The sequence below is a fragment of the Dermacentor albipictus genome, chromosome 3 (assembly GCF_038994185.2).
Source record: "Dermacentor albipictus isolate Rhodes 1998 colony chromosome 3, USDA_Dalb.pri_finalv2, whole genome shotgun sequence".
Classification (NCBI taxonomy): Eukaryota; Metazoa; Arthropoda; class Arachnida; order Ixodida; family Ixodidae; genus Dermacentor; species Dermacentor albipictus.
The window spans coordinates 27,062,340-27,635,533 of NC_091823.1; the positions used below are offsets into that span (position 1 = coordinate 27,062,340).

The 573,194-nt window shown below is 44.6% G+C and overlaps 24 protein-coding genes, 1 long non-coding RNA gene and 1 pseudogene across 51 annotated transcripts in view; 11 read left to right on the forward strand and 15 right to left on the reverse strand.

Annotated features, from left to right (window-relative positions):
- Positions 1–2,290: 2,290 nt before the first annotated feature.
- LOC139057316 (pyridoxal kinase-like) lies at positions 2,291–3,394 on the reverse strand. The gene has a single exon (XM_070535266.1). It carries the CDS (start codon positions 3,278–3,280, stop codon positions 2,372–2,374), a length of 909 nt encoding a protein of 302 aa, XP_070391367.1. The 5' UTR covers positions 3,281–3,394; the 3' UTR covers positions 2,291–2,371.
- A 20,390-nt stretch (positions 3,395–23,784) lies between these two features.
- Sf3a2 (splicing factor 3a subunit 2) lies at positions 23,785–30,324 on the forward strand. 2 transcript variants are annotated; one of them, XM_070535268.1, is made up of 5 exons: positions 23,785–23,919; positions 24,348–24,524; positions 24,657–24,865; positions 28,095–28,277; positions 30,091–30,324. In XM_070535268.1, exons 2-5 carry the CDS (start codon positions 24,371–24,373, stop codon positions 30,286–30,288), a joined length of 744 nt encoding a protein of 247 aa, XP_070391369.1. In that variant the 5' UTR covers positions 23,785–23,919; positions 24,348–24,370; the 3' UTR covers positions 30,289–30,324. The 2 variants fall into 2 exon arrangements, with proteins under 2 accessions (XP_070391369.1, XP_070391368.1); XM_070535267.1 differs by lacking the exon at positions 23,785–23,919 and adding an exon at positions 23,980–24,125.
- A 2,427-nt stretch (positions 30,325–32,751) lies between these two features.
- Sap30 (SIN3-associated polypeptide 30) lies at positions 32,752–39,213 on the reverse strand. Of its 5 annotated transcripts, none has more exons than XM_070535271.1 (5): positions 38,861–39,213; positions 36,340–36,516; positions 36,025–36,147; positions 34,844–34,942; positions 32,752–33,134 (listed from the first exon to the last, which is right to left on the reverse strand). In XM_070535271.1, the coding sequence occupies exons 2-5, from the start codon at positions 36,505–36,507 to the stop codon at positions 33,012–33,014; spliced, it is 513 nt and encodes a 170-aa protein (XP_070391372.1). In that variant the 5' UTR covers positions 36,508–36,516; positions 38,861–39,213; the 3' UTR covers positions 32,752–33,011. The 5 variants fall into 5 exon arrangements, with proteins under 5 accessions (XP_070391372.1, XP_070391371.1, XP_070391370.1 ...); XM_070535270.1 differs by lacking the exon at positions 38,861–39,213 and adding an exon at positions 37,424–37,501; XM_070535269.1 differs by lacking the exon at positions 38,861–39,213 and adding an exon at positions 37,130–37,367.
- Positions 39,214–39,759: 546 nt separating this feature from the next.
- On the forward strand, positions 39,760–43,212 carry Dsp1 (Dorsal switch protein 1). 2 transcript variants are annotated; one of them, XM_070535275.1, is made up of 4 exons: positions 39,760–39,908; positions 41,455–41,788; positions 42,042–42,216; positions 42,328–43,212. In XM_070535275.1, the coding sequence occupies exons 2-4, from the start codon at positions 41,490–41,492 to the stop codon at positions 42,475–42,477; spliced, it is 624 nt and encodes a 207-aa protein (XP_070391376.1). In that variant the 5' UTR covers positions 39,760–39,908; positions 41,455–41,489; the 3' UTR covers positions 42,478–43,212. The 2 variants fall into 2 exon arrangements, with proteins under 2 accessions (XP_070391376.1, XP_070391375.1); XM_070535274.1 differs by having other exon boundaries at positions 39,838–39,975.
- Positions 43,213–55,075: 11,863 nt separating this feature from the next.
- On the forward strand, positions 55,076–62,044 carry ND-B14.5B (NADH dehydrogenase (ubiquinone) B14.5 B subunit). The gene is made up of 3 exons (XM_070535279.1): positions 55,076–55,309; positions 56,135–56,278; positions 61,916–62,044. The coding sequence occupies exons 1-3, from the start codon at positions 55,126–55,128 to the stop codon at positions 61,963–61,965; spliced, it is 378 nt and encodes a 125-aa protein (XP_070391380.1). The 5' UTR covers positions 55,076–55,125; the 3' UTR covers positions 61,966–62,044.
- A 1,647-nt stretch (positions 62,045–63,691) lies between these two features.
- LOC139057321 (coiled-coil domain-containing protein 169-like) lies at positions 63,692–70,768 on the reverse strand. Of its 3 annotated transcripts, XM_070535278.1 has the most exons (8): positions 70,622–70,768; positions 70,473–70,558; positions 70,253–70,366; positions 68,186–68,232; positions 67,158–67,256; positions 66,905–67,059; positions 66,421–66,547; positions 65,509–65,666 (listed from the first exon to the last, which is right to left on the reverse strand). In XM_070535278.1, exons 1-8 carry the CDS (start codon positions 70,693–70,695, stop codon positions 65,652–65,654), a joined length of 717 nt encoding a protein of 238 aa, XP_070391379.1. In that variant the 5' UTR covers positions 70,696–70,768; the 3' UTR covers positions 65,509–65,651. The 3 variants fall into 3 exon arrangements, with proteins under 3 accessions (XP_070391378.1, XP_070391377.1, XP_070391379.1); XM_070535277.1 differs by lacking the exon at positions 66,421–66,547 and having other exon boundaries at positions 63,692–65,666; XM_070535276.1 differs by lacking the exon at positions 66,421–66,547 and having other exon boundaries at positions 63,692–65,681.
- Positions 70,769–70,863: 95 nt separating this feature from the next.
- On the forward strand, positions 70,864–78,503 carry RpL21 (ribosomal protein L21). The gene is made up of 5 exons (XM_070535281.1): positions 70,864–70,975; positions 71,203–71,339; positions 73,149–73,261; positions 73,362–73,512; positions 78,381–78,503. Exons 2-5 carry the CDS (start codon positions 71,211–71,213, stop codon positions 78,471–78,473), a joined length of 486 nt encoding a protein of 161 aa, XP_070391382.1. The 5' UTR covers positions 70,864–70,975; positions 71,203–71,210; the 3' UTR covers positions 78,474–78,503.
- A 1,527-nt stretch (positions 78,504–80,030) lies between these two features.
- Positions 80,031–88,813, forward strand: LOC139057324 (alpha-N-acetylgalactosaminidase-like). Its single transcript, XM_070535280.1, has 7 exons — positions 80,031–80,455; positions 80,541–80,715; positions 80,792–80,969; positions 81,063–81,160; positions 82,270–82,431; positions 85,007–85,204; positions 87,946–88,813. Exons 1-7 carry the CDS (start codon positions 80,277–80,279, stop codon positions 88,216–88,218), a joined length of 1,263 nt encoding a protein of 420 aa, XP_070391381.1. The 5' UTR covers positions 80,031–80,276; the 3' UTR covers positions 88,219–88,813.
- Positions 88,814–97,315: 8,502 nt separating this feature from the next.
- On the reverse strand, positions 97,316–124,318 carry LOC139057328 (SLAIN motif-containing protein 2-like). Of its 3 annotated transcripts, XM_070535288.1 has the most exons (11): positions 123,849–124,317; positions 123,387–123,538; positions 122,750–122,806; positions 119,203–119,484; positions 115,110–115,154; positions 110,878–110,970; positions 110,676–110,810; positions 107,953–108,098; positions 105,399–105,706; positions 100,444–100,490; positions 97,316–99,058 (listed from the first exon to the last, which is right to left on the reverse strand). In XM_070535288.1, the coding sequence occupies exons 1-10, from the start codon at positions 124,154–124,156 to the stop codon at positions 100,484–100,486; spliced, it is 1,533 nt and encodes a 510-aa protein (XP_070391389.1). In that variant the 5' UTR covers positions 124,157–124,317; the 3' UTR covers positions 97,316–99,058; positions 100,444–100,483. The 3 variants fall into 3 exon arrangements, with proteins under 3 accessions (XP_070391389.1, XP_070391387.1, XP_070391388.1); XM_070535286.1 differs by lacking the exon at positions 100,444–100,490 and having other exon boundaries at positions 123,849–124,318; XM_070535287.1 differs by lacking the exons at positions 100,444–100,490; positions 122,750–122,806 and having other exon boundaries at positions 123,849–124,314.
- Positions 124,319–124,573: 255 nt separating this feature from the next.
- Positions 124,574–128,574, forward strand: LOC139057331 (uncharacterized). Its single transcript, XR_011512688.1, has 2 exons — positions 124,574–125,172; positions 128,445–128,574. It is a non-coding gene; the product is annotated as an uncharacterized lncRNA (long non-coding RNA).
- Positions 128,575–129,204: 630 nt separating this feature from the next.
- On the reverse strand, positions 129,205–147,350 carry Ilk (integrin linked kinase). Its single transcript, XM_070535290.1, has 12 exons — positions 147,216–147,350; positions 146,858–146,968; positions 146,155–146,320; positions 142,148–142,243; positions 141,802–141,898; positions 141,395–141,475; positions 139,784–139,869; positions 137,780–138,011; positions 135,121–135,242; positions 133,883–133,982; positions 131,750–131,880; positions 129,205–131,325 (listed from the first exon to the last, which is right to left on the reverse strand). The coding sequence occupies exons 2-12, from the start codon at positions 146,944–146,946 to the stop codon at positions 131,179–131,181; spliced, it is 1,347 nt and encodes a 448-aa protein (XP_070391391.1). The 5' UTR covers positions 146,947–146,968; positions 147,216–147,350; the 3' UTR covers positions 129,205–131,178.
- Positions 147,351–147,486: 136 nt separating this feature from the next.
- Positions 147,487–194,744, forward strand: LOC139057326 (MBT domain-containing protein 1-like). 4 transcript variants are annotated; one of them, XM_070535282.1, is made up of 19 exons: positions 147,488–147,639; positions 148,406–148,517; positions 148,598–148,757; positions 149,486–149,598; positions 150,332–150,413; positions 152,046–152,125; positions 153,465–153,594; positions 157,855–157,989; positions 162,578–162,666; positions 166,866–167,097; positions 167,778–167,857; positions 168,045–168,294; positions 169,124–169,203; positions 175,856–176,090; positions 177,533–177,619; positions 182,558–182,680; positions 183,385–183,466; positions 185,487–185,658; positions 194,171–194,744. In XM_070535282.1, exons 3-19 carry the CDS (start codon positions 148,598–148,600, stop codon positions 194,312–194,314), a joined length of 2,274 nt encoding a protein of 757 aa, XP_070391383.1. In that variant the 5' UTR covers positions 147,488–147,639; positions 148,406–148,517; the 3' UTR covers positions 194,315–194,744. The 4 variants fall into 4 exon arrangements, with proteins under 4 accessions (XP_070391384.1, XP_070391383.1, XP_070391385.1 ...); XM_070535284.1 differs by having other exon boundaries at positions 177,533–177,589; XM_070535283.1 differs by lacking the exon at positions 148,406–148,517 and having other exon boundaries at positions 147,487–147,639.
- Positions 194,745–197,659: 2,915 nt separating this feature from the next.
- LOC139057330 (uncharacterized) lies at positions 197,660–207,692 on the reverse strand. Of its 3 annotated transcripts, none has more exons than XM_070535293.1 (7): positions 207,425–207,692; positions 207,204–207,338; positions 207,048–207,131; positions 205,537–205,661; positions 204,625–204,670; positions 203,102–203,172; positions 197,660–198,636 (listed from the first exon to the last, which is right to left on the reverse strand). In XM_070535293.1, exons 1-7 carry the CDS (start codon positions 207,548–207,550, stop codon positions 198,390–198,392), a joined length of 834 nt encoding a protein of 277 aa, XP_070391394.1. In that variant the 5' UTR covers positions 207,551–207,692; the 3' UTR covers positions 197,660–198,389. The 3 variants fall into 3 exon arrangements, with proteins under 3 accessions (XP_070391394.1, XP_070391393.1, XP_070391392.1); XM_070535292.1 differs by having other exon boundaries at positions 203,102–203,364; XM_070535291.1 differs by having other exon boundaries at positions 203,102–203,381; positions 204,621–204,670.
- A 194-nt stretch (positions 207,693–207,886) lies between these two features.
- On the forward strand, positions 207,887–219,487 carry LOC139057332 (uncharacterized). The gene is made up of 5 exons (XM_070535294.1): positions 207,887–208,112; positions 211,213–211,409; positions 212,670–212,744; positions 212,884–218,041; positions 219,117–219,487. Exons 2-5 carry the CDS (start codon positions 211,222–211,224, stop codon positions 219,240–219,242), a joined length of 5,547 nt encoding a protein of 1,848 aa, XP_070391395.1. The 5' UTR covers positions 207,887–208,112; positions 211,213–211,221; the 3' UTR covers positions 219,243–219,487.
- LOC139057333 (uncharacterized) lies at positions 219,346–227,649 on the reverse strand. The gene is made up of 5 exons (XM_070535295.1): positions 227,436–227,649; positions 227,131–227,275; positions 222,740–225,362; positions 220,541–220,735; positions 219,346–219,453 (listed from the first exon to the last, which is right to left on the reverse strand). The coding sequence occupies exons 2-5, from the start codon at positions 227,265–227,267 to the stop codon at positions 219,373–219,375; spliced, it is 3,036 nt and encodes a 1,011-aa protein (XP_070391396.1). The 5' UTR covers positions 227,268–227,275; positions 227,436–227,649; the 3' UTR covers positions 219,346–219,372.
- A 183-nt stretch (positions 227,650–227,832) lies between these two features.
- On the forward strand, positions 227,833–256,716 carry Mys45A (SDA1 domain containing protein Mys45A). Of its 2 annotated transcripts, none has more exons than XM_070535296.1 (20): positions 227,833–228,016; positions 228,123–228,326; positions 229,826–230,008; positions 230,753–230,818; positions 232,251–232,343; positions 232,400–232,477; positions 232,563–232,664; positions 235,510–235,576; positions 235,687–235,790; positions 236,286–236,343; positions 236,487–236,545; positions 236,653–236,729; positions 236,937–237,034; positions 238,668–238,744; positions 240,927–241,044; positions 241,875–242,008; positions 247,328–247,557; positions 250,240–250,324; positions 253,924–254,079; positions 256,643–256,716. In XM_070535296.1, the coding sequence occupies exons 1-20, from the start codon at positions 227,927–227,929 to the stop codon at positions 256,685–256,687; spliced, it is 2,124 nt and encodes a 707-aa protein (XP_070391397.1). In that variant the 5' UTR covers positions 227,833–227,926; the 3' UTR covers positions 256,688–256,716. The 2 variants fall into 2 exon arrangements, with proteins under 2 accessions (XP_070391397.1, XP_070391398.1); XM_070535297.1 differs by having other exon boundaries at positions 247,331–247,557.
- Positions 256,717–258,879: 2,163 nt separating this feature from the next.
- Positions 258,880–279,604, reverse strand: LOC139057336 (protein FAM114A2). Of its 2 annotated transcripts, none has more exons than XM_070535299.1 (14): positions 279,239–279,604; positions 278,557–278,913; positions 274,484–274,574; positions 273,532–273,672; positions 272,970–273,070; positions 270,115–270,249; positions 269,664–269,769; positions 267,196–267,360; positions 265,394–265,482; positions 264,644–264,718; positions 263,882–264,021; positions 263,179–263,251; positions 263,037–263,093; positions 258,880–261,116 (listed from the first exon to the last, which is right to left on the reverse strand). In XM_070535299.1, exons 2-14 carry the CDS (start codon positions 278,911–278,913, stop codon positions 261,027–261,029), a joined length of 1,620 nt encoding a protein of 539 aa, XP_070391400.1. In that variant the 5' UTR covers positions 279,239–279,604; the 3' UTR covers positions 258,880–261,026. The 2 variants fall into 2 exon arrangements, with proteins under 2 accessions (XP_070391400.1, XP_070391399.1); XM_070535298.1 differs by having other exon boundaries at positions 279,111–279,241.
- A 4,830-nt stretch (positions 279,605–284,434) lies between these two features.
- LOC139057337 (calpain-D-like) lies at positions 284,435–315,959 on the reverse strand. Its single transcript, XM_070535300.1, has 12 exons — positions 315,420–315,959; positions 311,876–313,526; positions 311,210–311,396; positions 304,939–305,141; positions 302,626–302,770; positions 300,961–301,036; positions 300,557–300,682; positions 298,190–298,342; positions 297,537–297,701; positions 295,902–296,244; positions 292,826–293,004; positions 284,435–292,401 (listed from the first exon to the last, which is right to left on the reverse strand). The coding sequence occupies exons 1-12, from the start codon at positions 315,653–315,655 to the stop codon at positions 292,224–292,226; spliced, it is 3,642 nt and encodes a 1,213-aa protein (XP_070391401.1). The 5' UTR covers positions 315,656–315,959; the 3' UTR covers positions 284,435–292,223.
- Positions 315,960–316,131: 172 nt separating this feature from the next.
- On the forward strand, positions 316,132–333,949 carry dos (daughter of sevenless). Its single transcript, XM_070535301.1, has 7 exons — positions 316,132–316,389; positions 318,492–318,620; positions 320,352–320,511; positions 322,932–324,311; positions 326,096–326,168; positions 326,290–326,380; positions 331,406–333,949. Exons 1-7 carry the CDS (start codon positions 316,327–316,329, stop codon positions 331,643–331,645), a joined length of 2,136 nt encoding a protein of 711 aa, XP_070391402.1. The 5' UTR covers positions 316,132–316,326; the 3' UTR covers positions 331,646–333,949.
- Positions 333,950–337,152: 3,203 nt separating this feature from the next.
- LOC139057340 (probable protein phosphatase 2C T23F11.1) lies at positions 337,153–351,034 on the reverse strand. 4 transcript variants are annotated; one of them, XM_070535310.1, is made up of 8 exons: positions 350,812–351,034; positions 349,870–349,977; positions 349,029–349,178; positions 347,138–347,203; positions 346,079–346,294; positions 341,305–341,388; positions 341,018–341,163; positions 337,153–339,174 (listed from the first exon to the last, which is right to left on the reverse strand). In XM_070535310.1, exons 2-8 carry the CDS (start codon positions 349,970–349,972, stop codon positions 338,788–338,790), a joined length of 1,152 nt encoding a protein of 383 aa, XP_070391411.1. In that variant the 5' UTR covers positions 349,973–349,977; positions 350,812–351,034; the 3' UTR covers positions 337,153–338,787. The 4 variants fall into 4 exon arrangements, with proteins under 4 accessions (XP_070391411.1, XP_070391410.1, XP_070391412.1 ...); XM_070535309.1 differs by lacking the exon at positions 350,812–351,034 and adding an exon at positions 350,710–350,802; XM_070535311.1 differs by lacking the exon at positions 350,812–351,034 and adding an exon at positions 350,516–350,666.
- Positions 351,035–352,654: 1,620 nt separating this feature from the next.
- On the reverse strand, positions 352,655–390,813 carry LOC139057339 (breast cancer type 2 susceptibility protein homolog). 3 transcript variants are annotated; one of them, XM_070535307.1, is made up of 20 exons: positions 390,309–390,813; positions 390,010–390,232; positions 388,349–388,470; positions 388,239–388,261; positions 383,191–386,511; positions 382,031–382,197; positions 377,282–377,410; positions 376,717–376,788; positions 373,287–373,377; positions 372,427–372,588; positions 371,397–371,576; positions 370,409–370,553; positions 369,877–369,998; positions 365,246–365,371; positions 363,607–363,688; positions 363,421–363,524; positions 358,728–358,835; positions 355,524–355,688; positions 353,876–354,052; positions 352,655–353,223 (listed from the first exon to the last, which is right to left on the reverse strand). In XM_070535307.1, the coding sequence occupies exons 1-20, from the start codon at positions 390,409–390,411 to the stop codon at positions 352,780–352,782; spliced, it is 6,066 nt and encodes a 2,021-aa protein (XP_070391408.1). In that variant the 5' UTR covers positions 390,412–390,813; the 3' UTR covers positions 352,655–352,779. The 3 variants fall into 3 exon arrangements, with proteins under 3 accessions (XP_070391408.1, XP_070391407.1, XP_070391409.1); XM_070535306.1 differs by having other exon boundaries at positions 358,728–358,839; positions 363,425–363,524; positions 390,309–390,812; XM_070535308.1 differs by lacking the exon at positions 355,524–355,688 and having other exon boundaries at positions 358,728–358,839; positions 363,425–363,524.
- A 16,071-nt stretch (positions 390,814–406,884) lies between these two features.
- On the reverse strand, positions 406,885–439,245 carry LOC135921690 (teneurin-m-like). Of its 4 annotated transcripts, none has more exons than XM_070535304.1 (11): positions 439,065–439,245; positions 417,699–418,475; positions 416,238–416,856; positions 415,297–415,482; positions 414,877–415,231; positions 414,706–414,732; positions 414,391–414,510; positions 413,140–414,317; positions 412,276–413,072; positions 409,640–412,184; positions 406,885–408,123 (listed from the first exon to the last, which is right to left on the reverse strand). In XM_070535304.1, exons 2-11 carry the CDS (start codon positions 418,452–418,454, stop codon positions 407,285–407,287), a joined length of 7,422 nt encoding a protein of 2,473 aa, XP_070391405.1. In that variant the 5' UTR covers positions 418,455–418,475; positions 439,065–439,245; the 3' UTR covers positions 406,885–407,284. The 4 variants fall into 4 exon arrangements, with proteins under 4 accessions (XP_070391405.1, XP_070391406.1, XP_070391403.1 ...); XM_070535305.1 differs by lacking the exon at positions 439,065–439,245 and adding an exon at positions 418,618–418,930; XM_070535302.1 differs by lacking the exon at positions 439,065–439,245 and adding an exon at positions 418,586–418,930.
- A 13,317-nt stretch (positions 439,246–452,562) lies between these two features.
- LOC135921689 (post-GPI attachment to proteins factor 2-like) lies at positions 452,563–470,865 on the reverse strand. Its single transcript, XM_065455989.1, has 4 exons — positions 470,449–470,865; positions 456,170–456,541; positions 455,258–455,366; positions 452,563–452,806 (listed from the first exon to the last, which is right to left on the reverse strand). The coding sequence occupies exons 1-4, from the start codon at positions 470,602–470,604 to the stop codon at positions 452,643–452,645; spliced, it is 801 nt and encodes a 266-aa protein (XP_065312061.1). The 5' UTR covers positions 470,605–470,865; the 3' UTR covers positions 452,563–452,642.
- Positions 470,266–487,059, forward strand: LOC135921688 (WD repeat-containing protein 55-like). Of its 2 annotated transcripts, none has more exons than XM_070535313.1 (7): positions 470,266–470,288; positions 471,749–472,115; positions 472,173–472,245; positions 474,321–474,427; positions 476,626–476,725; positions 478,484–478,656; positions 486,711–487,059. In XM_070535313.1, the coding sequence occupies exons 2-7, from the start codon at positions 471,754–471,756 to the stop codon at positions 486,910–486,912; spliced, it is 1,017 nt and encodes a 338-aa protein (XP_070391414.1). In that variant the 5' UTR covers positions 470,266–470,288; positions 471,749–471,753; the 3' UTR covers positions 486,913–487,059. The 2 variants fall into 2 exon arrangements, with proteins under 2 accessions (XP_070391414.1, XP_065312060.1); XM_065455988.1 differs by lacking the exon at positions 470,266–470,288 and adding an exon at positions 470,961–471,156.
- A 10,470-nt stretch (positions 487,060–497,529) lies between these two features.
- The window catches only part of btv (dynein cytoplasmic heavy chain beethoven), a 96,459-nt gene continuing 20,794 nt past the window's right edge, over positions 497,530–573,194 (reverse strand). Inside the window, exons 13-70 of the mRNA XM_070535314.1 lie at positions 572,831–573,068; positions 565,673–565,794; positions 564,170–564,569; positions 562,973–563,148; positions 562,041–562,190; positions 561,493–561,607; positions 560,035–560,202; positions 559,783–559,941; positions 558,269–558,510; positions 557,113–557,242; positions 556,431–556,649; positions 555,428–555,532; positions 553,954–554,198; positions 553,433–553,569; positions 552,553–552,671; positions 550,280–550,462; positions 549,342–549,565; positions 548,485–548,588; positions 547,421–547,644; positions 545,800–545,988; positions 544,652–544,739; positions 543,903–544,110; positions 543,041–543,167; positions 542,238–542,393; positions 539,815–539,913; positions 537,593–537,738; positions 534,649–535,041; positions 532,730–532,886; positions 531,908–532,160; positions 530,767–530,889; positions 528,898–529,106; positions 527,479–527,692; positions 526,402–526,538; positions 525,452–525,652; positions 524,015–524,152; positions 523,831–523,960; positions 521,763–521,907; positions 521,200–521,323; positions 519,959–520,080; positions 519,209–519,695; positions 517,411–517,503; positions 517,026–517,149; positions 516,055–516,218; positions 515,247–515,420; positions 514,510–514,725; positions 513,893–514,048; positions 512,240–512,347; positions 509,477–509,684; positions 508,671–508,810; positions 508,193–508,324; positions 507,621–507,731; positions 506,964–507,116; positions 504,581–504,868; positions 502,829–503,041; positions 501,658–501,858; positions 499,639–499,826; positions 498,724–498,922; positions 497,530–497,760 (exon numbers count right to left, since the gene is read on the reverse strand). Coding sequence (XP_070391415.1) covers positions 497,602–497,760; positions 498,724–498,922; positions 499,639–499,826; positions 501,658–501,858; positions 502,829–503,041; positions 504,581–504,868; positions 506,964–507,116; positions 507,621–507,731; positions 508,193–508,324; positions 508,671–508,810; positions 509,477–509,684; positions 512,240–512,347; positions 513,893–514,048; positions 514,510–514,725; positions 515,247–515,420; positions 516,055–516,218; positions 517,026–517,149; positions 517,411–517,503; positions 519,209–519,695; positions 519,959–520,080; positions 521,200–521,323; positions 521,763–521,907; positions 523,831–523,960; positions 524,015–524,152; positions 525,452–525,652; positions 526,402–526,538; positions 527,479–527,692; positions 528,898–529,106; positions 530,767–530,889; positions 531,908–532,160; positions 532,730–532,886; positions 534,649–535,041; positions 537,593–537,738; positions 539,815–539,913; positions 542,238–542,393; positions 543,041–543,167; positions 543,903–544,110; positions 544,652–544,739; positions 545,800–545,988; positions 547,421–547,644; positions 548,485–548,588; positions 549,342–549,565; positions 550,280–550,462; positions 552,553–552,671; positions 553,433–553,569; positions 553,954–554,198; positions 555,428–555,532; positions 556,431–556,649; positions 557,113–557,242; positions 558,269–558,510; positions 559,783–559,941; positions 560,035–560,202; positions 561,493–561,607; positions 562,041–562,190; positions 562,973–563,148; positions 564,170–564,569; positions 565,673–565,794; positions 572,831–573,068 — 10,333 coding nt within the window. The 3' untranslated portion in view covers positions 497,530–497,601. The remainder of the gene's footprint in view (positions 497,761–498,723; positions 498,923–499,638; positions 499,827–501,657; positions 501,859–502,828; positions 503,042–504,580; positions 504,869–506,963; positions 507,117–507,620; positions 507,732–508,192; positions 508,325–508,670; positions 508,811–509,476; positions 509,685–512,239; positions 512,348–513,892; positions 514,049–514,509; positions 514,726–515,246; positions 515,421–516,054; positions 516,219–517,025; positions 517,150–517,410; positions 517,504–519,208; positions 519,696–519,958; positions 520,081–521,199; positions 521,324–521,762; positions 521,908–523,830; positions 523,961–524,014; positions 524,153–525,451; positions 525,653–526,401; positions 526,539–527,478; positions 527,693–528,897; positions 529,107–530,766; positions 530,890–531,907; positions 532,161–532,729; positions 532,887–534,648; positions 535,042–537,592; positions 537,739–539,814; positions 539,914–542,237; positions 542,394–543,040; positions 543,168–543,902; positions 544,111–544,651; positions 544,740–545,799; positions 545,989–547,420; positions 547,645–548,484; positions 548,589–549,341; positions 549,566–550,279; positions 550,463–552,552; positions 552,672–553,432; positions 553,570–553,953; positions 554,199–555,427; positions 555,533–556,430; positions 556,650–557,112; positions 557,243–558,268; positions 558,511–559,782; positions 559,942–560,034; positions 560,203–561,492; positions 561,608–562,040; positions 562,191–562,972; positions 563,149–564,169; positions 564,570–565,672; positions 565,795–572,830; positions 573,069–573,194) is intronic.
- LOC135921691 (U2 spliceosomal RNA) lies at positions 535,751–535,930 on the reverse strand (annotated as a pseudogene).

Genomic DNA, 573,194 nt, shown 5'->3' on the forward strand with positions numbered 1-573,194 from the left:
TCTGTAATTTTGTTCTCTGGATAAGTTTATCATTTCTACGGGAGAAGAAAAATAGCTATCTCATAGCTGGAACTAACAATAAAGCACGAAATGTCTTGATACATAGCTCAGCCTTTCATGGCCTTCCCAGTAAGGTATCCATGCTGAATATAATTTCTTAGCCCTACATACAATTTCATGCACAGCCACTAGTGTTAAACATACCAGGAAGCCTGCAGTCAGGTAATGGAACTTCAAGCCATTTACGACACCATACAAGCTGTGATCTCTAAGCTGCCCACAGTCAGACTTCTGGACGTTTTCAGACACCTTAGTGGCCATTCATAACATGCAGGTTTGTGAACTGTGAACCTTTCTAAGCCAAAGGCGATGGAATTTTGTGGGCCAGTACCCTTAACCACAATACATGTATTCCAGAAAGGCCAGGCAGCCTGGCGGGAAGTTCAAATTCTGAAAGGCGCCAAACATTGCAACAGCTCCATACACTGCCCACGTCGGGGCGATTGAGGGGGTTCCTCTGAACCTCAATGAGTCTGCCCACGAGGCTGCACGTGGCTTTACTGACCACGCTGCGCTCGGTTAGGGCAACTCTCTCCCCGGACACAGAGACGCTCCTATCACGCACAATGACATCACTAAATTCTTTTACTTAGAGAGAAGGGTTTTCCCACCGCCTCATTCCAAGCTAAGCAGGCCGCAGGCGGACATGCTCAGACTCTTGCAAACTAACTCCTACCCAAATCCGGTATCCCTTAATAGCATATATACTGAGATTTACCCGAATTGTTCTTGTGTGGCCTGTGGCGAGGCTGCTACTTTGTCTCACATGCTCTGGGAGTGCGAGTCGTTGGGCCCCAGGTTCACTAAGAAAGAGTGGGATGCGCTTCTGTGAAGTCCTGTCTTTGAAGACCAAATTCTGGCCATCTAACGCGCCTGCGATCAGGCCGGCAGGCTAGACTTGTCAGTCCCGTCGTGGGATTAGCTGGGTGCGCGTTTCATCACATTTTGCTGGACCCAATAAAAGTTTATTCACTCACTCACTCATGCTGCAAATTGTTGCGACATTGCTGCCGACTGTATACAATCGCACTCAATACGAGTTGCAAAGCGAGAATCAGTTTGTGTGTGTGAGGGTGGGGGCTGCCATACAGTACCTGCATAGCTGCACCTACACATAAAATTTGCTGATCACTGTTCCGATTACTGATAGCACTCTGTTTGCAAGAAAAATTGCACTTGTCATTTTCATTACTGAAAGAACTGATGGGTGTATGCCAGTGCTGCAACTTCTATTGAGCACGATAGTACTTTGAACTCTGTGCTTTTGACTGCAATAGAGTCATTCCAGCTCGCAAGTGCAGCAATTTGTGGCCTGTGATGAATAAAAGAAAAGCACAGTTATAGTATTTGCTATTGTGTGAATCTTTAGATCTATCAAGCTACCATTTCTCTTTGCCATATCTTTGCCATTTACATTGAAACTCTGAAAGACCACATGGGAGTTGGTTGCCTGGAAACAGCTGCAGCACTTGCAGCACGCATCTTCGAATAAAGGGTTACTGTGAATCCGTGTTGCTGTTCTTACCTTTTGAAATCCTGAATAAAATTTAACAAACACTTGTAACAGGCCTGGAGTGCAGCCTGATCCCAGTGACCAGAACCAGCAACGCACTCCCTCGCCAGAGCAGAATTGGCCACCCTGGTGCAGTACTTTGCCACAACCTCCTATATGAAGTACAAGAATAAGAATGGGCTGGGATGCATTTGGCAGGCATTCTCAGATGATGAAGAGCAGGTTTCCATTATCTCTCAAGAGAAAAGTGTATAATAGCTGTGTCTTACCAGTACTTTCCTATGGGGCAGAAACCTAGAGGCTTGCGAAAAGGGTTCTACTTAAATTGAGGACGACGCAACGTGCTATGGAAAGAAGAATGATGGGTGTAACGTTAAGGGATAAGAAGAGAGCAGATTGAGTGAGGGAATTAACAAATGCGAGTTAATGACATCTTAGTTGAAATCAAGAAAAAGAAATTGGCCTGGGCAGGGCATGTACTGAGGGAAGATAACCAGTGCTCATTAAACGTTACGAACTGGATTCCAAGAGAAGGGAAGCGTAGCAGGGAGTGGCAGAAAGGTAGGTGGACGGATGAGGTTAAGAAGTTTGCAGGGACAACATGGCCACAATTAACACATGACCGGGGTAGTTGGAGAAGTATGGGAGAGGCCTTTGCCCTGCAGTGGGCGTAGCCAGGCTGATGATGATGATGATGCAACAGCAAACACAACTTCGTAATGGGCGACATGTTTATTGGCTCACTTTGTGCTGTTGGCCGACTTCTGCAAAGCAGCGGAAATGTGGTGTTGCATAAATTTAGGTGAGGGCCACGGATTTGAAGTTCTGTGGGGGCTCCTCTATCTCGTCTTTGCTCTGGACAAGCCGTAGCTCCAATTCGTGGTTGGTATACTTGAGCTCTGACTCTGCATGCATGTTCTGGGCATGTCTGTAAGTCTTCTTTAGCACTGCTTGTATGGTCGACACTGTCTTCTCGACAGACACGCGCAAGTTGTTGTTCGACTTGGTCATCCAGCCGACTAGGATGGCTGCGAACAGGTCGCCCGTTCCGCAGAAGTGAGCGTCTATGCGCGGCACGTCCACTCGCAGCGAAGTCATCCGGTCCCCGGTGCGCTTACTGGCGAATACTACCAGTGTGTTGGCGTTGTTGTCCACCGTAGTCGACGTAATAACGACCGATGTGGCGCCCATTACGTGCAGTGCTTCCATAGCGTCGAGCGCTGCCCCTTCGTCACGGATCGTGATGCCAGTTAATAGCTCACTTTCGAACTGATTTGGCGTCACAATGTCGGCCATCGGGAGTAGATCTCTCTTGTAGATCGACACCAACTCGGCAGGGACGTAAAGGAAACCGTGGTCTCCCATTACAGGATCGCACACATAGACCACTTCAGGATTAGCTTTCTTCATTTCGGCGACGAGGTCGCGTACACGCTCAAGCAGCGCTTCCGATGAAATGTAGCCCGTCATGACGTGCGAGTAGACAGACATGTCGAGATTACTCAGCATTGACTCGAAGTCGTCGGTGTCGGTCACCTGGCCTTTCCAGACTGGGTAGCCCGTGTGGTTGGAAAACTGCACAGTGTCCACCGTGTCGACGTCGAATCCCAAGATCTGTAACGGGAAAGCGATGCATTTGTTTCCTACGTATCCAGAAACGACGTGACTCTGGATTGACAATATGCGGCTGTCTTGAATCGAAATCATGGCCCTGTCAGCTAGATGGTAAATGCGCTGCGAGGCCCGGTACAGCAGCTAAAAATTTGCTGCTCTTGTGAAGCGCGTTGTGCACGAGCTTGCGCGGTCCGCGCGCTGCTCGGTACTGTTGCTTATGTTTAGCGTATATTTCTTCTTTTTTTTTACCGAATAGAATAAACATACCGTGGTGTTGAAGAATCCCGCTGATCAAGTAAGTAAACTCTTATGCAGCGAGAGAAATAAAGGTTGTTTCTCTAAAGAAAAAAGAAATGAATTCATCTGCTCTCGTCAAAGACAAACTTTAAATTATTTTATTGGTGAAAATGTTGGTGCGACGTGTCTGCATGGTGTCGAGGGAAAATAGTTTGTCGGGACTTCCAATTTACGAAACTGTTTCTTTTAACTATTACTGTTCGGTGTGATTAATACAGGACGTCGTGCCAGCTAATTCCTGTATAGACACTTAAACACCGTGGCAATGTATTTAAGCGTATGTTTGCTTATGGGCAGGCGCGACACTTTTCGCATTTGCGAAAAAAATATTTGTGACGTGTATACTATATATACGTGTAGATATAGGTGTGACGTGTTTACCGGCTCTTCAGCCGGTAAACAGCAGGTAGCACAAAAGAGATACGTAACGTTTTCGTAGCGTTTATCCAAGACGATAAAAACGGGTTAAAGAAGACACGAATGAGAGGACTTCGGCAGGAAAACGTCGTATATATCTGCTAATGTCCGGCTTAATTACTTTCTTGAGACGATCTAGAACAGGTCTGCAAGACGTATTCGAAAAGCTGGTCTAGAAATAGGATTGTGAAAGACACAAGTAATCCCTTTGACAAAACTATTCGTAACCAATTTCTAAACGTTTTTAGGACGTTATCAAAAAACTGGTCTAGAAGCGGTCTTGAAAGGTTTACGATCATCTGAAGCTAATTTTCGCGGGTGACGGGCGCGATTAGACATCGTTGTTCAAAACACGCGTTTAGTTTCGCCTCACGCGACTGGCCTATGCCGCGCAGACGTCGTCAGCCGCACCCGTTGGTACGGCCTAGGCCAATCGCGTGAGGTGAAACTGATCGGGCGTTTCGAACAACGATCTCGAATCGCGCCCCAGATGAGTAGAAGCGTCGGTGTTGACTGTAAGAGCCATGGCGCAGTGCCAAACACTGTTCGCCGCATGGCCGGCACATCCTCTACCAAGTCGCACGAAAATGAGCCTGTTAGGAATAATAAATCCTTAATAGCGCCTTTAGTAAGCTACGATGCTTACAACCACAATGGGAATGACATCCTGCAAAGAACAAATGGCCACGTTTTGGCAGGTGGCCAGACCAAGCCCTTCATGCCAAGAGTGCATGAAATGAGAACATTGTGACAAAGCAAAAACACTTTATTAAAATGTAATGCTTATGCAAGGTTCGAACAAACTGTGTGCGAAATGCAAATAGAAGTAAAGGTACATCATGCAATGACAAAAGTCGCAGAAAGGATTCGTAATGAACTCGAAAGTGAACATTCACTAGCACATAAACAAAATTCCACGTACACATGCAAAAATGAACAGAAAAACCTGGAGTGTACTAAAGTGTCTAATTTATCATAGTAAAGTGCACGTGCTATTAGCTGGACTATAGTTATGCAGAAGTGACATCGGAGCGAATGGAAGAAGTAGACTGAAAAATGCAAGAGTATGAATTGGATGGTAACTGCCTCCAAGCCCAATCAGCTATAGAAGCTTGAAAAGAGCACAAAAAGAAATATCACCGCATACCATCATAAAACAATCCTGTGACAGAAATAAAAAAATGGGAACAATGCAAGATTGGAAATATTGCCTTTAGGATACATCAAAGAAGGTAATGGCGAGAAAAAATAACCATACAACAAAAAAGCAAAAAGTGAAATTAGTACAGAATACTTAAACGGGGGATTCAGTGTAACAAGTGAACACTACTGTAGTACAGCGAACGATGAGACAGTAATGCTGCATCTTGCCACTCCAGAACGTGAGAAATGAATATGCAAGCCTCATATGAGAAACTTACATAAACATGGAAATAAACTGGAATGCACTGGAAGCTGCATTTGTGTAACAAAGGAAGCAATTGTCATAATAAATAGTAAGTGTTTTATCTAAAAAGCCCTTTACAAGAGGCAAAGTTGTACCTCTCTGGCAAAAACAAAGTTGCAACGGATAATTTGCAAACCAGCAAATACATTAATTAGCACACTGACATGTCACACATTGCGCACATCTCCAGTCTCCTAAAGTAAAAAAAAAAGCACTGTGAATGAGAAAAACGTTTAACACATGTAGCCCAGAGCAAATTCTTCGCCAGTTCACTCACACTTTCACATCCAAAAACATTTGCCACAAAGTCCAGGCACAGTTCCACTGATGTTTACCAATTCACCCCCACTTTCACGTCCAAAAATATTTGGCACACAGTCCAGGCAGAGCTTCATAGCTAAACAGCTTGAGAGCACCCTACTGATTATTGTGCAGTCCCGCTACTGGAAATAGAACTGCCGCACATGCTGGTAGTGGTTTCAATGTAGGCACACTTGCTGCCCTAGACAGGTACGCTCAGATATCTGCACTGGTGCTCCATTTTGTCGAAGTAGACACATTGATGCACTACGCTGGTAATTGAAATGTTTTGAATGCACAAGTACTGGCTTCACCAGAAAGACTTGCCCACATACCACCACTGGCATATATATGCACTTGCTCTTCACTCAGTAGTATTGAACTTAAAGGGCGCGTTAAGTTAAGGCGCTCGAGCGCGCTCTAGCCAGCAGAGCGCGCTCTTTTAAGCTTAACGGCTAAAAAGCGACTTCCGGTGCGTGATTGCGGAGCGCGCTCTACGCGCACCATCCTGGAAACGGTGCGCGAGAGCGCGCACCTGCTATGGCTTCCGGAAAAATGACGTGTTTCCTACTCTTTCCACCAATGCAAGTCCGTTCTCCTTGCCCACTCGTTCCTCTCGCCGCCGCGCTGCCGGGCGTCTGAAGCTGCTGTCAGGCGAGATCGGCAACGTGTTGGCGCGCTTTGAGCTTGCATCGCATCGTAAGCTGCTGCTGCTGCCTCCGTCGCCGCGCGTCAAGTTCTTCTACCTCTTCATCGTCTAAACAAGGGCTGCAGAAGTACGGTCGGCGGGGCCATTTTCGAGAAGCGCGCGAAGTGCAATAGCGGATGCGGAAGCAACATAACATTCGCCAGACGGCACGTTCGTGCACCCGAAAACAGTCGGCGAAAATGGCCGTTAAGTTAAGCTCCGAAGGCGTCGCACTCGAGCGCACTCGAGCGTGCTCCTTTGGAGTTCGGAGCGCGCTAACTTAACGCGCCCAAAGTGTTCCCTATGTGGGAGCCATGTGTAAAACCGGTGTCACACGACCACTCTCGATCGCGATCACGCCCGATCCGGATCGAAATTATCGATGCGACTGGCCCACTCTCGTAGCTTGCACAGAGGAGCCAATCACGACCGAGAAATTCGATTTGTAACGGACTGGATAGCGGCTAAAGGAGCCCCGTGTGAAACCGGTATTAAATAATGCACAGACGTACGCTAGGAAAATGTGTTGCACAAGGACAAAGAACTGCGGCATGCCCTGTTGTGCGAAGCGCGAGAATATATATATATATATATATATATATATATATATATATATATATATATATATATATATATATATATATATATATATATATATATATATAGCTGCGAGAGCGCTTCGCGAACTCCATGCGCACACATGGCACCCGCACGAACTCGGCAGGCCGCCGTAGAGCGCGAAGGGCGCACAGCGTACATTCCGACACATGTCCCAGACTGCAAACAATCGTACTACCTAAAGCATACAAGTTATTTTATACCAAGGGCATACTCGACTCATGTATGCAGTATCCACAAGCGAGTTATGCAGCGTACATGCTGTATCCATTCGCCAAATAGTAAAATTGATAACAAGCACAAAGCTACAAGGGACTCAATACATTACTACCATTTGAGGCGTCAAATAAAATCGAATTTGGCCGTTGCCTATATTGGACACAATATTGGACACATGTGATACCCGGTAATACCATGAAATACCCATCATATGTGGGTAAAGGGGGCGAAAACACAATCGAGAACCTGAAGCGCAAACGATAAAAGCACGGTATGGTGCACGCAAAATTCTGTCAGTGCATGCGCTGTAGCGCGAGGGAAGAAAATAGGGCGAGCACTTGACCTCGCCTTTTGGGATACCGCACTAGTACTGAATCATTAAAAAAAAAAGCCTGCTTGAACCAGTTCCCTTGTCTGCAACACTCTTGCTAAACGGGAGACTAAAATACCACGATGACGGCTCTATTGCGGAGATCGGCAAGGTGCGCACAGACATAAATTTTGCCGCCTTTCTTCGCACTCTGCGAAATGCTTTCTTGATAGGATCACGCATAGCGGCCGATCCCGACGCTAGGGACACACAGGCACGATTTCGTCCCTCTAACTTTCGTCCTTATACTGCCCTTAACGCCTTAATTACAGCGTCAGTGAAAAGGCGCCTCATATAACATGACAATGAACTTGAAGAGCTGATTAGTGGCCCCCACTCCGCGCCCTCCAATTGAAAACACTACTGATTTCCAAATTAAACTACACAAACAGATCGCACAACCCAAACTAATCACAGAACGTCGTTTTCTTGACGGCGAAACCCTGCAACACTTACATGACGAAGGGCAGCGGCAGCACATTCAGAACAGCCGCTATCATACCACAGCGCAATGCAAGTGCGATAACGCTATTATGCCCGGCTCAAACAGATCGCAAACCCAAACTAATCACAGAATGTCGTTTTCTTGACAGCAAAGCACTGCAACACTTACATGACAAAGGGCAGCGGCAGCACATTCAGAACAGTCGCAAACAGACCATAGTGCCATGCGAGTGCGATAACGCAACTATGCTCGGCTTCACGAATAACATGGCCGCCTTATATAACAATTGAAAACACTACTGATTTCCAAATTAAAACCACACAAACATATCGCACAACCCAAACTGATCACAGAATATAGTTTTCTTGACAGCAAAACGCTGCAACACTTACATAGTAAAGGGCTGCGGCTGCACATTCAGAACAGCCGCAAACACACCTCAGCGCAATGCGAGTGCGCGCGACGACGCCATGACGACGCGACTATGCCCGGCTCGCCCGGCTGCCCGGCATCGCGAATCACGTGGCCACCTTGGTCACATGATTTGACGACGGTATCGCCACCTTGCGCAAGGTTGGATCGCGTTGATGGGTTGTTGAATATTGTAGAAGCCGCTAAAGAGTCTGACGCGCCGTGGCGTGGCGGTGGCGCCTTGAGTTGTTTTCAAAACGTATTCACCCCTCGTTTTTAAGCTGCCTGGCTTCCAACGTTATCAAAACGTATTCACCCCTCGTTTTTAAGCTATCTTGTTTGAAACGTCTTTGATGCGTCGATTTTGGTCAAAAATCCGTTTCATACGTTGAATCCCTTAATACGACGTTTTCAAGACTGTGTGCTACCTGGGTTCATGTGCACCTCGCTGCACGTGGAAATGGCACATTTTCTGCTTGTCAGAAGAGAAACCATAATCTGCTGTCTTCCAGCATGCTCGCACTTTAAGTTTTGACCTCTATTACTAAAATAATTTCAGGGCTTTCGACGTCAAAATACTGTTAGACAAAGTTTTTGTCCACTGGACAGGGACTGAATGTGTTCTTTTTTGCTATTTCTTCGCCGTTCTGAAGGTGCTAGTATTTGCCTGTTATGCCCTGTTACGCTTGAATGAAAGCTCACTCCCACGAAGCACGGAAGGAGTTATTTGATGTCTAAAAGATGTCTTGAACGGCCTCATTCAAAAGCCTAGTAGCTGTCTTGATCAAGACATTTTGTAGCGGTGGCCATCTAAAAGTCCTTCAGCAAGCCCTCCCAAGCAAAAAAAGTATGAGCTCGGCAGAAGATCGGGCCGACGAACATGGCCAATTAAAAATCTGACGGCCCGATCTCGGCCATCTAGGTCGGGCCGAGCATGGTGGGGCCGAGCTTGGTTTTTGCACATGGCCAGCCCGTTTGCCGACCTCCGGCAGGCAGTTGGCAGACGAGCCGGCGACTTCCCTACGACGGCAAGCATTGCTTGTCCGCGGCCAGCCTTTTTCTTTTCTTTTTTTTTTTGGCCGGTGTTCGTTTTTAGGTTTCCTTCCTTCTTTTCTTTTTGAGTCACGTATATACCGGGTGCTTTTTCTTAAGTCGATTTTTTTAAGGCCTTTTGTCGCAGATACCAGCGTGTTCAGCTTCTTCAACAGGGTTGCGTTACGTGGTGGACATTGCCTTCTGGATAAGCGACAAGTGCAGAGGCATTTAATTGAAGAAATCGCGCTAACTATATATTTACTTAATTGGTTTAGGACACATGTAATGGAGGAATTAGAGGCCGTGAACGAGCAGGACCCATTCAGTCGGAACCAATTGTGTAATGGGCACCAATTTCGAGGTATAAGAAGTCAGAGTCAGCAAAATGAGTTGTTGTCCTCATTACTTTCCACGAGCATTGCATAAATTCGTAGTGCAACAAGAAAATAGCTACGACACCAAGACATTTTGCTGTATACTTTGACGCATAGCTTGAAACTGTTTTTTTTTTTTTGCGACTGAAGAGGCCTTGCACTTTAACGGACTCTTTTCCACCATCGCAACATGTGCACTAAAGTTATTAATTAAAAATATAATTGACATGATTTTGTCAATTAGCAAGTTATGCACTACTACTCATTTCGAAAGTAATGTCCACCTGTTAAATGTAGCCCAGATGAAGAAGCGGAATGCTGGTATCCTGCAACAAGAATTAAAGAAAAAAAATTGACATAGGAAAACACGCCCTGTATAGTTCGCCGTTTAATTCATACGTACACACCTTCGTGCCTTAAAACGCGATACAGGCGGCGAGCGCTTTGTAGACTAATTATCATGACACGTTCGTTTCTTGTCGAATTTTATTGAACTATTTAGATACATACACAACAGAAATTGGAATAGTTTGTTGTCAAATGCCGTAATATATAGTAGATTAGTGGTTGTGCCAAACAAAACGTGAATGAATCAATGAGTCATGTATGGGTAGTTGAAAATATTTTTCTTTGAATGGCATAAGTTCATTCACCAGAGAACTGTGCAGCCAGGTCACAATGGACCGATTCTGTGACCCCGGGCCCGCTCTGGTATCTGAAATACAGACGTTTACTATACAACTTTCAGAAATGGGACATGTGTAAATATTGTTTGGGTGCTGTGTATTGGACCAGACGCCTTGTGGCCTAAGAGTTGACAAATCCATAATTTTTCACGACAAACACTAAATACGCATCGCACATGCAAACGCAGTCTTAGGTTATTTAGCCTCAAAGTAATAAGCGTCACAACAATCTTACGCCAGCGGGGCAAAATTCGCGTTTCTACGAACTATCTTACGCAAGTCAGCACGCCCGCAACCTAAGTATTTACATCGTGCGCACGGCATATACAGGGTGTCCCAGCTAGATAACTTTAGCCAGAGTTTCAAAATATGCAAATTCCACGTAGCTGGACAGAACAAAGGTAATGTTGGGGATACTCAAAAAATTTTTTAAATTCCGCCTAATTTATTATTAGTCTTAATTAATCAACTTCTCGAATAGTATAATTAGATGAAAAGTTTCAATGAGAAAATTGTAGAGCGAAACGAACTCTGGATACAGCTAGCTTTCTGTTGCTCAATACGTGCTACATAAACGCGTTTTTCCGAGCATGAAAGAAGCCCCCAAATACATGCAAAATCGCCGCGCGACTGGCCGCTCGAGGCGCTTATTCGCGGGCTTCTTTCACGTTCGGAAAAACGCGTTTATGTAGCACGTATTGAGGAACAGAAAGCTGTATAGGGAGTTTTTCATCTCGCTCTACAGGTTTCTCACTGACACTTTGTATTGAATTATAATATTCGAGATGTTGATTAATTAATTAAGGCTATCTAATTCGGCAGATTGAAAAAAAGATAGTTTGAGTATCTCCAAGCGACTGGAAACATTACCTTTGTGCTGTCCAGATACGTGACATTTCCATTTTTTTTAACTCTAGCTAAAATTAGCCGGGACGCCCTGTATAGTACGCTACAGACACTGCATGCACACATCGGTGCTCCATGCACATCGCGATACACCCACAGTCTCTTAATTCGCTTGCACTACAAGCTTTTACATGCGAACTAAGTACATCTGCAAAGACGACATGGCATCGAATTTAGGCCGTGCTGTTAACGTGTCGATTTCAACATATAGAAAAGCGCATATGAGCTCTCTAAACAGAGAAACGCTGCCTTGCGCGTTCTCCTTCCACAACGCTACAAAATATGTATGTTCTAATAGCGTAAATAATACGTGCGACTTACGCGTAAATGTGGACGTCCGTAGGAGATGAAAATCCGCAGGCTGGAAATATCCATTTCTCACGAACAAGAATCGCAGCACCACATAGAAACCGTGCGAAGCTGCGCCGATCAAGCAGCCACTGAATGCTGCCCGACCCGCCTGCCACAGACGGTTGAGGTGTCAGTCTCTATTCTTTCAGAATCAGAATCAGTTTTATTCATGACAAAAATGTGGATAATTACAGCATAAGTATATATACAGAAGGAGGTCCCGTAGTTAGAAACTGAAATGGGACCTCTTGTGCATGATGACTAGAAATAATAATACAAACAACAATGTAAAATTTACGAATAAAGGTTTTAGGAGACAAGTCAAAAATGAACAGAAAAGCAGCAGATGAATCTATTAAATAATAAAAAGGCTTCGCATTAGTCAACAAAAGGTGAAACTACAAAAATAGCTTAAGAAGAAAGAAAGTATTTAAAAAATGCGGGAGACAAATAGAGAAACAAAGTGAAAGTTAATAATACAACTCATACCATACTCAATGAGAAAGTCGGAGAAAGCTAAAAGAAAATGCTTAAGTTCTGTGCCAAATCTGTGAGCTTTGAACAATTTTGAAGGGAATGGTAGTTCCACAGAGATAAAGCTGAAAAGTGTAATGACTGCTTACCATATAGTTGGTGCGAACTAAGGGTAAAATGAAGTTCATATTTTCTGCAAATCTAGCATTATGTATATTAGTAAGGGATGTTTTTGGTATGATGTACTGGAATATCATTGTTTAATGCCCTAAAAAAAGATATGCCAGGTTATATTTAACAAAGTCAGTCACATTCAAAATATTATGTGCATGTGTACAGCTGATTTGCGCTAGATGTTATGAGGTGAAAATGTTATTAGTCGAATGGCTCGATTCTGAATGACTTGCAACGAAGTTAGGTGACTGTTATAAGTATTTCCCCATGATTCAATGTTATAGTTAATATGAGAATGAACAAAAGAATAGTAAAGCGGCGTGAGAGTAGAAAATGAGAAATATGATCGTGCTTTCATTAAAACGCGTATTCCGTATGCTATTTTCTTTTTAACATTAGCTATGTGAAGGTGAAATTTAAGATGGAGGTCAAATTCCACACCTAATTAGATGCAATGATCAACCGCAGTGATCAGGTGATTGTTGATGGAAATAGACTGAAGGAGCTCAGGCGATCGCTAATGGGAGGCAAAGACGACAAAATTCGTCTTATTATGGCTAATCTGTTTCATTTTCAATTTTCACGAGATCTTCATTGAGCTCACGTGTTACACGTTGAGCTCACGTGACATACAATTGTTAGAATTAAATATAGTAGTATCATCAGCGTACAGAATATATTTCGATGAGGAGAGGCAACTATAGGCAGATCATTAATATAAATTAGGAAAAGTAGAGGACATAATATGGACCACTGTGGTACACCAGTGTTAGTAGTAGCTTCTTTAGAGTAGTACCCAGAAATGTTAACTTGTTTTCTAACTTGTAACTGCGGATTAGAAGTAGAGGCGGACCAGTTATTCCAATGGCTTCAAGTTTATTTATTTTATTTATTTAGAAAATACTGCAGGCCTTGTAGTGGCCCTTGCAGGAGGGGCAGAAGTACAGAAAACAACAACAAGGAAATGCAAGAGCACGTGAGTAGCAACACAGAAATAACAATTAATTACATTGGCATGATTGCAGGAAAATAAAAAATAAGCAATTTCAGGCCTCGGATAGGTCAACGAAAATCGAGGCTTCAAATTTACCTTCATCAATTGCTTTTTGAGATAATCAGTAAGAGGTATAAGTGCCAGATTAGCTGAAAAGCTAGAACGAAAGCCATACTGAATAGGGGAAAGAATGCTAAATTTATCTAAATATTTTGTTAGACGCCTTTCGATAAGTTTTTCAATAACTTTATTAAAAAATGGAAGAATGCAAATGGGTCTATAATTCCGTGTGTGTCTATAATTCCGCGTGAGCGCCGGAAGGCGCTCACGCTCGAGAAGCACATCAAGATCAAGACAGCGCTCAACATCGAGGGGAAGAAACCGTTCCAGGTCTCGGGAGGCGCAGGTGCGCTTCGAGGAGCAGGAGCTGAAGATAAACAAGAAAAAGGAGCCAGGAGCGACCTGGGCCGAGAAAGTCAAAGGTACTGTGAAAGTCACAGGTGCGCTAGCCTCGCAGGAACAGAGTAATGATGCCAGAGTAGAACAGCTGATCAGAGAGGTTATATCACTAAAGAAAGCAAATGAAGAACTTAAGCAGCAGATTCAGGAAATGAAAAAAGGGTTGAGGACAGAAAGCGACAGTGTGGCAATAGCTAAGCCGGTGTGTATAAGGAACAGCCAGGAAGAAGACACACCGGCGCCCAAAAAGAGAGCTGTAGTTCCGGAGGCAGAATCGATGTGCTCGGTTCTGGAGGAGATTAGGAATGCGATTAGGGACCTAAAGGACACGGTAGACAGCGTTAACCTTAAGGTGGATAAAACATGGAAGTGGAAGTTAATAGCCGAGAAAAGGTTGAAAAAGCTAGAGGCCCAAGGAGAAGATGAAGAATATATGCCCTTGGAAGCCGAAAGCGCAAGAACACCCCCAGGAGCAGCAGGTGGTACAGTCAAGCGAACAGTGACAGGGGGTAGCAAGTCAGGAGGCAACGACAATAATAATGGATAACAGAAATAGACTTAGTGTGTGGCAGTGGAACTGCAGAGGATTTCAGCAAAAAAGAGCGTCACTAGCACAGATAATCAAAACGGTTGAAAATAGGCCAAAATTAATAATGTTGCAGGATTGGGCTGTCCGGCTTCAACTCGGTCTGCAAAGGCAAAGAACCAGGCAGAGGAATTGCCACCCTAATTGACAAGAAAATTCCTTACATAGAGCACGATCTAAAATTAGGGGCGAGTAAAATTGAATACATATTTATAGAATTGGTCCTAAAACGGCACAGAGGTAAAGCGCAAAGCTTGTTCTGCCTCAACATATATAGCAGTCCCAGAGATATGAGACAGAGCTTCAGAGCCATCTTTAATAAGACCATGAGGGTAGCCAGAACTGCGCCACTCATAATAGGAGGGGATTTCAACGCCCCACACCTATCTTGGGGTTACCGCTGGAGTAGTAAGAAAGGGGATGGAATCTGGCATCTCGCCACAGATTTAGGCCTTTCTCTTATCACGGACCCAGCCTTTCCTACCAGGTGTGGCAGTTCCACGTGTAGGGACACTACCCCGGACTTATCCTTTACTTATAACTTACCCAGGGCAGACTGGATAAACTCTGGCACGGACCTAGGAAGCGACCATTACATACTACACATAATGGTAGAAACGACGGGGGTGGATGTAAAGCATTTCACTTACATAGACTGGGATCACTTTAGAAAAATCAGAAAAGACAGAGCAGACACAGATAGAAAGGGGCGCATCAGACTACAAGAGTGGGTAGCTCAGCTTAGGGACGACTTGAATGCAGCAACTAAGGCTATAGAGACAGAGGAAGAGGTCGAACAAATTGATAGTAGATTGGCGCATTTGATCGAAGCCAAGCAATCGATTTTACAAAGATGGAAATCACAACGCTTAAACAGGAGACTTAGGAAGCGAATTGCTCAGCTCAATAAGAATATAGAGGAACACGCACGATACTTGCAGAAACAAAAATGGGATGAGGTGTGTAATTGTGTAGACGGAAGGATAAAACGTGGAGGCAATTGGAGTCTGCTCAGGCATCTGCTCAACGAAAAAGGCACTAAATCGAATAGACGCACGGCAGTGGCGAAACTGGTACACCAGGAAAGTCAGACTGCAAGCGCAGAGAGCATAATGGAGCGACTGGCTACTAAATACTTGCCTCTCAGGAAAGATCAGGATGTGAGTTATCCTGATTACTTAGGGTTAGAATGCAAATATATGGATCAGGAATTCACCGAAAGTGAGGTACGCACGGCACTGTATGATCTGAATAGTAGGTCAGCAGCTGGCCCGGATGGAATCTCTAACAGATTGCTTAAGAATTTGGACGACGAATCAATAAAATATCTGACCACATACATTAATGACTTATGGAAAGATGGGGTATATCCAGAAGAATGGAGGACGGCCAGTACTATCTTAATACCAAAGCCGGGCAAGCAACTCAACTTGGATAATCTGAGGCCAATTTCTTTAACATCATGTCTAGGGAAGACAATGGAGCATGTCATATTGAACAGGTTAACGAAATATGTGGAGGACAATGACATCCTACCGTACAATCTGATTGGTTTCAGATCAGGCTTGTCCACACAAGATGCAATGTTGTTAATCAAACATCAACTGCTATTGGCTAAACCAACAAACACTCGAGCTCTCTTGGGGTTGGATGTCGAAAAAGCCTTTGACAGAATTAAGCATAGAGCAATACTTGAAGTGATTTCCGAACTGGGATTGGGGAGAAAACTCTATGAAGTGATTAAAGCCTTTCTTGGCAATCGTTCAGCTCATCTTAGATTCGGGGATATTATATCAAAGAAGATGGATCTCGGTGACAGAGGGACGCCACAAGGGTCGGTCTTGTCACCTATGCTTTTCAACCTGGCCATGTCAAAAGTGGCAAAGGGACTAAGAAGGATAGAGGGCATTCACTTTACCATTTATGCAGACGATGTGACGATATGGACCGCTGAAGGAAGTATGGGACATGCGGAAAGCAGACTTCAGAAGAGCATTTATGAGGTAGAGTCTATTTTAGAAGACATGGGACTCAAATGCTCTGCTAGTAAGTCTGAACTCCTTGTACTCAAGAACAGAAGAAGGGGTAGAAAACCGAGGGGATACGTTCCCGAGGAAGAACCCCGGTTAGTACTAACCACGAAGGCAGGCAAATCTATTAAGCAAGTAGAATCCATAAGAGTCTTAGGGTTATTCCTGGAGGCAAACGGGGCAAATGGAAGAACAATACGACACATCACAAGCAAGACTGTGGAGGTAATAAGACTGCTAAGGAGAATCACTAACAGACAAAGAGGGCTGGGAGAGGAGAGCGCCATGAGACTGCTCCACGCTTTCGCCTTGTGCCACTTCTCATATGTAGCTGGGATGCTCAGTTGGACACAGACAGAGCTAAACAAGTTGAACAGATTAATTAAAAGGCTTGTCAAAACAACAGTGGGGCTACCGATTAACACCCCAGATAACAAATTAATGAAACTGGGGCTCCACAACACAATAGACGAGATAATTGAAGCTCAGCAAATTGCCCACAGAGAGAGGCTCTCTGGAACAAGGCCAGGTAGAGCAATACTAGAAGAGGTAGGATGGTGCCCAACCGAATCCAAAATTTCAGGTGAAGGCACAGTAGAACTAAAAGATAGCATAAGAGAGATAATCAAGACGACTCCTTTCCCCAGAAATATGCACCCAGTGCACAACCTGGAAAGACGAAAGGCAAGGGCCAAAGCTCTCCTGCAAGAGATAGAACACGACAGAGAACATGCGGCATTTGTAGATGCTGCGTGGGTCAGAGGAAAGAAAGCCTTTACGGCAGTAGTAGTAGATGCAGATGGTCTTACTCGGGATGCTATTACAATCATGACTAAAGACACGACAGTCGCGGAACAAGTAGCGATAGCATTGGCTTTAAGGAATAATAAGTGGACGAAGATTTACAGCGATTCTAAGATGGCTATTAGACACTTTACCAATGGCTTTGTAACCAAAAGGGCTGCCCAGCTGATCGGTGAGTTGGACAGCCAAGAGATCGAAATCCGCTGGTTTCCTGCGCACATGGGGTCTGTTGATCCATCTCGGAAGAATTTAAACGAGATGGCTAACGCAGCTGCACGAGGGCTTACTATCCGTGCACTACGCGACCAGGACCTTAATAATATACAGGTGGAGAACAGGGACCAATTACTTACATATAATGAAATCACAAGGCATTACTACATGAACAGAAGGGAATTTCCAGTGCCACACGCTAAGCTCAATAGAGCTCAAGCGGTGACTCTGAGATTGCTGCAAACAAGAACTTATCCAAGTCCAAACTTTATTAACAAGATATATCCTGAAAGAGAGATACCAATCAATTGCGAGAAGTGTAATGGCATCATTACTCTGGATCACATGCTTTGGCAGTGTCCTGTGACTTTCACAGACTGTGACAAGGAGAGAGACTGGTGGCAGCGAGTCCTGCACAGTGGAGTTCTTTCCGATCAAGTACAGGCCGTCCAGAAGGCCCATGATACGGCGGTAAGGTTAAACCTTACTGTCCCGACGTGGGAGCCGCCTGCGTCAACCTAAGGGTTGATCTTCAGGACATTAATAAAGTTCATCATACCATACCATACCATACCGTGTAAGCGTGCGATCACCTTTTTTTGAAAACGGGAATGACTCGACCGCGTTTGAGTTCACGTGGAAAAACACCGGTGTTAAATATCAGGTTAATGATAGCTGAGAGGGCGTTAGCGATATGTTGCGCGATCATTTTAATGTGGTAAGCGTTAATATTATCTAGACCAGCACTAGTGGCTTTAAGTGTTCTAATTACTTAAATTACTTCATCAGGTGTTATTGGAAAAAGGAAAAAATGAATGAATGAAAGTGTTTAAAGGACATGTTACAGCATGAAGCGCAATCAGAAGTGTTATTGAAGAAAGCATCACAAAAGGCATTTGCAGTATTAACGGATTAATGTGCTATGTCATTGTGAATGATTCTCGAAATGACGTTCTGAGAGTTACGGTTTAAATAATTTGTGCGTTTTCTTGTGGCTCGTTATACACAGGCCTTCGCGCGGTCACCGCGTTACATGTCACTTTTAGTTTTCCTCTTCACTGCGGAATTTGGCCTTGGTACTACGTTCGCTCCTGACTAGCGTACTCGAAAGATAACTATTTCCCACTTTTTCCAAGTGTTATTACCACCTTCTATAATTTCTTGTTCGGTATAATTCCTCTTCGCACTTCTAAGCTGTGCAGAAAGCGAGTTGGAAAATTTTTTGTAACGGTGCAAGTAGTTTAGTATTGAAAGGTTGCTTCTTTGTTTTTTTATACAAAATTTCACGAGACCGCATTGCTTTCAGAAGGCTATCTGTAAGCCATAGATTTTGTAACGATGATACCTTTTTTCTGCATTTTATTTTATGAGAGTGGGAGTTAAAATGCGATGAAAGTGTGGTTAAAAACTGCGAAAAGATTTTTGAGGTTCATTAGATGATATAACTTCTGGCAAGTCAGTTTTAGTTACGCTAGCAAGGAACATCTCTTTGTCAAGTGCTTTGTTCGCTGCCCAAGTGCACCCCCCCCCCTCCCCTCCCGCGCTCCAGGCGCACAAGAAGTCGGCGCCGGCAGGCGTCATCTCTTTGGGCGCCGACTAGGCGGCGGCATCTGAAGCCGACGTCTTTGGCCAGCCAGAACTTTCGTGTTCGGCATTACGCAGCCCTACGCATCCGGGCCAGCATCCGTTGACGATCGAGCCAGCGCCGATGGGGTCGGCAAGAGAGGTCGGCCCTCTACGGTCCAAGCTCTTCATGGTCGGCCCTCGGCCAACTTTGCTTGGGAGCTTATTTAGAACAAAGCACCAGTGCAACTTTTACATCTGCAGCCGATTGCATTTGGAATTGTCATCATCATCATCAGCCCATTTTATGTCCACTGCAGGACGAAGGATTCTCCCTGCGATCGCCAATTACCCCTGTCCTGCACCAACCGATTCCAACCAGCGCCCGCGAATTTCCTAATTTCATCGCGCCACCTAGTCTTCGGCCGTCCTCGATTGCGCTTCCCTTCTCTTGGCTGGACATCTGTAGGACGTTGATGGTTCAATGGATCCCTTCGGCTGACGCTACGTTAACCATACAAGATGATGAAAACCGGCGGGGCAGAAGGGCCCAACCATCAAGAATTGTCGCGGGTAACACCTAAAAATATTCAGACATTGTTGACGCAAGACGAAGTGCCGGAGAAAGTGCTATCCGAACGCATGACGTACAGAGAAGCATCGAGAACGAAGCCGGCAAACGCAAATCCCGCCAGTAAGCCGTCAGCGAAAATACGAAATACAGCCGATGTCGCGAAGCACTGATGCAAAACGCACGGCAAACAGCGTCAGCACAGTTGAATGACTCCAGTTAATTCATATACAGTAAATGTACAGAACGACATAGAATGACACACAACTGAGACATTGCGTGCAGCAGTGACCGTTTCTTCAAACTTCTTTCGTATTTCTTTGGATGGATGGATGGGTGGATGGCGGCTATACCCTTTGTAACGGGCGGCGGCTGGCGCCACCTTGCCTTTTGCTCCCCCCTCCTATTTTATTTTTTTTCCTTTCTTTATATCCTCTTTTCCTTAACCTAGTTTTTACTCCCCTCCTCCGCCCAAAATAACTGTCTAAAAAAGTAGAGGAACTATTATCTCCCCGATTTAAGGTATTATCTCTCCCTTGACTTCCTCCACCAATCCTCTAGCCTCCCCTTCGTTACTGCCACTCTTTTCTCGTCTATTTGCCCTCGTTCCCCGGGAAATCCCAATGCCCCTTCCATATCTGCCACTGTTCCCTCTGCCAGAGTTGGGCGAAGGTCTGTGCATCTCAGCACTATATGCTCAGTGGTCTCCATTTCGGCTCCGCAAGCTGTGCACCAAAGGTCCACGTCTTCAAATTTAGCCCTGTATGTTTTCGTTCTCAAAACCCCCGTCCTAGCTTCGAATAATAGTGAGCTGCCCCGCGAGTTATCAAGTAAGAACTCTCTAAATGGCCTCGAGATCGAACAGAGTCGGCTCCTGGCGGCGAGGTGACGAAGCTCCTAAGTGTGGATGCCGGTGGCCCGTCGCCGCTCCAGCCGCAGTGCGCAGCGATCGTAGTTCGCGAAATCACGATGGATGTTGACGAGGACGGTTTGTTCGGTGGTTAGTAACCTCTCAACCTGTTATTCTTTCATTTTTGAAACGGAAATTCGTAAAGTAAATCGCTGTACGTTTTTAGTGTACTGATGCGAAAAGCATTTGCTTAACGCGACCACACCATGTGCGCTCGTCTCCTTTCAACGTGTTGTGAGGTTAACATGCGTTCTTTTTCCGTTTTACAGCACCCTTGCCTCTAAGCACAATTCTCAACCATGTTAGGGACGGTGTCAGGTGTCTCGTCGAAGGCGACCAAGTCGTTGCGGCGGGCCACATCATTGAGTGTAGTGCCGTCGCTTCCACCTGTTGCTCTGACGGTCCTGTGCACGTTATCGCATTCGTGCTGCAGTCGTCCGCGCTTAGTAAAGACCCACACCGAGTCGACCTGAATTTGACCGACGAGACAAAAATAGCAGAATTGAACTGCACATGCCCTGCAGGGTAAAGTATTGCCTCAAGTTGTTCGGATGTAGTTGGTCGCGGCGCGTATCGCGATTTGTTTACATTACATCACACTAAGCTGACTCGCTGATTTGCGAAGTGTTTACGTTATGCGATAAATTTAGAGAACTTATGTTGCTTTATCAATTTTTGTTTTTAGCCAGACCTACGAAATCGCGAGTTAGTTTCAGAGTGTTACTACCATTGTAAAATGTTTTCGAGTCGCTTTATAACCAGTTGCAACCGTTACACGAAGCTCAAATAAAGCATGCAACGTATAATTTATGTTGTATCATAATCATTAGATCCCTTTAATTACTTTCGCATGCAGGCACTTGAATTTGCAGTGGTGCTTGAATGCAGTGCATCGGGCTTCAATTTTTTCCCGCCCCCCTATAAAAGAAAGAAAAAAATATATCAATATGAGCAGTAGCAATAAATTCGCTCGCGCATGTTCGTTCATCGCTTAATGGACCATCAGCTGTTGGCTCGCGAAACGACACTGTTTAATCTGTACGAGATCATGCGTACACACTTGCCGTGTTTCGGTGCTCGTATTTACACTTCTGAACACAGAGAACAGTTCCCGTGGCTGAGGAAGGACAACAGAAAACGTGACAACTAATCACGCTCGGTGACGGTCGTTTAAACGGACTCGCAGCTGAGCGCGAACCTTGAATTCACTGCGCAGGCGGCGCATGAAGTTTATAAAATAAATTGCATGCGTGGACACACGGTTAATTTACTTGCGGAAGTATATAAAAGCACAGGCAACTCATTACTGGCATCCCAGGCCACGCTGACACGAACTTTCACGGACTGCAACGATCATCACACGCACAGCAACCACACAGCAACTACGCATGCAGCAAACATTAATGCCCAGATTGCCGATTAGGATTCCCAAACGTGATATCATATTGGACTACTCGCCATCCTTTTTCGTCAGCGAACGCTTGAACGCAACATCGTCGAAGTGCTTACTGCACACCATCGCATACTTGGAAGGCGCCTTGCCGTTCCGAAGCCTGACGAGCCATTCTCGGCGACGTGCCGCGTCAACGGGATAATAGTGAAAACTTATCCCTGGCTCTGTGCAATATGTGTTGCATTGCGGAACCGAACAAAATCTCACGATGGTAAATGAAGCGTTTTCTGCGAGCACGGAGCACAGAATCGCGAAATGAAAACAGTAGCTCCCTACACTTCCACACACCGCACGGGCGACGCATCCACACTAACAGGGCGACGGTGCTGCCACCTATAGGTCGATCTCGCGGCCATAGCGCTGGCTTTCCGAGCATTCTTTCTTCCCACATTTTTTTTTCCGTCTCCTTCACCTCCTTTCCCACACTAGAACCACGTTGGACCCCCTCCCTCAGCTGTAGGTATCTATTCCTCAGATCCCTCGTTCTGAGTGTCCACTTCGTGTTCAAACTTTTCATGTATAGATATTTGTACACTTTTCCTGTCCACCTTTTTTCCTCCAGTGCTGGGAGTCTCTGTTCATATTTTAGCTTGCTTATTGCCTCTCTACCTTCGAATGACGTCCATCCCATGTCCCCCTGCAGTCCCTCATTAGGGGTGTTCCCGTGTGCTCCTATAAGGCCAACCTGCCTACACTTCTCTGTCTCGTTTCCATGCATGCCTGAACTTCCGATTTCATGCACAGTACTGAATTTCCGAATGTGAGGCATAACCCCTTTCCATACGCCCCTAACCACCTCGTAGTTCCATAGTGCCTTGTGTTTCATTACAGCTGAGTTCCTTTTCACTTTTTCAATCATAATTTTTTCCTGTTCTTCCGAGTACTTTTGCCCTCGCCGCCAATAATGCGAAATAATGACACGTTGTTACAATTAGTAAAAAAAAAACGTTTGAATAAATGTAATTACGTCCAGCTACCAACTAGTGATGCTAAATTCAGCACCATCGCACCCCGCGACTTCTGCAACACCAGTCAGAACTTTGCCAACTTATAACGCTAAGTTCAGCGCTACCGCGCCCCGCGATTTCTGCAACACCAGTCAGAACTTTGCGTCTGAAGGTACGTCGGAGACTTTCTCGCGCCTGCGGCGCCGGTACTGGATCACCGGCGGCCTTTCAGCCACTGTGATGTTATTTACAAGGTACATCGCCGTAAGGAGCGAGAAAGCTACGATCCGCCACGACTGGCTTAGCCTGCTTCACCTACTTTACTGCGCCTTATATAATAAATGCGCCGGCAGCCAGCGCATACAATAAACCGCCAGCGGCCGAGCGATGCCGGCACGCCTAGGGACATGGAGGAAGGTGCTTAGGGACAAACGCCTAATTCAAAAAGCAAAAGCCCCCAAATTTGCGCTCTCGCGCCTGCGCACAAGCGACTAGCAATCCCTCAAATAAACGTCTCGTGTCTGTGCCCCCCCCCCCACCCCCGTTCTTTTCACCTTCCCCCCATTTTTTTTCATACCCCCCCACCCTCTAAGTGATTGTCTTTTTTTCTTTGCTTGTTAGTTTTGTCTTTTTATATACTGTTATATTCAATCGGAAAAGCCCCCAAATTTGCGCTCTCGCGCCTGCGCGCAAACGACTAGCAATCCCTCATATGAACGTCTCGTGTCTGTGCACCCCCCCCCCCCCCCCCTCTAAGTGATTGTGTCTTTTTTTCTTTGCTTGTTAGTTTTGTATTTTTATATACTGTTATATTCAATCGGATTCTTCTAATGAGTTTCAGATCCGAACTCTCGTTGATCACCCGATACAAAGGGAAGACCGCATGTATCATCATCATCATTGCTGTGGTTGTATCATAGAATAAAGGTTGTATGTTGTACCATGCGTACATAGGTGGTGTTCTGCGTGTGCTGGCCGTAACCACCAGTGGTAATCACTATGTTACTCTATATTACAGCCATCTAGCCGTTCAACTTCTCATAAGTTGGTTCTTTATTCTGTGATTCTATGCCGCTATGCCTCTCATTGCGTCCCAAAGCTTGTGCAAGGAGGCATTGGCTTGTGCCTGCGTGTGTGGCTGTGTGCGGTGTTTGTGTGTGTGAACGACTGAAGCGTTCGTGTTCTTAGTTTACTCGGTGAGGTGTTGTTTGTTACATGTAAATCATTTGCAGAAAGATGTGATAATATTAAGCGGGTTGCTTTGATCTCTAGTCGATATCTTTTGTTTTACGTGTCTGCGATTACAACGTTGTTTTAACCGTTCATATTAAGCATTGAAAACAAACGAAGAACGATTCTCCAGGGGTCCCAAGAAGACTTGGCTCGTCTAAACTATCAAATTTATCATCATGTTCTAGGTTAAAGCAAAGGGTAGAACGAAATGGATTTCCAACATCGGCCCGGCGGCAAGACCGGCTCCGGAGGCGTCGCGTCATGGTCGGAGTCCAACAGAGACCGGAGGGAACGGTTGCGACAGCTTGCCCTCGAAACAATCGATCTTCAAAAGGACCCGTACTTCATGAAAAATCACCTGGGTAAATGCAGTTCTCTTACTCCCCGTGACACGGAAATCGGTGATGTTTTAGTCAATGTTGCACAAATTGACGGTGTTCATCTCTTGCTCTGAACATTAGAAGCTGATGATTCTTAATGTTTTCTCGTTGCAGGCTCTTACGAGTGCAAACTATGCTTGACACTGCACAATAACGAAGGCAGTTACTTGGCCCACACGCAAGGCAAAAAGCACCAGGCTAATCTTGCGCGCCGAGCAGCCAAGGAAGCCAAAGACTCTCCTATCCAGCCCGCACCAGCAAAGCCTCGTGTCGACATCAAGAAATTTGTGAAGATTGGACGACCAGGCTACAGGGTTACCAAGGTAAGATAACACAAGTATGTGTTGCAGTCACAATCTCATGGCATGCCACGGCCACATGAAACAGTTAAGCACCATATTTTGGCGACTGCAAGCAGGATTTGGCTGATTTAGCCTCTTTGCTTGTTTGCTTTCAATAAAACAATCGCAAAGGTACGGGAATGGGCTTTCCAGGCAGGTACTGATAACAGGCCACTTAGTGAGCTGAATAAGACTTCGTTAAACACTGCCGTTGTTGGTCAGGTTTTTCCTTTCTGTCAATAAAACTAGAAAAGTACCAGCAGCAGCTCTACACTTGCATAAACGAGGTCAGGGAGTGTGATCTCTAACATTTGTGTGTTAACAAGCGAATGGTAAGAAGCTTCTTTATTGATATGTATGGGACCCTGTGCTTCCACTGCGCACATTTGCTGAACATAGTCTTTAGTTGTGTATGATGCGAAGAGAATGTATTGTCAAGGTATATAAAAGTTGTGCTGTCACTGTGGCCATTGCTGAGGGAAGGGTGTGAACAATTATTCCCAAATTCTAGATGTTCCTCCACTCAACACTCCACCTCAAGGCAGGAAAGTACTGTAAAATGCCGCGGAATTGCCCACACCACTTTCACTGAAGATTGGGTTAATCTAGATATAGGCATTTCTCTAGTAGAAGCAGTAAAAACCAAGATAGCAGCCAACGAAAATCTATGAGGCAGTGACATGGTTACTGGCACTAGCAAGACTAACAGAGAAAAAATTGGGACAGGACAGAGCACTAGGTAGCACATGCCTTTTCAAGAAAACATGTCTGCAACAAGGCAACGAAACCCCCCTCTTTATCAGACTCCAACAAAGACATGTTATTATCCTTTAAAAATTTTACAGACTGCTTAATTGCCCTACTAGTATTATTAGTGTGACCCCCGGAGGGAAGGCAGTCAGCACCTTCTGAAACACATCTACTTTGTGCCTCAGGGTTAGAACGGCTGGCTATTTTTCTAACAAGACCTAAGAAAGAGACAGGCATTTCATTTGGTTCATTACAAAATTTTGGGCCATGTTGTAGCACATCATGAACCTTGCTAGGCACAGTGCAACCACCAAGGTACGTCACCTTGGCAGACCTAAGGACCGGATTCCCGCAGCAGGCTCATTTCCATGTGGACAACGATGGAAGGCAGTGAGCCCACAGGAATTCAGTCCATCTTGCTGCCTCACGAGTTCGAGCTCTGAAGACCAATTCCGAGTTGTTGCATCCACAAGCTTACGAAATGGTGAGGACTCGGTGGCAGAGGTGCAGATAGCAGATTGGTGCCAGCATTCAGAAAATTTTTGTTCCATTAGTCTTGCTAGCACTAGTAAATATGTCACAGCAAATATGTCAACACCAAACTAGCCTAACTTTCTACATTGATTTCTTTGAGGCAGGGCTGGGGTACACTAGCGCCTACTCATCGTCACTGTACCCAGCGAACGACTCTTCCGAGTCGGTGCAGAATAGGAGGTCAATGCACTCGTTGTTGACACTTGCGCGACTTGAACAGGCCATGGGTTTTCCGGTGCCTGCAAGTCGGTTATGCGAGCACCCATCTTCGCTGCTGTCCAACACGGCATTTATCCCACACCCCTTGAAGGATGGAGCAACCATCTCTTCAGGCACAGCAGCTCAAGCCGCCAACACAAACTTGAGCACGTCTTGGTGTAAAGGCTTCCGGAGGTTCCTTTTAGGAGTTTTCTCTGCTTTGCTCATGAACTCAGCCCATGATATGTGGAGGGAGTCCTTGAATGGCTTATTTCAGTAGACGTCCACAAACTGCAGGATTCCTGTACAGCCTCCTGTTATGTATACTTTGTTGGTTCCGGCAGCTTCTGCTGTGTCGACAACAGCCTTCGTTTTGTGGATGGGGCATGCTTGAGGCCTTGAAGTTGCCAAGGTTCAGGTTTCCAGCCATTCTCAGTATTTCCTCTGTTAGGAGCCAGTTACTGACAGTGCGGCCAGCATCTCGTTTCGTTTGAAGGTAATCAAAGAGGGCGTCGTCCAAATCTTCATGGAAGGCAGGCCCGCCATCCATGCGTTCGTGCTTCGTCTTCTGCTTGCCGCGTCTTCTGCTTGCCGTAGTTAAGGTGCTTTAGGGCATCATACTTGTGGAGTCCCACTCACGGATTATATTTCTGTCTTGAAATGCTGAGAGATGCAACTCACATTCTTTCCCGATGCGCTGTGCCACTTGACGACTTCAATCTTCCTGGCAATGGTGTAGGAGTGCATCGTGTGGCTAGCAGATTGCATGAGAAGTGCGGGAACAGTGGCTGCACCGCATGCTTTATCAAGATGTGTCGCACAAAAGCCCTGTGACCACTGGGTTTTCTTTCAAGGACTGTTAATTGTCACTCTGCATTATCTTCACTCCCATCAATCTTTTCCTTTCTACCGCAAGGAAGCAAATATCCTTGTCATCGCCCTTAGCAGTCTCGTAGTGACTGCAGCGGGGTGAATATTTCGGCTGATGCTGGCGCTTTGGAGGGGGTGGGCGCTTAACACAAAATTTTCAGGATTCTGAAGTTTTGGAAATGTTTACTGGGTGCTTATGCGAAACTGGGCACTTCCGCAGTATTTTACAGTACTTCCACTCAAGATGATAGCGCTGCCTCTTCATGGAAATGATCACTGTGCTTTTTTGACACTGCACAGCCATTCTTAAGCTTACTGTTGTAAGGCCGGCACTGTGTTCAGCTTTGTGAAGCGGAGGAAGAGGTTAGAGTCAAAGATCATTTGAAAGTATACAGGGTCAGTTATGATGCACTATTCATATCAGTAAGATTTCTCAGTCATGCATGCATTGTAGCAGAGTTGTCAACAAGCATCGGTATGTTTACCCATCAGAAAAGCATGTGCAACATCTGGCAAGTCATTTGCAATGATCTCTGTGTGAAAAGTTTTTTTTTTTCTTTTTCACTTTGATACAGATAAAACGGAAAGCCAGGAACAGAGTTCATGTTACCTGTTACTTTGTACTCTGACAGTAGTCAAGAGAACCTAGAACTCGGAGCCCTTGGTTCTAGCATGTAATGTCAAATTTTTGTACTGATTGTACACTGCATACATATGTTAATTTAGCAGATTGGAACATGGTATGCTTTTAGTTTCTGTGGCAAAAAACACAAAAGGTTGGACATCGTACAACCACAGGTTTGAGACCCGCCGCTCTAAAAGTTCTTGCCCTTTTCATTCAACCAATGATCCTATGCAGCAAAGGGATGGTGAAACTGGCCAGCAGTCCTTGCTGTTTCAAGTGGACTACCCCGAGGTCAATGACAATGTGGTGCCTCGACATCGGTTCATGTCGGCCTATGAACAGAAGGTGGAACCGCCAGACAAGAAGTGGCAGTACCTTCTCTTTGCAGCTGAACCTTATGAAACCATTGCTTTTAAGGTGAATATATGCACTGACTGAAGTTGATTTAGCAACATAAATTTCTGGCCAAGTTGGCACATATTTATTTAGCTAAGTACTAATGAACACATCCTAAGACGAAACCCACTGACCATTAAACAGAAGACACATTGAATGCAACTGGGAAATAGAGAAGGTGTTTACTTTTTTTGGAAGATAAATACCCAGCTTTAGACAATTGTCAATGAACCCTGTAAAGTTAACAAAAAATATTTCCTAAATAAAAGTTTTGTTTACTCAGTAACTATGTAACTGCGCACAAACTGATACCCACAGTATTTTGGAACATTAAGAAAGTGTGTGGAGCTACTTAAGCTATTTCTAAAATTTTGCTTCCATTAAACGTGGATTTTGAGAAGGGAGAGTCAGCATTAGTTATTTTGACTGTGTGGCATTAGAGTATACCATGTCTGATAGGTGTTACTGTTATTATGCTCTCTCCTTTTCTGTATTGCTCAGTTTTGGTGTCAATTCACTGTCTGCCATATTCCTTTGAAGTTGAGTTCAGCACTAGCACATTTTTAGGTAGTGTTGCTCTGTGTTCAAATGGCAGTGGAACAGTTGGAACATTGCACTTCATGTAATTAAATTTAGATTCCTCATTGTGCTGCACGGTGCCCCGAAATCATTAAGGAAACTACTACTTATGACCGTGCAAGTGAGCTAAAACAAATGTATAAAGCCATTCATAATCTGTGTCTTGGTGAACTTTCATCATTTACCTATGTTCCATTTGAATGGATATTTTCATATTAAGTATAAATATATTAAGGTGATGCTAAAGAAAAACGGCAAGTTTTAGAGGGGTATAGAGTAGTCCTGCAGAACTATTTGCATGTCATTGGTGGAAAAAGGTCATTTGAACATTTTGTGCCTAAACTGAGATCCTGATGTGACATATTACATGGTATTTTCTTGTACTTACGGTAGGTCGATATTGTGCAGGACAAAGTGCCAATAGCTTCCATGCTGAATCTGCTTCCTCTTGAATGCACCATAATTTGTATGTCGAAAATTAGCTAGTACTGAGCAGATTCTACTAAAATCAGTGATATCAAGGGATGATGGCGAAGGATTCTGAAGGTGGTGGTGTTTATAGTTCTTGCATCCTTTCCGACCTACTGAGCATAAATGTACGGCAGGCTGGTGAACTTGTTATTCCACATATGTAATTTTCCAATCTAGTTTAGTTCTTTTCCATGTTTGAAACTGAGTAGAGTGGGTAGCTGCGCATCTGACACATGAATGCAGAGAGTCTCATGGCTTGCCAGAATAAGAAAACAAACTTTAATGAAAAGAATGGTCCGGCAGTTTTAGTTGTGGTGGCCTCAGGTGCCGGCTCGGGCGGCATCTTCGGCTTGCCAGACAAGTCTGAACTGGTCTTCCAGCTCTGAGCTTTTGAGGGTCGCCTCTCAGCGGTGGCGACTCTGACGGAGAAGGTCCTGAGCAGCCCCCGCAGCCGGGGCGGCATCAGGAAGCAGCGAGCTCTAGGCTACCTGTATACTGGTAACGCCTGCCGTAATGTACGCATCGCGAACAGCGGCGGTTGCAGTACCATTGTTGCCGGCACATTTCCAGAGCGTGTGTCAAAGCGTTACTCTGCGTTCGCACACCTTACACACATCATTTGGGTATAAGCCCTGGGTAACAGTGGTGTAAGACAGCTGAGCTAGGGTAAGTGTGTGTTTGCAGTAAGTGTAAGGTTATGACTTCATTCCTGTTTAGTTTATCGTGCACCGGCCCGCCAGGTTTTTTTTTTCTCGGCTGAAAGAATTTTGCAATGACATTATAGGTGCCAAGTAGAGAGGTGGACAAGTCTGAGGGCAAGTTCTGGACTCTCTGGAATCGAGACAGCAAGCAGTTTTTCCTGCAGTTCAGCTTCAAGTTGGAAGCCAAGCCAAAGCTTCCAGGCATTCTTGGCCATGGCATGCCGACCCTAGCACCGCCACCACCGCCGCCGCCACCTCCTTCAGGAGGCAGCAACAACTAGATAGGAAGCCATGGAATAAATGTGGCATTATATTCATTCTGTGAAATGTCTTAGTGCTATGCCAAATGTGCTGGTTGTTACTGTGTGTTGAAAGACTGCACAATTTTTACAACAGCTGCAACGCCTTTCATCATCTGCTCTCAAGTGCATCAGTTATAGTAGATAGTTAATATAATAGTGTGCCCTAAAAGTAAGTGACTGACATGTGCGAGAGACTACCGGAGGTAGTCTGCAGGAGGCCAGATTAATATAACCGATTTTGCTAACAAGCGTGTAGTGCGATATGAACCTGCTGCTTTCTGCATTCTGATGCTGACTAGGTCTTCTTGCAAGAAAATTGGAAAGCTACTGCACTGGTGATTTTTGCAAACAACAAAGACAAATTCACATATGAAAAGGTACTCTGCTAACTACTTTTACTGCTATTTATGTGAGAGGATCTCTTTCGTTGTGTCATACTCAATCTAATCTCACTAATAGGTCTCCTGTAATCACCTCTAAACAAAATTACATTGTATTCTATAGCTACGGTACACTAAGTAGTCATGACATTAAATGCGACCTGGCGACTCATTTGTTGAACTGAAACTGGAAATATGTCCCGGGTGTATTTGAAGGTCTTTTCTTTCTTTTAAACATTTTCTTGGCCATAAGCATCCTATTATAATACAAAGATAATGATCAGCATCAGTAATAAATGTTAATTGCACACAGGAGTTTTTCAGTGGCTGCATGCATTCTGCAAACTGACTATGGTGTTGGGCTCCTAAGCACGAGGTCACGGGATCAAATCCCGGCCACGGCGGCCGTATTTCGATGGGGGCAAAACATGAAAACACCCATGTACTTAGATTTAGGTGCACGTTAAAGAACCCCAGATGGTCCAAATTTCTGGGGTCCCCCACTACGGCATGCCTCATAATCAGATCGTGGTTTTGGCACGTAAAATCCCCTTCTTTTTTAATGCAATCTGCTAAGATGAAAGAGGAGGAAGTGATACGTTTCAGACATTATTGCATGTTTTTTTTTTTCAATTAAGGAGACACCACGCAACAGGTTTCTTCTTTAGGATAATTGTCCATTTATCTGATCCGATAACTCAATTATGAACTTTCTTTTGTTCCCACTTGTAAGTTTTATACTGTAGTTAATTTCATTCCTGTAGTCTATACGTATGTGTGTGCATTTCTTACAGGCAGAGTGTTTTTATGGTGTCATTACTTGGCTCAAATTGCTGACCAGATGAATCGGCCAACATGTAAATTCCCTTCTCAAAGCTAGTAAAATACCTTATCCGAGCAGCCTGTATTGAAATGAGGTTTGTTAGCATGAAAAAATCGTCCGTACATTACAATTTACGAGGCGGCCAAGTTTCAAGTCTCAAAAAGCAAGATGCAAAACTTCAATTATCTGCACAAGCCACCAAACAAAAGTGCAGGTGATAGCAATTTTCACAAGTCAGACCTACAGCCTGTTCATCGCAGCGCTGCTGTGGTCACGTATGTGTTCGCAACGTGGTGTCCGTTAAAATAACCAGACTGCACATCTAAATGAAATCTCTAGTCCAGGTCACATGAAACTACAACCCTGCAAAAGGACTCGCGAATGTGAGAATTGAACCCCAACAACCCCAAAAAGCTGCAACAAGTGATTGAAGAATATTACATGTGACTTGGAAAAAGCAAATTGTGAATAAGCTTTATGCTCCGAAGCACAAATAGTCATCCTGACTAAAGTGTATAGCTCTGGATCAGCCAGCAACAAGTCATCGAAGAACATTACATGCAACTCGGAAAAAGCAAATCACGAATACGCTTTACACTACCAAGCACAAATAGTCATCCTGGTTAAAGTATATATATAACTCTGTATCAGCCAGCACTATTCAAGCAATCTCAAGAAATGAAACTGCAGTATGTCTGTTGCCATTCTTGTTTGTTTTGGCAAAGACAAAGTACTCGGTGTGTTGACCCTGAAAAGAATGCTAACAGTTGCAGCACACTGGCCGCTACACGTACCCTATGGAGAGAGTTGTACAAGTGCCAAGGTAGCTTCAAGGGCTGCCTTTATGCGCCATGTGCACCTTCAACTGAACAGCATGACCAAGCAAGAAACCACGAGGTGAGCATAACCAGTGTTCATCACATTGTTGCAATGCCAACTTGCCTTCATATAAAAATTGTATTCCTAAAGGCTTGCAACATCCTACATGCACCTACTGTTATAGTATATTGTAATGATTTTTTTTCTTCATTTCTACTCTATTATCAGCCACAGTGCAAATTTCAGTGGCGTATAAAAGGTGAAAATAAAATTCTTGCAAAATGTCGACACTGGTTCTGTCGCTGTGCTATTACTGGGGTTAAGGAAACTGCTCCACATAAATGAACGATTCGGTGCCCAGAAGCAACATGACCGATGGCATCTTTCAAAGCAGAGTCGAAGCAATAGAAACAAATGTAGTTGCATCCACAAATAAACAATCATGGTTTTATTATGTACACATTCCTTTTTTTTTCACCAGAATTCACGTGATTTTATATGTGTTTATAGTATGTATATTATGTACAAGAGGAAGCAGCTAGATGGTATATATACAAGCGGAAGTGATGAATGTGGTGATTGCGGGATGATAGAGCTAACTGCATTCCTCAGTCCACGAGACGAATATGGGCACCGGCTTCACAAAATGCACATCACTCTGCCAACAGCATTGATCTAGTTCAGCACGGGTCAGCACCATTCTTCTGGTCCAGCTTATTCTTGTTGTTCTTGACCATGTAGATGAAAAATGTGATGGCTTCTTTCTCTGCAATCGGAATGGTCCTGAAGTGCCGTGCCAAAGTCTGCATGGAAAACAGGGACAAGCATTATGATGCCGCCTAAAAGACTAGTGCAGTAGTACAGTTCAACTTTATCATATCTTATATATTTATTACATGCCGACTGTAGTACTGGAGGACAACATCTTATATCTACTTTATGTCTAATAATTTGTTATATCCATGTTCCACTGGAGACAAAAAATTTACGAAAACTAGGGACACTCAAACTATGCAGCTTGCAACTTGTGTTCAAGTGCCCATGTGCACCTATCAGATGGAACACCTGCAACAGTGATCTGGCAAACTAAACTGCACCTGGGCTGGACTAGTTGGTAATGTGTCGTGAAGGTTAAGTGAAAGAGCAAATGGAACAGACATGGGATGGAAACAAGCAGACAACATGAGCAAGTGAAGGTATTTATTAAAGTACAAACTCCAAAAACATCTAGCCCCTCAGTTTCCCTTACTGTCGCTTTTTCCCCCCTGTTCTTGAGCTGGTTTCTGTTATTGTTTTACATATTCAGCATTGCTTCCAACAGCAACCTTATAGTTTTGAGTAGGCACTGGGACTGTTTCTATCTCAACTCACTTTTTACACCGTGCTGAGATATAAGAGAAAGCTAGACTGGCAGCTCCTGGCTCTACATTCTGGCTGTGAGGATGATAGACTTGCATCGCCATCATTGTGGACAAAGTTTTCTCCAATAATACATCCTCTATGCAAGCATGAAATAAAACTCCCCGAGTATAGAGCAAATACCAAACAGTAGATCATCGGAAAGAAAAGCTGCTCCTAATGCAAAAGCTGAAATGTGGCCTTGGGCATAAATGCCTGGTTCGATTTTTACAGTTCAAAGCTAAATAGGTATGGTTGGGTTTCAATTAATTAGGAACTGAATACCGCCTGAAGCCAAAGCCTTGTGTTCCATTTAGCACAACTCCCTCGGGAATGCATTTCACTATTAACATTCTAAGAAACCACAAAAGCAAGGATAAATTACATGAAGTTATATGACTAGCATACTGTGCAAAATAAGGTTTTAAAAATTATGGGCATTTTTTCTTCAGGAAGGACTTGGGAATTAGAGGGCAGCCATCACATAAAGTGGCTTAGTCTGAGATTGCATAAACAGGCTATGCGTACAACTGCTTGACTTCAGGAATGAAAAGGAAGCTGTCAGTTTATGCTCCATCACTAATGACAACAAGACTGCACCAGTGAAGAAGTAACTACCTTTTCTCCATAAAATACCACCACTGACAATGCACACACACTGCTGATAAAGATGGGTACCAGAGCAATAAGGTTAGCCAGCCACATTGTAAAATCACACTGCTGTTTGCTATTAAGATGAATTGCATGAATGAAATGGGTTGCACACATCAAGAAAGCTTCAAGGCATGACCTCCAATGCTGAAATTAAATCTGCTCTTCAACATTCAGCAACAGCAGCCATTACAGTTGCCAACACAATTGATTAAAAGCAGCAAGATCCACCACAAACTGTATTTAATTATGTTGTACATTGGGTGTGGGCTGTCAAATGTGAAGTGTTACAACTTGAATGGAACTTGTACATGTTCCTACTTCTATGGAAGAAATTATTCGAAAATGGCCAGACAATTTCAAATCAAAGAAAATATTCAGGGCATTGTGGACACGTCAATGCACTTTTAATTGCTACAGCAATGCCAAATTGCCAACATTTTTTTATGCAAGGATCACTCACATCAGCCAGTTCTGCCTTGTTGAGTCCAGGCCGCATTGGGACTTTGTAATGCCGCTTGTACCTTCGCAACGTATTCACCTGAAGCTGGAACAGGTCCACCTGTAATCATTAAGAAGGCAGAAAAGTTAGCAAAACAACCATGATTATTTAAATGTTTAAAATAAGGCTGGTAATTGACGAGCAAGCAGCCTGACTACTCAAGAAAGCAGCGAAGAGTCTTAAATGAAGTGCAGCTGTATGTAACAAGACACACCTTAACATCGCAGCACATGGTAAATATACTAGGCTTGTATGGACATTACTGCAGTCGTGATACTGGTAGACCAAGGGTACAGTGAAGACAAGTGAGAAGGCGTAAGCCTCTAATCTCGCTTGCCTAAGATGAGACAGCATCCCCTACAAGTAGCAGACAAGTATTAAGCCTGCACACACAAACTGCCGTAAACTACTACTAGCTCAAGTCACAATGAAACATGCCCTTGAACAAAGCCATCCAGCAGTCAAAGATATTGTAATACATAAAAGGCACGGACAAGAAGGATAGGACAGGACCAATTTCAAGCTGATTTTAATGCCAGAAATCTACACAAAAGTAAACTTTGGGAGCATGTAAGGTTTCGCACACATACCCACTAAAGAAAAGCAGCAGTCATGTCTAGATACTTCTGTTCATTGCAATAGAGGAATATTGAGGTTAAGCTGACACTTTGCATTCCCTTTTTCTATACGTAGAATGCCTCCATTAAATATAGGGCAAACTGGTCACAGCTTTTCCCAAGCCATTAAGTAAAAGAGAGCACAATGTCAGCATTTCCTCTATATCCTTCTATTGCAATTAATGTAAATATTTAGATAGAGCTGTCTACGTTACATGGTTGCTGTTTGTTTCTGTGTAAACATGCATGCATCAAAAGTTTACTTCACTGTAGGTTTCTGGCATTATATCATATGGAAGTTGGCATCTGTGTTGTCCTTATATTATTTACCACTATTAAATTTAAATATTGAACCAACTAGCATGCACCAAATATTAGTCAGCAAAGTGGATCATTTCATGCTAAAGATGTCTGCACACTGATCCAAGGGGTACAGATACAACATACTGTGACAAGGCTAATTTCTACAAGCTAATCTTTATCTCCGTCCCAATGTAGCCCGAATCCTCTCGAACGTAAACTTGCCTCAGGAATGTCCATCTCTTGCTCATTGGAACCATTGTCGTCTTCGCTGTCCTTACGCTTCCTCTTGGTGCGCACGCTTTGGATGACACCTTTGTGGTAGTCGCAGATATAGATGTGCCGTGCCTGCACAAAAAGAAAATGAAAACACGCATTTTTATGCGGCGAGACGTGGAAACGTGTCGACAGCGCGCTACACAACTAAAGCATGGACGCTCTTCAGCGGCCCATGGCCTCTCTACAAAATGGTTACGTGGACGCATTATCCGGGCGAACACTGGACAACACGCTGCTTTCAATTTTTGCTGCGTCACTTACACTGGGATCAATGTTGAGCTTCAGCTTGCGCTGAGCTACGGTCTTCTGGATGCGTTTGCTGTAGCTGGCATTTCCGGCTGGCCGCGTGCACCGCTCCGAGTCGTCCAAGAGACAGCAGATCTGGTTGTGCCCGCTCTGCGTTTCTTCTTCTGTACTAAATCCGTTCATCAGGCCTCTCTAAAACATAAGAGGTCGCAGCACGTCAGGCTAACCGCGGCGCATAGGAGGCACACGCCAAGTGCGTGCATCCTCGTCAGACGATAGAAAACCGCAGCACGGCACTCCCGATGAGCTTGCATCACCGGATTACGGGCGAAACTAACAGGTCGGGGACGATCACAATAACCTGAAAGTGCACTCTCGAATCAACGCAATAACGGGCGCGTGTTCTACGCTGTAACAACACTGACTAATGGGGTTTTCGTAAGGGGGAAGCAAAATAAAAATTTCGGCGCGTGGCAGGCAACCACCCAGACCGCCGCGATCCATATACAGCTGCTAGGCAAAAAATTAATCCGCAGATGCAAAAGCGCAGCTCCGCACGAAATTTAATCGTACATTAAACCGGATGGTGAAGCTGCGCCGATGAATTCTATCACATTTTGTTGGGAATTGCTGCAGGCTAGAAACCTACAGGCGCACGTTCGCAGAACTTAGTTGGATGCCCGAATCGTCAGCTGCATGATCAGCTGTCCAAAGCAGGGAGGCCACATGTCATGCAAGCCACGAGACCCGGCATGAAAAATAGGTCGCCACAGCAACCGGGGTGGTCGCGATGATGGGTGCCTACCAGGGAAGTGTCTGTCAGAGGGGTCTTTGAAGTGGAGACCTGCTGTTTGCGCAACAGTGGTAGGGCGGTCGAGAGTTTTGACACCGAGGCAGGGCGAAGCAAGAGCGACTTCGACTTTCCGCCGGCGCGGCCACGCATGCCAACGGCGGGCATACTACGACGCGCTCGCGGGAGGGCGACGTCGCTCAAAACGTAGGCCTAACCGGCTGCAACGAAAAGCGGTAAGACACGGCGGCAGCCGAGAGTCGATCGCGACTGCTGTAGGGAAAGGCAATGAGGGCTGCTCGAGCTCACGGATGCTAATTGGCGCCAAATCTCAGCAGACACGACGCTGTGGCTGGCATGGGTAGTTCTGAACTTAGTGTCACACATTACCTCCCCCCTCCTCTTTGGCTTCTGGATTGGATTGGCGCGGCTCGCTACGTGCTTGCGCGCGCTTTTCCGAGCGCAGATTGGTGTGCGCCTGGTTTCTGCACTAGGCTGTTATGCGATCGCTTTTTCGAGCGCAGATTGATGTGAGCCTGGTTTCTGCACTAGGCTTTTCACGATCGCCTGCTTTTTGCACTGGGCTTTCGAAAGGCGAAGTGAGCGTCGCTTACTGCGGAAGTGCTGCACCGCGGGCGTACTGTGTATGGAAGCGCGCAGCAATGCCGGGAAACATTCATACAAAAGCAAAGGAACAGAAAAGTGCGCTTTATTTTCCATTACTTTGTCACACTAGGTAGCGCCGTGCGATCGCTTCTAATAAACGCAGAAACGAGTCCTTGCAGCGCATGTGCCCGTTAATCGATGCCCACCATAGCCATATCAGGTGCGACTCGAGAAGCCCTGTAGCCGGCGGAGACGAGGTGGCGCTTCACCTTCTGCCAGTAGCTTTCGATTTTTTGGGTGTGAGCGCCCGTGATTGGGTCTACATAGTTCATGCTGTGGTTAACAGCCTCCCATTGCAAATTCAGTCTTGCTCCGTTAGCCCCCACTAAGTTCGGGATGCAGTTGTATGCGGCCGATTCATCACTGTGGATGGTGGTTCCCGGTTCAACATTGGCTGCAATCATGGGGCCTAGCGTCGCCGCGTCTCGTCGAGCTCCCCGGTGGTCACGCAGATCATGCCGAATACCCATGGTCCACGATCTGCAATGCCGCCGTAATTTTGGCGGCTCGGCGGAACGTTGTCGCCCGTCTTCAGGCGGCCTCGATTGTATTTTCGCTTGCCGCGAAGGAGGCATTCATCAATTTGCACAATCCTCCCGGGGCCACCGAGTGGGGGTCGCGCCAGCAGCTCGTCCCGCACGACCTCACGAGCGTAGTTCCTCCAGTCGGCGATGACATGGTCCGACAGATTAAGCAAGTCGCCGGTCGTCTCCTTCATGAGCCACGTGCCTATGTGGCGCAGCACTTCCGCAGTAACGCTCACTTCGCCTTTTGAAAGCCCAGTGCAAAAAGCAGGCGATCGTGCAAAAGCCTAGTGCAGAAACCAGGCTCACATCAATGTGCGCTCGAAAAAGCGATCGCATAACAGCCTAGTGCAGAAACCAAGCGCACACCAATCTTCGCTCAAAAAAGCGTGCGCAAGCACGTAGCGAGCCGCGCCAATCCAATCCAGAAGCCAAAAAAGAGGGGGGAAGGAATGTGTGACACTAAGCTCAGAGTTACCGCTGGCATGTGCTCCTGCAGGCTGATCGGCGCACGGCTGCACCGACGGGTCGCGGTGTAGAACGCCGCGATATTTACCTTGATGCCGGGACCGCAGATCTGTCGGTCTTGTCACAACAACGTAAGAGATGAATCGGGATGGTAGCCGAGCCGACGCAAGGATGCGGTTCACTTTGTGAAGCCAATGTAGCGACTGCTACAGTTTGTTTACACTCTGTGTAGCTGACAGCGCACAGAACCGGCGTATGTGCCTCCGAGCGCAACGCCAAAGAGCTTCGGCGATGGTGGCAAGGGAGTGGGGGAGGAAGATAGCACAGTGAAAGCTTCGGCGCAAGAGAGCGCACAGGAGAGCGAGAGCAAATCGCGAAAATACGCAAAACAAACGCACACAGAGTAGCAGAAAACCACGAGCGCGAACACGGCGAAAACCGTTCTAGACACCGATTGGATGAAACGGCGGCGCTGCGTTGACGTCACGAAATTCTCGTGGATCGGTGCCATCACCATCACGCTGCCAAGCTCATGCACCAAAAAAGGCAGAGCAACATGTTGCGGCTGCTTTGTCGTTTTACTTTCGTTCTTCGTTTGGTGTACAATTCATCGTCAGTCGTCTTTTTTAGCTGCAGCAACGCGCTAAATTCATTCTCGAAACGTCTCAAAATAATTGTTGGCCTAAATGTTTCGCATATAAACCGCACAGGCCTGAAGCCATATTTTTGTTTCCTTAAATCACTGTTTTTCAGCTTCGGGTTATGTAGAGTATTGTAAACACCTACTTTTGCCACTGTGTGTTCCTGTAGATCAAGGATACACTACATACACCTCTTGGCGATGCACATTTTCTCTACGAGGCGACGTCGTCTGCTAGCTGCCGGCCGCTGCCACCACTGTCGCTATTCGCGCCAACGTCGCACACGCGCGATTCCCGCGCTCGCTCCTTGCTCGCACACAATTGGCCAAGAGCAATGCCCACGTGATAAAAACTCGCGCTTCTATAGGATGAGGTTTTGCGCTCAATCCAAATCCCACCAATCACAACTTTTCCTATGCTTTCCTGTGGCGAGAATTCAACGGCGTAGCGTTTCTGCTCCGTGGGTCGCTCGGTACTGAGGAAGCCATCGCTGCGGTGAGTGTCGACTTGTTTATTGCAAATCTTCCCAACGAAATACCTTGGAGCCTCCATCTTGTGCGCAGTAAGTGTGTTCTAAAACACTGTAGATGAATGAGATTTTTTTTCATCGTGACATTTTTCTACAAGACCAAGTTATTCGTGAGTTCGTAAACTGAGCATTACATGTAACTCTATGGGGCCGTAGGAACCCTTGGGTAGACGAGGCCTCACAAAGGAAGCCTATGGACGCCATAGTGTTTCTATGGTGGCATGCGGGCTGCGATCGCTTGTGTTCGAAAAATTCTACTGCTGTAGTCGCTTTATCTTATGCTATTCTGAGCCTTCTACTGTGGAACAGAGGGTTCAAACTTTATTTCGCATTGTTTTCCGGTGCGAATTTAAGCGTTCTTTATAGCCAGAAAAATGACTGAAGTGGGCCGTTTTTCCAGCCTTTGTTGCAAGGCGCTCCCATGCTTTTGCTATGCACGTAGAGCGGCCGCTCATAGGGAACCTAAAGCTTCCTATATTCTCTATGGGACGCCCGCTCCATAGGAAAAGCCGGCTGTGCCCGAGCTCACTTTTGAGTTTGCTAGTAAGTTTGCCGCGATGAACGCGGGCTTGCAAGTGTTAGCTGAGGAAGCCATGATAACGTTCAAGGGCATATTTCGACGGGGCTTTCATTGATGAAGACGGGGATTTCTTCCTCGCTCATAGCTATTTACAGTGCTTGCGACTCCCGCGTTGGCTTCCATTACGCGCCTGGCTTGCGGGCCCCAGGTAGAAACGCGTCGTGCTGGCGTCTGTCCTGTTATAACGTGCACAGGCAGCTTTAACGGTTCGGAATTCGAATCCATTACGTTTGAAGTCTTCTCGCGTCGCTCTTGTTTTTTTTTTCCTAGACAGGTTCTTGAACTCTAGTTGCGTGGCGTTTTGAGAGCATGTTGATCTGTAGTCTGCTAGCCGGTTGTGTCGCCCGCTTATGAGCAATTAGCGCGCTGCATTTTTTTGCACTGTGTTTAGAGGCTATATAAATTTGTGCTTTTGTATATACTTCTCGCATTTGAAATGGAACGTTTTTCACGGCTAGTTGCGTGGCGTTCGCCGGCACTTTTCCGAGAAGTCTTGTACGTCGCATCTGCGATAAATTACATTTGGCGCGCATATTTTTAGTTTCCTTGATTTTGGGGAGTTCGAAGAATTTTTAGCGCTGGGCGTTTTTTGTTCTGCTTAGTAGTTTAGGCGATTTGCCCCGAGTCACGAGAGAGGGTGGCCGTAGCAATTCGAAGCAGACGATTTGCCGGCGGATGCGTTGCGCGCCTTTTTTTTTTTCTTTTTTTTTTCCTCCTCACTTTATAGTAGCAGTTGCGGTTTCAGTGGCGCTCGCTCGTTGGCGTCATATTTTTCGATAATGACCCGGCAGTTTCTTGGCGCCTATTTCGGAAGTGTTTGGGTCACGACGGTGCTACAATACCCTGCTGAGTAAACCTGTATATACGCGCTCACAACTGTTTGGACCTCGACTTCACTTTTTGTCTCCCCGTTGTCTCTCATTCTGACGCAGATTCTCGTGACATTCGGCTGACTTAAGTTATCAATATGGGCAAAGGAGACAAGCCTCGCGGCCGGATGTCTGCGTACGCCTTCTTCGTGCAGACCTGCCGGGAGGAGCACAAGAAGAAGCACCCGAACGAGAACGTGGTGTTCGCCGAGTTCTCGAAGAAATGCGCCGAGCGCTGGAAGACCATGAGCGATAGCGAAAAGAAACGCTTCCATCAGATGGCCGACAAGGACAAGAAGCGCTTCGACACCGAGATGGCCGACTACAAGCCGCCCAAGGGCGACAAGTCCAAGAAGCGCAAGCGCGCAAAGGACCCCAATGCACCCAAGCGCCCCTTGTAAGAATACCCACCAGATTGTAAATTTTCAGTGGTAAACAACTCTGTTCAGCATGCCTTCAGTTGACCAGACAGAGCTCAGACTCTTGATTAGACGCAGGTAGTGCAGTTTAAATTCTTGGAATATTGATGTCTCGGTAGAATGCTGTGTATTGAGCGACTCTACTGGACAAGGCAAAGTTGGTGCTTACTGCTGGCTTTTGTCCTTTCCTGGCTGGAACAAGAGGAACTAAATTTTGGTGTATTATTGCAGGTCTGCTTTCTTCTGGTTCTGCAATGACGAGAGACCCAACGTGCGCCAGGAGAGCCCAGATGCCTCTGTCGGTGAGGTGGCGAAAGAGCTGGGTCGGCGATGGAATGAGGTTGGCGACGACGTCAAGTCAAAGTACGAGGGCCTGGCTGCCAAGGACAAGGCGCGTTACGAGAAGGCAAGTCTCAAATGATTCTGTAGCTGCCTCATACATTGTCAGTGTTGCATATCAGTATGCACTGTTGTACATTGAAATGATCTTGAGCATGTTCTGTCACTTGCTTTATAGGAACTGAAGGCCTACAAGGGAAAGAAGCCCAAGGCTGCATCTCCACCAAAGGAGAAGGCCAAAAAGAAGGAAGAGGATGATGACGAAGATGATGACGATGAAGATGAGGTTGAGGATGCTGAAGATGATGATGATGACGATGAGGATTGAGAAGCATCACTCTTACGCATACACTTCATTTTCTTTCCCCCGTCCTGTTCGTTTTATTTCTTTTCCAGACTTCTGGCCTTGTGGCAATGCCACTTGTGTTCATAGTTGCCATTTACTTTTATTTTTGGTTAACTCTTCAGTTTTCTTTCTTTTTTTTCCTTTTTTTTATTGCAGGGTCCCAGTTTTGCATTATTCTAAAACAGATAAAAAGCTCTGATGGGGCCCCAAAACGGGTGTTATAATCTTTCTCCCCTGTTTGATGCAGACAAAGTGGCTGCCTCCCCCTTTTTTTTCCCACTTACTTTTCTCCTCCCGTCTTTTGTACATGTGTGCATGTGGAGTAACAAGCAAGATACTGTTTTAACTTAATTACTGTAAAAATTAACTAAAACTCTTCATCATTGGCGTACGCACTGTGAGCATACCACATCGTTGCCCATTTTGAAGATCACCTAGCTGCACCTCAAACTTGGGGTTTGTCATATGTTTTTGCACTGATGTGTGATGTAAGACTGTATATACTTTTTTTTTCCCGAGGCTTTGCTGGCCCACATGGGTTTTAATTTCCGGTGCCACATGTACTGTCTCGGGCTTTCAGTTGTGTTCTGTTATCATACCTCATTGCTAATTCACCTCTTTTGCTCATTCGTCATTGCTATTCGACAAGACTCATTTTAGTGGCATAACTATTTTTTGTATCGATGGCTTTCAATAAAGACATTTAGTATGTCGCAAGTCTGTTAGAGGAAGTTCATGGCATTTGCTATTCTACCAGGTGCATTCAGAACTGTCCCACTTCACCCATATTAAGGTATGTACACAAAGTGCGGCTAAAACTGCATTTAAGCTTCAAGATGTTGCGAACTTTCAGTGCATGGTTGGAGGAAATAGGGAGTAACATATTTGAATGTCAGGTAATTTAATGAATGTCTCGGCGTACAGGCCTAGCATATGCTAGAGTTTTGGTGTAAGGATTGAGCAGTAGTCTCGGGGTGTATTGCACTTCAAGCCGCCGAACAGCAGCGTTGGCGTAGTTTGCCTGTTATACCTACGTGCAAACGAATGCAGCGGAGGTACTTGCATAGCTTGCAAAATCCTGCGTAGCTTTGCCTTGTGCTGCGGCTTCGTTGTCTACAGGCTATCTTTTTTTACCTACACTGGCTGCATGGGTGTAAGCACTTTTTTTTTCACTGTTGTAGAAACTTGTAGCTCCGCCCACCTACATGGTCATTTTTATAGCAATGGTGCAGCATATACGCTCCTTACACCGGGGTATCCGTGGGTAAGTAGCAGACGACAAACTTGCTGGCGCTGCAAACGCGTGGCGCCATTTGGCGGCATTGGTATGATGACGCGAAAACTCTCGGACAACTTGGTTATGAAGCGAAGGCTACGGAAACTAAGCGCGCCTCTTTCACCGCTGCCGGCAGTAGGCCTGCAGTTTTGCTCTCGTTTTCTTACATGGGATATAGAAAAATGTTTTTGCTCTTTCGAGTTTTCGCACACCCGCTCTTCGCACGTTTTGCATTCATCAATCGCATGTTGTGTAAAAGGGCGTGTCTACGTTTTCTTGCGCGCCGACGACCTTCCCGTCGTGCTTCTAAGCTGCCATGTTGTTTGGGTATGAAAGTAGCTTGCATCTTTTTGACTTCAATGCTGTCTTCGTGAGAATCGGAATGGTCCCTGAGAAAGTAGGGACCATACTTAAGATGGCCGCTGTCTGCTTAACCGTCTACTTTGCCGTCTACGGCAATTATTGCAACACAGCCTAGAACGAGATCGAGTGGACTGGACGGCGTTTTTCCCATAGACAAAGAAATTCAACGAGAGCGGAGACTCCCATAGAGCCCAGCGGCCGAATCAACTGTAGCGCTCCAAGTCACCGGCAACACCTGAACCACTCTTCCGGTTTCGGTTTTGGGCGCGCGTGTTTTGAACGCTGGCTGCGCTGATCGACGTGCCATTTGCATTTCTTTTTCTTCCGCAGCTCGACCGCGCGCGATCTTCGTGCTGAATCGGTTTAGTAGTAAATAAAAATGATTGTAAACGACCTTTACAGGCCTCCACCGAATCTGTGCCACGCGCGATTTCAAAAAGTACACGCAAAACGCCTTGTGAAATAAGGAAATGTTTATTTTGCTCCTTATAAATTTTCGTTTCGGGCTTTTTGTGCATTCATCCAACGTTGTGGCACCAGGTAAGCAGCAGCGGATGGATGGATGTTATGAACGTCCTCTTTGGAACGGGGCGGCGGGTAGCGCCACCAAGCTCTTGCTATTATACTGCCTAATGTCCTACCAAGGTAAACAAGAGAAAAATAAAGAAAAAAACACTATGAACTCCCACAACCAAATTTTCTGATCCCTATTGCGAACTTTGCTTTTGCACGTCTCCGTTTTTTGTCGTTTCCTTACTTTTCTTCCTCCAGTTGCCTCTTACTAATCCCTATTGCGCACATGTTTACTTTTCCACTGCTCGCTGAACCCAAGGGTTTCAAGGAGGCCAGTGGTGCCTAAATCGACCGCTGGGCATACGTCTTCACATTCTAATAAAACATACTCCATAGTTGTTGTTGTTGTCCTGAGTGGCCGTGGCACACACCCACAGTGGGGGATTGGCCATGAATCGGGTGGTTAAATTAGGTGCATAAAAATAATAAAAACAAGGGATGTTAACAATTTGAACATTGGAGTTTAAAAGTAAATGTATTGTTCTTGGAGAAAAAAATCAAAAGAAAACTGGGTATAAGAAAGGGGGAAATAATTAAAAAAAAATTAATAGATAAGAAATAAAAGAAAGCAATGGTGGGGAGGGAGAAAGATCAGTCTTGGAAAACGATTAGTTTCAATGAGGTAATTTTGGATTGCTAAGTAAACATTCCTGTGACTGAACCCGATAATGGAGGCTCCAAAATATAGGATGGCAGGCACTGATAAATTTAGACCAATAGTGCGAAGCGGGATTTCGAGTAGTCGTTTTCTTATAATAGAAAAACGCCTGCAAGACAACAAGAAATAGTCTAATGTCTCCGCTTCGCCACAGAATGAGCACAATGGTGAGGGGACTAGACCTGTGGAGATAGAAGTTAAACGCAGGTATACGGCAGCGCAGCCCCGTGATGGACACTTCAATTTTCCGTGTTCGACAAAAGTCTCTGTGCCAAGGGTATAGGAGATGTCGGTAATGCAGAATTGGAGATGCGGAGCCTGATGCTGCCTGCATAATGGCACTCCTGCGAAATCTAGCAGCGGTAACATGTGCAGTCAAAGGGCAGTAATGAATCGGGCCACTTATCGATGCCTTAATTGGCTAGAGAGTCTGCAATTTCATTTATAATTACTCCTTTATGGCCAGGCACCCCAATCAAACGCACGCTTCTCAAGTACCCAGGTACCAATGATTGAAACGTCCTCATCACGCGAGAATCACGAGAAGCAGAAAGGGATGAGCACAATGATAACGCATCAGTGACTATCACGGCTGACGTAATTGATGGTCCTAATTTGCGTAATGCCAGCACCACGGCCATGAATCCGGCTATAAAGATCGGTATGAAATCTGGCAGCCGAAGAGACAACTTTTCATCAAATTGTGAAGCATCGTAGCAAGGGGGGGGGGGGGGGGGGGGGGGGTGGTTAGTGCAAGGGGCCAGTGTGTGTGTGGAGGGGGGGGGTGTCATATACGCCTGAAGACACCCTTCTTTCCGCCGGCTACACCCGGGGGGGGGGGGAGGGGGGCCGCCGAAGACCTATGGGCCCCGGGTGCCAGATGACCTATAGCTACGCCACTCTCTGTCGCAATTACAATGTTTGTATGAAGGTTCTTCAGATGGTCTTGTAATTTACCGTCTATAGAATACGTTGTGGAAGTAATTTTGCATGATTAGGAAAAATGTCATTGAATTAAATATCCGTTGCAACAGCTCTGTCGGGAATAGGAAGTACATCGCATATGCGCACGCCCAAATAGTCAAGTAATTTTTGCACGAATATAATTTGCGGAGTATGTAGTTGCGGCCAGTTGACACCGACAAAACAACGCAGGTTGTGAAATAAAGATTGTTTGGGGGATGGCGCAGCGGTGATTTATAAATCCTTAAGAACGTCTGCACTGTCAAAAGCGGGAACCTGCACGAAAGAGGAGGAACACGGATTCTAGATAAATAATAGAATTTGCAACAAATTTAGGAAGACCTATAGACACACACGTAATGCTGATTAGAGGACGGGGCATGTAGGCTGGAGCTCCATAGAAGAGCACGCAACCAAATTCTAATACAGGGCGAACGTACATACGATATATCATTAGGAGTGAATCTCTTCTCAATCATATTCGACGACTGCTCAGCCTACGCAATATGCCAATTGCACGGGTATATATACATTTTTCAGTCACATGACCTATGTGTGGGCGCCAGTTGAGAGAGGCGTTATAAATAATTTCGAGGTATTTAACAGATTCCACCTGTGGTATGTCTTGAAGGTTGTAAGACCATGAGATGTGCACTATGTCACGTATCGGAAAAACGAGAACAGCACATTTGCTGGCATTGAGTATGAAGTGATTAACATCTAACTATGCACCTCTCCAGAGCACAAAGGTAAGTTTGGAGTCGCTGGTATAGCGTGTGGATGTCGTTTGCAGCTGCGAAAAACGCAATATTGTCTGCATAAACATAAGTAGTTACTTCTTGATGACAAGGTAGTGTGCTCATGCGAATATTAAAAAGCACCGGAGAAAGGACTGAGCCTTGCGGTACTCCTCTCGTTTGTTTGTGCTTAGAAGAAGAAAAGCCGCTTTCGTAGCAATAGAATTCTCTTTCACCTAAGAATGACTGAATCCACGCTACTATATACCCACGAACTTGCTTGGAGAAATAAATGAATCTCGAATTCTCGAATCTCGAACACCACAGGATGTTAACCGATTGATCAATACAGTGTGCTCCACAGTGTCGTATGCTTTAGCGATATCGAGCGTCACTAAGACAGCGTATTGCTTATGACGTCGAGCGAGTTGTATTCGACTTTCTAAGTCGACGTGGGCATGCCAGATGGAGCAGCCGGCCCTGAAACCAATCTGACAGGGAATGAGAATGGAATTATCATTAATAAATTTCATGATACGAAGGTGAAGAAGCCTCTAAATGAATTTTACTACGTCTGCATGGTGTAAGCGCAATGGGCCTAATGTTCTCCAATACAAACCTTCCTTCTTGTTTCTTAAGCATCAATATTACTTTGGCGAGCTTCCATTTACAACGGAATCCAAGCATATTTAGTTGAATAGTTCACCAGGTCTAAAAGAACGTTAGGCAATTCCTTTAACAATATTTTTAACATTGCATTTGTGACACCGTCAGGGCCAGGGGCTGAATTCGGCAAGCATAGTGCAGTCTCATTTAGTTCAGATATGGAAATTGGAGTAAAGCCATCCGAAGGATCTAATGTAGAATGAATAGCCGGAAGCCGGGCCGTAAATCGATTTTCTAAGCCTTTGGCAATCTCTTCTAGGGAGGCGCTCAATTCTTGCGGGGTCAAAACTATTGAGTCTAATGTTAAGGGTGTTGGTAGCACCTTCCTAGCCCGAAGAAATGCAAATAAAGCACGCTTATTTTTTTGAATTTGATAGATAATCGTAATGCCTAATATCGTATTCCTCTTTGGGTCGATTAATAGTACGCTTGAATACACTAGCGTGGAACTGATAATTTTTCCAATTTGTCGGGCAGTAATTATGCAGAGGCATTTTCCAAGCGGCTTTTTTTTTATATATATATAGTCCCGCGTACACTCATTCCACCAAAGACAAGCTGTGCCTTTAGCCGAAGGGGTGACAAATTCAACTTGCTTCCGGAAATCCTCTATAATTGAGCAAATGGCTGAAGCGACTTCCTTATCATTGGCATTGGCAAGTTTCGAAACGGCTGAACGCAAGAAAGTCTTAAATTTCGGATGGTTCACAAATGTGCATGCCTGGTATTGTGAAGATGTTATTGGACAAATTATTTCAATGACACAGGAAGATGATCACTGTTGGTTGCTGAGTCAACCGCTACCCACGACAAAACATTGATTCCAGCGCTACAAAATGTTAAATCTAACACCGAACGAAAGGGACCTCTAGCAAATTTTACTTGTCCTGTGTTCCGACATGAAAGGTGACTATCAATAGTCCACTCCCATAGTCTCTTACCACACAAATCTGTTCAAGCCCTCACGACACGTGATGCGAATTAAATTAAATCCCCTTCAAACAAAATTTCTTTCCTACAGGCAGCCACAGCCCTATCAAGTTGACGTGTACTTTGCACACCGGTGGGGAAACAAGCATGTATAATTGAAAATGGATGGTACCCTGGGAGACATAAATCTATAGCCAAAATTTCGCAGTCGGAATCCATGATTTGATAAGAAATTTTTGCCTTGTGACAAACTTTACTGGAAATAAGTATCAGTAATCCACCTCGCGAGTGTCGATCTAATCGGAAAGACCGAAAACCTTTTAAATGAAAATTTTTCTCTGGTGAAAGCCAAGTTTCTTGATGAAGTAAGATATCTCGATTGAATTGAATAGATAGGCAAGATAAATCTGTTAAAGCTGAAAATATAGAGCGACACTTCCACTGCAGTACTTTCAACTGTCCAATGGTGTTTTACGCACAGCAGCGGCAACTGCCGCCTTTAGAGTACTTTCTTAATCATAGGAGATGGTTGACTCTTTTTTTATTTTTGTTTCATAATTTTTGAAATTGGGGATCCCATACGTTTGGGAGCTCGAGTGTCAAGTTCCATATCTGTTACACTAACAGTGTCTGTATAAGAGGGCTCATCCTCGCCTGGTTGGACTAGCGCGTAGTAGTGTCTGTGGAATGTTCTGCAAATGTAGAAAGCGTCTCTACCTCGTTGCTAGACATTCGAGGTGTGGCGTTAGATACCGGCGACTGCATTGGTACCTTAGTGATCTGCATTATTTGCATCATCTGACTGGAAATGATTTGCGCTAAGCAATCAGAGAGACTGGATATCAATTTATCCATAGCTTTAGCCATTGCTTTTTCCACAGCAGAGTCAATTGCTTCTGAGCAGTGGCGTAGCTAGGTCGTCTGGCACCCGGGGCCCATAGGTCTTCTGTCACCCCCCTCCCCGGTTGTAGCCGGCGGAAAGAGGGGTGTCTTCAGACGTATATGACCCCCCCCCCCCCCCCCCCCCCCCCACTGGCCCTTGCACCCGGGGCCCACGGCCCCCCGGCCCCCCCTATTGCTACGCCACTGCTTCTGAGAGATTAAGATCCACGCTTGAGTGTTGCGCGCTGTAACACCAGAGTATCCGAAGGCCCAATTGCACTAACTACAATTGCACCTCTTCGGGAGCAACGACGGCGGCTGATTATTACAACAATTTGTATTTCTTGAGCGCGAGCTGAGCAGTTCGAATAGTCTGCTGGGTGTGCTCCCCCACAGAGGTAGCACTTTTGAGATTGAGCAGAGCACTCACTTGAAGAATGACCATCTCCACAGGTGCGACAATGCAAGCTAGACTTACATCCTCCTGCGCTGTGCCCGAATCTCCAACAATTCTGACACTGGATTGGACGTGACGCGAGTGGCTCTACACGGAACACAAGAGGCCGCGCCTTTATTTCAGATGGATATGATGTGCCCACAAACATTGCAATTACAGATTCCGGCGGAACCATCTCGTTATTTGCCAGCCGATTGCAACGGTAGATAGCAATGACGCCTGCTGCGGAGAGCTTGTCCAGGGTTTCAATAGGACTTAATCGGGAGTCTGCGCCCCATACAAGAACCTTGGTGCACGCAAGGTGAGGCGGAAAAAAAGCACTCACCGGGGTGGAAGCGAATGAAGTGCATTTCGAGAGGTCTTCAACACAGGTTTGGTCGGGTGAACGATACACTATACCTCCCCATCCGAACGCTCGCACGTCAGTGATGGTCTGGAAGTTGTTGGACGCGGCCTTAAGTGCCTTCTGGACAGCTTGTGGATTCGTGATCCTGATGGAACCTCCACTAGGTAGGCACAAGCGCAACATGAATGGTGCTGACGCTACTGCAAAAAAAAAATAAATCTATAGAGGCAATTCATTAGGTGGCAGGGATGCTGACCAGGCGGATAGCGCCTGGCCAGGAGAACTGGTCGACATCAGCCCAAGACGGCTGACGCAAGGAATGCCAATCAACCAGGAACTAAAATAAGGTTAGTGAGACACCTGAAACCACCCGATACTCAGCCAAAGCACCAGTGCAGGTCAACGAAACGGTTGCTTTGTCGAGGCCAGCAGATGATGATGATGTCCTTGATGAGTTTGGCGCATACCTACTCACGGGGATTGGCCAAGAGTCGGGCAGACTTTGCTTATGTGTCCAGGAAATGAAATTAAATATCTATAATTTCCTAGCTTTACCGCAGCAAGTACATGCGTCTTCTTCCTTCTTAAATCTCGCTTTATAGGTGCGTGTTCTAAGGCATCCCGATCTCGCTTCGAAAAGTAAGAACTTCCCTTTGAGTTATTATAAATTGTTTCTTTCCTGATTTCGTTTTTTCCTCTTAAGTAGTTACTCATGGCAGGTTTCTTTTCCATTGCCGCCACCCATGACATCATTTCAACCTCTCTGACTTTCCGCTTGACGTTCTTTGTTGCTGTGTTGCCCACCCTACAGACCGCATACTTGCTGGTGCCTTTCTCCATGCTTGCTGGTAAGCTTCCTAGTTCTTTTCCTCCACTGTGAATCAACGTTTTTCCTGTACAGATACCTCAACATTCTCCCAGCCCATTTACTTTCTTCCAAGCAACACGGGATATGATTCCTAATCCATAAGGACATAGCGGATAACATGGAAAAATTGTACACGGCCCAGCTGAGGTGCAAGTGTTGCCAGCCATTTGCGACGACGGCGGCGTCAACTTTCAAGGAACGCCAAAGTTACGCTCTAGCCTCGTCGCCGTTGTGACTGAATGAGTTCGACGAAGCAGGCTTTGTGCCGCAACGCGACCCCGCCAACCGGGTCGGCCGCGAGCGGGGGAGTTGCCGCGGGAACGTCGTCGGGGACCCCTTCCCACGCGCCGACCAAGACGCAGGACAATGGCTACCCGGTAGCGCTGTGAGGGTCAGCTCCAAGTTCTACGAAGTCCGTGTGACGTCGGTTCCGGACCGGACCGTGAACCTGTGTGCGTGTGTGTGTTTAAGCCGTCCTGGAGAGAGGCGGCGTGTTTGCAATGACTGGACGAACGTTTCCGTCCCCTTAGAATCAAGGACTGAGTGTTTAAAAACCTCTGTTGTGCGGATGCTGGACACTCTCTTAAGCAGTCATGTTAGACTGAGACATTCTCTCAAGCAGTCGCGTTAGACTGACGTACTTTCTCTCGAAGTCATGCTAGACTGATGAACTGCATGTAAATACTGTAAATAAATTCTTATTCCTCGTTCTCGATGAGAAGCAGTCCTTCCCTTCATCAACGTCCTCAGCGTGGATAAGTTGGACGACGGCATGGGCCAGCTACCTTCTAATTCATGCCGGACTGCAATCTTTGCAGCGGATCACGAGCGATGGGATTGAGCCCCCAATCCTGACAAGCATTAATCAGAGGGTAGCTGTAGTCGTAATCAGACTTAATAAGAGGTATAGATTAAAGATAGTTCAAGCCTACGCTCCAACACCCAGTCCCGATGATGAGGAATTAAGTACATCAGTTTTATGAAGATGTTGAATTAGCGATGAGAAAAGTGCAAACTCAGTATAAGTGGGGAAAAGGCAGGCGGGTGAACAGGCCATTGGCAACTACGCTGTCCATTCTAGAAACGCTAGAGGCGAGATGCTGGTAGAATTCGCAGAAAGGAATAAACTGAGAATAATGAACACTTTTTTCAGGAAACGTAGCAACAGAAAATGGACCTGGAAAAGCCCTAATGGTGAAACAAGAAATGAAATTGATTTCATACTTTAAGCCGATCCCAGAATAGTGCAAGATGTTCAAGTATTGGGTAAGGTAAAATGTAGTGATCATAGGTTAGTGAGGGCCAGGATCTACCTGAATTTAAACAGAGAAAGAGTAAAATTGGTCAAGGAAAAACAGGTCAACTTAGAGGCAGTAAGGGTAAAAGCAGATAAATTTAGGCTGGTACTTGCAAACAAATATGCAGCCTTAGAATAGAGAGATGATGATGATGACATAGAGGTAATGAATGAAACCGTAACGAGGCTGGCTTCAGAGGCAGCGATTGAAGTGGGAGGCAAGGCACCAAGGCAATCAGTAGGCAAGCTCTCCTAAGTAATAAAGGACCTAATAAAGAAACGACAAAGAATGAAAGTGCCCAACTCAAGAGATAAGATAGAATTCGTGGAACTATAAGAACTGACCAACAAGGCGAAAATAAGCGATATTCGAAATTATAACGTGAGAATTAAAGACAGAGGGAGCCGTGAGAAATGGACGGCAGCCTGAAATCAGTGAGAAGAAAACTTGGCATAGGACAAACGAAGATGTATGCACTGAAAGATAAGCAGGCCCGGTAATATCATCAGCAATCTGGAAGGTATAGTAAAAGCAGCAGAGGAATTCTATACTGACCTGTACAGTACTCAGAGGACTCAGGATAACTCTGTTCGAAACATTAATGAACAGGATACAGAAACTCCTAATATAAATATATCAGGGCCCTGCAAGACATGAAACGAGAAAGAGCGGCAGCAGAAGATGGAATAATGGTCGATTTAATCAAAGATGGAGGAGACATAATGCTTGCCAAACTGGCGGCTCTTTTATTGACTGCAAGGGTCCCAGAAAACTGGAAGAATGCAAACATTATACTAATCCACAAAAGGGGAGACGTTAAAGAATTGAATAACTATAGGCCCGTTAGCTTAGTCCCAGCATCATATAAAATATTTACCAAAATAATCTCCAATAGAATAAGGGCAACACTGGACTTTAGACAACCAAGAGAACAGGCTGGCTTCAGGAAGGGATACTTTAGAATGGATCACATCCATGTCATCAGTCAGGTTATCGAGAAATCCGCAGAGTACAATAAGCCTCTCTATATGGCTTTCATAGATTACGAAAAGGCATTTGATTCAGTAGATATACCAGCACTCATAGAGGCATTATATACGTAATCAAGGATGTACAGGCCGCTTACGCAACAATCTTGGAAAATATCTACAGAGATTCCACAGCTACCTTAAATCTACACACGAGAAGTAGGAAGACACCTATAAATAAAGGGGTCAGACAAGGAGACACACTCTCTCCAATGCTTTTCACTGCGCGCTTGGAAGAAGCATTCAAACTATATTAAACTGGGAAGGCTTGCGCAACAGCCACGACTCTCCAGCAGCATAATCATTCGGAATAAGAGTCCTCACCTGCATTGGCCCCTCACCTTCGAGACTTCAAAAGTACTGTTATGCGTTATATTCGAACGGAAGCAGCTATTCGATAATTTTTAATAATGTATTCTGAAGTCGAATACGATCTGAATAGCAGATACCATTCGATTAGACTATGTTTCTACTTCATTTCGCCTGCTGGCACGTTTAAGAACGCCAGACAAACCATGGAGATTACATTGGTAAAGAGTCCCCGGTCTCCCCGATTCAGTCTGAGCACACAGGCAATATCGATCTCTTCCCTAACAGTGTTGTTCGTATTAACGTCCAATAATTGTCTTGATACACTTTCTCGGAAAGTCGATTGTTTCACCTAGGGCTGGTGCAGCTTTTAAAAGAAACACGCTTATACCGGTCGGGAGTTTTCACTTTTTTCAATCAGTGTATAAAGAATATCTGATAATTTGTCTCTTACATATATGTCGTGGATATATGTCTATGTACTACTCTTAGATTTACCTAGAATTGCATTGGTCAACTGCATCTAATAAACCTAGTTTATTTCACTATAAGATTGTTTTCTTCGATCATTGTCCCTGATCAATATTCCACCAGCACGAAATGCGCGTAAAATGACACTATATCAATAAATTTTCTTATGTAATTTCATGTTGCAGATAGGCGGCTTCTGTGTGAGAAATTACGTGTCACTTTGAGAAAACAATGTTAAAAATCCCAGTTCAACTGGTTCAAACTACAGTTGGTACCGACCGACAAGGGTCGCTGGTGCACCGAAGCAAGTAAAACTATAAGATATGCACAGACTTTCGGCGGGAAAAACTGGGCGTCCTTATTTTGTTATAGCGCAAGCTTGACAAGGACAATAGAAGGCACATCTTCACACACAGCGCTGGGCGTCCGCCAGCGTCCGCGCAACTAACGCGCACTCGCTAGCAGACGACGCACTTGACGACAGCAAAATTGAATACGTTATGTTGTAGAACCCATACCTCAAGTATATATACGCAGCAAAAAGGTATCAATATAAATTTGCAGTTGAAATAAGGCACCATTACAAGAGCGTACGCGCTCAATTGGTCAGCGCCCGCAGCGAAATTATTATCATAGAGAAATAAATTTATGTTGAATATGCCGCGAAGCGCGCCTGCGCTACCTCCGGTCGTGCTCCGCAAGCTCCGCAACTACCGCAACCTCCGCCCAAAAGTTCGCACGCAGCCAGTAGTCAAGCCAGGTCCATACCAGGTCACTGTAGCCAGGTCAAGCTGTTCTTGCGGAGATGATGGCGGAAGACGAGAAGTACGGCAAGCTGCCCCCATATTACGAGAACCTGTTTAGTCCTGAGCCACCAAATGAACATAGAGTGTTTATGGAACGCGTTTATTACTGGGGCATCCCTGCACTGTTTGGTGGATTCGCAGCTTGTGTATCGAACTATTTCATGAGGAAGCCTATAATGAGCGGTAGGTTCCTCTTGATTGCCGCATGTGTCGTTTGCCCTTGGGAGCGTGAATACACTGTAGAGAGTGATAAGTTGTTCTAAGGTTTCATTTTGTCCTGCTTTGGCCTGCTGTTCAGATGTGATGTCCTAGACACTGTAACGCTGCTGGTAACTGGTTTCTTGCTCCTTGCATTCAGTTTCTGCAGCCTATGCTCGCCAAATGGAAACAGCTGCAGGTGCAACATGGGAAAAATCGTAGAATCAATCATACCAGAAGTGCGGAAATATATAATATATACTATACTCTGTTAGTATACTCAAAAGAGAAATGCAAGAAATACGTTCATTCTCGCTCGGCAGCGTTTGGCTGCAGCATAGAACGATAAATGCTAATTTGCTGTCAGAATATGCGAACGCAAAAAAAAAAAAGCCTTCTGTTTACTTCTCCTTCAATTCTGCGGTACGGAGCTGTTCATGGAGCTGGCTGCATCAGTCTTTATTGTCATTCTCTTTCTTTTATTTGCTTCTTGGGTCGCTCAGGCGTTCCAGAGAAAAGACGTTTAAAGAAAAAAAAAATCACACGTTTCCAGCCCTGACACTTGCAGAATGTGAAGGAGTACATCATTGCCCTGCAGCCTGGTAGCGATGACGTGCATGCGATGATTGGTACGGGATAAAATGTACAAGCGAGTAAACAGAAGTGCTTCCTTGAGACTTTGGTTACTGGTTATTGTATAATGATTTTTGGGCGGTACATCAAGATACACGGCGCTCGTTGGAAATTCTGGGCTTTGTATTTTTTTTTATTTGTACATAATTTCCTGATGAGTACTTTTGATGTTCGCAGGTATTCAAAGACACATTACCTACATGGCTATTGCTGTAGGCCTTGGAGAAATGGGTTGTCGCTACTCTGACTACCAGTCTCGGGAGCGAGATGCCATTCTTCGTCGCTACATTTTGTTGCACCCGGAGGACTTTCCAGAACCTGGTAAGACGTCGTGCATGTGCAAGGCACCATTGACACTGCTGTTATATTTAATATAATTGAATTCTGGGAAAGCTAACTCTTTATTTATGCTTGCTGCTTGCTAATAGTGTCCCTACACTGTTTTGTGCATAGCAAACAATACTATGAATGCTAGAGAGATTTTTTGGTTGCATTCATGAACAAAAAATAGTGCTTCACGAAAGAAAGAAGGACATAGATATGGGTCGTTTAATTGGATGAGACACTCGTGGTGTTTTCCACTGGTTGATCTGCAGCAGCCGCCGAAATCCTGGAGTGAGTGCTCGGATTTCACCAATCCGAATCTCCCAGCACAGAGCAAAAATGCTCCATGGTGGATTATAATGGAAGTCTGTGCACACATGTCACACAAACCGGCTTCTGCTTTGTATGTATCCATGGCAACCAAAGTAGCCATGCCATAGCGGGTGGAAGTGATGTATGCTTCTCATTCTATTTTCTCCCAAATCCGCACCTTCAGAGCATAGGAAGAGAGAGCAATCTGGCACAGAGTGAGTTAATCCGAAAAGACCAGTAGTATGTGCAAACTCACTCCAGATTTACCAATGAAATCCGGATTCACTGCCGCAGAGCGAAAAATCCTGCTTAAGATCGACCTGCGAAAAATGCCATAAGTCCAATTCATTCATGTGCAAAATATATAATTATTACACACAAGGCTTCACAAATATGCACCTATTTACCAACGAGCTTGTAGAGTTTCTGAGCAAGTGTCTCTGCCACTAGTGGCCACGGTTGCACTTGAGACCAAAACATGGCATATTTCAGACTGGCAGCACAAATATGCACCAATAGTATCAAATTTGATGGAACCTTATGTCCGCAATTTGTAGTTATAACATACAAAGTAGTTATTCTGTAGAAAGCATTGCAGATCAAGAACAACTTCACTGCAAAATGTGCTGACTGAAACTGTCATGACCGCTTTATTTGTGTTGCTTCCGCAGTGTTGCCTACTAAGTGTGATATGGAGTATAGCGGCCATTGAGTCATGCTGGGGCACCCACAGCATAAATAGTTAGGAAAGCTGTACTTGTTCAAACGTTTTTAAGCATCGAGACATTGCAGCTAGTAGATCAAAAATATTAAGCAATCAGAATAAGGTCGATGCAAGATGTGACACAAGGCTTTAGCTCTTCACTTTTTGTGCCAGTTATGCCAGTTATAGCGTCCAGTGCTAGAAAGTATACAGAGCAATGCATGTGGGAGGCCTTCTTCAGCTGAGGGCATTGCTGTGAACACATGTGACAAGTTGACATGCCATTATGTTTTTTCTCATACTGATTCCAGGAACATGTCATATCCTCACTATCTGATAGGTAACAGGGCAGGCCAATGGAGGCCGCACGCATTCTTTTGTGTGTCCAGAGTAATGTTCGAAAGAGAACAGCTGAGCAACTGATGCAGTCTGCACCATTTCGAGCATGTCTTGTTTGGCCATGATCGTGGTGAAAGCTGATTGTCAACCCTTCGAAGCCCACAGATTTCTGCCAAAAACCAAAGTGCTGTAAAAAAAGAATATTCTGAACAGAACTCTTCAATTTACTTCTGTCTGCAAAGCCTTGTGCTGAAACTACCAACCATTTTGATAATGAATGTACGTAGATGTAAATGGGGGTCTGTACCTTTTGCAGCTGCTGCGTTGCTTTCGAGGTTTACAGTATTGCCCTGCCACCATGTAAGCTTCAGAGTGTGCCATTAATCTAAGAGGCCATGCAGGCTTCGTGTGATGGATACACTGCACATCAACAGAAAATTTTCTTTGTGCAGAAAAAGGTTAAACATTAATTGACAGCAGCACGGCTTATGGCTGTAAGTTGCATAGTGTTCCGCAGTATGTATGCATAGGTAAATGTGATGACAGAATGTTCCTGCAAAGCTACTGTTGCCTTTGTGCTGTGAAGGATGTTGTCAGGCAATCTCTGTGGGAGTCTCTGGTGTCTAAACTGGCTCCACTTGCTATCTCCAGTTTTACCTCGATGCCTCTCCTCTGCTGCCTATGAGGACTCTTTGTAAATATTTTATTGAGCCTAACTTCTCGTGATGCCCAGAGTAGGATGTCAGTGAGCATTATGTTCACCTTGAAAGTGTGCATGCCAACACTTTCATGGTACCTTTCAACACCATTAGTTATAGACTTCAAGCTTTTACCAGACAATTCAAGGGACTTGCCATTAGGTTAACATGCTCCATGCACTACCTGCAACTTTGTGTTGAATACCTCAAACGCCCCTTTGTTGGTGTTTTACATGAGGGGTGGTGCACACAGAGATAATCACTAACAATTGACAAACACAGGTAATTATCAATATAGCAGTCGATGTGAACCAGAAACATCAGAGTATCATTGAAAAAGGAAAATACAGTATGCATGAATGGCATGTAAAAGCAGCAAAATAAAGCAAGAGAAAGAAAGAGTTATGAACTGGCTTACTTTTATTTGTCTGCCTGTGTGGAATCTTAATATCACAACTATAGACTTGGGAGACCAAATATGCCGAGGAAAAATTGTGCAAAGCGAGATTGAGCAGCTTGCAGTAAACTCCATAAAACTGAAGAACTGAAGAATCGTGGTCTTTAATACCAGGTGTGTACCCCACACCTTGCTTGAAAGTTGTTACAGGGCCCACTTTAAAAGAGACACTGCTAGTGTCAGCAGTTTTCCCTCTGGATTCTGTCGACTGACCAGAAAATTTGGCTTGAGCAAGCTCAGCCCCTCATAGTGCCTGACAACATTATGGTTTGTTTTCGCCTGTCCTTTTTAGGCAGGAGGCCAACTAGGTAGACAACAAATTTAAAAAGTGTGTGTGTGGAGGGGGGGGGGGCGTGGACAGGATGACACTGACCCTTGTTCTTATTTTTCATTTGCCTGCCTTCCCCTTAATGAAAGAACGTTTCCCATTTTAGTATGACCCAGATTGAACACGTACCACTAGCCCTACTCTTCATATTGTTAAAGGGTCACTAAAGGTAAATATCATGTTACTGTGTACTGTTAAAGTACCATTCCAGAAACCCTGCTACACATGTTTTGTACAAAGGAAACATAGTTCCAGAGAAAATCACATATTAAGGGTCCACATTCCTCTAGCACAATTCAGATCGCCTGGTAATTGCAAGGAGGTGTGACGTTGCATTAGAGTTACTGTATAGGCTTCTTTAGGGTGCCAGAGTTGCTGCATCGTTTTCTGTGTGCTACCTCCAGCAATTCTAGAGGCAGTGTTCGTTGACCATTATTACATTGTCAAAACGGTTTTGCTGCATTGTGGAGAAGCCAACACCTTGCCTGCGAGGCCAACACTCCACAGAAACCGGCTGATCAAATAGAATTGACAGCAGCGCTTATTATTCTTGCTTCTTGTTCCTCGACGTTGTTGGCGGAAAGATATGTGTTCGGAGGTTGCTGTGCTCGGTCAAATTGCAGAATCAATGCCACACAACGAACTGACTACTCTTGTAGAATGATGAAATGTTATGAAAAATACTTTCTTTTTTTTTTTAGAGCTTATTTCAAAACTGTGTGGCACTGCTGAAGTTTCATATGTTCGTGACGTGTAAAACTCATCAAGGATGTACTGAAATTGTTAGAATCAAAATAGTTCTGCATGGGGGTGGGATCAAATCAAGCAATGTACGAGTGCATGCAATTTCTTGTGTCGTTCACCTGGATCATATTTAACTTTCATATATTGCAGACAAGGAATGTTCGATGTGACATTTTGTTTCTTGAATATGCGTATTCACGTCTTTCAGCTGTCACGAGCCATGGTCAAATTCATGCCTAATAGGAATTATAGGTAATCTATGAAATCGTAGCATTATATTTGATGCTCTGCAATAAAATTGGAAAGGCTCACAGATGTTGTCATCATGCACTAGTGTATGTGTTTGTCACACACTGCATTTTCAATAATCTTTGGATAATAAGGCACGCAAGTGTAAAATTCAGGCTCATGATCGTGAGGTGAGCGATCCACTTGTACTTGTAAATTAATAAAAAATGAAACGAAATGGGGAAAAAGAGGTGCTGCCGACGTTGCTGCACGAGCGTGGCTCCTACAAATTTGTGGAGTGGCTTTCCTGCATAACTTTGGAGCCAAAGATGGCGCACTTTAGTGCAACTCTGGCTACCTAAAGAGAGCCTATACAGCAACTGTAATGTTGCATATGCCATCAATTTCTACTGCCGTCAGTGAGTAAAACAGCGACCGACAGCCTGTGGCCCATTTTTTTCTTTTTTTTTTTCATAGAATTGTTTAGAATGCGACAGCAAGACCAGAAATAGAGCGATGACAGAGCTGACACCATCTCAAGACATCACATGGATGTGTCATTTTCTGCTGCTTGCAGAAATTTCACTTGTCAACCAGAATTCCGTGTGGTGTCCTGCCTGTTACTGCATGATTGCATAATCACATGATAGCAACCAGGGCACCCGCTTTGATCCATAGTCACTCTTGCAACTTGCTCCCCTTTGTGACACCCAGAACTAAATGGTAAAATGAGCCTTTACTTTGTGTCATCTCTCACTGTGTAGGAAGTATCCAAGATTGTGTGAATGTGAACAGTCTGAGAGGCCATACGACTGTGTTTATTCAGACAATGACGGTGCAACTTTTTTTCACAATGCCATGCCCATGTGCATAGTCCCACATTGAAACGTGCCAGCGCAACAGGGTCCATCTTTCACGTCGCTGTCGCTTGAATATTGCGTGCATGTAGTTGACTCTTTAGTGTGAGCTTTGTCAAACATTAACCTCCATGTTCAGAAATGCATCTTAACTTGAAGCCCATGCTTGGCTTGATCTAAATGACGCCTGATGTGAACGTGCCCAAGATGTTCATTGCGTTTTTTTTTGGCACGTTCACTACATGCGTCATTTAACTCAAGCCAAGCATGGGCTTCAAGTTAAGATGCATTCGATGCAGTTAAGATGCATCAAAACATGAGTGCCTGGGGTTGAACAAGAACGGAACCTTTTGACTATCTGCTTTGTCGTTGTGATGCGTAACGTCAGTGAGTTCTTTTTTCTAAGAAATTATATAGAACTGCTGCTACAAGTAGCATTTTCTCCTGTCCTATAATGCACTGCAATGACTTTTTTGTTATCAATGGTTGAGTACTAGTGACAGAATTATAATGAGGAGTTGCTACATCATTTGGCTAGTATTAGGATGTCCCAGTAGAGTCTAAAATTTTGTCATACATTTACCTCAATTTCTTGCTTACTAAAGCTCTGTTCTAGATACCATTAATGCCTTAAACATCTTTAGTATTAATCTATCACTTAAGCTTGACATAATATTTACATTTAGTGTCCCTTAAGTTGCCTGCCAGGAGTGCATAGTCTTGTGTCTGCAGTTCATCTGTTATGCTAGGGAGCCTTGGTTCAAATATGTGCATTCATCAACATGTGTAGCACTGCATGCATATGGGCATTCATGAGAGTCACTGTATTTCGTGCACTTCCATCGCTTAGTTTTGGGTTGTAACAACTTTATTTATCGCTTAGTGTGTAAAATAATTTATGAGGACAGCTTAGCGTTATTTATTAATTCATCTCTTGTTGCATAATGGCATTGGTGCTTGTCTTTCAGAGCGGAAGAAGTACAGAGATGTTCTTGAGCCCTGGATTCCAGTCCGATGAGTTCTGCTGCTTCCAAGTCTTCTTTTCACATGTTGTCATAGTTGAGAGATTGTTAAATAGAAATAAAACCTTGCAGTTACGCTGTGTCTTTAGTAAGTGCATCAAATATGTATTGGCAACAAACACAAAGGAAGCAATTTTTATGTATACAAGCATCATTATCATAGACCTCATCATCTTCTGTGTGCTCTGTCTAGGAGCTGCCAAATAAAAGCATTGGTTTGATATCTGTCTTACAGTACGTATATGCATGATAGTTGCACAACCATAAAAGCTACCATAGGATTCCAAAAAAAATCTTCTCATAGCTAAAGTATTGCCAGACAGGCCAAGAAGCAGTCAAGTTACTCTCTCTAGATTCAATAGAACGTAGTTGTGAGGAAATTTTAGTCGTTCAACTGAACAAACTTTCAGATGTGAGGAACAGTGTGCAAACACTTGGTTGCTTTTCCACAGACCTGAAATCTGAAAAAGATCTGCTTAATGTGAACTGCTGATTTAGTTAGGCCACAGCCTCCACTGGCAGCTCCTACTAGGCTCAGTGAGAGCCTGTTTCAGCACACTTGGATTGGAGGAGGTAACGCTGCTCTCTACATGACAAGCAAATGGTGCTTCTGTAGTCATTAACAGCAACATCAGCATCGACATTGACGTGGAAACCTGCAAAGGCAACCCCATTCATACAACAATTTAGGAGGTCTCGATGCGACTCTTTGGGCTGGTAATTACGGGGAAAACATTGGCCTTAAGTTTTCACAACTGGCGCTATACACAGGACAGCTGACTATGCCCTGAATACTTTGGTACACTTATGAAGTAATTGATATTGGTGTACCACATATTTTATTCAAGTACCGTAATTACTACCATGAATATAAATAAGGTGCAACTAATCCAAGAAATTTCTTGTTTTTTATATAGGCTTGTTGAAAATGCACTAGAAGGCATGGGAAACCTTTCAGGCTATGCTTCACTTTGCAGTCTTTCTTTTCATTGCTGTTAATTGTGCCGATTTGCAAGAAAAGGGTTTTTTCACGTACTTAGCTCAATATCAATACATGGCAATTTGTGTTGCTCATAGATGCCGACGCTTCCAGTGCTAGTCTTTAGTAAGAGCACGGTGTGCATAACGCAGAGGATGTGGGTTCCAATCCCACTGGTAGCCAAGTCCTTTTTTTGTGCCTTTTCTGGCATGTTGCAAGACTGATCTTTCCACTAGTATTTCAAAAGTGTAATTTACTAGTATTGCTTAACTTTAAGTTGTACTGACACAAAAATTTTGTGTCCCCCCTTTTTGCTGTTCGTGTGTGTGTGCATGCATGTGTGTTCATTTTAACAAACATTGTTATGCTGCCAAAGAACTGTTAAGTTCAAGTCCTTCACTACGTAGTTACCAGAAGAGTTGAAGTGAGAAAAAATCCAAGGGAGGCATGGCAAATTGAAGTGTTTTTTTTTTTTTGCAACAGCAATAATTTATTTCCACAGCAACAACAAATTACAGTTGAAACATCATCTGAGCTTATTTCTGGTTGTTGGTCAGTGCAAAACAAGACCACATCTCTAGGACCAGCAGCTCGAAGTGGAGCATAAATGGTATACTGGAGGTCTACAATGTAAACAAGAAATTAAAAATTGCAATTGTTGCTTAGGATGCATTTCTATTTATGAAAGGGCATTGAGCATGTTGTCTTAAGCACAGATTTAGTAGAATGACTTTGTAGTGAAAATCAGACCCCTGTTAATTCAATCTCGTTAAAACATGCAAAATAGCTTCAATTTATTAAAATTAAGTAAGGACTGAAATTTGCTGTAAAATAAATTTTTTATGTACAAAGTATGCTCCAATTCCAGATCCATTGGGGTGGCAATTTGAGTGAGTGAATACTTTATGCTGTTTTAATTATGTGCAAATGTCTTGTTACTGCATTCTTATCTAGTTTGCACCAATTAAACAAAATATTGCCGGCAAGTACAGTCTGCCATGATCCTAGACAGCTAAATCTAGAACTGATAGTATGTAGGCTGTCATCTGGAAAGGAATCCTACCTACAACACCTTGCACTGGGATTGCTTTTTCTTCCCCTCTTCATACAAACTTGGAACATTGGCTATGAAAGACAAAAATTTGAATAAAGTATACCAGTATAGCACCCTTGATATGACCATAATCATTCACAGTATGCCCACTAGTAGATGTTATTCTCCAAGTTATCTGATGTCAAACCTTAGTAATTTCAAAAGCGCAAGTTCTTTTGCTTAGCAGAACAATATGGGAACTTCTTAACAGGGAAGAAATGACTGATGTCAGATGGATTGAGACTGGCTATGAATGTTGAAATGTGTATTCAGCTGCTCTATTCAACAAAGCACTAGTTTTCTACTTCCTGCAAAGCAGGTTTGTCAGCAAAATCACTATACTTCATTAAGATACATTTTGATCAATATACACTGTTCATGTGGTCTCCACTATGCTATTCAAATAAGAGTATGGTAGCCCAAACTACTGCAACAGACGAAAAAAAGAAAAAGGTAAGAATTACTGCTCATTTTTATCTGTTTTGTGTTGGTGTCCGTTGTGGTATTTTGCATTACCAGGCAACTAGTTAAGTGCAAGACCAATTAGCCCAACTGCCAATCTTACACTGCCCTGTTAGTTGAAAACAATGTAATGGATGCTTTATGTATGACTGTTTGGTCTTTCACATTTTTCGCTTACTGACTTCTGATTTTAAAAAGGATGAGCTTCAAGTCGCTACAAGGCCCATGAAGCCATTATAGAGTTCTCTTCATTCAAGTGGATGAGTGACCACCCACTATAGTCTGTCCTATTAAACTGGGTGGGCAAGGTGTACCTTTCAAGAAACAACTGCCTATCTGTGTTTCTATTTTGCACTATGTTTATAAGTTTCCATGAAATAGCAACACAGTTTAACCTCAATATAGAGAACACGGATATAGCAAATTATTAGATACTATAACTAAGCAAATTTAGAATTTTGTTGGTCATGCTTTCTTTCAGTTAGTACTCTACCATTATAAGGAAACTGAAAATGCAAGATACAATATTAGTCATTGCAAAGTGAGTATACTGGTTTGCCCTCAGCTCAAAATATATATTCTGTCAGCAAAAAGTTCAAACACTGCAAGGGTAACTCTAAGCACCACATTCTGCATATGCATCTTAGCCACCTGTTCGGCTTAGCTGACTTGCACTCGGCAAGCCAACACTTGCTGATCTTGTGTAGTTACACAGATGGCATGGTTGTGTACTGACAAGTATCCATAGGGCTCAAGTGTAATTTAGCATTGGTCACGCACCATGTATAGGCATGACAAGCCATCAGCAGACCATCAACGTCCGTCTACTGGAGACATCACAATAACACTTCCATTTCTTTTGCAACGACGCAATCACAAATTTTCTTCTCTTATAGGCTTATTTGAAAATCAGTATAACAAAGGTATTTTTGATGCCAGATGCAACTTTGTTATAGTTCAGTTAGACTTAATAACCATATTAGAAGATCGACATCTGTAGCAGAAGGCACTAATCCTGTGGGCTGCTAGATGCTGCCTGCTCCACATTGTCATCGTGGGGAGATGAGTCTGGGGAGGCCAGCTTGGGCAGGCTGCGGATAGCAGCTGTTTTGCGGATGGGGCCTTTCCGGGGGTCAATGATCCGCTGGTCAGGCTGGATGTTGCTGCAAGAAGCACGTCTGCTAGCATTAACGCTGTGACAATCTGTCTGATAGTCCAACAGCAAACAAAGGTTGAAAACGAGGTACACTAAACTGCTTCCCAATTAAGATCACCTTCCTGTTTTATAGGATTACGACTTTTTAAGGGTGTGTTTATATCACTGCTTCAAGGAAAATTTTTAATCGAAGCCCTAATTGAAGTGCTTGTCTTTTCAGGCTGGTGGAACTTCCATTATATGTTTTCCACATGATCACACAAAAACAAAGCATAATGGCAAGGAAAACGCAACAGTTGGGCAACACCAAATTGAATGAAAGCAGCCTAGTCCAGCTAAATGTATATGACTGACATAATTAGAGATGTTATTGCTATTACAACTGATGGCCATGTTCTTTTTCTGTACATTCAAATATGATAGGGCTAGGAACTGAAAATGAAGAAGATGGTGAAAATTCAACACCAAAAATTGTCAGTGGATGGTCAGCAGTGGCAGTTGCACAATCCTATTCCTTTCGAAAGCTTGAATACGTGTAAGTAGGGCAGGTTTGTCCCGTCACATGCAATATGTTTTTTGAATAAACTCTACATAAGCGACTCTGTATCCAATCTGGACTACATATAACTGAGACAACTGTTCTGTGCCAACTGTGGCTTGGTGTATCTTTTATGAATACTTTTGTCTGCCACATTTGAATGGCTGACAGTGCTACCTGTGATGACTCAAGAAAACCATCAAACATGTTCTTTGCCACTGACCTCGCTATAGCACACAGGGGAAGTCACTCTTGAATTCATGGCACACCTTGACAACTGGCCGCTTTCAGAGCAGATGGTTTCGGAATGACGGCCTATACAGTCCTCACAGCAGTAGGTGATGAAGGTACTGCAGAAGTTTATTACAAGTGAGCTAGTTGAGCGACTCTAACACTCTCATGTTACTTTTTGTGTGTGCGTGCATGTGTATGTGTGCTCTTTTTTGTCTTTCTTTTTATGTGTGTGGTTCACTTCCCCGCATTCCTTTCCATCTTTCTGTTTCCCTTTGACAATTCCCCAGTGTGGGGTACCACACCAAATATGTTTGTCTTTCAGTTACCCTCCCTGCATTTTGCAACTCATTTCTCTCTCTCTTTTCTGGAATAACTGGGGGTGTGCCAGTGGGCAGCTGAGTTCTAAGGCATGTGTTTATTTCTTCTTCCTTTTCTTTTAAACTTTTTAGTCGGGTGATGTGGGTGATACTTACAGATACTTGAGGTGCCTTGGACATTTACCCAGAAGTGGATTAGAATCAGTCATGTCGACAACCTTTATGCGGTTTCGTAGAGACTCTAAGTTGAGCATAGCATCGGTAATTTCGGTCATGTAGGCCTTTCTGGTGTCATTGAACTTGTGAAATGCCTGCGAGAAGACAGTCATTATAGCAAAAGGACTACCAACAAACCAACTGCATTATGAAGGACAAGAGGGATACAGTAATATTGGCGGAATTATTTCACCTTTGACTCTTGATCCAACTTCCACTCCGTGTCACGTATCTCATTGTACACAGCGTTTCTGTCTTTCTCTAGCTGCTTCAGGTAGCGTACCAGCTGGTTCTGAAAATTTAGAGATTAAGTAACAATCAACACGCCTCAGCAACACTTCTGTCTCTGGACTTGTTTACTGTTATGGCAGCAGGTTCTAAAAACAGACACCATTATCTTCTCATGGACTTTATTGCGATGCACGCATCGTTGTCTTTGTTCACTACAGTATTGCCTGCTGTGGCCTCCAACATGCATGCACAGATGCTGCCACTGCCAGAGTGTGTGTGTGGTGCACAAAGCACTGTACAAATTTCCAAGCATTATTGCTGTGTGATGGCACAGTGGTTAAAACATCTGGTTCTCATTTGCACATCGCCTTTAAAGGCAAGAGTTCAATTCCCAGTGTTGGTGTTTGCTGCCGAAAGGCAGTTACCGACAATGCCACGATCAGGATGACAGAATGACTACAGCCTAGGAGAAAAGACAGATGGTCGCAGCCATAGTTTAATTTTGAGCTTTTAAGTGGTGTCATAGTACAGTTGAGCCTTGTTATAACAAAGTCACATTTGACTCTAAAATACCTTCTTTATATCCAATATTCGTTAAGAACATGCATTCACTACATGCTGGCATTGGTGTGAGACATTTTATATTTACTTTGTTATACTTAATAAATTTGTTATATCGAGGTTTTGGTGTACATAAAGAAAGAGACAGAAAGGCTACAACACCAGCATGCATGGTATTGGCTCAAAAGTATGCATGCTATAGCATTTGCAAAAAAGCTGAATTTTCCCAAAGCAGCCTGTGTGCAGTAGTCTGGAACCATTATTTGCAGCACAATGTAGCATGCGTTCCCAATACAATGTGGTGCTCTTTTACAGGCCGCAATAAATAACTAAACAGAAGTTCAGTTCTTTCATGGAAGCCATGCGCCATAAGCATCTGTACATCAACTGTACATCTAATGAGGCTGCAGGTGTGAAAGTTTAACTTGCCTCTGTCAGGCTGTCCAGGTCAAGATCTGCAAGATACTCAGTCAGGCCTGTATGATAAACAGGAGACCATATGCAGCTTCAGCAAAAGCAGTGGACTTGTTTTTAATTGTGGTATTTAAGACAAGGCACGAAATGGCATGGCCGACAGCTGCCCCCCCCCTTTTTTTTTCTGTAAACAAAGCACCAACCCCTATAGCAAAAGGAAGGTGTGGAGCACAAGCCAATTATGGTACTTCGTTAGCTGAAGAAATACTATTCGAAAGACTGCCTATTGATGCAAATTCTCATTTGCCATCTCCTCCATTAATTGTGCTTTCTGTAGACCTGTGGATGAGATCATACCATCACCTGCGGTGGCAGCGGGCCAATTCCGCGGCCGCGCAGACAGGCGGCTAGACTTTTTTATGCGCCGTTTACTGACAATAATTTAATATATACTGAGAAACTCGAATTTCTGTTTGAATAGTTCAAGCTGAATAAAATAGACTCCAAAACAATTACAAATTAAAAGAAACATGGATCTTGTGTGTATGTTCACACCACATGAAACCATTTTTTACATAGTACAGTGCAGCAGTGGTGTAGCCAGGATGTAGCACACCGGGCACATGTCCCGCCTCCTCCTCCTCCTCCTCCTCCCAATTCCTGTTTAAGAGAGTGCACCCCCCCCCAAAAAAATTCTGGCTACTCCACTACAGTGCAGTCAACATTTAAGGGAACACATGAATTTACAGCTAGAGCATACACATTTTTTTTTCCCTGTGGCAAGTCTACAGTCACCCAAGTTTGCAGCAGATGACTTGCAGTTTGTGACACCTTCCTAGCCCTCTGTGCAATGCATTGGCATAACTTCAGCCGGCACTATAGCAAGCAGCTGGAGCGCCAGTGAAGTGAGAACTGCTCACTGGAGTGTTCTCTTTAAGAGTGGACCACATTGTACATGAGTGAGCATCTGACCACAGCTGGGATCTACAGTGGACAGAAGGGGACGAATCCTACTGCACACGCACGAGATATCAGTAGGGAGGAAATGCAGGTATACCTGCATTTTGTAACAACAGTGCAAAATAACAACATGCAAAGACGAAGAAAGCCATGGGACAGTGCTTGTCCTGTGACCTTCTTCATATATTTGTGTGTTGTCTTTTTGTGCATTTGTTACAAAATGAGATATCAAAGCCATTAATAAGTGACATCATGGGTCAGTGGCATCATCTAAGGGTAGGGTCAGCCAGCATACAAATGGACCTGAATATTGAAGGTAGCCAGGCAATTTTGACTATTCATGCCATCTGTGCACTTCCTCTGCTGAGCTGTCTTTAGCCAGTACATGCATTACTTTGAAGCCATAGATCTTTAACTGAAAACATCACTTGGATAAAGCGGCTGCGGATTGCATGGGTTAGTAGTGGGTCAGTCAAAATCCTGTGATGTGTTTGAATAACAGAGTAGTTTGAATTACTTGAAATTTTATATTTTTCGAATATTCGAATGCAGAGTCTAATAGGTACGTACTATGCTCATCTATAAGTGAGCGTATAAGCTGATTAATTAGCTCTACCCAAATATTGCAGCAATTTTAATTATCTCGTTCAAACACTAAGCACTCCAGTCACTATTTTGACAAGTAACCTGCTATGCTCGCAGTCTGAATTTGGCAGTCCTGCTGGAATAAGGTCTGTCCCCCATCGATGCATATGTACACTATGGGTGACCAAACATTTGTGCGCACTCTAGCTTTCCCCATATGTTTTTTTCTTTACTAGCTATTTCCTTTCACTCTTATTTTTTACCCTTGCATGGCAGATCAAAACTTCAAGAAAGTAATTTAATAACCAATATATGGTGAAATATATAATGCATAAGATATTCAGATCTTATAGTATAATCAACAAACCGAAGAATTATAACGAGAAAACAGCGACTCTTAGGAAAAAAAATGTAGGATAGGATCACACGTTCATTAAGAGCCTTTAATTTTAATATTTCCCAACTTCCTCGTTTTCCGCTAGCTTATCGTACCGTAGAGTTGCATATAAGACGGATGTAGCTTTCGCATTTTTTTACCTTCCTTGTTATTCACACGAGCAGCTTCTGCCCTGCTCCTCAGCCAGTCGCGCTGGTGCTCCAGTTGCTCGTTCACTTCAACTTGTGTGTAATACCGCACTTTCCATTCATCCTCTGTACGAAATCGAAATTTAAATTACGATCGATGACAGAAGCCACATCAGCGAACAAAATACTAATCGCAAGATCCACAGACAATAACACGGATATGTGTACAAACCGTCGCTGACGTCAGCGCTCTGCGACTGAACTTCCAGGGCCTCTACAGTCTTGCATAGATCGTTGATGCTCTGTTCGAGCATGTGCCTGTAAAAGAAAGCATAGCAGTTAAACACTACGATTCTTCTTCGTTGTAACTCCAAAGCGCACTTCATTTTCTCTTCATTTTCAATTTCGGATTTCAGACGCTTGATTTCAGCATCAATTTCAGGCGAAAGTCTCATTTTCGAACTGCCGGACACTGTCGCCCGGCAAAAAACGAATTGTTTGTTTACAATGAGAACCGTTGCCGAGGTGATCGTTGCTAGGCCTTGTTGGTTGCTAGGTGCGGTGCAGTTCGGTCACATAAAAATAAAACATCAAATTAAAAAAATGTTCATATCAATAATCCTTTTATAATAATCCCGACTTATTAAAATTATTGTATAATAAGTAATAGTAAAAGTTCAAAGTTTCATAACACAGTGCTGCGGAGGTCTCTTTTTGGATTATCCCTTGACGGCGGTATGTAGCCACGTTTCGTTCATCGTGGCTTTTAAAGTTTATTACAGATAAATTATTTGTTCTCTCGTCAACTTTTCGTAAAGATCTCAACCTTTACCCCTCTAGCATCAATTTCATTGTGCAACGAATTGCGTTTTTGCACCTGTCAAGCCACTGTACTGGCGCACGTGTTGTGACGGGCAGCCTGTTAAGCTAGGCCTTATTCCTGCGACCGTGCTTGCTTTCAGGTTGAGCCATGGTGAACACCAAAGGTTACCGGAGGGGAACGAGATACCTCTTTGCGAGGGGCTTTAGGAAGCATGGTGTGGAGCACCTGTCCACATACCTGCGGGTTTTCAAGAGGGGAGAATACGTAGACATCAAGGTGAGCACTGATGCCGGCATTCGAATTTTGTTTCGCGTCACGGCGTGCTTGCCGGCTGTGAGCATGCTGGACCTTTTAGCCTTTAAAAATTTGTCTCGGCTTCGGCGACCCTGAGCTGTCGCTACTACACTTGTGAAAGTTTTCGGGCGATCAGCTTTCTTCACGCACTATCTTCGCACATGCACTAACGCAATGGGATCTGTGATGTCGGAAAGGGGCCTGTACACACCGCACAGAACGCGTGGAGAACTTAATCGTTCGGAGAGTGAAGAAGGGGGAATCTTTTGCAGCACATGCGCCTTTAATTTGGCGACTGCGAACTCAAGTGCAAGTTACACAAGGGTAGATTTTGCGCCCTAGTGACCGTGTGACTGACTAGCCAAATATGCCTTATTTCGGTGCTTCCAGCTTCTAATATACCGCTCCGTTGTATGTTCAGTGACAGCAGTGGAATGTAATTGTGCACTGGCTAATTCTCATCAGAACTGTCTGATAGTGTAACAATGTAGACTCTCCTAAACATGTTCATCAGCCTGCTTACGCTTAATTGTGCCGCAGAGCACATGATACTGAGGTGCACCAAGCAGGAGGTATCCAATACCTGAAGGTGGGTCACTAAAGATTCAAATGCAAAGCAAAGCTAGCAATCATGCAAATGTTTCAAATATTGTCTTTACCGGCAACAGGAGAGAAAATGAGGGAATAGCTGGTAATTGTAAATGCAAAATCACAAAGGATGACAATCTGCTTATGAGAGCACTCCCACAACTCTGAGCAAAGGTAGTTATGATAAAGTGGTGAACACAGCAGCAAATCAAACAGCCTAGCACTGCATTGACACTTTTAAGGCATCTGTAATACAGTTATCAAAATTGCTACAAGAGCTATGGCAAATTGTTACTGAGTATGTAATTGCATATTTTTAAGTCCAAGCTGTAGTGGGTGCATTCCAATAGGGACCTAATGCAAACTTGCTCATCTGCTGAAATTCGGTACACTTTGAATAACTGTAACTGGTCAAAAATATTTTACTTTGCATACATTGCTTGAAAGTGCAAATTGGAAATAAGTCTTAATATTGTGACATCACCTGCCTTGAAACATTCCAATTTTTGTTCGTTCATTTGTGAAAATTGCGTAATATTTGGACTTAGAGCCATGGTGCCAGTCATCAATCTAAAACAGACTGGATATACGAATAAGTTGCAGGGTGAAATGAACAGAATTTTTATTAAGAATAAGAAAGAAATCTGAGATGCATTAAGGGCATTCACAAAATAATTATCAGTTGTTCAGCACCATTCATTCCACACATTGATTCAGAAGTTTTCAATAATGGGTAAAAATGTTGGATGTTTGACTGGGCTTGCAAATTGCTCCGTTTAATTTAACCACATGTCATCACTTCTTTTCTGGTATGTGCTGGCACTTTTGTCACTGACTAGACTGCAACTGCCACTTAACGCACTAAAATGCAATTCTGCTAGCTGAAAGGTAGGTTGCACAGCAATTACCATGCTGATAGTTATGGCTGTAAATTTTATTCTCGTTTTCTGTATGCTTTAAAAAAAAAAAGCCTGAAAAGGTTCTCTGGATAATGTGTCAAGTAGCCTGCCACAAAGGATAACCATTTGAAAACTGTTGCTTTTCAGAATCTCATTCCGCGGATGCAACTTTGGGGCAGAAAGTTGATTCCGTGGTATTTATGATTTAGTGGAGCTTGCCGTGTTAATGATCAATGCATGTTGTTTGGCCATTTCACATAATTTTGTGCTTGGATTTTTAACACCCTAACACCTCACCTTGCAGGGCAATGGAGCCTTCCAAAAAGGCATGCCGCACAAATTCTACCATGGAAAAACTGGCCGAGTCTACAATGTGACTCCTCGTGCACTTGGTGTTACCGTCAACAAGCGTGTCAGGTATGGAGCTATGATATTTTCACTTTTAATGTACAGAAAACTGCCTTGCTGTGTGATTTTATGAACAGTCAGTAAAGTGATATATACAATTTTGATGCAGGCATCGCATCATCCCCAAGCGCATTAACGTGCGTGTGGAGCATGTGAAGCACTCCAAGTGTCGGCAAGACTTCCTGGAGAGGGCAAAAAAGAACCGCGAGATCCGAGCTGAGGCCAAGAAGGCTGGAATTCGGGTGTCCTGTAAGCGACAGGTGCGGTCATCTTGATTTCAAAGTGCCACACTCTTTTAAAGCGATAAGGAGCCCGTGTCACAGAAAGTCCAGTGTCGGGTGTCGTTTCAGCAAAAAGGTATTCGAACCGCGCACACCCAGGCCCTCCGTGTGATGCAAGGAATCTACTGAACAAATTGAATTTCTCAAGCTAGAATATGTGGAAAAATCGTTAAATATGACTTGCACACAACCTACAGACATGATAGCTCTCGGATTGTAATTTGACCATGAGAAAACAAAATTCTGTTACGCGAAAACTCGAAGAAACCCCTTTTCCAGCATTTCTACAGTTCACAGACTGGCCGCACCATCCGCCATTTGCGCGCCCCAGCGCGTGGGTGTCTTGCGAGCCACAAAGTGGCGTGCCTGGTTCCTGGTTCCAAAGCCTGCCCTCGTGCACAGCGGTAAACATGGTTAAATGCTCTCCAGTTGCCGGGAAGTGTGAGAAGCAGTCAGGGATCTTTGAATGCTATCACATTCCACTCTTAAAGGCGAAGCTTAAGTGTCCTCCAAATTAGTGACTTTGGTCGCAAGCACAAGACTGATGGCATTGCAGTGCTGTAGCTTGCAAATGCACCAATTGGGTCATTTCTACTAACTGCTACCATTTCTACTAAGATGCTTTATTGTAGTTGTTACTTCACTCATCTCTATTAGAAACTGCACACTTGTAGAAAGGAAACGAACTGCTAGCAGCAACTGTCAAATCTCCATGTTTGCAGAGCAGTGACTCCCTGGCACGTATTCACATGTCCATGACTTGAGGTACTGACTGTTGTAATATCTGTGTCATTTGCTCATCAGTTGTGCTAATCATTACTCGTGATTTCTGAACTACCTTGAATGCTATTTGACTGACGTGACATTTTCAACTACTCATTTCTTAGCTAAATGAGTCCTAGACTTCTAAGCCCTAAAAGAAACCATAACAAGCCTCATAGCGCTGATAACTAAAGTGGAGATAATGCGCGAGGTCAATTTTTTTGGGCACATGCACATCGTCTGCAAAATATCAACGGCGAATATAGCTTAGAATATATGTAAAATCAATTTTAAAGTATGTGCACGCAGCCAACTGCTAAACGCAACACCTCGCTACATCGACATCGAGGAGGGATTGTATATAATTGAGAAAACGCTACATCACAAATTTTCATTGGCTGCCATGCTGCTTGCATGGGCTTTTCTCAGTTGTGGCTTGTAGTGGGGCACTCTCCATGTCGCTTCAACTGCAGTATTAAGTGGCAGTTTTTGTCATGTTAAGGGGGGAGGCTGCCCTGGAGACAAAACTTTTTTATTTTTTAAGCAATTCGGATGAAACTTTCCGGGTACGTTCACACCACCGAACTATGAGGAACTGCAAATTTTCATGAAGATGTGTTTATTAGTTCCAGAGTTATTGAGGCCCAACTAGGTGGTTCATGTATATGCCTGAGGAAGAGCCTGGAGAAATACCAGGACATCGTAGGAAGCTGAAATTCACTCTGATGATCCTTTGATAGATCTCTCAGGGGGATAAAGAGCCCTTTTCTTTAATTTCCCCTCCAAAAAAAATTAAGACAACTTTGAATTTGATGTAGCCAGTAATGACGACATTCATCAAAAATTAATTGCTTATTATAAATTAACTGCACCAGCTTTAAAAGAAAGGAGCCTGTTACCCCCTGGCAAAGTCATTCAGGAAAAGAATTTAAAAAAAAAAGGCATACAAATATGAAGAGCGGTTCTTGAGATATCCCCTTCCCCAGCACCACTACTAGCGAAAAAATCGATTCTGAGAAAACAGGCCTTAAAGTTGAATGCATGTGTTTTTTTATTATAGAAAACTCCTGCGGAGCTTTTAATCAACTCTTGCAGCTCCAGGCACGCTCAATGTGTCGGATTTTCGATTGGCGACAGCCGGCAGCACGGATCCGCTGCTGAAAAGCCTCTATGCTGTCGGCACTCGCTGCGGAAGATCGGAAGTTCGATGCTCATATAAGACGCATATCGCGCTCCCGCGCACCGAACATCTGCACTGTCTTGGGCTTTGCCAGCATCGCATGCAACAAAGAACTAGCGAAAAAAGAAAGCTGCAAAAATAATCTAAAAGATAGCGCAAGGCGATGAGCAGCTCGCAAGCTCATGTTAAGGCGGACGGAGCAAGGGGCAACAACGACGCGAGCGCAGCGGGCATGTCATCAAAGGGAGCATTTGCCGACGATGCCATTTTGCAAGGCAGCAAAACAGAGGCAAAGAATTCACGGTCAAAACGATACCAAGATGGCGCGGGCAGGCTGCATGGGCCGGGAATGGCGTGCGTGCGGTTTGACTTCATATCGGCATTTGCGCATGTTTTGTAGGCCATAGTGGCCTCAAAAGTAGCGTTTTTTTTTTTGTACTTTGCAGTTGAATTAGGTGAAGATAATTACAGAACAGGTAGTTTATGAGACAAACAACCCAAGAATATGGTTTTTCAAAAATCGACTTTTTCGCGATTTTTTTCGGTTTTCGAGGGCCGCGTCCCCCCTTAATGCAGGCCACAATGTTTGACACCGATTTGTTGTCTTGCCATTGAAAGTAGTCAATACGAGGGTCTTGAGGTTCGTCTTTGCTGTCGCCAGCTGCAATATCCAAGTCGCTGCTTTCTAGTGGGTCAGTCATCCGAAAGTGATTGGCCCCGTCCAATACGGCAGCAACTCCCACCTGCAGGAAATCGTCGCCGCAGGACGACGAAACCAAGGATAACGACAATGGTGGCGAGGCAATAGTAAAGCACATGCAGGAACAGCAGATAAGCTAGCAACATGAAGCTCGTGCGCCAGTGTGAGCTGGCGTGCGCATCTGAGGTTTTTGCAATTAGATGCCCAGCTCTGTTTACATTCGTTCTTTGGCCCATCTCGTTGCTCCCTGAAACCGAAACTTGGACTGGTCACTGCAAACAAAGACTCCGAACTATTACTTGTCGCATTCTGAATTAAAGGAGCTTTCATGCTGTGATTACTGGGTTATTAGCTACTTATTAAAGCAGAAAAAGACAGATAAACTTTCTGTCAGTACTCCTTTGATGTAGCACTTCTACAACCAATTTTGGTTTTGTTTCCAGGAGGATACTGTTGTCATGATCTCACAATACAATATGTGGGAGCAGGACATTGTGACGTTCTGACACTCGCTCCGGCTCACTCCGTTGCCTCATGTAAAATGCTAGTGCTACTTATTGTGAGGGCTCATGTAGCAACTTTATATGACGGCTCTTTATACGAAGTGTCTATTGACTGCAAGGGTCCCGGAAAACTGAAAGAATGCAAACGTTATACTAATCCACAAAAAGGGAGATGTTAAAGAATTGAAAAATTATAGGCCAATTAGCTTACTCCCAGTATTATATAAAATATTTACCAATATAATGTCCAATAGAAAAAGGGCAACACAGGACTTTAGTCAACCAAGGGAACAGGCTGGCTTTAGGAAGGGATACTCTACAATGGATCACATCCATGTCATCAATCAGGTTATCGAGAAATCCGCAGAGTGCAATAAGCCTCTCTATATGGCCTTCATAGATTACGAAAAGGCATTTGATTCAGTAGAGATACCAGTAGTCATAGAGGCATTACGTAATCAAGGAGTACAGAGTGCTTGCGTAAATACCTTGGAAAATATCTACAGAGGTTCCACAGCTACCTTAATTCTACACAAGAAAAGCAGGAAGATACCTATAAAGAAAGTGGTCAGACAGGGAGACACAAGCTCTTCAATGCCATTCACTGCGTGGTGAGAAGTATTCAAGCTTTTAAACTGGGAAGGCTTAGGACTAAAGGTCGGTGGCGAACATCTCGGCAACCTTGGGTTTGCCGATGACATTGTTCTGTTTAGCGACAATGGAGACAACTTACAACAAATGATTGAAGACTTTAACGGAGAGGGTGTGTGAGTGGGGTTGAAGATTAATATGCAGAAGACAAAGATAATGATGAATAGCCGGGCAAAGGAACAAGAGTTCAGGATCGCCAGTCGGCCTCTGGAGTCTGTGAAGGGTACGTTTACCTAGGTCAATTAATCACAGGAACCCTGATCATGAGAAGGAAATTCGCAGAAAAATAAAAATGGGTTGGATTGCATACGGCAGACATTGCCAGCTCCTGACTGGAAGCTTACCATTATCATTGAAAAGGAAGGTGTACAATCAGTGCATTTTACCAGTGCTGACATATGGGGCAGAGACTGACAAAGAAGGTTGAGAACCGTGCAAAGAGCAATGGAATGAAGATTGCTAGGCATAATGTTAAGAGACAGAAAGAGAGCGATTTGGATCAGAGAGCAAACGGGTATAGACGATATTCTAATTGACATCAAGAGGAAAAAATGGAGGTGGCCAGTCGTATAATGCACTGGTTAGATAACCGTTGGACCATTAAGGTTACAGAATGGGTACCAAGAGAAGGAAAACACAATGGAGGGCGACAAAAGAGTGTATTCTGTAGCGATGGCTTTTCCCAATGCTGATGCTTTTCGAGATTGTGCTTGGTTAAGCGATGCCCCGGGCGGAGCGTCAAAAAAAGCCACTCGCGAGTGCGGAAAGCAGCAAAAGGCATCACTGCAAAATACCGGCCAGGTGTGTTTATGTACAGGGTCATCCAATATGAAAGGAGAACACCAGATTTGTATTTACCACGAGCTAATTTTCCTTGTGTGTGCTTGTAATAAGGAAAAGTTTCATGAGTAGGATTCTGAGAACAGAATTTGTGGTTTGAACTCGGAAGAGGTGTTCCCTTTCCTATTGGATGAGGATGTACACAGAACGCTCGCACTATTGTGAAGTGCACTTTCATACATGTGTGTAATGAACTGCGTTATATTTGCAGCCTCAAGGTCCCAGGCCAGCACACTTTGTGAAGCTCAATGGCAAGCAGGAACCAGAGTTGCTCCAGCCCATCCCATACGAATTCATTGCCTAGACTTCCAAATAAAGCCAGGTCAACTTGGTATATCGCTGGTTTATTTGCAAAATGCTGCAACACAACTTCAAAATATGAAAACTTTACTATGGTTACCAAGAGTGCCGTGATTTGATGCTGATAGCCACGCTAGATGAATGTGAGCATGTTAAAGCATGTCCCAACTTGCACTAGCCAGTTGGACAAGTACTCAGTTTGATTTGCTTGTAAGCTGCCACTGATCTACTTGGCTATATCGTACTGGTCGAAAGTAATATAGGGTTGTTTTGCGTTAGAGGAAAGAACTGGCTGTTCTAGGCAAGATTGCTTCATTGCAAGAAAACATTTTCAGATATTTCATTATTGCAATGCATAACTGTCTCCCAAGAAAAAGTTGATTACGACATGGAGTGCATGCCAATGTCAGTTTTTGGGTCATCCTCACAAAAATTAGCTCCATGGAGCATTGTAAAAATATGTGAACGCCAGGGATTGCATAAGCCAGCAAGAAAATGCTAAAAAAGGTTGCTTCACTTGCAGTAGTGAAAACATCACAAAGAATATGCATAATGTATATGAAAGTTTAAAATTTTGGAGGAACCAGTGATGCTTTTGAATTTAAGCAAATAACTGAACACAATGTAGGAAGGAAATTCCTCCATGCCGAGCACTTATAGTAAGCTCTGTATTAAAGGAATGATGGCACTTGCAGGTGTACATTCGTTGCAGTGCTTATATTTAGGTAGCATTGCGTAATTCTCAACAGAACAGAGCTGTTAGCCAATACATTTACGACTTTCTGTAACTATGAAGGGAATGGTACGCAGGCAAAGCGCGTAAAAGAGCGCTTCTGAAGAGAGTCCCGCGTTTTCAACCACGTTAGTTTAAGCTGGGGAAGAGAAAGCATAAACACCTCATAAGCAATAGTTAAATAAGACAAAACACACCATCGTCTTCATTCATTCATCGTCTGGACAAACGCGAAACTGTCGCACTTGGAAGCTACATTCAGCGTCTGTTTCTTCCGAGCGATCGAAAGCGCTGTTCGTCGAACCAGCGTTGGTCAAACCAATGCATTGTCAAAGAAAGAAATTTCAGCTATGGTCAAACGCTGGCGACTACTTGGAACGGTATGTGCAGAAGCTCCGCCCCCGTAGCTTTTGCTTCATAGTAGAGTTATTCTATGGTAGTGTCGTAGAGTAGTCGAGTGGTGGCAAGGAATCAACGTTCCGTCTTCTGCAGCCTTCACGGGGGAAGAGGGCTACCCTTCTCGAGTGCATAGAGTTTCATACAATAATTTTTATTTGTTGAATGAAACGCTATGCCCAAGTGCTCTTTACTGCCTCTTTCAAACACCCCGAAGCTCTGGCGCGACACCTCTTCGGCGACGAACACGCCCCACCTGTAACCATAAAATAAAGCAACGAAAAAAAGCAAGAAATAAAAATCATCTTAATTTTTTTTTCATGTTTTTACAGTCGAAGTTTATCGTAACCCTTGCATTCTTTCGTAAATCTACAGTAGCGACCCCTTGAGATATATAAAATATTTGGGAACTCGTAAGCGAGACAAGCGTGAGTGAAGGAGGGCATCAGCAGCTGCCCAAAGCCACCGCTTGGCCACCGTGTGACCGTGTTGTGAAAGTGAACCGATTGAACTGCTTCGATCAGATGCAAAACTGATGCGACTCTTGCGTTGCGTTTTGTATTTTTGCCTTGCCAACTTTTGGAAGGACGACGCGCAGCTGACGCTAATGTCTGCTACTCGCGGAAACTGCCAGAGCGGAGTAGAAAGCTGGTGGAAGCTTGCTCATTGCGTGTAGAAATGCAGACGCCCTTGTTTAGAACACGTAGGTTTCCATTCGTCGTGCTTCTAGCTTTTCTCATCGAGTCAGCACAGTGCCTTGACAATGGACTGGCGTTAACTCCGCCGATGGGATGGATGTCATGGGAGAGGTTTCGGTGCAATATCGACTGCTACAAGGATCCGGACAATTGTTTAAGGTGTTTATTTCTCTCGTTTGGATTAGCTGATAGAGAGAGCGCGGACACTACGCTCGTTTCTAACTGTCGCTGTTTGCTTTCATAGTGAGAAGCTGTTTATGAAGATTGCAGATCATCTCGCTGAAGATGGATATCGAGACGCTGGGTATGTTTACCTTATCATCGATGACTGTTGGTCCGAACGACAACGAACCAATGATGGCTACCTGCTGGCTGATTTGGAAAGATTCCCCCGTGGAATGAACTTTCTAGCAGACTACGTGAGTGAAGTACTTTTCCTTTACAAGCCAAGGCGATGTGTTGGTAGATCTCGAAAGAGTTCGATTCTGTTGACAGATTCACAGTAAAGGTCTGAAGTTCGGAATGTATACAAACTACGGGCATTCCACTTGTATGGGTTTTCCTGGTACGGAGGATCACGATATGGAGAAAGATGCCGAAAGGTTTGCCTCGTGGAATATAGACTACCTCAAGGTGGACGGGTGCCACACGTCGGCAAAGCAGCAGAGCAAAGGTAATCTCGTCGTCACCTAGCTCTCGAATTCGTGTTTTGTGTACGTATAAGCCGTATACGTAACAGCAACATCCTTAATGTTTCACTCCTCAGGTTACACAAGATTTTCCGAGTACCTAAACAAGACGAACCGTCCGATCGTATACTCCTGCAGCTGGCCGTATTATGATTTGTTCCTTAATAAAGTTGAGGTACGCTTTGTGTTTGCTTGCTTATTTGTTTGATGGTTTTTCTTGCGTTCATAATTGCGACTTTGAGGTAGTCTCATCCTATTTTATTAATTTTTCTATGCAGTGCCCGCACAACTAGTATGTTTTTGTAAAACCACGTTCCTTGACTAGCTCAAAGCATGATGCAGCATGCTGAATTTGAAATGATAAATTGCTTTCTTTCTCTTTTTTCTTTCTTTCTTTTTTTGTCAAAACGAAAAGATTTGGTAATCTGACATTTGTTATCGGGCCTATCGTTTTTGAAACTCAGCAACAAAGCATTTTAGACTGTAATATAGTTCACTGGTATTGAATCAGTGTTGTACTTCTGCTGTTAAACCACTAGCACGTCAACTCTCTGTTCTTTTCTTGAGCATTCGATCTTCAAAAGCACGTCTCTGCAGTTGCACAGGTGCACCTCACATCTCCAACTCTTCGTAGCCGATCTGCGTGTCTTCGTCTCTTATTATTATCCAATCTCTTGGTTCAGTGTCACTGATGGCATCTACAGCTTCCTATAAAATTGCCTTGATACTTTGCCTGCCTCATTAAATCAGTGAAGAAGATGGGCCTATTTTCACAAAACAATTTCTGTGCAAGATCATAAGAATTGGAACCATCCAGAATGCAGTTTATTGAACTTATTAGCTGAGTAATTGTTCTGAAATCATTCAGTAAAAGAAGAGTTCATTGCAGCTGCAAAAACACAAGTGTGATAACTTTGTGTGCTACAATAACAAGAGAAAGCTAGAGAGAAAAAAGAAGACAGAGTAAGCATAGTCAGAGCTAAGAATTGAGATTGAAATTCCCCCCATTTTGGCCATTATTATTATACGCACTAGTAGTGCTTCCCATGTGTGCATAATTGTCAAGTTGAGAAAGAGAACACTAGGGGAAATGATATAGTCAGTTGTTCTCCTAAGTAATTGGATGCAAGCTTTTGCCTATCCTTTGGTGTTGTTGTCAAATATTGTTTTTAAAGTTATATTTATTATACCTACTGTTTGGCTCATTGTTTAGCATTAAAACCTATTTGCATACTGTTGCCACACATAATGAACTTCATAACACTTTTTCTCTTTATTTAACAGCCAAATTTTCCTCAGTTGGAGAAAGACTGCAACCTCTGGAGAAACTACCATGACATACGTGACAGTTGGTTCATGATCGAGTCAGTTATAAATTTTTTTGGAGACAACCAGGAAGTCTTTGCCAAGTATGCTGGTCCAGGACATTGGAATGACGCAGATATGGTAATGTACTTGCCAATGATGTCTTTTTTGTTTTTTGCTAGTAACAGGATGAAATATACCTTTAACTTTGGCAGTTAACTGATAAATTTCTTTGTTTGAGATGCTTCTAAAAGTACTTAATGGCTGTTTTTGTGAAGTTTGCTGTTGGTAATGTGCTAGTAACATATTATTCACTGAAATGTTGGCACAGTGTGTTGTAAACTGCTTGTTGGTGGATGTGTAGGCATGCATTTTTTTTTTGTAAATATTTCTAAAACAGTGTTTAAAATAGAACTCACCTATCAATTTCATGAATCCGATAAGAGTTCAAGAAACATGGACTGAATATAGGAAACAGGTGTTTAAGAAGTGCTAGTATCATTTATGCATGTTATAACAGCTGTCTGAAACATGTAAACTTTCATGAATGTGGCATTTCGTTATGCTGATGACAAAACCCTCATTAAAGACTTTTGAAAAGATGCTTAATGTTTCACGAAATTAAATGTACTGGAAAGATGTGTCTGCTGTAGTTTGTGATATTGCGATTGCAGATCATGACCCAACTGTCTTGCTTTTTTGAAAGAGATACCTAAGACTTCTCTCAACGAATGTGCCAAGCAAAGTACTTTTGTGAACTGTTATAGGCTTGTGCATTCTATACTGCAATAAGTCAATTTTGAAAGTCTTTGTGATGATGATGTACAGATAGAATGCAAAAATTTTGTGAACGCTGTTACTCATGTGACAGAGGAGTCAAATGTTTATCCTGCGGACACAGTTAACAATTATATGTATGCGATATGCATTTGGATGACTGGTACAATAGTTGAAGTGCTAAGGAAAAAAGACGGTTATCACCACAGATGGATCACAATGATGCAGACCATTAAAGGCCAATTTCTGTACTTAGTGTAATTAACATAGCTTGCAAAAAAATAATTTCATTACAATTTAAATAACTTTTAAGTGGAAATAGCATAATATTACCTGAGCAACATAGCTTTGTAGCAAAGGAGCTGACCTCTTCAGCCGTGGTAAAAACCGTCGTGCAAAATATTAACAGTGCTTTTCATAGCAGTAAACTTACAATAGTTGTTTTCTTAGATATCAAAAAGCCTATGATACTGTTGGCCACTGCATGTTATAAAAGAAATTTGAATTGTATGGTGTAGTTAGCAACACTCTTCAATTCTTTACTAGCTACCTTTCATCGCTAAAGCAGAATGTGTCCTTTGAAAACTTAAACTCCTCATATAACAGTGTAGCGGGGTGCCTCAAGGGTCAGTATTGGGACCAGTTTTATTTTAAGTTTACCTAAACAGCCTTCTCAAAACTCTACAAACCTCTAATGTACTAATTTATGCAAATAACATAGCTCTTGTATTTACTGGTGATTCGGTTCCACAATTACAAGATGTTATAACTTCTGAGTTTACCTCTAGCTGGCTCTCACAAAATTACATAATGTTAAATGTTGAAAAAGCCAAATATCTAATTTTTCGCTCTAGGAGAAACAATACAGAGATACTTTCTCTTAACTTGCTGTTACGTGATCACCTGATTGAAAGAGTATATGCATTTAGATATCTAGGAGTCATTTTCGATGGTGACCTGAACTAGAAAGAACAAATACACAATGTGTGTAAAAAATTATCGTTCACTTGTTCCATTTTAAATAAAGCGCAGTCATACTTTTCTTACAGTCTATTAAGAACATTGTATTTTTCATTGTTCCACAGCCACGTTTCCTATTGCGCAGAGTCATGGGGTCTAACATATACTTCATACTTAACAGCACTACAATGACTACAAAACCAAGTATTGTGCGTGATCACATTTGTGCCGATTACTCATCCTGCTAATGAAATTAATCAGGAGTTATGTATACAGCGCTTCACTGTTCTGTGCAAATACAAGACATTGCATTTAGTAGATAACATTATACGTTACATTAATCCACATCCTTCTAGTGTGTTCGTGGTACCACTTTGCAGTACGAAACAAACATCAAATGGTAACTACGATTTATCCATATGCCATAATGTAAACGGCGAGAGACTTGTTCAGTTTCATGATACAAAGGTTTGGAAGGAATTGCCACGTACAATAAAACTGCCAGAAACATTACGTTGTCATCTGAGCTGTCTTAACTAATCATTAAGATGTTCTTATGTGCTTACATGTAGTTGTATTTTTGTCACTTGAAATGTGCATGACCAATTGCAATTTTATATTGAATTATTTACTTTTTATGTATCTCACATTTATCTTTTTTTTCCTCTCTCTTTTTGAGTTCGTCCCTATTACATCACTGTAGATGCAGCTTGCTTCGGATCGGAAAATAGCCTCATGGCCATCGGTTCTATTATCATGTACACATTTTTCATATTCTAGTAATAATGCAGATTGATTGGTTGATTGATTAAACAGTTCTGTAAAACTTTGAATTTCATGTTTATTATATTCATTTCTCCTAATTCTGCTAGAATAACATTCGAATCTGCTAAAACATGCTGAATACTCTTGTGAGTAGTTCGTATTAGTAACTCTGTAATACTTGGGAAGTTATCATTTAATATGTACTCTTTTCCAGCTTATGATAGGGAACTTCAGGCTGACACAAGAGCAAGCAGAGGTACAGATGGCATTGTGGGCTATCCTTGCCAGTCCACTGCTGATGTCAAATGACCTCAGGAAGATCCCAGAAGCAGCTAAGAAGCTACTGCAGCACAAGGAAATAATTGCCATAAACCAGGACCCACTTGGCATTCAAGGCAAACGAGCCTTCATGGTCAGTTGCCTGCTATGCATTTTCTATGTGTATTTTTGTATTTCCTGAGCAAGCTTGTCTACTAAGTAGCAGCTGAAGGAACTTAAGGGCTGCTTAGTCACTGTTGAGTCAAATAACAAATTTCGTGTAGCATAAGCTGTACAATACTAGATATTGAAAAATTAGGCAGACATATTGCTGCTAACTGGGGAGGACACTGGCATAATCTCATTTATTTTTTTTTTACTTTTCCTCATCAAACTCTTCCCTCAGAAATGGGTGCTACATGATTCCTATTAGACATGACCTTTTTGAAGTCTAAGTTTATGTACTGAAGTACTCAACTTATTTTTTTAATACATGTGCGCAACTTTTTATAACAATTTATTTTTTAATAGTATGTTCTAATTATAATTGCAATTAAATATGTGAAAAATACCAATCTGTCTTTTGTTGGTGCTGTAAGATCAGCATGTTTTAGTCTAGAAAATTTTCAGGTGAGGAGATGACTGAATAAGTTCGAATAAAACATGGCAGATAAAGCTTGCACACGTGATAGGGCACATTGATTCATGGCAGGTTAATAATCGCATGGGGTCATTTTATTGCTGAACTATCACTGATTAGTGCAAGCAGGCATAAACCATTTAGGGCCAATAGCTGTTGTATCCAGATTTTCCAACCATCTTCAGATCTGCCACTTCCCCACATGTGTTTTCCTCAAGTATGTTTTGTATTTACAGTGTTGCTTTTGTAATGTTTGCAGTATGGGAAGTAAATTGTGCATATTTGTAAAAGAAAAAAAACTTTGCAGAATGTCAAACTGTGTGAGTCTTGCTTAAAGCCTATTTTTATGTTGGTTTGATATTTTACAAGCACATGCACACTTCATTGTATGCAGTAACTCCCCCCCCCCCCCCCATTACATATTTAAATCGACTGCAGACCATTATTAGGAGCTTATAGTTTGTAGTGCAATAGAAAGCCTACCATTTGAAGTGCCTAAACGTGCAGTAGTTTCTCTGGAAAGCAAGTAGAAATATCTAAAACAGAATTTTTTGATTTGCGTAGTCTCTTCTTAAAACTGTGCAGGGTTGCCAACAACACTGACTACTGAATGAGACGAGAATCTCAGAGGCCACTCATCAATGCAGAACTCTCTTCGTTCACCGTGACTCTGTGCCTTTGCACAAGGTGGCACCGCTTTTCAGCACACCATAGTTGGAAACGAGAGAAATTACTCTGTCACATAAAGAAAGTTAGCAAAAGAGCATGAAATACAATTTCAGGCAATGCAATATTGTATACCAGCAAAATAACTCTCCCTGTATGGCTTTCTGGTTACGTGATAGGGCACACGTTTCACTGTTGAGCAATGCCACATATCATTCTTGCACCACTCTCAGGACCAAATTAAAGGTATACTTTCTCTTGTTTATAAGATATAGGCATGGTCGTTTTCATCAATATGATGTGCAATCTTCTCATTGCCACTACAATCCAAAAAGATGTTCCAAGCAGTAGACAGTCCCTTTAAAGAAACAGCATTTATTTTACTGTTTTTTCAACAAAATGTTGGTACAAATTCACAGAGTTTGCTTGAGATGTTTAAAAATAAGTTTTAGAAAAACATCAAGTTAGGTAAGCTGCTTTCAGACACATTAACTTTGCCAAGAACATAAAACAGTGTAAAATGAAACATTTGTGCAATGCTTTCTTAGAACTTTGAAAGCAGTCTCCTGGGACATTCAGATGTTTTGGCAACAATTGTATGAGGCTGGTTATTTAGTGATCACTAAAGCAATAGCTGCTTCATATTACATTAGAAAGTAACAAGGCTCCCAATTTTATTTAGTTCTTCTGCTCAGAAAGGAACTAAATTTGTCACAAAATGACTTTTGACTTCATTCGGTGAATTCATGTCACTTTTTGGTTAAGCAAATTCAATTGGAAAAACTCATCCTTCAGTTAATGTTTCCCTACACAGTCAACCTTTGTTTCCTAACGGCAGGTGTGTAGCTTTTCCTGTAGTTCACGTGTATAGAATCACTTACTGCATGTTTTGCATTTACTATGTGGAATTACACATCCGTTGGGTATTTCATTGCTATGGAAATACATTTAAAAGTTACCCACCATGCCTGCTCCCAGTGCATCACAAACACTAGATCTGTTGGTTGATTGATGCTCAGCAGTTCTGCACTGTCACACTCTGGAACGTCCAAAGAGATCTCTCTTGCTTTCACCTATCAGACATTATGAGGTAAACAAAGAAAGGCTTATGAGGCAGTTAACACTCTGTGCACAAAAGCTACGCTGATAATGTTTGCGATTTCAGCGCTGCTTCACCTATAATGGCACTGTGCCTTGCAGTTTTGCTTTCAGTTTCATATTTATTGTACTTTTAATTACATTACGCAACAGTACGTTCGAGCCTCATTATAATGAATGTGCATCCAACATGAAAATGCCTTCATTGTATCCAATAATCATTGTAAGCACACACTTCCATATCAGCAAAAAAAAGGAAAGAAAAGAAAGATCCAATTGCATAATAAATAAAACAGTGTACTGGACAAATGCATTCACAAAAGTACAGTACAGTGATTACTTCAAAATGTTTGAAAACATTCAGCAGCTGCCCTTGCAATGCCGAGAGAGGTTCACAGAGTGTACCCACCAGTCTAGTTCTTGTATAGTTAGTATCCCTTTGGGTCTGTGCATCTTGCTTGGTCTTCTGAAGGTCACTGATTGTCTTGCAGGACAAGGATGTCAGCGTCTGGCTGAGGCCCATAACACCCCTGGTAGATGGCATGCACTCATATGCTATCGCCGTTATCAACCACAACACGTCATACTCTGCTCAAGTGTGGCTGCCACTGGATCAGCTTGGCTTGAACCACACAAAGGGCTACTGGTTCCGGAATGTCATTGCCATGCAGGACTTGGGCACTTACCTTCCGCACAATCGGCACGAAGCAAGCGTTCCATCTACAGGTGTCGTTCTACTCAAGGCTGTGCCTAACAGTGGTTGAAAGTGCCGATGCCCCACAGCGGCAGGTGTGCAAGTTTTCCTTGTAACATTTTTTACAAGCGCCAAAGGTGGCCATCACATAGAAAATGCTGCATGTTGTAGGAACATTCAATGGCTCTGCATGAGTCCGTTCGTCTGCAACACAAGAAGCATCTGCATTCTTTTCATCTGCCTTCACCACAGCGAGGAGAGGTAATATGGCCTTATGCAAGACACTCTGTTGTGCTGTTGTTCTTGTTGCATGAGGATCACATCTCAAATATTTTGTACATTGTTGCACATATCAAAGTCCAGTCTACATTGTCTTACAAAGGGGCTTAGCTCTTCTTTTTGTATACGGACTTTTTCCCTTTATAACACTTGTTACTGCATATTGGTGCCTTAATAATTCTTCAAAGTACATTGTCTGCAGAATTGTCGACCACTTTTGTCAATGCGTTTTGTGGTTTGCGGTGACGCAGACTGTATTGACAGACTTTTGACTGTTTCAAAGCTTCTAGCATATTGAAGTCCGTTTTGTTGCCAGCTGATGTGGTTCATTAAAGCATGTTCAGCATTGTCTGCTAGCAGAAGTACCTACTTTTGTTAGAATTGCATTTTTGAAGCAGTCTTGACTTCCAGTATTGTGCCACTGCTTTAAGTGGACCATGACAATCTCTCTAAAGCAGTGACAAAAAAAAATTAGTTATACAGGGTGGTATTTTTTACTTGCACCAAATTTTTAATTGCCTGTAGCAGTTAGCACTATTCTAACCTTTATCTCAATTACTTCATGAGGCAGCCATTACTTCTGTGAGATGCTGCATTGAATGATTAACAAAAGTATGCTAATTAACGTTTTAATTAGTTATGCTACTGCACATATTTCAATCTACGAATTGTGGCCAGTGGATTCACAAGGCACATCCACTTGGAATGGATTCTCATAACTCCACCAGTTGCAAGATCTTAATTTTGAAAGTGATTGACGAAATCCATTGATGTTCCAGTTACTCTTTGGCTACAAACGACCGTTTTCTCAAAAAAGTAAGTAAAACAACAGTGCATTTTTACCGCAGCTTTGACGGTGCACATCTCGGCCATCGTCAGAATTCGTTCAAAGTCGATATGCCTTGCGAACTCTCCAGCTACAATTAGTAGACTTAACTATGTGCCATGAAGTAATCAATTAAATTAATTTGCTCAGTTATGTAAATTAGTTAATTGTGGATTTAGATTTCATGTAGAAGTAATGGCCGCCTCATTGGGTAATTTAGATCAAGGATTACAGTTGTGCTATTTGCCACAGGCAATTTTTAAAGACTTGGTGCAGCTTAATGTACATTGCAGAGGCTTTGGATATCTCCGAAATTGTAGAGGCCCAGAAACACTTTTTTTATCAAAGTAGAGAAAAGCATTTGAAATGAAAATAGGTGACTTGATAAATACTTTGCCACAAAAACTACTTCAATGCATTTAGCAGAAGCAAAGTTATTGGCAACCAACAACGGCCTCTGCTGTGTTCTCATTCCTTCTGCAATGCCTTGCACAGCGAAGGCTACGGTGGAATGGGGTGTGCCCGCAACGCTTCACCTTCTAAATGTCACTGTGGCGCGCAGTTCAAATATCATTTATGATGTTAATGTAGATGCCCTAACTTCCGATTTTGGTGCCTACGACATGCTAAACGTAAGCCAAATGCGGTTGTTCTCAGCGAGCCACAGTGTGCTTAGCCAGTGGACTCGTGGTGGCACCCCGTGGCAGTCGCGGTGTGTACTTTGCATAGCCAACTGCAGCTACCAATAGCAGCCGCATATGGGAATCTGCTTTATTACGAAATAAAGCGTCCAGAAGAGAGTGAGGAGCAGGCTTCTGTTTGAATAGACAGCGATCGAGAGAAAGGCGACTTCGAACTCCGCTTGCGAGCTCCACGTACCGCGTATGACAGCAAAGCTTGGCTGAGATGTTCACAGCAGTGTATGCTACCCATGGACTATGTTATTTCACCAAGCTTGAAGGGTGGTTCAGGACCCGTTTAGTTATTGCTAATGCATGCAATCTTGCTCTTGGAAACTCGAAACTCCACCACTTCTTTAAAGCAGTGCTGCATTATAAAGAGATAAATACGATGATATCAGAAAGGGAACAGCAGTATGGCTGCATGAGATTTGCATGTGCTGACTGATTCTGTTGCAATTTTGCGTGACAAACAGCTGCTGTGTCTTCTGTAGCAGTACAAGTGACTGGAGCTCTCAAATCATAAGAAGCCAATAAACACTGACACCAAGGATAACATAGGGGAAATTACTTGTGCTTAATAAATGAAAAGAGAAATGATAAATTCATGCAAATGAAAGTGGATGAAAAAACAACTTGCCGAAGGTGGGGAATGATCCCACAACGTTCGCATTGTGCGTGCGATGCTCTACCAGTTGAGCTACCGCAGCGCCGTTCTCCCTCCACTTTCTTATGTACTTATGTTTCCTTGAAGAAGCCTAGGAGTGTTAACCAGCGCCACTACTCACATACCTTGGCGGCGGATGTGGAACATCCTTTCTGCCACAGGCGTCACGAGAACATTATCTTTTTGGGTGAAGGCAACCGGTCAATAAACCCACACATGCTACCTGAAAGCATTAAGGTTGCCAGATTCGAGACCCTCGTTATGTGTGCCCAATTTTGATTAGTCATATCATAAGAAGCCAACAAACACTGACCAAAGGACAACATAAGGTAAATTACTTATGCTTAATAAATGAAATAATGAAACGATGAATTAATGGAAATGAAAGTGGATGAAAATCAGCTTGCCGCAGATGGGGAACGATCCCACAACCTTTGCATTATGCAAAGGTTGTGGCACAAATAATTTCCCCTATGTTGTCCTTCGTGTCAGTGTTTGTTGGCTTCTTATATGACAAATAAAAAATCGGGCCCCGTGGTTAACCCCCTTTCTTCTCGTTTGGTGCTCTCAAAGTACTTTCACAGCATTTTGAAATACATGTGGTGATCTACCCCAAGCACAATTCGGGACAGTTATAAGAACATAGAGGCCATTTCTGTGTTGCTTACCTGGTCTTGTCTTTCACTACAGTACACTATACAAGACTCCACAAAAACTCAACACAGAACATATTTTTGGTGCATTTTCAGCTTGGTGTCATCTAGTGTGGGCATGTTGATTTTCACTGTGAAATGACTATGCTATAATTCACAATCCAACGTCTTCCAATAGGTTATCAGTCAAAGCAGGCATGCCCGTGATATCGTGTGGTGTTGCAAAATGGTTGCATTGATGCCTCTGACAACATGCAGAAAATATGTCAAAAAATAACTACGTCCAAGTTTTTCTAAAGCATTTGCATGTGGCTGAGGAGTGCCAGTGTATTACAGTAACACTTGAAAGCAGAACAGCTTCCATGGATTAATTTTTACATGTACATCACCTATAACCTCCCTGTGTAAGAACTGCACAAATTTGAAATGTATTCAGTCTGGACAATTGTTACTGGATGATCATGACTGTGGCAAGGGATATGCTTCAGATATCTAAGGCGGTTTGGAAACATGCTTGGTTTTTTTCGTCATCATCATCATTATCAGCCTATTTTATGACCACTGCAGGACGAAGGCCTCTCCCTGCGATCTCCAATTACCCCTGTCTTGCGCCAACCGATTCCAACTAGCGCCCGTGAATTTCATAATTTTATCGCTCCACCTAGTCTTTTGCCGTCTTTGAATGCATTTCCTTTCTCTTGGTATTCATTCTGTAAACGTAATGGTCCAGCGGTTATCTAACCTGCGCATTACATGACCTGCCCAGCTCCGTTTTTCTCTCTTAACGTCAATTAGAATATTGTCTATATCCGTTTGCTGTCTGATCCAAACTGCTCTCTTTCTGTCTCTTGAGGTTATGCCTAGCATTCTTCCTTCTTTCGCTCTTTGCGCGGTCGTTACTTGGTCTTAAGTTTCTTTGTCGATCTCCAAATCTCTGCCCCCTATGTCAGCACCGGTAAAATGCACTGATTGTACACCTTCCTTTTCAATGATAATGGTAAGCTTTCACTCAGGAACTGACAATGTCTGCCGTATGCAATCCAACTCATTTTTATTCTTCTATGAATTTCCTTTTCATGATCAGGGTTTCCTGTGATTAGTTGACCTAGGTAAACATACTCCTTCACAGACTCTAGAGGCTGACTGACAATCGGGAACTCTTGTTTCCTTGCCAATCTATCTTTTTTATGATTAGACAAAAACAAAGTTCAAGAAGCAAAAGGGAGGATGCACTCTTGCTTTGCCTTTGTGAATACATCTTGACACCTCAGTACATTACATAAGTTAGGTACCATTGTTTGTGGACAATGTGAGCAACCATCTGAATTGCAATGCTGTGTCTCCTGACAGCCCAGCACACCTACAGGAGTGTTGATAGAAAAATTTTGTGTCCCACTTGCTTTTTTAAGTTTTAGGTAGCTGTCAACTCCATAATTACAGTATGAAGCCTCAATTTCATGAGAGGCATCGGGAGTAATTACAGCACCTTTTATAGCACCATTAAAACTGTGTGTCAAGCACATTGTGGCTTCAGACGTGAGAAAGGCAACTCATCACGTCGCCAAAAGCTGGGTGGTGGTCATATGGCAACACAAACAGTTTAAGACCCCTGTACAATGACCCTGTCGCCAACCTTGTCGCCATATTGGCCTGTACAATTGTGCGCTTCTCTTGAAAGCAAACTCTCCCTTCTTGTCCCGTGGAGTGCTGAATAGAATCAGCTTTCGGCAGCAGGGTTGTGTGCATGCATCAGTGGTACCTGGTACCACGAGACCGCCACCAAAGGTTTCGATATTGTGGCAGGTTGCCCTTCTCACAGCCAAAGCCGCGCTGCATTATAAGTGCATGTTATGAATGTGACACATAAAAAAGGTAATGTATCATTGTCGCACTCTCCGGAAAGTGAGGCTCCATAACGTAATTATTAAGTTGATGACTGTCCTACAAAGCCATAAAAACAAAATTTTGTGTCGGGGCTCATTTCGTAGTCACAATTGCAGCTAGAAATGTGGTCATATGTGTGCAAATGTGGTCAGTCCACACGAGAGCGTTCCAATTAATTGGCTTAAGTTGTAGACAGTAAATTTTAAAAAATATTTAAAGCCATCTGCATGCAAGCAAAGAACCCTTTCAGATGGATGCAGTCCATTATGGAGCATATAAGGTTCTTGGCCAGCTATGGCAGTACTACTGAATCTATACTGTTGCTGCACACAAAATGAATGTAGTTCTGGACACTGCCTTGAAACCAGGGAGCTGTGCAGTTTGGTTGATGGTTCTATAATCAGTGCACATATGTTATATAACCTACATTCTCAATAGTACATGTCAGAAGAGCTAAGGTCAGGACTAGTTAGTACGGTTTGAGATGTAGTGCCAGAATAACAAAGACATAGAAGAAAGGATGCAGGAAATGTGCTTCGCTTCCATGTTTCCTTGGCCTTTAGTTGTATCAGTAGCATGTTTCAGTCAACACGTCAAATACATATTGTTGAAGGTGTGCACCTTTTGCTGCTTTCTAAGCATTTTTGGCTGTAAAGTGGTGGGTTGCATTCACTGTGACAGCAATCAGGGCAACAAATTTTTCTATGTATAACATTGCTGCATATAAAGTGCTGGTTTACATTTACTATGACAGCCATCATGCTAACTTTTTCTATGCACTCACAACCCACGTGGTCATTTGTGCCTTGTGCTACATTTATACGTGTAGAGAATAGGCTACTGTGATATTTTGCAACACATTCAAAAGGCCCACAGGACCTATATAAATCCATGGCATCTCTATATATTTACTATGTATACTCGAGACAGCTTTCCTCTCATTTTTACAGTATTCATTATGCGTGTGCTTTTTACTCGTCAACATGTTCATATTCTTTGTTCGAAATTCTGCATTATTGCAAAGCTGTCTCAAGCACTTCAAATGTACATTTAATGTTCTGTGGAATATTTATGCTGCAATGAAGATGCCTTGGTTAGCGTGTTGGCACTTTTGATGGTATCTTCAAGGGCAACAAGTGTGGTTATTTCTTATGTTAAAAATGTATGCTGTTTCAACTCGCTTATCAATACTTCCATTGTTATGTATGCTCCTGCTTTGAGGCTAGCAATGGTGCTAATCTTCTGATAGCGTTTCGAAAAATGGCACAAAGAAATCTGAAGTGACCAAAGTGTGCAAGAAAAGAAATCCTGGGGCTTGAAGAAGACAAGTCTCCCTGTCGAAATGTTGGCTCTATCCAGAGCTTTTGATGCAAAAGCATTATATACCTCATTAGGTGAAAATCTGTCGACGTAGTAGCCATGACTGAAAGATCGTACCACAAATCGCCAAAGGCGCAAAGAGTAAAAGAATGTAAAGAAATGCTCAGATTGACATCGAATTTCTCAGGCAGGTTCCTGTAAACAAAGCAAATTAATGGCTTTGAAAAGAAAATTTGCTAAATTTCCGTCTGGGTAGAAATCGAACCAGGACCTAAGGGGTGCGAGACGAGCACACTTCCCTGGCTCAGCGGCTCTGGCTGACTAAAGGTGTTTAGTGCATGTGTCACTTCAGATGTCAAGTCACAGCCATCTGGCTGACTAAAGGTGTAGCCTAGTGCGTGCATTGGACATGCGACGGTGCAGCCACTGGGGAGGAGGTGCTGCCACGTCACGAGTGCATAACATCAGTGCGTTTATGATGTTCTGAAGTCTACAGAAGGTACAATGCTTTCGCATTCCCACACATAAGCAGTCTGAAGTGTGTCTGCCGAAGTTTTCTTTTTTTGGGCCTTTCTGTGACCCCTTTTTATTAAAAGGAATTTTAGCATGTTTTGCCAACACAGTACAGGCTTAGGCATGTGATACACGGTGGTCTGTCTCGAAGTACTTAAAGAAGATGACATAGAGCTGCAAGCAAAACTTTGAAGACCAATGGTGCTGTGAAAAAAGTTCTTCGTAGCCTGGGCATGCCAGCTGACATAGAGTGGTACGGCCGTCATGCACGTGTTTGACCAACGCAATGTAGTCAAGCAATTTTACATTGTAAAGTTGCGTAGGAATAAATAAAAATTTTTGTTGATGCCATGGTTTCCAAACTTTTGCCCATGACTTTGCAAGAAGCACTGAAGGTTTTTACCTTGCCACTACACAGTGCAATGGGAATGTAGTCCCAATTTGTCAGACTGCTCATTTAGGTGATGGGTATGGGTTAGATGGCACTCTGCTGCTATTTCACTGTTGCACAGCAGTAATTTTGGCATAGATTGCTTTCCCTCTAGATCTGCTTTGTAAATAGCACAGCATACGAGAGCAAGTTATACTTGCATTGCACAGAGTGCTGGAGAGAAACACTGAAGACAAGCTCAAAGCTGCTCAAGTATTCCATTACATGCCATTTTGCACAAAAACTATGTATGTTTTGTCAAACTTTTCTGCCTGTTGCCTTTGTCTCCCTGTCCCCTAGTGCTGGTTTGAGTCGTATCAGATCAACAAGCCTAATGCAATGCCTTAGCAGGCACAAAGGTGACCTCACTTCTTTGCAATCATATGATTAAAATGTTTATAACTGCCGTGGACTGTTACTTCCTTAACTTGTGGATGAACTGCATGAGGACAGGACAAGAAAGGAAACAAACAGGAGTGCAGTGTTTGTTTCTTTTCTTGTCCCATCCTCGCGTAGTTCACCCACAAGGTAACACACATCAACAAGCCCAGCAAAAAACCCTTTATATTACTTCCTTGTTTACTAGATCTTGTCACCAGGCTCCCGGGGAAGGGAGTGGTACCTCTAGCACAAATTCGTAGACCATTTGAAACGACTCTGATATCACCAATTTTACAGCAACATCTGGAGAAGGCAGGTGTAGACTGTTTTCGAAAGTACAAGTTGGTATCTCTTCAGGAGTCTTGAGCGCTTTCCAAGAGTCTAACTTGTGCTTATATGTGACTTGAAAAGCCTTTTACAGTTCTAATAGGGTGCACTTATATTTACGTTATCAGTGTTGCTGCACTTTGTAATGAGTAGTTACCATTAGCAAATGCCATGAATAGTGGAAAACGACTATTTCCAGACAAATGCAAGCTCGTCAATTCATTGAACAAAATGCTTGTCACTGCATGCAGAACTACACTTTGACTACAGTCACTGTGTGCAAGTGTTATGTAGATACAATGCAATCTTGAAATCTAAATGACATGAAGCTTGTTTGAATTAACAAGGTAGCAGCAGTAGCAGATGACAAGAGCACAGCCTCGACAGCTGTAGATGCTGAAAGTGTGCGACACGAGGACAAAGGCGATTAACGACGGTGGTCAAGGGAGGGGTGTTTAAGCATCGTATGCACAGAGAAAACCCAAAGGCACAGGAGCTAAATGTATTTAGATGTCTGTCGCAGTGACAAATGCCCATCCTAAGGAATTGACCAAGAACAGACATGTAGTTAGTGGCACAAGTTGCCTACTCGGCAAGACAACTACAGGTGCTCTACAAGCTAGCTCTACGTAAGCTCTACAAAGTGCTCTACATAAGCTAGCTCACTTGCATAGGCTGGCATGGAGCTTGTGTGCAGTAAGTTCAAGTGAAATGTGCCTATGAAGACAGCTACAGGTGTAGTATTAATGTACACAATCTTATAGCTGTTGTACAGTGTTGCTAACTTCTACCGACATCAGCCACTTGGTAGGGTGTCCATTGTCCTTGCGGAAAGTAACAAAAATTGCTCACTGCCTTCAGGAGTAGCCCTGTCCATGGCCTGCAGGAGCACCTTTTAAAGAAATCCCGAGCTTTTGTAGACGCACAGCCAATGCCACACAATTTTACATGTGTCATATGCTATGTAACATAGCAGCGTAAAGTACTATGTATTTGCGTCAACTCAAGTCCAACCAGAGGCAGTATCTTATGCTTATATCTGTCTAAAGAAGAAAATATTGAAAATGCTTGTCAGATCTTTCCATGATCTGCACAGTGCCATTACACCAGCCTTCTATTCACTTCATTCACAGCGAGATCCAGGAGATATCACATACACTTTTTAGCAAGAACAAACATTTAGTTGAAGTAATGACACACACTCGACTGTCTCTTGCAAGCAATTTTATTGTTTCATAGAAAAACAGCAGTTATATATATATACACAATGCATTTGTCAACACTGTAGCAGCTGCATGGATACAGTGCAAGCATACAGCACCCAAGCTGAGACAAATGTTGTTCCCAGCTTCCACAACAAACCCTGCAACGTTAATGTACAAGCGAGCAATAACAGCAGTCGGCAATGACTGCTGCTTCGGGTTGTACTTGTGAGGAGACATTCACACCAGTCTTGATAGACGCGACATCTCTTGAACAGGGAAGTTACCACCTCTCCAGATTTTTTTCACTTAGCCGAAAAAAAAAGAGAAGTGGAAGCGTTTATGAAATAAAAAAAGGTCTTGCATGGGCCAGCTCTATAAATATATCACAGTAATATTGCTCTAAATGCAGAGAATCCCCCACCCCCTTCTCGGCACAGCCGAGCTCCGATGACCCACTAGTTTCCAGAGCCTCCAAAATCAAAACACAACGAAGTATCTCCACTTATAGGCAGCACTACCGCCTCGTACTGCAAAGTACTGAATGTTAGAGGCAACGGGGTTTAAAATGTGAGCAATAACATGCCAGAATGGATGGGCTTCTAAGAAATTATTTTGTTTTGCTTGTCCCGACTGTGCAACACAAGAAGCAGAAGATGAGATGACACAGCAAGCTGAACAAGAGGCCTGCAACACCGCCAGGACTTTGGTTTGGGGCATTGACAGGTGTGGCAGGAACAGCTCGGGGCAAGTTATTTGGTTAAGTCACGAGGTTATATATGGATAACTTGGCATCTGCAACATGTAGGTTTAGCCAAAACAATGCTCTGAAGTGCAACCGCATGTGCAAATCTTGCTCCGGAATCACAAAAACCTAACACCTTTTTGCAGCAATCCCTTGGAGTTTTCTTTAAGATGAACACTCCTCCATTATGTTGTTTGCTTATGGTGACAAACTTGTTGGCTCAGCCATATGGCACCAGACTTGAAACTTATGCCAAGGAACCATAGCTGACCAAACAACAGTTTCTGGCTAAGGCCTGACAGAAGGAAATGTTGCTCTTTAATTGTAGTGCTGCCTTGCAGCTACTACACTCTTAAGCAAAATTACACCCTTTGAGTTGCACCTTGTCACACAATAATCTTCATCTGTCTTGTCCACATTTCCTTTCTTTAACTCTGCGAGCCCGGTACTTCCAAGTAACGAATGGCATGCACATTATCAGCATGACAGAGTTTTCAACAGGAAACTAGCGAGCACAGCGTTTTCAAGAAAGGAAACGCGAGCAAGGCAGATGACGATTATTGTTGTGTGGCAAATATACATCCCAAAGGGTGTACATTTGTTTAGAAGTGCATGGTAGATGTTCTCCGGGGACGCTGCCTCTTGGCATCTTGCAACACATTACAATACAAAGCTGTGCTGTAATTTTTCCCGATGGAACAAACAACTCCGAGACAAGTAATGGACAGTCGATAACATGGAACATCCCTCTACCGAAGGCAGCAGAGCACACAACGATGTGCTTTCCTCTTCGCTAAAAACCAGAAGTACACACAAGTGCTCACCAGAAAAATAATGAAAAAGAACCCATTCTAAAATGCAGATATGAAAAAATATAAGATGTGCAGGGGCACGGCTGCCTATGGCGTGGCATTTTCAGTAACAACCGTCACTCCAGTCGTCATCCGGCTCTGTAAACCTTGATGGCACTGCAGCATTCCTGCTGAAGGCAGGAATCCCAGACCTAAAGGTGAAGTGCAATCGTAAGAAACAATGGCCTTGATTTTCACCAAGTAAAGCAACAACTAATAAAGGCGTTGGCTGTGTTTTTAACACACTGTGCAACTAATGTAACGCAAAAATGAATAAGCATATGTCATTTAATATTAACCCCTTGATAACCCTTTAATATTAACCCCTTGTACAAATTTTCCAGAACTGTATTCTGCCATATTTTTGCACATTATACATGTGCAGTTTGCCTATAATTAACATTTCATGAAACAATTCCCTGAAAGAAGAAAAAACAACAACAAATATATGTTTTTAAGATATGATTTGTCTTAGCAGTGAATAAAGCATTTGAGAAAGTTTACAACTCTGAAACTCATCCGAAGGACACGAAATAAAATTAGTGTAGCTCACTTATGGCAAGCAAAGGAACAACAGTTATACCACGAACAATTAAAACTAATCTTTGGCAAAAATTCATGTGAACTGCAAGGATGAGCAGAGCATGGACTTGGGAGCCAATAGGTTAAGGAGAACACCATCAGTTGTGGCTTTTACACTGTTAAACCAAACAGAAAAAGATAATTGATACTTTTTGGTGCAATGGCCTTCAGAAAAACAGCAAAACACACATTAGCACATCAAATACCAGATTATCAACATGTTACACCAGTTATTCTAAAGCTAGCACACTGAAACAAGAGTACAGTTATCCATATCCTGTCCTAGCTTGTGCTACATGGCTGCAGAGTTTAGTAACCAAGCCTAAACTTCATTTTACTTAACCCCTGATTCAGCGAAGCTAGATGAACATTGGGATAAAATAGATTATAACTGCACACTTAACCACTAGAATATCCTGAAGGAGTGTTTTTTTTTTACTGTAATCTTCGCAAAATAAAGCAGCAACCACATGGAATGCATTTTTGATGTATTTTTGCATGTGTCCACATTAAGTTCAGAAAATATTTCAGCGATTGCAAATAGTGATCCAGCACTAATGCAGTCATTTTACATTGCACTGGGATGGTGCTGAAAATGCAACTGAAATGCATTTTATGCAATATTTTATTAATGCGGATAACCCATGCCACCACACACTTTTGCTATGATAACAAAGCACTCTCGCATGAGCTAAAATAAACACATCACACCTAAAATTTGCCAGAAATATGTTCGATTTAAGCTGCTACTTAAGGAATACAAACACCACATAAAAATGTTAAATGACAAATTTATATATCAAATAGACTTCAGCTTCCACCGACTATTTGGTTATGTCATCACAAGGTGCAGTATTGCGAGAGTATTTCGCCTATTTTCATCTCAATTTTTGGTAAATAAATGCATTATCAAGAGCAAACATCAGCTGCCATCTTACAGGCAGCGGCAACTTACAACAAACCTCGTTCTCTTTACAGCGACACATTCCATGCATCTACATTCTGCATGAAAGAAAAATAAAGAGAAATGTTAATGTGACTGCAATCAAACAGCACATGCAGCTAATAAAGCACACATAAAAGAAATAATCAAGAAGCTACTTCATTGCAAGCTACACCAATGTAGCACTCCATGCAACCCCACCAGATTCAATACAAGTAACCAAGTACATAAAAAAAAAAGTTACAGTAGTTTCAGAAACAACCAACAGAGCATATTATTTCAACATGCCTCAATCTAAAAGCTTCAGAAGAGCATACAACACCATCCCTAAACATTCTATGAAATTGCATGCCTCCCCCAAAGCACACTCTTACACATGTTACTCAATAAACCAGCACCCATCACTGTTTCACCAGAAAAAACAAATGAGAATTTTTCTTAATGACTAGCAGCACACCCACAAAGCTAAATGTACTTTGCATTCACAGTAACTTGTACAACATAAACATTTATAACCTTAATCTGGCACAGCAGGATCATCCACAATAGGTCAGATCAGCCTTTTAAGCGGCATACGACTACAGAGGTAAACACACACTAACCAAATTACATCTGTCATGCAAGTTTGTTTAGAAAAACTTTTTGAAAGCACCCATTTGGCCTGTTTCAATCAAATAATTTAGTGAGCACAGTTGCGCCTGTTTAGCCTGTTACAAAAATTTGATAACACCCGCTATGCTGCACTGCTTTCCTGTTTGCAGTGCAGCATGGACAGTTTAGCATGAACAGATAGTGGCTGAACAAACTCTGCACTTAAGACATAAAATTGTCCATTGTCTTGAGGAAATGGGCATTAACAAGTACCAGAATTGTAATGACACCCAAGTTTAACATGCCACATGTTTCATTACAGGAAGGAATAAGTTATTTCAGCAGGCATTTTTAGAGTGACGTTGAAGACAATACTGTTAAGTCAAGCTAAAGTGAGAGATTAGCACTCCAAGGGGTCCCAAGTGTCACTTTTCCAGAGAATAGAGCTTTTTCGAGCGAATGATAAAAACGGAAGACAGGGTATGCTGAAAATATGGTACCAACTACCACAATGCAGCATGTGCCATGCGTTAAATACATTCTAGTCAACCACTGACATAAAAAAAAAAGACTGATTACATTGCATCTCAAAGGGAAAGAAAATGCAGATTGGTCCCTTTTACTAAATTTCCTTGCTAAAGAACTCGCTGGCACTACCTCTATGTGCTGCTGTGTTGGTGCAGTTCGTTTTTTACAACAGTTTGGTACCCTCTCCGATAAGGCTTCTCGGCGCTCAGCAAAGTATGACCTACAAAATAGATGGAGCAGCTACAAAAGAAATCCGACCCCATTTGTCACGGGCAATATGAAATAGAGGAAAATTGTGCAGCGACTGCTTTGCGATTTCCTTTACAGGTAAGCCATGTTTTGGCAAAAACAGTAAAAATGTTGCTGGGTATGTAGAGGTGTTTAGCAGTTCAGATGTAATTATATTACGAGGCTTTAAACTGTTGGAATGTGGCTACTGCAACCAGGAATCAAACCTAAGACCTCATGCTCAAGAGCTGAATGCCATAGCCACCGAGGCAGAAAGCCCTTTAATGAAGTGCCAGATTGCATGCATTAAAAGCCGAGTGGCATTTTCTAGCTGTACTATTCGGTGCACTGCGTTGCTATCAATGTGCTAGTGCCAGCATACAGTGCAGACTACATATATTAACATTATGTTCCATAATGCACTATGTTGGCATTATCGCTATACATAAAGACTACTCTTGAAACTACTGCGAGGAACAGTTATGCAGTCACGTCGGGATCGCAAAATTTTGCTTGCCATCTTGTCAGGGCATGGTACAAAAAACAGCAAAAATTGTTTTTAGCAGCTTGGGAGACAAAACCATCCAAATAACCAAGAGCCTTGTTTGAATTAGGCAGCTTGAAAATGCACTGAGAGCAAAGTGGGATGCCTATAATATGGAGATCTGTTTGAACTATCTGAAATTTAGGTCACAAATCGACTGTAATTTCATTGTTATGTGCAGTTTCTTTTTTGGACAGACTCTGTGCAAAATTTCAGAATGCGTACTAATACAGTTGCTTATCTTTATATATTACACTACATTGTTATATGTGGGGTATCGTAGCGTTGTGCTTGGTATCAGAAGTGCACTTACTCGTAAATATGTTGTACAGCTACAATAGAGTCAAACTAAATATGTGCAGATCGGGAATCTAGTTGGTACAGAATTACCCAAGTAAAGCATAAGTTAGCACATGGGAAATAACACAGGAAGCAGTGCTACTAACAATTCAAACATATTGCACATGTATCAATGCAAAAATTATCATGCAATGGAGGAAGAAGAGTGACATAAAAAGCCCTACAGTGAATTCCATCAAACCAGAGAGGGACAGAAATTCTTGTTAAAAAACATTACAGATAGGCAACTTTAGGCACTTTTAGATAGGCACTCATTTTTCCGCCTCGTTCATTCCTCGAGCAGCTAAAGACTGGAACGGCCTTCCTGCTGACACTGTTAGCATCACTTGCCTGTCTTCATTTCTACAGCGTGTGATTGATCACTTTGAATATAACTTATGAAGTGTACCAAATATGGAACTTATGTTAAACCCACCCCTTATGTAATACCCCCTCCGGGGGTCTTTAAGGACAATAAACTGAACTGAACTGAATTTTAGGACTTCTGTTCTACTGCTTCAACCTCTTTTATTTGTTTGCAGAACAGCTCAAACAGCATTACAGCCACTCAACCCATCTACAATGGTTATGTCCCTATGTATGCTAGGGAGCAATTTTTGGTCAAGGGCAACAAGAATCACAAGAGGTTATCGAAGCCTTATAGGTTAAGAGAAGTTATAAAAGTGCAAGTTGGCTGTCAGTCACTTTGTCGAAAACAAGAAATTATGTTCTTTTCTGGGTAGTGTAATGCAATGTTGCATGTTTTCCCAAATAAGACTTTTTCATATGATCCAGAGTGGCATTCAAGATAAGAGGTTTATATGCCTACAGCACGAATGCCAAGAACGTCAGGTCCGCACAGCGGGATCGTTTGTTTGTTTATGCTTCTTTAGGTCACGTGGCGACATAGACCAAGTCTGGTTGTCTTGGTTGCAATATTTTTGCCTTAATTCTTGCTTAACTCCAAGTCATTTGTAAGATGTCATCAAAGACAACTCATTTACTTTTCAGCAGTGAAAAGTGAAGTCCTTGATTTAACCAAGTTTCTCGTTTCAAGCATGATTTAGTTAAGCCAAGGTTCCACCGTATTCAGAGCAACTGCAACCTACAAAGAGCGGCATCCTACAGGATGTTAATACTTGACAATAAACTGTACCAATATAAAAAAACTTACTTTATGCTAAAAATGTCACGTCCTGTGAGTCACGAGCCCAAGTAGAGAGCTCTTGAATAGGTACGCTGAATAATTTGTAAAATATAAAATACATTAAAAGCCCTGTAACACAGTAACCAGAAATCAATGCAGTAATGTCACCCAAACTTCGATGGAATCTCTCACGAGAAAGAAAAAAATTCATTGCTTGTGTAGAACAATGGTTAAAAAATACTTTTATGTTGGATTACATCAGAACTAGAACAGATAATGCAGCAGGAAAATACACATTCTGAAGTTGCAGGCAGATGCCTGCCTTATGTGCAGAAATGTGTGAATTTGCATAAATATAAATATACGTCACAGTTGAGCAGTGCTTTTGAGCTCTAACAGACGACACTATATGACGTCTGCTGTGTACATATATAATTGGTGCCATACCATTGGAAGGTATCGGTGATGTTAGTTTAACAGCTGCCAAGGCTATGTATTTTACATTTTAAGTACAAGTAGTATTTGAAGGAGAAGGAAAATGAGAAAAAGAAACAGATTGCTAAATAATGCAATGCTTACAAAGTTTCACATCTACTAGCAAAACAGGAATATACAGGCGTAATAGTTTTCATTTCAGATATTCAAACAAGACAGAAGTTTGCAGAAAGGTGAGGTTTGAAGTGATGATCAACAGTGGTCGAATAAGTTGCTGGCGCCAATGTTATGACAGGAGTGCTTGTCTCGGACAATTCCCTTGTCGAAACGTTGGCTCTAGCGAAATTCCTTGTTCAGCAGCTGTCGAGCACTCATTTTAAATGCCTTTCCTGTTTACAATACCTTTTCAGAGTCGCTGAACACCATGCAAAATTAAAATTAGAACCAACACCCATAAAACTGCACATTAATGACTTCACCGAACAAGTGTAGCTCTACCCGGCAAACTTTCAACATGCAGGAGCACCAAAAACACAATGTCATGCACGTAAATACAAAAAAAAGAAGAACAAGGGAAGAAGCAAGCTTATTCCACGCTGCCGTAACAGAGAAGAGGTTAAAACAGTAGCCGAGCCATGATGCACACACACTGGCAGTACCGCACAGACCAGAGGTTGCCATGTAACCACAGATTTTAACAAACACGACCCAAAGCAAATGTGGTGCTTCAACGTTCACCAGACAACAAAATGGCAAGAAGGAAGACCCCCTGGAAATTTACTGAGCATTAATTGCACACACCCATGTGCCACTGATATTTCACCAATCTCACTGACATGCAAATTATGCAGTGTCGTCGTTGACACCTCGTCACCAGGAACACACAGTCAGAAAAGTAACATTGGTTGGCATATGCCAAAAAAGAAACTAGTGGCAAAGAACCATGTTTTGTGACTAAAATCACCCCTTGGTCCATGTCGAGCCAAGTTCTCGGAGAATTTCTTGCCTTCGCACCATTTTTGTTGCTAGCACCAGCAGTGGCTGTTGAGCGCACATCAACGCCAGCACCAAACATCTCCACAAGCGCAGGCGGGGAAAAGCAACAAGCCAGTCACATTCCCAGGCACAGTGGGGCAGTTCTTGCACGGCGCTCACCTCTTCTGCGAACGTGGTGGCGGGATCCGGGAGGGCCGTGGCAGCCCTGACCTCTGTGGAACAGAAGTGGTTGCCGCAGCTGTGGGTGCTGGCGGTGCAGCTGGAGGGGGTGCAGGCATGTACCGTACAGGTGGTGGCATACGAGAAGGGGGTGATGCATGAGACGCCCTCTGTGGCACGCCTAGAGAGCGCCTGCTCGTTTGGGACATCCTGGCTGAGGAAGGCCCAGATGGGGCTGCCTGTGCACCTGCCGCCACAGAGGACGAGCGGGCACGTGCTGACATGGGCAATGCGGAGCGGCCTGTGATCTGCGAGTACAATGGGCCATTACGCTTAAACATATCTGCGATATAAAGGCGATTATAATAAGCCATGAAACAAAGTAACCGCGAGTCACCAGGTATACTTAATAAAGTGTCGTGCTCGGTGAAGGAGCCAAGTGGAACAATGCTGCAGATCATTTTAAACACATGCAAATATGGCAAGATTGGCCAAATAAATTGCTTTGCCTATATCGAGACAAAATGTAAGCTGCCCAATGAAGTGACCAGACATCAACACTGCTAATGCCAACAAGGGAAAAGCCAGCTTTTTTGTTTTTGGGCGTTGTTTTTATGCCCCCAGACCACAGGTTAAGAAGGGAACATGAGGAAGGGGAAGTGATAGCCACCAGATACTCCGCCATAGCCGCCGCGCACTGTGTGCGCACCGACGTCAGAACACCCAAGGTGACACATGCTTATTTGATGATTAAAAACTAATCTTGAGAAAGTTATCTCCTCCATTTGTTCTCTTGGAAGCTGGTGCGTCTACGCAACAATCATGGTTCTCCTGCAGCAGAATCATTTGGAGGAGTCTCCGTTAGTCTTTCTCTCTGCAGGCTGCAACAACTGCTCTTACCTCTTATATTATGGAGGTATAGTACGGAAAACGTATATATCCAGTAAGATCTATTGCTTGCCAAGTTGGTTCGCCCTTTTGTCAGTTACCTTGCTGCATTAACATGAATCTCTTATATGTACAGTATGTCAAATGATCTAAACAGTAACAGGTAGCATTTGACAACTTCAACCAATGAATATACAAAATAAATATGAACGAAATAGCAAACACTATTAAATTTGTATTTGAAATTAAAAGATATTCGTACAATTCAAAAAATAAAAAAATAACAAGAGTTCTTTAAATTACTGCACACTATGGATGAGGTGATCTAAAACTTTCCCAGAGGAACACTGAACACCACTCAAAACTTAAACAGTTAGATAATTATTAATTGGCTAATAAGGCAGAGCAGTAAAATGCTGGCAATGTTCCCCATGGCTGCAGACAAGATACATACAGTTCATGTTATGCCCACAGAAAACAAATTTTTTACTTTGTGGATGCTAGCAATAATCTCGAGTACCCCAGACATGCAGCACCAAGTGTTTGACAGAACTGCCTCATAATGACTGTACAAAGCAAGAAACTTAACAAACGACTCATTCACGTATTCTCTCAATGACCATCAGATATATTTCGTCTATGTGTACTTCTGGCAAATCAGTTCTGCAGAATCCTGAAAGGTAGTGGAAGCGTTATGAAAGAGAAAATTGTAGCTTCGTGCTACATTTGTAGCTTCTTGCTACCTTGGTAGCTTTGTGCTACATTCATGTGGATGACAATTTTCCCCTTTTATGTATACTTGTGTGCTTGAAAGAGCTAACAGTGGTAAAACCAAGAGTGTTGAAACGACAAAATGCTGGCTCAGCAACATTCCTTGTCCTACCACTGTTCATCACCCTTCAAAGCCTCCATCTTTCTGTGAACTTTCATCTAGCTTTAGAGAGGAGAAGAAAAAACATTTATTGAAAAAAAAAGTAGACAAGCAGGTATCGTTCTGCTTGCTCTTTTTTGGCTCTTGCTGTCTCCCGGGCCCGCCGCACAAGTTGCTGCTGGTCACGAGGGTCCGAGCTGGTCGGCACGGCCACCCAGTGCTCGGGTGTGAGGTTGGGTATTTGCAGGGCTGCCTTTACGTTGGGGCATGCCCATGCAGTGTGATATAGGCAGGTGTAGTCATTACAAATGGGACATTTGTACTAGTATAGTGTACAGTCCATTCCGTGCAGTCTGCTTGAATGGGGGTGTGTGTGTGTTTGTAATTGTCGCCATGCTACGGCATCTTTGCGCGAGAGTCTTGTGTGGAGGTGGGTATTGTCGTCTGTTCAATCTGTGGTGTTGTAGTATGGCGTTGTATTGTAAAAGTATGGGCTCCATGGATGCAGCCGTATCCCTCTCTTGTGGTGCCCGGGAGGCACGAGCTCGGGTTACAGCACGCGCACGCTGATTTCCAGCTAAGGCACACATAGAAAAGTAAATTATGCAAGCAGATTTGTCACAAACATCCTAAATGTGAGAATGTAAAAAATAGAGATGGAGTTTCTGCTTTGCACAATGGCCTGTTGTCCTTTTTGACTCACCACTGCCTCAGCAGCTGCTGTGTAGAATGGCTGGGCTGAGCACGTTAGTTTTCAGACATATCTCACTCACCAATGCCACACATAGCACTCACCTCGGGCTGAGGGAGCTGGCTAAGATTGTTTCGATGGCTTAGCGACGGTTGTTGTTGCTTGGACTGGTGGCCAGTTGCGCTGGGACTGCGAGTGCCCAGTCCATTTAGCACCCTGCTCAAGTTAGGCAGGCTCCTTCGCGTTGCACCTATAACACAAAGAGTATTAAGGATGGCTCAAAAATGATCTGCACCCGCGCTGTAGCATTATTTTATTCTTAAGAAAAAAAAAGATGTACCTGCTGTAAACAACTTAACATCCCAGCTTTTTAACACTCTTCATTGGCCAACAAACGGAACTCAGCAGAATCATTTCACAAGCACATTCAACGTTATCTGTTGTGAATGCTTGGCTCGCACAAAATTTCAAATATATTCAAGGAGGCTTCTTAATGGAAAATGCCTACTCCACTATGTCTAATGTCTTGAATAAATAGGGAGCTTTAGTTTTTTAACACACAAAAGCAGGGGACTCAGACTGATGGGCATACAAAAGAGCATAAAAAGGTATACAAAGAAATGCAAGTAGAGCATGGAGCTTTGGGCATGCAAAGATCAGACTGATGGGCATACAAAAGAGCATAAAAAGGTATACAAAGAAATGCAAGTAGAGCATGGAGCTTTGGGCATGCAAAGATGCCTGGGTGTGCTATTGCTAAAACTGCCTAATATTTAGATCAATGATATCTGACAAAAATTACAGGGTCTCTAAGATTTCTCTTAAGAGGTCAACAGCGAAAACCTACTCTTCCTCCTTTTATCAGTCTTCTCTTTCTCTTCTTTCGTTAGTCATTACTGCTCCCAACTAAGCATTGTTAGTCATTTGTAATCAATTGTGGTCATTACAAGTTGTCATTAGACATGTTGGTCATATAATAGTCATTTCAGTCATTACTGGTCATTACTAAGCATTGTTCGTCATTTCTAATGAATTCTAGTCAATACAAGTTGTTGTTAGATATATTGGTAATTTCGTAGTCATTACTAGTCATTACAAGTCATTTCAGTCATTATTAGTAATTTGTAATCAATTGTGGCCATTACAAGCCATTGTTAGATGTGTTGGTCATATAGTCATCAGTAGTCATTACAAGTCATTATTAGCATTACTGGTCATCACTAAGCATTTTTAGTGTTTTCTAATCAACTGGAGTCATTACAATTCGTCGTTACAACTTATTGGTCATTTCAGTCATTATTAGTCATTAGTGCTCACTACTAAGTATATTTAGTCATTTGCAATCAATAGTGGTCATTACAAGCTGTCGTTAGACATGTTGGTCATATCATAGTCATTCATTTCAGTCATTACTACTCATTACTAGACATTTCTAGTCATTTCTAATCAATTGTGGTCGTTACAACCCATCGTTAGACATATTGCTCATTTTGGAGTCATTAGTAGTCATTACAAGTCATTATTAACCTCTACCACTCTCTATTATGACATTATCATTCACTAAACGTCACTATCAATCATTTTCTATTCTTTAATCTGTCTTTAATCTGTCTCCATATGGCGTGATGATGCTTCGGTGGACACTCCGGCGGTCAGGTCTGGTGACACAAACTTCACCATGAGCCTAGAAAGGCTTTCGCCTTAAATAAAATTTTATTGCAGGCTGCTTTTCTATTAGGCAAGTAACAAGTGGGGCAGTCACTCTTTCTCACTGCAGCTGAACTGGGATAGGATGTCAATAACTGCATGGCTGGGATAAGAGATAGCAACTGCGCACAAAAAAAAAAGCACTTTTAAGACAGTGTGACCAAAAGAATGTTTAGAACGACCTGAGCGTAGAGAATTTTAGACTCCACTTTACATTTTTGACAGTAAAAGCAGCTGCACAGTCGAGTCTTTTACTCAAGCATAAGAGTGCAGATCACCTTGGCCTGACAGATCTTGATTATCAGGCTAGCATGCAGACGGCACGCTTAAGGCTGTTTTTTAAGTCAATATTCCCTGCACACTGATAGGGAATAGACCCAACAGCATGGAGCCTTCGAAAGTTTCCATACTTTTCCAAAGCATCTCTATGTAATAGCAGTTGGCTGTCCTGTAGACTCGAGTAAGAAATAAGAGAGGCGACTACTTTATGAAGATCTGATCAAGTCCTGTCCTGTTCAACCTCAGTTACATGTAAAAGGACTTCAGGCCTTGTACCATTCTACAAGTTTTTATGCATAGAGGAGCAATATTTTACTATATTTTGTTGCTTCAATGGCTACAGGCACAACGTCCAAGGTAGCTTAAGCCAACATTAGTTACTTTAACTAGATTACTTGGTCAGATAAGTTCTGCCTAAGCACAGGAAAAACATGACCCTTTCTAATCACTTTATGTGTCTGGCAGGCATATTCCATCGCGTGTTCTATTGAGCAGCAGATAACCGAGTGGTCATGTACAGCTTGACTTCAGCGATAGGGATCATGTGTAGAAAGTCTCAGAAGTCATGTTACATGCGAACCTTTCTGTAATGTGCCACAAAACAGTACATGCTTGGATTTTGCTGGGTAGGCACAACAGAAATGAATTGCACGCAATGCAGCAGTAAAGCAACTGATCCAGTATCCAGCAGTGCTGCATAAAGGCTGCCTTGAAGCACACGTTTCTGGTTCCCATTACAACAGCAAATTTACAAATTGCAATCCATGAACAAAGAGGCATAGCTCATCTCGCTGTCAAGGATTCATTAAAACCAGCAGGCGTGCAATTACGCTGTTCATACCTTTGCTTGGAATTTGAGATATTTGATGAAGGGACGAGTTAGAGCCATATGGACTGCTTCCAGGCGATGGGCTCTGGCTCTCCTGAGTCCGTGCCAAGGTCAAAGGGGGTGTGCGGAGTCGCTGCCTCGCATCACCTGTGCATTGCAGTTTATTATGCTAACCAATCCCCAAGGAAATTATAACGAGTAAAATGAAACAGACCTTCCAAATTCTGTACTCTGCTTTGATGAACTTCGTGGTGGTCATCGGAGCAGGAATCTTCAGGCCTTGATTCATTGAGCCTAGCACTAACCACTGCATGGAAAATTTTCATAGAAGAGAAGTCTAAAATAAGCTGCACTTTAAAGCATAATTTTTTCAGTTTTAGCTCCATACAAGCTGGCTGTATCTTTGTACACAGAAGGATTGCTGTGATACATAGTATATAGAAGCCTGTAGTTAAGGTACTAACACCAATGGCAGTAGGTCTATTAGATTCACCTGCATCACCTGAACCAGTTCACAAGATGCTGCACCCTACCATTCATTTCAGTGATGCGGCAATGGCACCTGCTTAACCACAACATTCATTTAGAAAGGTGCAGACCTGGTTGATGATTTTGCTGCACTCTCTCCACTGCCTCTGCCGACTTGGTGCAGGCATACACGTGTGAAGCAGCAGCGCAGCAGACAACGCAGCACATGGATGTAAGCACCAATAAAACCCCACTTACACACGCCTGATGTGTCTACGCAAGTGTGGGGTGAATTTACGCCTTGGAAGCCAATCATACCTGCAGTTAGAAACCACTAAATTTACACACACGATGCACGTTAGTCAGCTAAAACATAACGCCTGCACTGCGTTTGCATCTGGGCATTCGATTCAAGTGTCGTGTTGTGCCAGCACCATAGAAATCAAGCCGCACAATTTCCAAACTTCTTGTGAACTACCGTGAACAGGCAAATCGAACGGACCTAACATCACTGCATCGTCACAGCAGTACATTTTCTAATTTTTCTGCACAACGAACAAGTAACTGGCACATTGTTAGCTAATAAGATTTAGTACAGAAGCGGAGCTATGCAACACATTTGTGCAGCAACAGTAATACAGTTAAACCTTGATATAATGAACTTCAATATAATGAAATTCGCGATATAACAAAGTATTTAACTTTTCATAACCTCCTGCCCATTGAACACCATGTAATTAAAACCTCAATATAACTAAGTGTTTTTGCATGCGATTTCAGTATGACGAAATTTTGCTTCTGCAGCAAAGGAATGCCGAGACAATACACAGCTTTAGTTGACCATACGCAGCAGCTCCGCATACACAGGAAACCCATAGAGATGACAGCGCACATGCACAGTACGCAGCAGCATGCACGGGCTCTTCTGTGCGGCCGCAGCTTCTTAAAAGCTGCGTAGCATCCGCTGCTGGCTTTGTGGGACGTTCTCGCGTGTCCACAAGAGCACATTTTTTTATGCCGCTTTTGCCGAAGATATGACTCCGGCTTGCAGTTTGACTTCGTGGCAGCTGATATTGGCTACACAGTTTCAGAAGCTGGCATATGGCAGTACTAAGTAGCACACTACCGGTTTCTGCGCGTGCGAGTTGGCAATCCCCTACTCCACTTTTGCAACTTTTGTCGTTTCTTGTGCACTAAACATTGCATAATCTCGAGTTTAAGTGACCTGTTAGAGCGAGAGGAAGATGAAGCATTTGCTCCTCACTGCCAGTACTTTTTATAATAGCGTCGTCCCAGTGCATACAACGCTATCAGCCATGGGGGCGGAGTGCACGGGAAAGTGTGGCTGGCTTCGCTTAATTCATACCACCTATGTGAAGATATCGTCGACATGGCATGAAACCGCATTATTCGTCGCCAATTCCCAAATTCATCAGAATGAATTGGTTTCTCATTAAATATTCTTTTTTCAATTTCCCAATAATTCGAAAAATTCTGCGGCCCCTTTGCGTGCAAGAAAATTCGATCGGCGACCATACTTATTTGCATAGAAGGTAAAATTTCAATAGAACAAAATTTCAATGTAACAAAGCAAACTGCCATTTTACCTACTTCGTTATATAGAAGTTTTAGCAAATCCTTTGTGTTACAAAGAAATTTTGTTGAGTAACAGTTGAGTAACAGTTGAGTAACAGTTGAGTAACAGATTGAGTAACTGTGGTGTTCAGAATAAGCTTGCAGTAAGCAGACCAGCACCTTAAAAAGAAAAAAAAAGTGCATTTAGAGGTTATGAAAACAGCAGAAAGCAAACAGCTGGATGAACAACTTCAGGCTTAACAATTCACATCTCCACAGCCCAAGAACTTTGGAGTCATCGAAAAAGTGCCATGTACATTGTTCTAAAGGATGGCATGGAATCTTCATGTGTACAGTTGTAGATGCGCTCATTCTTTTAACAATAGCATTTTGGAGCAGAATACAGCTGATCCCTACCAAACACCATGCAGACAAGGAGGCCATGTATAAATGGCTCTTGTAGGAAAACCACAGGCTCACTCTTGCTCAAAACGTTCACAAATACGATTTTCAAGTTGATTTTGTGTTTCTATACAAGATTTGTTTTGTCCAGAATAAACCAGAAATATGTCTCACCTGCAGCTGGATGAAATGCTGGATGAAAAAAATGCCCATAGACTCAGCAAAGCAAACAGTAGCGCCATCCAAGCAAACCAGCTTCATGTTCAATCTTCTCAGCAATAAGTGTTTTGCCTTAATAACGCGACTATTCCTTTCACTGGCAAAATATTTGCATTTGTCATACATGCTAATTCACTCAGGACGAAACAGGCAACCACTGCATCCAAGTGTAGTATTAAACAATATGCACTGGGATGTGCCATCTCCGTACAAAATCTAAGTCAATGAGGCTACAATTTGGCTGGAAGAGCAACTTATAACTAACTCAGTGACAACATGTGGTGCACTGCATTGCTCAATTATATGGCCCACATGACAACAACAAACAGAATCAAATTGTGAAGCCCGGGATACATGGAGCGTACTTTCCCGGCGAACTTGGCTTGGCACAAATAGATGCAGCGGGACGACGCCAAGGGTTCGCTGGCATTGCCTACATTCAGTGAAAAACAGCCGAACAACACCACGCGCTCACCATGCATTTGTCAGTGTTGCCAGACTAAGAATGCGTTTTGGGATAAGAAAAAAAAATTAGTAAATACCCTTTTTATTGTATTTGTTGTTAATGACTAAACAACTTGGAAAAAAGTTTCGTAGAGGCGCTTACAAATGATTTCTGCACATTTCATTGAGCTGTAAGCATTTTATCGGGCTGGCTTTGCGCCGCCTAGCTACATTAAGCGGTGGCACTGTGGAGCGCAGCTGTTGCAGAAGGTTTTGTGGTTCTCCAACAGTGACTTTTGTTTACTTTGTATAAAAGCACATTGTGGTTATTCATGTTTGCTTCAGTTTCAGTTCCTGTTTTAAAGCCTCCTCCAACAACAAGAGTTTAGTACTGCAGCCGGAGAGGATAGAATTGTCGGTATTTGCCATGAAATGGGCCTGCCAGCAGCTCTCATTCTCAATGGCCTAGGCATTCCGTGTGCCGCCTGGGCCCACAAAGATGCAAACAGCCAGAAGACCAGGCATGGGCGGCTTCTAACTATAATCTGTCATCGCTCTTTTCCCTCAAGGCACTCGAGCAGAAGAGACTTATGGTTGCAGTAGAGCAGGGGTGATTTCTGACCGAAGAAGCAGAAAACCAAACTTTGCGAGCACGCGTGCCGACAGCGAAAAAGAAAAAAAAACATCTTCAGGTGCCGCAAACGAGAGACCGTTTCGTCCCCTATACCCAAATCCATATAGGCAGCACCACACAGACAAAAAAGACAATAATAAGAAAAGCAATACATTGCACACACTATCTTGTGCCATGGAACCTTCGATCAGGTTGGTAAGAAAACTGCACCGCACTTATAATTATCTGTTTCGCGAGCACCTCACTTAAGTTTGTAGACAAAAAATAAGTTTATGCAAATTTGTATTCTTAAACATTCAATATCCGGTTGTAATGATCAACGGTGTCCCTTTCACGCGCAGAGAGCCCGAAAGTGTGCAGCCAAACTAGCCCAAACGCCCGCATTTCGTTGCTTCAGCGTGGCCGCGCAACAGATGCTCCGATGCAAAAGCAAAGATACACAAAAACCAACTGGATGCCGGAAGTCAGAAGAACGATCGTCGCAATGCCTGATGAGAGCGCGAGGCGCTCCAACCACTTTCGACAGAGATTTTCGCTCGGCGGCATTTCTCCGATCAGACCAGGTAGCCGGTGGGAGTAAAATTTTCGGACGCCGTGGGGCAAGCATTCGCCACCGGGCGTATTTCGTCACCTGGACGCCAGTTTTCCGCTCCATGTATTCCGGGCTTTACCCGGTTATCCACTTATACAACTTGTTCACTTACTGGATGTTCGCTTCGGAGAAGATATGGGAGAGCTCAGTCTTAAACCTGGAGCAAAGAAGACGGGTTAAAAGGAAACATTAACTGCACGGCAGCATTTTTAACACATTGTCTTCATGACATGCGTAACATGTAGAAAAGCACTTAATGGGCTGGTTAGCAAATTATTGACTAGAAGAATGCAGGAAGCAGTGCATAGCAACAAAAGAAGTAGTTTGTTTAGAAAAGACTCTGCCCTCTGTGATACAGCATTAAGTAAACATTTTTGTCCTGCTGAGCAATTTTGCAATGAGGCTGACAGATAACAGCTCTGGTTAGTTACAAGTCCACACAGTGGACCCTTCAAAATAGGCCAAGAAAGTAAGGTTTAGATGCTGTGGAGTATTTTGATTAGCCTACAAGGCAAGCAAAATGAGGAGAACAAGATAGGTTATTCCCTTTTCACAACTAATAGCGTAAGGTTTTTCATCGCTAGAGCTGCGAGATAAGAATGCCTCCAGACACGAAGGCAATGATAAGAAATCTATATGCAGAACAAACGGCAACATGAGAACAGGTGCTCCAAAAAGAAGAGAAAAAAAGAAGGTTTTTCTAATGCAACATAAGTAGGGCTCCATGTTTTCAGATAAATAAAAAAAAATCCGATAAACACTCGCATGCGATAAAGGGCATGTTCTGAACGGTCACTGACACATTGGCCGGTTTGGCCGATACAAACTTTACCTCACGTAAAGAATATCTCGTAGACCGCACCCATTGCACATTTAACAAAGGGCTTGTCGACCCCGGGAGCACGAGACATCTTGATATACGGTCCCCTGGCGGCACTAGAGCACCAGGGGACCGAATTGAGCGCGAGAAGCCTGCTGGCAGAAAGCATGGCATGCTCACATGACATATTTATGCATTCATGTAGTGCGTGAACAGATATTTTGGGCAAGCGAAATGGAAAGGAAATGAAACCCTTCCAGCGACTACATAAAGGAGTTTAGTGATGCTGAAGAGTCAACGTCCTTTGAAGTAGCCATTGTTTGCAAGTTTTGTCGTGCGACAGCATTGCCGATGGCAAGGGCGCCTCGAGAATTGCGGAGCACCTACAATCACAGTGCCACGTCCAGCAGAAAAAGCCACGTCTAGACACAGGAGAGTCCTCTTTTAAACTGTTTGTGCTCTGAATTTAGGGCTGTGTAAGAGTATGTTGCATGGTTTGTACAGCCTGACATGGTTTCTCTGTTTATCATGCACGCTTCCATCTATGGCAGGTGCCCGAGCAGACGTCACCTAGTGGCAATCCGATTTGTTCAAATCGTCTTGCTATTCCTACCCTTAGGCAACTCATCGCAGCAAAGCTTGCTGGAAGAATGCATCACACAGGCCCGATCTAACAGACAAGACATGGACGACATCCTGCACCAGTTTTGCCGTATGCTCTGTCATGCTGGGATTCCACTGCACCAGGCTGATGGACCTCTTGATAGCCTCTTTGTAAGCAAGTGTCCGGCAGCACGCACAATGCCAGGTAGTGATCAACTGTATCGGAAATACCTACATGAGGTCAATGCGACGATAAGCTCTTCGATGGAAGACCACCCCATTTCCATCACCATCGACAAGTCACCGGAACTCCACGGACATCCAACAGTGGCGGTGCTTGCATCGTTCTACGACAACGAACTTCCTGGATGTAGGACCCTCATGATAGACTTGCAAGTGGTTCAGCAGTTTAAGGCAGTATCAGTTGGCATGTTGATACAAAACACTCTTCAGAATGTTGGAAAGACCTTAGCCGACGTAGCTGTGTTGTGCTCCGTTTCAGCTTCCTACTTGTAGAAGCTTCACAAGGACTTGCAACTCTCCAGCCACGATTTCAAGGCACTTCACTTCAAAGATCTGTGCCACCTACTGAACAATGCTCTGGAGGATAAAATTAAGACAAGCTCATTCAAGGTAGTTCACGATTTTGCTGTGAACTTTCCTGCCCTGTTGAAGTCGTTGCAGGAGTTGCGTCGGAACTTTGCTTTTGTGTGCGTGACCATGGACACGAACACTAAGTCGCTGAAGACTATGTCCATTTAGGTGGTTTTCTTTATATGAATCCCTAGAAGATACTCTGGACTACTGGCGTGCCATTTTGTTTTTCTTGAGAAGCGATGATGCCAAGGGAAAGAAGTGTGAGAAGCTCAAAAATCTTGTTTTATTGCCTGAAGTTGTACACAACTTGCCGATTAAGCTGAGGTTTCCTAGGACGAATTCGTGTGCTGTGCTCTCAATCATTAAGGAACTTGAGGCAGCGAGTACCCTGGTGCAGCAGGTTTACCCCATACTGGGGGATTGTTTGCACGCAATCCTCAGTCGATGGCATGACCCACTTGAGGTCTTCACATCAGATGTCGCAAGTCTGTTAGATCTCCTTGACGAGAATGACCACTCAATGATTGTCACAGACCGTCATGAATACTAAGCTGTTATCGTTGATAAAAGGAGACAGACAGCTGAGAGGAACCTTTGCGATGCACTCCAGTACACCAGAGAATCGTTTGGGTACAGTTTTCAAATTGTGAATCCAAATGTGAAGCACGAGTTACCCCGCAAGTTCTAAAACTTTGCGCCGATTTTTAAGTTAGTGTTTCTTGAAACTGACAATATGAGCCGGCTCATGAGTGATTTTGCGAACTATCAGAGCTATGAAATCAGTAACATTGTTGAGCCCCTGTCGTTTTGGAGGCTTCACACTGTCCAGTGGCCAGTGTTTTCTTGCTGCATGCTGAGTCTTCTGGCTCTCCCTGTTTCTATAGTACAAATGTTCAAAGGGCATTTTCAAAGCCGAGAGTCATCAATCGAAAGGAGTGCACTTCCATCAGTGACAGCAACCTCGTGAAGTATGCTTTAGTCTATTACAACAAGTTTTAAGGTTGTAATACGCACAGACGTAGATGTGTACTCGAGTATCTGTGTTTGTGTCTATATGTGTTTGTGCATTCAAACCTTCCAGACAACTAAGGTATGCTTCGTGTGTTCTAATGTTTTCGTCTTCAGATATCATTTCATCAAAGATTTTGGAGTATTTAGAATAATACAAACTTAAACTATGAATTTCAGAGAATTGGGGATTTACGAGAAATCAACTAAAAAAAAAAACGCTGAATTTCCCCCAGAAAATAAACTCTGAAAAACGCCCTCCGAATTTCAAGAAAAATAAACTCTGAACACATGGAACCCTAAACATAAGTAAACCAAAAACCACAGATTCTCATGTGAATACAGCTGACTGAAGCTGGAAGACAGGGAAAAGGTTGATGAAGCAAAATTTATAAAGGGTATACCAGTCAAGACCTAGATTAGCATAGCACCAGATTAGCATGACCCTAGAATAATCACAGCACCCCTATGATTCTAGCAAGAAATATACATGCCATTTTGCAAAGCAAACATTTCTTTGCAAGCCCTCCCGGACTTTCCCCGACTATGGCTTGGTGCTACTGTCTTGCCGAATGGCTCCCACTTAAAAAAAAGATAGAACTGCGTGCCTTATCTTGGGACTGAACTTCAGCCCCCAGCGCAGCAGCCTGATGCTCTAGCCATTAGGCCACAATCATACGTACAGTTCTATTGTGCCAACGCTAACTAGTTGTTCGAGATGATCACCATGTGTGTCACATTGCGTAGAATGAGCGCATGAGAGCACATGCGTGCAGACCAGTTTCCTTTATGCCAAAGACACAGGAATGAAATGGGCAAATTTATAGCATTTGATTAACCACTACATTGGTTCCAAGATGTGCGCTGAATCTGCATAGTCTTTGTTTCTTTATTGGAATTGCTTCAGCCAATGAGGTTATCTTTATGTGCATTGAATACTGATTACTAGTTGCATCACTGGCAAAACTAATGGTCCTAGCACCACTCTATTATGATTTCCTTTAACAAACAAGTGCCCCATACAGATGTGTGTACAGACATTTCCACAACTTACAAATCCAGAGAGATCTTTTGACGAAAACAAGCATCCAACGTGTTCTGTATATAGTACTTTAGAACATGTTGGGTTAAGTGTAAGCCGTGTACTGAGTGGGGCTTTAGCACGATCGACACTCACTCTCTTCCTGAAGCCGAGCAATCTCATGAACATTGACAGGTGCACGTAGTAACGTCTGTGTCGGTACTACTGGTGGAGCAGGGCTACTTGGCGAGACTGCCTCCTTGCTGGGTGACATGACCCCTGGGCTAGTAGTCGTTGGTAGCACAGCAGGCTGAACAGGCAACTCCCTTGCTGATCCTGTTTCCACAGCAGCAATTGTTGGCATTGCCTCCAGGTCAAGTGCTGGCCGCCTTCGCCTAGGACGCGTGAATGTGCGCGAATCGAACGTTCTGTTTGGCCCTGGAAAAAAATGTTGCAAGACATTGGTGTCAAAACCAAGTGGGTCCAAACAATATTCGCTATTTTATGAAAACGAGAGGGGATGGCTACTAACTTAAGCATTGAGACCAAATGTGAAAGCAGGCCAAACGAATTTTCTTAAATAGCCATTAGTGGGTTTGTAATGCACTGGCTCACTAAACATGGCTGCTGTCCCTATTTATGCTTCAGCTCGTATTCAGGGTACAAAATAACTAAGATATTCAGAGCACAATGTGCATAACACCTTAGAAGACAAGAGTCAATTAAATATGTAACGATGGATGCAGGTAAGTTATAGCAGAGCAGTTATAGCATTTCACCATGGTTAGAGAAACCGTTAGTGTTGATAGTAGATTTCTCTGTAATATGAGTGCAGGGCAGATAAAGTAAGATCCCTATAAAAGCATGAGCAAGGGGCTTCTGAACTGCCGAGGGGCAGTTCAGAAGACTTATTTACGTTACAAGCATGCAGCTTTGAGACACTGCATAGATTTTCACAAGGCACGAATTACCTGTTATTCTTAAATTAAAAATCTAAGTTTTGATTTTCTTTTTCTGTACATGCAAGCTGGAATAAATAATAAATAATTTCCTAAAACTTGCATCATTACAATTTGTGATAACCTGTTTTCACAAGCTTGTGATAATGGGTTTAACTGGCATTGTTAAGCCCAAGGGCACAGGATCATATCCCAGCCTCAACGGTCACATTTCGATGTGGGGTGAAATGCAAAAATACCCGTGTACCGTGCATTGGTTGCACGTTAAAGAACCCCAAGTGGTCAAAATTGATCGGGAGTTCCCCACTACAGCATGCCTCATAATCATATTGTAGTCTTGGCACATAAAAACCTAGAGAGGTAGATCCTATCTTCATCTCAACTGTCATTAAGCGCTGTTGCCAGAAGAAGCTTGTCTCTGCTGCTGACTTCCTTTACGCTTGGTGGCAAAGTGTGCTTGCTTAAGTGCAGGACGCCGCAGTCCTGCACTTAAGTACTCGCCACGGGTGGCATGTGCAGCCCGGGTTGGCCGAAGCCAAGGTCCGGGCTTTGAGCGTTACTCATAGCTGATGTATACGTAAAAACCTAGAAAAAAAAATTTTACGCTTGAATGAACAGACGTGGACACTCTATGAAACAAAAGCTCTGTGGTGTTCAGATTGCCAACTTGTGTAATTCAGAAAGAATATAACAGCCTTTCAAGGTATCTAAATATGAATAAGCCTCCCCTTTCTTCAATAACGTGTGTACCTATCATAACATAGAACAATCGAGCTTATATTTGCCAAAATGAATTAACTGCCTCAAATAGTTCTTTAGGCCACCATTTCTACTCAATATATTATCAGAGACTCCAAGATTTAAGTAAAAAGGACTATGGAAATTGGTGGAACACGAGTTATTAAGCCAGATAAGTTCTACAATAAACTTGACACGCAGAGACGTTCGTTCTTGTTGATATGACACACTTAGCAACAGTTAAGCACATAGATAATAGAAAGGATGTGATGGCCGGCTGGCTCTACATCATAGCATGTGTTGAGTTCCACTGTTTTATCACATCTCGATGTCGAGATGAACTTACTGCGCTGATCATAAAAGCATCTAGAATAGCAAGCGTGAACGATAAGTGCATAATCATGTCCTTACTTGCTTCGAATAAAAAGAAAAAGAAGAAATATCTTTTTGTAATTTGATGTATTGCGCATATGGCATCACTGTTTCCGCTTGAGTGTGATATGCATGCTTAGATATGTGATCCTGTTTTCAATAAAACGTTTGTTGAAGTTAGTGCTTGTGTATGCATTCTTTCATGTCCTTGTCATCTACGCGCTTAACTGTTTCTAAGTATATACAATAAAGTTTAGCCATGTTAACTAATCCGAATTGCTTGGAACCACAGATTCACGTTTGGATTATCCAAAGGCAGAAGAGCCCAATATGAAAATTCAAGCTGACATGCAAATATAACTTCCTCATGAGCTATCTTTCACTGTGTTGTGCTAAAAAATTTAAGATTTTTTGTATAGCCAAGAGCATTCTTGCAATTAGGCAATTTTCAAGTGCAGCGAAAATGTAGCTGATTAACCAAAAGAAATTGTGATTTGGAACAATTTAATGAAATCTTAAGTTATCCAAACACCAATTATCACACATTGAGTATATCGCCAGATGAAAGGCTACCTTTGTCTAAAAATTTTATGTACTTCACTTTCCTATGCAACTCCCCCATGCTTTATAAACTATGGTGTCACATCTTGTATGATTTCCCGATTCATATGGGTGAACTTTGCTCTGCATAAAGGCGATGCTAAGAAGCTCATTTTGTTAAACTGCTATACTGTTACAGTGCGCCCTGGTGGTGTTCACGGAGCCATAATATTAGTAAGCTTGCAAGTATTCAGCATGGCACATCAACTACTCATCACTATTTTTTCAAGCAATAAAACAAGGCTTTTCGCATTTAAGCCTTATCTCCGAAACATTGGGTACATAGTTTTAGAGAACTGCTATTACGATACTGCAATCCCAGTGCAACGTCAAAGAAAACACAAAGCTGATTGGCCCTGGTTATATGGTGTTTGAAGCCTGTACCTATCTAACCTGGCAAAAGCTTCAGTTTTATACACAAGCTTCTAGCAAATTTTTGTATACGCAATAGTCTGAACCTTTCAAATTTGGTCTCATTATGCAACAGTTATACACAAAACTGCTCATCACTGCAACATTAACAAATTTGATGGCATGCATAATGATGCATGTACTGCAAGCATGCTGAGCCCTTGAAAAACATATTTGGCCAATGTAATGCAGTTCTAATTTTCAATGTTATGCTGAAGTTTACATAGTCAAGGACATGGAATTGTTGTAAACAGTGCTTGACATGTGCACATTCTTTACAATATAACAGCAACATTGTCGATTTCATCAAGCATTATTACAGCACTAGTAATGGAAAACAGACAAGTTAGAGTAAGGAAGAAACGATAACTAAACTTTAATTTGAAAAATGAGGCTCCAGATAAATTAAGAACAAAAATCTCTACTGCAAGATACAACGAGTGCAGCACAGAACAGTACAGCCACTCAGGCTACATCTCAACAAGCAAATTTAACTATCCCATGCAACATCTTGCACACATGCATGTAATCAGTCCATGGTGCAAAACATGCAGTAATGAAATAAAATCAAAATGAATCAAACAGAGCAGGGCAAGATTACATCAAAATTGACAGGAACAAACCTGAGTTGCTCTTAACACAAGAAAGCATCTGTCGCAGTTTTTGGGCAGTTGACGCCACTGAAAATGTAGCATTTTCTTGAATCAGCGCACCGCCCGAAAAGCATGTTAAATCAACACTATATTTTTACTGACATAAAACAATTAACCCACTCTTAAAAATGCCACGGTGAGAAAATGTGTTAAGGTGCCCTGCCATGTCTCCCCATCAGCAGTCTTAAAACTAACATTTCTTTTTTTAAGTGCAAATCATGTAATATGGCCTGAAACTTAGTTCTGACACAGAATACCAGCACCACCTAGCACTAGATCCACTCATCGACTAATTAGAGGTCGCTATTGTAACTTAGCCTCTCTTTTCAAAATTAAGCGCTGCAGTTCATTATGTACTAACATGCATCTTTTTCTATGCGTGAATTTTCCTTTCAAAAAGATGACTCAGTTCGCATGCTGGATGCTGCCAAATGAAACGCACCGTACTGCATCTGCTTGGGCAGCTACATTTGTTTGCACGCAACCGGTGTCGTGTCAGGCATCCGGACAACGCCTAAAACATTGCGTACACACCGAAACCCGCGCCGAACAAAACCCACCAACGTCGGCACCGCGTCGAAGCACAGGTCTCGGGGGCGTGACTCACATTGCGTGATTTCGTCCAGCTTGTCGGCTAGCGACAGGCGAGCGCTGTTGACAGCGACGGGTTCCCTGGGACTGGGCTCGGCGGTCATCCGTTCGCGGGCGCTGGTCAGAGCCATCGCCTCGCCGGCTCCCGTCTCCGGCGGCTCGTACAGCCTGCGGAAGGCCGAAGAGAGAAGCGCACGCGTCCATCTGTCACAACACGCCGCCGCAGTAGTGGCGCGACGTAGCTGTGTATGTAGTGTGCAAGGGCGATCAGCATGCGGTCGGCGGCGGACCGTGACCAAAATCCACGGAGAGAGTTGAGGGGGCGTAGTATGGAGAACACAGCCGCGCGCGGCGGCGGATTTCTCGATTTAGAAAGCGCGCATAACAACGAACGCGGGGCACACTTGATTGTCGCGCATCAAAAGGGAGTTCCTAATTTGGACACCAAATTCGCGGTGTGCTTCTCGAGCCAGCTTACCAGGTCTCGTCGTCGAGCTCTGACATAAACTCGACGTCGATGAGGCCGAGGTCCTCGAGCGAACTCTCCTTGGAGGACTTCTCGTTCCCTTCGTCCGACATGCTCATGTTGAGCGACTGCTTCAGCTCTTTGCTGTTCTTCTCGGAATCGGCAGTTTTGCACGGGGACAAGGACCTCTGGTGCTGTTGGCTCCGGCGGAGTTGCTTGTTTTGCAGCTCCAGCTGCCGGACCTTATCCTTGAGCAGCCGCATCTCTTCCTGGGGGTCGAGCGCGAACGTCGACGACACGTCTTCCATCACGCTGTTCATGGTGGCGTCGCGCTCACGCTAGACCGCACAGAGCACGGCGCCCGTCAACGCGGCCAGCAGCAACGCGGCGGCGGAAGAAAAAATCGGCAGGGCGGAGTTCGCAGCGCTTGCCACCATTCATCCAACTGGTCCGTCGGAACAGCCACAATCATTACCGCTACTCTTTATTTGCATTATGGAATATGACGAAGACCTGAAACATACCGAAACGGTTCAATCGCTTTGCTTTACACGCTGAAAATCAAGAAAGCATATCTTCAATGAGAAATGTGTAAACACTGTGAAAGTTATGATTTACTTTATTTGTGTAGTAATGCTGTCTTTATGCACGGTCATTCTCGTTATTCGTTTGTTTATCTCGGGTATCTCGAAGGCCATGATCTCAAAGGTCGTGATCGAGGCGGCCGTGCAACGTAAAGCGTAGTTCACCGCTTATCCGCTTCGAGAAAAAGTAGCGCCACAGTTGTAATAGTTTCGGTTCTGCCGTGCTTGTCTACTACAAAGCGCCTTTGCCGCGCCTTTGGCAAAAATGCTATAACGAGCGTGGCTCTGCCCTTTTCGCATTCACGAAATTTGGTTTGTTTTGCGGTATTTATAAAATAAAGTAGTTTCGCGGTCTTGTCGCAGTACAATTTTCTGAAGCAAAGCAGGTTAGCGCGCGCTGCGAGCTCCGTTGAATGCTTTGTAGTGGATGCAGCCATCGCTCCCGACAGAGGCATAGAGGGTTGTCACACACGTTATTGATGCGTAAGGTCATATTTAGCCATAAAATGATCACGCATGTAGGATGCTTAAACGAATCATGAAATATTTATAAAACTAATTTGACGCGTTCGAGCCGATCCATGACAAGTGTGCGTGTCGTCGGTGGCTACCAAGGAGGTTGAACCTCCTTGGTGGCTACACGTACAGCTCAAAAATGCCGATTTCTCTGCAATGAAACGGTGGCGCCATCTGTGACCTCGCTGCATGTCCGTAGCCGCAGCGGTGACAAGTGCCATCGTTCTAATACTGTGGTAAGCTCACTTTGAACAACTTCAGACCATAACGTCCATTTAGTGCAAAGTGAAAATAAAAAGGAGAGGGAACAAGCTGAGTACTATAACTTTCGACTATTTTAGCCTAGACTGGACCAATTGTTAAGACCTAAGCATCTCAGCGTAAAATGGAAACAAAGAAAAAAGAAGGGGGGGGGGGGGGGTGCAAGGTGAGTCCTAACTTCTGATTGTTCATTTCTTTTGCCCAATTACCCTAAGCTAGTTGCTCAAATCATAGTCTGCGCACATGCTTGCTGGTTGTGCTTTGGTATATAAAACTAGACATGCTTTACTCAAACGTGCATTTTCATTAGACTTGTTTTAGATTCAGAACATTTTTTGCAATGTCTAATAAGTTTTACACACTTTAATTGCATCAGGCAACTGCCTGATGCAAAGTTTAGAAAGGGTCATGGATGGATGGATGGATGCGAAACTTTAATAAGGTCCTGAGGCACGCGACTCAGCGCGCTGCGGGCCGCTCCCACGTTGGGACAGTCAGGCCTTGCCCGACCGCCGCATCGTGGGCCCTCTGGACAGCCCATAGTTGCACCCCGGCATCAGGGCTCTTGATAGCGGAGAGCCACTTGTCTTCATTGATTTCTTCTGTGCCTCGTAACGAGGGGCAACGCCAGAGCATATGAAAAAGGGTCAGGCATATTTCATAATCATATAGTGACATCGTGAGTTGTCTGTGACTGAAATCCCTGTATATGGCTTCTTAATAAAAAAAAGTGTTGAAAGCAAGCATATTCCGGTATTTTACGGGTGACCATAGGCCTTAATTCGTCCCTCAACATCGAGAAGCACTCTCAGAAAGTCTGCCCCAATAATGCACAAGCTTTGCTGTCGAGTTGGGATAAGGCATAGTGAAAGTCCACAATCGCCATTCTTCTGTGAAGGGGGTGAACATATTAGAAACGGTTACCCATCCAGCCTAAAGGGGCAGGCCTAGGTAGGCCATATGCTGCCATATGCCAGGCATTGACATAAATTATGTTACACCTGTGCAACTGAAGTCTGTAGGAGACTGACAAAAATCGCTTCTGTGCATGGGCATAGTAAAACAAATACGACAAAAGCTTCCATGAGGAAACTTCCGAGAAGTCTGTGGAGAAAACAAAATGAAAGACAGAGTGCACATACAGGAAGACAGGAGGCTTTCTTTCCGGCAGTTTCAGTCGCAAATGGCAAATGTGGCTGGCACAAGGAATGACGTTATGCTGAGTGACCCTCAGGAAACTCGATCCAGGATTTTGGGTGCCACACAAACTGGTTGATGCTTGCATGGGTCTAGGCAAGTGCCATATTTCCTTTCTGGTGCAGTTGGCATAAGATGCAGCTGCACGAAACTCGGCTTTGCATACTAATAATTTGTTTCTTCTTTGACCAGATCCACACGGTGTGGTTTTATACAAAAGAAAATCCAAAGGCTGAGAAGTGCTAATTTGTGAAAGCGCCATCATATGAAAACCAAATCTATTTAGCCATGGAGGGAGCATAGTTTATTTCCTTTCTCCATGTGTTTATCTTAAAGCTTGTGGTCTCCAATACGTCTCGGAATGATAGTTAATTGTGTGAGGTTCATTAAACATCATGAAAGATACTCATAGGTTGCTATGAGCGCATTCTGCTGATGTTCTGAATCTAAAACATGTATTTGAAACATACATTTTGAGTAAAGCTTCACATCCTATATTTGATTGGCACCGCAGCACAATCTGCAAGCATGTGCGCAGGCTTTGATTTGAGCAGTATTTGCAATTCCAACACTACCTATATACAGGGTGTTTCAGTGAACACTTTCAAAAATCTTTAAAGGTTGCCTGTGGCAGATATCACAATTCTAGTTCATGAGCTGGTATACTCGAAGCGGCGGACAATACTTGCACAAAAAATTGATATGCAAATGCGACTATTTAATAAAAATGCACTAATTAAGTTTTTAACTAATTGCATTATGGCCCGTATTGCAATTTACAAATTATAGCCGTGGAGTTCGCAAGGCGGATCCACTTGGGACGAATTTTCAAGGTGGCACCAGTTTCGAGATATAAATTCTCGAACCTTGCAAAGAAATGCATTGGCGTTCCAGTTAAATTTGTTAACAAAATGTCATTTCATGCACTGAAGCACACAACTGGAACGCCAGTGCATTTCTCCGCAAAGTTCGGGAATTTATATCTCGGAACTGGTGTCATCTTGAAAATTCATCCCAAGTGGATCCGCCTTGCGAACTCCACGGCTATAATTCATAAATTGCAATATGGGTCATATAATTAGCTAAAAAGTTCATTAGTGAGTTCTTGTTAATTAGACAACTTTCCATGTAAATTTTTTTGCAAATACTGTCCGCCACTTTGAGTAGACCGGCTCATAAACTAGAATTGAGCTATCTGCCACAAGCAACCTTTAAAACATTTTTGAAGTGTTCACTGAAACACCCTGTATGTCGGAAAGGATGTGAAACTTGTGGCGGTGCCACAGTGAAATTTCTGCAACAGCTTTATTGATGTCTTAGCTATGGCAGTACCCAGTCGAGGCACGTTGAGGCAAGAAATACTATATCACATACTTGCAATAAAAAATTAAAAGCGCGACCAAGAAACCTTTCTAGCCTTTTCTTTCAGAGAGAAAGACGCCTTAAAAAATGCAACAGTCCGTGAGATTGCCACATCATGTGTGTTCATTTATTTTCTCCATTGACAAGCAATCACTGTTCGTCCAAAAAATTCAGAATGGGTTTTGCAGTTATTGTTGGTTCTGCATTGTTTTAGTGTTGCTCTTATATTCTTGTAGTGTTTGTCCCTTTAGACCTTCAAGATAAATTCTGCTTGCAAGTAAGTGCTAATAAGGGTGATGCAAAACAGCACGAACATTCTGCTCTAAATAATGAATATGCATGCTTGATTAGTGCAAGTACACCACATACTCTCTGAATAAATTCCATTCACTACCCTAAAGGCCTGTCTTGCTAAAGCTAAAGACAGTTGAGTACAGCACGATCAATTGCAACCGACCTTGTCCTTTTGCGTTTGCAAAGATTTGTTGTTGGCCCTGTGTTGTGCCAACAGTATCGATCATTGTTCAGAGGCTGTTGCTCTAGTCAGTTGACGCGTGCGAACCTAATGAGCATGTTGGATGTCATGCAACTCTACAGCTGTATCTGAATGTGGCAGCATGGTGAAGCTATGTCTGCAACTTGCATATTGCATAGGCTACCTGACACAAGTTTCCTTTTTCATTTTCAGCAGGAATGACAAAAAAAGAAATTGACATGCCAACACAATTGGAAAGAATGTTCACATGCCAGCTGCGTGCATCACTACTAGTGGTTCTGGTTTAGACTACCTGAAATCAATAAACATGGAAACTACAGTGCATTGCTGACTGGTGTTTTCATGGAATCGCCTGGGTTTGCTGTTTTTCATGCCACAAGCAGTTATTAAAAAAATAATGTTGGGGAAGCACTTTAGAAGTATATGTCTGAAGCAATGTCATTTATACTGCACTTATTTCATATATAGGTCTCCCACCACAAGAGAACTATTTGATGCTCACTAACTTCTAATGCTCATGGGCGTATTACCAACATGCCTCTGTCCCAATTATCCACACTGAAAATTGAAATAATGGCACTGCCATTTTGAAGATGACAGCAATCCATATGCATTTACAAATGATGTAGAATTGCTGAGCCACAAGTATGGGCAATGCATAAATAAAAAGTTCCAGGAATGGTGGCCATGCTGGCCTTAAACTTTTTTCTTTTTGGTTTCATTTCAGCATGAAAAACCTAATGTTCTAGTACAGTTCTGGTTCGATACCCTGGTGGTGACAGCAGCCAGTAAATATCAACAGCAAGAACCCTTAGACATTGCATGATATTGTGACACGCAACAGACTGCACAATTTGTAATGACAATAGTGCACTTAATGGCATGTATTCTGATAAAATTTCATGCAAATTTTAAAAAAGTTTATTGGACAAAATAAAGAGAATAATTACTATTCCAAGGAGCAATAGCAACAATTTATTTCCATAGCAAATATGCAGGAAAAGTTTTGGCAGTGCACTTCTATACAATAAATGCATCAGATTTCATTAATTTAACAACTGCAGTGATGAAAATGTAATCATAAATATTGGATAAGCATAAGCGCTACAGTCTGCAGCCTCCTTTGTCAGTTAAATCAGAGGCAGTATGGCTCGAGTATTTGTTACAAACAAAATACAAATGATAAGAGCGATTAATACACAAAATTAAGGTCACTGACAGTTCAACCATGAATGATGACTTGTCTAAACAATGTCAAACAAACAATTCAGACATCACTATAAATACTAATAATGTCTGGGTCACTCTAAACAGGACATATTCCACATTTCTGCACAGATATTACAACATAATAAACAATGAGCTGCAAATCAGGCTTAGCTAATTATGATGTAAGCATAAGGGCATACTGCAACACTCATCAAAATTTCTTCATTGCTAGCTCTGAACACAAACCATACCAACAGAAAAGATTTTGCAGCCTTTATCATTTTGCGACGATGTTACCATGAAAGAAAAGTATCTCCGAAGCAATTTTTTTATCTTTCACAGAACTTCATTGAGAACTTTACCAATCTGGAAAACATAAAAGATCAGTACGTCTTTCCCAGAGCCTTTCTGTGAACTTTTCTTGAAGAAAGCTCTGTGAATGTTCAGTGAACATTTTTTGTAAAAAATTTTAGAAGAGACAAAGTTTTTATCTCTAATTTTTACTAGGTATACTCCAACAAAGATGTTCTGGCAGAAAGCTAATGACAAAAGAATTTCATTTTCACCAAGAAAACGAGTATAACAGAGATAAAATAGCGACGTTGGAGAAGGTATGTCAAGAAACTTACGTCAATTGTTGCAATCTTTGGTACCATTGTTAATCCACTCTCCTTAAAAGCATGGACATTGAAAATTGTACTCCTCAATAAAAACGGGACGTTTTGCATGCTTAAAGCAATGCGTGTGGTGCCCGTTAGCCTGCCACAAACCTTCCCCTCAACACTTGGTGGTCGGTATTGTGACATACACCACTTGTGCACACCAGCTCTTACATTAGGTAATGCAAACTGAAAGATGAGTATGCAGCGAACAGTGCTATGAAATATGTCGCCAAGCAAAGGTGTGCCTTCAGTGTGCATAGTGGTTAACGAGTTTTCACTCGCTGATAACGTGTGGCTGAGCTACCAGTTTATAACTGCTCAGCATCAAATAGGCAACAAAGACTATCCAAACGGACACAAACAGAAGGCAGTAAAGGCACCCATCGAGCTGGGTTTTTTGTGCATCAAGCTGCATTTTATGCACAAGACAAGCTTCATAGCTGAAATATTCTGCACAGCATCTGTGCATATTGCACTGTAGTTTGCATCCATTATTCAGCATTAATGTGGGAATATGGGCGAGTTGGTTAATATTACGAAAAAACGGCATGAAAATGGAAAGAAGGGTTGGCTTTTGGAAACGTTTGTCTGCGAGTCATCACCCTGTATTGCTCCGTTCTTCATCCTGCTTTGTGCCGTTTCCCCTCATTGCTGCTCACAGCCCCAAGCCAGCAGTGTATGAAAATCATAACTTGAAATAGTCTAATAGTATAAGTTTTTGTGACACGTCAGAAATGCATAGCAGCTCCTACTAGCATTTAAAGGTTAATCTAATGGCTTGCAGCTATCCGAAAGCAATGACCCAAGTTTGCTTACATTTTTGTCCTTTTTTAGCCAGAGCTGCTCTTGCAGGAACTTGCAACGTGGACAAAATGCAGCATCATTTAGGACACACAAACATGTTCTTCCTTATTGTAATGCATTCCAGATGACATGACAGGATAACGATGAGACGTCACAAAAGAGATGCAGAATTAAGCTTCGGAGCATTCTAGCACTTCATGAGGCAGGTAATCTGTGTCAGAATGCTGTTTAAGAATAGACACACGATGTGCTCAGTGCTTCATCTTTTCTAAGATGGGTAGTATCATCTCAAACGTAGGCCTCTTGCCGGGGTCCTCGTTCATGCAGATACGAATCAGCCGACTCATATGTGGCGAAATCCCTGGTGGAATGGTCACACGCAGCTCTTCCAGGGCTACCTATAGGGAAACAAACCAACTTTGAGCACATCCATTTTCGAGCTTCATTCAATAAAAACTGTAACCTCAAGATACGAGACATTAAAAACATTAAGTGTAGGCATGATAGGCTTCGTGCTTAAATTAAATGGACAAAGAATAGGCATTTGCTTGCAAAAGGCTTTTGCTGGCAAAAGGCTGATTATGCCCAGCGATAAGTACTTTTGGCACAGTGTCGAACATACATCTATGCATACATGATATGGTCTTAATAGTAACTGAAATAGTCAACATATATAGCAGAACCAGCTTTTTGTGTGTCAATGCAGCATTTGGGATAACAATTAGAAGCGACTAAAAATAAAAAGCAAAAGCGACCCCATTGTTCTTGAACTTTAAGAAACTGAGACCATGAACAGTGAACATGGTGGCTGTTGCTACATACCTTCATGCCAATTTCCATTGGAGACAGGTCAGCAAAAGGAACTTGGCGGGTCGCCAACTCCCACAGCAGTATGGCAAAGCTCCACATGTCAGCCGCCTTCCAGTTCATCTCATCCTGTTTCTTCTGCAAGGCTGCGATGGTTTTGATACAGACATAAAAGTAGGTGACCGCAATATAAAATGCAAACACAAAAGCACAATGAGAGAATGTGGTGCACTAAGGAAAAGGCAGAATTTTCACATGAAGGCACAATTACCGGTGAAGCTAAAAGGACAAAATTAGCAATGGCAAGATACAATACTTTTTTTCATAATCCAGCACCGACTAATGCAATGAAACTTGTAATGACGTCAATATAATATGAAAACTTTTGTTGAGCACATGCAACTTAAAAAAAAGAAAAGAAAATCGTGCAAAGTTGTCCTAAACATTCACAACTCTTTTTATCCATATCACATTGCACGGAGCAAGGTATCTCAGTTTCTGGCACTAACAGCGCACTAGCCATACTTGACCACTTATGTACTTATGACCACTTAGTTGGTGCAATGCTGCATGATAGATAGCTAAATTATGACCTGCAAATGGAAACGAAAATAGTTGCACTAAAAGCTAACTAAATGAAATGCTATGATATCTTAAAAAAATTATGGGGTTTTACGTGCCAAAAACACTACCCGATTATGCCGTAGTGGGGGACACCGGAATAATATTGACCACCTGGGGTTCTTAAGCATGTACCTTAATCTAAGTACATGGGTGTTTTCGCATTTCGATCCTGTTAAAATGCAGCTACCGTGGCTGGGATTTGATCCCATGACCTTATTCTTAGCAGTGTAACAAAAAAGCCACTAAGCAACCACGGTGGGTGCCACAATGTCTTGGTTGCAGTTATTTATGTACGTAAGGAATGTAAAAGCAGCAAAATAACGAGGCTGCATCCATTCTGTTCACATCCCATTCATATTCTTTAAAAACAAGAAAGAAAAAGTCTCTGCTAGCAAATTGAACATGTATCTTAAGAGCGACAAACAATCCTCTATGTGTTTCAATTGTAATACAGTGAAAGCTCGTTAATTCGAACTTCAATAATTCGAATTTATGGATAATTCGAACTGTACGATTTGGTCCGGCCAAGCTCCACAGAAGTCTATGTATAAAAAAGTCCGTTAATTCGAACGCGAGAAGGTTCCCTCACGGATAATTCGAACTACGCTCGCCTGGCACACGGCCATAGAAGCGCGCCTACTGTCTACACACAAGGCTGTATTGCCTCCGAAACGGAGAGAACGGCGAGAGAAGGCAAAATCGGAAAACAATCTAACCAACGCGGGGTCAGCCAGAAGGCAGCGACGGCTGCCGCCTCTCCGTTCTACGTAACCTCCAAGACTTCTTGCCCGTTGCGAATCTCGGAGGCTTTGCAAATCTTGTACAGCTGCTAATGTTGTGCGGAGATGGCACGGCAAGCTCCAAAACACAGCGAATCAAGTACGTCGCAGCTGCGCTTGCAATCAAGAACCAACGAATCAGGGCCTTCGCCACCTTCACGCGTTCAGCGTCTTTGTCTCGGCAGTCTTCATCGGTTGTGCACCTCTGTTTTCAGCTTAGGAGGTATCGGCCGTCGCGATTCATTGTGATGGTGTTAAGCCTCGGCTAACGTTCGTTTCGGTGGACATCGGTGGTGTGGCACAGTCGGATCCAGAGCTTCGACTTGAAGATGGCGTGTGCCCGCGGCACACACCATCACTTTCTGACACGCCCAATTTCTGACATCCCCTACTGCTTCCAAATCGCAGTGTACTGTTGCCCTCCTTCACTTTCATTAGTTCGAACTTTCGTTAATTCGAACTGAAGTGGCTTCCCCTTGCGGTTCGAATTAACGAGCTTTTACTGTACCACATGCTTTCCACATTCCAGTTATGGAAACGATGTGCAATCAATATAGAATTCATGTCTCAATGATTACACATAACACGTTTGGAATTTTTGGAATGTGTACAGAACTGTTTCAACAAGGCCCAGCCCATAAAGCAGAGGCATGGGTCAGGTTCATAATGCTGCCATCACGACTGCATTCAGCTTTATGCAACTTCAACTCGCCCTTAAAATTAATTATCCATTTGCAGAGCTCACCTTCGGGTGAATACCAAGCAGGATGATACATCTTTCCCCGTTCTTGGAAGGAAAACTTGGTGTCGGCCATGTTTACGTAAGCTGTCATTTCCTCATCCACCTGTCAATAATAAGACAGACAAGAATGTCCTTCACGTTCGCTGACCAATGCACCATTACATGTAGTGCACAAGCTTCTGCTAAGATGGCATGTGGGGCATCTAGAAAAGACAAAGAGAAGGCATTGTGCTCTGCAGCCCTTCTATACATCCTGCATGCCATCACGTCACTATAATTCTGGAATAAAGTGCAAATGGAAAGGAACCTCCATTATGTGAAATCGCAGCATGTGATAGCAGCATAGCCGGGCGTTGAATATGCTGTCGCCCTAAAGCCAAGCACCTGTCAGTCACTCATAGGTTCCATACACAGTTGCTAACTTGGAAATGGAAATATGCCTTCTTACATTTGCATTCTGTTTTTCCATAATAATAAATAATGTAAGCATAGAAGGTAAAGCAGCCATCCCATGTGAGTGGTGAAACAAAGAGCAGCATGCTGCAAGGTGAGAACTCGAGTGGGCAAATGAAAGGAATCATGCACAGGAAGTTGATAAAACTATATATACCAGCCTAGCTTCACAACTCCAGTAAATGTATGAAGACTATGACAAGGACATAGACAGTGCAACATTTCTATCGCACTTCTCTTCCTTTTCACACTTAGTGGTTCTACCAGCATGCTGCCTTTGTTATTACCAGGATCAACTGGTCTTGAGAGGTGGGTGATAAGAAAGGAATAGGATCAAGCAAAAACAATCCTTATACCCACAATGCTGTAAGAACACAAAGTGTTCCAAGCAAAGCAGGCCTGGAGAATTAGCAGGCAAGCAAGCATTAGCAAGCAGGCCTGTACGATTAGACAGCAGCTGCATGCTTAGTGCCTCCCATCCATCAACTTATTTTAAGAAGCACTTTTCAAGCAAAAGGACAACTATATAGACTTGTTAGTATCACAGGTACCTACCATCAGGAAATTGTTCTGGATATACAATCACTAATTAAGTCAACTTGCACTGAACTTGAGACCACATTCATTGTCTGTTGGAGCTGATGTGTATAAATGGTTGCAAACTAAGATTAGTTATCACACTGGCAGACTGTAGGCGATCCTAATGCGCAGACTCTTGACTAACTTATTACGTAGGTGAGTACTTAGGAAGTAAAATTTTACCAACACCTACTGTGATTAACACTCACCATGACATGCTTGCTGCTCAGCTGATAGTTTGGAATCATGGGCTCGAGGGTGTGCAGGAAGGCCATGCCGCGGGCAACGTCAATGGCAAACTTGAGTGCCTGCGCCTGGTCCACCACCATCCCTACGATAGACAAGGAAGACATCCTGCATAAACAACTAAAGCAGACACAGTGCTGCCCACTCCTGACATTCAAAATGATGCTGAGTAAACTTGCCCAGAATGTACAGAGAAGTATGCCTTCTATTTTTCTAAGCTTTTCAACGAGATCTCATTTTTCAAGAGAATCAACAAATTATACTTTAGACCTGCGGTAGACGCCTTCGTATTTACTGGTAATGTTCTCCATTCCTGTTCGAGCTACTGCTCGTAAGTGTTTTATTAAAGAAAAAAAAAATCATGCACAATTAAAGAAACTGTATGATGACCCCTGCTCTTTAAAATATGGCAGTCCTAAGACGGTCACAGTTGTAGCATTACTTTTCTAATGCACACAGTTTTCAGGCCTTAAAACGCAATTCGAATGAATAACTGGGGGGCTATTCTCTAAGTGTCCACCTAGTGGACATGTCCATTTCGTCTGCTGCTAAAGTGTTGATTGGCTGAAGGCACCTGTCTTCTTCTGATGCCATACCCCAGCCCAGCTAATCAGAACTTCAGCAACAGACAAAATAGATACTTACAGAATATCCCCCCGTGCTGCAGTGCAAAAAAATACCTAATTAATATTATACATGCTTTCTTTAGTCAAGTTTTCAACCACTGACACTATATTCTACAATCTAGTCTTAGCAGTTGCTAACCAAGATTGAACATGCCATGTTCTTTAATGAATTAGCATAACAAGCTGCCAGTGTTTTATCTTGTGACTTTCCTACACCTTTGTGTGTTGCGATTGAAACAGTGGTGTCATGTGGCAAGATTTCACTGGCATATGGCTTATTAACCTTATAATAGTACTTGTCAATTTTAATGACATTGTCAGCATGAGGTGAAGCTAAAAACTTTTATAGTTGCTCTCGGAACCTCTTATTTTATGATGACAAGAAAAATAACACTAAGAAAAAGAGGATGAAAGACTTGATAAGAGACAAATGATTATGAAATGCAACAAACACAAAACAAACTCATAAACACTGCACAAACGCCTGTAGCAGCAATTGGCAAATATGCATGTTTTCTAACTAACAACTGTGGTTACGCATGTGGTACACATGCCAGATTATGCATTGTTCCATCGTCAAATACCACTCGTCAGTGTCCAAATGTCATTATGGCATTCGTCCTGTTTTGGCTAATACCAGTCTTCATTCGCACAACGAAGGTGAGAAAACATGAGATATATTTTTTCAAGGCTAGAAGAGCCAGTGCTTGAAAAGAGGTTCAGGTGATGGTTCAATGGAATCCTGCTGCCAAGATTGCACAAAGGCGCATCCCAGGTATGTACAGAGCTCAGTGATTAAAATGTTATACAGTAAAAGCTCGTTAATTCGAACCGCAAGGGTAAGCCGCTTCAGTTCGAATTAACGAAAGTTCGAACTAACGAAAGTGAAGGAGAGCAACAGTAAACTGCGATTTGGAAGCAGTAGGGCATGTCAGAAATTTGGCGGGTCAGAAAGTGATGGCGTGTGCTGCGGGCACACGCCATATTCAAGTCGAAGCTCTGGGTCCGACTGGGCCACACCACCGATGTCCACCGAAAGGAACGATAGCTGAGGCTTAACACTATCACAATGAATCGAGACGGCCGATACCTCCTAAGCTGAAAACAGAGGTGCACCACCGATGAAGACTGCCGAAACAAAGACGCTGAACATGTGAAGATGGCGAAGGCCCTGATTGGTTGGTTTTTGATTGCAAGCGCAGCAGCGACGTATTTGATTCGCTGTGTTTTGGCGCTTGCCGTGCCATCTCCGCACAACATTAGCAGCTGTACAAGATTTGCTCTCGGAGGTTACGTAGAACGGAGAGGCGGCAGCCGCCGCTGCCTTCTGGCTGGCCCCGCGCCGGTTAGATTTTTTTCCGATTTAGCCTTCTCTCGCCGTTCTCTCCGTTTTGGAGGCAATACAGCCTTGTGTGTAGGCAGTAGGCGCGTTTCTCTGGCCGTGTGCCAGGCGAGGATAGTTCGAATTATCCGTGAGGGAACCTTCTCGCGTTCGAAATAACGGACTTTTTTATACGTAGACTTCTATGGAGCTTGGCCGGACCAAATCGTACAGTTCAAATTATCCATAAATTCGAATTATTGAAGTTCGAATTAACGAGCTTTCACTGTAATCAGCTTGCATGGACGCTGGCATGTTTTGCACCACCAGTGTTCTCTGGGGCAGTGAGCTGGTACATTGAGGTATAAAATAAAGGCAAGGGTCTTTTTGATGCATTGCAACTTCATTTGGCCCCCCAGCAATCACCCAGTGTGCATCGCGTTTGAATTGCTGGACACTCTACCTAGCGGCCACAGTGTTGCACTGCTGAGCTCAAGGTTGCGGGTTCAATCCCAGCTGCGGTGGCCACATTTCGATAGGAGGCAAAATGCGAGAATGCTCAAGTACTTCTATTTTGGGGCACATTAAAGAACCCCAGATGTTCAAAATAATTCTCATAATCTCATAATCTGATCAGTTATAGCAAGTAAAACCTTGAAATTGTTAGGTATATACCTGATGATCCATGCAGGATGTCGAAAAGGGAACCATGTGGCAGATACTGCTGCACAACGATCAAGTGCGGAGGGCGGTTGACGCAGCCAATGACTGGAAGGACATTAGGATGCGAGAAGATGCGCAGTCGTGGATACTGGTCGTTGAAGTCTCGCGAGATGCGTGGTGTCACTTCGCCCACCTTGAGAATCTTGGCTATGATGTCATTCCCCTGCCAGGAGCCCTTCCAAGTCTGCATAAGAAAGAATGGTGGAGCTTCAAGAGTGTTGGAACTGGCACTGGCAGAAATTAAATCACAGCAGATTCGTGATAATTCAAATGCTTTGGGTCCAGAGACTTGTGACTGGAACACCAGAAGTGTGAATTATCCAAATTTGAAAAAAAAAATCAGAACAGAAAAAAATTGTCAGTATACAAATGCACAATGTGAGGAACACCATACACAGTACGGAACTAAGCAACTCGTCAATGAACTGTTTATTGGTGGAAATATGAGAGAGAATCTCTGTACAATGCAGGATATTAGACCTGTGGATGCACAAGTGGCTTAGTGGTGCCTACTTACAGTGATGTTTGTCAATAGATGCAGTAGCCTGAATATCAAATGCAGACACGCTCTGACTATAAACGCATTATGAAGTTCTTATCATCCATTTCTGGCAACACTGCTCTGCTCTGGGAAGTTAAAACAGTAATAAATTAAATAAGATTATTTTATCTTTAACTAAAAGTGCTCAAGATGCCTAGAAAACACAGCCTGCCAATCACAAGTTTGAGATTTCTTTGAATTTGCCAGAATCGCGAATAATTCAAGTTTCAGTTATGTGCTAATAGTAACCACAAAGTTCTAGTTATTACGAGCTAACGGTAAGTGCAGGTGTGCATGCCTTGCTAAAAAGTTCATTAACCCCACAGAAAAATTGAATCCCTGCCCAAATACCTCTAAGTGTTAACAGCTTGCTTTCTCTGAACAAGAGAATCACCCTAATGATTGATAATCACATTAATTCAAAGTTGAAAGTCACTCAGGCACGTTTACAAAGATGGGGGAGGAAAGCAAGAGCACTTGTGTATTGTGCACTGGGTGCACATTCGAGAACCCCAGGCGGTCTAAATATCTGAAGCCCCCCACACTACAGTGTGCCTCATAATCAGATCGTGGTTTTGCATGTAAAACCCCAGATATGTATATTTATTATTATTGTTTTGTCATCTCCAAGAGTGTTGGGTTATTAAATACACTGATGAGAAAAGAAGAGGAAAGATAAATTCTGCCTGGAAAGAGGTGACAGCATGACAAAAACATGTTTTTACTCTGTATCACCAAGTTCCTTTTAACCCTTTCAATGTCTGGTTTTTTAGGAAGTGATGCACCCTCAGTGTCGTTTTTCTTCATGGGTACTATAAAACGAACAAAATGGTTTACTTTTGGCTATGCAGAAGGGAATAAATGACACGAATAATGGCAAATGTGGCCTTGGTATGGTTCCCACACTGCTATCTTCGTTTCTTATTCCTACCTAGTTCCGTTTTCATGTGCACGCAGAAAAATACCGGTACATTAGTGACATTGAAAGAGTTAAAGTAGTACTTGTTTACAAGGGAGTTAAGTGCCAAACAGTAAAAGTACTATACTTTCAGAGTGAAACACGTCAAGAAAACTTTTCACTCCATATGTGCAATTACTCGAGAGTGCCACATCATGTCGCTAAAAATATGTTCACTAAAGTTTACGCAAACTCAAGTTTACGAGCCGAAATTGTAATGATGTCAAACAGAGTGCACGCCAGTGGAAATGAAAGTATGCACATTCATCATCATCATCATCATCGGCCTCTATTTATGTCCACTGCAGGACGAAGAACTCCCCCAGCGATCTCCAATTACCTCCATCTTGCACTAGCTGATGTACATCAGTCAGTCCTAAATTGACACCTTGCATGCAGTGAGTACAGTACATCACTGAATAAACATGAAGATATGAAATCATGTGGATCAGCTCACCTCTCCAGACGAGGTCGATGCAATTTGTTGGAAAAACTTGAGCTCGTCCATGTTAATACCCGAGTGCCTTGAAAGAGTGGCATCCCCTGAAACAAAGCAGTAACGCAATGTAAATTAAAAACAGATGCACTGCCTAGTACACTGCCATGAGTTTTGATTGCGATGCTTTTTGAGCTTCTGCTTTCGCAATGATGTAAGTGTTGTAATGCCTCTACAATATCAGTGCTGTCCTCCATTTCTGATTCGGCACCATCGGGTTTCTTCATGAGCATGACTTGCACTCTCGGGGCACAAGCGTTGAAATAGTTGAGGCAGCTTCTAGCACAATGCACCTGTAGCATGAGATTGTGCAGTGTTGCACCAGGGAGATGGCGTTACAAATGCTGGTTTTTCTCAAATGTATGCCATTGATAAGAGCTAGATGTTTGTTGCAACAATACCTTAGTTTGGGTGAGTTGGCCAATCTTGACAGTTTTCATACAAACGCGCTAAAGATGAAGACAAAAGGAACACACATGACATACGGCGCTCGTCCTCTTGTATGTGTTCCTTTCACCTTCGTATTTAGCGCATTTTTATGAAACCTAGATGTAAGTGGTGCCTGTAGGTTCGATAAATGCTGGTTGCGCAAGTTGTTATAAAGTGGCTTCGCCGAATCATCCACTCAATTAGCAAGCACTAGCTTGCCTAAAAAACAGTTCACTTCTGACTTCACGTGTTTACACTACCAGCTGATTTGCCTGTCACCACCATGATTTGGCTATGTTATGTATGGCCCATTAGATATTTGAATTTCGTCTAGCGTTTTATAAAGAAACAACACGAAAGTACAAACAATAAAGTGAATAAGAAAAGCCACACAGAAAGCACTGGCTAAGAGCTAAAATAAGTGAGGATTGCTTGCCGCATTCCTGTTTTCTGAGAAAGAGATAGCTGCTGGACAGCATTTCACCATTGGCTTTTGCTTCTTGATGCACATTTTGCACTGTTTCTTTAAATTACACTTCTATGTATCTGCAATGTATGCCTGAAGCAAGCAAACACACCTTCAAGTTCAAATTCAAATGTTTGCAATATTTGTGAAAAGGTTTCCAACACTCTTATCAGTTCCACTATCACCACACAAAAACAGCACACTGCAACATAGCAAAACATGTGACGCACTAGCAACACATCAGCAATCGTGAAACAGCTCCATTTAAGACTAACCATCAGAGCCACAAGAAACTAACAAAGATGTACAACATAATGAATTGCACACGAGTTATTATAATTACAGCTGAAGGTAATTTTCCTTAAAGCAGTTAGCTCATCCTACCACCCATCTTCTTCCTTCTGTCAGCATTACTTGGTAATGCACAGTTTCAGGTCTATTACCAAAGAAATCAAGTCAATAAAGAAGCAATTAAATCAGGCAGAACAGAAAAATGGGCTAGTTGGTAAGGAATAGCTGCTGTGCCCTAAACCAAGGGAAAAGAGAACGAGGCACAAGACAAAGAAATGATTTGGACCACAAGTGTGGAAACAAGTTGGCTGATTCTTACACGTCCCAGCGGCACTTTACCGAATGTTCCAAGCACCGTGGATAGGGGAAAAAAATAGCACACTCACTTGTCCTTGTTTTGGTGCCAAGCCAATTTTGGTCCTTGTAGTAAACTTTCTTCAAATCCTGGCCAGCCTGCTCAGCCACTTCTGGATCACAGGAACAACATTTGATAACTTTAGATACTTATGCACAGGTAGGCCATAATGAAACATGAAGAGAAAAGAAAGAGACAAAACAGGTCGTTTCCCTTTCCAAATTCAGCCGTGTGCCTGTGAAACTGCAGTGATATGCTCACATACACCAAGTTCTGAGGTTAGCGCACCTTTAGCTTTAGCTGTGCTGGGATTTCACATAACAATAATTTAATTATGCATATGATGCATATTGCATTTTTTCTTACTATTGGTGTTTCGTCCTGGCTCGCCTGTATATAAAATATGCACTAACAGACAGCTGATGCACACAAGCTCACCTCTCAAGCGAATTCCCATGTGACCTTTGCATTTATCGAGCGGCGTTTCACCATACTTGTTTGCAATGGACACCAAGGCACCACTGGCAATCAAATCCTGCAGACACACAAACACAAGAAAACTGTAACAAGTCGTGCTATACACACTTTCAGTCCAATGCAAGCCATAATGCATAATTCAAGGGAAGGAAAGCAATGGCAGAAATATGTATAAAGGATAAGCACAGATGGGCTCTACCAAAATTATTTCCATAAAACTTGCCTCTGCTAAGGAAAGCAATGGCAGAAATATGTATAAGGGATAAGCACAGATGGGCTCTACCAAAATTAATTCCAGAAAACTTGCCTCTGCTATCGCTTGGTATCCCCAGAAGCAAGCATAATGAAGTGGTGTATTTCCATGCTCATTAATGGCATTGACATCCATTTTGCGCTTGAGCAGCTGTGAAAGAATAAAAGAGCAACACTATAAGAAGACGAAGAACCATAACAGCCATAGTCCCATTTGAGCTACAGAATGAGCAAGTTATAACCACATGCTCCAACACAGGTCACTTCTCTTATGACCTGTTCGCATTTGTAGAGGTTAAAGGGCCTACTGCAATCTTTCAAATGTAACCTTATTTTGGAAACTGTGCCCTACCAAAGGCCAAGCTGGTGACCTTTAGAGTGCTCATTGAACTGTTTCTGTATACCTGTGCCATCACCAAAGTATTAAAAATTTTAAAAATAGATATATGAGCAGACTTTGAAAATTCCTGTGGCTCTCACCTCAGCACATTTACTGCAACAGAACTTCCTCCCTTGGCTACTCCCTAACTTCATGCAAAGCTCCTGCAATTATGTGTCAGCTCCTACAATGGCACATGACGACACAACAATGGTCCCATTACAACACATAGTGGTGTAATGGAATGGACAGAGCAAACCCTGTTTCATGTTGTTCCCAGGGTAAAAAGTTGCTTAAGGTATCCGTTTCCTATGCTATAAACGTATGCACGGATTACGGGACAATGGTTCACACCCCAGTGCAATGGCATGGACAGACAGACAGACAGATAAAACCCTATTCTGAGCACTTCAATGCTGTTGCAATAACACATGTCAGTGCTGCTCTCTCCTGTCTACAGCTGTTTTGAGCCGATCATTTTTGGAGGTGTACGTACCTTTTGATGCACGCTAACTGGCTAAGCCAGCTGAAGTAAATGTTTTTTCAATGGTTTTATGTTCACAGCACACCAAATAGCTAATAGTTTAATTTCAATTCTGTGCCTATTTCTATGGTTCATCTTGTAATAAACACATCATTCAATGTGCCAGTTCTTGTATTGTCTGTTCACATATTTATTTATTCAAAATACCTTACAGGCCCGAAGAATGGGCATTGGGTAAGGGGGGGAAATTGACACAGTATAAAGAGCAGCAAATAATTATGCAAAATTATACAGTTATACAATGCTTTGTTAATAAAAACACAACGAAGAGTCAAGTTTACACCAAGAAAATAATTCTAAATAACAAGAAAAAAAAAAGCATACAAGAAGCAACACAGACAAGTTTTTTTTTTTTTAAAGTAAGAAATGAATGTTTATGTCGTGACGGAATTTTTCTTTGTTAGCTTCAGCTACCAGGATATCGGGAAGGTCGTTCCACAAGCGGATGACACGTGGAAGCGCAGATGAGTTAAAAGCGTCTGTTTTGCCGTAGATGCGCGTGAAAGAAAGATGATTATGCAATCTGCGTGAGGTGAATGGAGAAACTTGCAGAGCTATTGGTGATGGCCTGGGCCCGTGAACGTACTTGTGAAAAAGCAATATAAGTGCTACATCACGACGAGTGGTCAAAGAAGGAATTGATAGATTGTTTTTAATTTGCGTTATACTTTCACTCCAGTTGTAATTTTGTGAAATAAATCTAGCGGCTCTATTCTGAACTGATTCTAGCATAGTGGTTAAATAAATGTAATGAGGGGACCATACTGAACAAGCGAATTCAAGTTTAGGGCGAACAAATGTAAGGTAGGCTAATTTGCGGATATTTGTCGGCGTCTTACGGAGGTTCCGGCGTAAATATCCCAAGGATCGGGAGGCATTTCCGCAGATATTGTTTATATGTGTAGTCCAGGAAAGGTTTGTTGTCAGGGTTATGCCTAGGTATTTGTAAGAAGTAACTACAGACACAGGATTGTTATTAATATAGTATGGAAAGCTGGAAAGAAAATGTTTGCGAGTGAAAGACATTACTTTACATTTATCTGGATTAAGCGACATTAGCCAGGTTCTACACCAGCTGCTAATAAGGTCAAGATCAATTTGAATTTTTACGTGGTCATCAGTACTAGTAATTTCTCGGTAAACTATACAATCGTCAGCAAAGATCCGCACATGAGAAGAAATGTTATTCGGTAAGTCGTTAATATATATAAGGAAAAGAAGTGGACCGAGGACACTACCCTGTGGCACACCAGAAGACACGTAAGAGAGCGGGGAGGAAAAATTATTAACCACGGTGAACTGCTGCCGATTGGTAAGAAAGTTCCGAATCCAAGATAGCGTTAGTGAATCTAAGGACAACGAAGACAGTTTAGAAATTAGTCGGCAGTGAGCTACGCGATCAAAGGCTTTTGAAAAATCTAAAAACATGCAGTCAGTTTGCAGGTTTTTGTCCAGATTAAAATGTAATTCAGTCGTGAACTCAAATAGTTGCGTGTCGCACGATAAACCCTTTCTAAATCCATGCTGGTTTGTGAAGAAAAAGTTATTATTCTCTAAATGATTGTAAATATGGGAGGTGATTATATGCTCTAGCATCTTACAGCAGATGGAAGTAAGTGAAATGGGTCTGTAGTTTAGCGGTGAATTTCTATTGCCAGATTTAAAGATGGGAATGACCTTCGCGATTTTCCAGTCTTGGGGAAGCATTCCTGTCGATAGCGATTGTCGGAATATATGAGATAATATTTTACTCGAGACTGATATCGTGTTTTTTAGTATTTTTGAGTTTATGTCGTCAATGCCTGCTGATGTGGACACTTTCAGATTATTTATAATGGATGCGATGCCGTCGACAGTAATGTCGATGGGCTGTAAGAAAGGGTAGTCAAGATCAGCTACCTCAGGCACGTTTGAGTCGTCTTCTATGGTGTATACTGATGAAAAGAATGAATTGAACGCGTTTGGACAGTCATAATCTGGAATGGGAATGTGGTCGTTATCATGCAAAATGATGTTTCCGTCCTGTCGCTCCGGACACACTGATTCCCAAAATTTTTTTGTGTTAGTTGTGAGCAGGGATGGCAAATCGTGCGAAAAGTACTTATCTCGGGCAGCGCATACTCTGGAGCAGTAGCTTTTCAAGAAGTCGGTGTATTTTTTCCAAGATATTGGAGTGGACGCGCGTTTTGCGGACGCGTACAATCGTTTCTTTTTATTTCTCAGTTGGTTAAGTGACTTAGTGAACCACGGATTGCGTTTATCATTTGTTATTTTATATACTATAAAGGTACTATATTGTACCTTGTAAAATCCCTGTAGTGATGATTACTCTGTGTGTGTACAAACACACACACACACACACACACACACACACACACACACACACACACACGCACACACACACGCACACACACACGCGCACACACACACGCACGCACAGACACAAATGAAGTAATTCTTTTTGGATTCAGCAATTATTAAGCTGGAAGAAGTGCAGGCACACAAACAAGAACAAATATTTAATGCCACGTTGAGGCCGGCCACCAGCCTTTATCAGAAGTCAAGGCCAGTCCTGGCCGAAATGCCGAACTAAATGTCCATTTGTTTTTGTACATCGGTCTAGGCTTCTTACATGGCTTGTATATATTTATATATAATGTGAGACACAGAAACACTGGGATGTGAACAAATGATTATCACTACCAGCTACTACATTGATGCATCACACTGTTCATTGAGTTGCACAGAAGTTCAAATGTCGGCAGAAGTGATTGAACAAGTGTAGAGTCCAAGCTTTGCAATCTCGCCCACAAAACTGCTGCAAATGAACCAAGGCAAATAATAATGAACTCTATAGCAACTCATGCAAAACAGCCATGGCCGTACAGTAATGACAAAGATTTTGACAAGCTTTCTGGCACATAATACAAAAAGGATTATTTTTCCCCCTTTTCCTTTACACACCATCATGAAATAAAGAAGGTAAGAAAAAAAAGAAATCATGGTCACTAAATAAATAAGTCGGATAAAAGTTTTCGTGTTATCAGCCTCTGTTTCAGTAGAGGTTCCAAAGCATATGGCCGGTCACATGTGACTGGTCTGCAAATTTTTTGGGAAAGAGTGTGCATACGTCACATACCATGTGCACAATGTCGCGATGCCCATGAGCAGCTGCCAGGTGAAGCGCTGTATCGTCTCCCATGTTGGTGGCATTAACTCGTGAGCCCCGTACAATGAGCATGTCCACAATGTTTGCGTGACCCTCTTTGGCAGCCCAGTGAAGTGGACTGAAGCCATGGTCGTCCCTGTGACAGCAACATTTATGCGCCAACAGTGTAAACATAGGCAGGTCTATGTAAACTGAAAAGCGCAAGTATAATTAAACCACACATGTACTGTGGAAAAGTTCTACTTACGAATGGACTGGGAAAAAAAAAGAGCAACTTTAAAGACGATTGGGCAGAAGTAGAGCAAATACTTCTTTCTTTCTTTTGAGCTGTCAAAAGAAGAGACGCCACGTACATACGTCTTAAGTAAACATCGTTTCTACCTAGACGTAGCCTGTTTATCAGTGCAGAACTCGCAACATAGATCGGAGAGTGTAAAGGTGTCTTGCACGAATCTTTGGCGTAGGCGTACAACCTACACCTCCTAAAAAGGAACTGACCTCAAACTTTCCGTAGTAATATCATATTTGACTCCGCCATGTGCGGGAGAACACACATCGAAATAATATTGAATGACAGATGATTGAATCCTGTCTTTAGTAACGGCCGGAATTAATTCTGCTTAGTGAACACTGCGTCTGGACGCGCGTAAGTTGACGTGCGGCTTCGACTCACCCCTGATTCATGTCATGTTCGGTGTCGTCGAGCCAGACGCGCACTTGGAATGCGTTCCCCTCGCGACACCAATGAAATATGTCCTCCATCGCTGCGGGCTTACTCGTTTACCTATAAGTAAAACATTCGTGAGAACTGTTTGACCGATCAAAACTCCTAGAAGAGCGCTATGCGAAAGTTAAGTTCTAGCTGCGAGGCCATGCAGTAGAGTCTAGAAAAGCAGACAACAATTCCATCAGAGCTGGCCAAGGAGAGAGGTGCTTTGAGATCTTCCGTCGCAACCGCTCAGCCGCTTGACAACAAGTCGCTGTATTATGATACCGAAACAACGACAGAAAGAAGTTAACAGTGAACTCACCTGCGCTAAAGAAACTGTATCGTACACGCCCAGTCTCTGAGAAACATCCATTTACGGCACAGAGTCAACCGGAAGTGCAAAATAGCATTACGGAAGTGTGAGTGAATTGTTTGTTGTGGCTATGGAGTGTGAAGCTTGAGCAGATTACTTTATTTGCTAAAAATAGAAGAACTGAGCAGTTTAAGCCAATTGGTGAATGCGTTGCGATTACGAAGATAAGCTAATTGTATTGAGTCACACTTCAGCGGCTCCCTCTGGACGCAAACGGCAGAAAGTAGATCGCGCCAGTCAGTCCGCCCGCAGCATAGCGGCTCTTCCCACTTTTCTTGTCGTGGAGAGTTTGTTGCTGCGGCATAATAATTCCAAACCTGCGTTGCGTCTTCACCGCTGGCTGCCAACAACGATGTTTTCCATACTGTGAGAGGTGAGAAAGTCTCTGTGAGGTCGTGAAAGAGAACGACAAGTTTGTTGAACGATCGCGCCGAACGCCGCGAATATTTGTCAACTCTGTCGACGTCTTGCGCGTCGCTACTTCTCTCACTTATGTTTCAATATTTTGATCGTGTGGCAGCCGTCAGCATGGAAGGTACCCGCCTTATCCGTCACCGCTGCCGCTTCGCCTACAGGGAAATAAGAATCGCTGCTGTCGTGCGCTTCGAATAGTGACCTCTCTCCTTGCCTGTTGCGTATGTTTGTATTGGTCGGGTTCACGCGGCGCTGTCCATAAATGGAGCATAAGTTCGGCATCATCTTTGCGATAAGGTGTACAAAACAGCTGCGAATCTCGTTAAGGCTGCGCTGACTTGCCGTTTGTCGCTTTTAGTGAGTGCCTGCCGAGCGTCTTCGCGCACAGTCCAACTGTTTTTGTTACCGGAGCAACCCGTGTAGTTTATGACGTAAAAGAGAAAACCTGCAGATGAGCTGATGCTCCGAGTTGCGCGACGTCTGCGATAAACGAAATATCGAAACAATCTCGGTGCGACCGCGGTCGACCGAAAGGACGGGAATAACGCTTCTTGCATATCTGCTACTCCCTTTCGTGCAAGTTGCCGCGCGTTCGTCTTTTTTCCCCCATTAGAGGCGCCGTAGATCGGTTTGTTATTGGGTCGCGCTGTTGTGTTGCCTTAGCAGATGGAGGGAGGGGCGCTGGAAAGCTCTGAGGAGGTTACAGCCATTCCTTATGTGCACAGGTCTCGCGTTCTGCCGCAAGCACACCTCGTAGTCGGCGTTGAATATGGGGGTTGAATGCAGCATTTCTTCAAGTAAGGTCGGACCGTGCTCTGCGGGTTGGAAGTAAAGAAGGTGACGTGTTTCCGTGTTCGCTTTGTATCGCAGCTGCTGCGCTGTAGAAATTTTGACACAATGCTTGCGTCCATGTCCAGATGATGACCGGACGAGGCGTCGTCGACGATGATGACGACGAGACTACAAGCTCGAGCGAAGGCAGCAGCTCCTCTTCGGACAGCGAGACCAGCGAGGCTCCACCGAGCGCGCACAACGGCACGAAGGCGGTCGTTCCCCCCATCCGCAAGGATGGCATGGGTACGCTTACATTCTTTGTTTTCTATTTTACACGAGTATAGGTCGTTGTCAATTGGCTGTGCCAGCCGTGACTGCGGGTTACCCTGCTACCCAGTGGTTTCTGTAACAGAACACAGGTGACTCTGCCTTAGCTTAACTGAAGCGACCCACAAATATGGGCATGTCCTTTTTGTTAAGACAGGTGCCAGGAGCATAGCTGGTTGTATCTGTAATCGGTTCAGAGCATATGCTATATGAAAAATTATCGTAGCTTTCTTTTTCTGGCATGCTACATGACTAGCAGCGAAACTTTTGTGATGTGACAGATATGTTACCTGTGAAACTTTTGTGATGTGACAGATATGTTATCTGTTTTGTGACCGCCATTATGCCTTTTTTGTAACCACTAATTTGCGCACCAACTCTGCGAGATGAACAGTACAACCTCTTCACTCTGATAGTTATTTTTCTTAGTCCACATTGTTTCCAGTTGAAGAAGAGCAAACACATGTATCTACTTTGCAGTGCTTCCCTTGGTCTCCAAAACTTCTGGTTTCTTTGATTTTCACATTTGCCGATTATATTGTTCATGTGCGCAGCATGAAGATTAGAGTGATTATTTAGCTGTCTGAAGTGTTGTAGTTAGTATAGTCTGCTCCCTTCCAAACTTCTGCATGTCTAGACAGAATTGGTGCCAGTTACTGTATTCATACTCAATTTAACATTTTCCTTGCTTTAATACTTTGCAGCTGTCTGTGAGCGATGTGGAACCGTTGGCGTGAAACATGCATTTTACTCCAAGACGAAGCGTTACTGCAGTGTCCTCTGCTCTAGAGGGCTTGTCCGAGCCGGGGGTGGAAAGGTTAGCCATATAGCCTTCAATTCTCCTTGCTTTCTTCATTAAAGCCAAGCTGTACTACCATACACAAGAGTGTGGGGCAGCATACTGGGGTGTTGGATCATTGCATGCATGCACGGTTGGCCGCTGCCTATTACAGACACATGAACCACGGAATAATTCGGGGTAACTAGTTGTAATGGCTAAGTAATGGAAAAAGGGCAGCCCTCTGTTGCATATAGCAAATGGACGAAGGCAGTGTACAGTGTGGTTCACAGCTAAAGCAATAAGCCAGCAAGCAGCCTGCAGTTCGAAGGTGAACCATTCATGGTTGCCATCAAAAGTGGTGTTGATGCACTGTGTGTGAATGATGCCACAAGTAGGGCCAAATACTGCAAGCTGTGTGCAGCAAAGCTGGGCAGTTGTAGACTTGCTGCATTCCCTGCTCTTGTTTGCCCTGTAAACGAACCACGATGTAGGTAAACATAGGTGCAGGAGGCAACATAGATTTGGCCCTTCACTTGAGAGCATGTTGTGGCTTGCCTATTGTGACACGATGTAAAACGCATTATTGTTTGATCTTGCCTGCTTGTTCTTGAATACCTAGTTTCATAGGTTATTTTTTTTTTTCAGGTAGCCAGACTTCTGCTCAGTGTACAAGTGCTAATATATGTACCTAGATAATTTCCACAGCTTGCACAAGACACTTCGTGTGTTTTATGTTATTCTCTTCTATTTCTCCCTTTGTGTTGTCTAGACATCGTCCTCGCAGAACCTGACCAAGCGTCCTGTGCCACAAGCACAGCGAAATGCTCCACATATTTTAAAGCCCAAATATGGTGAGCCGAATGTCACTCTCACTTTACTTTTTCTGAATTCCAATAGTTTTGCCGATTCATGTATTAAAGCGATTGCTGAAACAAGATACCTCTTTATGTGGCAATTCCTTGTGCTGCTCTTAAGTACCTGTGCCTGCATTCACAAAAGTTGTCCAGTTTAAATGTTGCCCATGGTTGATTGAATGGTTTTGCTGTCATACTGATTAAAGCTAGCAAATGAGGAAATGTGCTTATGGAAGTCAAATTATGTAAATTCTGGGCCTTGTTTATTAGGTGTGAAGTGAAGGCAAACGTCTGCTTACTTGTGCACAGCATACACTTGTGGTTTGTCTCTGAAAGCAAAGTGGGGAAATCATGGTCATTTTCTCCAACAAGCCATCTATACTACTATGAAATCCTCAAAATACTACAAACCAGCCTAATGCTGCTTCCTAAAGCAGTCTTGAATAAAAGAGTGCTACGAAGGCGCGGACTGAAAGAGGAACATGTACGACAGACAAGGCGCCTCTTTTAGTCTGCGTCTTCGTAGCGCTCTTTTCTTCGAGTATGCAAAACCAATTCGCCCACATCAAGCTTCTGCTGCTAAAGCAGTGAGATTCCAATACATAGCAGGTTTTCCTCCTCAACCACAACTTCTTTCATATGTTCTTCTATATTATTTCCACAAAGTGCCAAAGTGGAAATCAAACAAGAACTTTAACATGATTTACACTCATAGAAATATTTAAGTTACAATGCATGCAGAGGTGTTATTTTTCACAAAAACGTCCCAGAAACATTGTCTGAGAAGTTGTTGCAGGGCACAGAGATTAGACTTGTGAAGGAAACTGAAGTTAAAACTAGGTGAATAAATGTGTTTTCTATTGTGGTGAAATGCAGTTTAAGCTTTATGTTGTTTTTTATTATTGCTGCAAAATCGGCACTAACAAAAGAGTCGGACATATTTATTGGGAGAATAGAAAATATGTGTTGATGTAAAACTTTAATAATGTAGACTGTTTCTGCGTTTTATAGGGAAACCAAAAAGAAACACTAAATCAGTAAGGACTCATAAAATATTCTTGAGGAACTCTATTTTTGTTGATTTCTTGGTAATAGGTAGATCAAAAGAAGTAACGAAAGTAAAAGTTCCACTTTTCAAAATTTTGTGCCGAAATAACAGCACAGGTACGTCATTGTGATGTCACGAACTTCGAAGCACCTTTTCGTTTTAGAGTTGTTGTGGCTCAGTAAAAGTTCTTGAAATTTCTTGAGTTTAGTCTTTCACTTTCTTAGACAACAGTGAAGTCCATCTTTGCCAATAAAGAATTGACTGGGCTTGAGCAGACACCATCGAAATCATGATGTTGTGACAAGTTGGTATGTGAAATTCTAAGTCACAGCTGTCACTCGTTTTTTTTTTCTTTTTTTGTCTTTTCTGGCTTGCCAAGTGGCTTCTTGTGGCAAGAGTGGCTTTATTGGCATTGCAGAAGTGTAATTTACTGACACAGCTGTTTCATGCCCTTTCTTAATGCCACTTTAATGCTGTAGTTATGCCTTCCACTTTCTGTGCTTTCAACATAACCAAGTGAAGCAATGTGTGTATTCTTGGTATGGCAACCTTGTCTTCTGAATGTTTGTTTGGCCACACAGAAATGGTAACTTCCTTTGACTGGAAGCCCTACCTAATGAAGAGTGACTTTATGGCAGCACCCGTTTCCTGTTTTAAGCATGTGAGTACCCACTGCCCTGACTTCTGGAAGTCAAACATATTTTCCTGGTACTTTAAACTGTGGTGATGCTTTGCGCTTAGGTTAGTGCCTCCTTTCCAGAGACTCTTCCTCCTGGCACATGGCCCTCAACTTGTATGGCACTTTCATCATGAGCAAGCGCAATCGAAGTAGTTATGTCTACAGAGGTTTGTGGTGTAGCCTGCCACCAATAATTTTATCACATTCATGACATATAATGCGTCATGTGCTTAATTATTTGCAAATGTAATTACGCATTTCCTGATATCTCGTGGTGCACAGGTACTCTTATTGAGTGCAACATGGGTTGTTATCCAGTTACTCTAGTTGAGTAGTCATTTGCTGGTTGCATTATTTAGTGAACATGTTCTAGCAGTAATGTATGTTCTATAGCATGTTTCGTGGTGGAAAACAATACTCAATGGTGGCGTGCTTCCTTTGTCATAGCGGAAGACCAGTTGAACTATGCTGAAGCTCCCTGTATGAGGTGTTAAAACTTGTCACTCAGCAGCCAGAAATGTTTCAAAGACTTACAAGGCCAGAACTCTGAGGACGACAGCATTCCAACGTGAAAATTGCATTATAAATACCATGTCAAAACAGGGCTGATGAGCTCATTCTCTGCATATATAGTTGTGAAATTCGAACATGGTTCAACGAAAGTAATGCTAACGTTGATATCTTGTTTTTCTATAATTGCTAAATTAATATTTGAGCTTGTAATGAGTGCCGGTCAAATATATTCTTGAGCAAAGTACAATTACAGTTGCAGCCGGTTCTGTTTTGTTGTTTTTCTGTAATCTGCATAAGACTAAATTTCACATAAGGTCTGTAAGGTGTGTAAAATCATGAGCAGTGACTTCCTTAGGGACATTTTGCGCCAGGACACCAGCGTCACTATGTCAATGTGATGTCACGGATTAAAAAAAATTATATATATATATATATATATATAGGTAGTATTTCGGCCATTATAGAACAGTGAAAGTTCTGAAAGCTTGCGAAGTTCAGTCTGTGGCTCCTTTAGAATACAATACAATGTAGTCAATTCTTACCGACAAAAAAATTACCTAAGCCCCCAGCAGGTGCTGTGAGAATCCATGATTAATCAACATATTTTTCTCTTCAGTGTGCTTTTAATATGCTTTTTATAGATGTGGATAGTTTTACTCATACTCATGGGGCTCTATGACAAAAATGAATTGGCTTTCCCGCAGCAGCATGCAGCAATGCAGTCATCAAATGGTTGCTGACTTTCAAGCACTGAAGAGTGCAAGCATCTCTCTTATAGTTGAAATTTCTCTCTGGCCTTTATGTTTAGGTTGCCTTTGCTGATTGTTGGGATAACGTGACTGTCGGCATGAAGGTGGAGGTTGAGAACAGGGACTGTGAGAGCTTCAAGCACATCTTCACAAGCTTCTACTGGATCGCTACTGTGGTCAAGATAGCTGGTGAGTTCGCAGCACAAGTCTGAGACTGAACCTCTTTGGTGGCTCAGTGACTGGTGTGCCATTCTGCTGCCAAGCACGAGGTCACACAGACAGGCACAGAATCAAAAAAGAATGCTCGTTTACTTGAAGTGCATCTCTACAAACTGCAAGTAGTCAAAGCGTATCCAGAAACCTGCGCTAAAGGTGTCTCATAGCCACTGTGCTTTATTTAAAACATTGAAACCTGCTGGTCAGTTAAACATCCTCAGAAGCTAATCTTTATGTCCTCTGTAGGACAAAGGCCTCTCCCAGTGATCTGCAGTTACCCCTGTCTTGTGCTAGTTGATTCCAGCTTGTGCGTGCAAATTTGCTAATTTCATCACCCCACCTAATTTTCTGCCGTCCTCGATTGTGCTTCTCTTCCGTAGGAACCCATTCTGTAACTCTAATGGTGCACCGTTTATCTGCCCTACACATGGCCTGCCCAAATCCATTTTTTTCTCTTAATGTCAACTAGAATATTGACTATCCCCATTTGCTCTCTGATCCACGCTGCTCTTTTTCTGTCTCTTATTGTCACACCTAAAATTTTTAGTTCCGTTGCTCTTTGCGCTGTCCTGAACTTGTTCTTGAGCTTCTTTGTTAACCTGCCCCGTACGTTAGCACCGGTAAATGATTGTACACCTGAGCGCACTAGCTCAAGTTGACCTCTCTGTCTTTCCTGCCAGTAAATTCTATTCTCTCTATATTCTTTTCAATGGCATTGGTAAGCTCCCAGTCAGGATTTGGTGATGCCTACCGTATGGACTTCAACCCATTTTTATCCCTCTAAGTTTCCTCCGCATCATAGAGCTTCATATTAGTATACCTAGAGGCAAATCTGGTGCTGCGATCGTTCAACCATCATGGGAATGATGGGAAGTACAGGCTTCGGATTGGCATTCTATTGACTGGCAAACTAGTCTACAAGTATTTTTTTTGGCAGTTTTGGTTTCGCTCCAAGCGCAGTTGCTATAACCTGCAGTGGGACAGTGCAATGCAAAGCTTTCTGCCTTTGTTATGTTGCTCGGAGTGGCGATAGCGCGCTGGGCCAGCGACTGGGACGATGCTTGTGTCGCGGTGTGGCGTCGAAGCCCTGACGAGAAAGCGGCGGCATCGTAAATGTTGAAAGAACATGTTTTGAGCGTTTGGACTTTGGTTTGTTAAGTGTGTTAAGTTGGCACTGTAGCGTTACATGCTTTATGAAACTTCAGAATAGGACAAAGAAGGCACTACTGATACAAGACATATACAGTTGTACTTCTAGTGGCTTGACAATCAAATTTTATTGAAAGCTTCATTTTGCATTGCCCTTTTATGTGCTCATTGAAATGCGTGTTTTATGACTTTGAGAACACAAACTTACTTGTGGTAGGAAAGGTTGCTGCTTCCTGGCTGTAGTCTAGTGTCGCAAAATGAGTAAGTGCAAAGCCACGCCATAACGCTTTGGAAGCGGTACGTCAGTATTGTGAGCATTCTATTACCCCTTCATCTGTATATATTCATCATCATGATCAGCGTCATCGTCTTCAGTGCGCGACCTGCGCAATTAACCGTTGAGGCTTAACAGCTGTCTCGCAAGTGGTGGAGACTGCTTTTGATTCCTTGGTCCTCTACGCCTTCGAGTTTCCCTGGAGCTTCGTTCAGGCCACCGCTTGCTCCGCCATGAGGATCTTCTTGGGCCAGCATGCCCCAAGAAGATCCTCCAGGAGCCTCCGGCGTCACCGTCTCTGCCCCACTGGTCGTTCCTTCATGGACCGGCAGCGCGATGCCGCCATGCTCGCTGGCCTTCGTAGTGACGACGTTGATGACTGGCTGGACAATTATGACCGCGTGAGTGAGTCTAACCGGTGGGATGACGTGCACAAGCTTCACAACGTCGCATTCTACCTCACTGACGTTGCCAGGACTTGGTTTCTCAACCACGAGAGCACCTTGCCTGACTGGGCGGCATTCAAACACCAGCTTCGGCAGATTTTTGTCGCTCCCAACGTCCGCTCTGAGGTCGCCAAGAAAAAGCTTGATGGACGCACGCAAAATATGATGACGAAATACTCGTAGGAGGTCACTAGCGTCCTAGCTAGCACTGCATCAGATGTGCTTAAAAGTACTTGAAGACGTTCAGCAATCGTGACAGTTGATGCAGCCTTTCGAAAGAGGGAGAGTGAAGAGCAAGTGCCTGTCGTCTGCGAGAAAAGTCTGGCGTTTGCAGCGAGCAGGCGTCGTAGCAGACGACACTTGTAGCATTCCGCTCAAGGGCGCAACGCTTTCTCAGAACACAACATTTTTATTTCCAGAAATACTTGATGAGTATTTTTATATAAGTACATGCACGGTTGTTTTACTGTTGCAAAAATGAATAAATAATTATTCTTTGGCGTTAAATCGGGAATACAATCGCACAAGTATGCATACCCTGGTGTGTCCTGGTGACAAACCATAGTAAACCATGCTTCCATCTCAAAGTCATACAAAGTTAATGTAGTGTGTTGTACATTATATAGCATACTGCAGAAATACAATGAGATTTTACGCAATAATATTTGAGTATAGCTTTGTTTACTGCGCCACAAGCAAACGCCTCTAGTCTAAAGACCGGAGTCAATCCGAAGATTGTACTTCCCATCATTCCCATGTAGGTTGAGGCAACGCTGATGAGAACCCCCGTAGACACTAGCGCCACATTTCCCTCTAGGGTATTTATTTAGAAACTCTATGCTCCGCATGATCAGGGCCCCCCTGTGAGTAAGTGACCTACCGTAAAATCCCAAGAGATAGCCCACTTAAATCAAGAGAAAATCAAATCAAAATATCAGGTGGGCTAACTTTTACTGCGGTGGGTAACTTTCAGGTTGGTAACTTTCAGTTTTTTTAAGCAGGTAGCTTAGTCAGGGGTGGATTATTTTTCGGGGGTAGGGCGTCTCTCAGGATATTATGGTAGACAAATGTACTCCTGCACTGACTTTGCACAGACTTGACTGGCGATCATGATTTCTTGTTTTCTTGCCAGGCTATTGAACATTACCTTTGTCTTCTGCATAATAATCTTTAACCCTACTCCTACACGTTCTCGGTTAAGGCCTTCAATCATTTGCTGCAATTCATCCCCAATGTTGCTGCACAGGGCATCACATGCAAACCAAAGGTTGTTGAGATATTTGTCATTGATCCTCGCTCTTAAGCTCCCCCAGTCTTGAATACTTCTTCCAAGTGTCCAATGAGTAGCATTGGAGAGATTGTGTCTCCTTCCCTGACTTCTTTATTGATAGGTAACTGCTTTTCTTCTTTTCTTGTGGAGAAACAAGGTAGCTGTACAATCATTGTAGATATTTCCAAAGATATTCACACATGCCTTCTGTTCTCTTTGATCACGCTATGCCTCCATAACTAATGGTATCTTTACTTAATCAAATGCCTCTTTATAATCTATGAAAGCTGTGTAGAAAGGTTAAGAGTACTCCTCAATTTTCTCAATTACCTGATTGATGACATGGATGTGATTTATTGCAGAATATCTCTTCCTGAAGCCAGCCTGTTCTCTTGGTTGATTGAAGTCAAGTGTTGCACTGATTCTCTTGCAAGTCATTTTTGTTAAATAAATCATACAGTACTGAAAGCAAGCTAATGGACCCATAATTATTCAATTCTTTGTCTGTAGTCTTATGGGTTAGTATAATGTTGGCATTCTTCCAGCTTTCTGGTACACTTAGGTCGTGAGGTATTGCATATAGTCAGTAATTATATATAATTATAGTTACATATATAAGTGTAAAGGTCAACTAATAAAGGGCACTTAAAGGGTCCGAAGAGTTGCGTATTTAATTGACTTGCACACTGTGCCAATCCATAGCAATGAATCTGAAATCACAGGTACTACCATGTGACACTTCCCACTGACCTGGCTCCCAATCATTGTTTTAATGCCACCTTACGACCTATTCAGTTGGGAATATGTTAGCCATAACTTTGCTGTAGCTGTGACTAACCGCAGTAGTGATAATGTGGGCAGGTAGCTGGCCTGGGTTTGATAGCCGGACCGTGACTTAATTTTTCTTCGACAAAGCTTGCGTTCTGAGAACACCGAAAGGGGTCCTTCAGTACGCTATGTTCCTGTCAAGTGAATGGCGGTCATGGGTCCATCATGTGGAACTTCCTTTACCTTGTGTATGTCTGCAAAAGTTATCTGATTACAGCAGAATAGATTTGTTGAGTGTATACTTTTTCTATTGCTCGCAACACCAGGCTATATGGCCAAGCTTCGATACGAGGGATTCGGAATGGATGACAGCAAGGACTTCTGGGTCAACCTCTGTGTCGATGCAGTGTACCCAGTGGGCTGGTGTGCATCGCAGGGAAAGCCTCTTATACCACCAAAGAGTGAGTATTGTGCTCAGCGTGCAGCACATGGTATTAGCATGCTGTCCAGACTAGAAAGCATTTGGAACTTTGTGTGAATGTGCTTGCGGCACACCAAGCAACAGTTCCCAGTACACAAGTGGTAAGTGTTGTCCAACTCTCCTGTCTATTTTTCTCTTGAAAGGATGTTTGTTATGAATTGCATTACCCAAGTGTGATATTCTCATGGTTATCCATAACAGATGTTTAAAAGGGCCTGAAACATGTTTCTTTGGAGCCTCAAAAACAGCTTGGAATGAGTGTGGTACTTCTCAGGAATATATTGCGAAAATAATTTTTGTTTGTTTTTTATATTACTGAAATAAATACTTCGAGCTCGATATTTACCTTTCCCATTCACCCTCAATGTCCCCCATTCCAAAGGAGTGGAGAAGCACTGGTGGCAATAGTGACGATGCCCCACCTATGAGGTCACAGAGGTCACCTGAGGTCACCTATAAGGTTATGGCGACAGGGCTTGTCACGAGCACCCCCACAGAGGCCACAGTATTTACGCCATAGAACTGTTGGTGCACGGCGGGTCTGGAGCACACTAACTGCGTGCTCTAGCCTGGCCATGCTACGTGGTGTGGACTGGCTTTGTCCTGCAGGAATATTAGGTAAATCCAGATTGCACACTTTGTAGCACCTAATACGGAGCAAGTCTCACAAGGAGTGTCCGAGAGGGAGTGCACACTGGCGCACGTCACTTGTGGAAGCTAAGTGACATTCATTGTGCTGTGCGGCAGGCATTGTGTACCGGTGGTCAGGGCTCCAGTTTCATTTAGTTCGAAGCTAGTCGATCGTTCCAGACTAATTGAAAAAGGCATGATCCAGCAGCTGCAAAGGCGATAAGCAGTGTGGCCAAGGTTTCATTCCAATGTGGGCACGTGCAGCCAAGCATGAGAAGACGATGTTGCCTCATGCTTCTTTACTGATGTCATCTATTGGCCAATAGCAGCTGTGTATGGGAATCTGCAAATTGAAAAAGTATGGCAGCTGCCAGCAGCCCAGTTGTTACTTCTGTTGAAAAAGGCTTCAGTTGAAAAGAGTGTTTGAGAAAAAGGTGATTTCTTGCTCCGCCTGTGAGCGTCATGCTCTGCGCACAAGTGGAAAATTTGGCTGAGATGTTCACAGCCGCGTATGCTACCTGCGAAATGTTTTTTCACCAAGCTCGAGAGTGTTCCAGGAGCCCTTTAAGCCATGATGTTGTGTGAACTGGGAATGAATCACCGAGATTGATTTGAAGCATGCACATGTTTTAAAGAATGTGCCATGCTCTCAAGTCACATTTATATTTGAACTGTGGAAAGCTTTGAGTGAGACAATGAAATGGTTCTTGGCACCTGAAGCTCATTATACTTTTATAATGTTTCTTGTTATGCTGCTGTCCAGCTTTTGATATGAAATTCTGAACTTTGTCAAGTGTTTTGGCATATCATTGAATATTGCTAGATTTTAGTTGAAAGGTGCGGTACATAGTCTTCCCACTCTGAGTCACCTAGGTCTAGAACAATGGTGACTAACGGCCACATTCAAGTTTCAAAAGCTTGTTAAATTAAGCAGCACTTGAGCGTAATTCTGTGCTAGGTAAATATTAAATAGGCATGTGTGAATATTTGAAAATTTTGAATATTATTGAATAATATATTTTTAGTATTTTTACAGTTAAACAATGTAACAAAACCAAATTTTACGAAGTTCCCTATCTAACAAAGAAATTTACATTTTCCAGCAGGCACCCATAGGGTTCACTGTTATCATCAACCTGAATTAACGAAACAAACTTGGTCAAACTCGATTTAATGAAGTTTTTCCTGAAATAAACGAGTAAAAGAAGCGATGATTTCTTTCCAATTTCAACACAGACAGGTTTTTCGAGTGTGCACTCTAAACTTAAGACATCTGTGCGCCATGGTCACATCCCTAGCTTTATTTCGATGAGGCTGCATGTCGCGTCCATGCACAGAACAGCCGACTCAGCACTGCCTCAGTAGGATTTCTGAAGTGAAGGCGCTAAAATTACGGAGGACAAAGAACAAACACACACACACAGGGCGCTCTGTGTGTGTGTGTGTTTCTTCTTTGTCCTCCATCATTTTAGCGCCTTCACTTCAGAAATCATGCTTAACCAACACGCCCAACTATCCATCCTAATGCCTCAGTAGGGCCGGCGGTGGCTGCTTTCGTTATTTCATGGTTTATGCGACAGATGGCTGGATTAGTGGCAAGTACAGTGCCGTGGTAGCCTTTGCATGTCGTTATGTTACAGTTTTAGATTTCGAATGAAGGAAAAATTCCTTTCTCAATTTTATGAACTTCCTGATTTAACGAAGTAATTCGAGTGTTGTCATCACTTCGTTAAATCGAGTTTCAACTGTATTTGATTTTAAAACTAGGTATTAAAAAATTTTCTAATATTTGATGGGATATGAATATTCTAAACAAATCGAATATATTGCTGGCTGTGCAGGAGAAAACATGGTTCTTAGCGTTTATTTCTATCTAATCTAAAGTGTCTGATCTTGTGCTGAATTTTGCGATAATTTCATGCTGCTGGCGAAATTTCTTTTGTAAGACATGCTTAGCCACTGGACATCTAAGCTTTGCAGAAAAGCCATCCTCTCATTAGCAAGGGGCATGGGTTCGCAAACAGTGAGGGTGCACTCTTTTGTAGTTTCCACCCCCAATCCTGAGCTTATTGCTTGAGAGCAAACGCGATGAGTGATGTCTGGTACAGGGTCAAATGCCTCTGACTTTATGAAAAATTGATGTAGTATAATAAGGCACAGGTTGGTGACAACAGACAACTAGCAGAAATTATTCAATTTTCCAAAGCTAACATGAGCGAAATACACAATCTTCTAGTATAACGGCTTACTAGGTTAATCTTCTTACCCTATGACAATGTAATTGCAACGTTCCAACATGTTAAAATAAACCAACTTGCTAATAAAGGCATGTAACTATACGATATTCAATTCAATATTCGATGCTAAGTATTCATATTCAATTCATATTCAAAAATTTTTACATTCATACACCCCTAACATTAAACGTGTGGAGGCTCTCAGTTGCAGCAGCTGACAGTCACCTGGGGTTAGTGGGCACAGTTTGCAAATGCAGCATCCAGTAATGACACAGAAAGGGGCTGAAAAGGACACAGGATAGCACGAAGCAGCAGTGATGCACATTTTGTTTTATGGCACTCATTGCTTTGTGCTATAGTTCCAAGCCACAGATTAGTTTAATGAGTCACTGATTCGTTGAATGTTTTTGGTGGTGTAAAGAGATTGCAATTATCTCCGCGAGATGTTAAAGGGGCCCGAACCGCTTCTTATAGATGTAGAGAAATGCATTTTAAGTTAAATTAGACTATTTCAGAAATGCTTTGCCGCAAAATGTTGTTCAATGGGTTCAGCAGAAGCAGATTTATTGGCAATCAAACAGATCATTCTAGTGCTTCTGCTCCTTCTTCAATGATTTGAACTGCAAAGGCTGTGGTGGAGCGAGGTATGCCCACAACACTCTGCCTACTGTTCATATTTGATTTTGGATGTTTACGTAGACACCACTGTTACCGATTTTGGCACCTACGACACGCCAAACGCAGTTGTCTTTAGCGAGCCACAGTGCACTCAGCCAGTGGACTCATCACGGCACCCCATGGCATCTGCAGTACTTACGCTATGTAGCAGACCACAGCTACGTGCAACTGCAGCATTTGCTTTGTGCACAAACGGGCTGGAGTATGCGTTCCTGCTCATGTTCTCCTGTGTGGCTGTGCTACGTAGTACGGACCCACTTTGATTTGCACCAGCTTGACTGACGGATAGTAGCCACATCGAACTTGTGCATATTGAAACTATCTATAGCTAATTACAAAGCAAAGTCTGCCAAGGCGTCTAGTCAGGAGTGGCCAAGAGTGAGTGTGTGCTGGCAAGCATGCATGTGGTCTGACCCTTAGTTTCTCTTTATTCAAGGCTAGTTGAATATTCAAAACTAGTTGAAATAGCAAGGCTTGATGGCTACGGCACTGATAAGCAGGGTGGCCAGTGTCGAATTCCTATGCAAGCGGCTGCGGCTGAGTATCATCAGATGATAAACAGTTCCTTCTGGAAGTGCATAATTATTATCGAAATTTGAAAGCAGATTTTTGCTTACTTCAGCCTGTCTATTAATCTGTGTCAGTAAATATACACAGTGGGAACAGTAGGAAGAAGTGCACTGATCCAAGTACCCTTCTTGATTGATGTCAGCTATTGGCCAACAGCAACCATGTATGGGAATCTGCTATATTTCAAAATAAAGCGTCCAGAAAAAGGGAGAACCAAGCTTCTGCTGAAAAGAGAGCATTTGAGAAAAAGGTGACTTCGCGCTCTGCTTGCGTACGACTGTAAAATTTGGCTGAAATGTTCTCAGCAGCATATGCTATACGTGGACTGTTTTTTCACCAAGCCCAAGGTGTGTTTCAGGGCCCCTTTAATGACACTTGCACTGTAATTATAGGCACTGTCTGGTTTTGGAGCTCTCAGCAAAACACCTCTGTGCATCTTTCTCCTCGTTGCAGCGATCGAGCACAAGCATGGTGACTGGAAGCAGTTTCTGGTCAAGCGGCTGACAGGTGCCCGTACTCTCCCAACAAACTTTCATGCCAAGGTACGGAGATGAGTCCATGGTTTACTTCGAAGTACAGTAGAACCTTGTTGATACGTTCCCGTTACGTATGTTTTCTCGACATCAACATTTGCAAATCAAGAACACAAAAAGTGACCCAATAGCATTGCGCTAATTTTTTACTGGTTTATACATTCCCAGAAAACAAGATTTTTTTTTTTTTCACCAATGTTCAGTACATCACCAAGCTGTGATCATATGATATGTTTTCCAGCCGCTAGATCCCATGTAAACAAGAAAATGCATGATGCGCGCGCGATCGAGAACAGTATATAGCTGCCTGCTGTGGCAGCTTCACCACAATACTCGCCTGCCCTTCTTACGTGAAAACACCGGCACGCAGTCTGTTTCTCATTTCGGTACCAGCAAATCTTCTCTGAGGTCATCGCACATGGTATTCACAGCTATCACCACCAATCCTATTGTGATAAGCATCTTCGCCTATCTTTTTCACAGCATGTGGTGCTGTCGGAAGCATAGCACCACCACCACCAATATTCCCTGCTGCAGACTGCGATTGTACACATTTTCTAGTAGATACCATGTGAACAAGAAAAGGCGCGAGGCACGTGCGTTCGAGAACAGTATACATATAACTGCGTGTCTCACGTGAAAACGACGGGGCGCACATTTTCTTATTCCGGTACCAGCAAAGCTCCCCTTGGGTCATCGCACGCCACATTCACGGATATTACCTCCAGACCTTTTGCGATAAACATCTTCGCCTATCCGTTTTACAGCGCGTGGTGTGTAGTGCCATTGGTAGCATACTGCACACTTTTATCAGGCAATAATTCAAGCGCGCCGCCATTCCGTGCTGCAGGCGGCGCGATGCAGTCATCGAGTTTAGCTTCAATGGCATGTAGCGTCGCCCACCAGCTCGATTTCGTTTCGCTGCCCCATTGCCCTCTTAAAACACCACGCAATAGGAAAATACCAAAACACGTCTCAGGTCGCCAGAGCACCACCATGCATGTCGGTGTCTCATGCCACAACGATCCACACGATGCTTTGCATTAGGTAGATGACAACAATGGTTGAGTCTTTCGAATTCTTTAGTTACTTCGGACCGTATGTTTCCTCTTCGTATGAACGAGGTTCTACCGCATATCTGCAGCGAATATCTGTTTAAACTTAATCTGAAACTGACCCTTAGTACGAAAGGAAGGCGTGTGGTTTTCTCGGCTCCAGAGAAACTACAGAAGCTATGTAAGTGAGTCAATGCACCACATGCTAACCTTTCTTCGTGCGCCATCAAGCACAAGTCGGGTTTCGTCCCGTGCGTAGAAGGGGTCGTTTACTCGATCCCGCTGAAGTGCGGTAAGACTTATGTTGGCCAAACTGGCAGATGCCTCAACGAACGCTTGTGCGAGCACCAAAACAATGTATACATTACGGTGAAGGGGAATCTTGGCATGCATTGCCGGGATTGCAAGTGCACCCCCCTCTTTCATCAGTGCATGGTATTGGCAAGGTATAGGTTGCAGTTAAGCTGAGATATAATAGAAGCAGAGTACATTCACAATTTAGGTGACCGCTGCGTAGGCACCCCTTCCATTTCTACATGAGCGATATTACCTGGCTGAGCGCAGGGCAATCGTGGGCATGTGAAGTGATTCAACTTATCAATGATGTGCTTGCTCTGCGTATCCCCCTTTTCTGTGTGTTTTCCTGTATGCCGCGCATACAGTCGAACCCACTAATAACATTATTCAAGTGCCACGAAAATTCCATTGTGATAACCGATAATTGTTATTACCAGGTTGCATGAAAAAAATCAAAATAGGGGGATGGCAGAGCTGATGGGAGAAAACTATAATGGTGGGGAGGCCAGTGCCTCTCCCCATTACCTTTCCCCATCCGGCTGCTGATTGTGTCCACTCGTTTTACTGCTTCCTGGGTGCTCCGATGGCATGTAACAAGCCATGGCTGTAGGTGTTAAAGAATGGCACTGCTATAACAACTGCAAAGAGGGGTCACAGGTGGCAAGCAATGTGCGAGCACTGCCGAGGCATCGCTTTGGTGGCCCCAAAGGGGCCTTTTAAACATTGCGAGAAGGCTGATGCAGCAGCCTGTCAGCTTGAGAAACCCAGAAGAAACACTGAGAGGAGATTGCCACAATCATCTTGGGCAATGTACTTCTAACTAGCTTGCATGTGAGTACCCTACGTCCGTCAGCCTTGCATGCTTTATGCAAAGCTTGCTGACATCCTTCTCCAAGGTGTCCAGGTGCTCCACGTAGCGCAGCAGAAGGTCCTTTGCGAAAACAAAGCCCTGGAGGGACTAAATCGTCTGCCGGGCCTCCTATGAGGACAATATTGAGGCAACTTGCCCTACCGCATCATCACTGTCGTCGTCACCATCGCTCTCTGATGCAAGCACGTTCACGATGATCGCCTCATCGATTAGAAACACTTAGTTTTCAAATATATAGCCATGCGCATTCTTTTCACTGGCAATGCCATGCATTGCCGATTATCAGCAGGCGCATCAGCCATCTTCCATTTCGGCGGCGAGCCAAACCAACTGTTGGTCAAACGAGGCTGAGAAATCGCATGGCCAGGAACGATTTCGATGCAATCAACAAATACGAATGCGACCGATTAAGCTGTTTGCATAACTGCGCTGAATGAGGAGCCAGCGAGCAACATGCGAGGAGTTTGTGAGCAGCGCAGTTGGTGCAGTCCATTCGTGTCTAAATAGTGGGGTGGCTTAGAGCAATGGGCGCAGCCCATTCGTGTTCAGCGGGGTGGAAGAGCGACGAAAGAGAGGCGCGCAGCGATGGCTGGAAAATGAGCGCGCAGCGACTGTTGAAGCAGTGGCCCATCGTTAAGCGGCTTGAATTTCTCGTTTTGTTTTGTTTTGTTTTCTTTTCTTTTTTTTTTAAGGATTTTGCATTTCACTATCTTTTGGCTCGCACACCCAGCAGCCAGACTTCATCGTTATAACCAATGCGGCATCGGGGCATTGTAGTAGGTGGGTTATTTCACCATGAAAAACATACAAAAGTTGACGGTGCAGCAGCTTCTCGTTGTTTTAACCGATATGTTGTTAAAATCGGTATCGTTATAAGCAAGTTCGACTGTATATATTATGCTCGTCCGCAAATAAAGATCAGTTGGAAGTTAGTGCCCATTACTCGTCTCTGTCCTTCCTTTCCTACTTTCGTGTGCTACGCAAACACTGCCGTTATGAACCACAACCAACTTGCCCAAGCCTCTACCCTAGTGTGTAGTAAGTCTTCTTTCTCGTGTAATTGTATTTAGGCGCACATTGAGAAAATTCAAGTGGTTGAATTTAATCGAGAAACTGCACTACAGTGTGTCTTAGCCTGTGGGTTTCCTTGGATTGTTAACCCCTTTGCAGTCATATATTGGGCCCCTCCAGAGATGTGAAAATATAGGTTCTGGCCAGATGTCAAAAAGCACCTGATGCAAGCGTTTGTTATGCGATGGTTCTTTCTTTCAGGAATTCATACGCACTTTTTGTACTGTGAAGCACTGAGAGGATGACAGTATTTTTTCTACATGCAGTATATGGAAACATGTGCAAGTTTAGGGAATCTGAAGATGATTTCAGTGCAGAGAAAGCAGAATATATATTCTGCCTTCAAACGACCAGCAAACGTCCTCAGAAGAAAGCAGTAAAGTGATGATGTCGGCCCTAGAGAAAATGATTCCTGTAGTGATAACACACAACCTGATGCTGGCTGGTGACTGCACCCTGTATGAGAGTCTCGGGAATAGGTGGTGCCCAAATCCATGCAATCCATGCATTTAGTTGAGAGTTAGCGCTCGTCCTGTCCGCTCCTTTCTGTGTCCGTGTTTCACTTCGCGCTAGAAGCCAAAATCATGTTCCCAAATCCATGCTGCAGTAACAGTGGGTAACAGTGGGTCTCTGGGTAACAAAACAGATCTCGAAGGCAATGCTCTTGCTGGCTGCATGAGCGGGGAACATGCCATAGCTGCCATGTTTTGGACACCATGTATAAGGAAATTTTTCTGAAATAAATCGCCTGTTTCTTGTATGTTCGCCTGAGTGCTCTTCTGGCATGGTGTCAAAACTTTTTCAAATTAGATAAATGCTCATTACTGCAAAGTGTTAAAGCTTACAATTTGGTTTTATGTCGCCATTTACCAAATGAAATGGGTAAGAAGAAAAGCTGTTTGTGGTTCGTGCAGGTGCGTGAGTGCATTCGTGGCCAGTTCCCAATCGGGCTGCGGCTGGAGGTAGTGGACAAGAAGCGCATCTCCTCAGTCAGAGTGGCTCGGGTGACCCACTGTGTAGGAGGCCGCATCCACATAGCATACGAGGGTCTTGAGGACGACGGCTTTTGGTGCCACGAGCGCTCGCCACTCATCCACCCCATCGGCTGGGCACAGGTCATCGGCCATGATCTGAGAGCATCCCCTGGTGAGTGCAACACATTGCAATGCTCCACACTAAGGCCCATTTCTTTATGAAAAGCATCTTGTTCCAGACGCTCTTCATAGATGCTTGTTAGTCTCTTGTTGTAGCTTCAAGCAACGTTGCTCAATGCCATACACATTTTGTGAATTGAGGTATAGGATATCAAAACACATCTGTCACTTGGAATGCGCATAAGACAGTTGCCGTCGCTTTTTGACTTGTGCCTGATGGCACAAATTGTTCTAGTGCAGTTGTAATTTTTTTGCCTGTCTTAGGCTGCAGAGCTTTGTTCTCGCTATGCTACAAAATTTCATGTAATTGTTTTCAAATGTTTCTTACCTACTGAAATAAAAGTCTGTTTGCAACATACTGTGCATTGTATACCGTCCGTGGGAAAACATGCTCAATTGGTCTTGTGTGTTCTTTTACTGTTGAGCAGTAATAACAAGTTGCACTGAATGGCTACTCATCAGTGCTGTACTGCTCCAAGCACTCTAAAAGGCAAATTTTTCTGCACTAAAACTGCTCCAAAAGGCTGGTGTGGCAGCTCCTAAATTGCTCCAGAACTGCTTTTCTTGTGCTCCAAAAATTGCTCCAAATCCTAAACGGGATGGTCCACTACTGTTACAGTGAAAAATATTTATTACTGCCTGCATATTTACACCTGGTGTGCATACTTGCAGAGTATGCGAAGGCATCACTCGAAAAGGCACTCTTGAGGAAATGTGAGCCTGACGAAGCATCGTGGGACATGTTTCCACCTGTGAGTACCTTATTTCACTGCACCGCTCCTAGTATTGCGATTGCTGCTAAGCAGGCCTCCAATTTCTCGCAGGCTTTCTTCTGTGTGTGCCAAAATCTACTGCATGTTGCGCTGATGAGCCACCTTTGCACTGCCCAGGATAACAACATAAGTCTTGTGAGACACGTGATTTGCTTCTTCTCGGCAGGTGCATACACCACAATGCGAGCTGAAGTTCAAAGAAGGCATGAAGCTGGAGGCCATTGACCCCCTCAACCTGTCGACCATCTGCGTTGCCACGGTGACAAAAGTCCTGCGCAACAACTATCTCATGATTGGCATTGATGGCATGATGGCTGCCAACGGCTCTGACTGGTTCTGCTACCACGCCTCATCACCCTGTATATTTCCTGTTGGTTTCTGTGAACTCAATGGCATTGATCTGACACCACCAAGAGGTGGGTGCTAGGTCCTTAATTATAGCCCTTGTGATGCTGTTGACATGCCGCACTAGCTTAGTGGCTATGGCGTTGCACTGCTGAGCTTAAGGGCACAGGTTCGATACCTGTCATGGAGGCTGCTTTAGATGGGGGCAGAATGCAAAATGCTTGTGTTTTTAGGTTTTGGCGCACATTAAAGAACCCCGCAGGGTCAAAATTAATCCGGAGTCCCCAACTATGGTGTGCCTCACGATCATGTTGTGGCTTTGGCACATTGAACCTCTCAATTTAATTCAAATGATTCATTTTGTGATGTTGTAGAGATCTTTATGAGAACAGATCTAAGCATGCTGGTTAGAACCATTGTCAACTTTCCTGTCCAAGTCGGAAGTATTATTGGGATAATCATTCTTGAATGTTCTGATAATTAAGCAATCGCCGCTGCTGAATTGGCTAATGTCGGTGACATTAAAAAATTTTGCTTGCTTTTCTCCTTTCCGGAAGCAGGAAAAAGGAATGCAGAAAGATTTTGCTTGTTTGTCTGCTGTGATTTGTGTCATTCAGTATAACATTGCACGAAAGCAAGTGCTTAGTTTGCACATGCATACCTGAACTTACCTGCACGTATACATGCACCGACAAATGCTAATAATGAATCTGTGCCTTACATGAGCTCGTATTGACTTTTTCTTGGAGAGTGAGAAAAGTTGTCTTTAGCATTAGACAAAAGTGACTGTAACATTTAACCTCTGCAAGAAGCGTGAGAATGAGCAGACTTGCTGCCTCTAAAACGTCTCATTATTTGCAGCTATTTGAAATTTGCCCTTCCGCTTTCCACAACTCTCAGGTCACAAAGGAGAGTTCCGCTGGTTTGACTACCTTCGGCAAACTAAGTCTGTCGCAGCGCCTGTGTCCCTTTTTAAAAAGGTAAGAGATGTTCAATGAACCAGTGGAATGTTGAGTGTGCATAAATTATCGGGAGAGGTGCAGTGGCTGCTCATTTGCTAAAATCTGAATTATAAGTTTGCGCAGTCATACAAATGCTGTGAACTATCCAAAAGAAGGGGGGTTAACCGAGGGGCCCGATTATTTATTAATCGTATCATGAGAAGCCAACAAACAAGGACACCAAGGACAACATAGGGGAAATTAATTGTACTTACTAATTGAATTAAAGAAATGATAAATTAATGGCAGTGAAAGTGGATGAAAAGACGGTTGCAGGTGGGGAATGATCCCACATTTTTGCATTACATGTGCGACGCTCTGTTTTTTTCATCCACTTTCATTGCCATTGATTTATAATTTCTTTAATTAAATTAGTAAGTACATTTAATTTCCCCTATGTTGTCCTTGGTGTCTTTGTTGGCTTCTCGTGAACTATCCAGGATTTTGAATAAACCAAGATCAAACTATCAAGATGTTGCTGTTAGTCCTGGAATTCTCTGCTGCACAGTCAGTGGTTGCACGGAGTGCATCTCGTGATGTCGGCTCATTTTCTGTGTGTTACCTTATAGATAAAGAGGTGACTGCCAGCACTGTCACCTGATTCACCAACCACCTGCTCATGCTGTCAGCATTGCTTCTATCACCATCTAGTTGTGGTTTCATTTGTGAGCAGAAATTTGCCTTGTAGACCTTTCCAATAAGAGCTCCCTGGGGTCGTCATAGTGCCCTCTGAACTGTTACGAACCCATGTGGCCTGCTCAAAAGCATTTCGGAAGCAACAGCATGTGCATTGTGTACTCGAGCTCAATAGTGGATAGAGGAGCTGCTCTCTTTCTCCCAATGGAAAGTCTATAAGCTGTTTTCATCTGGAGTTCACCCTGCCCGCCCTTGCCTGTTGCTTACATGACTCCAGACATTTTAGAACACTGAACATAAATATATGCTACAAGACAGCATACCTTAGCAAATAAATTGTCGGGCGAGATGGTACATGTTCATGAATACAAAAATGCAAGCACGAATTAAAATAAAAATGTCGCAGTTTCGCCCGAAAGGTGATGCAATAATAGTGATAGCAAAGTATTAGACAACTACACAAAGTAAGGTTCATAGTTTTATCAGTGATATAAGTTGCCGCAAACATTCGCTTACTAATTAAATTGCCATGTTTATTCGCATAATGAATTCACTTCTTTTTGTAAAAACATATGCACGAAGTTGGGGGGTGCGTTCATCATGCAAGATCAGGGTGTCTACCAACCGGGAAAACCGGGAAAACCGGGAATTCTCAGGGATTTTGAGTAGTCTGGAAAAACTCAGGGAATTTGTGCTTCTATCAGGGAAAATTAGCTGTAATTTTTTTAGAGGGTCAAAAGTCGCGGTAATGTTGGCTCTAGAAACAGACAGGACTCGTAACGAATCGTCGGCGGCTGGAGGAGTTGCCATTGTACAGTCAACGACCGACTTTCTGGATTCCCGATAACTCGGACGGCTTCGCGGCACCACCACGTACCCCCAAGAGTCAATGTATCGTAACGTCTGAAATTTCAGACGCAAGAACTCTTCGCCGTCCAATTTTCTAAACGTTTTGCGTGATCGCAGGTCCGAGACGGCATTAATGAAAACCACCACCGCTGCTATTTTGATTACCTCGCCGCCTTGAACCGGTGCTCTCGCACGCAGATCCGCTGGCAGCCGTAGCCACCGCTGCGGCAACGCTGGGCCTAGCTGCTTCGACGTTCGCTGTTAAGCTTCTTGTCGTTCGGTGCCGTGTTTCTTCATTTCTCCGCTGACAGCAATAATTTTGTCTTCGAAGCTCGGAAAGCACGACGCATTGCATAATGCTCTTTCCCGAAAGTCTGCTTCGCATCATTACAGTCGTGTAACGCGATGAAGCATAACAAGCGTAGGAAGGGGCAATTGTGGCGGGACACTGTATGTAATAATTTTACACGTGTGCATTCGCCCTCACCTGTCACAGTAGGAGCACCGATATGCCTAATAAGTGCACTGGCAGACATTCAGAGCTTTTTCAGACGTACATGTGTCGATTTTAGCCCTTAAGGGCAGTAAAAGACATGAATTTATTTTTTTGGACTGCCTGATTTTTCGGAAGTTTTCGCGGCCCCTAGGGGGTCCGAAAAATTGGACGTTGACTGTAAATTGACCAAGAGTATTCTTCAAATGGTGCGTGGGGCGAACGCGCGACGAAAGGAGGACGAGAACAGAAAGGATCGACGCACTGAGGAATGAACGGGGAATTAAGCATGCGACCGCTTCTTTGAAGGAGCCTGCGCTCAAAAAACAAATTGTTGGCTGATGCTGAGATGCAGGTGTCCCTCATCCAAACCAAAATAAACTCTTTAAAGCAGTGAAACACAACACTGAGGCGTCTTGCGCGAGCTGAGAGTATGTCAGGACAGTTGCATGACACTGAGCATGCTATCAGTTGATAGAAATAGTTCATATTCGAAAATATTTGCTTCTGTATGCATCTCCTTTTTATTTGTACTAGAGAATGTCCAACTCGATTTGAATTTTTTCGAAGACATTTTATTTGCTGTGCATTTTAATATAACCCCTCCCTTATATTCTTTTTTTAATAACATAAACACTACTCCTTAGTATTCAAATTGGATTAAGTCGGTTTTCTTTAAAATTTCTTTCATACGCTTACTAGAGAGTTACAGCATAGGGCGATATGGTTTCAGCGCGACTTGACATAAAACACAGTTCTGCATCACTCAGGGAATTTTGCAAAAGCACTCAGGGAAAACCTGGAAAACTCAGGGAATTTGGAAATGTCAACTTGGTAGACACCCTGAAGATAAAATTTTGAGCAATTTTTTTTTTCCTCGGCCACTTATAAAAATGCGAACCATCGATTGTGATAGCAAATATGTAGGCAGCTACACGAAGTAATGATAGTAGTTTTATCAGCTGTGTAAGCTTGCAAACCTTCGCTTCAATGCAAACTGAGCGGCAAGAACGCAGCACGCACAAAGGTATGAGCCGCCATCGACTCAGCCCCAACACAGATCGCTTTGAGGATAGGGCACACCATGGCTGCGTAATCCGCATTTGCTGCTGGAGTAATACGCCGCGCCACCCCACCCCAGGTGCCATGCGTGCGACGGAAGATGGCGTGATTCCTTCCCGCTTTACTTCCTTGTACACAGGAGATTGAGGTGCGATGGTCGGTGCAGCTCGGGCGCATTTGTGCAGTATGCAGTTGCCAGAGTACAATGCCACTGCCGCCCCTTTCCTCCGGGGCCTTTTGCGCGACGAAAGATGGCACGTGAGATTGAGCCGGCTTCCCTCGCGCGCTTTCACTCATACCTACATCATGCGACATGCGGCAACAACGGCAAAAATGCACCTGGAATGTCCATATAATGGCTATTGCAATAAACGTAGGAGACGGTACAATTCGGCATTTCACGTGGCATCAGGCGCAATCACACCCGCCGGACGCAATATTAGATGCCGAGTCATACCATGTGTCTCCTTCTTCATGGCAGGAAGTTTAGGGTGCGATCATTATGTGAGAATAAGAAAAGAAAAACACTTCTTGATTGGAAAAGTGGGGAATGCGTTCATTACGCGAGTGCATTCATTATGCAACTAAATACGGTAACAAGTATGGTGTCAAGCATACACAAGCAAACATAAACAGATCTCGCACGTTGACCGCGAACACTTGCAGTCATTGACAACACTGGCATGAAGAGCACAGGCAGAGAGGAGCGAAAACATTGAGCCGCCTCTCGCTTCAACATGTCTGCGAAACCTGAGATTGCACAGCCTCCAGCACTAGGCTTGCGGAAAGGCAGTGCACATGATGCCACCAGCCGTTTTGGATTCTGCAGATTACGTCTGAGATAATGCATGTGGGCTGCGTATGCGCTCAGCCACATGATCAGTCATGCACAGCTGCAGTCAGGTTAAAGAAAGATACATGTGCTCATCTACTAACGAGTGCCCATTGGGGCGGCAGGTGAAACAGCAGCAGTGATGTTACAGTCGAGAAAGTGGCAGAAGCGGTCACGGCAAGACCAGCCATAGACCAGCTAGCCAAGGCTCGGACCTGAAAGTTTTCAAAACTGTTTATTTACTCTAATGCATGTATCTACCAAATGTGTTTGTGCAGTTCATTCTTTCTGCACTGCATGAAGTGTTCGAGTGTAGTGTAGAGGCTGTGGGGACGCTGGAATCTCACTTGTCGCCTGATGTTTTCCCCGTGTGGCTTGCATCTCCTGGCATCTGGCTTGCCCGGATAGCACACATGCAGCGGAGGAAGCCATAGTTGTGCAGTACTACAGGAGATTGTGCAGATGCCAGCGCCACCTGACAGTGTGACTTCAGGTGTGACTTCAGGCACAATTCAGGCGTAACAGGAACTACCTTCCTCCTCTTCGACTTGGGGATGGCGTTGCATGTGGATCGACGTCCCACGATTCTGAGACAGAATGCTAGTCGCCATGGGACCGAGCTAAGGGTGGCTGCACCATTGCCGCATTAGTGTGGACAGGTGGTCGATGGCATGCATTGACATATACATCGCAGTGCTTTGTCATGAACGATTTGGTCCAATCTTATGGTAATAAAACGTGATGACTACAGTGAACTGATTATGTTGCTCACCGGATGCTGCATTTTTTCGCAAAATGCACCAAAAGGTTCTTTTTTACTTCAAAGAATTGCAAATTGTCATTTTGTAGGGGGACTGGCATTCAATGAAACAATGTACGTTTCGGCACTTCCTTGGGGCTTTTTCTGCATGTTTTGCTGAAGTTCCACCACCTTTGCTAAAATTGTTGTGAAACGTAATTATTAGCACATTCTCTGCAGCTCTTGCACTGGTTACAAATCGTCGGCACCTTCGTACAACAAAGTTGAAGTTGCAAATCAAGGTGATGCGCATTTTATGTAATCAATTTATGTGCATACATGTTGGTTTCGTTTCTTCCCTTCTTTTTTTTTTATTTCGCTGCAAAATGGTAACTGTTAATGAGTTCAATTAAACAAGCCAGGCCACTGTGAGTGACATTAGTAGGATAACCAGGTTGCTTCAGATGGAAATATTTTTATCTCAGTAACACTAAAAACAAGTAATTTAAGTACGAAGCTGCTCTTGCAAGGTTACACACAAAGTTGTAATTATTAGAGAGGCTAAAATCATTAGGTTGTTTTATTTCAGCTAATAATGGTTGCTGTTTTCCATCCAGCTAACAACTCCACACTGAAGAGCGAAAAAAAATTATAGTAACCACCTTTCAACTCGGTGATTATGACATTCTGCATCTAGAGAGAACTGTCACACACAATCCTCGCTGATGCCCCATATTTTAGCTTTCCTTTTGTAGCAGCAAGTCGGAACACGAAAGCCCGCAATTAACTTGAGAGGCAAAATAAACTCACCCTCATGGCATCAGAACCACATATTAATCCTTTGATGACGGGACATATAAACATCCAGAAAAATATGTTTATTTTCTATCTAAATATGCAAAACACATTAAGAATAAGCATAATCAATAACAACAAAAATATTTTCCAAAACATTTTTCAGCAATAGGGGGAAAACCCCAGGCAGAAAGCTGGAAGTGGGCTTCACCCCAAGCCACCTAAGGCTTCGTTTTTGATTTGTATAGACAGCTCTCATCATAGGTGAACCATAGGTGCACATTTCATTTGCTTTGCATCACATGCCTGGCACCACTGCAGCTGGATATGTTGCACTGGCCGGTGTCCTTCTCACAATAAAGTGTCGCATGCCAAACTTCTTTCTCGTCCAATGTTCTTGCTCTAAACCAAGAAACGATACTTGCTGCTTGTCATTCAGTGTTGGCTGAAGACATTTAGCCAGAAACTTCGTACTCAGTACTGAAGCTCACAAGAAAAAAATTTTTTTTAAAAATAATTTGCTTGTAGGTAACACTCATCAATAAATGGTTAAAAGAGCATCTCAGGCCTCTGCATTGCCATTAAGCGAGGGTTATGGAATTATTATGACGCTTTTATTGTAATATAAAAGGCATGATGCAATAATGAGTGTTTGCTAACATATTTATTATTATTATTATTATTGTACTGCTGAGCGATATTCACGTCACCTCGTTCATGTTTCGTGGTATTGGAGGTTGTGCAGTGATCAACACGAAAACATGAAAGCTGCTAAAGTGCGGCATTCACGTATTGCTGCCACAACTTGATTTCTTTAAAACGAGCAAAAATGATTTCTTTGGTTTACTCAAAACACAAAGCAACAATAAAATTGGCATGATTGCGGCGAATGAAGAGTGAAGTGGTCGCACATCGCTTGCTGGACATAGACAGTTACTGATATTATACGACACAAAGATGAAAGCGTGACGGTAAATGTTTCTGTACACTGTCAAAAAATGCAGACCAGCATTTATGGCTGTGCTACAACCGTAGAAGAAATGGTCTTTAAAGATCTGCACGCCCTATGCGCATATGTAAACACATAGGGCATAGCAGACGAAATGCGGTGCTATCCACACTATCCATGGTTCAGCCAGTGCCAGCCAGGCGGCAACTCTGCTCGATCTCGCTCTTAATACTAAATCTGTCTAGTGTCAAAGTGACACTTCTCTCCTTGTGGCAGGACATACCCAAGCATGGCTTCCAGGAGGGCATGCATGCCGAGGTGGTGGACCTGATGGAGCCGCGCCTCATCTGCGTTGGTCGCGTGACCAAGGTGGTGGGCAGGCTGCTGCGGGTCCACTTTGACGGCTGGGAGGACAGCTATGACCAGTGGTGTGACTGTGAGAGCCCCGACCTGTTCCCTGTTGGCTGGTGCCAGATGGTCCAATATCCCCTGGAACCACCCAGGCAGACCGGTACTGTGCTTGGGCCTGTTGCCTATGCATTGCGCTACTTGCTTTGAGCTACTCACAATGGTAGCCCGATGGTATGGCGAGGTAGTGGGCTCGATCCATATCGGAGGGCAGCATTTCAATGGGGGTGAAATATGCAAGAACGCTCGTGTACTTAGATTTAGGTGGACGTTAAAGAGGCCCAGTGGTTCAATGTTAATCTCGAGTCCCCCAGTCTGGCGTGCCTCATAATCATGTGGTGGTTTTGACTCTGTAAACCCTTAAATTAAATTTAAAGTACTTTATTTCGAGTTGTGCCATGGCCACTCTCACTCTGCCCTTTGGCCTCCTTTGACTATCAGCATAAGCAAGCAAGGGCCATAGGTTTATTGCAAAAAGCAGCTGAACCTTTGACAAATTATCTCATTGCTCTCTAGTGGTACCATAAAATGCTTAGAATTTTGAAGCACATGTACCAGCTGCCTGTCCAATAAAAATAGGGTGAACTCACTTGCAGTATAAACTCCTCTTCATTCCGACGCCATATTACTTCTTGCTAAAACGCCTAGCTCACTGTCTCCTTCTGCAAGGTGGCCTCAACTAATGTGCTACAACCTGCTAAGATTGCTAGGTACGCAACAAATATAAAAAAACACTGCTCAAGTTCATACACAGCACAGGCCTTACACCAGGCATTATGCCTTCATTCATGTCTTCATTGCAATAAAGAAAAGCAATAACATGGCATTCAGAGATAACTAAGTAAAGCTATGAAAGCACTAGAGAGCAATCAATATTTTAATTGCATATGACCATTAAGAAGAAACTCGCATCTGCTTTGTTTGAAAATAAAAAATTAAGAGGGACCAGCTGTTCCTTCTTATTTTTTTTTTTTTTTAAGGCAAGTATATTCGTGTGCTGAACTTTCAGTTCTTTCATCGTAAAATTAAATAATGGTCAGGTGAGGTCAGGCTAGACAAATAAATTTGCATTTATCTCATCTTGCAGATGATTCTTTATGTAAGTTTTAATTGAGGGGAGAGAATAAAAAAAATAAAAGTGTAAGTGAAAATTTTTTCAACACAAGGCAAAATTTACAATCCTGCTGCATACTTGCTTAGTGTAACATGTTGCTGGATTGGTACATACATAACTTGCAACAGTGGCTACAGTTTGTTCACAATTTCTTTTTATTTAATTTGAATCTAATCAGTATGGCAAGTTGCTTCATGCAGTTCATAAACACATAACTGTGTGGTTTATAAATTATTGGTTAAAGCTGTTGGCCATGAAGGTGTTCAAATTCAGCAACCTGTAGGTTTTCTTGTAAATGGGTGCATCAATAAAAAAAAAACAAAAAAACAGGGCAGTTATTTTACTGTGAATGATTCCAACTTTGTATCAGGCAGCATTTCCAATGCCATGCCTCGTGTGATGTGTGTTTATCTTGTTCTATTTCTTCCCAGATACCAGCTTTCTCAAGAAGAAGAAAAAGTACCAGAGCTACAAGGGCCCTCGCAGAAGTGAGTTTCGAACTCAAGAACCGACCCAAAGTTAGTCAAGCAAGCATTTTCATCCATAACGCAGACTAACGACACCAACTACCATCATATGCACAGCATGTTCCTCCTTTTTGTTGTCTGTTCATTTCTCGGCTCTCGCTCCATTAATTTTTGCCTTACTTGGATTAACAGTTCTGCAGTCAAGCCTCATTACAACAGGTGTTTGCTACTACAACAGTTACCTCACTTTAACAGTCGCTTCACTAGACCGAACCTTGGTATCTACTTTTGTAGTTCCTTATCGCCGCACTCATCATTGCCCTTAAACCAGCATTATAAGCACTAAGCCACTCAATCGAAACTTACTTTTCATCAAAAAGAAGATACAATTGCACCAGCGGTGCTAATTGGCTTTTTTTTTTCATGCTGCTATGAGTGTTACTCTTGCAGCTACAGCATTCTTCCTCTTCAGACTAGGATATTCTACATAGCCAAATACCCATCGCGGTAACTCAGTGGCCGTGGCGTTGCGCTGCCGTGCACAAGGTCACAGCTACGATTTTTGGTGGTCGTAGTGGCATTCTAATGATGGAGGAAGTAAAAAACACCCTATTTCTTGGGTTTAGGTGCCGCGTTAAGAAACCTCAGCTAGTCAAAATAAACCTGGACCCCATTATGGCACCTTTTATGGCAGGTGTGTTGCTTTGGAATGTTAAACCCCACAACTTGATTTTATTTGCTTAATTCGGTGTTGCACAGCTAAAGATAGCTCTCAAGCTTGAGATCAAAATGTAAAAATGCTCATGCGCTCAGATTCAGCAGCGTACTGAAGAACTACGCCATTGGACCTTGTGATAATGAAGTCGTATCCAATGCGAAAATACTTTCATTGTATCTGATATTCATTAAAAACATACATTGGTGACATCCTAATATAGGCGAGAGACATCTTAGATATTCTTCAATGTAGTATTCGTGTTCGTTATATCGCAGTTCAATTGTATATAGTAAGCTATGATGGAACTTGTTGTAATGGGCTTTCACTGTATTTCTTTCTTTTGCATGCTGTGTGTGCAGCTGTTTCTTGAAATTGTGCAGCAAGAATGCCTTAAAAAGGCAAAACAAAAATTTGAATATGAAACTGTGATTCTATAGAATAAGAGGAGTCTTCAAGCAAAACAAAAATTACATATAATGTGCACATATAATTGCCACAGTTTTCCTCAGCCAGACAATACTGTATTTGCACAAATATGACACTACTTTGTCTCTAACTTCTGGCCTAAACTTTCATGTTATACTTAAAGCTGTGCCACAAACATGGCCCCACTTTTTTTTTCTTCATATTATTGTGTATGAGCCATGAAAGAAAGGCAGCTTTAGTAATAGCAGAATGCAGAAGTTTTACACACTTGTAACAAGGATACATGAGCATGAAATTGAACATGGACAAAAAAGCAGGCCGTTTGAGTGCTCACATAAAGCTAGTTCATTTCATTTCTTTGTATGTGTGTGTGTGGGGGGGGGGAGGGAGGGGGTCAGCACTTCATTATGAAATCAAATCCCATTACCGTAACCTTGATAGGACCGACAGTATTGATTGAATAATATGGCGAGTCAAATTAAAAGCACAGGTAGAAAAAAACCTCCTAACGTGCTTCTGGCTTAATTTGTCAATATTTGCTGAATTCTAACATGGCACCGAGTTTTTATGGATCCAAAGTAGAAAGCAGTGGGCACTCAAATCGAATGCGTACCTGATTTTATAACACAAGATGTGTAGCATACCTCCAATTCTGGCAGTCAGAAATAAGATGTACACTTTATCTTCACTAGCAGAATTTACTTACGCTTAATCTTCATCATTGTTAATCTTGGACAGCTCTTTATTGCTGTCTATAGACCACTACATGCAGTCCTTATCGCGCTAAATCGCATTTGATATTCAACATTCTGTAACCACTTCACTACAGTAGCAAACAGGATGGTGTCTCACACCTAGACTAATGATTCTACCAGTTTGCCTTGCGATGCATGCAAGTCTTCAGATAGCCGAAAGCGTGTGCGACTCTGTTCCCAGTAGCTTTACGAGTAAATAAAGTATCTTGTCAGTAAGCTTTCGTAATCAAAGCATGAAAGTGGTACGTTATCATCACCACCTTATGTAAAAGCTTTTGTGGCCTCTTGTGATGATTGTGCTGATGACAGCGATGGTACCTTGTTGCTGGTGCTGTGAGCACTGTTTCTATTTCGTATCCAATCCTAACGAGCAGGCAATTTTCGAACCAATGTCCTTGCAAAAATGGCTCCCACTAATCACGTAAATACTGTAGTAATTCATTTTGAGCTGTTATTTTCACCTCGAAATCTGTCACTGGCATGCTGGAAATCTGTTTTCAGCGAGAAATAGTGTTTCTTCGACACATTTACTGTCTCCTAGCACTGCCAAGTAGATGCTGCAGTCGTTGGGGTCACAATTGGGGTCAGGCACTTGGGTGCTGACCAAGCCAAGTCCAAATTATCTGATGAGGGCGAAATTCAGTCTCAAAATAAAGAAATCTTTCCCCATAGAACTGCACATGCACCTACCGGGGGCATCAGTCCAAATTGAATTAACTGAAAATGTAATTAATGGGAGTCAAACAAACGAAAGTCTGTGCATCACAAAGCCATTCAGACATGCAAGGAAGGGTATGGTCATCCCTTTATGATATGCAACCTAAAGAAACCTACGAATCAATTGGAATTCCATCTTTGTGAACAGATGTATTGCTGGTATATCATGAACCATTTCATCAAACTTGAAATGCTTTAAGAAGTTCCTGTGCTGCCATGTCCCTACTTCTCCAGAGCATTTTGATTTTGTTTACTCCAATCAATTCTGTTTTCATTGCTTAAATTTGCACGGTCTTCTTGTTATCAACGGTAGGCCTTGTATGCCGTTATGTTGGCATAACGTAGTAAATGCGGTGTTAAAATCCTTGACTTCATCAAGTTGCACTGCTTATTATTTATTTATTTATTTGTTGGTACTGTAGCCGAGGCCCACTATAAGGGTTTATAAGGGTATAACAGAACATACAACATAATGGCACGAAGGTTTATGCATAAGCTACAAAATGTGCATAAATACGAAACCAGTATTGGTTAAACAAAACATGTGAAAATATGCTGAAACTGCAAAACTATATTTCAGTTATTAAGAAAAGATGAAAACACAGGTAATGAATATACTAACACAACATTCTTGCTAAGATAATTCCAGTGCCTCACTGTTCACAGAAAAAAATACTCAATTAAGGCAGTGATTATAGGAGTAAAAAGGCGTTATTATTATTTTTATTTTTTTTTATGAGCACCATGCAGACGTGCACTGCCAAAACTTTTCGGTGCATTGTGCCTGTTCTTCTTAAGCATTTGGCTGTGGCTTATCCAATGCCGGGTCACATTTTAAACATCTAATTTTTGAGACCTTGAAAAACCCGTCCCTGTGTTATACTGGTGCTTGTGTTGTATCTCTGCAAATACAGTATTGTCGTATAGCATTAAGAGTATTTTAAGTTTGAATAGGTAGTAATTCCTGCTACTCTGCAATTGTATCCTAGTTTTCAGAAATTAGCATTTTCCACCTTGAAACTGGTGTGCAAGTGAATATAGCATAACGTTTGTTTCTAATAGCCGCCATGACCTTGTCACCAGGACATACTCTTATGAAAATTTGTGACAACACGTGTTCCAAAATTAACTATTCATTAAAATTTTGTTTTACAGTGACTTTTTTGTTTTTAGTTAGAGGGTTAATGTTTTTCAAGTTAACCTAATGTAGCACTAGTGGGTCTGACTGAGCATGTTAAGCCAAGCAGGATTAGAGATCTTGTGTAGTGAATTTTAAACAGCGGGGGGGGGGGTTGCACTGTAAAAATAAAGCAATCTGCACCGAGCTCATCAACAGTTGCAGAAACACGTGTGCATCTTATCTCTGGATATCCTTGGCATAAAATTTGCTGTGCCTTTGTATCACATTGAAGAGATTCTGTAATGGTTATTGTGACAGCAGACCTTCATACTATGGGCCTAGACCTCTGCCACAGGTGCAAAGTATTTTTCCCCTGTCTCACTGCAGATGGCCACTGAACGCATGACCCAATGGTCGAGTAACTGTAGACGTACATGTGAAACATTTCTTATTTTGTCATCAGGAAAAGTTGGCTGTATACAAGTGCAAACCGGTAGGACAAAAGGCATGCCAGGTTGAGTACTTATATAGCCTTGTTCCATTATTTATGCCTGGAAGCAGCTGTGTTTGAAAACAGCGACACTTAGTTTGAAATGTTGTTATCTCTTCATGTTGATGTGACCACCCCACACCACACCTTTTCTTCATTTGCACAGTGAGTGGACATGGACAAAAATTGGAAGGCTGGCTGCACTGAGACAGTTATGCATTGTGCGCAAGTGCATCATTGCTCTAAAGCATTGGCGGGCTGCCGGGATGTGGCATGGCATGTAAATAGAGCTTTGTGCACTTTTATCACCGAGAAGCTGTGCTTAGTGCACCAGGCACAATCTCTGCAGGAATTTACTCTGTCATTGAAGTCACTTGGCGTAATAAATTTTTTTTTCTAAATTTGTTCCTGTGAGCTTAACAGCTGTTTGCCTCGAAAAGCTGCGAGCACTGAAACATAGCTGCACCTTTCCCTCGTGGCATGGTGTTCAGGCGGGAATGCATTCATGGTGTCGGTGCTTGTGCTTTCTCTTGCGCCTGGTGCTGTGGCAGAAGGTTGAACTGAATGCTTGTTTGCTGGGTGCACATTAGCAAGGCTGTATGACCAGTGTGTGCATGACTTGGAGGGCTTCTACTTTGAGGGCTTCTGCCTGCCCCGCATTGTGCAGCTTTCCTCTTCCCCAATCATGCACATTCGTTTGAGGAGCGCGGTTCATTTTTGCCCGCCACTTTGCTGACCTCTGTGACAAACCGCCCCCATGCAGAAAAGAAGATGCGCTTCATGCCTGGAAGCCGCAAGAGTGGGGGAACCATCAAAGGTGGATCTCCCGGTGATGATCTCTATGGCGACGACGACGTCCACGTCAAAGCTGATATTGATGACATGGGTGAGATGATAGTGCAGTAGACAGTCCTAATAGGGCATCTTCTATGTCTTTCAGCTGCTCAGTTTTGTTTTCATATACAGCTTTTATCAGTATGAAAGTGCCTGCTAAAATAAAAGAGAGAAAAAGACATTAGTTCATAAATGGAGACAACATATTGGTTTTATGTAGACTGCTAATGCCAGTCTTGGGGTCATGTGCTGCAGAAAGAAATCATGTTTGCTGTGAGGACTGAAGTGGATAAACAGAGCTGCATGAAATTTACAAAGAAGGTCCCTACTGAACACCACTTTGTAAGGCTAACAAAAGCTGCAAGGTTTATCCTTCACTTGCTTTGGAAAGTGGCTTTATTATTCTGTATCGACGGGTGGCTAGCTGTCCATGAGCAGGCGCTGCTAAATCCTGTGGTATCATAAGAGGCTGGCAGAGAAATTTCAAGGTAGTGTTGCCACCGGTCTTAACTTTCTTGGGCCACTTCTGGCTCATCAAGCGTCAAGCAAAACTGGTCATGCTCACAGTAAGACTGGCATACCTTGTGCAACAGAAGCATAATCTGCCATTCTTGCTTGACTTCACACATTTTTTTATAGTGTACCTTTAAGTTTGTTTTCGTGTTCTTTCAACAGCCTTGTCCTCTCCCTCAGTTAGTGGTTGTTAATGGAACTGTACATTAGGCCGTGTCCAGCAGTGCCATGTGTGTTTTGCAGTCACGTCGTCATCTGATGCAAGTGCCCTGAACCGCTCGGACACCAGTATCGGTGTCAGCCCACAGTCCGCTGCAGCCATGAGGTGAGCTGGCCCTGGGCAGCCCTGGGTGTATTGCGTGGCATCTGCAGCCATGTGGGACTCGGAAATGAGTAACCTTTCTATCCTTAACAGTACGCTCCGAAAATGTTCCACGAAGGCAGCCATTAAAAAAATAAAGCTGAGCAAACAGTTATGAAACAAAACAGAAGGCTACAAGTCTTTCAAATGTTATCTAAGAATCTTATGCATTCTAATGCATATGTTGGAGAGTCTATAGCACTGGACAAGCAAAAACCCTCTTCTTAACCATGAAAGAGGTGGAAATGTCTGTGTATTTACATATTGTCTGTATGCATATTTGCACATGTTATGTTATGTGCATATTTATAAAAAAGAAGGTGGATTGACTATCTGGTTTAGCCATCCACAAGCTGGAAGGTGCAATCTGAGAGTCTTATGGGCAGCTAAAATCAGATAAAAGGGCATATTATATGGCAGCTGGTAGCAGGGCAAGGATGCAGCACTGCATCATAGCCTGGTATAACAGGGACTGTGTCTGGTTGCTGGTGTTCTGCGCCATGCAGATTTATGAATATCAAAGATGGTGCACGATAGAGAAGTCTCCAGTCTACTGTGCCTAGCTACTTTACGGTTCAGTGTGGCAAGTGTGGTGCATTGAGAAACATGCTACCATGTCAGTACTGCAGTGGTCATAACAATGCAGAGGTTGTGTTCAATGCTAATTGAAAAGTTCACCAAATGCTCCCTTTCGCTATGTAAGCATATACTATTAGCTTGGTTTTGCAGATGTGTACAGTAGAAGCTCACTTGTGCTTAGTGCTAGAGCATTTGCTGTGAAACAATTGTACAAAAAATATAGTGTGTGCTAAGGAATACAGGTGTTTAAAATTGATTTAGAGAGACAAAATACATTGAGCGACGAAGCTTTCCTCCGTGATGTGCTCATCTCTACAGCTTATCTGTATTCTTTTTTTCCCCTCTTGACAAGGATAGGGTCAGGCATGCATATTCACCGATTCGTATTCTTTTCGGGCAGGACCAACTTTTGCTTAAGAGGCCTAAAATGTTTTTGTTTATTGACGAGACACAAAAAAGACACAAACCAGAAGGTGGAGATTGTGACCATACTTGTATATTGTAAGAATGTTCACGTTCAGTACTTGCATCATTCTTCGTTTTATGTGTAAACAGGAGCACAGAAAACAGGCCTACAGTGTGGATTTTGACTGTTGAATGTCAGTAATAATAATAATAATAATAATAATAATAATAGTAGTAGTAGTAGTAGTAGTAGTAGTAGTAGTAGTAGTAGTAGTAGTAGTAGTAGTAGTAGTAGTAGTAGTAGTAGTGAATACTCAGCTATTTCAGATTGTGTTACAGGACAAGGTGCTAGGGTTGAGTTTTTGATTTAGTGCCCTTGCTTTACTAAAGCGAACCTCGTTGGCAGAAGCTTTTTGGATCTAGTGAACCACATCCAAAATCATCATGTCCAAAATTTCAGGCACTAATGGTCAGGACAGCACCGGCAAATAAAAGAAATATGTAAACATTGAGTCAGCAGTATCTGCTCACCTCTGTTGTTTGACACTTTGCCAAGCAAAAATAAGAAAAAGAAAAAAACACCTTTCCAGAGCTTAGAAGCCACTCATTCTTCTTGTGAGGTCAAAATTGCACATTTGATTTTTGACCACTTTAACTACCAGAACTGAAGAAACAGCTGAACACGAAATATGGTGAATGCTAAGGAATACAAGGTGTTTAACAGTGTTTAAAATTACTTTAGGGAGCAATGAAGAAAGATGGAGAAAAAAGAAAGCATTGAGCAACAAAGCGCTCCACCATGACGTGCTCTACAGCCCACCTGCATTCTATCTCTTCTTTTTTTTTTTCCTCAGGACAAGGACAGGGTCAGACACACATCTTCACCAATTCATGTTCTGTTTAATGCTTGGAACTACCGCTAGGAACACGTGACGTGGTTCTTCCGCACCACAGGTGAAGGCAGTGCATAGGAGCGGTTGTTTCTTAACCATCTGTACAGGCCGTTGGAAGTAGGCGAGGAAGTGGAAGAGGAACGAGTGCAGACACGAGGTGGCCTTGGGCTGAGCGTGTCCCTGAGCAGCTTGCACCCACGGCGCTGGGGTGTGGCACACGTGGCCCGCTTCCTGCGGCTCAATGACTGCGCTGCCTACTGCCAGGGCTTCTGTCGGCAGGTGCGGCCTCTGTCGATGGCGGCCCGCGCAAATAATGGGCTCCTTGGTGCTCTGGCGCTGCGCATACTGAGACAGTTGCGAGAATTTCTGCTAGCCAGCAATTTTTGGTGTTGTAGGCGTAGGCCGAAGGTAATTGGCATAGTACAGTATTTTGCCCCAACTGACTTATTGATTCTGCAAAGTATCTGATTGCTTCTCCCATTGATCATCATGCGTATACTAGTGACGCAAAACTGTCAATAGTTGATTCACTATGAACTATCAATAATACTATCGGCATTGCACTATCGATAAATTATGTATAATCGTGCGACATACCACACATAAACACTGCAATGTAAACTTGGAGGGGCTTCCCTATTCCCCATTACAGTAAAACCTTGTTAAACTGTACCCGCTTAAGCAGTAGTTTTGTGTTAAAAGTAGTAAAGTCAAATCCCCAGCTCAGCGGCCATTGAACATAATGCGTTTTGTATCCGCATGAACCGTACCAGCTTATTGCGTACGTATTGCTTAACACGTAGTGTTTGCAATCATAGTGGTAGGTTGGCCAGGCAGAAGAACGAGCCTCAGAGATCAGAACGGCCTCCAAGCACAAACGCAGAGGGCGCTTGGAAGGATGAAGCTCATTGCCGAGCCAGAGACTGTTGTGCCTGGCTAGTGGTGGCCTGTGTTGTGGCGACATGCAAGCTAGGGCAAAAACTTGGTGCTCAGGATAAAAGAAAAATTGGACATTGTTTGTGCTATCGAACGTGGCACGAAATCGGCACTGGTATGGGAGAGGAATCTACCGTTGACTATAGTGCGTGGGATTTGGAATGTGAAGGAGATGTTCAACAGTGCTGCTGGAACCATGAAAACATGTCAGCTACGAGGTTCAACTTTTCGAGGTTCGACTTTTCGCCATTGTTGCCTCTGTTTTTGCCGATGTGTCGCTTAATGACAGTGATGAGGACAACACGGAAAGCAGCAGCACAGGCGATTCAGGCCCGACAGTGGCAGAACCTGCACGTTTTGTCAGCCTCATGCGGGTGTTTACTGAGAAAAGGGGGCTGGCAGAAAAGCTGACTCACAGCTTAAGGGAGCTTGAAGTAGTAGTAGTAGATTTTAATGAACAGAAAGGAGGAGAGGTCGGCCTGGAGAGCGTGTCTCTAGCCTGCTACTCCTCACTGGAGAAAGGGAAAGTGGGAAATACAGGGAAAGGTAGGTGGCGGGTGATTATGTTATGGTACAATGAGATACTATATACACGTTGTCCAATATGCGGGTGCGCACTGAAGACGCATACACGTAAGGGTAATCTTGTCCATACAAAAAGTAATAGTGTCCGAAAGAGTTATTGCACAAACACATTTCGTACTGACTGCTTGAAGCCACTGTCATTGCTGCTAGGCTGCCACGGCATCAAACGAAAATAAGACTTTTGTCGTACGAAATGAATAAATACTGCATGTTTTTTGCCCTTTCATCATACTCTCTACGAGTTCCGCTTTTGACGGGTAAGTGGGCGATTTCACACTATTTCGGTTAAGCAGTACTACCGTTTAGTACATACTTTTTCCAAGGTCCGAACAACTACAGTTTAATGAGATTTCACTGTACATGAACTGAGTGTTACTGATAGTTGGTTATTGCAATATTGTTGGTAATATCACTAGCTGAGAATTACACAACTATCAGTAGGACTGTCTATAGTTTCATATTGAAATATTGTAATACAGTTCATGCCTGTCTGTATTATTAATGTAATTAATTCCACTTTTGATGGACTCTACTATTGACGAACTATTGTCCACAACAGACAAAGTTTTGGGCAATTTTTTAGATGAGGCATATATGTACAGCATACTTTGCTGCAGTGCACTACGCACAACTTTTTCTGGCCACATACAGAATGGACAGTGCGCCAACCCGCTAATGCATTTGTACAATTACCGCGTAAATTGCTTTTTATTTATTTATTTATTTTACTTTAAAGTATTTCTTGCTTTTGTGACTGTCTTCAGATTCCAATAACGAAACAGTTTACAGCGGTATGTGACGGTCCGTCTTTTCAGAACATGTCACAGACCTATTTTTAAATAGAATGGACTTAGGATATAGTGGAGATATCTTGCTGAATTATAATAGCCCATTTTAATGGAAAATCAGTTCTGCAGAAGCCTGCAAGGTCAAGGAAGGTTGAAGAAAGGGAAAAATTGTCATTCACCCAGATTGCCACAGCAATCTGCAAAGGAAACCTATAAAGGTATCTCGGGAAGCTTTGCAATTCAAGAACAAAATTGTCCTGGTCTGGGGATCAATTCCCGCTGGACACCTGTCGACTGTACTGTCAGTAGTGCTATCAATACTCAATATTTACGCTATCATTAGTCAATGTACCAATAGTTTTGCCTCACTTGAATATACACTTATAACGGCAGTGAAAAGCATCGTCTGAGATTGCCATCATCTTGAAGTGCTAACACAAAAATAATGTGCCAGTGTTGTCAGTGTGTAGGTTAAAAAAAAAAATTGACACAAAGGGCACATTTGGCATTCCAACAAGTTTAAAATTGACATCGCTTTTCGCTGACATCTTGCTGACATCCTGGAAGTTATAAGATGACAGTGTTGCGTGGCTGACACTGATATAGTACTATAGGTACGAAAAGAAAACTTAATGTAACTCCTTACCCTTGATGCTTGCTTGAAGTTAAGCACTAGCTAGTGGAAAAAGTAGTGGCAGCGCATGACTTCATCCTGTGTCTGTGTTAGTCCATAGAATAGTGTGTTTTGACTTCAACACAAGTGCTGGAAAGCTTCATGGATAGGACCCTGCTGGTGGTTTTCTAAAATATTGCACGTGTATATTTTTCGTTGTGATAAATTTGAACAGATAAGCAAGAACTTAGAGCACTGTGTCCCAAAAAATTGACATGAAAGTCAGCACACAAATGTTTTATGTAGTGTATGAATAATTTCTAACATTTTTTTTTCTTATTCAGAGTCTACTCTCGGCAGAGAAAGTGGTGTCATGCGCATACATCAACACTGCTTCTCTCCCCACACATATGAAATACATTTCAGTGTTTGGTTCTCTTTAACTGCTTTCTGCTTGTTAATTGCAATCTTTTTTTCTTTCTTCCCTTCTTTCTTACTTACTGTTACTGTCTCACTAACTTGCTGCTAAAATTGTTTGGCTGAGGCTTTTACATTTTAATCTGTGCACTATGGTTAGACACTGCATGCTGAATTTTTTTTTTAGTATGTTATGTTTTCTCATGACCTACAAGTACACAAGTAGGGTTATTGCTATAAAAACTCAACATGTTCTCCAGTGACTGCATTCTGATAGGGTCACAATGAAGGAAACACTTGTGTACCATGCTTTGGTTGCACATTACATAACCCCAGGCTGTCGAACTTGATCTAGAACTTCACTACAGCATTCCTTATTCCTCGTAACTCACTGTCCTCGTAACTCACAATCAAAAGGCCCCTCACTGTGTTATCTATCTCCTATTATTACATGCTGTCCATTTCACAGGAATTTGACTCACCACAGTAGCTGAGTGGCTTTGGCATTGTGCTCCTGAGCTCAGGATCGCAGGTTCAATTTTGGCCAGGGCAGTCGCATTTCGACCAGGTCAAAATGCAAAAACACTCGTATACTTAAATTTAGGTGCAGGTTAAAGAACCCCAGATGATCAATATTATTCCAGAGTCCACTACGTTGTGCCTCATAATCGTATCATGGTTTTGGCACGTAAAAACTTGGAATTTAATTAAATTTTTTTACAGGAATTTGAGGGAATGGTAGCTTCCATCTGTTATACAGTCAACTCCCGATTTTTCTGACTTCCTAGAGGCCGCGAAAACGTCCGAAAAATCAGGCAGTCCGGGGAAAAAAACGAATGCATGTCTTTTACAGCCCTCAAGGGCTCATGTGACTGCATAGGTGACGGCGGGTGCACGTGTGTATAATCAAGGAGTACGTGCCGAGTCCAGGGACAATTACCCTTTCCCACTCTTTGCATGCTTTCCTGCAATACTTCGTGTATGCTTCACTGCGTAACATTTCTGTGTTGAGGTGAGGCTGACTTTTAGGAACCGGCATTTAACAACATGTCATGCTTTATGAGCTTCCAAGATATTGGGAGGAATACAAAGGCGGAGTCAGCACCATTGCTAACAACGGCAAATTGTTCCAATGAAAAACATGGCATCGAACTGAAAGAAGCTTGGTAGCAATCGTCAAAGTAGCTAGGCCTAGCGTTGCAGCGGATCTGCGTGTGAGAGCGCCGATTTGAGGAGGCAAGATAATGAAATGCGTACGACGGTGGTTACGGTTAATGCCGTGTTGGACCTGCGGTCATGGCAAGAGGTCCGGAAAATCGATAGGCGAAAGTTTTCTTGCGTCCGAAATTTAAGGCGTTCTTAGTTTTCAGCATAGCCATTAGCCACTTTTGTGCCACTAAACCACATTTAACTAACTATATATTGACTCTATGGGGTTCGTGGCGGTGCCGCAAAGGTGTCCGAAAAATCTTGCATCTGGAAAATCGGTCGTTCACTATTCTATTTATAAATTGCGTTGCTTTATTTTTATAGGTTTCCCCTGCTTTCTTTGCCCTACCAGTCACCTGCTCCTTCATCACAAGTTTCGTGAAGTCTTTGTCATTCTCTAAGATATTAAGACAGTTTCTTTTCTCCTCGTCAAAAAAGCTTGTACTTTAGTGTTATGTGTCTAAACAAACTGTTTTAGTCTTTCCTCGTGAACTTTACTGCAATGTACGCAACTTTCAATGAAGCTCAAATGTTGCAGACTCTTTCCCTGTCACCTCCCACACCCATCTTGGCAGCCTCATTTCAGTCATTTGCACTGTATAGATGCCATACTTGTCTCTTGCGATTGCTTCAGCTCAGAAAGTGAGGCAGCTACGATAAAAAGCCTTCAGTCACAGAGGCATAACAATATAGTGACTTAAGTTGCAGAAAGCATTCTTCGATGCCATGGCACTTCTGCCTATACTGCCATTGCATTCAGCAATGAAAGTAACTTGAAGCTCACAGGAACAATGCCCAGACATAAATTTGTTTTGTCACGTCTTCTCCTGCTGGTTTCAGCCTCTTGGCGTGCTCTGAAATTGACGTCGCTGAAAATGGTCTTGTCCAGTTATATGATGCTCCCTGTCTGCCACTGCCAGCTTTGAAATGTCGCTCTGAAGCGTGCCTACCATACTTTGCCTGTGAGACGCACACTGCACTTGTTTGTGGACCCACTGCAGCACTGACGTGGTGTTAGCCGCACAGTACAGTCCACTATTATTTTGAATTGTCACACCTTGCACCTTTTAGTAAATTTTGCTTGCACTGCACCGTCCTGTCAACCTACTTGCATACCTCAATTGTTTTGGTCCCTGCGCTGAATTGTGGAATACATTTTTGGGGCAGAGGCTCCCTATATGGTCATCGGGGCTGCTGTCAATTCCATTGCTGGCGCACACTGCTGCTTGCACAGCCACATGCATCTCTTTGCTGTGCTTAGTACAATTCTCTGCTGAACTTTGGTAGGAAATTTTCAAAGTGGCAAAGTGGAACGTCACTGTTGCCTTTGAAAGGGAAACATTTGTAACATATTTTTTACGCATGTTTCGCACGTTGTTGCCTGGCATCAGCATGTTTATTTTGACTGCGCTATGATTTTGGCTGAAGTATGTTACACACAATTATTGGCATCATGGTCGAATTATGCTCATTTTGACTGTGATAACGCTGTCATTGCCTGATGTTAAATGAACACTCTGCAACATTAAATGACAGATATTGCCATGGCAAAAATTTATGTTGGAAATATGTCCTGTGTTGTTGCCACTTTAGGCCTTGTGAGCTGCCATGTTGGCTTAGTGGGAAAGGCATTCTGTTGTTAAGCGTGTCATAGGTTGTGGGGGTTCCACTCTGCGTGCAGCTAGGGCTGAAGGCAAGCTTCGGATCTAGCGCCGCATCGTCGCTCCGTGGTACTCCCCAACCCGTAGTGCGGGAATCGTGGCTACGTCGGGTTCGAATGAATAGGGCAACCAGCAGCGCCAACTGTAACAACGTTTATTGCTACCAGCAATAGAATAGAGAGGGAAGTCCTTTCTGCTATAAGTAATAAATAGGCTTGCCTCATTGCCTGGAGTAGTCAGGCAAACGAGGTCACTCACGGGTTGCGGCAGGTGATCCAGTCCCGCCCGCAGCTTAGGTGTCTGGCGTCAGAGAGACAGGGTCTCCTCTGGTGGCGCAGTTGTATGCCTTTGTACCTTTTGCGAGGGGAGGTCCTACTCGCCTGCTGGATACGTCTCCTTTTCCCGCGAGCCGGGTGGGGGAAAGAGGTACGCGCGTCACGAGAGCGACGGAGAACGGGAGGGCGCGTAGTGCCTCTCCCGTGTCTACGCTGGCTCGATGCGTCTGCCACATGTGAACGGAACGACGCGAGTATGCGGGAGGTAATGGGAGCGAGTGCTCCGCACAAGGCGGTGACCATATTTCGGTGGAGGTGGAATGTGAAAGTGCTCAAGTAATGGGATCTCAGTGCATGTTAAAAACTCAAATGGCCATATTAAACTTGGAACCTTCCCCACTGAGGCATCCTACATGGCCAAACTGTACTTCAAGATGTTAGGCCCAATCAGTTATCATATTAGGCTGCATTTCATGCAGGAAAGTATGAAACAGGAACAGCTGAAGTTAGTGTTGTTACAATTTACTTTTGCATGCTAGTCTGCTCAATTTATTGCCAAATGCTAGACTACTTATGGGCATATAAGAACATGCATTTGCCAAATACTGTGCGAACCACATTGCGATTTTCTAGACTGCTGGCACCATACCTTTGGGATAGAGATAGCGACACTTTTCAAAGGCGGCAAGCGTGCTCCTTAGCTTGCAGCTTTGCGTGGTTTAGTACAAAATGTTCCAAGCCTCGTCAAACATTTTATCAGAACATGGTAGTTCATCTTATGAAGGTGTTCTGCCTAAATGTTGTGCTATTTAATGGTGGCATTGACAAATACCGGATGCAAATTAGGTACTTCACAGTTTCCAGTGTAATCACTTCTACAGCGAAGCTCTTAAAGGGCCCCTCACAAGGTCTGGCCATTTTGAGCTGACGAGCGCCGTGCATACAATGCGCACTAACGATTGCATCTTCTAAACATTACATCACTATGCGCCACGGAAAGAGCTTAAATTTCAAACCGAACGCCGTTTGCCCTTCTCCTCATGGGCACTGCGCTCCGAGCTGGAGCGCCGACGTATATCGCACAAGTGTGCCTACGTACATGATACTGGCGTGACATCGCTCATAGTGACACGCGACTTCGAGAGTTAATTAAAACATCTGTTATTTGTGTAATCCGTTGCTTCAGTAGACTAACTAAAGTTTAGAGAAATAATAAAACACACAAACCAAATGTCTGCGTGTTCTTGTTTTACTTCCCACCGCAGCAATAGAGATGTACTTCCGTTTTGTCTGCTTCTTCCCATGTCATGCATTTGCATGTACAGACAACGAAAGCATAATTTTCTAGCATGTTCCAGCGTGTGATAATGCTCTATGAACCACTTGTATCTGCCTCAGTATTCGCGTAGCACTAACTCATACCGCTAGTCAGGTGTTCTTGTGCACAGCACGCAAAATTGTGTGCTGCACAAAAGACAAACACAATAGCTTGCGCACGACGCCATCAGCGAAAGTGCACTGCGCAGAAAAAGGAGGGAGAAAAAAAGGCAGGGCCCGTGATCTATGTGTCACGCAATCCTCGAGCTCCGATATGGGAGAACGCAGGGATGAAATTTCGCTTGCGGAGGCTAGACAGGGCAAGTGGAGAGAGTGTTACTCTTGGCAGTGGCTCTCACCTCCTGAAATCGTGGGTTCACGGCAGTGAAATATTTTTGTCTTGGCTACTAATGAACCAGTTTGAAAAATTATTGCGGCAGAACGCTCTCTAGAGGGCACATACCAAATCCCAGCGTATAACTGATATTTGCTATGTAGCGTGGTGAGGGGCCCTTCAAGGGGAGTTCCACAGCCAATTTCGTGTGGCGACATACTCTGTATCAAATGTTAGTCAACTAACAACCAGAGTCACAAATTCTTGCTTTGAAACATAATTATCAGTCATTACAAAATAAAAGTTGCCTTACAATACACCTCATTCAAACGGATGACAACTTATTTGCATGGTGTTTCTCGCCAGTAATCTGTAATTTTTATTTCTCACATTGTGTTTTACTGCCTCCATGTTTGAACGTCAGACAGGTGTTTGTACGGCTACAGCAGTGAAAGCTGATGGCACAGTAAGAAAAGCCAGCAGACAGAGCCCTAGTGCTTCCCAAAAGGTGTGGGAACTCGCTCGTACAGTGTCGCTGTCTTTGATGTATTCAGTTGCTCAGATTGCATACATCTGCAAAAAAAAAAGTTTTTAGGGCCATCTCTGTGTGCATGACCCATAACACCTTGCCATGCCTTTGACCTCTTTGCCTGCAGAAGGTTGACGGAGCGCAACTCCTGGAGCTGACCAAAGAATCTGTCATGGCCCTGACCGACATGAAGGTGGGGCCTTCGCTCAAGATCTTCGACCTGATTCAGCAACTCAAGGCAGAGTTCAGGGGTAAAGACTGTCTCAATTGAAGCTTCCCGAAGGAGAGGCTTGCCACTTTCTTTAGCCCACAAGGGGGTTGCCGAACCGAGGTCCGAAGACAATCCCCACTCCCACTATACCTTCAAAACATTACTTTTTCCTATAATTTTGATTTTGCATCAAAGACTATTGTTTGGTTGCACATGTCATGTGCTGCCATTTACACCTGTGTTCTAGAGATGAGTGCAATTCATAATGTGCAGAAAAATCATGCATCACTTCCCATTGTGTTTCTCTCATTTGCTGAATGCTACCAAGTAAGCAGCCTTTCCCCCCTTCTTTTCTCTACCTAATGTCTCCTCTGTGTGTACATTCTTTAAGTGCAGTGTCACAGATGCACAGTGCTGGTTGTGAAGCTGTCCACGTCCAAGTTTCACAGAGGTAACCTATTTGCAAATAAAATGAGCCTTTTGAAACAAATGATTTTATGCTACGTTTTCTTGCCAACATTGCATCGGAGAAAATAGCGTTAGAAACACAGACGAGAAAGGAAGAAGACAGGTCGAGTACCGACTGCCATAAATTGGTTTTATTCTGCATGTGCAAATACAGTATATACCTTGAATAGGAACCTTATGCAAGTGCTGTTTGCACGTAAGAAAGCAATTAAGAGGGCTCTGAAGCAGAAAACATTTCCAATCTGTTAACGAGGCTCCTGTGAACATGAGATATTAGCTAAATATTATTGCACTGCATGCAGCAGGGAACTTACAGTTGTGTGTCAAGAATAGTGAAATATTGCTTGCTCTCTCTTTTGCGAAGCCGTCATGCCCTATTGTTGGAGCAGCGGAGCCCACAACAGCTATTGCCTGATCATGAGAACATTCTCAGCAATACAAGCTCATTTGAGTGAAATAAATGAAAAATATGTCTGCCTGTGGTCTCAAAAAGACAGAAAAACCATTTCATCTTTGCGCTGCCAGTCTGCACAAGACCTTAGCACAAGCTCCTGGGCCAGTTTTCAAGTTATACACGACAGTGGCACATGGGCTTCAAGATGAAAAGTGTAGCCTAGACACCGTGGTCGCCATGGGGTGCTGCCACGAGCCGTCTCGCCGTAAATCTTGTTGCCGGGACGTTCAACCTTTGGGTGGGGCCAGCGAAGCATTGCTCCCTTGTGCTCCCTTGCTGCCTCCCCTGTGTAGCTTTCAGTGCACTAGTGGAATTGAGAAAGCTGCTCGAAAGTCCAATAACTATGTCTACACTTGCATGTGCTTGAAAGATGCGAAAAATTTTTGCGGCAGGACATTCGTGAGGTTACAATTTAACAGTGGATGTCATTCTTTGATTAGTTAAAGTATTTCAGGGCCCTTTTAAGCTTCCACTGCGACATTGAGGAAGGTCACAGATTTCAGCTTCATAAGCTTAGTGTTCTTAATGCCCCTGCAGATTCCTCCTCAGTAATGCAAACTGAATCTGAGAACTTGCACACACACACACAAAAAAAAGGATTGTAAGGTCTCATTTCGCCAAAAAGATGAGAGAGCTGTAGTCGTGAGACTCACTTCAGGGTGTCTACCAAGTTGACATTTCCAAATTCCCTGAGTTTTCCAGGTTTTCCCTGAGTGCCTTTGCCCATTTCCCTGAGTGATGCAAAACTATGTTTTATGTCAAGATGGGCTGGAACCATATCGCATGATGCTGTCACTCTCGAGTAAGCACATGAAAAAAAATTAAAAAGCGACTTAATCCAATTTGAATACTAAGGAGTAGTGTTTATGTTATTCAAAAAGAGAATAGAAGGCAGGGGCTAGTAAAATGCACAGCAAATAAAGTGTCTTCGAAAAAAAATTGCAAATAAGTCGGACATTCACAAATACGAATAAAAAGGAGATGCACATAGAAGCGAATATATTTGAATATATAAGCAATCTCTATCAACTGATAGCAAGCTCAGTGGTATGAGGTCCGAACTCTGTCACAATTGAGATTCTCTTAACCGCTCGTAAGTCAACCTCAACTGTCTCGACATACTCTCAGCCCGCGCACGACGCATGATTGTTGTGTTTCACTGCTTTAAAGAGTTTATTTTGGTTTGGATGCGGGACACCTGCATCTTGGCATATCAGCCAAAACTGTTTTTTGAGCTCAAACTCCTTCATAACGGTGGCAGCAAGCTTCCTTTCCCATTTATTCCTCAATGCGTACATCATTTCTGTTCTTGTCCTCCTTCTGCCACTCGTTTGCCCCAAGGACCATTTGAAGCATCTTGGTCAGTTGCACAGTCCACGGCCGATTTTAGAACTCGCTAGGGGTCGTGAAAACGTTCGAAAAATCGGCCAGTTGGAAAAAAATAAATGCGTGTCATTTACTGCCCTTAGGGGCTCAAACCTCCACAGGCACATTCGAAAACGCTCTGAAGGCCTGTCGGTACACATATTAGGCATATCGGCGCTCGTACTGTGACAGGAAATACCGGGTGCACGTGTGTATAATTAAGGAATACATACTGTTTTCCGTGGCAATAGCCCCTTCCCACACTTGTTATGCTTCACTGCAATACTTTTGCGTATGCTTCACCATGTAACATTTCTGTACAAAGGCGAAGCTGACTTTCGGGAACCGGCATTATGCAACACACCGTGTTTTCTAAGTTTCTAAGCCAATCGCGAGGACCACAAAAGCGGAGTCTGTGCCATTGCTGACAGCAGCTAATTTTTTCAATAAAAAACTCAGCACCAAACGGCAAGAAGCTTCATAGCAAACGTCGAAGCAGCTAGGCCTAGCGTTGCCGCAGTGGTGGCAATGGCTGCCAGCGGATCTGCGCGCGAGAGTGCCGGTTCGAGGTGGCGAAGTAATCGAAACGGCAACAGTGGTGCCTTTGATTATTGCCGTTTCGGACCTGCGGTCACGACAAAATGTCCGGAAAATCGGACGGCCAAGGGTTCTTGCGTCCGAAATTTCACACGTTCTGATGCGTTGACTCTATGTGGTACGTGGCGGTGCCGCGAAGCCATCCAAATTATCGGGAATAGGGGCGTCAAATACGATTCATTACGATTCCTGTCTGTTACTCGAGCCAGCATTACTGCGACTTTCTACCCTTTGAGTAAAATTGCCGCTAATTTTCCCTGATAGAGGCCTAAATTCCCTGACTTTTTCCAGACTACTCAAAATCCCTGAGAATTCCCGGTTTTCCCGGTTGGTAGACACCCTGCACTTCATCGAAATGCAGCTACTCATCACATTCAATGTTTGAGTTCAGCTATAAGCATGGCAGCCAATGTAGGCTGAGGAGAATGGATAAAGAAAAGAATTTTTGCAAAAGGTGGCTCTTGGTCACAGTACCCAAAGGCCATTCCGTAGAGTGAAAGTCGTTTGTAATGCAAAAGAGATGAGGTCATGTAATTCTTTAATAACAACTTTACATAAAACAAGCTAGACAAAACAATGCACAAAATTTTAACAGAAAAATGTATAAATGAAAAATGTTTCTCTAAAATTGGAACCTTCATTGAAAACATTTTGAAAACTTTATAGGTTCAGGTTGGTCATGCAAAGATCTACAAAGCTGAGTGCATGCATGCAATATATAAAATCTAGCACTAAGTTTTTGGACATCTCTCAAAACTGACAAATGAGAAGCAGAGGCAGTACTCAAACAGCTTCTTAATAATCGCATTGCCAATACAAAAAATTCTTGACATACTTCCAGAACTAAGGTTTCATCAGTCATCCCGCCATCTTGGTTAATTATCACGACTGAATGAAAACAGTTGGGACACAAAGCACAATAATGTCCCAATCCTGCAACATCAACTTGGCTTGCCTTTTCAACAATACGCTGATGTGTCGCATTGAGGTGACCTGGCACGGCGTTGAAGTGCTTTCAGCGGGCTTTTTCTCTACACCTAATGTGTGCATGCCTATTCAGTCTAGATTGAAAAATGGAGTTAATGTAGCCGCCATAGCTTTTTCTACAAGATATTGGTATAGCCTTGCCGCATAACCATGCTATACGTGTCACTATTCTACTTTGAATGTGGTGAATAGCATGTGCTTGCTTAATGCTATGCCCAGGCCGCCTGCATAAAAATTCTACATTTAGTAGCAACAGTCGCACAGTCAGGAACCACCCTTGGCAGATGGGGTAACGACTACAGGCTTTCTTGTGTTATGACACCGGTTACGAGAAGGTCCACAGTAGAAAAGAAGATCATCCCAAAAGTCCCCACGTGATCCTCTTCGTGCTTGCTTCAGAAAAGCTGTAACTACTGATGATGATGACGATGAAGCACCATCTGCCATTTGTTTCAGTGCAGTCCAGACTTCGGCAACACGCTTCCAGTCCCAGGCAATCGCAGGGCTGTTCCTGCAGAAAACAAACATTCATATCTGTAGCATCATGGAGTGTGCAAGGCTTGATAAATGCACCATTACAGCAAACAGCCATTAAAGGGTCACTCAAGAGAAACACTTAATCAAGTTTATGCTGATAAAGTATTGTTGAAAAACATTATTAATTTTGTGGTAATCAATTGATTATATGGAGAGAAAATGAATGTCAGTTACCCCCCCTTTTTTTTAATACCAGTGCAAGTATATCAATGTGACGTCAATGTTTTTAGGTATTTTCTTTATCGGTGCGTGAATATCGAATATCAATGAATCGAATAGTGAACGTTCAAACAATTTGATTTGCAAATCGAATATCTACTATTCGATTTCTCGAGTGTTCAACATATGCACCAACATGCTCCACGCGAACTTGCCGTGACGCTGCAGATTGTAGAATCTTTGACGTGTGGCAAATCATGCCAAACATGACAATGAAACGAAGTGGATGGCGCCTGCTCTTTACTGTTGGTGCTGGCAACGCAAGTCACATGATGCACGGTCCTTTTATCTGTCACACAGATCAACCTTGCTATACTCCACCTGCTTTAAAGTTGTAATAGCTCTTCTGCATTTTGGAGAAAAATTGGAAAGGGACACTCTCGATGCAATAAATAAGATAAATAAACTGAGGATTTCATCGGTATTCAGTAAAACAGTGTCACTAATTCATTAGTTTAAGGGGGAAAAAAAAAGCACTTTATTCTATTGATAAAAAGAATATTTTCCAGACCTTCACATACTAGAACCGAGCTGTAATCGATGCTGGCATACTAATTTGGTGTTCCCTTTATAAGAGTAGACCGTGCTGTATGTCTTGATTTCAGTGTGTTACTGATAGCTTGCTAAATTGTTGTTATGCAATGCTAGGAGATTTCCGACTATGCGCTGCACCATATTTTCTAGGCCAAAATTTTCTTGTAAGCATTGAATTTTGTGAGAAATTTTATGATATTCGATCCAATTCAAAACCTACTACAGTTAAACCTCGATATAACAGTCAGTAAAATCGTCAACTTGCGTTGTTATTTCAAAATTTCTTTCTATCGAAATTCGACCTTTTATGACAATAACTCGCTGATCTATCTTTTTTTTACATGGAAAAGGGCCGCAGAATTTTCCAAATTATCTATGCGGTGGTCGGGCATGGCCTGACTGTCCCAACGTGGGAGCTGCCCGCAGCGCACTGAGTCCCGTATCTCAGGACCTTATTAAAGTTTTGCGTCCGTCCGTCCGTCCGTCGGGTAATCGAAAAAAGCTAATTTGAATGAGAAAATTAATTTTGACAAATTTGGGAGTCGGCGACGAATAATGCAGTTTCATGCCACGTGCCTGGATGATATGTTCTCGACAGTACGAATTAAGTGAAGCCAGCCACACTTTCACATGCACTTTGCCCCCGTGGCTGACAGCGTCGCCCGCACTGGGATGGCGCTATCAGGAAAAGTGCCGGCAGCAGGAAGCAAACGCTTTGTCTGCCTCTCGCTTCAACGGGTCACCGAAATTCGAGATTACGCAACCTCCAATACTAAACACACTGTAAGACAGCTTACATGGTGCCACTCTGCCTCGGCACGCATGGCAGATTACCTGTAAAGCAAGGTGCGTGGCTGCATATGCGCTTAGCCACGCTTACAGCCATGGCCGGACGCACGTCAACTTACCCCCCCACTATGCACCCTGCACCCTCGCGAACGCTTGATCGCGCTACCGTGAGCTCGCTCCCCTCCCCCTCTTTGCCTTTGTTCGCGCTGGAAGGCGGCACTCGTGCAGCCACCATGTTTCTTCTCTCATCCTCACACACTTTCACTCGCACCTAAAGCACCCAATGCGCGGGGCGCGATGGGCACTTCGACTTTATACGGAACATGATGCCGCTCCACTTTGGCGGTCGCTCTTGCTGCGCAGCGTGCGATTTGAAAGGTGTGTTTGCAAACTGCCGTTTGTAATTCAATCATTTGACCATCTGCGTCCGTGGGTTTATTGTCTCGGCATTCCTTCGAGGCGGCAGTGAAATTTCGTTATATTTAAATGGCATACAAACGCACTTCGTTATATTGAGGTTCTAAATGCATGGTGTTCTTGGACAAGAGGTTATGAAAAGTTAAATACCTTGTTATATAGAGAATTTCGTTATATTGAGGTTTGACTATTTGGTATTTGCACATCCCTAATTTTCTTGTATCTGGACCGCTGTTGGTGCAGTAGAGGATCCTGAAACTTGCTAAGTTCAGCTTTAGGCTCTATTAGAATACAATGTAAATCACATTTATTGACTTGACCTGAGCAGATGTACTCAAAACAGTCAAAAGCTATGACATCACGGCGATGTGATGCGGAAACTTCAAGGCAGTGGTTCCACCTGTCTTGTTTTTGCATCTTTCCTGGCCCACCAAGCCTCCTTTCATGATAAGAGTGGCTCTTTTTATCCACCGCAGTGGCTATGGTGTTGCACTGCTAAACACGAGGTTGTGTATTGAATTCCGGCCGTGGCGGCTGCATTTTGATGGGGCGAAATGCAAAAACACCCATTTCTTGTGCATTGGGAGCATGTTAAAGATCCCCTGGTGGTCAAAATTAACCCACCTTAAAGATCCCCTAGTGGTCAAAATTAACCCACTATGGCGTGCCTCATAATCAAATTGTGGATTTGGCACGTAAAGCCCCAGAATTCAGAATTCAAGAGCAAATGTTTTGAATTGTAGAAATGTAATTTGCTAAAACACCTCAACTTTTTCTCTTCAGTGTCCCTCTAATGGTACATTTAGCACAAACTTTGTCAACTGTACTGACTGCCTGCAACACAAAACCCTCTGCCGCATTCCCTCCCCTCATACCGGGAGAGGCAGCATGTCACAAAGCAACCTGCCAGATGGCGCCACCATCATGCGTAGCATTGGCAGAAAAGCAGAGCATAGACTACTGTTCCATTGTGAACTTCCATTGTCACATTCCCGCCACACAGTTTCTCTGATCGAAGATGTCAACAACACAGCAATGCAACAACTTTGCCAAGTTTCTTATGACACTGCAGAATACTCATCAACACACAAGCATAAGTAAAAATCACCATGTACGTTCAGAAGTTTGTCACCTGCATGTCATCATTACAACTGTAACGAAGATCAATTTGCTGTTTATGATGTCTAGCTACTGATTATCTCACAATTCTGCCCATAATTTTTTGTATGCACTAGTGCAAAATGTCGTGCCTTACCCTGCAAGCTGCCTAACCCTTCAAAGATAGGGGAAAAACTGAAAACACTTTCAAAAATGACAAAATCTCTTAATTGTATGAACGGTCCAGATCATAAAACAAAACCACATGTACAATTCACACGAACACAGCAAAGGAATAACTGTGGAAGCGTTGGTGTTTGTACACACACGTACACAAATGTTATCTATTGGATACAAGGCAAAACCGCAGTGTTGGTGCTACTCGTAACATAAGACCACATGTAACATTTACGTGAGAAAGGTAGCATTTATTAGTAATTATAATCAAATTATAGAACAAGCATGGGATTTACTGCACACACAAATACATATGCACATATGCAAACATGCACATGCCACTCACATACTAGAGCTCCATGACAGGCTAAACCACCTTTGGTGGGTCCAAATAGCATAGCCATGTTCTTGTTTCTTCGAAGTCCACACATTTGATTGCATTACAGAGAGATTTAAATAGCTTTTAACGAAAAAGTTAGCCTCACCGCACACTTGAAATACTACTCCAAAGTGTACACTGGAACGTGGAGTAAATATGCATGTACGTACAGGTACATGGATACACAATAGGAGTATGAACACAGCACACATATTAGTGCATAAACTGGGGCGAGCAAATGTCAGCATCATTGTAATGCTGAAGAACAGTGTGTAAATGTAGACATGCATTAAATGCATACTTGCCAACTCTTGTAAAATTTTTATAAAGTTTATGAACTTGGGCTTCTTTTACGATATTACAAATGCTTTACGAAAAATTGATAAAAAAAAGTTTTTCTTATCAACCAAGTACCACGCTTTTCAAAATACTCTGATTGTGAAAGGACACTAGAGCAGTACTTGCTTCAAGCGAGCTTATTCAGGCAAAATCGGCAAAAGGAAAGATGCTCTAACAGTCACTGTGAACTGAAAACAGTCTGTTGCTTGTAGGTCTCTGCTGTTCCAGGTTTGCAACTGCTTGTGTGCTACACTCAAAAGCAAATAGTTGTTAATAAACAATGTATTTGTGAGATGTGATGATGATATCCCACAAAAGGTGTGCGCTCAAGGGCAAAATATGACCCACCCCTACCACCCCACCCCTCTCGCTTCATTTCCATGTCCATGGGAATTTTTTTATATTTGCCGAGTATTTCCAGAAACTGAGACAAACAGGGAGGGCTGCAGAGCAGAACAGTGTGTCATGGCACTGAATCTAGACTCACCTTGTCAGGACCCATTCATCTGCACCAGCAGTGAAACAGGGCTCCGTGGTTTCAGCATGCTCCTGCAGCCTCTGTAACAGGCACTGCATGAGACTCGGACTTCGGCAGGCTGCCTTACACAGCAGCCCGTTCTCTTGCATCCACACGGATTCCGACACCGAGTTGTCACCAGCTGCAAGCCTTCGAGCAATCCACAGGCCAGTGCTACACGACAGTGCGCGGTACCTATCATCCTCACAGCTGGCAAGCTTCAGCAACGTCTCCTGAGGAAAAGAGAACACTTTTCACAGCTAGGACAACAGCTGCCTTGTATGTACTAATAAAAATAGTTGGTCAAACATTGTTTCATTCCTCACTCCAAGAAAAAAATGTGAACTTCACTGCACTGTTTCCTGTGCATAAATAGAATTAAATTTAAGGCTGGAATAAATGATTCACAAATTAACCAGCAGCCTTTTATGAAAACTGGAGAAGCCTTGTTCTGAGCATCCTAAACCACCTACCTGGTTTGACATTTTTTTGAACATCTGCCGCCACCAAGCGCAATGACAGGAAACAAATTATTGTAGGTACTCGTATTAAACAAAACTTTAAGTGCCTCCTCTTAAGGCATCACATTTAGGCCAAAAATAATAAAAGTCATTACTTTTCAAGAAAATTGAATTTGCTTTCATGCCTTTTCGTGACACAGTACATCTTAAGTGTCATGTGGAAAGGTACTAATATATTAATAAGCCAGTGCTATATGCACCAACTAAAATAGCCACTCAGAAATTATTTGAACACAACAGCTAGCCACCTCAAGTGCACTCTGAATTTGTGCAAGTGTACAAAAGGCACACATCTCGGTCCTTTGTGGTACAGCTCATGAGATGTTAAAGGGAAACTAAAGTGAAAAATGATTTATTCTGCATCAGTAAATTACCATTCTACAACACCAAAAACACCACTCATACAACAATAAGACGTTTGGTAAGCCAGAAAAAGCGCAAGAACGAAATACGGGTGGCGACGCCTACTTAAGTTTCCGCACCTGCGGGCTGTGATGTCTTGGATTTTGATGGCATCTTCTAGGGCCTACTAATTATATATAGCGGTATAGATTGACTACATTGTGTTCTAAAGGAACTAAATATTAAACATGGCAAGTTTCAGGAACCTTTATTCAGCCAACGTGGCCCAAAGGCGAAAACATACTTTGGAATCCTTGACGTCGCGCTGATGTACCGGCGCTGGGGTTTCGGCGCGAAATTCAAATACTGATACTTGGACCTTCATTTTCTCATCTAATAATGAAACTATTTTTTTTAATGACTGCCTGCAGGGTTCTCAAGCAATGCTTCATTAGTCTAAACTGATTTATTGTTTCGCTTTAGTGTCCCTTTAAACTAGTAAACAAGATGTAAGATGCACATTTTCTTTCTGCCTGCTACTCTTTGAAACAAGTGTAATCAGTGTCAATTGTGACACAAATTAGCCTTAATCATCATGCAAAATGATGCCAGTAGGATGGGCCTACCTACAGGTGACTTTCTTGCCAACAGGTCTAATTGCATATCCAGAGCATTTCTGAAATGAAAATAGGAGTTATGCTTATGAACAGAGTACCCCACATTACTCCTATGAAATGAAACTTGCTCATGTTCATAAGTTCTCATGAATCAAAGGTCCCAATTATTATTTGTGCCCAGTATTTCTCAATGCTTTGTTCATGAACTCTGTCTGCTCAGGCATTGAGACGTGAACATAACACTTTTTGGAAGCGAGTTGTAGACATTAAGGGATAGACACTGACGCTAGATACTGTGACACTTTTCCATCAACTCACCATAGCAGCATTCCAGTTTAACCTGTCTGTCATTGGCAGACATGATATAATATTGCTGTCATCTTCAAATCTGGAATTTTGGGTGCAGTAAAAATTACCAATGGTTTGAACACCTGTATGTAACTTCTGTCCAAGTCTTTGGTCCTCAGCCCCATTTTGGCTCTTTTTCTCTCTAGCTTCTGCCCAGTAAAATGGTGCTGTAACACACATTTCAACCAAAAACACTGAAGAGACATTCCCATTTATAGAGCTACAGCTGAGCTTTGAATTTTCAATTCAATTTTACCTTCCTTTACAAAACAGAAAGGAGCTGACCACTAAAAGCTACTCCATTCAGCATAAACTTGACAATACGACTGTCGCAGTGACATGATATGCTATAGTGGTGTGCCTTGAATCAATTATGAACACCTGGGGTCCCTTAATGCGCACTATCAACCTAATAACAAATTCTTATGTGTTCTTCCGCCAGTCAAATGTGGACTTGGTGGATAGGAATTGAACCTGCGCCCTTCTGCTCAGCAGAACGCATTGCACCATGGAGGTTGCCAACCCGCAGCTGATTACACAACGAAATCTCCACTCAGTGCGTATGCTCACTGCTTACCCAGAAAGTCCAAACAGCTTTTCCGTAAGCATTTCAAACTTTCCACCACATTTAGGCTGGTTGTCCTCCTTTTCTTCAACTAAATCCTTCAGTATTGAGTTCATCACAAAAATCTCGCACATCACCTGAAATTCAATCACAGTTAAAATGAGCTCACCACACTTCAGAAGCCTATGGTTAGAGAAACTTATAAGCAAACATTATAAGCATCATAAACATTATAAGCAAATAAAACAAAAGGAAGTTAAGCACATGACTCAACTGTTAAGCAGAAGGAAACAGGTGCAAGAGACACTAAAGAAAGAAATCTACCTTGTATAATATGAGCTATCATATCTGAGTAATGCACATTACACCATAAATAGTCTCAGCAGTAGCTGGTGTATTGCATCTCAAAGAACAGAAGAATGGATTGAATAGTTTATATGGCAATGCCGTATGCATGCAGCTGAATGCAGAAACCTCACTTTGTCACTGGAGCAACTCTAAATGTCAGAAAATAGTTCCTACCTGCCTTCATAGACGTGAAAAACTTACCAGTTGCATAAGTGCAGTAACACATTTATCACACAGTATTTAAAAAGCAATGTGACCGTCAAGAGATGAAAATGAGAAGTGTCAGCATGTTTGCAGCAATGGTAGGCACTTACATACATTATGAGAGCACCTATAACTTTGAATGCTTAAAGTAATCACTTATTCTATGTGACTGAAGATTGCAGCGTAGGAGTCATATTAACGTAACATGTCCCAATGTTACCACACCTGGTGGGCCAATTTAAATTTGATGAATTCATCACTGAAGAGTTTTTGAGTTAATATGCTAACTACTGATGCATTACTTTCTAATCAGGTAGTACTGTCCAGCTGAATATATTAACAAAAGTTCACAGCTGTGCTCCTTTTCCAAACACTCTATCGATAAATGTGTAGACTTTTATTGACCAACTGCCCAAGAATAATGTGCATCTTCATGCATTGTAGTGGCTTAACAGGGCAATCAGAAAGGCAATGCTTCTGAATTATTCGCTTTTCTTTTCCAGGCAAGGAAAATGCATGTTGGTAGAAGATGCAGCAAAGGTGATCTATGGCTGCTACCTAAATTTTGCCTAAGAATCCAATAGTTTACCCTGATATTTGTTTTGGTAACACTACATCTGCCTGACATCACCAGGCTAAATAGTAAAGAGAGAGAGAGAGAGATGTCATGTCACTAAGACTTTGTAAACGTAATCATGTAGACGGTGCCTGTTTTCACCTCCAATGTTAAAATAATCAATTAGAATGCCTGGATTATTGCATGAATCTGAAGCGTAAGCCGTTAAAACCATTCTAAATCATCAATATACTGGCAATATAGTACGTGCCACAAACTGAGAAATTGACAATCCAGTAAGCTTTAACTTTAGTTCTTTTTTATACTGTCTGCATGCAGCACACCCTCTTATCTGTCAAATTCGTTTTCAGTCAATTGGTTCCGACTGCGTAGATAGAATCATGTAGTACAGTACCTCTAACCATGGTTCTTGTGCCAGCTCAGACTCCAGTATGGTCTGAACAGTTCCCTTTCTCAATAAAGGGCACTGAAGAAGTTCCTGTGGTTTAGAAAGAAGAGTTTTACTATTCTCCACTTTTCAGTTGCCGCGGTCGAACGTCTCGAAACTTACCGCCACTAGCAATTGAGACGAAAGTTTCAGATCATCGAAACTCACGACTCTCCGATCGGGAGTCAGTCTACTCATGTCCTTGAGCAACATCTCCACGTAACTAGCGTAGCCTTTTGAAATGGCTTCGTGATGCACCTGAAAGCGGCACGACATTCTGCAGTGCTCAAAAAACAAAAGCGCTCGTTCTGTTGTACAGATAACGTCTATAATAAAAGTGCTACCTTCTCACAGTACTTGGCCCATTGAATGCTCCTCTCTAGCGAGTTTCGAGTCCAAAGAGGCTCGTCATGCGCCTTGACAAGTATGACGTGAAAAAACTGGTATATATTCCTGGCCACGGCTTCCATTGGGAACGCCGCTCAACGCGTGCCAGGAAAACCTGCGTGCCGGTGCCGGATTTTGTGCAACACGACACACAAGGACACAGGAACCTGAGCCATAGAATGCCTGAGCTCCCTGATGCGTGCGATTTTCCGCGCTCTTCTCTCCGTCTCGTCTTAAACTCGATGATGTCGATGGCGACAACAAAAACGAACAATACTTCATGAACATCTTAAATTAACTCGTATATATCATCTAGATCCCGTATATACTCCAGAAAACATTTAAAAATTAAAATTTGACCTATACAAATGCAGTTAAATTAAATTGTTGGTTTAGCCTTTTAGGCGCAGCGTTTAGTATCGTCTGCTAGCGGTTAGGAACACCGTCAAAAAGAGCGCTGTCGCACAACGTAACAAAACCGCTTATTCGCTACAAATTTGACGACATGTATAACAAGAACACGTAATAACTGTAATAACTCACGACGGAGCATCGTAAAAACGTCGGGTGAGATGCGTCACTTCAGCTAAGCGCACAGAGCGACGGTTTAATCGCGTTCTATCTGTGAGCACCGGGCAGCGTACGGTAAGTGCTATTTCTCTTCAACCTGTTTAGAATTTCGTTGCTTCATGACATATCGTGCTCAGTATTTAGAGAAACGCGTTAGTTGTTAGCCAATTGCGCGAAGGGCCATATTCGTGAGTGCATGTATATTTGTTAGGCATGTAATTTGATTAGTACGCCAATAGCACACATAGAAGATACGGTAATGGGAGTGCGCAAGCTTTGTTGTCAAAGATGCCGTCTGTCTGGTATATTTATGAGTAGACGACCATGCAGTCTTTTCTTCTTAGTATATTCACACATGAAAAAAATCGCAGTTCCGCCCGAAAGGCGATGGAAGCACCGACTGCGATAGCATTGATTAATAGCTGTACGAAGTAAGGATAGCAGTCTTATCGCCCGTATAAACTTGTAAACATTCGCTTACTAACTAAATTAACAATGATAGAATGTGTAAGCGTGACTCAACGAGGACGTAGAAAGAAACAGACACACAGAGCTGCAGCGCTGTATCTGTGTGTCTGCTTCTTTCTACGTCCTTATTCAGTCGCGCTTACACATTCTTTACTCAAACCAACTAGCCCGCCAACGTGTTTTGACTAACCAGCACGGTGTCACGTGCACACATGTAAATATGAACACATCTCGCTCGATGAGCGCGGAAATTAATTACTCGCTGTGAAAATTCTGGAGTGAGGAATCGCGGCAGCAGCAAGCGAATTGACCTTAACGAATCTCTCGCTTCAGCGAGAACGAAACGTCGAAAGCACGCTTCCTCGCGCGCCACAGGTGAGGGCATGCATCCGGGCCGCGTTCCTCGCTCGCGCACGCCAGATTGAACCGCGTTCGCCGGCTCACCCTCACGCTTTCACTCATACGGGACCTCACGGCGACGGCGACGGCAGAAATGCGCCTGGAGTGTCCATATAGTTTCTATCGCACAAAAAAAAAAATAGAGGAACACAACACATATTCAGTGTTGTTCTTAGCCATGCAGAAGTGGCCGTGTAGAACTTCTATATTTCTGCAAGGTTTTAATTTCCTACACCATCTGAATTGCACAGTAGATTCTGGTTTTAATGCCGACACTGAATTCTGACACACATATATGGTCATTAGTTACTTTAATTGCTGCGCTTTAAGTATCAAAAGCGAGTAAACTGCAACTATCCCCACCATCAAACTAGTTGAAACAAAGTGGATATTTCACATTGTGTTTTGGGACACCCATTGGAAAAATTCAACAGGTCAATTCAGTTTTTTTAGCACTACAGGACCCAACTGGTCTAATTAATTGTACTTAGTGGGACCAACATGATATCTTGCCTAAGTTTGATATACTTGGAACTCCTTTCGAGAAATTTACTCATGCATTAACACACCATGGCATTTCCCTTCAATGATATTTAAACAAAAAATTAAAAAAACACCATTAACCACTTCAGTATGCACCAGGTACATGTCAGGTGCTACAATATGTGAGCAAAATATGGTAGGCCAAGTGGTGCCAGTGGTTAATGAGAAATTAGTAAAGCTTCAAGGGAGATTTTTAACTTCACAGAAAGCTAAATGCCTCTGTAAATTGATCACACTACAAATACAAAGGTATCTTATGTATTTTGTTTGAAAACACATTAAATTTATGATATTATTATTATAAACTATTTTGTTCTTTCACGAGATTACTCATCCAGCGACTTACAATTGGGACCATTTGGTATACCAAGCTCCAATGACATCCAACTAGAACCAACTGAGCGCCTTTGAAAAATGAAACTGAGCTCAATGTATTTTTGTGTTTGTTTTACTGTGTTTTCTTTGTTTTGGTGAGGGCCCTTTCCTTGATGATACCATAGATCTGTCCACATAAGTTTCGAGATGCGTCCATATCCTTTGTACTGCCATGTATAGCTGGAATATGGACTCATCCTCAGCTATCCACATGCCTATGGACTACCAAAGAAGTACTGTACAAAATATTCAGTGCTATTAATGCATGAGTATATAAATGGTGTTCCAACTATAATGCACCAAGATTTCAAAATATTCAAATGCTACATGGCTGCAAATAACCAAGGTAATATTGTTTGCCATCATCGCTTCAATATACTCAAATTATTTTTTGCGTTCTGCCTAATAAGATAATTATAGTCCTAATTGATGAATAAACTTCTCAAATATTATAATTAGATGAAAAGTGTCAATGAGAAAATTGTAGAGCAACATAAGTGTTTTTCTGAGTGTGAAAGAAGCCAGCGAATACATGCAAAATTTCTGCGCAACTGGCTGCTCGAGGATCTTTGCGTGTATTCATGGGCTTCTTTCACACTCGGAAAACACTCTTATGTAGCATGCGTTGAGCAACACAGAGCTGTATCGGGAGTTCTTCACGTTGCTCAACAATTTTCATCTAATTATAGTATTTGAGAAGTTTAATATTTAATTAAGACTGATTATGTAATTAGGTGGAATGCAAAAAATAATCTGATCATCCTCCAGCGGCAGCAAACATTACCTTGGTCCTACGTGGAATTCGCCAATTGCCTACGTGAATTTACAGCTATGTGGAATTTGCCCATTTAAAATCTTAAGTCCATGATATTTGGGACATCTTGTATATGTTTCCATCTTCTGTGCTTCATTGATGTTAGCATAAATTGTTTCTGCCAGCCTCATTCTTACATTAGGGCTCCATATATTTTATTACACAATATATACAGGATCAGTATTTCTGTAGTAATTTCTTGCAAGAGAAAAAGAAAAAAAGAGATATGTGGAAAGATTTGAAACAACTGTCCTGTTGCAGAATTGACACTCCTTCTTTCTGACTTTGAAAGTTAATTATTTTTCGCAGGGGTGTTTGTTCATTCTAAAATTGATTCATCATTATTTCTGCTCTCTGCCAATATAATTATTGTTTTCCATTTTCAAATGATAATCACAATTCAGACCAATACAAGAAGTAGAGTATGTCCTAAATATCACTATATAGATGTTGTGGCACGTTTCATTGCTTGCTCTTCCTTGCAAACTCCAAAGCACATTTGTGACCCAGCAGCTTAGAAAGAAAAGCAGAAGAAATTTACACTAGGTCTATTTTTGTGGCTCCAACTTATCGCAGGTGCTCATCATGGATGTGTATGAAAGAGAGTACGGTGACCTCCTTTACCTGGGAAACAAGGCAACGGCCTATCAACAGTTTTACAACTCCAACATAAAAATGATGCTAACAAAATACAACTTTCTCCCACTGGAGCTCATTAAATGCAGAATGCAAAGCTTTTGGAGGAAGCTTCTGGCGAGAAATCCTGCTTTAAGGTATGCAATTCATTGAGTTGTCCTATGCCCCCCCCCCCCCTTGTTTTTAAATGTACCTAATTACTCTCTAGTTCTCATAACAAAACATGCAAAGCTTAAACAGCATAGCTAATTGCACTTCTACTTAACTGCCACTGCATGTCATACATTGAATGTTGACAATGAAAGTGGTAAATTGACATCTGTGAAAATGGAATACAGACATGGCAGTTTGATTGTGGCTATTCATGCTTCTTCTCAACTTCAACCTAACCTCTTACAACCTTGAACTGTCCCAACATTTTTGTACGCATAAAATCACCACAAAATTCACCAGGCTTTAAGAACAGGCAAAGTGAGAATGTTGCTATGGGATTACATGCTGTGCAAAGTGTCTGGAGCACTGACAATAGGGACTGACATTTTTAATGTTGTTTAATCTTTTTTCATAGCAATCTCAGATTAAATCTACAAGTACAGTACATGTTCCTTACAAAGGCACTTTTAAAGGGGCCCTGCAACACCTCTTTTTCAAACCTGAGGGCACATTGGAATAGGCGAATGCCTATCAATTACTATATACCCCAAAGAAGTTTTTGAAGGGGACTTAATAAAACGTCGGAGACAACACATTGTTTCCTCTCAGCTGCGGCGACACCGATAGCAGTACCCTGCCTGTGGCTCCTTTCTTTTTCTTTCCATGCTGCACTTGTGGTGTAACCCTTCAAGAGTGGCGTCTGACAAAGGTGCCCGAAAGCAACAAAGGAGTGGCGACAAATGGGCAACACACATTAGCAACTGCCGCGTTCCTGTTTGCTAAAAATTATTCAGGAGTGTGCATGCGTGCATGAATTAAGAAGTAGCTCATGGTCATGAACAATCAATCGCCCAAAGTCTGGCATCTATTAGCTGTTGTGCAGTTTATAATGTCGTAGACAACAGCAAAGTAGAAGTTGCCTCAAATGCTGCAGGAGAGAACAAGTGATCTTTTATGCAAGATTGCTGGCTCTCTGCTGCATGCAGCAGAATAATATTTGTCTTCTGTGTTCATGGCAGTATTGTCTACACATCACAATAATTTTCTTACCACACACAAGAAATGTTGCAGTACCCATTTAAGGTGCACAAAGTAAGAGCATGAAGTTGTGAAGATAGTCTAAAGCTTTTGCAAAGCCTAAATTTAAGTGTGTGCATTGCTTTGCATTCTGTCTCGGGGATTAACCTGCTGTGCAGTTTTTTCTGATTAGATATTGCATTTATATATAGAAATTCACATTCCAGGAGCAGGCACGAGAGTGACGTCAGAGCAGCAAAGCTCCTCTGTTCAAAGAAAAAACCAGTAAAGACCAGACAAAGGTAAATACAATACCAGTACATTCAAATAATAATAATAATAATAATAATAATAATAATAATAATAATAATAATAATAATAATAATAATAATAATAGCAAAGAAGGCTTAGAAGCACACTGCCTTTCATTTCTTCAAACAGAAAGCTGCAAAAGAAAGCCCGATCAAGTTACAAGCCACGGCGAAGAGGTTCACAGAAAGCAGAATGTTTGACAGAGAGTGATGAAGATGATCAAGGTGACCTCTATCGCACCCCACTTCCTGGCTTCAGGTCCAAGAGGAATAACAGAAGGGTGGCAGAGAATCGTTACATGCCTCTGGATATACAAGTCACTAGACATGCTCAAGCTCTTGCAGAAGAAAACAAAAGACCAACATCATCTGAGAACAATGGCGAGGAACAAGAACATGCAGAAAAGCTGGAAGAGGAATCTTCGTTAACAAGTCACGAAACAACCGAAATGAACAGAAGTGGTGCACCAGAACACTGCACATCTGATGATACCACAGGCTACCATGAGGAGGTAGGCAACCAGAGGGCCCTGTCCACAACTAAGCATCTTACAACAACACATGAACCTTCATTCTACACAGCCAACACAACCGCGGACAAACAGAACAGCTTGACCTGTAAGGATGCACAGAAGACTGCAGCTGCCACTAAGTTCAATGGGTCAGATATGGCTGGCATAGCAACACTGGTGCACTCAGGCCAATCAACAACACATGATGTCACAGTTGGTGTAAAGACAATTGTTAGTGGCCTGGAATGTTCAAGGCGACAAACGGGTAATGCTGAGCAACTGCAACTCGACACAATCATCAAGGAGAAAAAACTTGATGCAGACTTGGTGGCATATGAGGAAAAAGGGGCTGCCCAACTGCACTTGCACAAAGACAAAGGAGATGACAATGATGTTCCTGACCACTTTGCTACACAGACAACGGTGACAATCTCCAGAAGTGCGAGTCATGAGGAAGGGAGCGTTGGTGCTGCATTTGAGGACAGTGATGGCAGTAAGGAAGGAACTCCGACGCAATCAAACAAACTGAGACAACTTGAGACAACTTTGCCAGAAAATGCTGTGCAAAATAAACCCATAACCAGCCACTCGGAAGAAAGCTGCAGATACTTGACAAGTCACATTAATGAAGGTGTCACCACTGAACAGTCCTGCACTCAATGGTTCAAGTTACAAGAATGTGAGAAGTTTGAAGGGAAGCAGCTACAAGATGTCAAAAGCAAACCAAAACAGGATGTGATCAAACAGCTCAAAGAAAGTGGCATTCCAGTACTCATAACACAACCACATGATGCTGCCACACCAAAAACGCCAGTAACAACTACGCAAGAACACGACAACTATGAGGCAACTGGATTTAGCAGGTTACAGAAAACAAGAAAATCATCAGCAGAGGTCATCAATGAAAAACCACAGAATGAGTGTGTAAGCATAAGTTATGACAGATGCAAAACTGATTCAAAATCACCAACACTCAAATCGACAGAAAATATACAACCTGGAAAGTCACATCACAACATCACTAAGACCAAGAAGCAAGAGGAGCCCAAGTCGTTCTCCAATGATGCACCTACAGGGCATAAACAAGGCAGACGTACTGGAGGCAGAGGTGTTAAGAAGACAAAGTTGTCACTCAGCTATCTAACTCGGATAGCTAAAAACAAGAAAAAACATCCAGCAGATGTTAAAAATAAGGGAAAAAAATCGGAGAGTAAGCAAGTACATGCTTCAGTTTTGCAACATACTGCAATGTCAACCGCAAACAAAAGTGACGACGAAAGTGGGAATGATGTTCAGAGGAATCATGCAGTGGTCTCCAGTGATCACAAAGGACACAAGATGTGCAAAAGGCCACTCACTGACAAATGCCCTACAGGTGTTGGCATCAAGAGTGACAAACTAGACATTAGGCCTGCTTCAGTTTTTCAACCTACCACAATGTCAGTGTCACACAAAAGTAAAGATGAAAGTGGGAATGATGCTGCAGCGACCTCCAGACTTTATGAAGGGCACAAGAAATGCAAAAAGCTGCTCACTGACAAATGCCCTGCAGATGTTGGCAACAAAAATGGCAAGCTAGACAATAGGCAGCAACCTGCTTCGGTTCTGCGACATACTGCAGCATCAACAGCAAACAAAAGTGACGACAGTCAGAGTGATGGGACTGATTCTCAGAAGAATGTCACAGTGGTCTCCAGTGATCACGAAGGACACAAGATGTGCAAAAGGCCACTCACTGACAAATGCCCTGCAGGTGCTGGCACCACGAGTGACAAATTAGACATTAGGCCTGCTTCAGTTTTGCAACCTACCACAATGTCAGTGCCACACAAAAGTAAAGATGAAAGTGGGAATGATGCTGCAGTGACCTCCAGACTTTATGAAGGGCACAAGAAATGCAAAAAACCGCTCACTGACGAACGCCCTGCAGATGTTGGCAACAAGAGTGGCAAACTAGACAATAGGCAACAACCTGCTTCGGTTCTGCGACATACTGCAGCATCAACAGCAAACAAAAGTGACGACAGTCAGAATGATGAGACTGATTCACAGAAGAATGTCACAGTGGTCTCCAGTGACCACGAAGGACACAAGATGTGCAAAAAGCCACTCACTGACAAATTCCCTGCAGATGCTGGCAACAAGAGTGAAGTACCAGACAACAGGCAGAGACATGCTTCAGTTTTGCAACATACCACAACATCAGCGTTAAATAAAAGTGATGACAAAAGTGGGAATGATGTTCAAAGAAATGCTGCAGTTGTCTCCAGACCTCAAGAAGGACACAAGATAAGCAAAAAGCCACTCACTGACAAATGCCCAACAGATGTTGACAACAGGAGTCAAAATCTGAAAAATGGGCAAAGAAATGCTTCGGTGTTACAACATACCACAATGTCAACATCAAAGAAAGGGTATGACAAAAGTGGGAATGATGTTCAGGAGAATGCCACAACAGTCCCTGAAGCTCACAAAGGCCACAACGTACACAAAAAGCCACCAAAGGAGTCTGCAGACTTTAACAAGAAAGATAGCAATACAAGATTAACAAAAGTGGCAACCAAAAGGATTATTCAAAGAGATAATATACAAAATGCTGCCATGACAAGACACGACATGCAAAAAGAACAAAAGGAAATACATGAAAAGACATGTGGCATGCCAATTGACAGCAAGAAGGAATCAGGACAAGTTATAACAAGCAAAATATGCATGGAAAGAACGAGCAATGCAAGGATGGACATCATGGCTGATTCCACAGCATGTGAACAGCAGCAAGAGAACAATGAAATAGCAGTAAAGGAAAAAGTAGGCCACAATACGAAGCTGGTACCGGTCGGTGACAATGTTTACATGGAAACAAAAGCTGCAAAGCATAGGGGCATGGCAGGCCATAGGGCTATTGTATACCCTAAACAACATACCAGAAAGGGTGCAGTGGCCAATCCAGTAGCGCTTGAAAAGTTCAGCAACACTTGTAAAGAGTTACAAGAGGACAAGACAAGCAGTGATACCAACGCCAAGATGGTGATGAGCAAGAATTTTGCTAAAGGTAGCAAGGTAACTACAAAAAATGCTACAGCCACTTCCTTGGAAAGACAATGCCAAACGAAACTATGTGATAGGACAGTGACAAGGTGTCTAATGTCCAAGACAAAAGTCTCATCTGCAAAGGCCATGCAAGAGGAAGCAGCTATGATGTGCTGTGATGATGCTGAGGCCATTCCTAATGAAGAAAATAGCAAGCATCCTAGTAGTCCTGCCAGAGAAGCTGTAACATGTACGGAGTCAAGCGATAATGTGCTGGCTAAATATAGCTTCAAAACTCCAAAGTCTGTAAAATCAGTTGAACTCCGATGCCCACAAACACCGCTCAAGCGCAGAAGTCTCAGACAAAAGAATCTGAGGATGCTAGCTCTTGGAAACGGCGAAACTGGAGCTGCTCTTGTGGATGACAAACAGAGTGACCCAGAAACTCCCTTAGGTTCCAGAGCCAAGTACACAAAACAAGAGGCAGAAAAGGCCAATGAGAAAAGGCTTCAGAGCTGGGCACAAGGTATGTACAAGGAACATAACCAACAAATTCAAGAAACGAGTAAGGCATGGACAGAAAATGAGACAGAAAATGAAGAAGGACAACAGAGTGGCCCAAGAAGCATGAAACAGCAGGAACTCACTTGGAGCTCCAACACTTCCTCTGACCATCCTAGCACCAAACAGCCTGTAATATCTACATGCGCTCGTGACGATGATGTGTGGGATAAATGTCAACAACCTGCAGTAAAATTATTCAGCCAAGACAAAGGCAACAGTGTGCACCTAGCACATCTTTCACCGTCAATGAAAGGAGATGTCACAAGTGATAAGCAGCAGCAAAGTGACACAAATGGGGACATTGAAATGTCTCAGATGAGAAGCTCGGAAGATCTTCGCGGCTTGACACAGTACCCTACCCAAAATTTAGAAAGACTTAAGGCAGCTCAGAATCTGTCCCCGACCACAGATATGCAAGAGGACAGTACAAATGAAATGGAAGTAGATGAGGATGATGATCTACCTTGCTTGACACGAACATTAAATAGGATGCAAGCCTGCAGTCTTTACTCACGAAATGAAGCCAGAGCAGCTGTCATTACAACAAATACAACAGGAGATGCCATTGGGAGAGAACCAAATGCTGAATCAGCTCTAAAATGTGAAAAAGAAGTAGCAAAAAGATCAAATCGGGAGATAACTGAAAATGGAGAACAGATAAGGACACACGATATGACAAAGGAAGTAAGGAACACAGGAAAAATATTAAATGATCCGAACGTAGGAACAGACCTTGAAGCCAGCGATGACGAAGATGACTCCTCCATTTTGTTCAGTATTGACGATGACGATGAAGCAGCTGCATCTGATAGATCTCACAGCTTTTTCCAAATGAAGGTCACTCCAACTCCACTTAACTTTCTGAAGAGCTCTCAGGACAGAAATGATTCAGAGTCTGAAGAAGAACTTTTCCCCTGGCTCACAGACAAGGTGGAGCCAGAAACAAACAAGAGAAAAGGCAAACCATTGTCTGAGAACGCCTCTCACAAAAGTGGCATGAACAGACCAGATTTTAAACGGCTGCGTTTTCAGCAGGAGGATTCTGGGAGACAGCCCAGCAATGCCACGCAGTTAAGGACTGCCAAAAGAGTGACAATAGTCGATGCAGCTACACAGGAAACTCACAAGATGTATGGGAAACGACAGCACACTTTTCCCATTCCCTCCTACAAACGAGAGCACGTAAGGTCTTTCTAGTCTATTGCACTGGCATGCTCACCAGGCTGTGCAAGCATGCCTGTTTGCCAGCTCAATCTTTGGTCGCAAATTGAACAAAAGCTTGCACGACCTCATTCGTCTTTCTTACTGGCACGATCATCACTCTATGCACGTGAGTTTGCATGCCAACATTTTGGTAGCAATATTTGTGGGAGCAAGCATGGCTTTTCTCATTATTTACATCGGCATGCCCTTTTAGATGGCATACATAAAGTAAGTACCAGCAGGCATTATGCAGCAGTTCAATCAACAGGTTATGAAAAAGATAATGAAGCATTTCTTGTATATATTCCAACTGAAACAGTGAGGCATGGAGTCGTTTTTCACCATGTGACTATGCTTCAGAGTCACTAAACAACATCAGTGACATAAGCAGTTTGTGGTAAAAGCTTGGCACAAAGCTAGCACAGCATAGTCTACTCTTAAGGGCAACAGCCAATCAGTATTTGTCATCAATAGTCGAGATGCCTGCAGACAATTATTTATGCAAAAATTACAACCTAATACATCACACAGCAGACATTTTTCCAATGAGGTCAAATAATTTTTTTTTTGTTATATTGGGTTTATTAACAGTTACATGTTCTACTAGGAGTGGACCATACTATGCGCAAAGCAGCATCAGCAAAGCAGCCCTTATAAGTGACGAACTCTATCATGGTGAACAATTCAGGGAACTTTATTCAGTTCCTACAAATTCAGGGCAGTTCTGTGAAATGGGACTTATAAGGCACAGACAGTAGTGGTACTTTTATATGTTGTTATATTAAAAACAAAGCAGTTACAACTGCTGAACGGTAATGGTAATAGCCACTGTTAACTGCCTAAATACCACTACAGGCTTTCTTAATAGCCATACATGCTATTCACTCTTCACATCAATTCAACACACCACTGTCAACAATGTCTGTGAGACTTGTTCTAACTAAGAGTGGCCCAACGAGACAGTTCAAAAGGAAATGGTTTTAGTGTGAAGCAGCAAGGAGATAGTAAAGAAATGGCAGCTACAGTGAATTGCATGATCAATTGCTTATTTCAGGATGGCTGTGACCACTCATCGGTCTGCACTGACCCTCCCCCACTCCTGTCTCGTCGAGAAGCTGAGTTCTTCGAGTCTGACAATGATGAAGACTTAAGCCACGATGCTGACGACTACGAAGTTTAATAGTATTAACAGCTGGTTGCTCCAAGGATTTGCCTTTGTTGTGCCAATGCTGACACAAAATTTCTTAGTGTTCTTGAGAATGAAGAACAAGAAGCCAGGGAAGTTAGCACATGTATAAAAGCCGGTGGGACTACCGCTCCTTTATTGTTAGAGTCTTCTTGGGGTAAAGCTTGAGTTGTTCCAGAGTCTGTTTTGGGTTTACGGTTGCAAGCTGCAAAGTGAAATAAAGTTCTGTTAAAGTTTCAGCCTATGTAAGCACATTTTTCTCACTGAAGTATCGTATAGACTCATGGAAGGGCCACATCCCAACTTGGCAGCTCAAAATTTGGAAAAAAATTTCCAATGAAGAAGCAATCCTGTTCGGTGCGCTGATGTCCCGTGCGGGCATCGGTGAATTTTTGCGCGCTGTATACTTCCGCCTGCCCCAACCAGATGGCGAGGGTTGCGCATTGACCTCTGATGCAATAGTACATCTGGGAATCTGGGGTGTGCACAAGGAAGACTGCACCGGCATCATTTTGACCAAAAGGTTCAGTCCCGTGTAAGAGCTGCAACTTGCCAAAATTGAGAAAAAAAAAAAAAGCAGCCCTGACACAAGTCTATATGATAATAGGCATCAAATGGAAGCAACATTTCATACAGCCCTTTTAAAGCAGCCAAGTTGAACCACATTTTCCACAAACTATACAAGCCTTTATGCTGAAATGCTTATGCATTATGCATTTCACGGGGAGGGATCTCGGAGAAGCGACAACCTGCTATGGAAGCTACATAAATATAGCTGACAACTCAGATGAAGTCATAGCAACACAGGTTCATTTTGGACCTCAATCAAATAAACATACTGTGTTGTGATAACAAAAGGTAACTTGAACAAAGTTACACATCTCACAGTTGTCAGTTCTGGTATACACACATTCTGGGTGTCCAAATAAATTAAAAATTGTGACATTCTTTGTTAAATGATTAGCCGAAGGTTACTAATGCTCACGTTACGACAAAATAAGATAGCTTAATAGCAAAGGAAATGAAGACAATCTAAATTGTGCACCCATATTGCGCACCTACAGGTGTGTCATATGTTGTGACGAAAGGAACACATCTGCCACACTATAGAAATTGAGGAGCACTGGAACATAAGGGTGCAGAAAGGAGGATGTACACATCTACTCGGGTGCCTGGCCCACAGATTCCTGGAACCCCCATGTAGGGAGACATGACAGTGATGTCAGAACTTCTTTTCAAGTTGCACAGATTTTAATGAAACAACAAATTCCCTACAGAAATTAAGTACTTACTTCTTGCCTACGCCAGTTCTTGAGTATCTTGAACCTGGTGAGTGGGTAGCCCAGAGAATCCAGATAGACTAGCAGTACACCAAGCTCTGCTGATGCTAGGAAGCGTCGAGTCAGCGTTCGACTGTTTGGCAACTTTAGACGAATTTGGACAACACGGTCAGAGGAGTCAGCTGGAGGCTCAGGAGGAACTGTAGGCTGCAGAGGATGCCATGGATATCACAACAGGTTAAGTTCTCTGGTTATGAATGGAAAGTTCAGGTGGGGAACAATGGCTGACACAGAGACCTGTACATGTATGTACAGCCTTTGTCAAAAATATATGGGCTACTCCACGTCTTCACCATATATGTCGTTTAGCTGTGTTGTACGATTTCTGTGGTGTGCCTGAAACTCTCGACCTCTGGATGATGATTGCAAAAATTCTTTTAATTCTGCGGGGTGTTGGAACTTGTGGCATACGACAGCAACTCTCTTAATCTGTAGTCATCCTCGTGTTTGTTGACAACGACTGTCAATACATAAAGTGCACTGGACCAACTGCTGAGGGTAATGTAAAGAGGAAGCTTTATGTCGAAGCCAACTCAAATTTTGCCAGAAATGCTTTCCTTTAGACAGACACTGAGCCGATTTGAATGAAATTTGTTTCACTTAAATGAGAAAGATACATTCTACTGACACATGGAAGCTGAATTTTCATTTACACTATTAGTATTTCATAGAAGTGTGTAGGTAATATTTTGTTTTCGTAATATATTATTTCTTGCTTTGCACATTCCAATCAATGCAGTTCGCAGTATTGTTGTGTCAGTTTTCCTTGCAGAGTTATGAACTTGATGCTATTTATCGTTTCTTTTTTGCAATTTTTGGCAGCTCTGGAGAAATCATTCAAAGGCTTAACTCAAATGTTTGCTTTTAAACAGAACAAAGCACATCAAAATCAGTTCAGTAGATGCCAATCAAAATGATTTTTTTTTTCATTCTCGTATATTTAGCTAGAAGCTCCCTCCTAAACATAAACATAGTTACAACAGCCTTAGCAGTAGCCCTGCTCCACTCTTCAAGATATATTTATTTGACACAGCTACTATTTGGTCTTGTGCCATCAGGGAAATGGATGAAATTGAAAGGGTCATATTATGACGCTTTCTTGTTATTTGACAACACAGATAATACTAGCATATCACAATGTTACTTTGGGTTTGTGATAGTGAAGTTTGCGAAGTGCAGTGTAAAGCGATTACATCTAGCTAACATTTCTGGTACATTTACACTATTGATTGTGCATGGCAATCTAAAAACAATGCAATTTGAGAACTTCTCAAAGTCCCAGGCTTTCTCTGATCTCACAATTCTGAAAGACGAAACAGCCTCTACAGCACAAAAACAATAGTTCAGGATTAATCCATCAAGTAATTACAGCAACATATAATTAAAGGGTGCCAGCATGAAACATGCAAAGTAATCATCTCATAAGTCAAGCTGAAATGGTTAAAGGAAACATCTTGCTAACATTTGAGAGAACTCTGGACATTGCAGAGCAAAATTTTTAAACTGCAATCTTCAAATATGATTGCCAGGGTGTATATGGGCACATAAAGATGCAACTACAAGTCACTTGCAGGCCAAAGCTTACCATCAAGCAAGGCAAATGCCACACAAGACAGCGTTAAAAACCTACACTGATGTGCACAATGGTATTCCTGAACAGCAGTAGCCATGGGAAACTATGACCAAATAACGATTCTTGCACCATAGCAAAATGGAATAATGCTAACTACAGCTGTTAGTGAATAGGATTCCGGAGGTACAAAAACACCATAACAATTTTAAAAAAGAAGGGCTCCTTTTTACTATTCTCTGAGAACATGAAAAAAAAGTGCACTGCTACCAACCCTCTCTCTGATGTTGTTATGTGCGTGTAAGTCATGCAGGTCCAACAAAAAATCCAGCACTTCTTTTGTTATCCTCATAGCAACCACCCAGTGATCTTCTCACTCATACCACATCTACAGGCTTAATGTCTATGTAGGCAGTTAGGCAAGGAATGCTACTTGAGCTCCTATTGCAATTCATAATTGATAGGGATACCAAGATGACAAATGTGTGCTGGCTGCCACAGACGGAGGCTGAAAACTCTGGAACACAATTCTTTGCTCCGTTACAAGTACTGCTCACAGCAAAGAAAAAAAATCTAGTCACCTTGTCTTTCTGTTCTCCCTCCCTGTTGCAAGTATCTTTATGCACACTATCACAAACAGGTCCTTTCGCAGGTTCAGGACGACTGTCTTCAACAGCATTAATTTGTGCATCATTGCCAACACATGATGTTGCAATGGCTGGAATCTCCTTCTCAGGCACTGTCATCGGCTGCTTGCCAAGATGTGGCTGTGGCAAATTTAAAGCTATGCTTTGCACACTTGAAAGGCCAAGCATGATTACTTCTTTTAGCAACTTTCCATCATCATCATCATCATTATCATCGTCGTCGTGGATTAAACAGTCACTAACATCTGGCATTGCACAAGGAGATGTTAGGTATTGACCAGGAGGTGGGATGTCATTGGCAGCAGGCTGTACTGTCACACATGCAGTGCCTCCTACAAGCACTGGAGAACTTTTGTTTTGATGTTCAGAGACATTGTCCCAGAGACTTTTAGTGTCAGGGTCCGTGCTGTTGCCTCCAGAGTGTTGCTGTTTGCCCACAGCGGCACGACCAAGACTGATCACTTCAAGCAATATTTTGCTGTCCTGCTCCTCATCACTGCTTTCAGACAGATGCTCATTTTTACTCTGAAAAGTACTGCTTTCAGGTTTGGAGCAAATATGACTAGAGGACAACAGTGGCAGTTCTGCTGGGTTTTCTGTGATGCTCGTGGAACTTGAAACAGCATCATGCCTGCTGCTTTGAGAATACTGGTGTGGTCTCAAAGGGCTTGCCACTGAAACAGAAGATGTGCTTGAAGGCAGGGACTGCAAATACAATTCCGGCTGAGAAGGCACCTTTGGTGCTGGAGTGGAGTGTACCTTGGATGTGCTTGGAGATGTCACGCTTGCAGACAATTCTGGGTTTCCAGCCAGTGCCCTGCCCAGCATCACAACTTCCTGCAACAAGCGGACATCATCCTCTTCATCACTACTATCTTGACATGCTGTTTCCATTTGATCCATGCTGCCACGCATGCTACTGCTCTTGTTTGTGCAAAAGGTTGAACTAAAGTTTTGTGTGCATGAGGGCTGGCTGATATCTGAAAAGCTCTGCCCAGCCACTGAACAGCCTCTCAGGCAATTGTTTAGTTCAGTTACATTCCCAAAGCTATTGCTCTTCCAGGTGAGCTCTGGAGATGTTCTTTCAACAAGACTGCTGACACTTGAGCTCTGCCTGGTGCTTACCACACTGAATTTGTGTGATGGCATTTTGTTTGGCAATGTATTATCCTCACTGGTATGCTGTTGACTTTGACAGGTTGTGTGACTAGATGGCAAAGGTGAGGATGAGCTGCTCTGAAGTGTGACAGATGTTTTCCCCGGTGTTTCTGATGCTCCACTCCAGCTCCTGGTCTTTGGATTACAGTTTGACGACTGTGATACCTGCCAACCCAGTTGGATGCACTGCACTATGAGATCGGCACTGCCTTCCTCCTCATCAGAAACATCAATAAGGGCTTCTGATTTAGCGAAAGACGGTTTCGGAGAATGCTCAGTCAACTCCCAATTCTTCCCATCATCATGACTTATGCTGAGATCAGTGAATGATGCAGAATGGGAGAGTAATGATGGCGTGTCCTCTGTGCAGTACACGCGCAAACAGTCTTCTTCAAAAGATGGTGATGCTGTTTCGTGTGGAGAGTGAAGATGACAGTCATCACTGATTGATGCACGTTTATGGCACTGTGGTGACTTGGGATTGGCCTGGCTACTTTGGGATGAAGGTCTTTGACAACCATCAGGTGAAGCTTCAAGCATATGTTCACCTGAACCCTGTGGATTAGGCCAGGCTTTGGCACTGCCCAGGTCATTCAGGGAAGGTGCATGGGAAAGAACAGATGGTGTACCTTCCGTGCAGTACACACGAACACAATCCTCAGCAAAGTAAGGCACAGCAGCATCTTCATGAGATGTGCGCATGACGCAGTTATCATTAAATGAGACATGCTTGTGTGTGGCATGAGATTTCTGAACTCGTTCACCACTCCATCTATGACTGCGACTATTATCAAAGGGCACAGGCTGCTTTTTTTGGTGGGGCCTCATTTGATAGTCATCATCCCAGTCAGGGACAATGCCGCTTTGTGGACAGGTGTTCTCATTAGCTAATGAATAGGGGCTCTCAGGCCTTGAGTAGCCTCGTGGTGTGCCTTCTTGGGCATATCGCCGTGTTGTGTCTGCAAACACTTCAACTGCACCTTCATCAATGCCGGTGATGCTGTGAGGTGGCAGATGCGACTGGCCTTGCATGTGCTTCCGCCCATAATATGTGCCATCTACAAAACGTGCCTGTCCGTCACGCTCTTCTTCAAAACTGCTCTCCTGAAAGGCCCCATGCTCATCATTATGCCTTAGCAGTTTTTCAATGTTGCTAGTGTCGTCATATTGAGTGAGAGAACTGAGGCTGGTAGCCTGTGACATGCGACAAGGAGTTCCTTCTTCTGCAAAACTTCGTGGGCAGTCTTGGAACACACCGCCAATTGGCTGTGGAATGGGCTTTCTGCAGGGGGGAAGTCGGAAAGCAGGTTCAGGAGATCTATGGCGTGGGCTTGGTGGCATTGTTTGGCTTGGAGAGTCTGGCAGATCACTGGGAGAGACAGCCCCACTTGTATGCTGGCTGCAAAAAAAAAGAGAAGAAAGAAAAGCAGGCTAAAGTTTAATATACAATATTATAGGCATAATTCAAAGTCTATCAAGTGAGCTTACTAATGAGCGTCAACAACCAAAATGTCAAATGGTCACTCTGAATTTGAGGCTTACTGAAAGTGTGCTCCGTCGGAGACCTAGAGACTGAAACAACAACAAAGGGCTACCACAATACAGGCTTACAAATACCTTAAAGTCAGACCGCACATATATACAGCTATAAATTATGAGGTGGCGTGAAACAAGATACACTTACTGCCCTAAGCAAAAGTGTTTACATCTAATAATAGCAAGGGTTTTTCTGTTCTTTGCAAGATTTGTATGAAGATGAATACTATGTAAGCAACTAGTAGGTCCCTTACGCTACCACTAAGAAGTTGCTTCAGATAGCTATAACAGTTTTGTTTCACACATACACTTCAATCAAATTACCACATATAAATTTTGCACCACTTCAATGAACATAATTGTAAAACTTATTCAGTATGCATGTCATTAACCCCTCAGGTGCTACGGACACGCCTAATTCGTCAACATGATATTGAAACTTTGCTTGCGATGAGCTATGCCGACGTCCCTCGTCCATGGCAATATTCTCATTTTCAAAGCAATTTGGATGAATGAAGCGCGTCCACTTAGTTTTTCTTCAACCACACAGATGGCTGCACAGTGTCAGTGTGCAAAAGTAGCTTTAAATCTATCTTTGTGTTCTGCTACATAGATGGCAGCATTTTGTCAGCGCTCAAATAATGCGTTTGAGAAATCGCACTTTTTGGGCACCTTTTCGCAGCAGGTCCTGAAAGAAAACCAGGACCTGGTGTGAGCCCTGTGGCACAGTTCCATGCAGTGTTCCATACTTCATGAAATTTCACGCAGTTCGTGACCTGCCTCAGCAGTGGAAGAATGGGTGAAAAGCTTTCTTTGGTGCTGAACTTTGCTTTGCAGAATAGTAGAGTTTAAAGCACCATAATATAAAGCATTTTCCTTGTTTATGACTGTATTCTTTGTGGCAATGACAAACAAATATATATATATTGTTTAGCAAAGAGGTGAAATTCGGCTTGCACACGTAAAGTATGAAGTATATTGGTTGAAAATGCTTTAAATCGTTTTGGGAAGTTTGATGATGTGTCATGGAATTAAAAGCAAAATAAGGTCACCAATGGTCTGAATAATAAAATGCATAGAAGGTTAACATTGAATTATCTAGCATTCACAGAATCACACTGTCATTTATGAAAGGACGTTGGTGGCAGACATTCGCCATCACTCTTTAGCAGGAGAAGTTTCTAACGCAGTATTGGCTTCACAAAACACGGAAGTTTTCTGCTGGAAGTTTAGGAATATCAAAGAGCCAACGTACACCGCATCTGACGAGGTTGAAGTAGCGAAAAACACAAACGCAGTTGTAAATCTTCAGAAGAAACACGGGGAATACGGGAGATGGAAATTCAAGACGATGAGCAAAACGAGAACAAGGTTCTCATTTTCCTCACTGTAAATCTTCAGTAGCACCAAACAATATGCAGTGGTCTGCTCCAAGGTGTCAGGCGATAATATGCTGCAATCAAGCAATCTTTGACAAAGAATCAAGAATATAATCATGACTTCCAATTCGGACAGATGAAGAGTAGAAAGCAACTTCAAATAATATAACGAAAAACACGTCCAATAACAATCAAGTTCTAAACAAACAAACCAGTGCTAGCAGGACAAAATGGAAGTGAACGGAGGCATACCTGTGATTGACAGCGAGGTTGTGGGCATTGAGTGCGGCTTGCCGATCCAGACTGCTGAGTGAACCGAGGGAGCTGCTTCGCGAGAACATAAGCGGTGTCTCGTTCGCAACGTTGGCCTCATTGAAAGCCGTTGCCATCGTGACGGCTGCAAAAAAAGTCGGTAGGTTTGTGCTTTATCACTCACTAAAGTTCAAACGCTGCGTGCTCGAGTCACGTACTACTACTTAAACAGTGAGGAACGAGTTAACGACAGGGGCGCAGCGCTAGAGTATGCACAGCTCGCAGATGATCACAAACATATTTACCGGTAAAGGAACCACTTGGTCAGCGAAACCTGATCACGAAGTCACCCCACTTCTCCATCGCTCACGAAGCATTTCGCCGCTTTCAGTTGGCACTGGTTCGTAAAACCTGATCGCTTCTACCAGTCGGTTACTCATAAAGTAGCGTACAAACAAGAAAAACTTCTATCAAAACAACGACAAAAACAACAAAAAGTGACAACACGATGCCCATGGCGACAGCGCTGAAGTGTTGATATTAACAAATTTCATGCAAAAGTTAACACTGTATAAATAACCCCCATAAAATAAAACATTCATTAATGCATTTGAAGTAAGTGAGTTAAATGTTGGTAAGCTTTGATACTGTTAACAAATTGTTGAACATTTTGGGACTAAACTAGTCTAGTCAGGCCAACGAAAGCCAAGAACGGTTCACGATTTTGTTGACAGCCGCTGCGTACGACACGTGTTTGGTGTAGTTGAAACGACTGAAACTAAATTCTGCGAAAGCCATGAAGCAACGAGCGGGAAATAAGCTCCCCAACAATCTGCCGCAGTTGCAAAATTTGATAAAACGTGACCCCTTATCCTACAAAGATGAGGTAGGTTTGCTTACGTTCGTATCGGTCAGATGGTCGGTGCCCCCTTGTCATGCCGTGGCAGTTGTTTTCTTGTTACTTAATTGTGTATTGCCACTTTCTGTTCTAGTTCAATTTGCAACGCCACTACTATGAATCGTTGCTTCAAGCCTTCCGACTCCGTCCAGTGGAGCACAATAAGGAGTTGGACGATCTGGTGATGTTTTTGGCACAAGTCAGTCACTGTTATGAAGAAGAGATGAAACAGTTCCCACAGGAGATGATCGATCTTCTCAAAAATTACAATACCCAGCTCGATCCGGAAATGCGGATGGTACGTAAGCTTCAACACTTTCACATAATTTGCTCTGACATTATTTACAAGACCAATAATCAAAATTCCGTCGTTTTGTTTCTGAAGCTTTAGTTTTCGTGCAAGGCATTTGCTAAATACTTTCGACTCTGCTCAGTCTGGTGACATATTTAAGTTGCATCAGGCTTTGGAACGCTGCTGGCATAAAGTATAAGAACTTTCAGCATTTGGAACAAGTACAGGAAGTGTATGATCCTAAGTGTATGAAATTGATTTATTCATTATAGATTACAGGTTATAAAAAAGAATAATATACAGAAGGAGGACCCATAGTGAAAGACTGTATCAGGACCTCGTGTTATTTATAAATATGCGTTTTCTAAAGCAATGAGGAGAACTACATTAAAATTCGTAAGATGTGTTTTTAAAAACTCAGTCGCAAATTAAAGGTGGAAGGCGATAAAGTGAAAGACAATGCCGGCGTTAACATTAACATGTTTGGAGGCTGTTCTGGAGCCCTTTGGACGAGCCGGACACTGGGAAGTAAAATATGTTCGAGCAATACTCGACTCAAGTCTCGCATAAGCCCGGCTCAATGGAGTGCGCCTTATGCTGTCTCGTAATTTGTTGCCATTGGCCAGATGCAACTGCAAATTCAATGTGAAGTAAGGTATAGTTGAGACAGAAGAACATATAAAATGCACCAAGAACAAGCAGCAGTAGCCTGTCTGAACCTGTGCTGCCACTTGCTATGGACTCGGATAAAATGACGCACATGACTGCACTAGTTCATGGTTCAGGCCAGAATACGTCACCAAGTCAGAGATGTGCACTATCAGTGTAGCAGGCGGTGTGTCTCGCTTTTCTTTCTTGTTGGCTTACTGGTGACAGATTGTTGTTGGTGAGAGCATTTTGGAAACTGGGTATAATATATTTAAAACAAACACCTCTGACTACAGTAGCGAATAGAAATGCAACATGGAGTCAATGGTGCTTGTGAGGCAACATAGTAGAGTCTATGGTGCTTAACTGGCTCCTTGTTACTTGGAATTTGATGCTGCCAGAGCCTATGGTGCATTATGAAAGTTTCATTTATTTATCTAGAAGCAGGTGTTGTGGACTGGCTTGTTTCTCACTGCTTCAGCTAAATTCAGCTGAGAAAGTTATTTTGTTTCTTATCCTTGGCTCTTATGCACAAGGAATGCTCAGCTTGAACAGTATTCTAGTGTGCTGTGCTTGCTTCGTTGTTTTTATTTTTGTTTGCTGTAGGGCAAGACACTTGTAACCCAAAAATCTTCCCACAATATTTATCTCAGCATTGCCCATCTGGTGTTGCTTGTGCCTTTTCATCATTGCCTTTTGCCATCTCTCTGTCCATATGTGGACAAATGCTCATAACTTTAGTGCTCTTCATTTTAAAGACAGAGACTACTGGGTAAAATTGTGACATTTATGAGCAATATGCTCCAGCTAACTTGTGCTGCATTACCCTTACTATTACCACAATTGCTTTTGTGCAGACATTCTGCAAAGCCCTAATCCTGCTTCGCAACAAGGGTTTGCTGCAACCAACAGATCTGCTGGAACTCTTCTTTAGCCTGCTGAGGTGCCAGGACAAGTCTTTGAGGATCTTCCTCAAGAACCACATTATCCAGGATATCAAAAATACCAATGCCAAACGAAAGGATGCCAAGCTAAACTCGGTATTTCTTTTCATATGTTTGAAATAGTTATCAAAAGCACCCTGTGTGTGAGAAAGGGTCTTCGCCAGTATATTCAACCAGCAGGTGTTTATATATTTTTTCCCCCAACTGTTTGATGCACTTGGTCTCATGTCGAATGTAGTAAGTGCAGTGTGTAGAAGTAATCGGAAATCGTTTTTTCAGTTAGTTCCTTACTAGATCATAAATATGGAGAGAACTTTTAAACATCGCCATAAATTGAGCGTTCCACACTGTCACACGAACCTATTTTTTTTATTCATTTATTCCTAAAACTACCAATGAATGAAATCATCTGCCAGCCTCAATTGTTAACATAACCGATACATCTGCTTTTAGAATTACTATTGAAGAATACTTTTGTTAATCTGCACTTTCTAATTTTTTAATAATTATTATACCCTGTTATCTGCACATGCTCTGTATTTCGTTCCACTCCCTTCTGTAACGCATTCGGGCCTTGAAGGTACAATCAATCAATAAATAAATAGATAAATAAATATGTCATATATGTCATATTTCAGCATTAGAATTGGCTATGACACTGCCTATCAGCTGCACATGTGCCATGAAAGATGACTTTAACAACGGATGCAAGTCTTTCACAGAGTAGACAGGCAAGCTCACAATGAGATTAGTGGGATAGTTTGTTTTTCTTTCTTGGAAACTCCTTTCAAGCCTGTGGCATGTATGCAAACAAGCTGTTTCTTTCTCCTTTGCTTTCAGACACTGCAGAACTTCATGTTTACCATGTTGAAGGACAGCAACCTAGTTGCTGCTAAGACATCTCTTGTAAGTAGCAATGATTTTGTGAAATAGGTTAGAGGCAAACCACCACTGACTGACTCTCAGTACTTCTTGGCACTTTTTGTAGAGTGATAAAAGCAGCACAGCTGTATTTAATATAGCCAGGGATTGCTCACACCCCTGCTCATGTTGCCCCAAACGACACAGTTTTGGCACACCACAGTCGTTTAACAAAGATGTCTCCCTTAGTTTACTGTGGCTCAGAGGGTAGGATCTCTGGTTCCCCAATTTTTTTTTTTCTTCCTTTCACATCAAGGCTTTCAAAATATCAGGTACACTTGCTATGTTGTGTGCGTCACTTTCTTCTGCATTTCTATTATTGTGGTCAGCAATCCAGCAAAATTTGATTTCTCTCTCCCTTGCCGCAGTAGCAAAGATTTGCTTGAATGTTGGGCGCACCATTTCAGCTCTTGTTGTAAATCTCGCCCACACTTGATAAGAGGCCTCTTGCAGAAGTGCTTCCATCATGCACACTCGGTGTCTTGTGACAGCTCAGAGCTGCTGATATGCTCGCAATGGTGGCGAGGTAAAAAACAAGTTGCTCAAGTATAGGTGTTCGAGATGTTGGTTGCAAGCAAGTAACATCTGCAGCAGCAGCGTAAACTTATTTGAAGTCTAGTGCAACACGTCTCCCAGAGGTCTCTAGCTACCCTTCTCACGTGTCAATTGGACCCATCCTTTGCCAACATATTTCCTTATCTCCTTGCTTCATCTAATCTTCTGGCTTTCAGCAGCGCTTTACTTCCCTCAGTGCCCATTCATCAGCTGTAACAGGCTACCAGTTATCTGTTTGTTCGGAAGGCTCCTTAGCTTAAACTAACTCCAGTAATCCTTCCAGTGAACTGGAAAGAGAAATAAGCGAAGCTTCCTCACCAAAAAGTTGGATGCACATATATGTGTGAGTGAGCATTCAGTCCATCTCACTGATAAAGAACTTCAATTTAAAAATTTTTCGCATTAGTCCAAGTGTTGTTGCCCTTGTCTGGAGAGTGTGTGGCTAGGCTTCTTTCTTTATAATTTTTTATAAATTTTGTTATTGTTCTTGGTTTTCTACGCATACGTGGCGGAGATTTATGGAATGTATTCACAATAAACTTAATTTGCAAGTCCAGCATTGTCCTGTCCATTCCTTTTACTTGTGCTTGTGTCTATATTTGCTGAACCCCCTGTACATTTTAAAGCTAACTACATGAGCTCATTATGAAACTGTTAGTGAGGGAGCTGGCACTGTTTCTTGATGTAGAGCAGTAGGCTTTTACTAACGCATAGACATTTTTTTTTTTAGTTCTGTTTGGTCTAGACAACTGTAATCAGGTGCCCTGAGCTTAAGTATGTCGTAACATCTTTAGAAATTCATTAAGGTGTGTCAACATGGGGTTCTCTTGTTTTTCCTCTTTTCTGTTCAATCTGTTCACAGGATGTCATGGTGACTCTATACAAAAAGAATGTATGGAATGATGCCAAAACAGTCAATGCAATAGCCACAGCTTGCTTCCACAAGGCAACGAAGGTGAGTGAAGAAGCATAAGCTTGTGCCAGTTTTATATTGACTTAAGTTTTTCGTAGGTGCTGGCAACTGCTCTCACCTTTTTCCTCGGTAGCGATGAAGAGGAAAAAAAGGAAGATTCAAGCAGTGAGTCTGAGGTAGGGTGTTTAGTGTCCTCTTTGCTAAGCCATGCTTTAGAAAGGGTGCAGCTCGTAAATGCCCTTTTATTTGCATCGTTTGCAGCCTGAAGGACCAAGCATACAGGAAATCATCATGGCTCATCGAGTGAACAAGAAGTCGCGGAAGAGGAAGCGTATACTTGACAAGAGCAAGCAAGCCCGGAAGGTGAAAGGGCACATGTAATTCAACCATGGTTTCAGTTTGTTTCAGTTTATTGAGCATTCTTTTTCACACATTGATATGTTAAAATACAGTGATCCAATATTCATATATAATGATAGTGTTTACACATACAAAAAAAAAAGTAAAATGCAACAGTGATGATGACAAAATGTATTTATTAAAGGATGGCACGAAGGCATATAATGGGGAATAGGAACAGTAAAAACGATGCAAGGAAAGGAATTAAAAGCCACTGAAAATAGCAGCTTCATGGGATTCCTGACCCCGTGCTCTTATCGGTTGCTCTCAAGATGCCCGCAAAATGCAAAGAGGTACCTTATGATATGCTCGCTTGTGCGCCGTGATTGCAACGCTCTTAAACGTTCTGCACACAAACGAACATAGCACTTAGCTGGATGAGCTGCTGTTGCATCTGCTTATCACTGTCCTGAACTGCCGCGAGGGAATCACATCACTGGCGTAAATCGCATGGCCAATGCCTGCGTCACTGCCCTGTTGCCTTTTAAGCGGCAACACACCTTGCTAGATGCTATGTTTGTTTGCATGTGGAATGTTTTGGAGCAGTGCAATCACAGCGCGCAAGCTGACATGTCACGTGGTATTTTTTGTGTTTGACGAGCATCTGCAGTAAGTGGAAAAACACTAATAACTAATAGATAGAAAGTTAAAAACTGTTTAATCGGACGTTTCACAAACTGTTCTACAACTTTCTAATTGGAATTTTTTGCCTAACTTCATTGCTTCAAAAGTTGGTTAATTAAAATTGAATAATTATGCAGGTAAGCAGAATATGAAAAGTAGGGTGACTTACTCCATAGAGTAGTCATCAACATGCATTTGGTTGCATTGTCTTATAGACCTTTTCATCAGGCGAGGAGGAAAGGGTGTGCAGCGAGCCTTTCCTCTTCTCTGGCTTGTGTGATTCGGCGGCGGCGCTGCTTTAAAGTACTATTGCTGTTGCATGCTGCGGATCAATTTGGAGATGTTTTAGCTCGTACTTTCTGAAATTTACGAAATGTCCGTTCATACAAGGTAATCGAGAAACCAGTCTATAGCCTTTCGGTGCATTGGTAAGTGCAATATGCAGAAATATATCTCTTGAATGTGGGAACATGTGACGTGCATCATCAGCTGTGGTGTGTATACATGTGAACTATTTTGGATGTATCGGTTTTCATTCAACAAAAAGAACCAGCATCTTTGTATTGCCAGGAAATGGAAAATCTGCTCAATATCTGATTGCGTGGCGTAGGAACTAAAACATAAGAGCGCATGCTCGTGTACGGCCAACCTAAGGCAACCCCAAAACATCTAAGTGCCAGGCGCTATCAAATATTTGTGATACACCGGCATCATTCTCGCGCATTTAAAGTCTAGTAGACTTGAAATCACTATGATATGTCTACGCAAGCCTCCTGTATGAGGCCGATGGCACTGCTCAATGCATCAATCAGTGCAGTTGGTGAACCAGCATGATACATATATAAGCTGTGTGCTTCGGCATTGCCTTTTTTGCCCTGTAAAACCGCAATATCCGAGAGTGTTACGGCTGGTCACCCGTTCGCCGTCGGTGTGAAGTCGTTGACGGGGTACACAAGCCAGTTGGTCATTCTGTACTCAAGCGAACACAGCAAAGGAGTCAGGATCAGGAGAAACAGAGAAAAAAAATATTTATAGACTGACAACGACACAGAATTTAAATTAAACACTCACAAAAAAACACAAGAACACTAACACACATGCGCTTAATCTAAATCAATGATGAAGACAAAGGAAATACAATGAACAGTTAACAGTAAATATGGAAATTAACACTACACAAAACACTCTTTACAACTAAACAGAGTTCAAAAGAAAACAAGTAATGGTATACGCATGGCCGGGCAGCAGCAGCAAGTCCATAAAGCATGGAGTCGACGGCAGAGCTTTGCCAAAGAATGCTGGCAAGCCGATCTCATTGTGGTGGATGCGATTGCTGGGCTGGATGGTGCCACTGCGCACGCAATATGGTGGCACCTATAAAAAAACATTCTATTAAACTCTGGCTAAAGTTAGCTGGGACACCCTGTATATAGCTTAAGTTTGTAAGAGTAATGTTTCTATGAAACCATCTCTTGCCTTGTGGAGGTGTGCACCATGCTTTATCGGTGCAGCTTCTGCATTCTTTATTCGTCACTGGCTACAGGAAGAGAACCTCTGCAGCAGCAATTAGTGGATTCATTTGTTCACTGGCAGAACATTCAATCTCAAGAAGAGTGAAGAGCATTAGAAGGATTGGGATACTAACCACAGTTAGTGTATAAAATAATCTTCTCTAACATATTTTAGGTACAGACATCCCTGTGACTTTAACAGTAGTTTTATAGATATATAAAAGGTTGTGCTGGTTTTGGCATTGTCTTATTTGAGTGCCATGAGCACCACAAGCACTGAATGACTCATGATGAAGAGTGCAACTGAGGGAGCACTCTTGGCAAACATTTATCTCAGCCAGATGTGTTTTACTTAAGATCTTACACAGTATATTTAGCAATTCCATCACAGCAGGTCTTTTACAAAGTTTTAGACAGTGGATCCAAGGTTAGCAGATGCTACCTCTCCTGTGTGTGGAAGAATCAAAGTAGAATTTTGGTATGCGCATCGCTGCTGACCTGACTTCTTGTGTAGGCTGAGCGACCTTCCCCCAATATTCCTACAATGTTTCATTAAATGTTCAGTGTTCTCCTAAGAGCCTTAATATGCTAGGAAATGTTCATGAGAACATGTTAATTACTGTGCCTTTTTTTGTCTCTATTTTCTTCATGCTTTTCTAATTTTTTCATCCTAGAAACAAAAGAAGGACAAGGCACAGGTTTTCAACTTTTCTGCACTTCACCTCATACACGACCCACAATGTAAGCAGTGGGCAATATTTTCATCACAGTGTTGTTTGCATAGATGTCTCCTGTAGTAGTAATCCTGTAAGTAGTGCTGTGTGCTTACTTTATACTTAAATATCTTACAGCCATGGCTGAGAAGCTGCTGAAGTCTCTGCAAGACATGAACGAGAAGTTTGAAGTGAAGCTTCTCGTCATGAACCTGATTTCACGCCTTATTGGCATTCATGAGGTAATACTTTTTTCTCAAAGTATTGTTAAAGATACGTAGAAGGAAGATCAGTAGAGTACACTTCTGAATTTTCAGTCACCTAAGTTTCACAGTGCGCAGAGGTTTTATGCCACGAAGTGATGAAAATGTGAAAGATAAGTTTCTCTGCCACCATCAAGTTCTGGAAACAGCTCCTCCTAACATCAGATATTCTGAGACTTAGTTGCCGGTGTATGTTTATTATTAAATAAGACTTATAGCATGTGAGAAAACAAAAATTGTCCAACCCAGCCCCTTCCCTAGTTTTTTGTTCCTGCATAAAAAAAGGCCTCAGCTCACAAAACACTCCAAAATCTAGGATGGCAAATAATGATGTCAGAGTGACGAAAATGCTTACAGAAAAAAAAGAGACTACGTGCCTAACTTTATACGTTGTTTCCTTTTATTGAGTCATTAAGCTTGCCCATACCTCCAAAATCATAGTTAACTTCAACATATTTCTTATTCTTTTACCAGCTCTTTGTGTTCAACTTTTACCCCCTGGTCCAGCGATACCTCCAGCCTCATCAAAGAGGTGAGTCTCTGCATATGTGCTCTGGCCAAGCTTTTGCTTGCTAGTGTGCACAAGTGTTTTGAGTTTCTCGTGAAACATTCCCAAAATTTGCCTGTTTCATAACATCTTGTGTATGACTCATAATTTCAACATTCTTCCTCCAGAGGTCACAAAGATACTTCAGTATACTGCACAGGCTTCCCATGAGCTCGTTCCACCAGATGCAAGTCCTACATCTTTGTTCATTTGGTCCAGCAGCACTCAATGCACAATTTTGTTTTTCTTCTGTTCTATTTCTGTTTGTAACTGCATTTATTCCGCTCCTTCCAGGTTTTAGAGCCAGTGTTGATGGCGATCGTCAACAATTTTGTTACGGAGCGCAACTCAGCTGAAGCCATGACTGTTGGGTGTGTAAACCATAAAACTATGTTGAAGGCGCACAAACGTGTTTTCTCTGTTTCTCATTGTTTCTGTACATCAAGATTTTTGATACACCAGCTAGGCCTTAGCGGAACTTTTCAAATCTGTGTATCAGTCATGCATTTGTTTAAAAAACTTGCTTGAACTGAGCGCAGCTCATGCTGATGCTGTCTTTGCTTCATTTGTCTTTTCAGGTTGAACGCAATTCGAGAAGTCTGTGCACGGTGTCCCTTGGTCATGAATGGAGATTTATTGCACGACTTGGCTCAATACAAGTCATACAGAGACAAAAGTGAACTTTTATTTTCCTTTTATCTTTTTGTTGTGTTTCACAGTTATTTAATTATTCAGCAATTCTCACACAGATTCATGCTGTTGTACGAGTTGGTATATTGTGTGGAAATTGTTCTTTGCAGCACTGTGACCATGTGTGCCCTTCTTATCAAGAAATACAGTCAAACATCTGTATAACGAAGTCGCTAAAATTGGTAGTTTCTGTCTTTATATCGAAATTTTATTGTATTGAAATTTGCCCTTTTATGCAAATAAGTACAGTCACTGACCAATTTTTCTTACACGGAAAGGGGCTGCAGAATTTTCCGAATTATCGGACAATTGAAAAAAGCAAACTTGAATGAGAAAACAATTCATTTTGTTAAATTAGGGAGTCAGTGACGAATGATACGGTTTCATGCCACGTAAATTGGCTATATCATCTCGGCGCTATGAATTAAGCGAAGCCAGCCACGCTTTTGCATGCACTAGGACGATGCTATCGGGAAAAGTGCTGGCAACGGGGAGCGAATGCTTCGTCTGCCTCTCGCTCCAATGGGTCACTGAAACTCGAGACTACGCAACCTCCAATACCAAACTCGCGGTAAGACAGCCTACATGGTGCCATGCTGACTCTTTGCACACATGGCAGATTACCTCTAAAGCAGGGTGTGCGGCTGTGTATGTGCTCAGCCGTGCTTATAGCCATGCACAGCCACGGCCAAGATGCGCACCAACTTACCCCCACTCTGCCCCCCTGACTCCTCGCGCGTGCTTGATCGCGTCCGCAAGCTCCCTCCTCTTTCCCTTTGCTCGCTTGGGAAGACAGCACTCGCGAAGCCACCATCTTTCTTGCCTCGCCTTTGCACACTTTCACTCGCACCTAAAGCACACACTGTGTGGGGCACGTTAGGATCTTATCACACTTGTGCTCTGTGCAAGGCATGATGTGGCTCCACTTCAGTGGTCGCTTTCGTCGCGTGGTGCGCGATTTGAGAGGTGCGTTTTCAAGGAGCCACTTGTGATGCAATCATTTGACCATCTGTGTCTGCAGAAGTTTCCATTTATTGCCTCAGCATTCCTTTGTGGTGGTAGTGAAATTTCGTTATATTGAAATTGCATGCAAACACACTTCATTATATTGAGGTTCTAAATGCAAGTTGTTCTATGGACAAGAGGTTATGAAAAGTTAAATACTCTGTTATATCAAGAATTTTGTTATATTGAAGTTCGTTATATCGAAGTTTGTTATATTGAGGTTTAACTGTATATGCAGAGTGTTAAAAACCAAACCGACTGGTTCTGTTTTCAAGTGGACTTTTTGTGTCATTTATTATATAAGTCTACTCCCAAGACTACTAGTATACTGAGCTAATCCCAAAACAACATGTCATGTATTTAATTTGCTGACCATACCCATAAGGTGCTTACTCTTGACTGGTAAAATTTATGGAAATGTGTGAAGGGTTTTAAGATTTACAAGTACAATTAAAGAACTATATTTCTGTATTGGACCTGTGGTAACTAGCTCCTTGAGTATGGTCATTGCTTCTTTTAGTACTGCCTAGTAATTAACAATTGCATATGTAAATTGGCATGTTGTATAGTTACCTTAAAATGCAATCTGGTGTCTTGTTATGCCTGTTCTATAGATGTCTCAACGGCTGCCAAATCACTGATCCATCTCTACAGGACCATCAACCCAGAGATGCTTGCAAGAAAGTTTAGAGTAAGCTGTGGCTCCTTTATGTTGGTAAAACTTATTATACTGCACTGAAACAAGTGCAAAGCACAGGCTGGCTGTTGCATTGCATTGTTTTGACGAAGTGTTCTAGGTAAATGTTCCTGGCAGTCATGCGAGCCTGTTTGCTGCATACAAAAAATAGCTTTTATTTTGTCTGCTAGTACAACAAATGCTTGTTTCTTAAATGTAGATGAGTGGTAAAAGTGATAATCCCATCCTATAATGACTATTTTTCTCTGAATATATTTTTATCTTCCGCCAGCTAATGAACTAGTCTAAGCAAACACAAGGTTCATATTGCCAGTTCAGCTTCTGTGTGCTCTGAGCCATGTCCATCTTTAATGTTAAAATGCTGTTTGTTGATGATTTAAATCCACTTTAGTCAATTGCTTATTCAAACCTTTCTATTCTTTACCCTAAAATATTGTTCTATAGCAGTGGTTTTCAACCCTACATACCCATAACGCGTGCAGCCATGATGCCTTGCTGCCATCAAGAGTCATTGAGGGATTCTTTTCATTATTTAGTTATACTCGGCAAGAGCATGCAGAAAATCGTATGCCAACCAAGAACCCACAGTGACTAGAAGCTGCATATTTGCAGCTGATGGATTTATTTCAGATGAACTTGCTCTTGGTCTAGTTGGTATACTAGTTGGCCTAGTTGCTGCCTGTGTTGTTGGGATTGTTTTCCTTTGAATCTGTGTTTTTGTGTGCATCCTTTTAGTGGCAGTGATGGATTTGTGTTCTGGGTGCTTCATACATATCTCAGTAACAGCCTTTGAGTGGTCAGGAAAGTAACATTGCATCTGTACTCTCACATTCAGGCATCAGCCAGTCTGCCCCCACATACCTTAGTCTACAGGAGAAGGGACTGTCTGCTCTGCATAAAATTTCTCAGTTGTGCACCAGAATCTGTTTCATGGATAAGGAATTGTGCAAAGCAAAGCAAAGAAATAAGTTCATTGATTGCTTATTTTATGTGATGTATGACATTCCCCTCTCCTATGAACTAAGGTGCGTGGGGCAGACTGGCAGATGCCGGAATGTGAGATTACAGGAACATAATGTCAAAGTGTCAAAAAAGAGAGAGGGGTTTTCTGGCTTTACAATGCAATCAATGTGGCTGCACTCCATTGTTTTAAATGACCTCAATAATAGCTAGGCACAGAAGTGATAATACCAGGATGATTGCTGTAGCCGTGGCTATTGCTAAAAGAAATTGCATCAGTAAACTTTTGGTCGCCTTGTCCAAAAACGAGCTTTCTTACCTAGAATGTGCAATTGGTGGTGCGTCTTAATGTACGTTGTGGCTTCCCAAACATTTGAGGTATCTTTTAGTTTGGGCATCATGCATCAGCAGTTTAGGTTATGATCACATGTGCTATTGTTATATATGTGTGTTTATGATAAAAAAGTTCATTTGGAAGTCAGAACTTGTCTCCACCATTCCTTTTCGTCCTTTGTTCACTGTTGCACTGCACACACCATCAACTTGTATTGCAGGAATAAGTGCATCCTTTTGCGTTGCAGGTGTCGTGTTAAATAATAATAATAATAATAATAATAATAATAATAATAATAATAATAATAATAATAAAACAAGTATGTCAGTAATATTTCACTAGGTCATGCTTGTCAGTGGTTACAATAAGCACACATTCCAGTGGGACAAGGAAAAAGAAAGTTCTCTGTACCAAGGTTTTAGAACATATTAGAAAACTGCGGGTAGACAGAAAATCCATAGCCCTTGTCAAAACAACATTCATTTGGGCTAGATGGTGCATACTTGAACAAGGAAAGAACAGCGCCAACTAAGAGGATCACGAGCGGGAGAACGACACAGGACAAGCTGTCATTCTCCCACTCGTGATTGTCTTAGTTGGCGCTGTTCTTTCCTAGTGGCGCTTGTCCTGTGTCGTTCTCCCGCTAGTGATCGTCTTAGTTGACGCTGTTCTTTCCTTGCCAAAACCTTCCTTTATCACACCGGATCTCGAAGCTTTGAAGCACTGTGTGTGTAACCGTATAGTTCAGTTGTAGCTTCAAGATTTTGAAACCATTTAGTCAATCAAGTTTTCAGTAACATGCATACAGGGCACTATTTCATGAAGGCCACCTTAATACCATGAGAAAAATAGACACATCTAAGCTGCAGTCTGGCTTTCCAGGGCAAGCCCACAGAGGAAACACAAGAACTGAAGGTTCTCAAGTATGGTGAGCTTAAAGCTCCAAGCTTTGTGCCAGGTGCTGAAGTGTTGGATGTGGATGATGGAGAGGAAATTAATGGTAAGTCTGTATGTTTTGTTGAATCACATTGCTGATGCATCAGGAACTAATTATGTAAAACTAAAAGTAGATGTACAAAGCTCTGGCAAGTGAAGCACCGAAGACAGCCCTTGGTGAATGTGTAACGAATGGGTTAAATAATGCCCTTGTTCCTGTGTGCCACATGTTTAGTTGCCATTTGAATCAATCTCACCCTCAATTCATTTTTGGGCAGTGTACGCTACTACTGTAGTTGCTACACTATAGAATACTGGTACATTATCTGCAAGGTCAAGGTGGATTCAGGAAAGGGAACTTGCCATCCCTCTGACTGTGGCATAGTGCTACAGAGGAAACACCCATGGGCTTATCAAAAAAAAGAAAGGTGTGCTTTTGAAAAAAAAAAAAAAAAGATTGTGGGCTTCTTCCCATGACAAGATGAATGCTTTGTCAGCCATGAGGGTTTATAAGACATTTCTTTTTCTTTATTTTTCCCTTTATTTTTCAGCATTAAGCTGAGGTAAGATTGATGATAACTTTTACTATCTCAGTCAAATGCTCTTGCACTGGAAGCTCTCTGCACAACACTCTGTACCGAGTTGGACATGACTTGGATGAGATTAAAAAAAAATCCAAATACAGATTCCAAGCTTTTGCTCAGCGCATCTTTTTATTGCTCATAAAATTGCAGGTTGTACTGCATAAGGTGAAAAAATCTAAGCAGTTAATAGAAGCAAGCTGTGAAATAATATTGTAATGAATTCAAGTTGTCATTTTGTCTGCATTGTGTGCTTTGGTGCAAAGCAGCTTCATCACTTCGCTACTAAAAGCTGTTTTCTTTTGCTATATAGATGAAGAAAGTGACAGCGATGACGAGGATGATGACTCAGACGGCTGGGTTGATGTCCACCATTCAGATGACGAAGCACCTGACCCTGAACATAGCCATGAGGGTAAAACGGAACAAGAGGCAGATGCTGCCAAGGTGTGTATTGCGGTGTTGCGACATGTTCTTGTCAATGAAGATGCACAGCAGTGCAAACGTACTAGAAGGGCGTTTGTTGCTGCTTCCATGCAACAAGCCATCTAGCCAGTTAACATACAAAGAATAGTTCCTTAATGAGACATGCTGAGGAATCGAGACGTTTGACTCACCATGCAGGGCTACATCATCAGGTGGCACTCACATTGGAACATTTGCGCCATCTCTCATCACAGCTGCTTAAATACAACACCTACTGCCACCATTACATATTTGTCATGCAGAGAAGCCAAACATTGGAAGATTCGAGTGTGTCAAGCGTTCCCATAGTATCTTTCAGAATCTTGACCATAACTTGTTCTTTCACTTTACTAGATCTAGTAAGGGAAAAGAGCTTTAGAAGCTGTGTGGTGGTGGGCATCCACAAATAGCCAACAGCTTTGTGCTGACAGGGCCTCAGTATTGTTACGTGGAGTTTGTGCATGAATTTGCTGACAATGCAGCAGCATCTTGCAGTACTTAGAAGACGAGAGAGAAGTCAACACTGCTCGAGCTGTTGGTTGACATACTGTTTTGAAAACCTTGTATATATTACAAAATACACTCCCTTATTCTTTCGACATACGCGTAACTTCCGTGTCATTTTGGTGGAAATGTGGGTTACGATACACGGTGTGCAACAGAGCTCCGCAGCGGTTGTCACTTCAGTGTTTCCACATTGCCAGATGAGCCCACAACTACAACAGCAACATAAACAATTGTCCTTTTGTGTCCATGAGGCCCAGAGATGCCCTGCGGTATAGAATACAGATCATGTTGACATTAAAGATTGGCTTGCCTATTTTGAATGTGTGAATTAGCACCATTGTTGAGATCCGACACTAATGCTGGCAGACATGCTGATTTACTTAATTAGGGGGTACCCGGCTTTCGTATAGCGAAAAATGACGAAAAGATCAATTTCTTGAAAAGTACATATTCCGTTTCTATAACTTTTTATCCGATTCCGAAATATGAATGCTGAAAACCACGTAGGAGTGCTCAAAAAATTTTTTGTAGCAGCCAGCACGATGAAAAAATTCTGCAGAAATCACAAAAAAGCACTGTTTTTCAAGCCACAATATCTCTGCAACGGCGCAACCGAGCGCTGCCATTTTGCACGGGTTGGAAAGCGCGTTTCTCCGGCGACCACTGAAGTACAAGACGGCTCATGCTTAAGGCACTCGTAAGCGAAAATCGCCAATGGTGAAAAAGACTGCTTCAAGGTCGCGTGGCAGTACTGTGCAGCATAGCCCAGAAGTCACAGATGCACAGCCGAGGACTCCACATGCGGGCAGGATGCATACACGTGCCAATGATGCCGTTCAGGAGCCGCCGCCAAGCAGTTCACACGTAGGCGGAGTACCTACTTGTGTCGACAATGTGAAGAGTCACTCTCTGGCACTTCTTACACGGGCGAAACATCTCGTGCGAGCAGCAGTGGCACCGCTGAGCTTGTTGGTCTGCGTTCCACATCGTCGGATGCATCCAGCGATAGCGCCTCGGATGTGTCCGATTATCATCTTGGCACTTCGCACGATGCTGCTATGCCGTCTACAAGTACGGGCGGCACCATTCAGGTGCACCTGGAGCTGTGTTTTGTCGCTGCGAAAGTGCAAGCAAAACTAAGTTCGGTGTTGGCGACTGTGCCGAAAATGGAACTGACGGGTGAAGGCAAGGTGCTTGCCGGTACGGAACAAGCGGAGGAGTTTCTCATTGTTCAATTGACTGCCCTGAACGCACTTCTCGGTAAATCAGTGCCAGCAGTTCTCCCAACCAGGACTTTCAGTTCATCTGGGAACAAGACATGGATTAGCAGCGCAAATGATACTGACGTGCGCGTTTTGCGGCGCTGTCACGAAGGGGTGGTCATCGCCGCGAAAGGAAGGTCACAGAATCTTTATGTGAATATGAGAGCTGTACAGTCTGTTAAAAGTATTGGCAAAGGGGCAACAGCTTTGACCAATTTCTGGTCAATAATGAATGTCTCCCATAGAGGGTTGCATCGTAAAACATTTCAGAAACATCTCGAGGCTGAGTTCAGACCTGCCAGTGAGACAGCTGCTGCCAATATTTTTTCTGATGCTGTGGTGGCAGTGCGCAATGTTTACAGGGAGATGGATCGTACCCTCAATAGCATAACAGTGGTTTATGATGGGACATGGTTGTGGTCGTACATCCCACATAGGCGTCGGCACTGTAATAGAATTTTTCACCGAACTCGTGCTCGATTGTGTGGTCCTATCAAACCGATGCCATGGTTGCACGCTTGGCCCTAAAGAAGGGGATGAAGGCTATGATGATTGGAAAGCAACACACATCTGCCAAAAAAACACAGATGTGAACTCTGGCAGAATGGAGATTGAAGCAGCATTGACTCTATTCAGGAGGCCCCTAAGCAAACATGGTTTGTGATATACAAACATTGTTTGTGATGGTGACAGTAGAACCTTTGTAGCACTCTGTCAGGACAAGACTTATGAATTTATTCCATTTACAAAGGAGGACTGCATTAATCATGTCAAGAAGAGGATGGGGACGACTCTGCATGCTCTGATCCCAAAAGGCAAGAAAGGGCAACTTCTTGTAGGGAAAAGTGGCCTCACTCAAGATTTAATAAAGAAACTGACAAACTACTGTGGCACGGCTCTGCGTGACAACGACATTGTTCAAGACATGCAAAAGGCCGTGATGGCAACATATCATATAACATCCACCGATGAAGAACCCCATCATGACCTTTGCCCGCAGGGGCCCCAAAGTTGGTGCCAAAATCAGGGTGCAGAAGCAAAGAAGAAGCCTCCACCTCCTCACAAGTACCGGCTTGGAAAGCATGTTGCCGATGCATTGCTGCCCGTGTGTGTACCAACGCCTTTCTGACATGCAGCTCCTCAGCCGTTGCCTAGGGAAAAAAAACCCAAAACGCTGCCAAAAGCCTTCATTCAGTCATATGGTCACTGCTGCCAAAAGATAATAAAGCATCATTGGTTCTGACAGAGACAGCTGTCCATGAGGCAGTCTGCAAATACAACACTGGCGCCAGCCGTGCGTATGCTGAGATTGTGCAACACTTGGACTGCAACCGGGACAACATGCTCTTCGCAGAGCAGCAGAAAAGGATGTCTTGTGGAAAAAAAAAAAAAATCAAGCAAGGCACATCGAACTAAAGGCAAGGCATTCAAGAAGCCACGCACTGAGAAGGACACAAAAGATCCCGGTGCCTTTTGATAATGTAAAATTTAAGGTACAACTCTGAAAGCATTTTTCTCAAAATGACTCTTCTTGCTTCCTGCTTTGCTTGTACCACTGATTTCTTCATGACTACTAGGTCTAGTTCAGTTCCGTTTTTTTTCCCTGTGTTCCTGAATCTACTGTCCAGTACATGGCACTCTTGATTTTGCAGTTTGGCTTTACTACAATTGACGATTCAGCTACTTGCTCACAGCCTAAACGCCTGTGGTACAGTCACCTCCTAAAAAATGAGAACCAAAAAGATTGAATTGAAAATAAAAAAATCTAAGAATGTCACGACCTCAACGATTCATCTTAGAATGCACAGTGCTTTGCACAAGTGTTCTGTCATATTTTTTAAGTGATTCAGGCTTGGAACCAGGCCAGAAGGAGAAAAATATTATACATAAAAAAGTTCTAAAGATATCTTTATGCATAATGTACAGTTAGTATCACAGAAACGTTGCTGATAAGTCTGCCAATCTTCATAAAGATCCACAAAGAAATAAGAAAGTTGTTATCGAATGCCACGTTCCCCCCTTAAAAGACATGGCAAAGGTTTGGTTCGAGACTCACAAGGTGGAACCTGGAAGTTGAGGCACCGGCAAGGAAAAACTGCCCGAGTTGTTTAGGAAGGTCGTGGGTGGAAAGATAGCGGCAAAGAAAGAGCTGGCCACTTGTGCTCATTCACGAAACTGTACAGGTCCTACATTCAGGATGTGTTGGCACCACGTCAGAAAGTTGACCAGCCTTAGCGATTTTTCGATGTCTTTAGTTTGAATTGAATCGAGCTCCATTCAAACTGAGCAGAAACTTGGCAATTTAGGTTTTGCTGTCCTCGTTGCTGATTTTTTCAGACAACTGAATTGTGCCAAAGATTGTCACCCCAGGACCAAAGGTTCCATGCATACGCTTGTAACCTGGCTGAATGGAGGATTGGAGATGAATAGCTCATTGTTTCAATTGTTGCTGTATCAGTTACGTCGCCCGCTGTTGTAACAACTGTCACTCTTCAACGTCGTAAACCCTGTACGCCACTTCTAGCCCTACCAACCCCAGCTACTACAACTTCCAGCCTTTCTTTCGAGGTGTACAACCTCAACACCACCACTATGCCATACTACAGTCCCTCGCCATCACCGCAAGGTTGCCAGTGTCACTTGTCTCCATCCCCTAAATGACGATGCCCCACCTCGCCACCCATCCTTGGGAAGGAAGATGGTGCAGCAGTATCAACATAGGTGGTGCTGGAATAGCATCCCCAGCGACAGCTCCCTCGAAGTGACGGAAGCCAATCTCCAATGCCATCCTTTTTGTACTGCTGTTGTTTTAATTGATTGCAGGAGCTGGAAACACGCTTTTCACATCACTTTTTTGCCTGTTGTGGTTGACCTCATGTCATCTCTACTTTCTCTTCCTTGGCATTTATTTGGAATGTTACGATGCGGAGTTTGTCTGTATTTGTTCATGCTTATATGTTTCTACTACCTCGTGGCCGAAAACATAGACACTGCAGATGGTTGCAGTACTTGCACTTGTGGCTAACGTATCCCAATGTGGCTGCACTTATTAGGCGATAGGAGTTTCACTAGATGCACAGCAGCCAGGCAGCTTTATTTGTGTTAAGGTGCACTTGCACATAAACATTTTCTGTTAGACTACCTAATGTTGTGTAAATAAAAAAGCCTGTCTAAATGTCCCTGCTCACTGAACTGCTGGCCCATTAGTTCTGAAATTTCGCAGTAAATTTTATAAAGTATTACCATGTTTGGATGCAGTACTTGCCTGTTTTGACCAGGAAAAATAAGTACAAGCAAGTACAGCATCCAGACATGCAATTAAACAAAATGCGCTGTGAAACGCCACCTACATGTGAAATTTTTGTGTATAAGAGTCTGCTGTTTACATAGAGGAGGCATTTATACGTCTTCCTTGTTCACAGTACATGCTGTACATTTAGTGCATGCAGCCATGAGTGTGAACACCTTAAGCCCTGCGGTTGTACTCTCAGTCTCTCCCTCTCTCCCCTCCCCCTCCCCAACTTTGTTTTAGAAGAAAGGCAGGCCTTTGCTGAACCTCGAAGAACGTGCTCAAAAGGCAGCACTGGTTTCGGAGACTCGAATCCTGAGCCAGCAGGAGTTTGCCAAGGTTCGTGCTGCTCAGCTATCAAAAAAGATGAAGGCCGCAATACCACAGAGGTTCACAAAGAAGGGTGCTGCTATAGCCAAGGCTGCTGCTGCTGTTCCCACTACTGAAGTTGCAGACACCACCATCGGCGAGAGGTGAGCAGAGTATGTCACGGCAGCCTGTGTCATCCTAAATCTGTCACAGCAAATAGTGTGTATGGCATTTGACATCAGTAACATGCCAATGCTCAGTAGGCACTTTGCTCTTGGAGTTTACGAGTTTTCAAAGTCTCATACTGCTGTGTCCTGCTAGGGCCTGTCCCAAACACATACATCAGAATTCCTTCACTCTGGCTCATTTCATCTCTGACATGGCACCGACCCCTTCGTCTGACCTGTTTTGAGGAATTTCCTCCTCAGCAGTTGAATCCTGTCTTCTGCGAAAAACAGAGAACTCGTTTTCCCTTTGTGTGGGTGGTTTGGCTCCCACTTCCGATGGCGCCTGATGCACTAACCAAGCTTTTAACCCATTCTAGGCTGGCTATGTCTTTTAGACTACTGTGAGCTACATGTACAACTCACACGGACATTACACAAGCTTTAGAATTAGCCAGCAGCAGTCAGAAGAGTTATCCATAAGTAGTGAAAAGATAGCCAACTTATGCCTGAAATGAGAGAAATGGAGATTGGTGAAACTGTCGTCAAGGGACTTATTACTGCTTGAGCAACTGCAAGCAGGGAAAGTATGTATTGTGCAACATATTAGTGCCATGTTCTTGCCTGTACTTGTCATAGTGTCCCTGTTTCACTTGCATGTTTTCCTAAATGAATTTGTTGCTCTTTGCTAGACTTAATGTGTGCAAATACTTCCTTGGTACAGAGCAAAACATTGCTATTACAGGGTGTCTACTATCCGGGAAAACAGGAAATTCTCAGGGATTTTGAATAGTCCAGAACTACTCAGGGAAAACTAAGGGAATTTGTGCTTCTATCAGCAAAATGAGCTGTAACTTTATGGAAAGGGAACGAAAGTCGTGCTAATGCAGGCTCGAGTAACAGAGAGGAAGCGTAACGAATCTTTTTTGATGCCGTGTCGTCGGCTGGAGGAGTTGCCACTGTACAGTCAACGACCAATTTTTTGGACATGCCCGATAATTCGGAAGGCTTCGCGGCACCACCACGTACCCCATATAGTAAATGTGTAAGAACGTCTGAAATTTCGGACGCAAGAACCCTTCGCCTTCTGATTTTCCTGACTTTTTGCCGCGACCGCAGGTTCGAAACGGCAATAATCAAAGCCAACACTGCCGTTTTGACTACCTCGCCACCTCGAACCGGCGCTCTCGCAGGCAGATCTGCTGGCAGCCACTACTGCGACTACACAAGGCTTAGCTGCTTCAATGTGAAGGTTTTTGCCGTTCGATGCCGTGTTTTTTATTGAAAGAATTTCCCACTGTCAGCAATGGCATACCTGCGCGATACCTTGGTGGTGCAGGCTGGGCATCCTCTTTAAGCCCTTCTCACATGCTGTCAGAAATGTCACCGACTCCGTTTCTGTAATCCTCGCGATTGGCTTAGAAGCTCGTTAAATACGGCGCGTTGCATAACACTGGTTCCCGAAAGTCAGCTTCACCTCCATACTGCAATGTTAAGCGGTGAAGTATATCCAAAGTGTTGCGGTGAAGCTTAACAAGCATAGGAAGGGACAATTGTCACGGGACACAGTATGTATTCCTTAATTATACATGCATACACCTGCCGTCTCTTGTAACAGTACAAGCACCGATATGACTAATAAGTGTACTGGTGGGCCTTCAGAGCTTTTTCGGACGTGCCTGTGGTGATTTGAGCCCATAAGAGCACAAAACACTTGCATTTTTTTTTGCGGACGCTTTCGCGGCCCCTAGGGAGTCCGAAAAATCAGACGTTGACTTTTGAACTGACCAAAAGGATGCTTCAAATGGTCCATGAGGCGAACACACGGTGAAAGGAGGATGAGAGCAGAAAGCACCGACACATTGAGGAATTAATGGGAAAGGAAGCGTGCCGCCGCTTCTCGGAAGAAGCTTGAGCTCAAAACAAAGTGTTGGCTGACGCAAGATGCAGGTGTCCCTCAGCCAAACCAAAATAAACTCTTTGAAGCAGTGAAACACTACACTGGGGCGTTGTGGGCAAAAGAGTTGATGTTGACTTTCTCTCTGCTGTGAGAGAATCTCACTTGTGACAAAAGTTCGGGCCTCATGCCAATGAGCTTGCTATCAGTTGATAGAAATAGCTCATATTTGAAAATATTTGCTTCTGTATGCATTTTCTTTTTATTTGTAATTGAAGATGTTCAGCTCAATTTGCAATGGGTTTTAATATTTTTTTAGAAGATATTTTATTTGCTGTGCATTTTACTAACCCGTCCTTTCTGTTTTCTTTTTGAATAACACAGACACTGCATCTTACTATTCAAACTGGATTAAGTCATTTTTTTAAATATTTTTTAACATGCTTACTAGAGAGTGAAAGCATTGGATGACATCGTGTTAGCCTGTTTGAACATAAAACAAGGTTCTGTGTCACTCAGGAAATATTGCGAAGGCACTCAGGGCAAACATGGAAAACTCAGGGAATTTGGAAATGTCAATTTGGTAGGCACCCTGTATTGTAATTTTGTCACTTCCTCTTTCTTTATCGGAACCCTCTTATGAAGAGAAAAAAATGAATTTGACTCATTGCGGAGATCTTATAGGTAGTTAAATGCTGCATTTTTAATGCTATTGTGGTTCTGTTGATTTGTTGGTGGCAGTGTTATTGTACTCATTTGCTGTATTTGACCTTCTTTCTCAACAGGAAGGAGCTTGTCTCACTTAGGGATATTGAGAAACTGGTCAAAAACCCAAGAAGTACCAAGGAGTCTCGACTGGCTTCAATCAAGGCAATTTTTGGCATCCTTTAAAATACTTTATTTCTTTCATCTTATGGGCACATTTGTATTTCTCTATTGTTGGCATTGCATGTCATTAGCTAACAGTGCAATTGAAGTGCCTTGGTCTGTTGATGTAGCAATTAAGGGATACTGGCACAGAGGTGGCTATCAGTCTTCAATACCTTTTCCAATGGCTCGTGTTGTGATAGACATTTATATATGTGCATTACTGAAATTGCATTGCAACATTTAGGCCTCACTTCTTTTCCTTACTCCTTTTTGTTGTTGCCTGTATGTGCATGCGTGAAGGGGTCTAGCAAATTTTATTTAGAGCATATAGAGCACACACTGCATTTTCAGCATGCACATGGCAAGTTAACAAAACATGCATTTATGCAATGCATTTCAGCTAATTTGTGCCATCCATTAGAAAGCGGTTGCATGCTATGCAGATGCAGCCCACCGTTCTCTTGAGCAAGTTGAAGTTTTTTTTTTTTACTGTCAGAATAATTCATTTATCAGCAATAAATAATAAGTAATTTTTAAAATATATACTTAAATGCGAAACCTGCAGTGTGAAACATTCAGTTGGCTTATTTGCGTGAAAATAGCTGTTGGGGGTATACTTTTTTATGGGGCTCCAAAGAAAGCTCATGAGATCTGAAAATGACCAGTTGATTAAGTGCTCATATAGTGCAACATATGCACCCTCATACAAGTTTCAAATAATTTACAATCTGCATGTGTTGCATGCAGGTCATACGTATGAATGTGTCATGCTGAAAACAAGGGTTCTGAGATGGCCTGCATAATGGTCAGCTTGGATGCGCTGCCATGGCCTCCTTGCGCTTTATGCAGTCTGTCAGTAGCAGGAATGGTACTCTGCCCACAGATTGGTTTTAGGAGATGTCTGGATAGATCTTTGGGTATTGTGGGATGATTAAAAGTTGAGAGAGACGCAAAATTTTAGTGTGAGAAAGGCAGAGTGGTCAACTGTAGGAGTACTGCTGCTTGAAGTCTTTGTACTGATCTAATACAGTTTTTTATGATGCATGATGACCATTAGCCGTAAACATTTCAGCTGGTCTTTTTGTTTCCTGTATGAAGCAACCCAGCTTGTGTACTGCGATGTGCTTTGTCACGCAGGGTGTCTACCAACCGGGAAAACCGGGAATTCTCAGGGATTTTTAATAGTCTGGAAATACTCAGGGAATTTGTGCTTCTATCAGGGAAAATTAGGAGTAATTTTGTTAAAAGGGAACGAAAGTTGCGGTAATGCTGGCTTGAGTAACATAGAGGAATGGTAACGAATCCTCTTTGATGCCATGTCGTCCATTGGAGGAGCCTCCATTGTACCGTCACCGACCGACTTTCTGGATGCCTGATAATTCAAACGGTTTCATGGCGTCACCACGTTCCCCATAGAGTCAATGTATAAGAACGTCTGAAATTTCAGACGTGAGAACCCTTCGCCGTCCGAGTTTTTGGACTTTTTGCCGTGACCGCTGGTCTGAAACAGCATTAACCAAAGCCACCACCATCGCCGCCATTTTGATTACCTGGCCGCCTCGAACCGGCGCTCTCGCACGCAGATCTGCTGGCAGCCGTAGCCACCACTGTGGCAACACTAGGCCTAGCTGCTTCGACGTTCGCTATTAAACTTTTTGCCAATCTGTGCCATGTTCTTCATCGAAATAATTAGCTGCTGTCAGAAACGGCACCCACTCTGCCTTTGTGGTCCTTGCAATTTGTTTCGAAGCTCGGAAAGCATGGTGCGTTACACAATGCCGGTTCCCGAAAGTCAGCTTCGCCTCAGTATAGCAGTGTTACGTCGTGTAGCATATGCAAAAGTTTTTCCTCGAGCATAACAAGCATAGATGGGGCGATTGTCATGGGACACAGTATGTATTACTTAATTATACACGCATGCCCCCGCCATTTCCTGTCACAGTACGAGCACCGATATACCTAATTAGTGTACTGGCAGGCCTTCCGAGCTTTTTCGTATGTGCCTGCAGCAATTTGAGCCCTTAAAGGGCCCCTCACCAGGTATGGCCATTTTGAGCTGACAAGTGCCGTGCATACTATGCGGCCTAACAATCATGTCTGCTAAGCATTACACCGCTACGTGGCATGGAAATAGCTGAAATTTCAAACCGAATGCGGTCTGCCCTTCTCCTCGTGGGCGCTGTGCTCCCAGTCGGAGAGCAGATGTAATCGCACAAGTACACCTACGTACATTGCACTGCTGCGACATCGCTCATAGTGACATGCGACTTCGAGGATTATTCAAGGCAACATCCGTTTTTGTGTAATCTGTTGCTCCACTCTACGAATTAACGTTTAGAGAAATAATAAAGCACACAAACCAAATGTCTATGTGTTCTTATTTTACTTAGAACTGCTGCAAGAGAGATGTACTTCCGTTTCGTCTGCACATTCCCATGTAGTGCAGTTGCGTGCGCAGACAACAAAAGTATGTTATTTTCTACAATGCTCGAGTGTGCGATCATGCTCTATAATCCTTGTGTGTCTCCATCAGCTAGTCAGGTGTTCTCGTGCACAGCACGCAAGAGCGTGTGCGCAAGAGCATGTCACGCTATCCTCGAGCTCCGGTATGGGAGAACGCAGGGAAAGAATTTTGCTTTGGGGAGGCTAGCTGGGGCAAGTGGAAAGAGTGTTTCACTTGGCACTGGCCCATGCCTCCTGAAATCATGGGTTCGCGGCACTGAAATAGTGTATCTCTATCTCAGCTATTCATGAACCAATTCGAAAAATTCTTGCAGCAGAACACTCCCTAGAGGGCACGTAACAACTTTCAATGTATAACCGAAATGTGCCATGTGGCCTGGTGAGGGGCCGTTTAAGGGCAGTAAAAAACATGCATTCATTTTTTCGAACTGCCCGATTTTTCTGATGTTTGTGCAGCCTCTTGGGAGTCTGAAAAATCGATCGTTGACTGTATACAACAGACCAAAAGGATACTTCAAATGATCCATGGGGCGAACGCACGGCGAAAGGAGGATGAGAACAGAAACAACCTATGCATTGAGGAATGAACAAGAAAGGAAGCATGCCACTGCTTCTTTGCAAGGAGCTTGAGATAAAAAAACAAAGTGTTAGCCGACGCCGAGATGCAGGTGCAAACGAAAATAAACTCTTTCAAGGCAGTGAAACGCAACACTGAGGCGTTGTACGCGGGCTGAGAGTATGTCAGGACAGTTGAGGTTTACTTACCAACTGTTGAGAGAGAATCTCACTTGGACAAAGTTGAGGCCTCATACCAATGAGCTTGCTATCAGTTGATAGAAATTGCTCATATTCGAAAATATTTTCTTCTGTATGCATCTCCTTTTTATTCATATTTGAGAATGATTTTTTAACATGGTTACTAGAGAGGCAGCATCAGGCGACATGGTGTCAACCCGTCTTGACATGAAATGAAGTTCTGTGTCACTCAGGGAATTTTACAAAGGCTTTAGGGAAAACCTGGAAAACTCAGGGAATTTGGAAGTGTCAACTTGGTAGACACCCTGTCTGTGCTTTCGAGGTTACCATTCTTCAAGAGTGTATTGGCTAACTTGCGGTGCAATGTGCTGTGCTCGTAGGAAGGACGGGAGGATAGAGAGAAGTTTGGTGGCCGCAGAAAGAAGAAGGGTGAATTTGCAAGTCAGAGCAACAAGGAAAAACGCAAGACCAAGGCCTTCAACATGGTCAAGCATAAACTGAAGCGCAAGCAAAAACGCTCATTTCGTGATAAACAGGCAAGTACTACACCATCAGAAAAATTGGCCATCCTAACAAGTTTAATGCATTGGTAACAGAGTTTTAGCATAGCAAGGACATGCCTGCCAAGATTTATAGTACTACTGGTATAAGTGTCAACAACTTGCAGCACTGTGATAATGCAAGTGTAGTGCAGTTGCTGTCAAGGCCTCACAAAGTCAGTTTCCGTGTACAGTTGAGCTTCAATATAACAAACACTCGTATTACAAATTATTTCATAAAGCAAAGTAAATGCTAAATGTTCATTGCCAATATCAAAGTGTAACAAAATATGCCTATAACGAATATTGAATATAATGAAAGTATTTTCATGCCGCATATGACTTTGTTATAACAAAGTTCGACCTTTATAAGATTAGATATGATAGTTTGTTTGAAAAACTAGCTCTTGAACATCCTCTACTGTACCAGTTCAGAGCATACACTAGGGATGCTTGATTTTCATCATGATTGCACTGTCATAGCACATATTCATTGTCTAAATTTGTGGAGGTAGTTGTGCTGTGTTTGAACCAGTAGCCAACTCCCTTAGACACATTTGCATGGCGCAATATCGCTGAATAGATGTGTAGGTGAGGGTGCAGCTTCCTACTTGTGCGAGTGCACGTAATATATATTATTTAGTATGGTCTAACTACTGTACAATCTATAGCTTGATAGTCTGACAGTACCAGCTATATGTCAGACTGCAAGCTGTCTACTGTGCAGTTGGCTCATGAAAGCAGGACGTTTGTTTTGTGACATGTGGCTCTCCTGCCTTAGCAAAAAAAGCTCCGAACATAGAAATAAATTGTGCAACAGCACGAGGATGTTTAAATCAGGGGTGCACCGACGTGCAAGTAATAGAGTGTGCTGGATCGGCCCATTATTTTAAGAATGCACCTTTTAATGCTAAATGAAAGCAATGTTTGTTTGGACTTTAAAACTATCAGCTGCCTTGTTAACCCTTTGTGTGCCAGTGCAACAAATTCAATTTCTATCTGAGTAGCAGGTTTTAAATTCAAATGCTATTTATTTGAGATGTGTTAGTGAACATTGAACACATTGAAGTTTTTAAATCTGAAAATTCAAGACAAATGCAAACTATTCTAATTACATTAGGTAAAATTAGTGTTTCTTGTGCAACATGGTCTCTTTGTTGCTCTCATTTTCCCTTGAAGACACCTTGTAATAAACACCAATGCCTTCTAATCAGAATTCATGAGAAGTTTTAATTCCTGGATCATTCCAAAAATGCATAGACTTGTTGGGCTAGTATGCAATGTCAGAAAATGAGAGATGAAAGCAGCACCAATAGTCAATAAGGTTTTCTAATAAATAAAAGCCTATCAAAATAATAAAAACTAATAAAAATAAGCCTATCATAAAATTTTAGTTTGACGAACTGGTTAAGGCATAACCAATCTACAGATGTTTCACATTCACGAATCTCAGGTGTGGCGAGGAATGTGCATTGGTGGCCAGACGAGTATACTTGGGCGCAGCACTTAAGGGTTAAGAAGCATATATTTCGTCTTCTGGACCAGGCACTAATTTTGCATTTCATTCATAGCAGTGCACTAACAAAGTTTATGCATTCTTTTGTTTTTGTACCATAACAGTTCTGCATGACCATACTACAGTAAAAGCTCGTTAATTCGAACCGCAAGGGGAAGCCGCTTCAGTTCGAATTAACGAAAGTTCGAATTAACGAAAGTGAAGGAGAGCAACAGTACACTGCGATTTGGAAGCAGTAGGGCATGTCAGAAATTTGGCGTGTCAGAAAGTGATGGCGTGTGCCGCGGGCACACGCCATCTTGAAGTCGAAGCTCTGGGTCCGACTGTGCCACACCACCGATGTCCACCGAAATGAACGTTAGCCGAGGCTTAACACTATCACAATGATTCGCGACGGCCAATACCTCCTAAGCTGAAAACAGAGGTGCACAACCGATGAAGACTACCGAGACAAAGACGCTGAACATGTGAAGGTGGCGAAGGCCCTGATTCGTTGGTTCTTGATTGCAAGCGCAGCTGCGACGTACTTGATTCGCTGTGTTTTGGCGCTTGCCGTGCCATCTCCGCACAACATTAGCAGCTGTACAAGATTTGCAAAGCCTCCGAGATTCGCAACGGGCAAGAAGTCTTGGAGGTTACGTAGAACGGAGAGGTGGCAACCGCCACTGCCTTCTGGCTGACCCCGCGTCGGTTAGATTTTTTTCCGATTTTGCCTTCTCTCGCCGTTCTCTCCGTTTCGGAGGCAATGCAGCCTTGTGTGTAGGCAGTAGGCGCTTTTCTCTGGCCGTGTGCCAGGTGAGCGTAGTTCGAATTATCCGTGAGGGAACCTTCTCGCGTTTGAATTAACGGACTTTTTTATACATAGACTTCTGTGGAGCTTGGCTGGACCAAATCGTACAGTTCGAATTATCCATAAATTCGAATTATTGAAGTTTGAATTAACGAGCTTTCACTATAACATGTTATCATTGAACATATGAACAAAACATTTCATTTACACACTAGAATGTATGTACTAAATTGTTTTTTTTTTTTTCATTTCAGATTGCCTTAAGGGATGCATTGTTGAAGCAGAAGAGAAGGAAATAATAGGCACACAAATGTACTATTTGTTTTAATTTCCGTCCTTTTATTGAGAGCAGCACCCAGTGCACAAGAAATGAACATACATAATGTGGGCAAAACATTTCGCAAGCATGAGCAAGCAGAACGAACTGTCTTGCTATGTGAAAAGGTTAAGCTTCACGAACTGAACTGGGGTACCTGCACTAAGGTGTCTCATAAAAATTCTGAAAGAAAATGGCCAGTGATGTGCCCCATTACAAGAGGCCTAATCTCAAAAGACCAGTTCGTGCTTACAACTCTAAACAGAGTGAAAGGCTCATTGAAACGTGAGGAGTGTTGAAGAACGTCAAGCCACAACAGCTTATATAACACTGTGCCAACGAGCGTTACATTACGGCTGACACAAACAGGCTGCTAGTGCAGCCATATGTTTTAGTTTCTCTGAATGCAGACCACATTCCAAAAAGAAAGAAAAGGGGATAAGGCTTGTGTTGTAGACACACACGCTCATACGTACAGCCGGCGCGCCTCTCTTCTACGGGCTCCATGCATAGACATGTTAACATGAAAACTGTGGCTGCAAATATACTCGATAGGCAGTGCGAAGCCGACGATACTATGCATTCTTAGTGCTATTGGAGGACACCAGAAAGGCTGTTTAAAAGGACACTAAAGAGAAAATTACTTGAGCTGCGTTGGTAAACTACCCTTTCACAATACCAAAATAGCCACTCTTACTGTGACAAGACACTTGGTAATCCAGAAAAGACAAAAACGAAAAATGGGCAGTGATGCTGCCTTGAAATTGCCATACCAGTTCTATGCGACGTCATGAATTTTGATACCGTCTGGTACGACCTAGTTAAATTATCAGTAAAAATGTACTTGTATTCGAACTGAGCCAAGGACTGAACCACAATGTACGAAAAGCAAGGAAGACTTTGCAATCCGTCATGTCTGACCGACGTACTGGCACTTGGGTTCCAGCTCAAAATTCAAAAATGAAACTTTGACGATAATTTTCTCTCTTATAATCAACCTATTACTACGAAATCAACAAAAGCTCAAGGATACTCTGTCAATCTAAATTGATTAAATATTTCTCTTTAGTGTCATTTTGACGGTTGTGAAGTTGCTGTAGCAAATTCACTTGCAAACAGCATGTATTTGTTTTAAACCACCTTTAACCCAGGTAAATTGGCTAACTTCCCTGCAAACGGAATGCCGACACTTGCTTAATTTGTAAGTGGGTCTTATTACTGTGAATGATGACTTAAGCACTCGGAAATAGAAGCTGGCCTAATACCTTTGTCTGCATTTGTGAACATAGTTTTCATGTGCCATTATTTTGTTTGCAAACATGAAAACAGACAGAAGGGGAAGCACAGGCTAGCAACTTCTATTGGAAGGTGCATGATGCCGACCTGCTCCTCCAGGAGAAGGGGATAAAAATGGAAGATAGGAAGAAAAGAAAGAATAAGGTGGTACATCATGAAGACTAAAGTAAAACTGCCACAGAGAACAGAGCTTGGTGGTTGTGCCATGCAAGAAAACTATTTATCAGTGTTGAAACTTTTTAGCCCTGAAGGATCATGCCACAGTAAACCAGTCTTCAAAGCAAGATCTGTGCTCATCAACTTAGTGCACCGAATAAGCTGCCACTATGGTGGTTTCTGAGCATGACAGCATGTAGCACCTGAGTAGAAACTTCCCTGCATTTGGCAAGATATTTATGCTATTTATTTATTTATTTCAAAATACTGCAGGCCAATGTGGTGGCCCAAGCAGGTGTGGGTTACATCCAACATGAATGTGCAAAGCAACAGACAACAACAACAACAAAAAAAAAAACAAGCAAGAAAGAAGAAAAGCAAAAAGAAAAAAAAGATAAATAAAGCTTAAGAGAGAAGGTAACACTCCAACTCAGCGAGAAAATTATCGGAACCAAAAATATCAGAAGGCAAAGAATTCCATTCTTCCACAGTTCTTGGAAAATAACTGAATTTGAAAGCCTTCGTTCGGGCAAAGATTGGGGTTAGAGCAAATTCATGGCCATGGCGTGTGCGTCGTGTTGTTAAGGGTTTAATACAGTCAGGTAGATCTATTTTTATGTTACCAAACATACAATTATAAAGAAATGAAAGCCGCCTAAATTTTCTGCGGGCTTCTAGCGTAGAAATACAGTTTAATTGCATTAGGTTGGATGGGGAATCAAGTCTACGATATATAATCAAGTCTACGAATCGACTGCACATAAGTCGCATGTCCAGGCAGAGAGTCTTAAAATATTAGTAGACTGTTCCCAAAGCATCGTTGGGTAGAAGTCGTGAATATGTAGCAACGACAGAGCTTGGGAATAGTCAGTCAGCGCATCTCATATCTGAGGCTTGCTATGGCAACATAATTAAAAAGGCACAAGAAAGAGAAAGCTGTTGTCCTATTGCAGCTATTAAAGGACTGCTATAGTAGGGATTTGTATAGCAGGGCACAATGAAATAGTTCCACCCATGTCCTTGTTTACTGGGAAATCTTGATTGACAAACATAAAAGCATCTTGACTGCAGGTCACTGGTACAGGTTCAAACAACATAAGACGTCCAGGCTTCAATGTTTACTGTGGTTTTTACTTGGGTTGCCCTGGATAGCTTTGCACAAAAGCTGTTTTACAACATTTATTTACACTGTGGTAGCGCCAATGCTGGCTATGACCAAAATCACCGGAGCACTAGTGAGGAGAACAAAGACATACAATCTCTGGTTTCTCTACCTTGTGCATTAGTAATTTTCACTAGAACACACATAAGCACGCAGGTAGCTGGAGCTACTTCCAACAGACTCATATGTACATGAAGAAGCAATAACATTCACAAGAAAGTGTTGATGTCATGGACAACAAACACTTTAGCACTCGTTAGAACTCGTAACACATTTGGCACGCAGAAGTCTGATCAGCAACACTACCTCTGTAGAAGTGTTCACGCCAACAGTAGCTTTGACGTACCAACCAGTTATGCAAGCATTCAGTGAACAAAACCTAGTAGCTTGAAATGGCCAGCACCAGCGTACTGTGCAGTATCTGTGCTGGCAAACAGCAAGCATGTTGGCTGGGCCACGGCATGACATGCCTTTCCATGCTGTGTGTGCGGTTGCGTGCGCATGCATTACTGCAAGATAAATGCTTCTTTTAGCCTCCGAAAACACATGTAGAAAGCTCACATCACCTCTGTTGCCATTTTTTTTAACATGTGCGCAGGCAGGCTCACAATAGATGTGCAGGAAGCGTTCCTTGGAAAGGTGTACAGAATGTCGTCTTTCCACCAACACGAAATTGCCACACTTCACACAGTGTACAGAAAGTAAAATTTCTGATGCTTGCAGTCCTATCAGCATAGTTTATTTTACATTTGAACATGCTAAACACACAAAAAATAAACTCTTTAGTGGTAGATTGAGCTTGAGGTGGATGCAGTGAAAGTCTCGAGATACAGCTTGCTGCTTTGCCTGATACATTAGAAAAAGCGCACCTAAAAGCATGCGCTAGCAGTGCTCAGCATTATAAAGGTGTTTCTATAATGGTATGCATGGGTCTTAGCTGATGATTACAACAGGCTTTGAGCACCAAAGGTGCATCCCCAAGGCAGCAGACTATAGCTCCAGACAGCAAGCTTGCAACATTACCAGAGGGTTACATGCATATGCAACTGCAATGAAGTGTCTGTGCTAACAGTTAACACAGGAGTTCAACAAGCATGGTAAAGGCAGGAAGCACAAGATTTGAAATACACTTTACTGCATGTCATTGTGGCTTTATGTAATAATTACTTAAAAGCTAACTTGGAATTGCAAATTCATTACATGGCAATTGGATAGACTCTCAGTGGTACCACTGTCAACGCATCTCATTGAATAAATTTACAATGCCAAATATGGCTTGCCTGTGATATTCAAACATTACTCACATGTAGTGATGCGAATGCACTAGGCAATTGTCATTTACACGGCATATGTACTGCGACTTGATGGTGGGAAAGTTCCCAAAGTTAAGACATTTAGTTGTCATACTCAAACACGGTGATCTAAACAGGCAACATAGCTGTCAGCGGAAATTATTCAAGAAGTCTCTAAATTCTCAGTTTCCTTGACTAAGGCTGATGCATTTGCCATTAGTCTCATGGTGGTCAAACACTTCCAATGTCGGGCCATATTTAGGTGACATTTGTGTGACATTAGGAGTTTGATAGCAGTGCCAACACATTCAACAGCTGCATTCAACACATGCATTCAGAACCCTGTGCAGTGGTCTTTCAGGAGTCGCAGCTAAACCACTGGGTACAAGTTGGCATCAGAATCCTGAAGCAGCCACTCAGCCAAGTTTTTGCTGCACAGCAAGTAGTTGTAGTATGGGCACTAGGAGCTGGAAGCCATCTTGGATGTAGGTGTTGCTATTCGAGGCCTGCAACAGAATGATTTCTCATAAAGTTCACAGTGGTTGCTTACAATATTTGGCCAAACAAGGAATGCGATTGGCCTTCTAAAATGTAAATTGACGTACAATAGACTCCCTTTGGGATGGATTATCTGGTGAGCTGAAAAAATTGGGTAACTTTGCTTCATTTTGCATACATTAAGTAAACTTCTGTTAAGAGGAATCTTTAGCTCGGGCCGAACTCCGATGCCACCTATTCATATACATGTAAAATGCAGAAATGCTTTTCTGAGATAACCACTGGGCCTATTTTAATGAAATCTGTTACATTTGAGAGAGAATGTTAAATTCTACCGACTATTGGGAGCGGAATTTTCACTTGGGGCCCAAATTTTTCAAAGGGAACTTTCAAAAAGTGATGAAACACTTTTAATACATCTGTGTGACATAACGAGTTCGATAGCAGTGTTAACACATTCAAGAGCTGCATGGAAGCACGAAGTTTACAAATTTGTAGCTCTGCGCTGAGAAAAAATATTGCAGTTCTGTAAACTGCACCCATTGGAGCATCCAAAGAGGACAAATTTGATTTATCAATTTACATCTTATGTGAATTTGCTGCATTGTTTATGAGAGTTTTTCAAAAGTCCTACTCACACATTAATGGTTTATTTGAGAGCCATATATAATACATCAATTTTATCCGCTTTAGATGTATTATTATATGCACTTAAAAGAATTGTGATACCCTTTTTCCTTTCCCGAGTTAGAGTTGTTAACCTCAGTTTTTTCTCTGAAGATTTATGATTTTCAACAATTTTTATTTAACAGTTCATGACCTAAATAATAAATTTGCTGCCGATTGTCATTACATTTTAACTTCTTTTTTTTAAATGCAACAAACCATCAAATTTGGTACAGTGGTTGCAAAAAAAAAAAAATGATTTCTCCTTTCCCATGTATTTAGACAGGAGCCGCCGAGCTAAAGCTTCCTCTTAAAATGAACAGATTTTTAAGCAGTAGACACAGAGAACATGCATTTATACATATTTTTGGTGAATTTCCCAGCTTCAATGCATCCATGTCCTCCCACACAAAAATGGCAGTGTTTTCTCAGCTTAAATGCATACCATGGTGCATTTGGTTTTCATGGTAAATGCAAGGAACACATTTTAGCTGTAGTTAAGATGAAGTCATTATGCAGAGTAAACTGGACACACAGATTCCTAAGATGCTACATCGGAAATATGTTGGCAAGAAATCCCACGCAACTCCTGCTTAAGATTTCTTTGTATTCATCGTTAGAGGATGTCCACATTATAGTATGCTCAAATGGGAGTGAGCTTTCTAGCAGTCTTCCCATTAAAAAAAAAAATCAAGTTGGACAGATACACGAGAGAAAGTTTAATGGTAAGAAGGACAGGCAAGTTGGCTAGCCCCAAATTTCGTTAATGAGCTATTACACCAAAATTATGGCTTGGGCTCACAGATTGATTTTTTTAAAACTTATTGTTACCAATTCTGCACATAAAATGCACTGAAATGTGTTCTTTATGACAAAGAATGATGGTCCCTTGCAAACAGCAAGGTTAAGACTGGTGTTTTGCCATCCAGTGCTGTATACTACTGGGGCATTAGTTTTTTTAAGTAAAGAACACATATTGTGAAAATCAGGGTTACAGACCGCTTACATGGTTTTTATCTAAAGAGTATAGCAAAAGTTCTGCGTGAAAGTATGTCTTGGCAGCTGACCACCATACTTGATAAACTTGGCGAAACCAAACTAAACCCTGGCAAAAAGCAACATATTGCCTCGCGGTTTAATGCTGTCCCTAGCCTCCCACCTATGAAGCAATGAGCTGTGCGAATTTTTATTTATGCATCCTTATAGTTATCATGGTCATCCCTTTTGAAATAAAGATCGCCTTCACTACTCCTACATCTCACCTCCAAATAGATATTTGTAATCAATGGTGTAACTGAGTCCGGGTCTTCTGAGTCATCCTGCAAAGACAGAGCATTTTTTATGTTTTCGTTGTGTGTACATTATTTTATTAGAGTAATGGCAAAGACACGCAGGTTGGCTTACGGCAGCTGTGTTGAGGCAGCGCCCACACTGGGCGGACAGGATGGCCACTTCAGTACAAAGGACGGCAGTCAGGCTGAAAGAATAGAGAGAGAGATAAGTGTACTTTGCAGAAGTGCAAGTAACTTAACACAACTCATTCTTGTCGTAATCACATGTTCTCACACACACGTCTCATTTCAACTGGCCCTGTACATTTAATGATAGAAGTGCACTAGTTCTGGGGCCATGAAACATTCTTATTGTATGCTTGTTTATGTGAACAAAAGATACTGTAGCCCCAAAATAAGCTCATGGGACGCAGGTTTCATGATGAACGTGAATTTCTGCTCTGTTTAGGCATGACGATTCTACTTTAATGGATCCTTGTGTAGGGTGCAGATACTGCTAGAGAATTAAACAGAATTTAAGGCTATGTGTCCAACCTTTGCCGAAATTCAGCTTATTCTCAAATCCAGTGTCCTGTAAACTTTTGTGGCAGCCTGTACATCTGCTGCTCATGTGGCTGACCTTAAAGCACAGCTCTGCCTCTCATTTTTATACATTTGCAAAAGATTACTTTTGCGCAAGAACACAGCAACATTTTTTTTAATTGCTCAGTCATTGGCGATGTTTATTACTTGGTGCTGTTGGGACTTATCATCCTGTAGTGCAAAGGACTCCAATGAATGCGGTAAGTTTGTATGATGTCAGGGAGGGGACAAACCCTGTCAGTTGAGTAGCATAGTGCATAGGCGTCCTGTCAGGTGAAGTCTTCACAAGTAGAAGTTCGGCAACCTTGTGGTACAGCTCCATGGTTTTGGCTGTCATTTCGGCCATGGTCTCAATGCCTCGCCTGTAAACCTCCTATAAAGAAATGAAACGAAGCCAAGTCGGATTCCTGATTGCAGTGGCTATAATGTGTCCAGCAAGCAAGCAAACTCGGTTATGGAAATGAGTTCTATGTATATTGCAGACAAAAATTTAAGCAAGCAACACATCAACATCAACCAATATTTATGCTTAGCAAATGCGAAATGTTGTCTTCCTTCTAAATTACTAGAGGGAAAAAAATTACCCCCAAACATCCACGCTTATACAGTCGACATACATCAATTCAACATTACGGGACTGATGAAATTGATAAATTATCTGGCGGGTCGAATTAAACAATATGCAGAAAAAATGTCAAATTGGACTCTTCAGTTAGCTGGACCACACGCGCGAATGACCCAAGACTCGGAGCCCAGCATGGCAAACATTCATTTGGGTATCCTTGCATGGTAAGTCGAACTTCCTCAATCTCTCAGCTTGTCTCCAGTGAAGAAAACCTTTCCTTGCATTTCTGCTAGCTTGCATTGTTGTACAAAAGGAGCAATAAATGCCCCTATTTCACACTTTCCTTTTGTACATTTGTGCTACAGTGTTGTCACTTCCTTTGCTGCAAAAAGCTGCTCAATGCCACAATGTAAATTAGATGTGCCCTTACCTTAGCGTCCACCTTTTCTCCTTTTTCTTGGCGTGCCATGCAGTCTTGAAGCCACTCTCTGACTTCAAGGTCAGTCTGCACAAAAGTGAGCAATGTTTATGGCACTAAAAAAAAATATATTATATTATATTATATATATATATATATATATATATATATATATATATATTTCCATGTCGATTGCTTTCACTTAATTTGCACATGTGCCAACAGCTTCATGAAAATCACTTCCAGGCCTTTGGTATGTGGCTGTAGCAAACATGCTGGCACAAGAAGGTTGCACACATGTTGAATCTTTCGCATGACAGGGCTAAAGAAATAAGCACGAGAATACCAGGGATCTCTCGACACACTGGCACCCGCTGCCACATTTTGCGCGAACTCACTTGGCCCTGTTGCTGAGTGCGCCCATACAGCACCAATTTGAAGTAAAGTATGCACCATAACTATGCTACTCATGTACCCACGCAACACCTGACAGGTGCTGTCAATTTTTTTTTCACAGCTAGATGTACAGCGTGGAATAATACAGTGCAGTGCATTTTTACGTGCAGCCAGTGCAGCACACCTCCCAATTCTTGGCTGTATGTGCAAGCTGCAGGGAAATTTAGCTTTTTTTTTCACATGCTGTTGTGATATCCAGGATTCTGCTTGTGACTACATGTTTGCTTGTCATTTACAGACATTGTGCTGCTGTGCAATGACTGGAAACTTAAATGGCACAAGACCAAGCTAAACAGCGTTGCCTACCTCTTTCAGCTTCTCCCCTCTAAGGTTGAGGCCAATTTCGAAAAGGTGCCCTGTCAGCAACTTTTCAAACTCTTGTTCAAGCTCATCATCTGCAACAAGGGATAGAGCAAGAGGCAGTTGTACAAGACTGCAGTTTTTAACAAAATGGTGTAAGTGATGTTGTTGGAGCATGAAGCAACAGGCTTAGAGATGCTCAAAATTCCTGTTCGAATAACTGAACACAACATGATTCCAAGGTAAGAACGAACATGTCTCGAGAATTATAGCAGCCAAGTTGTTCTTGAATTTTCTGCACTTTCTGGAGCAACTGGAGAACTGAATGTTCTCTTGCATGGTTTAGCAGGTGAAGTTTAGACCACCTGCACTGTGGCATGGAATTTCAAACAAATGTGAGCTCTGCGCTAGTTCCAAGCATGCTTTTGTTTTTTTCTTCTGACTGACACAGCTTGTGTTTATGCAACAGAACACAACTGGGAATATTTAAATAAACAGAGTGACCAGAAATCTAATTGCCTATATAATGTGAAACATGTATTTGTGAAACTTGCAGTGTACAAACTGTTCATTGCACCCAATAAAGCCAAGTTCCTTAAAAAGAAAAGCATGGTCATATCTAAATGCTTCGTCAAGGTTACATGGCTGTCAAGCATCACAAAACTCTCTACATTTGCCAGTCTGTCAGAATCCTATCTTACAACTAGCAACGTGCCACAGCATGAGTAAGAACTTGTATGTTGGTATATACTGGGTGTTTCTGCAAAGACTGCCAAAATTTTTAATGATCACCTGTGGCAGATAGTGCAATTCTTGTCACTGAACTAGATTACTCAAAGAGGGGAACATTATTTTTACACGGAATCAAAATGCATAACTGGCTAATAACTAATGTTCACTAATTACCTTACAGCACTCACTGTGATTTACAAATTGTAGCCGGTGAAACTGACAGGTATATCTAATGGAAAGAACTCTGTAGATGACACCATTTTCGAGATATGAGCCATAAAACTTGGGGTTAAAAATGGACTGTGGTATCACTTTATCTAACGAAATGCGGTTTTATGCATTGGAGCACAAAAGTAAATGGACTGCCAATGTATCTTTTTGCAAAATTTGGGAATTAACATCTCAAAACTGGTGTCATCTTGACGATTAGTACTAAGTGGATCTGCCTTGTGAACTCCTCAGCAACAGTTTGTAAACAGCAATATTTGCCATAAGTTGATTAGTAAAAAACTTAATTAGTATTTTTGGTAATCATTAAATATGCATCTCAATTTTTCATGCAAATATCTGCCTTATGGAGTAATCCAGCTCAACGACTAGAATTGTGCTATCTCCCACAAGTGATCTTTAGAAATTCTTGGCAGTCTTCACAGAAACACCCAGCATACACATGAAGAACAAAATGACAAGTGAAAAAAACAAGAGGGCAAAGAAGCGAGAAAGAAACAGCACAAGCATTAAAGCAATAACCACACGCGAACGACACTTTGATGCCACCATAAAGTGCTATGGCAACCAAATTTGCAGTAGAAAAAAAAAAAAATGGTTCAGTGTATGTTTGCCATAAAGACATAGTTACCCTTGGACAGACAACAAGGCTTATGTTTAGACAATGCGCATTCATTCACCTCTGGAACTTTAAAAAGAACAAACGATTGTTATGTTTGATGTAGCTTAACAAATGTGTTGTGCTATATATGCTCTACTGTACCAGCTCTTGCCAACAGCAGCTATACAGAAAGACAGACGCAGGTCTCCAACACAATGACGCATTTCAGTCACACTTGCAATGTCACCTGGAGTGTCATCAGTCGCAGGCAGGCTCTCACAAGTCCTCTTGATTTTTTCTAGCAGAGCATTCAGTTCGGCCTTTTCTTCTTCTCCGGCTTCCATCAGCTTCTGCTGCACAGCTGTCTTCCGTTCCCCACAAAGCATCTCTAGGGCCTCCAGATGCACAAGACCTGTAAATGAATAGGGCATGTACAAGCTGTTATTCTTTCCTTATTTATTTACATTACAAACATTTCCCTGGATGTTATAGATTGGGAGTTGTCAACAACTATGGAATGCACACAATGGAAAGAAAAAACGCAGGCGGTTCTTGCAACTGCTTTTCATAACTGATGATAGAACCAGTGTTTTCAGATATTCAAATTTAAGTTTACGCTTTGTAGACTGAGAAGGCACGAGCTTATAAACAGATATGGTACCTAGGTAGTTTTAAAAACTACCTAACTACTATATTTTGCTTTTCACATTGTCTTAACTAATGCAAATTTCTTTGTGGCACAATTTATAAACAAAGTATGCATGGGTGAGCTCAACTTGTCTTTAGTGCTGCATTGCAGTGTGAGCTGGCATGGATGAACAGTACAAACATTTACATGCCCACCTAGCACATAAGATGCACAAGGTTAAAATACAGCAGCTGATGCAACATGCGAGGCCTAGTCTATCAAGCTCAGAATCTTAACTTGCAGCATTTTTAATGCGAGAGCATGACTTGGTTCATTGTACCGCTCCACCGTCATCAGAAAGCCGTGGCAGAAAAACAGCACATAAATTATTTCATCTTCATCTAACTAAGAATAGAAAAAATTTCGCAGTTCCACCCGAAAGGCGAAGCACCGATTGTGATTGCAAATTAGTAGATAACTGTATGAAGTAAGGATAGTAGTTTTATCGGCTGTATAAACTTATAAACATTTGCTTACTAACTAAATTACCAATGATAGAATATGTAAGTGTAACTCAACGAGGACGTAGGGAAGAAACAGACAGACAGAGACAACGCTGTCTTTGTGTGTCTGCTTTTTTCTGTGTCCTTGTTCAATCACGCTTACACATTCTATCATGGATTCAAACCAACTAGCCTGTCAACGTGTTTTAACTAAATTAACCAGCACGGTGTCACATGCGCACACATAAACATGAACACATTTTGCTTGATGACAGTGGAAACTGTCTGCTGTAGTTAGGAATCGCGGCAGTGGCCGCGAGCCAGTTGACCTCCATGCGTCTGTCACTTCAGTGCGAATGAAATGTCAAAAGCACAGCATTTACGAAGCTACCGGCACTACACACACTCTGCAAACATCGCAGATTGCTTTGAAGATGAGACCCATGCAGGCACGCACTTTGGCCATGTTGCAGACCGTATTTGAGACACACGAGCGCCTGCAACGTGTCCTTACGACGTCTGCCAAAGGCGTCTACTACTGCATCCGCAATTCGCGTGGCCAACGCTGTAGTAGACGCTGCGGTTGTCTTCACTCTGTACAAAGCGGTGAGCGAAGAGGACATTGAGGCACCCTAGCAGCTGCCGGAGAGGGCACGCATCTGGGCGGCATTCCTTGATTGCGCACATGAGATTGAACTGTGTTTGCCAGCTCACTCTCACACGCTTTCACTCATACGGAACCTCACGGCGACGGCGACGGCAGAAATGTGCCTGGAGTGTCCATATAATTGCTATCACAAAAAAATAAAAATGGCCACAGTGGGGATTCAATCCTCTGCCCCATTGCCACAGCAACCGCTCCGTAGACGAGCACGCTAACCACTGCGCCACCGTTGTATTGCACCACCATTGCAACAGGTGACAGAGATGAATACCTTCGAGGCTGTGCACGTGGTTGGCTCTGCCTAGCAGGCGATTCAATAGATGGCAGAGCGAGCACGGCGAGTTGCAGCTGTTTGCTCTTCCTTTAGCATTGTCAGGGACTCGGCGTCACTGGAGCCCATGGCCGACAAAAACAAACAAGAGGCAACGCGCGTCAGGTACCCGTTGAATGACGATTACAAGGTCCCCCCAGAGTACTGTATGAGATGGAGTTTGCCTAAGAACCCGGTGAAGAAAGGTAATGTCAACAACATGGTGCCACTCGGAAAAGTACTGTCATCGCTTGGTAAAGTGGTGTCACTGTGCTGAAAAATATGGTGCCACTGAGAAAGAACACTCAATGCAATGTGCATGAAACACTACTTTTAAGAGAACTTCACAAATAAATAACTCAGCTGCGAGATCGCAATATGACCGGCTTGTGTCTTGCATAGCGGCGACCTCATAAGCAGCAACATTACACTTGGAAACATAACGCAGCAGCACTAAACTCAGCAACATTTTGCCGCAACACTAAACTCAGCGACATAACTCAGTGACACATGCAGCAACATGTAATGCTCTTGCATTTACACATCATAAGAATTGCTTAGGTGCCCCCATAGTTCTTTTGTGCACTAACTATGTGAAAGCTGCTCTCACCTTGGTGCTCATCAAAAAGCTTGCTGTAGTTGATCACTTCTTCAGCTTCCTCAGCCTTTCTCTCCTCAGCTTCTTTTTCTGCCTTCATTTTTGCCTCACGCAGAACCTTCGTACAAAGAGGCCAACAACACACTCAAAAGCACATGAAAGTAGTCTAATATAGCCTTGTCTATAATTTCTACTATGCCATGCAGAGCTCTCGTTAAGTGATGGCCATATAAGCAGCTTCTGTTGCAATACTCAACCAACTAAGTGAAATTCAAGTTTCACTAAGTTTCGCTTAGTCCTTGCATTCAGCAGAAAATCCCTTGAAGCCACTGAGTTACAGTAACAGGGTAGTGGCAAATGGAGCTAAAATTTTGAACACACAGTTCAGGTGGAGTTTCACATTTCCTAGGTTTGGCTATAGTTGCTCCTTTGCTGCACAAGATTGATTGCAGAGCAATCCTACCTCGGAGAGACTCGTCTTGCCCTCGAACATGCCCCTTTTCTTGCGCAGACCAGGGTCTCCTTCCGTCAGAATGTCCATGGTCTTCTTGCCAATCATTTCCAGTGTGTCAAGACCACCGCTCAACACTTTGGAACCCTGGTGCACACAAAGAAGGAGGAAAAGAAAGAAGAAAAGAAAGAAGAAAAGAAAGAAGAAAAGTAAGAAGAACAGAATGCACCATAATTCAAATCAAAACAGTTTATTTGATTTTTGAGCCAGCTTTGTACTGCATATACACGACCTATATATGAAAGTGGGCTAAAGAAGTAAGGAAGCACTTTTCTTATATGCAATTACCTATCAAATACTGATGGGCTAATTGGTTATTCATGACTTCATAAAGCACCACACTTGAAAAACATGGAGATGCACCAATAAAGAACAAAGCATTAAACAGAATATATCGGTTTCTTACTCAAAGATGCATTAAAGAAAAGTGAAGTTCTGGGGTTTTATGTACAAAAACCATGATATAGTCACGAAAAGTAGCGAAGACAAAGACGTTGTAGTGGGGCTGGGTCAGAGTCTCTCCTGTCACAGTGCACTGCCGGCATTACTGTTGCCAGCCGCCACACTTCAGTTCTCTTCACTGTTCTCAACGCTTACCCACATGATGTCATTCTTGGTATTGACTTCTTGACTACCCACTCTGCCCTCATCAATTGTTCTACTGGCATTCTGCGGCTCGAACTGCCATTGTTTCCTGATGACGCCGCATCACGTAACACTCACCTACGTTCTGTGGAGTTTCTACGACTACCTGCTCAGGCTGCTACCTACGACCTTCATTCAGCGTTTCCCCCAGTCCCTGATGGTGGCTATGTGGTTGCTCCCCTCACAGATCTGATCCTCTCGCGCAACATCGCACTTCCTCACACTATAGTGGTTGTTGCAAACAACAGAACGATGCTTCCAGTCATCAACTTTTCTACTTCAACCCATATTCTTCCACAAGAAATTTCACTAGCCGAAATGTCACTGCTGGAAGAATGTATAGATGTGCATTCGCTGCTGATGATGAGACCGTGCCCCAATCTGTCATATCGGCACCAACCAAGGCACTTCTGAACAAAATGATATCTCCCGACCTCTTACCTTCCCAACGTGCAGCACTCCGTGCTGTCCCATTTTCTTACCTTGATGTTTTTGAGGTTGAGAACAGTCCACTAGACTATACGCATGTCGTGGTCCACCGCATCGACACTGGAGACGCCAACCCCCTTCACAAGCATTCTTACCAAGTGTCTCAATCTGAGTGCCAAGTCATCCAAAAGGAGGTAGAGAAAATGCTTGACAAAGCTGTGATAGAGCCTTCCTCTAGCACTTGGGCATCCCTTGTGGTGCTTGTGAAAAATAAGGACAACAGCTGGCGGTCTTGCGTCGATTATCACCATTTAAATCGGGTAACGAAGAAGGATGTGTATCCTCTCCCTCAAATTGATGATGCGCTCGACTACCTCCATGGTGCCAGATATTTCTCAGCGCTAGATCTGTGTACGGGATACTGACAAATTACCATCAATGACCACAACCGCGAGAAGACCACTTTCATCACACCCAATGGCCTCTACCAATTTAAGGTCATGCCTTTTGGGTTGTGTAACGCACCTGCAACTTTCAAAATGCATGATGGACACTCTTCTGCACAGTCTTAAGTGGTCGACCTGTCTTTGTTATCTGGTCGACGTCATCATTTTCTCGCCCAGCTTTAAAAGCCACCTCCCTTGTCTGCCAGCCATTCTCAACATATTTCGCCGGGCTGGTCTCCAAGGACGTTGTAGTGGGGCTGAGTCAAGTCTCTCCTGCCAGACTGGAGGAGCTGCTAAAGCCTGTGTGCCCTGTGCAGTCTTGACTAGCCAAGTGCTAGCCGTTTACAGTTGAGTGAATACTCCCTGTGACAATATGATTATGAGGCATGCCATGGTGGTGCACTCTGGATTAATTTTGACCACCTGGGGTTACTTAATGTCTACCTAAATCTAAGTGCACAAGCATTTCTGCATTTCACCCCCATTGAAATGAGGCTGCCACAGCCATAATCCAACATGCAACCTCGAGCCCAGCAGCGCAATACCATAGCTGCAGTGGGTAAAAGCACGCATTATGTGAGTGCTCGAAAACACGTGCTGCAAAGGCTGCTTTGAAATCAAACATCTAAGAGGTGTCTCAATTTTTTCCCAGAAATGAAATCAGTACAATAAACCTCAGTTAACTAGAAGCTGTAAAAACTAGAAAAAACTGCAAGATAGTGAAGTTTCAAGATAAGCGAAACCATGAAAATAGAAGCCCGCTGGCTGCACATAGACTATATGGAGCATTTCCGAAGCGCTGCAAGTAATGTTCTTGATTACATTCACGAGCATGAGGCTATGGAATTACTGGCACTGGTCCAACACATCATGCTTTGAACAAAGGATCAACCACACTGCTCCCACTGTAAATAAATATGGACTGTCAAATGACTACAGCTGTGGTGATGGTTGTAGCCAGAATAATTACAGACTATGATAAAATGCAATGTCTTGCAATGATTTTAGCAAATTTACACATGCGAGCCCCTCGTGTTGTCTTAACGTACTTTACACATGTATGCATGTGTGCAAATCGCAGCTGCCTTATGTGGTAGCATATGGTGTAAAAATGGTATTTAGTAAAATATGCAAAGGATGGCTAAGCAAATTAAGCTCCCATAGATTGCACACCAACCCATTGTAACACCTGTAAACCAACTAGCATCATCTTAGCATGTAAGGCCAACAGTAATAAACAGTATTTAATAATGGGTGCTTTAAGTGTAGGGCGTAGGATTCACTTACAGTGGCTTCAATGGCTTTGGTGATTGCTGTGACTCCACTGAAGATGCCACCAACTCCTGGGCTGTCATGCCTCTCCTCAGTTTGACCAGCCTTGGACTGATCTGCATTGCAAATTTCATGAGTGCCTTATCTCCAATTTTATTTCAATAAAGGTAAACCTCAATATAACAAACACAAAAATAATGAATCATTAAATATAATGAAGTAAAAATAAAATTTGTAATCATTTCCCGCTGATGTTACCATGTATGTTTATAGCAAATATTGGATATATCACAGGTATTTTCGTCTTAAGGTGCAGCTGTAATGAAAGCACTGGAATAAAGCGTCGAATCTGTGAGACACTATGCCAAGTTCAAGCGCTTTCATTATTGCATAAGGATAAATCCTCACTACCTATGTACTGTCTCAATAATGACATATTTTAAACATTCAAACAGGAAGGGTGTCCAAAACGAAAATAAATGTAATGTTACCAACTAAATGACTGGTGGCACTACATTACTCATGAAGTACGAAATATTTTTTTTATATCAGTGATCAATTGCAGCTGACTACATACCTGTATCACAAGTGGCTTGGCCTAAGGTAGCATCTGGCTGTGTTTCGATTTTTGCAGTTTCCAGTTCCTGAGCAAGTTCTTCTGGATTTGGAGCACCGAGTGTTGACTCTACCGTCTCAATGACCGTGCCAATACCCTGTGCTAGATTGACAGTCCACAAGAAAACATATTTAAAGATATATTTTTAATCTTGCAAATATTTAGAAACAAGTTTTATGTGATTTCATTACCAGACTTAACTTTCCTCCTTAAGTAAGCAAGAAGTGCAGAAACAAACAGTAAGATCGGAAGCAGCTATATTTGCTCCTCATTTTTACAGCGTTAGCTGGTATAGGGTTTTAGCTTGAACACGTGTGGAGTTGCAGGCAGCCGCAACATCAGTCATTAGCATATTAATTCTATTGTGGAACTGTGGCAGTTCCACAAGAGGGTCACGCTAGCACATATATGTTAACACTGGTATGTATAGTGTCTGCTGAGCTATAAATGTTGGTAAGCAACATACCTTTATGCATGCTTTACACGTCAAAATCTAATCACCCCAGAATCATCAGGATGCATGCTTAAGGGTAGTGTTCTAAATGTACTCTTTAGTGAACTAATGTGCTTTACGACATGTACGCACAGTAACTACTGAATACTGATAATATGAGGATGCTGCCAACATGTACTATCACTCTGCATAATGTGTTTGCTATGCCTGCTCCTAGAGAACACTGTAATTCTGCACAATGCTAGTTGCGTGTGTCCTCGACAGCAATCAATGTTAACACATTAATGGTTCTCAAATATAGTTATGTCTGTTCTGTAAAGTATGTACACAAGACTCCCTAGTCCTTTTTCTTTACCTCTGTTCTCAGTGCCTAAACTCATGTTAAGAGAATGGACAGCTATCTCACAGCTTTATCAAAGGATAGATGAGTACAAGTCATGCCATCTTTTGTTCACTTACAGACTTGGTTGGTGAAGGTGCTTACTGATGTCGCAGCTGTTGACAGAATGGACGATCCCCACTTTCCAAAACCCCAGTTAATTGGTGAGCTCTGCAAAGCAAGTTCATTATAAAAAACCAATAACTTTATTACACTTTGCTATAGTACCAGTAAGAAAAAAGAAGCATGCAGATATTATACTCTACTGAATGAACCTTTGACTTGGAATGATCATGCAGGGCTTATTGCCACCCCTATAGCTAAGGCTTACAGAATGTTCTGTAGACTTCAATATGTCACAGCACATAATGTCAAACAAATTATTTATAAAACCCTATGTTCCTCTCACTTAACATATTGCCACCAGATGTGGTGTACTACTACAAAAGCAAACTTACAAAAGTTGACTTACAAAACTTAAAATCAGTACTCTGAAACAAGTGTGTAATCATAACCTTGCTATAGGATGTCAAAAATATTTCCGATGCAACCATAGTTTTTACCGCTTAGGTAACCTTATGTACCCAGGCTGGTTTCACATGACATTAGAAGAAAGAAAAATGGCCGTTACCTTTCCCATGTACCAAATGTGGATTCAGCAGATTATCATTTCGTGCACCAAGCTTGCTCAACAAAATTGCAAAAGATGGCACTAGTACAGAAACAAATTTCTAAGAGCACACTAAAACAATATGTAATCAAACACTTTATTTTAAATAAGTAAACATGCGTAACATTTTCTATAACACTGTATTATACTGACTGCAAGAACCCTCTTTCTTCATTTTGCCTTTGCAATTGCAAGTTGATTTGCAGGTGCATTTGAAAATGCTTTATTGTATGCACTTGAGTAGATTTAAATGTTGTTGTTTTTTGCATACATAAATTAATCACCTTGTATTTAGAAGGTAACACTGATTATGAAAGTAAAATATATAGTTTGTTATTCACATTAGGACACTGGTGTATTTTTAATTGTATACTATTAGTCTCATTTTTGGTACATAATGATGCGAAACTGCCTCATGAAACTTTTACAGCGAAGCTGTATAAGGCTAGCCGATTCGTCTGTCCATCCGTCTGTCGTCTGTATGCCGAAAACTCCTTCGGCGCAACGCCATGCACATGCGCAAAAAAGAGAGAGAGACGCGTGATTGGCTGTGCCAGCAGTGACGTCATTGCTCTCCATCGTAGCCAAGCCCGCGCAGCAGTTTCTGCAGCAGCAGCTCTGAAATGGGTAGGCCACACGTTATGAGCAGGCAGCTTTCGATCAGCAATGCTACGAGCAGAACCGGGAACTAGCTCGTATACTTTGTGCTGATGCTGCAGCCCAGGCGCAAGAACAGGCTTGTGCAGCCTAGTGCAAGCAGCAACTGTGTACTGAGGATCCAGCAGCCTACCAAGCCGTTATTTAATGAACCGTCGGGACTAACCCAGTGATAAACACTGGGGCTGCACATCTCAGCTTCGCTGGTTAACCATCTGTACGGAGTGCTTGATCAATGTGGTATTTCTTTTTTTTGCAGTATACTTATATTCTTTAACTGTGAGGCTTTTCTTTCGAGGAACCCGTATAGGTTTCTTTTGTAGCAATTGCTATGAATGGGTGGATGCCTAATTTTCCCTTTATTAATATACTTATAACAGACTGCATTGGAGATACCTCTTGGGCCGCTGACTTTTGGCAAACTGAAGACACAGACAGAAATACGTAACGAGGATGAATTGCCAAATCAAGTATAACAGCAGCACCAACAACATCACAACAAGAGTTATTTCTTTTTTTCTCTTTGCAGGGGGGGGGGGAGGGGGGGGCGTCAGGAGTATAAAATTATTGCATTCTTTTATATCTGTATGTAAGGTAATGCAGTAGCATTCATATCTTTTAAATTTTTTTTTTCTCCATGTTTTTCCCCCCCTTTTCTTGAGTAGAGTTATGCAAAAGCGGTATCTACACAAAATGACTGTGTATTTATGCAATGTACCTGCATGCGTGTTTCGATACCAAGGATAGGTGCAAAAGAACCTCTGTCAAGCTGCTACATAGCAGCTTCTAGTTCTTGTCCTCATTTGTTAGATTCTGATGCTGTAATGAATGCCAGATAAAAGGATTTGATTTGTATTCTACTTGATTCAGTAATACACTAAGCTTAAGTTGCAGGTCCATGTTCAAGGTGAAACTGATAAAATGGCACAACAGATAAGATGGTTAAAGTCTCACAATGGTGGTGGTGCTCTTGTGGCCTGTTAAGGAATATTTTTATCTGCCTATGTGCGTACTCTGCAAAATGTCAGCAGTAAGTGAAAACTTACTTCCATTTGGAAACCAAGCTACACATTGTGGGTTAGGAACCACTCATTTTGTGATTAAGATAATTGAAGTTAAAGCTGTTCTTCCAGATATTCAACAATAATGTTGGAATTACTAAGGAAACATACCTAAAAACCATTTCACGTTTCTCCCTAATTGCTTTTCATCCAAAGAGCATCGCAGAATCGAGCAAGCTGCCTGCTGTCCAAGTATGCTGTCAAAATAAATGTGGACTTGTTTCTATCCATGCTACAAATTCTCCCTGCTGCAACGGCCACAAGCAATGCAGGGTAATTCTTGAATAAAGAAATAAATAACATTTTTTAAAATCTGAAACATCAGTAAAGTTGGGCAATGTACCACAAGAGATGCATTCTTCATAGCAGAAGAGGAAGGTGTGTCTGCTAGCATGCCTTCACTAGTCCTGAACAACTAAGAATTGTGTTTGATGTGTCTAATGAAAAATGAAAAAACAAGACAAACGGACACTATTACACGAGTTACACATACTATGAACACTGTAGCCAGAATTTGTGATAGCTGCTCAATGTACCAAAGTTGAGAGTTTGCATTTGTGTGTGTGCAGCTGATGTGCCTGTGTTTCTGTGACTTCCCTGTATATGTGCCTTCTTTACTGCAGCAACAGTAAATGTGCACAGTCATGAGCAAATATCTGCAGACCACGAATGTTGCATACATTTATTTTTTCTTAGCACTCTAGACGTGCAGGTTGAAATCAAGTGGTTCAGCCTATGTCCCCCTCTTAAACCAACACAATGTATTGAGACAACTTCACATTGTACAGCTGTACTAATAGAAATTTATATTTTTGGCTGGTGCAATGGTTGACTTTTGCTCCGGAATATACATATAACTAATCTATTATTCCATCTAGGATCTACCTTGAAATCCTGATAAATTACTGCCACGTCAAAAAATACCAGCTCACATTTCAAAATAACCATTCAGTTGCTGGTTATGTGCTTTGAAAAAAATGTCAGATAAACCTCACCACAGTATGTACAAATTAATTTTTAGGCATGCATGTGCAAGGCAAATGTCTGAGACCTACGATATGCAAGTAATCGTCCTGATTCTCTAATTGACCGGCTAACCACAAGTCATCGTGCGCTGGCATCAGGTGACATGGAGTCGTCATCAGACAAAGTAGCCAAAATGCTCCTTTACGTGAATGGAGTGAAGACTGCCAATTTATAATGGAGGTGAAAAAATATATCAGACACCTTTTTTGTTCTTGTATGAGCCATCAAAATTCTGTTAAGTAAGGTTCCCTTTTCTTCTTTCGCTATAATTGTAGTGATCCCATGTTTTGACGATTATGCACACAAGTTTGCCTTCAAACCCTGTCCACAACAAGCTAGATTTGTTCAGCTTTATTTTTTTCTTCCTTCTGGTGGTTTCGAAAAAGAAGCAGATGGTGAAATATGGAATTTGTTTTGTCAAAGCATCTGTCTTTAAAACTACATAAAGAGCTCACTGGTCTAGCTGCTATGGTGCGTAATTAAGGCGTAAACTTGAACGAGTTGGTTGAAGCTCATTATGAAGGCAGCGCAGAGGAAACGGCGACATAGAAAAAAACGAGGCGCTATCCCACTGCTTATGCTATATGCTTCTCCGTGTTAATTGCCTTCTGCTCTGGGCTGTCGTTGCTAACTTAGAATGCATATATACAGTTGCAATGGTGCCGAAAGGTGCACCATAGAGAAAGAAATGATGCACTTCATTTTCATGCTCCGACATAGAGAGGTGAAGCGAGCATACCTTGTCATCTCTTGAAGCGACATGCGCAAGGCGCTCCAGGACGCCCATCTCCTTCTCCTTTGCCGGTGGTGTCTCTGCCGCATCATCTCTCTTAGGCTCGGAGCCAGCTTTGACGTTGCTGTCAGCTGTCGCAGTGGCCTGCTTCTCACCCGCAAGATTGTTTGGCGTGATTTGCGCGGCGTCGGCTGCACCGACTTCGGGAGGCGGTCCGTCCCCCTTGCCTTTGCAGTCGCGCACGGGCGACTCGCTCTCTTTGATGTCGCTCAGCTTCTCGGACGTAGTTCGGCTACGCCTCTTCGGCTTCGATTCATCCACGTCCTCGTCAGCGCTTTCGAAAGCCTCCTCAGACTCGGACATCTGAAACGAAGCAGTCAGAAACACAAGAAGTGGCCGCTCCGATCGACTCGGACAACCACGCTTATGCGAAACTCAACAAGTGATGCTGAGCATCACTAATTCGTCTTCTTCTTGTGCGTCTGCGCTAAGCGCTGAAATTTTCGTGACGCGTACGAGCTGCTCAAGACAAACTTAATACTTGCAGAAAAGAAACGTACTGCATAGCTAGTCACATCCTCATGGCGACACGTCAATTCAACAAGGAGCAGCATCCGCAGTTTTGGTACTGAGCATACGGGCGGCGATAGCAAGCGCTCTGGAAAAGAAGCGGTAGCGATGATCCTACCTTTCCTTTCTTTTTTGTGAGTGAGGGCTTCTGTCAAAATAAAGATGATAAAACAGCAGCCTGACCTGCGTAACACACGTCCGTTAATTTTTACGCCAACGGTACTTTCCTATGCTCTTGCTCTTCTGCTGCACCAAATGGCGCAGTGCTGCCCCATCACGGATGAAAAGAAAAACAGGCTTGGGGCTCAGAGGCGCTGGCCATGCGCTGGCCGCGCCGTCACAGAACACCTGGCGCCGTCCCTGCCCCTACAGAGTTTCCTACAAAAATTAATTTTTGTAGGGAACTCTATGCCTGCCCCCGTGCCAAGCTGAGCTCTATGCTGCGTAGCCTCCATACACACACACAAAACTCTAAGCTATGATGCGAGCTTGAACGGCTGTGCGGCGCAAGACATGGCACAAGCATTCGTGTCTTGTCGAGCCTAGTCCTGAGGGCCCTGAGGGTCATCTTGTAGGAAACTCTATGCTGAGGGTTGTATCGGAGCAGGCTGTGGGCACAACTCCGACGCGGCCTATTCAAATACATGTAAAACGCAGAAACGCTTTTAATAACCCTTGGACCGATTTGAATGAAATTTGTTGCATTTGAGAGAGAATGGTAATTTGGAAGCGGAATTTCGATTTCAGGCGTGAATTTTGTTAAAACGATTTTCAAATATTCGTAAGCCCGAGAAAAAAAGATAGAAACACCAAGTTTACAAATTACTAGCTCTGCATGAAGAACAGGTATCGCGGTTTTGTAAACGGCATCTATTAGATCATTCAGAGCGGACAAATTCCATATTACCTTACGTGAATTTGTTACGTTGTGTACTAGGGTCTTGCAAAAGCTGTATTTCCATATTAGTACTTATTTAGATTCATGCGAAATATGTCAATTTTGTCCCCTTTAGATGTACTATTATATGCAATTCACATAATCATATCTCTCTTCGTAGCAGAGTTGAAGAGCTGTAAACTTCATAGTTTCGTTTTGTGAAAATTTGTGATTTTTGTCAAGTTTGAATAAAATATTGACGACCTAAATCAAAGATTCAAAACAAATAGTCACCAGATTTTAAGTTTTCTTTTAAATGTAAGAAACCTCGTAAAATTTGGTGCAGTGGTTGCCGAGAACAACGAATTATCCTTTTACATGTACTTAGATAGGAGAACCCCAAAGTTGTTTCCTTATTCTATGAGCACCCGAACTTAAGCTTCCCCTTAATCCGGCAGCTATAAAGGAAGGAGGGTAGCAGCGGCTCTAGGGGCGAGGAGGTGCGTGCGAACACATCACCAAACCCCTACTGCCCTCAGCTTCCCCAAATTTCCCGCCTGCCGTCACCAAGGGCGGCGTCGTGCACTTCTTCGAGCACATGTGCTTTGAAATGAGCAGTTAGCTGTGACATCTTTGGATGGTGCCCTTTTAACTGTCATGCACAATATTTTGCTCAGTGCAATAAATTTTGTACATGAAAGTAATGCTTATTAAAAGCTGGTGCAACCATAAGATAGCGCACTCGCCTCCATATATATTCAGTAGATGCAGTTTCAGATCTTGAGAAATACGTTTTCTTTTCTCTTTTTCTCTGCTTCTTTTTCCCGCCTGTGGTAGATTTCATTGCAGAGGAACAAGAATTTCAAGATAGGAAATCAAATGAAATATGTCTGTATCAATGACTCCAGGAAGACTGTACTTAGGCCCAATTCAGTGCTCACACCCTGCCCTTCAAGGGCAGCACTAAGTTTTTTTTTTTTTTTGGATGAAGGGCCATTCTGTAATTCTCCATTTTCAAAAGGGCTGAACATGCACTATGCTAGCTCTCGGGAACGAAGGATCAGCACATACCAAGAATTGAAGAAAGCAAGGTTAAGTGGTTCAAGCAAAATAGTGACAATATAAGTGAAAATTGGGCTTTTGCAGTTTGGTGGTCTTTTACACATTACACTCAGAAGTGCTCAGAAATGAATATCAATTTCATGGTACCTGTGCTAAACGAGGAATGTGTACCACCAGTGGAGTTTGCTTGAGTTACTTGCTTGTTTGTCTGCATTCTGAATAGTGTGTAATTTCTCTCCTTCAAGGGGAATTTGAACTCCTGAACATTCATATTTGCAGCTACACACATTTAAACCAATTCACTTATTGCAAAGAGATTCTGGAAAGGTATAACCACGAGCAATACAATGACATATTCAATATTTACTTTTCCTCAGCCCTTATGAAAATGTAGAATTACGGAATGGCCCTTTCTCCAACAAAAAAACTTAGCGCTGCCCTTGAAGGGCAGGGTGCGATCAGTGAATTGGGCCCAAGTACAATTTTCCCGAAGTCATTGGTACAGGCATAATTCATTTGATTTCATATCCCAAAATTCTTGTTTCTCTGCAATAAAATCTACCACAGGCAGGAAAAAGGAGCAGGGAAAAGAAAACATATCTTTCAAAATCTGAAACTGCATCTACTGCATAAGAGGCGAGTACATTATCTTATGGTCACCCCAGCTTTTAATATGCATTATTTTCATACACAAAATTTATTGTAGTAAGCAAAATATTGTGCATGACAGTTATAAGAGCACCATACAAAGATGTCGCAGCTATACATTAGCATTTCACCACGTGCTCACAGCCGAGTGTAGGTATTGTGCACTGTCTTCCTTAGACAACATGATAATCACTTTGTAGCGACCCTGCATACTTGGCTAGCTGGCCCTATGCATGTGTGTCTTGCTCCAAGTTCCTTAGCAGGCATGGTATGCTGCACATGTCTCACATAAGAGCGCACAAGAACATGGCATGCTCTGTTTTGTGGGGACGTTAGACTTTTGCACATCCTCCGATGTCTTGCCCGCATGGCTCGTGTCTCCTGGAATCTGGTTTCTCTACATTACGCGTGCAGCAGAAGGAGTTACTTATTTTATTTATATTTATTTATTTATACAATACTGCGGACAAGAAGTCCAAACAGGGTGAGCAAAATACAAAGATGATATACACAAAAGGACAAGATGAAACAAATGTGTAACACGTTTTTCACACAAATTGTTTGGTCGTAAGGTAGACGATTAAGAAAAATTTTAGCTTGAGAACAATACAACTATAATTAATACACAAAATAACAAGATTATTTACACAAATGATATACAGCTCACGGGCGCTGGGGGTATGCTTCAGTTATATTCCAATCATCTATTGTTTGTGGAAAAAAAAGAGTACCAAAAAGTGCCAGTCCTTGCGAAAATAGGTGTTAGAGAATGAGGGTAGTGGTGTCAAGTGGGTCTGCTTATAAAGGGGGTTACATATTTTGCGGTGTCTAAGGCTATCCTATGATTAATTAATTAAGTTTGAAAGAAACTCTAGTCGACTTTTCTTTCTTCGAATTTGTAATAGTTCAATGCCGTTAATGGTTAGTAATGCAGTGGGGGAGTCAGTAGCCTTAAATTTACTGTAAATAAATCGTACTGCTTTTCTTTGAATTCTTCCTAGGTTCTTAACGTTAATTTTTGTGTGAGGGTCCCAAACTATGGAAGCATACTCAAGTTTTGGCCTAATTAAGGAAAAGTAAGAGAGTAGTTTAACACTAGGCAGAGCAGTCTTGAGCTTGTGGCGCAGAAGGCATAGTTTCCGGAAAGCAGCAGAGCAGATGGTATTTATGTGCAAGTTCCATGATAAGTCACTCGTTAATGTTAAACCTAAATATTTATAGCAAGTTACTTTCAGTAAAGGTGCTGCAGCTAAATTGTAAGTGTAGTCTAAGGGAACCTTTTTGCATGTTATGGGGAGACAGACACACTTAGTTGCATTAAGAAGCATTCCCCATTGCTGACACCATTTCAACACATTGTCTAAGTTATAGTTAAGGTCACATTGGTCAGTAATGCAGGTAACTTCTCTAAACAAAACACAATCCTCAGCAAATAGACGAATCTGAACTGGGGCGTTAACGACATTGACAATATCATTAATATATAGTAAAAAAAAGCAGAGGGCCAAGTACGCTCCCCTGCGGAACACTGGAAGTTACTGGAAGGCAGCCAGAGAGTTGTTCTCCCACCTGAACATACTGGTTGCGGTTGTTCAGATAGGCTGAAATCCAGGAAATGAATAATTCTGGTATGCCAATCGTCCGAAGCTTAGTAATTAGTTTATCGTGTGAGACTGTATTGAATGCTTTGCTGTAATCTGGGAATATTACATCAATTTGACTGTTCGTATCTAGACGAGCTGCAAAGGTGTGAACTATAGTAACCAATTGTGTTGTCGTAGAAAATCCTTTTTGAAATTCATGCTGATGATTTGATAAAACTGAGTTTTCTTCTAAGAATTCGTGTAATTTTTTAGCTATTATGTGTTCGATAAGTTTACAACACGAAGATGTTAAGGAGATCGGGCGATAATTTTGTAGTAATAGACGGTCGCCTTTCTTGAATATAGGCACAACTTGGACTGACTTCCAGTCATCTGGCAATTCCGCTGATAGCGGTGTCAGCCACACAGCACGATGAGAGATGGCAAAAATGTTCCGATGCGAGTGCCGCCTGATGGTATAGATACTCAGGTGCAAGGGGAATTTGTTTCCTTCTTCAGCTTGGGGACGGCGCCAACAATGCAACTGACTGGGCACTTAGTGTACTCCACGGGACTGTCCGTGGATGCCTTTCCGATTGCTTGAACACACCTTTGACCAACAAGCAAATGACTTGGGCGTTGGTGTCTGGTATGGATAAACAGTATTTGCTTGGTAACCTTGTGTAGAGAGTCAAACCTTGGTGCCTCAGCGTGTTCCGTTTCTTGATTGTAGTTCAGCTAGCTGGCATTGTGTAGAGGCTTTTGTTTCTTACTGTGTGTTGTTGCTCCTTTGTTGCCAAGGGTGCTTTTGAGAGCCCACATTTTTAACACTGTTCTCACTAGAAACTGCCTGCAGCGCTCCATCACTGTCTTAGCCTGCTTTGGTCTAAGACAAGTGGGAGCGCTTGTGTGAACTGTGTTCTATGGGATGTCCCCACCTGTGTATCATGCCTATTGCTTGGCAGGCAGCAGATAACGATGCACAGAAGCAAACAGCCTTTTTCAACCCCTCTGCTGGCTGTACTGTCATCTTTAGTGTTGTGGGCACTGTGTCAAATGAATCAAAGGAATTGGAACTGACATCCTATGACCTTGTATTTGAAAAGAACAGAATGAAGGAGTGACAACAGATAATGGCAGCACGCACGTATGCAGTTTTTTTTAATATAGATTTCAATGACTGACACTGGGCATGACTCATTGCATACACAAACACTTTCACACAAATGAAAAAAACAAGAGCGATGACACAGCAAAAAGCTAATTTAAGTCATACAGGCTGGACAGCCTGAAGTCCATGTCACCACGCAGGTAAAGTACGAGCTTTGATAACAGTTCGAGTGTTCTTATGCAGCATAAGCAAAAATTTAATTGGAATGTTGCGAAAGCCTTTTTTTTTTCTTCGTGGAAGAAGCACTTTTGTAACACCAATGATATACGAAAGCCACTGCATGCAAAAGCTACACACGAACCAAGCCTATAGGCAGTGCAGTGAAAAACATCACTGTCATTGCTAAAGAAATAAGGTTTCGACATGGATCTTTACATGGGTGATGAAAACGGCACTACCTTGAAATGAACACACTCTGCACATGTTTCAATATTGTGTTCCTTTGCTTGCAAAAGCAAAAAACACAGACTGCATGAGACATGCTTGGTGACTGTTGTCACATGCAGTAAGTAAATCTTAAAAACTCTGCTTTCGACTGGGTATACAAATGCTGAAACTTATTTACAGATTGCAAGTTGGAGCCAATAAGTTGAGTAGCAGCTCTAAGTTGTATCACAAAACGTTTGCACACCATTGACGAACTGCACCTGTTGAAAATCCAGTGGCGCAAGTGGTTATATTTCTACAAACGTTCAATCATGTTACATGACACAGATCACCGGCACATGTTTCACTATAGTGGCTTCACGAAGGTCATTTGTGCCTATCACTCGTAACTAGGCTCCCCAAACACGTTCACATGCTTTTGTTCCTGACGATGCGGTGCTTTGTTTTTAAACAAGAAACAACCCAGGCTTATAATAAATATTGTAAAATACACAAGATCTTGAACATGAAGTAAGCTTAAACACCTTTGCCAGCAAAGAACAGCTGGGAAAAAATTCACAATATACAAAGATTCTGAACACTAGTGTGAGAACATTTCTCAAAGAATTACAATAGGCGATAAGAATTCCACAATATGCCTCTCATGAAGCGACTTTCCGAAAGAAGCTCGCGTGTACACAGAAATCATTTGAGCTGTGCACTTGTTTTCTAAGCCAAAGCTTAGAAGCCAAAACATTGTCCAACAAAGTAATCTTGCCCCAGCCAAGTGTGTGATAGCTGACACAGTTTGGCAATTTGCATTACAGTCAAAGCATCCTAGAAGTAATGCTGTGTGGTAGAACCTATTCAACTGTGGCATAATGTTTTCATTTCAATTCTGCTACTGCAACATGTGCCCTGATGCAATTAAAAAGTTTATTAGTGAACATATTTTAATCAGTAACTGGTCATTGTGATCAACTGAGCAAGTAATGTTCATCTACTCAAGTAATTTAGTTGGACTGGTGGAGCTCTGGAAATAATGTGTTTCCACAAGTAATCATTTAAAAATGTGTGTAACCTAAAAGCCATACACACAGGCAGTAAAACTTGTCTCCCCTAATGGTTTCCGGCTGTTAAAATAAAATTAACAGGATGTTAGCAATGCATAACTAACAGTCCAGAGGCAGACTTCTGTATCATGTTAATTCCAATGCTAAACAAATATAGGACTATCACTTTTAAATTATTTAAAGGACATGGCTTTGTTGCCTGCACTGTAGCTGCCTGCTATGCTTATTTGCAATAGGACTGCTGTAATGCAGTCAGCCATGCATTCCAGCATTAAAATTTATGCCTACATGTAAAACATCACAACAATCTAGTAAGAAGTTACTTTTATTTCAATATTATAACGTGGAATAAGTGGCAGCAAACTAAAAGCTATCAGTTTTCTTGTAAATGAGTTTTACGTTTTCACAACACTTTGAGGTATCGGAGCATGAGATACAAACATAGGTAGGAAAAGCTGCAACAGCCACATTTTGCAGCAATTCCATCTGCTGTGAAAAGAAACTGAGATCATCTCCCACAAAGACAAGCGCCATTTGATGTTTCTTCCAAAATGGTTTGCCCAAGAACATTTCTCACGGTATTGAAAACCAGCTGTCGGTTGCCAATTTATTATTATGGCAGAATTTTGCCACCAAACACTTTGTCAGAGTGAAAACAATATACATATCATATTGACCGCAAATAAGGACAAGAACAGCAGAAGAGAATGCAAAAACGACACGGCGGGGTCGTTTTTGTGTTCTTTTCCACTGTCCCCATCTTTATTTGCGGTCAATATGATATGCAGTAAACACCAACTAGGCCAAACTGAAGTTCTTCTGAAAACGATATATCTATATTGGGAGCCAAAACAAATAAATGACTTCACTTAATTCTATACCAAATTAATTACTTTCACTCTTTATCACCGACTCTAGTGATGCTTTTCCTACGCCGATCATCACGGAACTTGTCCCCATTCCTGTCCTTGTTAAGACAATCTTGGTGGATTATAGTCTGATTGGTTCAACCAGTGGAAAAGTACAAACTGGTTCAATTATAACAAGAAGCATCCAATGCACTAGTGATCGATGGTGGTTTTGCAGCCATACATTAAATGACCTCAGCGATCGGTCAACAGAACAATGTCTCCAATGCCATGCATCTACAATTTCTGTGTGGGCTTCTTTAATGAAATACAACATCAGAAAGCTGTCTCCTTGGAGAGGTGTGGAGCAGGCAGAGTTGTAAAAATGATTAGACAACTGTCTTGCTTGCAAAGCAAGACAGTTGCAAGCAAAAACTGTTAGGAAAGCAACACATTACTACTTAGATAGTTTATTAGACTGAGAAGTGTTTCGTGGCCTTAATGCAAGGTAGGCATTTTCACAATTTTGGGAGATAGAAGGCAGTGCAAATAGATAACAATGGTAAGCATTATGAGAGAGCAGGGCTGGAATAATGCAACAATTATATTCCAATTATATTTATTTTCACGCTTTGTCAGTGGTCCAAGGGGCACTTCACCTATGTTATCACTGGGATCAATCGGCTATGTGCTGGTGATGATGAGAATAGAATAGAGGAAGAGGAATCCTTACGTTATACAGGTCAAGAGTTTTTCAAATGTACCAGTTCTGGAACTTTGCTTCAAACTCTGGGCAAGCTTGGGGACCTTTCTAGGGGTGGTTAACTGACGGATGCATCACCATAGCAAGACATCATGAAACAAAGTGCCCCTATCAGCCGGTACAAAGCTTTTTGAATGGCTAATCTGACTGAATAAAGGTGCTGAATCAAAGTACTACATTCAATCTTGCCTACAGTGCGTCCTGAGATCTTAATGTGTTGTGCTGCTCAAGAACTGCCGTTTTATGGTTAGTTTTGCTGTCCGCAGGTGATGTAGCAGTCATCAGACCTCCGTGCTGTTTGCCGAACACTGGGTCCAGATTTTGAAACAAGGAGCTTAAGGGGATTTCAGCAGCTGGTATAATGAAGAGCTTTCTGAGAGTGTGCTGTGGGTGTGCTTGCACTGTTCTCGTCATATTTGAATAGACATTGCTGCTTCCGCTACATCAGCCAATCAGACTAGACTTTTGGAAGGTTGTCTTTGCAGGGGCGGAAATTAGAATGTGGAAAGAAGTTGGGCTAGCTAGGGCACAATATGGTAAGGTCAGAAAGGAATCAAATGAAAATAAATATTGTAGCATACTTTTCGACGTTTGCTTTGGAACTGGCGTAAGCAAAGAGACTAGATCAGCTTGTCGTTTTTACAGACTGCTATGAACTAGAATTTTCCCGCACGAAATGCAGCTTAAAGCTTCAAGGGACACTAAATACAAGTACTGAATCACTTTACACTGATAAATTATTGTTTTAAAATAATATTTTAAATAATATTGCAGTAACAGGTTGACTATTAGAAGAGAAAATGACTGACTATGTAATGAAGCTTAAGAAAGCTATACAGTTGTTCAAAAAGAAAAAGAAATGATTACTATAAACAAAGCATGTTTAAATCTGGCCTCTGCCTTTGAGAATAATGACATGATACATTTCACATTGTTCAACATGATACACATGAAAATTGAGTAACCAGGTGGACCAGTTCATTAGCCACTTCAGTTGGCTTTTGTTGATTGCTCACTTCTGATGAGTAGCAAACAGAAATAGGCCTGTGATCCACTTGAACCAGTAGGTTATATTTGAACAATTTCTCCTGGGCAAAGTAGCAAACACATAAAAATAATTTTGTCCCATTTTTTAACTCTAAAAAAGAAATAATAATGAAAAGAAAAAAAGAACACATTATTGACTAATCTTTGGATCTCACAGCAACAAAAAGCAAAATTTCACTTAAAATATAATTACTGCACTAACCTGTCCATGTTTACATGACCTCAAGGCTATAAAACCTACGAAGCAATAAACCAGAACAGACTTGTGTTTTGTTGACAGGAACACTGACATGTCTGCACACAACAATTAATTACACAAGTGACTGAAGTAATACTGTGGGTTTAGGTGATCGCATCACATACCTTAAAAGCGAGTTCAGATTACTAGTTAGTTCAAAGCAAAAATGAGATTAAATGTGCCATGAAGATATGCTTGCGTCGCCACTATTTCTAATTCTCTCTCTTATAATAATTTTTTTTTAAATCAGGAAAGCCAGCACGAAATCTTTCAATCAGTTCTGTTAGCAGACCTAATGGCTTTTCTTATTAGGCAGCGTCCCTGCAATAACAGCATGAGAATGAGGGCACAAAGCACATTCCCATTGTGTTGCATTAGTTTAGGACATCTATTACAATGAAAATAGTAGTGCAGATCAAACATATCGAATATGTATACTCTTAAATACCTGAAACAAAATTCAACAAATATATATATATATATATATATATATAATACCTAAAAAGCATGCTGTGACTTGAGCAGTGAGTATTCTTCAAAACTGAGCTAGAATGGTAAGTAGTAACATCTACACAAAATAAAATCTGAAAAATACCCCTACTAACTTTGCCTTCTCGCATGTTCTGTCCACAACAAACATAAATATTAGGGGAAGAAGAGAGAGAGATGCAGAACAAAGACTTCATGATGCTTTCTTTTCCTAATCGAAGGGGAGGATATCGAGATTTAATAAGTTTTTAAATGTCCACGCGTCTGACATGCGTTCGTGCATGTAAACAGTTTAGTGCACTATATTATGCAAATGCTTCTGCAGAGCGTGGAATGTTGCTTCACACAATTCAGTAAAGAAGAAAAAGGGGAGAGAGGTAATAAATTAACAACATATAAAGCATAAATATAACTTACAATGTAACTAGAAAAAATATAACACCTTGTAGATGATGGGGCTGCGTTGTTGCAGAAAATGTGAGGCAGCATACTGACAGCAGCATAAACCCTTGTTCCAGCCTCTCCTCCGAAAGCAAAGAGAGAGCTTTAGCATAGCAGAGACATGCTAATGTAGACGTGTACCAGAATACCGGAAGACGTATATGAGAGCAGCAGTGCTAATGGCAAGATCTTCTTGCATCGCAATCAACGATGATGCATTAGCAACATTTTGCATTCCACGACTCTCTTTTACAGAAGTATGTCAGAGTACCACACCTGCCAACCAATGAAGATTAAATTTGTAAAAGTTGACACGACACAAAGAAGCAGGAGGGGGGGGGGGGGGGATAAGGACAGAATAGGACACTTTTTTTTAAGGTTTGCAGTAAGCAGACAATTTATGTCGAACATATAGATACTTTAACAATGATTTAGCTTTAGATGCAGTGCACAAGCAGCAGCAGCAATGTTAGGACAGCAGCAAATGAGAAGTAACACATTTTGTTTTTAGATCACAGTGGTGTTATTAAACGACTTTGCTGTTGGCAATTTCCCTTGCTTCAGGATAAATTTGCGCCTGTATAAAATTGCTCAAAGCAAGTAGTATCCATCTCGCATCCTTTAATCCTCAGAAGACTTTTAACAGTAGGGTCAGAGACCAACGAGCGAAACTTTTTCTTTAACAAAATTTATTTTTCGTAAACCTTGATGCGACATTCGTAAAATTGTAAAGCGTATCCAATTTTGTAAACTTCGCAGGAAAGTCGGGAAAGTTGGCAATCACAATGATTATATCAGAGCATTTACACTACGAGATTAATAGAGACAACTGCTAATTTCAATCAAAAGCCCTGTGCACTTCAGTTAAACGGTAGTTACAAGATGATACCATGGGCACTGCTGTTTGATTCTATGCCTATCAGTATTCTGGTACATGTCAACACTGGTCTGACCTTTGCTACACTAATACACCCTAAAGACCAGTAAAGAAACTGTCACTTTGGATGCAATGTGCACAAATTCACCTGAACGTTTAGAGCTCGGGTGGCACAGTCAATTTCAGTACCCTACACTATGTGAGCGCCACGCTCAGTATCCATGGCATTGTTAAAGCCAGCCTTTCCAACATAAGCAAGTCAATGATGCAGCTTGCAAACCAGACTTGCCACAAAAATAGAGCATGAATGCGGGCATGGTTGACAAACAATTGCACTCCTTTCTCACACCCATTACAGCTAGAAAACTCCCACTCCACACTACAAGAAACAACTGTTCACTAATGGAAAGAAACATTTTTCCATTTTAGATGTACCAGCTGTTTTTGCACAAGATCCTCAACACACGCAGTCTAACTCGAAGCCATTCAGAGGTGGCTGCACCAGGGTTAGGACAATCCCTCCACTATGAAAGTGAAATGTGCAGAAGAGCCAATTGAAGCTCATGTGTTCTATAATAACCTCGGAATAACAGGCTAAACAATTGTGACCGAGTCTATAGATTTTAGTGACACTGGGCAAACACCACTGAATTGCCTCTGACTCTGGTAATTAAAGGGCAGTGGGTTTGTGCTTCACGAGTGTGGGCAATGACTTCTCCTGCACCCTAAAAAATGTTGCTCCCTTTACGGTTTGATTTGTTGTCCACCAATGACAATCATCATCGCACTTGTGGGCACTTTCTTTCTCTAATGACACGCACTAATTACTGTACTGTTGGGAATGTTATGTGTGTCCACTGTGTTCCCAACAGAAAACACCAGACATGAGGCATTGGAGGAAGGAAGTAACCAAATGGATGACTTCAGCTATTGTTGCGAGTAGTAATTACACCATAAAAGGTGCAACATCTTTAAGTGTACACCATACTAACCTGCAAGCCGCGAAGGCTGCTGCAAGCCTTCTTTCTTCCAGGCTCCTAACCTTCAAAACGAAGGTAGAATGGGTGTCAGACTAGACTAGATATATTCTGACTGACACTTTTACAAATGTGTATCTAGACCTGTTGTTCTTTTTTACTTTTCTAAATGCGTACCATGAAAACACAAACATTTACATGTTCTCTGCAGTGATCTGGGATGTGACTGTGTGTGTGTTCTTCATTACTGCTAAAGAAATGCTATCCCGTGTGTGCGTGCTTTTCTTTGTAGAAGAGGCGCTAAGATAGATTTCATTGTGAAAGGTGCGCCTGTTGAAATCAAGCACATAAAGTGATCTCTGTGGCTACATATTTTACCTTTAAAGAAGTAAAAAAGGCATGCTTATGAATGCACTGCACATCTGCAGTCTTGCACAGTCCCTAGCATCCCGCCTAGTGAGAATGCGACTACATGCTTTTTCCATCCAAAAGCAATGGGCAGTTTGCACAAATTGTAGAGGCCTCTCGAGGCTGTAGCCAACCGCAGCAGCTTCACATGCTTGAAATGCATGCAAGAACTTTCAAATGTACAACACCAGTGAAAGTCTCCCAAATTTAAGGCGGCACTCTTCAGATAAGACAATCAGAGAGGCCTTGGAGTGTGCAGCCCATACACCTTGCGGTCGATTGGCGGCACATGATTGGTCGCCGAGGGTCCCCAGTCGTGCAGGCCGCCCGTGAAGGACACCCGATGAGTCAGGCGATGAGCAATAGAGAAGCCGCCACTGCCTTCGAGTTGAGTGAGGACGATAATAACTTGCCTGCACAGAGAGCAGACAGCGTTTCACTGCAGTGTAATAACTTAATAAGCTATGTGCAAATATTCGAAATCTTGAATGCAAGTAGAATATCTTGTTAAGCTTCCAATTTGAAAAATTGCTATACAGTAGTAATGTATAGTGTATGCAAATAGTTAAAACTTGCAAGGTTGAGAATGTTACCACATGATAGAAAAGACACACTGACTGCATGTTTATGATACCTGCTGCAAATGATGGGCTAATTAGCTTATATAACACAACTAGTTGGGTGAGTTATTGAGCCTCACAAGTGCGTGAATGTGATTATAACAGATGTGGACAACACAAAGATTTAGACAACAGAAAAGTCTAGACACACGCTCCTTTCTATTGTCTACATCTGTTAAGCACATTTACACATTGGTAAAGCCCATATAAGGCTCACCTGTGTAGCGGTGGAATGCTGTCGACAGTCCTGAGGGTTGCTCTGGTAGAAACCACATTGACACTCTCAGAGCAGTCGCAGATCACTTGGACAAAGCGGTCGGGTAACCGGTTCTCCACAACCACCACGAGGCCAGCCCAGCCTTTTGTCAGGTAGTACGCAGTCATGCCCTCACGCCCCTGGAAATACATACACACATATACATAAACACAAAATAAAACAGAAGTCATCAAATAACCATTCACACAAGCACACATGGCAGTCCTCAAGCAAATTGGATGCCACATACAGCTTGCACACAAAATAGAGAGTATTAGCGCATCCAGTATTTTGGCAAATTTTTAGCAGTGGTGTAATCGTGTTGCTGCCGAAAATTGAGACCAGCAGCAAAGTAAAATACACTTGGTTACAGCAATATTAGCTCCGTGTTTGTCTGGTTGAGCTGTGCACCACCAAGTAGGCGCACAGTGCAGGCCTTTCATAATGGCGCCTCCGTTCATTTGGTAAAACACCCAGTTCATTTGTGTTTACCGGAAAGCCGGGCATACTAAACCTCTTGAAGTATTGGTGCAATCATAATTTATTTGCACAAAATGCCATCTCACAGTCAAAATTTTAACAAGGAATAATTGTCAACTAGTTTGTTCGCCCATTTTTTTCACAGCGCAGTCTTCTTGAGCAGAGGAATTTGCATGGAAATATATTTCATGCATTGGAACTTACTGCACAGTAGAGTGATTTGACGGGACCTTCAGCAGAAAAGAACTGTGAAGTTGTATATTTATGCTATTTTGTATAAGGACATAAAAGGTGTCTTCGGCTTACACCACTCTGTGCAAATGCTGGCCAAAATGCCCATTCACATAGACTGGCTTCTTCCATGTGAACATAACATAATTATAGGCACATTTTGTTAGTAATTAAAAAAGCACTAAAGAAAATAATCTGTAAAGTTCATTTTTATTTGAAGTTTGGAACAGGCATCCTTGGTTTATAGCATTAATTTTTTCTGTGCCACAAAAGAACACTGAACAGGTGACATAATCGTGCCGAACTAACAGGGACCTAAACAGACATTATGACATGAACAAGCACTGTTCCCAAGCAGCACTTGTCTGTGCCAGCACAGAGAGCACATATTTAGTTTTGTCCCACTTAGTTTCATGTCCCACTTAGCTTCATAGGTCTGTGAGTGGTGGCGCTGTATAACACTCCCAGGGTTCTACTAGGAAACATAAGTACCCAAGAAAGTGGATGGGGAAACAGCGCCGCGGTAGCTCAATTGGTAGAGAATCAGACACGGAATGCGAAGGTTGTGGAATCATTCCCCACCTGCACCAAGTTGTTTTTTCATCCACTTACATTTCCATTATTTATTGCTTCTTAATTTCATTTATTAAGCACAAGTAATTTCCCCTATGTTGTCCTTGGTGTCAGTGTCTGTTGGCTTCTTATGATATGACTAATAAAAATCGGGCCCCTCGGTTAATCCTCATTCTTCTTGTTTATTAGTTTCATGCTGTCATACTACTAAACATGGCCAAGTTGACCAAACCTCACCTTGCCAAAAGAAAAGCAGTACGAATGTAGCTTGCTTAGGAGCTGGTATGTACAAGGCCAAAGGCGTAATAAACTCACGGAAGCATTATTGTGAGCATCCTCTGCATGAAACACAGCTTCTCTTAAAGGGCCCCTGAAACGGTTCGGACAAATTTTGTAGGCGTGTATGGTACAGCTTAAGTAGAACATTCGCACCACAATTTAAGTGAAGCGTTACGTATTAATGGAGCTGCAAGCGATTAGAAGTTACCCTCCTCCCTAGCTATGCTTTTCCTCCTCAACTCGTTCGCCGAGCGAGCGGCGCTAAGCTCCGCCTTCACTGGTTCAGCGTCACGATGCGACGTCACACCGCTCACTTCCGGTTGTTTAGGAGCACGCCCCCTCCCGTGCAAGACCTCTCCGCTAGCCGCTTGGCCGTCGAACGAGAGCTATCGAAGCAGCGTGCGTTGCGCGCATTCTGTCGTAGCGCCGAACGTGTCCGGTACTCCGCTAAAAACAGGCAAGCTGGTCATTTCGGCAAATGACTGGAGGCATAAGCTCAAGCTGATGAAGGAACTTTAGCGTAGACGTACGTGAGCAGCCTGATCGGTCTGCACGGTCCAGACACTTGCTGGCGCAGCGCTTAACCAGTCAAACAAAGCGCTAATATTGCTCTAACCAAGTGTAAAGCATTTCAAACATTTATAAATCAACGTGTTGATGATTACACTCCTGGAAAAAATACACACCAGCAGCAAAGGATACACTTCGTTGCTGCTACTGTGTATGGTTGAGCTCTGTGCCACCAGGTGGCTGCACCGTGCAGACCGTTCACATTTGCCCTTCTGCTCATCTTGTGGCTCATCCCGGCACAGTCAAGCGGCCAGACCCTGTCCCCTTGCGCTTGCGTTTGCCCTAATACTGGACTTGCGGTTTGCAGGTCGCTAGGTTTGCAGTCCACAAGGCAACAAAGTCGAATCATAGTGCTCGCGAAAAGACTGAGACTGACTCTGACCGCGGAGCTCTCGTCAAAATGGAGTACGTTGTAACACAAGCAGACGACACTTGCTGTGTGCCGGAAGTGCTGAAGTGTACTAAAAAACTATTCTTGTGTATTCTCTTTAAGTTATTTTCTTTTTACAAAAACAAAGTAACTAACATTCCAACTATTACGAGCATCATTTGTTCACCATAAAGTTGGGAAAATTATCGACCTCGCGCCCTGGTCAGCCAATCAGATAGCTCGCCCATGTGACGTAATATGAGTTATTTGCATCATATGGGTAGGGGCGGCTTAAAATTCCGCCAAGCAGTGCGCTGCGATCGGCAGCGATGGGTATTTTTAAAACCTTATAATAAATTACACGCTTTACGCAGAGCACTTAGATGCATCAATTAATGATCAGAAGAACCTACTCTAACGACTCGGTACGTTTGTAGAAAACCGCCAAAATCGTTTCAGGGTCCCTTTAAGGCAAAGGGCTATGTTTATGAATGCTACTGCATCTAAAACGAAAAGGAATGGCAGCCTGTGCACCTCGTGTCTCCTTCCCTTGGCCACAGTCAGATTGATTATGGCATCGGCCAGCACGTTGGCATGCGGAATGACCGTCTCGACCAGCAGCCGCTTGGAGCTGTGAATGGCTAGCAGGAACTTTGGGTACTGGTCGATTTTCGTGAGGCTTGTGTGCCAGTGGTTGAAGGCAAGACAGACGACCATGTAGGAACCTGGGTCAAGCACTGCGTTGCAGCCGACAAAGCTGCGAACCTGTCGTTTGGAGTGCTTCACCAGCGGGCCTACGAGGCCCGCAGCAGGGTCCTGTGCCCGGAACACAACCACGCACAAGTCCAACTGGCAGCGCCGAGAACGTTCAGCACTCCTGCATGGGATGTTACGACAAACATACAACACTTGCACTCACTGCATTGCACGATCCATGCAAATACTGGCTCTACAGCCTCCAATCTGCAGTGCCAAGCTTGACACCAAGACTTATAATTTAATGCATTGCCCTGACTTATCCTTTCTTTAGCTTTTTACTCTTCATTCTTTTAATAAATAATTAAACAACAACAATGCTGGCAAGTGTCAGTACAGCCAACTTCTGCTACGCCAACCAGAGTGAAGCACACAAATTTGGTGCAAATTATGTGATGCTCGATTTAAGCACATGCATGTTGGCTTTGGCTAGTGCTCTGTGCTTTGTCTCACCAGCTCTGTGCAGTGAAGCAAAAGCTACATGTTGTATCAGCCTCTCAGGGTTAAGAACCAGAAGAAAGGCTCATTAACTGTCTGTTGCTGATTCTCCTATCTGCAACACCAGTTGAACGAAATGTTCAGAGATGAATCAGCGCCACACAATGATGGGCAAGTCCCCCTTCCACAAGACATGTAGCCAGTTATAGCTCAGAGTGTATAGCTCAGCCAGTTGCAGCTTAGCTTCCTTGCTTAGCCAGTTCTTCTGTAAGGGCCCTGTCGCTTTTGGCGCACTGCATATAACTGCTCAAGGAACGTTTTACATAGGAAGGTGATGTTTGCTCAAATATTGCATGGGTACTTTGTGTTACAAATTTATATTCTGAAATTTTTTCAGCTTTTTCTGTGCAAAGCAAAAATGACGTTCTTATAAAACCTTTTCTTTTTTGTACTAAATTTTTAATTGGATATTATTTTTCAAATTCTTTTTAATAAACATGTTGTTTGGGACTAATACTGTTGGAAAGAGGATTTCTTCCTTTTCAATTTGGTACTATACAATTTAGTATCAAGCATGCTCTGTGATAGGAAAAAGAAGTATTTACAAGACTACTCAAAAACTGCTGCTTTTTCCGTGGGCAAGAAAGTGTCAAGCCAGAAGCCCTTGAGCATGTCGCACAACTCCTTCTAATTACGTATGACAATTTCTGCTGAGATATAGCATAAGATATTACGCCTTTCCTGTAGCAGATTTGAAACTGCAATTCGAGCAATGATAATTTGCTCACATATGATTCCAGGAAGTTTCTCCAAGACAAGCAGTGAACTTTGCCACAGGGCTCAGTCTAGTGGTTTAACTTCAAAGGTGGCAGTACTAGCATGGAGTACTAGCAGTACTAGCATGCAAGCATGGAGAGCCTGAAAACTATGTAATAAACCCTCAACAGCTATTCACTGCAATAAGAAGCACCTCACCTCTGGCCTTCCTGAAAAAGGCCAAACTCTACTTCAGTGCCTTCGAGAACTGTGAGCAGGGTGACAGCTTGGCTGTCCTTGTCTGTCTGCGGTGGAAGCACGCCTTGCAGGCGAACCTCGTTCCAGTCAACCCGAACTTTGCATATGTCGATGCAATCAAAGAACCTGTTGAAAATAATATATTTGCTGTGGCTAAGCATGGCCTGTAATGCCCACAAAGGCAGCTCTTACACCCGACAGCACTGGAAATGCAAACAGTCCAGCTATCTGCCGCTCCTGAGTAACACCTGAGAGTAACATAAGAAAGTACTATTGCTACAGCATGCTGCAACTGCTGCCATACCGCCCATCATGAAAGAGGCCCCACCACGACCATCAAAGCATGACTAACAAGGTTGGCTTTCTTGCTAGAAAACATAAATGGATAATATTTCAGCATACTCCTGAGTGACTCATGCGCAAACCTGCAGTGCTCATGTATCCTTTACTTAGCAGCCACAACCCAAAGAGTGACTCTCCTGTTAACCTACAAACTTTGCTTAATGACCTCCAGAGTAAAGGTTAATGACCAGCGCATTTAATACTGTATCATGCACAGTTGTTTCTTTAATGATGAAACCGCGTAAACATAAAGAGAGACTTCCTGTACTCACTTTAGGACGTCGCTGAATGACATCCAGAATACACCATCATCAGCCCCATGAGGCATCAGTGCTTCCCGCATTTCAGGTGTCCAGAGAGGAGAGTTGTCAGACCAGTCACCTCTCCAAGAATAGTGGCCCCATGGATTTCGAAGGCGTACCAGCCTGGAATTGGAAAACCAACTTTGACAATCACATCAACATATACCATGAGGCAGAACAGCCAGTCACCACACATTCCTTTAATGGTCTGCAGGGGAATTAAGTCTCAAGAAGTGCCCCTCTATCCCTTCCTTCTCCAAACTGCCTGGACGAAGTACTCTCGTAGCTTTATTTGAACCCGCCATGCAGTTGCAGCAATAGCTATTCTATTTTAGTGCACCCTTTTTCACTCTCACGCTTGATAACCTTGCGATAAACAAGTGTGAAACTTGAGATACCACAGTATTTGTGTAAAACTACGGTCAATGCCTACAGCACCATTTCAAGTCAATGTGCACCAATACATGCAGGTGATTTCAATTATGACCATCACCATACATCAAGCTAAGTCATTTTGTAAGAATTGATTGGGAAAGATTTGTATCACTGTATGAATGCTCCCAGTAAGCAGACTGCAGCTATAGACACTGACCTGGCCGCAAACAGAATGATGTTAAAACTAAAAAAAATGTTGACATTTAGAGCAATAATCTTATCTAACGTCAGCTTTGTGATCCTAGTGTGTGAATAATTATTTCATTACTTTGTTTTTACTTTATTTGTCTCAAACGATTGGCAATCTGAGTTTCTTTTTTAACATTTGAACGTAATATAACAAAAACACAGAAGACATTAATAATTTTGCTTATGACCTGTGCAAGGAAGAGAAAACTGAAAAGTTTGTGCATTTAGTATGTTCTTGTTTGGTAATTGGCAGAGATATGCAACAACAAAAATATTCGAAAGCCTTTTTATGTAAAATCCTTTCTATTGTCCAATGGGGCACAGGGTGCAGAAAAAGAAAGCGACGTATATTTCGTGTACCATAATCATAACGAGCAACATGTACAGAATTCAACAACTATACAGTAGAACCTCGTCCATACATTTTGGGGAAACAAAATAGTAAAAAAGATGTAGTAACCGGGAAAACGTACGAACTGAAGTAACTAAACAAATTTTACAGATTCAACTATTGTTAACATCTACGTAACCCGAAGCGTCGTGCTGATCGTTGCGGCACGAGACATTGACGCATGTCGAGCTGGTAGTGTTCAGACAGCCTGCGATGTCTTTTGGTGTTTTCCTATTGTGTGGTGTTTTAAGAGGGCGATGGGAGACCAAAATGAAATCGAGCTGGTGGGTGACGTGGGATGCTCCCGAAAGGAAACGTGATAAAACGTGATGCCCACATTGCGCCGCCTGCAGCAAGGAACGGTGGCGCATTGATCGTCGCCTACTAAAAGCGTGCAGTATGCTACCAATGGCACTACGCACCACACGCTGTAAGACGGAAAGGTGAAAATGCTTATTGCAATAGGTTCAGCAGAGATAGCTGTGAATGTGGCGTGCAATGACCTGGGCGGTGATTTTCCTAGTACTAGAATAAGAAACTGTGCCTGCTGTCGTTTTCATGTGAGACGGGTGGCTATATACTGTTCTCGATCACATGCGCCTCACATCTTTTCTTGTTCACATTGGATCTAGTGGTTGAAAAACGTACATGATTGCAGTCTGCAGCACGGCGACACGTTTTGGTTATTGACTATTAAAAAAGCGTGTGCTACACTTCCTACGGCACCATACACTGTGAAACAGATAGGTGAAGATGCTTATCGCAATAGGATTGGCAGTGATAGCTGTGAATTCAGCGCGCAATGACCCCAGAGGTGATTTGCCGCTACAGAAATGAGAAACTGAGTGCACAGCAGCGTTTTCATGTGAGACGGGCCGGCAAGTCTTGCGGTGAAGCTGTTGCGGCAGGCAGCTATAAACTGTTCTCGATCGCGCATGCCTTGCGTGTTTTCTTGTTTACATAGGATCTAGCGGCCGGGAAACATATCATACAGTCACAGTTTGGCGACGTACCGAATGTTGGTGCCAAAAAATCGTGTTTCCTGGGAACGTATGAATCGGTGAAAAATTAGTGCAACTCTATTGGTTCATTTTTTGTGTTGTCGATTGCGAACGTTGGTACTGGGAAAACATACGTAGCAGGAACGTATTAATGGGGTTCTACTGCATAAACAACATGCCTAAGAGGAACTAAATTAAGGCACAGCTATTAATACGTAGGCTTAACAGTATCAGCGAAGTATCACTTTGAGGGCTATAAGCTATGGCAAAAATCTTAACGACAATGTTTACAGACAGTGTGTACGGTCACGAGCAACTCACCTAACTCCCTCAACGTCTTGGACGTCGAGCACCGAGTAGGCGTGTCGTGGGCGCAGTCCCACTGCATGGTAATCCTGGTCATTCACTTGCATGTTGCCGGAACCACAAGAGGCACCCATCAGAAACCTTTGTTCAAGGCAAAATAGACAAGAATTAGTACAAAGCCACCTTTTCAGCACTGTATTCACCATCTCTCAATTCTTCTCAACACCTTTAGGAGACAAGCCACTAGTTGCAAGCTGACAATGACACCAAAGACCCTTTCAAGTGTTTGTTGTTTTAGAAACCAACCATTGAGAAAGGCTTTACATGCACCCTGCGTGTGATAAACAACACATATACGTACACAAACAAGCACATGTGCCAACTGGTAATTGCAGGCTTAACATTGTCATTGCACTCACCCAGCAGCCCTTGAGCTTAGCAGCTGTGCCCATATCAGATCCTCATCAATGCCTTCTTCATTTGGAGAAGACGAGTCTAAACGAAAAGTTGAACAAGCAGCTTCTACATCAACCTCACATCAGGAACAGTAGAACTAATGACACACAAACCATTTTTCATTTCAGCCTTTATTTACTTATTTATTGGATCCACACAAGCAAAAACTGTGTTTCTGAAACAGGGACATTAAAGTCAGTCCCTGAAAACTCAATGGAGCCTGAAGAAACATGCAAGCATTTTGCTGTCTACTTACGGAATGAAATTGGAGGAGAGGTACTACAACAAAGTGAAAGAAGAATAACAGGCCAAATTTAAACATGCAGAAGGCAATAAAGAATAGAAATGGCCCATGATAACTGCAAGTGTTCAGATTACTGGATGAGTTGGTGATGCATACTGCTAGTGTAAATGCTAAAAGACATAGTGAAGGCAATATTCCTGTGTTACCCTTTGCTGTCTACCAGTTTAGCAATTACACACAACAGCAGCCATAAAGTTCTGATATACAGTAGGACCTTCACTAATACATTTTCCTGGATACAACATTTCTGAAGCCCAGTTTCTGTCATGCTAAAAACATGTTCAGAAAGTTTTATAACGCATCTTTCCAGCAACTACATTTTACTCCCACTGTCCCTTCAAAAAATTTGTGGGGCCGCAACATTCATATGGGAGCAGATTACCAGTGAAGCTGTTTAATACATACTGAAACCATACATTTTTTAAATACAGCACCACACTACACTGACACTGACCTACCATGCCTCTGCCACAACCGCTGTTGCAGCCCCACTGGCACCTCCGACGCACATGGTGTTATAACCACAGATGCTCAGGCCACAAGCACAGGTGCTGTCGCCACACTCTTTCCCCTCTCCCCCTACCCTTCTCAATTGCTACAGAGCTGTTGCCACACTCTTTCCCCCTCTTCTTTACCCATCTCCATTCCTGTCTACGCGCTGTGTCCCCAATATGGACTTAAGCCACCCAGGGAACGCATGCGGTGGATGCATACAGGAGCTAGAGCTAAACATTTGCTGTAAACCATATTACAGGGGCACCAGAAAAGTGAATATCATCAAGCAGGCATGTTAAGTTCCACAAGCTTTAAGTGCAATGTCCCAACTCTGATGTCAGTGCATGCAACACAAATAAATTTCACTTTTAAAATGTTACTTTATGTGCAAATCAGTTCACTTCCACAATCTGCAACTAAGCATTCTCCACAGCCAGAAAATGGAACAAGTGGCTGGTTGGCAGCAGCACAGTGAATTTCATTCAGTCTTTTTCCCATGTACAATACACATCATTTACTCGTGATTCACGAAAGCTGCCACACATAAAATATAAAGAGCGACAAATTAAGAGCAATCTGTTACCAATGTGTAAGGGCCCCCGCTCTCAGTGCAGAAATGTGCCAGCTCCTATATGGTGGAGTTGCAGTTTCCAGCCTTTATTGGCAGTAGGACTATAAAGCCCGCTTTCACTGCAGACAAGTGCCTATGGATGCAGTGAGTATGCAAGGGAACAACCACACTCTGGTAAAAAAGCAATGAGCTTTACGCTTTTGCAACAGACTACATCGGTATGACAGATAAAGATAGTGCAGTGTTTAATAAACTCACATTGAAGAGGTACGCTTTCACACGGTGCTCCGGTGAATGTTGACAGCCCCTCGATGCACCGGCCAGACACGAGTGCCTCATAGCAGCCGTGAAGCTTGGCCACAGCCTTTTCAATCAATGGCACCCACAGCTGTTTTCGTTTAGCCTGGATTATGGCAAAAAAAAAAAAAAATCGTTACATGCAGGATGTCACATAAATATGCTCAGGAAAAATTTGTAAGCCCTTTCTTGAACCTGTGTTTTAAATTCGTGCCAGCACAGCATTCTGAGATGTGGTTGGGCTAACATGCAACAGTACACTCTAATTTACTGGTGGCTGAAGATAACTTGCCGTCTTCAGTCAAGAGTGATAAGATAATGCTAACCAAAATCTGCTTATCAGTCAAAATTCACAACATAAGCGGTACATACCAACAATTATTTGGATAGTATGCATTTACTACAACAATAGTTCCTTTAAGTTTGTGTGATCTAGCTGTACACAGAAATCAGCAGAGTCATTTGCTTTGGAAAAGATATAACATTCTCGTGGTTTCTACTATGGGTAAGAAAATGTTGCCCTTCAACTTCAATTCAATAATGCATACTGAGCACGACAAGAGAGACCATTAAAATTCCACTTATCGATGACTTCTGAGCATTGTGAGTGAGCAAAGCAGCTTAGATGACAAATTTTTAAGGATGTTACAGTATAGTGGTCATTATATGTAGATTTAACAAGAACAAAGGCTCAATTAGGCCACTCTAAAGGAGTCTGCACAGCTTTTTCAGCGCTCATTGTGTTATTATGATAATGTGTAAGTGCCACAGCATGCATTGCATAAAAGTGCACACCTAGCAAGTGTGTATAGGTGCAGTTTGCATAGTGCTAACATAAATTGCTTCAGCAGCCTGAGCATTAGAAGCTGCGATGGTTGCAATTAGCCATTTCATGGTGTTAAATTGTGCCTTAGTGGTGCCCTCAAACACCTATCTAAGTAATCATCGAATGGTCTCCCTATTGAAATACATTGCTTCATAAATCCGCTGAAAAATTTTTTAGAATCATGAGCGGCAACCATGACAGGCAGAGTTAGAGGTTGTTGTAGCACCTTTACGCAGCTTTTTCTCTCCTTTCATCTCCACTAGTGCACTGGAAGCTACATGAGGAGGAATGGCAAGGAGGCAAGGCACTGCCCAAAAGTTATGTTGCTGTGTGTCATAGGCTTGAACATTTTCTATTGTTTTTGTTCTTCAAGATATATTGGCCCCTACTTCAGTACAGGCATGTGCAGCGCTCGTCAACTCAAATGCACAATAAGTGCTTGTCTAGGCATGGTCTGGGCTGCAGCTGCTGTTTTTTTTTCCCCTTTTTCTGGTGGAGCTGGCCCTTTATGCATGCCTCTCGGAACATTTGACAAGCCATGCTATGCCATGTATGCTGGCTTGACCACTGTGGGACCGTGCGCCATGTTGTTAGTGCTCGACCACCGATGGACCCTGACTTGTATGCACATGCATTTCAGACAACAGCTGAGATAGCGGGAGGGAGTCATCCCCTTGTCAGCGCCTTGTCCTGTCTGCATTTCTTCTTGTGTGCCGTCACTTTTGGCGCTTCACCTATTGAAAGCTATGCACCAACTAGCCCCACAACGTGTTTTACTGGAGCCATCCCCGTATTGCTACCATCAACAGACTAAAGGGATGATGCATTGGTAACTATACTGTTGTAGCGACTCAAGACTGAGTACAAAGCAAAATTAACACAACTACGGAAACCTTCACCACTATTAGTGCACTGAGTGATATTAGAGGATAGAAAGAATGCTGTGCGCAGTGGAGAAGAAAATGCAATTTTGAGCAGACAGTGGTCGTTCGAGACAGGAAGTGCAGATATGAAATACTTTTTCACTCTTTTTGAGATCAGACATATATATATTTAATTTATTCAAACCCAAGGTAACAATAATGATATTATAAAGAATGTTCTCGTGATCGTGAAATGTGCCAATGACAGACTCCATTGTTGAGTCCACTTACATCCGCTTATGACGCTGCTACTTACGACATTACGAAGAAAGGGCAAGCAATTTTTCCTGCTGCATTGAGTGCAATTCCCTGTTGCATTGAGTGCAATAATACTTGGCACGCATGTTCACAGAAGCATTGTCTACAGATCGGCAACATTTTCTTACCATGTTCAAAAAGTGCTTTTTTTAGCTGTTTGTTTCAAAGCACAATTTCATTTTTGAAGCTCCCTTAAGCATTCATTCATCTTGATGACCAATGGTAGCTGACAAAGTTTAGAGCAGTTAGGTTAGGGGCAAAGAGTACCTGGGAGTAAACGAGGCAGCCCTTGGCATCACATGGCAGCAGGTCATCAAGCAGCACCGTCGTCCACTGACCGTCCTTACAAAGCCGCACCTGGTACACACCCTGGTGGCAGATGGCGCGAGTCACCATGACACGCTCCACCAACTCTGGCTGCTCGGCCAGTACAGCAAGGGCCGACAGTAGCCAGCAGTTGCCTAGGATGCCTGCGGTTCAATATTGCAGATAGTTGTCACAAAGGGGGCAAAGAATCCTGCAATAATACTTTAAAGTACTTTAGTTTTCTTGATATGGAGTGAAATTTCATAAATACTTAGACAATCAGCCTGTTCAGCTATGTTCCAGTACGCATATCTCAAGCTACATGATGGAGAAAGGTTTCTCTTGGGAGAAAAAAAGAATACAATGAAAGCAGTAAATAGCTTCAGCTAATAATTACGCACGAATACAAAACACCAAAAAAGTTAACTACAGAATCGACTCTATTCACCCTCCTCTGGATCAGTTGGCGGCGGCGGAGGCACTCGTCCTGCAGTGGACATAACATAGGCGGCGCTGCCGTTGCCTATGTTATATTTACTGCAGGACGAAGGCATCTCCCTGCGATCTCCAATTACCCTGTCCTGCGCCAACCGATTCCAACTACCACCCGCAAATTTCCCAATTTCGTCGCACCACCTAGTCTTCTGCCGTCCTCTACTGCGCTTCCCTTCTCTTGGTACCTATTCTGTCACCCTAATGGTCCAACGGTTATCTAATCTGCGCATTACGTGACCTGTCCAGCACCATTTCTTTCTCTTAATGTCAATTAGAATATTGTCTATACCTGCTTGCTCTCTGATCCAAACCGCTCTCTTTCTGTCTCAAAGTTATGCCTAACATTCTTTGTTCTTTGCGCTTTATGCGGTCTTTAACTTTTTCTCAAGCTTCTTTGTCAGTCTCCAAGTCTCTGCCCCATAGGTCAGCACAGGTAAAATGCACTGATTGTATACCTTCCTTTTCAATGATAACAGCAAGCTTCCAGTCAGGAGCTCACGATGTCTGCCATATGCGATCCAATCCATTTTTATTCTGTTAATTTCCTTCTCATGATCAGGGTTCCCAGTGATTAGTTGACCTAGGTAAACATACTCCTTCACAGTCTCTAGAGGCTGACTTGCGATCCTGAACTCTTCTTCCCTTGCTCGGTTGTTTATCACTATCTTTGTTTTTTGCATATTAATCTTCAACCCCACTCTTACACCCCCCCCCTGTTAAGGTCCTCAACCATTTGTTGTAACTCGTCTGCAATGTTGCTGAATAGAACAATGTCATCGGCAAACGGAAGGTTGCTGAGGTATTCGCCTTTGATCCTTACTCCTAAACCTTCCCAGTTTAATAGCTTGAATACTTCTTCCAAGCACGCAGTGAATAGCATTGGAGAGATTGTGTCTCCTTGTCTCAGCCCTTTCTTTATAGGTATCTTCATATTTTTCTTGGGTAGAATTAAAGTGGCTGTGAAATCTCTGTAGATATTTTTCAGGGTATTTACGTAAACAGCCTGTACTCCTTGATTACGCAATGCCTCTGTGACTGCTGGTATCTCTACTGAATCAAATGATTTTTCGTAATCTATGAAAGCCATACAGAGAGGCTTATTGTACTCTGCGGATTTCTTCATAACCTGATTAATGACATGGATGTGACCCATTGTAGAGTATCCCTTCCTGAAGCCAGCCCGTTCCCTTGGTTGACTTAAGTTCAGTGTTGCCCTTGTTCAACTGGAGGTTATTTTGGTAAATATTTTATATAATATTGGGAGTAAGCTAATGGCCTATAATTTTTCAGTTCTTTAACGTCTCCCTCTTTGTGGATTAACGTAATGTTTGCATTATTCCAGTTTTCTGGGACCCTTGCAGCCGATAGACACTTCGTATAAATAGCCACCAGTTTTCCTAGCATTATATCTTTTCCATCTTTGATTGAAGCGACTGTTATTCTATCTTCTCCTGCCGCTTTTCCCCATTTCATGTCTTGCAAGGCCCTTCTGACCTCGTCTCTAGCTATAGGAGGAGTTTCTGTATCCTGTTCATTATTGTTTCGAATGGAGTACTCCCGAGTCTTCTGGGTACTGTGCAGGTCATTATAGAATCCTTCCACTGCTTTTATTATACCTTTGAGATTGCTGATGTTATTACCCTGCTTATCTTTCAGTGCATACATCTTGGTTTGTCCTATGCCAAGTTTCCTTCTCACTAATTTCAGGCTGTGTCTATTTCTTATGGCTTCTTCAGTCTTTCTCACCTTATAATTTCCAATATCATTTATTTTCGCCTTGTTGATCAGTTTTGACAGTTCCGCGACTTCTATCTTATCTCTTGAGTTGGACACTTCCATTCTTTGTCGTTTCATTATTAGGTCCTTTGTTACTTCGGAGAGCTTGCCTACTGGTTGACTTGGTGCCTTGCCTCACACTTCAATTGCTGCCTCTGAAGTCAGCCTCGTTACGGTTTCATTCATTACCTCTATGTCATCATCATCATCTCTCTGTTCTAAGGCTGCATATTTGTTTGCAAGTACCAGCCTAAATTTGTCTCCTTTTACCCTTGCTGCCTCTAAGTTGACCTGTTTCTTCTTGACCAATTTTACTCTTTTTCTGTTCAAATTGAGGTGAATTCTAGCCCTCACTAACCTATGATCACTGCACTTTACCCTACCTATCACTTCTACATCCTGCACTATGCTGGGATCGGCAGAAAGTATGAAATCAATTTCATTTTTTGTTTCACCATTAGGGCTTTTCCAGGTCCACTTTCTGTTGCTACGTTTCCTGAAAAAGGTGTTCATTATTCTCAGCTTATTCCTTTCTGCGAATTCTACCAGCATCTTTCCTCTAGCGTTTATAGAATTGACGCTGTAGTTGCCAATTGCCTGTTCACCCACCTTCTTTTCCCCCACTTTTGCATTCAAGTCGCCCATTACTACTGTATACCGAGTTTGCACTTTTTTCATTGCTAATTTAACATCTTCATAAAACTGATCTACTTCCTCATCGTCATGACTGGATACTAGAGCGTAGGCTTGTACTACCTTTAACCTATACCTCTCATTCAGTTTGATTACTACTACTGTTACCCTCTCACTAATGCTGTAGAATTCATCAATGTTGCCCGCTATGTCCTTATGAATTAGCAATCCTACCCTGTATTGCTTTTCATTAGGGATACCTCTATAGCAGAGGACATGGCCATTATTTAGCAATGTATAAGCCTCACCAGTTCCTCTAATCTCACTAAGGCCGATGATATCCGAAACAATGTCTGATAATTTCTCAAAGAGTCCTGCTAAGCTAGCCTCATTCAAGAGGGTATGGGTGTTAAACGTTGCAAGGGTCAGTTTCCATTGATGGCCTGTCCGGACCCAGAGATTCTTAGCGCCCTCTGCTGCATTACAGGTCTGACCGCCGCCTTGGTCAGGTGATCCGCAGCTGCTGGGGACTGAGGGCCATTGGGTAATTGAGTGAGTCATTTGGGAGGGAGTGCCGATAATATCCCAAACAATGTCTGATAATTCCTCAAAGAGTCCTGTTAAGCTAGCCTCACTCGTTCAGTTAATTCAACCTACCTACCAACACAAAGCTGCGACAAGCTGTTTCACAGGGCAGGTGAAAGCGAATTGCTGATTTAGAATTAACAAGTTGAGTATTCAATGGGACATCACCTGATAAAATTATTAAACCAACAAAAGTCCGCAAGTATTTGTTACAATTCATCATTAAAATTGACATCATATGCCACAACTTTGTGCAGTATTTTGCAGCTTCGTAAAGCAACAGAGCCCTAAGAAACTGTTTATACCAAAGTTAAGAATGTGCCGACTGTAAAATAAATATATAAATGCAATGATGTCTTACGTGCAAGAAACAAAAACATTGCTGGTCATGCTGTTTACTGTAACTTTTTCACAAATAACCAATTGAAGTTCACTTCAGTTACAAAATTATTTTTCAAAGGCGTAATAACAAATGCTTTTCTTTCTTTCTGGTATAAATAAATGACAACATAAACCGGATGATCGAGTAAAGAGTGCTTTGATGACAACTGCTTTGTCTAGCTGGCTCAATGACAGCCAACTAATCAAAGGATTGCATTTCAATGGGGTCAGTGTCTCTTGAAGAAAGTGAAGATGCAGATGCGACAATTCCAGTCCTTGAAAAAGCTTTCAGGGTTTGAGCAACAACCTTCAAATTTCTTGGTACAGGTTCTATAGAGATAATAAATGCAAGTAGATGACACAGAAGTACAAGTTAAGAAAAGGAAAATGCTTCTTCTTGGTCACAGAGTCCTAAGGTTGCAACAGTTCCTGAGAAAGTGCCATATTCTCAACATATCGCTTTTGGCAACACCTTTCACTTCAGGTAACCTACAGTTCACTAATTGAGACTTGTATTTATGCAGCATGTGGAATAGCATTCAATGTGATGGTTCTATTTTGTTGCAGGCACTCAGCGAAGTCAAGACATTTCTACTGCTGATGCCAGCAATGTGTTCAACTATGTAACATGAATATAATTCTGATGGGAAGATTTAATTTTATTCAATTTTGTTCACCATACTGCAAGAAAAAAAAATCGAAAACACAAGCCAGACCTGAAGCCAGAAACCAGTTGAAAGTTCAAAAATTAGTATGCAGGAAAGATCAAGTGCTAACAAACCTCTGGTGCATACAATTGCTAAAAAGCTCACTCATAAGTTTCTTTCATCGCACTTGTTTAGCCAACTAACACATAGGGAGAGTCACTGAATGATGATTGAGAAAACAGCTTCCAGGAGCACAAACTGAATGTCAAAACCACATTCACTTAAGAACAGGATGCCTACGTTCTTAGAAATAGCATACAGTTGAACCTTGCAATAACGAAATCAGTGGGGAAACCGAAAAAAATTTGCTTTCGCAAGAATCTCATTGTCACGAAAAGAGACGGCACAGATAGGTAACGCATCACAGAACAAGACTTCGCAGTCAAAATTCCATTAGCCTACTTTGGCAAGCTTTGCTCGAGGATATAGAACCGCAATGCCGACAGTACAAAGTACACAGTGTGCGTCCACCAGCAGTCGCAGTACTGCCATGGAGCAGTATTCTCGGTCAATTGCTTTCAGAGATACAATCACTTTTGCGACATTTTGCATAACTTGGCACCGGACGCAGAGCAACAGTACATGCAACAGCATTTTTCCAGCGCATACTGTCGCCCGTAGGCACCGATGCGTCCTGTGCTGAGCGCTAAATTTATTCTATCTCGTGTACCCTAGGGCAAACGATCGAGATTAGGGGTCCTATGCGCAAATCTACGTTCGGTGCCAAATTTGCATGTGATGCCTGTCGGGTGGCACCAAAACCAGCGTTCTTGAAGCAAAGGTACGCGTATTCCCGTATGATCACTCAATCATGGCTCAATGCATGGCACTCCATGCTGCAACGGGAATCTCAAGTGCCATAAACAATCCCATGTCGGTGGGAAGTGGATTTCCTTGTTTTTGCCGTATTTTTCTCACCAAGGCTCACATTATCCGGTGCACTGCCACGATCGGCAATTGTTCTTCGAAACGCGCATTCAGTTTTGCCTCATGCGATTGGCCTAGGCTGCGCCGAGTCGTCAGCTGCGAGGAACGCAATTGAATGCGCGTTATGAACAACGATCTACAATCTCCCCTAGTAGGTGTGCAAAAACCGCCGTCACATGTCGGTAGCAACATGCACGCCACTTTAAATGGGTGATCAATAAACAAGATGGTGGCCATGACATGTTTCCAGCGCATAAGATTGCTTCTGACGCTTGGTTGTTTTTGTAAACAAAAATGGCGGTGTCCACAAAAGTGTAATGTGGTGGTACTTTACACAATTTTAGTGCATAACAATTGCATTTGAGGACATTTTGGAGCCTGCTAGCCCTACGCGAGTAGGTAATATGCGGGGTTGCGTACCGGCAAATTTCGTTGTTGTGGGATTGTAGTACAGTGACATTTCGTTGCAGAGAGGTACAAAATACATTAAATCCTATGGCATTTCGCTGGACATACGAAAATATTTCACTGTCGCAAGAATTTTGTTGTTGCGGGATTTGACTGTATTGCCAGCCAGGCTGACCTTGTGAAAGAGACAGAGCAGTTTAATGATAAGAAATGTGGAGAGGTCAGCCAGAGGAGTACATCTCTGGCCTGCTACTCCACAACTGGGGCAAAGGTGTGGGGAAAGACTGCGAGGAAAGAGAAGTTTAGGTGACAGGGCTGACCTTGGGATATGTCAGATGGCATTGGGGTTCGGAATACGGTCCACGATATCTTGGATTCCTTGGGGTCACAGGTTATTTCAAATGGCCGAAGCCATTTGACTGCAATTTCTTCCCTTGGCTCATCGGGATTGTAGTACAGTGACTTTAGTAGAGGTGGAAATGAGTCGTCCACAAAGGGCTCCCGATTCTGCAAAGTAACACATTTATAGCAAAGTAAATTTACTAGCACAAGTTTTGTTACAGCAGAGTTGTGAATACCAATGAATTAACAGGAAGCACTCTTCATAAATGTGCTTTGGTTAGAGCAAGTCAGACTGATTTCAGTTTGTACTAGTAGGTGATAAAGTATAACAAATCAAGCTAGTCTCTACTTTGCCATTACTATGAAAAACTGCTGAATCTGCTAATTTAAAGCCACGTTCTAACAACAACTGAGATAAAGGCACACATCACACATTTCTACAATGCTGAGGGTAGTGTACAGATATCTAAGTCTCTACTTCTAGTATCATGTTTACCGCAGCAGTTAACCTCAGCAGCTGCTTGAACTAATGTTTCCCAGCCATCTTATCATTTCATTCATGTTGTCCTTCAGCTACATTATTTTAAGATGTGCTTCACTAAGAAACTGAAACATCAAAAACTGGATGCCCCTGTTGCACTCACCGCTTTACAAAATGAGACAATGTGGTCCCACCGCTCTCGTGCCTCGCTTTCTTCAATGCGGCGCAGCTCTTCCATGAGTTCACTTTCGCCACGCCCTGCGGCACCCCGCGGCCGTGCAGCCTCCGGTCGAAGGGACACAAGGCTACGTGATGTGCAGCACATTTCACAAGCTGCGTGGGGGCCAGAGTTGAGAAATGTACATGACGGGCATTCCCAAGCATCTTCACCGGGCTCCCCGAGCAATTTTGTCATGCGTCGGTTGCGAGTGCTGGCTCGTGCTGTGCCAACATTAATTAGTGGTGGCCGCTGGGTGCTGCATGCACAGCATTCAGCAAGGTGGTTTGGGTTACGCAAGGTGCAGTGAGGACACACCCAACTCTCATGAGGCTTGAGTGTCTGGTAACGTTTTGCTGCCACACTATTTAGCTTGGAGCCACCACAGGCACTGCAAAATCGGTCCTGGCCCGGATTGATTAATGTGCACTTCACACAGACCCAGCGCGAAATGGTACCACGGCCATCAGATGTCCCACACACTTCACAGTTCGAGGCCGAAGATGGGTTGTGAGCGAATGAGCATCCTGAACACATCCACATGTCCTCCTTGGGAGCAGCCAGGCCATTACCGGTAGCAGGGCTTGATGGAGAGCTTTTGCGTCCATCTAATGTCTGAGTTCCTTTTACTTCAGAAAGTGAGCGGCTTCGTCGCGCTGTAAAATGGCGCTTCTGAGAACCCAAAACTTCAGCCAGAAAGCCAAGGCTGAACGCATTGCGTGGTAGCAACAGCGGAAAGGTTGCTGCTGGCATGCGGGACAGCCCACAGCCAGGGCACTTTGCACATGATGCCTCATTGTGCCGTGAGCATCGCTTGCACACCCATGGGGAATCCAGAAGTGTTACGTCATCTGCGGAATGGGCATTGGCTATAGCCGAGACGAGTGCACCACCTTCTGCACTCAGCCTGAACAGACGGTTCAAAGCTCGTCGAATGAGTGGCTGTTGCCTATGTCGTGGTGGCTCCTCAATCGTTGGGATGAGAGAAGATGGGCTTTCTGGCGGTGTCGCATAATCTGCTGAACTGATTGTTGTGTCACGACCTAGTGTTTTTCCATTTAAAGTTCCTGTGGCAACAATGTCATCGCAGAATGGCTCTCCACAAGCCACACAAACCTTATTAGACAAGGAATTCCATTCTTGGCACTGGAAGCAGTACCACTTTTCGCTAAGCCGTGGTGGTGTACTTGGATCAACAGGTTCATCTTTTTTTGGCTTCTTCTTCTTGATGCACTTGACGAATGTGTGGTCTAGATAGTTTGCTGGCGAGTTCTTGTTGATAACAACTTCACCTGCTACAACACCATTGCTATTAAGACCACTAGCATCCTCAGACAGGCACTGGGAAAGCTCTACATACAAGGGCTCGTCGTCTTTAGCAGATTCTCCTGAAGAATCCGTTGTGTCATCCGCATCTTCTGGAGGTGGGGGTAGGGGCAGGTCATCGGGAATATCATCTATGACGGAGTCATCTTCATCTTCTGGCAATCCATGCCAACTTATGCACCGGGGCTTTTTCTCCTGTTTTTCAGAAGTTTCAGTGTTATCATCACAGGGTAAGTCATAGATGTGCTGTTCAGAGTTCTCGCTCGTGTTCCTGACATGTTTCGTACAGGGGAGCAAGGGAAGAAGAGAGAGAGAGAAGGTTTGAGATGTGTGAAGGACCTCTGCCAACAGTAAGCAAATTTGCATGTTCATGCCTAATATGGAAGAATGTGGAGCAAAGAATTAATATTGCCCACAGTTGCTCCACACTATGTCAACTTCACTGCAAACTACATTTAAAGAAGCAGTTGCAATCAAGTTTCTGGCATACATTCAGTAGTAGCCATGAAAATAAGCATCAATACTAGCGATATAAGAACAATATCACAATATGAACAAATTAGTTAAACTGAAGGGATAAGGAGTTATATATATATATTTTAATACTGAGAACTTTTTCAACATGCACGGTGATAATATGCATGGTGAACTGATAAAGATGTATAGTATGTGAAGCAATGAAAGCCTATATTATGTTCTAAGTCACACCACATTGCTGCAATGGGAAACATTTTCCTTTTATTATTACAATAATTATTTAATTATTCATTTTTTGCAGTGATGTACTCATGACACCATGAGTCAAAGAGTAGGACTCTGTCGCTGGCAACCTTTGAATGTGTCGGTACGGTCTCTATTTTAGGGATCATAGCTTTGGCGCCTGCACTGTCAAAATGGTGATTAGAAATGTCAGACTCGACACCAGAAAATATTGGCAGACCACAGACAATAATGAGTGCCCCAAGCATACTGCATTGTTATGTGTTTTTCAAAAGACTAAGTGCTTTAGAGGCATTGGAGAAGTTGCTTCTATAAAACACGCTGCTCTCGTCAAAAATAAGGGTTCATCAACCGAATTTGGAAGAGCAGGTAAAAGCTCTTTCGTGCAAACTACGGTTTGATATGCGGTTCAGTTGATAGTAGATTTAGCGTAGGCGCGTGTTTCTACGTTTGCGTGAAGCGCAGCGCTCTTAAGTGGGCGTAGGCGGCGTTGCCGTCCTGTTACAACCCGCTCGTCGTCGGTTGACGCATGCATCGTGTCCTTCGGTCGCGCCGACGCGGCGACGATACCGCTCGTACCGGCGTCGGGAAAAGCCAAAAACAGATACACGCAGTGTCGCGGTTGGTGGATACGGCGTGGGTGAGGATAGCCGCCTTTTATCACGGAACTCGTCGATTTGAACTGCGCAAAGTTAGTTAAGCCCGTTCTCTGGTGTGCATCCCTGAAGAGAGTGCAGAAAAAAAGGCACGCAGCACCAAAACGCTTCGCAGCACGGCGCCAAGCATTCGGGAGGCAACAAAACAGAGGAGACTCGAAACCCTCGTAAGTTGATCAGCTGTGACGCACAATCGATCCGCTCCGCGTCTCGCGCGTGCTTCTTGCCGAACACTTTTCGTTTATGTGCCTTGTTCGACGGGCTATACTACATGTGCCTGAGTGCTGTTTCCCCAAGTTTAAATGCTGCGATTCACGGTGCACGATCAATAAGCCGACTACGGCAAGCGCGCATGCTACTACGGGTGCCTTTGACAAATTGTTCACGGTTAAAAAATTATATAGAAATAAAAGTTACGTTCGTGTTGACTGTGCGTGCGCACTCTGCTTCGCTAGAATACACAAAGTGCAATATATAAATAGCCTTGGCGATGTGCTTAGAGATAATAGCACATAGGCGATTTGGACCGCTAATCCATTCAGCTTCCAAGCTAACCCAGCTGCTGCTCAGCAGTGTATGTAACTACCTGTGCCCATCGCAAACGTAGTGCGTGCTTAATCTGCCATTCAACAGACCGATTAACTGCAACAGAAATAACATGCACTGGATTTCTCATATACAACGTTTATGGAATGTGCAATTTGTTTGCTGTATCTTTTATTTATTTCTCTTGAAAACACAGTCATGCTGGACCGCATGCAGGTTCGAAGCACTACATTACGGATTACCTTTCAGGAGCAACAGAAAACGCTCCAGGCTCCACTCGGCTCTCCACTCGACGTGATGTTAGAGTGAATTTCGAAGACCCGTCCTTGGAGTTTTGGGGCAATGGTTCCCTGGATGCATCGTCGTCTTCGGGCACCGTTCGACTTGCGCCGCAGCGTATGCAGGATCCGCTGTCTGTCGGGTTTATGGAGGTACAGTTTTTGCAGTGCCATTGCAATACGGAAGCGTTGGAGCCCATCGCGCATTTACGACCAGACTGCGCGTCGTGTAGCGAGTACGAAATTAACTAAGAAAGTGGCTTCAGTTTCCGACGACCGCGGATACAGTAACTGAACGGGGCCCACATTCTCCGGATCATTGCAATCTTAGGGCTACTCGACAACAGTCAAGGATTACACAGCAGCAGATCCTTGTTGATTTGGTTCTGGTTCTGTGCGCGTCGCTAGCACATCACAGCAATCACAGCAAATCGCTGGCACGTTAGTTCACCCAGTGCACGATAGACGGCTTCGCGCCCGCTGTTCCTATTTTCTTCTCGTATTTTGACTCAGTGCACAAAATATTGCCCAAAATTTGCGCTAATGACCACAGAAATGATTGCTCGAACATTTATTTTCAGAGATGTGAAGTACAAGGAAAACTGTCGAGAGCAAACGGGTGTGCGTGCGTGATGACTTCCGGCATGATGCATCAGAGGGGGCGAGGCGGGCTAGGGGTAGGTTTGCGGGACCGTACGGACGGATCGAGTCGTAGTTAAACGCGCAGTAACGTGGCCTCACGGAGCCAATAAGACGCGTGACAGTGCTTCGATGATGAATTTCATGCGCACTTCGATCCTTTTCACTTACACCAACGATCGATCTTAGGAAGCTCAAGAGGAACAAGTGTCTTCGCACCCAAAACGGTGCCATGGAGGTTGTCTACGAAGGATGGCTTGTGAAATCGCCGCCGGAGCGCAGGATCCGACGTGCGGTAAGCTATCCGCGGTAGCAGGATGTTTTTGCCCGTACCAGCCATTGTCTACGCTTTGCTTTTTCAAGTGCTGTCTTCGTGGTGTGTTGAAACAACTGACCCCTCTTCAGTGTCATCGGTCTGTTGGGGGAGAGCGGTACATCAACACGTCTGGGTTTCGGTCGGCCCGTTCTGTTTCGTTCGCGTGTAGGTCGTCCTTTCGTCGTCTACGCTTTGTATTGTTTGACGAGCACCTCGTTTACCTTGAAGTTACCGTCACATACATGTACTGTACATCTCTGACTCATCGCGGTAGTGAGCTCGCGCAGTTCTGTGGCGGTCACGTCAGCTGTTCGACGTAATTCTACATGTGGTTGTAGCCGAGCTGCCGATCGTTAGCTACTCATGCCAGTTATCTTGTGTATGTTGTAAACAGAACAACGCAGTAATAAGGGAGTCTGCAACAAAATGTTCAGTGCGCGCGCCGCTCTGTTATTACGTGACAACAAATGACAGACTGGTTGTCATCGGCTGATCGAGCAAGAAAAAGAAAATCCATGTATTCGGGAGCTTCATATATTTTCCTTCATTGCGTAAGATGTAGAATTGTAAGGAATAACTTGTGAGGAATAACTGGAAAAGAAAGCATGTGAGCGAGTTCGGCGCACGGAAACGTCGGCAAAGGGCCGAGAGGGAACAATAAGTGCCTTCCTGATAAGACTGTATCAAAGCGGAACTGTATGGTGGCAATCTGGCGACGCGCCGTGGGCGCAACGGCCTATTCGCGGCTACTGATATAAGCCTCCAAAAGCATTTCACCAGCACTCCGTGCCCGTGTAAGTGCTGCCATTTACACATTTGCTCACATACATTTTCACAATCGGAGAAAAAGGAAGCATAATTATAAAGGCGTTGTGTACTGCGTTGTTCCATTTCGTGTTTTTACCCTTTCCAATAATTGCTTTTGGGTGTTTCCTTTTGTCTTTAGTAACAGATTTTGTTACAGAATATTGTGCATACAAGCATGAAGTAACATTGAACCATACAATGTAACATGTTGTTTTAAATTTAAAGATATTCCAAAGTTTAAAATCCCTAGGCAGACTTCCAGATCAGGTACATCTAATTTCATTAAACATTCAGTAGCCTCTACTCGACAATTAGGCAGCATGAATGGTGAACTGGCAGATACGCAAGATGAGCGAGACATTTGTTGCTAAAAGTTTGACGAGGTGGTCAACAGTACTCTAGCATGCTAAACAGCATGAGAGACTATAAATAGTGATGGGTGTCTGCGCTATGTTGCTTCTTCTAATTTTTTGTACTATCCATTACTTTTTGCCTTGTGCGTTATTGCTGTAACTGTTCATCAACATGTGCTACAGTAAATTATTTTTTCATTATACATTAAAGAATTAGCAAAGTGCATAAAATTAAAATGCTGATTGCAGCTTTGTGCATAGCCCTGCTAAGTCACATCACACATTTTGTTCCTTTTTCAAACAGTAGCTGTCACACTATGAACATGACAGATATGTTGCGTCAATTACACAATGAAAGTTTTTACTGTAAAACCAAAAATAACCGATAGAGACAGAACACAGCTGCTTCTCATGTCAAATTTTTATTCTTGGTTTGCATGGTAATGCTATGCGATATGGTTTCGTCACAGGAGATATGAAAAGTTCACATGTGAGCATACGAAAAGAAAAATACTTTATAAGTTTTTCACTTCCGGTTTAGTCCTTTGCACTAACAAAATAAATCTAAATGTGAACAAGTGAAAGACAACTAAAACGTGTTGTACTTCCAGGTTCGCCTCTATTTGTAATGGTTGCTTGGTTCAAACTACAAAATGTACATTTGAGACTACACCATGCTCAAAATAAGCAGCATAGTGATTGAATATTGCACTCCCATGTACTTGTGCTTTATTTGCATTCTGATTGGCTTTTTTCTGTCCATGCTTCAATTCATGCAGATGGTAGATGTAGCAGGTTGGTTGCAATGAAGAAGCATGTTTAGAGCAACAGCGTCAGTAAGAAAAGGGACCAGCTGCGTCTGCTCAATTACCCTTGCTTAACAACTTAATGGTGGTCTTTGTGTGACCTCCCTTCTTACAGAAATGGAGGCGACGATGGTTTGTCCTGCGACCATCCGGCCAAGTTCCGCAGCAGTATGTTCTAGAGTACTACACAGACCAGACCTACAGGAAGCTAAAAGGCACCATTGATCTTGACCAGTGTGACCAGGTGGGCAAACCTCTTGTACTACTAAATCGACTGCAATCATTTGAGGAATGTCGGATCTGTAGCAAAATGTATAAAATAATTTGGCAGCCAACGCATGTGCAATCGAAAAAAAAATGAACTGTGTGCTTGTTTCAGAACTGTTGGCAAGCTTGTATCTGTGCATTTGAAAGTTTTGGCCTTTATGTACTGTTCTTTTTTTTCCTGTTCATGTTCGTTGACTTATGCCTGAGTGCAGAATGGTTCAGTATCAAGCAGCATATCTCAAAGAAAGCAGTGCACAGTGCTTAAAACAGCCAGCAGCAACATACTTGCATATTTCGCTTTGTACTTTTGAACACTGTACTTGTGTGCAACCACCATAATTTGACACAGCAAAGTCGTGAAGGTAACTTTTTTTACTTGCCTCCTATGTTTTGGACACATTTGCAGTCAGGTACGGTGCTTTCTCTTAGTGAAAAGGTTCAAAACTGTGCTGCCATAGATGTCCACTGAGTCTAAAACATTTTACAAGGGCTGTGCATCAGTGTCCGAGAGAACATTTTGCATATTCTGAGGTTCTTGGTGCAGTTACTGCTAACACTTGTCCTCACGTAGACAAGTGTGCTAATATTGCCATGTTTAACATGTGCACTGCTGTTTGCATGTGTACCATTATGACAGACATGCTACAATGCTGCAGCATGGCTCATAGATGATAAGAATAGTAAACTAAATGGCATTTCTTGCTTGTTCTCATAAATTACAAGGCTATCAAGACCTAATATTTGTTAAAGATTGTGTACTAGAAGGGTTTCCGAAATTTTACTAAAAACATCTTGCAAACCTCGTAGGTGTGTTTTTTGGAGACTGAAGGTTTTACAAAAATATCAGAGTATGTGATTCAAGACCTCAAATGAGAGTTGAACATTTTTATTATTTAATCCGAGAATGTGACGGTCAGGGTCGTGATAACATAAATGTATTCCATTTTGAACTCATTCCACATCCATAATTAGCCCTCTGTGATTGGTTCAAATTTTTGAAGGCAGTGCCCATTTTGCCTGACAGACAAGCAAAGTGCACATTTCCCGGAAAATTTTGACCAATCATGGAGGGCTAATGGCAGCTGTGGAATAAATTCAAAGTAGTATAGATTGCTTGGAAAGTAAGAGTGCTAAACAGACAAGGACTTACGCAAAGAAGAAAATTGTTCTTCTTTGCCTATGTTCTTGTCTGTTTAGTGCTGTTACTTTCCAAAACATGAGTTATACTACCAACTCGCCCAAGTTTCCCTTCTAGTATCAAAGCGGAATAGTTTTACATTATTGTGACCCAGTATTGTAAGCATTAGCCTTAGTAGAATATAGAATGTGTTTAGGTGAATATGCTGTTAAAGATAGCACATTGTAGACGGAGTATTTATTTTTCCTTTTTTTTGATAAATTTTTACTGTATTGGACATTATAAATTGTGCTAATAATTGCTATTAAGCTTCTAAAAATTTGCTTTTGGATATGTATACCTAAAACCTGACATGAGTGCATTTGTGTTTGGGATTCTGTTTGCTACTTTCCTTCAGAGCCTTTCTGACACATTATGGGACATAGCTATGTGTAGCACTTATTGGCACTTTCCTCTGCAATAGAACTGAATACCTGCTTGGTTGGGTTTTTGTTTAGCTGATGCAGTCTATGTGCTCCAAGTATTTGTCAAAAAACACTTGTGAAAGTTGTTAATGTGTGTGGCCTTCAGGTGGATGCTGAGCTGGAGGTGGTGACAAAGTCCAAGTACATGTTCGACATAAAGACGTCGAAGCGAACATACTATCTTGTGGCTGATTCAGAAGCGATCATGAATAACTGGGTGGACTGCATCTGTAAGGTCTGCGGCCTACGCATGCGGGTTGAAACAGGTGAGGCAGTGAGAATAGAGGTTTGGCCTTGTTGATGTGATGGTTTACTCTGAGAAATGTTAAGTTTGGTAAATAACCTTATTTGAAACAGGACACAAATACACATGTACGGTCACGTGCAATATGACTTGCATCACCCTCGTTCGTAGTCAAAGGGGCTCCAGGGCTGCGCGACGACCCTGACATGGGAAATAGAGGTTTAATAAATACCGCTAATTGAAGCTGTGTTTAGGTCTGGAACTTACCCTGTGTCTGCGCAGCCGTACAGTCTTGGAGCCCCTTTGACCATGGGCACCGGTGTTGCAGTTCATATTGCACGTGTCTGTAGATGTACAGGTCAACATCGGTAATCTTCACGAAGGATCAAACGTGCTGTGCATACATTAAAATAATATTGTTTCCTACTCCTGTGCATACACTTAATGGCATTAAAAGATGGTTATTCTCTTTCTAGACATGTATAGTGATTGCTTTCTCATGCACACAGGACCCAATCTTGCTATTGTCTTAAATAATCACCCTCGTATTAGTATTTCTGTGTTGTGACACAACATAGAACTTTGGTAATGGGGGCTTACACCCATATGTGCTGCAATGGAAAGCCAGCCAAGGATCACATCTTTTTTAAGGTTGGCGTTGTCTTCTCTGATTTTGTCATCATTGTTATCCTTGTTTGAAAAATAACTAGTATAATTTTTATGTGGTTTAGTGTGCACATGGCACCTTTTTTTTCCTGAGCGTTATCTATGTACAAATAGTATAATCGAGCCCCATTAAAAAAAAAAGCCATGCATTGAAGTTAGCAGTTTTGGGGCGGTATTCTCGGGCAACCACTTTCGTAGGTGGATTCACTTTTGCGAGGCTCGGACCGGACGCATTGAAGTAAATGGTTTACGGCACTCCTGGCACCGTGCCAGATAGTGTGCTTGGCACAGTGCCGGAAACGCTGTCAGTTGTATATGCACCTGGTACCAAGTCCTGTGACAATATGAAACTATCTCCCGAAAGTGATCACTTGAGAATACCACTCGTGTATGTCTGCTCTGAATGCCTCCACTTTTTTGTAGCCCGTCAACATTTAAACAGGTGAGACAACTATGTGACATACCATGTCATATGCTGTCATGGACAAACAAAATTTCCTGCAGCTTAGCTTAACCTTTGTGCTGACGAAAAATCCCAAAATGTGTTCAGAAAATGAATTTTTTTTTATTGCACATCTGGATAGCAAATTTTTTGCAGGTTCAGTATATATATATATATATATATATATATATATATATATATATATATATATATATATATATATATGGGTGTAGTAAATTCACAACTTTTGTCTGCAAATAGTACATGAAATGTAAAATGAGGAGGCGCTGGCAGAAGTTTCCATCCTTCTAACTTTGTTCACTGCAATGCCATATCAAAACTATCATCGTAGTTGGTGACATCAGAGTGTTCGGATGTGTCTACAGCACTAAAAATACTTCCATCACGGTCAGTGCTTTCATGCAGAAGCAAATGAACTTTGGGGCTTGACGACTCAACTAAATATAAGCCGCACTTTCATGATGGGCGCAGCAGCACGTGACTGGCATGTTTTTAATGTCTCTACTAAGCGAACCTTATGAAAGGAGTCTAGGCCCCCTAGCGGCCAAAGAGGGAACTCCCAGAAGGTAAAAATGGATTGAACCAGCCTGGCTCATTACTGGAACTTAAAAAGAGCGGTTAAACATGTGGACGAGACAGACTCGTCCTCGAAACATTATTGTAAAAGAAATTGTAACTGAGAGACTCGTCCATGGCTTAAATAGTTAAACAAGGACACACAATGAAAATTTCGTGGACTGGTTTCGCTTAAGGGTGTCATTAATTTTCCCCATAATTGTACAGTGTACTGCACATTAAAGCTGTCACACACACTAATATGTCCTTTACTTTAATATTGTGATATTCCATTCCGATTTGAATTTTCCTGTTTGAGCCTCATTTGTTAAAAGCAGCACTGTGTTAGTATTTCCACAGGTTTGCAGGCCATGTACCCCAGTTTTACTGCTTGGGAGTGCATGGTCTGTTTCATCTTCAGGTCAACAAACAACTCTTGCTTCTGGTTCTCACTGCAGCTGTATACTTCTGCTGTATGGTTATGCTGTATTATGCCTGTTATGCTGTATTTATGGTTATGGAAACCCAATTGCATCCCCGGCACAGAAATGGAGACGCAATTTTTGACTGGCCATTCATATGCTCAACTACTATCTAAAGCTATTTAAGTACGTTTAATTAGATATATATGTCACATAGCTTGTTGGATTTTTTTTTCTCTTCTACTGTATGCCAACATCAAGCCAACATGCCTCTCTTGTGGAACTTGGAATGACAACTTGACTTTCTTGTCCTTGCGCAATTCTTTTAAACCACAGAAGGCGCCTCGGAAGAAGCACAAGCTGAGCCATCATCAGAACCTCCCAAACAGTCTTTGCCAAGTGATGAAAGTCCAACTCCTGCAGAGCTTGCACCACCCCCACTCTCTGCAGCTGCTGACCATCCAAGTAGCCTTTCAAACGATGACTCTAATCCATATATTCCTATCAGTGAATGCATTACTGGAAAGCCTGTCGGTAATGGGCTTCCACAGTCATGTCCCGAGACTCAACTGGTCGATTTTTATGACACCCCTCGATGCAGCACAGGCAGAACATCTCCAGATCCTGTTATGGATGCCATGTGCCGAATGCCACGGCCTCCGGAGAAGCCCATGCGTGAACTGAGGGGTGCCAGTCTTCTCGACTCCACTGTACCAGCCCCTAAGGTCAACTGGAACACATATCCAAAAGACTCTTCACTGCCAGGAATGGCTACCAGTAGCCAAGCATTTAGCTATGACCCTGTGCCTCCACTGCGACCTACGAGCAGTCGGGAAGATGTCGTTGAGCCGGCTGCCTCTCAGAGCAGTAATGTGTACAATGGCGATACCCTTGGCAGGGCTGGCCTTACTCTGCGTAAAGCGGGGCGTGCTGGAATGGCAGTGCCTCCTGCACCACTTACCAGGCAGGATGCTACCGAAGAGTCCTATGACCGGCCATCTGCCACACGGCCCTCCTCTGCCTCCCAAAATGCAGGCAGTGCGGTAGACATCACAGGCGATGAAGTCATACCTCCACGGCCACCAAAACCACCCAACATCCGGATCCGGCCAGTGGCCAGTTGTTATGACGTGCCTCCACCTCCCTCACAGCCACCACGAATGTTGCAGCAGGACTCGTACGATGTGCCACGTTCGGCTGGTGGAATGCGTGATGGTTACAGTGTTCCTCCGTGTCCACAGCCTGTGCTGCGACACGAGGCTTACGACGTTCCTGCGGCACCATCCAGGGGACCGTATGAGCTGTACGACCTGCCGAGGTCAGCAGAACCAGTGCCTAGAACGACATCCAGTGGCATCCCGCTTCCTCCACGCCTCTCGCTGGACGAGACATATGATTTTCCAAAGTCCTCACTGAGTCCTGATGGCTTAAGCTTATCAGTCCCTGCCCCAGCAGCACCAGGTTCGCGGAAACATGCTTACTGCAATGCTCCTGTAGGGACATTCAGTAGCAGGGAAAATGTCTTCAACTACGAGTACAAGCCATCATTCACAGAGTTTGTGGCAAAGGATGAGGCAGAGGTGCAACAGATGCCCCCTGGTGCCTACGCCAATGTCTCCTCTACTAGTCCAGGTACACCCAACCTCACTGCTGTGCCACCTGCCATAAACCGTGGCCTGAAGCCAAGAAAAGCTTCAACTGAAGGTACCTCACCAGGTGGGCCCATCTTGCCTCTTACTGATGTATTATAAAGGTGGCAATTGGGGCTAATTCGTTTGCATTGTTGGATGGTTGTTACATTGAAGATCAACAACTCAGTAAATTGGGCAGTGCATGCTTTCTAATGTTTCTGCACCGCATAGTTTGAAGAACCACTATTATCAGGCATGTAGATGACAGGCTGGAAAGTGGTACATATTGTTAAGGCCTATGCGAGGGGAGAGAGAGATATGTGAGGGCATCTGTACCATTGAAAGGACTTGCACGTCTGTTGTACTACTATGCATTTGCACTATTGTACTGTCACTGAAAGAAATAGACCTTACGTAGAGAATGCTGGAAAATGATATATGATAATATCTATATCTGTTTTTTGATGAGAAAGAGATATTAGACAGAAAGAGGAGAGAAAGAGGGGACTGACAAGGTGCCATGTGTTTACGGCTGAAATTGTTTTTTATCTTCGACCACGTGCAGCTATAAATGCGGCAGTGTTTGTTCTGATTTGAAATGATTGTTAGTTCATGCCACTGTTCCAAGTTTTTCTTGTTGAGCTTTGTGCTCTAAAACTGCTATTAAAAAAGAAATGCTGTTTTGTTATTTTCTTAAAGGGCAACATAGTAAACATAAGAGTTCATTGTCTCAAGCCAGTTCAGAATCGCTGTTGATCATTCAAAATATTTTGAAATCCTCTTCAAAATATTTTTTTACATACAGTGCAGCATGCAAAATATTCCATGCAACTTGGGTCCATTGAAAGCCGTGTGCCCAGTTTCACTTGTGAAACCTAAAGCTACCCGGGGAACTGGAGTGGAAACGATTTTTATTGCACACATCAAGTTTTATATAATTCTCCATAGATATTAGTGCAAATGCTGTTAGCATGGTAAGTAGCACTCAAGATAAAACTTGTCACTAAGAAGTTGTCACTGTGATGTGGCACTTAGTGCAGTGCTTGTCCTTAAAATCTGTGCATTAAAGTTAGAATAAGACATTGATGCCTTAAGAGTGGCAGCCAGCATGCTGGTGCCATGAAGAAGTGCTGAATCACTGAGGATAAACAGGTATAATAAACATGGTGCGATTGTCGTCCACGCACATTGCTATTTTCTTGACTGTGATGGCTCCTGCCACTATTTTAGCACTCAGTTGCTCAAGGTCACTAGTCAGTTTGTAAGATTTTATATGCATATGAAGCAACACTGTGTGTAAATTACATTGTTTTCGCAATGTTGACTGCACTTGCCTGTTTGATTAGCATAGTTGACTAGGCATTCAGTTATGTAGTCGAGCTATTGCACTTTTTTTCTGAACTTTGGTGACTGTGCAGGAAGCGAGTGTAGTATCCGACTTCCTTTAATATTAGGTGTCACAAATTTCACGCACTGAATTTTCAGCTTAATTTTCTGTCTGCCTACAAACATTCTAGAACTATAAAATATTGGCTATAAACATTCTATATTCAGTTATTTATGTCCAATAATTCTAAATTCCTTATATCAAGGTTCGAATATCTGTTTTGTCTCCTGTCAGTATTGGCTGTTCTATAGGTGGTGCCCAAATCCACACCCAAGCAACGTTTCCTCTGAGGCTGTACTCTTGCGGGCCACATGGTCTGTAGGCAGCTGCAGGAGCCAGAAAAATTTCATAGCTGCCATGTTTCGGAAACGTTACCTGTACTACATGTATTGTGTTCAATAATTGGTATGCTTGTTTGAAGAGCCTGAAAGTCCGGTTAGTAGTGTGTGTACACTGGTAGTAAACCAATCTGCATGTTCCAGGTGGCCATGTGTTTCCTCTAGCTCCTCCTCCTGCGAACAGAAGCCGCAGCCACACCACTCCCAGCAGGCCAAGGTACAGGGAACATCTGCTTTAATTTGCATACATAGTACAGTTTTATTTATATACTTTTTCTGTTTCCTTCAACTGATTCTTTTTCCTTTTTTTTTCCTTTTTCTTTCCTCCTTATGTGCAGGCAGAGAAGTAAGGGTGACTTGCTGGCACCTGATGAAGATAGCTGGTCAAATGCTAGCAGTAGCCGACGAAACTCCACAAACGATGACCCGGTATGTGTTTTCAGCACTTCTGGACCATTTGCTCAGTGATGTTGGTCTCCTTTGGTTGTATGCTGTGTTGTTCATCACAAATTCTAGCACCTTGTGAAGTAGCTAAGAAGCGATAAAATAAAATAAAAATAGCCAAGGTTTCTTGACCTACAACTATAGATTTTTTTTTTTCCCTTTGTATGCACTAATGTGCCAATTAGAAATATGTCTTGCATACTATGTGGTTTACTATTAAAGGGTCCCTGAAACGATTTTGATGAACTTGTAGAAACATGCCGAGTCATTAGGGTAGGTCCCTCTGATCATTAAGTGCCACACTCATGTGCTCTGCATGAAGCACGTAATTTAATATAAGGTTTTAAATATGTACTTTGCTACCCAGTCGCGTAGCTAGGTCTTCTGGCACCCGGGGCCCTTAGCACTTCTGTCACCCCCTCCCCCCCGGGTGTAGTCGAGGAAGGCGAGGATATCGACAATTTTCGGGTGTCTTCAGACGTATATGACACCCCCCCCCTCCCTACTGGCCCCGTGCACCCGGGGCCCACGGCCCCACAGCCCCCCCTGTTGCTACGCCACTGTTGCTACCAATGGCAGCTGCACCGCACCCCGGAGTTTTCAGCTGCCCCGTCATCTGCAGTGCAGCAGGGGCGCGCGACGTCATTCGAGCGAGCCATCCGATTGGCTACTGACATTGCGTCAGCAGTAATTTTTCCAAATTTATGGTGAACAAATGTTTTTCATATTATTTAGAATATTGGTTCAGTTGTTTTGCTAAAAAAATTACACAAAAAAAGTACATGATGACAGTTTATCACTACACTCAAGCTTTTCTGGCACACAGCAAGCGTCTGCTTTGTGTAACATGTTTCATGCTGATGCAAGCTGTGCAGTCAGTGCTGGCCTGTAGGTTTCTTTTTGCGAGCACCATGAATCGCTCTTGTTGCATTGTGGGCTGCAAATCTAGCGATAGGCGACATGTCAAGCTGCGACATCATGTCCCTCTGCAAAGCGACAGGCGAACGGTGTGGCAGCAATGCATCAGGCTGACGCTCTCCCTCTTTTCTCTCTCTCCCTCCTATCTCCCTCTCTTTCTTCTTTCTGATCAACAACTCATCGCATGATGACGGGCTTTTTGTGCTCCTTTTCGATGTTTTAGTTGCTGAAGATTCGACACCACAGGTTTATATCATTTGTAAATCTGTGCCTTGAGCTTGAAGTGACTTATACATAGAAAGTATTTGATCTTCCAAGAGGATCTGCTGGCGAGCGTAGTTGCGTTGTTTCTCCCAGCGTAATCCGGCTTATATATTTATCTGTAATACTTAATTAGAAGCCCGTCGTACGAGCATTGTTTTCTTTACATTTAATGTATCGTGTGTTGGCGTGCATAAGCTAAATTATAAAGAAAAGAAAAAACGAAATGTGCACTTACTGTGTGCGTGTTTAAACGTGGCTTTGCCTTGTCCCGATATCATGAGGTCAGAGGCTTGCAGGACTATGCGTCGTCTGCCTCGCAAGAATAAGCGACAAGAGGTTGTGGTATTGGAAATAGTGACATCCAATTTTAAATATGTTTGCACCCTTTGGGGCGTATACTATTACTATTTTAAGGGTGTTGAACATCTTTGATGCAGAAAGGGTAAAATCAGTGGCCAATTTAGTGGTAAATGCGAGAGATATGTGTTAGCATTATGTCACACCTCTAGGTTCTGGAAATGTCATATTCTCCATAGAAAAAGCTGCTCTTGCATTTCAGTGCGACTAGTGTGCAAGAATAAGGATGACATAATGATAAACCATGCGATAAGGGTGTGAGTGGCTGCACTTGCGTGATTGCCTCTAGCATGGCATTTTCCCATTCTAATATTTTCCAAAAGCGGCCCTTTCTCCTCCTTGTTTCACTGGGGAGGAGGGGGTTAATAGTTGGAATATTGGCTCAATTGTCTTGCTAAAAAAAATACAAAAAAGTACACAATGACAATTTATCACTACGCTCAAGCTTTTCCGGCACACAGCAAGTGTCTGCTTTGTGTTACAAGTTTCGTGCTGACGCAAGCTGCACAGTCAGTGCTGGTCTGTAGGTTTCTTTTTGCGAGCACCATGAATTGATCTTATTGCATTGTGGGCTGCAAATATAGGGATAGGCAACACGTCAAGCCGTATCATCGTGTCCTCCCTCTGCAAGGCAACAGGCGAGCGAAGTGACAGCAGCGCATCGGGCTGACAGTATCTGATTGTCCCCAGGATCTGTGCGTTTGTGGCTATCGCTTCACGTAGGAGGAATACTGCCACATTACCTTGCTCGTGCAGCAATTGGATGCTGCGACAAAACACTCGCAACGCTGGCTCCAAGACACCGAAAGTAGATGACATGACGTCACATCATGATGCAGAGCCAGTGAAGGTGGACCTTAGCCCCTATTGCTTGCAAATGAGTTGAGGAGGAAAAGCATGGCTAGGGAGGAGGGTAACTTGTAATCGCCCATAGCTCTCCTAATATGAGACACTTCATTTACATTTACGCGAAGGGTAGTGGGAGAGATTTACGGCTCATGAAGACGTCGGACGGCGTGAAGAGGACCGTTGCATCAGCGATGGCATCGCAAAAGACGGGGACGAGGGCGAAGGAGCCAGGTGGAATATCTGTGTCCTCGAGCACGGTAAGTTTAGGAGGGCGGTCGCAATCTTCGTCCAAGGGTGCGTCACAAGGGGAAAATTCAACTTCGGCGCGTGCGCAGTCGATCACGGCTTTATGACTGGATAAGAAGTCCCATCCGAGGATGACGTCATGCGAGCAGGTGGGAAGAACAATACATTCGAGGATGTAAACAATGCCGTGAATAAGCACACGTACAGTACAGGCTGCGTGCGGAGTGACGGGCTGCGCGCTTGCCGTACGAAGCGACAGTCCAGAAAGCGGCGTGGTCACCTTGCGCAGCGAACGGCACAGTTTGGCGGCTATCACGGAAACGGCTGCGCCGGTATCCACAAGAGCGAATGCAGGAACACCTTCTACACAAATTTCGACCACGTTAGCAGGAGAGGCGCGAGGACTTTGACAGTTCGAATGGGGCGCAGTTCTTGCCTCTTGAACTGCGACGTTCAGTTTTCCTGGTCAGGTGGTGCGGGTCGCCGACGCATTGGGGAGAGCGAGCGTCGGCGAGGGGATGGCGAGCGACGCGAAGGAAATTCTGGGATGTCAGCACGAGCATACGGTTGGGGGGAAGGAGCGGCGTATTGGCGAAATGGCTGGCTGCCGTACTGGAAGGGCCGCGAGGCGTCGCCGAACGCTTGAGGACGACGGCGGCAATATCGGGCGACGTGTCCGGGAGCGCAGCAAGAATAACAGATGGGTCGATTGTCAGGTGTCCGCCAAGGATTAGCTCGCGGTGCGGTCCAAGATGTAGCATGGGCTTCCGGTGGCAGCGGTTGGGACTGGGTCGTGAAAGACGCCGGTGGAGGCCTGCGTACCGCCTGCGCGTACGTAAGAGGCGCGGCCACAGGCAGGACTGGCTGCGCATAGGTGAGAGGCGTGGCGACAGGCTGCACTGCCCGCGTAGAGTTGAGATTCACGGCTGCAGGCGGCTGATGGGGTGCGGAAGGGACAACTTGGGCGACCTCTTCGGAAATGAGCGTGCGGAGCGTGTTTGGAAGACGGGAGGTGGGCTCCTGAGTGAAGGGGACTAAAGAAAGTTGGCGGGCAACTTCCTCACGCACAAAGTCCTTGACCCGCTGAAAGAATGAGGATGGGTCGTACATGTTGTCAAGGCTCGCCAACAAGTCGTCGCTTCCCAAAGGACGCCGAGTCGAAGCGCGTTGCTTCCTTAACTCATCGTAACTTTGGCACAGGCTGACAACTTCAGACACAGTGCGCGGATTCCTGGCTAGGAGCATCTGGAATGCGCCGTCATCGATGCCTTTCAGTATATGGCGAATTCGCTCAGCTTCGGGCATTGCGGCGTTGACTCGTTTACAAAGGTCCACGACGTCTTCTATGTAGCTTGTGAACGTTTCCGCCGTCTGCTGTGCCCGGGCGCGCAAGCGCTGTTCGGCACGGAGCTTGCGAACAGCGGGTCGGCCGAACACTTCCGTAAAGGTTGTCTTGAAGACTGACCATGTGGGCACGTCACTTTCGTGGTTGTGAAACCACAGTTGGGCAACACCAGCCAGATAAAAGATGACGTGAGTTAACTTTGCGGGATCATCCCACTTGTTGTGTGCGCTCACCCGTTCATACGACGCAAACCAGTCTTCTACGTCTTCGTCGTCTGCACCGCTGAAGACCTTGGGGTCCCGTTGTCGTGGAACGCCGGTGCAGGTGACGGACTGTGGCGTCGGTGCCGTTTGGGAGGAGCTGTCGGTCATGGCGGGTGGTAGCGTTCGTGACCTCAGCTCCAGGGTTTCAAGCGACGGGGTTTGAGTCCCAGCACCTCCACCAATTGAGAAAAGGTTTATTGGCGGCTCCTAATGTAACGGCACAGCAAGCGGGAACGGCGAAGCAGCCCGAAGCACTGTCAGAACGGATGCCAGCAATCAACAGCGCGAGCCGAGACGAGCCGCGCGTTGGCGATGCGGCTGTGCCGCGAGGCGCTTCTTCTTCTTCACATGTGTTATGAATGTTCTACTGTAGCTGTGCCCTACACACCAACGAAATTTGTCCAAGCCATTTCAGGGACCCTTTAATGTTACTGTGAAATATTGCGTGAATCCTTCATTGTCTGATTTTATTACAGGGAAAAGGTAAACAACCAAATAATATAATACATTGGTGCCCAATCTCATCTGCATAATTTGAAATGAGTTGCTAAACACAATTTTGTTATCCAACAAGCAAAAGAAAAATCGTAGCATAGCATGGACAAGTAATACTTGTTCATAGAAATATTGATAGAAATTTCTAAGATAGGTAAAGGGACGATTAAATGAGTGGCGACATGACATGAAATCTGTAAGTGCTTACGTTTTGCTTATGTAAAAATGAATTTGATAAAAGCATTGCTACAAGTACAGGTGGTTTTTATGCAGGGCATAAGGCAACTCAGTGCAGGAGCAAAGAAGAAAGTAGAGATCCAGTACCTTGACTTGGACTTAGACTCCGATCCAGGGCCAACACAAAGCCCAAGATCACCAGAGCAGCGCACCGGTGGTGGAACTGGCACTGTTTACAGAACAGTAGATTTTGTCAAGACCAAGGCCTTCAACACAACACGGCAGGATGTTGAAGAGTCCTATCGCAGTCACAAGGATGGTGAACCATGCAAGTGAAACGTTACCTCGAAGTGCATTTGTTAGGGTGAATTAGAGGCCAGCTGCAGTGCACATTGACACTTCTCATCAAAGGTTGTAAATACCGAAAGGAGCAGGCTGAAAATGTGCGATGATATCCACAGAACAAACACTCAAGCCAACTGAACAAACGTGCCTGTATGCCTGAAAGTTGCACCCTTTGGAGCATAATAGCTGACCACATGACAGACATCGCAGGTAATGGGGTGTGCCATAAGTAAACCTAGGGATAGCTTGTTATAAGTGTAGTGATGGTTTGTTACCCTGTCCCAAACATTTCTTATTCATGCTTTCCTGTTTAGGTTGTATTTTTTAGTGTCGTCAAAGCAAGGGCTATTTTGATATGAAGCATGTTTAGCCGACACCATCCTTGCTTGCCTACTTGGTTGGCTGCATTTTTCCCATGCTTGCACATTGGAGTGCATTGATCCTGTGTAATAGTTATGTGCATATCTGATCAAGCACTCGATCTCTTATTTTAGCAATAGTGTGTTGTGACTCAATTTACTTGGCACTGTATTTGCATTTGCTGTTGAGGTTGTGTTATCGTGAAGTTGTCAACTTGTATGAGAGACATGCAGAAAGAAAAAAAAATCTGTCATGTTTTGGTTGCTGCATTTTTTTTCTTAGGAGAAGTTGAGTAGCCATTTTACAGCAGGGCCTTTGTGAGTACGTTGAACACTAATGAATCTATAGAGTTTATATTTATTTGAAAGTTTGCCATTAGTTGCATTTTTATACATATATTGCAGATGCCATTGCCTGCTGTAAAGCAACTTGTATATAGTATGACATCTGTTAGGGCAATTGTACAGCCATTTCTTTAGCAAATCTGCATGGTTGGTTTGTCAGTTGCATATCTTTTACTTGTGACTGTGTTGCCATTGCCAGTAATAGCACATTCAGCATTGTCATTCTTGTGCCGGCTCTATGTGATACTTGTTACCATGTTCATTGTGAGCTGCATGGCATCAGCCATCGATTTCATGCTCGTGGTGTTTGTGAATATACTCGAATGTGCCTTGAAACGAATGGACGACATCGCCATAATTATATGGTTGCTTGAACATGGTGTAGCACTTGTTGACAGCACTTTAAGAAATCTTTATATCGATGCAAGGAGTGGTCCAAATGTACCTGGGTACATGCTGGCCTAGCCTTAAGAGAGGTATACTGCTCCGCCACTGGAGGGTGCCTTTAATATGTGTTATGAGCTAATGTAGAAATTTTAGTTGTCGAGAACATTCACTCACTTTGTGTGCTTTTTAAATAGTGTGTTGATGCTGTTTCACATTCGCTGTGGCAATTTAGTTGAAGGAATAAAGAATTTACATGAGGATTTGTTTACATCTGGGAGAGACCATGTGGAAACGTGTCGAAACAAGCATTTAGAGAGGAAGCCATGGGCAATTGCTGAACTTATGAGTGGTTATTAAGGGGGCAAGGAGTACATCTGTAGAGGAAGATGCACACTTCAGATGCCTTTCTGCAGGTACAGCTGATGCATGCATGCATGGAAATACACCCACAAATTCTCATGCAGTGCATCACAGGCTAAAGTGAAACAGTATCGGCATATCATTGCAAGAGAACATGATGTAAATATATGCTGTTGTCCTTGCCAACACACATACACACACATACACGAAAAAAAGTGCTTTCAGATTAGCTCATTACTCATACCGTAGAGATGGAGTAGCGTGCCAGTCTCCGTCGACACAGGCCGCACGTTTCCAGGTGCTTTTGGATCGCTCCTTGCACATTTTTAATTAAAGCAGAGATTTACTTCCTACATAAATATCTTATTTCTGGCCAAAATGCACTGCAATTTGTGCATGCAATGCTTGTGTTTCGAACAAAGTTCATTTGGCTTAGGGCCGCATTTTGATGGGGGCGAAATGTGAAAACACCCGTGTACTTAGATTTAGGTGCGCGTTAAAGAACCCCAGGTGGTCAAAATTTCCGGAGTCCTCCACTACGGCGTGCCTCATAATCAGAAAGTGGTTTTGGCACGTAAAACCCCATAATTTAATTTTTTTTAAATTTGGCTCGGGGTGTTAATACCTATAGTGTACAAAAGTTCTGACTGCATTTTCAATGGCTCTGCAGTTAGTATATTTACTTAAGCCTTTACAATATAATGTTGCTGTTACACTCATGACTGTATGGAGCCCTCTCTTGTGGAAATGCTATATACATTACTGCTGCATGCTCAGATGTTTGTACATACAATGAACAAGTGTTATTCAGGTTAAAGTAATAAAGGTTTGGTTATTATCACAATGTGCACAAGATCCATTTCTTGCATTGCAGCTACCGCTGCTCTTTCTTGCTACCCTTCACTTGGTGCCCCCAAGGTGGAACGCAACAGCTATAGCTGGCCAAGTCTGCTTGGCTTGACCTGGCTTGAACTATTTGTGTCAACATTTACAGGGCACACTATCTGTGAAGAATCTGAATTTATATGGAGCTCTGGCACAGGGACTGGGGCAGTGGTCTTCAGTGGCAAGCTTGAGCTCGAGAGCTTCTATATAAATACATAGGAATGGAGAAATCGTTTTTCTGGGCAGCGCTGCACCAATTTTGATCAGGTTTCTTGCATTTAAAAGAAAAGGTTAAAGGTCTAGTCACTTTAAGCAGCTTTTTTTATTTAGGCTGTCATATTTTCAATAAAAATTGTTCAAAACTAAAAAAAAGGCTATTGTAAATTTTTTAACTATAACATACCAATTAAAAAATATGTCATAGTTGTGTAAGCTGCACATTACATCTAAAGCAGGAAAGAATAATGTATTATACACAGCTCTGAAATATAGCAGTAATTTGCGAGTAGGACTTTTGCAAAACCCTCATCAGTATCGTAACAATTTTATGTGAGCTGCAAATTGAGATATTACATTTGTCCGGTTTAGATGCTCCAACACGTGCAGTTTACGGTGCTGTAATATCTGTTTCTGGTGTAGAATTATAGATTTGTGAATTTTGTATAAAAGAAAAGCTTCATATTCTCCTGAAACTTTTCAATCTCCTGGAGTTCTTATTTACAGGCTCTAAATCGAAATTGGGCTTCCTATAGTAGCTAGCATCTTGCTCTCTCAAATGCAACAAATTTTCAAATCTGCCCACTGGTTGTCTCATAAAGGCATTTTTGCGTTTTACACGTATTTCATTCCCCTTCCCTCTTCCCCAGTGCATAGTAGAGTGCACTAGCTTAGGTCGACCTCTCTGTCTTTCCTGTCAATAAATTATATCTATATTCTACATATATTTGAAAAGGTAAACCATAGTTGGCCCTGAGCTAAAGCTTCCTCACAATGGAAAAAAATGGAAGAAAAAGCCAAAATGCTTTGTCAGTACTCCTTCAATTTAAGAGATGCTTGAAAATTGTTATTGTGTTTTTGACACCTAACATGGGATGAGAGAGACAAGCCACGCAGAACAACTTGAAAACTCTGAACCCACCGTGCCAGTTCTTTCCACTTGATTTTTCACCACTGCAGCCTTTGTCTGAAAATAATCCTAAAGTGGTGATGCAGACAAAGCATCATGACAATTAAATGTTTTATACTTCTCCACATGGCCAAATGAAAATGTGATTTCTTCTTTCGCGAGCAGGAACTAGGTCGCAACAACCACTAAAAGTCAATGAGGTAGTGCTGCCAGCTGCAGTGTGCAGCACATTATTACCTTTTATTTGTGCTGCAACCTACCTTGGACAAGGAGGTTGTAATAAGGCTCACAGGATTTTAATTTTTAATCTCATGTCACCATGAAAAAATTGTTTGTTAAACTTAACACTGAAGTAGATAATTTGATGACCCTTGTTAGTGTAGCTGATCCATGGAAATGTCATATGAGATAGAAGTTGCAGCCTGGGAAAAAAATGGCAGTGACAAAGCTAGCAAGTGGGAAGAGATGTATGCATCATATGGAGAGAGAGATATAAATGTGCAAGATGCATGATTGCTTGTGCTGATAACAGTTGGATTGCTCCTACACAAGGAGCAAGGTACATAGAGGAATACTTGCCAACGTTCCAGAATTTTGGTACAATGCCCGATTTTTAGTGCCTGTTTACAACAGTTGTATCGACAATATGATTTTTCATTTGCCTCTAGCATTGATTTCAAAGGACTACAAATATAGTTGCGGACTGACCTTTCAAAGCCAGATTTTTTGGGACTGCTCGACTACCGATCGCAGCACCACCACCTTACAGAACCAAAGCATATCGGCCACCAAGGCTGCTATTACATGGATATTTGATGACTAAACATCATAAACATTTCTGTTTGTCTGTAGTACAGGTACTTCCTGCAAAGTACCTGCCCGTGGCATCCATACAAAACAATGTCAGCGAAGCTTTAATAAACAATCAACATGTTGAGCAACCAAACAATGCTTAGTAATATCAACAAATTTCAGTATTTTTCAGCTTTGACTGCAGCCAACTGTTTTATTCTCATATTCTAATATTGGCAGGTACGAAGAGGAGTGCAGTTAGGGCATGGCTTCCCCAAAACATATTGGTACATCAGCATTGTGCGAGGAGAGAAACATGTTATTTCATGGCATTTTGCACCCCAGTGTTGCGCAGTGGGTTTGTCTGGCCACAATTTGTCAGGCTGCAAACTTTGCAGCTAGGGCACTTCAGATGAATGGGACACTGGAGTACTCTGCAAAATTTTGATCAGCACCATGTCTACAAAGGTACAGTCAGCCGCAAAAGCTTACAGGACATGAGATTTGTGAACAAACTGTTTCCTTGCAAAGCCTTGGCATGTAGCTTCAAAATCAGTTTCAGTCTGGAGCAATTTTTACGACCCACACATTGATCTATTAATCATCATTACAATGAAAAAGTCCACTTAAATATGTGATCTGAAGAGCTTGAAGCACGAGTCCAAATCAGCAGCCGCTTAGAGCTGCAAGAAATTGCAACCAAGGAGAGTTTATTTTTTAGTGTGTGTGTACAAATATGTTTGGTTTCCCCTTCTCAAATTTCGACTTCTGGTATCCTTAAAATAAATGAATTGTCCTTTAATTTTGAGTAGCACATTCTGTACGAGCCCTGCTCTATTTATCCTTTCCCTTACCCTCTATGTAGGGTAGCAAACCAAACACTCGTCTGTTTGACCACTCTACTTCTCCTCTCCTTGCTTTCTCTCTCTTGAGGTCCAGGACCTTGAGTTAATGCAAAAAATAAAAGTTTAAAAATTTTTCGACGGTGCATTTAATTTAGAGCCCTGCACAGTGGCACCACAGAGTTAGTATGACAGAGTATGTTGGCAAAAACCCAAGATGCTAGACAAGATTGTGCATAGGGGAAAAAAAAAAAAAAAACGGCACGCATATATATAAAGAAAGAATGAAAAACGGCATGCATTTACTGTAAATTATGCAAGGAGCCTGCTTTCATTTTATTCATTTTTTCCCCAGCCACAACACGAAAATTACACTTGGAATGAACAAGGAGACGCAAACAGTTCAGTCACGCTTTTTTATTAGTATGCCTATTCAATAAGACTCATAAAAGACAAACTGCACAAAGCAAGTGAGAGGTTTCGTTTCAGTAAATAAAATGTAAGCACCTTGTAGAAAAGACAACACCCCCCACTGACTGTATAGGCATTGCAAGTAACATCTGACTTGAACAAAAAAAAGAAAAATAAGAACTACAAAGAATGGAGGGGGCTGCTGTAATATAAACTACAAACGTTTTTGAACAGAGGTACTATGTCGCCCGAAACACATACCAGTGTATAATTTTTGCCCCCCTCATTTTTTTCCTGTTCTCTTTTCAATGTAAAAACAAGGCCATGTGAGCACTTGCTCATCACAGTAGAAGACAAACAAAAAGAGTAAAAAACGTTGAATAACCGATTCGGGGAATCTTGGAATATTTACATTTGACTGCGTTTGAGTAACACTGTTGCTCGCTCATATAAAACATGTGCTTATATACAAGTATGTATACTTTTCCTCTGTATCCAAGTAACAGAACAACAGGCACGCTCGGACAGAGCTGATGTACTTTTTTTTTTATCTACATTACACGAGAAACACGATGGCAAAAATAAGAAACGTCCAAGCCTATCGGAGTCGGTTCTCTCAACACACAGTGCCTGCTACTGAACAACAATAACAAACAACAATGGAAATTTGCTGGCACCAAGCAGCAGCTCAAGGCTGAAATTTAATCGCACTTCTGCCTCTCTCGTGCTCCTGAGCTTCTCACAGAAAGGGCACCGAATTGCAAAGCGACCGGGGACACGCCATGCACTTTCATGACGACACTTTTTGCGGTGGTGCATAATATGTGTCGACAGGGTGCTAGTGAGTGCTGCACAAAACAAAACGCACTGCCAATTCCTAACATTGTGCATGTAATCTGGCCTCTTTTTCCCAGCTCTGTTCTTTGTGACAAACTTGTGCTGCTAAGACTTTATGCCCACACATCGGACGCATAACTATCCCATATGCGGACAGCTGCATGCACTTCTAAGCACAGAGAAACAATAGCTCACCCAGTGGTGTTCATTTATAACACCGTAATGAGTGAATGTACAGAGGGGTCAATCGTAAATTTCGTTTTTGGCTGCTACAGCTTGCCAGTGATGACATAAAAAAAAAAGCATGAATGCAACATGAATGTGACAAACTTGCATTGCACAGATTGCTAAGCCTGCAGTAATGTCCTCAAGCCCTTACTCTGCACAAAAGAAAGACGGGAAAAAAAAAAGGTTACTGGCTCTGACAAAGAGGGGCCAATGCTGTGCAATGGTGCTGTACTGAATCTACTAACCTTTCCCAGGGAAGCTGCTGTAGTTAAAGTGATCATGCAGCAGCATTCCCATTGTGCAGCTACATGACAGCAAGCCACCAGTGGTCACCAGTCATTTTGTGCCCAGAGAGACCCCCCCAACTGTACACAACCTGAGCCATGCACTGTTCCACTATCCCATTCAGTCTTGATTTGTATGCACAGCACAAATCTTGCCCCTCTTTGCCACAAGCCCAAGAATTAAAGGAAAAGAAAGAAGAGAGGAAAGAAAGGCATCGGAAAGAGAGAAGTGCGAGGACAGCTTTCCTAAGTGTTCCACTGTGGGCGCCACTACACATCACGCCACCGCCATTTCACCGCCACTCTCCCTAAGAGATGACGGCGGAGCAGTAGGTGGCGTTGGGGATGTGGGCGTCGTCTGCTCCTCAGGCGTCTGCTCTTGTGGCTGCTTGTTTTCCTCAGCAGTGTCTCCCTGCCTGTGTGCGTCCATCTGCAGCTCACTGGCCACTGATGCGGCCACCTCGTGGTCAAAGTGGTAACCTTCCCGAGGGCTTGCAGGCGGTGAGGGAGGACAAGGCAGTGGAGGCCGAGCGCAACGACGTGCTAGCTCCTCATAAGGTGCTCCATTCAGCAGACAGACGAGCACGACGGTCATGTTGTCACAACCGAGGCCCCCCATTTGGCAGTCGGGTGCCAGGCAGCGAGTCATGAGCTCTTCACAAATCTGGCACGTGGCATTGAGAAATCAACATATAAGCCCAGTCACTGATTTGAGACACCATGGAAATGACGTAATTAGAACTACTACTCCTTAATCCTACAATGTCCGGTGCACCATATGTGCTACACCAAGTGTGATATGCTGTAGTGAATGCTGTGGATAGCAGACAAACCAATTACTAATCAACCAGTACAGCAACTAAGTTACAGCCCCCCCCCCCCCCCCCCCAAAAAAAAACATTCATTTTTCTACAAATGTACTCTTTATGGCCAAAAATACATGTGAATAATTTGTTCTAATTTTCGTTGATGTGGAACTGTGTTTGGGCATTATAATGTTAAGGAAATGGAGTGCACCAATATTTTAAAAGTTTTCTTTGCAGTACAGCATATGCTAACACTCACCATGAATTCTAACAAAAAAACAAATAATATGAAACACTGATGAGAAAATGTTTTCTGACAATGTGATTACAAGTGTCAGTCAGACACAGAGCCATCAGTGATGAAACATAACTTGATCTACATAAAAATTTGATGAGTTGCACATTCATATACAACGCATAAAAGTGCATTCACATTAGCACTATCCATTAGCACAAAAACTGGGCAGAGTGATGTTTGAGCTGTGCAATGAATTGTTCCCAGACCTATTTGCCATTGCTTATTCAGTCATATGCTCTCCGTTGACTGCATTCAGAACCATCACTGAGTGGAGTGGTCATAGCAGACATATAAAATCTGTCGCAAGACTAACGCAGCAGCTGTGTAACATAGGAGCACGTAATATTACCGTAGTTTTCGGCCACACATGACAATGTGCAGGGCTTAAAATTATGATCTGCATACATAGAAGTCCAAAGACTTGTGAGTAGCTCGTTTTCTCAGTCAGGCCACAGCTGAACTGCAGCTAAGAGTCATATCTTGCGAATATATTACTATATTCTGATCTATCTTTTGTTTTGTTTTACACAGAGTGGCAAACCTGGCTGTAATGTGCCTGGCACTAATCAGACATTACAAAATTGCATAAAGAACCATGCCTTTGTTCTTTTTTTTTTTTTCTTGAAGACAATGTTATCTTAGCTGACTTCATACAGGTTTGACATATCTGGGATCTGGGTACCTTGTAACCCCTTCGAGAGAGAGAGAGGGGCGCCTTGCGCTTCTCAAGAGTGTTGCAGTGAGTCACAAACGGTATCAAAATGGAGGTCTCAATGAGAAGAAGAAGCAAGGATTAGTTGTATAGTAGGCAATATTAATGGCACGGGCATAATTAAAGCCAATATAGTAGAGAATTAACCCCACTACACTATACCCCTGTAAGGGTTCACTGCAATAGATACAGACAATGCTGAGGCAAAGCCGCTGTATGGTGTACTTTTGGGAAATGGAGTGAGTTCTCTTAGAATAGCAGGGCTCGCAACAGGCAATGGTGTCTGAAAAGCATCTTCGCTGGTGCCCATAGGTTAGAATTAGTTGTAGAGTAGGTAAAATAAGCAGTATGGACGTAATTAGTACAGATATGGTTGAAAATTAGCCACATTACACCATAGACTGCACTATCTCCAGGATCAGCCCATCTGGCCTCTTGGGGAAAAAAAAAAAGAAGAAACGAAATGAATTAATAATTAACAACAAAAAAAGAGAGAATGAAGCAGAAAGAGACAGAATTGAGAGATATTATGAAGATTTAACATAGAATCACTTCAACTACCATGTATGTTGACTTTGTCTTCTTTAGCATTTACATTTGGTTGACCCTTTTTTTTATGCTAGATAAAAGCAAAAGTTCAGCTGCAAGAGACCCTTGTGCTAGCCACATTCGTAATATACAAATGCCCCACCTGCTCAGGTTCCATTTTTGCCGCTATCCGTGCACGAACGAATTCGACCACCTCTTCATTGGAAAGTACATCCCAGATCCCATCGCAAGCCAACAGCACAAACTCGTGGTCCGGGGTGAGATCCTTCACAACTACATCTGGGTAGGCTGAAAGTAAACAATTGTGCACTTGCTTTAATATGGCAATAAGAACACTGCATGAGAATGTCATTTCACAAGTCACAGCAAAGGGCTTCGTAAGCAATAATCAGGAAACACATCACACTAAAAGATGATGACGACTCTCACCAGTGACTATTTGCTCTTCTGGTGACTTTTTTTCATTCTTTTTGAAGACAAAATCCCCAAGGGCTCTTGACAGCGCCAAGTTGCCTAGCAAGTAAGAAAAGGAAATCCACGGTTGGAAACAGGAAATGTGCACATAATTCTGTCAAGTATGGTTACAATGAACTACAAATGTATTCAAAATGCAAGCACAATATTAAATTCCATATTCACAGTTAAACCCTCACGAAAGTAGGCACAATACAACAGCACCAATAATACATGGTGAAATGTGAGCAGCAACTGCTCATAGTGCTTCTGCTTGATGTTGCAATGGGGATAAACACATTTACTTGGGTTTAGCTGAACCTTAAGGAACCTGGCTGATCAATACTCATCCAGAGCACTCCACTAAAACATTTACAGTGTGTGGTCTAATGTAATGAAGCTGCACAGTGGGTCATGAGAGACGCTGTAGTGGACATCTGCAGGTTAATTTTGGCTACCTCGAATTCTTTAAAGACGTTGACAACCAACTTTTGTGGCACCAGTTTTCATTTTAGTGCAACCCAACAAGGAAACCCGTCCGTCCATCTGTCTGTCACACAAGATAAATCACTATAGGAAATTAATCTAAAGAAAAAAAATTCAGAAGGAAAAAAATTCACCGACGATCACGATACTTCCTGATGTGAAATTTGAGCACAGCTCTATACATGTTTTCATTTCACAATATATTGGCTGACGTGGACAATCTGTTTCGTGCGGCACATTGCAAACGAAGTGAAGTGTGGCGTGACTGCCTCGCTAATCGAGAGATAGCTTGTGGGTGACACGTGGGTGCAATTCACAGCAGCTGCCGCAGACAGACATCCACTCATGCAGCGCTTTGTTTCCATATATGGTATTGGTGGACGTGCTCGCCACATGCTATTGGGGAACAGATGACGGCACAGTACTCTGGCGCCATCTTGTAGCGGCCGTTGCAGCAGAGCATGTCTTGTGCGGCACCACACTTTCCTTCACACGCTTTTACCATGCCTTCCTCCTCCACTTTCCTCCTTGTGTTCTATTTGTTATCACTGTCTTTCATTGCCCACCTTACTCTGCAATTACTCTTTCATCCTTCACTGTGCTCATTCGCTTGGTTACGCCGAGGGACGCCGATGCTAAACACACGAACGGCCGCCTAAGAGCTGCATTCTAAAACGTAGACGGTGGTGAGCTTTGAGCCTACGACCCCATGCTCAGATGCCGAGTGTTTTGTCCACTGAGCTAAACACCCACGCTTGCACAATGTGAATATATCTGAGCCATATGGATGTATTGTACTGGCAATGCAAAACAAATGTCAAAGGAGAACAGTTTCCACGAAGGTTTTGTTGGAAGATTTGGTAATGGTGGAATAAAAACCATTTCTAGGACCACATGTAGAGCCGACTTGGAGCATCGTAGAAATCAGGAAAACTCAGATTTTGCAAAACTTTAATGCCAAACACAAAACATCTCTGATGTGTTTCAGTGGTCGTGGGATGCGCCTTTTGCTGGGACGTTCATTCATCGGCCGAAATGCCACCAATCTCTGAGGGCTCATGCGCTTCACACTGTGCAACACAGACAGATAAGCAGTCAGTGAGTTGATAAGGAGTGATGAGGGGTTATATGTGTCTCATCATGGTTGATAATGGTTTGATGTGGTTGATAAGATGCTAAAGAGCGATCAGGCCTTACAATGGTAGAAGCAATTCTGATAAGGTTGATAAGGACTGATAAGCATTGATAAGGGTCGGTTCATGTTTGATAAGGACAGATAAGAATTGATAAGGCACTGACGAGTGCGATAAGTTTGAACTGACCTGTAAGGGTTGGTAAGGCTCGGATCGAGTCTGATAAGATTGATAACAACCAATAATGGTTGACAAGGGTCAGATCTAGTCCTATAAGGTTGATAAGGACTGATAAGGGTTTATACTGGTCAAATCAAGTTTCATAACATTAATAATTAAATTGTGGTATTTTAAGTGCCAAAACCACTTTCTGATTATGAGGCACGCCGTAGTAGGGGGGACTCCAGAAATTTTGACCACCTGTGGTTCTTTAATGTGCACCTAAATCTACGTACACGGGTGTTTTCACATTTCGCCCCTATCGAAATGTGGCTGTCGTGGCCAAAATTCGATGCCGCGACCTCGTGCTCAGCAGCCCAACACCATAGCCACTGAGCAACCATGGCAGGTAACGTTGATGATGATATTAGGCTCCGTGGAGATGAGCAAGTGGCACAATCCTTTGCATGCTTAGACAACTGCCAGAAGGGTTTCTGCATTTTTTTAATCAGAATTTTTCAATCTACAATTGACTCCGTTTATGAACTTGTTCACCAGAAACATGCTTGAAATAGTTAGAGGTGAGCACGACAGTTATCTTATGTCGGAATCGGTGGGAAGTGGTAGGATACACCAGTTTACTGCTAGTCGTGCAGTGCTCGCACCCATTTATGGCACAGTTAGTCGATGGAATTTTGTATCTTGCAGGGTGACCACAGAAGGTGGGGTACACTCTCGTAAGCTTGCACATGTACAAAAGCAGGCATGTGTGCTGCCATGCAATGAGGGACGCCACTGCTCACCACAGTTCTGCCTTTCTAGTTGTTGCCAGGAAAGCAACGTCGCTTGTTAAAAGCTTATTTTTAGATCATAATACACACAGAATAAAGCACAAATGCCTACATAATATAACTACTGTGATTTTAAACAATTTATATGGTACACTTAACAGCTGACCTACATTCAGTAATTCGCAGTTACGTGGTCACCATCTGTTTCCAGTACCAAGCTTTCACTGCAAAGTGGCATGACATACCATCTTTTTAGGCAACTTAAATTTATAATTCCAATTAAACTGCAAACAGCATCCTTGATTCTATTGCTATAAGTTTTGTTCTTTTCAGTTCCACAAAACATCATGACACATTCTTGGTGGTTGTCGGTTCCTTTAATGGACACCTAAGGCATGGTACACAAGCATTTTTGCCTTTTGTCTCCATCGAAATGCAGCCAGTGCTGGCTGGGAGTCATAGCTGTAACCATGCTCAGAGGCATCAGAACGCCACCGCCACCGAACCACTGTAGCGAGTGCAGATCACTCCTGGTCGTGTGGTTACTACTCATACTGTGACAGAAAACAACTACAGATTACTCAATGCAATGCTTGGCTTGAAAATTTTGAAAGCTGCACAGAGGCTGCAATTAAGACAATCATAAGTACACAGACACCACTTCAGTGTTTTAACATAATTTAGCACTGATTAGAGCGAATAAAACTACTGTTGGCTTAAATGCCAAGTGCACTGGCCACAGAGTGCCAATGAGGCAACTTCACTTACAAAGCATGATTACAGCCTAATCAAGGCAGCTCCAGTATGTCAGCGAATACACATATGTACCAGCAGGTGGGTCAACGATAAATACACAAGGCGGATTATGCTGCTGCATGGTGAATGTCTAACAGCAATGAACGATTTCCAGCCACTTTTATCCTTGCAAAAGTGCTACATAGAGCACGCCATAGATGCTCCCTTTAGGTGTCAATTTATTATCTGTTGAAAATAAAGTTTTTGCAGATTCATTGCATCTTCAGCATCATTAATGACATACAGAGCAGAATGGATGCTATAGACGACACGCCTGAACTCTCAAAGATGCTTGAGGTGCGGAAGCGATGTCAAGTGTTTCATGTTAACCGTGCCTGAACAGCAAGCCCCCCCACTTAAAAAAACTTGGCCTTTTACAAATGATCACTATCAAAGGCAAGAATCTGCTGCAAGATAACATACTAATGTATCAAATCACGTGGACATTTATGTCGTAACTTTTGACTTACACAGTTGGTCCATAATAGTCAATTCTAAAGCACAGGCCTAACCAGAAGTTAGGCCTGTGCTGAGGTTTGATATGCGTGATTGGAACCTTTTCTTTTTTTTTTCCTGCTGATATGTTTAAGGCACCATTAGTCTCATTAGTGCTTCTTAATTTTTAGCATTTTCTCAGTGTGTACAATTGTCATCTCTTAAAAAGACCTATGTCATGACAGCGAATGCCCAAATGGCTGTAGATGGTCTTTGTGACATCACAATGGTGCTTTTTTAGCCTATGATCTGTGTCCTTGTCAGTGCGTCTGATAAACATGCAATTTTCCACAAACCAGTTCCACAACTGAATGCAGACGATATTAAAATACTGAATGCAGCAACAGCATTACAATGATTTTTGAAAATTGCACGCTTGCAAATGTGCAGAAATAAAGGGAGCTGTCAAGAATTTGGCAGTTTCACCAAAATGGCAAAGTGTTGACAATGACAGCCACGTTTAGTGTCGCACTCAAAATTCTTGGATAGTGTTCTAAATAAAAACTCATGTGCAACATGTTGGCGCGACACAGCACACGAGGTAACTGCTGCTGGGCAGAAGGAACAGAACATTTGCAGTTACTACCAGGTGTCTCAAAACTCTGTCATGATGAGGAAGGCAGAACGAGCAGTGGAAGGTGGAATGCCGTCTTTGCTCCACCATTTAGCCGACTGAGAGGAGTGTTGATGGAGTGCGTCCGCTTCGCTTTGTCATTTTTGCAGCCAAATGCCCTCTGCATCGCTCTCTAACCCTTCGTGCAAAAGCCACGGATGCACCGTCGATGGTGGGACAGCATGACATGGCAACAGCAGGAATGCATACAGAGAACCCGCATAATTTCTATGACAATAAAAATACAGGACAAAAGAAGAATGTCTGAAACTACAGACCGTTGACTCGATTGAATTCAACCCATCCGCCAGCTGCGATGATGCGGCGTGTCTCTAATTCGTTGCTTGGTTTGTGGTCAAAGGAGAGCTGCTGGACGTGCCCGCCAACAGAAGCAATGGCCCTCGAGTCGCCCACATTGCCGCAGTAGATGCGGCCACCTTTCAGGAGCACCACAACAGCTGTGGTGCCTGCAAGTTCATCCTTCATAGCCTCATCTGCAAAACAGCCCAGCCAAGACATTACCACACATGAACTAGCAGCGCTTTCCTAACCTTAGAAAAGAACTTCTTGTGCACAAAAACAATTTAAACACATGGAGATATGGAAAAATACAGTGAGACATTGCACTTACGTGATTGGTATCACAGTAGTTTGAGTGTGAAATTATGAATGGAAAAATTAGGCCTACATCATACCTACCAGCCCGTCAATTTTACCGTTCGCAAAGATCCTGTGAACACGACATCGAGGGCATGTGGGAGCGAAATAGCACTAATTTTTTTGGTAAAAGCTCGGCCTGAGCATAAGCGTTTTGTGGGATACATACGCACTTGATAAATGATGATTTACTTTTAGATGCAGTGCACAAGCAGCCGGAAAAAAGCACTGACAAGCACATAGGTTTTTGATCACAGTGACTCTTTCAGGGGCTTTACAGCTGCCAATTTCGCATGCTTCTGGAACTTGTCTGTACACAAGTGCTATAAAATAGCAGCCGTCTGGCTTTCTTTCACTATCATATTTCCAATGAAAAGTTAGGGGACCAGTGAGGGAAGCCTTTACATGAGCAAAAGTTGTTTTTCGTAAAACTTGATGCAACGTTAACAAAATAGTAAACCAACCTTAAGTTTGTCAACTTTATGGAAAACTTGGTAGACTTGGCAGGTATGCTTCACTGACTTTTTAGTAATCAATCTTTCTGCATCAAGCGAATTCAAATGCAGCTTTGAAAGGTTAATGAACCAGTATAAGTTAATTCAGCATTTCTCTGTAGAGCCTCTTGAAAAGCACCATTGTGCATCACTACGCTACAACATCAACAAATAGGCCAATCTCACCTTTAAGCATGTCCGAGTCAACCTCCAGAAAACCTTTCTTTATGGCATCAACTACATCTCCTCTTTCTGCATCACAGAACACATTCCAAGAAACATGTTAAACAGCGGCACAAGATGGCACGTGGTTGCATTCAGACAAAATAAGGACATGTACAGCTACAAGTGACAAAGGTTGTCATTGCAATGACGAAACAATCTATATAGCAGTGACCTAGTTATTACAAACTGGGCATTTCAGTGAAGATTAGATAGTTCACAAAAATATTGTAGTACAGCTAAAGAGACCAATTCTCAGTGACACTATTTGTGCCAGTAGACGCGAGAAACTGTGTGGCAGCCATTGATTAACTAAAGAAGATTACTAATTAACAGTTGAATCAATTCCATTGAGAAGGAAATTGCAACTGCATAAATTAAGCAAGCTATTGCTTAGGGCATGTCTACTATGCAGCAATTCCGACACTAGTGCCAGGTTCAAGATGAGCCATTTATAAACTTGTGGTTAATGCACTGGCACTTCACTTATTTCTACACAAAGCCTTTCTTATGCACCATGGATAAATCTATGTGAAATCCCAATGTATATAATGAAGATTTCAGGGTGGACATGCTGAAACTGGTGCTGGTCTCAGGATAACATGCCGATATGCTTTGAGTGCTGACTGCCACTTTGAGCACACTGCACTTGCCAATAGCCTCGATAAGGTTTAGAACGTTTTCACTTTCACCTAATATAAAAAGAAAACAAGGACAAATGTGATGTCAGCAGTCCTAACTACGAGTCGAAGAATACTCATGCGCATACAAGAGGTGCAGTTCCAAGTGAAGAAGACTAATGGAGGCAAAATGAACTGTACAGCTTGCCACTATTTTATTAATCTCACGGTAGCGTCAACCGGTATGTTGGTCAGCACCATGTCAGGGAGTGAATATCTGAAAGCCGTAAGGGTAAGCACACATGCACGAGCAATGTGTCCCGATGTGCAGGCATTGTCTCCTAGGCTATTCTAACAAATTTGGCATAGCCCCTGCTGTTAACCAGCACATTTATCATTTGCACCCGCCTATTGCAGCCATTATGCACACAGGAGAATGTGCACATTTCTGTTTGCATTGGAAGCGGATAAGCAGCAGGGGCTATGTGGAGCTTAATGAAATAGCCTGACACAATGCTTAGACAAGAGTATGCTTTGTGTGCAAGTGCTTGCCATCATTATTTTCATAGCTGTGCTCCGCAACCCAGCACTGACCGTCATGTCAGTCGACGCTCTCGTGAGATCATTAGCCTCTCTAAGAGCTGTACATGTTTGTGTTTGAACTAAAAGTGATTGCCTGCAGAGATGTCACTAAAGGTGCAAGATAAATCAAGCAGCTGAAGACACCCGAGGACGCAATTGGCATAATATGTGCCCTGAATGCTTCACTTACAGCTTTCATCTAATGTCTATGGATCTTTATGAATATATGACCAAGGTATTGATCATGTTCATTGGTTCGAATTGCTCACCACACTCCAAAAATAATCAAGTTCTGATGATGAGAGCTCCACTGAAATTTGATGTGTGGGGATGTGGCAGCAGTTAATGACCTGGCATTGCACGTAATATAGTCTGCACAAATCTTACAAAAGGTACATGCCCTTGGGCAAAAGTATGTGGAGCAGAGGTACTTTTGTAGTGGTAACTAACTTGTAGGATCTGTCTGCCGGTGCATGACAACGCAACCTACATGATCATGCATAGGCAGACCACTCCACCTCATTTCTGTTACATCTTACCTTAATTCACAGGTGCGTATGCACTTACGCATTTACTCTTGTACCCATGCAAGAAGGCCTCTTCCTAATGCAACCTCGAGGCTACCCCTAAACATACGCGAACGCTCTGCTTACGATAAGACGGCTGAGAGACAATCTTGCGGTGCACGTGGCTTCCAGCATACTGAGCCACTTTGGCACCCCCGTGACCATCGTAGACAGCAAAAAATGCAGCATCTTTATCCTCAGAGAGGCTCAGAAGATGAGTGTGGGCATCTTCCATGTCTGGTTGGTGATCTGTCAAGGAATCTCTCGAAGAAATAAACATCCAATAAATAATGCCAGGGACTGGGCATTCATCCCACAATGACCCAAGAAAAATAGTTTTGCAGAGTTCCAGTAACGCTAACTTGATGCTAAATTCCTCATAATGCAACATTTACAACATGACAAAAAGAATGATTGCAGTATAACAAAACACAGCAACTCCCTCACACCCAGATCTAACAGTTTTAAGACTGCGTATTTGTAACCTGCAAGCGTAGTGGCTTAGTGCAGTGGGATGTTTTTTTGTAGACATTCACCATAAAAATCAAATTAATTAGAACATTCAAGTTTCTTCTTGAATTGTGACCAATAAACTCGATCAGCACAATACCTGTGAAGTGGTCCAACATCGTGCAAACATTTCAAAACGTGACTTGAGGATCCATATAAGAAATAGTGTAATGATGAATTAGTTGACACATGCTCATGTTCCGATTCGTTTCCGACTATTTTGTCCCTAACTACTTTTACTTAGTGTGGTGCCTAAGATGCAAATGTTGATGGTAAGTTATGACCTGCAGCAACTTTCGCGAAACGACAGCAACAATGCACTGGGAAAAAATATTTTACATCAGAGAAACAAATAAAGAAAAACGAAAATTTGGCAACACACAAATGCAGCTTTTGAAACACAGACGTTAAAGGATACTTATACGCCATCCTTGCATACACGATGCGCCCACTTTCACTTGGTCGTTCATACAACTCGACGTCTCTTTTGCCGTTACCGGCTCGGAAAGCGTTTGGCCCATAATGCCTGAAAGCAAAACAGTGGCCGACGAGTCACGCGCATTCGGAACAGAATGGTCACATCGATGACGCAACTGCACAGGAAACAGATCTTCAATGCCACAAGCCCGATGCTCGAACGTCAATGTCAGATGGTGTATTGTTTGCATTGCCGATCGGCGCAGTTAAAAGTCAGGAACATGCAGGAACATACTCTTCTAATACGCCTATCCAGTCCCTGTGCCCATGGGCTCATGCCGCGCTACAGTTTACAAAAAAAAAAAAAGGGGGGGGGGGCATCTCTCAGCAGCCCTTTTTTTCATTAACCTCCTACAACTAACAGCATCGCCAACAGCTTACGCTTACGCAAGCTTCCTAGCGTCATGCCGAAGTTAACCGGTTTACAGACGCAGGCCACTGTGGCTCTCAAACGTGCATTTGTTTATCACGCACCTAGAAGGAGAGCCCCCGTATCCGCTCACCCCTTCGTCTTTTAATAACCTAGGCCTATTGCTCGTTAGGAGCAGCTAAATACCACAGATGACCATACAATACTCAACTGTCACCTCGCAACGTGAGCAGAGGAAAAGAAGGGAGGCAATACCGGCCACACCGATAACCACCACACGATAAATTCAATGGGCGTGCTGCGCTGCGCACATCGAACGATAACTTGGGATGCCCACACAGCCGATCTCAGGACGGTGACTCGCCTCCGATGAAAACTACTACGTAACAAAATATACTAAAGGCTATTTACATGACGAGAGAAAAATCAAAAAACGTTTCCCGGCTCTGAGGAAACAGTAAATTCGACACAAACAATATGCCACACTCCACGGACGCATCGCAATGCGCTCACCTCCTCTTCGGGCGCGCTGCTCGGCTTGGCTGCTCGCTGCGACGGCGCGCGTTTTCCTCAGCACGGAACCATCCTGACCGCGGCCACACAACCACAAGGATCAGGGTCGAATTTTAGCCCACAAAACACACGCGTTTTTCGCCCGTAATTAATCAGCGATTCATTCGCAGAAACTTGCCTGCTCGCAGTTCACGCACTTTAGTTGACACGATATCCTCCAGGGGCGCTTTTCTCTGACGCGTAAAAACAAAATAGGAAAATCAAATTCGTCCTTTTCCAGGCTCCTCGAACGGTCAAAATAAATGCCCAGGTAGGAAAGCAGCCAAGTAAGGGTCCGCCTAGTAAACGCTTAATTTTTGAATGAAGCGATGAATTACGCTACCACTGCTGCTCCACAGCCGACACAGGTTTAGAGCAGCAGCATATTTTAGTAAGCTCTAAGCGGCAATTACCACAAGACATCCGAGATTTAACAGTGTTGTGTGTGGTCACTGAATCTGTATGCTCGGAACTGCAATGAAGCCACCACCGAGGGGTCTTCACGCGGGGGTGATCATCGGAGGTTTCGCGGCTGCAGTGTGTGTGGCGTTGTACCCAATCGTCATTCACCCGTACCTTAATGTCCAGGATTACAGTAAGGAAAATGCGGCTGTACAGTCGCCAAATGGTTCGGTTTTATTGCACTTTATTTTTCAGAACAAATCCAAAAGCAGACCAGGAAGGACATTGATCAGGAGTCTATACAACCTGGAGGTAATAATATAGTCATTTATTATTATTTTGCACTTCGTTTACGAAAAATTGCACTGCACCGGTACGTTCTTTCGCAGGTATGAAAGTTTGGTCGGATCCTTTTGGGAGGAAATGAAGCCCTTCACTCAGCAGAGCGGTTCGAAGTACTCACGTGGACGCAGATGTGTGCGCCAGTCCAGCGCCTCTAGTAAGAGGAGGCACAGGCTAGTCTTGCAAATGCAGTAAAGTTTTCTCAAATGCGGCACATGGTGTTTTCACTGCACTCGCTTTCGGACTTGTTATTGGTTAAGTGAACTCGTGGGTCAGTGGAGTGGCAAAAATGCTGAACCTACTAGCTGCTGAAGTGCTGATGTTTGATATGCGCGATTGCAACCTTTTTTTTTTCCTGCTCTACAGATGAGGATACGTTTGTATGGTTGATATGTGGCAACAGGGTCATTATATTAGAGCAGCTGCAATTTTAATCAATAAAATATCAGGTCTTGCACCTAGTCGGCCAAATGAGTATACCCTTGAGTCAAATGCTGCAAAACAACCTGAGGAATTCAGCACGAGGTGTGCAACTAAAATAGCGTACGTTTCAATTTTGCACATTGCAGCCAGCTCATGAGAATGGCTCTGATTGGGAATAAGCTATTGTCCATAATATTGCAATTATAATTATCACACAATATTGGCGACATAGTTCCTGTGGGGGAGAAAGAAATCTTTCTTTTTCAGGAAAGCAACCTGTAAGGCAGCCTGATAGGCGAGCTGTTATGACATATAAACTTATCTACGTAGGTCTAGGTGCACTAACTTAGTGACAGAGCACCACAGTCGTTAAAACTAGCTGGAATGTGCTGTTTCCAAGCAATCGAGGTGTTGGCGGTTTGCTAGAAACAAATATTCGATTCTTGTTTCAAGAAATAATCATGTTTTTGTCTAAAAACTGCAACAGTCTGTACATAGTCGACATAAACACGCACACAACACTATTAAATCTTGAAGTGTCTCTCAAGCTTGGCGGTCACTGCTGTAGCATGCGCACCAAGCTCTGTGACAAATTATAAACTATTCTTGACTTAGACAATAACATAAGATAACCACAGTGGTGGAAAAACTAATACATTAACTATTTTGGAGATGTTCCACAAGCAAATGCATGTATACAAGTGTTACCCTAGTGTGCGAACCACAAGGAACATCACAAATGCACTTTAACAAAACTTGCTCTTAGTCAAAGTCCATTGGGGGGCTTTCTTGCTGTGGATCATTCTTGGGGCTGCCTCTGACACTGCGAAAATGCACTCTTGCCTTGGCAGATGGCGGAGTAACCAAGAGCGATATTGGTGCCAATGCTGTGTAACGCTCCAGGAGTGCTATTTTCGAACGAACATGCTTTGATAATGCCTCGGCAGGTGAACCTGGCTCCACTTCAATTTTCCTCTTTGGCAGTAAAAGCCCATCAGTGCCAGTGCCATCTGATGGCCTTTGCTCAGTGGGAGTTCTTGAAATAGCTCCAGGCACCCTAACAGGTGCAGTGTTTGGTGTTGCAGGTGATGCTAGCTTTGTAGTTTGCTGAGGAGCATACTGTGGTCTCTGTGCAATGCTCGGACTGCTATTGCGCAATGGAGCCTGCAGCCTGGCCAAAGCAGTGGTGGCAAAGTTTGATGGATCCTGCAAGGAGAACATGTTTGGTGGATACAGTGCATGCTTGCATTGCACGAGGCTTGAATTTCTCAGGATCAATTTCTCAGAAACAAGCCCCTTTGTCACTCAACACAATCATTCTTAGCCTTTCCTTGCAACTTCTATATTCCAAATTGAGTCGGTCACCTTGCTCTTTTTGCTGTATTGAGGTTCACATTATTTGCGGTGTTGAATCAGCCAATGTGCTTTCCTCCCCCCCCCTTTTTTTCCCTCTTGGTTCATATTTTTTAGCAGTTCGTGAAACCTATGTAGTTCATGAGTAAATACTGAAATATAAATAAAGCAAAGAACAAAAACAGCACAAGAAATGAGTCTTTCATCCTTGTGCCGTTTCTTGTGCTGCTTTTGTTTTTAGCATTGTATAAAAACTTGCCCAACAGCTAACTCTCTATAAATAAAGCAACCAGAAGGCAAAGTCTAATTTCTAAGCTTTAACCAAATCAGTATGAGCATGTTATTGCCAGTAAGGAGAGAAATACAGTCTGCATACTTTTATGCATATCTTGGGAGATGAACCATGAAACTTGAGCAAATAGGTAAAGTTACTAGAGCTAAGGCTTTTAACTGGATCAGTAACTTGGTATTAATGTCAAAAGGCACAGAAATACATGCTGGGCACCTCTATAGAGCTCTTGAGAGCTGAAAGGGCACGCTGGAGGGTGTTGCTTGTAGGTGAACTTGTCAACACTGAGAACTCTGTTGTCTCCACAGTGGCGATTCTGTCTGCATTACCCATCCTGAGTGTGACGTCTGTTGCTGAGAGAAACTCTCCTTTCTCAACGCTCTCTTCTGCAGCCTGCACATTCAGATAATTGCCACATGAGATGCGGGAGCCAGTCTTGTTTGCACATCTCCAAGCACAAAAGCATTGCACAAGCTTTACCGAGTGCTAAAAAGAGAGACAGAGAGAACACATAACAACAATAATTGACCACCAAGAAGTGCTACTGTGGGTAAATGGAACTGGAGCAAGTTAGGGCTAACTGGAACATGCTATTTTGCAACTTTTTCTGGCACTGCAGTGTTTTGTCTGCGTGATTATTTTTCTAAAAATGAGATTTTGCGGTTTTACATGCCAAAGCCACTATCCGATTATTAGGTATGCCGTAGCCCAGGATTCTGAATTAATTTTGACCATCTAGGGTTCTTAATGTGCACTTGATGCATGATAAACAAGCCTTTTTACATCCTACTTCCATCGAAATGCAGCTGTAGTGCCCGGGATAGAACCCGCAACTTTGTGCTCAGCAGCACAACACTGTAGCCGCTGCGCTACTGTGGCAGGTCTGCATCACTTAAGCTTGAACAGTTAATTTGGGGCCCACACAATTTTGAGTAGCCAGACACACGGCAGCAGTAAACCGGTGTCGAGTTATTGCTTGTAAGAGACGTGCTGCATTACACTTTCCCATTCCCATTTAATTTACTTATGTACAGTACAATATAGTAACTATAAAATTGTCTGTAGTAAGCAAGAGCACTGATACCAATTTAATGAAATAAAGAGAAAGCCATGCCCAACAAATATAGTAAATTCCAGTGACTGTAAGCCATGGTGTCAATGCTACTACTATCACAGCCTTGTTGCGCTTCCTTTTGAAGGCACATTGTCACCAACTACACAGTTGCCATCTCTTAAGTTCTTGACTACTTGCCTGCACCATTGATACCCACTTGACAATGTGGAATAAGTTATTAAAACACATACAAATTTTTTACAGCAACAAAATTTTGATAAATAATTTTTTGTGTCTAGGCTAGAGGATTGTCACAAACGTATTTTCTAGCTTTTCTAACATTTATTTCACCAAAAAATTCAAGCATGGAATGAGAGAGGACTACATACTCTGTGCATTTCCATGCAACGGAAATAGATTGTGCAAAAGTGAATTTTGTGCGATAGCTACTACCTGTGCTTGCTGGGAACATAAGTATGGAGAAAGACATACAAGTGACAATGTATCTCTCAGCTATATTGTTTGCGTGCGCTGCCTGTCATAAAAAGCTTCAATGCTTTGTTAAGCTGGAACTTTGGGGCAATAGTACTGTGGATGATTGCAGTAAAGAACACATAGTCTTTGTTGGATACACAACCAGAAAACGAAAAAAAAAAGAAAAACTCGCGAAATTATGCGTTAGGTTTATTCAAGGTTCTTTTAAGTTAAGCTGTAGATAAGCTAATCGCTATTCTTTTAAATATTAAGCTTCTTACAAATATGATGATTTAATATCTGGCCTAGTTAGCCCAGCAGTATAAGAGCTCTCACCCACGCTTTCCTCCCGACAACCAGCTGCACGAAGTTGAACCTGGCGTCTGCAAGTGTCAACACAGTGCCTTCTTTCTGGTGGCTGACACGAAGCACAAAACCAACAATGTCAACAGCTCGGCCTTGTGAGCCACTTTCCGTGAGCAGCACAGGGAAGCTGGTCACCTGTAAACAATGTGAGCTGGTTGAAGAAGTCTGGAATTCGACAACAGCTTGTTTGCTTAGGATCATTCATATTCAAAGCAATCCGCCTCTTTCATGTTCCTGTGCTGCTCTCTGATGCACGCCACTGGAAATGTTTTGGAAGGGTGCCAGGGATTTCACCAGTTGATTTGTGTACCCGCGCCCATGTTGAGTGTGTGTGGGTTGTGTGTTTTGTGGATTGCGAATAATTATTAATGGTTTCTCCGGTGCAGTATGTCGATTGTAGTGGGTGAATAGGCCTGAGTGCACTGTAACAGTGTGGCTGAGAAAGGCACGCCGGGTTCCGTCTGCCGATGCAGCTGCCTTAGAGTTCGCTGTCCTGATGTCTGCGATTGCACATCGCTTTTTGTATTCATTTTACACATTCACTAAACATTTCGCATATTCAAGAAGCTTTCGAGCGCAGCGTTCCACGTGGGATTTGCCAAAGTGATGCATTTGTTTACATCTACATCTACAGCTCCAGATCGCTGTTAGCTCTTCGAATATTGTAGGAACAGTGCATCGCTGATGTGAAATAATCTCAAAATGTAGCAAAACATTCATATCTGCGCATATGAGCCACGTTGTTCCTCCCTGAGACGATTCAATATGAGCAACCGAGTGACAAACTGCAAGTGTGATCCAGACACATATATATTTCAGGCTGTTACTACTCATTCTTGCTTTTGTTTAACTTCATCATACTTACAGGTTGCACATGCCATAAAGTATTATTAGAGAAAACTGTGCTCGGCATATGCCCCCACTTATAGGCCGTGTAGTTCTCTCACGAAAACGCGGATGCCATTGCTGACGCCGTTGGTAATGAGCGAGTTTATGCTGCTGTACCGATGATTATTCTCCTCTTTCCTGTTTCATGCAGAGGTAAACAGTGCTCCTCTGGAATTAAGAAATGTGTCAGCATAACAACACACACAGACCCACCATCTACGGGAATGCGACCAGCAGAGTTCAGGAACGATGACCAAAGTACAAGATGTTGGCACAGCGCTGTGTTGCCACTTGCCGCTTATTGTGTACGTGCCGTGCGAAGCGAAGTGTAGTTATCAAATCGCTATAGGGTCACAACTGAACTATAAGAGCGGTTTCCTTCCTCCTGATTAGTAATTTTTTAAAGTTCAGGTTCATCGGGTGCCCGAACACGACGGGGTAAGGCGTAACCCAACCGTCGCTAAACAGGGTGAACAGTGACTCAAACTTCACGTGCCCGGCTTGAGAGGACTGAAGCTCGTGCATTTCAACTTCGAAGGCATGTTGATGCATTCTGACTGCGAATAATTATATTTACAAGTGAACGAACTGCAGCTATCGTGTTGTCGGTTGGACGGCTGATCGAATAGGGTTCAGTCAAGCTATCATGGTCGGCACACTGATTTTGTAGGTGCCTTTGACAAGAAAACCCATCGCGCTATACGACAACTCGAACCCGTCGGTTGCGTCGTTGTTGGCCTATTATGATCAAATGGTCTCAGTGACACAGTGCTGATTCGTCAGCGTCAGTGTCTTGTCGGTCTCGTATCTACCCAGTGTTATCACGCCTTAAATGAGTACATGAAGTCAGGCACACGCTGTCACCACCAGCAACACTGGGCCGACGCTGCAAGAAGACTGCGGCAGCAACGTGTTTTTGAAGTGTCGCTCAAGTGTAACGCAGGGGTTTATCGATAAATTTGATGGCCGTCAATGCAAGGCAGCAACTACGTGGTTCGTGGTTCAGTCCGGACGAAGCCCTGGCCCTTTCCTGTTTTAAAGTGGAGTTGCAGTCTTGCACTATGCACGCATTCGGCACCACACTGACGTCGAGCTACCAGTTTAGTTTCAGCGCGGTACACGGTGCAAGTGTTCGCTGCAGTGAGCGTCCCTGCACTTCTATTGTTTTTGTTTTTTCCGGTGTAGTTTCTCTCGATATCATGCCGCGCGGCTGCGCGCGCGTCCCTTCCAAAACGTTTTGCGACTAATCTGGTAGGGCCGTGAAAAAGGCGGATTGCAAAAAAAAAAAGAAGGAACAGAATCTAGCATAAGAAACAAAGAATAATAAATTATGGCTTCCATACAGGGGCCATGCTCCTGCGAACAAGGCTCTCGTGTTATCATCGTGCTGTCGTTGTGTCACTGCCATTGTCATTGCATACAGTTGGGAGTTTGGACAGGGATGCAGAGGAGTAAATTCTGCAGCAGTAAATGAGTTCAGAGCTAGAGGAAGCATTGTAGTCTGCAGATTTTTTTAAGCAAACAATTATGATTAGCAACAATAAAGGGCAACCAACAAAATGCATTCATTGAAGTGGGCAGCCCTGTATGTTTAGAATGACTCTTCAATTTTGATTTATGTTGCCCCGAGGTGCTGTACACTACTAGGTTGCCTGAACGCTCCAGTCATGAATGAGCCATGCATTAACTCTATGCTGGAAGGAAAGCAGATGAGAGAGAGAGACTGGTTGACAGAGAAAAGGAAGGGCTGCTGACCACACTGTAACTGTCCAGCATGCGACGAACACCTGAACATTGATAAACCACGGGGGAAGGAGGAGAAGGGACGTGAAGATGACAGAGACAGGAAGGAAGAGAGTGCTCGAAGCTGACAGCCCTGCTGGTATAAGCTGCTGTGTGAACGCTAAGCACATAGTAGGAATGCAGAAAGCAACAAATCTCACACTAACATTTTTAACCTTACTGTAATGAACCTTATCTAACCATCTAGCTGTTGGTGTGCAGATATATTTTAGGGAACCGTAAATTTCTTATCATGCGCACATCTTGAAGGTTGCAGTTCCTAAGCACAATATTAAGAATACTCGCAATTCTTGTCTGGCTCCTTGCAGTATAAGTTTAGTGACACTCCCTGTGTGTGTGTGTGCGTGGTGGTGAGGGGGAGGGGAGGGAAGAAAGAAAAGCTTAGAAATTCCTGGTGCAGGTATTTAACAGCATGTTAATGAGATACTTGATCTTACTTGGTACTCAGCATGCATTGAGTAGAGGACATACACAACTGCTCACCTGTCGCATGTAGTAAATGCGAACGTGATCGGGGCACTCCACTGGTTCGAATTGCGTCATTTTTGTTGTTGTCAACTCCACAGCGCTGTTCTGGATGTCAGGCAGTACCTTCCTGCGTCGAGCCAGGACACATATTTTTGCTCATATAATCTGCTGCTTCGAAAATCCAAGCAACTCAAGTGCCCAAGTGCAGGTTGTACAAAAATGAGTTTTTAGGTGTGGCTATGCACTACACATTGCCGTGAAGGCACACATGAAGTGCTGAAATCGTGGCACGCAAGCGCACATAACAATTGGTATTTTTTTGTATTTCGCGGGCATCTGCAGTAAACGGAAAAACACTAATGCCTAATAGATAGTAAGTTAGAAACTGTTTAGTCAGACATTTTGCAAGCCACTCTACAACTTTCTAATCGGAATTTTTTTCCTAGCTTCACTGCTTCAGAAGCTGGTTAATTCATATTGGCTAATTATTTAATTAAGCAAAATAAACAAAAAGTGTGACACACTACATACTAAAGTGAGCAACAAACATTTGGTTGCATCGTCTTAGAGTGAATCGGCATATTTTTAATCTCTGGCTAAAGTTAGCTGAAACACCCTGTATATGCATACAGTAGTCGCAATTCCTACTTACAATACAACGAACAAGAGAAGTGGGTAATAATCAGTAACAGTTATACTTAAAAAGGCCACACAATTAGACATTACGCAAAAGTAAAAAGAAAAAAACTACATATAACACAAAAATAAATACTCAAGACTTTTGTGCTGAGCTATTTCTTGATGTAAGGAACAGTAGAGAATCACTGCAACAGATATTTACTTTTATGTTGCCTAGCTAAAAGGACACATCTTTAAATTTGTGTTTCCTGGCCCTGTAGTTTTATTTGTCAATGTTCTTGTGCTTATCATGGTAATAAAGATGCCTCTAGGGTATTGCGAATGGTAACCTTTAAAACTGAATCAAATATGAACATGAATCAAATAGTTTTCTAACAACAAGACAACTTCTCTCATTAAAGCGTTTGAGTGCTGCAAAACATTACTTGAAACATTAAAAAATTTCAACCAACATCATCACTGCTAAACATTCATCTTGTTAATGTTTGTTTATGGTGTATGAAAAATGCAATGCACATTAATCCGTTGAAGACAATATTTATGGAATTTCATTCTCCACAAACATCATTCACACATTCATTAGTGGTTTCACTGAACAATTATGTAATTATAAGATTTGAATAGTGCACCAGGGAGGCCAATTCCTGTTCTGGTGAGGGAGTGTCTTTGTTGAAATTTAGCGGGCCTTCCTAATTGGATTAGTATGTCGCCACTGGTTCTCGACGTTTTAGCCGGTGTCAGGTGCCACTCCAAGCCTTGAGATGTTTGAGTACTGAAGGTGGTGAATTCAAGATAATCACATTCAGATAATAATAATAAAAAAAGGGGGGGCAGCTCAAGGATTCGAACTTCTGACTAAGACAACCTAGCATATAAGTTAGCTCAGTAAGACAACCTTGCAGTCTGTGAGGCTGTCTTATGGCGGAGAATTTTAGCCCAGAGGATCTTACATGCCTGAAAACTTCCTTTATTTATCCGTGATAGATGTGTGGTATATAACATGCATATGCATATAAACAAACAAGCACATTCACATACATGATGCCTAAATGTTCATCGGTCTTCTAAGAAGTCCGTCAGGGTCAAAAAAAAAAAAAAATCCATAACTTTGCTTAAACAAACAAGAGCCCAATTTGTTTCTAATTGCACTTCTCAAAGCTATGACCAATTCCACCTACAGTGGTAATGGTCATAGTTGGGATAACACAATGCCAAATGCACTCCGTACACAACTGGCACCTCGCCATTTTGCAATGAACAACTACCGAGCAGTAAACAAACTAGCTGCAGTTGAGAGGACGCCAAAAATATCAAACAGAAATGCTCAAGGAAGTCGCACTCACTCATCACTAATCAAGGAGTACAAGAGGCTTACATAAATATCCTAGAACATATCTACAAAGATTCCACAGTTACCCTAATTCTCCACAAGTAGGAAGATGCCTATAAAGAAGGGGTCAGACAAGGAGACGCAATCTCTTCAATGCTATTCACTGCGTGCTTGGAAGAAGTATTCAAGCTATTAAATTGGGATGGCTTAGGAGTAAGGATCAACGGTGAATATCTCAGCAACCTTCGGTTTGCAGATGACATTGTCCTGTACAGCAACACTGGGGACGAGTTACAACACATGATAGAAGACCTTAACGAAGAGAGTGTAAGAGTGGAGTTGAAAATTAATATGCAGAAGACAAAGAGAATGATAAATAGCCGGGAGAAAGAACAAGAGTTCAAGATCGTCAGTCGGCCTCTATAGTCTGTGAAGGAGTATGTTTACCTAGGTCAATTAATCACAGGGAACACCAATCATGAGAAGGAAATTCATAGAAGAATAAAAATGGATTGGATCGCATACGGCAGACATTGTCAGCTCCTGACTGGAAGCTTACCATTATCAGTGAAAAGGAAGGTGTACAATCACTGCATTTTATCAGTGCTGACATATGGGGCAGAGCCTTGAAGACTGATAAAGAAGCTTGAGAACCAGTTAAGGACTGCACAAAGAGCAACGGAACAAGGAATGATGGGCGTAATGTTAAGAGACAGGAAGAGAGCGGTCAGTATGAGAGACCAAACGGGCATAGCTGATATTCTAATTGACATTAAGAGAAAGAAATGGAGCTGGGCAGGTCATATAATGCATAGGTTAGATAACTGGTGGACCACGAGGGTTACAGAATGGGTGCCAAGAGAAGGGAAACGCAGTCGAGGGCAGCAAAAGACTAGATGAGGTGATGAAATTAGGAAATTCGCAGGTGCAAGTTGGAATCGGTTGGTGCAGCACAGAGGTAATTGAAGATCGGAAGGAGGGGCCTTCGTCCTGCAGTGGACTTAAAATAGGTTGAAGATGATGATGATGAAATTGTTCAGACTAATTTTGTAGACGCGTAGGATACAGCTACAGTAAAACATTCACACCATAATTCATGTGAAGCGGCTCATATTAAGAGAGCTATGGACGATTAGAGGTTATCCTCCTCTATAGCCATGCTTTTTCTCAACTCGTTTGCCAAGTGATAAGGACTAGGCTTCGCCTTCACTGGCTATTCGTTGTTCTGGTTGTCTTGGAGCCAATGCGCAAAACATCTCCAACTTCTCCACCAGTTGCCTGGCAGTCAATCCCAAGCGAGAGCTATCAAAGCAGCATGCGTTGTGAGCATTCTGTCACAGCACTAAGTGTGTTGGGCATTACGGTAACCACAGGCGAGCTGAGTGTTTTGACGAATTGGTGGGAGCACAAACTAAAGCCCCTCTATATTGCTACTGCTTTTATGAAAGAGCTTTAGCGTAGATGTACGTGAGCAGCCTAATCTATCTGCACGGCCCAGCCACCTGGTGTCACAGAGCTTAACCAGCCAAACAAAGAGCATGTTCATGGTCCAAACATGTTCACGATCACGCTCCTGTCGAAAGTTTACACCAGCAGCAAAGTAGAATACACTTGGTCACTGCTATATTAGTTTTGTGTTTAGTTGAGCTCTGTGCCACCAGGTGGCTGCACCGTGCAGGGCGTTGACGTTGGCGCTTCCACTCATCCGGTAAAACTCCCAGGCCCAGTCCACTTGTGCTTGCGTTTACCCAAATACCGAACACGCAAAACACTATTGTGGTATATTGTAATCCTTTGGTGTGACGTGACGGCTGCAAACGCATAGATGCTGGTGCCCACCAGATGCTGACAACCAGCGCAGCAGCCACTCTGCTCGCATGCTTGCCTTGCAGAGGGACACGATGTCACAGCTTGACATGTCGCCAATCTCTTCGTGTGCAGCCCACAATGCAAGGGCGAACCATGATGCTTGCGGAAAGACAGATTGAGGCAAACACAGACCGTGCAGCTTGCGCCAACGAGAAGAACATTGTGACACGGACAACACTTGTAGTGTGCCAGACGTGCTTGAGTGTAGTGATAAATTGTCCTCGTGCATTCTCTTTCTGTCACTTTCTTTTATAGAAACAAATGAACTAACATTCCAACTAATACTAATATGTTTTGTTCACCATAAAGTTGGAAAAATTACTGATCATGCACCCTTGACAGCCAATTGGATAGCTCGCCCTGATCATATGGTCACCTTGTGTCACTTGATCAGGGGCGGCCAAAAACTCAGGCGAGTGGCATGCTGCAAACAGTAGCAATGTACATCTTTAAGGCCTTAGAATGAAATTCATGCAGTATGTGGAGTGCTTAAATGTGTCACTTAATCATCACAAGGGTCAACCTTACGACTTGGTATGTTTGTACAAAATCGTTAAAATTGTTTCAGAGTTCCTTTAAGAAGCAAGATTGCCTAAGGATCAATACTGTGCCCACAGTGGTATAAAACTTGGGTTATGTGTTAGGTTCTGGAAGTCAAAGGATGGGTAACGAGAAAAGTGAACCCCTCGCTACTTTGGTTTTTCTATTTAGAGTGTTTGCTCATTGGCCTATTCGTATTCTATTCTACCAACACCCAGTGTTCCAAATGTTGACTATTCGATTCGTTATTTGAAATATTCTATTTTTCACACCTTGGAACGTGGCATCAAACCTGTCTTGTCATGAGACACAGTTCAGAAATGCTTGCACTTGCCTTGAACACGTCACATTAACGTTGTAGATGGAAAGAGCTTTGCCTTGCTTCAGCAGTTCTTGTGTGTCCTCTGTTGGCCTCCATACACACATCAGGCAGCCTGAATGATAAGAAATGGTAAAAAATCAGAAAGACTGCACCCACAAAGTGGCTGCTCTGCCAGCATCAGTGCATTTACTCACATATGTTCTTCCGCAAGTCTGCCTCGTGAATGCCACCAAGAAGCACTTTCAGAACAGGTATCACGACTCTCTCTTTGGGGCACTGGAAAACAAAGTGAACAAACGAAATCAGGAAATTTATCGCAGAGTTAAGTCTTACCCAAGCCAAACCAAACTTTCAAATGCCTTGGCTGAACCTAAGGAACAAAAATAATGCACCAATGTTTCATTTTGTCTAATTAAACTTAAATAGTTTACCAGGTGCACTAAAATCCTTATAATAATTTCCTATACTTAAATTGGCCCTTAACCCTTTCCTTTTGAACTAGTCCTAATTTTTGATGTTGCCTTTTGTTTGTACTATTTTTGTTCCTGAATTTTCCATTAATATACTATTTTAGTGATCAGTAGTCATCGGTGGAAAAAAGGAATATCACAATTGGGTCGATTTGAGAGAAATGAAAGTATGATGCCTCTAACAGCCCAGAAAAAGGCATCCTGTTGATTTTGATGACCCAGTGGTGCTCTGCTGTAGTGATAAAAGGTACATAAACAATGCTAAATTACAGAAACGCTCGCAAGTGCCACTAATGTGTAACCGTGTGATCACACAAAACTGGCAAATTGACTTGCCAGTTGCTGGCCAGTCAAGCCAAGCCAAGCTGTTGACCAAAACAAATGTGCACATCCAAGATGTGCCATTTCAAGTTGCTCTTGCTGAGTATTTGACATTTTTACTGCCTGGAAAGCTGCAACACAACAAATATTTAGGGGTGTGCAAATATTTGAAACTTTTGAGTAAAGAATCGAATAGCGTCGTATTCAATTTGGTCTTCCAATTGAAAAGTCACCATTCATAAATGTGAATACTTTTCATATACTTTTTGAATATTTTACGTCAACTGCACCGAATTAAACATAAAATTGCAGCAAAAGTACGGTAAGTTTTCAACTGTGAGGGCATAGTATAGACATAAAACATGTACAGAGTCCTGTGCATGCAAAGAAACCACTTGTTCGCTCCTAAAGCTCCATTTGTGATTTTAATAAATATTGCCTTATAACGTACTATATAATAACAGAAACTTCCTAACTTTAGGAATACTAGGGTGTGAAAATAGTTTTAATCCTTGTTACCATTCAGCAGAAAAGTGACGTGACCCGATACCATTATGCTGCCTTTAGAGAACAGCACTTCACCCATTGTAGGACTTGGAACAAAATTGATGCAAAAGGTCTCGGTGAAAATGCAATACAACAGCAACTAAGAGTATGCTGCACAAGTAGTGATCAGAGTAGATAGTCATTGCTTCAGAACACAAAAACCTGAAGCCAGTCCATACCATATAGATCCGAGTTTTTTAGTGTGAATAAGACTGCAGACAAGAAGACACACAGTGCTCCTCTGGTCTACCATACACTAGCAACCTTGGAAGTGAGAACAATACATGGCAATACATGGAACCACCTGCTCACCTCCATCATATCTATTATGGACCCCAGTGACCTTAAGAATGCGCTTGAATATGTTACCCAATATTTTCTTTGTGTTTATTTATATTTATTGTTACCACTCCTTTCTGCAAAGCCCTATGGGCCCTGAGGGTATTCAAATAAGAAATAAATAAATAAGGTCTCTCACAATGCAAACAGAATGTACCTTGTTCTCATCAGTGGCTGTCTGCAAGGCGCTTTCAAGCTTTTGCTGAATAGTTGTTTGCCGATGGCACAGTTGTTCCTCCTGGAAGCTTCTCAGTAGACGAAGTTGCTCTTCGTTTAGGAGTCGCTGAAAAAAAGTTGAAACGTTTACACATGCTACATCTCAAGCACGCTGTTTTGTCAAAAATTATAGGTAATTGAAGCAAGAGAATGTGACTGCCCAGAACAAGAAAGAGAAGAAAGAAAAGAAAAAGAAGAAAGTTTTGTAGAATGCGCGCAGGCTGAATATTCTCGAAACAGGATGAACATGCTTGGGAGAAAGGCTCGTTCATTTCTGCTCGAGGGCCCCCACAGCCAAGCATAGAGTGATCACGTCCACGGTTTCAGAAAGCCAGGAAATGAGCGGCAGACAGGTAGGAAAACCTGCTGCAACTGTTCTTGGAAGAATGAGTGGTCATGCTGCCACGTCCTGGCCGCACTTTCACGGGAGAGCTGTTACAGCTTACTGTTTGGAACTACAGACTTCCATAACTAAGCAACTGTGGTCCTTAAAACCATGGCAAGAAGCTGTTGCACCAACAGTTTGAAGAAGTTAGGAATTTGTCAAGTAGGTAGGGCACAGAAATTTTACATGTTCATGCCGTGCATGGTTGTTGGCGCAGAGATATTGCAGGTGTTTTTACAAAGTGCAGTGTATTGTTGGGCCAGTTGGTACATTCTATTTGCACAAGAGAGACGCTTTGATGCAGAAAAAAGAAAAGGGAGAGATAAGACTGACTGACATGTTAAGAAAAGACAGCAACAGGTGAAGTAGATGAGAAAGAGGGAATTCGCGTAGTGCACCACCTATAAACCTTTAAAACGCGTGCTGCACTGCAGACAAACTTCGTCGCTTACCCATCTAAATAGGATCGCGTGGAAAAAACACCGACATGACAAAGGAAAGGATGAGAATGAGAAATTTCCCTCCGAATGGCGGTTCACCATTGCTACCATTGCTCCTGCTGATGAGGCTTTGTGGGGAATGATTAGAACTGTATTGCCGGCAAAACTTCTTCTTCGACATTCCTTGAAGCTTTGGCCACCCCGCACATGCGAAGGGTGTTGCTTATTTTGCTCTAAAAACGTGAATAAGACAGAGAAGCATGGTCAACGACGCAGAAAACTACGGCGAGCGGCTGGCTCCTTTCCAGAGTGCACTGTACAAGGCCGCCACCAGTGGCGCGCCCACTGGCGCTCACATTGGCGCGCACTACACGCATAGTCTTGTACAGGTGTGACCACTGTTAGTGGGAACACGGAGCCAGTGGCACCACTCCACGAAGTGCCCAACTACAGGAGCCTCATGAAGTCTTGCAGCGCAGGTGCAGTCAAAGCGATTGGTGAAAAGTTCGGCAAGTTGTCCGCTATGGTGAGTCATCTGCCAAGGCTTTATGAGGCACCAGTGGGGGTGCTCCGCAGTACGCTGCCACGGGCTCCCATGTTCCCGCTAGCAGTGGCCGCGCCTGTGCATACTGTGCACATATGGTTCATAATGCTTTCCCTCAGATATTCGACAGTAGGTCCACGGGACTATGCAGTAGTCAGCTGCTCGTCAGAAGTGGTAATACAAACTTGAACCACTATTCTTGCAACTTGTGCTTTTAGGCCAGTAAACAGCTGCTACAGGGCATCGACAATTTTTCACACTGTAGCATTAATGTGAGAATCTGCACTAGAAATCTTGCTGCGCTACCCTTGTTTATGTTAGAATTTCTCTACTGAAATATGTACATGTAAAATGTAGAAATGCTTTTATGAGAAGGACGCTTGACCGATTCGAATGAAATTTCCTGCCTTTGAAAGATAAAGTTAAGTTCTTATTTAACACCTCAAATTACAAAAAAAAAAATTACTAACTGGCAATTTTTAAAAACTTTGGAGCAATAAGTTTACAAATATAACTCTGCATCAAAAACAGATACTATTGCAGTTATGCACATGTTAAAGCATATCGAGCAGACAAACGTGATAGATGAATTTACAGCCTACATAAATTGTCCCGATGTTTATGAAGATCTTACAAAGGTCCCACTCACGAATTAGTGGCATATTTTAGAGTGGCATACAATGCATCAATTTTGTTTACATTATGTATACTAATGGGAACAATTTATAGAATTGTGATTTGGTTTTTCTTTCCGAGTCAGAGTTGTAAACTTGATACATAATATTTTCTAAGATTTTTGAATATTCAAGAACTTCTCTAAAAATATCTATCATGCAAATTGAAAATCCACTGCATATAGTTACTAGACTTCAAGTTTTCCTTTAAATTGTGACAAACCTCACCAAAACTGGTGCCATGTTTGTCGAGAGGAGCACTTTCTCTGTTCACAAGCATTCAAATGCAGCTCCAGAACTAAAGCCTTGAGCTTATCTGCTGTGGTAAAGGCAGTCATGTACAGTTAAACCCTCATAAAAGAAACTTGAATGTAACAAAATTCTTGATATAACAACGTATTTAATATTTTGTAAGTTCTTGTCCATATAGAACACTATGAATTTTGAACCTCGATATAACGAAGTGTTTTTATACACAATTTCAATATAGTAATGAAATTTAACTGATGCCGTGAAGGAATAATGAGACATTAAGTGGAAACTTCTGTAGATGCATATAGTCAAATATAGTTGAATTGCTTGAACTGCAATATGGTTGAATATAGGCTGCTTACATATGCACTCCTCAAATAATGTGCTGTGCAACTGAGAGTGACTGCTGAAGTGGAGCAGCATCATGTTCTGCATAAAGACTCAGTGCGATAAGATCCCATCGAACCATGCGCACAGCATGCTCTAGGTACAAGTGAAAGCGTGTGAAGGAGAGCTGAAAAGGATGTTAGCTTGATGAGTGCCTTCCTCCTGCGTATGCAAGGGAAAAGAAACAGGGGAAGTGAGATTGCAATATTGCAATTAAATATGCATAATCGCGTTTTGGAAATGCGTTGAAGTTAGAAGCAGACGAAGCATTCACTCTCCACTGCCGGCACTTTTCACGATACTGTGAGTCCACTGTGTACGACACAATAACACGCAGGGACCGAGCAGCCGCAATAACATAGCTGGCTTAATTTGCTTTGCACCACTGAGGTAAAGATATAGCAGAACTTTGTTGATACGTTCCCGTTACATTTCATTACTAGGAATGTATGATACGTTTTCCGGCTGCTAGATTCTATGTAAACAAGAAAATGCGCGATTGAGAACAGCATATAGCTGCCCGCCAGAGCAGCTTCACCGCAACACTTGCCCGCCCGTCTCATGTGAAAATGCCAGTGCACAAAGTTTCTTATTTCGTATCTGCAAATCACTTCTCTGGTCGTCACACATCACATTCACAGCTATCTCAGCCAAACTTATTGCAATAAGCACCTTCACCTATCCGGATTACAGTGCGTGGTGCGTAGTGCCATTGGTAGTGCACTGCACGCTTTTAATAGGCGATAATTCAAATGCATTGCTGCTTCCTGCTGCAGGCGGTGTGATGTGGGCATCACGTTTCGCTTTGGCAGCATTTGGCGTCACCCACCAGCTCAATTTCATTTCGATTTTCGATGTCGCCCTCTTGAAACACCAGGCAATAGGAAAACTACAAAACGCGTCTTGGGCTGCCGGAGCACCACCACATCGACGCACGTAGGTGCCTCGTGCCGCAACGATCCGCATGACGTTTCGCATTTGTATATGTTAGCAATAGTTGTCTGTTGAAATTTTTTACTTACTTTGGATCGTATGTTTTCCCGGTTAGTATGTCTTTTCTCGCAGTTTATTCCAAAACGTAGGAATGAGGTTCTATTGTATACAACAAAATTATTTTTTTTCCCATTCACATTTGCTTTTTCAGATTGCCTGATACTGCAGAAAATTTCGCGTTTTCATTTGTGTAAAAAAAATTCATTGGTAACTGTACTTATTTGATTAAAATGATTGAATTTCAATATAGCAAGATTTCAAAGTAATGAAGCAAATTGCCGATTTTACCGGCTTCGTTATATTGACACGTGTACTTATCTTTATCGGGCAACCACGTTTCGCCGCCGAACAAATGTAATCGCACAGCGTGGGACGCGCCTGCATGTATCCGAAGTTTCTGGAAAGTTATTGATGCTTCTATCCGATGTCTGTTGTCGCCGAACCTTATTTATCTGATTTTGTCACCTGACGCGAATGGTGTAGAGCTTTGTGGAAGGCACGCGGGTCCGAACGATTAGTCTGGAACATTCGACGACTGCTGTATAAAAGCCGACGCGCTTGACTCGATGATCAGACTTTCGACGATCGCCGAGTGTGTTCGCCGCTATCGTTGTGCTATAAGTGTAGCCTGTTTTGTGGGCACAGGTTCGCCCAATAAAAGTTAGTTTTGTCGTTCACAGTATTGCTACTGTGTTCCTTGACATCACGACCACGTGACAATATTGAGAGAGAGAGAGAGAGTAATGGAAGACAAGAAAGGGTTAACTATACTATTGAGGCCCAACCTTTTTATGACTCCTTGATGTGATGCATTTGGATGGTGATATTGTTGCATCTCAAGAGTCTGGGAGAAAAATTCCAGCATATAGAGGAAAATTCCAACAGTGATAGTCTTACCTCAATTTCTGAAGGGTCTGAAGAATTTCGCATCGCTTTCCATATATCTCTTCCCGAGTTCAGTCCTTGAATTTGTTTTACTGAATATGACATCCGGATGCCAGACAGCTGTAGTTCCTCCGCTGTGGAAAAAAAAGAAAAAGAAAAAAAGAGAGAGAGAGAGACCAACAACATGTCAATTCCAAGCACGCATTGCATGCAGTGGTAACGCAGCTGTGGATATGTGCCACTGCGGTTCTCAATGAATGCCACTTTTGATATATAGCAGAAAGATGATGTACAGAATAAAATGGTAAAAGCTCTCTGTATTGGCAATGTATGTATAGATTACTCATACTATACTATATAGGTGAGGCTTCAGCTGTAATATTTCTACAGAAAGTGGCATTTCTGCTTACTTCGTGATGTTTCGTATGCTGCCAGTTTCAAAATTCAAATGCAAAACAAAATGTGAGACAGCTGTCAGAAGATCAAATACTACAGACGAAAGAACATTATACAAAATGCTGTGATATGACAATGACATACGTACTGTCCGATTTCTCCACCTGAGACAAAACTTCAGCAGTCAATTTTTCAATGAAAGCAGCTCGCACTTTGTCATGCTTGGCTGCAACCATCAGTTCTTCCTTTTCATGTCTCATTACACCCATTCCATTTGGCAGCATTTCCAGGTACTGTAATGAAACAGGGGAGAACAAGATTAGTGCTTAGTGGACATGTAAGGAAGGGGGTGGGGGGCAGCGTTGTGCTCCGGTAGCAACAGTGAATTTTGTGACCGGGCGCAAGGGGAACTGATGATTGCGGCTCGACCTTACGTGCGATGGGGAGGAGTGCAGGGAGGCAGCGCTGGAGGGAGGGGGAGGGCGGCTTTGACTCTGCCAACAAGAGCGTATTTTGCACAGCCGCACTCATTCGCACGCATATATCTTGATATATCTAGATACGAGTATATCTTGAAAGGGATCTGCAGATGGCTAATACCTTTGTGCGTGCTGTGTGCTCGCTGCTCTTGTATTGAAGTGATAGACAGCCTGAAGATCCCTTCACTCGCTGCTGCTGCCGCACTTGCTCACACCGGCATTTTGACAGCGAGTGTCCGCACTCATTAAGTGTGATGTGTTCATGACTGCTTGTGGGTGCTGACACCATGCTTGTTAAATCAGTTAGTAAGCAAATATTTCCAAGTTTATACAGTGGATAAAACAACTATCCTTAATTCGTATAACTGTCTACTATCTTTCTGTTGCAATCGATGCTTCGCCTTTTGGGTGAAATTGCGACCTTTCAAAAATTTTTATTTCATTCTTATATGAAATCACAGATGTGGTGTGAACACAAATTTATGGGTGCCTTATAATCAAATCGTGATTTTGGCACGTGAGAACCTAGAATTCACATCACAGATATATAATTTGATATACAAACAAGCCTAACATTGACTACAGCTAGTTTATTTTAGTGCATATGCATGAGTTCACTATGGTGAGTTGAGGCCGTAAGGAGAGTGATTCACCCACCATGACAGGATAGGCCCGGATGACCAGGCAGTCTACTCTTCCAACGAGGCCGCCTTTGGGGTGCAGGGAGGAGAGGGAGACACGAAACGGCCTTGGTGCAGCAAAGTAACCCAGCCGAACATCCCAGCGTGCACGTCTTGTTGAATTGTAGCTCATCTTCAGTGCAGTATCTTTTGGTGCCTGAGTGAACAAAGGTGTAAGGTCAAACAACCGTCTTTCCTCCTCATTAGAAAAACAAAAGTAACTGAACTAACTAGCCAGAATGTGCTAGACAGCTACCATACCTAGCATGTTTCTTCTGAATCGTCTTAGATAAGTATGTCTCAGTGCATCATAAAGAACCAGCCTGCTGGCTTGTAGCCCACAGTGTTTTATTTTACTCTCATGACTTCAGATAAAGCGAGAGCAGCATGCAATCTTGTTTGATGGTGGTGGTTAAAAAAAATATATATATATATCACACTACTACTTGAGTGTACTCTCACAGGTCACTAATGCAGCATTTCAGTGGCGCAAACTAGTCAAATTTCACAGAATATGTTTATCACCTAGAGCTGAATTGAATCAGTACATGAGTATGAATTCTATTTAGAAAAAGAAACCTGTCATCAGCCCTGCCATTTGTGTTAAATGCGATTGTCTTATCAAAGCTCAACTGCATTACCTTATAACGCGCAAGGAAGCACTAGCCATAAGAAAAATGAACTAGCTCCTTTCATTTACACCTTTTTCCAGACATGATATGTTCTAAATATGACATGTTTATGACATTTCCATTTTTTGCAAACACACAATCTCTTTGACAAGCCCTTTGTGCTATTACTGTGCAAGAGGTTAGCTACACTGACAAGTCTACTGAGAAGGTTTCACACGCATTCTCACAATGCTATATGTTATCCTTCCAAATTATTATGAAAACCTTATCGAATTGCAAGGATGCATACTGATTTTTCTCATTAGGGGAGCAAGCACAGTCATGCTGGAACAGGAAAAGCCAACAATTCTACTAAGTCATGGTGTACAAATGTACCTCTAGTGGGGCGCAGGCCTCAGCAGAGCCCACAAGTTCAGCCCCTGATGTCAGAAGCTTGAGGCCAACAAAGAGGTGTCCTGTAGAAGCTAGTCTCGACAGAGGTTCGTCCAACTCAGCACGTATGCTGTACCAGCCATCAGTGAGTTCCAACTGCACAGCCTACAGGTAGCAAAATAAACAAACCCTGTTAAAGTGAAGATTGGGGTATTGAGGCAGGTTTGCATGTTGTTGCGTTTGGACTGGGTTAAGGCGGTGGTTAGTTTCTGCGCTGCTGGGCTACTGCATAGATTACTTAAGCAGCTCTTCATGGTATGTGACAGGTTTAGACGCTGCAGTTAGTGGTGGTGGTGGTGCTGGTGCTGGTTTGACTGTGGGGCAGAGGATGGGGGCAGGGAGGATGCATAAGCTTTGCGACTGTTCACTGGTTTTGACAGACGACTGCAAATTCCCTGATGCATGCAGTGCAATAATATTTGGCTTACATGTCCACAGGAGCCTTGTTAACAGATCAGCAATGTTTCTTTACTACGTTCGAAAAGTTTTTCAGGACCCCTTTAACAGAACCAGTGCATCCGATAAAGAAGAGAGTTTCCGGACATTCAATCAAAACTTTAACTCAAGATGACACTGAAGCTACGCTTCAAAGCTGCCTGTTCATCATCCTTTTACCCTACACATATGGAATCATTCAGCGTGGTATGCAAATGGTCTAGAGCACACAGCACTCTCTAATGATTCTGCGAGTGACAGACACATTTCTTTAAATCTGATTTTCACAAATAACAGTGAAGCAACAAATTTTAGCACTGCATTTATTTTGAGGGAGAAAAAAAAGAAAGGATGCACAAGTCACTTACACCATCTTCCTTGCACTCCAAAGCTGACACACACAGCACCAATGCCTTGCTTGGGACATCATCTCTCTCATATATTTTTCGTAGTGCAGACCTGCAAAAACATGTGGATGTGTGCGTCTTACACTCCATATCCTTTGTAAATTATACACTGCTTCCACCAACACTATGTTGAATAAATGTAGACCATTCCCATTGAAACTAAGAGCAATACAAAATTTTAAGTTGACGAATGTAACTATTTAATGGCAGTTCAGTAAAATGTTTAAAAACTGTTCAACTGTATGTGCTGTTGCATGTTGTTACTTAATTCTGCAATTTGGCTGCCCTTAGTCTTTTTGTATACCTGAAGCTCTTTGTTTACACCGTTTTTTTCATGGGCGCCACCATATTGCTAGGCAGTGGCGCCATCTATGGGCAGTCGGTATGCTGGCTTGGGCGAGCTCTCCATCTTGCATGGCAGGTGTACGCTCAGCAGTAGCTTCTGGCGGTTGTTCTCGCGCTTGTGCGGTCTATTTAGTATGACGTGCATCTTCTACGTGGTGAACAGTTCTGTGAGACGTAGTGAAGTGGTTTAAGTCTGGCTTAAGCCTGTATGGCCGGACTTTCTGCTGGCGTTGAGGTGGACCGAGCACGCAGCACGATGTGTACGCGCATATTTGAGCCAGCAATCAGCCTTGGAGATCAATTGTGTATTCTGAATGTTCCACTCACTAATGTGACTGTATTGTGGTACAGTATTATCTTCTAGTTCTAAGTTGTGCTTTAGGAGCAATGAAACATACGTGATGATCGTAACAGCGTGGGTACCGTTCTGCTACGATAGGAGCTGTGCTGTTATACTTTGACAAGTGTTCAAACTGTTAGCTGCAGATAACATGGCGTGACTACTTGGTTCAGTGGATGAGGTTTTCGCCCAGGAATAAAATTGTTTTGGTTAGTAATAACAGCATACCTTACAGTGTGAATTAAGCTTGTCAAGCAAAGCGACCGTTTATGAACTGTGCGAGCGTCCCAAGCAGTGGTAGGTGCTGGATTACAGATATCTTTGTTCTATCTTTGTTCTTAGCGCATGGTCCAAGCATAAGGCATCAACATTTATAGATCTATAAACGTTGCACGGCGTGACTACGCGAGGTCGTATTGCAGCGTTAGCCCATTTTCTCTTTCTTTTTCGAGAAAGAGGATGATAACTGAATTTTGTTTTTCGGTTGTGTTCGTTCCGTTCTCTACGACGCACTCATACGTATTACGAAAATTTCGTCCTCAAAAATAGGCATCGCATTCTTTTTATGCGATGCCTTTCATATATTATGGCTTTACAGGGCGAAAAGGCAATGCCGAAGCACATAGCTTATACATGCATTATGCTGGTTCACCAACCGCAGTGATCGCTGTGTTGAGCAGCGCCATTGGCCTCATGAAGGAAGGCTGGCGTAGACATATAGTGGTTTCAAAGCCTACTAGACTTGAAATGCGTGAGAATGATGCCGGTGTATCACAAATATTTCATAGCGCCTGCCGCTTACATGTTTCGTGGTTTCCTTAGGTTGGCCGTACACGAGCATGCACTCTTAAGTTTTATGTTTTAGTCCCTATGCCAAGCGATCACAAAGTGAGCAGATTTGCCATTTCATGCTTGTAATACAGTCACTGGTACTCTTTGTTGAATTATACAAGCAAAATAGTTCACAACATATACACACACCACGGCTGATAATGCATGTCACATGTTTGCGCCCCTCAAAGATATTTCCGCGTACTGTAGTTAGCGCTGCACCGAAAGGCTTCCCTGACGAACTTATATGAACGGACATTGCATGAATTTCACAAAGCATGATCTAAAACATCTCGAAATCGTTCTGCAGCCCGCGACAGCAATACTTTCGAGCCGCGCTGCGCTGGATTGCACAAGCTAGAGAGGAGGAAAGGCTCGCCACGCACCCTTTCTTCCTCGCCCGACGAAAAGGTCTACAGCACATAACCAAAAATACTGACTGAAGTGGCCTTGGAAGGTGTATGTACGTATTGGTTTGTAGTGTATCAATGACGCTTGTTAATACAAGCTCTCGGGAGTCGCAGGTGTTTGTTTCAATTAATAAAGATCTTGATTAATTAAAAGTTGGATACTATAAAATAGAAATAATGAGTAAATTACACTAACACATATGCACACCTTGTTGCATGCAAACAGACATGTAACTTAAAAGTATGTGAACAGATGTACACATTGCTTACACAGATTGTTCAAACAGTGATTCCTGAAAAGGTGTATGTCAGAACCTGACTCATTAGTATTCAACACAATGTGATGTCGAAGACTCCCATTCATGATTTCTTTCTTTCTTTCTTTTTTTTTTTGAGAGGCTTCAAATGAAAATCTGGTGCTCCAGATTTCCCAGATGCCCCCAGGTGCATATTGAAAGGCACAGAGTGTTTAAACAACTCTTATGTAAAGGTTCGGTGCAAGACACACCATCACGTATCAAAACTTTCTCCAATGTTGTTGCCAATTCTATAGCGAAAGAATGTCGTCTAATTAAATTGCATTTGCCCAATAAAGAGTTAACTTCTTAATCCACGCCTTTGGCAGTGTCCTATTCTTTAACATCACGACATGACAATATCTACAGGATCATATATTGAGGTCGTGCACATGAATATACTTTGGTCAAACAGATTTACATTACAGTATATACAATGGTGCCAAAAAACATGCACTCGCCAAGAATAAAATAAAAATAAAGAACCGACGTTTCGGGCCCCGTACGGGTCCTTTGATCATCAATAGTATGATGAGATTAAGGGACCCGTATGGGGCCCGAAACGTCGGTTCTTTATCTTTATTTTATTCTTGGCGAGTGCATGTTTTCTGGCACCATTATGTTTCCTCGCCAGACGAGTTTTCGTCGAACACTTGACTAAGTATATACAATGCTATGCACACACACACACATGCATATACACATGCATACACACACACGCACACATAAATAGACACACTGCAGCCTGAATAACAAGCATGGGCATTTTAACCTTTTATGCCACACGAATTTCCTCCATTAGTCATTTGGGCCTGCACTGTCCTGCTCCTGGCAATCCGAAAAGCTTGAATTAACCAACAGTTCCGTCTGAATTAGGCACTCGGAACACATTCAGTACATATTATGCGAGCCAAGTTTTTTAGGTTTGGTTGAACCAGAATTTTAGAATTCGTGAGTTTTCATTATTGTGAGTCAACTTTTCATGCAAGTAATAAATCAGAAGTGAAAGCTGTACCAAATCATATCGTCTAAGAAAATGATTTTGGCTTTAAAAGCCACCAAGCAATAAAAGAATGCCCTGCTTATACACGAGTTGATGTGGAATGCAGGGAGGCCAAAACCAATGCTGAACGATATCTTTGAATAAGCTGATAATGAGGAAACCTTACCGGCAGCTGTTGTCAATCTCAATGTCATATCTGTATTTAAGTTGAAGCATGACTTGGTCTGGTGTCAGTGACCTGAAAAAAAAGTTAGTGAAGAAAGATGCGGTGAAACTTATGCAGACTACTATCACAAAGCTCTGATAACGAAACATGATAATGAGACAAAGTTGAATTTAGATTTAACAATGTAGCAGTCTCATCTGTATACTTTTCTAAACTGAAAACCTTGTTAATACTTCGTTTCCATAATTTACCAGAACAAAAAATTTAATTTAACAAAAATTTCCATTTTACACAAAATTACATGCACAGAGAGAGAGAGAGAGAGAGAGAGAGAGAGAGAGAGAGAGAGAGACTATCCGCATGCAATGCTGTCTCACGTGTGAGAGAAGTGTTAAGTAGCACTGTATGTGTGCTCCTTTTCTCTTTTTTGCATACTATAGTTCTATGCTGTGTCTTTGCCAAGATGTTACTGTTTCCAGACTGGTGCCGCTGTTATTAAAGAGTACCTTAAAGAATAGAAAGGAAGGTTGTCGGCAGAATGAGACGGGCGGAATGGCTGGTCTACCTTGCTCCGAATACCTGAGGGCAGTGCAGTTCCATTGATGCCAGCTTCCACACAATCCAGCGGTAATGGTTTTCCAGCCATCCTGGAGCAACCAGGTCCGCGTCCACACCAGGCATGCTGAAGAAGGCCCTGCAACAAACAATAACATAGGAGGTACGTTAGGAGCTAGTACTATGTTTAAAAGAGTCGTGCCACTCCTGCTCTATGGTTGCCATTTCCTTGCTTATGAAAGCATTTGGAGCACACATTTATCATTTTACCTGGAGTTAATAGTTGCCTTTGGTGTCTCTATAAGAGAGTTGCAGACCGTAGTACTGACACTTAAACCACTAACAATTATGCAAAACATCATTAAAGCTAAATAAATCATGGTGGACAGCTGACCAAATGTTTTGGAAGTGGTTCCCATTCACAGCATGTTGTCTTTTGCTCCCATTTTCTTTCAATGTATATCGCTGAATGTGGCTGCTTAGCAACCATGGCATTCTGCTGCCAAGTACATTACTACAGGTTTTCCTGCTCAGTTTAATCCAAACGCCATTGAAAATAATCCAGGTGCCAGCCAATTTAATCTGAGCCTCAGCATTTTTAATCCCCGTGCCAATAATTTAATCCAGGCGCCACTACATTTAATCCCAGCGCCATCCGAATTAATCTGCGTGCCAACTCATTTAATCCTTGCACCAGCCATTTTAATCCAAGTGCCACAGATTTTAATCCCAATGCCAGTCAATTTAATCGTGTTGGAAATTGATTGAGAAACAAATAATTCTTGCAGAAGAGCTCGTAACAGGCGTCATGAATGCCCTATATTCATTGTTGTGATCACTATATTGGCGTCAGCACTATAGGAGCACAGTTTCCACGCTACCGGTGTTATCATGGTTTGTTCAGAAACACTTCCGTGTGTTATACCGCTCGCTCATTTCCTCCTTTTCAAGTCGCATTTCCGAGTGACAAGAGACTCACATAAGTGAGGCAGAATCGTGACGGATATTACGCGACTTGGGTTGCGATAATGACATGCAATTTACATCACTATCGTCTTGCATATCGATCAACATTGTTCACAAGGGTAAAAACTTGCTCACCATTGCTCATGCACTTGGCATAATCAGTAAGTGATTCAATATAGCTCGCTAATCTTGTATTTTGCATGCACTCTTATGCTTCCGTCATGCATACCAAATGAAATGGTTCCGAGAATGTAACAGCTTATCCTTGAGTGACATGATTAGCTCACTTGTGACTTGCTCGACGCCACCGCTGTCGCACCTCTCCTAACCTGCCTACTAACATATCAAAGGAAATCGCTTTCAAAGCTCAAAAACATGCTCCCTATCAATGAGTCAAGTGACGTGACGTCACCATGGCTCTCACCCAACCATGCATTCTCCTAACCTGCCGACATGCATATCAAACGAAATGGCTTTTAGAGAGAAACAACCTGCTCATTATCACAAAATAGAATGAGGGGATCACTAGTGACTCACGTGACGTCACTACATTCACACGTGAGCGTCAACTCCCCTTACCTGCCGGCAGGTATATCAAAAGAAATGGTTTTCAAAGGGCAGGTAACTGCTTACCATCGCTCATTAACATGGCGTGATCACTAGTGACTTACAATTAGCTGTTCCGAGGAACTCGCTCAAGATCGTGTTAGAGAAGAGACGCACTGACACGCGCAAACCGTGTTATGATGGTGACTCACATGATGTCACCATGAAGACTATTTAGCACGCGCTCTTCATTAAGTACTGCAATAATATAAAAATATTTTAAAAGGCGAATTTTGCGAATTGAGTCCCACCTTTTACTTACAAATGAATTGGTCATTGTGGAACGGTGGTTCTTATATTGCCAGCAACCTTGTCATGCTATCGACCTCGAAAGAAAATATCCTTGTATAGGCTTACACTTTGATGGTTGCCTCGCGTTAATGAAATATAAGTGTAAAATTCACGAATAGCTGAATCTCGGATGCGTGGGATTGAGTGCGCATTCTTTTCTCCTAAAGCTCGAGGATCGACTGCAAGAAGTACAACCGAAAAAACAGCGTCGTGATGTATTTTATGAGACATCTCACTCGACACGATATGTACAAAGATACGGTGAGATCTTCTGAACGAAAATATGTAATTTATTCGATGCGGTATTTAATTCCACAAGATACCAGGGCACTTCCTGAATGGGATTATAGAAACAAACCGAGAACAACTACATGTCCTCCTCTCTAAGCGCAGCCTGAACAAAATAAAAGTTGTGCCTATCAAATGCAGCGCAATCCACGCGTTGAACAAGTGCCGTAGCGTGTTGTGCAGCATTTGCAAGCAACGAGCGCCTGTGCTCCTTTTGTGTGACTCCTTGTGGAGTCACCAGCACTGCGTCGCACCTCTCACTGAGGTACTGTTTAACTTGACATTTAAACTTGGAGAAAACTTCCTCAACGGGATTAAAAAAATTGCTGTATGGCGGCAGGCGCTTGATGGAATGGTTCGAGCTGTCCAGATTTGCCTGTTCTGCGCGATTGTGAGCGGGAGCGTTGTCGAAAATGAAGACGGCCTCTGTATCTGGCTCCTCGGAGTCAACCTGGGCAGAAACGTCGGCGAGAAAGTCATTGAATACGATCCAATGGACTCTTTCGACAATTCGCCAGTGCAGCACACCGTTTGCCGACATGCAGGCGATGATGCTGATGTTCGCGCCTTTCGTCGAAGTCGTCGTCTGGAGCGCTGTCGTGCCCTTTTTTGCGTGGCCAAATTTTCTTGAGCACCATATATTGTAATTCGTTTCGTCGACGTAAAAGCGGCAAACCCGGGGTCCATTGGTTTGTAACCATTGCACATACTCTTTTCGCCTTTTCTTCACGTCGCAGCGGTTGCGGTCCGCCGGCCTTTGGGTTGCTAATTTGATGGAGTAGGTGTGTGCGTCGAGGAGGCGGTCAACAGAACTGGTGCTGATTGCGAGGCCAGGTATTTCTTGTTCAGCGGTTCGCTTTATCTGTTTCAGCGTCAACGCTGAGTTCTCATCGACAGCTCTTGTTACGACGGCGACAACGACGGCACCAAACTTTCTGATGGAGCCCCCCATTTTCAGAGACACCTCACGGTCTGTCTCTGCAATCGACCTTACAGTTTTCAGATTTATGCCCAGCGTCTCGGCGAGTTGTCTCAAATCTCCGCCGCGCCTTGAGGCATCGACGATTCTTGATCGGTCGACGTCAGACACCTTGTTGTTTTTCCTTCGTGGCTTATTTTGATTCTTCAACGGAGGACCCCGCTTTCGCACGACGCTCGCCTGTTCGTCTTCAGGAGTCCCGCCTTCCATGGCGGTCAGCTCAGGTAGAGATCAAGCACAGCTGTAGCACTGGGAGCACATAACAAAAGGTCAGACCGCCACTATTACAGAAGCGCCGTGAACGCCGTCTGCTGAGTCCGCTAGGTTACGACACGATATCGTCTGCTTTTCAAGCGAAAAGTCGAACGCGCCCGCAGACTACAGGGAAACCGTGGAAGTACTAAGAAGAGTTTGTGCTATTTAGAATTACATTACTGGAAGTATTTCTGAATGACATAGAGCAGTAGAACAAGAAAAGCTAAAGCATACAAGTTATCGTCTGCGTCACCACAGGCGAAATTGCACACGCCGTTCTCCTGCGATGGTGGTGAAACAAAAACAGAGGACTCAGCAGACGGCGTTTTCATTTCATTTGGTATGCATGACGGAAGCATAAGAGTGCATGCAAAATACAAGATTAGTGAGCTATATTGAATCACTTAGTGAATATGCCAAGTGCCTGAGTAATGGTGAGCAAGTTTTTACCCTTGTGAACAATGTCGATCGATATGCAAGACGATAGTGAAGGAAATTGCATGTCATTATCGCAACCCAAGTCGCGGAATATCCGTCACGATTCTGCCTCACTTATGTGAGTCTCTTGTCACTCGGAAATGCGACTTGAAAAGGAGGAAATGAGCGAGCGGTATAACACACGGAAGTGTTTCTGAAGAAACCATGATAACACCGGTAGCGTGGAAACTGTGCTTCTATAGCGCTCATCAATAAAAGTTTTTCACTACCACCACCACCACCTGACGCCAATATAGTGATCACATCAATGAATATAGGGCATTCATGACGCCTGTTACGAGCTCTTCTGCAAGAATTATTCATTTCTCAGTCAATTTCCAACACGATTAAATTGACTGGCATTGGGATTAAAATGTGTGGCACTTGGATTAAAATGGCTGGCGCGAGGATTGAATGAGTTGGCACACAAATTAATTCGGATGGCGCTGGGATTAAATTATTGGCACTGGGATTAAAAATACTGGCGCTCAGATTAAATTGGCTGGCACCTGGATTATTTTCAATGGCGTTTGGATTAAACTGAGCGGGAAAACCTGTAGTTCAATTACCAGCTCTATTGTCTACATGCTGATGGGGCAGAACAAGGAAAAAAGAAAAGAGAAGAAAAGTATTTGGTGCATGGTCAAAGATTCCCAAGTGGCCACTTCAGATCAGTGAGCATGCACACACTACACCAGCCAGAAATGTCAAATAGGAACCAGCCATAGCATGAAGCTCCTCTTATAAGCTTCTGTATGTGGAGGTGATTTATTATTTATTTTTTTGGTGTTGTAATTGCAATGTAAATAACGAACCTAGTCACAAATGCAAAGCCAACCCTACATCTGCCAAACTGCTTCACAAGGCAACTTCATCAGACAAATAAAAGAAGATAACCTGCTGAATTCATCCTTTCCCAAGTGCATGTCTGTGGACTCTAGCCGCATTGTGGCGCCGTCTCCCAATATCAGAAGGCTATCCGAGGAAGAGATGTAGAAAACGAAGTCAGCTGCATTTTGGGCATTGACAGCAGTAGTTGACTCCAGTACGCCGTAGCTTTTCAACTGAAATAAGAGCAATTCCTTATTCAGTTGTACTTACAATGAAAGTGTCACAGCAACAGTGTGGCAACATTACGATATAGAAATAGGGTTTGTTATTACGGCAGAATAATGACATACTATTAGCCTACTGCACAATGCTAAGCAAGCTTCCCACTTAGCTTGGTAAATTAAAGAAAAGATGCCTAAAATAATGTTGCTACACACATTTTGCATGTAGACACAACCCCACAAGTTGTAATAAACCATGCAAGTTCTACATGCTAACCATGGTAATCATGTACCATAAAATCCCGAGAAATGCCCCAGCCCTGAAAGATAACCCACTTTTTACTAAGTTCCTGGCTTACAAGGAACTGAAAGTTACCCACCTGAAAATTACCCACCACACTGAAAGTTGGCCCACCTCAATTTTTCACTTAATTTTCTTTCGATTTTAGGTGGGCTATCCCTCGGGATTTTACTAGCCAGCTGATTTGGAAAACTTTAAGAGTGGCTATTCAAGCAATTTCCTAAACAGTTTCAAGTACAGTGTAGGGACAAGTCAACTTGTGGAAAATTTAGGGCAGAACAATACCAGCACACAGATGTGCTATTATAGACTTCTTATTACATATTGTGAATTATTCACCAAACCATGCTCTAAGCTGCGCATTACACCCTGAGCACTTGTTCATGGAAATGAAACTTGTTTAACTGTGTGCTTTGAACTGAAAGAAAGATGCTGAAGTAGCACCCATGAATTGTTTTGCAACAGTACTATGCTCAGTGTGTTGTCCTCCTGTTTGTGCTTTTTTTTTTGTCAATTCTAATAAAGAATGATCCTTGACTGGGGAATGAATGCCATAGGGCAATCAACTTATTACAGGCTACAGTGGGTCTGCAGACTTGTCACGTCAACGTCATTATAAAAAGCTATTTCCTAATGTTATAGCGCACTGCAGTGCGAAAACAGTGAAGCGCAGCATTTATGAAAAAATAGACAAAAAAGTTCACCTGATCCAAAGAGTAAAACTTCGGGTGCTGGCCCTGCAGAGCGTCTCTGAGAAAGAGCCGAGCAGACTTCATAACCCTCCGCAGGATCCAAAGCTTTCCGGGCCGAATTGCCTTGTCCTGGAACAAAGTTCGTGGACCAGACACAGCCCTAGTCGCAGCCACGGGAGTCTGTGCCTTGCCCATAACCACCGCCTTGAATGGTGTAATGAAGCTCGTCTTAGATGCAGATTTCATTTTTGAAGAAAACATGGGTGTTCCGACATGCCCTAATCTAGTTAGACCAGATGCTGGAGTCCTTTTTTCTGACAATGACCGACATGCCCTGACATTTGCAGATGAGGTACCTTTATCAGTAGGAGTAGAATTCTTTGCCTCCTGATTCAAAACGTCTTGCTTCGACTCAAGTGCTCTCTGCCCTTTCTTAGCGTCATCTGACACCATGTTGTTACTCTGAGGTAGCCTTTGGATGCTTTCATTTTCATTTGATACAGCTTGATCAGCACTTCTATCAGGTCCACGAAGACTCCCAGAGGAAGTGCCAGTGTCATCAATGCTGAGGATGCTCCGAACGTTCAACAATGACTTTTTTGAGACAGAAACTGCCTTCTCTGATCCAGTCTTGAAGCCGGTGAGCACATGACTGGAATTTTCCATGTTGGCAGGTCTTGTGAGCAAGTTGTATTCTTTACAGTTCTTCTCGGTAGGAACAGTTTGCAGAGGGTCCCTCTTTTCATTAAGAAGCATCTCTGCTGTTTTCAGAGACTCTGCCGAAACCTGCACTTTATTTCCGGAACTGGTAGTGAAAAATGTGGGGACAGTGTTTTGCTGGAAGCTTTCCTCAGGTATGATGGCAGAAACTTCAGAGAGAAGTTGACAAGCATGATTAAGGGCTTCTTCTTTAACAAGTACAGGCTGACCTCCTGCTGTTGTGAAACCTAATGTCAGCGAGCTATGCTGTTTTTCTGACTTTGCCAGTGAGTCGGCTGAGACAGTCAATGCCTTTCCTGTGCAAGTTGTGAAAAATGTTGGCACAGTGCTATCTTGCAGGAAAGCTCGAGATGACACAGTGGAACCTTCAGAAAGAAACTGATGAGCATGACTGAGTGCTTCTTCCTGCACATATACAGGTTTTCCTCCAGCAGTTACAAATCCTGATGTAAGCTTGCCAGGTTGAGCTTCTGGCTTTGTTGTCGAATTAGGCCACTCCTTTGCCACCTTTTCATCACCACCATGTAGCAGCGTAGACAGAGAATTCTGTTGTGATTCTTCACCAGGTGCCTTACAACTGTTTTCGGAGAGAAGTTGGCGAGCGTAACTCAGGCCTTCTTCTTGTATGTAGACAGCCTTGCCTCCTGCTGTTGTAAAACTTGATTTAAACGAGCCATGCTGTTCTTTTGAGTTTGTCAGCGAGTCAACTGATACAGTCACCGCTTTCCCCATGCCAGTTGTGAAGAATGTAGGCATAGTGTCATTCTGATGTTCTCTTTTGGGTGAATCTGCAGGACTTTGAGAGATAAGCTGATGAGCATGGCTGAGTACTTCCTCCTGAACATACACAGGTTTGCCACCGGCATTCACAAATCCTGATATCACTGTGCCAGGCTGAGCTTTTGGGCTCCCTAGAGGGTTATCCATGTGCTTCACTGCCATTTTGTCTCTACCATTTGGCTGTGTAGACATGGAATTTCTCACCAATTCTTCAGCAGGTACATTACAAATAGATTGAGAAAAAATCTGGCGTGCACGGTTGACGCCATCTTCTTGCACATAGACAGCCTTGCCTCCTGCTGTCATAAATCCTGACCTTAATAAGCTGTGCTGTTCTTTTGTTGTGAGTGCATCAACAGTGACAGTTACTGCCTTTCCAGTGCCAGTTGTGATGAACGTTGGCGCATTGTTGCTTTGCATCGCTGCTTGGACCAAAGTACAAGGAACATCTGAGAGAAACTGATGAGCGCGGCTGAGTGCTTCCTCCTGCACATACACAGGCTTCCCTCCAGCAGTCACAAAGCCTGATGTGAGTAGGCCAGGTTGAGATTTTGGCTTTGCTAATAAATGATCCAAGTCTTTCACTGCCTTTCCGTGACCACTGGCAAGCAGTGTTGACACAGGTTTATTTAGTGATTCTGTGCTTGGTGCTTTGGATCTAGCTTCACAATAAAACTGAGCTGTTGTGGCTCTCGTTTGGCCCAAATCTGCTGGTGCTTGCAGGCTCTCTCTATTGTTGTTGACTGCTTCATCAGTCACTGAAAGCATTCCTTTTGCAGAACTGAGTGAGGATTCTAGTACTACAACTGGTTTCCCAGATCCAGTCTTGAAGCTAGTTGATACGGTACTGTCTCCAACAGTGGCGAGCGGTTTGCCATCTACGTCCAGATGGTCAAAAATTTCAACATTTTTTGTTGATAATGCTGGTCTGCTGCCATGAGTGATTCCAGAATGCAATGGTAGTAGCTGAGTGCCTGGTGTTTTCTTGACTTTGCCTTTATACCTCTTTGATTCGACTTCGTTTGTAGTGCTGCCAGGGCCATTGTCTGACAGAGCTTCACTACCTGATGTAGTACACTGAGTGAAGCCAATATCAGCTGCCTCTATACAAGCAATTGTGCTTTCGGCCACTTCAAACATCTGGGTGAGTGAAAGGTCAGTTCGTCCAAAGACACCATCACTCTTGTCTTCAGAAAATGAGAATTCCTTTGAAGTGCTACTGAAAAATTCGCCATGTGAGCTGGAGTGAGTCTCAGATGTAGCATTAGGACTTGTTGCAGCAGATGGCAAGAATACGAATGGAGCAGTTGTCGTGTTCTCTTGCTTTAAAACAAGCTTTAAACACTCCTTTGGATGACATGGGAAAGGAACTGGGGGTGTGACCACAGTCATGCCAGGTACATGACTATGACAAGTCCTAGTTACTGTCAAATGATGTGCCTGACAATCTATATCAACGTTTGGAATTACACAGTCTCCATTTTCTCCTATTTTGGCATCAACACATAATGAACGTGATGCCCTGTAAGAGGGGTACCTTATGGGAGCCACTTTCACAAGGTTGTGATCTGTACATGTTGAGTAGTTTTGTGAGCCCAACAGTAAGGCATCACAAGAACTTTCAACTTGCTTTTTGTGCATGCCCTCAGAATTAAAATGGCTATCATTATGTGTCTCTGACTTGTGTACGGGCACCTCTTTCTTGGGGCCACCAGGCACGGAGTCAAAGTTCTCTTCTTTGTCAGATAGAACATCTTTGAAATCATCTTCACTTCCCGATGACGGACTTTGCTGGCTTTTAGTTGACAGGTGAAACAAGTTCCTTGGAGCAAACTGCAGGTGTAGAAAGAGGAAAAAGTTAAGTTATGTGAGTAAATGATGATTTGAGGACATTAAAAAATTTCTGCCAGATGTTTGTTGTCATTCCTACTGATTTTCTTACTCCTGATATTACTTATGCCTTTGAAGCTAACACTGCTGAACAAATTCTTGTATATATGCAATACTGCCACCAAGGTGTTGATATCATTTGAAGTGTTCCTGATCAAACAACTGCAGTATTACTTCTGCAGTCAGTTGCAAGCTAAGAATTCAGCAGGGGGCGAGGGGGGGGAGCACTTTCCTACAGTTTGCATACAAACATAATGTGATTCATTCAGCACAAGGCTGCATCATGCTGCACCGCACATAGAACACAACACTAAAGGACAACTGCAATGAAATTTCACTTTGGCTAAATTTTTTATAATTTAGTATATGCCAGTGAACCAATCTTGGCAACGCTACAGAGCTGGTAATTGTATCGACTTCTTGTTAGCAGCCTTTAAACCACACTTAAGCAGATAATGCGTGCACCTGGTGGTATCACTATGACATAATAGCCGGCAAGCCAAGTCCAAGGTTTTCAGTGCGCCGCATAAGCTGGCTTGTATAGCCATGCCAGGAGAGCCACAGAGACCAATTAGACCATGCAGTAGTCAAAGCGTCTCACATTGGGAAAGGGCTCATCGTGGCACTCCGCTGTGGAAGCGGATCTATGCTACACAGCAGCATGGCTTTCGAGATTGCAGAGATTGTCCCAAGGTCATGCGTTAGGTTATGCGTCACTTCCAGAAAGCGGTTTTAGTGTTCCAGAAAGGTATATTTTTGCTAACTTTTCGTAGCGCTCCCACTCATATGTCAAACGGCAAATTTTGCAAAGAGGCTTCTCTGTGTTTACATTATCTTAAACTAGATTATTTTATACAACACGCTAAAAAACAACTAAATATAGTGAAGGGAGGGAGTAACAGGAACTTCAATACAGACACTACCTTAATGTTTGTTCAAACACAACATTTAGGGTTGCCCTATAAAGCCCCAGCCCACCCACATGTACAGACCTTTATTTCAGTAAAACAAATAATCTTTATTCTCGTACACACAGGATGACTTTGGTAGCAAGAAGGAAGGAAGGAAGGAGGGAGAGAATCTACTAAAATGGCTGACCGGTGCATCTACATAAGTTTTTTCTGGGGTGTATTTATTATTTCATTCTTAGCTTGTAGCTGATTATAGAGCACACTGACAAGCTAAACCAGGGAAAGCAAATGTTAAGAAAGGGATAACCGGACAGGCACTTTTCCCTTGCGCATTAATCTTACATAGCACAACTGTATGGTGCAATTCAAGATGTTTTGTGCATCCAAATGTGCTCATTGCAAGTTAAATGTCAGCAGTGTCGCTGAGGCTGTAGATTCGACACACATATTGTGTCTGTAATGTGTCCTTCAACCTTTCTATATGCTGACGTGAAGCGTTTGATATAAACTAATACTTTATGTTATTGAATAAGCATAAAACTCAATATTACACTTGTACAATCTTGTTACAGAACGAAAAATTCCATAAGAAATCGTTGGTCATAATCTAGTGTATTCTTTTTGTTCAGACATTTATCATTTAAACAGGAAAGAACATTTCTCAGAAAGGAAATAGCCAGGTAAGGCAGCTTTTTCGAAGTCTTATCACAGGCAATTAATTTCCAGCTCTAACAAAAGAATAGCTTTGACTGCACTTACTGCTTTCGTGTCCTTTTTGCTCCCTGAAAAAGTATATGCCCACATACATAAACACCTTACAGCATAGTTGAATCATGGCAGTCCATACTGAAAGTAAAAGCTTAACATACGAGCAGTTCCATGGGGCGGCGTCTCCAAAGAAGGTGACCAGAGTGGGCTAGGTGTGGTTTTGTTTACCGCAAGACTTTGTGGAAGTGATTTCGGCACTTTTGGGGTTTTGAACACATTTGACCTGCACATTTTAAAATTATGCAGGAAGTCAGTATGCAATGGAACTAACCACAATAACCAAACTCTGTGCAGACATTGTTGTGGTATTTGACCAAAAATAAGTTAAATAGGAGGGCTGAACGCAGCAAACAGACATACTAAGGAAAGAAAATCAAGCAAAAGTACTACACATCATTGCATTGAAGTGTGCCTATGGCAATACCCCATATAAACACTACCAGATATAATGGTGAGTACTAATACATTGCATATTTAAGGAGCAATATGTGGTTACTCAAATTTCTAGACTTTCATCCTTGCTATGTGTTGACTATAGAGTAGTGAAGTGTAGAGATACACAAGCTTTGTCTTCTCTGCACCTTCTATAGTGTTAGCTGACTGATGTCTGAATTTTGGTACCAAGTGAAATACTCACTGTAGCAACCTTGCTTACATTGGAAAAATATTGTTCAGCTCAGATCCAAATGTGCTGTACTTCTGTACATTTTCCTCCAAGTAACCAACTATTAGGTAGGGATTCACGTAGGTAAATCTTTTGAATTTGTCTAGCAATGCATCACATCATAGACATAATACAGCAACATGTGACAATGGCAACACACGACCTCAATGCCACTGAAAAAGTGTATGGTACTTAAAGTGTTAGTACTGTCATGGCTCATTCACACTGATGACTCGCAGAGGTTGTAAATGGTCTCTTTAGTTGAAAAGTGACTGTTTTGAGTGTATTGCTCACTGTTTGATCTTTCAGTCACATCACTGCAGTTGCAAAGCTAGACATTCAGGAACAAGTCATCTGTATATGCTGATGGTTATTTTACATGGTGATAGTGGTCGCAAGATGTCTCAGCAAGTCAATGGGCAGGTCGCATCTGATGGAGTGAACATCGGTCGCCAGTCACGATCGGTTACATGACCTCTGTAAATCACTGGAGTGAATGAGGCCATAGTGGGCTTAATTAAATGCTTTATTTTTTGACATCGTGTTGTAGTTTATAGTGACAGCTAGTTATAGTAGCTTGTCTATGGGGCTTGCCAGGTTGCACAGTTTTCTACTTTTCTTTTGCAATTTACAAAGGATCAAAGTAACCATGAACAGCTGTTCTTTGAGGACCTAATGAGGTTCCATCATTTGCATAAGTCAAATGGAGACGCCCAGTGAAAGGCAGCAGCAAGCACTCTAGGAGCTGCGATTGTCCCATGACAGACCTATTTAGGTACAATCAAACCAATGATTATTTTCGTTCTGTAGGGATACAGACTGAATACCTGCGAAAAAAAGGCTGTTTTAAAGGTTTTCATCGAACATGATCTGATTTTTTTTTTGTCTGTGTGTGAAACCAAAAACCATAGACCATGTTCCTCAATATTTTCAGCCTAGAAAAATTTACTGAACGCGTATTTGCGATGTGGCACGTGTACATTTAACTAAACGTAGAAAATCAATACACAATACAGCAGAACATTAACTCCGTGGCAAAAATGAAGTTTCCTTTGACTGTAGCTCTTACATGAAGACGCTGATGCTCAAGAAACTCACACAACTGGCGAAGGCGAAAGGGGAGTCCACTCGAGGAAGCTGGCATTACGTCGGCAGCTGGACACTGGAGTATTTGCGGGAGAACCTGGCGTCTCAGCTTTGTCGCGGGCCAAGCACGGAGATGCGACCGGAGTGCTACTGCCGCTGCTTCTAAACTCACTGCACTCGGAGAATTGGGAAGCTCTCTCGTTGGAAAACCAGTCCTCATCTATCGGGCCCAAATCTGCAAAACAATGGTTGTGGTGGTAAAAAGAACTCGACAAGCTGCGCAACCTTCTCGAGCCCAATAAAATTTATACCTTTAGCTGTGTGCGACACAAACGCCTCAAACAGAGACTGGTGGTCGTCATCGTCGTCGTACATGTGGAACCTTGGTTGGTTCAGAACTCCGTCGTGGCTCATATCTGCGGACGATGCGCGAGTCTACATCCACAACAAGTGCTAATTTGTCATATCGCATGTGATCAAAAACGCTGACCGATATCCTAGAACTCCTTTATGAAATGAAGCAGCGTGATGCTTATTCCCGCTATTGGCGCCTGTCAGCCGACATGTAAACATGAAACATGGAAGAGTGGACCTGCGCGAGTCGAGCTAGCTAATCAAGCAAAAGGCAATACACTACCACATATTTTTTAAAGGTAGCGTACTAGGCGTAAAATAAGTTATCACCAAAGATCAAGGTCGCACATGTTAGCACGGAAAGTAAACTAGGTAGACGACAACTCGACAAGTCGTCCAAAGTTGCCGCGGTACGCGAAAGGCGCGGAAATGACAATGGCAACGTTGTCAACCGAAAAGCTGCAATAGTCCAACAGTGGCCAATTGCGCCTGGACTTCAGTGACGTCGCTCCCAAGGTGTTGCTCCGTACATAGCACGGACCTCAGATACCTAGGCCGAAGGTACGAATCCTCGCATATTTTATTTGTAGTATAGGAACTTACGGTTAACTATTAGTAAGAGGTTACATAAAATAATGTCTTTCTTTAAAGTCATGGTGTGGAAATATTCCTACACCGTGTTATAGTGAACTAGAAGGCTTTCCGTCTAGTTCACTGTAACCGTTTTTAAAGCGAAGCTTTCTTCGCTTCTTCCTTCGACTTATCCATTGCTGCTGCTGCTGCCGCTGGCGCTGGTATTCAGGGCATTCGTTAACTTGATACCGTTGTCAAATCTTGTAGAAAATAATTGCGATAGCCGGAGACTTTCCTATCATGTCTCTTGGGGTTTCAAAACGGACTCATGTGGAAAGCGATTGTCGGACTGGGCAATTCATCATTTTTTTTATTCCTTAAACACGAAAGTAGTTATGTTTATTCAAGGTCTTTCTAAATCAGCATGGAATCTAAAATTTGTTGGTTCGGGGATGTCTGTCACGTACTGTCGACTCTCCGACTTCTCGGTCCACTGTCGACTCTGCCGCAAACAGTGACCATCTACCTATTAACTTTGACATGATATACCCTCTTATTTATTTAGAGTATCCGGCACGCACTTTTGTGAATTATCAAAAATTTCTGAGTGTCTTGAAAACGGTTCTCAACTCTCAGATAACGGTGCCTGATGACATCAAAGCCATGAGTCTTTACTCTGTATTAAAAAAGCAGTTTAGTGTGAACATAGATAAAAGTACTCCGTCTCATTGGTGGGACTCCGTCTCCTTGGTGGAAAGCCGCTTGGAAAAAGGTTACAATCAGTGTCCGAGTGGAGTGATTATAAGTTCGCAGCTGCCACATTCAAGAGAACAGCCCACACATGACGTACGTCATGTGTGTTTCACTCACGTGAGTGAAATGGGTCTCAGGTTCTCCAACTGTAGCCGCTTGCCTGGTTTAGGTATTAGAATAATCTGGGCCGTTTTCCATTGTTGTGATATTGTACCGGATTGTCAGCATTTTAAGTTGTTCGAGAGAGGCATCATCGAGATTTCGGATCGTCTTGTTTGTTATTCCGTGAAGTCCCGGCACGGATGTAGTGTTAAGCTTTTCTAGAGCTGCTCTCAATTCCGCCTTGCTAATCTCTTCGTCTAATTGTCTGTTTTTGGTGCCTGTGTAATTTGGGTGAATTGTTGGCTTAGCCCGAGATAAATACCTTGCGGCTATCTCATCGATAAAAGCTGCTTCAGTTTTGTCATATGCATGTAAGATTTTGTTTATGTTTTGTCTGTACGTGGCTTTACTTTCTTCAGGATTCAAAAGGTGCCTGAGGAAGTTCCACTTTCTGGACCATCCTAATTGATTATCCATATTGGTGCATGTTGCTTCCCATTGTTGGTTACAGAGCTGTTGTGCGTATGTTTCTATATCTCTGTTAAGCCGGGCCAGCCTGCGCCGGAGCGTCCTGTTGTGTCTCTGAGTTTTCCATCTCCTCAAGAGACCTTCTTTAGCTTCCCACATATGTAGGAGTTTACTGTCTACCTGTTCCATTTGCGCGTCCTGGGGGATAACTTGTGTGGCTGCGTCAACATCCTGCTTAAGCTACGTGCTCCAGTCCACCATGTCTGTGATAGTATTATAATTTTTCTTGCGAATTTGTCTGAGTTTGTTCCAATCTACAATTTTGAGTTGTTTGCCCTTAGATTTGCGTGGCCCTGTCTTAACAGTGATTTCGAGGATGTTATGATTGCTGCCTAGATCCTGTTGGGTGTTAATCCATTTCGCATCCTTAATGTTCTTTGTAAAGGTGAGATCTGGCGTAATATCCACACTAACACTAGACCCCCGCCTCGTAGGTGTTGATGGGTCTGTGGTGAGGGTAAGACCCTCTCGTTGTGCGTCTAGCCATAGGTGTCTACCTTTGGAGTTTTCAAATTTGTATCCCCATGCCGCGTGTTGAGCATTGAAATCCCCCCAATCACTAAGGCTCTGCCTTCTGTGATAGTGAGAGTCTTGTGGAGAAGTAATTGGAAATTGGGACGTTTGTTTCTTGGGTTACTATAAAGATTAAGGAGAAATAGACTTTGATTGTTTTTTCTGGTAGGTATTAACTCGATTAATATATTGTCTACATCCGCAATGCCTGTATCATGCTGAACGACCATGTAGGCACGTTTGACTAGAGTGCTGACAGCTCTCGTCTCCCCGTCGGCACTACAGAATGATCTATACCCAGATAATTTGGCCTTACAATGTGGCTCCTGTAGCACTATGACATCAGGATGTTCCTTATTGATAAGGTGTTAATGTGAGTGGGATCCTTTCCTACTGTATGCGCGACAATTCCATTGCCAGATAGTATAATGGTCGTGTCGATCCATGGTGGCAGTTACAGGTTCCCTCCACCGTAGGTGTCGAGGGTTTATTATATGGTTTACTGGTTGCTTTGATGGGGCCGCCTCCACTGGTTTGTGGTCCCCATGACTTCATACGAGATTCAATATAAATAACGTGATAAATGAAACAAAACGCCTGTGTGAAGTAGCAAAAAAAGGTGTACCAAGAAATTATACAAATGGTAGCTGGCGAAGAAAAAAGATTACAAAGATGGCGCCAAATAAAACAACAAACGAAGGTAGGATGGACGTACTCAGTGAAGAAGAAAGAACAAGTGCCTAACAATGTTAACGCAATACAAAAACATTAAAAAGAACTATACAACTTCGCTAAAAGTATTTGCTTATAGGTGCGCAGTTTGGTTTCGTTGTGATGAATTATGGAAATAATATGCATAAGCGTGCTTTGAAGGGTACATGGTCAAGCATGTCAACTATGTCGTTTGGCAGGTTATTCCAATGCTAAATGCATGGCAGGTGGTAACGCGAAAGAATGGAAAGCATTGGTTCGGCCAAAGATACGGTGGAAACTCAGATGATTATGCAGACGCCGAGATGTACGAGATGGACGAGTGAGCGGCAGTGTGGGCGGGCGCGTTCTATGGACTATTTTGTGAAACAGACAAAGCAATGCTATGGTTCTTCGTGATTCAAGAAATGAGAGGGATAAATATGACTTGATGCTAGTCACGCTAGAGTCGCGGTGATAATCCTTGACAATGAAGCGGGCAGCGCGGTTTTGGACTGACTCGAGAGTCACGATTAGGTAAGCTTGATGAGGTGACCAGATAGGGGCTGCGAATTCCAGTTTTGGCCTTACGAATGTCTGATAGGCGATTTGTCTGGTGAGGGCAGGAGCATCGCGCAGGTTACGTTTAAGATAACCGAGCGTTCGTGAGGCTTTAGCAATTATTTTTTCCATGTGCGCAGACCATGATAGGTTAGGTATAAGGAGAATGCCGAGGTACTTGTATGAGTTGGTGCGCGTGACGGGGTTCTTATCCAGTGAGTAATCGAAAGCGAAAAATGTCTTTTTGCGGGTGAATGTTATTAGTTTGCATTTATCAGTGTTTATGGTCATTTGCCAAGAAGAGCACCAGTTAGTAATACGGTCAAGATCTCGTTGGAGAGCGAAGTGATCGGAAGGTGAACAGAATTGACGATGGATCACACAATCGTCTGCGAACAAGCGAATGGATGACGTTATTTCGGATGGCAGGTCGTTAATATAGATCAGAAAAAGTAATGGTCCGAGTACTCTTCCTTGTGGTACACCAGATGTTACATCGCTGATATTGGAAATAAAGTTATCGACGACGGTGAATTGCTAACGGAATGACAATAAATTTATTATCCAAGATACCATTAGGGAATCGATGTTTAGGCATGAAAGTTTAGCTATGAGACGGCAATGAGCAACGCGATCGAAAGCCTTAACGAAGTCTATGAAAATGGAATCTGTCTGTGGGCCCGTATCCACGTTCAGAAAAATATCCGCAGTCAATTCGAATAGTTGCGTTTCACATGATAGTCCTTTTCTGAAACCATGGTGATGTTTAAAGAAGAACTTGTTAATTTCCGAGCGTTTTGCTACGTTTAAAAAAAATGATGTGTTCTAGTAGCTTACCGGGAACGCTTGTTAGTGATATTGGGCGGTAATTGTTAACAGCGCTTTTATCGTCAGACTTTAAAAAAGGGATAACTTTACCGACCTTCCAGTCATTCGGAACTTCCCCTGTTGAGAGCGACTGTTGAAACAAGCAGGAAAGAACTGTGCTAGAGGGTAGTACTGTATATTTTAAGATTTTTGAGTTTATACCGTCCATGCCGGAAGAAGTTGACATCTTGAGGTTGTTGATCATCTCAGCAACACCAGTGGTTGTTATATTGATGGCGGCCATATATGGATAATCGAGTTCGATGGGTGTTGGTATTTTCGAATGGTCTTCCTTTGTAAATACGGCCGTGAAGTAATTGTTAAAGATAGATGCTGAAAGCTCTCATGCAATCGGCAAGCCAGAACTATCAAGTGTTTGTGAAATGTCGGAGTCTTAAACGGGAGAGATCGTTTTCCAAAGTTTTTTTGGGTTGTTTTGAAGCAGTGATTGCAGATCGCAAGAGAAATGCTTTTGCTTGGCTTGACGCAGGGCGTTGCAGTAGTCTACATCACAAGCCTTATGTTTGCTCCAAGATACAGATGTGTCCACACGTTTGGCAGTCCTGTAAAGACGCTTCTTTTTATTTTGTCGAGTACGAAGAGGTTTACTGAACCATAGTTTCGATGAGTTAACGCGAAATGAGATCTTAGGTATATGCGCATGTGCTAATTCCATTGGCTTTTCTTTGTACAGGCACCAATTCTCGGTCACTGTCCGCTCAGACAAAACTTGCTAAAAATGGCGACGTGAAATTTTCCTAATCATTGTTAATAGCGCTCACATTTGCTCTTTTGTAATCAAATATTTGTTTAGTTTTCAGGTGACGTGAGCATCAAGGTCTACGAACTGTGAATTGTAATAACCGGTGGTCACTGAACCCATCCGCAAAAGTGATAGTGTTAACCCTCTCGGGCGCGGACAATAGAACAAGATCCAAAATGTCATTGATACGAGCTGGTTGGCACAAGTGAAAAATCAAGTGTTAGTTGAACGAACTCGCAAGATGCACGTAATTGGCCTCGAAAGTTTTGACAGTAAATGTCTGGAAAGTTCAAGTCACCAAGAAGAAAAATGTCAGCTTTGTTATATTTGTAACGAATAGAAGTATGTTATCGTGTAATTCGGAAATGAAATTGTAGGAGCTATAGAGTAGTCTGTAGCATAGACCATAAGTTGTATGCGATTCGGGAAATGATACACAGACCCGGAGAATTTCGAGACTCGAAGGAATCGGCACAAGAAATGACGTGAGATGCTTTTTATGACGAACAATACCCTACCACCTCTTCTGTCGTCCCTATCTCTGCGATAGATAATGTACACGTTATCTTTGATTGGGGTAGTTAGTGATCTATATATATATGGATCACCAACTACCCTAATCAGCCATCTTGCACTACGCACTTCTTTACCGGTAAGGAAATGGCTGTATGTAGGCCCAGACTAATTCTAACCATTGTAACGGAGCAGGCACTGTCGAAATTCGTGACGACACGCCAAGCTGAAGCGTATAAATTTAGGGCGGCGTCACCACACGTCTGTGGTTCTTGCGTCTTTTGTGACTTATTCCTTTCACGGTAAAAGCGGCCGTTCTGCCATTCCTTATTTAAGCAGTGTTAGGGAGGTAGGCGACTATTCGTGGTTTAGCTCGAAGAGCTTTATATTGTCGCAAGTGGAGGGATGACAGACTAATGGCCCGTTCGCGTGCGGAGGTTAAGATAACGTGCAAGCATAAAGGCTGCGCACGACTGCGCTGACTATAACGGATGCCGCCACGCGAGGCGTCGTCAATATATACGGAGGCACGGCAGCCGGCGTCTGTGTGTTCACTGGCGGAAGCTGAAAAAGCCGAACCCGAAAAATAGCACCGCGGGAGGGGTTAACTTCGCGAACGCCACGCAAATGACCAGACCTTCGCAGGAATAAAAACACGTATAGCAAAGCATCGGAAAGCAGATGAAGCGACCGGTACTTCGACAGATCCAGGGGCGGGATAAAGTTTAAAGAATAGTTTGTAATAATAGGTTTTACAAGAATACCTTAACGACCTAAACTGATTTAGTTTGGAAGAACTAAATCAGTTTAGATCGGTGAGGTATTATTATGAAACTACATTTTCGTTAATTTCGCAGCAATAGCTAGGTTGTTTATTGGAAGTAAAAGTGATCAAAGTTCCTTGTACCGAATTTCGCGCCATGACCCCTGCGCCTTTACATCAGTGCGACGTCACAAAATTCGAAGAGTATTCCTTTTTTTTATTATTCGGGCCATTGTGGTTTCGTATAACCTTGAAGCTTGCTAAGTTTAGTTTGTGGCTCATTGAGCATGCGCATGTAGTGCTAGTTTGCCGTTAAAGGTTGCGACAGAACCCATCTCACGACAACTTTCGGCGGAAATGCGATTAACTATAAAGCAGCGCAGCGACACACAATATTGCCGAAGTCGCGTTTATTTAAAATCTTTAGTGGCCATTCTGAAACTCCCGCAATTGCTTCGGCTATATGCGACATCATCTGCATTCGGTATCGGTCCACTTTGGCATGGAACTCGTTTGCCAAGGTCGCCCGTGAACATGATGACATGGCGACGATGGTAAGACAGCGGACGGATGACGGCAACTTTCTGACGACAACGCGATACGACAACGATGGCATGATAACAGCGGCATTATCACTATTGAGTGACAGCAGCATGATTGATTACGCTAGAAAGACGTAGAAGGGATGATGTATCGTTGGAATGACGAAGGCAGTATGGCGACGAAGGCAGTATGACGACAGTGCGACAACGTTTCCGAAGTGACGGAGACGGTAAAATGACAGCGTGACAACGACGGGAGTCACGAGAATCGTATGACGACGACCGTGTGACGACGATGGCGCGACAAGGACGGCATGACGAGAGTGCGACGACGACGAGCTTAAGGCCGAGATAGAACGGCCACGACGGCATCGCGACTCACGTATGACAACGAAAGCATAACGACAATGAAATGACGCCAATAGCGTGACAACGAAATGAGGACAAATGGGACGAGTGTAGCGCGACGATGACGTGACTACTGTATCGCGAGGCTGTAGACGACGACAGCGTGAAGAGAGTCGGATGACAAAGCTGGAATGACAACTATGCAATGACCACGACGGCATCGCGACCACGAGCACATATACCTAGTGGCTCACGCTATTAGGCAACTTGGGCCACTGGGTCGGCGTATAAGACGGTACGACGGCGGCAAGACGAGAGTCAGCTAACGAAGCTGAAATGATGACTATGGAACGACGACGGCGGCGTCACGACCAAGAGCACACACCTATAGTGGCCCTAACCGTTAGACAACTTGGGTCACTGGGTCGGCGTGAGATAGATAGATAGATAGATAGATAGATAGATAGATAGATAGATAGATAGATAGATAGATAGATAGATAGATAGATAGATAGATAGATAGATAGATAGATAGGCTCAAACTGCCCGAAGTAGGAAAATGATGTTAATCCATTTGAAAAAAAATAGTGAGACCCAAGCAGACGCTGTCAAAATCTACGACGTCCTGGCGAGCTGGTACAATAACTGAAGATGACGTCACCACCCGTCTTTCGTTAGTGTGCCTCTTCTGGCTTACCGAACCTCCTCTCACGGTAAGAGGGGCTTTTTTGGAGGCATTGTAGAAACGTAATTTACTGGTTTAGAGCTCAGTTTTTCTCATCATTTGTCCCTTCAGGCACACTTGGTGGGGTTGGACAACGCATACAGTAGACCATAGGCGCCGACTACAGGGCGGCTCCGGGTCCCGAGCCTCCTTCGGAGTTTTCCGGATGGGGTTTTCTGGCGCGAAATATAGCTTCGCGCGCACTCATTCGACGCGGTGCGAGCGAAGCCGCGATTTCGAAACATGCTATGCCGATTACATTGCTGTTCGCGTTTCTTGCGTAGTCAGAGCGGCGCTTCGGCCGCGTTATCAGGGGCCTTTTGTTGTCAGTGTGATCAGTCGGCCTTGAGAGACGGATATAAGTGTGCCGTAAAAATGAGACGAAGGAATAGCTGCGAAGGCGCGAAACCTGATGTTGGTGCTCCAGGTGATGAACTGTCTCTTCGGGTTTGCGACAGGCAAAGCAGTTGTGTTCAGCCAGTTTATTTGAGGGTACTGCTTTATGATGCGGGTGGGAGCGCCCCCTAGTCACGGGGTATTTTTCATATTTCGTGGGTTTTCTTTATCAGTCGGAAAAAAATAGCACGCAATTAGTACGTCGCGGTAAATACCGCAGTTAGATGTCCGTTGGCTGTGCCTACAGATGCCTCACTGACACTTTGATAATTGGGACACTACTTCTCCAATTAGATTATTAATTGCAATCACCTACTTAAATCTCAGTAATGAAAAAAATACTGGCGGCTACGCCATTGTACTGGAAAAATACGCACTATGTTTTCTTCGAGTAACGCCACTGCTCCTTTTTAAAGTCTTGGTGCGTGATAGTTGGGACCCCTTGTATATTTCACTCAGTAACTGAAATGTCGCCAAGCCAGAATCACTCGAAATCTGAATCAACAGCAGTCATACGCAGAAGCGCTTATACTCGGACTGAAAGAATAAAAAAGAAAAGAGAGAGAGTGGCTGAAGTTCCCCCTGGAAAGGCGAAACAGTATTAGTGATAGCGAAGTATACCACAATTACACAAAGGAAGATTACATTACCGAGAGACGCCAGACTCTTGTGGTGCAAGATGACTCAGGCTGTGAAATTGAACTGTTTCCTGCCATGACGTATGAATACTCCTATATCGTCGTCACTTCAGTGAACCATTCTTCGAGGTCACATGAAGTTTCTTCAAGTGCAACCCTTATTAAAGGTTTATATATATATATATATATATATATATATATATATATATATATATATATATATATATATATATATATATATATATATATATATATATATATATATATATATATATATATATATATATATATATATACACACACATGGCGGGCTCGGAGAAAGCTGATTGCCACCCCCCGAAAAAAATAAATTTCCGCCTATTCGATAGGCTGTGTTACCGTCCTTTATACGGTTCCACGCGAAAAAATACCTTCTATGAGCTTCTACTAAAATGCGCAACGTATAGTACATCAACGTACGTGTACAGATCTGCTGGCATGTGAGCATCGTTGTCGGAAGTTGCCCTATTCTTCATTCCACGGGTTTCTAAGGAAAGGTAAAATGTGTATTCCCGCTAGAAGAAAACACACTGGGAAGGCGAATAAATATAAGCATCGGAGAGGCTCCACATGTTGAACAAGATTTGCAAAAGATTAGTTATAAGAAAGTGAACGAACGTATGAGCACTGTGAAAAAACAAAACAAAAACGAATACATATCCAACGTTCAAGCTAGAATTTATGTCAACCAAAGCACCAAAGCGTGTGTATTAAATGCTATACAAGCAACAACGATGTGCGTTTAATACCATGCTGCGTGCAACCTCGTGCGATGTCTGTGTTTCGCGACCGCAAAGGTAACAACTCTGGTCTCGTGCAGTTTTTATGTATGTGCACTTAAGCTGCGCCGAAATGCAAACACCATTGCAAATCAGGATGGATGCCGCAAAGTGCAATGCGTATTCGCAGCGATGTCATGAGGACGAGTGAGTGAGTGAAATAATTTTATTGGAGGTCTGGCGAGGACCTCCAGTAAGTATGATGCTTGTTGAAGGAATAATGGTAATGACAAGTGTAAGGACGGAGAAGTAGACAAGTATTTAGTTATAACTTCAACGCCTTTGTACGTTTAAGTGTCACAACACTGAACTATTAGAAAAGAATGGGCATACATCCAGTGACATATACCGAGTGAACCTTAAATAAATTATAATCAAGTAAATCAAAGAATCCGTCGAATATATAGCGTTACTAATGTAAGAGGTCGGTGTGCTTTAGTGATAAATATGAGCCAATGTTAGAGGCTCAGGTTTTATGCAAAGATTTATTTGTTTATTACTCAGAACAAAAGTGCACTCGGTGGCACTTTATCTTGTCGGTCAGCATACAGGGGTTGTATACAAGCCTGTTCGCTGTTACTTGCATTCGTTGGCCACATAGACTTCCTATATCTACCCAAAAATATATTCGCCGAGATGCCGGCCGACCCAGCAGCAGCCACGCCAAATCCAGGAGAATAAGTGAAGAAAGCTTCGCCCTAAACATCGGAAAGCTTGACAAAGCATGCACAGCACTGGAGAAAATTACAAAAGACTGGGGAGCTCATGAATAATATCTGCGAACTTTGCGCAACATTACACATTTCTATCTGCTGTCGCAGAGAATGAGCCTAAGGACCTGAGAGAACCATTTTATGCTGGACGTTTCCCTTTCAGACGTTGTCGCGTCAGTTGTAGAATCATGTTTGTCACTCTCAAATTTTAGTACATTTCCTGGGACAGCCGAACTTCTAGAATAAGCATCTTCCCATTCGACTGAGGTAATGACAATTAACGGCGCCGATTTCCAATAGCGGTCCCTCTGCATTTGCCCAGCTCACTCTTGAGATATATCCTTCTTCATTTCTCTCCGGTCGTCGTCCGTGCCCTTCTCCTTTCTGCTCTCCGCCGCCTTGCTCTGCCTGCGCGTAACTCCTCGATCGACGCGCCTTCAGCTGCTACACACGGAAGAGGTATGGATTGCACTCCCCCCCCCCCCCCCCCCCTCCGCCCTTCCCGTGCATCTTGGTGCTCGACGGCCAGTGAGGGTGCCGCCAGCTGCACGTGCCCTCCTCCCCTCCCAATATCGGCCCACGCACTCTCTTCCCGATCAAACGCGCCTTGTGCAGAATCTGCCGCAAAAGTTCGTCGCAGGCATCATCATCATCATCATCATCATCATGTTTTTTTTTATAGCGAGCCCCGTTACTGTAAAAATCTGAAGGGCCCTGAAGGCGTTCTGTGGGTCCAATCACGGAGAGTGTTTGTTGGTCGTCAGAAACGCTTCGGGGGAATCCGAGGTCAGTGCCGTATTGCTCCACATCACTGTGCTATAGAGAAATGCTCCCTACTCTCTATAACGGGTTTTACTTTGTTCGCTGTCGTGATATAGCCTTATTTCACGGTAGTAACATTTATTGCGTTAGCCATGATAACTGGATGCGTGCAAAAATGCTGCTAGACTTTTCTCGCAACTGACCGCTCAACCACCGGAGGCCAGGTAACCGGCACATGCTCCAGGGTATTACATCGACAGGGTGTTACGTTCGTTACTCTAGGGCTGTGTGCGCCCGGTGAGGCTCGGGCTGCAGCCACCTGGAGAAAGCGTCGCACGCGCCGACCAGCTGAGGCGCGGACTCAACGTGAAGAACGATTGCACGGCGACGCTGAAGCTAATTAAGCGGCGGCTACTCCAAAACGAGAGTCCGCATCATCGCGAACAATGGTTACGTGGTGTTATACTCGAGGCTAAATGATGCACGACTATAAAACGAAGCACGAAGAAGAATGAGCGCGAACTGGCCATTAAACGCTACATGTATGATACCGACAGCGACATCGTGTAGTAGTAGCGATTGGCTGTTTATTTAAATAAATTTAGATAGATAAATAAAAGAAAAGGGAAGGGAAGTTAAATTGCTACTGGCTGCAGTAACAGTCGGTCGGTTCGTTCACGCGTGGGTGGTCGACGGCTGTCACCTACACGTATGAATATATCCCAATCGCGTGGTACGCGTGAGCGATCGAGTATCTGTTGGACAGCAGTCGCCAGAAAAGAAACTGTCTGTTCCCGCCTAGAATACGTTACAGGGTCCGTGACGTGGGTGTCGTGGTACTTTCGCTGCGCCGTCGTCGTTGGGCCATCTGCTTTATCCATGAAAGCATGTGCGACACCGCCACACACTGACTCGCATTGCTAGTAAAGACGTGAAGTAGCAAACGGGGTGGACTCATCAGAGCCTGCGTATGCAGGGACATTATAAGACGCATTTACATTCGATTCACGGGCCCCGCCATCTTGGGCTGTTACACAAACAATTTCTAAGCTTTATGAGTAGTGAAGTCATGTAACGGTGTCACGGAACGATGAACGCAGCTATACAACCATTTTCGTGCTTGCGAATCGTCTCTTGTAACGCGTACATTTAGTTAAGTATGGAAAAGAACAGCGTTAACAGCCCAAGATGGCAGCACCTAAACGCTTCCGTAAAATAGTCTCGTTGGCAGCGCCGCCGTAAAGGACGCGGCATCGAAGTGCCCTCTAGCACGCGCGACCGTTACTCTAGTCTATGCATGTAATCTAGGTAGCCGAGCCTAACGGTTCTGGTGTTACGTCATGGTTATTGTCAGCCAGCGACTGCGTATTCGCATACATGATGAGAATACTTTGCCCATGAAATACGGGACATCCACGCTCCGCCACGATTCAAAAGTGATATGGTCCTTCGTCGGAGGACTATTTCTTTTCTCATATGTTCTGCAGGACATATCATATTGACATTGTATCTATACGTCTATTAAAATGCCTATAAATAAACGTTTAAGAAAGTAAGGTTTGGACGTAGGAGTTACACAAGTGCTCCTCCATGCTGACGTATAACAAAATTACGGCTTTCATGTGCCACACAGCCGATATTGTTGGGCACCGCTGGTGCAGAAATGAGATACTGAACGTCCAAGACAAGTCTCTCTGATGGCGCATCTGACCTCCCACGTCATGTGACGCATTGCTATGGTTGCCAGAGACGTCCTCGGAAGATGGACATTCGCGGCCCGTCACAACCCGACAAATCATGCGGAGGTTGTTTCCCGGCAAATCTCAAGGTCATACGAGAGGGGCTGTTCACACCTTTGCAGTGGGACGTTCGCATACTTGCAGTGCGCGATACGTACGTGCAGTGCGCGATCGAGGCGTTCGAGCAAATATGATAAGGAGTGTCAATTTACTTCGTAGCAAAACTTGTGGGCTGACACTTCGATGCTGTAGTATCAGTATTTCTACAAAATGAACAGAACTTTATTACGCCCCGATTTAAGTTCCGAAATTGCCCTATATGAGCCCGAAGGTACCGATTAGGAAAGAAAGTTAATCAGTAAAATTTAGTTAGCTACCGAACGTAGCGATTCATGAAGTTCAGTATGTGACGGAAGCCCGTCTGGTCGGGATGAAACATGGTGAAAAGGTAGACAAAAACCCGGGGCACTACGCCGACCAAAGTAAAATTTTAAAAGAAAAGAAAAGAAAAGAAAAAGAGAAAATAAGAAAAGAAAAGAAAAGAAAAGAAAAGAAAAGAAAAGAAAAGAAAAGAAGACGTTTCGGCTCACACACGGGAGCCTTGTTCACAGGCAAAATAAACAAAGGTGTTCGAACAGCTCGTTTAAGTAGTCTTGAACACGTGACGTAGGCAGCGCGCATACACTAACGGCAGATTGCCGTCGCTCCTATTCAGAATGTGTGGCGTAGTCTGAATCATGAGCGACTCAAGATAAAGGCGTTGCAATAGCGATTCATTATGCAAATCATTTCCTGAAGAGGCCACGCATAAGGAATGTTACATTATCTGCTATGCAGATATTTCTGAAAAAAATGTTTGTCTGGAACAAAAGCAAGCGGTAAGTGTTAACAAAGTTTCCATTAAATGCGATTTCGCACTCTGTACGAGACGTGTTCGTCTGCCTTGACGTGTTCGTGGTACCTTCAACCATGGCTGCCATATCGAGAGGGGCCCCCATGGGCGAAAGCATTACGTTGCAGGAACGTAAATATGGAAGCTTAAATTATTTGCTTTCAGCTCCACTGATTTCGCCACGATATCTTCTTGGAAGGGATGACATCTGCTTTTGAATAATAGTGACAGAAGCAGTAATAATTACCGTTCGAGTCGTCACACTGTGCGCAGTATGCACATGCGGATCCACCTCAGTTATAAGTAGAACATGGTAACCACGTCACGCGAGCACATTTCCCTTTTGTTGCTACGTACAGCGGACTCCCATAAAGGCGAGCCTGTTTAAGCCAATGTCCAGGCACGGGGAAAAGAGTGTGAACTTTTGTTTACTTTCCCGTACACCAAATTAAAAAAAGAAATGTGTGTTAGAGAGAGACCGAGAGAAACAGAAAGAAACCGCTAGTTATTAGAATTAATTGCTAGAAAGAATTAGCCGCCATTGACGCCTCCTGTTCGGCTCAATGATACACAAATCGGCAAACTCGGAGAAGGCGGCTCACTTAGCTATACAGGAGCAGAAAATGACACGTCTGTAAAAACAAACACCTATTCCAGCATCGCAGGTGATGTGGAAACACACGAGGATGACATGCATTGACACAATAATTGAGGAAGTCTTTGATGTGCCTCTTCAGGCCGGTAATTAGATGAGGGCACCACCCAGAAGCCACAAGAACCAGCTTCGCATATGACACAGCTGGTAATTTACCCCGAATAATTTACTTCTATTACATTTTTTTATGAACTTTTATGACTGACATATATTTACACAGCGCCGGCAAGCAGCAAGAACTCAACAGCTTAAGGAGAAGGACATAAAGCAACACTTTGTATCATTCATTGAATACAATAAATGTCTAGGCGTGTGCGAATGTACAATATTACTCCGCCCCCCCTCCTCCCCTCCCCCTGTTTGTCTCCACCTCTTCGGCTGCGCTGATGGCGGAGGAGAACATCGCCCTAAAGGTAGTTTCACGGCAGCATAGCTCATACTGTCGTGAAACCAAACGTTGAGGCGAAATTCGCGCTGCCGTGCAGCCACACCTCCAGTCGGAATTCGCGTATAACTCGCACCTCGATTTTACTGTTAAATTTGTAAATATTTTCGTTTTTGTTCTTATAGAACGTAAGTAGTTAAGCTCGCGTCTAGGTGGAAAGAATCAAGCTGTATTTGCGCAACACTGCATAAACTGCTGACGTCACGCCGTCAAGGTCCCACTTCACAGCATCACGATGACTCGCGAATGGCGAACTCGAAACCCTTCCACTCCTTCAGCTACGAAGTAATCTTAAGTAGACTGAAGCACAGCAGTGAGAAAGAGCCTGTAAACAAATATGCTGTGCAGCTGCAATTGTGAAAAATGCGTAGCTTGCATATTTGCATGAAATATATCTGAACCAGTAACGCTACTTTGTAAATAAACTGACTCTAGAGATGAATCTGTTTCCTTCTTTTACGAGTAAAGAACCAACATCTTTAGATTTGTAAACATCTGGGCTCTTATGTCAATGTTTTATGCAAGTCCAACAACTATTCGAACTATTCGCTTTCGACACTAATTACTATTCGCTTCGGCTTCGCTTCGAACCTAAAAAATTCGTATTCGCACAAGCCTACAAATGTACCTTTTTACGTCTACTCTTTGGTTTTAATACTGTTGTTTCATTTATTGTTTTGTGTTGCGGATACTTGCGTGCGCTGGGAATAGCAGATTTAGAGGTCTTTGGATCACTTCTGTAAAGACGAACCTTTGATTAGACGAACAGGTTTTCACGGACCCTTAGAGTTTGTCTTAAGGGGAGTACATCGATCTGTACAGTAATTGAAGTGCCCGGGATTGCAGGTGTACACTGGTTCCTCTCTGCCCGCGCGCACAATGTGTCCACGCCGCTTCTCTTGGCAGCTGCACCACGAGTGTCGCCAAAATGTAAATTATGTGCTTGCGAGTTCACTTTACCTATGGACGTGCACCTCTGCACGTCCGCGGACGATGCCTGCATGAAACGAGAATATACAAACCATCAACAGACAACGTCATCGGTCTTCTGAGGCACAAAATGAATTGCGTATAGTTGTGCAATACACCGCTCTTTATCGGGGAAAAAACAGCGGTCACCTTTATTTCACATCAATCAAATGAAATGTCTTTCGTCTTCGGGCTTCCCTTACCTCGTTCGCATTTCCTTTGCACGTCACTCACTGTAGTAAAGTCAGGGGCCAAGCCATCGCTGCTCTGATTACAACTTTTATTCCCGGTCCCCTTCGCTCCTTATAGCTCTGAAATAAGAAATGGACATTATTGCGACGTTGAAGACAAGCGCGAGGAGCAGACGTTGTCAACCCGCGGAAGCACGTGGAACGTCGTAGCGGCGCCACGCATCGTCATTGGGGCACAGTCTGTTCGCGCCACAAAACGACTCGTTCGGGCGCTCGAGAAGCTCTGGGAAACTGCAGCAGTGGCTCGTGGGTCGGCGGCGCCAGGCACGGATGAGAGGCAAGCGTTCGTTACAGCAACACTGGTTCCGCGGGCCACGTGCCCCGCGCACTGTACACGGTCGACGCGCGCCGGCGGCGGCCTTCGTTGATGATTCGGTTGGGCTGCAGCGGCAGCATCGCGCACGGCTGTCACGTATCAGCTCAGTTTTCGGAACACCAGGTTGGACGGGTCGTCGGCCAGTTCCGGGTAAGCGTCCACGGGGTGGAAGTAGTCGGCGCGGTAGCCGGGCGCCGAGCCGGCGCGCAGGATGTGCTCCTTGTCCTGGTCGCTCCAGGCGGCGGCGCCGTGCGCGTCGGCCAGCAGCAGCTGGCGCTCGTGCGCCCAGCGTTGGCTGAGCGCGTGCTTCTTGGCGTGCCACAGGATGCGCTGCCGCTCGCGGTCGGGCGGCGCCCCGTAGCGCAGGTTGAGCACCGCGTGCGGCGTGTGCAGGCGCACGTCCGACACGTCGCCCTGGTGCACGGTCGTGTTGACGGCGGCGCCGAGCCGCTGCAGCTGCGTCACGTCCTCGTGGAAGCGCCACGCACTGTCCTTGACGAAGTAGAAGGCGTCGCGGCCCTGAAGCACCGGGTGCAGGTCCACCAGGTGCGAGTTGTTGAACACCGAGACGAACACGTCGCGGCGTATGGGGTCGGCGCGCTCCGCCGAGCGCACCACGGCGCGCCCGTCCACGCGCGACACGCTCAGGCCGCGGCCGAACGGCGCCGCGCCCCGGCTCAGCCGGCGCGGCAGCAGCCCTTCCTGCGGTCGCCGCCGCCCCAGCGCCGACGGTTCGACGCTGGAGAGCTGCGAGAAGCCGCGAAGCCGCCTCCGCGCCGCGCAAGCCGTGCCGGACACCGCGGGCAGTCGCCACGGCAGGGCCGCCGTCTCGTCGTCCTCGTCGTCGCTGATCGGCCGCTGCTCGTCCTTCGGCGGCCAGCCGGACAGTCCCAGGCCCGAGAGGCCGAGGCCTTGGCTCTCCACCCAGTCGGGAAGCTCTGCGGGATCCCGAAAGGTCTTTTTCTTACCCACGACACACTCCCCCGAATCGCAACGCGTCGCCCGCATTGTAAGCGTTTCCGATACGGAGGCAGTACGAGAGTATCAGCAACACTTCAAGAACAACCATTTTGAGCTTAAAACTTAGTGATTTGGTTTGGCTGAACTGCACGCAAATTGTTCGGAAACAGACACCTGCAGCTGAACTAACGAGGAGTATACCGCACAGGCAAACGGTGGTTTGGAACGGACATAGATAATCGAACATTTCTTACGAAGATGTCAAAGAGGTGGCCTGTGCCTCATCAGTTCAATAACTTCAACGCAGTTTGGCCATTCTGACTTGGAGTTTTCAGAGGGCGGTCATACACTGACCGATGTGATGTGAGTATGGATTATCGGTACCGTCGAACCGCGTGGCGGTTGCACAAAATTGTGAACGACGAGCGAGATTAACTGTTCAGTTTTGCACCACTACTATGCAAAGCGTCTCAAGACTGATTTTCGTATTTGACAACCGATTCAATAGAAAAACATAATTTTGGCACACATTGAGAGGGCAGCATTCAATGAAGCGACTAAAAGTCGTCGCGTGGGCGCCTACGGCAACATTTGGCACATTTAACGAAAATTGGTCATAACGAAAACTACCACTGAAATTCGAGGCTGCAAAGGCATGATTATGAAAGGAGTTAATCACCCTCGAATACCTCCTGTTCCCTGCATGTGTGGGGTGTGTTTCGCGCGTCATCGGTTGCGGCCGCTCGTCCACGCATAGAAAGGCTTTCACCGAAGCTACGCAGTACACTCGGACGCTTTGTCATGACTGACCGAATGCAAGTTTAAATGGGCGCTGTAAGCTCTCTCGACGTCAACTTATCCTCGTGCCGTCGCGGGGAACCCTATTTGCAACCCAGAATGCTGACACCTAAAGAACGTTGAGAAACTGTAGAGAACATGAAGGTGCTTCTCGAAATTTCAGGACCTTCAGTTACGGTTGGCCTTGTTGTCTTGTAAAACTACACTTTAAATGTTTGCATACTGGTTTACGAACACATGTCTCCACCATGGTCCACACGTAGCTAAGTTGACGTCATACAAATCTGGCGCCCACTTATTTTGGCGAAATTCGCACTCACCCGGACACGACAATGTGTCTGACTGTATTGTATAGTTTCTGTAAAATGCATTTTAATGCAGTGAACTAGTGTCCCAAACCGGTTACACTCGAGATTCAGCCCGCAGATGGATGGGATCAGCGCTATTCTTATGCTAATGTATATGATCGCTTCCATGATGGCGTCTTCGCAGCCTTGAACATCGATTGTGTTTTTCTCTTCGGCTGTGAAGTGAATACAGGCAGCTCAATCTATTCAGGCTCAATCCCAAACTACGCTAGCTTAACCTAAGGACAGTATATACTACTACGACTTTCGGCACCTCAATGCTCGAAGTGCGACAAACGGGTCGCTTCGTTCCCTTGCAACACTCTGCTCGCCCACTGGCCCATCTTACCCTGGTCGGAGTCTCCGGCTGGCCGCTCCGGGTGCAGGTTAACGGGGTCGTTGCGGTTGAACTGGTAGAGGTGCAGGTCCCGCACGTCGCGCAGGCGCAGCGCGTGGTCCCACTGCGGCGTCATCCAGCGGCCCATGAGCGAATCGTAGATGCGCTCGCCGAAGTGCACCAGGCCCGTGAGTGGGTCGAGGATGCCGCCGCGGAAGTCCACCGGTACATACAGCAGGGGCGCCGAGTCGTAGATGATGTGCCCGTACGGCCCACGGTACACCTCCTTGAGCGCGTCTCCGTGGCGGTCGAAGACGAGCGTCGGACTGCCCGCCTGGTCACATGCCACGTAAAAAGAGTCCCTGTTGACGCGCAGCTGCACCAGGAAGCCGCGCTCGTCGTACAGCAGCGTCATGCCACGGCCGTCGGCGTTGTTGTACACGTGCGTGACGAGCGTCGGCCGTGCCGGGTCGGCGTAGAAGAATTGCGTCAGGTTACCGAGGTGGTCCTTGCGCATGGCGAGGCGGCCTCGCGCGTCGTAGAAGTAGCGCACTTCGTAGCGACCGCGCCGGGGCCGCTGGGCGCGTACCAGCTGGCCCCGCGTGTTGTACGCGAAGCGTTCTTCGCCGCGCTGAACCACGAAACCACGGCCATCGACCACGAACGGCGTCTCACCGAAACGAAGCACGTGGTCGCCGGCGTCGTGTAAGATCTCTATCTTGTTGCCCATGTATTGCATGGTAACGATGTTGCCACCGGCGTCGTAGCTGAAGCGCCAGTGGTCCTTGCCAAGCATTTCCGTCAGCTGTCCGTCGGCATCGTACGAGAAGTTGTGTGTCCGTAGCTGGACACCTCCGGCCAGCCGCATGAGCGTGCGCGTCTGAGCAACTCGTCCGCGCGTGTCGTACTGCAATTCCATGCGGAAGAGCTCCTTGTCACCGACGCGTAGAGTAGATTGCTGTAGCCGGCCCAACGTGTCCAGGTGGCGGCTAAAAGCGGCCGTACCGTCCGAGAGCGTCATGTTGCCGGCAGTGCCGTCCCGTGTGATCCGGAACGCGTCCAGCTGCACGAGGCGGCCTCCCGCCGAGAAGGCTAGCTCGGTCTCGGGGAACTGGAGGGTGCCCACGCGCACGCCCAGAGCGCGCATCCTCATCCGCGAGTCGTAGCGGTACTGGAAGTGCGCCGTGGTCAGCTGGAACTGGCTGTAGAAGCGTGCCACGCACTGGCTCAGCAGAGGCCCGTCGTAGAAGTACTCGTGGCGCACTTGCACGTCCTCCTCGCTCCAGCTCTCGGCGCGTACTAGGCCGGCGGCTGTGTAGTTGCGCTGCACCTTGCCTCCGCCGAACACGACTTCGGTCGGCTGCGCCAGGGCGTTGTAGCGGTAGAGCACGCGACCCCGGTCTCCCGGGAAGATGCGCAGCAGTGGTAGGCCTCGGTCGTCCAGGTGGAGCACGTAGGCGCCCGACCCTCCGGGTGCCGTGTAACTGAGTCGGTAGAAGCCGATTGATGCAAGTAGTAGGAAGGCGTGGCGCGCGCCGTCGCGCGGCGTGCGCACGTGTTCCAGGCCGCCATGCTCATCGTATCCGAAGGCGAATGCGCGGCCGCTGGGCAGGAGTACGCGGCTGGGTTGACTGGCTCCGGCCTCGTAGGCATAACGAAGCGCGCTGCCGTCGGCCGCTCGCACCTCTACAAGGCGGCCCAGTCGGTCGTAGGCAAGCGTTTGGGCGAGCGGCCCGCGCTGCCAGCCGCTGGGCCGGCCCAACCGGTCGTAAGCGGCGTTTAGCGGCAGACGTGAACCTCCCGTAGGCAGCCACTGGACTGGCCGCGCGAAGCTGTCGTACTGTACGACGAGCAGTGGTCGTCGCGAGCCGTTGTAAATGATCTCACGTGCTGCCACCCAATCGTACTCGGCCGTCAAGTATTGGCTGCCGTTCACCAGCAGCGCGCGTTCCACGGCCGAGATGGCGCCTTTGGCTAGCTTGAGCTCGTAGCGCCACTCGAGCCGGCGGTCGCTGGGCTTGCCGTCCCAGAGCAGCGTCTGGCTCAGCGGCATAGGGAACATGCCGGCCTGCACGGGTAGCAAGTGCTCGAGGACGCGGTGTGGTCCGGCTTCCCAGAGGAGTGCGGCTGCCTTCCAGGGCGTCGAAAGGAGCAGGCCGCCGTACGGCCGCGTCGTTGTCGTCTCAGCAGCCATGCCCCCTCGGCTGCACTGTACGCTGCCTGGCCGCACGGTGATCACCTCGAGCGAGTCACCGACGGACACAGATGCGGCTCCCGAAGGAGCTAACGAGAACGACAATCGACGCACAAGTCCGCTGGGCGTCACCAGCTGACTCAGGCGGCCGGCCTCGTCGTACGCGTAATGGAAGGTGGCGCCGGTTACATCGTACCGGCTGGCTAGGAGGCCGCCCGGTCCATATAGGAAGTGCGTCTGCAGCCCGTCTGGATCTACGAACGACTCGAGGAGCTTGTCTTGTGCCACGTGCACCCGGCACTTGTGTCCTCTCGCAGTCTCGATTGTGTGCAGACTGTTGGCCGAGTCGCGCAAGAAGGCCACCTGCGCAAGAGACAAGAAATAATTAGTGTGTGTGCAAACCCAGAACAATGCAGCCTTGCCAGCGCATATAGTGCAAGCGTGATCTTTGTACCTTGTTTCCGGACGTGTCGGTAACAGCACTGAGCTTGCCGAAACTGGTGTTGACGTTGTAGAGGAACGTGTACTTGGCTTTTCCAGTGAGCAGGCTTCTAGTGACCACATGCTGGCCGTACTTGTTGAACACAAACAGTTCGTGGCTGTCGGGCTGCGCGATCTGATACTCCTGCTGTTCGTCTGGCTCCGGAAGATAGGGCAGCGCTGAGAACACCTGCCGGCGCCCCAGGTCTGCCACATGGACCACGCCATCGCTGGTGGCTGCCAACGCGGCCACGGCACGAAGCTCGCTCTCCACGGCCAAGGTGGCATTGCCCGGCGCACGGCAGCCCTCACGCTGCTGATGGCATCCGGCGAAAAGCGTGAGCGTGCCGTCAGGCGCGAGGGCTCGCACGGTTTGACGGTCGGTCTCGTCCACTTCGGCCACGTACAGTTCGCCCGTGGGGCCGAACGCAAAGCTCACTAAGGCGCCCAGCGGGTTACTGTCCTGTTCGCCCTGTGGACAATAGACGGGTTGGCCGGCCACCACGAGAAGCCGTTGGTCGGCTGTCAGTCGGAGCACCATGTGGTCGTCGATGAAGTGCAGAGAGTTGTCGAGCGGATTGATGGCAAGCTCAGTGGGCCACCGCAGCTTGGCCTCACCCACGGGCAGCGCTCCGGCGCACGGAAACGGTCGCCAGCGTCGGCGGCCTCGAGGATCGCCGATAAGCGTGTCGATAATTCCACGGCTGTCAACGACACGGATGCTGCTGCCGTCGGCCACATATAAGCTGTTGTCTACGGCAACGGCCAGCCCTGCGCCCGAGACAAGCGAAGATGTTATATCTTAGGCTGTTGGTCGCCTTGCACATATACTACTTACCCTTCGGATAGGCCAGCTTGGCCTCCAGCGCAGGCCTACCGTCGCCGCAGTTGTCGCGGGGCAGGCACCTTTCGCCACTGCCCACGACTACGTCGAAGTTCGAGTCCGGGTCGTCGACCTTGTCGAGCGAGTGGACGCGCAGCACCTGGTGGCGCTCGGGATCGGACACGTACAGGTGGCCGTCGGTGGGGCTGAGCGTGAGCTGGCACGATGCGTCGCCTGCACCGCGCAGCCGCAGCACGGTGTACAGTTGGCCCTCGGGCGTCACGCGCCGCACCAGGTTCAGGTCTGCCAGGTAGACGCTGCCGTCGGGGCCAGCAGCCAGCGCCGAAGGCGCCAGCAGCCGTTGGAGCCGCGCGGGGCCTCCACTGCACTCGGCTACGCTGCACAGTAGTGGGCGCGGCTCACCCGTTCCGGCCAGCAGGGCCATGACACGTGGCGCTTGTGCTAGGTACAGCGCCGACCCGTCGCCCTTCTGCAACACGCCTTGCTGGAAGTTGTAGCGGTGGTGTACGTCCAGGTTCCAGCCGCCCAGCTCGGACACATCCATGTCGTGACCCGGCAGCGTGGTCGACTGCGTGCTCCAAATGGGTTGGTCGCAAGAGGTGTACTCGTAGCCCAATGAGACGAGCACACGCGCCAGCCCGTAGACCTTCTGCTTGTAGACGTTGCGCTTGTTCCAGGCAAACGTGTACTCGATGTCCGGGTCTGCCTCGAAGATACGCTCGAACAGGATGCCCTCGACTACGATGCGCAGGTGCACCAGGCGCAGCTCTGGAGGGATGATTGACGGCGTGAGGCGCAGGTGCAGCGTGGCCAGGTATCCCTGCGCCTGACCGCTGCGGTACACGAGCTGGAGCCCGGATCCGGGTACCTGCAGCGTCTCCTGCAACTCGCGACTCTCGGCCAGTACGGCCGACCCGCCGCAACCGCCGGTCGGCCGCGCGCTCTGATACAGCACAGGCTGCATGCGCTGGTAGGAGTGCGCCTCGCAGGCGGCCTGCTGTAGTCGGCGACCGCCCTCTTCGGCCGGCTCGCCGCCCAGCACAGCCATCTCCACGTGGCCCATTACAACGATGGTGTTCCAAGGAACGAGCACAGTGCGCTTTATGGGATGGAACGGGTTGCGCTGGAACTGTAGCGTCACTGCGCCGCCGCCGTTGACCAAGATGTCGAACCTGCGCAGTTCGGAGGAGGCCCGTCGTCACCGCGGAGAACCGGCGTGTGCGCGCGCGTTGCTTCGCCGCTCACCATCCGTCGTTGCGAGTCAGCGTGAAGCCGAACTGCGGGTCCGTGGCGACGCTGACGCGGATGCCGACGATACCGTTGCCTTCCTTGCCGGTGACCCTCCCGCGAATCACTGACACTCGGCTGGAAAGGGCGCGCCAGTGTAAGACGCCCGCGGGCCCTGGCTGATGCCGGGGTGGGGTTTTAGGGGTTAGGGTGGACAAGAGACACACGCGCCCCCAGCGGCAGGCGAGCTGGGGGTCTATGGGGTCAACACGGAGCGAGACAGAGACAGGACAGGACACCAGCCAGACGGCAGCCCCGCGGGCGCGCACTCACCTCTTGGCGAAGGCGCTCCAGAACTGGCTGCGAGGGGGGAGGGGACAAGCCAACAGTCAGGGCGCGGCACGCTGGCGGCGCGCCGCCGCACACAACACACAGGGACAGACACAGAGACTCCGTGTGACCACCACAGGGACGAGACAGACAGACGGGCGCTCGCGCACTGACCTCTCGGAGTACTCGTCGCGGTGCGAGTAGCTCTGCACGCTGTCCTCCTCGATCAGGAACTTCATGCGCTGGTAAAAGGACGCCGTCACGGCGGGTGGCTGCTTGCGCAGCAGGATGTCCTGCGGCTCCGGCGATGACAGGCAGAGCAGGCTCTCGCTGCACTCGGGCCGGTAGCAGCACTCGCTGTCGGCACAGTCCACCAGGCCGTCCTTGTCGTTGTCCGCCTTGTCGCTGCACTGCGTCTCCTGCGGCACGCTGCAGTCGCGGCCTGCCCAGCCGGCCAAGCAGGCGCAACGCCAGCGCTCACCGTCGCGAACGCACTGGCCGTGGCTGTGGCAGCCCTCGGGGCAGCCGTCTGCGAGGACAATGGCCTGTGTACAGCCTCTGCGTATCCGCGCGCGCGCCTCCGTGGAGGTGTACCTAACGTGCAATGCTGGCCCATCCATCCCTGGATGCACACGCAGGTGCCGTTGTTGCACTGGCCGTGTTGCAGGCAGCGCGGGTCGCACTCGCGCAGCTCGCACCGACCGCCCGTCCAGCCCGGCTCGCAAGTGCAGTGACCTTCTTCGCAGCGGCCCCGGGATCCGCAGTCCAGCTCACACTTGGCTGCGCGTGAAGACGGAAAGTTGAAATAAACCATTGTGTGGAAACCATCGACGGTGATTCTAAATCTAAGCCTATAAAGCTAATCGCTTATGCACTTGATGGAGTATATTTGCTACAGTGATGATACTTACGTAGCGCTCATCGTTTCATTACGCAATGGGGGCGAGTACAGAGCCGTTAACCAGCACATCTGTGGGGCTGGTATAGGTGGTTTTATATACGTATAAGTCGATTCGTCATATGTGTGTTGTCTCCAGCGATGTGGCCGCCGATGTGGAGAAAGCTGCCATCCTCCTCCCCTGGCGAAGCCCTCTTTTGCAGCAGCCACTAGGAGAGAGGCTGGCGGGAGGAGAGGAGGGATCTGCTTTATAACGACATGCTACTTGACTAGGCATGACGAAAGCGGTGACGTCAAAATCAGCGCCGGTGACTCGGGAGAATCGCCATTAGATTCTAGGGCAATCGGGCATGGTAGCAGGACCGTGCCCCGGCCTTTGGTTCCGCCCGACCACTCCACACCAACATCTAAACTTTCGAAACCCTACACCCCTTCCTCAGCGATGAACGTGCCCTGCAAGTCGGTCACTCAGCTTCGGGAGAGCGGGCACCCTTTGCATCGGCCCATTTGTATCGGCGGTAAGTCCGACCACCAAGCACCAACCACGAAAACGGGCGAAAGAGGCAAAGAAATTTAAGCCTTAAAATACGTTGCGCTAAGCGCACGCGGGCATCGCTCTGAGCGCGTGGACACGCACCCCGGCTGCAGTCGTCGCCAGTCCACTGTTCGAAGCAGACGCATGCCTCGCGCTCCAGGTCGTAAACGCCGTGCGCCGAGCAGTCCGGCAGGCAGCGGCTGAGCCGCTCGTCGGCGTCGCTGCAGTTCGCACCGCGCCACCCGGGCTTGCACCAGCAGCGGCCCTGGACGCAGGCGCCGCGGGATCCGCACTCCGGGTCTGGGCAGTCTGGCCGCTCGCAGTTGTCGCCGCCGAATCCCGGCTCGCAGATGCATCGGCCGCGCACGCACCGGCCGTGTCCCGAACAGTCGGGCAGCTCGCAGAGGTCGTCACGCACGGCGCACTCGGCGCCCTTCCATCCGGGCTCGCAGCGGCAGCGCCCCTGGACGAGGCGGCCGTGGCCGCTGCAGAGCACGGGGCAAACGCTGTCCGCGCAGTCCAGCCCGATGTACCCCGGGAAGCAGTGGCACTGTCCCAGGCGGCAGCTGCCGTGGCCGTGGCACTGGCTGGGGCAGCTGGTCGGCACGTCCCGGGCAATAGCCGGCTGCAGGGCTAGCGACACCGGTAGCGGGTCGTCGTTGATCAGCGACAGGAACCATGTGCCGGGTTCCAGGAAATGAATCAGGTCAACCTCTTCCAGCTGCGAGCAAGCAGCGCGCAGGCGCGTGGCGCATAGTGAGCCGCGCGCTCGTTATGCATGCATGAGGCCACTCGCGTGTCTTGGTGCAGACGACGTTTTAGAGCTAGTTCTTCGCATCAAGTACTGTCGATCGTTCTAACGCCCTGCATTCACACAACTTTGTTTAGCCACAGTGCCTTTTGCGTAAATATTTATTTATTAATTATTCAGGAACCTACATCGCCCAGCTGGGCATTATTGTATAGCGGGGTCGAAATATAACCAGAATGAAAACGTTGAAGCAAACAGGCACAGCTGTCACTTGAACATTCAGCTGAAAGCACGCGTCTTGCAAGGATGAGGAAAACATTGTTGCGGAAATACAGCGAGTTGTTCTTAGGGCTCATTTCTATGATTCCTATGACTTGTCGCTATGGTAACCTGCGTAGCTCAGAGATAGGGGAGGGGGGGGGGGTACCAGCTCCAGTTGCTAACCGGTGGGTGGCACTGCAGGTTCTGCTTCGCTGGGATTTTAGAATTTTTCATTTTCGAAGCTGATTTTAAACAATATATGTATGTTAGGATTTCCTTCATGTTCTCTCTGTAACCAATATATATGGACGGTTAGGCTCGCTTCCGTTAGAATCACTCTTGTGTCCCATTATCTTGGAGTCCAGCATACAACAGTGCACTGAAGTTCTTGTCGTGTACTGTACCGATCTGCTCTAACCCTCGACTACAGGAAGTGTTAGTGTATTCTATTCGAAAGCTATTCTAACGACGTCAGGCTATACCAGTGATACCGCTGCAGAAGACACGAACGCGCTGGTTACACGACGGAGCGGCATGGGCCGTGCACTCACGACTGCCGACCGGTGTCCCCCGGCTGTGGCCACCACTTCGGCCACGTCGCGGGCGGTCAGCGATGGCGGCTCGTTACGCCTGGCCAGCAGGGCGAGCCGGGCGCCCTGCGGCGCGGTCACGTTGAAGCGCACGAACGCGGCCTCGGGCTGCTCGAAGCGCACGTTCCAAGCGTCGTGCGCCTCCAGGTGATGGGTGAGGCGGGCGCCCAGCTCCACCTCGGTGTATGCGTCAGCCTGCGCGGGCGGCCGGCACGGCTCCCGCGCGGCAGGTTGCTGCTGATTATGCTGGTGCTGTTGATTGTGCTGCTGCTGGTTGTGTTGCTGTTGCTGTTGCTGCTGGTTGTTGTTGTTGTGCAGGTGTGGCGGAGGCGGCGCGGAAGCGGACAGGCTCTCGGCCGCCGCGTCCAGCAGCACGCAAGGCTTGGCTGCAGGTCCGGCGGCGGCCACGTAGGCGAGCGCCGCGGCCAGGGTGGCCGCGAGGGCGGCCAGCGCCAGGCAGGCCCACTGCCAGCCGCTGCGCGGCCTTAGCCGCTGGGTGAGCGCGGCCGCGAGGGAAGTGGAGGCGGCTGGGGGTGCCTCGATGATGAGCTGCGGGTTGACACGGCTCGCGGCCGGCGGCACCATGGGGCCGGTGGTCTCGCTGTAGCTGGGCGGCTCGGCGTACGCGTTCCGAGGCGGCACTGCGGGCGCCGGCTCCGGCGGGCTCTCGGGCCATGACTCGGAGCTCGCGTACGGCCGCCGGTGCAGGGAGTCCATCTGCGACCGCGGCTGCACGCCCTGTGAACCGAGAGAATGTGTGATGACGTCATATCCTACTGGTGGCTTCGCTCGGCTATATCGGTGCGCTCGTCTTGCGCAAGTAGGCGAAGTGCTACTATAGTACGTGCCCCGAGTGGTGCACAGACGCAGGAAGCCATACATGTGCGTTCCGAGTGGGGGTGCAGTCATCTGTCCTATTCAATGGCCGGTCCTTCTAAGACTGACCTGGGGCTGAAGCATCTCCAGTGACTGGTGAAGCCTTACAACCTGAGCATCACTACAAACGGCGCCCAAAGCACGAGCCCCGACAAGGCGCGCTGGAAAACGGCGGATCCGGAGAGAAATGTTCCCAGTGGGGAACGATCCCCGGCGTCTGCAGGGCCGACAGTGCTGTGCCGGCATGTCGAGTGAAGCTGGTTCTCAGTTTGCGCCTCGGTCTCTTAATGTTCTGTCCTTCTTGTTTTGTTTGCTTGTTTTGATATTTGCTTTTTTGACCTTTCCACGACGCGGTGGTGTTGGTGCGCGCGCACGTAGCACGAAAAAAGTGTACCGAAAAAGTTTTTCTGCCTGAGCATCTCTTAGACAAACACAGCGGCGTGTGGGACTGTGACAAGCAATGCGCGCAAAAACCGCGTGCATGTCACACAAGAATAAGCAAGCTATGGCGTGAAGCCGTCTGTGCGTTCTTGAAAAAAAAACTCAGGAAAAGCCCGAAGATACACCGCATATTCTTCATGATGCAACGTTTTCCAATCCTAGTCTTTACACGTGATAACACAAGAGTGAAAGAGCACCAGGAGTCGCACTCTCAACTTATTACCACTGCTCATTATGGCGCTCATTATGACAGATGTTACTAAATGATGTCTAATGTGTTTAGCAGCAGATGAAACCCAATGAGGCTAGTTGTAACTTTATCTTTCTCATCGTATACCTAGTTAATCTCGTTGCGAGGCTGCCCTCTAGCTAACTTCACCCGCACAAGGTGTCCGGAATACCGGTCAGTGCAATGCCAGACTCACTAAGCCATTTACACAAATATTGTACCGACACGCCATTGATGATGGTGGCGTCGTGGCCGTTTTACACTTTGGCATGTTGATGATCGCCTATTGCTAGCACAACGTTCATTGCGGAAGTACGGGGGAGATATACTTTATTGAAGAACGGGCTAAAGGAGGAAAGGGGGGAGTGTTGCTTGCTGCAGGCTCTTGCAAGATCAGTCGGAAACTGGTCCGCCCTAGCGCCGCCTGTCAAGTGCGCTAGTACCTTAAGTCCGTCACACTACATCCAGTAACACAAGTGACGAATACTGGCGAGGACGAATCTGAAACGGGGCGCAATTCACAACGCACGCATTCGAATAAAACGTGTCGAAAGGACAGGGAGGCGAGAAGCCAGGTGGTCGGTCAACTCTAAAAATTTACTTATGCTGCCCGCCCCCTCCCCGCTGCTATGATGTTACCATGTCGTCATGTGCCTTGCCGTACCCGTAATGGAAATGGAGAATTAGAGCTGCTGAGACACCGCGGCAGGTTCTACATGCTTATTTGAAGGGGGACTAAAGGTAGGGAGGCCAATAAGACAGGGTAGCATGGTGAGGGTGAAATAACTTATACGATGTACAGTTCACTAAGGAGTGCACATACATGACAAATAGTAAAAAAGAAAAGGTAGGGTGACTGGTGCGTCTGTCAGAGTACACGGTGGAACGTTCCATAAGTTATATAGCGCCAATGGGTTTTCTCTGGAAACTAGTGCGTTGACGTGTACGTAGCTGACCCTTACGTCTCGACAGCAGAGGAGCAGGACAAGCGACGTCGCCAAACAAGCGGTTTCACTTTTTGACTGAAGCACCTACTAATTTCGACCAAATTCTTTTTGCATTCGACTGACCGAATGCAAATAGCAATACAAACCGGAGCGTAGAATCAGAGAGCGAGTATTTTTTGGTGTAAGTACAAAGCTGGTACGTGACGTTGTAAATGAAATGGTCAGCTCTGAAGGGCGGTTCAAGACTGCACGCAGGCATTGAAATTTCATGTGTATACCGCGTCGTCGTCCCGCTGTAATTTACCTGCTTCACCTGCCGGTGCTTCGCATCTGTGATGTGTTTTCACTTGTTCTTGAGCAAGAACGAATACAAACAAGCGAGACTGAGCAGGTGAAGCGCAGGTGAAATGCACCTGTTCAGTCTTGCGCTTCACCTGCGCTTCACCTGCTCAGTCTCACTCGTTTGTGTTCGTCCTTGCTGAAATGGTTTCCTCACGCTAGCCAACAAAAGATGGAACTTCCCCAACTATCCCAATTTGAAGCTTTGCTTACTCGACTTTCATTAAGTTTGTGGTAAGAGGTTGACTTATTAGAATAGAAAATGAAGGGCAAACTTCGATTGGAATTTCGCGCCTGTCGAAGCCCTAGCGCAGTTAAAACAATGCGACGTCACGGGATTTGGAGTACTTTCAGGTATTTTGTCTGTTGAGGCCCTGTAAAAAATATTCCCAAAACTTGCTAAGTTCAGTCTTTAACGCCTTTGTAGTTTACCGATGTAGTTTACCCTAACAAATAAAAAACAGGAAAAAAAGAAAAGGAAACAAAACAAAGATGATTCCGAGTTGACAATGTTAACATTTATGACGTCGCGGTGGTGCGGGAGCTTCAACGCAGTGTCACCACCCATCGGCACCCGTCTTTTTTTGTCTTTTCTGGCCTTACCAAGCCACTTCTACTTCTCACAATAAAAGAGTGACTTGTTTGGTATTTTGGAAAGCTAATTTACTAATGCAGCTCAACTCATTTGTTTTCATTCATTTCATTTATTATACCCCTCAGGGCCAAGGGCATTACAGAGGGGGAGTGGTAAATACAAAAGAATGAAGAAGACAAATACAGTTGGTCACATGAGTGTTTATATAGCACCTGTATATAGGTACAATATTAGCTAAGGCTTCACGGAACTGTTCATAATTAGTAAGGCCTACAACTTCAGCGTAAAGATGGTTCCAGTCACGTGAGGTTGGCGGCAGGGATGATTGTGAGAAACTTTTAGTGTTGCATGACAAAATGCCGAATTTGTAATGATGATCAATACGACGGGACGCATAAACTGGATGGGGGATGAGGTGATCTCGCAGAGTATGATGATGGTACAACTTGTGGAAGAGGGCAATACGAGACACTTTTCTGCGAGATGCCAGCGATGGGAGGCAAAGATTAGATTTCATGTTAGTTATGCTCGCTGTGCGGTTGTAGTTAGCAAGAATAAAACGCAAAGAGTTATTTTGAACCATCTCGAGGTCATTGATTAGGTTTTCATGAGCAGGGTCCCATACTGGAGTCGCGTATTCGAGTTTGGGTCGTATTAAAGTTTTATATAACAAAAGTTTCAGATTAGTAGGTACGTTGAAAAAGTTGCGGCGTAGTTAGCCAAGCATGCGATTAGCGTATTTAATTATGCTCTCAGTATGAAGAGACCAGCTGAGGTTAGAACTGATGTAAACACAAAGATATTTATATGAAGAAACTGATTACAACGTCATGTTGTCAATGTAGTACGACGGTATGGTAGATGTTTTCTTAGACACACGCATGACGTTGCATTCGTTAATATTTAGCTCCATTAACCATTGATTGCACCAGTTCCCTATAGCGGTAAGGTCCGACTGAAGTAATTCAATATCTTCATAAGGGGAACAGAGCGAACAAGACGACGACAAAGTGCAAGGACACAGGACGAGCGCTCGTCCTGTGTCCTTTCACTCCGTCGTCGTCTTGTTCGCGCTGTTCCCATTATGAATGTACACCAACTCGCCCAACATTCCACTTTAATTCAATATCATTAGCATTGAAAATTTCTCTGAAAATGGCGAAATCATCAGCGAACAGACAGATATTGGAATTGATAAGCGAGGGAAGATCATTAATGTAGATTATGAACAATAGAGGTCCAAGGACGGAACCCTGTGGAACACCTGAACGAACCTCTGTGAAACCGTAGTTAACGCCGTTAGCACAAGCAAATTGCGAGCGGTTGAGAAGAAAACACTCAATACATTTCAAGAGGTTACAGTCAATGTTAAGTTGTTTTAGTTAGTGAAGAAATAGTTTGTGACACGCCTTGTCGAATGCTTTAGATGTATAGATAAAGCAAGGTTTCATCTGTATAGATATTCATAAAAGGTTCATATGTATATAAATCAAGGTTTGATCTATATGAATATATATATTTATAACAATACAGTTAAGAACCTTGATTAATGTATTATTTAGTGCCTCTTTAAAATCTATCACGGAACGTGACGTGTGTACACAGTGTTTCACTTAACTTGGGCCAAACATTAAAAATATGCAAATACTACGTCGCTGGAGAGAATCAAGGTAATATCGTTTACCGCCGCTTGGAGATACTCAGATAGTTTTCTTGCATTCAACTTAATTAGATAATTAGTCTGAATTAATTGATTAATCAACTTCCCAATTATTATAGTAAGATGAAAAGTGTCAGTCAGAAAATCATAAAGCAACATGAGAAACTTTCGATAAAGCTTTCTGTTGCTCAATACGTGCTACATAAGAGTGTTTTCCCGAGTGTGAAAGAAGCCCGCGAATACACGCAAAGTGCCTCCAGCAGCAAGTCGCGCGGCAATTATGCATGCATTCGCGGGCACCGTTCACGCTTGGAAAAATACTTTTATGTAGTACTTATTGAGTAACAGACAGCTGTATAGGGAGTTTTATAGCGAAGCTGTTCGCGGCTAGGTTCTGGCGTATCTCACCTCCGTGGAGATAGACCAACAATTTTTCATACGTGGGTTGATACCGAAGATAGTGCAACGTCGGGCCGACCCGCGGCGGAGGTGCAGTTCGCCATTAAAGGCCCACATACACAACTTCGCTCGTCATCTTTCTTCACAAAGTGGAAGGGCATTGAATTTTTTTCATGTTGCTCTACAATTTTCTCATTTACACTTTCATCTAACTATATTAATTGAGAAATAATTAAGACTAATGATCTAATTATGCGGAATGAAAAAAGTCATCTCAGTATCTACAAGCGACGGCAAGCAACAGTACCTTGATTCTGTCCAGGTACGTAGCATTTGCATATTTTTAATGCTTGGCTCAAGTCAAGTGGAACACCCTTATGTGGATCAACAAATATGGTATCCACAGCTCGAATTGCTGGGTCCTCGTTTGCTATCGTATTTTTGGATGGTGATGTTTCCAAACACCTGGTAGTACAGCGTATTGCTACAAGAGATACATGTACGAATTTGTCAGAGAGAAGGCGTCGTAGTTACTTCGAAAAGTTAATTGCCCGGGAATCGAACCCAGGACCACCGCCTGACCGAGGCAGTCGCTCTGTCAAACTGAGCTAGTCGGGATGCTGGCTGTTTATGAGGGCAGATGGCGGGTACCGGATAAACCCTACTCCCGGCTTTATAAAAACCGTTTTAAAAGAATATTCTACTACTCTCGTGGGTTAATCGACATGTTAGTCTTGTTGTTTAGTATAAACCTTGAATATTGTTACAACACAAATATCTGTTTGTGTTTTTAGAGTGTACATTATCTTCACCTACCTTCACCTACCTTCAATTTTAGTCCATAGAAAATGCCTTTTTTTATGCGTTTGCATTCTTAAGGTGCTTCACGGACTTTCCGGGGGTTAACTATGCTTTAGATAATCAGGTAACTGAGAAATCTGCGAAGTATAATCTACCTCTCTTTACCGCTTTCATAGATTATGAAAAAGAATTTGATTTTATAGAGATACCAACAATCATTAAGATATTGCGTAATCATTGAGTACAGGGGCGCTATAACGTAAATCTATTTCAAACTTTTTTTATTCCGATTCGGCAATCAGCCTTCCACAATCGGTCAAAAACTTTTTGAACCACCTCCATTCACCTGTCTGTCACGCGACGTCAAGAAAACCGCGATAGCTCCCCATCTGACATGACGTGTACACACTGATTATGCAAGATTTCACCAAACAAAAGAAAAATAGTTATTTCTGATTTGACGCCTTTTTGTCATTAGCCCTCGGCTACTGGCCAAAAGTTTTCGGGTGGCACCCACTTCACCTGCCTGTCGTGCGACGTCACAAAACCGCAAAAACTCACGCGTCAAAGTGACGTGTACGCGTTAAAGATGCATTAATATGCCGAACAAAACTGAATTTTCTTCTGAATAGCCGCAGGCTGCCCCGTTCCGAAACGAATAAAAGATGGCTGCCGCCGATCGCTCAGGCACTGGCTACTCGCACCTGCCGGAAAGCATGGCTTTATTTGTGTATAATAAAACTTTTTGTGTGGTCGTGTAACGTTCTCAAGCACTTTCGGAACGTTTACAACCTCGTTATGCCCATTCTTCTTTGCTGAGGATCCGTTTTAGCGTCATTATTAATCTTCCGTTGCATGCCGCCGTGATTTTCGACCAACCACCGCAAGCTAAGTAAGGGAAAGAGGACCAATTGCAGACACCGGCACCACTCTCTTCATCCAGTCATCGATTTTCAGTGCAGTGGCTCGGGCCCATTGAATCCCTCTCCACTTGAGCGTGCTCCTCGCCTCTTGTCAGCCAATTAGATAGGACAAGCTGCTCAGTGTAGGCAATGTTATTCGTTTTTCAAGCAAACAAAAGCGACCTCCTATGAACGAGGAAAGCGTTTGATTGGTCTGTTCAGACAACCCTGCGGGTCACCGCCCGATGCTTGCGTCGGCGGTTACGCAAATTTGACGTCAGGTGATTGGAATAAAAACACATTGGAATAGTTTTACGTTATAGGGCCCCAGGATACGCATACGTGACTATCTTGGGAAATATCTACAAATATTCCGCAGCTACGTTGCTGTTAAAGTAAAAAATTACCTATCAAGAAATGGGTCAGGCAAGGAGATGCAATCTTTTCAATGCTATTTACTACATGCTTAGAATAATCATTTAGTCTGTTAGATTGAGAAGGCTTAGGAGTGAGAATGGACGGCGAATATCAACAATCTTCGGTTTGCAGATGACGTTGTTTTGTTCATCAACACTGGGGATGAATTGCAACAAATGATTGAGGAGCTACCGAGAAAGTATAATAGTAGGGTTGAACATTAATATGCAGAAGACAAAGGTAACGTTCAATAGCCTGGCAAGGGAATGAGAATTCGTGATCACTAGCCAGCCTCTAGGGCGTGTGCAGGAGTACCTTTATCTATGTTAATTACTCACAAGGGACCCTGATCATGAGAAGGAAATTTATAAAAGAATAAAAATCGGTTGGAGTGCATACGGCAGCCATTACCAAATCCTAACTGAAGGCTTACTTCTGTCGCCGAAAAGAAGAGTGTGCAATCATTGCATGCTGCCGGTGCTAACAAATGGGGCAGAAATTTGGAGCTGAGCAAAGATGATCGGGAACAAGTTAAGGACCGCGCGAAGAGCGATTGAATGGAAAATGTTATGCGTAACGTTAAAAAAGAGGAGGCGAGCGGTGTGGATTAGAGAGGAAATGGTGATAGCCGGTATTCTAGTTGACATCAAGAGAAAAAAAAGTTGGGCAGGCCATATAATACGTAGGGAAGATAACCGATGGACCGTTAGAGTTACAAAATGGGTGCCTAGGGAAAGGTGGCGCCGTCAAGGATGGCAAAAAATAGGTGGGGTGACGAAATTAGGAAATCGGGTAGCGCAAGACAGGAGTAACTAAAGACCGCCGAGAGAGGCTTTAATGCTGCAGTGGGCGTAAATATAAACTGATGATAATGTATGTATCTAACCGTTCTCGCGCTGGCCTGGGTCACTGCACGTAGTCTAAGGCCGAATGTTTAGACCACCGGGCTGCTGTGCTGAGGAGACAGGGTTCAAAATCAACCGTCGGACCAACTTGAGTCACTGAGTATGTGGTAATATGAGGGCATATGTGCCGCTATTCAACGAGCCTCTTTCACGCTGACGTGGGTCACTGAGGATGCGGGACTGGGCATGTACCACTCTTCAATGAAACTCCTTGGCGCCGACTTGGAACACTGGGTATGTGCCGATCGGTCTGTGTTTGTCTTCAGTGAATCTCTCTAATGCCAACTTGGGTCACTGGGTAATCAGTAAGCGCAGATGTGTGCCGCTCTACGCTGACAGAAAATATTTTTTAAATCTGCCTGATACCGGGCCGGATCGAACTCACGTCACACGGGCTCCTCAAGGACAGCAACCCGACGCTTCAGCAGGCTGCGGCACCAATTCACTAGGTATGTGCTGCTTTTAAATGAACGTCTTTCCCGCCAACGCTTTAAAGAGCTACGCCATGAAGACAGAGAGGGATATTTACGGAAAGGCAGAGAGGTCGGCCTGAGCTATAACTTGCTCTGGCCTGGTATACTCTACACTGTGGAAAAGGGGCGGGGAAAAAAAGGGCTGTTGAATGATGATGGTGATATGAGGAATAGGTGCGTATATACAAGTTCGCAGCGTTGTGGCGTCCCTAAAGCTGTGCGCCCAGCCCAGTGGCTTGGAGAAAGGCTATAGCGGCACTTGTTATCAGGACTGCGCTGTTTGCATTAGGCCACGGACCTAAAAGAAACTGGTCTGATAGCGGCCTCTTATCGACGTTTGCAATGGAAGAGACCGGTTGCTGTCGTTCTTGCGGGTACGCGGAACGACCGCAAAATGTATGATCAAATGTTTCTGGTAATTTACAGTATTCACAATTTGGGCTAGTATCACTGCACCCTATCAGATGTCTATAACGGTTGGTTATTGTGACACCAAGGCGAATCCGGTGCACCATGCTTGTTTCGCTTCTTTTCAGCTTGTGAGGCATACGGAAATTTCATTTCTTGGTCCCAAAGTATGCACTGGGTATGTGCCGCTCTTCAGTGAACCTCTCATTAACTTGGGTCACTGTGTACGTGCCATTGGGTGCGCAGCAAGTGACGGAACAATTGCAGGTGTTCGTACGCACCGGCTCGCCACGCTTCGCGTCTCGGAGGCCACGCGCGGACTTGTCGGCAGCGCCACTAGATGGCGCAGCGTTTCCAGAACCGTTTAGTAAGAGGCGATTGGAGGATTGGTAGAAGAAAAGTAGGGAAACGACAAAAAATGAAGACGTACAAAAGCACAGTTCGCAATAGGGGATCAGAAAATTTGGGTGTGGTAGTTCATAGTGTTTCTTTTTCTTTTTTTTATTGTTTGACCTAGGTAGGACATTAGACAGTATAATAGCAAGAGCTTGGTGGCGGAACCCGCTGCCCTGTTCCAAAGGTGACGCTCATAACATCCATCCATCCATCCATCCATCCATCCATCCATCCATCCATCCATCCATCCATCCATCCATCCATCCACCCACCCACCCACCCATCCATCCATCCATCCATCCATCCATCCATCCATCCATCCATCCATCCATCCATCCATCCATCCATCCATCCATCCATCCATCCACCCACCCATCCATCCATCCATCCATCCATCCATCCATCCATCCATCCATCCATCCATCCATCCATCCATCCATCCATCCATCCATCCGAAGTGTTAGAGAGGAGCTCGGCTTATGACGCATTTCTCAGCGTTCGCACGCACCTGCGCGTCATGCATTTCAGAAGACACGCACAGGCTTCGCGGCGCCGCCGCTAGATGGCGCCAAGTGTTTTTAGGGAAGATCGAAAGAGGAGTCCCGCTGCAGTACACGCCTCATACATAATTAGTTTCGATGGTGGCACTACGTTGTGTCGCCTTATTGATTCAATGCTAAACGCATTGCCGTCGACAGCCACTGGGAGATGGGTTATGCCGAATTTTCGGTTACTTAGTTGTCGCACTGGCCGCGACACAGCCTGCCTGTATTATGTCTAGATGGTACCAGCCTTCAGGCATTGTTCCAACAAACGTTTGTGTTTCTTCATGACGACTTAAAAAAGATGTCAGTGTATCCATCATTCAGAGATGATTGGCGACTTTAACGCTTAAAGCAATTTAGAGAGGAAGAGGAAAGGGCGGAGAGGCAAGGAAATTAACTAGACTTGGCCCAGTTTGATACCCTACACATGGAGAGGGGGATGGGGGAGTGAAAGAAAGAGAGCAGGAAGGCACGAATCTCGATCGCACTTTCCCATGAACTAAGCCAGGTGCAGCATATGTAAAATCGGGCGCTCAAGTCTGTCACCTTCAGGCACTGTAGAAGAGCTCGAATTGATTTCAGCGCGGATTAGCTGTGAGATTAGACTCCCAAGACGTTGGCTTCTGTAAACGGCCAATCGTCCGGTCTACTCAAGGCACACTGGAGAGCCTGGCGTTGTTTATCGAAACTAGAACAGTGGCACGTACAGAAGATGATCGATGGCCTCTTCACGCCTGTACTTAGCGCACATGGGCGAGCCAGCCATGCCTATGCGATAGTTGTATGACTTATGAAGGCTACTCTTGCCCACAACTGACACAGCAGTGTTGCATCATGCCGTGAAATGTTTGTTGGTAACTGCAGTTTTAGTTGTGGGTCGAGGCTGTATAATCGACGGTTATAATTCTGAGGAATATTCCAGTGACTCAACGTAATGGTACACGTGATATTGTGAATATCTTTGCCGCGTCTACTCTCGATAAAGGTAAAAGGAGTGTCGTTGCTCCAGCCTAGGCACGTCAGGCAGCGTCGTCGGTGAGGTGGTTACTAACAATGCCACAATGTTGCCACATATTATTGGTGGGTGATTGCTGATGATATATGTTATATGACGATTATCATTAAATGTAGCACTAACCCAGTGTCCCAAATTGTCGTGAAAGAGGGTCATTGAAGAACGGCACGTGCCCAGTGACGAGAGGGTTTGTTGAAGAGCGGCATGTACCCAATAACCTAAATTTAGGTGAAATAGTGTCATTGAAGAACGGCTCATACCCGGCAATACATACCCAGTGTCCCAAGTTGGCGTCAAGGAGGTCTGTCGAAGAGCGCGGCCTACTACATAAACCCCGCGACCCAAGTGTGCTGACGGTATGTATTGAATTTGATTCCCTCAGCACAGCAGCCCGATGCTCTACCCATCTGACAACGGACTACCCAGACACTCAAGTTGGCGGCAAGAAAAAGGGGCATACATAGAGACATACCGCAAACTGGGTGAAGTTTCCAAAGTGTTAATGCTGCAGCATTAATAATAATGAGGGAATGAAATATTTCCTTCCCAGTCTTTCCCAATTTAAGGATGCAGCAGTATGCATCGATGGGCACAAGAATGGAGATTTCAGTGACCTGATTAGGGTGTGTAAGAATAGGGGTGACTGTCGGGATATATGAAGTAGCCTGGCATTGAAGGGGGGCTCTTTCCCAACCCTATTGTGACAGGCGACTGCGGTTTATGGGAAGCATTTCGTCACGGCGCAGGGACGGCGTACAGTTCTACGCACTTCTCCCGTCCCCTCACCGGTCCTTTCCAAACGGCTACGCACGTGAATAGCGCCGGAAGCCATTAATCACAACGCGGAATTCGCGCCAGCGTAGTAATCCACTGGCCGTTTTTCTTTTCTCCTACCACATAGTTTCATTGTCTGAAAGTCACGCGCTAGCCATGACGTCACCGACTGGCTGTCATTACGGCTGGGCGCGGTGGTCGCTCCCCCACCGTTTTCTGTCAGTCCCCCGGGTAACAACGCCTCTCGATTATGGGAGGGGATCGAGATGGCGGAGGGGAACAAAACGGGGACATTTGCGCAAGCGTTTCTTTCTGACCATAACGCGTTCCGTTCGCCGCAGTTATTTTTTTTTTTATCAGAGTGACTGGCTTGCCTATACATCCTTATGCAAGTTATGTCGGCCTCACCGATACAGCACATTAAGTAGATACTACCAACGAATACTGATACAGAAAATACTGCAGGCCCTAACGCTTTCACTAGCAGTAGTGCTAATAGTTTTTACGTTCTACAAGGGAGAGAAACCATACAATTTTTTTTATAATTAGGTCTGTTTCCGATTATTTAATGCTTCGCTACAACGTTGCGTTGCGCAACTGTCTTTTGGCCGTTTCCTACCACATCTGAATTGTTTGTAGCTCTTACCCCTTCCCTGTATTATCTGCCTTGTACTGTTTGCTTTGGTCTGTCATTTTGTTTGCATGTTATATCTTTGAATTGTAATTAGCGTATTTCATTGCTTTCTTCTGTTTTGACCAACAATGTTTTGTTGTTTTGATTGCGACCCACTCCTGTATGAGCCTGTAAAAAGGCTTACAGTATAGCTAAATAAAATAGAAACTGACCAAGGTGTAAAGTATTTCATGCGAGAAAAGCGAGAAAGTCGCCCGAAGGACCATTGTACATGGCCTACTACTTTCTACGTAGGGGAAAGGCAGGAAGAGTGATAGGGAGATCGGATGGTGATGATAATGTACATTGAACTATGTTCATGTGCGATATGCCTACATGTTCTGCGCACAACTCGTCACAATGCGCAGGCAAAGACAACATCAAAAGCAAGAGCGAAATTACGCTCTAGGAAAGCTAACAAACAAGAGTAGTGGTGATACACCCACTGTACAAATGAAATAAACCGTGCATAAAATACACAAAGTGAAAAGGAAATATCTCAACACCTTATATTACCAGACGTTCCGTCACTTTGGAGCTCAGCAGCAATGTCCTAACAAGCAATGATTAGAGTTTTTCCACACATTTACCGCGCAGTTGATCTGTATTAGAGAATTACCCCTCTGCAACAGGCAAAGTGGGCACTCTTATACGGAGAGGAAGATTTAAAAAGAATTTAAAATTATGGGGTTTTACGTGCCAAAACCACTTTCTGATTATGAGGCACGCCGTAGTGGAGGACTCCGGAAATTTCGACCACCTGGGGTTCTTTAACGTGCACCTAAATCTAAGTATACGGGTGTTTTCGCATTTCGCCCCCATCGCAATGCGGCCGCCGTGGCCGGGATTCGATCCCGCGACCTCGTGCTCAGCAGCCTAACACCATAGCCACTGAGCAACCGCGGCGGGTAGAGAGGAAGAAGATTGACGAGGCGGAAAAAGTAGCAAAAACAAAAGTCGGGTGTCGACGTCGCGTTCAAGAGTCCGCGTAATCTTCGCCGAGACCTCAGGGATTTTGACATCGTCTGCTGACGTCTAGTTAAAAAAAAAAAAGCGTACAATTATTTCTTAAAGAACCAAATGCACAACCTAGGAGTAACTTATGACTTTGTTTGCGCCAATACAGCCGAAATGCAATAATAAAAAAAATAAAAGGAGAAAAGAGAAGCACTTTGTAGTTCATGACGTCACACTAGGTGTTCAGGCGCAGAATTAAAGTAATGAAAAGTTTGAGCTTCACTTACTCTATCAATATTAAGCCTTTCCCTCAAAACACGAATAAAGGTAGCATTTTGAAAGAATACTTCACCAGATTAATCTGACGTAGAATTGTTCTATAAAGCGCCCCTTTAAAGGTGCGACTTCCGGTAACTACATTTGAAAATTTATTTCAGCCACAGCTGAGAAAAGCAGCGCTATCATTTGCGTATTTGGAAACACATATGTTCCTTCCTTCTATTTCTTAAAATGGTACTAGAAACAGTGCTAAATCAGCCTAGACATGGTAGACTTTAAAAATTATGTTTTCCTTTGTCTCACAGAAAAAGGTTGATTATATCTGAACAAAATGAAAGCCAACTCCCCCCCCCCCCTTCTTTTTTTATTTCTCATTATAATTATTTGGCCTTTAGCTGGAAAAAAAGTCTTAAAACGTGTTTGTTGTTGGTTTGCTTTGAATGCAGTGCACTCTATTTCGTTTAATCTATACTCCGTTGAATACATAGCAGTCAACGCTGTGAAAGCTACGCAAGAAGTTCGGTCAAGAAAAGTTATCACTCCGCGCGTTCCGCCCATGCTTCGCTGCGCACCAACGGAATTCGCTCGTGCGAGCATGGTGAGGCTCCTCGCGACGGGTTGCAAATAAAAAAAACGTCAAAAGAACAATAAAAAGGGTCTAAAACAACGCATTATGTAGCAGCCGTATACAACAGCGTGTCTGCTTCTAAGGGTTAAAACTTGTTTCATTCAACACTGAGCCTATACATAAAAAATCAGCTGCGCACAACTGCGATCAAAAGACGTCGAACTATAACCAAGTGCGGACGAAGGCACCACAAGAAGTCTTTCTGGCCTCCACAACGTTGACTGCTATGCATGGAACTGAGTATAAGCAATAGGCAGCAAGAAATGAGCTATAAAACCGAGTAGGCGCTGTCAAAATCGCTGACATCAAGTCGTGCTGGCGTGGGTAGCAAAAGCTTCTCTTTAAAATGTTCTTTTGTGAAAGCGTGCAAGCTGTTAGTTTCGTGATCTTTAATTGTAGCCCGAAGTAACATAGACAGAGACTAGGAGCAGAGAGGACGAGCGCTCGTCCTGTCTGCTTCTAGCCTCTGTGTGTCATGTCGCGCTACAATTCAAGATCACGTTACTGTACCAACTCGCCCAGCTTTCTATCCTTTTGTTAGTTTCAGCTGTTATCTGGCTTGCAGCTATCGAGCTATCTGTACTCCGCGCCGTTTGGGGAGGTCACCTTACGCTATGCTGCGTGGGAAAGCGAGCGCACTGTGGTCCGCGTCTGTGTGCTGCTGGCCAGGAATTTGGGCCTGCTGGCTAGAACCATTAGTATAATATGCTGGTACTACATCGTTCGGAAGCTTAACTTAACCGTTATTAGGGCACGTGATGGCGCTCATTTGGGGAAATTTTTGTATTGTTTTTAAAGTCCTCACGCGACAACGGCAGCACAGATCGTTCGGAAAGGCGCACTCTTATCGATGCAAGCCACGAAAGTCCTATCACCCGCCCTGGTGGCACAGTGGCTTCGGTGCTGTGCTGCCAAGCCCGACGGCGCGTGATCAAATCCCGGCCACGGCGGCGTCATTTCTATGGAGGTGAAATGAAAAAAAAAGGTAAAGAAGGAGAAAAAAAAAAGAACATGTGCATCGCGAACTGAGTGCACGTCAGAGAACCCCAGGTGGTCAAATTTAATTCGTAGTCCCCCACTTTGGCGTGCGTGCCTCATAATCGTATCATGGTTTTGACACGTAAAGCCGCAGATTTCTTTAAACGTCTTATTCTATCCCGGTGTCGCTGAAAAACGAAATAGAGGAAGGGAGGTAAAACGAATAGGGAAAGAAAGAAAAACGTCAAACAACGTCTCTTTCGTGTAGTGTTCAATGGTTCTTTTTTTTCGATGCCAGTATAACGTGCGCGTTGCGTAGGAAAGCTCTGCCGCAACTGTCTGACAGATAAGCAATGTTTTTAAAAGACAACAAGATTGTTTAGCGTGTCGACATGTTTGGCATTGCACGCTAACTCTGTATACGATCAAGAGGCTACAGGAAGACGCACGCACGCACCAACACGCGTACCCGAAGCAGTTTGCGGAACCTGATCGAGGCCCGTGTTCCGCTGCATGCATTACGACAGCTCGTATAGCGTGCGTGCGGCCGGCATTCGATTCGTGTTTCGAACGGGCAACTTTCGGTCCGCACACGTTTCGGGGTGGGAGGGCTGTTTAACATCTCCGCGGATCTAGCAACCCCGCAGGGATCCACCTGTGCACGGAGAAAAAGAAAAGAGCACCGCCTTGGCTTTCGTGCGAAAGTGCGCGGATCGATACGCGCGTTGGTAGCCGGCGGCTGTGCCCTTGAATTTGTCCAAGTCGGAATGCTTCTTGGTACCGGCGTTGCTCGGCGCGCGCCCGCGCAGGTTGTGCTGCGGTTGCGAAATTGCGTAGGTGCAACCCAGCAGCGACATGACACGTGCACATTGGGCAATAAACGTCTGCAGATAGCGATAGAAGCCCAGTAACAGCGGTTCAATCGAACGCCGCCAGGAACACTGGAGCAAACGGAGCCGCTCGACATTTGGTCAGGTAAATGCCACAGGGAAAGCCGACGAGCACTGCAGCCAATGACCGCGTAGGAGGTGCTATAGGTTCTTCTGTTTGCCTGAAAATGGCTAGTAACTGTGAGAGAGGATATATTTTTTGTTTATCCTAACTTTCGTAATAAACGCGATAGAAGCGAAAATCGAGGAAAGACAACTTGTCGCCGATAGTATAAGGGAAACCGAAGCCTCCGCATAGCTCTCACCGTGCTTTATACCAACAGAGACCCGGCGGCGACTGTCATCTCCGCACTTTCTTGGGTACCTTATGTGCATATATGCACATAAGATACTCGGGTGTGTGTGTACATAGCTTCGGGTGTGTTAAGCAGCGCCGATCGCTGCCATGGCGGCGGGTGTGGAATACGTACTCATTAAGTTGCAGGCGCCACGCAGAACGCAGTCTTATAGCAGCAGGAAATTGGCCACTATTCTCTCGTATGCTACCTGAGGCATCGCCTGACATAGTCCAGGCTCCCTAACGCGAGATGAGAATCAAAGGGACCGAGGAGTTTGTACAGGACATACATCGATGCTTTAGGGGCAACCACAATGTTTTTTGGCGGTCGGGTAAAGCTTAAGCTACAGTTCTTCAGGAAGAGAGTGCTGGCGGGCTTTTCAACATAAAGGACCAACTGATTCTCCTTCCTTTTTATTACCCATGAAAGATGAAAAAGTTGGTCACTAAGCAGGCTGTCTTTCCCAAAATCTTAGCCAAGAAAACAAAAAATAAGAAAAATGAAAGAGATAACATTAGTTTCTCAAGAGGAAGCAACGGGATTTAAATAAGTATACTTGAAATAGGAGAACTTGAATTTACAATTTGGGTGACAGCAAAACGATTCACGTGAACTTCTCTCATAAAATGAGCTCAATCAAAGCAGATTAGACTACTGCTGCTACCAGCGCGGGAAAATCAAATACCTGCGAGGCTCAATAGGCGTCAATTGGAGCAGCTGGGCATTGCGTGATAACAAATTTCCGCTAAGTTAGCCTTTTGTGTTCTGTGTAAGGCATAGATGAAGTTGGTGCAGTAACTAGCCGCTTAATGCTAGGGCATTGGTCGTCTGTATTTTTTTTTCTTCAACGCAAGCAAATGTTTTACGAATGGCGAGTTATAGCATAACAAACTGGCTGTATCGTTACCGCCACTGCTTCGGGCACTCACCACCTTCGTATGTGCTTGATAAGCAGCGCAGTGCGTGCTCTTGGTCAGGCGGAACGGTGGCAAGGCTTTGATAAGACGCCCTGATATCACCCGATCTATATTTAACTGATAAGAATTATTACATTTTCTTCATGTGAGCAGCCATGGTTTTACTGTGGTTATTTACTTTGGAGGCGACGATTGCTTGTCGGCGATCTAGCTCTACAGGAAGGACTATTTGTGCACATTGAGTTCGCACTTCAAAAAAAATTTTCGGTTCACAGTAAATTGTAATAGCCTGAAACCGTACCAGCTACCATCCGCTGAAACTGCCTCTGTTTTCTTTTGATGGTGGCATTCGTTTTGCGATGTTCACCGCATTAGAGTAGACACCTCCATATTAAGCAGCGAATCCTTAAATTCGATAGAGGTAGAAGCGCTCTTGAAGCTCTAGACCGTAAACCGGCAGAAGCCTGCGCAAGCAGAGAAGGGTAAGCGTGTACTGGATGGTACATTGTTTCCGTTTTTTTCAGCCCTGCTATTTTTTATATATTCCCAGCACAGACTTACATTATAGTGTCGCCTTGAGCAAATGACGTTGTCAGCGCTAGTAGAATTTTAAAGTATCAATATGTCTGCTCGGTATAGTCTTTGATATTACGTCCGTCAATATCCGCGAAGTTAAAGGCAGCTGGAATGCAAAACCGTTAGAGTAACCAAAGTCTTAAGAGATAAAGGAGAGATCCGTGGCATTTCCTGCCTGTATCACACGACTCGCATTGCTTGAACTCGTATAGAAATCCAGTGGTAGCGAAGGCATGCGGCGAAAACGGAACGGCAATAACGTTGCGAACGAAGTACTTCATAAATTAGTCTTTGTGCTTTATTTTTCCGCCTGGACACGTAGAATACGCAGCGCTTTCCCACGCAATAAGCGTAGTGACTCGGCTGTGTAGAGCAGCTTATAAAGAAGGCAATGGTCGAAGGAAGAGCTGAATGAAGTGGGCCGATAAATTCAAAATGAATGCATATGGCTCGTAATATTCAAACACGTGAGCTTAACGACGACAGATAAGAGGGGCACTCATACAATTTCAAGAGTACTTACGATCTCGTCAAAACTTTCTCGTTAGGTTCAGAAAGGACGCTTCAGCTCTTGTAAAGGTAATACGTTTTAATGCTCAGGGTAAAACGAAGTCGTTTTGTTCTTCGAAACCGACAGAAGGTTTAAGTAAGGCTTAGTGGTTAGACAGGCGGTAGTTAATGTTTGACGTTGGTTGCGCAGTCGTTGACTTTCAGTGCCCTTTTTTTTCAACAGTGGACGAGTGAGGAAAGCTTTAGCCTGGAGCCAACGTTTTGACAAGCGAATTTGTCTTCGTTCGGGCTAAGACTTCGTCTGTTTGCCCACTGTTGTTCATTTAAGGTCTCCATCTCTCAGGGACCCCGTTATTCTCCATGATACTTTAAAAGAATTAGCAATGTTGTGAACAGCAAAGACTCGAACCAAGCAGCTTGTTACTTCGCGTGTCAGTTTAGCGTTCATGGAGAGCCATGGGCCAAGCCGGGACCGGGCAGTTAAGTCGAATGGTGGCATAGATGCTGGAAGGCATTTCTGTTTTTGTTAACTTTGTGGAAGAAAACTCTCTGGCCTAAGAGGACAATGCGAACTGCTCGCACGACTCCTGCCGCTTGTGCAACAAAAGAAGAGAGAAAAAAGCTCGAGCTGCGTTTGTGGAAGATTTGTCTGCGACTTATATGAAGTTGGCAAGAAGCAGCTCTTTTCTCTCTCTCTTAACAGATTCGACGAGCAAGAAGATGGATGAACAAAAATAGATTGAGAGACGGACATGGCTGACTGAACTGCGAGAGAGATTGGATTGACGATTAAAAATAGAAAGATATGCCTTTATTCAGAGAGTCAATCAAGAAACACTCTTGGCTGTCATGGCGTTCCATGTGCCTATTTCGGGTCAAGGAATAGGTCATATGAAAGGAGAGCAGTCTGGTTTCTATGCTCTTACATTATATAGCAGGTGAATGAATGTCTGCTGCGGCCCTTGTACAGTGCAGAAAAAACAAACGAGCCCTGTTTCTTTAAGGCGTCAGAGAAACAGGCAATCTTAAAGGCATCAAGCAATGAATGGATTAATTTAGGGTAACCAATTTCTACGTTTTTGCCAGCTTTACGAGTTGCAATGAACCTGCACGTATGATCAGCCAAGGAAGTTTTGCGTCGGAGCCTGCAAAACTTACACTAGTTACTTTTTTTTGTGGAGGTGGTGAATACCGTTTGTTCTGTAGGCTTTATGAAGCCCTTGAATTATGTTCTCCATTACTGAATTGTGCGTCAGATTTAGGTGGCAGGTAATCGTGAGCTCACCTTCATAAGGGACGAGTTCAGCTATGTTTTTTTTTCTGCTCAGTGTACGTAATTATAGAACAACATAAGCAGAGAAAGTTGCACTTTTGCTACGAGAAGAAACATGGAAAGCTGCCCGGGCCATTGAAAGGAAGCTTGGCTCACAAAGCAAGTGGCGTCAATGGCTATACAGCAAGGGCCGCCATCTGCGGGAAAGAAGCCTCTTCCCCGCAATGTGCACAACGGTCGTGTATTGCGCTATTGTGCCGCTGTTATTAAATTTGCTCCTGTCCGGTGACGTACAGCGACATCCTGCCGCCAAAGAGAGGCGCGGCAGAGCCTTTTCTATTGAGTTGTGCATTTTTTTTCTTAACTTTTTTGAGGGGGTGAACGCTGGCGACGACAGTACTGTCCGCACCGGCTTCGCCTCGTGTTTTGGACAACTCGTTTATCTCAAGCGACTGACAGCGCATAAAAAGATGCCGACCTATTCCTGCTGTCCTTCACGGCCACGGGAAATTCGAAATGATCCGTACACCACAACCTCCGGGCCCTTTCGCCGAAGAGAAAGGGCACCTAGCGAGCTTCGTGAGCTGACGTCTTCGAAATCTCTATAGCAACCGAAGTGGTGTACTGCGTAGCTGCACGTGAAGGCGCGTGAACGTTTCACAGTAGGCGCACGTCGTAGTTGCAACGAGCGCGTGCGAGAGCGGGCCGCCCCCAAAACAAAGACTCACAACACACGCGTACGCGGGATGGGTGCAAGTGTCTCGCGAGAAGAAAAGCAGAGCGGGGGAGGGGGGGAGGAGGGTTGAGGCAAAGATGGAGACACGCGATTGGGGGCGATGTACCGGATACGATGCCGGGCTCCGCAAACGACGGCTAAAAGGAAGGGCGGCCGATGAACCGCGCTTCCGACACAAAACCGTGTGTCTCAATTGTGCCCCGCGCACGCGAGAGAGGCGACGACGAAGCGGCCGTTGTAACTTTCGCGGGTGTCCGCCACTGCGGCGGCGTCCCACCACCACCAACCGCCACCACCACTCCCCTCGCACTAGTCTCTGCGGCGCCCCAAGTGAGCGGCCTCCCCGGTCTCCTTTCTTTCTGGGCCGCGATGTCGAGTCTCGGTCGGCCACCGCCCAGTGCCCTAAAACCCAGGGTCGGGCACCCTCGGTTGCCGTGCGTCGGAGCTCACCTTGTGCGGGCTCACTCAGCGACAGCGTCGGGATGGCCGCTCGTCGGCTCGCGTTCCTCTTCTTCGGCGAGGCGGGCGTCGGCGCGCCATGGCGGTCGGCTGCTTCTCTGTGCTGCTCGCCTTGCTTGCTGCTGCTGCGCGCTGCTAGGCCTCGCGCTGCTGGCGCCGGTCGATGCGTCGTCTCTTTCCCTCTCTCTCACGCTCTCTCGCAAACAGCTCCCGCCGCCTGCAGAGGTCGCTCCGCCACGCGTATAGTGAAGCTGCGGCCGAGCCAGCTTTACAGGGGCGCAGCCTCCCGGCCTTATTATTATTCTCTCCTCCTCGCGCTCTTTCTTTTTCGTTTCGCTCGGGGAGCGGACGTCCTTTCAGCCTAGCCTCGTGTGGCGCATATCTGAAGTGATGCCTGACGCCCACTGGCAGGCCAGCAAAACGTAGTAAAAAAATAAATAGGAGTAAAGAAATAATAAATAAATGGTTGGGGTGACTGCGCATGCTAGTAGGGAAGCCGAGAAGAAGGCAGCGCCGGGTATTCTGCTCTCGGTTGCCCCTTATCGTGTTTCGCTTTGTTTCTTTAGACAGGGCTTTAAAATGAAAGTTCCAAGCGCTGCGTAGCATTAAGGACCGGCTTAAATACTGGATTAATCTTTTTTTTTTTTTACGTGCAGCTTAACCTCAGAGACATCAGCAAAAACTAAAATAGTAATGGTACTGGCGCTTATATCGTGACGCCGGTCATCCGGATCGAGGCTTGGATGTACCAAGATAACACGTGACATGCTGTCGGGGTAGGCTTTAGTCAGAAGTCCGCGCTTGCTCCAACTTGTTGAAAGAGGCGCGCCATCGAATAGTTGGAGATCGTGTGGGAGACGTTTCGTGGATGTTCTTGCCTGAGGAACTTTCATTTTCTGAGTGCACTCCAAGCTACTGGCTGTAAATGTACACTGTTTTCAAGAACGAACATGTATCCACTCTCCGATAAACAGGTGCGTAGTACGGAGCTATGTTTTCATTCACCGGTACCACCGGTATACATCCAGAGCCATTATGTTGACAGCGCTTCGATTCCATCGCTTTATTCTGCACAGATTGGTTTACGTTTTTTTTTCTATTTATAAATTTTTTAATCTATTCTTTAATGTACAAAAGACTGCGATTAAGCAAAATAACAACCAAGGAGTCGGGAAACTGAACGAGCCACGTTTTAAGAAATTGAGGAAACGCATTCTTAAAATTGCAGCTTTAACAGTGCGCAACGCGACTACAGCAGATAATGTTTGCTGATAAGAGAGAGCAGACCAGTTGGCCTGATGTTCATCTTTTTAGCCAGCTTCTTAGCACTCAGGAAATAGGGGAAGAAACAGGAGCGTGATGGGCGACGATGACGCCACAGGGATGTGGCGTCTGCTATCAGCAAACCTGTCAGAAGTACGGAGTTCAAGCCCAAGTTCCTTAAGGATTGAAGTATGTCGCGTCGAGAAGTACAAGCACTTGCACGCTGACGATGATCGAGGATCGTGCATTGCTGGCCAAGTAGACTACAGGCCCTTCGCAAGCTGGACACTGTCATATAAAGTGCTCGTGTCTCGCAAGAATCACAAGGAGCACACGGTGGACTGTTCACAAGTATTTGGCTGCATAGTCGTTTAAACACCAGGACAGAGCCAACCGTTAACATGAGTAATAGAGCTCCAGCACGACGAGGCAAGCCTCGACCCCGACCACGGGAAGTAACGTATCCTTTCGGAACGCGATGATTTGGCTATTGCTTGAGGAGGTGTCGACTAATCAATAGACGGGCGTCGTCAAGCCTACACAATATTTCCGGTCAGTCACATTCGTTGTGAGCGCGAGGGGAAGCAAGTCGACCAGATTGTTCATTTCCGGTGATGCCTTCCGTGCGAAGATGCTCACTGGCCAACGAGGGATTCCCCACGAGAGGTAACTCTGCTGGTAGACTCAATGACGCTACGCGCGACTGGACGCTCCGTGTCACTTCTCTGCAATCGGCTAAGCGCAGCGCGGGAGTCCGTAAGAATGGAAACCTTCGATGTTTTGAAACCTTCGATGTTTTTCGATGCTTTGTAGTTTTATGAAATCAATTTTACCCTGAACTGGACACGAGTGAAAGGGTTGAAGAATATCATTTCAGTACGAAAGTCAAAAACTAGACCTTAACATTAAGGATTTTACAATAAAATTTTAAGGCTTGCAGGTATGCGCTCCCGTTCTAAAAAAAAATATTTCCCGCTTCCACTAAGAGAACTCTTCACCCTTCCTATTCTTTCCATTGGTAAATGACACATTATTCTGTTTTGTAAATTACGAAGTCATAATGCCTGATGTACTTGCCAAACGTAAAATGCAACTAAGCACATAATTTTCCTATTTCCTCCGTTTTTAAGGTGCCAGACAAATCCTAATCGACGCACCGCTACATGGTTTCAAGCCCGAGTCGATGAGTGAGGTTCAGCCTCCACTACGTCCACACCTACAGCCAGAACAATCAGGGGCAGCCCCTTACGTTCGATGTCTCGCACGTACCTGACCACTTGTTTGCCTGCTCCTCATAGACCCTTTTCGCGGAGCAGTTTGCTCTAGAGAAACTAGATGGCGCTCTTGTTGACGACACTTTTATACAAATTATTACAAAATACAGGAGATCCACGTTCCAAGCCTTGCGCGCAGCAAGAACAAATCTGTCGCAACTGAGCACACCTGGGAGCGATTAGGCAGAAAATAAACAGCCAGCTAGTGACCGCACCGAAGCACGTTAGTTGGTCGCGAACACGACAAACCACTTCTTCAAAAGTGTTTGCCCAATGAAGCACGTAGACCAATGCACACTCACCCTGATTTCATTCATAAGCAGGATGTTTGTATAGCTTGGAATACACTTCCAGCACCGCTTCTAGTATAAGCACTATATACGCTGCGCAGTTTACACAAGGTGTAATGAGCTCTGGAAGTGCTTACATGTCCTCTAAAGTTGTGGTCAAGGTTTCGTGTCGTCCACCCAGTCAACGTCTGCTATATCCGCCGAAATAGAGGTTTGCTGAGTCACACCGGCGTCATGCACATTTATTATAAACAAGGAGGCAGGGGAGGCAGGAAAGGAAAAGAAGAGGTGAAAGACGAAGATGTTAACCAGATTAAGTGTCCGGTTGTCTACTCACTGAGACTGCTGAGGCAAGCAGTGGACGCGTCATCATGTGATAAAACGTGGCGGGCCCCACCGTATCGCCGTGAGAAGTGTTTATGTCATGGCGCTCACTTACTACGGCGGATTGCCCAAGAACCAGATGGGTAAACAAAGGAGGGAGATAAAGAGATATATTTATTATGACACAAAAGCTGAAAGGCTGGCCTGAATCAAAGTTCTGACATCCTACTCCGCATTGGGGAAGAGAGATGGGAGCAAAAAGAGAGAGAGGAAGAAAGATGTTGATGACGAGGATGAAGATGGCGGTGAATGAACTCGAACAGCAAGGACTCTTCAAAGTCTGAAATCTAGACCACTCTCGCGCAAGAATTTGATGAGAGGAGAAGGAGAGACCACGCCGACCAGAATCCCGGTCGAGGTCCCAATAGAACCTTTTCAGACAAAGGTTGATTGATAGACGAAATGTTGCGCACGGCATACGACTCATATGGCGGGCAGATGCACGAGACGTGTTCTGTGATCTCGGGTACCTCGCACTACTTGCCGGATTGTCTACACGGCCAATAAGGTGTAGGTATCGCCGAGTGAACGCGACATAGGCAGTGTAAAGTGAAAATTCTACAAAAAATATTAAAGCAGTCTGACTAACTTTAGATACTTTTTTTTTTCTTTCAGAGGAGAACGTTTGCTGGCACTTCAGAAAAAAGAAAAAGGTATAGTAGATGATGACCAAGGCATAGCGGCCATAACGTGTTCTCAGCTCCTGCAATCGTCTCCGGTGCTTGCAGCCCATAAAAACATCACTTTCGATATTGGCTTCCATTACGCCGAGGGAGTCATCGCTGGATGTGCGATTTGGACGCCACCTATTCTCGTTTTGATTGATAAACATTTTTCAACAAACAACACTGACACAACAGCCATCGATTGCGCACTAGCCAATGGTGCTTGAAAGTGGGCGTAGCGTCGCTTGACTGTCGCGAAAATCACTCGACTTGTAGTGAGCGGCGAGAACCATGCCCGACATAACTTCCTCGCCGTCCCGTTCTCTTGCGCCTTTCGAAGGGATGATCTTTGCTCTTTGTTTGCGCGCTGTACGGTTGAACGTCACGTGGTGTGATGGTTTAATGAGTAATGCAACTACGCCGCAGAAAGGAGCTTCGTTTTCGAGCTCTTGCGTTTCGCTCCTGTTTTCTTTCACTAATGGCGCATGCCCACGTGCAATGAGAAAGGCTTGGCCAGGATTAGAATGGCGTTGGGAAAGAAGTTGAATTTTTAGTAAAACAATAAAAAAAATTTGCACAGGAAGTTAATAGAACATACTGCGCAGGATTTTATCAAGGAAAATGGCTTGAAATAGCTAAAAAAAATCATTTATAGTTGAGCAAGCATCCGTCTGGCATTGTCCAGGAGAAGAGACCCTGAGACAAAAAATCTCCGGAATGGAAAACAGTTAGGCCAAATTGTCTAAACCTAGCTTCTAAAATACTTTATCTGAAGGATAAAAAGCGGCGACAGAATAAAAAAAAAAGATGCTGGATCATCTCATCTTATTCAATCTTATTCACTTATTGGGCACAGGGGGCATGGCGCCAGACCAGCCTTGTGACGATAAAAGTCCGAGGCTGGTATGCCCCAGAACGTAAAGGGCAAAAATTACTTCAGTTTTTCTGGTATGAAATGAATTTATGTCCCATTTTAATAGGAGGTGTCGGCACTCCGAGAATTCAGCTATTGCCAGGTTCAAGAATTATTGAATAACTGCACGTCTCCTTGGCTGGCAGAGGTTACGCAATTTGTCGCAGGAAGTATTCAAAGAACAGCGCCACTGAGAGCCGCTCTCGCCAGGCTGTCAGCGATTTCGTTCCTAAATAAGACCTTATAGCCTGGCGCCCAAACCAATCTAATTAAGCCTATGTGAGCAAACACTAGAAATGAAATGTGCGCAAAATGCGATTACTACTATTTGCTGAGAGCGATGAACGTGAGGATAACGAATCCGTAATTATGACAACTGCTGATATTGATGAATTTAGTTTGCGTAGGGCTACTAACACCGCTAGAAATTCGACCAGAAATGCAGGCAAGAAATCCGGAATCCTAACTGAGAATAATCAGCCAAGAGCCTTAGAGAAAATGCCAATACAAGATTTTTCTGCACACTGTGAGGCGTATGTCGCACTGACAACGTGTAATAATACTCAATGAGCTATCTCCTAATATATCATTTAACATTTTAAGAGAGCGATATTTTGCATTGTTTGGGTAGATGTCGTTGTAGATTATCTGTAGGAACTCTCGCACATCGGAAATAGGTGGTACCTCTGAGATTCATACATTTAAAAGATTAAGCAAAGTTTGTACAAAGACCACCTGAGGTGTATGGAACCGTGGCCAGCGTACTGCAAAAAATAACGCAAACTGGGAAATTGATACGGATTCCAATCTTATTACAGGAGCTTCGTACGTTCAAGAATGTTGGTACCCATATTTACCCATACCGGCATGCTTACCGCTATCCTTGAAAAAAGAAGTGTGCAGTCATCACAATCTACCGGTACTAAAACATGGGGCTTTTGCTCCACCACCGTTGTCTCAATCAATCAATCAATCAATCAATCAATCAATCAATCAATCAATCAATCAATCAATCAATCAATCAATCAATCAATCAATCAATCAATCAATCAATCAATCAATTGTGCTTATTTAACGTGTTCAGGTAAAACCGTGAGTGCACGCGCACGTTAAAACGAAATTACAAATACAGATACAAATGCAGGAAGAACACACGCAAGTGAAAACGACCATAATGAAAAGAAGCTGTTTGCAATCAGCAAAAGCCACAGTGAATTCACAACAGAAAGAAGGAGAAAAAACACGAACAATGCGTGAGAGTCAATAAAGGTAAATTAATCAAGCCAGCTTTTAGATTATGTGCCCCCCCAAAAAAGGAACCATGAGGTTTTAATACTGGCGCACAGGTATTCCAACGAAAATATAATGTACAGCTTAAAAATAATAATAATAATACAAAGGCAGAAAAAGGTGCATGTACAGAAAAACCATTTAGGCCTAATATTGGCACGCAACAAAGGCCATGAAGAGTCGCTAAACAAGCTCTTATCTATCGATAAAGGAAGGTAAACCGAAAATGAACAAAATATTGATGAGCAAGTAAAATGAAAAAAAAAAACTATAGAGCTACTGGTACGAATGTAAGGGAAAGTGAATAAAGAAAGAGGAAACAATTCTTGTACAATACATGTAAATGCAATGCACCAAGAACATTAAATGTACGATAAAAAAAGAAGCCACTGAAATATTAGACATATCGCCAGGCAAGCTTAAAAATGTACTAAACCACACGGCGAAAGAGATCGCGTACGTACACCGAGAAAAACTATAGCACACGATAATACGAAGGTGTTAACAGAACAACGAAAGCGGCCGACGAAAAATATCAAGGTCAGCCAAATAGGTATTGTACAGATTTTAAATTCTATACACAGCAGAATATCTGCTGTGACCAGCAGGAACGAAGAATGGTTGGTGCTCCCTTGTGACTTTTTGCGGAAGCCGAAGTGCAACATAGCTAAGTAGCTCAGCACAGTTCGGGTTTCCGTGAAGGAGCTTATACAAAAACAGAATACGTCGGTAGGTAATGGACGGTGAAAAGAGTAAAGTGCAAACGCTACTAGATTGACCAGTGCCAGCGCAAGAACGATGGCGGTAAATTGCTGCGGACTTTTCTGGACTCTTGCTAGTTGAATAATAATAATAATAATAATAATAATAATAATAATAATAATAATAATAATAATAATAATAATAATAATAATAATAATAATAATAATAATAATAATAATAATAATAATAATAATAATAATAATAATAATAATAATAATAATAATTCTATGTCCTCTGCAGGAGCAACGCCTCTCGCAGAGATTTTAAAGGAAATAGGCCTCTAGTGTTTGTGCAAGTGTACGTTCATCTGGGCCAATTTGAGGGGACCCTGATCATGACAAGACCTGCAGTATAAGAATGATTGCAGCGCATACGGAAGGCGTTACCAAGTCATGACCGGTACGCTTACCGCTATCTTTGAAAAGAACAATGTACAATCATTACAATCTTTCGTCCTCAATTTTTTCGTCCTCTTTCATTTCCATTTATTTATGATTTATTTACTTCAATTAGTAAGTACAAGTAATTTCCCCTATGTTTTCCTTGGTGTCATTGTTGAGCCAAGATGAGCCAAGTTGAGCCAAGAGTGTATAAGCACACTCTTGGCTCATCTTCCGGAATGTAACCTCTAGGTTCACGACCTTTTCTGCGATGTTTAATGACCAAGAGTTCTGATTTGGCTGCCGAGCACTTCAACCCCATGTCTTTCAGTGTGTTCTCTACAACATATCAATTTTCCTGTAATCTGGTCTCTGTCTGTCTTACATTACCCTTGGCATTTCATATGGTTATGTCGTCGGCGGCATATACCACATAATGTATACCCTCAATTTTCTCCAGATTTCTTGCAACATTGCTAAATTGAATAGCATGGGTGAGAGCACAGCCCCTTGTGGAGTGCCCCTATTTCCCGAATTCTTAGCTTGTGATTTAAGCTCACCCAGCATGAGTTGTGCAGTTCGATTTCTAAGAAAGTCCTTAATCATGTTAAAAATTATCTTACCTAACCCCATATCCGAGATGACGCCAAGTATTGCCTTATGCTCTATACGATCCAAAGCTTTTTCCACATCCAATCCCAAAAGAGCTTTCGTATGCGCTGGGCTGGCCTGTATAAGTTGGTGTTTGATCAGCAACATAGCATCCTGAGTTGACAGCCCGGGACGAAAGCCGATCAAGTTGTATGGTAGGATGTCGTTCTGCTCAACGTATTTCGTGAGTCGATTTAGGATGACATGTTCCATAGCTTTGCCTAGACATGACGTTAAGGAAATAGGACGGAGGTTGTCCAGAGTGAGTTGTTTGCCTGGCTTTGGTATGAGGATAGTATTGGCCACCCTCCATTCCTCTGAGTATACCCCTTTTCTCCAACATTCATTGAAATGTTCAGTTAAATAAGAAATTGATTCATCATCTAGATTTCTTAATATCTTCTTAGTTATTCCGTCAGGTCCAGCCGCCGATCTACCATTAAGACTGTGAAGAGCCGCCTTCACTTCACGCTCAGTGAAGTCCCGGTCGAGTTCTTCACATGTGCCTCCCGTATATTCGGCACTCTCGTCTCTTTCGTTTGGTTGTTTAAGTGGGAGATATTTGATTGCGAGACTATTCATGATATCCTTCTGTTTTTTATCTTGGCTTTCCTGATGAACCAACTTAGCTATAGCTGTTCTCTTGCTAGTGTTTGTTTCATTCTCGTTGAGCAAATGCTTGAGGAGGTTCCAGCTACCTCCATGTTTGAGTCTACCATCAGCCGAATTACAGATCTCATCCCACTGTTGCTTCACGAGGGTCTTATAGTGATCATCAATTTCTGTGTTTAATTGCACTATTTTTTTTCCTTAGCCTACTGTTAAGTCTCTGCGTTTTCCATCTCTGTAATATAGCCTGTTTGGCCTCGATCAGATGCGCCAGCCTGCTGTCCATAGCCTCACTATTTTCCTCTGTCCTGATTTCTTTAGTGGCCTCTTTGACGTCCTCTTTGAGCTGAATGACCCATGTCTGAAGGGGCTCCTGCTCAGCATCTAGAGGCCCCACTTTCTTTCTGTTCACCCTATTTTTCTGAACTGATCCCAATCAGTGAACTTCAAGATTCTAGTTTCCTGTCTCGGTATGCGTATGGTTATGTGTATGATGGAATGATCGCTCCCGAGATCCATGTTTGAATTTTCTCAATTGGCTCCTCTTGAGTTTACAAAAGTAAGATCTGGTGTGGAGTCCCTGCTTGTGGACGTGCCACAACGGGTGAGATACGCCGGATCAGTAATAAAGCATAGCCCCAGATCCATGGCAAGACTTCATAGCTCCTCTTCCTTCTTTGTGTTCTAAGTGTATCCCCATGTGTGATAGGGAGCATTAAAGTCCCCGCCTCCAATAATGAGCGGGGAGTTTTTGGCAACCGAAAGCACCTTGTTGAACAGTGCTCTAAACCTCTGTCTCATGTCGTTAGGACTGCTGTAAATATTCAAACAGAAAATGATTTGCATCTTACCTCGGTTCCTTTTAAGTATTATCTCAACTAGAATAAATTCAAACCGGGAATGTCTAAGATGAATATCATGTTCAATGTATGGTAACTTTTTGTCGATGAGGGTCGCCAACGCCCTCCCAACTTTTTTGTCGCTACTTATAACTTTGTACCCAGTAAGCATAATTTCGTCCGCTAAGGTTTCCGGCAGCATAATTACCTTTGGCCTGGCCTCAGATTACCTGATCACCTGTCGCAGCGCTGCTTTTTTGTGTTGGAACCCGCGACAATTCCATTGCCACACGTTAAATCCGTGATTACTGTCCATTGTTGTTAGGTGAGGCTGCCTTTCCATTACCCGCTATTTTCCTCTTTGTGATGGCTCCCGACAATCCAAGATTGGACTTTATACTATCCGCCTCCGATGGCAGATACTCATCGTCGTCATCCCCTCGCGTCTCAATTTTCCTAAGTCTTTTCTCCGCCGTTAGCCTCCATTTCCACAATTTGTCCACTTTAAAGTTGGTCGTTTCCATTGTATCTCTTAAGCTCTAATTGCCTATTTTATTTCACTGAGGGCTGAGAAGACTGAATCATCCTCGGAACTCAACGCCCTCGTTTTAGGGGTAGGAGAGCTGGATTCCCCTGGATCGTTGCTTTTGCTTACAGGTCTATCTATACTCTAGCAGGGCTCGACTGCTCTTTTTTACGAAGCTCTACTACCTGCCTGGTCAATTCTTCATTAGCTTTTCTTAAAGAAGTTACTTCTTTAAATAATTGCTCTATTCTGGCATCATTTTCATCGCCAACAGAAGCCGAGGCGCCCTCAGCAACCCTCGCCATACATTTTACTTTGTCAGCCCACCTGGTTCCTGGCGTCTTCTTCTCGCCAGGTATTGAGTCCCTTTGCACGAAGCGCACCTGTGCTTCCCTTGACTTGGAGCGCCTTCTCTCCCTGGATAGTGAACGATGCCTGGATCTGGTGCGACTCCTGGAGCGTGAGTGCTCCCTGTTCTCGGGGCGATGGTTGGGCGCCAGCTGTTGCGCCTCTGACTGCGCTCTTGTTGATGATCGAGTACTGTTGCGCTCTCTTCGACGGAGTCGTGCGACGTAAGGGATTTGAAATCTTTGCTTACAAAACTTGTCACCGGTAGGGTGATCACCTTCACAAAATTTACACTTAGGCACACACACATGTTCATCTTCTGGGTTGCAAGTTCCACATCCCCTGCACTGAACGAAGTCAGGTGTTGGACACACATCAGAGTGGTGCCCGACCCTTGCGCAGGTGAAGCAGACGTCGAATTGCTTCATGTAAAGGTAGCATCTCACTAGTGTGGATCCGTACCTGACAAAATTGGGCACTTTGAGTCCATCGAAAAGTACAATGACCGATCCCGACGTCTTGATGCGCTTGGCAGCCAGCGCAAGCGGGTTCAAGTCATGCACGATATTTCTTGTTATCATAGCTTGCAATTCGAGTCTCTGATGCCCACTCTTCGGATGACGCCTTTGCATGTGGTGCCGCTTCGTATGCATTTACCTCGCATTCCGCTTCCACAATCTTGAAAGACTTGATTCTAACGTACTTCACAGCATGTTAGGGCTTAGGTACGATTATATTTTGGGTAGACAACATCTTCACGGGTCTCCTCTTCTGTTAGGCCGGACGCCTCGATGACTGCGGAACCAATCGTGGTGGTACTCATCTTGTTCAAATCGATCCCTCCTCGAGGTCGTATAATGATCTTTATGTGCTCCTCGGGCAGTTGAGGCATCCTCGAAGCTTTGATAATCCGATTCTTAACCATTCCACCGGCTGATTACGTGGCAATGTGCTCTCCTCATCCACAGCCTTTGTGCTAGCTCGTGATCTTCGGCCAGCCACCACTTGCCAGCCGAAGTCGTCCTGAGCATTGTTTCCTTCATTTCCAGCAAAATCTTCAGTTTCCATGTTTGTATCCGCCATGCCTGCGGGCAGGTGGGCTGACTAGGCCCAAAAAAGGCCCTACTCCTCACTAAGCTTAGTTCGGCTAAGCTCAACTTGGCGTGTAGCAGCAGAAAAAGTTTCGTAAAATTGAGAAAATACAAGCCCCACCTAGAACCTTGGTGTCGATCGATTCGCCGTCGCTTCGCGGATCCAGTGGTATGCTTCTTTTTGTTGCACTCTCAAAATTGGCGAGCGGAGCATGGAAAAAGAAACGGAGCCGATGCTTGCACGTCTACACTGCTCGGCGCTTCTTTCTTCCTCAGCGACAGCAGTGCGGTCTGTGCTCATCACGCAACATTCCAAAGAGGAGGAGCCTTTTCCCCGCGATAGAAATGTCTACATAAGCAGGCCAAGTTATATCGCATTTACGCGTATAGCACTCCGCCGTTCACGCACGGGCAAGGCTGCAAGTCACGCCTGCGTTCAGAGCCCGATACCCTGACAAGTCGCTGGGCCAAGCCTGTGGCACTTGCGGCACGGTTGAGCCAAGTGCAGCACACCATATGCTGTGCGCAACTTTCCGGTCTATATCAGCGCTGTGAAATGCCTGCCTCGCTGGGCTACAGAGCTCAGTCGTTACCTTAAACGACTGGAGCTTTCCAAGAGAAACCCCTGTCCGCTGGCAAGCCACAAACAACAAAGAGAGCAGAAAAAGAGAGGAAGAGAGAGAGAGCGAGAGAGCTCTTTAATGAAACGCAGAGATTTTTTCGGCGCGCGTAAAGTCGCCTACATGCTACTCTGCACGGGAGAGGAGATGAGGGATGGAAAGGCCCTGATGGCGGAAGAAAAAAAAAAGTGTGAAAAAGATGGGCTTGATATTTACATGTGAAATTATGTTCGGTGTGTCATTCAAAGTGAAGGCGATGTGAAAATGAAGTTCGGTCATTCTAACGTGTACAATACCTCTTGAGGAGCGAAACGATAAACCTAATCTAGGTATCATCGCCGGATGCACCGCAGTGGTTGCCTTCTATTTTACTTAATAAGCGTTTCACTCTCTCTCTCCCTCTCTCTCTAACCGAAGGATGAAAAAAGAGAAATGAAATTTTATTGCAGCCCTCTGAACCGCGCTTGTGGGGGCACCAGTACGAGCAGCAGCATTGAGAGCAGTTGAAGAGAACACAGCCAAGCAATGCTGGACAAAAGACAACTTTATTTTTAGAGGAGCGTCTCTTTGAGCAGAAAACTCGCGACGACCCCCCACCCCTTCACCAGCCACCCACCCACCTACCCCCACCAAGAAAAAACAAAAAGATGGCGTCGATGGTGGAAGAGAGGCACGCTACCGAGTGCCGGCCGGGAAGAGACAGGAGGAGGCGCGCACCCTTCCCTGGAAGTTGTGTTTCCTCTACAAGCACCCGCGCTCATGCCGTTATCAAATCGCAAGCCAACCACTGGCGCTCGCGCCAGCGGTAGCTTGCGCGACGCTACGGTCATTTCTTCGTCTCCCTCGCGCGAGAATGAGAACGATGTTGTGACTAGATCGGAGAGTGACTAAATTTACACGAGCTCGCTCTTCCCGCTCGCGTATGCTTTCCCGCAGCGAGGTAAGACACGTGCGCCGAGGTTGCGGCACCAGTGGCCTGCGCACGAGATCTTCAGCGGCAACCGCATGGAACGCGTTTCCGACGTAGCCTGCGCCCATTTTGCAACGAGCGCATTTTATAGTTCCGACAGGAATTTCGTTTATACTTTTTAACGGCTGAAACGCAGACCCGACGGTACGTATTTCTGGCCTAAAGGCCGCCTCACATTCAGCGTTTTCCCGGCGTTTTCTGACGTTTCGTCACCCGGCGTCGTTCGGCGTCGACGCTGACGGTGGCGCGCTCAAGACTCACCAGCGCCGCCGCCGGAAGCGGCTCGACGAGCGCAGAACAATGAGCGTTGGTCCGCGTGCCGCTCGTGTGGCTGGACGCTCTCTCTGGCGGCGTTCATGCGACGACGCCGAGAGACGCAACGCCAGTAAACGGCCGTAAGAACGCTACGGGGCGGCCTTTAAACACCGCAGCTGTTACCAGACGTCGCGAAGTCGACACACCGACGTAATGCAAGATATACGCCGGGAAAGCGTCCCATGCAGTTGCCGCGCCGCGTTGAGCGGCAGCGCGGGCGAGCGGGCGCAGGTACATGCGCGCTCAAGACCCGTACAGGGGGGGAGCCTCGAGCGACGCATTAAGAGAGAGAGAGCGAGTGAGAGAGAGAGAGATGTGTGTGTGTGGTGTGTGCGTGGAAGAGAGCGCGCATCCATTGGCACTAGCGGCTTGTCGTGTCTCATTGGTCCTTCCGGGAAGAGGCGGAGGAAGAAGAGCAGACGGCCTTCGTCACGGGCAGGCCGACGAGCAGCTCCTCGTTGGGGATGTCGTACACGAGGGTCAGGTGGAACGCCATGTTACACAGGCAGATCACGTACTCGCAGATGGAGAACCAGCTGAACGCTGCGAGACGAAATGATAAAAGGAACAAGATAATTGCATTAGGGCAGTGAAAGAGAGATGGACGGTGGCTTTCGGGTAACAAAGGGTACAGCGATGCCTCCCCCCCCCCCTCCCCCTTGCCAGGAGTATGTACAACGGGGAGGGGCTTAGGGAGAAGAGAAATGCTGCTACTATTATTAAGGTAACGGTAACAGCGATATCGCAGGCGCTTTCGCCAGGTACCGTATTTGTTAGTGTAAATCCCGCATCAACCCCCCCCCCCCCCCCTTACGTTTGTTCCGCTATAGTGACACGGAGTTGGTCTTGGATGAGTCTATATTACTTTTACTGATACCGCGCATGCTGCACAACATGTACACATCATGCAACTACAAATGACCTGTTAGGAAAATCTTGGCAAATCAGTCCTGCGGAAATCCGCAAAGTGGACGAAGATTCATAAAAGGGGAAAAACGTCATCCACCGGCAGTAGCACCAAGCTGAACATAGAATAATAACAATAATAATAATAAACCATACGGATTTCCCAGAAAGAAAACTTAATATTTGAAGGAAAATTCGTCATAGTACCGGGAACGAACCCGGGACTGCCTCGAGAAGACGCTGGTCCCGTGTTCGAGTCCTCGACTAGGACGGACTTTTCTTCAACTGCTAAGCCTGGTTTCTGAAAAAAAAAGAAAAAAAAGATGTATGGGTTTTCTTTTATGTTTCTTGCTACTCTTTCATGCATGGCCATTTGTCCTGTTTTAGGAAAACCTTACATTCGATACACTTATCTTTCTCCGGAGCCGTCGCTGGCTTATGTAGCATGTCCTGGAGCACCCGCTGATGTTAATCGACGCAAAGTAACCTGTCTTGAAACTTTGTCTCCTGGAGTACTGAGCTCCGAAGTACTCGTGCGCGGGCCTTGCACGAGTAAATGCGGTACTACCACAGCGAGGCTGGAGTTCCGACCGCAAACACGGCGAGACCCATTCGCATGTGCGCCACACAACGCCGGAAGGTTCACACCGGCACCCGGTCTTGCGTATATACGTCAGTAGCACACACAGACGGGCTCTGCGGCTCAACGCCATGTTTGAAACACGTCGCCACGACGCGCTTGGGATGGCTCGTCCAGTCAGAGAGTCGTGGGCTCGCCGTATAACCTTTAACGCTAACGACTATCCGCGTCGCTTGCGCGGTCCATACATAATCCATTTTGCTCTCGGTCGATGGGTGCCCGTCATCCTGAGTGATCGCGCGGGCTATCCGCGCGCGAGTTTTATTGGTTGCGGCGTTCGGTGACGTCGGCTCGAAGAGCTCTCGGCACGCTGGACAAGTCTAGCAGTTAATGTAGCCAGAAGAATAGCTATAGTTGGTTACTAGAGCGGTTAGCTGCTCCACCATACATATGGTTATGCTGCTGCCGTGATATGCCAGCAGAGCACGGAACGGAACCCGGGAACGGAAAGCATCGTATACTGTCTCCTGTAGCGCGAGTTCACTGCTCTGACATTTGCGTCGGAAAGTGTCGCACAATTGAGGAACTTGCTGCTAAACGTCTTTCTTTTTCTTTTTTTTTTCTAGCTCCTGTATGTTGGCCGCTACACAAGCATTCAGTTGGTTGCCCCTTGGCTAACCGTTAAATGTGTTCGGTTGCTTAGTGTGAAAAGTTGTCGCGCCACTTGATATTTAAAAGCTCGAAGTGAATGCGGTCCCGGCACTGCCAGTACGCGGTATACGCTACGTGTGCGCCAAGGGCTCGACGCAAGCGCGCGTGTGCGGGAATGACCACCTCTCGTCCGCGCATGTAGCGGTATAGCTGCGCTCCCATCATGCACGGCGCCGGGACCGGGTTCCCAGTCCGCTAGAAGTCCGCGACAGGATAGCGCCCTGATTGCGGCGCTGTCGAGCGAAATTCCATTCAAAACTTGCCTGCACTGCCGGCAGCTTCGTGCCACACAATCGAGTGGATGGCATTTCTTTTTCCCCTTTAATGAACCTTCCTCCACCTCGCGGGCTTCCGCAGAACTGATTTGCCAAAAAAAATACGATTTATAAATTACTATTAATTACTTAACTCTTGCGCTAGTGCCTATGGGAGCTGCAATCACAGTGGTTGTGCTATAGCATGTAAATCAGGGGCAGCAGATGGGTATGCCTAAACTTCGTCATTCTGGCTTCAAACGGCTTTGCGATCTTGCTAATCGGTCTTAACAAAATTTTTCGTTATAAATGCAACATTCGCGACGATTACGAACGCGCACAGTCTTGTTGCCTTCGAGCGTTTATAAAAACAAGATTGTTTGGTAATTTGGAAAGATAAAGCGTAATACGCAACGCCACAAGAGCACTTGAAGCCACAAAGCACAATGCTCAAAGTATCGCAGCGCCAGATTTATTACTAGTAATTTTATTAGGGTACTCTATGGCCTGATTGGTTTTAAGCCATACATAGCGCACACCTACCAAGTTCGACGCAGTGGATTCGGTGCTTGTAGAAGAAGAAGAGCATGCCTGCACTGGCCGCCAGGGTCAGCACCAGCAGTGAGAATTTGAGGCGACGCGACTTACGTTCCTGCGGTAGCCACGACGATATGCATGAGTTGGGGCTGTTCAGGAATAACAGAATTGTTATAGTCGCTAAGAAGCAAAACTCTCTCGTCATTTCATTTGGATGAACATGCCGCGTTTTTCTACAACCGTCACGCTGACCTGGTACACTCTGGAAACAGCGTTATTAAACGAAACTGTGACAATGAACGGATTTGGGACGACGAACGGAACTAATCAGCAGATAACAGGAGAGTGACAAATGACAGACATTTCCTTGCTCATAGACGGCAGAAGTGGCCGACTGACCATTGATACCCAAAGATACGCGCTGGAAATTATTTTCGAGAGGTGACACTATTGGTGGCGGAGGGGGACCGAGGGTTTGTTTAAGTTGGCAAGAAACACTCGGAAGACGTTAGCATTTATGCTTGCAGTAATCAGACGAAAGCTCAACTTCAAAAAGATTACCGGACGTTAATTTCTGACACAAGGTGTCAAAAGCTCACCATTCTTTAGCCCGGACGAAAGCTCATCGGCGGAATATGTGGCGCGGGGCATTCACATAGGGAGACATTTCTTTATTCTGAAGGTTAGCTTAGCTTTGTCTGGCGAATTTCCGCGCTGGATTTTGTGCTTACTCTGAACAATAACGCCGTTTACAAGTTAAGCTAAGAACGTGCAGCCCCTAAGCCTTTTTATCGACTTTTTCGGAGCTTTCGTCACAGAAGACGGCCGAATATTGCGCGCGGCTTAGCAGCGACGGCGGCCGCGATTGGAGGGCGGCGGTCGCGCGCGGCGATATCGCGATCGCCGCACGGTCCTCACCATCTGGGTGTCGTCCTTGTGGGCGCACATGTGCACCGCCAGGCACGTGCCGACCATGTAGAGCAGCGACGAGACCATGAAGACGATGAAGATTTTCTCGTGCACCGGGTAGTTCTCGCGGTTCGAGACGTACGTGACGCCGACCAGGGACAGGGCCTCGGCCAGGTGCAGCGCGTAGTTGGCGCGCGTCAGGCGCGAGAAGAGCGCCCTCTTGGGGGCCGGCACCAGGGCGGCGCGGCGCGCGAAGTAGCGAGGGTAGAGCGACGCCAGCAGCAGCCGCGGGCCCGTGTGCAGCGCGACGCCCATGCGCCACACGTAGCGCTGCGGCGAGATGCCCGTGATGGCGCTCACGGACGGGCAGAAGTTGTACACCTGCGCACCAGTGACACGGGATCACTCCCTGTGCTGCGCGCCATTCGGTTGTCCACACTCTTCCACTAATGTGTGTCTATGAGGGCGATATAAAGAAAAAAATAAAGGGAGCGGGGGGTAGGAGAATATGGTGAAAACCACGGCAGGATGATTTTTGATGTCAAGCGAATGCTGCCGAGGCCTGCTGAGATATGCTGCTGGGGACATTTATTAAAATTAGCTCTGTTGATTGATACTATAAGGCGTTCGGGTGCAGTGATTGCAGTGCCTACAGGATCGGCCCGCGATACAAACCGCATTAAGATCCGTGCGAGGGCGCAGTCGTGCACCATAGTGCTGAATCGGCTCACCTGGTCAGCACCTTCGACTTTATACACTGTCTTCTCCGGGATCGGCTCAGTTTACTCGGCCAGACAGCCGTTCATGCTGATTGGGGGAGGGAGAGGGGAAGGGGTTTTCAAAGAAAGCTTCGCTTTGAAAACAGTCTTACATAAACACAATACATGGTGATTCTTATATACTCTGTGACAAATTTCGAATACTCCCCCCTCGCACCCCTCCCCCCTTCAGTTTTCCAAAATCACCGGAACATTACCGAGTGATCTCCTCTTGAACGCTTGCATACAGACTTTTTTTTTCCCTTTCATGCTGATGATAGATCTGAGTTTTCCCTGTGAGTGTAAGCTTCTTCATGTATCTCCAGTGACCTCCTTCTTCGTTTACGATTCTTCTTTTTCCCTTTGTGTTATGTGTTTGTGTTAGGCTTCGGGCTTTTATTCGACACACTCTAAAGGAATACTTATACATATTTTATAAGTAGTGGAAACTTTGCCGCACGCTTCTCGCGCGTAAAGGTACGACGCCAATAAAGTATCAGGGTTGTGAAACCCTGATATGATGTCTTAATTTGATGTTAACGTTTGTCTAGGAATGACGGAACTGGCGTCATTGACATTATCGTCACGTCATTGAAGAGCAAAATTTGCTGACTTTGTGTAGGCAAAAAGGATCGGTATGCTGAAGTTGCTCAAAAAAAAAACTATACTGCTACGCTCGCGTGCCGCAGCGCTGGCAGAAACGGAAAGTGCCAGTCAGTCATGGCGTCTTGACGCATCCATCACTCTAGTACCGAAGCCGAAACAGGCATGTTGAAACACGTGTATAGTAACTTATTCAGAGCGTTCTGACGCTGGCCAGCATTTTCTACTAGTGCTCGGATGGTGCGGATACTCATTTCACGAAAAAAAAAAAAAAATACGAGTCAGTCAGTACCACATTAAGGAACTCCGCATGTTCTGCTTGCTATGAATGCAATGCTTCAAGCCACTATTGGCGGCGAGGAGTTACGGAGTCGCCCTCTATCGGAAGCGCCACGCTGGCGTAGTATGAGGGATCACGTGGCGCGATCCTCATAGGTTTTGCTGTCAGCGCTCACCGAAAACACCACGCGCGAGCTCTCCCGGACATTTCTGTAAGCACTTTCGAAACGATAGTAGTTTCTTACTGTCTAAATAATAATCTTGGGCAAACTGAAAGCACACAATCGTTTACAGCCGCTATCTCTTTACCGAATACGTACAGTGAACGCCACTGCGCGCGGTCGCCGCTATGGAGTCTCCCGAACCGGCTTCTTGCGTGAAAGGTAGGTAAACGCTGAGAGCAAACTATGTGAAATATGTTCTTATAGTGTTTATATAACTAAATGGAGCGTAATAGAATGAAGCCTCAATGCAGCGATCGCGCATATTCGCAGCGACCGACTGCGCGTCTGCATGCTTGTCCGCGCACTGTTTCGCTTTCTCCGCGCGCGCGTTTTCGCACCGTGCCATGAGCTTTAGGCCGCAGAATATGAGCATTTGACAGTATACAAGCAACCATTGTTGCGTGGGCGCTATCAGAGCTGTTCAAAAATAATTTCATTGTAGAGACTTCGACGCCTACGGGGACTGTGATGTGCCGTCGCGACGATTCAATCTTTTTTTTTTCTTCCAAATTCTTTGACCTTTCAATACTATTTCTCGATTTGCGTCGCACTGTATGTTTACGGCGTTCTCCGCGTGCAATTTCCCGCTGCTCCTTTTTTGTAATCCAGTGCATTAATTCATAACACAAACATTACCACATGCCATGCTTTATTTAAGTGTGCTTCTTACCGCTGCCTTTCCACTCCACTGAACTTGCGAGTATCTATAGTATCGACAAGTTCATAGACCAAACCGTCATGACATTAGTCGGGCAGCGGACTCGGGCGAGCGTCTAAGTGCGCGTTTTTCGAACATCGCAGACCCGGCGTCGTAGCAGAAATCTTCCTAGCGTCTGTGCTTGCTGCATACACGAGTTGTGGCCGATGACTGTTTGCCGGTTTTATGTTTCGCGAGCCAAGCTTCACACAGCTTCTTGTCCTGCGGCTACGTGTGAATAAGGCTGACACCGGCCTCCGTTACGTGCGTCCGGCCCTGCGGCACCGAGCAGTAGCCTACCATGTTGCGCGCCTTCAAAGGCAGCCACTACCTATTGTAGTGCGTTGTAAAGGAGACACTCGAAGCGGGAAAATTTCGCCACTAAATGAAAACCGCAGCGTACGAGAGAATTTAAACTCGTTTTCAGCTCGCTTCGGCGCGCCCGAAGCAGCCGACGCGGCCGCTATGTCCACGTGATCCCTCCTAGCACGTCACGCCGACGGTGGCGCCAGCTTTTCCAGTGGTGGAGCTCGAGGCCAATACCTCTTTTTGTCTGTTGTGTGGATTAGTTGAGAATCACGCCAGCACATATCGAAGGTTAGGCAGGCGGAGGACAGACGCGGACGACCTTTTAATAGCTGACGCTGTAATCCACCCTCCGAGGTTATCATAAAGCTTTCTGTATGCCGCGCCGTCTTACATGCGTTCTTATTACGAGGTCGCAGCTTCTCCGAAGAGTCACAGTCTACATGTGCAGATCTAGATGTGCTGCGTCACTCACACTGCTACTGCGTGCGATGAGAAAGCATTCGGCAGATGCCATGCTTATGTGGGAATTAATGTCAACCGAAGATCTCTTTCATGTTTGCGCAAATGTTGAAACAAGCCCACGTAACGCTAATGACGAATGTGGTTGCACAAAGTGACGCAAGTGCAACGAAAATTGACCTTACGTTTGGGCTCGGCAGACGACAACAAACTGGTTGTTTACTCGGCAAGACTCTATCCGCAAAGTGGAATGAAGAAGCAGAGGAACCCTCGCTTTAAAATGATCATGGAAGTGGTGGCTTGGAAGTGCTAGATGGAAAGATAACTAGTCTCCAGTGGCAACCGAACCCACAACCTCCGCATTACGCGTGCGTTGCACTACCAATTGTGCTAAGGCGACGGCTATCACTCCTTCCACTAACTTGGGTTCATGAGATCTTCATGTTCACGAGATCTGGGCGTGGGAGTGTTAGCCAGCGCCACTAAGAGCCATGGTGAGAGCAAGTAGAACATTCTTTTTTTTTGTCCGATGACGTCACGTAACATGTGAACTTAGGAGAGCAGACACGTGGTTAATAAACCCTCGTATACTACACTTAATGACATCAAGGCTGTCAGATTCGAGACCCTCGCCATAAATGAACGAGAGAAAAAAGACGATATATATACACACACACACACACACACACACACACACACACACACACACATATATATATATATATATATATATATATATATATATATATATTATTTATGGCGAGGCATGGCCTATACATATATCTATATATATAAACAATAGAAGAAAGAAGCGGGACCGAGGGGCTCGATTAAGGCTGCCAGATTGGATTCCCTCGGTTTTCTTTCTTCTTCTATATATATATAAGCATATACAGGGTGTTTCAGAGAATACTAGTTGCACAAAAAATTCAAACACATAGTCGATTAATTAACAAAAATTCACTATTTAGCTTTGTAACTAATTACCTTATGGCCCATATTGCAGTTTACAAATTCTATCCGTGGAGTTAGCAAGGCACTTGGAACGAATTCGAAATGCTCCAAGAAATATATGTATAAAGATATATATTTCTTGGAGCATTTCGAGTTAGAATTCAGTTAAAGAAAGAGGCTGAAAATGCGTCAGTGGCACATATTTCTATAATTATCATATCTGATTAGGAATCATGCATGGTGTTAAACTTTAGGGACCGGTAAATTTTGTATTCGAAAAACAGCCACACTGTTTTTTGTGTTCTCGAACATGGTTAGGCGCGCTCCCAAGGAACTAGCAATTCCGACAAATGCATCAATGTATAATCACCCTTTTTACATGAAGTGCAAATGATGTCGCTGCGAAATGGCATACTAATGTGAGAGAAGAGAGAGAAGTGGTTCTTGTGGGAAAGGAAGAAAGGCTAGCACTATTTTCTGCAACCCATGCGGGAGCACGGCTCAGCGCCAGCAGGGTAGGGAGATGGGATTAAAAGAGAGAGAGGGTAGGAGGGGGAAAGGTAGATAGTAGGTAGGATAGTAGATAGTAGGTAGGTAGTAGGCCATCCGTCTTTGTAGAAATTTCCTATAGTCTCGCCGAGAGACCCGACGAGTCGAAGTACTCGACGACACTTAGGAAGGCTGGTAGTTGATTACGACAGGGGAAGAGGATATCTTCCTGTCGTGAACATGGGAGCCCCAGGCGGTGGAACTCTTGCAGAAGTCGGCCGCGGTGCTGCAGGTGAGCAGGGCAGGCCAGCAGGAGGTGTTCCAGAGTCTCTGGTTCACCACAGGAGGCACATGCTGGCGAGGTGGCTTTCCCAAGGCGGTGCCGGCGGGCTGCCGTCCAGTAGCAGCCAACTCGCAGTCGGAGCAGCAACGAGGCATCCCTTCGTGGGAGGCCGTGCTGTGGAAGAGGCCGTGGAGGCCGGCCCAGGGATACTGTTTGTCCGGGTGGCAGGCGATGATGTGCCGGCGCAGCCTGTTTCTCGAGAAGCCTGCGGCTGTTACAGCAGGGCTGAGGGGGATGCTCGAGTGGTGGGCACTTTTTGCAAGAGTGTCCGCCTCTTCATTTCCCGGGATCCCCACGTGTGCCGGTAGCCAATGCATGGATAATGAACATCCTGCGTCCTGAAGGGCCGCCAGTCTTGAAGAGAGCAGCGCAACCCCAAGGCTAGCCCTGTCAGGGTTCTGCAGGCAGAGCAGCGCCGCCTTGGAGTCGCAGAAGATGGCTGCCGGGGTCACTGGTAGCTCCTCTGCCAGTAGGTCCACAGCAAGGTGGAGTCCTGCTAGCTCTGCTGCGGTAGAGCTTGCATGTCCCGGGAGACGGTACAGCTTGCTCTTTTGTAGGGCCGGTGCAACACAGGCTGCTGTGGATGAGCCCGTCTCCGGTATCACGGATCCATCGACGAAGATGGATCCGTGATGGACCCTCCCCCCTTTAAACTTTTGAGAGAGAGAGAGAGAGAGAGAGAGTGTACGCGAGCGCGGGAGGGGGTGTTGAGGGGGCAAGGTGCCTTAAAGGTGCCCTTTTGCTCCCCCCCCCCGGTAAATATGTCTGTTTGTGCACATTGTGAAAGCCCAGGTTTCGTCGCGAAGAACTGTGCGAGAGTTTGTGTTCCCTTTCAAGGCAGGAAGCAAAAGTGTTCATTAGTTATCGCAGAAAGGGCTGGGCGCCTGTCGAAAACTTCCGTGACTGATGAGGACAGGACAGCAATGACAGTGCAGCAATGACCTTGTCGTGTTCTGCGCCCGCTGAATGGTCCAAGATTCAAGATCCAAGCTGAATGAATGATCCAAGACCCAAGCTGGGGGCGATGAAGTCGAAATTGGGCAATAGCAGGTATATTCCTAAAAGTAATTAAAAAGTAAGTTCTGCATCGACGGTGGGAACAATTTGTAATCCCACTCCGCACAAAGCGCGAACGTAGTTCTGCGACCAAAAATACCCAAGGCCAGCTCACAGCCCAGTATATAAACAAGTGTGGAAGTGAAACGCGAGTAAAGTTTGACGCCGCGTTGAAAAGGAAGGGAACTCATTCGCCCGCATTTCCCGTCTGTTTTTGTGCCAAACGTCCAAACGCACTTGTTGGAGCAATAGCCGGAGGCTATATGGAAGCTCGCCGCAGTCCCATCAAGAAACAAACTCAAGCGCAAAAGAGAAATTTGGCAAAGTACCGACAAGAAAGTGTAACAACGACAACTGAGCGAACAAAAACAAAAGGCTGCAAGGAAAGGAGAATTGCGCGCCTACGTCCGGCGGGAGAGCAAGATTGCTGCGGTTCAGCGCAAGAACAACTGCGCGAACACACGGCTACAGAGAGAGCGCGCTTTGATGCACCGCCGGATTGAAAAAAGCTGGCGGATGCACCATTCGGCGAGTGAAAAAAAAAGCGCAGCCAGTTTCGTATAAGCAATTTCGGAGACCGCCCGCGCGTTCGACCGAAGCCGCTTTCCTGGTTCGTGCAACGGGGCCGTTTTTGCTGTCGCAGGCACTCCGATGATTGAGAGGAAATTTTCTCTTCACTTCGCAGAGACTTTCGCATCGCCATATAGCAGTCCTTGAACCTATCACCACACGGTCGGACGGCTTCTCCCGATTGGCGTCGAATATATATGGGCCGTGGATAGCTCCTCGTGTCAAGGCTGAACTTGTATTTGTCCAGAAACGTTTCCCGGCATACGTGAAATTCACGAAACGAATTAGTTCTTTCGGCTCATATATGTTATTAGAGATTAAAATTGACGGGGATGGTGCCTGTAGGCTTCGCTAAGATGTGTGTATAATATCATGCGCACTCCCGCTTGCATATGCTTCGTCGGCATCGGCCGCTATCATATATCATGCTTACATTTCTCCTTTTCGCGTGAATGCGTTCTAAGAAATTATGTGGGAGGATGTTCGGGCACGTGATCCGTATCACAAAGCACTACCCACGCATGCGATTAGTTTGTTTGTTTAACACTTGCAACGTCCAATACAATTTAGTAGGACGCAAAGCTCATAGCTTTTACAAGCTTTCAGCGTTTCCAAAGAATCTTCAGCGCTTCGATTTGTTAATTCGACCTCGCACTACCGCCTAAATATATATATATATATATATATATATATATATATATATATATATATATATATATATATATATATATATATATATATACTTCGCACTCATGTACCGTCGTACATGAGTGCGACCTAAAAACCAGCATGAATTTTTCCCCAACTACGAAGTCGTTCGTTTGCCTAGGAACAAATATGTTCTCTTTGTGGACATTGCACTATATGAACGCGAAAGTCCGATTTTCACTGCACACATGCCGCCTAAGTGCGTCTACGCGAGGAGCTCATTTAATTAAAAGGAGGACCGCCTGCTAATGCGAGCCGAGCGAGGTCCAGCGCCGTCGTGTCAACAGACAACGTCCGCTAACCCCCTCCCCCCCCCCCCCCCCCCCCCCCCTTCCCCAACTTGCACTCACTGCCACTAAAGACGTTTCTTATCTGCCTGAGAAAGTGAGGGTGCACTTAGCGCGCGTCTTCAGCATCGGGCTTGTTATGACAATCTGAAGAAACCACCTCCTCACTTCTCAAGTAATCTCGGGGCTTGCTTTCTTATCTCATTGAAGTATATTTGCCCTTGGTAGGGCCCCGTCTCGTATGCTTTCAGCCCATGGACAGCGGCGGAATGTGTCGGCTCCTTGTTCATTAAAGAGGAACAAAGAAAATAAGAAAGACAATCGGACAAGCGGATGGCGAAACTGATAAAACCGTGCGAAGCCTGCCTTTGCTACAAGTCTTGGGACAAATAGGGGGGGGGGGGGGGAAGCGGCGCTAATTAGCGCTTAAAGGACATTTTAGATATAAAAACATTGTGAAAGACGAAAAAAATAAAGAGAGTACCTGCGCGCCTCGTTAAATTCGCAAAAATTCGTTAAAGTTGCCAAATATTGTATTCGTAGAAAGAACTAAGGAAGAAGAAAGTGATTAGTCAGAGGAGAGCACGCAGAATTGCAGGAAGGTAGTTTTAAACGAGCTGTTCAGGAATATACATAGTAGCGACGAGTCGATACTATAGAAACAACTCACTGCGCCGAAATGGCGGCCGGTAACTAATATTCGTAGTGGGGCAGAGTATATAAGAGTATAAACAAGTATAACAGTATAAAAGTATAAATAACAGTAGTGGACAGAGTATATAATCACGCTACGCTTCTAAAAGACGCCCTTATTCGTTTAGAAGGTCAAAGGCACGTTAAAGAGAGACGCTTAATGAGTTTAAACTGGCGTACGTCACTATTTCAAAATGTAAATCAATGAGTTTAAACTGGCGTACGTCACCATTTCAAAAATGTACCACTCGTTTTGCGTTGGCAAAAAAAAAAAAGTTGATATATCGGTGCGAACTAAGGCTGAACTAAATTCACGATTTGAATTTCGCGCCCAAATCACGGCGTCGATGACGTCTGTCTGATGTCACAGATTTCTTGAGATTTTTTTTTTCGCGATGGATAGATGGATGGATGGATGTTATAGCGTCCCCTTTGGAACGGGGCGGTGGGTTTTGCCACCAAGCTCTTGCTATTATACTGCCTAATGTCCCACCTAGGTTAAACAATAAAAAAAAAACACTGTGAACTTCCACAACCAAATTTTCTGATCCCCTATTGCGAACTCTGATTTCGCACCTCTCCATTTTTTGTCGTTTCCCTACTTTTCTTCCACCAATCCTCCAATCGCCTCTTACTAATCCCTATTGCGGACATGTTTACTTTTCCAGCGCTCTCGCTGAACCCAAGGGTTTCAAGGAGGCCAGTGGTGCCTAAATCGACCGCTGGGCAGACGTCTTCACATTCTAATAAACCATGCTCCATAGTTTCCCTAGCTTAACCGCAGCAAGCATATGCTTCTTCTTCCTCCTTATATCTCGCTTTATAGGTGCGTGTTCTAAGGCCTCCCGATCTCGCTTCGAAAAGTAATGAGCTTCCCTTTGAGTTTTTTTTTTCGTTTTGAACTTCTGAGCGGCATCGACCGGCTTCTTTCTTTCGCAGAAAAAAAAAAAGACTACAAAAGTTGCCACGTATCAGCTTTATGACGAATGCACACTATGACCCTTCGTTTATTGCTAAAGAAATGTAAAAAAAAATGAAAGAAAACAGCACGAGACATTGTACTGGGCACACCAGGACGGAAGTTATAAGCTGGAGGCGCCACTTTCCTATCGCTCAAGCCTTCGGTTAAGGAATGACTGACCTGCTCCCAGTTTCAGAAGAGTAATCAATACAGGTAAGATTTAAAATATTTCGATTTAGTGCCGCGTACGAGGACAACAGGGCGCGCAGAAGAATCGCCCGCAGCTGTTGGCTGCACTACACAATAAATCTGGGAGCCAGACGCAGAGTAATTACTCGGGGCATCTCGGCTCTCAAGAGCGACAACCACAGAGAAGAGAGAGGTGGAGAGGGCTGCCGCAAATGACCCTTTCCCCTACGTCGGCGGCCGTTCGTCAGAGCCTTTGCTCGCGCCCTGTTTATGGGCTTTGCATATTTAGCGCGCCACTTCCAAAACGCTCTTTTTTCTCCCCCGTCCCGCTGGGCCACGGGAGCTTCGGCGGAGCCTTGACCGCCGGCGCAGGCAATTCGGTTCGCCCTCCTCCTGATAAATTCACGCCTTTCTGGACAAGTCCTCGCGGTGTCGCGAAAACGAGCTCACGAGAAGCACTAGGCGGATCAAAAGATCTCCGCTCGTCTCCTCTAAACTGCTCCCCGGGGTTGCCGTGGAAGCAGGCTGTAGTATACGTGTGCAGTTGAAAGGTTCGGCGGAGTGTTCCAGCTGTATAACAGACTTTTGCAGCTCTCTCTCTCTCTTTCTTTCTCTACCCCTGCCCCCCCCCTTTTTTTTTTTCGAGAATTCGCGCGGGACCCATTACTCATGCATGCAGGTCCCCTCATTGTAGATTTAGGACCCATTTTCTTGGCGTACCATTTCAAGTCTACACTCTCGCGCACTTTTCACGGAACCTCCCGACTGATAACATTGTCTTTTGCTCATTTAGTTTTTCCTTCGGAGCTCTTCATTATGTATACAGTATACGGGCGCGTCCTCGAGTAAGAAATCTCCCGAAGATCACACACAGAGGGACAATCTTTTACGCTGTAAGTATATCCCTCCGGAGGACTGCGCTGCGAATACGGGCATACATGTTTAGTACGTATTTCACGCAGGGAAAGAAGACGTCTGCATTTATCGTGGTTCGATCAGCTTGCTAAATGACGGTGGTGTACCGACCTATCTCCAGACGATTATGTCCTGACGTTACAACGCTTGATCGCAACAACGTTCGATCGGAGTGCTTATATCTACGCCGCTTTGGCTCTTAACGAGTGTTTTTTTTTTTTTTTGAGGAGCAGTCAACGAATATTGCTACGAGAGAATTTTAGCGAATCGGACGCGCCATCTTACTGCAGTTAATGGCAGCAATATGGCACTTTTGAGTCATCCTCGTCTGCGCGCATGACCGAAGACAGTGTCTTCCGTCGTGTCGGATGCATCGTCGGTCAGCTCAGATTCCCTATTTTTCGTTTTCCTTAAACCTATAGCAGGGCCCCTTAAGGGCCATTGACCTATAGCTTGAACTGAAACAACCTGCAGCATATGTGCTAACCCGGACAGCGCCGTGTGCATTCCTCTGTACTTTGTTCGATGCGACTCAACACTATATTTGTTTGTATTGCGTGTTTCCATTATGCCTCTTCAATCCTTTGTACGCATATTGCTAGTCTAGACTCACCAGCCTCATTAAGTAATCATCTGATGCGGTAGCGACAGGAGGTCCTCTGACTGTCCTTCTTTATTTTTTCTTGGGGGGGGGGGGGGGCGAGTGGGGGGCTTTTCCTGTAACAATCTTCTACGCCAAAAACCCCTGTATATTTGTGCTACGTTGACTTTAACTTCAATTCCATGCCCACATAGAAATGAAACTCTAATGTTCCCATTCCGGCATGATATGATGATGATGATTAAAAACTTTATTTATCCCTCTTTAAAGGGAAGGGGGCAATGGAATAGAGGGTGGGGGGAGGAACTACTTCAAGCAGGCCTCCTTTATCCTCTCAGCCCACTCACAAACATCAAGACTAAATACACCATTCCACATCACATACACGAGAACCTCTGCATCCCCCCAATTCCTAAAAATATGCACCCTGTGCATCACAAACAGCGCAGGAGGCAGCGAGCAAAGGCTCTCCAAAAAAATGGTTGTGGCTTAGCTAAGGTTAAGCCCCGGATGCGAAGCATACTAGCCTTTATTTTATTTGTTGAACCGCTGTTTAGCCTGGTTAACTGCGGTTGCTTGGCTATATTTGGTTCGGCTAGACGAAGAAACAACTCATGCGTTACTCTGCTTCGCCTTCAAGAGTGGAACGCGACAGCGTTCCCGTCGACCCGCCAAGGGGTGTACGACAATGGGCTACGGCGCAGCGACTACGCGCCCCTCATTGGACGCGGTGAGCGTCGAGCAACGCAGCGTTCGGCGCGGCAACGAAATGTGCGCCTGAGCAAGCGACGCACGCCTGAGCCTTAGAAACAGCTCGTTTCTAAGGCAACACCGCATTCACTAGAGGCGCTTTTGTACCGCTGCGAAGCATCGTACTCGTGGCTCAGTGGTAGCGTCTCCGTCTCACACTCCGGAGACCCTGGTTCGATTCCCACCCAGCCCATCTTGCAAGAGTTGAACCAAAGCCACCTAGAAAATCAGTCTCTGTAGCACGCCGCAACCTTCGCTTCTCATTCCAACGAGCAGCTCTGTCTCCAGGAGGCATCTCACCTCGTGAGTGTCTAGCAGAGGCAAGCGCAGCTGCATATATACCGCCGCGACGGCGCGAGTTGGAACCCCGTTTCTCCTCTGTCGTGACGTCACGGTGTCACGTGGTATTGAAGGCGACACCGCCGCGCCTGAGGAGCTGGGTTGAGCTCTCGTAATATGCTTCGCATAAAACAATTTTCCACCTCTAGAGACGTGCTCTATGTTGATGCCGCCGAATATGGAAACAGAAATCATTACGCAATATCGGTCATTAACTCTCACGGCCAGGTCGCTGCGGCCGCCTCCATTCTTTGCTCTTCCTCGGAGGAGGCGGAGGAAGCGGCCATAGCCCTGGCCCTCACAATTCCAAATTCATCGGTTATCGTTAGCGACTCCAAAGCAGCCATACATAACTTCGGAGCGGGTAGGGTCTCTAAGCCAGCCCTTTCTCTCCTCTTGGCCCATCCTTTCCATCAAACTGTGGCATTAATCTGGACTCCCGCGCATGCGGGCCTTGCCGGAAACGAGGCGGCTCATGCCAGTGCCCATTCCGGCATCTTCCACAGATGTGCAGGAAACTTGACACCGGAATGACGTGAACACGGATCTCGTTAATGTACCGCAAGTTAGTTTTGGGATATACGCTCAGGTAGGTGCAATCTCATTAACAGATCCGCAATTCACATTATTGACAAGGGTGCGTGCGTGCCTCACGCATATCTGCGGGTATTGAAGCTGAAGCCGGCAAGTACACTTAGTAGCACGCCGTAATAAGGTGATAATATATGTACATAGTACAGAAACGAACCCCAAATCTCTTCCCAGTCTAGACTCCGAGTGAACGAAATGACAAACAGACGACCCTAAAATATAATTTTATCGCGCTTAAACCGTACGGATTCCGTCAGTCATCTCACTGAACACATATTCCTACAGTCGTTATGAGAGAACGATGCCTAGTACACAATTCACTGCTAAATTCGAACTAACTTATTGAGTTCTTGCAAGCCCAAGAATGCCTTAGTTCGCTACCAGTTTATGGAAAACAATATTTATTTATTTATTTATTTATTTATTTATTTATTTATCTACCCCTGTAGTCAGAATATGTAGGAACCCAAACGGTGAAGTACACGAACTGGCCAGCCTGTTTTCTTGATGTTCTGGATCCTAGACAACAGATTGGTGGAGATTTCAAACCAATCAATTTTCAAAAACCCCTCTATTAGCAATTGAAAGCGCATGCGCAATCAAACCTCCTTGTAAGGACACGTACTAGTCGCGATCTAAACAAATTAAACACTCATAGCTGTTGACTTTTACATTCCCACAGCACATATGATACGACATCTATCGCAATGACTTGGAAAGGCTACACGGCCCTCTACTGCTGAAAGTAAAGTCGCGAATTCGATACATAACAGCGTAGGACACATTCCGATATGGGAGCGGTACGCGAAAGCAGCTCGAAACTGAAATTTCGATGGACGTTAAAGAAACCTAAGTTGTCAAAATTACTGCAGTTTAAACACCACAGCGTACCGCACAGCACAGCCGTAGCCTTGTATAAGTCAAGCCGCATAAAAACTTAAATTAAACCTTTTAGGCCAGTAAACGCAAGCACTAAGACACTGAAACACACGGGAACAAATACTCAACACATATGAGATATTTGCGGTGTTACTATCATTACAATACGCAAAACACATGCGGCCAGAGAAACAAAATTTGGGAACTCGATCATTTCGGGAGCTTCGCGATGATAATGTGATAAACATAGCGCCAGACTGCTACTGAGCTACACAGGCGAGCGTAACCTTTACCAGAAGCGCGAGAACGGGAATACTAAGTAGATCGCTCTAAATGTGACCGCGCTACGCGCCGGTAGCCTGAAAATGAGCGGCGAATCGCAGCGCCTTCAGCCTTTCGCGTGCTCACGCGCGATTGATGCTTTTGCGCCCGACACCGGAGCTAAGTGGCGAAGAAAACTTCGGCGATCAACGGGTAACGTAACGGGTAACGGGTTACACTTCATGAGAGCGGTTTCAAGGTTAAACAAAAAAACAAAATAGGCGGAACCGTACCTCGATGCGCCAAAAATCAATCGCGTTACTAGAGCGGAGCAGCGTCGTTACGCGTGGAACGACAGCGTTATCAGGCTCACCTTGCAGACTGTCGTATTCACAGCGGTATACTGGAACAACATTGACGTGGCGAAGCAGAAAATCAGAGTGAATAGAGGCAGCGCGACAGTCAGGTAGGCCAGGTTGAGAACCTTGATTCTCAACAGCACGTGCTCTATTGGTACTGACGCATCCATCGCGCACCGGGACACTCGGACTGTCCACTTCTCGGGATGACTAGGAAGCTGCTCCTCGCCGGCAAGGCCCAGGGCCTGCTGCCATGGGACTTAGAGCCTGAACTTGGCACCGCGGGCCATCATGCGATTAATCGCTGTCCATGCAGGTCTTCTAAAGGTCTCAGCTTCCCCGAGCAACGCATTAATTCAACGGGAAACCTAACCGACGCCTGCGGACAAAAGCGGCTCTACCATCAGAAGCGGTCGGCCATTACACCTCCGTGGACAGCCGGCGAGGGGCGCCACTGAACCGTTGGCGCTACCCGTAGCCGCTCGGCCGTTGGCTTGGGCGCTTTCTCACCGCGAAGCCCGCAGCGCAGCCAAGGCTCGCATGGGCTCACGCTAGGCTCGCGTGCGATACGATTTGGCGGTCTTCTTTATCCGCAGCGCGCGTTACAGTTTTGAGCGGGCAAACGCTTAATTCCTGGTTTGTTGTTGACGAAGGAAAGCTCGCCCCGAAACACGCGGCAAGGTGTTTTCGGCAACTGTGATCTCATCGCCCTGCGACTGCCGGCAAGTGTCTCCGCACGGCTGAAGTGTCTTTACCGTCTTGGAACGAGCAAAAGCAGCTAAGGGACACGTCTGTCGCTGTTGTGTAAATGTGTGCAGTTTTGTATGAGCAACATGTCTGTTAAATGAGTTAAACAAACTTGCTTGTCGATGGAGCGCGAAATCACGTTGATGTCAACTGTGCGACCAACGTTGTATTCGCATCGTTTGCAGCACATTGATAGAAGTTAGCTGTTACAAACAAGAATAAAAATTATTAGCCACTGAAGCGCTAAACGTACGGTAGCGCGTCCGCCGGCCAGTGTGCGATGCTTCTCATACCAGGCACGTTGGTTTGTCAACATGCACACGTGTATCGACGGTCATATAGGAACCGACACGCGCAGTATTGTAGCAACATGTGTAAATGTTGTTGCTGTGCGCACGAAGGTTCAAAAATGATGCTTATGCAATTTCCCGCCTTATGTTGCACTTCAAATTGGATTCTATATCTATTTGCGCAGTCCTTTAAAGTTAGTGGATTGTTAATCAAGCAGACTGACCCCCCGCCCTCCCCAGCATTGTTTAGAAGCGTGACTAGGAATCTCTCTCGCAGCGATCATGTCTGACAGCAGCGACGGCAGTGAAGATGCCCAGGAGCAACCCAGCTCAGAGCCACAGATCGGCTCTGGCGAAACTCCAGATGACGTGCCGTTTGAAACTTTGCTTACTGATGTCTGCTGCCATCCAACACGGGATGCAGTGGCTATTGGCACTGTGGAAGGCGATGCCTTTGTCCATTCATATGCCTTGGACAGTCCTAGTCGCGAGCTGCTGCACCTGACGCACCACCGCACGTCCTGCCGCAAACTCCGGTTCTCGGCTGATGGCTCAATGCTCTTTACGGGCTCCAAGGATCAGTCCCTGTGCATGGTGGATCTGAATTCGGGTGCAGTGACACAGCGCCTCCCAGAGGCCCACAGGTGAGTAGTGCACCTTCAATCGTGAGCGAGCCGATCTGATTCACTGTGGTGGTGCAGTGCACCCATCTACAGCCTGTGCGTTGTGGACGAGCACCTGCTGGCGTCCGGCGATGATGATGGCCATGTCAAGGTACCTTGTGCTTCATCACTTCACCGACATCTCATTTTAAGCGCAACTGTGGGCACATGATGTTTTGTTGCCTTCTCTACAAAGCTTAATAATCATGACATAGCAATCATTCATTTTAAGGGTGCTGGAATGTTGGGAAGTCACGGCAGGCCACATGCACATACCATGCCTGAAGTTTTTTGGAGAACAGGGTTATGAGTAGTTGACCCAGAAACTCCTGCAATTTGCTGTGCCACTTATAGGGAGTTAGGAACCTTAATGGGAGAAAGGCAGAGAAGTCAGTCTGAGTGATATGTGACTCTAGCCTGCTACTTCATGCTGGGAAAAGGATTTGTGGGACTAACAAAGACAGGGTAAGAAGATTAGAGAGGTATACTCGATTTATGTTCCAGAGGGCTGCTGCGTTCTTAACATGTTACCGACTGTATTTTGCATTATGATCACAGTTCCTTACATAAAGTTCCCTTGTTTGGCAACATTCTAAGCACTGTGCACATATCTGAGGAGCATGTTAATTACAGCATAACTGCGAGTCGGTCTAGTCGGAACAGATTCATTTTTAAACAAACTTCTTCTTGTGCAAAACAAACAGGGACAAAGAAAAGGAGCAACATAACAGGAGCAACACGTCCTTGTCTTGCACCTATTCTTTGTCCCTGTTTGTTTCGCTCAAAAAAAGTTTGTTTAAAAATGTTAACTATAACTTGAGCTAGCTGTTCAGATAAAGAAAAAATTAGAAAATTCCATTGCCTGTAGGAAGCAAACTATTTATGCTTCTCTTGAACAAATATTTCTTTAAGTACCTCGCAGTTTTTTCAAGGGAAGTTTTGCTGTATAAGGGACAGACATCAGTATTTATGCTATTTTCTTTGATTTGATTGTCATATGATTGCCATATTGTAAATGTTTTCCTGCTTTGCTTATTTTCTGATGTATGGTTCGCCATATGATGTTTGTTTGGTCAGCCTACCATGGTGGCCCAGTAGCTATGGCATTCTGCTACCGCAAGGTTGTTTGTAGGTTTGTTCCTGGGTTGCAGCAGCTGCATTTTGATAGGCATAGAAAAACTTGTGTATGGTGCATTGGGTGTGTTTACAGACCTGAAAATGGCTGAACTTAACCCAGATGCGAAAGGCACAGGTATGGAATGGGCAAATTTATAGCATTTCATTAGCCGCTTCACGAGAGCTTCACTTCACACATTTCAAATTGTGTATTAATCTGCATATCTTTTTTGTGTACGTGCCAGTGCTGCAGTAGGTCACAGTTGGCTCTAGAGATAAAATGTTACTAGAGTAGTTGGCTTTAGCAGTAAAATGTTTTACACTTGGTTACAGCAATATTAGCTCTGTGTTTTGCTGGGTTAAGCTCTGCACCACTAGGTAGCTGCACCATGCAGGCCACTGCTAGGTCCCTTCGGCTGCTCACATTTACGCCTTTGCCCATTTGTCAAAACTCCCAGCTCACCTTCATTTACTGGAATGCTGGACACGCTCAGTGCTCTGATAGAACGCTCGCAATGCATGCTCCTTGGATAGCTCTTGCTGGATATTGACAGCCACGTGGCTAGCAGACAGGTTGGAGAGGTTTTCCACGCTGGCTCCAAGACATCGGAAGTAGATGACACGATGCTACATAATCACGCAGAACCAGGGAAGGTGGAGCTTAGCCCTGATCGCTCGGTAAACAAGTTGAGGCGAAAAAACATGGCTAGGAAGGAAGGTAACTTGCAATCGCTCATAGCTTTCTTAACATAAGACGCTTCTCCTAAATTGTGGTGCGAATGTTTTACTATAGCTGTAACCTCCGCATCTACAAAAATTGTCCTAACCATTTCAATGATCCTTTAAAGCCTTGGTAACCAGCAAGACAAAAAAAGATTATGGCACTTTCATCAGTGTGGCAGCACATTCAGGTGCAAGCTATCTAGAACCAAGCATTATTGGTAGATGGTGCCAGTGCAGCCCAAACCACAGAGTTTGAGTGCTCTAGAGAAGTGTGCTGATGGCTGTGTAGTGCCTCTGTGTTTGTAGATATGTGAAGGTCTATACACGGTCATGTGACTATCTCTTCAGGTGTGGGACCGCCGGCACAACACTGCTGTCATGGAATGCCGGGAGAGTGATGACTTCATCAGTGACTTGGCCACAGGTGACAACCACAGGGTACTGCTGGCCACCAGGTCAGTTCACGCAGATGCCTAAACTTTACATTTTCAGGGAGCTTTTTGTGAAGGTTAACCTTAACCTCTTACTTTCTTTTTTTTTCCTGTAAATAATTCTGCATTTAAGGATATTTCGTGTGGTCCTGTGTTCAATGTAGAAAGAACTGCAAATGTTTGCTTATGCCACCAAAAGTTATTCAACCTCAAAATTCTATGTTGAAGCAAACAAAAAGAAAATCATCCTCTTTAGTATCTAACTCTCCCAAGAATGCCACAATCTACTACCAGGGAGAGCAATGCATTCTTGAACATTACCTGAGGAATATGGACGCTAAAGAGAAATGCTAAACTAAGCTAAATTGGTTTAGAATAGTATATATTCTTTTGGGCCATGTAATGAAGCATATTAGGAAAAGCTTTGAAGTGCAAAACATAGGACCACAAGGAAGTGCTTGTCCTTTTGGTATTCTCTTCCTTGTGTTCTTGTGTTTTGCACTTTAGCCTTTTCCAAATGTAGTCTTCCTGCTTTCACGACGCAGCTGCACATGTTTCCTACCCTAACAGAGAAGCCGCAAAACATTTTGTAAGTGTCATGGCGCCAAGATTTGGCATCATGCATGGACTCCAAGTGCGCTTCTTATCCCAGAAGCCATAGAAGGGTATGCCACGCAACTCAGATGTGCAAAGACACGCACAGCTGCAGATGAATTTCCTGGATACCACTCTGTGGGTCAACTCATCGCTTAATATTGGCATGATAACAACAATGCGCAGCGTACCACTGCAACTCTGTTTAAAACAGAAGGCAGTCCAAGCATATTTCTGGGCTACACTGTGGAGGATCTAGTGACCACTTCTTACTGATAACAAGCAAATCAATAACAGGAAACATCACTCTGGGGCGACACTTTATTAAACATCATATTGCGAATGTAGCTTTCTTTATTGAAGTGTTAATACTTTTCTAGCTATCGGTCACAACACATACCTAATGAGTGCAGGTATTTGTCTATCACCCGGTCTTTCATCATAGGAGCATGCCCAGGATTTATCATCCAGCTGTCTGTGAGAGCTAGATAGCCTTTGGGAATGACATGCTTGATGGAAGTGTTTCAAGAAAGACAAATCTGGCCACCATTTTCATAGCTAATAACCAATCCCCTTCCAATGGAGAAATGCAGAGGCAGTTTGGCAGATTGAATGAGTTAGTGTTTCTAGTCTCATTAACGGCGTGATATTTACACAAATCTGCCTTGAAGACACCTCATTGTCGTTTTTGTTATGTCCTGCTTCCGAACTTTAGTTTTAAGCACAAATCACTGTCGAACTGCTAGAAAAATGTCATTCAGTTGAAGAAGATTTCACAGATCAACTAAAACCAAGAAAGCACTGTTTTATGGACAATTTGGGCATGTACTGCTTGAACACAACTGGAGCAAATAGCACCATGCCACGCTGCCACTGGCTTAGGAAACCGGAGGTGTCCAGTAAGTCTAACAGCAGGTGCACCACTGGCCATTTCTCCGTTCTTGTATGCCAGAGGAGAATCAGCGCAGATACATTTTGGGAGCTATAACTTCTCTTTAGCAGCGCATTTGAGAACAGGCGTCGTACAGTGTGACATGCCACTGTGCTTCACTCACCTATTGTGTTCCTTCGTTACCTGTCATTCTGTGTCTTTTTTGTTTGACACGTCAGATTTATTCTTCTGTGGTGTGTCATTTTCATTGGAAGTGTTTAACAGTGCTTCATTAAGCTCCACTCTTCAAACTTGTGCAGCAAGAACTGTTTCCATTTCTGGCACATCACGTGAAGTGTCTTGTATCGCTTTTTTTTTTTAACTCATGCCTCGAGAATAGTTTGTTTAAATTTTGCTCGTTCTTCTTTACCTTGAGTGTGGCAGAACTAATGTTAGAAAGCATTTGATAGCAAGAAAGAAGTGACTGTTCTAGAGCTACTATTGTCTTTTGGAAGTAAAGCTGTTTAGACAGGCCTTTTGTTGTGTTAACAAGGAAAGTCAACCAAGGCTTCTTTGCACATATAGCTGGGGCATGATGGAACAGGAGAGGGGTTGGTAAGGACAGCAAAGAACATCATAGATGAGACCATGTGAAAGTTGTAAATAGGCGCTGGTGTAAAGAAACTAATGCTTTGGGTTCATAAAGCATTCTTGGGTGGTGGATTGGCCCTGAGTCTCTTATGTGGTGATCATGCAGCGGGGATGGGACTCTGACAGCCTTCAATCTAAGGCAGCGTGCTCTCCAATTGCAGTCGGAACCCTTCGAGGATGAGTTTCTCTCTCTGGCCATACTCAAGGTAAGTGTTTTCTTGCCCGCTTGCATGTTCAATTGACAAAATCTCTGATGTTGTGCAGCAGAATGCTGTCATGACAACTCTGTGAATGTTAAAACTAATGTCACGAGCTAATGTGAAGATCTGTTATGCTTTCTATAGAATAACTATGCTCTGTTTCACATATAGCAGGCAGCACTGCAAAAGATTAAGTGAGTTCTCTTTCTGCTTGCATTCACAACTGAAATATAGTGTACCACTTGAAAGGTACATCATGCATTTTGGTGTAACATTTAAGGGGCCCTGAACCACTTTTTACCGAAGTAGAGAAACGCATTTGAATTGAAAATAGGCTATTTCAGAAATACTTTGCCGCAAAAAGTACTTCAATGCGTTCAGCAGAAGCAGAGTTATTGGCAATTAAACACGGCCTCCACTGTGCTCCCGTTCCTTTTAAAATGCCTTGAACTGTGAAGGCTACGGCTCAGTGGGGCGTGCCCGCAACGCTCTGCCTTCTAAAGGTCACTGTGGCGCACACTTCAAATTTCATTCGAATGTTAACATAGATGCCATGACTTCCGCCTTTGGTGCCTATGGTGCGCTAAACATAAGCCAAATGCAGTTGTCCTCAGCGAGCCACAGTGCGCTTAGCCAGTGGACTCGTAACACTCCGTGGCGGCCACGGTATCTACGCTGTGTAGCCGGCCGTAGCTTGATGTCAGCTATCGGCCAGTAGCAGTCGTCTAAGGGAATGACGAAAGAGTCCGTCTAGAAGAGAGTGAGGACAGGGCCTTCTCTTGAAAAGAGAGCGTTTGAGAGAAAGGTGACTTTGCAATATGTTTGTGAGCTCCGTGCACCATGTATGACAGCAAAACTTGGCCGAGATGTTCACAGCAGCGTATGCTGTCCGTGGACTTTGTTATTTCACCAAGCCTGAGGAGTGGTTCAGAAGCCCTTTAAATATCTTAATTTTATGTTACAGAGTATGACATAATTATGACCTGCAAAAATTGTTACAGATCTGAGCCTGTTTGCAATTAAAGGAGAAGAGTGGCATGCTCATGCGACCAGCAGTACTGTACACCACTTGAGCTCACCACCAAAACATACTGTATGTTGCACACCGAAAGCACAAAAGTGCACAAATATTACGTGATTTGACATAGCCTTACGTCCACACTTTGTAGTTGCAATTAGTTATTGTAGTAATTAGTAATGAAGTAGTTATTCTCTAGAAAGCTTTGCAGGTTAAAAACAATAGCACTTCCAAATGCTCTTCAGTGAGACTTTTATGACCACATATGATATAGATATGAATGAGACTTCTATGACCACACACTACTTGTGTACCTTACACATCACTCCTGCTAAATATGAAATGGAGTTATAGTTATTGCATTAGTGCCCAGTAGCTTGAGTTTGTAGGCCTGATGGCTATAACAAAAATTTAGAGGGCTTTAGGCATAATGAATTTTCTTTCAAGTTGTGGAAGTTCTAAATGTAAGCATGCCCAAGATAAAAAAAGATTGTTGATTGTGTTGCAAGACATGCGCCTTGCGCAGTGTCCCTGGTCTATTTATTTCTACAGTCCCATGTGGACATGGGAATGTTTGCCCGATTAGGTTCTTATCCTGGAATGCGAGAACATAATTGTCAACTCACACCTTTGTTGAATAGGTACTCTTGTATAGTGGCATTGGTGATGGCGATGATAGGTACTCTTGTATAGTGGCATGATAGTGATGGCGGTCCCTCTCTGTCCTTTCCTTTCATTTTTTTTAGCATGGCCGTAAAGTGCTGGTCGGTGCAGGCGACGGTAGTGTGAACTTGTTCAGCTGGGGCCGCTGGGACAACATGGGTGACCGGCTTCCACTGGGCCGCTCGCAGGCTGTTGACAGTCTGGTTGCCATCACTGAAGACCTCTTCTGCTTGGGCACTGCTGACGGTCGTGTTCGGTACGTTTTCACTTGTGGCAGCAGGGGCAGTAGTGCATTTACGTTACATGTTTCTTTCCTTTTTTTTGCTGGAAAAGACAGCTGTCTGCTATTCCAACTAAAGAGACAGCTGAATGAGCAGAATTTTCAGTGTTTTCACATGAGCAGTAGTGCTGGAAGTTGTGTACAGACTTCAGCATAACTGTTACGGCGTATATGCGGCTGGGCTGCTCAGTGGCGAGCACTGGCAACTTATGTCCCTCTCCTTCATCAGCCAAATGTGTCTGATGCCCCTAACTAAGTCAAAGTCGGTAGTGAAAATTCACAAGCACATCAAAAATATCAAGAATATTTATTTAGTAACCGTATGATAAGAATTAATACAAATATGCATTTCTCCTACGAATGAAGCCAGGGTTTTCTAGTGGCAGTGCCTTATACATATGTGCCGATTTAATCCGTCTTTCTCCCAAGTTTCGCATACTTTAATAACTCCCATCCATTCGGCTCTTATTGCCTTGAGTTTTTTGCTTGTAAGAAAAACATTTGTATTGCACTTGGAGGTGCTCACTATCATGAAAAAGGGAAGGCCAGCTGGCTGACCAGCTGGACTTATTAGGGTGGGGTGGGGGGGGGGATTAAGGTGTACAGGTGTACTTGTATTGGAAGTTCGAGCATACAAAAATAGTTTCATAACTGTGTGCAACACCAGGGTTAAATTGGTAGAAGTACTGACTGTTGTGCTAGTTGGGCTCACATTTAACTAGGGTAGCTTAGTGCGAAGTGCTAGGCAGACACAAATGCAAAGCACTTGTCCTTATCTGTTTTATGTGCAGTATTTTGTGCCAGTTACCCTTGTAGGAATGAAATTTGTAGGCCTGTTACAAGAAGGCTAAATTACCTTATTTCAGTTCATTGGGCACAAACCAAGGAAGGGAGGCAAGACGTGGTACACCACCTGACCAAGGCTTGCCCTTCCAAAAAAAAAAAAAATTAAAGGGTGTTTTTGACCTTGTGTATGCAACAGGGTTTGAGTACCCAAAGGGACCTTTGCATATGCAAAGCAGTACTTTTGGCTTGCAGTCTTCTGTACTCCTTTGGAGTTCCTTTGTAAGCTCGGCATTCTGTGCGCCTTAACTTCGCGCATGCAAAATCCAAAACTCCCTAAAAGCATGGCAAGAAACTGAAATCTCATGCATTTTCTTGCTGGGTGTTCCTAGACTTCAAATAGTGAGCTGCCCTACGTCTTATGGCAGCCTGCAAAGCATCTGATACTGCAGAGAAGACATGCAATTTGTGTATCTGGATGGCTGAAGCTGTACAGCTTTCACGGAGTATGTCGCCTCATTGAAAATGTTGTATGGAGAATGTTATTTTTTAATTTCGGGTTGGTGACATGAGAGCATGTTTCTATTAGAGGGCTACTGTGAAATCTTTTTACTACAAACTTCAGATTTACAATTTTTTTCACATTAACAAGAATTTGAAAGATCTTCAATCAAATGCCATTAATGAAAAAAATTTCAGTACCACGAAGTTCAAAACACCGAATATTTCAAAATAACGAACAATATTGTCACGATGCAGAAGATGACGTGCATACAAGAGATGATGACGAAGAAGTGTTGTTGCTGGTGCCTTCAGCATTCGTGTTGCATAAACAACATTCGTGCTTGTCTCCGCCTCGCAACATTTTGGTGGACGTGCGGTGTACCAATATGGATCTTCGCAGCAGTCGCCGCATGAGCCCTGACACAATGATGGACAGCCAAAGTGCCATAATGACCGACTGCCCACCTCCGGTGTCGCTGTCTCTGACCTCCGTCGTGTTGTCCCAGCCACGAGACCCAGGGACTTTCAATGGCATCGATGGTAAGGTTGTTGAAGACTGGATTTCCTGGTATAAACGTGTCAGCGAAAGTAATTGGTGGGACCCAAGGCTAATGCTAGCGAATGTGATATTCTATCTCCGAGGCAAAGTGCTAGCACGGTACGAGACCCACGAACACGACATAATGAGTTAGGACATCTGCAAACAGAAGCTTCTAGACCTCTTTGGAAAGCCCTTTGGTCATCAGCCATCAGTGGAAAAGGAGCTGTCGACTCGTGCTCAAATGTCAACAAAATCTTACGTGGCATTATATTCAAGATGTCCTCACGCTCTGTTGTAAAGTTGACAAAGACATGAACGAGACCGACAAGATTGGCCACATCCTGCAGGGCATAGTAGATGACGTAGTTAACCTGCTTATCTGCAAGAGCTACGACTCGGTAGATGCTATCATCAAAGAGTGCTGCAATTTCGACCTGATAAAGAGTTGCCGCATTATGCAGCAGTTCAACAGTCTACCAAATACAGCTTCGATGTCTTCATCGGAGGAACAGCCAGGTGGACCTCCTCTGTCTGCACAAGAAAATTTGATGCTGTTAATTCATCGTGAGCTCGAAGCAATGTCTCCCGCCATTCCTCGTCAGCATTGCCCAAACAACAGATGTTCTGTCTCGTTTATACAGGTCGTTGTCAGACAAGAGATAGCAAATTTAGGCTTCCTGTCTCTCTGCCCCATTCATGGTGCCGCTGTCAGTCGGGACTGGCCCCGCCCAAACACTGCTTCCCTGTTTTCAGCGGTTCCAACTTGCTGTCACAACCCGGCCGAGTGGAGAACACCGGATGATAGGCTGATTAGTTTCAATTGTGCACGTGTTAAACATATCGCTCGTCATTGCCGCCGTCATTGGTCATCCTTGGTGGAGCTTCCTATTCGACCGTCCAGATCAAGGTGCTCCTTGTTTCTCTGGGTATCCTTCAGCTACGATTACCGACAACGTGCCTCCAACCTTCCGAACTAGCCGGTCACCATCGCCCCTAAGTCGTCGGTCTTGTTCACCACAGGTCCACTGTTCTTCTTCCCTTGCATTCGCGCCAGAGGAAAACTAGTCTGTGCAGCTCCTGGAGATGACGCTGCATCAACGACTCGGCCTGCAAATCCTCTGATCACATTACCTAGCTTTGGAAGTGTATTAGACGTTGAGGCGGATGGAGTCTCAGTCAATTCCCTTGTTGACACCGGTGCGCAGATGTCTGTAATGAGCACCACCCTTCGCAAAAGACTCAGAAAGGTCCTCACGCTTGCCGTACCATGCACAATATGTGTTGCCAACAGCAGTACACCACCGGTTGTCGGTATGTGTACAGCACGAATAACGATTGCCGGCCATCAAACCACCGTCTTAATTATTGAGCTAGAGCACTGTCCGCATGACCTGATTTTGGGGATGGACTTTCTTTCGACCCATTCTGCCCTAATAGACTGTGCTACAGGTGTCGTGCAGATGGACTTTCCTTCTGACAACTACTTTGTTTCTGACGCACATCATCTGTCCCTGTGTTCTTCCGAATTCACCCGGTTGCTGCCTCAAGCCGCTCTTACTGTACCTTTTAACGCTCGACGAGATGTTCCTGATGGCGACTACATTGTCTCTCCCCTTGTGGACGTTATCCTACAGCATGGTGTCGCACTTCCAAGTACCGTTGTCACCATTGTCGATAATTCTACTTAGCTTCCTGTTCTCAACTTTGGGTCTGTTGCACATGTTCTTCCCGGTAACATGACATTGGCTAGTCTGACACCTCTGCAAGTACGAGATATCTCCGCCCGCGCCCACTATTTTTGCCTCTGTCAGCCCTGTCATCACGTGTTCCCGTTCGACTTCGTCACCCTACCACGATGTCGATAAAATGATTGCTACAGACCACTCTCCAGCTCAAACTGAAGACCTTACGCACACTCTGTTTAGTCACCGCAATTTGTTCGAGGACCACCCGCTTGGCAAGACAGCCGTAGTCACTCACCGGGTTCACATCGGCGACGCAAGTCCCGTCCATCGCCGCCCGTACCGCGTGTCTGCCGCAGAGCACAGCATCATTCAAAGTGAAGTCGCGAAGAGGCTGAAGAAGAATACCATCAAGCCTTCCACTAGCCCGTGGGCTTCACCAGATGTCCTTGTCAAGAAAAAAGACAACACCTGGAGATTTTGTGTTGAATATCGCTATCTGAACAAGATCACCAAGAAGGATGTACTATATCCATTGCCTCGTATCGATGACGCACTTGTCTGTTTACATGGGGTGAAATATTTTTCATTAGTTGACCTCCGCTCGGGCTACTGGCAGATCGCTGTTGATGAGAAGGATCGCGAGAAGACAGCTTTAATTACGCCTGATGGACTTTTTCAATTCAGAGTCTTGCCTTTCGGGCTTTGCAATGCCCCAACTACTTTCGAGAGAATGATGGACACCCTTCTCTGAGGCTTGAAGTGGACCATCTATGTGTTATCTCAATGACGTAATCATTTTCGCTCCAACTTTTGAAACCCACAGTGGGCGTTTCTGACAGTCCTTGCTGTGTTTAGCGCTGCGAAACTTCAGCTCAGCTCGTGGAAATGTCACTTTGGTTGTCGTGAAATAACTGTTCTCGGGCACCTTGTATATGCCAATGGAATTCAACCTGACCCGGCCAAGGTTCGAGCTGTGCAAGACTTTCCTGTGCATTGCTCACTTAAAGATGTTTGCAGCTTCATAGGCTTATGCTCGTACTCTCATCGCTTTGTTCAAAATTTTGCTGACATTGCACGCCCTCTCGTCGAGCTTTTAAAGAACGACGTCACTTTCGCGTGGGGACAGTGGCAGGCCGAAGCCTTCGCAGCACTCATCATACTCTTGAGCTCTCCAATTTTAGCCCATTTTGACCCTTCAGCACTCACTGAAATCTGTACAGATGCTAGTGGTCATGGCATTGGTGCTGTTCTTGCCCACAGATGATTCAGCGTAGTCAGGAGGGCGTTATTGCTTATGTAAGCTGTCTTCTGTCCATGACTGAGTGCAACTATTCTATCATGGAGTGAGAGTGCCTAGCGCTGGTTTGGGCGATAGCAAAGTTTTGCTCGTACCTAATTGGTTACCATTTCCATGTAATTACCGACCACCACGCGTTCTGCTGGCTCTCCTCAATGAAAGACCCGACAGAGCGTCTTGGGCGTTGGGCATTGTGCTTGCAAGTACACTTTCTCTGTAGTGTACAAATCCGACCGTTTACATCAGGATGCTGATTGCTTGTCCCGCCACCCTGTTGACCTACTGTAAACCACAGACCTCGAATCTGACACCAGCGTTATGTCCATCTCGGGTTTCCTCAACATTGGCGATGAATAGCGCGGCACTTTCAATGCACCATGCTTCAACAACTCCATGACACGCCCATCGCTTGGCATCTCGGTGTTACTTGCACCTTTGACCGAGGCTTGCGCCGTTTCTTTTGGGCTGGCCTCTACCGCTCTATGCGCTGGTATGTGACTGCTTGCAGCCTGTGCCAACGCCGGAAGCCCACTCCCATTGCTCCAGCTGGGCTTTTACAACCCATCGATATTCCTACTGAGCCTTTCTTTCACAAGGGACTCAACCTACTTAGCGCTTTCCCTTTCTCAACTAAGGGCAACAAATGGGTTGCAGTTGCAACTGATTACGCCATGCACTTTGCCATTACGAGAGCCCTGCCTACAAGTTGTGCCACTGACGTTGCGGATTTCCTCTTACACAACGTCATCCTGCACCACGGTGCTCCACGTCAGCTCCTGACAAATAGCAGACGTTACTTCTTGTCAAAGGTCATTGATGATGTCCTCTTCTATGCTCTACTGAATATCAAATAGCCACTGCTTGCCATCCATAGACTAACAGTCTCACAGGGTGACTGAACAGAATGCCTACCAACATGCTGGCTATCTACATTTCTCCAGACCACTAGGACTGGGACTGGGACTGCCATAGTCACCTTTGCGTGCAATTCGTCTCGCCATGACACTGCAAGTTACTCACCGTTTTATCTGCTATTTGGCCATGATCCCGTTTTGCCCCTGAACACTGTACTTCCACAAGTCACACAGTCGCACACCGCTTATGCCCGCGATGCGATTTCCATGGCAGCACAGGCCCATCTGATTGCCCGGGCTCGCCTCTCCGATTCCCAGGCTGCCCAGAAGCTTCGTTACGATATGCACCATAGGGACGTGCGGTATTTACCTGGCTCCCTCGTGCTCCTGTGGTCACCACCTCATTGTATGGGCCTATCGGAAAAACTTCTGTCAAGATATTCAGGTCCCTACCGAATCCTGCAACAGCTTTCGGATGTGACGTACGAGATTGCTCCCGAAGATCCAGGCCCATCGTCCATACTGTCAAGAACTGATGTTGTTCATATCTCTCGTTTAAAGCCCTACATGTGTGTATTCCGGGCCATAATCGCTTGCGCTGGGTTGGCGCTCCAACCCCGGCGGTATAGTGTCGCGATGCAGAACAGGGCGTCCAGACAAAAGACGGATGACGAAGAAGTCTTGTTGTTGCTACGGCGCTTTGGCTGCCATGTTCTAGTGTCAGCTGGTGCCTTCAGCATTCACCTTGCATAAACAACATTCGTGCTTGTCTCTGCCTTGCAACAATATTTTATGCTTTCTTTGCGCTTGTAGCACCTAAATATAACAAGTTTGTAAATATTGTGCACACTTGTGACTTATGAAGCCGTCAAAAGTTCGGCACGCCACTAACAGCAGCAAATAAGCCTGGGCGGCTGTGCTTACAAATCCACACCAGCCCCATCGCCTTCAGTGATGGTTGCCCACAGAAACAGAAACTACACACATCAGCACTACTGGAACTGCGGGCATGAGATCGCATTTGTTTTTGTACAGTCTTGAAGGATTGAGAAAAAATAACACCAGTGAAAGGTGAGTTTGCTTAAAATGCCACCAAGAGCCGAGCTTGATCAGCAAGAGAACGAATGACACATGGAAAGTGAAAACATTTGTGGACCCTTTAAGATTTTTTTAAGGCTTCAGTAACTTTTGCAACCATGTGTAGTGGAAATGCATGCACAGATCTCGGGCATGCAAGTACTTACTGTGCACTTTAGTGGCATCACCTGTATTATCAGTGAGCTTACATGTAGCACATATGATGGCTCAGGATGCATTGTCTTTGCCCTGAAGGAACGCACCACTGCGATGTTCATGTGTGACAATCAGTGCGCACTCAAGAATCACCGTGTCATGATTACAGGCGCCCTGCAGCATCGTGCCTTTTTTCATCCTACTGCACATGGAACATGCTCAGAACTGTGGCGTGTGGTCTCGCTGTTGGTGACAGTTATGACCTCTGGACTAGCAGCCGGGCACACGCTTGTGTTGTATTAAGTGACTCGAGGTCTGTATGAGTGGAGTACAGAGGTGGAGATAACTTCTTCGCATAAATGTGCATTCCCACTCGTATTGTGTGGAGTCCTTGCAGTCGGTATAAATGTATTTGTTGATAAGCCTCTTGCAAATGTAGGTGATTTTTCTTGTTGAATTTAGTTATAAGGTTAACTTGCGCATTTTCGAGGCAGTATTTCAAAATAATGAATGGTTTTCGTCTGACGCATGAGGTTTGTTATGCAGTAAACCTCTATATAACAAACTTCTCAGTATAACGAAGTATTTAACTTTTTATAACATTGCTTCGTGAAAGCTTTGTGAACTCTTCCATGTAAAAAAAATCCATCGGCAAATGTACTTACTTGCATAAAAAGTTTTGGTACAGAGAAATTGCAGTAGAACAAAGCAAAATGACAATTTTACCAACTTCTGTATATCTAGGTTTAACTGTATCAAAGTTTCACTGTACACATGATGTCGTAATGCCCCGTTCTGAATTGGAAGCTCGGAACCACTGAGTCGTAAAATCGCAGCAACCAGTCTGAAGAGCTGAGAAAGGCCACTATAATTGCTGGTACATGTTACCAGTTGTCCAGCAAGCTTGTTCTATCAGTGAGAACAGAAGAGCTTTGTGTCGAAAGCATATTTTGATAATTTTCGAAATTAACTGAATCCCCACCATTCTGCATGAGTGCATTTTATTTTCCTGCTGTCACCTTTGTGCGTTTGAGAAATTGACTGATATCAAAGATGACTAATGTTCCTTTGCTAGTTAGTTCACTCCCCATCGACGAGAGGAACATTACAGTGAAGTTATTATTATTTTGCAGGGTGGCGAGCGTGCTCCCTAACAAGTGCATAGGCGTGCTAGGTTCGCATGGCCACTTCCCTGTTGAGAGCCTGTCGGTGTCTCGCGATAGGCAGCTCGTGGCCAGCTGCTCGCATGACCAACGGGTCAAGTTCTGGGATGTGTCCTCCGTGGAGAACCTTCGGCCACCAAGTCAAGACTTTTTCGCTGGCCTGGAGGCCTGACCTGACTGAAAGTGAACAAAGCGCATAGCGTTGGTGATGACAAGCTGTTGTAAGCGTGGTTGGTAAGCCACGCTTTGTTGACCACACTTGCAAGTCTGCCCTTGCTCTTACTGTTATTAAGCATAGTAAAAGACTGTTTTTATCCAAGCTACGCTGCCCTGCCTCATGCTGTACATGTCAAACATGTCTCATTATTCAAGGTGGCATTTAGCTTTGATTGGTATTGCAATTGGAGCAGAGCATAGAGGGCAGGAACAAGTGCTCCATCCAGCTGGATTATTTCCTTTCTTTGGCTGAAGTTGGTGTGTGCAATATTATTAAAATTTATTTTCAATTCTAAGCATCCTAACTTTTTTCCCATGGCTGTTATAAACAAAGCAAGAAAGAATTACTTTTACTTCAAGTGGTATTATAAATGCTAAGGTTTAAATGTAAATCTCATTTAGAGGAACTCAATATAAGCAGTCCGGAGTCATTTGGAACCCAAGAAAAATATATGGCCAGCAATATGAATTACTGCTCATGATTACCTTGTTCATTTTTAGGCATTCATGGATATTATCATTTAACTAGAACTCTTTCCTGCAGCTATTTGAGCTGCCACTTCTGTTGCCATAGTATTCAGTGACATACTGTCATTTGATCACATACAACTTGTTTACGGGGATGAACTTTTTAAGACACTTCACCACATCATCAGCTCAAGCACCGTATATCTCAAAAATATTTTAGAATTTTTTTTAGATACAAACGTATCTTTACCAGTTTTGTTCAATATTATTCTATAATCTTGCTGCAATAAAACTTTTGTTTGTGCCATTTGGTTCATAGCTGAAAACCATCCTGTGTACTTGTGCCTCCTTTGTCCATACTTTTTGCATGGCCTGTCAAGGTTTTCACAATCTTGTGATTCTTCATTTGTATTTTTTTATGACATAAATATTGTTGATAAAAGTGTTATGCCACAACCTTTGCAATGACCCATTATCAATGAAATGAGTTAATAAAACATAAATATAGCTAAATAAATCTGAATATAATTTGCTAGTTTTACACACTCACACACGCATACACAACAAAAGAAATGAAGCTTGACTGTTATGAACAACACCACTAACATATATTGAGTGCTGTTCCTATGAAAGCCTGTGTCATTTTTAATTTCTTGGCCTTTTATTTCACTCATTTTCAGCTTTGTAAAGTGGCTTCAAAACACATATATTCTGCTACATAATGGGCAATTTCTGCTCAAAAAAAAAAAAAAAAACCTTGACCTTTTTTATTCCTGGAATTGTCTCAACCATGTTCATTCTTAATTTCTGAACTATTTCCCTACCATGTGGAAATGGGCTGTTATTTGTAGGTTACACTAGAGTTTCTTTTTTTTCTGAAGAAGTTATTGCACTCAATATTTTATGTAATACGTGAAAGAAAAGCGGAATGAATTTGATTTTCAGGCGTAAAATATTTAGCAACGAGATTTAGGTAATAAACAATATAAATTAACAAACAGAAGATGGTGAAAACCTTGACAAGCAGCACAAAAGCATGAACAAAAGGCACAGGTACACAGGATGGTTTTCAGCTATAAACCAACTGGCCCAAACAAAAGTTTTATTGCAGCAAGTTCGTGGAATAAAATTCAGCAAAACTTGTGAAGGTATGTTTGTATCTAAAAAGAAAAAAATTCTAAATGATTTTTGAGATATACAAAATGTTTCTCTAATAACCCCTATCTGCAAAAAAACCAAAAATTTTCCTTGAAAACTGCTTGCACTACAAAAATTTAATTGGAAGCTCTACAATTGAGCTTGCCATACAGCAAAGCAGTTCCTCGATGTGAAATACAGGGCAGCATTGCAAGTCTTGCTGTAAACTCATTCTTTTTGTGGCATTTGGCTGTCATAACATTTCTTTCAGTTTCAGTATGTTTCCATGTTAGCAGGCTAGTGTTAAATGGCTTCAGTTGATGGAGAAGCACGACATAGCGGTGCATCCTCAAGTTCCAGGTGAATTTCCGTCATAGTCGCTCTTGGAATCAGTCGGATAAAAAGCAGCATCCTCTGAATCACTGTTGCTTGAACTGTCGATAAAACCAGCCACAGATGCAGCCGAATCGTGAGAACTGCAATATTTTGGAATGTGTATGCCACTTCTGGGGGCGGGTGTTTTTGTTTTCATTTCTGACGAGCGCGCATCTTCAGAGCCCGTTTAAATATTTTTGGCAAGCAAGGAAAAAAATAAACTCTATAAAAAACAAAAGTTTACTTCTACTATATGTCAGGTGGTGTAGTAGTGTGTCCATGAGCAGCGAGGAAGGTCTCGAAAAAACGACGTTTGAAACCATCATTATCGGGCTAGCTATGCTGAATGGGTGCAGTAGGGAAAGCTGTAGTAGCTTTGACGGGGCAGCCGGACGGAGGACCTACGGCATGAGGTCTAAACGGCCGGGGCACGCAGCGCCGCAATAAGAGCCGGACTGCTCAAGTTGGGGACCAGAGAAAAAATGCTTTATTCCAGCAAGGGGAAACGCAGCAGGTGTACTTCACAGCGTTTGGCACTGAGTGACGCCCTGATGTAACCGATTCGAAACCGAAACTGGAAGCCGACACACGATATTACGTCACCTCTCCCTTGAGAGAAAAATGCGCCACTCGCTCTCCTCGCAACAAAGCAAGTCATGAGTTAAAGAAGAACACATGTTAGCACTGAAACACGCGTGTTTGGTGATGACATCTTAATACAATAGAAAATTCAGGTACATGTACCTATCACAGGCTTTTTTTTTTTACGCGGACATCTTTGGCTTCCCCATTTAAGAGAAACACACAACATGAAGACTGAAAATGAATTTGATTGCACTACAGTTCTGAAGAGTTTCAGTACCTGTCTTGGGAAGATGACGAGATGCGCACTTGCACATACAGGTCGCACATGAAAAATAATTCACAGAGTACAAAAAGTAGGCAGTGCAGACATCTGTGTGCCCCCTGGGACAGCACTGATGGGTGGCTCATTCGCCCTGAGCCTAACTCGAGACAGCTCTGTGGCTGTCTTGGATTGAAGACTGTGTGTATCAAGCACTTTACACTCCCAGGAAGTTGGGATAGTCTCCCCGTGAGGATCCTAAAGACCTAAGTAATGTTCAAAACTTCTTGGCATGAAAGGCAAATTCGTATGGCGGTCAGTACCGTAGTGATGATGTGCGTACTGCACGTTTGTGCCCCAAGAAACGTAAGGTATCCCCTATACCAGCAGTAACTGGAAGGAAAGGTGGGAAACAATCATCAAGGGATGGGTAGTCACTGGAGTGGCTCTCTTCAGTTAAGTTTTCAAGAAAATCCTGTTGTGCAGGGCATTTCACAAGCTTGGATGCATTCCAACGTTTGCCATTTTCAAGCTTGAAAGTATTGCTACCTACCCTACGGTAAATCTTAAGTGGACCCGAGTATTTAGGACCGGACGTTCTCGAGTTACGTACTCGGACAAGATGTCCTGGACGAAATTGGGGGCATTTTGTTACGTGAAGACGGTCCACGTATGTCTTAACACTTTTGGTGTTAGAGCCGAATTCGCATGCGACCACTTTCTTACTTAATAGTCTGGAAGCTGTATTCAGTATCCTGATCCCAGACAAACGGTTGTCCCTGCTTTAGCAGTGTCCTAAGCGGTTCTACCAATTCAGCGTACTGCGGAATCAGTTTAGTGTAGTACCGCGTGAGACCAAGAAATGGATGCAACGACTTCTTGTCAATTGGCTGCGGAGCGTCAACAATTGACTGAACTTTGTTTTTCAGCAGCGAAATGCCCTTTGTACTGAACCTGTGTCCAAGAAAAGTGAGCTCTGGGACACTGTATACACACTTTGCATTTAACTCCATGCCAGCAGCTGAGATTCTGGAAAGCACAGTTTGCAGATTTTTATTGTGCTCAGCTTGTGTGCAGCCCGAAACCAAAACATCGCTTAGGCAGCACAAGGTACCTGGACAGTCTTTTAAAACAGATGACATCATCTGCTGAACAGTGGAAGGTGCAGATGCCAATCGCAATCCCAAACACAAACGCTTGAAGCGAAAGAGATTGTCGTGAGTGATGAAAGTAGTAAGCTCACGGCTATTCTTGGACAATACAACCTGATGATAAGTGGACTGTAAGTCCAACTTACTGAACACAGTGGCACTAGTGAGTCGATGCAACAGTTCATCAGCCATCGATAGCGGAAAGGCGTCTATGAGGATAGCCTTGTTGGGTTCTCTAAGATCAATGCAAAGTCAAATGGAATTGTCCTTCTTCTGAACGACAACGAGCAGAGAAATCCACTCGGACGCAGTGACTCGTTCGATTATATCACCTGATTCCAGCCGTTGCAGCTCGGCGGAGACTTGCTCACAGAGAACCAAAGGTAGGGGACACAGTTTCGCCGGTACTGGTTGCACTGAAGCTTGGAGGTGAACGTCATGGATGAAGCCCTTTATGAGTCCGAATTGTCCTAAAAACAGATGGGCGAACACCGATGGATCATTGTGTGGAAGAGACGAAAGCTGAACGCTTGGGTCAGCTGGAGCTCTTGACACTTGTTGGCATGTGAGCGACGACCCTTGAATGTCATTGCCCAAAGCTTGAATTGGAAGCACAGACGGGACTGTAGTGGCTGATTCTGTATCAGCAGTAGCGGAAACAAGCTGCGTTCGAGCAGGGGACTGTAGATGCGTTCAGTTCCTTGAACGGCAAACTGAAGCGTAATGTCCCACTTTTCCTCACACACGGCAGGAAACGTGCTTGGCCAGACAGCCTGGATCGGATGCGATGTGGTGAGGTGAACCACATCGGTAGCAATGGACTTCAATGTCTCGACTGGCTTCTCGGAGTTCGAGCCAGGCGTCATGTTGGCCGGCCTCCCGAGGATGCGACTGTCCGCCATGCTGTTGAGTGCCATCTTGAAGCCACCGGGTTGAGGGAGAAGGGTGGCTGGGACTGCCATTTTGCACGCCCGGACAAGGAAGGTGATGGTTGTCGATGCTATGTTGCATCGAGACGCACTGAACAGACAAGCTGTTGAAGACTTGAAGTTCCTTGTCAACCTGCTCCATGATTTGTCAGATTTCCTCAGCTTTCTTGAGCATAAGGGACAATCCTTCGCAGAGTAACGTTTCTTGTATTCTTGCTGATGCGATGCCTTGCAGGATTTGGTCATATAGGGACTCGTCGTGCCAAGTGCCAAACGCACAAGCAGGCGCTAGCCTTTGTAACGCGATGACGAAGTCCTGAAAGGTTTCCCCGAGTTGTTGCTTCCTGTCCCTGAAGACAATGCGGTGCACCAGGGGATTGGTGATTTCTTTGTAAAGCGTTAAGCTTTTGGCCATCACGTTTGCAAGACAGAACCGTATCCTTTCCTTCTTCCTTTCTTGTCTTCTAAGCTTTCTTATATTAGTCCAAGCATATCCTCTGCTTCACTGATATATCTTCTCATCAATAACCACCTGTTGGAGTTTATGATGTCAACTCGCACGACTAGTGCAAGCCACGTGAGCAATACGGACAAACACCGGTCTTTCACCTACCCAACACAGGAATCGATGAGTAGGTATATCATATATGCCAAGCAAAGCCTTTGTGTAAATTTTAGTCATACAATGTTTGTATTCAGCATATTGCCACCTTACTTTGTTTTCAGTTTGTTTGAAACATGCCTCTCCCTCACTTGACCCCCTTCCCAGTACCATTTCTTTTTTCTCTGCAATGATGCCAATTTTACCAGAACACTTGTCTTTTCATTATGAAAATAGAGTTCTGCTGGAAGTTGTGATGTGGTTAGCGACATGCCACATGAAAATATAGCTTTTGGTGGTGTAAGTTGCCATGCTAAACAGAAAAGAGAATTTCTGTCTCTAAAGGTACCTGATACCTGCACCATCCATGCCTTATCATTCTGCAGATAAATAACTCCTTCTTCTTATCATTGACTACAGGAAGTTCTTCATGAGGTAGTGATGCACTCAGTGACACAGCACTTAAAGTCATCGCAGCTTGGTGCATGAATTGCCCTTTAATAAAACAAGCTAAATAACTCTGGCTTGTAGTATTTTGCCTGATACACTCTCATATGGGTTATACACGCTCATAGTATTATAGTGCCTTGTTACTGTGTATGGTGAAAGGAAGCATTGTGGGAAGGACATGGGGGAAAGCATGGAGCAAAGCATGATCCTCTTGCTTAACCCGCTCCCTAGTGATGACGAGTTGTCAAAAGTTGTGCCGCTTACAAAGGATGACCTTGGCTCATCTTCAAAAAACCTGAAAAACACAAACTCAGCTTCACTGCAAAGTTAAGTTTTGGTGTGCACACAGTCATGCTTCCCTTTGTATGAACAGAAGATTGAAATGTACCACAAAGAAACTGACTTTCAGTATGACTGAAGCCATAGTGATTTGAGGGAAGCCGGAACCTGTTTCTGACATGCACAATTTGACAGTGAATGGAAGAGAGTACATGCTTGCAGCGGTCTCATTTTTCCTGTCCCTTGATGCAGTGCGCCAGTGTTTATAAATGAGGCAGCACTCTTCTCAATCTGCCTTGGCTTAGCACATTAATGCAGTTAGATTTTCTAGCACATTGCCTCGCTTTACATGAGTGTAGGGTTGCCAACCGTCCTGAATTTAGTGGGACAGTTCAGACTTTTGAGTAAATGTCCCGTGTCCCGACTTAACCCAGTAGGGAAAGCCAAATTTCCCGGCTTTCGTTTTTTTATGTTATATAATAAATATGCCGAATTTCCTTTCTATGATGCCTGACAGCTCATTTGCACATTCTTGTTTTTGTGTTCTGTTGCATTCTCAAAAGAATAAAGGTAGTTTTGTTTTTGTTGCAGTTCCATTTCTGTTGTAGGCCTTAACTACTCACAATTCCTTTACCCGTAGTGATAGCCATGTTAGTCAGGGAACTGTACTGCACCTTTCTTGTTGTAACTCGCAACATGTGGTAGGAGAGAGGGAGAGAATAAACTACAGTTAAACCTTGATATAAGGAAGTCGTCAAAATCGGCAATTTCCTTCATTATGTCGAAATTTCGTTCTATTGAACTTCGACCTTCTTTGCGAATAAGTGCAGTCGCCTATTGAATTTTCTTGCATGCAAAGGGGCTGCGGAATTCTCCTAATTATTGGGCAATCGAAAAAGGCAAATTCGATTAAGAAAACTCACTTTGATAAATTTGAGAGTCTGCGATGAACAATACGGTTTCATGCCACGTACACTGTTGTCCTTTATGAAAGGGAACATACGAGTGCGTGGCCTGCTCTCTGCGGCGGCTGCCTACAGCACCGTCAACCAGCAGCTGAAGAAAGCACGAACACTTTTGGTGTCATCTATTGGCAAACAAAATAACGACCGTGCTTGCGCACCACACTTGATTTGTTGGCGGCAGACGACACGCTGCAGACATTACCCGTTGCACGCGCGAAGAGGGAGCGTAACCTAGTAGCGCTTGGCCACCGACCATGACTCGTTATTTTGTTTGCCAATAGATGACGCCGAAAGCGGATGTGCTTTCATAAGCTGTCGGTTGATGGCTCTGTAGACAGCCGCCGCGGAGCACAGGCCACGCGCTCGTGTATTCCCTTTCATAAAAGACGACAGTGTACGTTGACTATATCTTCTCGGCGGTAAGAATTAAGCGAAACCAACCACGTTTTTGCGTACGCTCCAGCCCAATGGCTGATAGCGTCGCCCGCACTGAGACGATGCTATCAGGAAAAGCGCAGGCAGCGGGGAGCGAATGCTTCGTCTGCCTCTCGCTTCAACAGGTTACCGAAACTCGAGATTACGCAACCTCCAATACTAAGCGCACAGTAAGATAGCTGTGCACACACTCTTTGCACACACGGCAGATTACCTCTAAAGCAGAGTGTGCGGCTACGTATGCACTCAGCCGCGCTTACAACCATGCGCAGCCATGGCCGAGATGCACGCCAACTTACTCCTCACTCGGCACCTCCCCCTCCCCAGCTCCATTGCCCGCATTTGATCGTGTTACCGCTAGCTTGCTCCCCCCCCCCCTCTTCCCCTTTGCTCGCTCGGGAAGTAGGCACTTGCGAAGTCACCTTCTTGTCTCACCCTTGCAAGCTTTCACTCCCACCTAAATCACACAGTGCGCAGGACGCAATAGAATGTTATCGTACTTGGACTTTATACGGAACATGATTCGGCTGCACTTCAGCATTCGCTCATGTCGCACAGCACGTGATTTGTGGGGTGCGTTTGCAAGCAGCCGCTTGTAATTTAGTCATTTGATGATCTGCGTCTGTAGAAGTTTCCATTTATTGTCTTGGCATTCTTTAGTGGCAAAAGGGAAATTTTGTTATATTGAAGTCACATGCAAACACACTTCGTTATATTGAGGTTCAAAATACATGGTGTTCTATGGACAAGACGTTTTGAAAATTTAAATGCTTCGTTATATAGAGAATTTCGTTATATTGAAGTTCATTATATTGAGGTTTAACTTTATTCAGTTATTTGAGCTGGGTTGCTGGGTTTTCTTCGACTGAGGTGGACGCAGCACACATGGTATGAATAAAAAATTGTTCTACTTTGTTGGACGTGCAGACTTATGGCTCCTGGCACTGAGAGGGCCGGACGTTGTCAACTACCTCCCCCTCTGCCATCCCGACTTTAACCACTTGAGAGTTGGCGACCCTGCATTGATGCAGTATGCTAGAAACAAGATGCGATGTGCCACTCTCGTATCCATAGAAATGTAACTACTAAATGTCAGCTGTTCCTTCAGATAACAGCTTCACGGAAGTTGTGAATTATGTAGTGTGCCAAGAAGAGATGTTTAGGTGCTGGTGATGATACAAAAAGTCCCAGGACACCTTAGCACTTCTTATGAGTTGTCAATGCAAAAGTATTAATGTCCAATGGAACGCTGCTGAGCAGTCACTCGAGTTGTGAACTTCTCAGGGGCAAGCGAGTGCATTGAGAGGCTTGCTGGTGTCTTGATTAGGCCTTTCCGGTACGCATTTAGAACGCACATGAGAGCTTACATGTACAAAGAACATGGGAATAATATAGGCTTCCGAGAGCGAGAGTGATGTGCTGATGCCCTCTCCCCTCACGCAACACCTGCCCCTTCGCCGCAGCAGCAGGTATCCCCTTTCACCCGCTCTTCTCCGTCAAGGCGCGCTCGTGCCGTGGCATCGCAGCCAATGGGAATTTAGGTGTTGTTTTGCTGCTCCAGACAGACGCTGGCTTTTTCGCTCAAAAAGATGTCACGCGAGGCCATCTTAATCCTTTTTCGCCATCTTGCTGCATCCACCTTTTCAACCAGACCATAGCATTCGACCTGAACAAAGGTTTGCTATATAATCAATGAAACCCATTGCCTAGTTTAACCCACAAAGATGTTTGTTTGGGTTGGGTTTACTTCTGCACTGTGTACTTAGTGTTTGACCAAACCCAAATCAACACCGCACTAGAAATTGAATCATGTGTAGTCCTTGTGCCGGAATATTTTAATGTGATGTTTACAGTTGTGAACAGCGTATGTCAAAATGTGGTATTGCAATACACGCCTCGCCTGCCATGGTGGCGTTGTGGCTTTGGTGTCACTGCTAAGCCCAAGGTTGAAGATCGAATCCCAGCGGCAGTTGCCGCATTTCGATGGGGGCAAAGTGTAAAAACACCTGTGTACCATGCATTGGGTGCATGTTAAAAAACCCCAGGTGGTCAAAATTAGCCTGGAGTGCCGCACTAGGGCGTGCCTCATAATCATATTGTGGTTCTGGCACATAAAATTCCAGAATTTAATTTTTTTTATTTAATACACGTTTTGCGGAAGGATGCCATAGTTACATTTGTTGAATCGTGGTGAGAGCTCTGCACATAATAATTCGGGGTTGTGATTGAAACTTATGGGGAAATGAAATGCAGTTTCAATAGATACGGCATCTCCTTAGTTGTACGAGTCTGTTCACTGCCTCTAGTGCACACTTCATGGCAAAAAAACACACAGAGAAGAAACCGTCCATTAATATGATTTACACTAGTTAAGAGCTAAAGAATAAAATGACGTAAGCATTCTGGTGTGTTTTGCAAGATTCGCAATGTTTATGTGATGAGAAACTCATTAAAACGTGCTGTGCAGTTCACCAGCACATCGAAGCGATAATGATAGGCAAGGGCTGCACATCAGCAACACAGCACACTGAAAAATAGCTGGCCCTGGAAACTACACAGAGGTTACTGATATATAGCTTGACAAGAGTTGACGCTTGATCTCTGCACCTGACTCAGTCATTGGTAGACCGTGACTCCCTCAGTCTTTCCAACACCATTGTTTGGCCCTACACGGCTACTGTGCTTTCTTTCTTTTCTTTTTTTTTTCTTCACGGTAACTGCTCACTTCACCATGCGAGATTCATTTTCATCTCAACACGTCTCCATGATCACCCTTCTTATTTAGTTACAACATGCATGCGACTGCTGTTCTAGCTGTGACCATCACGCAGTGAAAGAATACGAAGTGAGGAAAGTTACAGAGGTTGACTGGAAAGGGGTCCAGTTTGCTATCCTACACATCACAGAGATCTTCATAAAAGGCATGCAAACAGTCGAAATTGCTGTAAATAACATTTATTTCACATTTGCAAAATAAGGAGTCCATTATTTTTCACCTCAGCATTGTTTTTCTAGTCTAATGTCGACAGGAAAAGAGCAGCACCACTGAGCAGCCACTGTTCCGGGCTGCCTTCGCAAGGCACAGACAGAGTGGCAACTAGCTCCTGCCTCTCCGTGTTGGTGTACACTGCCAGGCTCACCACTGAGCCTCCAGAGTGCTTCCGGGTGCCCTGCACATAATCCAAACATTTGAAGTCTTGTTTGAGACTTCTATACAACACTTTAGTTACACTTTTAAAAGTTCACCCGTTAGGATCTAAAAGCAATGATGTGTGTTGCTGATACTGAATTTATGAAAAGTTCTACCAATTCTACCAGCACTATCAAGACACAGGAGGCAATCTATGGAACAAGGATGGTGGGTAATTAAAGTCTGGATTTTTCTTATGTAAGGGCTGCCATGAATCTGGATATGCTTCCCTAAGTTAAATATACAAACCAAACAATCATGTTTTAGAACTGCTTTCAGGAAACTGCTTTTTAACACTCTGTTAGCACTGCCTGCTGTTACAGTTGTAAAACGGTGTCTTCTGATGCAGACGGGGGGCAACTAAAATAGCTCTGATAAAATTGCACTATAGCTGTACAACAGCACCTCCAGTACATGTTCAGCTGTAGTATTTGCGGTTATAAAAATATCTCTTGACGTATATTTGCATGACGTGTAACCACAACTAGCATGCTTGAAGCACGCAACATACTGTACAAAGTAATGACCCTCTTGCTATCTATATACAGCACTACAAAAATGGGCACTACAAAATCCAGCTGCCATTGTACTACTGACTGCATTATGTGCAGTGCTTTCAAGATGACATGCTTTGAACTGAAGTAATTTTCCAGTGTAGTAGCCTAGCATTGCTTAATGAAGGTACGGCAGATAGCTAAGTGGCATAGCAGCCTTCTCTTGTTGCGTATGACATGTTATGCTGATCTGAGGATCTCAAATTTATGTAATCTCTACCACATCAAGGCGATTCAACAATGTTTTGTAATGACTTTACGGTACACATAGCAGGACAGCTATGCGTGATGAGTATAACATAACGGCATCGAGAAAGTCATTCCACCAGACCGAGTTTAGTTCCATTGCCTTATGTATGCAAGAAGACCTAAGCAAACACAACACTTGCCTTGCGCATCCATGCAGCGGAGCAGGGGGGCACAGGTAGTACGCTGGGGGCGCCGGGACGGCAGGGGCGAAGTCGTGTATCCTCCAGGAGGCCCCCCTCACACTGAAGACCCACCAGAGTTGTCCAGAGGGGGGGCCTGTCCTCTCCCGCCTCCCACCATGCCTCAAGCTGAAGCTCGTCCACAGCCAGGCCCATTTGCCTGTGTGTGATTGTCACATGCACTCGACGGACAATCACACAACACCCAGTCAGCTGTAAAAGACTCCCCACTCCTAACAAAAGACACATTGAGAAAGGCTACACATAGGAGCCATGCTGAGCTGCAGCATGCCAGGCAGTATTTGTTATTGAAACTTTTGAAGGGAAATGCATGGCACTATGGTACATAATTATGGTCGGTAAAGGTGCCCTCTAACTGGCAAAATAATAAAAATAATTAATCCTGCCTCTGTTGGCGGACACTCCACACATTCTTTAGGCATACTGGTAACATTAGCTATGGCATATTAGAAAGCATGGTAATGCTGAACGACAGAGCTGGCAAACGAAAACGTTGGCTGTCTAAGGGCCCATACATGTGTTGCTTTGAGTGCAATTGCCTACATGCCTGGAGGCTGTCGCAAAGTGTTAACCATTCATGGAGTTCGGATATGGTCTAAAAGGGACAGATCAGGTACAGGTACCATTGACAGGGTAGGGCGTAAGCTGTGACGGCGTCTCCTATATGGCGAGGAAGCTGGATGCTTTGAGAGTGCACATCGCATGCCTGCGTTTGAATTACACATATTCTCTGTGACGTATATGTGTGTAATATCTTGCAAGACACGATTTTCGCCGCGTCATCTACGCACCGCACCAGCTTGTTTGTAAATGCCCAGACATGGTGAGTCACTATTTAAAGAAGGCAACTCGTACCGAGCGGTCTGCTGGCGCCAGGCGCTGAGGAAGGCCCCCGGTCGCAGCAGCTGGCCCAGGTTCAACTGCTGGCCTTGTCCAAAGTGCCACTGGGCCAAGGCATGTGCACGACCCGCCACTGCCCGTAGGTAGGCCTCTGGCACCCACTGCCGGCCTCCGGACCACAGAGAGAGCCACGCATCGGGAATCTGCATCGCAACGCGACGTGTAACCCACTATTAAGCATGCGAAGGCGAGTGACATTTTGACTAAGCCACAGCGGCCAACACATTAGTTAATCTAACTTATACAATGACATGAAATACCGTGTTTAACTGATGCCCTTATTACAAACCACGGGAGAGGAGGAAACGGAAAATTGCGCTCGTGCGCATTGTGTCCAAATGACGCACCACAGCGTTCGAATTCAAAGACAACTTGAAACAATTGTCTTCACAAAGGAAAATCCAGCAAACATGCTGGTAACATTCTGCTCAATATTCAAGAAGGGCGGAGCGAAAACGCTTGTGTACCGTGCATTGAGTGCACGTTAAAGAACCCCAGGTAGTCGAAATTAACCCGGAGTCCACCACTACGGCGTGCTTCATGATCAAATTGCGGTGCTGGCACGTAAAACCCCATAATTTTTCATTTTTTATTTTAGAAAGAAGGGCGCGAATAAAGGAGGAACAAATATAGGATATGATAGCTTGGCGCTCTTGCATTTTTCGCAGTACGGTATTTGTTCAGTACAAACCAACTAGTACGTAACAGAATACTTCTGCAACATCTATTTGCGCGTTCAGCTCTTTCTGTTGGAGACAGCTACAGCTTTACGCCAGCGCATGCAGGGTTCAAAACCATCTCTTGATCTTGGTGAATAAACATATTCCGCTGGTAGAGCACGTGTCTGTGAGCATATGAGCCATGTTTCCAAGCTCGTTATTCAACACGGTAATTGCGAAGTTTATTAAAATGTGCCATTACACGTGGCTGATGCACGTGGATCAGTGCCCTGAGTTGTCTATACCCTTTAGGCAGCGGTTATGTCTTCGCGCAATCGCGATGCCGGCATCGCATTCACTGAAAACATGACGTGAACGGTTATGGAGGGTGTACTCCTGACACCTCCGTTCATACAAGATGTGTTATTTTTTTTTCAGGAATTATTACGGGAGTATTCATAGGAAGGCACAGCATCATTTTAAGGTGCCGCTCAGGTTTTAGGTAAAGGAATTTCGGAGCCTTCAATTTTGTCTTGAGGTGCGGCTTCACAGCAAAGTGTCTCTTACTGCTGTGAAGGCACACTTACAGGCGGAATTATTTTGGTACAGGTTAGACGCTTGAAAATAGAGTACATACTCTACAACCTTCTTCACAGTACTCTGCTTTATATTGACACGCGTACTTATCTTTATCGGGCGACCAGGTTTCGCCACCTAACAAATGTTATCGCACAGCGCGGGACGCACCTGCATGCATCCGAAGTTTCTGGAAAGTTATCGATGCTTCTATCCGGTTGTCTGTTGTCGCCGAACCTTGTGCTATCAGATTTCATCGCGTGACGCGAATGGTGTAGAACTTTGTGGAAGGCACGCGAGTCCCAACGATTAGTCTGGAACATTCGACGACTGATCTATAAAAGCCGATGCCCTTGACCCGCTGATCAGATTTTCGACGATCGCCGACTGTGTATGTAGCCTGTTTTGTGGGCACAGGTTCGCCCAATAAAATTTAGTTTTGTCGTTCACAGTGGTGCTACTGTGTTCTTCAACGTCACCACTACGTGACAATATGCCAGGATGCCGCTTTATTGTTTTAAGGAATATGCGCCTCTGTCGGAGCAGGTGTCCAGCGATCCATTCCGTCGCTGTCGTGCACGCCTTGCGGCTGATCACCAACTCGGTCCAGAGTCTGTAAGAGCGCGTCGAGACGCCTCCAGAACCGTAGCCACAGTCGACTCCGCTTTCGTTTATTGCCGAGAAAAAAGCATTTTGGCGGTTCGCGGCCCGAGGCAGCGACGTCGCAGCCGTCGCTCACCGTGTGGTTGGTCAGCGCCGAGGCGGCTTCCGGTAGCGAGCAGCTCGCCTGGCGCAGCGCCCGGCTCACGGCGGCCAGGGTCGAGTGCACCTGGTGCACCAGCTTGGCCGCGTGCGCGCGCTCCTGGCGCAGGAAGCTGGCCACGGCATCCTCCTCCTCCGCTTCGTCGCCGTCGTCAGCCGGCGGCGCCTGCACACCGCCCTGGGCCCGCCCGCCACGTGGCACTATCATTGGCCCGACGGCAACGGTTTCTTCGGAGTCATTTCGACTCGCGGTATTGATTATAGCGTCGCAAATTAAGGAACCCTTCGAGCTCGCGCTACGATATTGCTACCATGCACATACTTTACCAGTGGCAAGCGTGCTGTTACACCCTTGTGCTGTTCTAGCGATTTTGATTTCCTGTTTGTTAACTTTATCACCGAATCATCGTCGCAGGGCAGTAAAAAAAGAAGTATGACAGCTGGTGCAGCAGCAAGAACATTTGACGACATGAGCTCTAGCGCTATGGTAGTAATGTTAAAAACGCCTGCTTTTGTATATATATCTTATATTTATATATTTTAAATGTTTAATGCTTATACATTGCGTTTCTTATCAGATCCTTCGTCTGCAGTCGCATTGAGAGGTTTCCATATATAGTCGAGAAACGACCGTTGCTGATCATTGCTTCCTGTCGGCCTTGTACTCTGCGTTAATAGCGCCGCGCCCTGCGTATACTTCAACGTAACAACTTCAACTCGTGATCTAAATGCAGAAAACCGTCCTAAACGACGCTAATGTCGTGCTTTTCCTTTGAAGAAAGTGCCGCCATCATTTACATTTTATAAAGTTGAGTACGTTATTTCGGTAAATATGCGTTTCTGTTTTCCTGCAGTCGTGGCAATGTGACAGGTCATACGTTTTAACGACTAGCATGGCGCTCTAGGTTACCATGCCTGTAAAACGAACGCGCGAGGGATCACGTGCCAAGTGTTCTTACATACTCGTATATGACTAACATAGACAAGGACGCGCATTAATTTGTGCGACGGACACCATCGAAAATCGAATATCATAATGTGCGCAAATCGTCGCCGGCCGCCGCTTGAGTCGTTCCTGAAATTTTTGGAGCATGGTCAAGATTTCTTCGTTCGGCGTGGCAAAGTGCGTTTGCCTCGACAACGCGTACCTGGTGCAAGCTCTTCCAGAGGCTGAGCAGCGGTGCTAGTTGATCCGCTCCAGCAGCCTGCCGAGAGCCGCCTGCACCAGCCTGCAAACGACGCAGCTCGGCAACCAGGGTCAGGGCACCGAGTCGCTGTACCGATCCCTCCACGTTGGCCGCCAATCCTAGGTAGCCACCAGGATCTTCGTCCGGCAGCTGCTCGATAAGCTGTATGTGCGCCTGCGGTAGCCGGAATGCGCGTCTCCTTATAGTTATCGCAGTTTCGTCTGAAGAGTGATGCGCTGACTGCTAAAAAAATAAATAAATTAGGGGGTCTTACGTGCCAAAACCACGATCTGATTATGAGGCACACCGTAGTGGTGGACTCGGTAAGGTATGTAGAGTGGTAAGGTATGGTAGGTATGGGGCTCTTTAACGTGCACCTAAATCTAAGAACAGGGGTGTTTTCGCATTTCGCCCCCATCGAAATGCGCCCGCCGTGGCCGGGATCCGATCCCGCGACCTCTCTTAGCAGCCTACCACCATAGCCACTAAGCAACCGCGGCGGGTTGCATTGACTGCTATAGCAAGATATTAAAATATTACGTCAAGTAAGGCTCATAGCTTTATTGGCAGTATGAATTGCAGTGAACATTCGCTTAATAACTACACATCCATGGTGTCATGCCGCCACACGAGGCGCGTGGTAACGTAGTTGCTCTGGCGTTGCGCCGCTAAGCCCGAGCGCGCGGAATCAAATCCCAGCCGTGCCAGCCGCATTTCTATGATGGCGAAATGCAAGAACGCCCGGGTACCGTGCGCTGGGTGCATGCTAAAAAATCCCAAGTGGTAAAAAATCAGGAGTCCCCCATTACGGCGTGCCTAATAATCGTATCCTGCTTTTTGGCGCGCAAAACCACAGAATTCAATTCGACGCCGCCACATCACAGATTAAAAGAATTCGATAGAACAAGGAGAAGAGGCGGGAAAAGAGGGTCCCAATTTTAATGCGCAAGCGTTCTAGGGCTACTATACCCTCGGAAATCTGTCCGTCCGTCTGTCTGTAACGCGTGACGCTATGCGCTTCTTTTGGGGTCCTATGGGCGTATATATAAAAATGCCTCATGACTACGTATGACTACTGATATATATATATATATATATATATATATATATATATATATATATATATATATATATATATATATATATATATATATATATATATATATATATATATATATGAGCGACTGGAAAGAATGCTTATGCACTGTCTGACAAGTGCAGTAACTTTTTTTCTAGTGATAATCATATAAAGTCGACAGATAATGAAGCCAAGGATGAAAATTATTTGTAGTTTTTAATTCAAGTGTAGAAATCATATGCTAAGGGGAAATAAAACTGCACAAAAGAACAACTTGCCGCCGGCGGGAGTCGGACCCACAACCTCCGCATTAGCATGCGTTACGGCGGCGGCTGTTCCCACGTTCACATTCTTGGATATTTATTTACGTACGTACATGTGTTCAAAGTCTAACCCGGAGAGTGTTAGTCCGCGCCACTCATGGGCACGCCTAGGCGGCGGATGCGGAACATCCTTTTGACCGATGGCATCACGCAGTACCTGGATGCATTAGGAGCAGGCAGTTAACTAATCAACCGTCGCACGACCAATAATCCCTCGGCCAATAACTATGTCGACTGTAGAGTTACTGTATATATATGCTACCTGTGGTAGCATATACAGTAACTCTAGTCGACTGGTGTCTAGTACGACACCTGGAGGCTGGTCGACGTGGGCACGCGGACTCCCTGGGCCAGCTGTGCCGGCTCCTTGCGATCGCTGCCCGGCAGCGTGCTCTGGTCGAAGTACTGGCGCACGTAGGCACCCAGTACCCGCCGGTCGAACGGGTCGTCCAGGTGTGCCCCGTACACGGACAGCTCGAACAGACCACGCAGGGTCTCCCAGGGACCAGGTCCGCCGCCGCTGCGGCCGCATAGCCTCCGCACGGCATCCGCTCCAGCGCGTAGGTCAGCCTCGCTGAAGTCGTAGCGCTTGGTCCAGCCCTGCGAAAAGTTGGGCTAGCTATAGGCGGGGTTCTTAGTTTGGGATCTTCGGTCAACTTCCACGAGCTGCGGGGCAGATGTTTTGTCGCTTTACGAAATGCGCACACGGTGGACATCGGCTGAAGCAGAAGTGTATAACGGTAGGCCAGCCTTCTTGGCCCAAATAGAACAAAGAACAAATGTGCTGAACACAATATGACAAGTCCACTGGTCGAAACGTTGGCTCCTGCTTTCACCTTGTTCTCAATTTGATCATCGTCCTGAACACAATGAGGCATCTGTATTCGACTCGACGTTAAATATAAAGTCATTAGCTTGGTGGGTGATGCTGTATATACACGTGTAGTTGTTTATCTTTCTCCGGTGACCGCTGTGCACCGGCTAACAAATGTTAAACATTATTCCTCAGCGCAAGACGTGCCTGCATGATTTGTAACTCACGCGAATGTTGTTCATTCTGTCTTTTGTGTATGACCTCGCCGAACCTTGTGTTATCAGATTGCACGTGCGACATGAATTGATTAGTGCAGTTCAAAAACCACGCGGGCACCAGCGAGTACACTAGAATCTTCGACGAGAGATGTATAAAAACCGACGTGCTTGACCCGCTGATCATATTTTCGACGATCGCTGACTGGGTTCGCCGCTATCGTTGTGCTGTGTGTGTAACTTACTTTTGTGGGCACAGGTCTGCCCAATAAAAAGTTAGTTAAGCTATTCACATTTCTGCTGCTGCGTTTTTTCGCCGTCACTACTACGTGACAATACGTTTTCTTTATTCGTTTAAGTGTGCTGTGTAAAATCTGGGTAATTTTCAGAACTGAAGTAATGGGAATCTGGAAAAGGCTTTGGCCCTACAGTTTACTTGAAATGGGGTGTTACTGCTGCTGATGGTGGCGATGAATGTCTAGTTGTCATGTAACTAGCATATATGCGCACGTTTACTGTATAACTCTGCCCTTGCAGTTTACTTCTCGACCTCGTCTTCACATTTGTTTTGGTGGTGTTTTCTTTTTTTTTTTCGTGCTAGGCCAAGTTAACGAGTACCGTACATATGTTGAGGCGTGACAATGCAAACTAAAACCCATGCTTACTGCACCACAATGCCTCTTCCTAATGATCTATATAGAGTGCCTGGCGCACGCGACCGACGGACGAGCTTTCTTGCTTTCTTTATAGATTGCTACTAAGCAAGGAAATTGTAATAATTGAGCAACGAGAGTATGAGAAGCTACTTCCCGCGGATTGCACGGTTTGCCTTTCTTTATGCGAGCAGTTGCTCGCCAACGCCCACTCGTCATTACCGAGTTCCCTGGAAACTAGCCTACTGCAAGCATGGGTTTCCGAATCAGTAATCCGCTCGGAGACAGCAAGTGCTTTTTATTGGGGGGGGGGGGGGGGGTATGGGGGGGGGCAGTCTGCTATGACAAACGGACAATTCCAGCGTGCCGCCGGAGAAGCCATCGACCACAGTCAGGAGCACATGCAGGAGGCAAACCTATCGATTTCCCGATTGCACTTTATGAAGGTGGGCGTCGCTGCTCGATTCAGCTGCTAATGCATGGCTGTGGGCGACATGTACAGCTTCCACGCTCACGATGCGAGATGGGCGGAGTCGCCGTCTACGGCTTGTGGAGGAGAGGCATAGCATGGGTCGTGTCGACATCACCAAGAAGAGCTATAACGTGTGGGTGGCAGCCCACCTCGTTCGTTTGGATTGTCGAAGAGTGTCACGCGAGCTTGAAGTGTGCAGGAGCGCTAGCTGTCGCCACACACTCCTGCAACAGTTTCGCAATGCGCGTCTTATGCTTGTAGACGCCCATCGCGGTTGTGGCGTTCCGCTATTAAGCCCGCACGTGCCCCGGTATGGATTCCCGGTCGCGGCGGCCGCATTCCGATGCGAGTTGCATGTAAACTCAAAAGTTGCTTCGATTTTTGTGCCGGTTAAAGCGCCAATCGTGCGATCAAAATTATTCCGGAGTCCGTCTACAGCATCCCCTCATCGGATTCGTGTTGCCACGTGAAGGTGCAATAAATAAATAAATAAATAAACAAATAAATAAATAAATAAAATTTCATATGAAAGGTGGTGTACCTGGGGCACGTACGACAGCCGCTCCTGCAGGATTGCGTGCAGCCAGGCGAGCACAAAGTGGGCCTGCGCGCACAGGAGGCTGACGCCGTTCAGCGCAGAGGGGCCCCAGGCGTCGTAGGTGCGCCGCATGCTCCGGCGCACACCGGCCGGCGGCTGCGCGCACGGTTTGGAGCGGAGTCGTGTAAGGGTATAATACGAAGCAATCAAGCCTACATAGTCTCTTTCCTTGTGTGAAGCAATCAGGTGAAAAAAAAAGAGTTAAATTCGGCAGAGAAACAGTTAAAATTACCAGTTTTCTGCACGCGTGATCAACAGCAGAAATTGACATGTATGTAGAACTGCGCCCCTCCTGTATGGTACCCCTCTTGTAGTGTGATTATCTATGCAGTGGTTCTTGTCACTAAAGATGCGGGAACGAGCACAATATATTCTTCAGCTGAGCTTCCAAGTAAATCGGTGTTGCGTCATTTACTTAAACATTTCAGCTGTAGCAACGTAGATATCGTAAGCCTTTGCAGTGTAAGGAAATCTGCGCTCGAAGATAAGCAATAACGCTGCATATAGGCTACCAAACGGGTTTTATTGCATCGATCAGTGGATAGTGGCGAATCAGACAACATAATGTAATAACAGACTGCAGAAGTGTTCTGTACATGCCTCGTACACGACCGTGAGGCAGGCCTTCAGCAGCGCGCTCGGGATGGCTGGGTGTGGCTCCGTACTCAGACAGAGCCGAAACTCCGGGTTCTTCTCCAGTCGCGCCAACTCCTGCATTGTTGAAGCGGCGGCTCACTTTATTTTACTTGCGACAGCAAGTTATACTACTTAATATTTACGCTGGTTCGTGAAACTTCTTGTCCGAAGTCTCTAATATGTGCTTCCGAGATGTGTAATCACACAACTTTTTACTCGCGATAGCAAGTTATACATAGTTAGTGTTTGCGCTAATTGGCAAACCTTCTGTTTTTAGTTGACCAATCTTCGGTAACTTTCGCAACGTATGTGAGGCCCCAAACGAGAAATCCAATTTCAACAGTAGAATTTAACTTTCTCTGTTCAGTGCAACGTATTTCATTCAAGTCGGCTGAAAGGTTGTCTATAGAGATTGAAGTTTTGCGTTTATCATGTACCTCGATACAGAAATCGGAGTTCACGCCGATATTAATCTTTCTCTTAAGCAAGTTCCTATAAAGCGCGCATGCACGCACACACACACAGTTCGCACAAACCTGTGCCAGGAAAGGTAACCACTGCGTGGCCAGATGAAGATTGGCCAGCCACAGCCAGGTGTTCGTCTGGGAGTAACGTCGCAGCGCATCCTGGGCCGCCTGCTGCTGCTGCGCTCCCCGGCCAAGAAAGACCTGCGCCAGATCGTGGAACACGTTGCGACTCCGACGTATCACCAACGTTCCAATGGCCGCGACGGAAACGCGGAAATGTGCTCTCTGTTCCAGCGAGCCATCAAGCTTACATAGCGCACCCGATGACGCAGGGCGTCTCGCCAATTTGCGTTCTTTGTTCTTGATTATGCTTCGATTGTATCTTGTTGAACACCCTAGGGTTTTTGTTCACCTCACTTAACGGCCTAATGTCTAGTTAAGAACACGTAGTCTTTATAATCACATGCCTTAAAATAATGAACTCTTTAGTAACAACCAATAAGTTCTACCAAGGTTTTGCGTTTGTTCTGTGGCCAGCAGCGCGCACCTGTTGTAGTCGTCCCTGGGCGGCATCGCGTAGTTCTTGACCGGGGTCCGCCCCAGGAGCAGTGACTAGCAAGAGCGGACGCCCGCCGTCTTGCAGCAGTCGTTGTAAGGGTACAGCACCGGGATTAAGGCCATGCAGTCCTGCGAATGGCATTGCATTGCATACTTGCAATTTAGAGCCTGAATATGCGGTGCACACCCGGTTCTGATTGTATTTCCGTACACACCAATTTTACAACAAATGTACGTCTATTTCCACGCTGCATTGTTCTTAGGAACGCAGCTGCGTGCACGATGACAGCCGCACGCTGAAAACAAATCTGATTTCGACCAGAAATAGAACCTGAATCCCAGGCGTCAGAGCCGAGCGTTCCGACAGTCGTAAAACGCACTACTGATTAGCCTATAGCTAACCGGAATATGGCCTCCAAAATTTACGTTGCAGCGGGCTGCTCCATAACCGGATCTCGGAGGCCAGGACATTCCTTATCGGTAGCGTGGCGCTCGCTAGATGACACCGCAGCGCTACAAGTCAGACGGCACGAGCAGAGAAACGCCGCGGTCGTGCCTCGCCGTTGCCTCCGCGATTTTAGTGAAGGCATTTAACCATTGAATGATCGCGAACAGACAAATTGGCTTCGATATAAGAAATTCTTGAAGAAGCTGTTTGCAGTGTTAGTTTGCTAACGGTTAGCGCAGATCTGGGGGAATTTTCTGTTGGCATCCGCCCTTTCGGAAAGCATCAGTTGCACTTTCAAGCGCGCTTCTTCCGTGTTTGGACGATCCGGTGCCACTTTGCCCACTCACCGAGAGCACGGCAGGCGAAGCGGCCCAACGCCGAGAGCGCCCGGTCGGGCCTGAGGCACTGCACCAACAGCGCCTGCTGGAACGGGCTCAAACATCGCGTTGCGTGCTCGGGCAGCTGCTCCTCACAGTGGCCGCTTCGGGCGAACGGTTGCCACAGGGACGCCTCTTCGAGACGCAGCGCGGACCACAGCTCGGGGCCCAGCGTGGCCTGCGTTGACCACCGATATGTACCAGGAACCATGGGTTACGCGGCTTTAAAAAAAATGGAATATTGGGTTAAGACAACACTCTACCTCAGTAGTTTCTAAATGCATTGGAACGGCAGAAATTGTTTTTGTCGGAAGCCATTGTACCGACTTTATAGAAATTTTTTGCATCTAAAAAAAAATGATAGTAAGTTCCGACTGTACGAAGTAGGGTTGTGATTTAGTCTGTCAACTTCGTTACAAGTTCTGGTGAAAATCGCGGGGAAAATAAAGGAAAGAAATATTGAGGCATAAAGTTTACAACTCTGTAACTCCGAAAAAAAAAATAAGAATGCTGTCCCATTTCCATAGGCTTCACCTATTGCGACATCTAAGGCAGACAAAATTGGTGCATTATGCGCAGCTGTGAAATATACCACTATTTCGTGAAGTAGGACTTTTGTAAAACTCTAGTAAACATTTTAATCATTCCACATGAGCCGCGAACTCGTGCATCAAATTTGTGAGCTTCAGATGCTTTACCCGATGAAATTGTACGAAAGTGCGATCTGTGTTTTTGCTGCAGAGTTACGGTTTTGTAAAGCTTTTTTCTTTAATCTGTGATTTTCGACAATTTCGTAAAAAAACTATGAGGGGCATCAAATCAAAATTTTGTTTCCTACAGCTGGTATAATTCAGCTTCCTCTGTTACTGTACGTTGCTGAAAGTGCGCACTAGTTATGGTAAATTCGCCTTTCGTCTTCCTTGTTTTTCATTGTGGAACTCCTTGCCTTTAGTTATAAAAGAACGCAAGACATCATAAAGATATAAAATTATCTCAAAATATTTTGATTATTTTGTTCTAATTGGCTGTAGGTTTCTTTTTTTTTCTTTTTGCTTGCTGTGTGTCATTATGCCTTTGAGACGATTTTTGTATATGTTAGCACCCTACTTTCGTCTTGTTAAAAGCGTGTAGTTAAAACTTTATTTACATATGTAGTTACTCGCACACCATTATTTGTTGCAGGAGGAGCTTAACGTGGGCTAGTTGATTCAACATACTCTAAGAAAAAAAAAAAGAAAACGCTACAAAGACGCGGACTAAAAAAAGAATATCTACGACGGACAGCGCCTGTCCGTCGTACATGTATTTCTTGTAGTCCGCGTTCTTTGTAGCGCTGTTTTTTCTTCAAGTACTTCATTTGTTCCTTTTGTTTGTTTATTTTTTTAAGTATATTTGTGCTCAACTTGTTTTCTCTTGTTTTCGTCCTACTTTTATACCAATATATACTAATGTCTTGATTATTTTTTTACTTTACTGTCGTATAGTCGTTCCTTTCAACATTTTACCTTGTCAGCAGGTCCCAATACAGTCATTGACTATGAGACTTACTTTTGTATTTCGTACTTGTCAAAACTTGTAACTGCTGTGTTAGGCAATAAACCGAAAATTGAAAACTTGAAGTTGAAATGCAACATCAGTTCAACCCTTCTCTAATGAGAGGATTCCTGCGCTTCAGATTTGTATAAGAAAATCGAGTTTGTACCCAAGGTAAAGAAAGCTACCTCTTAAGCCGTATTTACTTATCCATGCTTCTTCAATAGCAAGACTACAGCTCTTACTGTGAGAGATGGATTGGTAAGCCAGAAGAAGTCGCGAAAAAAAAAAAAGACGAGCGAATGCAAAAAGAAAAAGAAACTAAAAGCGATAAACGGGCGGAGACGCCTCAAGTTCCCTCAACAGCTCGTCGTGATGTCAAGCATTTAGACAGCGTCTAATCGGCTACAGTTGGCTGTTCATCGATAAAGAAGTATTGTATCGCACTGTAAACGCACCAGACACTCGATAGACGTAGCAAGTTTCGAGAGCATTTCCTGCGCCTAAACTACCAAAATACGAGAAGGTATTCTTCAATCAGTGACGTCACTATGACGTGCTGGCGCTAAGGTTTGACCGCGAAATTTAAAAAGAAAGAAAAAAGAAACTTAGCTTTAGTTTTCTCAGTTATAATAAACTTGTTTCCTCCAAATGATGAAAATAGGGCTGTGTTAAGAAGTGCTGTCAGCCTAAATTCATTTTTGTTCTTGGCTCTTAAGTGTTCCTTTATCAGGTCTTTTCGCTTCTCCTGTAAATCGTGCTCTGCCTGCACAGTTTGTAAGCGTAAGGTGCAGCCGAATTAAACAATTCCAAGAGAATGTGAGGAGAAGTGGCGTAGCCAGGGGCTGGCACACCGTGCACGTGCATCCCCCTCCTCCTTCCCGAAATGTCGTGTTGGTATGCGGCCTTCCCAGACATCCTCCTCGTTTTTCCTCCTCCCCGTCCCCAGTGAAGTGTGCGCTCCCCTCCCCCCCCCCTTTACCGCTCTTTGCGAAAAAAAACTGCTTGTGATGAATTTGTGCTGGACAGTGAGGTTAGTATATGTACCGAAGGCGCCGGATAATATGTAGCGCCAGAGCGTAGTTCCTTGCGTACTTATGCACATTGGTTAGGTTAGGTCGTCTGGTGTCACAGCATGCGTGTACGCGCATTGCGAAACAGAGTTTAGTTTCGGTTTAGCTTCAGTTTGGGTGCACGAACCTTGAGCTGCGACAGGGCGGCCGACCGGTCTTCGATCAACCAGCTGGGCCGCTGCTCTGTGTGCTGTGTGGTGCCCTTCACCAGAGTGCCCGTGAGCGATTCCCATTCCTAGTGATGGATGCAATAACTGAATGTCAAATACAAAGATTATCCGTGTTCTTCGGTGCTAAAAATGGCGTCTGCTATAAAGACCACTGCGACATTTTCTTTTTTCTCCTATGAACGTAGGTGTAGCGTTTATCACTGAAACAATTACTTATAGTTAGAGGAGTTAGAAAGGAGAGTATGTAGCAGGAGATTGAAGGCAGCTGGCATCCTAACTGGCTACGACATTCCATTTCTGTTCCTCGTCTCTTTCTTTTCCAGTTTGTTTCTACTACAACAAAAACTGATCTACTGATACGAAGCGCAAAACAGCGGTTGCATTATGGCAGGATGTTTCAGCATCGTTCACATTCAATTGGTTACTGGTTACGCTACAGTGAGATATGGACACCAATAAGTATTGTTCGAGCGCGATCAACGACATCATTCGTGGGAAAAAAGAAAGCCTCCGCTCGCCCGTCCGCTGCGTAAAGCGTTGTAAACGCGAACGTGTGATTACTATATGCTTAATTTTGACAAACCATGGCTAACGTGTCATCTTATATAGGATGCCCTGCCAAACCCTCAGATCAAATCGAGGTGTGGCCGTGGTCTGTGAAGAAATCCAAGTTGGAGCTGAGATCCAGAACTAAGTGGAAGCCTACGTCGAAGTCGAACTCGGAAGTCAAATTAGGGGCAACGGGCAAAATCGCCGTTGCTATCAGCGTCCCTTAAGCAATGAGTGCGGTGTCCCGTAGTTTCTACATTACTGAACATTCAATATTCTTTTTAGCTGTAAATAATGTTTAGCTTCTATGGCAATCGTTACCAGGATGCCATAACAATATTCGACGGATGTCCTGCTCACCTCAAGAGAGCAACTAAGAAGCAAAGGTCTTACAGTAGCAGCAAAATGTATATGCCAGAACTGCTTTCGCTGGTTGCTTGCGGTGATGCAATGACGGCTGAACTCTAGCGCGCTACCGACACGACTTAGTATAGAGACTACATCTATAAATGCCCGAAAAAGCTCATCAGCGAACCCTGGACTGATGGTTCCTTGGGTAACTCACTAGGAACACGATAAAGCTTTCATTCATTCATTCATTCATTCATTCATTCATTCATTCATTCATTCATTCATTCATTCATTCATTCATTCATTCATTCATTCATTCATTCATTCATTCATTCATTCATTCATTCATTTCGTTGATTAAGATTTTCTCGTATTCGAAGCATTTTTTCTCAACATCTCCACGTCTGCTTTGCACAATAAACATCTCGTGCCTCCCCTCGGCCCTCCGAAATTCAGTGACGGTTGCATGAGCTTTCCATGGGACCCAAGTACACGAAATGATAAACCACAGTCAATACAGATGATGCTGTACCACATCGGTCACGATAGGATCTCTCGCGCGCAGCGTTACGTGCTGGACAACTGCGTATCGGCGCTTTTTGCCTCGCTCGGCTCGCGTTACCTGAAACAGCAAACTACTAGGCAGTTTGAACCCTACGCCATCCGTGCAGACGAGTGCTTGACTGTATTTACATCGCGGGAATACTCACGTTCTCTCTGAAGAGGTCAGGACGTAGACCGTGGATAAGATGCAGGGCAAATGTCAGGTGGTCCTTCTTGAACAGGGACCGCGCAGCGTAGTCGTAGACAAGGTGTACCAACGTGCGCTCAGCCAGCTTCAGATCCTTCTTTTTTCCATTAGTGCCCTTAACGAAGCACAGGTGAGATGATGATAAGAGTACTTTAACTAGAAATAACTTCATGGTAAGTTGCGACTGCAATGGAAAAGACCGATGAGCGGAAAATTTGATGATACGGTGGCGTCTAAAAGCATAGGAGCTTACGGAAATTACTTGTCAATGTAAATATTGTCTGCTCCCTTACCTGAACATGTTTTTTCAATTTCTGTTCGTGCTCGTCATGTCCTCGATTTGATAAGCACAACTGTCTGCGTGTTCACTGCTGTCGACTAAAGCCATTGCCGTGAATATTACGGTGTTCTTGTTCGCGGAGTGTTAGTAACACGCGGAAATGAGTTATTAGAAAGTCGAGATTGTGAATTGAAAACATCATCATATCTATATTTACGTCCATTAAAAAGAGGAAGGCCTTTCCCAGCGATCTCCAGCCTTAAGCCAGCCGACTCCATGCTGTTCCTAGAAATTACCGGTTGTCGCAGTGCTCGCCGAAAGAGGTCAACCAGTCCAGCCATGCCCCATCGGTATGTATGTCCCAGCCGCGCCAAAGGATCGAGCAGGCCCACGAGGCGTGCTCCGAGCCTCGCGACGGGCTCGTACACTGCCCGCTCGTTCTCCAGCGACGCCTGGAGCCTCTGTGCCTCGGCCAGGGACGTTTCCGCACGCGCCCCGCTAGCCTTGGCCTCCTGCAGGAGAAGGGAAGAAAAGGCGTTTGTTCGCGATCTGCCCTTTCAGTACGCTGCCGCTCAACACCGTGCGATTTCCGACTCAGGAGCTACCGCATCCGTGACGAACAGTACGACATGCGCGGATAAGATCCCAGCGGGTGCGGGGAATGCGTTCACGTGGACTGGCTGGTGTATGCAGGCACAAGGAAGCGCTTACGTGTGTCAGCACTCTTTTGTGCGTAGTTCTTGTCCAATGTGTACTGTCTCCGCACTGTTTTCCTAAAAAGTGTTGATGACGTCTCACTGTCTCGTAACTAGTGGAGTAGCTTGCGGTACTCTTAAGCAAGGAGGACTTGCATAATTGTTGAGGTGAATTACCGCGGAAAAGAGAAGAGCCCATGGAAAGATGCACTTCCTTAAGCAAACAAAAGAAAGCATCTATCTAGGAAGCAAATTCTTGAATGACTGAAGGACGAGTGTAGGGTGATCGACCGTCGCTCGGCAAGCTGTGCTCTAGGCCAGCAAGCTTGGTCACATGCCTGCAGTGCCTGGCGCAGCTCCTGGTTGTGCAAAAAGTCGCCCGACAGGAGGAGATCCAAGAGGCGCGTGTCAAGATCGGACAGCTGCAGGCGCAGTGTGTCCGCCTCGTGGAGCAATGCTTGGCGACGCTCCTCCAGTTCGGGCCGCTCCTCCTGCAGCGCCACCTGCAGCAACTGGACACAAAACCGCGCCCGCGAGAGCTGGTAAGCGTATTTCATGATACAGACATTATCGAGCGCCGGGTGTACGTGGATAGATCGTGTTTCTTTGTTCGTGAGCCGCTTGCGAAACTGTTGTTTACGGAGATCAAGGTCGGCCTATTGATGGCCGTCGAGATTGGTCGACAAACGTGGGTCGCCCTATCGTGAACGCTTCTTACGTGTGGACAGCTTCGGTTTTCGGCTCGGATTAACTGATATGTACTTAAGATTTCAGGATTATCAGCATGCCAGCTATGGGCATTCCGGTCATCAGCGGAATACTTAAGGCCAAAACATCGAACTGCTGTGCTGGCAGTGCACAGGAGCGGTATTCAAACACGCATTAGATTAACGAAAAACTTCTGCGTTCCTATATCCGTACTTGTGCTGTCGTACATTCGGTTGACCATCCTCTTGGGCGAAAAAGTTGTTTCAACGTGTACTTCCATTAGGCCTCCACGGCACGTGCACTCAATTATCTTGATCACCTATAAGGTTAGAATTAGCCTACCACTTTCGCCTCAAGTGGACTCCATTGGTTATCAAAAGGCGAAATGTGATTAAACATATCGCGACAGATGCCTCACATGTCCTGCGGGTTTCGTACCTGGTCGCAGAGTCCTGCCTCGGTGGTACTGAAGTCGATAGTGCGCACCATCGTCGCCGCATACGGCGGCAGCGTGGCTTCGGCGTCCTGACTGAGCAGGAATAGGCGGAACTCATCGCTGTAGTCCACCGCCTTGTCCGCAATGTGTACCACCTGCCGTGAGCCTGCGGAGATGCCAGCACGCGACGCCAGTCCGTCAAGATTGTTCGGCCATCAGTGCTTTCCTCGAAGTGTCTCATGTTGAAAGAACGATGCTTCAATAGAGAAGAATCTTTTACGTCTTCATTTTGTGCAGAGTCTGGTGCAAAGGCTTTAGCGTACGCGCGAAGCAGCCTCGTGAATTTCTGAGCATTCAAGATAATGACAGTATTTTAAAGCAACATCCTTGCAGGACCATTGCGCAATTGCATAATTGCAAGTTGCTTAGTGGCACCTCAGGGCACCTGGTGTGCTGTCACTAAGAGGCGGGGAGGGATGCTGAAGGCCTTCTGACACATCCTTAGGAAATACGTAGCAGGAGCACATTACGTGGGGCTCATTCCAAAAGGGTGCAATGAACTATGCGCTCTTCTTATGGGGGGCATGGTATGGCACTATGGGACGTGCCGGGGAACGCTGGAAGTAGCAATATGTTAGTGTCTACTTGTCATATAAATAAATAAATAAATAAATAAATAAATAAATAAATAAATAAATAAATAAATAAATAAATAAATAAATAAATGTTAATAGGTATAGCCGATTTTAATTACCCTAACTACACTCATTCGCCTTAATCAAGACAATTTTGTTATTTCGTTATATCCAGCTAATTGCTATCGGATACGCGCCAACCATCGCCAAGCATCGTTCTCGTTCCGAGTTAGCTTTGAGGTGCGTAAGCTGAATGGTCTTTTAATCACTTGGTTATAAACCAGCGCGCTTCTTTGTGTGCTCCTGCCTAACAACCGTACACCATAATGTATGCTCACCCTGAGTAATGAGGTCTCTCCTCAGCAGCGGATACAGGATGGGGTCGAGCTGCTGCACGTCTTGTATGAGCAGCGCCTTACCTAGTCGGACGGACAGCTCCAGAGTTGCTAAGAACGTCGGGTCCTGTTAGTAATAGTGAATCGTGTTGGATTGCTTGTCACGCTGTACCTTCACAAAGTTGTGCCTATACTCGTCTTGTCATCGCGATTACACATCAAGCGCCAAACTCCGTCACAATTCATCTCTATTAACTTTAATACCGAGGATCAAACAAACAAAGTAAGTGACAACGAAACGGTTAGTGTTGCATTTTGAGCACGACTTGGCAGATCTTCTGGCTACAATATTCTACAGGTGCGTTGCCAACAAACGCGGTCGGTATACCTGTTGTGTGATCAGTTGTGGGTCCTTGAGGTGGCTTTGAAGCCAGCGACTGGCCTGTCCCGACGGGTCAATGATGAATGGCCGCTGGGGCAGCTGCACACATATGCAGTTCTCTGTTACGGTACACTGGTAGAAATGGGATATTTGCTATATAGTTAAGGTGTGGCATAGTCTACAGTTGAACTCCTTTATAACGAAGTGCTTCAGGCTTCCGAAATAATTCTTTATGCAGGCCAGTGTGTTGTAAAGGTCGCACACCGCAAAGCTCACTGTAAAACCGGGACATAATTATTTCTCCGCTATACAGGTCATTTCGTTGTAAATACGCTCGATTGTATTTAATGAACAGCCTATGGTACAAAGGCCATCTTCAGCCTTCCAGCTATAGTTTCATGCACAGTTTTTCGGATGCCTTCACGTTCGTGCACTAACACGAACCTCTTGTCCGGCCAGTTGGTACATTTTGTGGTAACGAGAACGACTGCGCAAATAAAAACACACCACAAAGGAATGAATGAGACATTCGTACTGACTATGTTTCCTTGGGGGATGCGTATTAATTTGCGCGGTTGTGCTTGCTAACAGAAAGTACTAATACGTTAGAGCAATTTTTCTCCCACATAAATGATTTTCTCGTGAAATAAGTACCTCTCCCAGGCTCACGCAGTGCCGCTGCGCGCAGCATAATAAGAAAGAGTAAATGATAGAATAACAAAAAAGTCACAGTTTCCTTCAACAGGCAAAGCATTTATTGCGATAATAATAATAATATTTGGGGTTTTACGTGCCAAAACCACTTTCTGATTATGAGGCACGCCGTAGTGGAGGACTCCGGAAATTTTGACCACCTGGGGTTCTTTAACGTGCACCTAAATCTAAGCACACGGGTGTTTTCGCATTTCGCCCCCATCGAAATGCGGCCGCCGTGGCCGGGATTCGATCCCGCGACCTCGTGCTCAGCAGCCCAACACCATAGCCACTGAGCAACCACGGCGGGTGCATTTATTGCGATAACAAATTATTAGACAGCTATACGAAGTGAGGTTAGTCTTCTTAATTGTGGACGTGTCAGACTTGCAATGCGGCCGACACTAAAACTCCAAAGACAGCGCGTGATCATCTGCATACACTGCCGTAAAAATGCACTTACTAACTAATTTAACAAGAACGTTGTCACGCGCGCACAGGCAAACACGAACACATTTCACTCGATGACTGCGGACGCTCGCTATCAAATTGCTGGCTTGATGAAGAGTGTCAGCAGCGGCGAACGGATTCCCCTTCGTGCTGCCTTTTGCTTCAAAGCGAACTAGGAGCTCGAGAATACAGCGAACCCGAAGCTATGAGCCAGATCCGGCGGGATAGCCTTCGAACCCAGCGCAGATTGCCTCCAAGATAGAACACGCGCGGCCGCGCTCAGCCGCACTCAGCCGCCGCAGCTGGAGCAGAAGACGAGACGCGCACAAACCTGCCCCCCCAGCCCACCCCCTTCATAGGGCGCGCACATCTCCCCACTCCCCCGCTTGCGCGCTTGAGAAGACGGTGCGCACCTTCCCGCATTCCTCCCTTGCGAGCGCGAGAAGACGCCGCCGCATCAAACCACCATCCTCGGCTCACCCATGCAAGCTTTCGTTCGCACCTGCAGCACACGGCGTGCGGCCGCGGTGTTATAGCATTTAGACTTTATACGAAACATCACGGCGACGACGACGGTGGAAATCCGCCTGGAGTGTCCGTATAAATGCTATATCGCAATGAGAAATCTATAATAATGTTTTAGAAAAGGAGCTGGACGCACGGGCAGGAGCAGTAGGGCGGCATTCTCAATCGACAGCCGGTCGGGAGGCAGGCCCTGGGCCCGCCAGGCAAGCTGCTCCTTCTCAGAGCTGAGCAGTTGCGCCAGCTCGCCTGGCACGCCCTGCTGCTGCAGCTCGGGCAGCAGCCGGCGCCAGCGGTGCAGCAGCTTGGAGCGAGCCTCCTCCCTTGCCGCCGGCAGTGCGCCCAGGTAGGCGGCGCACGCCGAGGCCAACAGGCAGCGCTGGGCCAGCGGTTGGGCCTCCAAGGCCCCCAAGCGCCGCGACCAGCGCGCGTGCTCTCCCTCGAGCTGCGCGAGCAGGTCTTGGGCCGCGGCCAGCCGGGCGTCCGAGTCGCGCAGCCCCATCTCGATGCGGGCAGCCTCCCGGGTGCAGGCGCCCAGCCGCTCCCGCAGCTCGGACACTCGCTCGTCGACGCCGGCCAGCGCCGAGCCGAGCTTGCCCAGGCGTTGTTCGGCGCCCGAGAGTTTCCTGCGAACGCATGTGCAGGCCTCACCGGTCTTAGCAGAGATGCTCGAGCGTGACATTCACAGCGGTGTCGCCATAATTTGGGTATGCGTAGAAGGACGGTTATCGGAAAAAATACCGTGCAAAACGAGAACTCGAAGAAAAAAAAGTGTGGTTACGCGTATTTTTTCATTCGGCATCTTCCCGATTTCTGGGTTGAGAAAATATATTCAGCTGCAGACTCGGCAAGTGCCACTTCGGCTAAGCAAGCCGCGAGTGTCACTCACCGCTGCAGCTCGGCCTGCTCCGCTTCCAAGGGGCCGATCTTGTGCAGAACGTCGGCGTACTGGACGTTCGCTTGCACCCAGGCCGCCAGGGGCGCCGCGGCAGCAGAGGCACGCTTTGCGTTCTGCGAAAGCACCGAAAAACATTTCTCAGCAGATATGTTAATTTCACCAGCGACCATCTACAGCAGGCAACACGCGGTGCTTCGACAATGTCAAGCTGGTGTATATATATGGAGATTTACGTGCCGGGACCACGATATGATTATGAGGCATGCCGTAGCGGGGACCCCGGGTTAATTTTGACCACCTGGGGTTCTTTAAGGTGCACTTAAATCTAAGTACACGGGTGTTTTTGGATTTCGCCTCCGTCGAAATAAGGCCGCCGTGGCTGGTATTTGATCTTGCGACCTCACGCTTAGCAGTGTTACACCAAAGCCACTAAGCAACTATGGTGGGTCAGCTGCAGTAAAGTTTTTGTAGACAGGCGGCCACTGTTTCCTACACAGTGTAAAACGTAAATGCCCAGTAACATGCATTGAGAGGCGGGTTGCTAGCGTATGCTCCGACTTGAAAGCTTCAACGCACCGTGGACAAATAGGTATGTCCATACGTCGACGATTACATAGACGAATACGTCTACGTCGTAGCATCAGCGCCATAGACGTTGATGTTGCACCGAATGTTTCGTGCCGTACATTACGCAACATGTAAAGAACATGTAACTTTAGTGGGTATAAATAAATATGTCCGCTGAAGCTTTCATAAAGTACTTGCTTATGTCGTGCTGAAGCTTGCACGTCGTTTCAAGCGAAATGTCACTCGGATCTGAGACGACCGCACAAGAATACCATTAGCTGCCGTGGTCCAGGCGTGTAATCTTCAGTGGAAGGTTCACTACATGTGAGTACACACGCGGTACAATACTTCTAGATGGTAAGTGCTTTCAAAGACACGCGAATAATGTTTCCCTGATGTAAATGTCTGCGCCAAATGCACGTTTAAGCGGAGAATTTCTTCTATTGCAGTTTTCGAATGTGACGTTTCTTTTTTTACTCATTCGCCTCGGAAGCCACATTCACAGTGGTCAAATCGGCCAGCTAAGGAGCCGCCAGTTAAAAACATTTGCAAGAAATGCAAGGCTGCTGTCCCCAACAATGAGGGAGCTGCAGTCAATAGATAGCCGCTTCCGAAGGGCTCGATGAAAAAAAAATAGTTGTCTTCTGAAGGAAGAGACGACTCACCTTCATGTCAAAAGATGCGCCGTTGGTGCGTAGAAGCTCCTGGACGCTGTTCTTGATCTCGGGTGTGACGGAGCGGGCGTTGAAGCTCATGATTTCTTCTTTGACCCCCCTCCTGGCCAGGAAGCTGGGTGTACACCGTATACTATCGTTAAAATGTGTCGACTGCATAATTCTCGATGCAGGCAGTTGTTAACTTCGCAGGTTTGTAATTTCTGCTCATATCGAACTTCCTTGAATCTCATCAGTACGTACGCCTCATACACTGCACGATATTTTCAGTGCGCCATGTTTTCAGAGAAACGCTAATGAAATGCGAGTTCCTTGACACCATCACTTGGAACCAACGTTGAACGAATTCTGAGGTTTTACGCGCCAAAACCACTTATCTGACTACGCCGTAGTGGGAGATTCCGGTCTACTTAAAAAAGAGAGAAAGAAGTCATATGCAAGAATTCTTGCACTACAGGCTCACTTATTCGGATCCCGTGAAGCCACATATACGTTGCTCCCGGCGGTCTGAACAACTGCACCCATTTGAGAAAAAAAGAAGCAGGGAGACCTACCTCTTCATGCTGACCCACGAGGTGTCGAAGATCCCCATGAGTCGCAGCACACCCTCCAGGATGTCTCTGATGACGTCAGGGGGCGCCCTGAGTGAGCGGATCTCTGACAGGGCGTCTGATCGTATGCTCCCAACCGCCTGCTGAGCTGCAGGCGCACACGCGAGCCATTAGGTTCGCATCGCTAGGTGACATCAAAGCGCGCTCATATTTAAAAAAAAAATGGCAGTGGCTTAGCTCGGCTATGCCAGGATATACGTAGCGAAAGCTAAGGCATAGCAGGCGTGGCATGGTTAGCCCTGGGTAATCTTGATTGCAAGTCCAGGTTAGTCTGGTTGTCTATCTATGTCGCAGCGTTTAGCCAGTCGGTCGGCGCGCTGTTCGTCTGTTTCGTGGGCGATTCGTTTCCTCTTCATTTCGTTCCGATGTCGATTCCAGGCCTCCTCCTGCCTATCAGAATTGTCGCCGTCCATACTGCCGCCTGAACTGTGGTTGCGGCGCACGCGAGCTCTCCTTTTCAATCCTCCGACATGTTATCAGGCATGCGACGCAGCTGGCGAAGCGAGCGGAGGCGAACGCAACGACGAGGAACGCGATGTGACGAGGAACGCGGTGTGACGAGGAACGCGGTGTGACGTCATGTGCCTCCTCGGAGCACCGCCACGGCTAAATCGCAAGTTCACGGCCAGTAAAGCTTTCGCTTTAAAACAAAAAGGTTGGCGCGGCGGATGTACACGCTTAAGGCAGCGTAATCGAGGGTTCTTTCAGCGTGCCAACTGGATTTCTACTTTCCTCCGTGTCACTGAAACACTGTTTAAGACAAATGGAGATGCTAAAGGCGGGGAGGTTAACCGGAAGACAAACACCTGGCTTGCTACGCTGCACTTGTGGTGTGTTGTGTGCTTCTTTCTATTGTCCTCGTTCTTTCGCGCAGTTTTAACTTCCCTTCAAATATAAACCAACTAGCCCCCAAGAACGTCCTACTAAAGGGAAGAAAGGAAAATGAAAACAAAAAGTAAGCGCAGAGAGAAAAATAACGAACGTACTCACGAACCTTTGAGGCAAAGGGTTAACAGGAAAACGGGGGCCAGCAAGGGAAGCCTGAGCTCGAAGTCGACGTTTCAACAACTCCACGAATACAAGTACTCTTGTCGAAACGCTGCGAGACCAGGCTTGCCTTGTCCGCACACTTTGAATCACCCGTTGATTTGTGTGCTATGTCAAGCCGATCTCCACTATTGGCATTAATATGTTGTTGGGCTTATTTAACGCCACATAATTTCTCCAAACTGCGACCCCATTTCGTTTCTTCGAAGGGTAAATGCTTGCATCGTTGCCTCTCTTGAGCGAAAGGGGAAAAAGATAGTTGGAGAAAATGGGCATTGTGCGGGATGAGCGTCATTTTGAAGGGCGTAGAGGATTGGATAGATGACGCTTTGGGTTAGAACTCTCAGCGCTTTCCTACCTTTACACTCTTGCCAAAAAGCAAAGCAGAAAGCTTATTGCAGAAACTCCGTAGTGGTACTCGTCAGATAGTGCGTAAGCATTCGTTCCAGTCGCTGATCTTGCGCACATAATTCTCTAGCGTATTCGAATGCGTCTGGTCGTATGATGGCGACGTTTTTTCGTTTTTTTTATTGTAGGTTAACTAATCGGGATAAATAAATAAATAAATAAATAAATAATGTTTATAGGTGTAGCCGATCTTAATTATCCTAATTATTCTGATTAGCCTTGATCAATTTAATGTAGCCTATAAAATTAGGCTTCATTATTTTATCTCTAATTACTCTTAATACCTCCTCAGTATTCGCTACATGTAGTCATAATCATAAATATCGGCAGTTACACGTAGTCACAAGGCATTACCATATATCCGCATAGGACCCCATTTGTAGTTATGGAGTGCGTCGTGTCATGCGTTAAAGACAGACGGACGGACGGACGGACGGACGGACGGACGGACGGACGGACGGACGGACGGACGGACAGATTTTCGAGGGAAGTAGTCCTAGAATTCTCACGCATCGACAATGGTACCGAGCATGAGGCAGCTTGTTCAGCGACCCACCGTTTCGTACGAGCGGCTCGATCTGGGCCAGCTCGCGGTCGATGTGCTGTTTGCGTTCTTTCAGTCGCTCGTTCTCCTGACGCATCGTGGCCCGCAGTTGCTCCATCTCCGCCTTTTGCTCGCTGGTGCTCTGCGAGCGTTTTTACCACTCAGACAACGTGGTTCAACTTGAGAAAAGCCTTACCGTCATGCTGGTGGTTATCTGCTGCAGTGCCGCGTCAGCTTCGCCTTGCTTTTCAGCCAGAAGCTTTCGCTGAACAGCCGCCTCTGCCTCCAGCTTGGAGACCGCCTCCTTGGCCTCGTTAAGCTTGGATATGCCCAGCTGCAAAGAAAATAGCCAACTACTATTGGGCCAGTAGGCAGGAAAGGAAAGCAAAATTTAATGGTTTAGCCTCGTGGAACTGCCTATACGCTTTCACTATATAGCTATGTGGCTTGCAAATCTGATAGCGCCTGATATGCACGCCTTTCACCTCGCTTAGGGTAAAACGAAAAGAGTTCTATCCCCGACTCTATTCCCGATTCCGTGGATTTACAGCAGAACTAGCACGAATTTCCGCTATTCGTAGATGACAGCAGTGCATAGCTTCAGTAATAAGATTCCCTAGTTTTCACTATAATCGCTCCACGACGCTCCCATTAACGACCGATTTATGATCGCACCTTTCTGCGCCGTCCTCTTTACCCTCTGCGCAACACGCTCTGAGCACGTGATACGTGGTTATGCGACAAGGTATGCATGCTTCGCATTATCGCTGCATAATCTGAGTGTATACAGCCTTGGCTTTCATGGGTTTGAGCGCGTACTGAGTGCATACACTGAACAGAATCTAATCGCGCGCGCCAATCAAATTTCCACCTACGTTCCGCGCATCACATTACACTGCAGTTAAAACTCAATCGAACGAAATCCGATTTTACGAAGTTACCAATCTAAAGAAGTAATTTCCGTTCCCCGGCAAGTACTCATAAGGTTAAATGTTGTCATCAGCCCGAATTGACGAAACTAGCTTGCATTAAACCCGATTAAACTAAGCTTCTACAGGAATAAATCAGTCAAAATGTCTGTGATTTCTTTCTAATTTTGACGCAAATGGGTTTTTCTTCGAGCGTGCGCTCTAACGCTATCGCGTTAGAACTGCTCGGCACCCTAGTCACGGTTCTAGCTTTATTTTGACAACGCTGCACGCCACGCCCAGGCAAGGAACAACGGACTCAGAAATCGCTAACGTTCTTACGTACCAGATGGCACTAGGGGCGGCGGTATTTGGGCCCCCTCGCGAACTTTTTACACGTGCAGGCGTGGGTTTGCGGCAAATACATTGTCGCAGTACCTTTCGAGGGTCGCTAACTTGCAATTTTAGATTTAGAAGGACCGAAAAATCCCTTACTCGATTTTCCGAACTTCCCGATTTAACGAAATAATTCGAGCGCGGTCATCGCTTCGTTAAATCGACTTTCAACTGTATGGCCCTGCAAGCTAAGCCCGCTTCCACGAATATGAAAACCGTTCTTTTAATGCGTCACAAGGTGAACAGAACGACCATATATGTTTCATTGCCGCTTTTGACCTTAACGCCTGACTTACGAGCGAAGAGGAACATCGCGAGTGCCAGTTCACCTGCAAATGCTTCTTGGACTCCTCCATGTCCGCCTTCTGCTGAGCGAAGACATCGCGGAAGGCGCACACCATGGTAAAGTAATGGCTGGGGCCGACAGCGAGGCCTCCCGAAAGGCACGCCTCGTGCAATTGGAGGAACAGGGCCGCGTCGGGCGCACTCTGGCTACCCACGCTGCTGGAGTCCAACACGAGGGCGGGAAGCTGCGACGCGTTTGCAGAGCACACTCGCGATTAATCACACCTCTGATTATCCAAACGAGATCTGCGGAAATTCCCAGGTTGGGGGAAGGATGGATCTAATGGGCAAATTGGCGCTCACCTGAAAGTACTAAGAAACTGTACAAAAAAAAAAAGGAGGAGGGGGGGGGGGGAGAACGCATATGTGTCTTTCGAAAAGAATGCTTTGAAGTTGAAGAAACACTAATCTCGGTCCGAAGACAGAACTCGGCCTCGCTGTCTTTCAGGCGCATACAGACGCATTGGGGAGAGCTAACCAGGGGACTAACAGATGGCATCGCGAGGGCCAAATCAATGCACAAGCTTACCGCACTACGAAGAATTTTTTTCTTCAGTTGTGCAGATTTCTTTATTTACCTTGCTGCGATACGGAGCTCAGCCATTCCGTTAAACGACTGGATCATTTCAAGAGAGACCCCTTGTCCACTGGAAAGTTATCTACGACAACCTACCGTTATACATGTCGAGGAGCAGAACAATACATACTCAGTCTAGACAACCCTTTGTCGGGATTCTGTTGGGATATACCTATAAATGAAGCTGTATTTAATTTTTTTCTGTAAACGTTTTCTCTTTCTTTCTGAAAGATCCACATTTGCTTCTCTTGTACATACGCGCGGCGCATGAACTACTCAATATTCTGTCAAGTTTGGCCTTGAAAGGCCGATATAATCTAACGCACACTGACGAAGACTAAGATGCTCTGACCGTACCTGCTTGAAGCTGTCGCGGCTCCAGGATGAAAGCCAGTGCACGCTGCAGCCCTTGCGCAGCCACGGGTGACGCTCTGCGTGGCGCTGGACGAACGAAGCGTCCAGGACCAGTGCCACGTGCAGGTTCCTCCGTACGCCTGCAGGTGTGCATGCGGAAGGTATCCGTTGCGAGTGAGTGCTCTCGTAGATGCATATTTGCAAATGCTATAAGAAGGGATGAATGCCGTGCACATCTTGGGCAAATGATGGTCTGCTAAAACATGAACTCGTCTATTACAGTTTAAGAAGCTCCGAGCATTCTAAGACATCTTTTTTTAGCATAGAAACTTAGAACCGGTCCGTTTCTGCACTAGTGGTTAAATATTGGCGTGACAAGGCCAACCGGCCCCACGAACACCGGCGGCAAGCGGCAGACCCAACTGATTGATTCAAGGGAACGTCTAAAAGTCTGCGTATATAAAGGCGTGCAAGCGGGTGAAGGAAATCACTGCTCGGCCTATTTATACGAGGTTATCGGCTTGAATGCAGGTCGACTGGTGATTTGTTTGTACACTCGTATGCATTCTTATACGTAATCACTTAACATATTCAGCGAACGATCAGTTGCTTGTCAACAGCGTGTTGTACGTGTGCTTTCTGTGTGTCTGCTCAATTCGTTGTGTCAGTAGTTAGAGACAGAGCATTCATAAGGGGGGAAAGGCAGGGATGTTAACCAGGCTGAGCACCGTTGGCTACCCTGCGCTGGGGAATGGGGAAAAAGGACTGAAAGATGACAGAATTAAAAGGAGTTCACACTTTGCATGGGCATTCAAGCCGCTAAGCGTTCGTCGTTTAGCACATCACATGTGGTTAAGTAGGTTGGTGCATCTCGGGAAACGCTGCAGCGCTTTTGTGGCTTAGCACATCGCAGAAACACGCCGCCACGGTCACAGCATCTTCTCTTCTGTAAAAGGCCTGTCATCCAATTTGCCCTAAAGCTGTATGAAGAGCAAGCCTCTCATCTTTGTATGACGGGCAGTCACACCGGAGGCGTTTTAAGGCTAAAGTAATAAAAGCTCAACAATGTGGAAAGCTTACGGCGGCAGAAATGCTCCCAGGGTGCGAGCCCGTCGGCTTCGGGCTCCCCTTCCTGCAGAAGAGGCGCTAGGTCAAGTTCGTCGGGCCGGAAGAGTCCGGGAGCCTCGCCCGTTGCCCACAGGGCGGCCAGCAGGTCGAGCGAGTCCTCGTCCAGCTGTTGGTCCTCAAGTAGCAGTACCGCCCTTTGGCCCTCGAGCCCGGCCGACTGCACCAGCTAGAACAAGAGAGAGGGGGAAACGCTCGCAATTGCGGTCAGTGGCAGGTAACCCTGCGCGTGGCACTTACGTCGACAGTGTTGATTCGGGTCTGATTTGGTAATTGATTGCGCGCCACAAGCCTTTCTTTTTATCTCTTTTACGACAAAAGTGGACCGTTCTTTGCAATTTATATACTTTTTTCTAATACTGCTGCCATATTTAGCAGTAGATACACACGCACGTATATATGCACACGCACGCACGCACGCACACACACACACAGGCACGCACACGCACATACGATGTGTGTGAAGATGTGTGTTGGCCTTTAAGGGAATGGCCTCACTGCGTGCTCGTTAAACAGGCGCAAAACGGTGTCTCAATTCGGACTCTTTCCGTAATGAACGACTATCATTTAAAGCGAAGCTTTCTGCGCGAACCCTCCCAGACTTTCCTGACCGTGGCTTCTGCTGCTGTCTTGCTGAATAGGCGCGCGCCTGACGTCGCGTAGCACGTGCGCGAGAGACCACCTGCAATTTGTACCATGTGTGCGCGCACCAGATTGCGTGAGGCCTTGGAGGCAGGAATGAAACGGGAGAATAATAATAATAAACATTAACGCTGTCTTTCGCGTTGTACTTCTCTCAGCATACCCCTGTACTAACATTACTTCCCTCGACTATCTGTCCCCTTCTTCATGGCGACACCACTGCGTTGACGTCTCACAGTGTACATTCACACGAACCGCTGTTTGCATCTAGGTTATTGCGAACGGTGCAGCGCACAAACATTAACATTTAATGAGACGACACGTTGTATAGATGACAATAACCGCTTGACGAAAGCTTCTCTTCACAGAGATATCAACATGTGCGTTGGATCTGCATAATTTTCTTCTTTCTCGAGCACAGTTCCGTGATAGAAGCGGTCTACTTTCTTAGGCAGTCACCATAGGTCGGAAAATTCACGGCCTAACTCACGCCACTCGGTGAATCTGAATGTGAGTGACTCAGGCTGAGTCTACTTTTGGTCAGTTTGAACCCGAGGGAGCCATCGTTGGGTTTAATTTTGGTGAGTCTGATTCTAAGAGAGCCTGATGAGTGGGACTACTGGCGACTCTGAGTCCGAGTGAGCGTTACTTGAGTGTACATTTTGTTTGCGAATGAGTCAGGCTGATATCTGTTCAATTCGCCGAGCCTGTGACTGACTAGACGGCACGTACCGGACGCAGGTCGGATCGGCTGGCGGCCAGCGACCGACCTCTGGGAGAGACGCAAGGCAGCCGAGCTCGGTGGGCAGCCAGGCGCACGGCCAAACGGCGGGCCATTCCAGAGGCACCGCCGACCAGGATCCAGCCGGTCGGTCGTCCCAGAGCCCAGTCGGCTTGGGCCACTAGCGACAGCCACTCGCGCACTGGCACCGCGTACGCACCTGCATCGATCGATGACCCGGTTGCACGACTGCGTCTATTTGTCAGCCCCGAATAAGCTGCGACATTCCACTAGTGACGTAATTAAGCGCTCCTGCATTGTACAAATTCTGGCAGATCAGAAAAGAAGACTTGGGATCGTTCGGCAAGGCAGTATTCCGACGGCCTTGAAAAATGACTTCCAGGATCTCATATGAACGCCATCTTTCGGGAGACGTCTCCTCGGTGCGGGCTACAATCTTAGCTCTTCCCTATTTTATTTTTCTGGAGTGTACTCGCGCGTGCAAGTTTTCGCAAGGAATTAAAGGCGAAGCTTTCGAGGCACACCTTCCCGTGTTTTGCTGACCGCGGGTGCTGCTGCTGTTGTTTTGCCAACCAGCTAATACACAGGACAGCACTCATACATAACGAATCGGTTTATACGTATCCCCATCTGAGCTACGCCTAGAGATGAGCCGGTTACCGGCTTTGTACTCTCGGGAATAACGCATTGAGGCAACAAACGGTATCCTAATATCCTCTCTGCAAAAAATATACTCCTTCAATTCATTCATTAAAGCGGAGCGTTCTGTGCCTTTTTTGCCAGAGTTCGGCGTGTCAAGGCAGTCGGCTTCTTTCCGAGTAAGGTGGACCGGCTCTGTAGCAACACATCCCAGAACCATTCGTTACCTGGAGCTGGTGCATACCGTTACCTGGAGTTGGTCGCGTAGATCACGTGGCTAGCGTGGCGGTGGGGGGATTCCTCGTCTTGCCAATTTGCCGGGCAAGCACGTAAATGCTATGCTTCAAAGAGCGTTGCAGAAGATGAACAGTTTTGTATAATTTAATTAACTGCTTAACGAAGCTTCTCTTCACATAAATTTCAACATGTGCGTTGGATCTGCATAATGTGTTTCTTTTATTTCCATATCTCTCTCCTTCTCTCTGCTCCAATTTCCCAATCTCCCAGACGAGGTAGCGAACCGCACGCTTTCTTTTTTGTTGATCCCCTTATTTTAATTTGGTTCCTGTCTCTCGTTTTCTCGGTAGTGTCAGTGTTGGGTTCCTGAATACTAGCTTAGGTTTGTACGGATGGCGTGATTTGGCGGCTGTGGTCAGCTACAAGATATAACACAGCTATGATCGTGAAGACAGCTATAGCTCACGAAGAATATTGATTTAGGTGCATTTCAGTAGCTATACGTTCGTGACAGCGCGAGAAAACGGCAGTGCAATGCACCATCACTCTGATTTTCATTGAGATAATACCATTGAAAAGGTGGTTATTATACTACATTTGCTAGGAATGGACTAGTGCTATGCAGGGTTACAAAGATACGCTCGACATACTCCTGGCAAGTCGCTGTTATATACAGAGTGTGCGTGGAGTGTCGACCTAGACAATCGTTGGATAGTCTGTCGCTCCTAAATATCAGATTTATTAATAACTATAAAGCGGCTGTTGCAGCACAGCGCCTTACAGTGCAACAGTAAATGCATAAAGTTGAATGAGCTAAACGCACATCACAATGTGCGTAAGAGCGGTGTTCCCTGCCGCCTCAAATTCTCTTGTTCTACTGGTGTGCATAACATCAAGCAATCGTACCCGACAGTAATAGGCATAAAATACACCATTTGGAAGGGGGAACATACGGAAACACAGTCAGACTCCAAAGCACGTACCACATTCTCTGACTGTCTTGAGAACAGCGTCATTCCAATCTTTCAAATCAAGTTTATCAAGCTGGCTTCCCCACGCAGCTGTTTTTGTCGACGGGTCACCAGGCTTGGACACGTAGACGACTTCTACGAGTGAAAAAAAGAATACGATTCAACAGTCGGCTCTTGTGCCGATTATTTCTGAATAAATAAAGAAAAGTATCCTTCGCAGATGTATGCCAATTCGAGCAACCTCGCACACCGAAGACAGCGAAGCTATATGTATACCTGAGTTTTGACACCTTCCGGAAGTAATATGAGCCTGTTTCACCACTTCCCGAAACGTACGCAAGACTTTGAAAACGTATCACTATATATATCGAGTGCAATTTTTTCGCTATACCAAGGCCTGTTCAAACGCTTCGCTATATTCGAGCTTTGTATCTCTTTATGGTCGCGTTACATCCGACGCATGTTCTTGTACTCCGCGCCGGCTCTATACCGATGCCGGCGTCTGACTGCGCGTTCCAACGGCCTCGTAGGGCTGCATGCTGGCTGCTCTTAGAACTTTGATACTGATCACTGCCGCACAAAAACCATTGTTGAACTTCGCTGAACAGATTCGCTGTACAACTTCGATCACAAGGCTAGCCTTTAAAACATATCCGCTTTGGTACGGCTACACTACAGAGTATATGTCTATACGGTATAGCCAGGGCCAGCACATGCGGCAAGCAAGTGTTAAGCTCTATGAATGAATGAATGAATGAAAACTTATTTAATAGAGAATAGTTCTGTTCCCCCGTGAAATCTGTAAAGAGTGTTTGACTTTCTTTACTCCATATCAATCAACTCTTTCACGGTAAATGAATGAAAACAGAGCACTAAAAGAATATATTGCCCGTCTTGACTAATTTAGTGTCGCTTTTTATTCTCTTTAGCCCTAGCGCTACATTGTGATATGGACCCCCGCAGAGGGGGATTCACACGACGTACCGAATTTCGTGGACGAGCACGACATGGCTATAACATGGCTAGCGACTCAAGCCGCGCAGCGAGGGCGGCGTAGACACCCTTGTTTCGAATCCCGCTTTAGCGGCGCAGTGCGCGCACTTTGACGTTTGACGTCGCAACACAGCCTTCGTACGATAACGTCGTCTCGCACCATTTTCGTGTTGCAGAATCGCGGACGAATGTTGGGGCCAATGGGCGCGCAGAACGCCCGCCAAGAGGGCGTCCAGCTGCGCGCGGTCCGCGTCGTCGGCCAGCGGGTCCCTGAAGAGTCGGCAGCCCTCGTGGGCCCAGCAAGCCAGCAGGCCTTGCGCGTCCGGCGCAGAGTAGCGCACCAGGCCACGCACCCAGTCGGTCAGCAGCCGCGCAGTCAACCTCTCGGCAGCAGCGGGAAGCCGAGATTGAGCCTGAATCGCAGGAACGCACATGTCTGTCTCACTACAGTTTTCTAATGTGCCTGAGCCCTATGCCGTGACCGGCAGGCCAGGTCAGGCTGATAAGCTTGACGGACTAGGCTAACACACGCCACTCGCAATTAAACTGTGCGGTATCACAGACGCGTTTACTTTTACCTTGGCCAGCCTTCCTCATATAATCACGTCCTCGCTGTGTTGCCTTGGCGTAACATCATCGCAGCAGTTTTGTTTTCATGCCTATGTGCACTTGCTGACGTCATAACGACAAACAGGTATGCTCGGGGATGACAAAACTGTTGCGCTCGAAAGCTCCCCCCACTCCCCCCCCCCAAAAAAAAAAGATAAAAAAAATAAGACAGCGTTTTCCCTGCACTGCCGTCACTCATCATTAGTGTCGTGGTCCCAACAAAAGCCATGGCATAGGCATGGACTGTGAGAAACATTTCGCCTTGACGCGTGAAGTTTTCGGCATTCGAGCACACACTGGCGAACCTACTCAAAGTCCTAACGCATGGCTGTTTTGGCAACTCTTCGTTATCTTTCATTATCCAAGAACTTACCATGAAACTGCGACTGGAGCTCACCTGCTGCACAAGGGTAACCATAGAAGCGGCCAGGGCCTCGTGTTGGTCGGCCAGGCTGCCTTCAGCCAGATGCCGAGTCACCGGCCGCAGGTAGGCGTCACATATTAGCGCAAGCTCCGGTGGCTGCGGAGCCCTGCGATACGTTTCAACGCGTTTTCAAGTGTGCAAGCACGTTTAATGCCACAAGGTCAGGCACAGTCGCCCCATTCTCGCTGATGACGTCAGAAAAGCAGGGGCCGAATTCACAAAGCTTTTCGTTCTTTGGGGGTCCTTGCCAATGGGCGGCCGCCTTCGCTAAAAATTTGTCGAGAACCAGAATTGGCTGAAATTTTCTCTCGCGAGCTATTCTAGCGCAAGAAGCTTCAGTGAAGGCCCAGGTCTCCCCGTTCACGCAATCGGAGCGTCGTTCGCGGAATTCACGCAGTCGGAACGTTTAAACCTGAATATCGGATTTAATTTTATTACCCAAGATAGGTAAGCGCAGGAAACGCCCGAAGAGCACCATGTCGGTATTTCAATCAATAAATCAATCAATCAATCAATCAATCAATCAATCAATCAATCAATCAATCAATCAATCAATCAATCAATCAATCAATCTTATTTGCCGGAAACAAAAGCAACCGGAGAGACACCTGGGCAAAAAGCTGTCGCAGCAACTTGACGGAGGCCCAGGGTCCCTTACATAGCAGTAGCACTCACATGATATATACACAGAAAGCTTTATACATAACAAACATTACACATCGCACGTATGCATAAAAATGACATTTTAGACTTGAATGCTATATACTAAAGTGTCGCTATCAAGAAAGAAAGTAATCACGCAAACCATTTTTATTTAGCGTAGCTGTGCGCTTATATTCGTTTGGTACAGTCGATGTATTATGTGTTAAGGACTGCAGGCTGTAATTGTTTCGAAACCATGGTACTTTCCATACCTCGCGGTTTCGTGTAGTATGTTTTGTGTGAGTGCAGAATTCTTGCTGAGTAAGTGATGTCAAATAATTCGGATGAGAAGTAATTTGTTTCTAGTAATCCATGTTCGTATAATTAATCTACGCTGTTTAGTCTGCACTTGGGTGAAAGCCGATTAACGTTCTCTATATACCGAGCGATTTTCTTTTGAAGTATTACCAGCTTTTGCAAGTTAGATTTAGATGTTGTAGCCCAACAAGGTAAGAGTAACTTATATGCGATAGGAAGAGACCATATTATATATTATATTATTACCCAAATTATAAATGTGTGGCAACGTGCCATAGCACCGGTAACCGCAGAGAGTTCGCCGCAGAGATGTTTGATATGGGCATCGCAACGTAAATTTGAAGAAAAATGTTTAGAAAATGTGTAGAAGAAAAAAATTAGAAAGAATGTTTTAAGTGGAAGTTACGTCTGCAGGAATACAAGCGCGAACGAAGAGACTGTACGTCTTAATTGTGAACGCGACACTCCTCATGTTCTAAAGGCTGCGATTTGGCTTTGGCTGTTATGTCGTAGTGTCGCTGTTCATAAAATTTCTTTTAGTGTGTTGTTTATTGCATAACGACGTTCTGCGTGGAACCATTGTATCGTGCCCGTTTTCCTATACACAAACTATGACCAGGATAATGTGATGTTTCTGTTCTGTTTCCTTCTCGCGCTTCATCAGCAGTCTGAGCGGCCTTCTTCCTCATTATCGCTACGATCAGCCAATAGTGAGTAGTGTATGATAAGAAAGGAAGAGAATCGAACGAAAAGAATCGTCACATTACACCGGCCTATCAGCATAAGTGTACAATAATTTCTTGTCAACGGGACGAGACCTAGACTCCGACAAACATCCGCTTGACACGACTACAAAAAGCGTTAGAGACAAGGCGCTGGCGTATTGGAGAGCGAAGCCACGCACGCACCCGAGTGCGAAGACGCGCGCTACCGACAGCAGCCTGGGCGGCAGCGCGCTGGCAGGCAGCGCGACGGTGGCCACCAGCTGGACTCGCTGCAGCGTCACCCACGGGCAGCCGGCCTCGGCGGGGTCGTGGTACCCGCCGTGGGTGCGCACCTGATGCAGCCAGGAGGCCAGCTGGCACGAGCCCCAGCGGTCGCGGCGCGCCGCGCCCAGACCGCGCAGGCACAGCACCAGCCAGCCGGCGGCGCCCCGGGGCTGCAGCCCGCCGCCGGCGCTCGGGGCGCACGCCTGGCGCAGGGCGCGCGACACCTGGGCGGCAGCGGTCTGCGCCGTGCAGGACAGCCAGCGGACCTCGCATGGAGCCGGCAGCCGCGTCAGGCAGTGAGACAGCAGCACGCTGCGGATGTTTTCATCATCATCATCATCATCATCATCATCATCATCATCATCATCATCATCATCATCATCATCATCATCATCATCATCATCATCATCTTCGTCGTCGTCGTCGTCGTCATCATCATCATCATCAACAACAACAACATCATCATCATCAACAGCGCGTACGTCTACGTCTGCAGGACGAAATCATCTCCCAGTGATCTACTTCCAATTATACCTCGGTCCTGCCTCAGTTGACTTGATCCCATGCCTGCAAATTTCCTCATCTCTCATACGTGGAGGAGGAGGAGGAGGAGGAGGAGCGGTGTTGCTTGCTGCAGGCGGACCTATAGCCTTGCAAAAGTTGCCAGTGATTGCTCCACCTGGACGCCACCTGTCAAGCGCGAAGCGGTCTGAAACAGTTCGCAGTCCAGCTTACAACACCAGCTATCATAAACAAGTTGACACGGAGTCGAATATGAATAAGCCCTAAAAAGCCCTACAGAGAAAGAGAGAGAGAGAGGAAGGAAGGCAGGGATGTTAACCAGTCAAGAGTCTGGTTGCCCGATTTCAAAGCTCTCTTATGGTATAACTCATCTGAAGCTGTATTTCCTTCTGATCGATTTCATGTTCCATCTCCATTTTTTACAACGAAGCTGTATATGACTAGGTTCTGGAAAAAATTGCGTGCGTCTATCGAGCCGTGTAGATCGGGAATTTCTCCCCATACGTGGGCCGATCCCGAAGATACTGCAATACTGGGCCGACACGCGGCGGAGGTGAAGCAGGCTTTAAGTACTCCGCCAACTTACAAAAATAAGTTTAATATCTTAGGTCTAAATACAACCCGTATCAGATATTAAGCTGATAAGAACAGATACGACACTTTGAACCGCGTCGGCCATGTCCACGTTCGCACCGTCCTCTCTTTGTCGACGTTCCAAGCGCTTGCGTATCTCCTTCCTTTCCTTCCGCTCTCCCGTGGTGGCGCTCCCGTAAGCGTGTTGCCCGCCAAGACCGCGAGGCGGAAATAAATATTGACCGTCCATATTTGATTGTCCAATATTGACCGACCCGACAAACTTGGAACGTTTCACCGGAGCAACGGCCAGGTTTCAGAGGGAGCTTGTGGAGAGTCAATTTTGTGTGGCCTATGTTGTGTGTGACCGCTTATGGTTTTCGAGTGACCTCAGAACTGTTACTGCATTGCGGCACGTCGACCAACGCACGATTGCCTTGGCTACGGTGAAGCAGTGTGTGCCCTCGGAGTGCGCGGCGAGGTGCGTGTCTGTTCTACGTGCGCTGATTACATACATGGGTATGCATAGCCCATGGGTATGGGTATGCATACATGGGTATGCATACATGGGTATGCATAGCCCCCCGCGCCTCATCATCTTCTGAGGCTCAACATCGTGGAGGAGCGACTATAGCTGCGCCTCGCCTTCGATTTATGTGCATACGGCGTTTGACGCACGGCCATGGACAGTTCGCCATTAAAGGGCCCATATACACAACTTCGCTGGTCATCCACCTTCAGAGTGGAATGGCACTGAATCTTTTTTTTTTAAATTACCTAACGCGTCGAATGAACGATCCATGTGATAGCGGCAGCGCGGTGACGATCAGCGAAAAGAATGACAAATGAAAATGGAGCTTTCGATAATTTAGCTTTTAAAGAAGACGTTTCATCACTCGCTCAAAATGCTGCCCCATGGGCAGCAGTTCGTAGCGATTACTTTTGTTTCACGTTTTTTTTTTCACCCTTGGACATTGGTTTGCGCAAATCCAGCACCTTTTGCTACCGCTGAGATTCGGCTGAGAGGATGACGCGAAAATAATAGGCGCCGAATTCACAAAGCTTCACGCAGTTGGAACGCTTGAACTTGAATATTGAATCGAATGTTATTACTTGAAGTAAGTAAACACCGGAAACGCCTGAAGAACATCACATCGGCATTTCAATTATTTAAGTGGCAGGTGTCTGCAGGAGAAGTGCGAACATAGAGAGATCAGTAGCGAGCGAGTCGCGAGGTTATGCAAAGGTCAGAGTAGATAGGCCCTATAGACGCCAAGTAGAAGCGGGTGTAAAATGTGTCTGAACGAGGACACACGCTCTATGAGTCATGCCGCCAGGTAGAGCGGAATCATCTCTACTGACAATCACACTGCAGTACTTACGGTTTTATTCTATTGCTTCGGTTTCTCTAAGATTTTGCAACAACATCGTATTTTGTGGTCCGAATCTTTAAATAAAACGCTTTGAATTCGTTTGCTCTCTTGATCCACTGGAAAAGAAAGTGAGTGAGAGAGAGAGAGAGAGAGAGAGGTTAAACATTGCACGCGCGCCCTGCTTCAAGGCGAGCTGTGGCAGAGAAGTTAACTGGTTTCGCTGCATCTCTGCAACGCAAAGTCTGCACGAAACAGACAAACAGCGATGCCGAGTGTATGATTGAATGATGCGGGAAAAAAAGGATGCACTCTTGTTGCAATATATGAGCCATGAGAAAGCAGCGGCAAGTGCATAAACTCAATAAACATAAACAACAATAAACTCAGCAAGGCACCTCTTGCCGCAGCCATCTGGTCCAGCAATGATCACCAGCTCTTGCGACGCCAGCCACGGAGTGAGCACGTCCATGGCATTGCAGACGTCCACCGTCTCCACCACGGGCGTCGCCGGAAGCTCGGAAAGGTTGATCTCCCGCGACGACTGCGAGAAACAATATATATATATATATATATATATATATATATATATATATATATATATATATATATATATATATATATATATATATATATATATATATATATATATATATATATATATATATATATATATATATATATATATATAAACGAGATGAAAGGGGGTTAACCGAGGGGCCTGATTTTTATTAGTCATATCATAAGCAGTCAACAAACATTGACACCAAGGACAACATAGGGGAAATTACTTGTGCCTAATAAATGAAATAAAGAAACGATAAACTAATGCAAATTAAAGTGCATGAAAAAACAACTTGCCGCAGGTGGGAACCAAACCCACAACCTCCGCATCCTTATTTTTCATCCACTTTAATTTGCATTAGTTTATCGTTTCTTTATTTAAGTATTAAGCACAAGTAATTTCCCCTATGTTGTCCTTGGTGCCATTGTTGGCTTCTTATGATATGACCATATATATATATATATATATATATATATATATATATATATATATATATATATATGTATATACGTATTCGACAGTGATGCATGTTTGACCCTTCAGCACCTGTGACGAAGGCGTGATTAATAAAAGACCCCTATCGCGTGATCCACGCAAACGCGGAGACCCCGTCCCTTAGCCTATTCGGCGTGAAATCCTTTGTCCTCCGTAAATGTCCTTTGTCCTCTAAAGGTTCTTCGGGCTTTCCCTCTCCGCACTAGAGCTGTGTGTGAAACACCGACGCCAAACCCGGTGGAAGTAGCAAATAAGTTAGGTCCACGTGCTAGATCCGAGTGACTACATCCGAGTCAAGGATGCTACAGTGCTACATCCGAGTCAAGGGTGGTACTTGTATTTCGCGAAATTGTGCGAAAATTCCCTCGTAGAATGCTGTTGGATGTGTACAGACGACCAATTCTTTAACAGTACCACACGAGTGTCGACTGACCGGCCAGTCAGCGCCTTCTAACGGTGCGAAGCGAAGAGATTAGCAAGGTCTTGCTGATCCCTTGCTAATCTCTTTTGGTTTTGCCGATATCGTCACATTGCGCCTTTAGAAAACGCTGACCGGTCGGCCCGTCGACGCTCGTGCGGTACTGGTAAAGAATCGGTCGACTGTACGGACAGCTCAAGTTAAGGCAGGGTACTGTAATGCGTCAGCATTTCACAGGACTTTCGCGGCAAGAAATAGGGTAGCAAGGAAAGCTTCGCTTTAAAACCAGCGCTGCATGGGCTCTAGCCGTTAAACGTTGACAGGCCTCGCGCCGAGATGGCACTTGCGTCGGCGGGAAGGCGCCTACGTGATGACCTCTGCCACTGGAGTCCTGAACTGAGTTCACCACCTGGAAGTCCCATGGACTTTTCTTCTACTTCTTCTAAACATATTTCTCCCTGTCACTGACAGAGCGAGTTCAACGTCGACGAATCTCGTCACGAGTGCCGCTTGGTTCCTCTTGTTCGAGAGGCAACTCGGCTACACTCTCGTCAACGACATGAGAAGGCCCGCCTCGCGGCAGCGATCCTGCATTCACTTTGTACTAATGCGCGATTTCACCGGCGTCTGCTCTGGCTTGCCACTTCACCGATGAGAGAATTCTCGTGTCAGCGTTGCAGTTCTTGTGTTACGGTAGTGTGGGCTCAAAGTACGTTTCATGTGCGGTAGTAGTGCACGAGTCTGTTCCGTTGGGCCGCATTCCCTGTGCACTTGTTTCGGTCGTCAGGATTTCACAAAACATGACCTGCATATAATATGCAACAATCTCCGCAGTTTGTCTCGCTAAACCTTTCTGTGGTAGGCAAAAGAATAATCATTGAGTGCTATCGTGGTGTCCATTGTAGAACATTGTCTGGGTCACGATGGTCTGAGTGTGTCGTTGTCGGTTCTCGCAAACACAGCTTCACGTTTGTTTTAAGGACATCTGGTTTACGGAAATCTCCGCGTGGGTCATTTCGTCTGCTGAACTGAAAGGACAATCACCGAATGTTGACGCATACAGCTCTCTCAAATGCAGCCTGAGGTGCCCGTGAATTTTTAACAAGGGTAGCGTCAGGAGAATAACTCAACGGATTACCTACCTGTGGCTCGTACTTGGTCAGCCTGCCGGTACCCTTGTGCCAGTAGCAATTCAGAGGACGGCTGGGGTCGGGCGCTGACACATTCATCCAAGAGAAAATCTACGAGCAGTGAACAACGCGCAGTCAATGATCTCTGCATGACGAGCGGACTTTACAAATGACATGAAAACGAAGCACAACGAAGAATTGTCTGCTTTGTTAAAGTATAAGAGAGCGAGTAACGGTTTATATTACATATGTGCCAAGCTTAACACCATAGTTGTGCATGTTAGTGTATGTAGTACCCTTCAAAAGCAGAAGTGATGCACGCGTCCGGTAACAAATCTTTTAAAAGGGAACTTGTAAGAATACGATGAGCGTGGACTTTCAACCTTGTTGGTATCACAGCGCTATGCATGTGTTGTCTTTCACGTCCTCGCCATTTATGCGCTTAACCGCTGCTATGTATGTAAGAATACTTTCACAGAAATAAAACACCGGACAGACGGACGGTGTTTATTTGTTTTTAGGTTGCCGCATGACGCGTTTCTGCAGCGTTCACACGCGTCGGCACGCCATGCATTTCGGAGGCCACGCGCAGGCTTCGCAGCGAAGGCGCTGGATGGCGCCGTGTGTTCTTAGGGAGGCGCTAAAGGGGAGGCCCGCTGCATTACACGCCACATACAAATCTCGTTTCGACCGTGGCAATGAGTTGTGTCGCTATATTGATTCAATGTTAACGCATTGCCGTGGGCAGTAATTGTGAGATGGGTTCTGCCACAATTTTTTTTCAACTACCAGTTGAACCAAGAACCTTTCAACAAAATCTCAATAGTGCTTAAGTTAAGCAAGTGTACGCGCCGATGGAACTGTATCTTTCTGACGCTTCTTCGTATGGTGCTGATAACATTTTGGGAAGAAACATCGAGTAAGCACTCGCAATATGAATGATAATTGGCACATTTTATTGCAATCGACTGATTGTTGTCGAAATTACTTCATCAGGACATCTACGGATCTAACAAAGTTTTCGCTCCTGACGTTTTGTCCTCTGGTGGTGTCGTGCATTGCAGCTAATGAAACCCCTCGAGTTGCGAATTTTTGAGAAACTTCTAGAGGCCATCCATGTTCTCTTTCGCTCGCACTGGTTCATGGTAAATGTTTTTGGTGACGTTGTAAGTTAGTTAGAATAATGGCAAACAAAAATAAAAAAGAGCTATGCTGGTGGGCTACCAGCACTATGCGAACAAAAGAAAAGAATGGTGATCACGAAGGTTCCCGTTTGAATAGCGCGGTCATCATGTAGAAACTTGGGCCGGTTGCTGTTGCATATATTTTCGGAAGGCGCACAAACAAAAGAAGCACAATGTGTGTCCTCCTTTTACTTGTCTTTCATCTAAGCGCTTGTCTTCCAAACAAATGGTCTCCAATCCACGCTGTGAAGGCGTTGGACAGCGAAGCTGTAAACAACTATATAGAACAAGTACCCATTGCTGCGTAGGTCTAAATTATTCGCGTGGCGACATTCTCATGTACTTAATAATAATATATGGGGTTTTACGTGCCAAAACCACTTTCTGATTATGAGGCACGCCGTAGTGGGGGACTCCGGAAATTTTGACCACCTGGGGTTCTTCAACGTGCACCTAAATCTAAGTACAAGGGTGTTTTCGCATTTCACCCCCATCGAAATGCGGCCGCCGTGGCCGGGATTCGATCCCGCGACCTCGTGCTCAGCAGCCTAACACCATAGCCACTGAGCAACCACGGCGGGTCTCATGTACTTCACCCAACTTATTAGACTAAGATGTTTCGACGGCCTACGACTTGGTTTGCGCTTCTACTTCATGCACCCACGAAGAGTAGAACAGAGAGAAGAGAAATTCGCCGCGCCTCGTACGCACGCTGCTCTTCAAAAGTCCTCACTATACGTGGCCTTCCCGTAGCAGTGTCACAACACATATCACTTGCTAGGCGGGTTCTTTTACGTACGAAAGCGTAGTTCCGTCACTCCCTGCTTCGTATGCTACAGCCAAGCTGCCGTCGCCGCGGAAGCTTGTGCAACAGTAATCTTTAAAGGGAAACGTATGCGGGGAACGCTATGCGCTTCTCATTACATGTAGGCGCAGGAGCACCTTATCATCAATTATGTGGTTCGGGTGCTTGTTTCGAGCTTGTTTATAATCGAAACATATGCTGTTCTGTATGTTGTATGCGTGATTCCAAAGAACGTATGTACTGTTCGCCTCACTTTTCTGAGTGCCCGTAGTGTCTGCCTTATGGGAGTATGAGCGATTGCATTTGGGGATACGAGTCAGATTTCTGTCGACGTTACGCCACGAAAAAATCCCAGGATCCTATCCACACACAGCTTCGCTGTAAAGTCTCAGCTATGTCAGAGCACGTATTCTAAACATAAGTGCCATGCAGTAGTATGGGTGTACCTCTTTGGCGACCTTGTCTCTTCCACTTGGACCCAAGCTGACGGACAGCCCTCGAGCCAGTGCCAGCGCAAACTCAGGCCTGGTCTTGACGCCTTGTAAGTAGGACAGAGCGTTGCGTACCACTGCCGTAGCGGACGTCTCAAGGACGAAGTCCTTCTGCAAATAGGACGTTTTTATTGGGCGTCACAATGTCTGTCTGCGGCTTGGAAAATAGAAAGAAGCTACTACCCATAGCTGAGTAACAGTGACGCTTTAAGCATCATAAGCTTAGCGAAACTTAAATATATCATGGCGATATCATAATTATCGTATCAAATTCTCGCTCACAAAAATAATGCGTCATGATTATGTGTCTTTTTGGAGTGTTGTCATCCCCTTGTGCCGTTTGACTAACACATGGTCGAGAGAGCAGCGTCTGTTTTGACACTGTGTTACTCTCATTGACGCACGATGAGTTGCTCAGTCAAGGAGTGAATCAGATTCGAGGCATGTAGTGCGCTGCTCTCGGCAAGCAAATGGACTTCGTTCTTAAAAGTAAAAGAGTTTGCGTCTACGTCACGTAAAGCCATGGATCTCCTCCTATACATACTACATACTCGGGTCTGCGATCTGGTGAAACTCCCTGGCTGCGACTAGCGCGTTTATTGAATAAGACATGGCTAATGGCTCCTTTTCATATACTTGGAAATTGCGCTTACCCGAAAATATAACAGAGGAGCTCAGTGTATATTAAAGGAGGAGTGCTCTTTGACATGGTACGGTTTGAGACATGAGCATTGAGGCGCGCGCTTTCTGTGACGTACCATCTGCAAGGTGAAGCGCAGAGCCCGAAAGAAGTGTTCCTCCACGAGGTCTGCCACTGCGGCGCCCCCCTGCGGCTGCCCCTGGACCCACGAGGTGACGATTCCCTTGACCGGACTGTTCTCGGCACTGCATGAACCAGGATTTTCTCACCATGCGCTGTTGATCATATGTTAGCTAATAGGCAAGCAAAAACGAGCACCATAGCTGAATATTTTTTTTTTACCATTAACTCTTAGTGCGCATAGCTACCAAATTCTTCGCACAGCTTCGTACAGCAAGGGGTACGGCGTGCATGGGCACTCGACAATTGTTCCCCGAGTGTCACTTGCTGAGAAGTACGTGTCAGGGGTAGGCATATATAGTCGCAGAATATGATGCTAGAATTTCACGGCCAATTCTTTTTTGGACGGGAATTCCATTTGGCATTCGTACTCAAGTGAGATTTACTGACCATTCTCAGTGAACGCGCCCACTTTAAGGCTCATGTTGCTATTCCTGGCCATGATGCGAGTAACATGACAAAAATCTGGGGCCGAATTCGCAAGGCTTTTCGATCGGCCGAACTGTGTCATTTGCTACTACATACCAACGTCTTAGTATTGTTCTAATTGACAAGCGCCCAGCTGTTGAGCGGCTCTTGGGTACGAAATGCTTAGTGAATACGGGCCCTGGAGCTTAATTCACGAATCTTCTCGTGCTTAACTTCAGGTCACCGGCAGCCACATTCGCCAACAAGCCCGCTAGCTGTCACGATTGTCACGATGGGAAACTGGCTATCGGGAGAAGAGAGCCGCTGTTACGTTCTCATGCAATGGTAAACACTTAACGGGCAAATCTGGCACGGCGTACAAGGTGACTGACCTCAGGAACACCATGCCCACGCGAGACACGGTGGCTGGAGACGCTGCTGCCAGGCTGTCCGTCTCGAACACAAAGTGCACGTTGGGTCCGAACTGGATGCGTTCGCCCGACGGCAGCGTCAGCAAGCGGTTATCGTCCAGGACCGAGTTGAGCGATTCCACCCACTCCGGGTCCACGTCTCCATCGCAGACGATCCAGCAAGAGACCTCTGCACAGGCGCAGGCAACGTTTACGCATGTCGCCCTTCGACAACAAAAGATTTGCGCAGCATTCTTCGGGAGTATGTAAAAGAACATATCCGTTGCGTCGTTCACATGCATCAGTATACATCTGAAGCAGATTAGACACATGACTGATCTCATAGCAGTTTATGGTAAACGTTTTAGTAGAATTTATTACATTGCTTTCAGGCTTTTAAATCTGGAAAGTGCAATAAATGGTTGGCGCAGGCCAGGTTAGGTTACTCCGACGAGCACTGGCCGCACACTTGAGCAGCAGCAGAGCTATCGTCTGGTGTCCGCCGACACTTCGGGAAGGCCACGTCCTGCTAGCAGAATGCCAACTGTTGCGCATGCTGTGCTGGTGGGCAAGGCATGTGAGCGATATGTTGGAATACCGTTCCGCAAGAAATGCGAGCTTGCACTTGATGCCGTATGGGTAACAACGCGTACATTCCTACAAAATCGCCGCGATGCACTCGTTCACTGCTTCCCCATCAACCACCGTAAAGAGCGCAGTGTTGTTCTTACCCTGCGGTTCCCTGGCGGCCTCGCGAGCGCTGGCCGTGAGCACTCCGTCGCACCACTCCCTGGTGTCCGGGTGGACGTAGCCCAGCAGCTGCGAGCGAAACACAAACCCTCTGTTTGTCTACACTTGCGTCTATGTCTACTAACCTGACACGCATAGCATTCAGCACACTTCCAGAGCTTGGGAGTGGTACGCATGCAGCAATGTGCGTTTGTGCCCCCAAGTGGAGGTTGTTAGGACGAAACAATGTCCTTCGATAAAGAAGCGGTGCCTTATTGGCAGGCCACTGCTAGTCGCGCCTTCTTCCGCGAAACAAAGACAGCCGCTGTATTGCGTCGCGCAAGGCAATAAGAAATGTCGTCGTTTTGCACCTCACTGACAGCTGAGGTTCGCCTGGTTGGTATCGTTAATAAATCAGATCAGTGAAAGGAAATGGAGTAGCAATGGGAAGCTTCAACAGCAGAGTCCAGCCCATCTGCCAACGCAAGCTCGAGAGCAAGGTGTCTGGAAACTGTGGTCTTCTGTGGACGGCGCAAACGCTCTTCTTAGCGCGCGGCTCCTGGTCAATATGTTCGGCGCTGTGCAGTATCCAAGCAGTCTATCTCGGGAACTTCGGGACATGGCTACATAGGTACAACAGACGCAAAACGCAAGCTATTTTGTATGCACGTTTTGTAACGCCAATATATTTTGGGCAGATTTTGGGCAATGCAAATCTCCCAAGTTGCGGAACAGGGGCCGAATTCACAAAGCTCTTCGTTCCTAAGTTCACTTCGCCATTCACCGGCCGCTTTCGCTAATGATATGTCCGGAATCAGGGCAGGCTAAAGTTTTCTCTTACGAAGAAATCTAGCTTAAGAACGTTTTGTGAACAAGGGCTCCGAATCCCAGGTGGTGGCATCAGGATATTCCCTTTCCAGTGGCTTATAGTCTGCTTAAGGTTAATGTTGATGATAAGTATTACGAGGATACCTGCGATAGACGCCCCGGAAGCTACCCGGGGTACCCATAACGTCTATCTCTGCATGCCTTTATGCCTAAAGGCAGGCTTCCAGAAAAAAAAAATCTGAAAAAAGAAACCGCAGTGCACGTAACAATGATGCACCGTGACGTGTTGGAAGCACGGTACAATTTTCAGAACGGCACATGCCTGCTGACGGGGCAGAGACTTTGGTCCGAGCAGCCAGAGCCGAGGCGGCGGTTTTCGCCCAGCGGAGGCCGTGTAGATGGCCCGCTGCAGCAACCGCCACACGCTTGTCTTGCCCGAACCGGGAGGACCCACCAGCATGACGCCGGTGCGCTGGGAGAGCTGTTCGCGCAGCTGCAGCACCTTGCGCACCTGCATGCAAGTTTGCTTCGAATTCGCAGGTCGAAACAAGGTCCCACGCCTTAAGCTGCACAATTTTTGCGCAGCTCGTACAAGAGAAAAGGAGCCACAGGAAAAGGCAGGCTTGAATTGATCAACAGTGGTCGAAAAAGGAAATCTTCAGCATGGAGACAACGTTTCGGCAAGGGGACTATCCTTCAATGTCAGCGCAACAGCAGCTGTTGTCCGAGGGAAGACAAGCAAGTGCCCTTGTCTACACGTTGAGTCCGTGCTGAGGCTTTCCTTGTTACCCATTTCTGGTCACCTCTAGCGTAGGACGAACGAGAAGTAAGAGATTTCGCGTTATTTCGGGACGCACTGAACATGAATAATCAGTCACCTATTTTTTGTTATTCTCTTTGTATACCGATATTGGTACAGGCAGAGCAGAGGGTAGAACGACGTCCCGCGGCAGTTATGACAAGTAACCTACACTCTTTGGCGTCACATCCGACAAGAAGCGAGGACCGCTCCAAGCGCGTTGCTTGTGTAGCCAATAGATGCAACTGGATGCTACCTACGCTGCTGACATAAAGTTAGAACGAACGCACACTTTCGGTGCATATCACATAGTCATGCGTTTCGACACCGCCGAATTGCGTAGACCGAGTGTTCGCAACAGTTGCTACGGGAAGTGTGTCAGGACTGTGTCCTGGTTGGGCTGCTGAGCACGAGGTCGCGGGATCGAATCCCGGCCACGGCGGCCGCATTTCGATGGGGGCGAAATGCGAAAAACACCCGTGTGCTTAGATTTAGGTGCACGTTAAAGAACCCCAGGTGGTCAAAATTTCCGGAGCCCTCCACTACGGCGTGCCTCATAATCAGAGAGTGGTTTTGGCACGTAAAACCCAAATATTATTATTATTATTAGGACTGTGTCCTGAACAATGATGATTGCGATGTCTTCTTTTTTTCTTACCTCAACGACGTTCTCTGCAATATTGAAAACCTTGGAGGTGTGTTTTATTTGCTCAGAGCCTCCATAAAGTTTCACCAGGAAACGGTGGAAACAGCGTCATATAGTTCTTGCTTAATTACCACCTCCTCTAAGACCCCTACGACTCTTGTCTTCTGTGTTCCAAGTCGTTTACTCTGTCCCTAATTTGCCACATCCTTTTGCAGTAGTAAGGAGGCTGAAAACCCGATCCTACTTCAACAAATGTGGGCAATGTTTATGAACACTCCCCACTTAAGAGTGTGTTTACTTTCTTCCCATTGTCTCGTGCTCTTTTCTTTTTCTATTCGTTTCAGGCCGGTTCAATCAACTCCGCGCAAAGTAAACGTACAAGCGGCAGGGCTAAAATTTTCAGTTTCCTTTAGGCTTGTTTATTATTGCTGCCTCACAATCTCGTAGAGCGTCACGTTTCCGCGCCACGGTTGTGTATGAGAATATGAGATAACTGACCTGCGCTTCGTCCCAGGTGAGTCCCAAGTGGACGTACGCCTCCCGAAGTGCCGCCCACAGCTCGTCCTCGCCAGCGCCGTCTTCCGTCGACTGGACTCCAGGGAAAACGTCGCGCAGCAGCCTCTCGAAGTGGCCGCAATCCCGCACCGCCAGCTTGGGTAGCACCTGCAACCGCACCGCTCGCACCACGAGGGCCTGTTCCCATGCCTGGCGGCCGCCGGCGTCTGGAGCAGACCAGCGAAAACAGGGCACACGCGTGACGCCCGCTGCCATGTGACCACATTCAAATTTATCACTCGTATAAAGTTTGTTTGTATAAATGTAGTTGGCAGTCCTGCGGTGCTGTATCAAATTTTCCTTATCGCGTGTCGTCTTTGCTCTCGTCGTGCGAGGCTGTCCTTGTTGCGTTATGTTATCCTACGTTGTTTTGCATTATCCTACGCCACATCCAATAACTTTCGTTACGTCGTTTCCCTATGTATCACTCTGCTTTGACCGCTTTTCAAGCAATCAGGTGCCATCTCGAGTTGATATAGCGGCTGAGGCCGTAATCTACAGTTGACTGGGTGTAGCCATTCCGGTAGCGTCAAGGATGTATGTCCGCTTATGGGGGCAAGAACAAATTTAACCTCCAACCCTCTACTCTTGTTCAATCATTGGCTAACCATGCTGTAGAGGTGCAGACAGTTTGGCTACTTAATGAAGTAAGAAGGAATCACGACGGAAGGTACACTGGCCTTGCAGATAACGTCATCATATGGCCATTTATCGATGCAAAATCTAGGTGGCCAAATTTTGAAGCTTCCTGTGTCCCGTTTCCTTCATTACCTCCTTAAAAGCGCAGAAAATATTCGTTAATGCCCCGTAAGCACTTCACTCTTAAAGAAAATACAGTGCCTGTCACTGCAGCGATGTGAGGCCGAGTAATAATGCGCACATACTAGGAGACGCATTCGTCGCGAGATAGCACATGCAGTCGAAGGCAGCCAGTGAAGAGACGTCGCCGAGAGAGGTTCGGCTCCATGCCCGCGCACATTCCTGAAAGGTAGACGGGGTCAACTCACCCGAGGGTGGTGTGGCATCGAGCCGCATTCGTCCGCAGGCGAGAAGGACGCTCTTGAGCGCCCGCAGGCCCCAATCGTAGTGCTGCTGGGGCACCAGCAACTCCCTGCACGAACGCACGGCCGACACGTGCTCGTAAGGAGAAAATTGTCTGCTTTGCGCGCGAATAACTGCAATCCTCTGAGCGTCTTTAACGCAAATGTGGGACCGCATTTTGTAGCGATACGTTTCATTTCTTTTAAATCCTCTTTTCTCATCACGAGCCGAACTGAGTGGTCCGTCTTGACGATTACAGCGCTGCATCGGCGTTCCGCCCAGGGACGAAGGGTGTAGTGAATGGAAAATAAAATGGATCCTTACAAGACACGGCTCTCGACCCTGTTTCTGTTGTTTAACTCCATTGACCTAACAAGACATCTGCTGAAGCGCAGCTTCCTTCACCATTGAGTGAGCAGACATCATCATGTCCCACGAAATTAAAAAGAAAATGCTGATTTTACCATTCCCGGTACTTTGGGCCCTCCAACTATATTTTGGTTTAGTTCCTTTATCCCCTAAAGCTGTCAGACAGTTAAGCCCTCAAACGGCTGAGCTCTTATTTACTGCCCGACTTTTTCCAAGCAGTTATGTATGCCTCTCTGAGAGCCAAGAAGTCAGATCTTTAGGCCACGCTAACATGTGTTGATTATACAGAATCACACAGCAGAACGTACACGAAGCGCGCAGGATCAACTGAATATCAGCACCGTCAAAGAAGAGAACATGCTTGTCAGGCCTAATAATCGTCTTTTGCACGCACAAACAAAGAGAGAGATACCGCGGTGCAGCGCATTCCAGTACAAGGAAATGTATACGATGCCTGGCGAGTTGGAAAGCTGTCACGAGTCGAGCGGCCAGAGACTGCGACCCTTCGAATCCGCCGGCCAGCAGAAGAGCGCGTGCGATGTCTGCGCTGTCCGGCTCTGCCATTGCCACGGGCCGGAACAGCTGCTTGAGGCTGTCGGGGAGTCGCTGGCGGCCTCCGTATTGCTTTCCCGCTGGGTTGAGGGTGATGAAGACACCGGCACTCCGGTCCAACTCCACCTGCAGCAAAGGCGGGTGAAACATGCGCGCTGCAAGGCGGGGGTAGCTAGCTCCCTTGGGTACGCGAAGCATGCACCTGTAGCAGCTGTCAAGAAAACTCCCAGTCAGAACTTATAGGTATAGGCCCTCACTTTATAAGTTCCAAGTGAGTGCAGAAAGGTATTGCAGACAGCGCTAATATATATATATATATATATATATATATATATATATGTGTGTGTGTGTGTGTGTGTGTGTGTGTGCGTGTGTGCACATATATGCCCGCATAAAGCGAACAGACAATGAAGTCATATATATATATATATATATATATATATATATATATATATATATTGCAGACAGCGCTTGATTAGCGTTGGTGTTGTGTGTGTTGCCCCGTCTCTTGTTGCCTGCCCGCCGTCAAATATGTGATCGAACACACAAAGGTAAGTACAATTTTGATTATGAATGTATGTTACCTGCAATTCACGTATATATTTTTTTCTTTAATTTTCTTTTCCCTTCCACTATATTGCCCGCTGAGGCCCGCTGTATGTAACAAGTAAATAAATAAGTAAATAAATAAATAAATAAATAAATAAATAAATAAATAAATAAATAAATAAGCGCAACGTTTTAAGCGTAGAGATGTAATGTGGCTTATTATTCAGGCAGTGCTTCAATGGTCACGCACGTGAACTGTTGGTGAGGACGAACTCTACGGTAATAGCATACCTGCGCGCCAAGCAGGCGGACGTGCGGTCTTCCGTGATGCAGCGCCAGCTGCAGGTCGCCGATGAGTGCGGCCATGGCCGAGAGCACGCCTTCGTCGAGCCGGTTGAACTCGTCGAGGCAGCCCCAGGCGCCGCTACGGGCCAGACCCACCAACAGGCGGCCTAGCGAGCGTTCGTCCATGCTCTGCGTGTAATTTCCCAAACTGAAGACCTAACTAATTAAACTGGCGGACCTTCATCGCAAAATGTTGGAAAAGAAAACTCAGAAAGAACACGCAGACAGGAGAAAGCGCATGAACGTGCGCTCTGCTACGGAAAAGCCCGAAGAATTTGCCATTAATCGCGCAGATGTGGCTACGCATTTTGCTCAAGACGGTGAATGTGTAGCAGCGGTGTTAAGGGTGCCACTTCATGATCTCGAATACCATCCGGCCAGAATAGAAGAAGGTTCGGCCACGCGCACGCTACTACTGTGGAGTTGGCAGCGGTGGTCTTAGCAGCACGATTGCCACAAGAACATTATAAAACATGCAATGCAAAGAATTCCATTTACATTTATACCGACTTGCAAGCAGCATACAATGCCTGCTCTGGGCAAAAAAAAAATCGAATGCCGATTGTTGAGGGAATTCAACAAATTGCGCACAAGTTATTGACAACAAGCGGAAGTCAACTCCGAATTAAGTGGGTTCTCGCACATGCCTGAGTAATAGGAAATTAATGGGTAGACAGAGAGGCACGAGCAGCTCTTAGACGACAATCCGTGTCGTACGCTAGAGATTGCCCCGCCCACCTTCACCCACCGACAATACAGACGCCCACCAATCCGCGCTATGTAGAGCAAGAAAAGAGAGGAAATCGCAATGCGACGTTCATTTCCCCAAAATGCCGACACTGCAACCACGACGAACCCAAGTACTTGTGAGAAGGCTGGCCACCAATACAATGATGCCACTTCACAGGAGACATCTCTTCTTTGGTGACGAGCCAAACAAAGGGATGTGCAAAACATGCCAGCAACAAGCCACTACAAGACATGTGATGTGGGATTATCTTAGGCGCGAGGCAATCCGCAAGCGCATTATGAACGAAATACATCGAGGCATCCAGCCACCACATTGGATGATTGAATTTGACCTCTCCACGTCAATCAGAAAGATGTTTTCTATCTGTAGGCGAAGTTTTCCGGATTCGAATATGATGAAGACGGACAGGCCATCGTCTTCTTGGGAATCGCCAACGAAGACTCGAACCAACAACCAATCTCGCCCCCTAGATGAGGTGAGTCTTCACCGCAACAATCAGAGATTTGACGAAGGCAGGCATCGTGAGGATTAAATTAAATGTAGAAAGAATGTATTCACATCATTTGTACATGGTTGTGACATCATTTGTACATGGTTGTGAAGCGGTTCTGCTTAACACGGGCGATAGGAAGGCCTTAAATAACCCCTCGCGTACAGTCGTTACAATCGGTGGAGAGGTCCCCACCGAAAAGGTCATTCACTTCTTGTGGTCTTGTTGTAGTCTGCTTGTGAAACTTGGAGAACTTGGGGGAACTAGGGGAACTAGTAAAACTTGAGGAACTTCGGACCCATGGAGGTGTCAGTGCCTGCGTGTTCAGCGCAATCTTGTGTCCCTTGTGAGGCTGTGAAGTCAACCATATCCTCCCCTTACTGTCTCCTCCTTTGTGTCCTGTCCTTCGTATACGCTTAGGATGTGGAAGGGGCCATAGGGGTGACGCTTTCTCGGAGATGTGGGCAATTACCTCGACACAAGAAAGGAAGCTGGAATGCTTCCTACACTTGAGAGGTCGGATTCCAGGCCGATCATAACAGCCATCAACACACGCCTCTATAGCTTAAAGCAATGAGGGCTTCTAGCTTTCTTTGAAATAAAGACATTAGAAATAAAATAATATATCTTTTAAACTATAAGAGAAGCAGAAGAATATAGATATGTGATAAGGGTAGAAAGAGGATGCCACCATATTCAGTTACGTCAGCGCCGCCATTTCGACAAGAGGACTCGTCTTTGCTGAAGCATTGACGAATGTCAATGCTTCAATGCGATAATGAACTTTTGGATATCTTATACCACAAGTACAGCATATGGTTAATCAAAGTAGTGTATAACTGCTGAAATCGCTTGCTATAAGCAAGTGCTGTGCTACTATGTAAACAACTTACGCCTGTGGCGAAGTCACCCGCGAGGAAACCAAGATATTACTGATTACAAAAATTGCTTTTCACCATTGATAGATAGGATACACACCTCATCGCAGTTGAATACCAGCACTTGCCGTCCCAGAGCATTTCCCAACGCTTTGACCGACTCCGTTTTCCCAGTGCCTGCTGGTCCGTATGGGTTGCCCCCAACCCCCAGCCGCATGCCTGCGAACGCATCAATAAGGCTGACTCAAGTCCCAGCACACGCGTTTCATGCCTCGTCGCACACAGTCGAAATAGAAGTGTGGAACGTAATTCACCTTTGGGAAATCAGAATTACTAGTTATTTTGTCGAAATATCATAACTGCTGCCTCCAGCCTTATAAAACATTCTAAAAGAAATCATTTTTCAGTCCCCTTCTTTTGCCCACGACGCCGCTCGAAGTATATTAATAAAGTGTCTCTCTCGCTTTGCTGCCTCTTTGAAAGCGCACATGCGGATGTACGTGTCCGCATGTCCGGGTGTCCGCGTGTCAGCGTGTCCGCGTGTCCGAACTCTGAGGAAAACGAAGATCAGTCAGGAGACAATGGCTCGAAGAGGGTGCATGGTATAACCACCAGACACCTATAGCCTGTCTGAACCAAATACTGTTAACGTGGCTTCTTATCTGGTAAATGTAAATGTGCATTGTAATATGTTACGCACTTTACACCTGACGTAGTAAGAATCTAGGTGTGTCTATACATATGATTGGCGTCTCTGACGTGCACGAGAAAACCTAGCGGATCCAACCTCACTTATGTGTATGCGCTGAGTATGCGTACTATTGCTTAGTGAGCGCAACGTGAAATGTGAGAAGTGTGAAATCACCCTAAAGGAAGCTCTGTCCGGGCATAAGTTGTGCCTAAGCAGCCGCCCGTCAAAGGTAAATCACACTGGCAGAAGGAACACGGGCTGCCTTCAGTGCAGCTCAAGAAGAACTCACCTTGAGTCAGACTGACGAAACATTTGTGGGTGAGAGCCGTGTACACAAGTCGGGGAGCGCTGCCCTGGTACTCGTACGTGTAGTCGAAAGCTGCGTCTACCATTTTAACAACAGCCCGTCCGTCGCGCAGATAGAACCTGCAGCAGGGCAGCATTCTATTATACTGCTGCGAAGAAGACACGTGCGTCTCGTCGTGTCCTTAAAACCGCACTAATATTTCGGAGCTTGTGCGACAACGGCATATGCAGGGAGCGTCACTTAGCTTTCGAGACCGTTGCTGATGAATGCACACTGAGTCAACGCGCAATGCATATCGTATAGAGCAGTAAAGCCTCTGGTATGCTAATACCCCTTTCAGTGTTTGCGTTTGGCTTGCACACGTTAAATAAAATTTCAAAATTTATGAGCCGTTTATCGTTGAGTATAACTTAAGCAGTGGCGTTTGAAGTAATTTGTTAGAGGCACCCGTCTGGGGCTCGCTCAGCGTGACGTAAACGTCGCTTGCCGACCGGAGAGCATACCTGAGTTGCTTCTGCCAGTGCCAGTCGTGGACCGAGCGCACATTGCGGGCACTGAGTTCCTCGACGATGGCCAGTCGGTGAATGGCGTCGATCAGCAGCGCGTGCAGAGAGCCCATCTGCGCTCCCGCGGCAGCCAGGAGGGACAGCTGCGAGCGCACCTCGTCCAGGAGCTGAGCCAACCGCCCAGAGTCCAGGGCGGCCTCGCACGCTTCCGTGAACCGAATCCACTCGGCCAGGCACACCACCTGACCACCAATTCAGCACGTACTTAATATTCGACGTAGTAGTTCAGCGGAAACCCGCAGAACCACTACTTAATATTTGTTCACTGTTTTCTCCTTGTAGTGCTCGCCAGCAAAGCACTAATGTTTTGACAATTACTTCCTGATCGTATCAGCACCGACGACTACATCCCTCAGGGTAGGCAAAATCATCAACAACACATGCGCCCAAAGACTAAGCAAACGGGTCGTTGCTCACACAGTAAGTCTGACAGTTGCCGTAGTAAAGGGAAAGCGAGAGAGAGAGCAAGGACAGGAAAGGCAGGGAGGTCAACCAGACGAGCCCCTGGTTTGCTACCCTAAACTGGGGGTGGGGAAAGGGGAATAGAAAAAGCAAAAAAGCAGGAGTGCACCGAGTGCGTGTAGGAGGGACATTATACACAGGGACACTCTAAACTACGGTCTCTTAACTCGGACCATGGTGCACCGGCTTAAGAGGCCGTAGTAGAGGGAAACATAGAATTAAAATTTAGTGGTGTCGTGACATTAGCTCAGCGTTTTTTTTACATAATAGTGGCAAGAGAAAAGAAGAATAACATCAGCACTTTGTGTGCAGTGTTCTACGGATTGACTAGGTGCCAACTCCTTTCCCTTATTCACTTCTTTTTTTTTTTCAAACGCCATAGCTCACTGGACACTTCACCCGACAAGCAGGGGTGCAGATGCCGATGACAGCGGTACAGTAACGCCTTTTCTTACAATTTTATTATCTGTTATTTCATCCCGAGCATAAACTGACTGAAATTATTGTCTCGCTATAAATGAAACACTTAGAATTCTCTACGCATTTCTTGGTATCGGCGACTGTTACTTTTTCGGGAGAACCGCACCTCATGCATTTCTCCTCCAATGGCGGCATGACTTCATGACACCCGATCTCCAATTAATACAAGCGCGCACCAAGCCGGACGCCCGGTTCCTCCACGCCGGATCTCGCACGCCCCCTCGCAACGTGCAACCTTTCCATAGTGGCAGGTCACTGTTTTCAAAATCGTGATTCTCCGTTATAGCTATCTAGGGCACTGACTTTCTCCGAATTCACAACGTCGATATGACAGTGAGATCGCTGCGCATAGGCATGCGTGTGCATGCGAGGAGCGTGCATTTATATGCGTGCAGCCGATTGCATTCGTCTCCCTGCGTGTGTGCTTCTGGACGCAAAATGCTGGTGTCAACTAGCGCAAAGAGCATACCTGGGCTGGATAGAGCGAGGAGTCTGGACCAGGGCTTGCAATACTGTCCCGTAGCAATGCTTGTAACGTGGACCGGATCTCCTGGCTCAGATCACCAAGCCAAACCTGGAAGGGCCCCGACATACACCGAGCAATAGGGAAATCGTTTTAGACTGACCCAAGCTTGTCGGAAGTGCGCAAAAAATATCTTGATTGTCGCTGAGTTGCATATCGCACGGAGGTAAATTTGAGCGCTGATTACCGGCGGTAATCGACATCAGTGGCCTGGCGTTGACATGTCCGCTTCCGTTTAAGCTTTCAAATCGTCTGCAGTGCCTTAACTTGGAGTGTTGCCACGTAAGGGAATAATCGTTACATTAAAATCATGGTCGCACAAATACACATTCAACGCCGGCATGGTTTTAGATAGGACTGTATCGACATGAGGCCCTAAAATATTTGTAATTACCAGTCAGCATTTATTTAAACGACCCCTAATGTTCAGCCCGCTGTTTTACAAAGACAACACGAACTATTTTTCTTATTGCTCTTATTTAATTTATTACAATTAAGGATGACTGTAAATATTGCGCTGCCTAGTTCAATACCGATGAAACGCCTTTATGCACTGCAACCTTCGCCTCCAAATGTGGCGGACGTTTACAGCTTGCTCGCATTCTCGCGCAAGGGCAGTGCAGCGCTTTCTTACTTACGTATAACTACACTCGCTGTAAAGGAATGAGCATTACGTTGTTTTCTTTTTCTTTTTTTCAAAGAACGCGAGGACTTCGACATAAGCACTTTCATATGGCTAGTGGATTTACCTACGAGTTTTAGCAACTCTACGACTTAAGATGTGCTCCTATGCATTTACCTTGAAAGGTGAATGTTATGCGAAGCTGAACACTAAAAATCGCGTCGATGTCATGTATTACGATGATAGCACATGTGGTCACTGGGCTCCAGTGGTCAACCACGTGACTAACATTTTGTCAAGCAATACAAGCGAGTTTGAGACGCTGACCTCCGGGTCCGGTGTCAGCTTCACTGGCCGGCTGAGAACGAGCTTCTCTCCCTCGGGCGAGAGCACGGCCGTGACGCACTCGTCGCCCCACTCGACGCGGTGGACGGCGGCGAACAGCTTGCGCAGGTGCGGTTCCACCGCGCTTGGGCGATTGCCCAGCACCTCCAACAGGTCCTCGTCACCCAGAAAGTAAAATCGAGGGAAGCGGCTACGCTTGTCCTGCGCGCGGTTGCAAGAAGTTGCAGGCGGGCCAACTCCGACAATCTACCGCATCTCAACGTTAAGTAATTGATTGGTTCAAGCGAGCTCAGTGTACCATTGTCCTGACGGAGTGACTGGGTACTTGTGGAATGACCGCAGAAAGAAACAAGGACAGGGACCAGTACGCCACAAAAATACCGGCTAGCAAGTAAACTTTATCGACGACTTTATGAGTCAAGCATTGTCACCCTTAGGGGAAATATCTCACAAGCATTCTAGCGCTTATTTCGGATTTATTCTTGAGTTAAAGCCTTATCCGCATTAGGTGTCGCGTCGGCCTCTTTTCCCACTGTTTTATTTTGAGTTGCTCCGAGGCTGTTGCGCGAAGCGCTTGTCACATTTTTCTCGTTTATTCGATGTTCCACAGAAAGAGAGGCAAAATGGTTTGTCATTTTTCAAGAGAAGCAAATCAAAATCGCACCTCCATGTGTTGGTGCAGCGCCCTCTGGCACCGGCCCAGCTGGTCGGCCAGGGTGTCCAGGGCCTGCGTCTCGGCCGTGCTGCCCACGAGCACGATTCTCTCGTCACGGGCCACGGCCGCCATCAGGGCCCTACGAAGGTGCGCTACTTATGGGCACCACACTGCGCATCACCACGTTACTTAGGAGATAAATTAAGTCAATGTAGAGCTACACCACTTGGATCACGACATAGGGCTTTCAATAGAGGCGTGCTGTTGGGGCGCATTCATCTGTTTACCACGAGTTCTTTCCAATCCGTAGTCGCGGACTCTCTGCTAATGACCTGGATGGATGTCCAGTCGTCGCACCACGAAACTAGCCTATATCCGCAATGCTAACAGCTGTGTGACCTGAAATGATCACTTCCGGCTTTTTGCACACCGCAATTGTTCGCGGTGAGTGAATTTAGCGTTTTGTGATGGCAGACGGCTCATCGGGAGTTTATAAAACACGTGGTGGGCCTAGTTGATGCATAGCTTTCAAAAAATGAAGAGCCAACAGTGACGGCACACTAAGAAGGAACAAAGGACAGGGCTCCTTGTCCTGCCTTTGTTTCGTCTTAGTGTGCCGTCACAGTTGGCGCTTCATTTATTAGGAGTTTACACCCTTGTGATCGTAAGTTTGTTAGCATCTTAGACTTCATTGCCAAAAAGTTTTCTTGAAACGTTAAAGATTGTTTAAGCACCGCGTTCACGCGAGATTCATTATAACGTTACTCAGCCCTGAAGCCCCAGGTAAGTGCGCTTAAGGGTATAATTTCTCAAATGCACCTGATACCCTCAAGAAGTATCGGGAATTCACGCGTAGTGTCGCGCTCAGATGCAAAGTACGGTGCGTGTTGCTCTATTCCAAGAGTGACACATGTGGTGCCCGCGAGGCGTTTAAATGTAGCTAACCTGACCTTCTTGAACACTAATCTGGTTACGAATTTCAACTGCCAAGATCTTCTGCCACTATACTCTCACCAGCCGAACATGTCATTGTGTGGCTCACGATGATCCATGAAACGTGTACGCGGCGCTATGTCTGACGTCACAAGTTTGAGGCACCTGCTCCATTTCTTAGCCGTCAAAATGCTGTGGAAAGACGTGCCCGCAGCAATGGCTCGTTAGGTACCTCAACTGCCGGCTGGCGGCCTCGAACCGGGGTGCCTGGTCGGGAAGCAGGGAGCGTGGAGGGCCCAGGAGCGGCTCCAGCTGCAGCCACTGCTGCTGCACGCGCTGAAGGCCACGCAGCGCGGGCTCCAGGCGTGCCAGCCGCTCCTCCCACAGGGCAGCACCATCCGCCAGGCCGGCGCTGGATCCCCCACCACGGCACGCTTCGGCCAGGGAGTGCACCAGAAGCTGCAGCTCGCCGACCTGTGTGGTCGCATCCGCACGCGCTGGAGCTTTTTTAAGAGCAGTAAAGTGGAAAGCTGGGCGAATAGGAATTGATGCATTCTTAGATTCAGCGCAGGAATCGACGGCAACACAAAAAGGAAGTACACAGGAACAGCACTTTCTAACAATTGAAGTTTACTACAAAAACCTAAAAAAAAGGAAAATACCATCTTCCTGCGCATGTCATTAGATCACATGGAGTACTTAATGAAGCATTTGCGTCTCATAATCTAACAAGATGTGCGGCACGGACAGGCAATCATCGCACATCTTTTGTATGTGAAAGGCTTCTGCAAGTTCATGAGCTTGTTTTTCTTCGTGATTACGAAGGATCTTAGTTCTAAAGGCTTACATTCTCGTGTTTTATTGCATCCTGGAAGATGGGAGGTAGGCTTTCCCTTTAGAGTTTTAGTGTGCTGACGAACGCGCTCGTTCACGCCGGTGCCAGTCTGCCCAATGTAGGCTTTGCCACAAGACAGAGGGAACTCGTAAACGACGCCAACAGACGCAAGAGACGAAAGGGCGTTTTATGCTTTACAGGGCAATAAGTAGTAGTGAACCGAAGTACCTTCCCCCCAATCGCGGCAAGCCTTTCCAACCTTTAGGCTGGCAGAAAAAAAGCCCAAGAAATCGTCCTAAAATGAACGATTCTTGGCATGTCGTACCAAATACCACATGTTACGGTTCCTTCTGCCGATTTAAAAAAAAATTAAATTCTGGGGTTTTACGTGCCAAAACCACTTTCTGATTATGAGGCACGCCGTAGTGGGGGACTGCGGAAATTTCGACCACCTGGTCTGCCGATTTGTGACGCAATCAGTTCAACACGGAGGCTGCGGTCATAAAACGTGGTGTTCTAGTGAGACCGTTTCCGCTTTACTATAAGAGATCGGCGTATTGTATCAGCACATGTGCTATGATAGGCTGATGATTATTACGGTAGTAACTGTCGTGATGATATCATTATAATCATTATCCCCATAATTGATAGTGGTAGTAGTGTTGTTAGACATAGCGCGAAAGCACCCTCCTTCCCCAGCACACGGTTTTCGCCCTTCAGCTATAAACTGGCTCTTTAAACTGGATCCGTTCCAGCTGTGAGCAAAGACAAAACGTTTAATTTATGTCATGGGAAACAATTGAAGAACATCGAAACGATGTGATAAAATGTAAAATGTATCATTTCGCGCCAACTGGCAGTGCGCGAACAGTTTGGCGCACTTAGCAAGTCACGAAGGCGGGACATCGCACCTTTCCCAGAACTTGTGCCCATTCTTGCACGATCATCATGTGGTTGCCCGCGGAATCGGTGTGGTCCACCAGGGAAAACCGTGCCGTGCTTCCCCACACGTCAAGCTCGCTCAGGATGGTCCGTATGTTCGCCTCCGAGCGGGCTCTGCTGTTCAAGTCCTGCGCAGCGGCAAACGGACAAATTCAGGAGCGGGCACAGTGTGCAAATGGCGTCGGTGCACAGTTAGCGCTGTCACTGAGGGGCCACCGTACCTGGAGCTGAGCTTTCTTGGTGGCCAGCTTGGGCGTGACGGCGAGCAGGTGCGACAGGCGCAGTTCTTCCAGCGGCCTGCCAGTCGCCTCGGCCAGCTGGAACAGCTCGGCCCAGTGTTGTGCCGAGAAGGCCTCCCCGCGACACAGTGGTAGCATGACCATCGCTGCCTGCGTGTTGAGTTCGATGCGAGTCAGCTTAATTCACTCTTGTTGACCTGGGCTTGTATTATGGTATTAAAACGCGGGAAGAACGCCGCTCTGACCACTGACGAAGCGGCGCGAAAACCGCGAAGCATCGAAAATGCACCGCTAGAAAATCCCTGCCCCTGTTTTAACACGTGCAAGAATTATTCAGAGCCTCGTTTGCACCCTTAGCGGTCATGGCTAGCTCCAAAAAGTATAATTTGGATGGCAGCAGGCAGCAAGTGCAGTACACAGCGCCGCTCACTATAGCACGAAGAATGTGTATGCAGAGCGTGAAATGACTTGTTTCGAATGAAGCGACTGTGTGTATTTAAAGCAAATGAGTAAATTTTCTTCGATGTCTCTATGCAAGAACAAGTTTTCTTTAATGTGGTTTAGCAGACAACACATGAGAGCGATGTCATCGCTGAGGCAGGCCATAAAATATGCACTCAGTTTCGAGGCGACTTCCATTCGCTATTTTGTAAATATCAGTGCCCTGTGCTACATCAGCGGTCCTGCGGCTAAAAGAGGGGGGAAATGATAATCGTGCTGTGCCCTAGGCCGTTTCTTGACCTTATAACAAAGGACGTGCTAAAACATATATAAGCATTGAAGGTTACGTTTGCGCATGCATAAGCGAAATGCATGAATAAATTAAAGCTGCAAAAGTATGCTCTCCCGCGTGTGTGAAATTTTTTTAAATGATTCTGTAGATTTGCTTGATTATCAACTTGAGTTTGGAATTCATCATACAGCGGAAGCGAGGACTTTGGACGTGGTTGCTTGCTTTTCTTTACTTTCTTTATTACAGGACTACGTGATGTTGACACACGCTCGTTGATTCATACGCGGAAGCGCCGTTTGCATCTGGTAAGCACTGTTAAAAAAAAAGTCAGGACGTTCTTGTTAAAACTTGTTCGGTGCGGTGCTGCCATAGACATCGTAGGGGAAAAAAATGACTGCTAAAGTTCGTCAGATTAGCAGCGCAGGTGAGCACACATGAATCGAATACCCCCGTTAGCATTCCAAGTATCACATCGATCCATACATAGCAGTGAAGTGTGCGACAAAGTGGAGTGAGGGCTATTATATTATTACGCCTAGACTATGAGCATATACTGAAATTCACGTTCATCTCGCAGCCTAACGGTCACGAGTAGTGCATGTAGTACGGCATCATTAGTGATTGCCTATGAATATTATAATTAACATAACCACTGCTGCTCAGCGCAAGAAATCAGTGGTGTCGTAAACGAGACGAGAAGCAGCCACCTTGTGCGCGTCGATTTCCTTGTAGAGAGACGCTGCGACGGCCGCTGGTGTGGTAGGATCTTTGGCCCGTTGAGCCCACTCCGCCAGGAAGTGCTCCAACTGATGAAGCTGCCCCCTGCAGGCAGGTTAACGGCGTTCAAGAACGGAGTCTACCGTCTTCTTCCAGGAGTTCACCTGTTCGCGACACGCCGGAACTTTGATATGATAGTCACGTAGTTTATGCTCGACGAGACCCCGACTAGCGAAAAAAAAATAAAGAAATTCGTGCTTGCGAATCACATGTGCCAACGAGCACGTTTTCTCGATAAGGAAGCGTAATTGGAAGCTCACTCTCTGGCACTTCGGTGCGCGTCAACGTCGATCATGCCGACAATAATAGAGTACCCATACCTTTCTTTTATTTTCTTTTTTTTTTCAGAGCAGGAGGGCTCAGTTTGCCAAACTCGTGAGACAAAAGCTCTTGGTGTATCAGCACTTCGCGGTTTGAACGTATCGTTTGGGTTCCAGTTGTCTAACGTTCCTATTCCATAGCTGTTCTACCGACGTGCCTCATGAGGATCCACTGCTGTTGGCTCAGCTCCTGCAGCTCCTTGCGAAACTGCTCGCGTAGTGCCCAGGCGGCCTCGGCCTCCCGCAGTTCCTGCTCGGCCGTCGCCAGCTCACCGGGTCCTGCCAGGCCCAGTTGCTCCGCTTCTGACCTGTGCATACAAGCTGCCTTGTGCTTCCTGTCGTGTCCACCACACCGCAGCCTTGCGAAACACGCTCGAGGCAACAGGCACCTCGGCAACAACATTCTTTTTCCCGACATTATAGCGAACCAAGAAAAAATGAAGGTCACAATTACGTTGTATGCAACAGGAGGAACCGCATTCGTTCGCCGTTGACTGCCGCAATAGAAGGCATGATAAGGGAAAGTACATATTTACTTAGTACTAGGTGCGTGTAATACTGTTCGCTCATTTAAGAAGGATTGTCCATCTGCCTATAATGGTGGCGGACATGCAAGAAGCTGGGAATGAAGGCGCTCGGGCAGGTATACGTACAGGGCAATATTTTAATTTTTTCCCATTCCCTTTTATTCTTAGCACCGCCATGGTAGACAGGTTGTACGTGATAATAACATAAGAGGCGTAACGCTCGAAGCGATACCGAAATACGAAGAGAATAGGCATTACGCATTATGGCACCAGATTCTGTGTTCTTTTGGCGAGCGTAAGCCATTGCCTGGTGCAAATTAACTGGGATCGAATTCACAAAGCTTTCATTTCGTAAGTGCTGCTTGCCATCGGCCGGCAGCCTTCGCTTATAATACATACGCTACATCACCACTATATGGCATGCTCTCTTGCGAACATTTCCATTCTAGCTTAAGAACTATGGTGAATACGGGCCTATAATGCCGATAACACCGCGGTGATCATCTCGAATGTCCGGACCTATACGCGGCGGCGTTCGCCGGTTCGGCGAGCAAGACACTCACGCCAGCCGACTGCGTGCGTCCTGCAGCGCATCCATCTCGGCCCGCAGCTCGCCCAGGAGGTTGGCCGCCTCGTCGCCCAGTCGGGAACGTGCCTGTTCCCAGCGGGTGAGGAAGCGCTCCCGCAGCTGCTCGAAGTTCTCCAGGCGGGCCGACGCATTGGCCTTCAGCACTTCCATCTGCAGAGGTCCCGGTGTGTATAGGTTGTAAAGACCGCGTCGTTATAACGCGCAACCGCATTGTAAAAAGACAATGAGCCGCTTCTGTCACTGCCCCATCATGCCATGTACGTTGCTTCAAACTTAATTCTCTGTAAAACTTCATTTGGGCCTAGTTGGTACATAATTCTGAACTTAAACTTACAGTGCAAACACCTAAGACGAACCACAAAGGAAGACACGACACACACTGGCGCTGAGTGTGTGCCGTGTCTTCCTTTTGTGGTTCGCCTTAGGTGTTTGCCCTGTAAGTTTGAGTTAATTCTCCGGCCTGACAAAAGTATACTTAAGACGCTCGAACTCAATGACTCGGACTGAAATATGTCTCGTTTTTTGCGCCCAGACACATTGTTGATTATGCGGTGGTCCAAAGACTGAATATGGCCACGACAAAGAATGCAAGCCCCTGACTTGTAGAGTTAGGCACAGCCGACGGTCTCAAAAGCTACATCAGGTCCTGCTGTGTATTTATAAATCTGTGTCTACAGTTGCGTGTGGCCTGTCCATCCCATTCAAAGTGCCGTAACTTGCAATGCACTCATTTACCGCGCATTTGTTGCCGTGTCATCTCGGATACAGTAGTGAACCACAGCTTGCCTAACGTGCTTTAAGTGGGGGTGCCCTAAGCACCCCCTTCCCCCTTTCCTCAAGCAATTAATACCTAGTGAAGAGCAGTGGGAGGCTGCCTTGCGCAGCTCCAGGCCCGATCTTCAGGAGGCCATCCTGGAGTGGGCTGAGAGGATAGACGAGGCCTACTTCAAGTAGTTCCTCCTTCCACCCTCTATTCCATTGCCCCCTTCCCTTTAAAGAGGGATAAATAAAGTTTTTCATCATCATCATCTCTATTGCAAAACTTTCGCGCAGCCCATAGTGACGCCTCACGAAGGATTCCTGGTGCGTTGGCGTGAAAAGAACGTTAGCAAGCACGTTCTCCAAGCTGCCTCGACCGTCAAGACAGGCCTGTTACTGCCTTACGCCCCACCTGGTGCGCGACGACGTCCCTGTGCTGGTGCAATCTCTCGTCCAGGGTGTCCCACAGCTGCTGTAGCCCGTCCATGTCAGCGGGTGGCGCGCGGCGGGACCAGCGTGCCAACAGCTGCTGCTTGTCGCGAGCGGCCGAGTACGTGGTCGCAGCCCGGTCGCGGCCGGACACGGTGCGGCCGAAAGCGGCGCCCAGCTGCGCCAGTTCCTCCGCCGTCTGGGCGCTGCCGGCGAGCGCGTCCAGGGACGCCTCCAGGTAGGAGCGCACGGCGGCCGCGTCGCGTGCCACCGAGGCGCGAAGTTCGCGCACCAGTCCGGACTCGAGCTCGGAGAGAGCGAAGTCCACGTGCGAGCGCACGGGCGCGTAGCTCACCACCAGGCACTCGAAGCGCTCCTCGTCCCTGCGCAGCGTGCAGCCGCCGCCGTCATTGCGTCGTCGAGAGCTTACGGAGCCCAAAACCGAGCCATCTTTGAATGACACGAACTTGCCTTTCCGCAAAAAAGAGGTGAGGCGTGCAGACAGGACACAAGAGTAGAGAAGTGGGCAACACGGACACCGATGTTCGTGTTGTCCACTTCTCTACTCTTGTGTCCTGTCCGCACGCCTCAGCTCTTTTTTGCATAATGAATCCTTACCAACTAGCTTACCTTTCTGTCGTTCTTGCCTTTTCCGGTGAATCTTTCCTATATAGTTCTCCATTCGTTTCGTATCCGATCGGGGCTCGGTCACATTAGGAGACGTCAATTTCAGTGCATTACACTTGGCTATGCCAACGGCAGTGGATGTTACTATATGGGTGGGCACACCTGCCTTGAACACTATTATTGCGACAGCAATTATATGGACACTACAAGAAAATGTTCGCCACCGCCGTCGTCGTCGGCGTCGCCGTGGGGCTCCACATATACTCAGTTATATGTATGCTATATGCTTGTCCACGCCGTATGTGGGGGTTATATTACTACACTAATCAGTCACTGAAGCTTCTCATACCAGCTCCTTACGTTCTCGCCCACAAACAGACGTCATGAAACATAGCGTTCAAAGCGCATGCCTTTATCTCCAATCTTCTCAGACTATTAAATATTAAAAATAGAAAGCAATATAAGTGCTCAAACCCGAAAGTGGCGTAATTTTGCTAGCCCGTCTCTTAACGGGCAGCATAGTGGCTCTTGCACGTTGCACGAGGGCACCAGAAATTTTGGCGCACCCGAGTATGTCGCGTCCGCATTAGTCGGACCCGAGTGCTGTCAGAACACCGTCCAAAAGGCGCAACACTACACCTTGCTATCGCAGTGGGTACTTGCTAAACTGACATTTTTTTCTTCACGTCGCAGAGTTTCCCCAGTGCATACAGAGTAGCCAACCGGACAGTTACCCTGGCTGACCTCTCTGCCTTTCGACTCTTATTTTTCTCCATCTCGTCCACTCCAGCATCTTACGGTGTCTCCCCGGCTCTACCATTAGATCGCATGCACATGTTGGTTGTCGGCGAGCACTCACGGGAACGCTTTTCCGAACTCCTGGCACTTGGCCTTGACAGTACGAAAGCTGTTCTTCCATTCCTCCGGGGACAGCCCCTCGGCAAAGGCCTGCAGGTCCAGTGAGCTCAAGGCCACCCATTCCTGCAAGAAGTATACTATACTCGGCTCATCTTGTGCTACTGAGCGGTCACTGACGACTTCCTTGGTTTCTTCGGATCGTCAGAGCCAGAAAATGCACGATGAGCAACGCACAGTTCATTGGTATTTCTTTTGTTTGGCGAATAGGTGACGTGGCTTGCTCAATTCAGAGAAAGAAACGAGGTGCGTTACGGCAAGAAGGCAGCGCAGTTTTGTTACAGTGGCAAGAAGAAATACGGTAAACTTAGAATTAGGGGGGTGACATGCTGTCTAGGAAGGTCGTAAATACAAGAACAAGGACAGCCAAGCCACAGAGAAACGGAAGACAAGTGCAAGAAAGAATTCCGTAGGCGTGGAACGTTTCCGAGTATTGCGTAGCAAGGCCTGTTTTGGAAAATACATTGGCATCCAGCATAGGAAAGCAACCCTTAGAACCAGGCTTTGCTTTACCGCGCAGTTAACATATTGAATGTCTTCAAAGTTAATCCTTCTTGTGGAAAATTTGCAGTCTTATTTGTTCTTATGATAGAGCACCCGCGCATTCCGCTTCCTTGCTCTGTTATACATAACGTTTCGTGAACACTTTATTTTTTTTCTTGAAACCAAGCTCACACTGACTTTCTATGGGGCGCGAGGACATAATGTGGCGCCGTCTGCCGCCATATCGCCTGAATGACATATGATTTTTGATCACGTGCCGTAGAGTCTGCTTCAGCGCCGTCTCGTGCTTCGTTTTTCGTCGTACCACCGCAATATTTCGGTTGTTGGTTATAGTAGTTCAATGGAACAGCGCTTGTTATGCCATTCGATTTGAAGGTTTTATGCATACATGTATACGGTATTAGTTCGGATCTGGGCCAAGGTCGTTTCCGTGTACTATTACAAAAATACAAAGTACGCTAATTTCCACAGAAGTTTAACACTCGTTGGGTCCGGCCGGTGGTAAATCTTAAAGCGTGCATATACACGGACTAAAGAATAAATTCCATTCGCAGGAGTGGAGCTTGTCGAATACGTGACGTGACTAAATCAGCCAGTCGTGCTCTTCACACATCGACGTGTAAATCTTGTAAATCGATATCCTGTGGTTGGCTTGAACATGTGAAGGTATTTTGTCGTGAATGTTCGGAATTTATTGGTACGTTTTACTTTATTTAACTTTCTTATGCGAAGCATACTAGCCGCACAACCACGCTCTTCCTTGCTGCGCCGCGCACGACCGCTTAGCTATCATATGACGTCATAACAGCTGCAAAGCGGACGCTTAAGCTTCGCCTTCAAGAGTGGAACGCGACAGCGTTCCCGTCAACCCGCCAAGGGGTGTAAGACAATGGGCTACGGCGCAGCGACTACGCGCCTCGCATCGGACGTGGTGAGCGTCGAGCAACGCAGCGTTCGGCGCGACAACGAAATGTGCGCCTGAGCAAGCGACGCACGCCTGAGCCGACTGTTGTGCCATTACCACAAGCCCGGATCCCGAATCTGCAAGATGCAGAATCTATCCTGCGAGCGCCATAATTCTCCCTTCACAAGTCAAGATGCTGCGCCTTCGTGCGGGAGAAGCCTCGGCGGAGCAGCGTGTTTTGACGTGTCCGCGTGTGCCCGACGGCCCGGCGCCGCACCTCCCTTGCCGGGAGGTCACCGCGCGCGCGAACTTTGAACCGAGTGGCCAGCGCGGTCGCTGGTTGGACCCCTCGGACGACCGTCGTGTGCTGACTTTGTATTGGGCCGTTTGAGTGACAATGGGCCTCGGGGATTATAAAAGCAGCGACACGCCGCTCGAAAACAGGATCCGCCGACCCCACCTGGAGAGAGGGTCGCTCCCGACTGGGGTGAGATGTGTCACGCGTTTTCGCCGGACGCCGTCGTGCGAGAACAGTCGCGTTTGTGTGAGCTCTCGGCCCCAGTGCCGATCCGTTTATGTCCTGTATGATAACCTGTATATAATGTATAAAGTCCCTTTTGTTATTCTCATCGACGCCAGGCTCGGAGTCTTCGCTACCAACGCTCTGTCACGAAACGGGTGAAGAGCGCTACGGGACCACAAAGCCGTAATCGTGGTGCAGCGGTGCAAGTTCGTAACACTGGTGGCACCGGTTGGATGTCGTAACACTGGTGGCACCGGTTGGAAGTTCGTAACACTGGATGGCAGCTACGGGATTGACCGGCATCAGCTACCTCGGCGCGGTGAGTGCCTGAAGTTTACCTCAAACACCAGACTTTCTCTGACACAGGTTATAGTAGCTTAGGGAAGGATTTGGTGTTGCATTGTGATAACCTTGTGTGTTTCAAGCCTAGTAAGAGTGTTTTGAAAACCAGGGGATGCTGAGGGGGTAAAACGGGGCAGTGTGTGAAATACTTGCATATGTCTTACTAGTAGTGTTATAGTAGCGTACGGCAGGTATTTTCAAAAAGGGTAAACAGCAGGAGGACAGTGTGAACGATGGAGAAGTACAAGGTGAAGGAACTTCTCGAAATTTGTGAGGAGTTGGGCATTGAGTTGGGCTCAACCAAAAGAAAGAATGCGATCCTTGAGGTCATGAGGACCGGGGACGTAACGGCTGAGGAAGCCGCTGAGGCCTGGGCGGGTATCAATGAACGTCGGGAAAGGGAGGAGAAGGAACGTTGCGAGCAGGAGAGGAAGGAAAATGAACGACGGGAAAAGGAGGAAAGGAGAGAACAGGAACGTCGCGAAGAGGAAAAGGAGGAAAGGAGAGAACAGCAACGTCGCGAGGAGGAAAGGAGAGAACAGCAACGTCGCGAGGAGGAAAGGAGAGAACAGCAACGTCGCGAGGAGGAAAAGGAGGAAAGGAGAGAGATTCGTGAGCACGAGCTTAAAATGAAAGAGTTGGAGACCCGAAATAGCTCGCCAGCGCCTAGTCTCACTTCTAATGTTCCAAGAATACGCGATCAACTTCCACCCTTTGTCGTCGGAGAGGATATGGCCAAATACCTCGTAAAATTTGAGCACGTGTGCGAGCGAAATAGCATTGAGCGATCCCTTTGGGCACAGAATCTGTTAGCCTTGCTTCCTGGGGAGGCATCAGACGTAATCACTTGCTTATCGAAAGAGGCGTTTGAGAGCTACAGTGATGTGAAGGAAGCGCTACTGCGGAAGTACAAATTGTCGCCCGAAGCTTTCCGGCAGAGGTTCCGGTATGCAAAAAAGGGCAAGGAGTCGAATGTTGACTTCGCGTTTCGTCTAAAAGCCGACTTGGTGGAATGGCTGAAGGGCGAAGAGGTTTACGACGACCGCGACAAAATTGTCGAATGCATCGCGTTGGAGCAGTTCTACCGTTGCATTGATGAGGATGTCCGGCTCTGGCTGCAAGATAGGCTAAAGGATGTTAAGCTAAACAAGGCAGCAGAGTTAGCGGAAGAGTATTACACACGCCGCAGCTTGCACAGCAAGGCAGTGCGCGTAGAAAAAGCAGATAGAAGAGATGGGTTTTACGGGAAGCCCGACGAACGGAAGGAAATCACGCGTCGCGAGTTTCGGGAAGACGAGTCCCTTCCCAAAGAAACTGTAAGGGATGGACAGAATGCATCTCAGAATGATGACAATGGTCCGAAACAGCGAAACGAAATAACGCGTTCTTTTGAAAAACGGAAACCGTTAACCTGCTACAATTGCAAAAAGCAAGGGCACATCGCTGCAAGCTGCCCAGAGAGAATTGCTTTTGCAACGATACAGGAAACTCACAAAAACATACGTCTATTGGAGCCCTATGTGCAGGAAATTAAGGTAAACGGCAAGAAGTGCCGAGCACTGCGGGACTCTGCAGCAAGTATGGACGTTGTTCACCCGTCTTTCGTCTCCTCGAGTGATTTTACGGGAGAGTGCGTTAGGATACGGCAAGTGGCCGAGAAGGAGAGTGTCTGTTTACCGATCGCAACGGTTATCATTGAAGGAGAGTTTGGAAAACTTAACACCGAAGCCGCTGTGTCAGCCGCCCTCCCGGAGCAATTTTCCTACCTCTTCTCAAATAACTCGGAGCAGCTGCTGAGGGATCAGGGCAAATCATTCTTTGCCGACGTGGCGTACATGGCCCCCACGCGATCCAAAGCGCGCCCGCTGTCGAGGGAACTTGACTTAGCGTCGGTGAGCGAAAGGCGGTGCGGCACACGGACCGATCACGGTAACTTGAGTGGCGAGCAGTCACGGGAGAGGCAGAGCTCGGAGGCTGGCCTAGGCGAGCGGGTCCTGGAGGTGAGTGGGAGTGACGCGTGCAGTGCTAGCCGCGATAGAGACGCGACGCCGCAATTAGGCGACGCGGGCTCCACACTCGCTCCGGTTTTCGCCAGCTGGCAGGAGCAGGCTGCAGTTGAAAGGGGAACTCGGATTCGCGAGCAACAGGAAGATTGTTCACTAGCCGATCTGAGGAAGAGCGTCAAACGGGGAGTGAAAAAAAAGAGGGTTTCATTTGGCAAGGAATCTGGCTTATTGTACCGCCGCTACACGGATAAGCAGGGTCGCAAATATAAGCAGCTTCGGATTCCGCGAAAATATCACCGGGAAAAATGAATGACCTCATTTGCTTCCTCAGAAGTATGTTTTCGGTCCAAAGTGATTTCAAGGGGACCATTCTATTTGTAATTATTATTGCTGATTAATAATTGTTTCTGTTTTGTTGCGTTGTTAATTTGAAAACTGGTTGTTTGAGCCTTGTGTGCTAGATCGTACACCTGCCTCTTGTTGCAGCGGGAGAAAAAAAGGGGGAAACAATTTAGTTAGGTTGATTTGAATTATGGCCTTGTCTGGTGTTTGACGGGAGACAGAGGGCACTTGTTCGTGTTGGGTGTTGCCTTTTGCCGGTCGGTTTTGCAAGCTGCAGAACGACCAAGCGGGACCAGTGGCGAGAAGCAAGGTCTTAGGAACGACCCGAGCGGAGCTGGTCAAGGTGCCTTGGCGACGACGTGGTGAGCAGAGCTCCTGTCCTGGCGAGTCGGACCTGGGCACGTGAGGTTACCTGGCGTCCCGACACTGGACGTGAACTTGGACGAGCCTGACGAACGTGCGCGCCTGGCATCCGAGCCACGTGGAGGCAGCTCGTCTTCCCGGCGCCTTATCTGAGGGCGGGGATGCTGTTGTGCCATTACCACAAGCCCGGATCCCGAATCTGCAAGATGCAGAATCTATCCTGCGAGCGCCATAATTCTCCCTTCACAAGTCAAGATGCTGCGCCTTCGTGCGGGAGAAGCCTCGGCGGAGCAGCGTGTTTTGACGTGTCCGCGTGTGCCCGACGGCCCGGCGCCGCACCTCCCTTGCCGGGAGGTCACCGCGCGCGCGAACTTTGAACCGAGTGGCCAGCGCGGTCGCTGGTTGGACCCCTCGGACGACCGTCGTGTGCTGACTTTGTATTGGGCCGTTTGAGTGACAATGGGCCTCGGGGATTATAAAAGCAGCGACACGCCGCTCGAAAACAGGATCCGCCGACCCCACCTGGAGAGAGGGTCGCTCCCGACTGGGGTGAGATGTGTCACGCGTTTTCGCCGGACGCCGTCGTGCGAGAACAGTCGCGTTTGTGTGAGCTCTCGGCCCCAGTGCCGATCCGTTTATGTCCTGTATGATAACCTGTATATAATGTATAAAGTCCCTTTTGTTATTCTCATCGACGCCAGGCTCGGAGTCTTCGCTACCAACGCTCTGTCACGAAACGGGTGAAGAGCGCTACGGGACCACAAAGCCGTAATCGTGGTGCAGCGGTGCAAGTTCGTAACACTGGTGGCACCGGTTGGATGTCGTAACACGACGCCGACGACACCGGCTTTTCTGCGACACGAGCTCCTTAACGCTGTCGCGTTAAAATAAAGGCTAGTATGCTTCGCATCCTGGGCTTAACCTTAGCTAAGCCACAGCCATTCTTTTTACTTTCTCGGGGACAACGAAGGCACACGCGTATTTGGCGCGGTTCTGTTCAGCGAGATCGTTATCGGTCGTCGTCTACGACCATGAAATGCGGCTTCAGTGTCTGCATAATTTGATGTTGCAAGTACCTTCGTGACTCAACTTACCGAGTAATAATGCTGGTTAATAAATTACCCTAACGGCTTTCTTTAAGAGACATCGCCTGGCCTTCAGATGCAGCGCGCGCCTTTATTAGCCTGGCGCAGGAAGCGTATCGTACCGCGTAGTCATGTCTCGTTCGCATGTGCCGCAGTGCACAATAGTGTATATGATAGCTTGCAGTATTTTGTGTTTTGACTGCAACAGATGTCTGAAAAGAAAGGAAAAATGGGGGGGGGGGGGCATACTACGAAGTAAGGTGGCGAATGGTCATATTGTTGTATCGTAGTGTAAAATTTACAGAATTTTATCTTACGTGTGTATTATGCAATATAGTGAAAGCCCTCTTTATTTGTCTACTGATCAAAGAGATAACAAAAAGAGTCAAATACTTATTTTTAACTATGGCAACCATTATCACCAATTGTAACCCGGCCGCATTTTGAACGCTGACACCCTTTGCATAGACGATGTCTTGTCGCTGCATTATAAACGAACAATCCGATCAAAATAACATGAAATCCCGGCCTTGGGTGGATATATTCCACTATAAGCGCACTATAAAAAGAATTCAGGAGGCCCCGAGCAACTTTCTTTTTCAGTTCTAATACTACAGTCAGTACTGCTAAGCGACAAGCGGCAACGCTTATGAACAATTAAGATAAAATAAACCTCCTATATATTTCTGGATAAAATCACCGCGGGAAATGATGTCACATGATTCCACTTTCGACGTGAGAACGAGTGCAGCACCGACGTTTCTATTGGTGGCCCTCGCGCCCAATATGTAACGTTCATTTGGGGTTCCACCTGTGGTTCTTCGATATTGGAGCCTTTTCCAACATAATTTCCTTTTGTGTTTCGATGTGTTTGTGCATTACGTTGAATTTAGGCAAACCTTAAGAAACGATTCCCCTTACGAAATTAAGTAAGAGACGCCTAATTTAAGCGTACGACAGAGAAGTGATCGCGAACAGATGTCTGCGCAAGGAACACCCCCTTTTGCCCACTGTTTAGGCGTGTCGGCCATACCTGGAAGCGTCCCGCGGAGGCCTGGACGGAGCCGAAAAGCCGCTGCGTGCGCCTGTACAGGTCCACGAACTGGTGCGCGTTCCGGTCAACGATGACCGAAAACACGAGGCTCTGGTCCACTGCGAGGTCGTCACTGACGCCGCGAAAGTGCAGCGGCAGGGCCAGGAATCGCTTGACCTGCTGGTAGTAGCGCGAGCGTACTTCCTCCAGCGGCGGACGGAAGCACAGCTGCCCGCTCCTGCGTCGGTGTCGTTTGATGAGGGCATGTGGCAACGTACTCATTCCAGCGCGTCGTTGTACGTTAAAGTATTCCTCAAAGGGACCAGTACTCACAAAACTTCTCGCATAAACTCTAAAAGATGTT

Bases quoted from the DNA above. Each gene is read 5' to 3' on its own strand.
- LOC139057316 (XM_070535266.1), bottom strand. From the start codon at position 3,280: ATGATTTCGATTCAAGACAGCCGCATATTGTCAATCCAGAGTCACGTC.
- Sf3a2 (XM_070535268.1), top strand. From the start codon at position 24,371: ATGGATTTCCAACATCGGCCCGGCGGCAAGACCGGCTCCGGAGGCGTC. The intron at 24,866-28,094 runs GTAAGATAACAC...GATCCTATGCAG, and splicing joins CAGGCTACAGGGTTACCAAG to CAAAGGGATGGTGAAACTGG. The intron at 28,278-30,090 runs GTGAATATATGC...ATGACATTATAG, and splicing joins ATGAAACCATTGCTTTTAAG to GTGCCAAGTAGAGAGGTGGA.
- Sap30 (XM_070535269.1), bottom strand. From the start codon at position 37,282: ATGCCCGCCGTTGGCATGCGTGGCCGCGCCGGCGGAAAGTCGAAGTCG. The intron at 36,517-37,129 runs GTAGGCACCCAT...CTTATGTTTTAG, and splicing joins CTCTGACAGACACTTCCCTG to AGAGGCCTGATGAACGGATT. The intron at 36,148-36,339 runs GTAAGTGACGCA...CTTTTTGTGCAG, and splicing joins AGCTCAACATTGATCCCAGT to GCACGGCACATCTATATCTG.
- Dsp1 (XM_070535275.1), top strand. From the start codon at position 41,490: ATGGGCAAAGGAGACAAGCCTCGCGGCCGGATGTCTGCGTACGCCTTC. The intron at 41,789-42,041 runs GTAAGAATACCC...GTATTATTGCAG, and splicing joins AATGCACCCAAGCGCCCCTT to GTCTGCTTTCTTCTGGTTCT. The intron at 42,217-42,327 runs GCAAGTCTCAAA...CTTGCTTTATAG, and splicing joins ACAAGGCGCGTTACGAGAAG to GAACTGAAGGCCTACAAGGG.
- ND-B14.5B (XM_070535279.1), top strand. From the start codon at position 55,126: ATGATGGCGGAAGACGAGAAGTACGGCAAGCTGCCCCCATATTACGAG. The intron at 55,310-56,134 runs GTAGGTTCCTCT...TGATGTTCGCAG, and splicing joins GAGGAAGCCTATAATGAGCG to GTATTCAAAGACACATTACC. The intron at 56,279-61,915 runs GTAAGACGTCGT...CTTGTCTTTCAG, and splicing joins GGAGGACTTTCCAGAACCTG to AGCGGAAGAAGTACAGAGAT.
- LOC139057321 (XM_070535276.1), bottom strand. From the start codon at position 70,695: ATGAGACTTTCGCCTGAAATTGATGCTGAAATCAAGCGTCTGAAATCC. The intron at 67,257-68,185 runs GCAAGTTAAACT...CTAAATTTTCAG, and splicing joins ACCTGGACAGCCTGACAGAG to AACCAGCTGGTACGCTACCT. The intron at 65,682-66,904 runs GTAAGTATCACC...TAATGCTAGCAG, and splicing joins CCAAGGCACCTCAAGTATCT to ACGTGCTTCTTGCAGCAACA.
- RpL21 (XM_070535281.1), top strand. From the start codon at position 71,211: ATGGTGAACACCAAAGGTTACCGGAGGGGAACGAGATACCTCTTTGCG. The intron at 73,262-73,361 runs GTATGGAGCTAT...ATTTTGATGCAG, and splicing joins ACCGTCAACAAGCGTGTCAG to GCATCGCATCATCCCCAAGC. The intron at 73,513-78,380 runs GTGCGGTCATCT...TTATATTTGCAG, and splicing joins GGGTGTCCTGTAAGCGACAG to CCTCAAGGTCCCAGGCCAGC.
- LOC139057324 (XM_070535280.1), top strand. From the start codon at position 80,277: ATGCAGACGCCCTTGTTTAGAACACGTAGGTTTCCATTCGTCGTGCTT. The intron at 80,716-80,791 runs GTGAGTGAAGTA...TTCTGTTGACAG, and splicing joins TGAACTTTCTAGCAGACTAC to ATTCACAGTAAAGGTCTGAA. The intron at 80,970-81,062 runs GTAATCTCGTCG...TTCACTCCTCAG, and splicing joins GGCAAAGCAGCAGAGCAAAG to GTTACACAAGATTTTCCGAG.
- LOC139057328 (XM_070535286.1), bottom strand. From the start codon at position 124,156: ATGAACAGCGTGATGGAAGACGTGTCGTCGACGTTCGCGCTCGACCCC. The intron at 122,807-123,386 runs GTGAGTCACGCC...CTACATTTTCAG, and splicing joins GCTGGACGAAATCACGCAAT to TGGCGTCAACTGCCCAAAAA. The intron at 110,811-110,877 runs GTCTGTTTCATT...TGCAATGCACAG, and splicing joins CAGAGTACAGAATTTGGAAG to GTGATGCGAGGCAGCGACTC.
- Ilk (XM_070535290.1), bottom strand. From the start codon at position 146,946: ATGGAGGACATATTTCATTGGTGTCGCGAGGGGAACGCATTCCAAGTG. The intron at 141,899-142,147 runs GCAAGTTTTCTG...GTGTGTCTGCAG, and splicing joins GATACCAAGCGATAGCAGAG to GATTTGATTGCCAGTGGTGC. The intron at 133,983-135,120 runs GTGAGTGTTAAT...TATTATTGACAG, and splicing joins TGAGCAGCAAGCATGTCATG to GTGGATGAGGAAATGACAGC.
- LOC139057326 (XM_070535283.1), top strand. From the start codon at position 148,598: ATGATGACCGGACGAGGCGTCGTCGACGATGATGACGACGAGACTACA. The intron at 148,758-149,485 runs GTACGCTTACAT...AATACTTTGCAG, and splicing joins CATCCGCAAGGATGGCATGG to CTGTCTGTGAGCGATGTGGA. The intron at 153,595-157,854 runs GTGAGTTCGCAG...TCGCAACACCAG, and splicing joins TACTGTGGTCAAGATAGCTG to GCTATATGGCCAAGCTTCGA.
- LOC139057330 (XM_070535291.1), bottom strand. From the start codon at position 207,550: ATGGAAGCCGTGGCCAGGAATATATACCAGTTTTTTCACGTCATACTT. The intron at 207,339-207,424 runs GTAGCACTTTTA...TGCCGCTTTCAG, and splicing joins GGGCCAAGTACTGTGAGAAG to GTGCATCACGAAGCCATTTC. The intron at 204,671-205,536 runs GTAAGCAGTGAG...TTTTCATTTCAG, and splicing joins AAGCTGTTTGGACTTTCTGG to AAATGCTCTGGATATGCAAT.
- LOC139057332 (XM_070535294.1), top strand. From the start codon at position 211,222: ATGGATGTGTATGAAAGAGAGTACGGTGACCTCCTTTACCTGGGAAAC. The intron at 211,410-212,669 runs GTATGCAATTCA...TTCACATTCCAG, and splicing joins GCGAGAAATCCTGCTTTAAG to GAGCAGGCACGAGAGTGACG. The intron at 212,745-212,883 runs GTAAATACAATA...TTCTTCAAACAG, and splicing joins CCAGTAAAGACCAGACAAAG to AAAGCTGCAAAAGAAAGCCC.
- LOC139057333 (XM_070535295.1), bottom strand. From the start codon at position 227,267: ATGGCAACGGCTTTCAATGAGGCCAACGTTGCGAACGAGACACCGCTT. The intron at 225,363-227,130 runs GTATGCCTCCGT...TTTTTTTTGCAG, and splicing joins AACCTCGCTGTCAATCACAG to CCAGCATACAAGTGGGGCTG. The intron at 219,454-220,540 runs GTAAGTACTTAA...TTCACTTTGCAG, and splicing joins AGAACTGGCGTAGGCAAGAA to CTTGCAACCGTAAACCCAAA.
- Mys45A (XM_070535296.1), top strand. From the start codon at position 227,927: ATGAAGCAACGAGCGGGAAATAAGCTCCCCAACAATCTGCCGCAGTTG. The intron at 230,009-230,752 runs GTATTTCTTTTC...CTTTGCTTTCAG, and splicing joins AGGATGCCAAGCTAAACTCG to ACACTGCAGAACTTCATGTT. The intron at 241,045-241,874 runs GTAAGTCTGTAT...TTTGCTATATAG, and splicing joins TGATGGAGAGGAAATTAATG to ATGAAGAAAGTGACAGCGAT.
- LOC139057336 (XM_070535298.1), bottom strand. From the start codon at position 279,164: ATGCTGCTCCTTGTTGAATTGACGTGTCGCCATGAGGATGTGACTAGC. The intron at 267,361-269,663 runs GTGAGAGCAGCT...ATTCATTTACAG, and splicing joins GCTTTTTGATGAGCACCAAG to GTCTTGTGCATCTGGAGGCC. The intron at 263,094-263,178 runs GTAAGCCAACCT...CTGTCTTTGCAG, and splicing joins GCTGCCTCAACACAGCTGCC to GATGACTCAGAAGACCCGGA.
- LOC139057337 (XM_070535300.1), bottom strand. From the start codon at position 315,655: ATGGGCTCCAACGCTTCCGTATTGCAATGGCACTGCAAAAACTGTACC. The intron at 298,343-300,556 runs GTGAGTTGCTCG...TTCCAATTCCAG, and splicing joins CAAGACGTTGAGGGAGTTAG to GCTGGTACGCCTTCGAAATC. The intron at 297,702-298,189 runs GTGAGTACAGGA...TATTTTCAACAG, and splicing joins TCATTCAGCGACGTCCTAAA to GTTCTTTGATTGCATCGACA.
- dos (XM_070535301.1), top strand. From the start codon at position 316,327: ATGGAGGTTGTCTACGAAGGATGGCTTGTGAAATCGCCGCCGGAGCGC. The intron at 318,621-320,351 runs GTGGGCAAACCT...TGTGGCCTTCAG, and splicing joins ATCTTGACCAGTGTGACCAG to GTGGATGCTGAGCTGGAGGT. The intron at 320,512-322,931 runs GTGAGGCAGTGA...TTTAAACCACAG, and splicing joins ACGCATGCGGGTTGAAACAG to AAGGCGCCTCGGAAGAAGCA.
- LOC139057340 (XM_070535309.1), bottom strand. From the start codon at position 350,797: ATGCGTCCGTGGAGTGTGGCATATTGTTTGTGTCGAATTTACTGTTTC. The intron at 347,204-349,028 runs GTAAGCAGAGCG...TCTGTGATGCAG, and splicing joins TGTCTCTCAGCCGTCTTATC to AAAGAGGAGATGTAGTTGAT. The intron at 339,175-341,017 runs GTGGGGCATTTG...GCCACGTGCCAG, and splicing joins CAAAAATGGAACCTGAGCAG to ATTTGTGAAGAGCTCATGAC.
- LOC139057339 (XM_070535307.1), bottom strand. From the start codon at position 390,411: ATGAGCCACGACGGAGTTCTGAACCAACCAAGGTTCCACATGTACGAC. The intron at 372,589-373,286 runs GTAAGTGACTTG...TGCTACCTGTAG, and splicing joins TGGAGTGCAAGGAAGATGGT to GCTGTGCAGTTGGAACTCAC. The intron at 363,689-365,245 runs GTACATTCTGTT...TTTGTTTTCCAG, and splicing joins CAGCCACTGATGAGAACAAG to TGCCCCAAAGAGAGAGTCGT.
- LOC135921690 (XM_070535302.1), bottom strand. From the start codon at position 418,615: ATGGCTTCCTGCGTCTGTGCACCACTCGGG. The intron at 415,483-416,237 runs GTGCGTGTCCAC...CTTCACGCGCAG, and splicing joins TGGCGACGACTGCAGCCGGG to CCAAGTGTGAGCTGGACTGC. The intron at 414,511-414,705 runs GTGAGTGCGCGC...CGCCCTTTCCAG, and splicing joins TGGAGCGCCTTCGCCAAGAG to CCGAGTGTCAGTGATTCGCG.
- LOC135921689 (XM_065455989.1), bottom strand. From the start codon at position 470,604: ATGGATGCGTCAGTACCAATAGAGCACGTGCTGTTGAGAATCAAGGTT. The intron at 456,542-470,448 runs GTGAGCCTGATA...ACTGGTGCGCAG, and splicing joins TGAATACGACAGTCTGCAAG to GTGTACAACTTCTGCCCGTC. The intron at 452,807-455,257 runs GTAGGTGTGCGC...TTCGTCTCGCAG, and splicing joins AATCCACTGCGTCGAACTTG to CGTTCAGCTGGTTCTCCATC.
- LOC135921688 (XM_070535313.1), top strand. From the start codon at position 471,754: ATGTCTGACAGCAGCGACGGCAGTGAAGATGCCCAGGAGCAACCCAGC. The intron at 472,116-472,172 runs GTGAGTAGTGCA...GTGGTGGTGCAG, and splicing joins CGCCTCCCAGAGGCCCACAG to TGCACCCATCTACAGCCTGT. The intron at 478,657-486,710 runs GTACGTTTTCAC...ATTATTTTGCAG, and splicing joins ACTGCTGACGGTCGTGTTCG to GGTGGCGAGCGTGCTCCCTA.